This window comes from Rattus rattus, chromosome 4 (assembly GCF_011064425.1).
Source record: "Rattus rattus isolate New Zealand chromosome 4, Rrattus_CSIRO_v1, whole genome shotgun sequence".
Lineage (NCBI taxonomy): Eukaryota > Metazoa > Chordata > Mammalia > Rodentia > Muridae > Rattus > Rattus rattus.
In genome coordinates, this window is record NC_046157.1 from 157,059,469 (window position 1) to 157,583,993 (window position 524,525).

The 524,525-nt window shown below is 42.3% G+C and overlaps 3 protein-coding genes and 1 pseudogene across 25 annotated transcripts in view; 2 read left to right on the forward strand and 2 right to left on the reverse strand.

Annotated features, from left to right (window-relative positions):
* Positions 1-62,609: 62,609 nt before the first annotated feature.
* Dner (delta/notch like EGF repeat containing) lies at positions 62,610-342,381 on the reverse strand. The gene is made up of 13 exons (XM_032901487.1): positions 341,661-342,381; positions 236,048-236,383; positions 233,751-233,845; positions 230,741-230,907; positions 201,507-201,652; positions 171,208-171,361; positions 151,034-151,147; positions 129,533-129,757; positions 103,409-103,531; positions 90,691-90,804; positions 81,386-81,517; positions 70,273-70,519; positions 62,610-63,649 (listed from the first exon to the last, which is right to left on the reverse strand). Exons 1-13 carry the CDS (start codon positions 341,934-341,936, stop codon positions 63,538-63,540), a joined length of 2,241 nt encoding a protein of 746 aa, XP_032757378.1. The 5' UTR covers positions 341,937-342,381; the 3' UTR covers positions 62,610-63,537.
* Positions 342,382-356,228: 13,847 nt separating this feature from the next.
* On the reverse strand, positions 356,229-478,844 carry Trip12 (thyroid hormone receptor interactor 12). 23 transcript variants are annotated; one of them, XM_032901507.1, is made up of 43 exons: positions 477,559-477,687; positions 452,916-453,062; positions 431,541-431,666; positions 429,620-430,275; positions 429,473-429,532; positions 422,250-422,355; positions 416,274-416,410; positions 410,857-410,940; positions 409,927-410,022; positions 403,162-403,310; positions 401,093-401,128; positions 400,914-401,009; positions 399,919-400,011; positions 399,604-399,765; positions 398,447-398,515; positions 398,192-398,357; positions 395,983-396,100; positions 395,736-395,895; positions 393,879-394,032; positions 392,614-392,842; positions 392,245-392,363; positions 388,995-389,202; positions 386,486-386,586; positions 386,141-386,315; positions 384,801-384,942; positions 383,353-383,544; positions 382,069-382,220; positions 380,281-380,438; positions 379,915-379,988; positions 379,334-379,533; positions 378,683-378,810; positions 377,792-377,943; positions 375,410-375,552; positions 374,356-374,512; positions 372,566-372,664; positions 367,063-367,177; positions 366,638-366,792; positions 365,539-365,703; positions 363,234-363,398; positions 361,316-361,429; positions 360,740-360,834; positions 360,391-360,494; positions 356,229-359,825 (listed from the first exon to the last, which is right to left on the reverse strand). In XM_032901507.1, the coding sequence occupies exons 2-43, from the start codon at positions 453,011-453,013 to the stop codon at positions 359,629-359,631; spliced, it is 6,105 nt and encodes a 2,034-aa protein (XP_032757398.1). In that variant the 5' UTR covers positions 453,014-453,062; positions 477,559-477,687; the 3' UTR covers positions 356,229-359,628. The 23 variants fall into 23 exon arrangements, with proteins under 23 accessions (XP_032757398.1, XP_032757379.1, XP_032757401.1 ...); XM_032901501.1 differs by having other exon boundaries at positions 359,315-359,825; positions 380,272-380,453; positions 477,559-477,688; XM_032901500.1 differs by having other exon boundaries at positions 359,315-359,825; positions 380,272-380,453; positions 395,983-396,109; positions 477,559-477,688.
* LOC116897739 lies at positions 439,506-439,748 on the forward strand (annotated as a pseudogene).
* Positions 477,834-524,525, forward strand: part of Fbxo36 (F-box protein 36) — a 66,627-nt gene continuing 19,935 nt past the window's right edge. Inside the window, exons 1-2 of the mRNA XM_032901512.1 lie at positions 477,834-478,291; positions 518,269-518,377. Coding sequence (XP_032757403.1) covers positions 478,196-478,291; positions 518,269-518,377 — 205 coding nt within the window. The 5' untranslated portion in view covers positions 477,834-478,195. The remainder of the gene's footprint in view (positions 478,292-518,268; positions 518,378-524,525) is intronic.

A 524,525-nucleotide genomic window follows, 5' to 3' on the forward strand; every position in this document is an offset into this window, starting at 1 on the left:
AATCTATTCCTGCCAATCTCAAGTCTCTGAGATTCCTGGGTTCTGAGTTCAATCAACCTTACCAGTTCTTCTGTCTGGCAGGATCCACTTGCTCTACATGTATATGGTAAATAACTCTCTATGAATTTGGAACTCACTAACTTTGCTACAGTAGCTACATAACAAGGCCCAAGTATCCTCTGCCTCCCAAGTCCTTGTATTACAGGCACAATGCCACTGTACCTGGCTATTTATGTGCATGCTAAGCTTATAGTGGGGCAAGCATTTGTCCTTATAATCTTGTGAGTCCTTAAGTATTTCTATTTATTTATTATAGAAAATATTTGTTGGTTTAGCAGATAAAAGAGAATGTTTCAATATAACAAATTTTGAGGGTATTTGCTTGCTGGGTAAAAGTAAGAAATAATGAACCAAGGGCATCTTTTATTTTCACTTGTACAGGTTCAAGCCAGATGGGGTCCCAGTTACGTAGTGGACACAGGCTCCTACTCCTAACCAAGAAGCTATGGGCAGGTGTTACCTACTTGCAAAGGATAGTTTTCTCCAGTCCATGCACTTCAGGATAGACCCCCATACCCAGCAGTACATGGCCAATACAAAACAAACTCAATGCTATTCTTATAGACATTTGGTCTTACATCATTTGTTTGGTCATTTTGTCGTATTCATCTTTTGCTTGTATATGTAGTGCCTCTGATTTTATGGGTTTTAGAGAAGTTAGTTGGTGCCTGTCTCTCTAGGAAGTCACAACAAATGATGATCAGCAAAGAAGGAAGGCAAGCCAATGCCACAGCATCATCAGCGAAGACCAGCACCAGCAAAGCTCAAGGAAGATCAGCAAAGAGTGGCAAGGCAAACAAATGCCACACAGTGTCCTCTACTGTATATTAGGTTATATTTAGACCATTTTCAAACATCATTTGTTCTCTCAAGCATCCACTCTAATAAAACATCGCATGCCCTTTTTCCAGGCAGCTTCCAGAAAACACCATATGTCGGTTCTCAGCAAAACAGACTCCCATGTGTCTGCCTCAGCAAAAGCATCCCCTCCTTAAAGACAGTTTCCAGATCACATGACACAACTGAGTCTCCAAAGAAATTTCCACGACAAAAGCTTAAGCATAATTTTCTGCATATAGCCACTGAATCAATACATTTTTGGCATAATATTTACTTGGCAGTTTCCAGCAGTTCTTCCTTATATGAAAATAGATTTTTCTCGCTATAGCCACAGCTTTGCTACAGGCTACCCCCACTGTCTGAATCATTCCATGACTCTCTACTACTACACTCTGAAATATTTGACTCATTTCTGTTTCCTTTTTAACTGTCCTGCAACAATTTCTATCCTCACATGCATCTATGACCGCCTACTAAATGATGAAGTGTAAATTTCATGGGTACCACATTAGTCTCTGAACCTAATTATAGTCACTGGTATAGTATACAATAGTAGACTTGATAATAAAAAGAAGAAAAATATGATTAGACAGTTTGTGGTGGTTTGTATATGCCTGGCCCATAGAAAGTGCCACTATGGCCATGTGTGGTCTTGTTGCAATAAGTATGTCCTTGTTGGAGGAAGTATGTCACTATATAGACAGAGCTATGATATTTGCTAGTGCTCCAGCTCCACAGTACAGAAGAGAGTCTCGTCCCGGTTACCTATGGAAAAGAGTATCCTGGATGCCTTTAGATCAAGATGTAGAACTTTCAGCTCCTCCAGCCCCAAGTCTGTCTGCACACTGCCATGTGTCCTTCCATGATAATAGTGGGCTGAACTTCTGAAACTCTAAGCCAGCCCCGGTTTCATTTTATAAGATTTGCCATGTTTTTGGAGTCTCTTCAGAGCAATGGATACCCTAACTAAGACAAAATTTAGTACCAGAAACTAGAGTATTGCTGTATTAGGTCTGACCATGTTTTGTTTGGAGGAATGTAGATTGTGGAACTTTAGAAAGCAGTGGAATAATGTAATGCATTAAGTGGGATTTAATAAGCCATCCTACTTGCAGAAATGGAAGAGATTGGTACTGATGATTTGAACTGAGGGCTGGTTTCAAGAGCTTTCAGAGGAGAAGAGTTTAATATGTGCCTACAGATGATTCTTGTGATATTTTGGTGAAGAATGTGACAGCTTTTTGCCCTTGTCTAAAGAATATGCCTGAGGAAAAAGTGGAGTGATTTAGATTAATTGCATTGACAAAGGAAAGCCTGACTAGAAACTTTAGTCTAGTTTAGACTTGTCCTGGGGACATTTAATCAAGCATAGCAAGCTTAGAAAGATACAAAATGTACTGGATTGCCCAGAAGAGTAAAGGGACCAAAGGACATGGAATGGAGCTAAATGCTGCATTCAAGGATATTAAATGAAATTGAGAGGAGTTTGTGACAAGATCCCAGATTAAAGGTTATTGCTCATGCCGTTTTGTAGTTAAGAAGCAATGGATAGTTTATATCTTAGTTTAGAAGCATTAATATGACTTGGTTATTTTCAATTGGACATAAGGAGATATGATTGTGTATCAAATTTACGAGGGATGAATTTCAATAGCTATTTCTCAGTTGTCAACTTGATTGTATCTAGAATGAACTATAATCTAGAACTTATAAAGGTCTTGTGAAAAGGAATTAGAGAAAAGCTTAGGACCAAGCATATGGGTACACATCTTAATCTTGGAGAAAGAAGAATGCAAATCTGTGAGTTCAAGGTCAGTCTACAGAGCACGTTCCAGGACAGCCAAGACACAGGCAGTGAAGGAGGTACAAAGAAAAGAGTTGGTGATGGTGTGTGATAGAAGAAGTGGAGTATAATACAAGCCCACACATACAATAGAACTTGGCAATTTTAGCCATGTGGCTCTGGCTTTAAAAGATCCAAGAGTAGAAGGGGTTACTGGGACAATACATGCTAATTGGCTGGAGCTAAGAAAGAAAAGTCCAGCATCACTGAGGTGAAATATCCAGAGAAGTGATTTCTGAGAGCACAAAGAAATGCTGTGCCAGAAATAGATAACATGCTGATAAGCTGAACTTGTTCATGGGTAAGCATCATTGAGGTGGCACTGGTAGAAGGTACTGAAGGAGTCATGGAGAGGTTATGCTTGGCTAGCATAATGACCAAAGGTCATTGGTGAAGCTTCATTTGTAGTTGATGGCCCAGGACTAAAGGGGTCATGCAAAGAAGTTGATGTTTAGTACCATGAAGAGAGCCTCTGAGAGGCTATTGGTGAAGCCTAGATGCAGCAGAAGACCCCAACATATTGTAGATGCCAGTACCTTGGGATGACCACCAAGAACAGCAGCAGCAGTGGAGTCAGCCAGAGCCTAGAGTGCTATAGAAGTCAGAGCTGGAGAAATGACACGACAGCCCATTGGAGGAGCTAAGAAGATCATGTGTGGGTCCAGATTTTGGAAGAAGAAGCTGCAAAGTTCAAGTTGCCATGGATATTCCAATATGTTAAAGATGTCAGAGCGATGGGATATCAGCTGATGGAAGCTGCTAAGACTAGTCCAGAATGAATTTTGTTGCAATCAACAAAGTTGATTGAGTTGGAGATCCGAAAAGCACTTTCATATCAGACATGGATGAAGAGTTTGGAGTTTGCCCAGCTGGTTTTCTGTTTTGCTTTGGTGCAGGATTTCCTCACTATGATGTTTTGGAATGGTAATATATATTGTGTGGTGTTGGAAGTATGTGAGCTACTATATTTTATAGAGGATTGCAGTTTAGAAATTACATGAATCTCAGAAAAAGAATTTGAACTTTGGACCTTTAAATATTTTTGAGAATGTGGTAGACTACAGGGCCCTTTGAGGTTGGCCTCAAATGCATTTTGTATTATTCTATGAGTAAGTAGAGTCCCCATAGACTCAAGTGTTTGAACAAGCCTAAGGAGTGGAATGTGGTGGTTTGAATATGCTTGGTTCATGGAAGGTGGCATTATTAGAAGGTGTGGTCTTATCAGAATAGATGTGCCCTTGTTGGAGAAAAGTGTGTACTGTGTAGGCAGGATTTGAGATCTTCTAGTGCTCAAGCTTCACCCAGTGCAGAAAGGAGCTTCCTCCTGACTTCCTGAGGAAGACAGTCTCTTCCTGATTGTCTTCAGTTCAAGAAATCTCAGTTCCTCTAGCACCTTGTCTTCCTGCATGCAGCCATACTTCCTTCTGCCATGATGATAATAGAGTAAACCTGTGAAATTGTAAGGCAGACCTAATTAAAGTTTATAATAGTTGCCATATTGATGGTGCTTCTTCACAGCAATGTAAAGCCTAAGATATAGCTAAAGACAAAAGATAAGTAGAAGGAGAATATGGTTTATAAATAATTTGCACTATCTTAAAATCTAAATAAGTATTTGAATATTTATAGTATATAACACAATTACACAATAGTTTAAAGTATCTATTGTGTTAGTGCAGCTTTGCAAAGTCAAGTTTGAAACTCATTAATAAAACATTTTAGGACTGAAATCTCTTTTGCATGTCAAAACTCTAGGTATTTGTAATACTTATCCAGTAACAGTATACACATCTCCAAATATAAAGTCCTTTGCAAAAGAAACAGGAATACTGGAAATGATTATCAATATCCATTCTATCATAATTTTGGCAAATACATGCAGGCTTAAAATAATTTAAGAAGCACTTTATTGTTCAGGAAAATTGGTTAAACTTTAACAGGAACAATGATCTTTTCTGCATTTGAATTTTCCCTATTTCCATTTTACTTTTCCTCATTCCATACTAGCTTTAAAATCCAACAATATGTATTTATGATAGTTGTAAAAATATCCAGCCTTACAAACACTAAAGAGATTAAAAGGAACTTGACCAATCCTCAAAATGCTCACCTAGTGTCGTAGTTTGACCAGAGTACCAGCTCCTCACGAACACTATTACAGGGCTGTAATTTATTTGATTGACACAGATGTTGCACAGTGGGAAAAAGAGGCCTATTCTTGTGCATTTATTTTAAAAGTAAATAACAGCAATTTGTTAAAATTGTACCTCCTGAGGTAACAATGCCTAGTTGGGACAGAGGAAAGAGACTAACCAAAAATATAAGAGAGAAAATCTCCTGGTGGGATTTCCATTTGGGCTTTTTAAATAGTGTGATATAGTCCTGAAAATATACAATGCTATATGCGCAACCTATGATTGCATGCATGCTCAAACATGTGTACTTTCTCCTGAAACATGGAGATCCTAAGATCTTGTTTTGGGTGATTTTTGTCTTTAGAATGTAACATGAGGAGAAAAGCTTATGACAACTAAGGCACAGTTACCAACTGCATGGCTCCGTGTTGCAGAACAAAGAAACAACAACAATGTGGCCTCGTATGCTGAGACAAATACAGTCTACAGAAGTGTCTGAGAAAATCAAGACAATGGAAAAGGTTGACAAAGGCATAGCCAAACTAACCAAAATAAAGATACAAATTAACAAAACTAGAGACATAAGGGAAGAGGTCAGATTTCAGTGCAGTTAAGAGATTCACTGGGATATGTGTCTGAAAACTTATATATAAGATAGAGAAATTTCTCAAAACTTGAGGTCTTACTTTGCTTCTCTGTCGTTTTAATAAAACATTATCAACACAACTACGGGGGAAGGGGATCTATTTGCTCACATTTCCAGATAAGAATCCATCACTGAGGAAAGTAAATGTAGGAACTCAAGCTGGAACCTCCATGCAGAGACTACAGAGGAACAACCAAAGGCTACTACAGGATCCCAGATAGACAAATAGGCATTACACTGTATATTCAAATTCTAGAAGAAAGGAGATTGAAGACTGTAAATAGTTCTGATTGTATTTAAACATTTTTCAATGTACATACTATTAAAATACTTGATGCATGCCATAAATAAATTCATTTCATCATGGTTTTGCATCAATTAAAATAAATTTTAAAGTTATTACAATAATTGTAACAGTAAACTTGAATTTTGATTGAATTATGAATTTCCATATAAATGAATGTTCAAGAAGAGAGTAGAAAGAGTTAAAAGTAAGATGAGCTCTTTTCTGAAATGTTATCCAACTCTGGACTCTTTTGTCTAGAACTTGCTTAATGAAAGGATGAATCTTTGACCATACATTTAAATGCATTGATTGTTTTTCTATTATATGAACAAACTTCATGCAATAACTGTGACTCCCATAAAACATTTAAGTGTTTAAAACTCATTACTTCTCTACACAAAAGTAATTTCAAACTTAAACAATGATCCCACCTAATAGACAAAGCTTAAGTCACTTGAAAGTTTTGGGGGTGATTTCAGACTTTAATGAGGCCTATTTAGAATTGTTTTCTGTAAATGTGTCTTTTATACTCCTGTTTAGTAACTATGGTCTGAGAGGCTAACTGCCTTCATCTGCTTACCTAGGTGAAGTCCTTGAAGCTTTTAAGCTCCTTACAATCTTATTTAAGCCTAGAATGTTTTCAGCTTCTGGGACTTACTGCTGAGGAAGCTCACCATTTCTTATTTGTTCTCAGTTCTGGCAAGCTAGTTCAACTCTGCTGTTCTGTCTCAAAACTCCTCTCCAAGAGGCCTGGCTTCAAGCTGGCTTCTCTATTGGCCACTGAATTGTTCTGTTTGACTTCAAACTAACTCTAGCAATATTTTCTAATATTCTGGCCCCTTCTCATTTTCGAATTCATTCCACTTTACCTGTGTCTACCTTGCTTTGTCTTCATTCTCTCTTTGTAAAACACTCCCAGAAAAACTGCCTTCTTCTCCAACTCTGTGCTTCTGTACTCTCCCGCTCAACTTGACTGGATTGCTCTCCATGAACTCAACTGTGTTCCTATACTGAGGTCTCCCTTTACTGTCCATCTCTCCCTTAAGTAGCTTCTCTTTACTCTATTTCGTGAGAGTTGGACAAATCCTATTCTGTCAAATCTTTCTCTGATTCATCACTTTTTCTGACACTCAATTAGACATCACTTTCAAACATGGCTGCTTTCCTTCTATAAAGTAACTTTAGAATTTCATGGTTTTGGAATTAAAGTTGAGTGCTAAGGATATGTCTGTATTCCAGCCAGAGGGATTAAGGGTATATGCTAAGGGTGAGCCATTTACATGCCTTTCCAAATTTACACCAAATTACACAACTAGAAAAAGCTTCAAATATCTTGTAACATCTTTTCTCACTTCATCCACCCCCACTTCTAAGGGCAGTTCAAGTAATCCTAGATGCTGAAATAATACCATGGCATCTGAGAGAGTCACTGACTCATCAGTGACTGTGAATACTGGCATACTTAAGCATGGAAAGATATTTCTCCTATACTAATGCTTCCCCAATATTTCAGCAATGGCAAAGAAGTTGGCTTAAGTTACACCTGCCTTTCACCCTATCCACAAATTCAAAATGAGAATCACAAAAAAAATTCCATTATTGGTGGCATTGCAAGCTGGTACAAACATTCTGGAAATCAGTCTGGCAATTCCTCAGAAAATTGGACATTGCACTACATGAGGGCCCAGCTGTAGTACTCTTGGGCATACACCCAAAAGATGCTCCAAAATATAACAAGAACACATGCTCCACTATGTTCATAGGAGTCATATTTATAACAGCCAGAAGCTGGAAAGAACCCAGATGCCCTTCAACAGAGGAATGGATACAGAAAATGTGGCACATTTACACAATGGAATAATATTCAGCTATTAAAAACGATGACTTTATGAAATTTTTAGGCAAATGGATGGAACTAGAAAATATCATCCTGAGTTTGGTAACCCAGATCACAACACACACATGGTATGCACTCACTGATAAATGAATATTAGCTCAAAATCTCAGAATACTCAAGATACGATTCCCAGACCACATGAAGCTCAAGAAGAAGGAAGACAAAAGTGTGGATGCTTCAGTCCTTCTTAGAAGGAGGAAAAATACTCAATGGAAGAAATACAGAGACAATGTGTGGAGCAGAGACTGAAGGAAAAGCCATCCAGAGACTGCCCCACCTGGGAATTCATCCCATATACAGCCACCAAACCCATACAATATTGCTGGTGCCAAGAAGTGCTTGCTTACAGGAGCCTGATATAGCTATCCCCTGAGAGGCTCTGCCAGAGCATGACAAATACAGAGGCAGATTCTCGCAGACAACCAGTGGACTGTGAACAGGGTTCCCAATGGAGTTGTTAGAGACAGGACTGAGGTAACGGGAGGATTTGCAACCCTATAGGAAGGACAACAATATCAATCAACCAGAGAACCCCAGAGCTCCCAGGGACTAAACTTCCAACAAAAGAGTACAAGTGGAGGGACCGATGACTCCAGCCAGATATGTAGCAGAGGATGGCATTATAGGACAACAATGGGAGGAGAGGCCCTTGGTCCTGGGAAGGCTTAATGCCCCAGTGTAAGAGAATGCCAAGGTGGGGAGGCGGGAGTAGGTGAGCAGGTGAGGGAGCACTCTCATAGAAGCAGGGGGAGGAGGGATGGTATTGGTATTCTGTCTAAGCTCCACCCCTACAGCTACCTGGCAAGGGCCAGGTATGCTCCACAGATGACTGGCAACAGTCAGGTATGCCTGACTATAAAAGGGACTGCTTGCCCCTCCCTCTCTCTCTTGCTCTTTGCTCTTCCCTTCTCTACTCTTTTACCCTCTTCCCCTTTGTCCTTGTCCCTTCTCTCCCAACCCTCCCCCCTTCCCTCCACCTGCTCATGGCCGGCCTTTACTTCTCCCCTCTTCTATGCTTCTTCTCTCACTAAACCGTTCCATGTGGAACCATGTTGGTTTGTGTTCTGTCTGTACATTAGCCAAGATTTAAACCCTAACAGATGGGATGGGGGGGGTCACTGAAGGAGAAACTGGGAAAGGAGATACATTTGAAATGAAAATGGCTAAAATATCAAATTTGTAAGCTTTTAATCTCACTTCTCTGCTCTCCTTCTATCTTGTTCTCTCTAATCTGAGTATTATATTAATATCTAGTTTCAGAGCTACTTTTTCACATTTATACTGTAAATGTGAAAATGAGTTTAAGTTCCTTTTTTTTTGCAAATGCTCTCTTCTGTGGGCCCATTCTAAGTAAACAACCAAATCAAACCCTATTATTTTTCTGTATTTGATTTATCCTCCATAATCTGTGATTCTTATTTTTTCATTTTCTAAATGACTGAGTGTTAGAACAATGTGCTACCACTGGGCGGAATCCTTGCCTACATCAGTTCTATAAGCAAATCTAAAAAACATAATATGGTATTTATTGGTATAATTTTATATCTTGTGGGTTTTTTAAATCTTTTTTCAATTTTATTGAAAATAGATTCTTTTCTCAAACAATGTATCCTGATTACAGTTTTCTCTCTCTCTACTCCTCCAAGTTTCTCCCTACATTAACTCCCATCTTGATCCATTCCCTGTTCTGTCTCTCATTAGAAAAGAACAGGTTTCTAAGAGATGAAAACAAAACATAACAAAATATATATAAGATAAAATACTCAAGTTGAAAAGCAAAACAACAGAAGGAAAAAGAGGCCCAAGAAGACACAGAATCAAGAACCCACTCATCCACACACAAAGGTCCCATAGACATACTAAAACTGAAAGCTTAAATATATGCAGATGATCACCTGCAGATCCAGGTCTTCCTCAGCTACTGCTCATTCACACACAAAGGAGTCCCATAGACATACTAAACTGAAAAGCTATAAAACATTATATGCAGATGATCACCTGCAGATCCATGTCTTCCCCTGTGCTTACTGCTTCATTCTCTATGAGTTTCTATGAGCTTTGTCAATTGATTTAGAAGGCCTTGTTTGCCTGGTGTCCTCCATCTCCCAGCTCATACATTCTACCTTCTTTTTCTTCCATGGGGTTTTTGAGTTCTGAGGAGGGCTTTTGATTAATACATCCTATTTAAAACTGTATAATATCTTGTATTTTCTTCACTTTGGGGTTTCTTTTTGATAGCTAATTATATTGACTATTTGTTCATCAATCTATTAGTTCCTATAGGATTTTTTAAATATCTCAAAATTTTTCACTTTTAAATTGAATTTTTTATTTTTAATTGTTGAACAGTGAATATGTCCACTAAACAACCATCAGATAAATGATCTACAAGCACTTTATTATTTTGTGTCCCTCACTACTTTTGATTATTTTCTGGTGTACCAATTAACTTAAATAAAGTCAAATTTATGTATTTTATTGTTGTTTCACAGTTGGAATGTCATATCTGAAAGGTTTTGACTAATCCAAAATTTACCCTATTTTTTTTGACTAGCTATTTATATACTTATACTGACCACCATTTTGTTACTTTTACATAAAATATGAATATTGTATTTAAAACCTATAAAAAGAATTATTGAGTTCTTGCCTACCATGCACTAGTCCCTGGTTCACTCCCCAGCACTGGCTAAACTAATGAGTGTAACACACTACTGAAGTGAAGAAAGGAGAAACAACAGTTTAAAGCCATCTTTGGCTATACATTGAAGTTCAAAGCCAGTCTGAGCTACAAGAGATGCTTTATCAAAAATAAAACATATAAATATTAATTTATCAAATTTACTCGTTGGAAATTATCAGGCACTGTTATATTCAGTCTAAAGATTCTAACATTCTTTTTGTTCAGCGACAAGTAAAATTTCATGGAACCCCTTGCATAATGAAATATGTAATTCACAGTAATCTGACACTTTTTCTAGTACCCATAGTTACTCATTATTATTTCAGAATAACTGTTTCCTATATTATTTAAATAAATAGTTGACACTGTATATAGAAAAGACAATTTATATTTTCAATATTGAATATATATATATACATATCTTAGAATGTTGTTAAATATTTTGAAATGTTAGTTTTAACTCCATTTTGGTGAGTTTGAGATTTTTAAAATATAGATTCTCCCATATGAAAAATAGAGGTGGTTTTGCTTTTAAATTAATTTTTATTACATGCAAGTAATATGTTTTGTCATGAATTCACATATAAATATATAACAGGAAAACCCACTCAGAACCACCTGTCACAGACCAAATAGATCAGATAAGTACATCTGCATATATATATATATGTATATATGTATATATATATGTATATATGTACATATATATATATATATATATATGCGCCCACTGCACTTCCCTTTGTGCCCTTATGTCTAGTTTCCATCTCAATATGAATAAGTTTTCTTTCATGTCACATGTATTCCAATACCTTCTCCTTGCTCACATCTTAGGATCACTCTCATTCCTCATGATCCCTTTTCATTTTTTAAGTCACACACACACACACACACACACACACACACACACATACAACATACCACACATGCCATACATACCCACAGGTTTTTTTCTTTAGGCTTCCTCTTCCTCCGGGTAATCATTACTCTGTTGCATAGAATTGTCATTTCACATAATTCCTATTTTCCACTTCTTAATATTACATCTTGTTTCATTCTTCTAGTCATGCATACCTGTGTTTTCCAGCACCATTTGTTTAAAAGGTTGGTTTTGTTTTTTATGCAATGCAGGTTTGGGTTTTGGAGCTTTGATTGAAAATTAAGTGACATAATCATCTGCTGTTGCTGTTGCTGTTTATATTTCTGGAATCTCTGTTCTAGTCCATTGAACTATGCATCTGCTTTTGTGGTAGTACCATAGATTTTGATATTGTGGCCCTATTTTGAAATCACTGTAATGATTTCAGTATTGTTTTTTCTATTTACTGTCTTGACACTTCAAGGTCCTTGTGATTCCTTATGGTTGTAAGATATGTTTTTCTAGTTACTTAAAGAATGCCATTAGAGATTTGATGGGATTTTTATTGAATATGTAAAATGTATTTCTAGAGAATATAATATTTATAGTATTAATTCTGCCAAATCATACATGGGAGTCTTGTGTTTCTTGCATCTTTAAATTTCATTTTAGGAACTTTTTTACCTCCTGATATATTTATTTTCCACTTTTTAGAAGCCTCTGTAAATGAAATATTTTCTTGAATTCTGCCTTGTTAAGTTTGTTACCAATTACAGGTATAAGAGAAGGCAATCATTCGGTATGCTGAAAATTTTAAATTTTGTTACTTGGCTAAAAGTGTACATAAATTCTAGTATTTTCTGGTTGAGACTTTTAAGTATAGCATGGGATATCTGTTAATAAGCATACTCCTACTTCTGACTTTCCATTGTGTAACCATTTTTACTTATTGAATCACAGTTTTAAGAGTAGACATCCTGGGCTCCTTGATTTTAGAGGAATTTTTTTTCAGTTTTTCCCCAACTCAGCATAATGTTAGCTACAAATTTATCATACATAGCCTTATTGTGTTACTTGTATTCCCTCATTTTATCCAGAGCTTTAAAGCCATTAAATGATATTAAACATTTTCAAAATGATTTCTGTCATTAAGTTCATAGGTTGAATTTTTATTGATTTAGAAAGATTAGGACACAGCTTTATTATTTGTATGAAAAAAGCAACTTGTCTTAAAGTGTAAAATACTTTATAATCAGTTCTTTTTTTAATTCAGTCTGCAAGTATTTGTTGAAAAAGTTTTGTACCCGTATTCATAAGAGATGTTGGCTCATACAGTTTAGTTTGGTTGATATGCTATTATACAGCTTTGTTATCAAGCATCTACTACATTTATAAAATGAGTTTCTAGTGTGCAATGGTGTATTTAAATTCATAGACAAGATTACATCTCTCTATATATATGGAAGTAAATATATTAAGATATAATAAACTAAAGAGACACTAATGTATGGGAGAAAAGGTGATGATCAGGAAGCAATGCCACCCCCTAAAAGGATGAAGAAAATGGTAAATTAATAGAGCACTTTTGTTCTGGGTTTTTGAAACTTGGGGAAAAGAGTTAGTTGAGTTAATGGTTTGCACCAAGATATATGTGTGTGTTGTTTCTGTGTTGGGCAACTCTCAAACTGTCCATGACAGTTACATGAATTCATTGGTAAGCAAGGCTACATATTACATTCATTTTGTTACTTATTTTCTAGTTTTACTAAAATCCTTCCTATTCCTCTTTTATAGACCTTTCTTTCTAAACAATTTATTTTATTAGCACTTATTTTTTTCTTATAATTTTTGGTTTGTCTAGCATAACTTTTTCTTTGTGGATAATATTGCACTTACAAAAATCATCTTTTAATTATAATAAGCAAATCTGAATAAAACTAAACATGATAAATTAAAACTAAGCATTATTTCTGTTTGATGGCTTTTATTTTATTTTATTATTTTATATTGAGTCTTAGCATGTAATACAGACTGAATTTGAACTATGTAACACAAGAGAACATAAAATTCAAGATACCTGATTGAGCCTTCCATGTGCTAGAATGATAGATATCTACAATTTCATCATCTAAGTCACTTGCATCTCTTTGTTACATTTTTCTGTATTAGAAAGCAATAGTAGTTTCTTCTCTTGCTCAGCAAAATATGTGATGAAAGCATATTGCAGATAAAGAAGATTTATCTTGGCTTACCAATCAAGGATGTAGAACATCATTGCAAGTACAACATAATAGCCAAAGTCTGAAGCAGCTGGTCACATTATGTCCATCACAAGGAAACAGACAAGTGAATACTGCTCTTCAGGGAACTTTCTACTTTTAGTCTATCCCATAGAATGTTGCATCCCACAGTTAGGAAGCAGGAACACTACACAATTCATTCTGTGAAGCCACAATTACGCTTATACTTAAACCTCACAAAGACCCAACAAAGAAAGAGAACTTGAGAACAATTTACCTTATGAATATCAATGCAAACTTATTCAATAAATTCTTGCAAACTGAATCCAAGAACACATTAAAATGATCATCCATCATGATCAAGTAGACTTCATCCCACAGATGCAGGAATGGTTCACTATATGGAAATCCATCAATGAAATCCACTATATAAATGAACACACACACACACACACACACACACACACACACACACACACACACACACTAACTACATGATCATCTTATAAGATGCTAAAAAAAGCATTTGACAAAATTCACCACCTCTTCATGGTAAAAGTCTTGGAAAGATCAGGAATTCAAGGAATATATATATATCAAACCAGTAGAGAACATCAAACTAAATTCAGAGAAACTTGAAGCAATCCCACTAAAATTAGGGACTAGACAAGGCTGCCCACTCTCTCCCTACCTATTTAATATAGTACTCGGGGTCCTATCCAGAGCAATCAGACAACAAAAGGAGGTCAAAGAGATACAAAGGAAAGGAAGAAGTCAAAATAGTACTATTTGCAGATGATTTGATAGTATACTTAAAGTGTGACCCTAAAAATTCCAATAAACATCTTCACTAACATTGACTGGGTAAAATTTAAATCAAACAAATCAGTAGCCTTCCTCAACTCAAAGGATAAACAGGCTGAGAATGAAATTAGGGAAATGACACCGTTCATAATAATCCCAAATAATATAAAATACCAGTGTGATGTTAACAAAGCAAGTGAAAGATCTGTATGACAAGAACTTCAAGTCTCTGAAGAAAGAAATTGAAGAAGATCTTAGAAGATGGAAAGATCTCAGATGCTCATGGATTGGCAGGATTAATATGGTAAAAATGACCATCTTGCTGAAAGACATCTATAGATTCAATGCAGTCCCCACCAAAATTCCAACTCAATTCTTCATAAAGTTAGAAAGAGCAATTCTCAAATTCACTTGGAATAACAAAAAACCCAGGATAACTAAAATTATTCTCAACAATAAAAGAACTTCTGGGAGAACCACCACCCCTGACCACACACTGTATTACAGAGCAATAGTGATTTTAAAAAAAAAAAAACCCGGTTTGGCTTAAACTCGGTGTCATGGATCCCTGCCCTCAGCAGCTCTCTCTGCCCCAGGCCCCCTGGAGGGGAGAGTTCTCACGCCTGGTCATGGGCACTCCTGGGAGGCAGCAGAGCAGAAGAGACCACCGCGCTGCCCACCCCTGCCCCATCCCTGGCCCAGGAGGAAAACTGTTAACGGCCTCTGGTACCCGGGTAGAGGGGGGCCAGGGCAGCAGGTCCATCGCCTGAGACACCGCACCTGAAGGGACCGACCCGGATAAACAGTTCTCTGCACCCAAATCCCGTGGGAGGAGAGCTAAACCTTCAGAGAGGGGACATGCCTGGGAAACCAGAAGAGACTGCATCGCTGCACACATTACTGATCCCAGAGGAAAACACCAAAAGATATCTGGAACCCTGGTGCACTTGAACCTCCCGGGAGGGGCGGCGCAGATCTTCCTGGTTGCTGCCTCGGAGAGCCCGTGGGCAGCACCCCACGAGCGGTAACTTGAGCCTCGGGTCACAGGTAAGACCAACTTTTCTACAAACGACTTGCCTGGTGACTCAGGTCACACAGAGGCGGAGTTCTCTGGGACGGACACTTCCGATGTTTGGCCAGACTCGGGGCGGCGGATCCCTGCCCTCAGCAGTTTTCTGCTCCCAGGCCCCCTGGAGGAGTTCCGCCGCCTGGTCGGGCGTGGGAGGCACTCCCTGAGGCAGGCAGAGCGGAGGAGACCAACGCCGCTGCCACCCCTGCCCACATCCCTGGCCCAGGAGAAACCAGCACGGCCTCTGGGTACCCGTGAGGGGGGCCCAGGAGCAGCAGGTCCACTGCGTTGAGACACCGCACCTGAAGGGACCGACCGGATAAACAGTTCTCAGCACCAAATCCCGTGGGAGGAGAGCTAAACCTTCTGAGAGGCGAGACACGCCTGGGAAACCAGAAGAGACTGCACGCTGCACAAACTGATCCCAGAGGAAAATACCAAAAGATATCTGGAACCCTGGTGCATAGAACCTCGGGAAGGGTGGCAAGAGATCTTCCCTGGTTGCTGCATAGAGAGGCCCGTGGGCAGTACCCACGGCCGAACTTGAGCCTCAGGTCCACAGATAAGACTCAGCTTTTCTGCTGCAAGTGACCTGCCTAGTGAACTCAAGACACAGGTCCACAGAAACAGCTGAAGACCTGTAGAGAGGTGAAAAATTACACGCCTGAAAGCAGAACACTCTGTCCCATAACTGGCAGAAGAAAACAGGGAAAACAGGTCTACAGCACTCCTGACACACAGGCTTATAGGACAAGTTTAGCCACTGTATCAGAATTAGCAGAACAAAGTAACACTAGAGATAATCTGATGGCTAGGAGGCAAGTTTATAAAGGGCAAACAGAAACCAAGACTACTCTGGCACCATCGGAGCCCAATTCTCCCATCAAAACAAACATGGAATATCCAAACACACCAGAAAAGCAAGATCTAGTTTCAAAATCATATTTGATCATGATGCTGGAGGACTTCAAGAAAGATGTGAAGAACTCCCTTAGAGAACAAGTAGAAGCCTACAGAGGGGAATCGCAAAAATGCCTGAAAGAATTCCAGGAAAAAATAAATAAACAAGTAGAAGCCATAGAGAGAGGAGACACAAAAAATCCCTGAAAAATTCAGGAAAACATAAATAAACAAGTAGAAGCCCATGGGAGAACACATTAAACTAAATAGAAAGAAACTTGAAGCAATCCCACTAAAATCAGGAACTAGACAAGGCTGCGCACTCTCTCCCTACTTATTCAATATAGTTCTTGAAGTTCTAGCCAGAGCAATCAGACAACAAAAGGAGATCAAGGGGATACAGACTGGAAAAGAAGAAAGCAAAACATCACTATTTGCAGATGATATGATAGTATATTTAAGTGATCCCAAAAGCTTCACCAGAGAACTACTAAACCTGATAAACACCTTCAGCAAAGTGGCTGGGTATAAAAATTAACTCAAATAAATCAGTAGCTTTCCTCTACACAAAAGAGAAACAAGCTGAGAAAGAAATTAGGGAAACAACACCCTTCATAATAGTCCCAAATAATATAAAATACCTCGGTGTGACTTTAACCAAGCAAATAAAAGATCTGTATGATAAGAACTTCAAGCCTCTGAAGAAAGAATTTGAAGAAGACCTCAGAAGATGGAAAGATCTCCCATGCTCATGAATCAGCAGGATTAATATAGTAAAAATGGCCAGTTTACCAAAAGCAATCTGCAGATTCAATGCAATCCCCATCAAAATTCCAATCCAATTCTTCATAGAGTTAGACAGAACAATTTCCAAATTCATCTGGAATAACAAAAAAACGAGGATAGCTAAAACTATCCGCAACAATAAAAGGATTTCCGGGGTAATCATTATCCCTGAACTCAAGCACTATTACAGAGCAATAGTGATAAAAAAAACTGTATGGTATTGGTACAGAGACAGACAGACAGACCAGTGGGATAGAATTGAAGACCCAGAAATGAACCCATACACTTATGGTCACTTGATTTTTGACAAAGGAGCCAAAACCATCCAATGGAAAAAAGATAGCATTTTCAGCAAATGGTGCTGGTTCAACTAGAGGTCAGCATGTAGAAGAATGCAGATCAATCATTCTTATCACCCTGTACAAACCTTAAGTCCAAGTGGATCAAGGACCTCCACATCAAACTAGATACACTCAAACTAATAGAAGAAAGAGTGGGGAAGAATCTCAAACACATGGGCACTGGAGAAAATTTCTGAACAAAACACCAATGGCTTATGCTCTAAGATCAAGAATCAACAAATGGGATCTCATAAAACTACAAAGCTTCTGTAAGGCAAAAGGACACTGTGGTTAGGACAAACGGGCAACCAACAGATTGGGAAAAGATCTTTACCAATCCTACAACAGATAGAGGCTTATATCCAAAATATACAAAGAACTCAAGAAGTTAGACCGAGGGAGACAAATAACCCTATTAAAATGGGGTTCAGAGCTAAACAAAGAATTCACAGCTGAGGAATGCCGAATGGTTGAGAAACACCTAAAGAAATGTTCAACATCTGTAGTCATAAGGGAAATGCAAATCAAAACAACCCTGAGATTCCACCTCACACCAGTCGGAATGACTAAGATCAAAAACTCCAGGGACAGCAAATGCTGGCGAGGATGTGGAGAAAGAGGAACACTCCTCCACTGTTGGTGGGATTGCAGACTGGTACAACCATTCTGGAAATCAGTCTGGAGGTTCCTCAGAAAATTGGACATTCAATTACCTGAGGACCCAGTTATACCTCTCTTGGGCATACACCCAAAAGATGCTCCAACATATAACACAGACACGTGTTCCACTATGTTCATAGCAGCCTTATTTATAATAGCCAGAAGCTGGAAAGGACCTTCAACAGAGGAATGGATACAGAAAATGTGGTACATCTATACAATGGAATACTACTCAGCTATCAAAAATAATGACTTTATGAAATTCATAGGCAAATGGATGGAACTGGAAAATATCATCCTGAGTGAGGTAACCCAACCACAGAAAAACACACATGGTATGCATAACTCATTCATAAGTGGATATTAGCCCAAATGCTCAAATTACCCTAGATGCACAGAACACATGAAACTCAAGAAGGATGACCAAAATGGAATGCTTCACTCCTTCTTTAAAAGGGGAACAAGAACACCTTTGGGAGGGGTAGGGAGACAAAGTTTAGAACAGAGACTGAAGGAACACCCATTCAGAGCCTGCCCCACATGTGGCCCATACATATACAGCCACCAAACTAGATAAGATGGATGAAGTAAAGAAGTGCAGGCCGACAGGAACCAGTTATAGATCTCTCCTGAGAGACACAGCCAGAATACAGCAAATACATAGGCGAATGCCGGTAGCAAACCACTGAACTGAGAACGGGACTCCATTGTAGGAGAGAGAAAGAATTAAAAGAGCTGAAGGGGCTTGAGACCCCATAGGAACAACAATGCCAACCAACCAGAGCTTCCAGGGACTAAGCCACTACCCAAAGACTATACATGGGCTGACCCTGGGCTCCAATCTCATAGGTAGCAATGAATAGCCTAGTAAGAGCACCAGTGGAAGGGGAAGCCCTTGGTCCTGCCAAGGCTGTACCCCCAGTGATGGGATTGTTGGGGGAGGGCAGTAATGGGGGGGAGGATGGAGAGGAAAACCCATACAGAAGGGGAGAGGGAAGGGTTAGGGGGATGTTGGCCTGGAAACCGGGAAAGGGACTAACATTTGAAATGTAAATAAGAAATACCCAATTTAATAAAGATGGAAAAAATACAAAAAAATAATAAGCACAATGCTGGGGGGCTCCAGGTAGTCTACTTTTTGACTTCCCAGATAAGAAGATGTTCCATCTGAAAAACTTGAAGTAGATGGTGCTTAGAAACATATATTCTACACACATGCCTACACACACACACACACACACACACACACACACACACACACACACCCTTATTCCATCCAAATCCCTTCTATCACTAAGTAGGAGAAAAAGAAGATTAGAGAGGAAAGGGTATGTAAACCTCTTTAGACTACTTCCTGCTGATTAAAGGTGTTGGGTTCCTTGGGGTAAGTCTTCTCTTCTTCCTCAGGATATCCAATTTTTTATTCTCATCTCTTTGCTTATGGCCACTTGAAAAACCACAGCAACAGAAACCAGCAGCAGCAGGGGCAGCAGCAGTCACCAAGGCCCTCTCTGCCCGCCCCCAAATATATTTCCTCTCCACATTCCCCAGAATTAAACTATCTGCAGCTAGCAAAAATCATGCCCCTGCTAGTGCATGAGACAAATCACAATCACCTGCTGTAAAGCGGAATCTTATTCCACACTTGGTATTAAAATAAAAACATATTTATGTAACATAACTTAATAAATCAAGATTGGAAAATACATCCCACATATTTAACTTATAAATGATATTTAAGCAAAGATACGTGTATATTCATCTCATTTGTAAATATAATGTCCAAGTGCAAGAAACTGTTATTCTGGCTGGGGATAAACCTCGGCCAAGGCCTCTAAATTTCAGTGAAAGTGAAAGAAAGTATCCAGATTAAATGCCATACATGAAGGTCATAAATGTAACTATGGTGACTCACACGTTACACAGACTTCTAGATGGACATGGCAGCCAAAAAAAGAGGTCACATTAGTAATAGCATTAGTAATTGTCTATTTGGCATGATCTAGAACCAAGTAGATAAACTTCGGGAAATATCTGTGAGGGATTTTCTATATTAGGTTACATGAGGCAAGAGATTCGTTTTAAATGTAGGCAGCATTTCTCCATGGGCTGGGATCCTGAACTGCATACAAAGGGAGAGGTGGGCAGAGAAAGAACCAGCATTCATCTCTTTCTGCCTCCAATTTTCAGATGACATGTGACCAGCTGCCTCAAGCTCCTTTCACCATGACTGCCATGGTTGACTATAATCTCAAACAGCAAGCCAGAATAAACCCTTCCTTCTTTAAGTAGCATCAAATATTTTGTCCTAGTAACAAAAAGAATAACTCACACAGGAACTGAACTCTCCAGCCTTCCAGTGTTCACCAACCTAGTAACATCTAGATAAGTCTCACTAGTGTTTGCCTCTGTACACTGATGTACATACCCCATGTGACCTATAGGGTGATGGTAGAAAAGGCTGATTTAATCATACCCAGGACATCATTTAATGAATTTTTCCTACATTGCATGGAATATTATTAGAACTTTCTACTTTTGTTGAAATTTAATTTGACTACTACTGGGCCTGCCACATGTCTTTTCTTTCATCACAAAGTTTGTACATCACGTCTTGAGGGTGAAATGGCTACAGCACTCACGCATCTTCTTGGAGAGACATGAGATGATTTTTCTGGCTGATATAAACTTTGAAAGGACAAAACGAGCTCCTGCCACAGGAACTGTGTCTTCATTTTCAGTCTAGTTCCACAGCATACCTGAGGCTGCTCTTGGTTCTTTTCCTAAGTGTGCTTTGGCTAAAACCAATTTCAACAAAATGATGCTTTGAAAACTTCTAATTAATGATCGCTGCAGTGTGTCACAACAAAATAAGATCAAACAAAAAGATTCTCAATCAATTTTGTGATGGCAGCAGAAAGCAGAACAAAACTAACAGATCTGTGCACAGAGAGGACATTGAATACTAACCGAGCCACAGACAATTTACCTCATGTTAAAGACTTTTGTCATATGCTCGCTCATTCATGGAGCCTCGCCCATTAGAGAAGAGCTTTCTTCATTGAACAAAAAAACAACAGGAGCTACACTCTTCAAGTACAAAAATTGCAGAACTTAAAAAATATTTTTGCAACATTTACCCTCAATGATGAGGCTGGCAGAGCTATGAATGCCAATTGGGGAAGTGAATTAGAGAACTGGTTTCTTCCCGTACAGAAGAGAAGGGGGCAGGTTACTCACACTACAGACTGACTGTACTGTCCAAATGTTTTGGCAATTCCAGCACCCCACCAACACCCCCTCCCAAGGATTTGGCCAAGGGTTCACAGGCCAAAGTGCACCGGGTACCAGTAAAAGATTCAACAAAGTGCTAATAAACTAGGTCAAGAGCTCCAATAGGCTGAGGCGCTGTGCTGCACGTAGAGATCCTGTGGTTAATTGCACTATTGAATAAACATGGAGAGGTTGGCACAGAGTCCAAAGGCAACAACCATAAAAGTTCCCAGGTCTCTTACCCCTTTTGCCATCACCCATCAACAACAGCCAAATGTGACTCCCTTCAGGATAGATAGGATGGAGCAGATTAATGTAGACAAAGGAGCAGAGCCTGCTCTGCCTTCCCTGTGTCCATCATTTATAACACCTTATTTATAGAACAAAGACTCAGTTTGTGAGTGCAGAATAAATGAAGTGGGAATGTACCTGATCACTGGGTAACAGGCCAGTTAGATTTTTAATAAATAAAAAAGAGTCAAAATAATATCCAGATGGCCCATTAAAAAGGCCCAGATTTCATAAAGCCATACTAATAACAAAAACACCTCATTGCTTTCTCAAAAGAACTTTTGGACCAGCAAGGGGTGGGCAAGAGTAGGGTACTTAGCAAATGTGACTACCTTCTTCCCCACCCCTTAGTGACACCCCCACTACACTACATCACCTCATTCTACATGCAGTTTAGAATTCAAAGCAACAGAAGGAACAAAGAGAATCAGAACATTAAAAAGGAAGGAAGAGATATCAACTGAACACGGCATAACAAAATGCAATAAGACTAGGCACAAAGCCTCATATCAAGGCTGGATGAGACCCGTTCTTTTCTGAAGGGGAATGGAGGAGCAGTGATTCTGGGGGAGAGGGGAGGTGTGGAAGATGAGGAAGATTTGGAGAAGAAGATGGAGGGGAGGCACAGTCAGGATGTATTATATGAAGAAGAATAAATAAAAATCAACAAATTTAATTTAATTTTATTTTTTTAAAAGGAAAGGGAAGGAAGGAAGGAAGCAGAATGTGAGGAGAGAAATTCTATCAGCCAATGTTTAGGAGAGCAATGTTGAAAGTGCTTAAAATTCTCCAAGAATGTGTTTATGATGTTATAGGTCTCTAAAGACTTGTAGGAGTTATTCTATCTTTGAACCCATAGGAGATTTCTCCTTCAGAATTATGGTAGTATCTGAGAAATTCATAGCATAAACTAAGCTTGCAGGTTGCCATTCAGGGTCCATGTCTCTATCCCTCCTCTCCCAAAGCCACTCACTCACCTAACTCAAGCCCCCCTATACTGTGAGTAAGTCCAAAGATAGTGATAGAACGTGGGTCCCTCGGCTTTATTTCTACCCCCAGAATAGACAGTCAATGAGACCACCAGTAACAGTATCATCAAAAATTTGTTTGAGGAGTTTTAGGCAATATCTTAAAGCCACATTGAGACTCTGAGGGAATCAGCTGCTCTCCTTGATGCTATGTCACTTGACTCCTGTTTCTTTTAGGTGGCAATTCAGAGAATTTGTGTGGCTATTTCTCCTTAACATCAACCTCAATTCAGTTCCACGTGGGTTGTATGCCTGGGTCTGAGAGGGTGACCTCAAAGACCACAGAATAAGTAGACTGATTTCCTTCTTCAGTGTACTATTTTCTTTTAAACAAAAGATGCCCCAGTCTAATTAGCTGTAACTGTCAATTTGAAATAGTTATCTCAGGACAGTCTCAATGACGGATTGCCAATATTAGGTTGTCCTGTAGGGGATTGTCATGATATACTATTTGATGAGAAATGACCTACTTCACTTGTGGGCAGCACCATTTCATAGGCTGAGCTGTTCCCGAGCTGTTCATAAGCAAGCATGCAGGTGAACGTGTCTGCTTTCATTTCTATTTGCTTTGGACTGAGCATGTGATGTGACTAGCTTCTTGACGTCTCTGTCTCAACTATGGTGATGGACTATAACCTGGAATTGTAAGCTCAGATAAACCTCTTTCTTTCTTAAGTAGCTTTTGGCCAGGGCATTTTATCCCAGCAACAGAAATGAAGCTTAAACACCATCTGAAGTTTCCACAGGGAGTATGCGTTGCAAACCCCTCATCTATCTGTCTGGACAAGCGTCTCTGCTTCAAGGTACATGCTGGGCAGTACATGCCTCATGTGAACTATTTCTGTGAGCTCGGAGCAGAGCGATTATGTCACTGTGGTGCTGTCACTAATACTCCTTTAGAGCAGCTTCTATTCAACACTAGCTCATATGTCAATCTTGCTGTAATCATGGGCTCTGACCCCAGAGAAAAGAAGGGTGAGATGAAGGCAGGGCAAAAGTAAGAAAGGGGAAGAAAGAAAGGAGAAGCAATGTTGATGTGTTCAGGCTCATTTTCAAAAAAGTGTGCTTTCTACATGAACCTCTAATTCTCCATCTGATGGCATTTTCCTGACACACATATAAGCAGCACGTGCTTCCTTCCACCCTCCATCATCTTCTAGAGACCCCTCTAATCGCTCTCCTCCTCTTACTCGAAAGTGCAAGCAATCCCACCATCCTCTCTTCTGAAACGTCTGCCCTCTTGACCTCGTGTAATCAGATTTTTCCTCTTTTGTTTCCCCCGGCAGCTTTATTGACCAACATTATGTGTAATATGGCTTTTTGAAAAGTCCACTTGAAATGTCTTAGGCCTTTGATCCCCTGTGACCGCGTGGCAGTGCTAAGTATGGTGGATCGATTCCTTCTGCAAATTGCCCTCCACATTCTCTTCTGGGATGCTGACTGCCCTGGCTCATGTCCTGGCTACCAATCCCTGTTCTTGACCATCTTCTAAGCACGACACTCCCACGCTCCCCGTAGATTTTACTCACAAGCTCCCGTCTTCATTTATTCCACACATATTCCTGTGGAAATCATAGCCAAGCCTGAGGTTCCAACTTCAGCCTAGCTCAGCATTTCTGTGAGTTGGTCCTAAATCTACATCTATATCCAGCCTAAGAAAAGAAAAAGCCTCGGGTGCATTTTAATATCATACCTAACTTCACAACCACAAACTGCCAAGTCCCCAAGTTCCAGGTCAATCATGAACGCAGTGTTTTTATGCACCTATTAGGCTGTCGGGCAACATTCGAACACAAATACACAACATAGAGCATCCCACTCAGAGCCACAGCCATTCAGACGAGAGACCGGGGCTGCAGGATCCTGGATAAGGAGGAGTGCTGTTATTGTGGACTTCAGGCAGGGGCAAGAAGAGCAGTCATGACTCCAACACTCATCTGAAAGCATGGCTGAAAGTGCTGATTGAAGATTTTTTTGGATTCCCACCCAAGGCCAAGGAAATGTGAGAGCCATGCCTCTCCCGTAAAACAGCTGGAGTCTACAGCTGCAGTTATGAGGGTAAGAGCTCAGAAATGTGGGCAGGTCACTAACATTATGCTCCTCCGAGGCCCTAAGTATAGAATTTTACATTTACCCTCATTAAATTTTATCTTTCTGGTTGTCCGCCTAGTGTCCTGGATGTCAAAGTAATTCTGAGTCTCAATTCTCCTATCTGTCATATCCATTCTTCTTGCTGCTCAGCTAGTATCATCTGCGGATGATGTGGCCTCCTGATGTCCTCAGCCAAGCAACTGGCAAAACGTAGACGTGAGCCAAGGACCAAGCCACGTGACGCCTCTCTTCAGTATGTCCTCCAGTTAACATCAGTCAACACTTCCTTTAGAAGTATTCGGCCAACCACCATTTCACCTGGCTATCCCAAACACTCAGCTAATGTTGTATCACTCTGTCTGCCAGGCACCATTTGTATCTGAGAAATCTCTGTTGAAATCAAAACGGGATGTTCTACAGTTTCCTCGCAGTGGTCCCTGATCCACTGATGTAGAGACATTAAGAAAAGAAAAGGATGATTCTGGTTCTGGCTTGACTTCTCCTAATGACTCAGTGCTTCCTCCCATCAGTGTTCACAACCATCTGTTTAATATTCTATTTTAGAAGCTCTCCCCACACTGAAACCAGATTTCTTAATGTGAAATTTGCAGAATTCCTGTTTCAAAATGATGAAAGAGTTTGCTTGCCACCAGACTCCCAGACACGCTTTCGTCTCTCTGGGGTCAGATGGGCTAATGATTCTGGAAGAGGAGCCCTGAACTCCCCAAAGAGTTTATTCTCTTTACTTCTTGTAGAATAAAGCCATCATACATTTCTAAAGCCTTTATTATCTCATTCCTAGCATCTTTCCTCATCTGGCGGAGAAACTATAGAAAATCAACTTCATTATCGTTCCTGTTCATGCAACAGATACAAATGTTTTTTTCTCCATTGTCTCCAGTCACAATCTCATTATCTGCCCCAAGCAATTGGACTCACACCATTGGCTTCACTCCCCATATGAAATATACACCCTCCATCTTTATGCAGCCACACCGACCTTAGCAGATTCTGGGCTTCTGCATACTAATGGTGCTCTGAATCATCAGCTCACTCTCTCAACCTCGAATAGATGTGTTTGATTGCTTGTTTGTTTGTTTTTTGAGAAAGCATGTCTCTATCTATCCCTGGCTGTCCTGGAGCTCACTCTGTAAACCAGGACTGACCTGGAACTCTGAGATTAGCCTCTGCTTCGGAGTGTCCCTGAACACTGATGGCCAGCCTTCTTTGAAAAGCGACTGTATACAGAGCTCTCTGCAAGTCTGTATAACTCGGCACACACATCCTGCTTGGGCTTCCCACACACATGACAATTAGGAGCTGTATTATAACCAATCATTCCTTCCTACTCATTAGTCAATTAGCCCTTTCCACCCAGACCCTAAGAAAGCCCTTACATACCCTATCCCTAAAACAAAAAAAGTAGATTGCTGCAACTGTCTCCAGAAGTCATTTTGCCATACTCATGACCCTCTGAACCCTGATCTCCACCTCTGCTCCCTTTGTCCTCTCAAGTTTCTGGCCAACAGCCTCCAAGGAGAAAGGGGGACCATAGAAGCTGCTGAGAGGAAATATCGGTTCTCTTCAATGAAGTGACACTGGGTGTATTCACCTGCAATGGCAGGCCCAATGCTCAGGAGTCCTTGTTCAACACAAAACAGTCCTCTTTCTCTTAAAGATGTTAGGTGAGCTAAGGGGTAGGAAAGGATCTGAGAGGGGAAAGAATATGATCAAAATATCGTGTATAAAGTTCTCAAAGAATAAATAAAAGCATAAAATGTAGACAAAGCCAAGAAATTACTCAAAAGACTCAAGAGATGTCTCTGTCCTCCATACACATGCATATACCACATGATCTCTCTCTCTCTCACACACACACACACACACACACACACACACACACACACACACAGAGAGAGAGAGAGAGAGAGAGAGAGAGAGAGAGAGAGAATTAAAAACTAAGGTGAGATAAAGAAATAGTTCACTGGGAGGATAAGAGGAGACAACACAAAGATATAGTCAGAGATTCTCAGAAAGGGACCCAATCCCAAGAGACAAAAGGGAGGTTAGAGCTAGCATAACCATCAGGACCCAGGAGCAGAGGCTATTTATGAAATTCCAGGCACTGTCCCTAAACTCTATGCCACCAACTCACTCTTACAAAAAGAAAACTAATATCGCATAAGCCAAGCTCCCAATCACTCAGGATGCCAACCCCTCATCTCCCTTTAATGGGTTAGTATGTCAGAGGCCCAGTGCAGCAAGGCAGGTGCTAATGGATGTTCTGATCCTACCTGCTTAGTGTAACACTTCAATTTACGTAGAAACAGAACCCCTTTAAGAATGGCTGGCCTGAGAAATATCTTCAAATTCAAAGTAATAAAAAAAAGTAAAGGTTTGTGGTCAACTTTTGGCTTTGACAGAACTCACCCCCGTGTTTGTGCATGATTGTGCTGATCAAACTCTGTGCCCGAGCTGTTCTGTTTTTACTTTTTTAAATATATAAACATCCTTTAAGCTTTAATTCACTTTATCCTGTGGTTGCTTTTTAAATGAAAATAGCGTGTCAAATTGCAATGGGTCTCTCTGCAGTAACAGGTGGGATAACTTACATTTAAATATGTATTTATTTGGGCAGATGTTTAAGAACCGTCTACTTACTACCCATGATACCACATCAAGTATTGGGGATGCCAGATATGAAATGACAAATACCATTTTCTGACAGATTAAATATCCCCTATTTATCATCCCTCAATTAGGGAGATGATGATGATGATGATGATGATGATGATGATGATGATGATATAAGTCATTGTTATAAACAAAAGTATCTTTGATCCTTGGGAAAAGCGGCTATCAGCTGCCCTTGAATCAGACTATCCCTTCTGCTGTGAAAGCATTTTCTCAACACCTATCAAGTCTGTCCTTTGCCAAGTTCAAGCATGTATTATTACACTCTGGCTTCTCTCACCTTGATCCCCACCATTGTCTCCTTCTCACCCATTTCCCTACAGCTCTCTTTCCACATCTATCTTTGTGTTTTGCTTGTGACTTCAAACAGAGCCATTTATGTGACCATTGGCACAGAACCTTCCAGTGGAGCCTGATGGCTTCGCTATAGATGATGGCTGCTTTCTCCTAGAATGCATCAGTAACCAATAGTTTAGCATGGAGGGTTAAGACCCCAAGAGTGCTTCCCTAATCCTTGTTTGACTGCTGACAGTCATAGCAGAGGTCCAGCAGGCAAGCCCAGCGATGGTGAGATCGTGATTGCATTGTCTGTCTGTGTCTATCTCACGCCAAGATCATTCTTCCATCTTCTGGCTTAAAAATTCCAACAAAGGGGTGTATCCCTTGTCAGCATCAGCTGCGTGTTTTGAGAACTCCCTGCTCTCTGCTCTCCTCAGTCTTTGCAAACCTACAAACTCTCTCTTCTTACCTTTATCTTGTTAATTATTTCGAGTTTGGTGTTCTCTTTCTTTGGGTCTTCCTTACACCTTCATGTCTCTCAACTGTAGAACGCATTCCTCCCTGGGCTGCTCTGGGTGGACTGTGTTGCATACAACCCTCCAGTGCTCTTGGAGGCAGAGCCGCAGCTTGGTTTTTCTTAGCCTTTCTGTGTGACCACCCACATCACCGGACTCCTAACAACTGCCTCTGTCAAGTGACTGGGACCCTACTAGAGCTTTAAGCTCTCAGCTAGGCTGACTCCAATTTCCTCTCTTAAAACTCTAAGCTGAAAGGTAAGCACGCACGTTTACTCGCCCCTCTCACTGTGGTTCCTACCATCCGTGGGGATGGACTTCTTCATCCAAGTGGATGAAAGCTATAAGCCCAGCGCCTGGGTAGCCCTCTGCCCAATTCTCTGGAGCAGGTCTCCGAGCAGCTGAATCATTTATTGCTCCTCTGAGCTCTCACTCTCCCAGCTAGCTAGCCTTCTTGGTTTGAGAACAATAAGCGCTTGCAAAAGTTTTACATCTTAAGACCAACATGGTGAAAAGGCCTGTAGGGTTTGTGGTGGGGTTTTTTTTATTATTTAATTTAAATAACCTAGGCAATATTCGTTTTACCACAGACTTCGCTGTTATCCCCTCTCTCCAAATTTCATTAAAAGCCTCTAACAACAGCTGGTTTCCCCTCCAGGGAACCTTTATGTAGCTGGCAATGAGCCCATAGGATCTAGGAATAAGCCATTGCCAGTAGCTCCCAGCCCCCCCAGATGCTTCCTGGTACCAGTGAACGGTCAATTTATTTTCTTCTCAGAACATGTTAAGGGACCCCGCAACTTTCCTCGTGCCCTTCATATTTTCCATTTTATGCTTTGCATTCGTCATCTTTATTTGACAGCCATGTTTTTACTCTCCATTGTTTAATCATATCTTGTCCCCTGATGCGTATCTTATCTTCCTGATGCGTTCTTGATTACATGTGTGAGTGATTGGGCTGTCCATGTGCATTTGTGGGGGAGGGGGGCTTTTGCATGCGTGCACACACACATGCGCACATACTCGGGTAAATCTTGAGTGAACAATGATGAGTGCATCAGAGAATTCCCAGCGCATAAGATTAGAACCACAACCTAGTTTACAGTGCCATCATATTTATTTGGAACCTCTGCTACTCCTGTGATTTCCTGTTAGCCAAAGACATTTTATGTGGGGCATTTTCTCTGAAGCTTAACTTCCGTCTTGCCTTGCTAACTTCCTTGCTTCCACATTTCTTCATCATAATGTCCAGGTTTCTGTGGCACATGCTGGGTTTGAATCCCAGCTCTTACTTTTACCAGGTGACAATCTCAGGACAGCTGAGCATCAGTTCCCAGTCTACAGGTTGGGGTGGTGACAGTCTCTACCTTAGGAAGAACTCTGGGAAAGACAACATGAATTTATCAAAACACAATATAGACATTGGATGTGGTCACTTATATTAGTACTGTTTTGCATATTTAAAAACTATTTTTAGATTATGTGTATGAGCATTTTTGCATATATATTTCTTTCAGTATCCCCCATGTATAAGCCCAGTGCCTGTGGACATCAGTTCAAGAAGGCATTAGAGACCCTGGAACTGCAGTTTTACTTAATCATGTGCCGCCATGTAAGTGCTGGGATCTCAACCCAAGTCCTCTACAAAAGCAGCAAGCACTCTCTACTACTGTGCCGTTTCCCTAGCCACTTATTTTCCATATCTTATACATTGAAATCTAAGGATAGTTTATATGTAGCTGCTTCTTAAACTAAGTTGTAGTAAGATATGATCTCTATTTTTTTATACTCCCTAAAGCATCCCAAGGGGAAAAAAATCAGCCATTGCTATTATGAAAATGCTGAAATGGTATTGTGTTCATTTGCACCTCAGCAATAACTTCCATGTTAGAGGGTGTCTGCTTATTAGCAACACATATATATGTTTATGTATATAGTTTCATGTACCCATGTGTAGAAATCTATTAGCTGGTAGAGTCACTGTATCGGAACAATGAAAATCTGAATTAAAACCCCAAGTTTGTAGGTTAGCCTCAAGGAAGACCACTCAGAAGGCAAGAATCTATCCCTGAGATGCTGCAATTTAATCCAGCCATGTGATCTTTGGATCGTTATAGCCATTTTTATAGACCTCGATTATGTCTTAAAAGGAAAAAGGTTCCTTACTGTGTTCTATTCCATAACTCATCTTAGTATTTAAAAACCAGCCTTTGTCACTACCTCCTGTCACCCTCATTAATGCCTCCATCAAAGTACCTGTTTTTCAAAGCTTAAGGATAAAAACATATTTCCAATACAAGCCATTTCTCTCCATTTCCTTTTGTAGATCTGTTGACCTACCTCATGCTCAAAACCCTCCACTTGATGTTCTGAAACAGACAGCTTTCAGGTTAAATTACCAAAAGTCTATATACTGTCACATTTGTACTGCCATATTTAAAAAAATTCATAAGAAAGAAGTCTTCTGTATCCAATTTCTTCTTAACTTTAACTTAGGGGTTCTTTTTAATCATTCGGAGCAAGGTAACCCAGACCCAAATATATATATTCACTTACATGCGATGATGTAATACAGGGATCTCCCTGGGAAGGAGAACAGGTGGGGGTAGGTGGGGATGAAAGAGAAGGGATTAGGTTGAAGGGGCAGAGGGAAGGAGTGCAGTGCACAGAGAGATGCTAGAATTAGGGAGCAATTAGGTGGAGTGGAACCCTAGTGCAGAAACTTCTTGGAGTCTAAGAAGGTGATCCTAATGAGGACTCTTGGTAACGGTGAATAGAGAGTCTCAACTATCTATTTCTTACAGCCAGGCAAGGCTTGCAGTGGTGAGTCTGCATTCCATTTAGTTTAGTTGTTAGCCATGGGGGCCCTATGGAAATCCAAAAACAACCAAGGCTGATGCTAAGACAAAGGGTTGTTCTCACAAACTGACAGGGGGGCCCCTGCTGAGAGCAACCTCCACACAACTCATTGAACATGGAGTTGGTGCCAACATGGAACCTGGACCCTCCTTTCTCATCTCCTTCATGTAGGAAGGTACTCTGCAGGCTACTGCAAAAGAAACAAGGACACCAACCCAGCCACAAAATTTTGACCTAGGGTCCGTCCAGCCTGCAAAATACGTCAGGACAATGGTTGCAAAAAACTTGTGGGACTAGCCAACCAATGTTTTACTGAAGGCCCACACCATGAGAAAGAACCCATACCTGATAGTGTTTGTTTATGTAACCAAGAATCAGAGACTAGAAAGCCCAGGGACCTGGGCAAAACCAAACATGACTAGTCAAAAACAATAAAATAATCCCTAATGATATTCTGCTATACTTATAGATCGGTGCCTTATCCAGCCATGACCAGAGAGGGTTCCTCTGACAGCAGATGGCAACAGATGTGAGGGCCCATAGCCAGACATTATGCGGAGAGAAAATCTAAACTGGAGGTCTCCATCAAATCCCTCCCCTTAGAACTCAGGGAATCCCACAGAAGAAGAGCTGGAAAGATTTTTAAGGGCCAGAGGAGAACATGTCCCTCAGAATCAGCCAAGCAAGGCACATAAGCACTAACAGAGACTGACACAGGAGGGACAGGGCCTACATGGGTCTGTCCTACATCCTCTACATGCATGTTACAGCTACTAACTTAGCATTTTCATGGGGCTCTGCACTGTAAGAATAAGTGTGACTCTTTCCCCTGTTCTTGGGACTCTTTTCCTCTTGTTGGGCTACCATGTCCAACTTCAATATGAAAATTGTTGCTTCATCTTATTATATAATTTTTTAACTTAACAAATATAGAAATCAACAACAGACCTTTGTCAATACAGGTTCTTGGTCCTACAAGCAGCCCAGGAAGCTGTGGTATAAACGTTTGATGGTGCAAATAAATCTTCTATCACACTGCCCAGGGCCACACGCTTTCACAAACCTGCCTTAGGAAAACTGTCTCATCTCCTGGAAACTCTACATTATTACTTTGAATTATAATAATTCAAAATCCATATTGATCTGTCTCCACAGGCAGCTCACACATTCTGCAATTGGTACTGGACTCCATACCTCTCTCCTCACATGGATTCTTCTGGGCTCTCCAGCTACAGTGACCATCGGTCCTGTCATCCAAGCTGAAGCCCTGGAAATTCCCCTATTCAGCCGCCCTTCCTTCAGCAGCCTGCACTCACTAACTTTCACTCCTAAATTCACCTCTGATATTCTCTGCATCTCCATGAGATTAAATCGCCCCATGCCCATTTCGCTCCACCTAACTTCATGAAATCTCACCTAGTTTCCAATTGCTCTCCAGCTCTTCAAACACGTGTTTACCAACATCAGTGTGATCTCTCTTATAACATGGGCTCATGGATCATTTAACCTGCATAGCTCTGAGGACAAATCCTAACAATGACCTCTAGGGTCTGCCTACTCTGAATCTTATTATCCTAGTTTCATACCACCACTGTCCAAAGACCTATAGCTACAACTATGCCTTTTCATGCACATATCAACCTGCCATCTTAATTTTTCTTTCTTGGGCCAAAAATCCTTTCCAACTAGGCTAGAAAAATCTCAATCTCATTCAGAACCATATCTAAACCTCTCTGCAAAACCTTTGGTGAAAATTAAAAGACAAGTTAGAAAAGTAAATTTGGCTTCCTTAGAGGTGAAAGATCAGAGAGGACACAGTGAGAACTATGAGTAATGATCTTTAATAAAGTCATGCTATTTCTTTGTTGCTAAAAGCACAGGAAAATAATCAATGACCTTTTGTTTCCACCAAACCAGGAGAGCAAGGTACACAAAACTATGTACACAAGTTACTTTTCTATTCCTATGACAAAACTCCAAGGCAAGTTATAAGTGAAAGGCTTTATTTGGGCTTATGGTCCCAGAGGGGTAAGAGTCTGTCATGGTGGGGAAGCAGTCAGCAAGCAAACATGGCAGTTAGAGCTGAAGCTGAGAACTCATATTTTGACCCACAAGCAGAAAACAGAGAGACTTCACTAGAAATGTGTCCGCGCCTGCACCGACACCATACCGAGAATCGGGCGAAAGCCTGCGGGATTAAAGAACACACACACACACACACACACACACAGGTTATTCGTGTCAAGCCAGGAGAGGAAGAGAGAGAGAAACTCCTGTAGCTTTATTTACCACTTATATACCCAAGTTCCCCAGGTAGAAAATATCTGGGAAGCACAGTGGGAAACCCTGGCTCGTGACTTCGGTAACAAAAGACCAACTAGGAGACCTGAATTAATTAGGGAGAAATCCAAGAAGACCAGCCTACATCTCAAGGACAAAGGCCGAGAAAGCAAAAGGCAGGAGCGAATTGACCACCACCCAGGTGTGGCCCAGGTGTGTCAGTTCCACATGCATCAGCTGGGCTCAGCAGGGGTCATGCGGTGGAGAAACCCAGTGTTTGCTCAGGAGATACTTGGTATTTGTTCCGGCTGAAAGCATTCTGTGATTATTTTCTTCCTGGGCCCTAAATTCATGGGAGAGGCTTTTGTCCAACAATCTCAAGACTTAATGGCAGTCATCTTAGGGCTGAGTAACTGTGGCCATACTTAGTCACGAAGTGGCCAGGCCCAAATCCAATACGGCTCCCTACAGAAATGGCAGCAGTCTTTAAACTCTGCCAACAAGCCCACACCTCCTAAGTCTCCCCAAACAGTGCCACCAATTGGGAGCCAATTTAAATACCAGAGGCCTTGGGAGACATCCTATCTAAACCACTCCACTAAGGAGTATGGAAAGTGAATTTCTTTAAATGGATTCTCCTTGTACTTACTATACGGTGATTGGGATTAGACTCAGACTTCCTTTGTAAACAGCCAGAAAACTAGACAACATATAAGAAATAGCTAGGTTTCAGATATCAGACAACTGGCAGCAAAGGACTACAATTCCCATGAAACTGGATTGCTCTGGTTTTCTGACTAGAGAAATCTTGCCTTATATGAGAGGAATGGCAATTCCAATGAGTAAAGTAGACATACATTAGAGTGTGGACACAGCTGGGATTTGTGGAGGAGAAATAGAAAGGGAGAAGACGAGAGCGTGAGCAAGATGTCATCATTAAATAACCCTCGGGACCACTGATCAGACTAATGGGTTTACCTGTAGAGCACTTCCCAAGAATGAACAACCATTATCAGAACTACAATCCCAGTGGTTTGCAGAGCATGTGAAGAACATTTATGAGACATCTGCATTCTGACCAACCACATAAGATACACTGTTCTAAGTAAGCATCACTATCAGGATAAGAGATACAGATTAAGAGTATCATACGAGGGTTGGGGATTTAGCTAGGCAAGCACAAGGCCCTGGGTTTGATCCTCAGCTCCTAGGGGGAAAAAAAAGAGTATCATACGATAACTAGTCATATGATACGTAGTCTCCTAAATCTGTCTTGATAAAGTGTAAATTGTCTTAAAATATTTATTTTTAATTTTGTGAATATATGTATGTCCAAGTGTGAGAGTGTCTTTACAAGTGAGTTGAGGCCAGAGGGTGTCAGATCGCACTAGAATTGGAGACACAGGTCACAGCTGCTAAAAACCAAACTCTACTCTTTACAAAAGAAACCTCTCCAGACACAATTTATTTTGTTTGGCAGGGTGGGTCTCACTATATAGCCCTAGCGAGCCTAGAACTCACTCTGTAGACCAGGTTGCTCTTGAATACACATAAATCTGCTTATCTCTGCTTCCCAAATACTACAATTAAATGCATCTACCACCACTCCCAGCCAGTTTTTTAAATTTCATTTTAAGCTAGACTGGTATATGTCTACAATTCCAGCTAGGCAGAAGACTAAGGCCAGATCATGTGAGCTCAGAAGTTCAGGGCCAGCCTGGTTAACACAGTAGAACCCTATCTCCAATTAATGAATTAATTAAAATAAATATCATTGACAAATAATCTTATCTGAATCAAACCTATAAGTAATATGACCGCCAGCTATTCCAGGGAGTAATGCTATAAAGGATTTGACAAGCTCCAGACACACAATGATGTAAAAATACTAGTCTCACATTGAAAAAAGAACATTTAACTCAAAACTAGAAAAATTACAAATAAGTTGTAATAAATCTCAACAGCAGAAACGATAAATTAGCAGACAACTTTGTTTAACATGATGGTACTAAATGAATTTAACTATTTTTAAAAAACTAAATGCATGAACATATAACTAAGAAAAACATGATTTTTTTTCTTCTACTCCCACTCCACAGTAGTCAATACTGAAGATTTCTAGAACCCTCTATGTGAATTGTGGGGACTTCTCCCCATAATCAAGTAGGTAATAATAACAATAATCTTTTCATCTGCTTCCTTAAAGGACAGAGACAGAAGTAAAGACAGAGACCTACATGATGGAGACAAAGAGGAGACAGACAGACAGATGGAAAAAGAGAGGGAGGGTAGAATTGAAATCTATTGACTTTTTTTTTAAGAAACCCTAATACACATTTTGACACAGATGTGACTCTCTAGACCTTTGGTGAAAATAGGTTCCTCCTAGGATGTCTTAACAAAACGTTCAGGTTCTAGAGCAATAAAAAAACGCTTCAGCTGTGCTTGTCTCCTTAGCATTCTTTAGAAAACAACCAGAAGTGGAATTACTGTGTGTGACCAAATTTAATCTTAGAAGAAATGACCACACCGTTTTCCAGAGCGGTTGGGTAAGGAGATGTTTAAGAAACAGAATTTGAGTCTGAGCTTTTGTATATATTGTGCCAAAATGTAGTATTGTCCTGACTTTTAAATTATAGCCTTTCTCTTTGGAAGTCTAACTATGGCATGCTATTATCTCAATGTGAAGATTGTTTTTGAGAATCTTTTCCTGTGTTTCTTGGCCATTTACTAGTATTCTTTTGTGAAGTGTGTACGCTTTTGCCTTTGGTAAAATTGAGTTACCCTTTTATTGTTAATTTGTATGAGTTACCTGTCTTACCCATGCCTTTAACATGCTGCCTACGAATCAAGATTTGTATCACCCCTGCTTAGGCTTGGGGAAATATACCTTTCATTTAAGATAAGGGATGTTACAGAAGTAGAGGTGAACGGATTCTTGGGATGAGGTATGAGGGAAGGGCATACTCCTTCTATGTGTGAACCCCTTTTCTACAATCTTCACGCATTCAACTATACTATAGCTCCCGAAGCCCTGGCCTTATGGGGTTTAATGGAGATGCTATTACACAGCTACACTTGCTAGAAGACTGAGTGGAGTAACCTGCCAAGCTTGTCCAGATTTTTCTTGGCCTCTGTTCTAATTTTCTTTACGTTGTTGCAATAAAACATCCTGACCAAAATCAACATAATGGAGGAAATGGTTTGTTCAATCTACAAGAACAGACTACAGTCTTTCATTATAGGAATGTCACAAAGAGAGGAGCTTGAGACAACTGATCCCATCACATCTACAGTCAGAAGCAGAGAGAAACAAAGTATCTCATGTTGCTGCCTGCTTGTTCTCAGCCAGCTCCCTCCACTGGTATAGAGCCAAGACCTCTGCCCACGAAATGATTCCACCCACAGTGAACTAGGTCAATTAACCATTAAGACACTCCCTCACAGACCCACCTACTAGCCCGACTGGTCTAGGCAACATCAATTAAGACTCCCTTCTCGAGCGAGTCTTGTATCAGGTTCACAGATAAAGCTTGACATCACAGCCACTCTGTGCACTGCTCCTTCCTCTGGGGCAAGGGTCAGGAGCCCTTCTGAAACAAAGGCATCAGAGAATGTTTTCATAGCCAGGTCCAAGAGAGAAAAGTAGGGGCTGATTAGAGTATAATTTTAGTTTTTCTGATCCACTTTGGGGTTTTCATGGCCTTCTTTGGGAAGTAAAATGAACAGGAGGAGGAATAAGGGGAAAAACAGAAAGGAAGAGGTTGGGGGAAAAACAGAAACAGAGACAGAGAGAGAGAAGAGACAGAGACAGAGAGAGATCAATTTACTTTCTAAGACTTCCTTCTGAGGTAAAAAGCATCCGGACATCAAGTTAGTCACCAGGCTACGGGTGCAATGAGTCAGGAGTCATGGATGAGAACCAATGCAGATCAAGGAAAACATTTACCATATGACAACATGTGAACAAAACGAGTCAAAAAAATATTTCTTATACACATGTGTTATTCCCTTTCCGGTTTCAGACAAACATCCTTCCCCCCCCACACACACACCTCCCCACACCCACAGAGTTCACAAAGGATCAATTTACTTTCTTAAGATTCATTTTACCTGAGGTCTGAGGTAAAAAAGCTCATCCATTGTTGACATCAAGCTCTTAGTCACCAGGCTATTCTCAGTTCAGGAGGTTTGCTGTGGCAATGAGTCAGAGTCATGGATGAGAACCAATGTTCCTTCAGATCAAAGGAAAACATTTTTCATCCCATATGACAACATGTGAACAAAGCATAACAAATGTCTTTCTGTGATTGGGTTAACTCAATGATATTTTCAGTTCAACCATTTGCCTACAAATTTCATAAACTCGTTGTTTTTTTGATCAATTTCTGAGTAATATTCAGATAAAAAAACGGAGCATCTTTTTGGGTATATGCCCAGGAGAGGTAAGATCCTAAGAAACTGAGGAATGCTACATGGTAAACAAAACATTCTTAGCCATCAGAAATCTCAGGTTGTTTTTGAGCATCAATTTCTTCAGAACTGGAAGAAACATGCCCATGGTAAACAAACATCCAAAATGAAGCAAACCAAAATGAAGCCCCAAAAACGTGAATACATACAATGAGACTTAGTGACCCAGGAGAGCCATGGTGTAACTGAGGCCACACAAAGAAGACAGCAGGATGTGACCAGAAGCAGAGTTTGAGATGCTAATTCTTCAGAATGTCTTGATAACTATAAATCCCCACGTTCAAGACTCTGAAACAAGCCAACCAGAATAAGCACAAGGAAATAGTGCAGAAGATGCCTAGTCAAAGGAAGCCAGTGGAAGAACAGGAGAAAATCAATATCTGTGAAAGAAAAAAGATGAGCTGCATCTATTTAAAAAAGAAAAGAATGGCCAGAATTTGTCATATAAACGCTATAAAAGCCCAAAGTACCATAGACTGTCATTTCATATGCTTAAATAAAATCATACTGTCTAGCCAAAACTGTATAGACAGAGAAACTATATTTGTAAAATAAAGGTATTTCTCAGGAAAATAAAAATCAAAAAGGTCCTAAAGGAAGTTCCCGGGCAAAGAGAAAATGAAGACAACAGGTGGAGACTTAGAATCAAACTAAAGAAGGCAGGATGTCAGAAATGGGAAACTTCTAAATAACCATAAATAACTTCTTCCCATTCTAAAGTTAATCTTTAAAGGGTGACCTGCTAGTTAAAAGCAAAAGATAAAGTTATTAAAACTGTGAGTTCAAACACATGACAGAACAAAATGTATGTCAACCACAGTTGAAACTGAAACATAGCATAAGTCACCTCTGATATGAAATGACCCAAAACATTTGAAGACAGTATGAGCTAAAAAGAACACTTGGTGTGACTTAAAAATAAAAAATTCACATATAGAAATGTCAATGGAATACTAAAAATAACCAATCAAAAAGGAAGAAGAAAAAGGCATCAAGTCATAGCCTATAGAATAAGCTTTATGATGGTCCCATTAAATGTGAAGCATTTCAACTAAATGGGAAATTGCTATATTGACTATAAACAAAATACCCAATCAGTTACTGTCTAGGCATTCACTTAAAACATAGTTAATACATAAAATGGTGGAAACATACATAACAGAAGCACTAATCATGGGCTAGATATTTATCTCCTCCCAAATTCACTCATTAGTATCTTAACCACCAAGGTATGAGGCAAGTTTAAAGAGGTAACTAGGGTAGGAAAGTAGAGTCCTGATGAATGAGTGAAATGTCCTTATAAACATAGCCTGAGAGAGCTCCCTCTTCCTCCCACCATACTGAGGATACCTTGAAAAGCTCGTAGTGTTGAGATGAGACCCGCCACACAAGCCAGGAGACTCAATGTCTACCTTCTAAGAGATAAGAAATGAGTTTCTGTTGATTATACACCTCTTCATCCACAGCACTTTACCACAGCGTCCTGGACAGACTGAGACACTAAGAGAAGGAAAGTTGTGGTCTCTCTATTCATAATGGGTAAAGAAGGGTTTATATAGTAAAACCATCCTGGAGTGAGATGACTTGCATAGTGTTTAGCAGGACCAAGTCATCCAGTAGGCACATAAACCTTAAACTCAAACAGATCTAAACTGGGAGGCTCAATGAAGGAAAAAACTGGCCTGAAAGCAGAAATGAACAAGTCCACTATTATATGTGTACATTTTAAAACTGTCCTCTCAGTGCTTGCAAAAACAGAGACCAGACACCAGTGAGTGAAATCAGTGTCAAGCAGCCTAGCCTACTCACATGTGTAGACCATTTGACCAGACAATAGCAAAATACATGTTCTTTTAAAAAGTGCCTGTGGAAAATTCACTGATACTAGAGACTATGAGGAAACATCTAATATTTTTTAATTACATTTAGAAGAAATAAAATCCTAAGGATTATATTATCTTTTCACCAAGGAATGAAATTAATATTCAAACAGAAAAATAATTCTGAAAAACTAATTTCAAAATATATAAAAATTAAACAGGCATGGAGACAAAGAAAAACATGAACACGAATATTTTTAATTAAATAAAGCCGAAAGTGTTGAATATTATGGAATGCAAGTGAAATGGGGCATTCATTGCATTAAATGTTTACCTGGAATGGAACAAAAATCTTATACATTATTTAAGACAGATATCCTATACCTTAAAATAACAAGTATAAATAAGAGACAATAAAAATGTTAAAAATCAATGAAATAGAAAATAAACACATAAGAGTATCAGGGCTAATAAAAATATACAAAAATAACTTAAAGATAGGGAATATGCTTAGTGTACTGGAGTCACCAGGAATGCATACTCATATGCAAAGTGTTAGATATGATCCGCAGGGTTTCTGGATCACCAGATTCAAAGTGGGGTCCACGGATTCTCATTTCTAATAATCCAGATGGTTATAAAGCCTCTGGAAACAGTATTGTAAGCATCAGAGAGCTAGACTAATCATAAAAATGGCCAGTATGAGGAGTAAAAATGAGACTACCTCTCTAAGTTTTGTAAATATGGAAAAGAAGGGATGTTCACCATTTTGATTTGAATCTGTTATGTCCTTCAGTCTCATATGTTTGACTGTCTTGTCATCAGATGGTGGTGCTATTTGGAGACACTTCCCAACCTTTGGAACCTAGAGCCTGGATGTCTAATTAGACCAGAAAGGGAACCTTGAGGGTTACAGCCAAGTCTTGCTTTGCTTTCCCTCTGCTTCTTGACCTTCCAAGATATGGGTTCCTCTTCCATGAACTCTCTTAACTACCCCTGTAGCCCCTCACTGGTCATACCATCCTCCCATGATCATACTATCACCATGCATTCCTGGTGACTCCAGTACACTAAGTATATTCCCAATCTTTAAGTTATTTTTGTATATTTTTATTAACCCTGATACTCTTATTTGTTTATTTTCTATTTCACTGATTTTTAACATTTTTATTGTCTCTTATTTATAATTATGTATTTGTTTTGTCCTCAGTCCTTGTCTGTTTCTGGTATTTGATCACAGTGGTGAGAAAAGTAGCTAGCACAATAGTAAAGGATGGAAACTCATTAAAGGAGGCCAGCATCCCCTGGTACCAAAGCCAGAGGACACATTATAAGAAAATAGCAAGGCACAGACAGATGGCTCAGCAGTCAAGGGCATGTCCTGCTGTTCATGACAATCAGGGCTTGATTTCCAGCACCCACATCACACGGCTCATAAAGACAACCAAAGTAAATGTTTAAATGAAGAAACTAACAGCAAACTGCTCTCTCTCCTAAATATAAACTGCCAAATATTTACTAATATAAAGAAATAAATCTCCAATAAAGAATAATATCCTATGATCATGTATAGTTGATCTTCTGTAATGAAATTTTAATGTAAATGCAGAAAATTGGTCAATAAACACTTGACCTACTTTAAAAGGTAAACACGAAGAATTACTTCCCTATGTGAGAGAAAAAAAATTGGGCCAGATTGAACAATTATTTATGGTAAAAATATTAATAATTATTATAAATAAGAAATAGAACTTTTCAAAATCTGATACACCACCTGTGGAGTGTGCACAGTTAGGTCATGGTTGATGGTAAGATATTGAATGTTTTTCCTCTATAACCATGACTATGACAAGGATAAACACTTAGACTGTGTAAAACTAACACTGTCCTGGAAGTCACAAACAATTATTCATCCGGACACAAATGGAGGGAAGAATAGAAGAAGAAAATGTCCTTCATTGGTAGGTGTCATGAGGTTGCTTATAGAAAATTCTTACAATTGAGAAACTCAGACCAATAAACAATTCTATCAAGAATACAACATGCAAAAAAATTTCAAAATCAATTATCTTTCCATGTGATCACTGTCTAGCTTATCACTGAAATTTCAAACATTAGCTTTTTTATAAAAGTATGGAATGATTACCAGAAGGTTTAATAAAACATATGAAAATAATATAATGCTTATAAAATCACCAAGAAAAGTTAAAAGGGTGTGTTAAAAGTTTACTGAAAGTCTTAACTGGTAAGTTGACATTTCTGTCCAAATTGATCTGTAGATGGAAGGACAAGCCCAAGCACATTCCAGGAGGTTTGTCCTTTTACTCTCGTAGGCTGAAATGCCAAACTAATGTTGGAAGAAAGGGGAGAGGATGGCTACCTGATTTCAGAGCAAATACAGAGCTTCCTTAATACATACACAGTGTCATTAGCATAAGACACCGGACTGGAGAGATGGCTCAGCACTCACAACAATAACAACTTTTGCTGCTTTTGTAGAGGACCAAAGTTCAGTTCTTAGCACCCATGTCAGACCATTCCCAACTTCTTTAACTCCAGCTCCAAGGGACTCTAACATCCTCATCTGGCCTCCAGAAATGTGGCCGAGAGGATGGTTCAATGAGTAAAGAGTTTGCTGGAGAAGCCTGACGCTGTGAGTTCACCGTGTAAAACAGATACAGTAGTCTATGCGTGCATGATCTTACCATTCACTCTCCTATGAAGAGATGGGCGGCAGAGGCAGGAGAATCACTGGAAGCTCATGGGACAGTGAGCCTAGCCTATAAACCAGGGGTTGTCCACTAACCTCCCTATATGCACTGTGGCAGGTGCATCTCCACACACACACACACACACACACACACACACACACACACACACACACACACCTCTAAAGATATAAGTAAAACATCTTAGCTGAATTTTGGAAAAAACAAAAACTAAAACTACTTAAAATTATTTTTCAGCCAAAAAGTTCATGAGAGAGAGAGAGAGAGAGAGAGAGAGAGAGAGAGAGAGAGAGAGAGAGAGGAACTTTAGTTCTAGCTGTATTGCTTCTGCAACCATTATCCCAGCTACAGTTGTATAGACCTAACTGTAAAGGTCTGTCTGTGAAAACACATGAAGAAGATTTTAAAAATATCTTCATGATTTGCAAAAAGGCAGAGGTTTCTTAAAGATAAAACTTCTAAATCACAACATGAAAGTCAGTATTTAGAATATATTTTAAAATATAGATTTAATAGTTAATAGAAAAGAAAACAAGATGTGTGCTGCTGGAAATGTCTCTAAATCAGTTAAAGGATAATAGATTGATGTCTGGAATAAGCACTCCTACAAATTAATATAGAAAAGATAATTCAAGTATAAGACAGGGAAAAAGCTTTGATTGGACACTTCACAAAAGACTAACAACAAACAGCCAAGCTCAAATCATTCTTCAAGTTAAAATAGTATGTGGTCGTTTCACATCCAAACAGAATGGCTGTAATTTAGAAGCAGAACATACTACATTTTGGTGTAGATGCATGCCAAACGAAGTTCTCCTTAGTCTCTCATTCAATCTTTTATCCAACGTCTTTGGAAAATAGTTTAGTAATTTCTCAGAAGGTTAAATCCTACCATATCCGGCAATTCCACCATGGTGTGTTTGTTCAGTGCTTTATTATATAGTACTAAGTAGTTCAAGGGAACAAACAATAACATTGTTAAATCTCATGAAGAGATTCGTAGTCACACAAAAAGGTGTCACCCTGTGTTATCCCACGTGTGCATCATAAAATAAGCTACATCTAAGATAGTGGGGCAGACACACAAGTCATTGAAGGCCTGGCAAGGGAGGTGAGGATGATCCTGACCACAAGGGCCCTGAGGAAGCAGGACAATAGCTGTGTACTCTATTTAAGTTAAGTACACTCAAACTCTTGTGAGTCTCATGACGGTACACTCTTTAAATGAGTACATTTGCCTTGGCCGAATTGTGCTGCTAATGTTGAACCTCATGAACAATGGGTCTGATTTGAGAAAGATGTTCTTGAGGAAAAATGTTTGGCAAAGTGGAGGAATGTGGGGATCTCCTAAGAAGGGGACCAGGGAGGATTCCCAGGATGCAAAGGCTGACAGGCTTTAAGGGCCCAGTAGTAGTATATCTTGGGTCATTTAAATGAATCTTGTGTCCTTACCTCTTCATTAAGTTCCATTGTACCCACCTGAGTACATCACTGGTTTTCATCTAGTGAAGTAGTCACAATTAGATTTTTTTTTCCAGCCTGGGTCCAATTCTACTGGAAATGCTTCTCTCATACTTTTCAGACTCTCCCTTCAAACCATTATCTTTTAATATAATTCCAGCTTGTGTAGGAGGCTTTGGACATGAATGAGCTTGATTTCAGGGTCAGAGTCGAACAGAGAAAAGGAGGCAAGGCATGACTCACTTCAGGTCATATATCTGTTTGGTTTCCAGAGTCAAAAGTAACCATGAGCCCATGAGACACTGAAGATTGACAAAAACTTTGGACGTGGTAGAGCTCTTGTGTCTCATAAACTAAGCGGCTGGAGTCAATTTTATCTACATTTCAAGACTAGCTGGGAACGTGTTATGCATCTTCATTAACCCTAAAAGCTATGGAGTCACTTTTTTCTTAATGGTGCCTATACCTTGTACAGAGGCCTGTGGTGAATCTACAGTTTGTCATTGACAGCTCTGAACTGGGTAGTGAATTGAGGTCTGATTAATCTTTATACTCCAACGCCCACCCATTACTTGACCCAGAGGCCTCCTTCATCCGATGCTTGTAGAAATAGTCTTTTGGCTCTTAAGAAGGCTGAGGCTCGCATAATTCACCAAGTCTTGGTCCCATGTGTCATTCACCATGAGCCTGGTCAGAGGATTCATTTCTATGCTTCCTCCTCCTAGGTTCCCCATTTCTTTATTTGTTCACTGACAGATGGTTCTATGGGTTTCACTTCCTGTTTTGATTTGGCATACACACAACACCAGACTTGGAGACAGTGCCCTCTCACTTTAGCTTCTGTAATGTTACTGGTTCTCATGTGGCCAATGATAGACTGCACAATTGCTGCACGAACACGTGAAAACTCCACTGAGCTTCATTCACTGGGAGCAACTATATTTGGGATGAATCTGGTTCATGAGAAAATGGGAGGAGGTTAATGGGCCACATTGGAAGTGTTGACCTAGAACCTGTCTCCTGTTGGCTAAAAGGCTTTGGGCAGTCACCTGTTGCCCTAGTTCTCCATCTTCTGATGGACTTAGCTTGTCTTCTGAATAGTTTAGTGAACACCACACTCTTCCTTGGAAGACAAAGACCAAATGAAACTAGATTGGATTCAGAAAAATACAGATGCCATTTTTATAACCAAATATGGAGAAGGAAACCACACCTGTCATACTTGAGTCCTTGAGATTGGTGGCTACTCTCTTAAAGAGCTTGCATTTAGTGTTTACAATGAGCTTCCTCAGAAAGATGGTCCTTCTTCAGTTGGTACACCCTCTTAGAGCTATATTCTAGGTCCATGATCTATCTTCATAAGGGATCTCTCCAATTACGTAAATGTTTTGACATGGAAATACTAAACAGAAGTCAACTGTCATCACCCATCACCACCAATATTTACAGCTTTTCCCATATATCCATCCTTCAGTACTGCCTTCTTCCCACAAAAGATGTATAGGGTAAGAAGACAGAGTATCCATCAAGTACAGATAGCTTCTGTCCATATCTGTGGACCAAACAGGTCCATACTAAATGCTTTGTTTTCTTACTACTAAGGGCCCAAGGAAGTCTCCCTTTCATTCTAGCTCTAGTCTCCTTAAAAGAAAAATTAACTAAGAGATGTGGGATTCCCTACAGAGCCAGAAACCTATACATACACAAGAGGTACACTATATAAAACAAAATGCCTATCTAATCTGTGGATTTTCTTTCTGTTGATTGGTTTGCTAGTTCTAAACGAGTGAGATTCATTTCAAGATTGAAGTGGGAAATGATCCCCAAGTTGTTAGAGGCACTGAGCCAAATGTTTCAAATACTAATGAATATCATTTGGTAATTATATCTATTATAGTTAACAGTCATTAATCTCATGTGCAGGGAGAGAAGCCATTTGGAGAAACTCGCTGTAGCTTGAAGCATCCCCAGCCATCCTTAATATGAAGCATTCACACATGACCTGCCCATAGGACTGACTTTCCTTCCTGAACATCATATTCTGTATCCTCCTCATATTCCTAATATCCCTGCCTTGCCCTAAGCAATGAAAGGCCACATTCAATCCCATGTAGCTAACAGAATGAAGCTCTTTCTGTATACCAAAGCCTGCGGCTAACAAGAGAGACACTCTCCTTCATCAAAGGAATTCACAGTGTGGTATTGGACATGGGGAGACAACCAACCATGTTGACCTCAGTGGCATCTGGACTGGGAGAATGATAGGGAAGGGCCAGCAAGACAATCTGGTGGTTAAAGGCGCTGGCTGCTCTTCCAGAAGACAAAGCTTGATTCCCCATCCCAATGGAGGCTCACAATCATCTGTAGCTATAGGTCAAGAGGATCTTATACCCCTTCCTGGCTTCTGAGGGTATCAGGTGTGCACATGGTACACAGACGTATATGCAGACAACACACACACACACACACACACACACACACACACACAAAATAGAAATAAGTGAATTTTTTAGGAAGAAGTAAAGTAAGTGGGAGTGAGAGAGAGATAGAAGGAAAAGGAAAGAAGGAAGGGGGAAGGAAAGGGAAGGAAAGGGAAGGGAAGGGAAGGGATGGAGGAAGGAAGGAAGGGAGGAAGGAAGGAAGGAAGGAAGGAAGGAAGGAAGGAAGGAAGGAAGGAAGAAGGAAGATGAGCATGAACTGACAAGAAGCCAACAGCAGCTTCCCCCATGGCTTTGGCTTCACTTCACACCCTGACTCCCTCCAATGATGAACTGCTACCTAGAAGTTAAGCCAAATGATCCCCTTCCTCCCCAAGTTGCTCTTGGTCAAAGTGTCTATCTTAGCCACAGAAAAGTAACTAAAACTGTTTCTTCTTGCCTCCCTTTCTCTCCTTTCTCTTGATCCATAGTCTCCATGTGTCTTCCTGGAGTTTCCTTCTACCTCGGAGTAAGGCAATAAACCATGGCATGATATTTACTTTGGTGATGGGGAGGATACCAGTTTTTTGAGATTAAGAGAGTATTTTATTTTAATTAAACAGCATTCGGAGCAGATACTGTGAGCTAAAAATAAGCACTGCAGGATCAGAGAACAGGGATTCTTTCTCCATGTGGGGGTCCATTCAGCGGTTGATGTGTTAACAAGACAGGCCATTCCTAGGACCCATGTTTCTTCTGTGGTTGTGTTTGTATGTTGGTTTCTGGCAAGGGCACCATATTTACTTATGATCTTGAAAATTGAAAATTGCAGACATCACCTCACCAGGTCTCATCAAAAGCAAAACTGACCTTCTCATTCATCTTTGTCAGACCAGCAGCAGCCTTGCTAGGTCACTCAGGGTCACCATTGCTTGCCTCCACCAAGAGCAAGGGAGTGCTTCATCCTTCATTCTGCTAAAGAGGCTTAGTTGTGTTTTGAGCCCAGGAGCTGGTAATGATCCATGCAGCCACAGTGGCTCCCTCTAGACTGTGTCACCCTGCAATCAGGAAATTGAAAGAGGCCATTGGGTAAGTGTGGAGTTGGTTTCAATGGTGTTCAAGGATACAGTCCTTGGCTCCTGTTATATTATCCCTTATTATATCCAGGGACCCCACAGGTCTAAATTCTGTTGGATGTTAGGCTTCCAAACTCAGTGCTTCTGCTTGCCCTACCTTATATCCTCACCTTCTCCACAAAGCTGCTTTTAAGGATGTTGTGAAGTCCTGGAGAAAACCAGTGGGGTTTCTGCCAACCTGAAAGTTGGAAAATTATTTATCTTATTAGAAAAACCAACTGAGTTTGCTTTGCCCTCCACTAGAATTTCCTCATAGTACCAAGCAAACTATGTCAAATTATTTTAAAAGCTGTTAGAAGAGGTCTGTTTGATAATATTTACAATTCAGCAAGCCCTAGCAATGCCCTGGTTGAGCCAGTTTCCTAATCGACCAGACTAAATTCTGTAAAGTTTTATTTTAATTATTATTATTCCTTAGAATGTATGGTCAGCTCATGCAAGTATTTTAGTCCAAGCACAGAGTCACCATGGCCCCAAGCAGAATGCACACATCTGTCAGGCATCATCCTGAATCACTGGGAACAGACTGGGAAGGGTGTGCAGGCACAAGATGGCAGAAGGGTTGGGACTTATGTCTGTCAGAGAAACTTTTGAAGTATGAACCACAGACTTAATTCAGGCCCAATCTACCTGAAAGCAGAACAGTCTATGGGGGACAGTCCATGCCTGGGTTAGAATTATAGTTATAGCAGAAATAACATACTTGCTGTTTATAAACACTTGCTATTCTTAACCAAAGAAAGGTGACTCTCCATCCCCTGCCAGCCATCCAACTGTCCTTGGGGGCGGGGGTTGCTTTTTAATCTTCCAGATGATTCCAGTGTCAAACCTAAGACTTTCAGATCCAGAAAATAAAATGCAGGAGGCTCAGTTAAATTGGAATTTTAGCTAACAACTAATAAATTGTTTAGCATAAGTATACTCTAAATATTTTATAAGATATACTTTTAAAGGACCTATTTGTTCTTTGTTCTCATATTTGTTCTGAATTTTATCTCCATCACTTCCCTTCCCCACCAATAGCCAAGTTTAAGAATAGGGCTTCAGAGAAAGCTTTTGGATACAAGGGGGCCCAAGCAGAACTTCAAGATCAAGATGCTCCTTCAAGAGAAACAGAGGATGAGTTGGTCTGGGAAAGAGAAGTGGTTGAAGGACAGGGAGAAGTGGAGAGAGAGGAAAGTGAGAGTGGACTGGATATAATATACGAGAGAAAGTTGTTCCTTCAAGATCAAGATAAGTGAGATCTGATGTCTTTTTTAATGTTTTTGTCTATTTGAATGTAGTTGTTTTTTAAATCACTTGGGAGATTAGTGAGGCCAACCTCTCAGTGTATCTATGAGGAGTTTTCACTGATAATTAACAGAAGGGCAAAGAGACACCCTGGGCATGAGTGGCATCATCCCATGGACTTGAGTCTGAAAGGAATTAAAGGAGAAAGTGGGATGGCACACCAGGATTCTCCTTCTTCCTCTTTTTGTCCTCCTCCATGATATGAACTATTTATCCCTCACATTCTTCACCATGATGGACCAAACCCTTTGCAACCATAAACAAAGTAAGTACTTCATCCTTAAGTTGTTCTTCTCACATATTTGGTTACAGTTCTGATAGAAGGAACAAATGTGAAAGCTGGTAGTAATCAAGTAGGGTCTTTGCTAGGACTACGTGGTCATGAAGCTCTTAGGCCTTTGCAGCTGGCGTGAAGAAGGAATTTGGTGGAGTTTGTAGATATAAGCTAGAGAAGTCCTAAATGCTCCAAACAGACCTTAATAGGGGATTCTAAATGCAGAAGATCAAAACGCCAATACACATGCAAACAGCAAAGATTACACTTGGGAACAAAGACTACTGATCAATAGTCTAGCAGCTCTTTGTGAGATATTCTGGCAAATTATCCATGTACATTTTACTTTTATATTGAAACACTTTGGAAAGCTAAGTATAGAGGTGATGGAATGGCTTATCTGGTGGAAGAAATTTCAGGTAGTTTGCAGTTAAGCTGCAGCATGGTTATTACTGGATGCTCTTAGCCGGGTTTACCATGAGACTTAGGAACAAAAGGAATAAAAAGGGTTTGAAAAATGTGCAGGTGGACCAGAAAAGGAGAAAGTTGAAAGTTGAGGAGAATAAGTAAGGCTGTTAAAGATCCATCTCATTAAAAAGAAGCCAATCACTTTGCATTGGAACCATGGGAAATTTCCCAGACCCCACAGGCTGCAGAGTGTAAAGTAGTAGGTTCAGTCGAAGAACTTCTCCTTGAGGAAAACCTTTCAGATCATACTGTTTGGGCAGGATCACCAAGAGAAATTATGTTCCAGATTCAGCCATATTCAGAAATCTGCTGAGGCAAACTGAAATGACTAGCAGAGCCATCCGAAGAAAGAGGTTTTGTAAACCCCCAAGGGCAAGTCCATAGCCCTGTAGACTACAAATAATGAAGTGTTAGGGGTAGGTTTCCCAAGCCTGTTCAGCAGCAGACTAAATCACAATATGCCTCAGATACCACAAATGGAACTACAAGATTTTTTACAAGATTTCGTTGGGTTTCAGGTTTTCTTTGATCCCATCCTTTCTTTCTATAGCTCTACTCCTCTCTTTTGAGGCAAGAGTGTTCACTCTGTGCCATTTTATGGTTAAAATTTGAAGCCAGTTTTTGGTTTTACGGGAGTTGAAAGCTTGGGCATCTGAAGTGGAAATTTCTGGTTTCTTTGGAGACTCAATTGTGTTATGTGATGTTTTTCTAGAAACTGTCTTATGAGATGTTTTTGCTGAAGCAGGCATGTGGGAGAATGTTTTGCTGAGACCAGACACATGGTGTTTTTCTGGAAGCTGTCTGGAAAGGGGGCATGTGATGTCTTGCTAGAGCGGATGCTTCAGAAAATACATGATGTTTGAAAAGGGTATAAATATAACCCAATATACAGATTACACTGCTGAGTGGTATTGGTTTAACCTTGTCATTCTTTGCTGGTCATCGTTGAGCATTACTGATGCTGGTCTTCACTGATGATGCTTTATAGTGTTAGGCTGTCTTGTCACTCTTTGGTGGTCACCACTATGACTTCCTAAAAAAACAAACAAACAAACAAAAACACCACCAAAAACTTCTGGTAGTGTTCAGGTTGCTTCTTGACAATTCCTTGGACTCAGGATGATTGACAAAGCCCCTTGCTTTCTTCTGGATCAAACTGCCATTGCTGATTGATAAATGGCTAATCCATGTGAACTAAAACTGCTGATATCCTGACAACACAGATTGAATTTGTTCCAAAAACCTATCTTTAAACAGGTCCACATCCTCCTTTGCCCTGTTTACCTTCTCTTTCCACTACCTCTTGTGGGTCATCACACTACCTCTTGTGGCTAAAAGGGAGGTTAAAGGTTTAAATAAGCATCCTTATTAAAAGTAGATTTTTAAAAAATATAAATCTATTGGCATCAATAGAGACTTTGAACTTTGGTCTTTGTTGTAACTCTTAAAACTATTTGGATTCATGAATCTGGACTACATCTATTCTGAATATGAGGTAGACATGGGAGTTTTAGAAATCCAGAGATAAAAGTATTATGATTGAAAGTGATATACTTAGGTATAAAATCAATGATGAGGGCAATAGGCCTTGTGATAGTTAGTGTCCACTGTCAACTTGACTTAGGATCACAGAAGGGATTGTATTATACCTCTAGGAGTGTCTGAGAGAATGTTTCTAGAGATGATTCACTGAGAGAAAATGTAGGTAATGTCCTCCCATTGGCTTGGTATTTTGAAGGAATAAAAGGCTGAGGAGAGACGGGCACTGGTAGCCTCCTCCAATTTCCTCTCTGTCATGATGTGAGCTCTTCCACTATGTCAAACCTTCTGTGATGGACTCACCTCCAAACTGACAGCCAAGTAATCCTTCCTCCTTTATTTTTACCTTGTATTTTGTCCATGACAACTGAAGTAACTGACGTGGGAGCTCAGCAGCTAACACTGGCTCCTCTTGAGAGAACACAGGTTCAGTTCCCAGCACCTGCATGGCAGCTTTATTTACAACCATCTATCAAATGCCCACTTCTGTCCTCCTCCATGAGAACCAGGGCATGCATATGGGACACATACATACATGTAGGCAACAAAAATCCCATACGTATAAAATAATATTTTTAAATAATTAATATAAGTGAATAGCCCTTGGTCCCAAAGGTGTCTGGTAAAAGACAGGATGTGGAAATGAGGCGGATGCCATATTCTAGGACAATGAGATTTAATTCTTGAGACTTTTCTCCACAGAGGGAAACAATGTTATTAATTGACATGTGAATGAAGCAAGTAGATATCTATGGGTCCCAGCTTGCTGCATTACAGACTTCATGGCTTGTAGCATTTTTTTCATATGATTTAGTATATTTTAAACACAGTAAACCTTCAATAAGAGCCTGGCGATGGCTTAAATGCTCCCAGCAGAACTAAATTCTTTCATATAAACATCCGTTTCCACCACAATGAACTGGGCACCTTCTGAACACAGTCTATAGTATGTACTGCAATGAACACTATTCTTCCAACCAACTTTGTGTCTCAAAGACCTGGTGACGAGCACAATGAAAAGCCCTCAGTCTAAATTCTCTTGGGATTAAAAATATAACCAAACAAGCAAGAGAAAAAACCAATCCACATTAGTGGGAGCAACTTTAAAAGAGTAAAAAGAGAAAAGCCAGACCTGGGACCTAGTTTCTTTCCCAGACAGAAAGGCCAGGGCAGCAGAGAAAATACAGACAAGTGGCTACCACTGCAAAATTCCAGGAAAACAGCTACAAGCTGGTAGCTTGATTTCATCAGTGGCCCTGGCCACACTAAGAGAACCTTCCACAGATCTGCCTGTCTAAAGCTCCAAAACATCTAAAGTCATCTGGGATTTACAAATGATTAACTTAGTACCAGGTGAGATCTCTGTGTGCTGCTGGCCTGGTTAGTATTAATGTAACCCAACCAAATAGTTCCATAAACTGAAGGTCTTTTCCCAGCATGCATTTTCCTATTTGGCTACTATTGCCTTCAGATTTCTACCCAGAAAACTAGTAGCCGTGGAAAACCAAGGTAGGCTCTGCTTTTCCCTATTCAACCCAGACCCCCATTTAAACATATCCAACATATCCAAGACAGGCAACGAGTGGATGAGAATGCGCTAAAGTAGTGGCTAGGACATTGATAAGTCCACACATTCCGGTGTGAAGGAATTTGGAATAGCTGGGTACGTCAGGCTACCAACTCAGAAAGCTGCCCAACCCCTGCCATCCCTGTTCTTCACCAGTTGCAGTGCTCAACCTCCTCTTTATCCGCCCCCCCAACACACACACTACACAATGCTCAGTGACTTCTACTGTCTCCCTCCTAGCCACATGACTAATTTCAATCCAGAAAGACCTTGAAGACACGCATTGCCTCTGAGAATAAAACTATAAAATTCTGCTTCTTCACTGAGGCCCTCTCAGAACCTTGAAAGCCACAAGAGCCTTCCTGGGGCAAACAGCCCAGTTCATGAGCTTGCTGGCCGCAATGCGTGGCCACAGTGACTCATGTGGCATCCACCCACAAGGCCTCCCTGGATGAGGACACCATCTGGCCAGCAGGAACAGTGTCACAGCCCCAGGCCACCCTGGAGGGCTGATGAGACAGGGGCTGAACTCTCCAGAGTACAGATGCTCTTCTTTTCTCTTGGGCTACCCAAGGGGGTCATTCGAGAGGCATTCCTTGACACGTTCCACTGTGATCTGAGCTCTAGACTAGGCCAATGTGTGCAGCAGATGAGGGAGAAGATGCTGGCCTCAAAACTCTTAGCACCAATCTAAAGGACGGGAAAAGAAGGAAACCTTAGGAGGAAGGTTTGACATCTGAAGTGAGACACAAGAGTGTTTTGGCATCTGGCAAAAGAGATAGGAGGGCTGGTGGTAAGAAACATGGACAATAACTCCATGGGCAGACTTGTAACCGCCCCGCCCCCAACAAAGCCACATCTAGACAGCTGACCTAGGAAGCACTGAAACTGGGAGAGATATGGACCCAGAGGTGGGCACTAGGGTCTCACTAATGAGGGTGGGACACTGGAAAGTCACTTCACTGTCCATCTACCTCCTGGATAGTCAACTACCTCCTGTTCCATCACCGTCTGTCTACTCCAAGTCAGTTCAAAGTCTGACCCTGAGGACCCGAGTGCAAGCAGAGTAGGACCTAAAGGCCTGATTGCATGATGGGATAGATAATGTATGCCTTGCAACTTTCTCTAAGACGAGCAGAGGGGATGTTCACTAAAGATTCATGTCCTTTATCCAAAATAGATGGACAAACAGCCAAAAGACCATTAGGTGGCCACACAAGATAAATGTAGCGCCAAAGCAAATACCAAGCTTTTCATGGCCGGACTTAGAAGCACATGCTAAATATAGTGAATGCTGTTACAATATGTAATGTTTTAGAATAATATAAATTTGAAGGGAGGTGTTCAATTCCTTAAAGAATGTAGTGACCCACATAAATTAGACTAAGACAAAGTCCCTCCGTCAGTCAGGTTTGTACTGGACAACACTGAGCATCCCTCAGCCCCACTGAACCACTGAAGCTTGGGAATACATGTTGAACAAGCCCTGTATGCCAGAATTTCATCACTGCTCTCTTGCATGCATCAGGAGAGGAGGGTCTCTCTCCTGGTCTATGTCCTGCCAGGTATCAGGCGAGGGGCTAAGAAAAAGAAGCTACTGTACTCTGTGAGGCAAAGGTAGGAGAGTAGGTGGGGTGAAGATGGAACCCAGCACCTCCCACAGACCAGGGTCATGCTCACCCCTGAGCCACAGTCACAGCGGAACCTAGTTCCAGGGTAAGGTACAAACGAAGCCAGTGAGAGAACAGTCTGGAAGTTTCCGATTCCAGAAGCACCCCTGACCCTGTCCTCCCGACTTCAGAATGGTGAACTAGACGACAGTCATTAGAGAGTCTTTCCTGACAGAGGGTAACCAGAGAAATCAGTCCTGATCCTGTTGGCTCCTCTGCCTATTTCCTTGGCATAGAAAGAATCCCAGATTAGTTATTTCACCGTGAGAAGATTTTGAACAGAAAGTCTTTGCCTTGATAATTTTTTGTAATTTTTAAAATCTATAGGTATGGGTGTTTGACCTGTATGTTTATCTATGTATCATATACATACCTGGTGCTCACGAGGCCAGACCAGGGTGTCGGATCCCCCAGCCCTGGAATTACAGATATTTGCAAGCTGACACGTGGCTTCTGGAAGCTCCCCTTGAGTCCTCTGAAGGAACAGCCAGCGCTCTCAGCAGCTGAGCCCTCATCTCTCCAGCCCACAAGGTTTGTTTTTAATATAACTTAATTAAATATACAATCAGGAGATTAAAACTCTAGAGCCAGGAGTTAGAGGTTAATTTCATTTATAGCCAGATTTAACATGTGTAACTGGGTTGCAAATACTTTTTTAATTTACTGATCCTTGTTTCCGGCACTTGCAGGTTCCTCATGGAGGGTGGGGTGGGTGGGGCTTTAAAAACACAATGGGGGCCCCACCCAATCCCTGAGGGCAGAAAATCCAGCATAGTTCTATTGCCAATGGTTTGAGAGCACCCAAGTTCACTAATGGGCTTTTTATAGGCCACAGCCAGCACCACACCACAATTAACTGACAGCAACGTTTAACTGCTTTCTTCCTCCCTTTGACTTAAAGGGCCTGCTCACAACAGGAGCGCAGCCTTGGCCTATAGAAAAATCAGCGCCTGCCTCTTCCTCATCCTAACTTCTACCACCTCCTCCCTGCTGATACCCGGAAACTGCAGCACCCCCTCCCCACACAGTCTATTTAAGACAGCCGACTTGAATAAATTGCAGCTACTCTAAACTGTCAGAACAAAGTAGGGCCGAGAACAGGGCCGGAATAGATGTCTCAGAACTCACTGTCCACTGAGAAATGTCCTAGAACCCGCTCTGGCCCAGGCTAGTGAGTCCCAAGAGAAGACGGGGAAAATCTGCTAGGGTTAAAAACACTGGGTTGGTGCTCGCTTCGGCAGCACACGTACTAAAAACACTGGTTTGGTAGCAGAAATAAAGGGACTGAATAGAAGGGAAAGATCCAGGAGATCAAGTAGCTTAGAGAGGCTTTTCAAACACCCAGGTGTAACAGGTAGAAAGACTGGAAAGAGAATGTTAGAGAATGTTAGATAGCGTCACTCAGCAAGTAATGGAGAACTCTGGGGAATGGAATGAGGCTGAGAGGTGGGGTTTCTCCTCAAAGGGATCAGGCATGCCAGGTAAGTCTTCTGTCCAGACAGAAGAGGACAAGCAAGCCATGTCTTAACTAAGAGCATTTGCGGGATGGGTCTTCTCTGGAAGACAACTGAGAATTGGTTCTGCCTATGCTAAGGGGGAGACTTCCTGCATTGAGCTACCACAAAGTGGGATGTGGAACCCCAAATCTTGTGGCACAGATCCAACCATGAATCCAGGAAAAAAAGATGAACCCTCCTACCACCACCACCCCCAACTCAAAAAGCAAAGCCTTGCAAAGTAGCCAACCACCAACTTCCGAGTGCCACGCCCACCACCTCCAAACTAACCAATTCCACAGTCAAAGCTATTGTTAGTTATTCTACTGCAGAAGCCACATATGTTGTGATGGATGCTTATTCTATCACGTCAGCACGTCCTGTCAGTTGCAGCTTTGCGGATAATCGGTTTGAGAACTAATGCAAATCCATTCACAGCAAGCCTCAAAACTCAGGTCAAGAGTAAAGCCTGGAGTCGCATCCCCACACTTCTAGTTTGATGGGGCGGGGGAGCCTTTGCACATGAATATTGATTGCCCTGTACTAAAAGCTCTCTGCCCTAATCCCGGAGTTCTGAGCTGATGCTCCTGGGAGACTCTGTGAGTTGCAGCCTATTTTGTTCAAATAGTCAACAACAGAGCTAAATCATCTCTCCAGCCACCTCAGCCACTTCCCTCTGTCCTACCCCTGCCTTCTGTGCACCCAGATGACCTCTGTGTAGCCACCGAAGACCAGGGAAGGGAAATGAATGGCTTACAGGATGTGAACAGTGTGCCAGGCGACGTGGTTATCACTCCTTCCAGCTCATGAGTCTCATAGCATCGCGTCCCACAAGTCTTAGGAAAGTGACCACTCCCTCTTCCTAGACGATCTCCAAAAGGAGAACTGAACAACAGAATTCCAAACATCTCAATAGTTAAGCAAAGTCAGTATGGGAGTTTCTACTCGTTCATAGAAAGTACCCTCTGCACACACAACTGGCACAGGAAGTCCAGAGTTAACTCTCACTCTTCTTGTCATCTCTGTACCCAGTGCTATTCAAAGATGCAGAGCCAAACTTCTGGGCAAACTATGATATTCATCCATGACGGTGGGCAATTCCTAGCCCATCAGCTGTCTCCAATATTCCTCACACAACAAAATTCGATTGACTGGCTGGCTGGCACAGAGTAAGAATTCTGTGAGTATTTACTGCGTGATGCATTTAGGGAGGGTCAGGATTCCCAGCATAGCTATGAATGTACCTGTCCTACTTCCATTTTCCTTCCTGGGATAAAATGTCCTAACCAAATGGAACTTAGGAGGAAAGGGTTCGTTTGACTTACAACTCCAAGTCAACCCATCACAATAGGGGAAAGAACAGAGGCAGGTATCTGAGGCAGCTGGCCTTGGGCCCACGGTCAAGAGCAGAGAAAACCTGTGCACCCACACGGTCTGCTTGCTGCTGCTTAGCTAGTTTTCCTCCCTCTTCTTCAACTCAGGGCCCCGCCCACAAGAAGGCACTACTCACAACCAGGGTGAGTAGTCCCACCTCGACTTCCTTCTCAGGTACGTCTAGATTGGGTCAAGTTGACACTATAAACTCGTCAGCATAATTTCCAAGCTATTTAGAAATGGCAATGCCACGTCGTCAAGTCAAAAGGTCCAATGCTCCTGGGTGCATGGGTGGGAGGATGATGACTAGAAAGAGGGTTCTCCGTGTCTTTAAAACTGTGGGGCCCTGGGAAGCTATTTAAACTCTCTAGATCTTAGTTTCCTCGCTTAAAACAGGCAGTAATAAAGATTCCTATCTCAAAGGGTCACTGTGAGGATTAAAGGATTGTGCAGACCTCTTAGAACCTCATCCAGGCCGAAGTTGGCTTTAACAGATGCTGAGAATCTTCATTAAAACAGTAAGTATGTGGCAGGCTCTCACAAAGAAAACCTTGAATCACTCTAAATCAGGAAGAACCAAGATGTTTTCCAGAGCCCAGCACTTCAATGTAGTAGCCCACTGCCAGCCTCCATACCTACACCACAAGCTGGGGGGGTGGGGGTAGGAGCATTTGAGAGTCCACCCAGGAGGTGCACACAACAGGGTTCCAGGTAGATTTGTGGTCTGAATGGGTAGACTTGAATGAATGTAACAGAATGAGAGGACAAATGGACAACAGGAAAGGATGCTAAGGGAAGGACAGTGTGTCCACTCTGTGCTCTCAACCCAGATGTGATTTGCTTTCCAGAGGCTACTTGACACTCTCTGGAGTTGGTCTTGGTTTCCTTAACTGGGAGGTCCTGCTGGTAACCAGGGGTAAGAGCTGAGTGATATGCAGTATTCTGCAAGATATAAGACAGCCCATAGCCTCCAACAAAGAATGGTCCTGCCAAAGTGCTGTGTGTGTGTGTGTGTGTGTGTGTGTGTGTGAGAGAGAGAGAGAGAGAGAGAGAGAGAGAGAGAGAGAGAGAGAGAAGAGATAGGGAGCAGACAGACGAGAGAATGTCTGTCTTTGTAAGCAGTAGGACACACGAACATGTGTGCTGAGGGTAAGTCTGCCTCAAGCTGGACCAAGGACCCCCTTGTGGGCTTCACACGCTGTGCATCAGGACTCCACAGAAGCTTCTGTGTGAGAAAGAGCACTCCCTCCTGACTTAACTTGAATTTCCCAGTGGGAGCCACATTTCGGAAAGCTTGCGAGTGTTGCTTGGCTTCAATATAAGGAAACCACAATATTTGAATTTCAAATCATTCAGGGGCCTTTTGGGTTGAGAAAGCAGGAAATTGCCTTATTAAAAGATAATTTGCCCGTGGAGTGTTTTCCACACAGGGTAGTTTAATAAGAAAAGGATTTCAATTTTGTGAACATTCTCTTTAGCACTTTGGAGTTTTCAATGAAGCCAGAAGGAAAATGACAATTGACTGTCTGTCCCTACCCCTCCATAGCCAGGAAATGTGTTTGTGGGAGAAATGTTAATCTGCAGATTAGACAATTTAAATAACCAATGTGGAAATTCACTTGGGCAAAACTTACGTTCTAAAACCAGGCGGCTTCTCACTCCAGCAAATGAGATTCCTCGGGCATCGTGTGTGTGTGTGTGTGTGTGTGTGTGTGTGTGTGTGTGTGTGTGTGTAAGTGCAGGGGTGCACCTGCCACATTGCACACAGGGAGGTCAGTGGACAACACCAAGTTCATAAGCCAGGTTCATCATCCCATGAGCTTCCAATGATTCTCCTGCCTCTGTCTCTTCTCTCTCTTCATAGCAGAATACTAGAACCATACACGCATAGACTACTGCATCTGTTCTAATGGTAAACTCAGGATTCCACAGCAAGGCCACTCTTTACTCACTGAACCATTTCCTCAGCCACATTTCTGGCCAAAGCCTTACATGGCGGCCTTCCTTCCCCCAGCATGAGACAGATCCTTCTACCCTGATCACCCTCTACAGGTCCTCTGCCTCGACCCACTTCTGTCTTCACTCCTACCCACTCTCTCCATCGACTTTTCTTACTGGTCATATCTTTTTAAGCTTTCTTGGTGTTTCAGTATTTATTTAGATCTCACATCTATCTTTGGATGGCATTGGCAAGTGTATTTTTAATTCTTACTGTCACTAAAATTCCAGCGTGGACTATTTCCACCCACCAGGCACTTCCTACAGGAACCTTCCCCAGTCTCCCCAACTCCCATCGTCTATATTCAGAGGCAAATGCTATTTGGATTTTTATGAGAATGCGTTGATTTTTTTTTTCCCAGTCTGGAATTCCACAGGAATAGGAGCATCTCTCCCTCCTCTGGTGAGACCTTCGTAGTGTTCATACCTGCAGGATACAGATGCATTTCTGTGTGTCTCACAAGCTCTGTCTGTTTTACTTTTAAGTGCCTTTGCAGCATCTGGGGTATCACTGTAAACAAAATAACTGTAAATACTTCTGTGCAGGACTAAAACATGCTTTCTTGCTCTTGGGCAGACAGAGAAGTCATTGTTCTTGCAGCTGTGCCTGTCTGTGATCACCATTGGTGCTACAACCTGACTCTGTCCTTCAGCTCCTCAGAGACTGTGAGCTCACCTGAGGCTTCACACACTTTCCCTATCCCTCACCTGAGTAAGCTCCTCCCTGTCTTCAGGTTCCGACTTAGGTGTCATTTCATTGCCAGAAAGAAGAGCTTAGAAAAGCCCTCCCCAGTGTGCTGGAGACAGGCTGTGCCATTTATAGACTATAGGTATGCCTGTCCCCATAGCCTTGTGGAGACAGGACTACATCATTTGGACACTATTGCTATGCCTGTACGTAAAGTCTCTGGGAAGCCCACAAGTAGAATAAGGTTAATTCCAGTCCACAAAGTCAGAAGCCATTGCAGGCTCCTGTGGCTCTGAGTACAGTGAGCCTGGCTTACCAAATGCTGACTTCCTGGGTAGTACAGCCACAGCACCAGCGTGCCTGTGGAAGATCTGACACCTTGCAGAAGACGCTCCCCGCTGCAGCGCTGTGAGAGCATCAGGACACACTGTGGGCCATCAGCACTTACACAGAAAGGGCATGTCAACCTACTTTGTGAAAATAGCCACATCTAAAAATAAGATTAGCAACCATGGTAACAAAAGACAAGCTGAATGTTTCCCATGTACTGGGGATGGGGGACACATGCGTGCAATCCCCTCTCCTACCCTCATCGAAATCTCTTTTCCAACTTGTGACACTTAAGCACACACGGTCACTCTCCCAAAGCCATTAATGCCAACCAACCAGAGCTTCCAGGGACTAAACCACTACCGAAAGACTGTACATCGACTAACCCTGGGCTCCAACTGCATATGTAGCAGAGAATAGCCTTGTTGGGGCACCAGTGGAAGGGGAAACCCTTGGTCCTGCCAAGGTTGGACCCCCAGTGCAGGGGAATATAGGGGGGCAATAAGGGAGATGTACAGGGGGAATACCCCTATGGGGGAGGGGGAGGGGAGGGAATGGGGGCCTATGGACAGGAAACCTGGAAGGGGAATAATGTTTGAAATGTAAGTAAAGAAATATATCTAATAAAATAATTAAAAAAATAAAATAAAATAGAGCGAAGCACTAATCTACACAGCTCAGAGCTCATCTTCCCTTCAGTATGTTCTGAGATGGGTAATTACATACATGTTTTCTGACTAGATGAAGGCCTGGTGTGAACTATGCCAAACTTGGAAGCTAGGAGCCTTTTGTGTGGCACTTGTTGTTTATATCTGCCTAACCCAGAACGAATGCCCAGTGAGGTGATTATGCATCATGGGTGGGGAGATCTGTCAGTGGGTAAGAGCACTCACCACTCAAATGTGGAAACCCGAGTTTAGATGCCCAGCAACCAGGTAAAAGCTAGGTAGTCTCACTTTCCCATAAGGCCAGTGCTGCATGTTAGAAGGGCTAGCATGCGGATCCCCGAGGCTTACAGGCTGGCCAACCCGGCCAAAGAATTGATGAGCTGCAGAACTTGAACTTGTCTCAAGAGGATACGGTAGGGAGCGGGGAGGGGGTGGGGAGGGTAGGACGTCCGAGAGCTTTCCGGGGCGTCCACATGCACAGGCACACGCCTGCATACAATACATACATACACCCACCCCACACATACACACGGGAGGAAGAGAAGGAGGAAGGAGAGACAGAGCCAGAGACAGAATTTTAAAAATCACTGAGAGTGGAAATGACCTGAGAGGAGATGTAGCTCTGTGGACACTGTCCTGGAACGCCGAAGGGAAGCAAACGGAAATGGAGTTGTATTGAGTCACCATTGCCAGACCCTCTCCTGTCACCCACCAAGGTGTCTTTATGTGAAAACAACTCTGTTGCGTGTTTCCAGCAGTTATGTAACTAATAGAGTTAATATTTTATCCTTTATTTCCAAACACTTAAAATATTAGCATATTGTGCTGTGTTGTTTAATAAGCAGAGTGTAGGTGTACTGTTATGTCATTTGTTAGATTAGGGACAGATGTTCTGAAGGCAGAGAGGGAGGGACCAGCATCTGAAGTTACTTTTTCCTTTAATGCCCACCCTCGCACCTGATTTCCAGACATCTTTTGGCCTTACCAAATGATTCCATGTGAAGTTAAAGATGTAGGCCCCACAATGATAGTGGTACTTCAATGCAGGGTTCAGGGAAAAGGAAAACTGGGTACACAGAGACTATAAACTGCCTCTAGGTTTTGAAGATGAAGAGCTGTTCTCAAGGTAATTTCATTCCACCTACCCAGAAGAGCAGCAAGGCAGTTTTTGAGGCGAAGGTCCTGCCTGCCATGAGTGGACATATCCCTGGATTTCTTGTACCTCAATATTGATACAATCTGTATCTTAGGAGTAGATTCATGGCTTCAACAAGAATTTCTCTGATTTTTGCCCCACTCTTCATGTTGACAAACAATACAAACATCAGGAAATTATAGACTATCAGAGTGCAGGAAACGGCCCTAACAGCTACAGAGGCGTTGCATTAGTCCTGAAACAAAATATCCGATGTAAGCTAGTTTTATAAAGAAAGAGGGACCTATTTAACCCAGAATTCTAGAGGCTCAAATTCCAAGATCAGGTAGTGTTGTGTGAAGGAATCATTGGTGGTTGGTGCCTTAATGGTAGGGGTCATTGTCTCACAATAGAAGCCAGAAAAAACATTCAGGATCTGAGCCATCTCATACTGGATTCTCATGAGAAGAACTCTCTTAGTCCTTTACAAAGGCAGCTCCCAAATGACTTAAAGACCTCGTTCCAAGCCTCCCCCTCTTTAAGGTCCTATATCAATCCTTGGGAATCACACCTTTAACCCATGAATCTCTCAGACACACACTCAAACCGTAAACTGTCATTTAGGATTCTTAAATGTCATAGGCAGTTGGGTGGGTTGATAACCAATATCCCATCTGAAGTATTTTATGTTAGTTTTAAAAGAATGAGACAAGTAAATCCTCGACCTGCTAACGTTTATTCAATATTCTTTGAAATTAGCAAGAATCATAAGAAGCACATATCAATCAAATACAGCCACAAAAATGTCTTGGGTATAAATAAATGTGCACTATAAGAAACACTACAAAAGGGACCAGCACCTCTTACATATCACTACCTCTTAGCAAGAAACATCTGCAACGTAATTGAATCCACTTACAATTAAAAAGAAAAGTACTTGACTTTTAAAGGAAAAACTATAGGTTGAAACTGATCAGTGTTTTCCTCCCTAGACCCTTTCCGTGTTTATGTTTACAAGGTCAAGTTCAAGGACTCTACAAAATAAAATGACTAAAACAAACTGGAAAAACATTTCCTCAGAGTTCAACAGAACAGTGCAGAAAATAAGTTACTTACCCATGCACAGAATAAGGCAGAGGCTAATTTCATTCAGGTTAGGAATAATAAGTTTAACTAGTTTTCTTTTTTCACAAAACAAACATCTCGGACACCACATCATATTAAGTAACGATTATACTGAATTATGCATCGTACTCTACTTATTCCTAACACTACTCAGAAAGCCAGCATCACACGTCAAAAGAAACTCGTCCTACATAAGGTTTATTCTGTAACAACCACAGAAGTCCATCTGGGTTTCATGGTGGGTCTACTGTCAAAAAAGCCCATACTTGAAGGATACAGTGTTGAGAGCTGAAAGTACAGTAAAACAAGGTCTACAGATTTCACAAATTCCGGTTTTTTAAAATACTGGGTTTTTTGTTTTTTCAAACTAAAAGCTGCAGAAAATTAGTTCCTTGGTAGTCTACTGAAAACTCTTGAGCGGCTAACATTTTACATTTCTTAAGCTTTTTAATTTTCTTAAAAATATTTAAACGATCTTAGTATCTCATAGTTTTTGAAAAATAATCCCCCCCCCAAAAAATTACAAATCTTTTGTTTTAATCAGTGTGACCAAGGGTTTGTCATCAGGGCTGTAATCCTCGTAGGCAATGGGAGTCACGTCGTACATTGCAGGCCGAGATTTCTTCCCAAACCTGAAATCACAGACACAGAGGACTCTGGTTACTTGAGTATTGGACCCCAAGTTCTAGGTATGTGGTAAGAAAAACCTCCTTTAAGAAGTTGTCGCACATGCATGAGGTTCTAAGCTTGACCCTCCAGCACTTGTATAAAACTGGGCAGGGATGCTGGTGTGACCCAGTGCTGGAGGAAAGGAGAGGAACAGGTAGATCCTGGGTCTCACTGGCAACCCAGCCCGGCAAATTGGGGAGTAGAGCTGAGCTCTGGGCTCAATGAAGGACCCTGTCTCAACAATTAGTAGACGGAACAACCAAGAAAGTAGCTGAACATGGACCTCTGACCTACACGCGCGCGCGCGCGCGCGCACAAACACACACACACACACACACACACATGTATAACCTATATACAACACATACATACTCATATACTTCTGTATAACATGTGCATACACCCACATACCTAGATATAACACACATCATATATGCACACACGTATACATATGCATAACCTACATATAATACACACTCATAAATTCACACATACACATGCATGTACTCAAATGCCTATATATAATGTAGACACACATACAAGCATATATATACATATATATATATATATATATTCACATACCTATATACATACATACATTACACACATACAAGAACAACATTCGAGAGTCAAATGGAACTACAAAAATACTTTGAAGTATATACATTAGCATGTACAAAAAAAATGAGGCATTCTGATATTAGCACCGAAGGAGAGGAAACATTAGTCTTTAGCTCAAGGGGCAAACAGGATTAATGATAGAGCATCGTGGTTAAATCCTAGCGAAACAGGCAGCAGCACAGCTCCACAGCAGGCTTAAGAAAACATGTATTGATTTCTCCTTTTCCTCAAGACCCATAAATATCTGGAATGACAGTTTTGTTTTACATCCACTCTCATGACTAGCATACACAATGGCTGGCAATGGTCCCCAGGTAGCACTCAGACAGCCTCTCCCCTGGTGGAAAGGCTCTGCCCTCCTCTGAGATTCCCAACACAAAAAGCTCAGCAGAAAGAAATGACCTAAAACACTGAGGTGTTTGTCCACAATTGTTGCTGGGGATCACCATCAAATCCTACCCTTTAGTTCTCTCGGCTTCCAGGAACATTCTTTTTCTCGGAGTACCAAGCTATTGTCCCAACAGATTTGTTTGTATCAAAGTCTCCTCGGCAGCAGGACTGATGCCCAGAAGCCAGGGGAGTCAAAACTCCAAGTGCAAGACTTTCTGCCAAGCCAATATTAGGGGAGCAATTATTAAAACATAGTGAATTCAACTTCTGGGTGGTCTCTTCCCACTTGAACCTCAGTTTCCCCAAAGTCTCTAGAGTGGAACACGATTTAAAGTCTTCCATGGAAACCCACCATAGTTTCCTCTCACATATGACTTTAAAAAAAAAAAAAAAGAAAAAAGAAAAAAACAAATCTACTTTATATCCAATGGTGCTCGTTAAAAAGAGATTTAAAAAACAATCACCTTAAATTCTGAAAAGATTAAAATGCCCCCCCAAGGACTCAGAGGTTTATCTACCATAGTTGCCCTCCATCCATCCTCTTCCCTCTCTTTCTTTGCCACCCTGTGAGTGTCTGCTTTCTCACATACGAAGGTGAGAAGTAGGATCAGATGGTGAGTGAGAGGAGAGAGCACTTTTCAAGTGAGATTGGATTTGGGGTGGGAAGACAGTTGAAGACAGTCTTACTCTGTAGCCTAGCATGTTCCGGAATTTACTATACAGCCCAAGCTGGCCTCAAACTCTTGGTAATTCTCCTGTTTCAGCCTCTCAAGTCCAGGAATTCCAAGTGGGAGTTGCCACCATGCCTGAAATGATCTCCAAGTTTTAAACTTTCATCAGTTGCCTTCCAATTCACTTAAAATCGACTGGCCTTCAAGAGTACAAAGACATAACCATGCTGGATGGGGCACTGTGCAAAACAGGGACCAGAGTTAAAGCACTCTGCCACCATCAACCACTGTGACCACTGCGACCCTAAGTGGAATCATTTCTAAACTACAAGGCCTAACTGTACACCCAACAAACTGTGTTGGCATTGATGTGGGGCCAGACCTCAGCCTGTTTGTCCGGATAAGGCCCAGGAAATCCTAAGATAGGAAAAGTAGCCACACTATAAAACTTGTTATCCTACACTTCTTCCCAAGTGAAAACATGAGAGGCTGCTCTGAGGTAGAAAATGCTGACGAACTATTTCTCAAAAAGTAGCTGGATGCATTTGTAATAACCGTGGTGATTTGGAAGAAGAGCTAGTAACAGAGAGCTTCTTTGATCCTGGCCTGGAGGTCCCCGGATACTTTCCTGTGGGAACTTTGATATGGGAATGAATTCTGTGCAGGAGCTGACTAAAGTAATCAACTGTTTGCCCCTCCCCCCAAAAAGGTAACACAAACAACCGAGCAGGCTCAACCCGTCTTCATAAAGCCACATATTATTATATGGTTTCTGTTTGAAAATGAATCTGCCTTCTTAAAAGTCTGGAAAATCAGCTGTCTCTGTTCTCCGCCATGTCTTAAGAAGCAGCAAGTCCAAGGACTATGATCTTGAGCATCATCCTTGGGCCGAAGACTGGTAAGGAAAGTTCGAGAAGCAGTGTTGCAGATCCACTGAGCAGGACAGCCCCAGGCTAGGCCCACTCGCTTCCTTGCACACCTACGGGGCACCTTGCCTTATGTCCAGACTATGGTGCTTGTCTGTATGACACAATGCCAGTGAAATCATCTGTGCGGGTAGAAAATGTAATGCTAATGACGAAAGCTGGCTGAAGTCAGACGGACATGCCTAAGACCAAAGAATGGACCAGCAGACCAGGAGCTGCAGTCCCTCCACTTCAGCTCCCTAGTTACTGTGAACCCTTGTTTCATTGCCTGAGCTACAGAGCATTCGGTCCAAAGTGTAGTAGCTAAAACAGTTTGTGTGACACAGTCGCCGAGGTTTCTAAGTACCCGTAAGTTGACAAGGCTTTCTTTGACTCTTCTACACCTCTCAAGGTGGCGGGTGAATGCCCAGTAACAGCCATACTGAAATATTAACTGCCTTCCCTATCTCCTTGGGTTTTGCAAACCGGGCCAGGTATTGTTCCCTAAACATGGCCACTCCAGATGCACTCAGGAGAGGTGCCTTTTGCTTCTCTGTACCACGCTGTCATCTATAAAGTTCACACATAAGAACCACACAATGTCCCAAAACAAACCAGCAAAAGGACATGTATATGTAATGTCTTAACTAAGTTTACACTTTTGCACTGGACTACATGTATAGTGATCCTGAGCCATATGTGAACAGTAAGCTATGGTCGGGCCACCCTACTTGGGTCTCAGTAAAAATAAGATCAGCGTCACACCAGCCTCTTAAACACCATACTTGGTAACAAGTCCTGTGTACCTGACTTGTTCTCTGAAGTTACCAAAGATGCCGCAGCCAATAGCAAGGCAGCAAGAAGAACACATTCTTCCAGTCCGAGGCCCCCTGAAAGCTGGAAAACCAGGAGCGAAAACAACAGCAGGTGGATCCGATCATACACAAGGCCTGGATCTGAAGGTTTGAGTTGTCTGAAGACAAGAGAATGTGTTTTTCTAGTCTCCCTGTCCTGTCTTTCATTTGTCAGTGGTAGGTAGAACTAGGCAGGGTGAGCCACCAAGACGTGACCTCGCTGTCAGGATGTGGAGAACCATGGATCTGCTCCCGCGGACGCTGACAACGAGTGACAAGTCCACCTGAGTGTAAGCATAGCCGCTGTGAGGCAGGTGGCTCTTGGGACAAAGGAGAGGGGATGCCTTCTCAATCTGGCTGATGGCTGACGTCAGAGGCACCTGATGTTTCTTTGGTCCCTCGTGGTCCAAGGTGACCCAGTTGGAATGTATCCTGTGTGGCCACTGGCCTGCAGTCATTCCAACTCAGTATCATTTGCAGGCTGGCCTCCAGGAAACAGCCTGTGAAATGGGCATTTGCTACAGGGCCATGCTTGGAAACTAAAGGGAAGGGAATATCAAAAGGATGAAGTTTTGCCAGGCTCTCCCTAGAGTTTCCAGGAACCGAGAGCACAGAAGGCCGATTTGCCAGAGGTCTGGCTGCAGTGTCCTCACAGCAGACTGCAGATCAGGCTGAGGCTGCAGAACCCTTTGGGCAAGAAGTTACCCTGAATTCCAGATTCTTGGGAAGGAGCGACTTTCCTGTGGACTGTTTCCTCTGTACTTACTGGAGGACACTGGACTTAGCTGGCTTGGGTTATGCATTTTGATAAAGATGGGCAACAAATAAGAACCAAGTAAATTCTATCATGTCTCTTCTTTCCAGCCTGAGTATTCCGTGATCTTGCCAGAGGGGCTTCGCAGGCATCTCGAAACAAAGCATCCCTCTCAAATGATCTGGGCCTAAAGTACCATTTTCCTCTCCTTGGGAGAATCACAAAAGCTCTTAGCCACAGGTTCCTCTGAGATAGCATCTTATTTCTGGATCTCTGAGGACATGTCAACACCAGAGAAACCTGTTAGTTCTCTACCCTGTTTGCAACCTCTGCCTCCAACCTGGTCATTTAGGATTTTGGAACTAGTCCTGTTGGCTAGGACCATGTACCAAGCACTCAGGGACTCAGACAAGACAAAACACCCTATACCAACACAAACTGAGATCACTGCGATCACCCACTCATGTCAGACCTCAGATTTTGCTAACATTTGTTATGTGCCAGGATTTGCTGGAGGGACAGAAGTGAAAGGAGGGACTTGAATAAACACTCAGGGCAGGGTTTGTGTGGATTGGTCCTGGGCTTCCCGGAAGTTGGGTTACCCAAACTGACCTCTCCCCAACCCCCAAGAGAAAGCATCCAGGTGAGCAACCATGTAGTTTGGTCCTGAGTCCACTAGTTCCCCTCCCTCAAAGCTACAAGTACCCACAAAGGGCAGCTCTCAGTGAGGCACTGAGAAAGACGCTCCAAGCCACCCCATCCGAATTCACATCTCTGGCTTCTCTCCCTGGACCCAGACTCTACTCCTGCTTCTGCTACAACAAAGTCACTGTGAGATGGGAAACTTGGGTTTGGGAATTTTCCTTTGGGGAAGGAAGACTCTGAACCTCTTCTGCTGCTACTCTGTAGATTCGGGGCCTGCTTGGATCTCTTTACTGATAGATCACCCTAATAAGGATTATACTAGAACAGTTTCCACAGGCCCCACTTCAATACCAACCTCAGGGAGCTGAAGATGTCTCTGTGGTTAAGAACCCTTGCTGCTCTTACACAGAACTGGAGTTTGGCTCCAGGAAGCTCAAACCACCTGTAACACCAGCTTCAGGGGATACAACACCCTCTTCTAGACTCTGTGCGTCTTCACACAGGCACATATACACAGGAACACACACACATGAATAAAGCCTAAAATGTTTACTTTTAAAAGCTAAACTTCGTAAACTTTCTGAATTGTTTCAGATTATTCTATCAATTCAAAAGAAATAATTTTTGTTGCTAACTTTGTGATAATACTCCTTATAAAAGTCACTGAGCTATTAGCTGACTTACTCAATGTGATAGAAAGATCTGAGAGAAGTAAATGGTATCTGTAATTTAACAATTGCCATGTTCTTTCAGTAGGGGGCCTGGAGGGAACTTGGTTTATGGAAGCCTGAATGATCCAGATGGAATATATATAGTCAGGGAACAGTGTAATGAGACTTCCAATCAGACCGCTACGCTATCCCTCTGCCACACCATCTCCTGGCTTTCCCCTAGGAAAGGAAGCTGTATTCTAAAACACAAACTCTAAGCATCAGATGGCTGCTGTTCACTGTGATTTCTGTAGGCCCTGAAACCCAAGAGACTAGTTTATGTTCATACTGACTATTTTGAAAGCAAGAAAGAAAATGTCAGGCTGAGGGATGTCTCTGTTAGTAAACCACTTGCCTTGCCAACACAGGACTTAAGTTCAATCTCACAACCCACCTAAAAGTGTTACCATGGTCGCAAAGGCCTGCAATCCCAGAACTGGAGAAGCAGAGGCAGGAAGACGCCTAGAGCATGCTAGCTGGCCAATCTAGCCTAATTGTTGAGCTCTAGGTCTCTCACTTGTGAGACCCTGTCTGTCTCAAAGGAATTACCCAGGGGACACCTGAGGATGACACGGGTTGTTGTCTGACCTTACACATACATAGATACACACACACATACATATACACATATACATACACACACACATACATACATACCTACATACATACACATAAACATGCAGACATAGACACACACACAAACACAAACTCATACACATATGCACACAGTGCACACACATCCACACATGCAGATACACACACATTTAAAAAGATGTTCAATACACTGTGATGAAGAATCATATGTGCACAGTTGCAGATCAACGCAACTTAAGAAGTATATTCAGTGTAATGACGCCTAGCCATGGGTTTGAAGGGCTGCTGCTGAACAGGGCTAGCACTCTGTCTTCTGTGCCTTGTTCAGCCAGTGTTTTATTTTTAAGACCCGCCCCCCTTGTGGCTGTGAAGTCCTAATGACAGCGTAACCTTGGAGCCCAGGTGCAATGTCTCCCTTACCGCAGACACTCGGAGAGCTTACCTGGCATGCCGGATGGACGCGATGGCGTTGCTGAACTCACTGTCAATGCTGCGGCAGTTGTAGAATTCCTCGTAGGCTGGCCGGGACGAGCCCTGGTACTCGATGCGGCTGATGCGGCAGATGCCCACGATCAGGATGATGAGCATGAGGATGAAGGCTACACACAGGGCTCCAATGATGATGTAGAGGGAGTGCCGTGGCATGTTGGTGAGGCTCTCGGCCATGTGCCCAGGCTTCCACTGCAGGCCTGAAGGCGGAGGAGGAATTGGAGCAGTTAGCATGCTAGGGCACTAAACTCATTTAAGGGTCGTCTAAACTGGGAAGGATTATTTTTCTGTGACTAATCCAAAGCCAACGTTTAATATCTTTCATATTAAAGGTCACTGACAAATCCTGAAGAAAAAAATAAGGATGGATCTGCTTTAGTTTGGATGTGAAATGTCACCAAAGGACCATGAGTTTCGTCCCCAATTGATGGTGATGTTTGGGAAGGATGTAGAACCTTTAAGAGGTGGAGCCTTACTAGAAAAGTCTAGAATCACTGAGGGAATAGGGTGGGCTCGGGGTGTTATTCCCCAGCCCCACTTACTGTTCATATCCTGCTTCCTGACTTCGGGTGCTTTCCCTACCATGATCGATGGTCTCCCCTCAAACCGAAAGCCAAACTAATCCCCTCCTTCATGAAGTTGCTTCCCTGCAGACATCGTGTCACAACAAGAAAAAGTAACTCCATAGTCACTCTCAGCATACAGTTCTTCTCCCTATTGCAAGTATTACAGTAAAATGACAGAAATCGAGGCTGCAAATAGGCCCTTGGCCCTTCTTGTGGACTTATTGGTAGAACTTCACCCCAGATATGGCGACTTTAGACTCCCTACTGAGGAGCTAGCCCTGTAAATGTGTAAAGCTCTATGTACAAGATGATGGTGTCGCTCACTTACAAACAGTTCAGAAAATGAGCTCAGTCTCATGTACCTACTTCTCAGGGCCAGGAATTACTAATGGCTTATCATTCCGCTTCAGATTTCCTTTGCATGTTTAAAAAAGAAATAACATGTTGAAGATAAAGTTGCAGTTCCCCCATTCTCATGTCCTCTCCTCACCCCACCAACACCAAAATAATTTACAAGAGTCAGAAAGAGGAAGACAATCTAAATATTCAACTCCAGCGAGACAGAAAGACAGTTCTTCATTAAACAGTACAAACAAATGAAAGAATGCAGTCAAAGGGGACCTACTCGTGTGGTATAATAATCCAGCAATCACAGGGAGTTTAAAAACAGTTACTTGGACATTAAAAAAACTCAGAGTAGAGTCATAAAACTAGCAAGCTTACACCGCTCCCCTATTAGGCTAAGCTCTTTAGGAACAACTCATTTAGTCAAGATTACCAGAATATGTATAATTCACCCCCCTTACCCCTCAAGAGAGGCAGCCTAGGCAACTGACCTACTTTAAGAGGAAGCAAAACAGGAACTGAGGTCTGTGTCCACAGCACGCCTCTACAATGTTGCCTCTAGAAGACAGGGTTATAAGTGATTCCAGTGTTTCCTGTATGCTTTTCAACCACTTTAATAATGATGACCTATTCTTTTAACAATCAAGCAATAAGCAATACGTCATTGGTATGAACACCCAGATGGGAATCTCCACACAGCGGTCGGATCACACCAGTTTGCTTTATCTCCAACTCCAACATTTGATCCGTCTTCTGAGCCTCTGTTTTCCATGTGCAACAAGGAAGCACCAATGTCTACCCCACCCATCTGTTGTGAGCATAAGCTAGAAAACTGAAAAAGTGAAATGAGAAAAGGCACTTGGGAGGTGGTCCTTCAGAAAGAGCCGCTGAGATGCTGGAAGAAGGGGAGGGGAAGAGTACACTGTCTCATGAGGCAGATGCTCTGGGCAGAGGATGATAGAACATCAGCTGCCCCTGACCTTCCACTAGCCTCTATTAACAGGGACAAAAATGGAAGGGCTGGATGTCACCTCTGGAGTTGGCACCAGCTGGAAACGTCAGATGATGTTCTGTTGGTGGACCAGCATACAAATGGAGATGTCTCGCTAATACAAACAGGATGTGAAAGCAAACTGCAAATCAAAAGGAGCTGGGCTTTCTCTATTGTAGTCATACCATGTGGCTACCACCATTACCCTGCAGGGTCATCACTTTCCTGGTGTCTAGATCTGGGATTCGGAAACAAAAACCACGCCTCAAGACACCTTTCAGTATCCTGGTTATGTGAAAGGATCACCACACACTCAGCTACACCCTCTGTGATCATGGACTCGGAACTGACTGTTCTTGACCCTGGAAAGGACACCCTGAGGGAGAGGACAAGTGGTGAGGCAGACAAAGGGCCAGCCTGCAGAAACATTCCCTAGCATAGAGAAGTAGCCCCTGCTTCTGGTCTGGATGCTTCTGGAATGCCCAAAGAGAAAGAGTGAATAAAGAATCTTTGAATGTGAAGCCAGATCACCTGATCCCTAAATATCTCACAGACACCTGTGACAGCTGGTTCGATGTTTTCATCCAAGACTGCCTGCCTAGCTGCTAAGGCAGCAGAGGGAGCTGAGAAAGCTGCCTGATCCTTAGTGCGCTCTCTCCTCAGCCAAGCTGACCCAGAGACAAGGGGAGCAACATAACACACTACAAAGCAATAGCCTCCACAGATGGCTGAAGGTGTTTTGTGAAACCAGAACTGAGGTTCAATCCCCAAGTCAGGAGTCCTTTCTTGGCAGGATCTACTGCCTCCTTGGAGAGACTACTCTGTTTTCTGGCAGAAAAAGTAAGTGTGGTTCACTTGATTTCCAAGTATTATAGCATTCATTCCCTTCAAAACTCAGCAGTAGGCTGGAGTCCAAGGCTCAACAGAACGTATTTTATCATCCATTTAGCATCAACACGAGGGTGGCCAGGGTGGTTTTCATTCCAACTCATCACTGAGTGCTGAGATCTGATAGTCATGGGTGTGTGTGTGTGTGTGTGTGTGTGTGTGTGTGTTTCCACAAGTGCATGGATACACACATGTCACAGCACTTGATTAAAGGTCTCTTCTTTGGCTATGTGTATCCTGGAGATGACACTTGAGTCATCAGTCTCAGGAGCAGGTACCTTTATCCACAGAGGCATCTCTCCAGCCCTCACAGGAGTTCTTGATGGGCTTTTGAGTTTTACATATGCTCTGTGTATTAAAAAACATGCATATCATCTTGACTGTGTATACACACATGTTCACACATGAGAACTACTGTGAGAAGAGCATTATACCTCATTATGCCCTCACACAACGCTGGCCCACATGGGCTGAGTTGCCCATAGTTTGCATGCCCCTCTACTTGCACCAGAATTTGCCTTTCAAGGTGTTTAGACATTGAAAAGTCTATCACAATTTCTTACCAAACAACTACCAAAAGCAAGCAAACAAGAAACTGTTTTCCTTCATCCCACGCCCTCATGTTTAAAGCTGAACTCGTCTTTCTTGTCTTCTGAGATGTTCCTGACAGAAGCGAAGGTGGCCGCTTTGCGAGCTAATTGGTTTAGTAGCCTGGATCTGTGTAGTCTAACACTCTGTATGAAAGGCACCGAATGTACCTCTCTTGCCAGGTGGCTGCAAATGCCATCCTCCATCCAGGCTCTGTCAGTGTAAGACAACAATTTTCCACATCCCCAGAGTCCCGTTGCATGAACCATTTACTGTGTTGGCTACAGCCCAGCTTGGAGAAGAAAATCTTAAACCTGAGCGCACTGAATGGGATTACTTCATGGGCCCCAGCAGGTGTGTGAGTGACCAGGAACACCAGCTCAAGAGCTCTTTGGGGAACATTTCATAAATGTCCCACTTGTAAGTCTCAAGGATCGTTTGCATTTTTGTTTAAATGTGTCTGAAGCTCTGTGCGTTCTGAAGGGTTTCTACATTGAACATGTTGGGATTGCTGGGAGAGCATGGTAGAGAGGCTGTTCATGGTGAAGCAGGCACGCTGGTGACAAAACCAAATCTTCCCAAATTAGACTTCAACTGATTTTCATAATTTATTCTAAAATAAATTGTCCATATCTATTTTGTAATTTATCTTGGTGAGCACAGCAAGACTGGCTAATTTATTCATCTACAAGGAGCATGTTTTTGATGATATCATTTAATAAGTAAACAATTCTTAAGGCTATAGGCTGCCTACAACCACGAGCTGAAATATAAAATTGTGTCATGTTTTCCGTAGCCAAAGGTGAGTTGTCCAATGAAAACATCAGTTAACCTGAGAAAAAATAGCAGCCATTGTTGATTTTCCGACAATTTGAATGAAGATGACTCACAGGGACCGGCACTACTTGAAAGGATTTGGAGGCCTGCCCTTGTTGAAGGAAGGGGGGGGTGGGCTTGAAGGGTTCAGATGCTCAAGCCAGACCCAGAGTTGCTCTCTTTCTACTGCCTGCAGATCTGGATACAGAACTCTGTTACTTCCCCAGCATCATGTCTGTTTACGTGCTGCCACCCTCCCCTCCATGATGATAATGGACTGAACCTCTGAAATTGCAAGCCAGCCCCAATTAAATGATTTCCTTTATAAGAGTTGCTGTGATCGTGATGTCTGATCACAGCAATGGAACACTAAGAGTGGTCCATACTACTTAGTGGTGGGAAATACTACCTCATAAAGAACCATTTGCACTATACCTATGAATTGAGTACCTACTGTGTGCTTCGGTAAGGCATGAAGGAGAAAGCTGGGGAGAAGTGAGCTCTTGCAAGTTTAGGTTTTTTTTTTTTTTTTTTTTTTTTTTTTTTCGAACTGGGGACCCAACCCAGGGCCTTTGCGCTTCCTAGGCAAGCGCCTACCACTGAGCTAAATCCCCAATGCCATAAGTTTAGGTCTTTAGACAGACACTAGTGTCAGCAAAATGCCACCAAATGCGAAAGGACAGGTATGCCAAGGCAGCACAGGCAAGCTGCACTGAAACAGGGAGGAGGACAGGGTGATCATTCAGCTAAGAGTCAGGAGAACTTGCACTTGGGTCACTCGACATAAATAAAGCAGGGGTGAGGGAGAGCAGAGGGAAGATCACCCCGGGCAAAACAGCAGAATGAGCTCAAGCCTGTGGCAGAAGAGCAGGACAAAAGACCAACAAGAAGCCAGTGTGAGAAGACTGAGGCTGACAGGCCCAGTGAAGGGAGAGATAAGGGTGGGCCACGGAGACTCTTAAAGCAATTAGCAGAGCCTTGGGTCTTGGTGGGTTTATTATTTTAATAGTACTGGGCATGACTGGACTCACCTACACACTGAGAAGATGTGCCTGGCTCTGAGGCAGTGGTTCTCAACCTTTGGGTCTCATCCCCATTTGGGGGGAGGGGGGTCAAATGACTTTTTCGCAGGCTCACATATCGGATATCCTGCATATCAACTATGTACATTATGGTTCATAACAGTAGGAAAATTACAGTTATGAAGTAGCAATGAAACTAATTGTATGGTTGAGAGATCACCACAACATGAGGAACTGTATTAAAGGGCGGAAGCACTAGGAAGGTTGAGAACCACTACTGTAGGACTGAGTATAGAGGCCAGATCAGGGACTACGCTAGTATGGGGCAGAGCAGGTAGTGACTTAGTCTGAGGTGGTGGGGACAGTGTGAGTGACTGAACAGCAAGTGAGTATGACATGGGGAATGGAATTAGATGGGGCAGGGGTCAGAACTTGACAGAGAGAAAATGAAACCTCACTCTCACTCTCATGGCTGGTGTGGCTGGATGTGTGAGGTGCTGAAGCTGAGTAGGGGTCACCTTAGAGTGACCAAGAGAGAGCAAGCAGGAGATCCAGAGCTCTGTTTTAGAAGGAACAAATGGGAGATGCCATTAGAGCACACAGTGCCAGGGGTGGCAGAAAACTGTACTTGGTGGGAAAAATCACTATTTTGGTTATTAATTTTAGGCTGACATTTATTGAGCGTTCTATCTATGTGGGCACATGCAGACAAAACATGCATACATTTACAACGATAATTGAAGGGAACTGAGTGGGGTCCTGAGATCAGAGAACATCTACAGATCAGAGAGTCTTGCTCTGGCCTGCCATTGCCCCTGGTGAGGAAGGCCTAGAGATGTAGTTCTTAGGGAACAGAAGAGCAGTTTATGACAACTAAAGAAGAGGGGTAACTGGGGGCTTCGCTAAGGCTGAGAAGTGCATATGGAGAGACAGCCCTGCCCTTGGCTGTGTACAGGGTGCATCTACGGAGCAAAGAGCTGGGTTTGATAGTGCTAATCGGAGGCCAGTGAGTTGATCAAATTCTAAAGCCACACATCTGTCCTCCACAGCTCTCGAGTCTGAGAACTCTAATGTTCAGGGGTCAGCACAACTCCCACACCACATTCCTCCAGCATGGTGATTTATACTCAGGAGGTCCTTAAAGTACAAAGATGGGCTTCTGCCTCTACCAATCTTGGTGCTGTGGCTGCCTTCCACATTCCTAAGCCCTTGGGGAGCATCTCCAACTAAAACATTAGTCCCTTGTGATCTAAGGATTTTTTAGAAACATAGTGTCCAACCAATAGAATGGAAATCTGAATACGACCAACAGAAAAAGGTCCCTGCTACACAAAGAAGGAAAATTGCTTCGAAGAAGAGTACTCTTCAGACATCAGACAGCCTCACTAACTAAAGAGCCCACAGTTTAACTGATGCCTGCCTCCAAGCATGTGACTGTCACTTTAAAATTTTTAAGGACCAAGAAATAAGCTGGCCCAACACATTATCTTTTTGTCCTTTCTGGGTAACCTTTGTGATGCCCCCTTTTTGAGATTTTTTTTTTAATGTGTTATACTGGCTGGTCTTGTGTCAACCTGACACAAGCTACAGTCATCAGAGAAAAAACAGTCTCAGTTGAGGAAAAGCCTGCGTGAGATCTGACTGAAGGGCATTTTCTCAATTAGTGATCTGTGGGGAGGGCCCAGCCCATGGTGAGTGGTTGCCACCCCCTGGATTCTATAAGAAAGCAGGCTGAGCAAGCAAGGGAAAGCCAGGAAGCGTTGCTCGTCTATGGCCTCTGCATCAGTTCCTGCATCCAGGTACCTACCATGTTTGAGTCCCGGTCCTGACTTCCTTTAATATGAACAACATATGGAAGTGTAAGCCAAATAAACCTTTTTCTCCCCAACTTGCTTTTTGGTCAGAGTGTTTTGTCCCAGCAATAGAAACTCTAAGTAACATGTGGTTAGGTGTTTTGTGTGCATGAGTGTACGTATACTACATGCATGTAGTGCTCATGAAAGCCAAAATCCGGTCCAGATTCCCTATATCTGGAGTTATAGACCGTTCTGAACTAACATGTAGGTCCCGGGAACAAAACTACCTGGGTCTCTGAAAGAGCATCCAGTGCTCTTAGGGGCTAAGCCAACTCCCCACCCCTTACCCTTCCCCCAACTCCACCCCACCCCCACCCCTACTCCCACTTACAAAGTATTTAGACGAGTCTCATTTTGTTGTATTTTTAAGAGCTTTTATGCTTTTATTTGCTATTCCCCTCCATGTCTTTATCTTATTCTGTTTGTCCATGTGGAAGCAATTTTTCTTTTCTATTTTTCTCTATCTTCAGCCTCTCTGTCTCCTCCTTTTTCAATTCTTTCTATATTGAATAGTATTCTGACTTTCTTGCTTTTGATACTCTCATGTTTTAATTTTCTATTCCTCTTCTGACATCTTCATAATCTTTTTTGAACTTTGTCATAATGAGAAATCACTTTTTATTTTCCTTTTCTTTATTTTTCCCTTGATTTTCTCTACAGCTTAATTTACCCACCCCTTTTCTTTCTCCTTCTATTTATTTACTCTTGCTTCTCTCCCCCTTTTCATCCTTTCTCTGACTCCTTCCCTTAACTCACTCACTATTTCACACTTCTTTACTACAAACAAAATTTAATTCCATGCCATATTCTATAGTGCCTCTGTCACCTCCAATCTTATAGTCATCGGTGATGGATTGATGGGCTTTATTTGATTTTTGAGTCTATTTCTGTATTTTATATAGGGCGATGTAGTTGTTTCTAAAATAGTTTGTTCTCTTCCCACCTAGTTAGACAGGAGATTGAACCTTCCAGAGTAGGCTGTTCAATAAAAAGGACAACATATCACCCACTTCCAGAAGAAATATCCAAATTTATAGATGCACAAAGTACAACACAGAAGTATGAGGAACATGAGAAAACAGGATAACATGACTGCTACAAATGGTCCAATCTCCACAACCACTGGACCCACTTAAGTGGCTAAACTACCAGGTAACAATTTCAAAATATTTCTGGTAAGAATGATCGGTGATCTGTGGAAAGATAGGAACAAGCAGAGGAGTCCAGCTCAGGGCCAGGAGAAGAAAGTCAGCATTAAGGAAAAGGTGGAGTTGGGACAGGAAATAAATGAGAAAATCAGCACTGAGGGTGAATAAAGTCAGCAACATGGAAGAAAGTCCCAGCAAGAAAATTGAGATTCTGAAAAAAAACTAAACAAATGGAAATGTTGGAAACAAAAAATCCTCAAGGAATAAAATTTAAAAACATGAGGAATGCATGACCAATAGCCACAAGCAGGAAGAAATATTCTAAGAGTGGAGGACAAGGCTAATGAAACACTGCAATCAAACATCTCTAACAGAAAAGGAATTAAAAGAGTATGACCGCAGATCTAGGAACTGGAGGATCTGCTCAAGAGACCAAACCTAAGGCCATGGGCTGAAGGGGTTGAGATGAACACTGTGTACGTAGCAAAGGTGGCCAACAAAATTATAGCGGACAATGTCCCATGTCTAGAAAAAGGATCGCACATTCAAATATAAGAGGCATCTAGAACCAAACGAACATGAGCAGAGAAGAAAAGCAGAGTATAGTCAAGATGTCAAAACTACAGAGCAAAGAAACACTAGAAAAAGCAGCAAGGGGAAATAACTTACCTACAAGTGCAGAAATAACAGAATAGAATAGACTCAGATCTCTCATTAGTAACCCTCAAAGCCACAGAATCATGCATGGAACAATATTTCGAGTCCTAAAAGGAATAAATGCCAACCCAGATTGCTATACCAAATTTGGAGTGCATGAACTTCAGCCTAGGATCCCAATTCTACTTTAAAGCATATTAGCTTGATATAGTGTTCCCCTGAATTTGTGTCTTAGAAGACTTGTGTCTTAATAACGAGGGTCATAAATGTTTAACATGTAAAGGAGGCAGCAACAGTTAGCGTCCGCACATGAAAGACCTATGCAAGATGCTCCTTATATATTCATTCAGTTTCTACTCTGGAAATAAAATTTAGATTCTTTGGAGAATAAAGAATCTACATCACTGACAAAAAACACAACTTCAAACATCCTACAAGTTTAGGGAATGACCACAAACAGACTCATCTTCTGGCGTTCCAGGGTATGTCTTCATGAAAGGTTGTTCAGAGATAAGAGAGGAAGTTATCAGAATGGAAATAATGTCATGCTAAGCAAATACTACCCAAAAGGTTGAAGCATGAAGATCGTCAACATCTTAGTCTGAACTTCATAGTAAGACCATCTCTTATAGCGAACAAAAATGGAGTCACATGTGCCAACTCCTTCAAGAGTAACTAAAGCCAAGATGTTGTGGTGAGGTATTTATGCATGGCTACCAAACACTATTTTGGCTCTTCATTTTATTCTGTTTATAATAGTCGTCTCAGGCACTGGCATATTTCAGGAATTTTCATAGCAAATCCCACAAGCTAGATGTCTAAAAACAAACTGTAACCATTCCTGTATGAAAGAAAATACTCTGAAGAGAGATACTGTGTCTCTCCTTTTGGCTATTATGCTATTAAAAATAATGGACTCCAAGGAACTGTAATTCCCCCAGGAATCTCTTTCTGGGTGAAGGGAATGACCAAAGCCCTGGTGTGGCCAGAAAAAGAACTTGTCTATCAAGAAAAGATTGAGCATAGTTTGGGCACTTTGTCAGACCATCTTATAGAACCAACGGGAGTTTAGAAAGTTGGGTCAAAGACAGACGGGACTACAGCTTGACTCAAGCTATTCATCCTCAGATGGATGTTGTTCCTCAGGAAACAATCCAGTTTGACTTGGTTTTGTGGGGTTTTGTTTGTTTGTTTGGTCATTTGTGTGTTTGATTGTTTGTTTTTGAGACAGAGTTTCAGATTGGGACCTGTGGGTCAAGGATTTGGCTAAGTTAACCGGCCAGGGATCTTCATTGTATCTGCCTTCAAAGCATTAAGATTATGAACACATGCCACTGTACATGGGTTTTGATGTAGGCAATAGGGATCTAAACTCAGGTCTTCATACCCATCCAGAAAACACTTTGCTGACTGAGCCTTCTCTCCAGCTCCAGTTACTCTTATTCATCAAAGACTATAGTCAGCAGTGAGAACATCCAAAAAGAAGCACTCTTTGAACACCATTCCTGTGAAAAGAATCATCTGGAATTGGGAGGTAACATTCTCCCAGACACCTGGTTGGATCAGATGCAATTTTACTGCCCTGTTTAAGAAAATACCTTTCAATGGGGGATTATCCATCAGCCTTCAAAACAGATAAGAACACAAGCCCATGTCAAGGCTTGTCACCTCCATCAGGATGCTACACTGTTTTAGGACATCAGACCCTTATCCTGGCTTTTCCAAACTTTAGTCTGTCCACCCACAGCTCCAGTGCCTTTTGACTCTCCTACCACATCATCCAAGCAACTGAAGGAACTTGCTTTACTCAAAGACACCTGAAAACACAAAGCCAAGGGAAATTCAAATCCTGCTTTGCTTTTTAGAGTTTCCAGAGGGGCTGCATTTTTTCATAGTATTCTCATGCCTGTCTGTGAAGCACATTTTTTGGCTGACTGAGTAGTAGTGCACTTTGGATGACATTTGAAGACTCTCATCCCCAGTGGAAAGGCTTGATGCAATCTCGAGGACTGGGCATGGCAGAAAGCAAGAGACAAGAGTACTACTTGGACTCTGAATGCAGGGATGACTGAAATGATCCCTCTGAGCCTTGTATGGTCATTGATATGGGGACTTTTGGGTCATAGTTAACACCCTCTTCTTGCTGAAGGAAAAATCCACACTAAATAGCTCACAACTGTGATACTTACGGATTTCACAGTTTGCTCCCACCCAGCCATGAGGACAGTGGCAGGTGTAACCATTGGGCTGGTCCAAGCAGGTTCCAGCATGATGACAGGGGTTACTGTCACATTCATTGATGTCAATGTCACACTCTTCACCTAGGAGGATAAAGAACATTAACAGTGATTGGCTAGACAAATATGCCCCCATGAATTCCTTGAAAAACAAAACAAAACAAACAAACAAACAAACAAACAAGATCCCAGGCTGGTGATCACACCCTTCCTATTTGTACAAACTCTCAGAAAATTCCAGACCAGGAACTTTTCCCTTAAAGAAAAACTGAGTAAAGAAAAGCCATTGTTAATAAGATGCTCTCCTTGAGCCCATAAAGAAGTAAAGTCATTCCCACATCCTAATAAACCTTTTGAGGCTGACCTTAAAGGAGAGCTTAGGTTTTCAATATTGTTAAAATCTACTTTATTTTGGAGCCAGTAGCTGAATCTCATGCCTTTTCATGAAGTTCCAGGAAGCAGAACATTCACAGTTCATGATTATTTTGCAGTCAAGTGTTTTGGTTTGCTAGGCTAGATATTGGCTTTTTGGTGGACACAGTTGAATACCCAGCTTCACAGATCCTTTGTGAAAACTGATTCTTCTAAATCCTTCTGTATGCTTGGATTCAGCAGGGAAGAATCTGAAAATCTCAGTGGGGACACTAAGCCCAACCAGAGTGACAGTTACAAACATGAGATTACCCCAAATCTGACACACTCCTTCCTGAGATATGTTGGCCCAAAGGATGCTCATACCCACCTAATTTGGTCTTCCCTACAATGAAGACAGCCAGACCCTGCTGACACCTAACGTTCTGGGTTTCCTCAACTGTCCACAGAGCCTGTTGTAACACGACAAACTAGCATACAGGCCAACATCACTGTGATCCAAACATTCCAATATAGGAGTATCTTGCTGGCAAAAGTTTCATGAACAAAGACACCCTCAAATAATTTTACAGCCATCACAATAAACTGACACAAGATGAATACATGCCTTAAAACTAAGGGCCTCTCACTGAAGCTAAAAGGATACTTCACACTAAGGCAATCTCTTTTAAAGGGAAAAATTTTAAAAATCACACAGAAAAGAGAATTTTAAAAACCCTCATTTACTTCAGTAAACACAGAAAGAAATGAAACAAAACGCTATTCTTATTGGCCCAATCCACTAACACCAGAAGCAAGTATTCATTCCATCTTCAGAGAGCAGCATCTCAATGTATTTCCAGGCTTACTTAGCATTGAATTCCCTTTCTATCTGTTATTGGTTTACTTCACATTTATAAAACTACCATATGTTACTTGCAGATCGTTTTAAAGAATCTCACACAGAAAGATTCCGTGTCTGTTCCATTTGGCACTCTTTGCATAAGTGGCATTTGACTATGTCAAGTCAAATCTGTCGAACAAAATACCCACGGTCTCAGGGTCATCCTAAAATGATTATAATCATTTTATGTAAGTCATGACGGGGCAAATTTGTTTCTTGCAGTAAATATACTTCACATCAATAAGGAGGACACAAAATCAATTGCCTCGTGCTAACCTGTCTTAACCAGTTTAAAATGTGGTCCCTGTGCATCATCAGGGTGATCGCTTGTGAGAAGAAAAGAAGGGCACAGCAGACTGTACCATCCCAGATGGCTTTACGTGGTGGACTTGTTGAAAAGCACATCAACAGGGTGCACTGAGAAAGGCTGAAAAGCAAAAATCGAAGACTTTCACAGATAAACACATCAGTGCCGCTTCCAGCCACTTAGGAAGGCAGCCCTGATGGAGATATTTACTAAGCAACAGCCCGTGTCAGCTGGCAATCCAGACATGGCACGTTTGGAAAAGGGACCCCTGCGACCTAAGCAGAAACAGCAATAGAAACAGCCTGGCTCTTCCCATCCTTCATAGAGGGCAAAACCCAATACCCTACTCTGCTCCATCAAGGGCCAGGGCAATGCCACACCCTCTGTGAACATGACTGTAAGCTCACCACAGTCCTCAAGCTTCAGCTTCTCAAGCACTGAGATTACAGGCATGGCCCTAGCACACTTGGCCAAACATCGATCTTCCGTGAGTTTTAACACGCTGACCTTGTTTCCAGTCAATGTGCATTTGGTCTGATTTTTGGGTTTAGTACCAGCTGTGTGTCTTTACTACTGGCCAGTTTTTGTGGGCCTGAGACAGTTGTCGTTTTAGTTCACTCACTTATTATTTTCTTTCACCCGAGTTAGAACACACAGTGCTCTCCCATGACTGCTATTCTCAATTAGCATTTGTGAAAAGATGCAGTTGCAGAAGCAACTTCTCCTTGACTAATGATTAAGTGATTAGGACCTGAACTTGCAGTCTTTCACAATCTCTTCTTAATCCATGGTTTTCTCTCCCTTCTTCTCTCTCCCTGCCTCCCTCTCTCTTCTCCTCCCTCTCTGCATATGCATGTGCACACATGTGTATGTAGATGTACACATATGTAGAAGGCAGAGGTTTAAGTTCGATGTCTTCCTTTATCACGCTCCATTTTTTTTAAATGTGTATGAGTGCTTTGCCTTCGTCTATGTCTATGTACCACACGCATGCCTGGTGCCAGAAGACACAAGAAGAAGGTTCCCTGGAACTGAAATTAGAGATGGTTGTAACCCACCACGCTGGTACTGGGCACCAAACGCAGGTCCTCTGGGAAAACAGCCAGTGTTGATATTTGCTAAGTCATTTACCTTCCCAGCTCCTGCCTTATTTTTTGAGACAAGGTCTTTCACTGAACCCAGAGCTCACAAACTAGCTAGACTGGATAGCTGGTAAGCTATGTGGCCCCTCTTTCTCTGCCCTCCTCTCCCCAGTGCTAGTATTACAGACATACACCCCACTTTTCACATGGGTGCTACCGATCCAAACTCAGGCTGCATGGCAGGCACCAGCTGAGCCAGTTCCCTAACCCTCAGTCTACTACTTTGTAAGAGGCAATGTGGATAATATATAATATAATATAATATAATATAATATAATATAATATAATATATATACATATATATTGGGTAGTATTTATAGAAGGCTATAACAATGCTGATTCATCTGTGAGGTTTTTCTTGGGTAAGTGAAGAAATATAAAACAACTAAAAAGATATTCAAAATCATTTCTGTTATTTAAGCCTTGAGTCCAAAATGTAGATGACAAGCTCTACAACCACAGTAGCTATTCTGTTGAACATGTGCAGGCCCCAGGCAGGTACTTTAACTTGTTCATTCATATTTTAATAGAATTTTATTACAGGCGAGGCAAGGTTCAAAAACATTATTTATTTAGAACTTTTCCACTGGAATCTGTCTTAGCCACCCCTATAACCTAAAAGAATGAATAAAATATATGAAAAATAAAACTCTATGAAGAATTGGACACCAGACAGTTCAGGACTCCAAGAAGCAAAGTGTGGTGGCTGTGCACCACAGTCCCCCAGGTCCACCAGCAGCCAGATCTCAACCACAGTGGTTTTACTGAACTTAAGGAGACAAAAGCTGGAGTTTGTGGAGGCCAAGGTCCTATGTAGGGAATGCCACCCAAAAGACAGATAACTAAAGCAGGTGAAATACTAAAGTATGCTGTCTCCCATTCCAGTCCAATCCTGTCTCCCAAATTGATGTTGTCTCACTAGAGTTTGCTATTAAAAAAGCATGTGTGCATTGAATTCTAAAAGCCTAGCAACCAGGGCGAGAGACAAAAACTCCCAAACTTTTATCAGAGGAGGAAGAATTCAAGGTTCAATGCCCAGAGTGCATTGGTGAAGCCACTGAGGGGTCCATCTTAGCAGCAAGACACAACAGCCACTACAGTAGACGGTCGAACAAAATGATCGACATAAAAAGGTTGGCATTATAAAATCCAGCCATACCACTCACAGTGTTAACATACAATGACCAGGAGGAGGAGGGGGGGAGGAGGAGGAGGAGGAGGAGGAGGAGGAGGAGGGAGGGAGGAGGAGGAGGAGGAGGAGGAGAGGAGGAGGAGGAGGAGGAGGAGGAGGAGGAGAGAAGAGGAGGAGGAGGAGGAGGAGGAGGAGGAGATGATGTGGTAAGAGTCTACCCGTCCACTGTTAAAAGTCATGTGGCTACAGTAGATTTTAGGGATCAAGGCTGTATTGGCAATTGAACAGACACATTGATCAACAAAAAAGAAGGAAGAACTCAAAATAGACCCACACAAATATTGCCAACTGATTTTTGACCAAGGTTCAAAAGCAGTTCAGTGAAAGGAAACAGATGGCCTTTGTAACTAATGAAACAAAACTTAAAAGGGAAAAAAAGAAACAAAACAAATATTGTCTAATTGGAAAATTCCATAAAGGAATAGAGTTGGTAAGGCAAAGTAACCAGACCAGAGAGGCTTCACTGAAGGGCAGGGCTGAAGAAGCCGAGATGTTGACCTAATAACTTTGGAAATGAGCTGCATTAGGATGCTGCCCTTGTTGAGAGAGGGCCTTATGTAGCCAAGGATGACCTTGAACTTGTAATCCTCCTGCCTCCACCTCCAGAGTGCTGGGATTTATAGGCTTGAACCATCATGTCTGATTAGGCCTGACTAAACTAAACAAGCTGTAAGCAGACCCTATATTCTAGCTGGAAAAGTGATTGCCTAAAAGAACATAAGGTAGCAAGTTTGATACTGCTGTGGTGCATATTGGAATCGAATGATGTGTTTAATGGATGTTGGAGAGTGGAAACTACTTAGGGTGCTATTGGTGTGAGGAGTTATGGATAAATAAGAGGAGACCAGAATGGTCCCTATGGTGCTGGATTAGAGTTGGGACATCACCATTAATCCCCATTAAACTTAAGATAGGTCCCAATGGGTGCATGGTGAGATGTATGTGCACCATTTGCACACATTAGTATACATACTAATTAGTATACTTCCATGTCAGCCAAGAGGCTCTAGGATGTCTAAAAGCAATGGCATCCTAGAGGCAACAAATACTTTTAGTGCCTAGAATTTATTCTAATCTTCTCCAATAAGGATCCAGGGGACCTTGGAGAAATGGATGACTCCAGGATGGGCCAGGAAATAGACAAGATGAGACTGGGGAGTCTTAAAACATCAGAAAGTATACAGTCCTGAATCACAACAAACCAGCAACCCCCACACCCATACGGGGATAGGTAGAAGGGGCACAGGAGCCAAATGAAAGACCTCCCAGTACCCAAAGTAGGAGCATTGTGAGCAATAAAATAAACTAAAACGTGTTGTTCTGTAACACAAACCATATACTAAGTACCCACAAGTCCTCGTTAATATAAATAAATGATTGAACAAGCTAATAAATGTCAGAGGATAAACAAATCGCTCACAGGGAAGAATTGCAAATAGTCCTTTGTAACCCCACCCTAATACAGAGAAGCATAGTTCCCTCATTAAGGGTAGGCAATGCCAAGTGTCTTCCTTCCACACAGTGCAGCATGGGAAAGGAGAGAAAATGAGATGATGGTGGGAAGTCTATCAAACACTTCAGCTAGTGACAAAGGCCATCAATAGCCACAAGCTACAAGGATAGCAAGGGGCCTTGACATGAAGGGACTCTTCACCATGGAGGACATGCAGATATTAAAAAGTATAAAACATTTGACATCATTTTGCCATAGAGAAATGCAAGCTAAAGCCTTAGTGGAGCTCTCACTATACTGCTAACAGATTGACAAAGCCTTGGAGAAAGGGGTGGATGCCAAGCCAAGAACTGAGAGTCATGGAGGACCTATGCCAGGTCATGGTCCTGCAGAAAGAGCTGTGCAGAAGAATGCCAGGCTTGGAGAGCAGGGAAGCTCTCTCCCTTGCTTAAATGACTATTACTTGTTTAAGATACTCTACTCCATCAATGAAGAGGTCCTTGGCCACTCACTAGCTGGCCAGTCGTAAGTTTCACTAAACCTGAGATTCGCCAAGAAAAGCAGGTCGGATGCTGAAGAGAAGGCTCCAGAGAACCCGGGTTCAAATCCCAGCATCCCTATGGTCGTTTACAGCCCTGTAACTCCAGTCTCAGGGTGGGTCTAAGACCATCTTGTCTCTGTGGGCACTGCACACATATGTGTACATATATTCATGAAAAGAATCAAAGTCATTCCACAGTTTCCAGACAGAACAACTTATAGTGGTAATAATACCATTTGAAGTGCTTTAAACATTGAAAGGAGAAAAAAAAATAATCTATGGCTTTGGTGTGTGCTTAAGATCTCTAAGACAAGCTCAGTGGTAGAGCGCTTGCCTAGGAAGCGCAAGGCCCTGGGTTCGATCCCCAGCTCCGAAAAAAAAAAAAAGAACCAAAAAAAAAAAAAAATCTCTAAGACAGTTTACTAAATAACCCATTGGAAATAAGATAAAGATTTATTTAGTGAATATAAAAATAAACAAACAAACACTACAGTAAATATTCCACTTTCTCACCTAGAAAATTTTCAAAGTAAATCTTCAAGATTGAAGATGTAAGTGCTCAACTCACACATGACTATAATGACACAGGAGGATATTAATAAATCCTGGGCAGTAAAAACCATTTGATAAACGAGGACAAAAAGAGGGGAGAGGAGGTCAAGTTAATTCTGTAAAGCTGAAACATAATACATGTAAAACAGAACACCCTGTGCACATTTGAAAGGCAAGTGACAAAAGAGAAAATCCTTATGGTCTTGTCAGATAAGGTTAATGCAGTCAAACTAAACGGCCAAGAAAAAATTAGTGTGAATGTCCTCGCAGAAAAGCAGACGTATCTGCGAGCAGGGTGTTCCCAAAAGGAACACAACTGACAAGAAATATGTCTTTAAAATATTCAACTGTTAGAGCAGCAGAACTACAAACTGGACAATAAAACAACACAGCTGCATATAAGAATAACTCTGGAGTACGGGTGTCCATACTCCAGACAAGGACACAGACAGTCATGTCAGTAGGTAGGAAATTAGCATTTTGGTCTTGTCTTGTTTTGTTTTTCCTTGGAGAACATGACACATACGTAAGAATCTGCTCTCCTAGGCCCTCGAGTTTCTATTCTTAGACCTCCCTTCTAAAAGGGAGGATGGAGGAACATATAAAACAAAATACACATGTAAAAACACTTCTTTCGTTATTATTTATAACATGGAAACATTATTACTTAACTAACAAAAATCAAACTGAAGACGAACCCCAAAACAAATCATGGTGCCTCATAGAATTGACTGCAGGGCAATCAGTAAAAACACTTTAGAAATAAAAACACTGGAGCTAGAAATAGGTTTCAGCTGTTAAGAACACATACCACTCCTCCAAAGAACTCATGCTCTGTTCTCACCACCCACATTGAGCAGCTCACAATCACCTAGAACTCTACCTCAGGGATCTAATGTTCCCTTCTGACCTCGGTGATGGGAACCTGCACATATGTGCAATACCCCCCCCATACGCACAATTATAAAACAATAAAATATTTTAAAAGTGTAATTCTTGATATGGAAACACATTTATTATTTATTTACTCATTTATTCGTGGTTAAAAGTAGGCTGCAAAATAACATGGATATTATGATCCCATTTGTGTCCAATACACACATACACTGTATTCCACATTCCATACATAGAGCTTTTTAGGAAAACTCTTGGCTGTCACTATGTTAATAATGTTATTTCCCAGCAGCATGATGTTAACTGGTGAGTTATTTCAATAACTTTAAAACTTCTCATTTCTTTCATGCTTTTTATTTATTACTAGTAAGACAGAAATATCTGGAAAAGACCCAGGAATCTCCCCCACTACATTTTTGCCTCCGCCGACTGATATATAAATGTCTCTCTGTGTTTATAAACCATCAGATAAACAAAACCATCTGCAAATCATTTTCTGGAGCAAGCCCATTTCTCAGTTTCAGGACAACCCAGAAGGAAAGCACAGGATGTGAAACAGAGAAATAGAAAAAAATAAAAAAGATCAGAAGTTGGTCCTTCCCCAACCACTTGGCTGTTGGCACCCTTCCCCAAGGGTAAACAGCTAAGACTGCCCCAGAAAGGACTAGACAGTGGACTCTGCAAAATACTGTAGGGTTTGGAGATAGCCAAAGTGACCCAGATGGAGAGGTCAAGGCTAAGCAAGGGAGCCCCTATTCGAGGATGCCACATGTTTCTCTACAGCGCACCTGATTCCTTCTTCATAGACCTTGTGTCTTATGTGTGCATTGTATGTGTGCACGTGCATATAGATAAATGTGTGATGGCATGAATCCTCATCTGTGCAGACACCAGAGGACAACCTTGAGTGCTGTTCCTCAGTCACCAATCATTTGTGTTTGGAAACAGGGTCATCCACTGACGGGGAACTTGCCAGGTGGCTAGGTTAGCTGGTTGGTTAGCTCGCCCGACTCCCCTTCCCAGCTCTAGGAGGACAAGTGTGCCACCTCACTCAGCTTGAGTGTGTGTGTCCCAGTGATGTAACCAGCTCAGGTCCTTATGCCTGCACAGCAAGCACTTTACCTACTAAGCTACGTCCCCAGCCCTGACCTTATCTTATTCTTTAGGCTGAGTTCTACAGGGAAAACCAAGGCTGAAGTTTGGAATATTCTTGATTCCTGTGGTTTCCAACTTCCTCTGAGAATCTAATGAAAACTGAGACCCTCCCCTCAGCACATACACCCAACATAACATCTTGCGTCTGCTTTCACAGATCTTTAAGTTCCCTGCACACAGGTGGATAAGGCATGGAGAACAAATCCTGTCAGCTTGGGTCCCTAAATGTAGAAGTAATTCCCTAACAGTGTTCAGAGGCCACTGAGACTTGAGTGAACCCAGCTCCTGTGTCCCCAATTGTCATAGCCCACTCCAGTGGGCATTCCCATATGACCTTGCATCGTTCCTCCCCAATACTCATCAATTGTCTACAGTTCTCCAAAGTCTGTTACTTTTACCATGTTCAATAAAAATAAAACTATCTGAATGGAGTTTGCACAAAGAACACACTCCTGTCCCCTTCACACTACAATACTACCACTTTCAAGTGCTCTCTTAAAGGTCGTGGGCTTCAAAGCTTCTCTCTGGAAATGTACAGGGATGACTGTCGCAGCAAATCTAAGTGACAAATGCTAACTTCAGAAGAGCCTACTTTAATGCAACAGTCTATTGTTTTAAAATAGATCTCATTGAAGCAATGCCTCCTGACATTTTACAATGGCATCCCTGCTTGGCGATCGTTCGTGGCAGAGGGTTTGGGGTTGTTTAACACCAGCAACACACAGACTATGTGGTGAGTTTGAAAACACAGCCCTGGATCACTCACCTGTGAACCCGGGAGCACAGATGCACGTGCCATTCAGCCCCTCGCTGTCACAGGTACCTCCATTCAGACAGCTGATGTTAGCACAGGGGTCCTTGTACAGTTCACAGTGTGTTCCTGCAGAAAAGCAAACAAGAGAGGGTGACTCATGGAGTACACTCTGGTTCCTGTAGTCTTCAAAAGGGAAGTGTTTTACCAGCATGTGACCACTTTGGGTTAGGTTCATGATGTGTACTGTGAATGTGTGAGTGCATGTGTATGCACCTGTGTGTGTGAGAGAGATGTATGTATCTACATGTCTATGTGTATATGTGTGTGCTGTGTACATGTGTGATAATGTCTGTGAAAGCATATGTGTGCATTTTTGTATGTATGCTGGTATATGCACGTGTGCATGTATATGTGTGAATGAATGTATGCATATGTAAGCATATGTGTACATCTGTTCTTGTATGTACATGAATGTGTGTGTGCCCACTTCTTGCTTTAGAACATCATTAAAATGTACCTTATTAGAAAACAACAAATTTGGGCCAGAGAGATGGCTCAGCGGTTAAGAGCACTGACTGCTCTTCCTAGAGGTCCTGAGTTCAATCCCCAGCAACCACATAGTGGCTCACAACCATCTGTAATGAGATCGGATGTCCTCTTCTGGTGTGTCTGAAGACAGCTACAGTGTAATTACATAAAATAAATAAAATCTTTTTTTTAAAAAAAAAGAAAGAAAACAACAAATTTAATCCCTGCCCATGGGCTCTACTAAGATAACCTTTCTCCATGTCCTCTACATATCCCAAAGCCTGTGGCATTTCTAGAGAGCCAAAAATCTGAAAGTTAAAGGTTCCCTATGGCTGGTCCTAACACCCATGAACATGTAGGCAGCAGTAATTGACTTTATTGACTTGCAAAGAGAGAGAGGACCTGCAGTTATGAAAGAGGTATTATGCAGATATGGGGGAACTGAAAAGGAGATGGGTGTGTGTATATAATAATATTTCATTGTGTATATGTACACAATTCTCAAAGAATAAAGGAAAAAAATCTCAACAGCAAATGCTGAGTATCCAAGGGAAACGAAGTGCTTGACAACCAGAGAGACATTTCAACATTGCTGACTGACGACGAAGGTGAGACTGGGAGTCCTCCCCGATCCTTTGAAGTAGAAGAAACCTTGCATCCTGATCCAGGTGAGAACCGCGACAATGAAATGCCGGTCCTGACAGTCTCAAGTAAAATGAGCATGAAGCAAAGAAGACCGCTGAGACGCTGACCTCACTCGCCCTCCACTTCCTTCCTCAGCTCCTATTGCTCAAGTGACTGCCCCACCCAGTGATTCATCCTGCGGGCTCTGACACATTGCTGGCCTTTTCTCTCCTTTCTTTGTCACTGCCTCAAGAAATAAGGCTCTCGAAAGGGGGACAGAAGGAAATAAAATGGACTTCCTACCTACTCACATGGTGATTCCCCTACTTGAGCAGACCATTTTAGAACAGCAGCCCTTAATTTCTGGTTCTCAGTTGGACCTGGCCAATGCATATTCAAGCATTGATCAGCATCTTGCCTGGGATTTTTCTCAAGTGTTTTCTAGATGTCACTGCAGGAAGCAGTCTCTCCTAATTCCCTCTGTATATCTAGGGCCTTGAGGGGCCCTCCCTGTCTTGGTAATATAAAACTTTCTTCTGCATTTGAATGGACATGGTCTCTTTCTGAAGTTTCCGTTCCTAGAGTCTGGGGATATAGCTCACCCAGTTCCCCCAAACCACAAAACCCAGGTGCACACATGTGTATGTGGCGCATACATGTGTATGTGGCACACACATACAATCCCAGTACACCAAAGTTTGAAGAAAGAGAATCAGAAGTTTAGAGTCATCCTTGGCTCTGTAACAAATTCAAGACCCTATCTCAGAGATAGAGGGTGAGAGACAGAGAAATAGAGACAGAGACAGAGAGTGAGAGGTGGGGGAGAGAATGCCCCAAGGAAGAGCATAGCCATTGAACATCTAATGGTCAACTCTACAAAACATATACATACAAGAAATATATGAGTTGATCGGGTTGTGTTTCTATATTTCAAAAACTATATATGTATATATAAACAATTATATATTATAGATAAACTATATATAAACAATAACATTGTATTATATATATGGCCATGAATATATGTGTATGTATGTATGTATGTATATGGCCATGAATCTGAAAGAAAGCAAAGAGAATGTGTGAGAGAACTTGGAGGGAGAAGAAGAAAGGGGAAAATAACGTAACTATATTAAAACCCAAAGAATTAAAAAGTCGATTAAAAGAGTAGGGACAGAGCAGTCCTCCCTGCTTCAAAATATTATCTCAAAGGCCACAGTTTCCATTGGGCTGATCACTGGAAACCAGACAACAAAAAGCTCAAGCTATAATGTGAAATAAAGCCATTACCAAAGCTCAGAGAGAAGGCCATCAGACCTGAATACCTACAAGGAGGCCATGCTCACCGGGCACCCAGCAATCCCTAGCCTGTCCAGTCAAGACAAGAGAGCTAACCACATTCTCCAAACAAGGTTAGAAAGCAAATTCTAGCCTACAACTGTGTACATAGTAACTGTGTCTATGTATATTCTGTCTACCATCTATCATCTAATCTACCTATTTTTCTGAATAGCAAGTTATTTTTTCATAATTTGCTATCAATTCTTTGTGAATTTCACATGCACCCCAATCCCACTCATTTTCCAGTCCATATCTGTCCTCGACCCTTATAACCTTCCACCAAAAGAAAATAAAAAATATGAAACATCTTGCCAAGGAACCTGCTGTCACACAGTACACTCTTTTGTCCAAACAGCTTTCCTTGCAAACGTTCATTGCATTGAGTCCTTGACTGGTTCAAGGCCCCCGGCTTCTGCTGTATTACCAATACTCGGCCCTCACAGAGACTCCTCTGTTTCCCTGAGTCATAGAGATCCTATAGCTCTGGATCTGCAGGACCCACTGGCCCTGTTACACACTCCAGTAGCTCATAGGTGGGGTAGGTATTGAGGTAAAGTCAGCTCGAGGCCTTGGATACGGGCCTCACACTTTGTGGTTTTTCATTAAGGCCTCACGTAACCCAGGATGGTTTCGAGCTCACTGTGTAGACTATGATGACCTTGAACGTCTGATACACCTGCCTCCATGTCCTAAGTAGGATTCCAGGTGAACTCCAGCACATCCATCCCTGTATATGCCTCATCCACAGACCTAATAGTCTCCAATGAGACAGATTTACTAGAAACCCTCAAAATCACGAGCAACAATTGCAATCTTCCATGTATCAGGGTTTCTTTTCCTTTGTCAATAAATTTATTCACAGTTTTGTTTTTGTTTTGTTTTGTTTTGTTTTGATAAAGTACTCAGTTATCAGAACGTTCATTGAGAGCATTTTGGCAGCAAGGCTGGACAAAAGCTCATCTCAGCAGAAACACAATTCCTGTGAATTAGGAAGGACTCACAGTCCCTGGTGCATACTTAAGTCGCTTGCATTTCTATAGTCTGAGATTGGTGATCCTTCTATTAAAAATGCAGTCACATTGCCCTGTAGGTCATTAGAACAAATTTGTGCTGGAAACTAACTGTAGGGAGTTGATGACCATGATTGTTCCTGGTATGGCACGTGCTTCCTCTGCTCAGGCCTTCTTCTTGGGTTCTGGGGCCCACCTTCATGCCTTCCCCACCATTCCTCAGAGTGTTCACTCAATATTATCTTAGGCATCTTGACTCCCTCACTAAACATGCCTGCCTTCACCTCTTTCTCAGCTGGACTTTGCCTGACATAACTGAACTCCTTCTCTATTCCCAAAACAGATGCTCTTTCCTACAATGCTGACCCTTGACCTTCCCAAGGCAAACCAGGCTTAGCCATTGTGTGCTGAGAGCTTGCTGGGATGTTCATTGTCACAGAATCCCCTGTACCAAATCGCAATGTATCCATTCCCCTCCTTGACTCCCCCCTCAGATCTCTGAGCACCTTCAGAGCAGAGCACACATCTTCGTTCACGAAAGAACTGCAGCTACAACACCATCACCCTGTCCTCACACAAAGGATGACAGCCAGCCAGTGTACTTTGGCTGACACGCAGGTGGTATTGCCAGAGGAATGAGAAGTCTTTCCAAATTCCAAATGGTCCTCCAAAACATCCTATTTTGTTCGGGAAAACCAGGTCCACACTTGAAGCTGTCTGAGGGCTGACAGACGCATCACCCCTTGGCAGGAGACTGAGCATACATAATTATGAAACATGTTTAGTCTCAAACAAAAATAAACAGCAAAACTAATAAGTCATTCTTCTCCTGTTCTAGAAGTGACAAGTACGTTTCTGGGAATTTTTCGATTCCAGCGGGGCTCTTTCCTAAATTAAGTTTTAAAATGACCTAGACCACAAAAAGCGATGCACCCATTACATTTCCCCATTGTCCCAAATTAATTACAATTTGTGTTTGAAAGCTGAAAAGCATTCATTTTTATCTCCCAGAAAGGTAAGATAGGTAAAGACAATTAGCTAGAAATACTCCTGGGGGCTACTGTTTTGTATTATGGTTTCGGGACTGTTGTTTTCTGGTTTGCAATGCTAAGGGTTGAACCTAGGACCCGCGCTTCCTAAGCAAGCTCTACACCCCTGAGTTGCATCCCCCACCTTAGATGTGTTCTTTGCACTTTAATTTTGCTTTACAGTGTCATCCTGGATTTTTTTTATCCAATTCTACTTTCTTCTTGAAGACTGTCCCAGTTTCCCCATTGTTACTGAGCTCCCCATCTTCTGGACTGTTTCAGAAATTTTAATTACTGCCCAACCCTAGCCTGTCTGTTCCTTGAGTGCGCTAGCCTAGGACTGCTCCCCTAGTGAAGTGACGGACAGAGCTGGGGAAGAACGAAGACTCAGCTCACTTCTCCGTAAATCACAGAGCATAAAATCCCTACAACTCTCTGCTCAGTCTTTAAGCAGCACGTAACAAAACACAAGGTTTTGTCCAAAAAGTAATATCATTCCTTCAGCAAGACCAGCATACCAGTGACCAAACCCCTAACCTAGTAATATAATTTGGGGACATTATCCACTTCCAAAAAAAATCCGGAAGGTATAAAAGTTAAATGGACAAAAATGTTCATGGTAGAATTATTCATCACAGATCCATGGCAGGTGCAGTCAGTAAGTCACCAAATGAGCTGTGGAACAAAGGGATTGGTAAATATTCCTTCATGGGAACATTACATAGCCATTTAAAATAAAGCCAGAGAGGCTCCCTAGCAATGTAGAAATCAAGTATGCTATCATGCTGTGTGCCAGCATAAAATGAAATTATGAGCATGTCCAATTAGAGTGGAAAAGACTACAATTATTTATTGCTTTTGTGTGTTGTAACATCGTGAGCATTCTTAATCACTGGTATGTTGTTTTCATAATGAAAAACTGAAATGCTCTCATTCTAACCTTTGTCACTAAGAGTCCCAAACAAGTATTTGGTAATCATTTCATTTATTCCTCTCTAAAGAAATAAAAATTAATCCAATGTGAAGCTATGCCTTGACTTTTTGACACTCTGAGGCTATGCAATTCACCCCACAGTCATGGGAAGTCTTTGAAGAGCCAGACATTACCGTTGCAGACAGTGGTTTCCGGGTCATGATACAGTTTGGGTTGTCTGTTCATGCTTGCACCAGAAATGTATGAATGTAGTAGTACTTGTAACATTGTGATGGATTTTCAGACCTGCAGAAGTTTTACCAGTTCCCCTTTTCACACATCCTTAGGGCTATGTGTGCCCAACTTCCCATTACCCGTGTGCTCTATAAAAAGTTATATTCATGTATAATAGTTAAAAATCTGCCACCTAGAAAACGCATAGGGTATGAAGTTAAAGCCCATCCAGCAATTAAAGTCCTAACTCCAAACAACCACTAGCTAACATTGGTATCTGCCTATCTATGTGCTGACTACACTGACTTTTATGCATGAATACCAGTGACAGAAATGCTTCCACAGAGGGCAGCATTGCCCACTCTACAGGAAGAGTAAGGCAGAAGATGGTAGGGACTATGTCCTGACCCTTGCTTTCCCTTTGGAGCAAACAAAAGAACTTTCCCCTCTATCTCTTAACTTCATCTACCTTCCTCTCCTCCTTCCCATCAGTCCTAATTCAAATTTCTTGCTTCTAAAAGTCCTGTCCTTTTCTGGACTTTGGGTTAGCTCAGCCCTGTGTCTAGCAGTCTTCACTGTGACCTAGTCCTAAGTGTCTCCAAAAATAAAGCAGCATTAAACTTGCTTTCTGTGATGGCTCATGTCGACTGGACAAGTTCTCAAGCAGTAGTTCTCAACCTTCCTAACACTGGGACCCTTTAATACAGTTCTTCAATGTGGCGATGACCCCAACCATAAAATTGTTTTCATTGATACTTCATAACTATAATTTTGCTAATGTTATAAATCATAATGCAAATATATGATAGACAGGATATGAAAAATAATATGCTAGTGTCACTGAAAAGTCTTTGTGTGCATCTGGGAAGAAGTTTCTAGACAGGTAACTGAGGAGCAAAGACGCACCCCAAGTGTGAGCAGGTACCTCGCCCTGGGTGAGAGTCCTGGACTTCATAGAAAGAAGAAAGTGAGCAGAGCACTGGGTCTCATCTCTCTGCTTCTCTTTATAAATCTAATTTATTAATTGTGTGTGTGTGTGTGTGTGTGTACATGCATGCACATGTGCATGAACACACATGCATACATGGATAAACCAAAGCCATGGCATACATATACAGGTCAGAAGACAACTTTGTGGGATCAGTTGTCTCCTTCTTCCTTTATGGGGGTTTCAGAGATTGAGGCATGGGTGGCAAGCACCTCTTCCTGCTGAGCCAACTTGCCAGTCCATTTAATAATATTGTCTGTCAGGAGGCAGAGCCAAGAGGACCCCAAAGAGAAAGGGGAGGAAGGGTTGCAGGAGCCAGATGGCTCAGGACATGAGAACACCACCCACAGGATTAGCTAAGCAGGGCTCAGAGGATCACACAGACTGAAGTGACAATCAAAGACCGTGCCTGGGCCTGAGCTGGATCTTCTGCCTGTTTATTATGGCTGTGTAGTTTGGTGTTCTTATGGGACTCCTATCAGTAAGAGTCTGAGTGGCTCTGAATCGTTTTCCTGCATTGGTGACCCTTTTCTTCCTACTGGCTTGCCTCGTCCAGCTTTGATATGAGGGTTTGTGCCTAGTCTTATTGCAATGTGCTGTGCTGTGTTCAGTTGATATCACCAGTCTTCTGAAGAGAAGCAGAGGAGCGGTGGATCTGAGGGAGGGGGTGAGAGATGGGGGATGGGAAGAGTGGAAGGAGCAGAAATCACTGTCAGGATGTAATGTACGAGCAAAGAATAAAGAGAAACTAAACAAATTGGGTATTTGGGACTTTTAAATGTTATTCCACGTTTGTTTTCTCTCTGCTTGAGTCCATATCAATGTGACCAGCTAACTCACTCTTCTCACCATGCTTCCTTCGCCAGGATGGACGTCAGCCTCAGTCTGTGAACCAGAGCAAACCCTTTCTTCCAGAAGTTGCTTCTATCCAATATTCTGTCACTGTCAGATCTATGTCACTAACATAGAAAGCTGATACCCAAAAATGGAGCAGTCTCTATCATAAATCTGACCTATTTGATATGAGTTATATGATTAATCAGATAAGTTCTGGAGGCTGGCTTGCAAGATGAATGTGTCAGTTAAGTTCTGAGGCCTTTGAGGCTGGCTTGCAGGACGAACGTGGAAGGGTTTGGAATGTGGGGCTAGCAAACAGGTAGAAGGCTATGAACAGAGTTTGCCAGGACATTCTGCCAGGAGTTTAGAAGACCAGACTATGGGGAGAAGTGTAGATCATGGAGACTGGCTCCTGAGATTCTAGAGGGGTACAAAGATTCCACCAGGAAATCCTCTAAACAATTCATGTTATTTTCTGGTGAGCAATCTGGCCGTACCTTTTCTATGCCCTGGGGAATTAAGAGACATTAATTACTAACACAGTGGATTAATTTTTTGGTAGAGGAAATTTCAAGAAAGTATTGCATGTGGGTTATGGTTATAGCCCCAGCTTGCTCCTCTCATCCAACACGCATGGGAAGCCATGCCTTATGAAAAATGCAAATTTGGTTGAAAGACATGGGCTAAACTGTGACTAGCACTGAAAAGAAGGTTCCTGACTCAAAGCCTGTGAGGGATGCTGTATGCCACTGTGGTCCTACATTCTGAGATGACAACACTTCACAGTCTCAGCTGCATGGACAATACAAGATTGAGGGGTTCATGAAGTTTAGGACCAAAGTCCCTGAGAGCCACTGACACCATGACAGGGTTGGAGTTCCTGCAAGGAGGCTCTGGGAGACCGTGGCAAGAAGCTGTGAAGGGGAAGTCTGACTTGAGATTGTGATTTTGCTGCAGCAACAAGAAAGGTAATTAACGTTTGGTCTACTCTCAGAGAGGAGGTCTTTAACATAAGTGTGTGACTCTTCCACCTCACAGAGACTTAATTAAAATTATATAGAACTTTACTTCAGCAGTTTGAATCTCTTCCATGAGTCCCTGTGATCTGCGTCCCCCCGCCCCAATGTAATTCCCTCTCTTTAAATATGAACTTCTATTCCAGAGCATAGTGGAAAGTTGAGAGCTTTTAGAGACGCATTTCAAGTTCCTAATCAGCTTACTTGGAAAGATTATCATAAATGGATCTACCCTGACTGCAGAGACCATTAAGGGGATCTGGACCTTTGCTGACACTAAGAATCTGGATGCACAAGAAGAAGCAAGCTGTTATAAATGCTACAGCCAGAAGAAAGGATGAGAATTCTGTTCTGCCCTGAGGGCCCTCATGAACTTATCCTTCCAGATTCCAGCCCTAGCTTAGAGCTCAGACTGTTCCTTACACAATGGTCTAGGCATAGCACCCCTTAAGCCATGCCTGGACTGACAGAACTAATATATATTTAAAGCCGTGTCCTGAGTGACTGGTGTATTGCAAGCCTCTGTGTGGCAGCAGCTAGCTAATGTAGCTGTGGAGCCTATTTTAAGAGACTCTCTTCACCATTAAATTGTCACAGTCACATCGCTCTCATCCATCTGGGTCACTCCCTGCATTTAAAATCAGTGTTCCCACCTCCCTCCTGCTCTTCCCATTCCACTATCCAAATGTCTCCTGAGGACACTTCTTACAAACGCAGTCCCAAAGAGGGTGCCTGATATCAGGATTTTCAAATGCTTGAATGCACAGTGATTTCTTACTTTTATGCATGTGGGTATTGTGTGTGCATGTCTGGGTGTGTGCAGGTTCACGTGTGTACATATGCACGAGGAAGCCTGGGTACAACCTCAGGAGTCAGCCTCAGAAATGACATCCGTCTCATTGGCGATGAGGTCTCTCGTTAACCTGGAATTCATCAAATAGGCTAGACCAGCAGACCCGTGAGCCCCAGAAGCCCTTGCCTCTGCTTCCCCAGGACTAGGATCACAGTTGCTTTTACGTGCATTCTGGAGACTGACCGCATGTCCTTGCATTTGCAAACGAAGCACTTCACCAACAAACTATCTTTCCTTTGTCCTCAAATTTAGGTGGTTCTCTGACAACCAATCCTTTACCATTCTAAACATGGCTGCCATGTGGCCTGCTCTCCCAGCCCTCTTGCTGTATGCACACAACCTGCACAACCCATGTAAAATCTTACAGACTCTTCTGGTCAGTCCAGGAGTTAGAACTTCTACCAGGAAATGGTGACTTGCACCTTGTGTTTGTCTGGTAACTTGAATCTCTCCCACTTGCAAACCAGGTTTCTTTACTCCCTGAGGTCCTGCTGTAGTCAGGTGGTACTAACCTGTTCTCTCTCCTTCTGGAGCCTCTGTCCTCAGAGCCCTTGGATCTTTTCTCTATAGCTCCTACCTCTTCTCAGATGATTTTTGTCCCTCTGTACTTTTATGTCTATCAGAAAATAGTTCCACCCTTTGGTTTCCCAGACTCCAATTTAATCCTGCTTAAGACACCTCACATTTTACTTCCCTGTCTTGGGTCTTTAATGATTCAATTTTTCTTCTTTGAGTTCTTGGTATGGGCTCCCTGCCCTGCAGGGGCTGGAGGAGGACATCAAAAAGGTAATACTGGATGGGCAGCCAGCTGAGTCCTGTCTTCTGTGGCCTAAAGAGGCCTCTGAGTCTAGATTTCTCCTGGCCTGCTGATGTAAGCAGGATAAAACCATTCTCTCCCAGCCACAGAGGAGGACTGGGGCCTCTGGACTATGCAACTCAAAGAGCAGTCAGTTTCCATGAACTGAGGAGATGGTTCTGCCTCCTCGGATCACACACAGTATATTCAGAACACACCATTCAGCTCCATAAACTCGGGGGTTCGTTGTCCCCTCAGTCATCAGTTCCTCAAGTCCTCAGCTCTCTCTGGAATCCCACCTCCTCTTCTGACTATAACTTGAATCTCCCAGCTTCTATAACACCCTTTAAGAACCTTGTCTTCAAACAACTTTGTCCCCTCCGGGGATCAAAACCACTGAATATGGGATTTAGCTGCTGTCTTTCTAGAATATTCACTCTCTTACATTAGGAGATACATGTGTGCGTGTGGTAGAGGTAATGCTCAACACTGCAGATGTATTGAGAGCAAGGTAATTGGAGGGAACTTCTCAGATGGACGGAAGGTCCCAGCTCAGAGCACATAAGGAAGCACTGAACTCAAGCAGAATGATCAGCACATGGCCACTAACATGGGACAGAATAACGTTCTAGCAACTGTCATTTCAGATAAGCTTACAAGGGGGAGTTTTCAAAAGCACACTTGAGAATGCACCAGAAATACAAGTCTTGGGCCCCATTGTAAGCCTAGAATTAAATACTGTAAAGTTAAGGTGCAGAGAGTTATAACAGATTTATAACTGGTGGGTGCTCCTTCGAGGCCAATGAAGGAAGGGGAGGTGGGAGAGGGAGATAGGGTATACGTGAAGATTTTTACACGTCATAATTGTCTTTTGCCCTATAGAGGTGGAGTCCGGTATGTGTTTAGAGTAATAGTTTGACACAGGACTTCTGAAGAAGTGCTGTGGTTTTAGAGCAGCAATATAGACAACTATAACACTGAGAATGTATGGAAAACACATGGAAAGTTAGCATCACAGCCTTTGAATTTTCAGGGCTATTGGTAGGCTTTTACCTGCAACTATATTTTTCTCACTTAGTAAGGATAGTGTATGCTAAAGGTCAAAGATAGAAGAGCAGATAGGAAAACATACATATTCAGGATACGTCTGCTTAATGATTTTGCTACTTATAAGGATGAGAACTGCTCCACAAACAAGAATATTGGTAGGTTTAGTTGTGAGAAGCCCATGCTAACCCTATAACTGTAAGCTATGAAAATCTTGGTATGCATTTTTTTTTTGTATTTTATGCAGAGAAGCCCAAAATCCATTTGAGAGCTTTGTCTGGGCTCAGCAGACCTGTGGAATGACTAAGAGGAGTTAATTAGACCATTAGAGTCATCCTTCTTTTATTCTTCTTTTCTGAATCAAATGAATTTCCCTCTTTCTCCACATTCTGACAGACCCTCCCCAGCTGAAAGGCCATGAGGATAAGCCAACGAGAAGTGGATGCTTTTTTTTTTTTTTTTTTTTGGTTGTCACTGGGTCCCCCATTCCAAATGAAGCAGCAGATAATGCTGTGTGTAAAGACCTGGCCCCGCTTTAACGAATGCATCCAGAGTATCTCACTGAGTGCACCAGTCCTTGAAGCTTTCCACAAAGATCAGAACATGGAGGAAGGTCTGTGAAAGAGAAGCAGGAAGAGACAGATGGAGGCTCTCAAGAAAGGAGTTGAAAGGTTAAGGGAAGTGGCTATAAATGGGGACACAAAAGTATTTGAAAAATCCAAAGCCAGCCCTGGTGCTCTGGCGTAGGGAAGAGTGCAACAGCTAGCAAGCAGCTCTCACAGGGCAGCTGCTGGGAACCGTGGCTGGCAGACTCAAGCGTCTGGGCTTATGTGAAGCCACACCATCTATACACCACAGCCAGAAGCCAGGGAGAAGCACGGAGAAGGGCTCTAGGAGCTGACCCACATTGGCCAGCTCATGATGATGGCATTGCCATGCGCCTTTGTGAGGCTGCTGCTGGTGGGATTCAATGAGTTAATAATGCACATGCATGCTTAGCACGTGATCCACACAATTACGTTCTCCCATCAGCTGTCTTTCCAGAGTGACATTAACAGCCATCTAATCAGGTAAACATTCACTTCCCAACTGACTTGTTTAGTGAGAACTCACTTCTTAGCCGATACATGAGGCTCCGCCATCTCCCACACTAAGGCCACCCTGTTTTCACCCACAAGTCATGGAGAACAGACGTCTTCTTTTTTGTTCCCAGCCACGCACGGCCTTTGAGCTGTCTGTACCACACCTTAACCGCCCTTCCAGTCTCTTTTACCTTTATATTCTTTCAACAGAGATGCATGTAAGAAAAAGAAAGGCGGGAGAGGGGTTTCTCAGCTAATCAGGAGGAAGCCTGAGACTTACAAATGGGTCTCCCCGGACTCAACAACCATCCCAGCCTCAGTATCTGGTTCTGATTATAAACAAATCCATGCTCCAGTCAGGGCCTTACATACTAAGTTGAGAGCTCCATGTGCTGTGGTAATTTAGAGCCAAGAGAACATGAGAAATGGCTACCTTTGTACTCGGCCAGGCACACACACTCGTAGCCATTGACAAGGTCCCGGCAGGTGGCAGCATTCAGGCATGGGGCAGACAGGCACTCGTTGTATTCTTCCTCGCAGTAGAGGCCATGGTAACCTGGAGGACAGAAAAGAAAAGCCGAAGTCAGATACATCTGAGAAAATCCTACTTTCTGCTGATCTGCAAAGAAGATAACTGGGTACTCAGTAGAAGCGACCAGGTCAGGCAGCAGTGATTTTAGGGGCCAGACTCTTGCGAGTATATGGAAATATGAATTGTTGAGAAGCACAGTTCTTCCCATATTTTTTCATGGCCCCAAGGAAAGAAGTGATCCATGTAGCCACCTACTGGCCTCACACCTATGCTTCCCAGGGCTATGGCATTGGATAAGTCAGTCACCAAATGTATCAACTCGGCCATGAGAGGCATTGAGGATGGCAGGGATTAATAGCACATTAATAGCACAAACAGCTCCTTTCAAGGACAATTTCCACACTATTTCTCCTTGTTAGTAAGAAAAATGCATTTATGTGAGGAAATATTGGAGAAGGAAGCTTCTCCCTGTCCTCCCCAATCCAAAGAGAAAATGAATACACAAGGGCTTAGCTGAAATTCCTGTGGAGACATGGGCTTGTTTTGATACTGTTTACTTGTTTGTTTAAAAACACAAATCTATATGTCACACAATTTCAAATTGTACTTAATATTTTAATTGCTGGAGAATAATAGGAATGAAGGAATGAAACCCAACAATTTCTACAAAAACAGCTTTTATGCTTCTATTTTGCAAAACAGGTGTTTATTTTACAAGACAAGAAGACACTATTCTCTGGGATGAGGCATTATGCTGTTTCCAACTTTCAAAAAACACGTGTTATTGCCAATTCGCAGTGAAACCAGGCCACTTTTGTCTGGCCCTGTCCAAACAATGAGAACCATGTGAGTGCTTTCAAAACTCACTCTGCCTGTGTTTGTTCTGAATTCAGATAAGCAGGGGGGAAAAGAAACCTTTACATGAGTGGGAATTGGAAATGCTGGGTGTCCCCACCCTACATCACAGCCTCTCTGAAGCACGAAAGGCCCTCAACTCAGAGCCCCATTAGGATGAACTAGTGTGCCCCATGCTTTGTTTCGTGTGCCTACCTCAAAAGTAGGTTAAGCTCATATTTGCATTATTAACAGAGCACTTTGCAGCCGTGTTATCATCGAGGTTATTTTTGAACCACTTTCCAAATTTAGGTGGTGATAATGGTCCCTTTGAGGCAACCTTGACCTACCTAAGACAAACCCACCATATGTTTTGTCCTCTACCTTCCCCTATACTCCATAATCTTAGGAAAGCATCTCCCATGACTCTATCAGGTTATCTCAGCCATCAGCCATCTTGAGAAAAGAGTCACAGCTAACAGTAATTTTGTCCCCCAGAGGATATTTGGCATGTTGTGATCATGACGGACGTGGTGCTGTTTACTGGCATCCAATAAGGAGAGCTGGCTTGGCATCCAATAGTACACAGGAATGAAAATCTTAAATTAAAAGGCTTTAGCAAGCAATACCCTACGAGCAGAATCCATCCCAGGCTATTTCTGCAAATAAAGTTTTATTGAGATGCTGCCACAGCCATCCATATTGGCTGTATCTGTTTCCACACTGTGACAGCAGAAACCTAGCCACCAACAAATTGTATGTAGTTACTGTCTAACTCTTTACGGAGTAAGTCACACCATTGCCTATGCTTTTTAATGTCATGTTCCAGCAATCGTTGCCAAGAACTATAAAGGACTCTGTAGCTGTTTTCTTCCAACAGTTTTCTAGTTTAACATCTTATATCTAAGCCTTTAAGCCAAGTTCACTTGATTTTGGTGTGTCATATAAGATACTGGTAGTGGTGGATAGGCAGATGAAGGGATAGTCAGCATCACTAGTGATCAAGGAAGCAAAACTAAAACTACATTGAGAAACTACATCACACCTGTTAGGATGCCCATCAAAGAAAGAAAAACAACAGAAAAGTACAAGAGCTGTTGATGTTGAGAAGTTGAAACCTATCTTAGTTCTCTTTCTTGTTATTAGGATAAAATGCCAGACAAAAACAACTTAAAGGAGAAAGGATTTATTTGGCTCATGATTCAAGGACAGAGCTCATCACTTCAGGTCAGTCACAGTTGTAGGGGCTTAGAGAACCTAGTCACACCCATAGTCAAGAGCAAAGAGCAATGAATTAATGCATGCATGCTAGTGCTCAGCTTACTTTCTCCATTCTTACACAACCCAGAAGCCCCTTCCTAGGGAATGGTGCCACCCACAGTAGGCAGGTCTTCACACTTTAATTCATGTGATCAAGATACCCATTGGCTAACCTGACTTGGACAATCTGACTGAGACTTTCTTTCTAGATGATTCTAGATTGTGTCAACAATTAAACTCTTGTGCAGTGTTGGTGGAAACATAACATGGGCCAGCTGCATGGGAAAGAATGTGCGGGTTCTTAAAGGGTTAAAAATAAAAATGCTATATGATTCAGCCATTTCTGGGTACTTATCCATTAGAATTAAAAGCAGAATCTTAGGGAAATAGTAGCACTCCTCCATCCATCACAGCATAATTCATAATACCCAAAATATGGCAACAACCTAACCTCCCACCAACAGTTCCGTGGCTAAAGAAAATGTGCTGTGTCCACACAACAGAATGTTATTTGGAATAAAAGAAGAAGGAAATCCTATTGTTGACTACATCATAGACCATCTAGACATCCATGCTAGTTGTGACAGAACAAACTCTTGACAGTCCTATAGCTAGAGGTCAAACTCACAGAAGCGAAACATGGAATGACGATTTCCAGGGGTGTGCAAAAGGAAAATTGGCAGCTGCTGAACAATGTGCAGTGTGTTTCAGTGATGTGAGGCAAATCAATTCTCAGGATGTGGTACATAGCCACGTGCAGATGACAAGCATGTCCACCATGCACCTTTAAAATCATGTTAAGAAGGTAGACTTTGTGCTATATGTTTCTTACCACAATAAATACTTCATATATAAGGAACTAGGGGCTAGAAAGATATAGCTCAGCCATGTAAATTGCTTGCCTTGCAAGCTCAAGAACCTGAGTTTATTCCCCAGAATTCATCACATTAAGACAAAAACTAAAATTAAAAATGCCAGGCGAGGCAGCATACATTTGTAATCCCGGTGCTAGGGAGGTAGAGACAGATGGGTCCTTGCAGCTTGCTGGCCAGCTAGCCTAGCCTACTTGGCATCTTCTAGGCCACTGTGTGCTGGTTAAAATATGTCAACTTGACAAAAGCTATAGCCATCTGAGAAGAGGGAACCTCAATTGAGAAAATGCCTCCATAAGGTTGGGCTGTAGGGCAGCCTGTAGAGCATTTTCTTCATTAGTGATTGATGTGCGGAGGGCCCAGCCCATTGAGGGTATAGAACCCTGGGCTGGTGGTTCTGGGTTCTCTAAGAAAACAGGCTAAGCACACCATGGAGAGCAGGCCAGTAAGCAGCACCCTTCCATGGCCTTTGCATCAATTCCTGCCTCCAGGTTCCTATCCTATTTGAGTTCCTGTCCTAATTTCCTTCCATGACGAACAGTGATGTAGAAGCATGAGTCAAATAAACCCTTTCCTCTCCAACCTGCTTCTGGTCAGGTGCTTTAGCACAACAATAGTAACCCTGATTAAAACACCTTGTCTTTAAAAACGAAAAAAGTAGACAGTGCCTGAGGAACAACATAACTCCACACCCCATGCACATATGTGCACATGTACTTGCACACACACAAACATACAAAGAGTATTAAGTGTCTGTGAGCTCCTTTTCATAACTATAAGAACATTTTTGTGAGTCTGGGGATATAGCTCAGTTGAGAAATTGCTTGCCTTGCATATACAAAGCCCTGGGTTTGATCCCACACCTACAAAAAGGACCTTACTATGACAACGTGAGACTGTCCTGGGTAGTATTGTTCCAACTCTTTGCTCTCCCAGCAGATCTTTTATCAATCAAGGGGGATAATGCATGGCTCTACATGCCCCCTTGCTCTATAAAGTGAGGTGTCATTTACACAGACAAAAATCCAAAGCAAGTCTCATGAAATTATCTATAATTATTTTGTAATTTGCGAATAGTGCAATTATCTTCCAATAGCATCATAAAAAGCAAACATGAAAGTTATTTTACAGATGTAATTAAGCTGGCAGTGTTTTCCTTTCTTGCCTGGATGGGGGTTGAGGTTAAGATTTCATATTCTAAAATTGTTTCTTCGGAGACAGTAACATTTAAATGCCTTTACAGAAATGTCAAGGCACCCTTTACAGTAGTTGCCAAAGATTCCTAAATTGTACTGTTTGAATTAAAAGGCATTCCTTCCAAAAGAGAAGGTCTCAGGGAAATGAGGCGGCCACCTCCTGCTGATAATTAATTCAGGCAAACAAATTAGTCCAGGGCACTAAGCCCAGGGCCTGAAAACTTAGGATAGTCCAAGAAATTAAAAAAAAAAAAAAAAAAAAAGGATGAAGATGTGGTTCCTGGGAGCAAGGACATTTGCTGCACAACCATAGGGACCTGAGTTTGGATCCTAGCACCCACATTAAAAAAAGTCCAGTGTGACAGTGCATACTTGTAACCTCAGTACTGCGGGGCAGGGACAGACAGGGTTTACTGGAGTTTGTGGACCACCAGCCTAGCTCCAGGGTCAGTGAGAGTTCCTGTCTCAGGAAAATCAAGCAGAGAGTCATGAGGCAGAACACCTACCTGGAGGGCATGCGCACAGGCAGGTAGGCAAGCCCTTACAGCATCAGCTATACCGGTTGCTCAGTGAGCTCCAGAGATTTGCCTGTCTTGCCCTTGCCTACCCGCTCAATGCTTGGGCTACAGATACCTGCTGTTTGCTGTTCTTGGCTCTTTCCATGAGGGCTGGGGATCTGAACTCTGGTCCTCAAGCATGTGCAGCAAGCCCCTTTTCAACCAAGTCATCTCCTCAGCCTTGCAATGTGAAGTCACCACCCCCACACTCAACTGATCTCTGTCTCATGCTCTGGCACCGTCTGAAATCTTCAGCGGAGTTCTTCACACCTCTTCCCCAACCACAACAGAATCCTGGAGGTTGAAGCTGTAGCTGTAGTGTTCACAACCATGCCAACAGCTTCCTGGATGGGAAATCTACCAAATCATCACAGTTTGACTGGATCCAAAATCCTGTTTACAGCTCACGTGTGCCTAGGACATTCCAGGAGCCCCAGGGCCCCCACACACAAGGCTATATAACAAGATCTCTACCTGCAAGGTTCTCAAAGTCCAGTAGCATTGGTGTCAGGCCCTGTGGTCATTTGAATGAGAATAGCCCTTATAGGGTTATACATTTGAATGTTCTCTCCCTAGTAAGTAGACTGTTTAGGAAGGATTAATCTGTGTGGTCTTTTTGGAAGAGGTGTGTCACTGTGAGTGGGCTCTGAGGCTTCCAAAGCCCACACCAGGCCGTTTCTTTTCCTACTTCATGTCTGAGGATCAGGATGTAAGCTCTCAGCTACTGGTCCACTGCGATGTCTGCCTGCCACCATGCTCCCCTATCTTGAGAGTCATGGGCTGATCTTCCAAAATGGTAAACAAGCCTCGATTAAACGCTTTATGTCGTGAGCAAGCTTGGTATCTCTTCACAGCAATAGAATAATAACTAAGACAGGCCCTTGCTGTGTGTGCTGTTGAATCTTCATTAACCAAAAGGAAGTATGTAGCTCGGTTAGTAGGCTGCTTTGTCTAACATGCACAAAGCCCTGGATCCACCCCCAAAACCGCATGGATCAGCAGGCATGGTACACACTATCAACATTGGAGAGGCAGAGGCAGGAAGATCTAAGAAGCTTAAAGTCATCCTCAACTACCCAGTGAAGGCCAGCCTAGGCCTAGTGAGACCCTACACAGTGAGTTCAAGGCCAGCCTAGACCTAAAGAGACCTTTCCCAAAAACAAGTCACCACCACCAGCACAAAAGGGGGACACAACCCCTCTCAATTCATAGAGAAGAAATTAAGAGTCAAAGGGGTAAAGAAATTATCAATGTCATAAATCGTAAGTGCTCTTCCAATCTCCCCATGTTGTCCCAAAACACATGGCCTAGTATGACTATTTGCTCTGGCAGCCATAGCAAAACAGCATGGACTAGATCGATTAAGTAACAGAAGCTTAATTCTCATAGTTCCACAAAATGGAACTCCAAGACCAAGGGCATCGAGTTGATTCCTCTTAGCTTTTCTTGTGTTCCCACAAGACTTTTCCTCTGCCTGTGAACACTGCTGAGGTACTTCATTATAGCTACTGTATTGCAGCCTTACCCTTGGGACCTGGTTGAACTTTAATAATGTGTGTGTGTGTGTGCGTGTGTGTGCGCGCGCGCGCGCGCACACACACACGCACATATGCACATGCTCAAACATGTATTATGTGTTCATGCATGTGCATGCATATATGAGAATGCACATGTTTACATATACAAGGCCAGAAGTCAACCTAGGATGTCATTCCTCAATGCTGCTTACCTTGTTTTTTGAGACAGGGTTATCTGGTTAGTCAGTAAACCCCAGGAATCCATCCATCTCAATCCCTAGAACTGTGTGAGTCATCGATTGGGTTCTGAGCTTCCAGCTCAGGCCCTCATGTTTCCACAGCAAGCATTTTACATGGGAGCTGTCTCCCTAGCTCCTTTAATCACCTCTAGGGCAATCATAGACAATCACACTGGAGTCAGAACTTCAAAACCTGAACATGGGGGGGGCATATAATTCAGTTTATAACATCCCAATTTAGGGTTTCCTAATCATGCCTCTGCAGTACTCTCTCCCCTTATGTCAAGTTTTAGTGTTTGCAGTTTCCTTGGCCCACATTAGATTATGCCCTAAAATATTTACATGGAAAGTTACAGAACTAGACAGTAAGGTATAAATCGCATGCCCTTCTCAGTAGCATGATAAAGTCCCAGATCATCTCTCTTCATCCTGTGTGGGACATGAGTCACGCCTGTGTACCATGCCAAACCCCATGGAACTACCCAGTCTCTGACTCTGTAAGTTGCAAATCTAGGGACTCTGCCTACCATAGTTGAACACTATTTGGAAGAAATGTTGTATTCGACTGAAGATATACAGAATTTTCTTCTTGTTTTACTCCCTAAATAATACAACAAAACAACTACATAGTGTTTAGCTAACATTGGGAACTATAAAACATCCAGAGATGGTTTAAACATACAAAAGGAAGCACATAGATCGTACGCAAATACAATATCACTTCCTACAAGCACTTGGGTATCCCCAGATCTTGGATGTAATATGTGTATGCTGGAATCATACCCTGCAGACACTGAAAGATGATCATTTAGAAAGAGTTTAATACATGGTATCAGGCCATCTGCCGGGGACTCAAAATATATTCAAATATAAGTGGGGGAGGCAGAAAACAGGACACCGCATTGATCTTTTGGAGCCTAGCAAGCTTCATTGTCGGGTGCTTTCCCGTGAACTGTAAAGTGTCAGACACACCCTTGACTTCTGGTCACTGGATTTAATTAGCATTCTTACTCCAGATACAATGACCAAAGTGTTTCCAGTCATTGTCTGGCAGAAGAATTTGAGAACCACCATCCTCAGTAAATCATATAAGGTGAGGATGATTTGAAATGAGCTAAGTACATGTGGTTTTCAGACTGTTACAAAATGTAAACATGAAATTTATCAGAGAAGAGACTTATTAGCAGTCCCCAAATTTCATCCACCACTGAAATCTGGTTATATCACCCGAGTGACCCTCCCTGGCAAAGCTGTTTTACCAAGAGGACTAAATTTACACCAAACAATGGAAATAGGTTGAGAGTAAGCTAGTGCACCTATTGGTGGGTCTGAGGTACTGGGCCATCTATTGTAGTTTTGCCACCAGGCTGAATGTAATAGTAACTCTTATCGAGTTAACTGTATTGAGAGATGTCTCCAGGATAAGTAAAGCATGCATGCAGGAGAACATTGTCAGAGAAGGTGGACGAGGAAAAGAATAACTGAAGGAAAATAACTGACCCAAATGTGACTGAAAGCATTTCTAAGGTGGAGGACCTACAGGACTGAAAAAGGAAACAGTGTCTTAGTCGCTATTCTATTGCTGTGAAGAGATCATGGCAACTCGTATGAAAAAAAGCATTTAATTGGGGTTCGCTCAGAGTTTCATAGGGTTAGTCCATGACTATGTTGACATATGGCATTGAAGCAATAGCTGAGAGCTATATCCTGATCCATGGGTGGTGGGGGGTGAGGGAAGGAGGGAGGGAGAGGGAGAGAGGGGGAAGAGGAAGAAGAAGAAGAGGGAGCTTTTGAAACTTCAAAACCCACACCCAATGATACAGTTTCTTCAATAAAGCCACACCTCCTAATCCTTTCAAAGAGTTCCACTCCCTAGTGAGCAAGCATTCAACTATACGAGTCTATGGAGGCCATTTTCATTCAAACCGTCACACATAGGAAGCCAGCCACTACAAGCAAGCTCTACCTAAGAAGGTGAATTTACTGTTCCTGCCACTGCAGGACAAGATGAACATCAGACTGCAATTTCTTCAGTGTCTTAATGCAGTCCATACCAGTGAACCCTCCAAGAAATTTCTAGATCTTCAGCGTCTGTGTGGGGCTACATAAAGTGGCTCTTTGAACTGAATGAAGCCAGTGAGTTCTCTGCTTCTCCTGCATGCTAACAGCCATTTTGGACTATCCATCTTCCAGTTGTACAAGCCAATCTAACAAATCCCTCTAATGAACACACACACACACACACACACACACACACACACACACACACACACTGCTGGTGCTGTACCTAATAGAGAACACTGAGAACTAGGGGTGCTCTGGCCTCATCCACTCCAGCAAACAGTCTAGTGTTTTCCAGAAAGGGCTTTGCCTGCTTTTCAGACAAGAAGACCAGAGCCCACCATGAGTGACTAGCTCAGTAGCTCGACACAGATGTGGTGGGCTCTGACCAGAAGAAGAGAGGGCTCGAAGCACCTGCTGCTCCCCTGGGAAGCAGGACCTCCTGCTGCCAGTTCCTCTCCTCCCCGCACAGGCTCCGATCAGTTAAACACCAATTGAAGATGGCTGCAGCCTACACTGTTTACTCCTTAGTTCTTTTCCTCACCCGAGCCATCACGTTGTCACCCTCTGAAAGATCCAAAATCCTGAGGCTCTAGTTGTAGCCAGATGACTCTCACACGTTGTGTGACAAATTCCAGCAACTCATCCATTCCTGTTGCCTTGGGGGAAGAAGGGGGCGATCTGTGCTTCATGCTGCCTGAAAGAAAGAAACCTGGCAAGATTGTCCCATCCCAGCAACCATATGCTCGGGCCAAGCAGGCCAAGACATGCTGCTCAGACCCCAGCTCCCACCGAATTCAGGGCAAAGGCAGCTTGAAAGAACTACTTTTTACCTGTTTTTACTTTGTAGTCAAGCTGCAGTAAATGAGGCGTGAGTTAAAGAGAGGTTTCTTTAAGGTCTGACTATGTTTTCCCTCTTTTCTGGGTGAGTAGATAAATGTGAACATCCACGGCTTGGATTCAAGTCTAGGCCAGTTCCCAGGAGGTCAAATCCTCCACTCCACCCATGGTAGCTAAGAGGTGTAAGCATGGAGGACATAATCCTATTATGTTCAGAGAAGTGACTGTGAGCTTTCAAATTCCTGTGAAACTCACTGGTGGCGGGGAGCCCTGGGGGATGCTGGGCAATGCCTACACTTTACAGGCAGAGATCATCTCTTCAAAACCTTGGTGTGAGAGAGACCACTGACGAGGCTGCCAGGATGAACACAGGATTCTAACAAGGATGCTGGTGGCGCCCGAGCATCGCTAAGCTACTTAAAAGGTAAACCAAAAGTACCCATGATGGATATGGCCTGAGGGTGGGAAGGAAAGTGTGAGAGTCATACCAGGCTCCTGCCTTGTTCTATACTGAATTCCTGCACCATCATTCAGAGGGCTGTAAGAGAGGACATTTACTCAGGCCGATTTCTGTCCTACAACTGGCAAACACAGTCACCTCTCATTAGGAGGAAGAGGCTGAAGGAAGTGAAGGAGCAGGAATGAATACAGAGCAGGTTCTAGAAGCTAACCTTAAGGGAGCGAAAGGGACTAACAGTTTCTCTCAGAAGACAGAAATGACCTTAAGAAAACAATGAGTTTGTTTCCATGATTATTTTGCTGAATTTATTGCCAAAACCTCAACAGAGATGCTAAAGGGATGGATCCTGCTACAGCTTGTGGGAAAAGTAGAGCGGGCAAGATGGCTGCATAGGTAGGGTCGCTTTCCTCTGACCCCCACAGATGATGTGGCATGTGTACCCAAGTGTACTATGTGCCCATGTGTACACACACACTAATAAAAAAATTATGTAAAAGCAAGAAGCAGAGGTGGAAGAGCATCAGAGCATGGGAGAGAGGGGAGAGATCCCTAGGATGCATAGGGACGGGGCTGAGCAGGGGCACAAGGACACTGAAGATGTCAAGGTGAAGTCAGAAACAGGCCAAAAGAAAACAGACAGAAAAGCCCTGAGTGATAAGACAGAACAGAAATTAATCAAGAACATGACAAAATGACAGCAGGCAGGGAGCAGAGTGCCCCAGAGCAATGTCAGGGGCTCTAAAGATCTGTAACACCTCCTGGTATGATGGACCTTGGGCACTGTCTTTGGAGGGCCACCTGAAGAGGCAGGTAAAGGGGGGGGGGGGGTGGAGTTTCTGAGTTTGAGAGGTGTTCAGATACTGTAGGATTCCTGGTTCCCAAGTTACTGTTTGTGAATAAAATGGTACTTGATACCACTCCCATATTTTTCTATATGTCAGTGCCGAGTGTTGAGGACTTTTAGCCCACCAGGTGTGATTGCAGCTAAGTCCCAGTGAGTGATTGACATCTTCTATGAAGGTCACTCATGGGAATCTGCAACAAAGGACATGTGTAATAGGAAGAGGCTTCTGACCTGTCACCAAGATGTCATGCCCTTGACCCTACCCATAAGGTTTAGACCAAAGGGATGCACATAGCAGTCTGTGATGCAGAATAAGCACCTGATCCATTTGCCGTGTGACCATGTGGCCCAAGATGCAAATATTATCTAAACAGACAACCTAGGTGTCCTGCTCCTGGCTCTCACACACTGCACATCTGAATGCTAGAAGATTCTAATGCTATCAGATTTTGTATGTCCAGTTTTATGTTGAGGACTTTGATCCACTTGGACTTGAACTTTGTGCAAGGTGATAGACAGAGATCAATTTGCATTCTTCTACACACAGACATCCAGGTAGACAAGCACCATTTGTTGAAGATGCTTTCGTTTTTTCCATTGTATAGTTTTGACTTCTTTTGTCAAATCAAGTGTCCATAGGTATATGGGTTTACTTCTGGATCTTCGTTCGATTCCATTGATCAACCTGTCTGTTTTTATGCCAGTACCATTCAGTTTATATTACTATTGCTCGTAACACAGCTTGAGTTCAGGGATGGTGATATTTCCAAAAGTTCTTTTATTGCACAGGATTGTTTTAGATAACCTGGATTTTTGTTTTTCCATATGAAGTTGAGTATTGTTCTTTCAATATCTGTACAGAATTGTGGTGGAATTTTGACGGGAATTGGATATGTAGATTGCTTTTGGTAGGGTAGCCATTTTTTTTTACCTTGAACACATTGGCACAGAACTTCTTGAACAGAACACAAACAGCTCAGACACTAAGATCAAAAATTAATAAATGGGACCTCATGAAACTGAAAATCTTCTGTAAGGCAGAGGATACCATCAAAAGGACAAAATGGCAGCCTACGGAAAAGGAAACTATTTTTACCAACTCTATATCTGACAGAGAAATGATATCCAAAATATATAAAGAACTCAAGAAACTAGACATCAACAACCCAAATAACCCAATTAAAAAATGGGGTTCAGAGTCAAACAGAGAATTCTTGACAGAAGAATCTCTAACGGCCAAGAAGCACATAAAGAAATGTTCAGCATCCTTAGTCATGAGGGAAATGCAAATCAAATGTAAGATTCTTACACCATCAGAATGGCTAAGATCAAAATGGCCAAGACCAAAAATTCAAGTGACAGATTATGATATCAAGGATGTAGAGCAAGGGGGACACTCCTCCCTTGCTGGTGGGGGTGCAAACTTGTATAGTCACTTTGGAATTCAATTCGGCAGTTTCTCAGAAATTGGGGAATAGATCTACCTCAAGATTCAGCTATAATACTCCTGGGCATAGAACCAAGAGAAGATCTGCCATACCACAAGGGCACTTGCTCAACTATGTTCATGACAGTTTCATTTGTGATAGCCAGAAGCTGGCTCATCCAAAGAGTAGATAAAGAAAACGTGGAATATTTACACAATGGAGTATTATTTAGCTAGTAAAAACAATGACATCATGAAATTTGCAGACAAGTGGATGGAATAGAAAAGATCATCCTGAGTGAGGTAACCCAGCCCTAGAATGACAAACACGGTATGTACTCACTTACAAGTGGATAGTAGTCACAAAGTACAGGATAGCCATGCTACAAACCACAGACTCAAAGAAGCTAAATAACAAGGAGGGACCAAGGTGGACACCTGAATCTTACTTAGAAGGGAAAATAGATTAGACTAATAGTCTAGGAGTAGAGGGGGGAGAGAAGTGAGGAGAGGGGGAGGTGAACAGGAGGTATGAGGCAAGAGGGATGTCCTGAGAGAGACAACTGGATTGGAAGGGGGCATTTGTGGGATAATGGAAACTCTCAGGAGTCTATGAGGGTGGCCCTAGTAGCTTAGACTCCTAGCAATGGGGATATGGAGCCTGACTGGACCATCTCTTTAAACCATACAAGACTTCCAATGAAGAGATGGGAACACTAACCCAGCCACAAAACCTTCGACCCACAATTTGTCCTACCTACAAGATGTGCAGGGGGTAAAAGAGCAGAGTTTGTGGGAAGGGTCAATCAATGACTAGCCCAGCTTGAGACCCGTGCCGTGAGTGGGAGCCCACTCCTGACATCATTAATATTCTGCTATCCTTGCAGATAAGAGCCTAGCAGAACTGCCATCAGAGAAGCTTCGCCTAGCAACTAAAAGAAACTCATACAGAGCCCCATAGCCGAACATTCAGTGGAGCTTGGAAAATCCTGTACAAGAGGGGGAGGAAGGAGCCAGAGGATCCAGGACGCCACAAGAAAACCTACAGAATCAATTAATCTCGGCCCATATGGGCTCATAAGAGACTGAACTGACAACCAAGAAACATGAATCAAATGGACCTAGGCTCTGCACGTATGTGGCAGTTGTGCAGCTGGGACTTCATGAGGACTCCTAAAGTGGGAGCAGAGGCTGTCTCCGACTATACTGCCTGCCTCTGGATCCATTCCACTAACTGGGCTCTCTTGTCTAGCCTCAATAGAAGAAGATGCACCTGGTCTTGTGGCAACTTGACGTGCCAAGGCTGGTTGACATCCACGGGAGGCTTCTTCTCTGAGAAGGGAAGGAGTGGTGGATTGTGAGGAGATATGGAGAAACTTGGAGAAGAGGAAGAGGGGAAGCTGAGATTGGAATGTAAAGTAAATAATTTAATGATAAAAATATATTCAAAGAATTCTATTGCTCTAAAAGATCACATCACATAGGCAGCAAAGGCTGCCCCCCGACCCCTACTGAAAAAGAAAAGACAATACTAACTCAGCACTCCACTGTACCTGGCTGGGTGGCTCAGCTCTCAAACTAGCAGCAAAGGCCAGGAGTTTCCTACTAGGAGACGTGATTATCTTTGACTTTTTCAAAGCCCACCTTTCCACAGCGGCATCACCTGAGAGTAACTTCAGGGGTGGGTCTGGTTTCCTGCTTGGAAGTAGAATTTTGGACTCGCTGCTAAACACCAGAACCCAAGTTCTTTGTTTTCTCTTTACAATGGTTCATTTTCTGCTCCTTAGGATGCAGATTAGTAAACAGAGAAGACGTCTGGTGAAATTGGGTGAATTAAATTTGCTAAAAAAAATGAAGTCATAGGGCAGAGTAACCTTTGCATTCATAAAGGCAGAAGAGTCTTTTTTTCCTTTCCATACATGTGGTTTGATCAAATATGCATTAAAATGCCTGGGAAAACATTTTCCAAAACTGACAATGATTTGCTTTAATATACTTAAATAAACTTGTCCACATTTTCTAATTTTCTGTAACAGACATATGCTATTTGTATAATGAAGGATATTATCATCCACACTTTCTGGATATCATGCACGTAGTAGGACAAATTCAAATAGTGGTTTGCCTTGTAAGGGAAATGATGACTACATTCTATGGCTAATCCCTGACTGGACAGTAAGACGACAGGAAATTACGAGGCAAGGCCTGACTTCAGTAAGGACTAAAGACACAAGATGAAAGAATTACCCAAGTCTATAAAGAGAAGGAAAAGCCTTATTCGGATACAGGGAGCAACCATCACTCTAGGAGGCATTACTGGTAAAGAAAACACTTTTCAAAACAAAACTCATACTATCCAATCAGTAGGGAAGTTTTGTTTAAAATTCAGAAGTTTCTCCAGATTAAGCGTATAGATTGTAAATCATATTTGAGGGGGAAATGGTGACAGCACTGTGCTAGAGCAAGCCAGCATAGATCTGTCTGTGGTAGCAAACAGCGCTCTCCTCCCAGAACACAACACGTCAGGACAAAGAGCCCTGTCGGAGATGTCACCGCTGAGGACGTGTAGATGGCCCAGTGTGGATACGAAGAGCACTGGGAGTCACCGTGAGTTCTGCAGTGAAGCTGCCTCCCAGAAGCACATGTAGATGTAAAGATGATTCATCTTAAACATGATTGTCATCTTGAAAATTGTTCTGGTAAGATGTTGATGTAAACATTGATCGAAAAGCCTTCTCTCAGGATTTCCTGAAGGCAACGTAGGTTAACTAGGTTACAACCTAGTCACATACAAAAAAGAAATACACGCAATCCTTTTTTTTTCTTTCCCTCTTATGAATTTCATGTTGCTTTTGGCCACTAGAGGGTGGATTCTAGCTACGATGATCTACACTGGCTATGTGGGGGAGGGGTTTCTTAAAAATTTAATCACAGAGGTATCATAAAAAGATGCCTGTTATGAAAAGAATATGTGGTACCAGAAGAAAAGGATCCAACCAGCAAACTGCATTTAAAGAAGGAATACTATTCCCTTTAATAATGAAACTAGATACTCAGATATTCCTTTACCTCCATTCACAAACAAATTCACCAGTATATTCTTTGAGTATTGGAAGGAATACTGCAAGGAATGGCATTCATTGTAAAGCAAACCATTCACCTTATGGACTCTGTAAAGATCACTGTTCAAAGGAGATACCTCAAAGTGTAGCCAACACAGGAGGATTTGGGTAGAGATCATGATGAGACTGTCTTATACAAAATGACTTGAAAGATGATTCTGCTATGGCTTGGCTTAAAGTTTAGGCAACGACAATGGAGAAATCAGATATAGAAGATTTCTGCTAGAAGTTTCTGACTGAGTAGTATTCCAGCTAAGAAGCTGGATCAACGGGTTGGGGATTTAGCTCAGTGGTAGAGCACTTGCCTAGCAAGCGCAAGGCCCTGGGTTCGGTCCTCAGCTCCGGAAAAAAAAAAAAAAAAGAAGAAGAAGCTGGATCAACATAGAGAACTGATAATGGAGGTTGCAGTGTGAGGAACCAGGTGATGAGGTATCCACACAAATTCTGTGTGTCTGTCTGTCTGTCTGTGTCTCTGTGTCTTTGTGTGTGTCTCTGTGTGTGTCTATATGTGTATGTCTGTATTTGTGTGTGTGTGTGTGTGTGTGTGTGTGTGCCTGTATGTGTGTATATCTGTGTGTGTCTGTCTGTATCGGTGTGTCTATGTGTATGTGTCTGTGTGTGTATGTGTCTGCCTGTGTGTGTGTCCGATGTGTGTGTGTCTGTGTATATGTGTGTATACACATAGGATTAAGGCATTTTTCAAATGTTTGATTTATTTCACAATTAAAGCTCGTTTGAATTTACTGCCTTAACAGTAATTTGAGCAGTCCTAACAGTAAAATCTGAAATCTGAAATGCTCCCAAAACTTGGAATATTCTCAGAATCAGCATTAGAGCACAAGTCATAAATTTCTCATGTGACCTCACATGATGGGTTACAGGAGAAGTGCACAAAATTATTATTACAAGATATTATATAAGGTTATCTCTAGTCTGCTCTAAAAATATGAACATAAATGAATTTTGTGTTTAGACTGGGATCTTTCTCATTATGTATCTGCAAATATTCCGAAATCCAAAGACATCTTAAATCTGAAACGTATTTAGTCCCAAGAATTTGGGGTGTGAGCTACTCAGCCCTTACACTTCAATCTATCTACACTCAGCACACTGCCGTACTGGTTCTCATGATGCAATGCCCAAGTAACAGTTTTACCTGGGAATGGTGTTACAATACATGTTTTTGGGTTCTGCTGAGACCTCAAAAACTCTCAAGGTGGGGCCCAAGCCTCTTGATGTACAACTGGTGTGATGGATGGCTTGACTTGCCACCTTAGCACCACCCAGCATCACCTGTAAAGAGAGGATCTGTGAATGATGTCTACAGTGAGTTGGCCTGTGTACTTGTCTGCAGGTAACTGTCTTAAACTAAGGTAGCTGACAGATACAGGAAGACCCAACTCACTGTGGGGGGCACCAGTTCGTAGGAACTAGCTGAGCACAAGCTAGCTGAGGACCAAGCATTTACTCTTTCTGCTCTTGACCATGGCTGTGGTGTGAACTGCTGTCTTAGACTTCCCTTAGTGGTGGTTGAGGAAAAGATCCCAGATGGCCAGAAACTCAGACAGGCTATATCTGACTTTCAGAGGCACAGCCTTGGCTAAAGATTATCATAGAGATATTTCAGCCAACAAAACTGCCTTTAGGTAATTGGATTAGAAAGAAAATTTCAAATTTAAGTAAACGGGCACCAAGTCCTCTTGCACTCTGCTCCAATTGCCAATATTGAATTAAAGACACACAAGACATCACACACATGTCTAAGAAGTCACAAAGCAGGGACGCTCAAAGGGACGTCGTTGTTTGCTGACTACAGACTCTGGGAGAGCATGTGGTTGGTAAATATAAAGAATGGAACTTGTTGGAAAGGCAGCAGGAGATAAAGTACAACCAATGTAGAGTTAGGAGGGGTGAACAGGAATTGGTTCCTGGATGCCCATTAACCTTAGCCTTGAAACCTCTTCTCAAGGAACCAAAGAAAACAGTTTTGTTTTTCTTCCTTTCTTCCAAAAGTTTATTTTATAGAGGGGATATTTTATGAGGTGTGTGTTACTGTATGCATGTCTGTGCATGCCCACATGCACATGCATGTAATGTGTGCTGATCTGACCCTGAGACTATCCCAGGCAAATGGAACATTTGCAAACAGGAAGTGGCAACTTGTACAAAGTTCATGGAAGGCCAGCAAGGTGCCTCAACTTTAAGGCTTGATGGCAGGTTCCTGACTTCGAATGCTGGCCTCTGATCTCTACACATCTGCTATGGCACACAGGTTCGCATACACAGAAGAAACAAATGCAATTTTGCCCTTGATTTTAAAACTAAAAAGTGCATTATATTAGGACCAGTCCTCTGCTCCTACTCTGGATACCCAGCTGTCAAGTGAAGAAGCCAGCACTCAAGATACTGGTCCTGTGACCCCCCACTCCAGATTACAGTCAAACAGTAAGAGGGGGTCACTCAGGATCAGCTGACTTGCCAGCTAACCACAAAAGCCTATGTGGGCGCTGGCCCTGCTGTCCAGAGCAAAAAACGAAGAGACTCCAGCTAAACCCACCCCAAGTCATCCCATAGAATTATAAATAAATTATGGATGGCAACTTTCAGCCAACAAGTTTCACAGTGGTTTGCTTTGCAGCAATGACTGATACAAGGGTTTTGTTTTCCAGGAACAATGCCTAACTTAAAGGAGTGAGACCACCCAGACAGAAAAGCGTTCCAGTGCCGAGGAACTGGCAGGAAAGGAAGGCGATTTTAGGGAGTGGTTGGTAAAGAAGAGCTTTTCTAAAACTGCAGCCTGGGCCCCAATTCCTCCTTAGTCCAGACCTTTTCAGTTGCTGCTTCTCCATCCTTGTGATTTTTTTTTTAATCTGTGCCATTAAAACTATCTGGGGTTGAAGAAATGGTTTGGTAAAGATCACTTAGTGTTCTTCTAGAAGACTGGGGTTGATTCCCAGCACCTACATGGCAGTGCACAATTGTCCTGAACTCCAGTTCCAGGGATCCAATGCCCTTTCTGACCTCCACAAGAATTAGGCATACATGCAGTGCACATACATACATGTAGGCAAAACATTCACACATAAAATAAAAAATCAACTAATCCTTTTTTTTTTTACAAAAAAAAATGATCTGGAATGAGAAAAATGATATGAAATGTGTCATTAAGACTAAAGTCCAGGAGCTGAACTCAGAAGTTAGGAACCCTGGCTGTTTTTCCAGAGGAAGAGGTGAATTCGATTCCCAGCACCCAAAGGGCTGCACAAATCCATCCATCGCTTCAGTTCCACGGGACCCAGTGCCCTCTTTGACCTCCATGAGCACCAGGCATGCTGTACACAGACATACATTCAAGCAAAACACTCACACATTACAATATACAAATCTGTTTTAAGGATCTGTTAGTCAATTCCTATGAAGCCAAATGGAATTTTAAAAAGATAACTGTGGTGTCGAACAGGGAGTAATGGGTGAGGGGGGCAGGGCACAATGTCCTATAATCACCATGGAGCTCAGATTGGTCTATATGAATAAAAGAAGAAAAAAAGCAAGCAAGCAAGGAAGGAAGGAAGGAAGGAAGGAAGGAAGGAAGGAAGGAAGGAAGGAGGGAGGGATGGAGGGAGCGAGCGAGCTATGTGTCAATTTTTCCCAGGCTAACTTGACTGCTCTGAATCTTCATTAAAATGGAGGCAATTTTGTAAAAGCATCAGCTTCTACAATGAGCTTTAAAATCAAAAAGCAATGGGCCTGGTGAGGAACAAGAGGGGAAATGCAGGGCATAGTCCTCAGGTCTTTGTATGAATTCAAATCACCAAAGAATCTTCAAGTACATTAAAGGCCAGAGGACTGGAAAAACAGGGCATGCAGAAGAGTATTCATGTTTGTTTTCTAACTCTCATGTGGACTCTGGATCAGGTTATCATCAATCACAAGACGGATGTCACAAATGACACCCATAGTTGCAGGGTCTCCAACGATGAGGTTCCAAGGTCCAGAAGAGCCACTGTCACTGACAAGATGGGCACTCATTTCTACAGAAGACTTGCTGTGGGAAGCTTAGGACACCAAAGCTTGTTTCGAGGTAGAAAACTAAAAATAACAAAAGTAGGAAGAGAAAAGAACATTTCAAAACTGTAAAAAAGGATACACATCAAGGGAGTCTGTGGTTCCCAATAACCAATGCAGAAGACTTTCAGGGACTTAGAAGGCAAGAAAAATTAAGAATATCAAGGACCCTAGAAGTGAGAAATGCCAATCAAGAGAAACTCCCAGAGCTGATAGGGTAGTGCATCTGTCTGTCAGGTGGCTGTATCTGCAGGCTCTGAGTCACAGAAAGGAAGGCTCCTTTACTTAAGTGTACCTAGCACACATCAGACCATATGCAGTCATAAATTCCCAATCCAACATCCATTGGCATTGATTACCAAGCAGCATACGGATGGGTCTTCAAAGACAGGATAGAAGTCAGGGAAGGGGTCCTATCCATTCACAAGTGTTCTATTCCATGTCATGTTAGATTTGGACACCTCTGTGCCTGGATGTAAGAACTTCTACTAAGAGTCACTCATTGCCACTAGGTCAAGTCCACCCTTAAGCCAGGTGTCCACATTTTCAGGCTAAGTGCTAAGACAGAAGAGTCTGAGAATTTGTCCTTGTGATTGTTCAGCCACAGTAAGAGGCCAAGGTCACAGCTAATATAGGAGTATAAGTTCTTAACTTTCAGTAAGTCAAACCTTTGGTCATGAAGAGTGGGAATGTAATGTTGAGCAAATGCAGATTAAACTGAAGCTTCTGTCACTTCTACTTCTGGGCATCCGACTCTACAAACCTTGGTTTCTTGAAGAGAAAACAGGTCAGATGTTTGTCACAGCAACTGGAAGGAGTAAGTTTCAGAGATGGAAGCAAATGAAGGCACATTCAGCCTGGACAAGGTCACTGAGGTCACTGCCCCAATCCCCAGAGCAAGTCCATGTGGCTTGCAATTCCATGCGCTGAGTTGAAGGAGTTACAAAGACAACTAACATTTAAAAACTCCAGCTAAAATTTTCATTTTTCAGTCAGTATCACCCTCAAAGAATGAAGATGACCGTTTAACCCTGATTTTATTTACCCTGAGGTCTTTATTGACTACATTCAAATCTTTGTTTCATCCCGGTCTAGTAGAGCCAAGGGCAGAGAGATGGCAGCCCTGGGTCTCCCGATGTAAAGATTTGGTGAACCAAGAAATGCTTTTCTTACAAAGCCCTGTCTAGGCCCCTGGCCCTTAACTATTAATCACCTTAGTCACAGAGGGTCATGAGCAAGATGGAAGCGATCCTTTAATCCTTGGATAATTTGGTAGGTGCATGCAACTGGTGAGGAAGAAACTGGGAATGGGGCTGACAGTAGAAACTGAGCAACGATAATATTGAGCATCTTATTGTTGCATGGTTACCTTGGCCTTGTTTTATTGCTGGAGACTGAACCTACATCTTCATGCCTGGCCTGCCAAGCAAGTGCTCTACCACTGAGCTATAAATATCTTCAGCCCTGTTTTCACTTTTTTCTGTTTTGTTTCTTTTTGAAACTGAGGTTGTTTGCCCAAGTAAGCCTTGAATTTGTGATTTTCATGTCTTTGCCTCACCCCAAATAGCTGGGACGATAATATTTATCTCTTAATGTCTTAGACAAAATTCGGATGTGGTCCTGCTTCGTCTTACTCTGCCATGGCCTCTGAGTAACACTTAATATCCTCATGCTTGTCCCATTGTCCAACGGGAGACAGTAGGACTCCATGCCTCATGCACTAAGCCAGCTCCTAACAAGTCCAAGAATCTATCTGCAAGTGCCAGGCAAGCTTCAGATGTCGGTGGCTCTTCTCCCAAGCACTTAGTTCCGTCAGCATTTCCAAGTAGAGATTTAAACTGTTTTTGATTATTTGTGCGTGTTTGCTTTGATTTGGTTTTTTGGTGTTAACAGGTTATAAATAGTGAGGCAGATCTCCATGGATGAATCTGCATCTGAGTAAACAAGGCTTCCTTCATTCCTTCCTTCCTTCCTTTTTGAGACCAGATGGCTACACACACACAAAAAAACACACAAACACACACCTACACACGCACACACATGCATATACACAAACACACACATGCATATACACAAACACACACATACATATACACAAACACACACATACACTCATACACACCTACACACACAGACACACATGTATACACATATACATACACCTACACAGACAAATACACACATACATACATATAAACACATACATACATATATACATACATACACACACATATACACACATTCACATAAATACACACACACACACACACACACACACACACACACTACATTTTGGAGTATGAAGCAAGAGTGTCAAAGGACTGGTAGCCTGAGATGTATATCTACACAATCTGTAGCTCTCACATACAATCTATACCGCTCATGAACAAGGAGCAGGAGCAGATCACAGTGTGTCAATACAAAAACTGTCTTCATCCCAGTAAACCAGAGGAAGTTCCCTGCTTAACAAAGATAAAGTTGTCCACTGTACTCATTCCAGAATCTGTGCATCCAGACACTCATTAGTGAGCTAAATGCCTTCCTATCTCTCTATCCTTGTTGCTGTTCACACTATGAATACCCTAACCATTAAGTCTTATCTTTATTCTGTTTCCAGGCAGTGCTGTCAGAATACTGATGTGCTCAGGCCTGCTGCTATCAGAATACTGAATATCACAATAGGAAGCAATATCAGTTGTGTTTCAGAGGCCACCCAGAGATGCAGCCTACCTACAGGTAAGGCGAATGTGAAGATAGAAAAAAAATAGTATCTGAGTCCTATAATGGTATGGCTTTTTAAGCCAATAGCAGAAGAATTTTGTTTGGAACGAGTCTGATTCATTTGCTTTTCAATTTCCATCTGGATGACATCATGCAATTGCTGGCCCCTTAGTGGTGAAGAATTGGCTGGCAAATATAGCTAACACCCAATTCAGATCTAGGGGCCTAGTTGACTGGCATTGAGTTGACTGTCATGAGAGATTCATTATTCGTAAAAATTTAATTTGATATACATATTTGCATGCAAACTACTCCAATGCCTTGTACCTTCAGTTCTTTATGATCGCTCCCCCTGCAGTGGCAGTGTTCACAAGCAAGTGGCGAGTCCTCACTCAAATGCATTAGAGGCCCAAGTCAGGCAAAAGAGAGCTGAACCCGGTTCCTTCCTGTCAGCCACTGCATCTAGTACTGGTCCTCCACAGCACTGACTCTCTAAAATACCATCTAAAAGATGTCACTGTTCTACAAGAGTCCTAAGATGTCGTGGCACCACCAGCAAGTGCCACAGTGTGCCCTTGGCACGTTCAGACCTAATAGATGCAGCATCTCCAAGGCCTCGCTTCTCCAGCCTCTGGGAGATTTCAATTTGCAGTGTTTTACAGAATGAGTGGCCTGTCACTTAAAACTGTCACTGGAAGCTGACATTTCAGCCATTACTGAGTGGTGACATTTTATTATTTAGTATTGAAACACCATCAGGAACCAGGGGAACAGTAAGCTAAAATTGAAGCTTGAAAATCAGACACCTGACACATCTCATTTGCGGTAATGAGAATGGCGTGTTTATCTTTTTTTTCTTTCTCAGATGAGAACTAATTGCCAATCTGGTATGATTTCAATCTGCTGCCATTTATGAAACAGGATCTGTTTGCTCTCTATAAAGACGATCCAGCCCTCCACTCTGCAGCCAGACACCCAATTTCACCCAGTCTTACAAGATTCAACTATTATGCAAACGAGTGGTAAAGCAATTACATGCTCTAAAAAAAAAAAATAAAAATTAAGATGAGAAATTTCCCATTCACAGACCTGTCATGTTCACTTCTTAAAAATGTAAATTCCTGCCAGATGTTGAAAGGCCTTTTGCATTTCGGTCACGTGACCATCTGAGAGCGTATTCCCTGTGGAAGCAACTGGATGTTCCAAATTTGATGAGTGAGCTCTCGTGGAATCCCAGGACCCCACTGGAGGCTGCATAACAGATGAAGGTATTATGGAATGGAAGATGTTTTCTGTGGGATTCACGGCTACATGGGGATAGTGCTGGACCACAGGTGACTAGTGATCTAAGTGTTCACATGGAGACGAATGCAGCTTTAACAGAAAAGACAGAAGAGTGTAAAATATAAATGGGAGAGGTCTCGGTCCACTGTGCCTCAAAGGATGCTACTGGCAACCCCTGAATGGTAAGAAAGGTTTGAAAGAGTAGCTCAACACACCACCAACAGAGGGACTTCACTGAATCTGAATCCTCCCTACAGCTTTTTACCCAAAGAGGAAACTGAGGATCAGGAATGCTCTGTAAATGTTTTCATGTTCATAGTGAGAGACAGAGACAGAGAGACAAACACAGAGAAACAGAGACAGAATAACTACATTTCACTTATAAATTTAAAAATATGAGCTAATATGCATAGGAAAGAAAATAATTCTGGAGAGAAAATGAGGCTATTTTCTGGCCTATCTTGCTTCGTATTCTCTGAGAAGCTCATAGGGAGAAAAGCTCTCTGGGGCAGGTAATAGAATATGGAGAAGTTCCTGACAGCAAGATTTCACTTCCAGTTGTTCCTGACAACTGGTACTATGACATCTTCAGCAAGCTTGAGCACAGTGAGCCCTGGTCATGCCATGAGGGGGACCTGGTTCTGTTCAGCATAATGGCACCTTGTTTGGTCTGCACACACCACACTGTCCTGTGATATGCTTTCCATGTGGGGAATGGTACAGCCCTGCGCAACCTCCTTCCTCAGCTTTCAACTGCGGTGCCCATGGGCTTGGGCTCCCACCCATGAAGAACAGGCCCTCCAGGAGAGGCAGGTCAACAGACCCAGAGAAGAGAGAGACATCACACAGGGAAGTAAGGATACTTCACTTCAAGGTTTACAAGGAACCCCCAAATATTACTGTCATCATTACTCGCACCTGTCTAGTTGGCTAGTGGAGGGATTCATGTTACTCCACATAATGAAACTCGAAAGGCATTTTCTCTTAGATGGTATTGAACTTGCATCACTGGTCTCTGAGTAGAGCTGATGGAACTCACCCCACCTCTTGGAAGCCTGAAGCCCAAAGACTCAGGTTCTTGCAAAGGAAGGGTTTTAGCTTCAAAGCACAACTCAGACATTGTGCCTGGGTTTGCAGCCTGCCAGCTTCCCCAGCGAATTCTGGACTTGCTAGTCCCCACAATTGCATGAGCCAGTTACTTAAAATAAACCTCTGTGTGTGTCTCTCCCGCTTCTCTGGAGAATCCTAACACGGTTACCAAGCAGATTAAACAGCCCCTCCTCTGTACTGCAGAGCATAGAAGAAAGGAGAACTTGGCAAAATATCAGCCGCTTAGAAAATCAGAGAAGGAAGAGTCTATGTGCAAAAAGCTTTGCGTCACCTTTCGAAAGCTTAGCTGTGTTTCCCAGTAACACTTTTAATTGATTTGTGAGAATGAGATGAGGCCTTTGGAAGTCCTGAGCCAAGCACTGGGGCCTTAGAGCCAGCAGCAGTGGGGTTGGAATCTGGGCTCGGGTTCTCTAATGTGGGAGAGGCCACAAGTAGAGAGTGAATGTCAATAGGCGATCCAGGTAAACGTTGCCTGGAAAGGTCCAAGAATGCAACAATTCCAGCTAAGAACACAGGAAGACTGCCCTTAGTCAGCAATGGCCCAGGGGTAAAGTTGTTGATTCAAATCTATGGAAACGCATATACAAAATTCTCTCACCGCTTGGGGGAGAGTGTCGCCTGTCACTCGCATATCACACATCACTGAAGGTTGGAGAAACATCTGGAACAATGCACCACAGACGATCTCATCACTGTGCAAACATGACTGAGAGTGTTCTCACACATGCTAAAATGGGTAGGACATCCAGAGGCTACTTAACCCCTATGGACCAGCAATGTAGATGCAGTATGTCAACACAATACCTCTATGAGGAATGTCACTGCGCCACATTGCGAAGATGAGGAAAGTGATATTGTGGATGATTTTGGAACTCAGGAGAGACAAGCTCAATCCCTGAAGAGAAATGGAGTAACAGCGAACAGGCATCCCAGGACTTGAGCATAGCCAGGGGTCAGTTAAAGCAAGTACTGGCTAGACTCACTCAGGGTCACATGTGGGGACTTGTGCTGCTGGGAAGTAATATAGAGACTTAGCTCATGCAAGGGTAGAAACATGGGCATAAGGGCAATGAGAGAAGGAAAGAGCTCCCCACACGCTCTTTGCAGACACACTAGTAGACTGGAAAACACGAATAAGAATCAGGCATCACTCTGACTTCTGGGTTTCAAGACTTCTGCAATCTATGTATTGGTAACATGAATGCAAAGGATTTTGGGAAAGTAAGTGAGGACGCTATTGAATGTTTACAGAAGAAGACAGGTGTGGCATGCTTGCACAGGCAGCAAGGGTTTTAATAGAGAGGGAAATAATAAACAGACTGCATTGTGCTTTCTCTGGACACTAAAACTGTGTTAGAAGATTCAGTCCTATTTGAAAGTCTTCATTCCACCTTCTTGTGCTCTCTAATTTTCTCACGATGAGTGTGAATGGCCCGTGGGCCAAAGAAAAGGCATGCTTAAAGCTCTACCCAGAGTAAGTCAGTAGAGTAGGTAGGCACAGCCGAGAGGAATTCGTTTCTACGCGTATCACACTCTGCAGGCTGACCTTTGCTCAGACGCAAAGACCAACTACCAAGTCTTCTAGGACAAGCTTTGCTGTCTACATGGAGAACCAACCTGGATCACAGAGGCACTTGTAGCTGGTGCCCACGCTACGGCACATGCCATGAGCACACGGGCTGAGGGCACAGAAGTCCACAAGCTGGGCACATGTAGGCCCTGTGAAGCCCGGGCTGCAGCTGCAGGTGAAGTGCACACCATCCACGTAGCAGGTGCCATTGTTCTGGCATGGAGAAGACATGCAGGGGTCCACCTTCTCTTCACAAGCCGAGCCGAAATACCCTGTGGGGAAGCACAGAAGGGCTTTTACATTTCAGAACATTTAAAACATCTGAAATCTTTTAAAGGGCTAGAGATGCAGCTCAGTAAGTAGAGGAAGCTGCCTACCATGGACTAAGCCCTTAATTCAATCCCCAGCACTGAGTAAACCAACAATATAGGCCTTATATGCCCAGGACCAAGGAGGCAGAGGCAGGAGCTTCAGAAGTTCAAGGCTATCTACAGGTACAAGGTTTTGGGACACATGGGATATATGAGACTCTGTCTCAAAGAATAATTGTTTTTGAAAACTTAAATATGCTTGCCTCAATAATTAATTAAGATTTGTCACAGCCCACTAAGACCTGAAATACGGTTCCTCTTAGATTTGGTAACCATATGTTAAAATGGCAAATTCTATGATCTATGCTTGCTGAAACATAGAACATATGACTGCTTGGATGTACTTTGTATGTTGTATATGTGCACATGGCATGTGTCTATGTTATATGTATGCTATCTGAAAGATGCCAAAAATAAGTAAGCAATGACTTCCTAAGAGTATGATAAGATTTAATACTAACTGTATAAGAGAAAAGCAATAAATAAATTTAGTAAAATAATCAGACATCTTGCCCACCTGTATCATGTCTTAATTCAATTCCTTGAAAACACATATCACATTGATGTGTATAATGCATAGATCATAACTCATCCTTCCAAAATGTATGAGTCCGTGTTTTTAATAAATGTATTCAGATGTTCAACTCAATGGATGCTCTACAAATGTATAAAATATTTTAAAGATTGATTCTGGTGATGTGGCACCCTCTAGTCATACCGTTCAATGCCACTTGGCAACAGTCACTAGTATATGCCCTGGGATGAGTGAGTCACCATAGCATGACCCTGAGAACAAAGGCAGATGCAGAGGACCACACATATTATAGCATACCACTTAGTAAAAATGTCTCAAAAAAGAATGCATGGAAATATTGAAAGTGGATAGGTGTCTGCTGTGGCTGAGGAGTGAGGAGAGATTGAGAACAGGCACGGGTGGTCCACTGGGTTGAAGGAGATGTTCAACACTGGTCCATGTCTAGAGTTGCACACCTGCATGGATTTGCTGCAACTGCTGAGTTGAGCAGTTTAGAAGAATGAATTATAATCTAGAAATTATGCACGCCAGCACATTTTATGATATAATATTATGTAAAGCTGTAGCATATTTTAATTTCAAATGAGATTATCAGATAAGTGTTTTTTATTGTTTTCTGTATACATAAGTTGGCATTTCTCAGGCTAAAAAATTACATATACATATAAGTGTGGGTACTTCTCTTCAGTCACCCAGGAGTATGTGTTTAGCAATGATATAAACCTAAGCTTGTTTTAAGACTTCAAGACAAATTTGAAAATTTGATAAGCATTTCGATTTTAAAAATAAAAATTAAATAATGTTACTCATGCACACTTTTCCTTGGGCATTCTACTTTTCTTATCCATGTTGTAGTTTATATTTACTTACACTCACACATAATTCCTTAGTGATAGTGGCAACTTTATAGTTATTGTCAAGAATACAGTGAGTCTATAAAATCAACAAAAATATCCCCAGATTTAATTATCTGAAGTACTACTCATAAATGGGCATAATTAGCTTGGAATCATTCTGAGTAGAAATAGAAAAAAATTAAATGATGTTCAACATTTTTATAAACTACTCTTAGCTTTTAAATTTTAGAAATCAAACTAAAATATAATATCTAATCAATTTTGATGATGCTTGAATTCTCCAAAGAGTCTTCTAAAGTGGGATATTTTTCTATCCTTCATGAATTCCATTCTACTGTGATTGAAAAGAAGATACTTAAAAACTTAACAACACATGACAGCACTATAAAGTATCCTTACTTAACAATTTACTTGGAAAAAAATCAAACTATCTATAACAAAATTAGATTACTTCTCCCTATTTGAATCTAGAAAATGCACTATGGCCATTTGAGTTATTAAAGATCCAATTTGGCCCTTTGTGTGACACTGATAAAGTAATTCCTATTTCCTTAATCTGAAGAGATAGGTTTGGGAAAGTAACTGACCGAGTCAACCCACAAGTCTCACTGTCGGACAGAAGCTCAGGGTTTTATTTACAGAAATGAAAAGAGGAGGTTTTCCCTCCAAACAACTGAATAATAAGTTTGTTAGAGCTTCAGTGTCCTCCAGACACAGCAAGGCTGATGCACGAATGAACTCACAGAGATGGCGATAGCATGCACAGGGCCTGCAAAGGTTCAAGCCGGATAAAATCCCAGCACTGAGTAGAGGAAGTGGACACAAGTCCCACCCCTAACTAAGAAGCTACTGATGGTTGACAGCTACTGGGAGAGGCAAAATCTGTTTTCTTCAATGGAGTGTCACCAGGTATCAAGCAAATTCCAAGGCAGGCCTCACTGAGGTTCAGGAGAGGTTGGCCAACACAAAATGGACTCCATGTATTTTGCCCATTTGTTTGTTTGTGCTTTTGTTGTTTGGCTTTGGTATTTTGAAGAGAGAGAAAGACCATGCAGTTGAATGGAAAGAGGGAGTGGGATGATCGGGGAGGAGTTGGAATGGGAGGAAATGGGGTGCATGAAATTTTTTTAAACAAAAGAAAATTATAAAACATTCATGAAATTAAAAAACACCCAAAGTTAAAAAAAAAAAACCTCCAATTTTATGGATTGGAAAAACTAATATTGTTAAAAATATCTCTACTACCCAAAGTGACTTACAGATCAATGCAGTCCCCATCAAAATACCAATGACACAGAACGCCACCAACGTCAACAGAAACTAAAAATCATGTGGAATCACCAAAGACTCCAAGTAGCCCAAGTCATCTCAAACCTGGTGAACAATGCTAGACATGACACAGCACCTGACTCTGGGAAACAGGCCAGAGCCGTGGTACCCAAAACAGCATGGCACTTAGAAGCACAGTCCAATTAAATGAAAGAAGAATTCTAAAACCAAAGCCACAAACTGAGAGCCAACTGATTCTCAGTAAAGGCACCAGAACATCTCCCAGGCAGGATAAACTCTGCTGAGAAAACCAGACATCCATATGCAGAGGACAGAAACTGACTATTGTCTCCAAAGGTCAATGCAAAATGAAGAACTGAGTTCAATTACCACCTCTGCCTATTAATCTGTGAGACCCAGTACTGAGTCCAGCTGGCTTGTTTTGGCATTTTGTGGAATGCAGATGTTGCTGATATCTGCTATTTGGATTTATTATGGAACTTAAATACAAGTATAATAGCTTTCAAATACTAACTGTTCAATACCAAGCAGCCACATCTTCCTGCCAGAGACCCTGTGGGTGGTACTGGTATCGATTACAAGAGAAGGTTCTGCAGTCAGGGTTATCAGTTCAGTTAGATGGCTGGACAGCTGAAACATGTAGGAACAAAAGGGAGAAGAGAAAGCTGCGCCAAATTTTGAAAGTTCTCTGGCTTTAACTAGTAAACTCTGCATTTCCTTGTGTTGCTCAAGCCATTGTTATCTTCTTATTCATATGACACATCCTTTTGTAAATGACTCAGTTCTTCCTCAGCCGCCCTCTACATGACCTTCCTCACAGAACAGGAACAGGGTTTTCTAACACCAGGAACGAAAAGCCAAAAAGCCAAAAAAGAAAAATAAGTTTGAATCTCTCTGCCTGACCCTGGAACAAAGCGTTTCAGCATTTTGGGTTCCATTTCCTTTACCTACAAAATGTATAGACTTCTACTAGTATAAGGATAGATAGTGCTCAATAAATGTTGGATTCAAATTCCTTTAAGCTGTGAGTTCTCCGCTTTGCATACTCAGAGACTGTGTGTAGGAAAACTGAAGGGAAGCTGGACTGTTAGGCAATCTCTGGAACATAATAAACTTTGACTCCCGCAGGGCTATGTCCCTGAACACGGCTAAGGGTATTTTCTGGAATCAGGAGGTGGTCACACACAGCTTTTTAAATACATGCAGTTACTGGGCCACCTTGCAAGGCAAAGTGGGTGAGCTCTTGGGATGACAGCTGTGGGAAGAGGTTCAGGAACCTCCCAGAAGAACATCTCTCCACAAGCTCAACAGGAGTCTGTTAAACCCTTTCTAGCTCATACAAGCATTCAGAAGTACTGTCATTGTTCCAAGGAATTTACCATATTAATTCGGAACTATATGTTTATTTTATATGTATATGATTAGATATATATCTCTATATTAATAGAATATATAAAGAAATACTATTAAAACTCATATAAACCCCATGAGTACTTTTATTTCTTCATTTTAAATGAGGAACTAAACACAGGAAGATCAAGGACTTTGCCCGAAGGCACACAGTTAGAAAAGAAAGTCACATTTATACCCAGGATACTTGAACCAAGGTTTGGTTGTAACATTCAGTCATATCAGGTTATTGCAAAGAAGCAGTACTAAGAAATGGGTGCTGGTATGTCTGAAGACTTTCTCATTGGCTGCTGCTTAACCTGCTATCCATCTCTCTACCTCATATGTTATAAAACTTCAGCTACACAAAATAATAGCTCTTCTTAATAGACTCTACTACAGTTACATATTGATCTGTTACTCCATTCTGGATAGTGAGATTTATTTGTAAATTACCTGAGGTCCATTATCAGTTCATAGACAAAATATTCATTGATCCACAAGAATAATAAATTGAAACACATAGGAACATCATAGACAAACTACTCAAAATCAAAATTAAGAGAAAATATTAAAAGGATTCAAAGTCTATTGAATCATTTAAATGTAAATGGACTAATACTCTAAAGTAAAAAGGAAGAGATTCTTAGATTGCATCAGAAGGAGCAAATCCTATGTGTTCTCTAGAAGAACCCTGCTATCAAAATAAAAACACATAAATCTGAAGGCAAAAAGAAGGGTAAAAACATCAAAAATATATAAATAAACAAAAGTGATTGCCTATAATGGATTCCAGCTTGAGCTACATAAGATCATATTTCATCAAAAAAATGTATTAGACATAAAAATAACTCTTAATATGGAAATCAGGCAATTCATCAAGAATACCTACCTATAACAAATGTATAGGTATCTAATTAAGAGTTTCAAATGCATAGAGAAATAAACTGCCAAAAACCATACAAAAAAGAATCTTTTCGTAGTGCTTAATGAAGCAAATTGATGAGTACATGTAATATTTGAATAAGACATTCCTTTCCGGGGTTGGGGATTTAGCTCAGTGGTAGAGCGCTTGCCTAGCAAGCACAAGGCCCTGGGTTCGGTCCTCAGCTCCGGAAAAAAAAAAAAAAAAAAAAAAACATTCCTTTCACAACACTTTATATGAGTTGTCATTTCAGTGTATATGAAAAATTATTTCACAAAATCAACATTCATTCATTCATTACTTTAAAAACAGAAAAAAACCTTCAGAAAACTGAAATAGAAGTTCATTTAGTAATTGTAATTCTGTAATTGTAGGGCATGTACCAAAACTTACAGAGAGTAACGTTTTAACAGTATAGTAATGAATACCCCACTACTGTAAAGGACAAAGGGGGACTCTACCCTCTACACCTACATCCGATATTTCACTATATGCAAAAGGCAAGTAAAAGCTTAAAACATAAAAAGAAAAACAACACAATTCTATTATTTAGCAACCTATGCATCTATGTAAAGAAAATTAAGGAGTTTATAATAAAAACTATTGAGCCGTGAGTAAAAATAGCAAACTATCAGAATAAGTCAGTATGCAAAAACAACTGTATATTTGTTTGCTAGCAATAAGCAATTTAAATAAGTTTAATGACACTTACAATAATATTATCAATAAAACAAAAAATGGAAATAATCACTCAGTGATTAAGAATAATTGCTATTCTTAATAAGCTATTCTTAATTCCTCTTGCAGGGGACTATAGCTTTCTTCCCAGACCCAAATGGCAGTTCACGACCATCTGAAACTGTAATTCAAAGGGATCTGACACCCTCTTCAGGCTTCTATACAGGCCTGATCATACACACATACAGGCAAAACACTCATGGAAATAAAATGAAAATATTTTTAAAACATAAAACAAGTGGATTTGATAAGAGAGATTCAAGAAATCGTCACTAAAAACTATAAAATATTACTTAAATTTTAAAATACCCAAATAAAATGAATAGCTATACCATATTCATGGATTTGAAATATCCAATCTCATAAAGATGTAAATTATCCCAGACTCCTTTACTGGAAGTTATTTAAACTATCCACTGTTTGGAAGGCAATTCAATTCTCATTGATCATCAGGGAGGGATGAATGCCAGTGCTCAATAGGTTCTCTGGCTCCCTTTCTCTTTTTATTTAAATTATTTATTTAGATTCTCAGCCCATATTCAGGGTGGATCTTCCCTCCTCACACTTACTGTGCACCCACAAACACACACAAAATGGATAATTTTTAAAAGTAAGGAAAAACTATGCACAGGACAACCCATGGAATACAGCTTTGTGGAGTGGAGTGACATCAACAGTAAAAATAACTAGTAAACTGTGGTTATGCTGGGTACTGCACAGTGTCTCGTTCTCTGCACCATTTTTAGTTGTGGCTCCCAGGGTTAATCACCTGCTGCTGTAAAAAGAAGCTTCTCTGATGGGGTTTGAGAAGTGAATTGATCTATGGGTATAACAATAGGTCCCTAGGAGTTGACTTTATACTATTTCCCTATAGCAGAATAATAGTACTAGGTTCTCCCCTAGGGCCTAGAACCTGTCTACCCACAGGCTCTTGACCCAGATGATGATGCCAGGCATAGATTGCATCTTGTGGAGCAGACCTCCTTAATCCAATCATAAAATGGTTGGTTTACTCTCACGATATTCATCCCACTACTGTACCAGTGGGTCTTTATTTCCAGGCGGGTCCTTATTGTAGTTGTCAGGGTTCACAGCTGAATAAGATTAATAATAACCTTTCTCCCCCCAGCAATATGCAGAGCCCCATCTAGCACTGTGAAAGCTAGCCGGTAGGGATAAAGCGTAGGTTCAATGCCAACATGATCTCTCCATGTTCTGTGATTTACATAAGTGCTGTCTTCAGCAGTGGGGTCTTACCATTAAGTTCTGTGATCTCCCTATCACAACCCCTCCTTCTAAAGCTCAGGAATGATTAGGGAAGAGGAGACGAAGATGGTAAGAGCTAGAGGTGGTAGACATTACAACGGAGCAATGTTTTCCAGGTGCAACCGGGAAGCCTCATATATGAACTTGCAACGGTTGTGACAACATGCATAAGACCTGTGCAATCTCAAGCCAGACAAATTCTCTGCACTGAGGGAAGGGGTGATGATGAAATCTCAGTTCAACTGATGAACTATTGGCAATTGATAGCTGACAGGAGGAAATGGATTAGCTTTCTTTTAATGTGGTTAGTGTTCCCAGGTAGGTCCATGCACCCAAGATTGTAGGGAACATGAACTGGACTCGATGGGTGTAGAAGAAGAGAATTCAAATCTGGATGTGTATGGAATAGGGTGGATCTGGGAGGAGTTTGGGGAAGGTAATATGATCAAAGTATAATATATGGGATTCTCAAAGAATTAATAAAAACCTTTTAAATTAGAAATTCCGAAATAACCAAAGATATTAATAAACTGTATGAGACCAAAAATATAGTCCCAACTAGGAGGAGATGAGGAAACTGTGTTTGGATTTACAAGTCTCCTTAGAGAGGAAAGGAAAATTGTTTGATAGTGTCAACCAAGGGAGAATGAACACGGCAGTGCCTCTTTGGGCAATAGGTGGCTTCAAGTTATTCAGACTTCAGACAATGGGCCTCAGGAAATGCTGGAAAGAAAACAGAAGAGCTCCAGAGGAAAACTCAGTCCCAAATATGTGGAAGCACTGACACCAGGCAAATGATTTCAAAAGATTGTTGCAAAAGAATAAAATGCAAGGGAAAGAGATGGATTCCAGGGTTAAAATGGAAGGTAAACAAAACAGACCTGCAGAGGGAATGAAGGCTGATTAAAGAATAACGCAAAATGAAACAAAAAAGCTGTAATTTATCCAGTTGACTCCATCTTCAAATTCTGCATTTGAACCAATATTGATATGAATGTCTGCTGAATATGCATTATGCAGATAAAAAGAAAACACCCTTGAAATACACACATTATGAAAAGTAGGTATTGAAGAGCAAAAGAAATCATTTTTTGAGATATTTTAAACTGTAAGACAACTGAAATCACTCTGTGTATGGTCAGAAATACAAATAGCTTTGCAATATTAACAAGAATATATGACAGAAAGCAATCCTGGCAACTGGGCTGGTAGTGGAAAGGGAACTCATGTGAAGAGAACGATGTCTGTAAGCCTCTGAAGCTTAACCCTGATTGCAGCCTTAGTGAATGCTTTAAGCCACACATGTAGTCTTTCTAATTCTTTTCATTGTAGAATCCTCCTTCCAGCCCATCGTGGGTCAGTGGGTCTTGTAGCTCCCATTGCTTAAACATATCCCAATTCTAGTACTTTGGTCATCACCCCAAAGTCATGATTATTTTTCTCTGACACAAGTTTCCTCCAGTAAGAGCCCCTGGTCTAGCCTAACCTTATGATCAATTCCCCATGATTCATGGGACTAGTTTTAATAAAACGTAAATGTTATCAGGCTTCCAATCATCTCTAAAATAATATCAAATTCCCTCCTATGGGCAGCATGTTCTGTGTGCATTAACTATGCTATCTAGTCCAATACTTCATTCTCCATCATCTGGCCCCAATGGCACCCATTCAGGGTCCCAGAAATAGTTCAGCACACTATCTTTCTAGAATTTTTTGCTAGTTCCCTGTGTGTGTGTGTGTGTGTGTGTGTGTGTGTGTGTGTGTGTGTGTGTGTGTGTTCTCTCTCTGTCTCTCTCTCTCTCTCTCTCTCTCTCTCTCTCTCTCTCTCTCTCTCTTTCTGCAGTATGTCCGTGTTTGTGTGAATGTGACCACCCATGTGTGTATTTTATGTGCGTGTATATGAAGATCAGAGGTCAAGACTAAGTGTCTTCTGTAGCTCCATGCCGAATTTTTTTAGACAGAGTCTCTCACTGAACCTGGAACTCATCTATTCAGCCAGTCTGGCTAACCAACAAGCACTAAGGACATGCCTGCCTCCAACACAGCCTACCCCTGGCACTGAGTAACAGATGCTCACTACAGTGCCCAGCTTTTACATGTGAATAGCTGTGACTCCATAACTAGAATCCTCATGCTTGCCTGGCTCGCACTTTCCTGACTGAGTCATCTCCCCAGCTCTTTTGTGGTCCCATCCTTGGCTCACACATTAGACACGCCTCCCTGAGGACTCCAATCTTGTAGAATTTCTATTGTATTACCCCACTTGCTACCTTCAGAGCATTTTTCTCATTAGAAATGGCAGAGCTGTGTATCAGTCCATCGACCATCTGTTTTCCGCCCTCAGTGTGACCATGACCTTTCTGAAGGAGAACAAATGTTGGCTCTTCTTACTTCTGAGTCCCAGCAGCCACAGTACTTGGGTTATTGGGAGCTCTGAGTTAAAAATTTATGGAGTGAATGAGTGTGTGAATGAACAGATGGAGAAGAGAACATATTCTAATAGAATCGTTATACAATTGAGGAGTCAGAGAAAGGAAACTGGTAAATATGGATTGGTTGGGCTTTAGAAATGGCACTGAGAAAATAGGAAAAAGATGAATGTTAGTCATCAGATATTGTGATTATGGAGAGATAAATGAATGACCACGGAATCAAAACAAAGGTAGAGAGTTTAGTTCTGAGTGCACTCTGGATGGTGCAGCAGAGCTAAGGAAGAGGCTCACCTCAGAGCTCGTTCCTTAGGAAGGACATCCAGAATGCATGGAAATTTGGGCAACAATGCACTGCTTCTTCCCACAGATGCTGGAACAATTCCACCATACATGAAGGGTTGGAGGGTCAACCCAGGCTGTGGTTATCAGGTTGGTATGTGACACCGGCAGTGACTCAGAAAAGAGAACTGGGACTTGTGACTGGCTCTAAAGAAAGCCCAAGATTTGGCTCAGGAGACAAGGAGGAAGAACAATGCTGGACTCAGAGATGGGATTTTGAGTAATGCATATGGAAACATTAATTGCAAGCACATTTGCTCTCCCTCAAAGAAAGCAGTTGTGTAGGATAAAGAGAAGTGGGAGTATCTAGAAAAATCAGCTACAAAGGTATCAGATGTAAGAGATCCAATAAGGCTACAGTTAAAATGTGACTTTTAGTCCTGGGTATGAGGGAAGACACTGACATCCTGAAGCAGGACAGCCAGTTACTTGAATGTGAGACCAGTCTAACAACATGGCAAGACTTCCGACAGATAGGTAGCTAGGTAAATGAGAGATAGATAGATAGATAGATAGATAGATAGATAGATAGATAGATAGATAGATAGATAGATAGATAGATAGATTCAGACAGAAAGCAGACAGGCAGACAGCCACAACTCTAGGATTCTACTTTAGTTTCTTTTAAAATGATATTATAATGATTGTTTAAAGACATTCACCTAAAATCTAAAATGACTGTCTTTTGGGCTTGGAATTACAGGACATTTTTCTTTGAGCTTGCTTGAATATAGATGTTTTTTGGTAATTCTGGATAGATGCTTAAAGTTATTTAAAATTCTATGTAACATCTTCAGCTATCCTAGAAAAGCAGACTGGGGTCAGATGCAATGTAAATGACCAGTGGCTTGGCAGTCCTAGATGGATGCCTGAGGTCACCGTGACCAGAACAGACTTGACTTTTAAAATAATGCATTCCCCATACAAATTCGGTTACAACCATGTATTAATGGGGAAAGTCAAAAGGAGAGAAGCAAAGAAAACAGAATAGCCTGTCTCAGAAAAAGAAAAAAAAACCAGCTTAGGAGAAGCAGAAGTATCAACTAACCTGATGCTAAGTCACAAGAGATGAAATTAGGTCGGAAACCAAGGCTTGGTTAACCAAAATCAATGAATTAAACATTGTTTCGCTTGGCCATGCTGCTTACTTGGTGGTCATCTATATCTTAGGTCGGGTCTCTGTGTCATACCTGAAGAAGGTTGTAGCCCAACCCAAACCCTCCAGACTACATCCTTGCACCACTGAACAGAATATCTCGCTCAAGTTAATCACGTTAGGCAGCCCCGCCCACCTTCTCCATTGCCATACTCTAGAGGAGAATGGGTACTGAGGGATAAATCTTGCTTTCTGGGTTAGCTGTTTTGAGTGCAAAGGATCTTTGCATCTCGTTGAGAAAAAGAGTGCTGTCCACATTCTTCTAAGAGGACCATCACTAATGCAGGCTGTGAATCCCAGACCAAAAACCAAAGGGCAACAATCTCAAAGCTCGGGAAAGCAAGACAAAGCCAGCGGGATTTGGAGGGTAGTGAAATGTAGACCAGTAGCCAGCGTGAGGTGTGTTGAATTTGAAGATCTTAACCCTTGAGGCTAGCCACAGTTGTGACTGTTACAGCGAACTAAGACAAGCATCAAAGGCATTCTCTGTGTCTTATGGAGCCTGGGAAAGGACCTCAGGACAGTACAGCACGCAGAGGGAGCAAGTCTTGGTAAAGAAAAAAGCTTGAGACGGGTACTCCTAAAGTCTGTTTGAGTCTCTGGAGGACCCCGAAGCCTGGGCCAGGTACTGGAAGCAGCCAATGAGACCTCAACTCTCCTCTGCTGTCTCTGAGTTTGGAAGTCTAGCCAGGAAGAGCGGCCTGTTTGCTTCAGTGAATGGTGGTTAATCCATCTCTGTAACATGGAGCTTCCTCCACAGGATAAACTGATTGTTGGGACAGTTTGAAGATATTTGTTCACTCATGCATTTATTCATCCATCCATTCAGTCAGTCAGTCAGTCAGTCAGTCGGTCAGTCAGTCAGCCAACCAATCAACAGGTGTCTCACATGTCTGTAAGAGCTAGAAGATCTAAAGGAAACAAACCCAGTATCACTCCCCTCAAAGGGATTGGCTTCCCCTGATGGAGCATGGCCAGCATCACAAAAGAAAAATGTTTTTAGAGAGGACTTGGTGTTCATGATGTATAGAAGACTGACAACCCAGATTGCTAGAATCTCCTGGCAAGGGACTTGTGGTAAGAGATTGTGTAGATCAGGTTGGCCTGTGGGCATAACTGTGGGGGATTGTCTTCTGATAATCGATGGGAGGGACATTCAGCCTAGTGTGGGTGGCACTAGTCCCTGGGTTTGGGTCCTTAACGGTACACTAAGCATGTGTGCATCCATCGCTCTCTGCTCTCAACTGTGTATACAACACGGCTCACTGCTTCAAGTTCTCATGGCCCTGACTTTTCCCACTCTGAAGGACTAGAACCTGGAATAAGGAGCTAAAATGAACCCTTTCTCCTTCTCCCCTAAGTTGCTTTTGTAATGATATCATCACAGCAACAGAAGACATGAAACTAGGACAAAGCACAAGAAGAACATGGGTGTCAGAGTCAAACACAGATCCTGAGTCCACCAGGAGCAGAAAACCACAGGATTCATCTCAAAATGGTACAATAACATCTACCTTGGACACCCATTGTGGGAATTTAAGAGACACCTTTTAATCACTTACTCTCTGTTAGATACTCTTCCAAGCGGCATAGACTCATGACTTGTTTAATTATTGGAACAGCCCTGTTCCGTGGCTCCTAATAAAGGAGTGGTAACCTTTACTGCATAGAGGGGGAAATGGGGCCTGGGGATTTTAAGCAACTTGCCCAAGGTCACCCAGAAGCAAGTGATGAACACAGATTCAATCTCATGGAGCAGCAGCGATTTGAGCCTCAGCTTTTAACTGCCAGGTTGTTCTGAATCAATAACATTAAAGGACAACATGCTGTTCAAGACACAGTGCACACTCGACAACAGGCAGGCATCATGTGGTTGCTATGGTTACTGCAGATGCTGTGGTTTTTCTATGAACCACAAGAGAAAAATAAGAGACAGACACAACTCTGAATATATTTTTGAGACTGTAGTATGATTACAATATCTCTTCCTCCCTTTCCCCCCTCTAGACACTCCCACATTTCCCTCCTGGCTCTGTGTTTACAGTAACTATTACATGCATGTATGTATATATGCATATGTGTTCTTACATATAACCTGCTCGGTCTCTACAGTGTTACTTGTATATTTTCAGGGATGATCCATGGTAGTGGATAAGCTATTGTTGTGCCCTTCCCTCAGCAGCTCTATCTCTCCTGCTCTCAGGATTCCTTAGTTGCCTATGGTTCTTTGTGTGGAGTTAAGAGCAGAGAAAGCCTGAAGAAAGCCTCAGAAATTGAATTAATGTGTATATGCTAGGTGAATCCATCTCCCCACTCCCTTCTCCCTTTTTTCATGTATATGTATATGGTTTACATGTACATATGTGTGGGAGCACAACATGTATATGCAAGAGTGCCTAGGTGTATGTAGAGAGGTATGCTGACATTAGGAGCATTCTTCAATTGTTCTTCACCTAATGTATGACAGGATGTCTTGATCTAACCCACAGATTGCCTGTACAGTTAGTCTAGCTATGCAGCTTGCTCAGGGGACGTTCTGTTTCCACCTTCCAGGTGCTATAATTACAAGCGGGTGACCAATCCCACCCTACAACCACATGGGTTCTGGGCATCCCAACCCTGCTTGTATAACCAGCATTTTAACTACTGACTTATCTTCCCCAATCCCTATCATCTCATTTTGAAAAAAGAAAGAAACAGAAAAACATAAGAACATCATCATCATTATTCATTCATTCATTCATTCACCAGAGAGTAAGTCCAGGCTGCCACCTGTCAGTTTGAAGCCGCCCATCAGCATGAACTTCCCAGTGGGAAGGAGAGGAGTCAGGACCCAGCCACTGACTCGAAGATAATTGGGGGGGGGGGCAAGCAAAGCTGTCTGCAGTATTGCTATTCAAATAATTTCAGAGGCACTGAACTGTACACAGAGCAGAGGAAAGGAAAGGAATTTTTTAAAAAAATGAGAACTCTTTCATAAAATGAAAATCAAATAAGGACAAAACCTAGGAGTCAAACATCGCTCACACTTAGCAAGCTCACAGAATGCCCTGTTCTGTTACTAAAGGTGAAACTCTACACCAGTTAGAAGCCAGGGGTCTAGGCTGCTGTGGTTCCTAAGTGGAAGGTTGTCTCAAGGATCCTGCCAAATAGGTGGAAGAAGGACATGTATTCTAGCCTGTTAGGTTTATGGGAACGTGCTGTAAGTTCTTACATAAATACATGAACTTTATGTGGTCCTAAGAGAATGCTCTCACCAAGCCATCATCCACACCAGAACACTGCAGAAAGCAGCCCACTCCCAGAGTGGTGTGATACCTAAACACATATTAGATGATATGTCTAGTTTGTGAACAGGACAGATTACCTCAGACGTCGCTCCTGCACCATGTTTTCTGAGCATCTGTAAACCCTTTAAGGTGCGAAGCTTTCCCACTGAAATTGGAGTTGGGCAAAGGGGTTCACGTAGCTAGAGTACCTGGGGGTGTAAAATCTAGGAAAACGAAAGCATTTCCCATGAAGCTTGCTTGTTGCAAGACCTCTGGGGTAATAGAATAGACCCCAAGCCTCCTTCTAGTGATGCTTAAGACCTTTCTCTAAAACAACCATTTTAGAGACCATTACCTAAAGCAAAAAGTATTTTATGTATTTATCAAGAGACTCTTAAATTGATATACTGGAATCAAAGACATTTAGAAATAAGGTCTCTTAAAGGTAACATCTAAACTGTATTTGCATATGAGCTTAAATATATCCACATATTGAAAGACTGGTATGCAGTGGTAGGGTATTCATAATCAGAAATCATCAGAGTTAAAATTCACAAAGTTTGCTCTTATTCTCTTACTCTCATACCATCTTACTCTCCCATTCCCCTCCCACCCATCCCACCCACATGTTCCTGGCTGACCTCTCTTCTTTCCCTTTCTTTTATCTATCTATCTATCTATCTATCTATCTATCTATCTATCTATCTATCTTTACTCTATCCTCAACTCCCTTCCCCATGCCTTGAATAAACTCTCTTCTATAGAAAAAAAATTCATGAAGCTTTCAATTTAAAGATCTTAATGTTCTGAACAAAATATGAGACATCCTCACGGGGAGGCTGTATAAATAACCAGAAACCCTCAGAGTTAAAATGCATCTAGTTTCAAGTTAAAGGATCTCAAAGTTCTGAACCAAACATAAAATCACACCGAAGGAAAGTAACATAGCCGCAGGCTGAAATACCAGACTTTCTTCCTCATCTTTGCCATTGTTACCACTCAATAAAATAGATAAAATGAATGAATGCTTTTACAGTCCCCGTTATAATCAGAACAAGTACTGTTCTTAAAATATGGAACTAGAGAAAGGTAAATAGAAATCAAAATAAAACCAGAATTCAGAGGCTGGAGAGTTGGTTCATTGGTTTAGAGCTTGTACTTCTCCTACAAAGAACACAAGTTTGGTTCTCCACACACACATTGAGCAGCTCCCAACTACCTGTAAATGCCAGCTCCGAGGATCTGTTTGCTGCCCTCTTCTGGCCTACTTGGGCATCTGCACTCACGCTTGCTCATTCTTCAATGTATACACACATCATTTAAAATAAATACATATTTTTGAAAAGGGAATTCAGGGATGAGGAAGGCTGACGTCTTAGTGTCAGAGATCAGCCCACACACCAAAAAGACAGTTAGTGATGTTGACACAGCTTTCTCCCAAGTGCCTGGTTCTGAGCTGTGGGAAAGGCTTTTCAAGAAGGAGGATGTCAAAGAGACAGCTCCTGGGAAGGAGTTCACCTCCTGAGTGCCCTCTCCAGATCACATAGGGAAAGAACCTTTAAGGGGAAAGAATGAAGGAAGGCAGAATGGGAGACACTCTCAAGCCATGATAAAAGCCCTGTCCATAGGGGACCCCTGCTCTCCATTCCACCGCGTCCTGGCCTGAAAAGGGCTGTTGTGAGCAGATTCCATGATTTAAAAAACAGGTAATAAATGACAAAAAAAAAGAGAGGGAGACTCTCCTTTTTCCAGACTTAAGAATTGAAATAGTAGAGAAGTATGGAAGATTTAGAACCCAACAAACTACATTTACTTTACTCATTCATGCTTATGGTGACAAAGACAGTCATGAAAGATGGGCGTCAGGGGCAGGCTGCGCACACACTCTCATAGCGGTTATCACAGCAGACACAAGCACCATGCAAACCCAAGCCAGACCAAATCCCAGTATGGAAAATGGAGATCTACACAAAGGCCTACCCTCAGCCGCTAAGCTATCAGCAATCCTTAGCTGCTTGGAAACAGAGAGTCAGTTTTCTCTGACAGTGGAGTTCCTCAACTGACCATGCTTCGGTGAAAAGCCACACATCCAAGAGTATCTGGATGGTGCAAATTGGTCTTGAGGATTTTTGTTCTGTTTGTTTTTTAAAAGCATACAGTTGGGTGGACAGGGAAGGGGGACATAGATCAGGGAGGAGATGGGGGCGCATGGATATGATCAAAATACATTGTACTAAATTCTCAGGGAACCAGTAAAAAATAAAAAGAGTAAGTATCACAGATCCTGGAGATGTGGCTCAGCCAGTCTCTTGTCTTAGTGTGCATGAAGCCCTGTCTTCAATCCCCAGCACTACATGAAGCAGAGGATGATAGACATGTGTAACCCCCACTCAGGGGGTAGAATCAGGGGGTTCAGAGGTCCAAAGCTATCCTCAACTACATAAAAAGCTCAAGGTCATCCAGGTATACATATCCCACCTCAAAATGTATACATAAAATAAAATAAACACCATAGGTCTTTTTAAAGCGTTATGTCCAGGGGTGGTTAAAGTGATTTAAAGAGCAGTGAGAACCAGCCACTTGGGTTCATTTCTGGCTATGGACCAGAAGCAAGCTATTTGCCCTCTTTCCAGTCTGTTAAATAAAAATATTAATAGGCTGAGCTTCATGAAATCATTGCGAGGATCAAGTTGATGGGCAAAGAGATAAGCATCTGAGAGTTCTATTTTATGGGTGATTCATTTACCAACTATATCCTCTTGCTAGCAAGAAACAGAATCCACTGCTAGGGTTGTTTGAATCTTGAGGGCAATAAGAGAAATAAATAAATTTCCTACTCTCAGTTCCTAAAAGGGGGGAGGAAAAATTGACATCAATATAAAGAAAGACAAAGTAGAAAGGAAGCAAAAGGGTGTGGGGATAATCTTCTGTGTGCTGTGTGGAAAAATCACCTGTCAATAAAAAAGCTAGTGGCCAATAATCTGAGACAGGATTAGGAGGCAGAACTTCCGGTTAAGACAGAATTGGGCAGGAGGAAAGTTTTCCCACTGAGATTGCAGCTGACCTCAAATTAGAATAAATGGGATATTAAGAGTTGGTTGGGGGAGCAACCTAGCTTACAGCCTTGGCATTTATTAATAATTTTAAGCCTCTGAGTGTTATTTTGGAACTGGGGCATGGATGAAAAAGCCTGCGGTTATAAGAAAGTCAAGGACTGGCTCGGAATTCCAGAATATTTCATGCCTTAAGACATTTTTCAGAATTGTTTAGTGTGGGAGCTGGATGAGAAGAATCCTAGAGGCACAAGCTCTTCTCAATGGAGAAAACGTTCTACATATGTAGTTACTAGACAGCTACTGCAAGAAGACAGACAGAAAGAAGGACAAAACTGTGCTTTTTCAGGAAAATTAATACAACCACAGATCATCATATGAAACAAAATAAGCCAACCACAGATAACAAATATCATTTTTTCTCTTAGAAAGAATATCAATAGGTAGATGGGTAGGTAGACAGACAGTCAGATGATAGATGATTGATAGATTATATAAATGATACATGGATGGATGGATGGATGGATGGATGGATGGATGGATGGATGCCATCAAAGCAGAAGGGGAACTAATTATTTTGGAGTGAGGTGAGTGGTAGAAAGGAGAGATGTGGAAGGGTAGTGGATAACAAAATATGAGCAAAGTACAATGATTGTGTGTGTGTGTGTGTGTGAGACAGAGAGAGAGAGAGAGAGAGAGAGAGAGAGAGAGAGAGAGAGAGAGACTTAAAAACTCAATATAAGGACTGTTAAATAAAATCCTTTAAATTTAAATGCCTTTTTGAATGCTTATCACTGGCTACAAAGATTTCAGACCTTCCCAGTGCCATCTCAATCTTCAATGGAGAGAGATCTCTGAATAAAAAGATTCCTGGGATACTCAGCCTCCTCCTTTCAATACCTGAGTACCATAGTCTCCTCAGAATGGGGCAGGCATAGGACCTTGGATGGAGAAATGTCCTAGACCTGGTACCCAGGGCTTAGACTACTGTGGTCAGTGGGTCTCATTTAGACTTAGCCAGTTTCCTCAGTGGTGTCTCACTGGTGTGAACCAAGGGCCCCTGAAACACAAGCTCTATAAAAGCCACGTCTCCATTTCTGTTTCCTCTATTAAAAAGCACAACCAACTAGAACATGGTGGAAGCCACATAACCTCCACTTCACAGGCCCTGCCCTCCATGTCAGTCCTTCCCAAGAGCCCCTGTCTTTTTTCCCTGAAATTCTCTCACAGATATCAGCTTCTTGCTTCTTCCTAGTGTCTGGTCTTTAATTCCAGGAAGCCAATTACTTCCTGGGTTTCTACAACAGTCCCCAGACCTTTCTCCTTATTTTCACTCTCATCTCTCTCCAACTATGTTCAATATTATCCAAGAATGAAATGATCAAATTGTTTGGTTTAAACTTGCCAGCAGTTTAATGACAATTAGTGATGGAACAATGACAGAAAATACCTCTTCCTTGAGACCATATCCAGCTGCTGTACTGAGCACTTTTATCTGCATCCGATTTTAATAAAACCAGGAGATGCCTTGAATCCTTTTGCTTACCCTGTATAGCACACATCATCAGCTTGTAGTTGAGATCCTGAGGCTCCAAAGGGGAAAAAGTACTTGTTCATGAAAGAGAGGTGGGTGGAAGAGCTGGACTCGAACTCTAAGCCTTTGCTTCCCTCTCCTCCTGAATGAAGAAGCATTTGCAGCCCAGCAACCTTGTCCCATCCCCTTTTCAACTAACTGCCTCCAAGCCCTCGTCACTTCTGCCCTCAGGCCTTCAGTGAACTAGACCGTACCCAGGGGCCCTACCAGCTTCTCCAACCATCAAGGACTACTGCCTAGCACAGCACCTGATGTGTAGCAAGGACTTAGAAATGTCTGCCAAGAAGGAATGAAAGCTAGTGAAACTCTAGCTCAAGTTGTGCAATCTGTCCCCTTTGAGCCTCTGGAGTTTTGTTGTACCTTTCTGGTAACTATCAAAGAAATAATGAAGTGCTTGGGAGTTGACTAAACTCTTCTGCAAAAATTCCCAGATGGATCCATAATATCTCTGAACCCTGACTCTGACTGAAGGAAAAGTCTAGAAGAAGTAGGTGGCAACTGACTCATCCCAAGTGTGACAAAGCTTTGGGAAGCTGGGGAGTATTTTGTGGGCAAGCAACAATGGTTCTTCTTGCTTGGCCATCAGCCCTGGTGTGCCTCCAAGTTTCCTCTCTTTGTCTGCACTGCCAAAGAAAGATAGGAGAAGGGGTGTTCTAAAGAGCAGGCTCACAGAGCACATAGTACCCCCTACACTACGGAAACCATATGCATTACCAACACACGAAATTGGGGTTGTGGGTGAAACTCGTCCATCCTGCTCATGCTTCTTCCTAGGTGAGCAGGAATTAAACCCAAGTGCAGCTCACAGGGACCCTAGTATTAGAAGGAGGGCCAGGCATTTGCCTGTAGTGAGATTTTGGATTTCTTTGAAAACCCAGATGAGCTTGCTTCGTGGCAGGTGACTATGATTTGTTTTGTTACTAGGAAGGGCGTGATTTTTTTTTTTTTTTTTTGCCCAGCTGCAAATAGTTTACATTTGGAATTCTGGGAACTTTTAAGAGGGTATAACATGTGGGAGACTTGAAAGGGGCCAGAGGCACGCTTCGAGGAATCTGGTTCTTGTTGCTGCTGTTTGTCAAGTGGTCATGAGCAAAGAGATGAGAAGTTGGAGATATTCAGACAATGAAGATTGGACTTGGCCCTAAAAAGCAATAATTAATCTAAAAAGGTCAACCCACCTTCCCCTTCTAACCTTCTCTCCTACATAGAATTGGGGGGTTGGAAGGGATTAGGGTGGAATAAGAGTTAGAACAGTGGTAGATAAATTGAACCTAATAAGGTAGGTACCCCAAAAAGTGCCAACACTTGGCCAGGGACATCTGAGGGTGATTTGAAGTATTAAGATGTGGATGTCTATGCAGGATCTATGTTTAACCTCCAAAGAGTATGAAACTCTACATAGTTGCCTGTGTTATGTCTGTGAATCGGGAGCCCACTTGACAGTTTTAGGCAAAGAAAACTCTACCACTGCGCTGTTCTTACAACATTAAGGATTTAGAGTAATCCCCTCACAGCAGAAAGGAGAACAAACCATTCCATAATGCCAAGCTCTGCCTTCGATTACCTGCCTGCCTTCTTTTTCTTAACAGTAAATCATCTGTTCAAATAAAAACAAGCCTAAAGATCAGACTATTCCAGTGGCTTAATTTTTCTAAGATAGAAAGTTGCTGTAAAGCACAAAGAAGACAAACTTTATGCTGGATGTGAATTTGTATGGGAACTAAAATGTATAGAAATATTGAGTGGATTTTCACTCTATTAGAATACATTATCTATGCCAAAATGACCAAAGTGTCTGGGTTGCATATAGTATTCAAACATAGTGGTGAAGGGAACACACCACAATGCATGCCTATAATCTCAGCACTCAGGAGGTAGGGGTAGAAAGGTCCAGAATTTAAAGTTGTATTCAGCTACATAGCAAGTTCTGGGTCAGCCTGGGCTACATAAGACCATTTCTCAATAAATAAAAGAAAACAAAACAACAACAACAAGTGAGGGCATCATCTTTTGGTTTTGCTCTAGATAGACAGACAGACAGAAAGACAGACAGACATATGATAGATGATAGATATACATATGATATAGATAGATGATACGTACATATGAAATAGAGATATAGATGATAGATACATATATATGATTTAGATAGATGATAGATTAAATACATACATAGATTAAATAGATAGATGATATACATATATATAGATAGATAGGTGATAAGATTCTCTCGTATGAAGTATTTAGAAACTAAAAGTACTAAACTGATCAAAAGAGCTTATGACTTAAAGAGGAAAATGAGAAGTTCTCCAAGAGTACTGAATGACATCTCACCTTCCAGACACTGGCAGGTGAACCCGCTGAGGCTGGACACACATGTGGCTCCATTTCTGCACGGATCTAGGACACAGTAATCAATCTTGGACTGGCAAAGCTCTCCAGTATAACCTGCAGAAAAAGAAGATGCCCATTGTCTAAGACCTGGTATTCCAAAACTACCAGAGCCACCCTCAAATCAAGGACCTCAACCAGAACCCACCCTTGGAAGCAACCACCTTGCGAAAGAGTGTATTAGAGACTTCTTGATCTCATGTAGTTTTATAACCAGAAACTACCATAACGTTAGAAGTATGGTTCAAAATTTGCTCATTCTAAAAATTGTTTTAAATTTTTAAATTAAAAATTAATTAAATCTGAATTTTATACATTGGAAGTTTCAGAAGTGAGAATGAATTGCACTGTCCCTAGAATAGTGTCTAGGGACACATAGAGTGCCCTTGGACTAGAAGACAGTTACCTTCCCAGAGTCACCACCGTACCTCTATATAAGAGGTATTAAATATTTTAATGGATAATATTTAGAACTAAAGGCAGCCACCTGTGTTAATTCTGTACCCTGGGCTCTCATTTTAAAGACTAAGAGATATTATTCTTGATACCTATTTGAGTCATAAATCCATCTCACCCTTTTCTGTGAAGCCAGCCCCCAGGTAATCTTGTGGGATAGTAACATAATCGCAGGCAAATGGTGGGAAAATCAGGCTGTAAATCTCCTGGAACACCTTGGGCAGCCTGAAGGCTTTAAATAAATCCCAGGTTTTTAATTCACTTTTAAAACAAAGCCCTCCAGAGGGACAAGTTTAAAGAAAATAGCACACTAAAATGTTCCTCCTCTTAGAGTGGGTGATGGAAAATACACGATATAAAATAAATTTAAATTTTTTAAAATGTGCCCTCAGTTTTGAGTAACAGGACCACTGGACAATCTGGAGAGGAAAACCTGTTGTAAATTTTAGTCAGACATATTTTCTATACAATTATAACCATACAGTAGTATTTTGTAACTTGCCATGGTGGTTTTAACTACATGAAAACTTGCCTTTCTGGATTGTTGGTTTTGAAAGGCTTTTGTTAGCACACACAGCTGAGACTTGAAAACTCCATGAGCTGAGTGAAAGATGAACTGTCTGAGACCCAGTTACCTGCCAAGTTCATGGAAATTACAATGAACAGGAGCCACCATCTCAGAATCTCCAGCCATCCTCCTCCTCACTTCCAAACAAGCATTTCCAATTATTTAAAGGTAAGGGAGTGAGGTCAGCCTGTGGACTAAAATCCCAACACCAAGACAAGAAGTTAACTCAGAATTCCAAAAGGAATCTTTCAATATGACATCATAGCAAGAATGTATCTTCAAATGAAAGCTCTAGATTCAACAGTGAGTCAGTAGAAGGCCGAGAACATCTGGCCAAAAACAGTATGTTCACATATGTTCATTATGATGGCCTTTCTGTTTGGATAGGAAGGTGTCCTAGGTCTCAGAGGCCCAGGAACCACAAAGCTCTGAAGGGTGAAGGTATCCTAATGGAAGGGTACCCCGAGACATGAGGGCCCAGGAACCAAGCAGCTTTGAGGTGGGAGAGTGCCCCAATGGAAGGGCATCCTGAGACATTGGTGCCCAGGAACCACATAGCTGTAAAAGGAAGTCTCCTCAGCAGAGGTGTTGCAGCTCCCAGGGGTTCGGTATCCCCAGCTGAGCTCAGGAGCTCAGGAGCCTCAGCCTGGCTCCTCCTCTTCCTCCCTTCTTCTCGTCATTGCTTCTTTGTCTTCTTCCAATGAGAGAGTCACACGAGGCAGCAAATCTCATGAAAGACATTTATTTATTGGAGGGTCCAGGATGTAGAGGGGCGAATCCAGGAGTGGCGGTCTACACTCACCGGAGGAAGCAGACAGCAGCAGCAGGGATTCGGGCAAAGCACGGTGCTTATATAGGGGTTCTTGTGGGGGGAGGGGTCCTAAAGTGAAGATTTCCACAGGGAGGATTGTTGGGATTTCAAGTGCTGAGCTGAGGGAGCTCAGGGATTGGTGGACTTTCCTGTACAGGGAACGGTGGGTTTTTGAGCTCAGGGATTGGTGGACTTTCCTGTACAGGGAACGGTGGGTTTTTGAGCTCAGGGATTGGTGGATTTCTGTGGAAAATTCAGACGCCTATTCATGGCTTTTGTTCAGACTTTTCACCTAAAATTAACATAACCTAGGGGTGGGTCCTGTTGAGGGGCTAGAGGTGACCTTGGGACAGTTAGGGAACTCTCGGGGAGGGGGACCTGCCCACTTTCCTACCTTGAGGGTTTGCAAAGTTTATACGGTGAATCCCTGGCAAAGGAGACCTTCCCTGCCCCTTCAGTGGCCTGAATAACCAACAACCAGTCTACTCAGTGTAATCATACAGTCAGTCTTGTAGCCCATCCCTTCCCTTTTAGAAATAAGGAAATTGAGGATTAGAAAGATTAAATCATTTGCACAGTCAGCAGGGATTCAAACTCCTGGGGCCCAAGCCCTTAAAACTCATTTATGCCTAAATCAGTAAGCGACCTAGACAGAAAATAGAACATCTTAGCTTCTGCCTGTAATCTCAGACTTAGGAGGCTGAGGCAGAAGGATCACAAAGCCGAGGCTAGCCTGGACTACATAGTGGCAGCCTCATGTTTTTTCAAAAAAAAAAAAAAAAATAGGAAGACATTAGCCAGGTAGAGATGGTGCATGGCTTTAATTGTATCACTTGAGAGAGGCAAGCAGGTCCCTTAAGTTTGAGGCCAGCCTGGTCTACAGAGAGAGTTCTAGGGCAGCCAGGGCTACACAGAGAAATGCTGTGTTGTCTTGGAATTAATTAATTAATAATTAATTAATGGAAGGAAGAAAGATGTGATAGAAGAGATTTTTTAATAACTGTTGCTTTGAACAATTTGAAATTTCAAACGTAAATATGAAGAGATTAAGATCTAACCCATCACCCTTGACAGCTAGCTTTAACATTTCTACATAACTTCATCTGGTCTCCTCAGAGCTTCCCGACTAAGGACTTCTTAAAACAAATTACGCTTTTATAAATATTTCATTATGTGCCCTTTTCAAAAGGGGATTGTTTTTAAAGAGTGGTTTTAATGTCCTCTCTAATTAACATGTAGCTCATTTAGAAACTTAAACATTTCAATCTTTTTATTAGCATATAATAATTATACGCAATAGATTTCATTAAATCTTCATATCTGCTTCCATTTTGACCATATTCACCCATTACTCTTTTGTCTCCCTCCCACTCCCAATGATTCCATTTTCGTTATATGTATTAATATCAAAATTTATTTTTTTTAATTTTTACACTCCAGATTTTATTTCCCTCCCAGTCCACCATCTGCCAAATTTTTTTCTTTTAAGAACTGCAGTTGTGTGAAACTATACAAGTAACCTCGTGTACTTCTTTTTATAGACCTAAAGATTTGAAGCTGTAAGTGGAGTGAATCTGAGGTCCTGTTTGACATGCCAATTCTGTACACAGATTTTATAAGTAAACAATCAAAGAAATTAATTCACATTTTAATGTGCTGGGTGTTGAGGCTGCCATAATGACTTGGGGGGTCCAACAGGCATTGAGTGGGTGACTGTGGAAACTCTGCATTGCTTCAGAAGGGCTGATAGAACATTTCTCGTATGCCAAGATCAATAGCAGCTCCCTACTGAGGAAGGTCCTGCCTGGGGTAAACATTATCTCATTATTTTCTTCCCCTTGTGCTTTAAAGTCTGTACAAACTTTGAAAGCACAAGAAACAATGAAATCATACTTAAAAGACTCTAGGTAAATAGAGTGAATTGTCACCCATGAGTCTCCTGGCATGCCTATGGCTTGCATGTCTGCAAATGAAGACGGATAATGGAGGCATCCATTGGGGGAGCAGGGAAAAAGGAAGCACAGAGAGGCAGACTGGGGTTGTGAGGCTATGGAACACAGAACATCCTTGGCAATACTGGAAATACATAGTAATTACCAAAATCCCAGGACCGCCAGCATCATAGCAACTATAGCCAGTGTCCATCCATGCATGTGCAGAACGGTACTGATGCCCCACACCAGGCTGGTCATGGAAAGCCAAGAGTTGTTGTTGGCATCCTGTGAGTTACTAGGGAATGACTACTACATCATTCTCATTAGCTGACAATGCCCATCTCTAGAAGAAGAGAGGCAAAGCACAAAGAACCTCAAGCATGAATTCAGGAGCCGTCAACCATTAGCAAGACATTTCTTGGGCCTTCAAAGACTAGTAACCTGATAGAAATTGCCAACCATACACACACACACACACACACACACACACACACACGATTCTCAGGACTGGATACCTAAGACTGACCCTAATCACTCTTTCTGAGCCTTCTGGTGGTTTTTCATTTGTTAGTTTGTATGCATCTTTTTTGTTTGGTTGCTTGGTTTGGGGGTTGTTTGTTTGTTTGTTTTGTTTTTTTAAATCTCATAACAAGACTCAGTTGACAGGACTTTGAATGGAACAAAATATTAAAATCTCTTTGTCTGAGTTTTTTATCCTGCTGAAAGTAGGTTGGTCTCTCCTTAGGGGAAGCGTGCCAAACAGTCATGGCATTTTCCAGCCAGCAGTAGGAACAGACACCCAGAGAAGCATGCAGATGTTCAAGAAAGGAAAGGTGACCTAGTGGCTGTCAGTATGCTACAGATAAATGCTCTTGGATCTTCGGGAACCACATACCCATGTATGTAAGAGCTCCCAAGTGGACAATCAACAAAGAATGGCAGAAAATGTTTGAAAAGGCATAGAACTATGCAGAATAGGTGAATGACACGTGTCCGTTAAAATGCAGGGCAATGACAAGTTTCACACTAGTTTCCAAAGAAAGATCTACACAAACCAACATGGAGGGATCAGAACTGTAAAAGCACCTCTTCCTTAGCCAGTGACAGGCTCCTTCTGACTACCAGGCCACAGGCACTAACAGCCAGCCTTCCACATCACTGGCACAGCCTCAACACATCTTTTCTGTCATCCTTGCCTGTGCGTCGCTGTCTCTCAGGACTCCAGCAAGTTTCCCAGACCATCTCTTTACATCGGCTTTCTTTCAATGCATTCTCCACACAGAATTAGTCAGAGAAATATTTTAAGGTGTCATTTACCTCCTATGACACCTATATGTAAACCAGTGGTTTCCCAAAAATGATTGGAAGAAAACTAGTCAGTGACTGAAAGGTAAGACTTGGTTTGGTTCCTGCCTTCCTCCTCTTTGTCCACCGTCCCCACTGACGACCGTGCTGCAACCACTTGGCCTAGTGCTCTTCTTAAATGTACCAAACAACCCACAGTCTTTAGCATCAGATTCACACTAGCTTGGAACCAGATAAAGACATGAATGAGAAAAATGCAGGATTCAAAAAACAAAAGAAGAAGTAGGGGAGGAGGGGGAGGAAAGCCCTGCCCTACCCAAAGGGGATTAGCATGCATGAACTTAGAATCCTCATCTAATAAAGACATCGCTGAAGGAAATTAGAAACCAGCGCGTTGGGGAAGGCTGAGGAAGAGAAGTAGTCAAGATAAAAAGTCCATCTGTAGGATCAGAAGAGATTTAGAAATAAACCAATACAGAGTAGAAGATCAAATAGAGAGGCAATGAAGTTGCCTTTAGAATCATGAAAGAGACCAGACCAGAGAGATGGCTCAGTCAAGAAAGGTGTCTTTCTCAGAAGTGTGAGGACCTGAATTCAGATTTCAGTCTCTACATAGAGCCAGGTCTGATAGTGTGTGCCCAGAAATCCCAGTGCTGAGAGGCAGAAACACTAGGCTCCCTGAACGCTCCCTGCTAGAGATAAAATGGGTGGAGTCCAGATTCAACAAGACACTCGTCTCAAAAGTTAAGATGGGGGAACGATTGCAGAAGACACCGGATATTGACCTCTGGCTTCCACACACATGCACACATGTACACAGGAACACACCATACAAACTTGTATGCATACACACACACACACACACACACACACACAATTAGGAACAGAATGAAGCTAATTAACTTCAACCTTAGTCAGACTTGCAAACAATATCAGAGCATTGAAGTGGTGATGTTTCCTGTGAAATAAACACATTGGGCTTGAAGTGGTGATGTTTCCTGTGAAATAAACACATTGGGCAAGTATGAGCTTAGAATCACATGATGTTGGAAAGGACCAAAAGGAAGGCATGGCCTGTATGTGTTTATCTTCCCAGCAAGGAGAACTGTCCTGGGTACCCAGGTTTTGTGAATCTGCAAGACCCAAATCTATGTGGATCAAAAATTGAAAACAGATCAGAACAATAAAACTTTTCCTGTACTTCCATGAGTTTTTAACCCCAGAAAGAGGTAGAAGTATAGTGAGACTTGATCATAAAACGTCCCCATAGGCTCATCTGTCTGAAAACTTGGTCTCTAGACAATGGCTTGGTTGCTATAAGAAGTTAATCACCATATTGATCTTGGGGCCTTATATCCCAGGCATACTTCTTGTCTTTGTTCTGTGTCCTCCTCTACCAAATATAAGGAGGTCAAAGCCCCAGCTATAATCTCCCACCACCGTAGAGCCATCTGTCGCCATGCTTCCCCCTCCATAACAAACTGTATAGCTCAAATTGTAAGCCAAAGTAAACCCTTCCTCCCTTAAGCTGCTTCTGGTTAGGTACTTGTTCACGGCACTAAGAAAACCCAACACAAACCAAATACAGAAAGAATTGGTCCTGTTCAACCCACGGTACTGTAACTTTGGGTTTGGGTTAGGATGATTTGGCATGTGAGAATGCCAAGATTGAACACATCCCAACTGAAAAGATGTTGTGTCTGAGAGAATCCGTCAGATGTGATTCCAACCACAGGGTTAAAATGGGTAACTGGTTTCTTTCCTGACTAATGAATTTTAAATTGAAATATGAGGCTGCTAGATTACATTGAGATGTCAAACAGAGCTCAGAAATCACTATTTAAATATAGTTCTCCTAAGAGAACAAACACAAAGGCTAATTACTTTCCTTTCAATTTTTTTTCAGTTTGTGTGTGTGTGTGTGTGTGTGTGTGTGTGTGTGTATGTGTGTGCATGTATGGAAATGCCTGTCTGTGTGTCTATCTTGTGTGTGTGTGTGTGTGTGTGTGTGTATGGAAATGCCTGTCTGTGTGTCTATCTTGTGTGTGTGTGTGTGTGTGTGTGTGTGTGGAAATGCCTATCTGTGTGTCTATCTTGTGTGTGTGTGTGTGTGTGTGTGTGTGTGTGTGGAAATGCCTATCTGTGGGTCTATCTTGTGTGTGTGTGTGTGTGTGTGTGTGTGTGTGTGTGTGTGGCATGTATGCTGCATGCCTGTCTGTGTGTCTATCTTGTGTATGTGTGTGTGTGTGTGTGTGTGTGTGTGTGTATGGAAATGCCTGTCTGTGTGTTTATCTTGTGTGTGTGTGTGTGTGTGTGTGTGTGTATGGAAATGCCTATCTGTGTATCTTGTGTGTGTGTGTGTGTGTGTGTGGAAATGCCTATCTGTGTGGGTCTATCTTGTGTGTGTGTGTGTGGGTGTGTGTGTGTGTATGCAGATCTCTGTGTGTGTCTCTATCTTGTGTGTGTGTGTGTGTGTGTGTGTGTGTATGGAAATGCCTATCTGTGGGTCTATCTTGTGTGTGTGTGTGTGTATCTTGTGTGTGTGTGTGTGTGTGTGTGTATGGAAATGCCTATCTGTGGGTCTATCTTGTGTGTGTGTGTGTGTGTGTGTGTGTGTGTGTGTGTGTGTGTGTGTGTGTGTGTGTGTGTGTGTGTGTGCAGATGCACACATGCCACCATGAGCTGGAGAGGGGAGGGGTCAGAAGGTAATTTGTGGAAGTCAGTTCTCTCTTTTCCAGCATGTAGGTCCTGAGGATAGAAGCCAGATCATCAGGCTTGGCACCAATCACCTTTACCCACTGAGCCATTTTTGTTGCCCCAGAAAAGACAACTTCTTTTACTGTTCTCTGGCACACAGACCATTCTGGAACATCTGATACTTCAGCCCAGGTTACTCTACTCGGCTACTCACTTGGACTCTGCCTTCTTTTGAGACTGCCCTGCCCCTTAGGTCTAAGCTCAGAAAATATCAACTTGGACCTAGGGCTCTGTCCCTCCTTTACTCTTGAACTTGTCACCATGTCACCTACAAGATCCTAAGAGCAGGCTTTATCCCTAGAACCCATGCTCCATCTCTTTCTAATGACCATTACCTGGTACGACTCTCTCGTTCATGCAGCTATAAGTACCTTCACCTGATGAACACGAGTGCATTCGCCTTACTCCTTGAGAATCAGGACTTTCTAGACGCTCGTAACATAAAATATTTCTCAGCACAAATAATTATCAATGAATGGGTCCATTTATTTGAGGTTTTCCCCTTAAATCACTGCATCCTTTAACTAAGATGTTTGCCTTTTCCAAAGCAATGACACCCAGAAGCCAGATGGAAGAAGTGTGCTTTCCACTCCTTTCCTAAGGGGCATTAAAATGAGCAAACGGCTGAGTTTTTTGTTTGCTTATTTTTGTTTGTTTGGGGTTTTTTTTGTTTTGTTTTGTTTTTTTTAAAGGATGAGAAAGGTTATCTTACAAAATACACTGTAGTAGTTTGAATGAGAATAGGCACATATATTTGCATGATTACTCCCCCTTTGAACTGTTAGGGGAGGATTAGGAGGTGTGACCTTGTTAAAGGAGGGGCGTCGCTTAACTCACACCAGGCCCTTTGTCTGTCTGCTGCCAATCAGGATGTAAAGCTCTCAGCTACTGCTTCAGCACCAAGTCTGCCTGCTCCCCTGCATGACGATCATTTAATGTCCTGAACCTCCGGAACTGTAAGCAAGCCCAAGACTGAATGATTTCTTCTTATAAACAGTTGCCTTGGTCACTGTGTCTCTTCACAGCAATAGAGCAGAGACTGAGACATGTACTATCAAAAATCACCTTGCTGTTTGCTACAGTGCCCTGGACCCCAACTTGGGAAACCGTAATAAGCAATTATCCTGCTCACAAGCCCTTCCCCATTCGGCCGGTCTGAGATGGGTGGAGAATTCAAGCTGGTCCACTTCTAAACTGCAGTCGTGATTCTCTAATTAGGACCATTCATCAGGGCTGGAGAGATGGCTCAGTGGTTAAGAGCACTGACTGCTCTTCCAGAGGTCCTGAGTTCAAATCCCAGCAACCACATGGTGGCTCACAACCATCTGTAATGGGATCTGATGCCCTCTTCTGGTGTGTCTGAAGACAGCGACAGTGTACTTATAAATAAATAAATACATCTTTAAAAAAAAAATAAAAAGCACTGTTCATCCAACCACATGGCAAATCAACATTGCTGAAACAGACCTGGTCACCTTTTTCTGCCTCAATATCCCCTGGTCAGGTTAGCTTCTGATTAGAACCTAACTAACCTGGCTAGGTTCTCAGCTGGGCTGATTCTCCCTCAGGGTCAACTGAAATGTCTGGTGACACTCTCCAATGTCCAACCCCTAGGGATGCCCCTGGCATCTAGTGGGTACACAGTACTGACAAATATCCTTAAAGTATGACGGTTTCCACCACAAAGAATCACCTGGCCCAAAATGACCCTATGCTGGGCTAGAAGCCAAAGGTCAGAGGGATGTCATCCTTTCAGACTGAAAGTCATTACTTTTGTCCCAGTCCCTCCTCCTTACATCACACAGAACCACTCATTTATGAACCAGAGCAGAGGTCTTTAGGTAGTCAGAATCCTAGGGGTACCTTAGAATATCTCCAAATCACAGACCATTTAAAAACCCACCATTTGACCCTCAAAGTGATAAGTTACTGAGGAATTTACTGTTGAGATATCCAAAATAAAGCAATTGATTCAAAAGGGCAGCTTGGAAATACTTCCTGGGAGTCACAGAATTTTTTTTCTTTAGAGAACATTCTAGTATAACAAAGACATAAGGAAAGAGTGAGACTTGGGGGTACACAAGGATGTTTTCAGAGATGCATTGAACACCTGGAGAAGGTCTAGCCTGAGCCTTGGTGTTTTTATAGATGTCTGAGCATGAGCAAAGTTAGGTGAACCCAAGTGCATTTGACAGGACATGTACCGTGGCAGAGCCTGTTCATGACAAAAACACTAGGCCGAAGGTGACCACTCGGATTTAAAGGAAGCATCAAATAATAAATCCACTCACTAGGTGTTCACAGATTACATATCTTTGGAAAACTTTATTTTTATATTATATTTTGTTATTAAAATGCACCTTAAAATTGAGTGGTAATGACAAATCTGAAGCCATGCAGTATCTTTTGACATCAAGAGCATAATAAAATCTATCCCACCCATCTGTCTTTACAACTGCACTGCCCGATCCCTTCCAATGAAAGAAACCTTTCATAGGTCAAGGACAAACCACTTGCATGTAGGAAAATTCACCTAAATGAGTCTTCTAAAAAAGCAATTTATCAGTGATAGCTTTAAAACAAAAGAACAAACAAAAACATTAACCTCTCTTCCTAGCATAATTGTTTACACCTAAGAAGCTTATTCCGTAACTCTTTTACTGAAATGAAAAACATTCATTCCCCCTTTCTGCTTTGGCTCTGTGAGAGAGAATCTAATTGTTTCTTTGGAGCACTGTTCTGAAAGCTTCCAAGGTGGGAATTAAAGTGAGGTCTATTTTTAGTGTGCCTGGTCCTTTTATAATCTGGCCTGTTCAGTGGAGTGAAGCTGTTGGCCTAGAAGGAAAACCCTCATGCTACCAGGAGAGCCCACCAGCTCCAGATCTCACCCTCTGGGGTCCACGCAGCCAGTGCCAGAGCCTCAGGCACAGCAGCTAAGATGCAGTAGCTAAAATTAGCACATCGGACAACAAAGACATAGCAGGAGTCTGAGCACCGCCAAGATATTCCATCGTGGGGCATGAGATCTCAATGTGGGCAGGCAGAAATTATTCAAAGAGAAAGAAAGATGGCCTGGCAGGAGGAAACCAGAAATGCCGGTACAAATGTAAACCTAAGTTAAAAACCAAAAGAGAAGAAAAGGAAGATATCTATGGCTCACAAAAGGCAAATTGGTAACGTAATTAGGATGGGGATATGGGATATGAATAAAGGCATGAAAGCTTAGCATTCCCCAGAATTATAAAATTTAGTCTCAAGGTTTGAAAGAAAGCAACACCATCCAAGAGAAATACGCAAAAATAGAGCAAAAAAGATAGTGGTTTAGGGAAACAAACTGTCAGGATTATAAGGCTATGCTCTGCTGAGTGAACTCATCCAAGTCTTGACAACTTCCGTTTCCATTGTGTCCAAAATGAGGATAAATATGCCTACCTCTTAAGACACTGGGTTTGATCAACTCTGAGTGCAGGTGTAAGGCCTACAAGTGTACCTTTAAATCCACAGCAGTTTGCACAGTGCCTGGGCACTAGTGTGTCTTAAGTAGCCCTAGGCTTTGTGAATGAATAAAGTATTTGTGGATTTCAACACTGCAGAGCAATGTGCCTATCACCATTTGAGCTTGGCCACAGGCACTCAAGAACCGTGGTCCTCTAAGTGCGATCACCATTAGCATCACCTGGGAACATGGTTAACTGTCTTCTGAGCAGCAGCGGCCTTCATCCACTGAGGCAGAAACCCCACGTGGACCTAGAAACTTAACTCTAAGGAGACCCTCCAGGATGGTGGGGTGACTCAGTGGGTAAGCCACTTGCTGAACAACTATGAAGACCGGATTCTCCAGAGCCCATAAAGCCACAGGAGGTGGTGTATGGAGATCTGTAATCCTGTAGATAAGGTGCCAAGAGCCAACCGGCCATGTGCACACAGTGGCTAACAAGAGACTCTACTTCAAACAAGGTAGAAAATGAGTACTGTCACTTGAGGTGTCCCCTACACACACACACACACACACACACACACACACACACACACACACACACACACCACTCTCAAAGATTTTTTAAAAAAGTCTTCTAGGTTATTCTGACATGATACATCTACTAACCATGGAAGTGACCAGCAAGCATTATTTTAATATAAATCATTAATGTTATTTAAGAACTTTGTATATAATTCAGATTATGGAAGAGGAAAAAAACCTAAAGTGAATGAACAGATCCCACATCTTACATAGCACAACTGACACCATGATGGGGGCACCATTCAGGGCAGCACCACCTACCAAAATGAGAACAAAGACCTCATCCACCAAAGTCCAGAGTCTGGGAAAGACATGAAATGCACTAACCTTGCCTTTTGGCTTCTGTACTTCTGTACTTCTGGGTGTCTATCCTTACTAATGGAGGTGTCAACCCAGGATGTGGCTTTTATCCCTAAAATCTCACCCTGAGGAAGGCTTGGGACTGCACTCAGATCCTGAACACCCAGGGTAGTCACCAACTAATAAAGACTTTCGATTGGCTTGAACCTGTGTCTGACTGGTCTTCTCTGGTGGATACCTCTGGCCTGGATGACATTTGACAGCCATAAAGAAGCTCTTAGAACTAGGCTCAGGATAGAGGGACAGAGAAAAGAATTCTGTTCTTTACCTTTCTCTTGTATCAATGTCCAAGATGTCCTATATGAGCCACCCATCCTGGGCCTCTGTGTGTGTGTGTGTGTGTGTGTGTGTGTGTGTGTGTGTGTGTGTGTGTACACAAATGCATGTGCATATCTGTGTGTAGGTGTATGTTGTATGCATATATATGTACATGTGTCGTATGCCATTTTCACAGGTATAAATACGGAATATTAACATAAATATATATATACATATATTTGTGTATGTATATTGTAGTCTTGCTCACCCTTTTCAAAACTGTTGTTCAAAACTGTTGATTTTCACCAGTTTCAAAAACTCAGGTGACAGCAAATGCTGGCGAGGATGGGAGAAAGGAACACTCCTCCATTATCAGAGAAACAGGTGGAGGTTTCTTTGGACATTGAACTGCCTGAGGATCTATACCTCTCTTGGGCATATACCCAAAAGATGCCCCAAATGGCTCCCAACTTATTTATAAACCTCAGGAACCAGATGCCCTTCAACAGAGGAATGGGAAAATCATGTGTCCTTCTTTTTATGAAATTCGTAGGCAAATGGTTCCTGAAAATATCATTCTTTCAATCACAGAAATGACATACATGGTATGCACTCACTGATAAATTTAAAAGAATTACCATAGAACAAAGAAACTCCGGAACAAAAACCACTTCTTTAAAGGAAAGCAGGGAAGGAGAGGCAAAGTAAAACAGAGACTGAAGGAACACCCATTCAGAGCCTGCCCCCTGGCAATTAGACAAGATGGATAATGCCGGATGTATCACCTGAGAAACAGCCAGAATACACAAATAAACCTGAACTGAGGCAGGACGCCGTTGAAGGAATCAGAGAATGAACTGGAAGAGCTTGAAGGGCTTGAGACTCCATATGTACAACAATGCCAAGCAACCCTTCCAGGGACTAAGCCAACCTAAAGACTATGGGCTGACCCTGGACTTGACCTCAGGAGCAATGAATAGAGGCACCAGTGGAAAGAGCCCTGGGTCAAACTGAACCCCCAGTGAACTAGGTCATGGGGGGAGGGTGGGGAGGAAAAACATAAGGAAGGGGGGAGGGGGGGGAAGCATAAGAAATACTCAAGTTAATAAAAAAAAAAAAAAAAAAAAAAAACAGTTAAAAAAAAAATTCAAAAAAAAAAAAAAAAAAAAAAAAAAACTGTTGTTCCAAGTACACTTAATATCAGAGAAACAGGTAGAGTTTACTGATGACTGTGGAACTCAAAGAGAATGGCCAACTATAAACCTCAGGCTCTGGATCATGTGTCCTTCCTCCCATGAAATGAAAGAATTTAAAGAAGACCATGAGAACCAACAAAACCACCTTTCCAGGGGGTAGCAGCCTGGCTCTTAAAGGTCATCAAAACAGTCAGTGGATGACTACCTTCAAAGACAAGATGGAATGAAAAACAAGCAAACAGACAAAAAACAACACCAAGGCACTGAATTTGCACTTCTCAGCCCAGAGCTTCTCTTCAGTCATCCCAGACCTAAGCCTCCCAAAGTCTCACCAGCAGTGGATACAAAGCAAGATGGAATGCAGAGAGGCCGAGGCTTGTCACCATTACTCAGGCAGCAGATGACAGCAGTTTGAATCAGGGCTGTGGTGGTGGAATAGGAAGAAAGAATCAGATAGAGAATCATCATAAATAAAGTGAATTGGTGAGTGTCCAGGGATAAATGACAGAAAGGCAGAGCCATCGATGTCCAGCATCCAGGCTGAGAAATGAGGGAGAGCCCGGCCAGCAGGAGTGAGCAGATGCATCAATGCCAAGTCCAATAACACTGCTAGAGCTGAGGTGAGAGGCCAGACTGGAAAGACGGTCTGGAAGCCATCCTTGTGGTGACAGCTCAGAATGAGAAATTGCTACCAAAGACCCAGGAGAGTGTCTGAAAGGAAAAAGAAGGCGGGGGTGAGATCTTGTGAGAACTCAAGAAAATGGATACAATACGGGACTCTGCAAACCACACAGAGGATGCTTCTAAAGAGATGAGCTCTGTGGGCAGAGTGAGGAGTAGGGAGGAAATGGCGCTGACCGATGACTCTGGAGAAGCAGGCCCATGAAACAGATGTGAGCAAGCAGGTGACTTCATTTAGGAAATCACCTGTCAGATCAATATGTGCCAGAGGCAAGGAAAGAGGGGAGGAGGAAGAGAGGGAACTGGAGATCAAGAGAGAGGGAAAGGAGAAAGGAAGGAAAGAAGCTAAACATGGAGAAGCAGGGATGATTTGCTGCTTTCTTAATGGTGTAAGGGGTGCGAGTTTCAGACCCTAGCAGATAGAAAGCAGAGAGGTGTAGAAGGACATGGAATATGGTGAAGACGAGAAAAGACCCAAGAGAGAGTACGCTGGAAAACAGCAGCGTTTTCCACAGTAGCCTGCAGCCATAAGGACATGAGTAGATGACCAAGGAATGTTGCATCTACTCAGGAAAATTACTCAGGCACTAAGAAGAAAGTGGACTCCAGCTACATCATGTCGTGAATGAGTTTTAGAAGCACTGTACTCGATGGGAAAAGCTGCTGACAAACATGGCCTATCATATGACTGAATTTATATGAAGTATCTAAAGTAGGCAAATCTGTGAAGCAGAACATATTAGAATCACATGATGCTAGGAAGGACTACAATGCGTATTTTGAGGTAATGAAATGTCCTGAAATGTATTGCAATGATAATTACCCAACCCTGAAGGTACTGAGAAACACTGAATTTTATATTTCAACAGTAAATGGATGATATCTCAATGAGCTATTTTTTTAAACTGATGTCACACACAATTTCTCACTGCAAGCGTACTTCCCATCCAACCTGCCAGAAATCAGCTCTCCCCTCAAATGCATCCCTAGTCAAGAGCCTCTCACCACTTCTGCAAGCAGCAGCCAGCTGTGCTTATCTACTGCCTGGATGGCAGTGGTCTCCTAGCCTTCCTGTCAGCAAGCCTGCTGGCGCTCATTCTTCCCCCAGTTCCAGAGTGACCTTCCCAAGAGGAACATCACATGGTCCACTGTAGTTAGCCATCAAAGGCTCCCATCATCCTTGGGACAAGATCCTTGCTCATCCCTGTGACCTGGCACAGTGCATCTGCGCTCCACATCTCATCCCTGACTCTCTTATGCTCTGCACTCCTGCTCCACAGACGCTGCAGGCCTGCAGCATCTACCTCAGGACCTAGTGTGTTATCTTAGTCCATTAAGGCTGCTGGAGCAAAATATCTCACGCTGGGGAGCCAGTAAACGCCACCAGCATCATACTGATACAGCTCGAGGCTGTGTAGTTCAAAATCAAAGCGCCAGCAGATTCAGTATCTGGTAAGGTCCTCTTCCTCATAAACGATGCTTTCTAAATGTCATTGCGTGGCAGAAAGGAAAGCAGGGACATCTTTTGTAAGAACAGCAACTCCATTCATGCATGGGTCACACCTGTGACCTCTGAGGTTCACCTTTCAATACCATCTTCTCGGTAGCTCCATTTCAACATACAAGTTTCGGGGAACACAGGCATTTAGACCATGGCGTGTGGGTAGGCTTGGCATTTTCCTCCAACTGATTTTCACATTGTTGACAAGCTCATCTTCTCGAGGTCTCTTATTTCAGTGTCAGAAAGGCATTCCCTAATAACCCTACTCTCTGTCTCTCTGCTTTTTGCTTCTTCATTGAGCCCATCACACCTTGCTTCTTTCTGTTGACCACATACATGTCCACATATGCACAAACACACATGTAGGCACACATGCAGACACCATAGAATACCCAGGCATGCATGTGGTTTAGCTCTCTCCACCCTTAAACTATGACATCAGTGTACTCAAAGACTTAAACAATTATATCTACAGCAAGCATTTGTTAAATAACTATCAGATGAATGAATGATCTTTGCATCTTCCTTTTAAAGATGGAAAGACCTCCCAGGGCTTTATGGAAGGTTAGGAGTGTCACATAACCAGTAAATCAGAATGGCCACGGTGAAATTGTGAGCCACAAAACTTTGGTTTTGTCTCCACTTAGTTCCAGTTGGTGGTCCTGAGAAGAGACAATGCTACTGGGGGCAATGCATTTATTTGTACTGGTCAAAACCTTCTGCAATAAGCAGACTGAACAGAAAACTGAGGAGCCATTGGCCTGCAGAGAAAAGCTCTCTGACTCAGAAACAGGCCCAGAGTGATGGAGTTGTATCTCAGTTTCTCCCACAAGCCTTGTGACCTTGAATGTGTCCTTTAGCCCCCAGACTTCACACATAAAGAGGGAAGATCCGAATCTGCCCATCTTGAAATGCTGCACCGTGATGCTTAATGCTTAGACATACCCCGTGGGCTGCACGTGAGAACTCACAGTAGGTGCTGGGATTTGTCGCCGGGTGGAGGTCACAGGCACTGACCCTCCAGCCATCAGTGTTTCCTGGATAAATGCAGAGAGGGCTCATGTGCTACACTTACCTCAGCAATGCTGAGTTCTTAAAAATAGTCTAAAATCACCGATTAGTCAGAACAATGCGGTGCTTTGAAGCGTTCTGGAAATCCATCGCGAGATGCTAATAATATTTTGGCAGTTTGGCAGTGGCATGTGTGAATGTGTATCACAGCTATTCTTTCCAGAAAAAAAAAGAAAAAGAAAAAGAAATGGCTCCTTTGAGGAAAAATTATATTTTTGACATTAGAAGGCTTTAATAAAATAAATCCTGGTTTCAAAGTTAAATTTCATTTTAGTCATGCATTTCCTGTCTGCTACTAAAGCACAGGGTTTGGCACAACAGAGAAAGTTGTGTGTGTTCCTTTCCAAAGTCAGGCAGGCTCAACATCCAAAGAGAGACGGTTTATCAGTTCAAATCAGAAGTCCAACATGGAGATCAGACAATGGGAGATTATCAAGAATTGTAAAAAAAGAAAAAAAAAAAGAAAGAAAGAAAGAAAGAAAAACTGGGGTTGGGATTTAGCTCAGTGGTAGAGCGCTTGCCTAGGAAGCGCAAGGCCCTGGGTTGATCCCCAGCTCGAAAAAAAAAAAAAAAAAAAAAAAGAAAGAAAAACTGATTCGATTCACTCCAAATCCAGAAACCTCCTGTTAGATTCTCCTGCAGTATTTGATATTTTTAATGACCTTCTTTCTGAAAATATTGCTAGTTTCAAGAGACATATCAATCACACTTGACTATAACATTTTCCTCATAATTCAAAATCTGAACAATAATATAAAACTCATTTTATGTTGTTCAGACACATACATGGCTTTTCTCAAAACCATGGCTTTTCTCAACAACTAGACGAGTCCTGCTTATAAGCTGTTGTTTTATAAAACAAATGAAAATAGATTAGACAAGTGTTTGTGGTTGAATCAACTCAAATTCTAATCTATTATATTCATAATTTCTAGATTACCCAGGAATCAAAGAATTTCATAAGCCATAACTAATTGCCTGCACAAGACCTTCATCGAGCCAGCCCATATTCTAGCACAGATGGGTAAGGCCATGCCGCTCGCTCACTGAGGGAGCTGTTGGCGCTTGATGGCTGCTGGGGGAAGGATATTCATTTTTCATTGAGGATATGGCCACTGGTAGGTTTCCTAGGCTAATGTGGGTGGCCTCACCCACATGCCCACATGGGCAACACTAACTGGGCTTGTTGGACTATTTATTTTTATGGAAGCATAAAAAGATATGAAGTTGAGGGGTGGACATTGCAGGGAAAGAGAGCCCAGGAGATTTGGGGGGTAGTAAATGGGAAACGGATACAATCATATTTCATTGTGTGCATATATGATACTCTCAAAGAATTTTTTAAAACTTTTAAATAGCTTCTGCAAAGTGTTTTTAAAATCCCACCACGCAACAGCAAGCATCTGTGGGATGAAAGTTTCCTATAGGTAAACGACTTCAGGCAGGTAACACATCTGCGAAAGGAGCCTCGAAGCATTATCTACAAGCCGGCAAGATGAGTTGTTTCCTTTTGAAATCTGTTTAATCTGTGGACTGTGTGCAGTGACCCCCAAACGTAAACACAACATTCTTTGGAAATTTGGGGGAGGGGTCGAGACAAAATATTCAGAAAATAATACAACTGCCTTGTAGTTTTTTTTAAGTGCACTAAAACATCTCATAACTGTTGATAAGTATGGTACTATGAAATAGCTCTTATTTTAATAGAAGATATAAAAGATCAGAAACAGGAAAACAGCGTCTTATAAGATGTATTAACTATAAAAGCAAACTCTGCCTACCACAATCCGAGAAAAAATAGAGTCAAACAACCAGGGAATCATGATTCCAAGTAAGACCTTCCTCTTTGAACTTTTTCCTCAGGTATCTTTATTACAGCAAGATAAAACTGACTGCTACAGGAGGCAAATAGAGGATGCTTGGAAGGAAGAACAACGTAGAAATAGAAAGCAAGGGGCACCTAGGACAGCTTGTAGAGGTCTGGCTCGAAGACAGGAAGAACTGTATAGAGCTGGAGGCCCTGAGTTCACCTTGGGGATGCCTTAGTTCAAGGTAGCCTGGAACATCCAAATGGAGATGTCAAGGTGGCATCTGGATGAATGGGTTGGAAGGAAATATAACCAAGAGACACAAATGTGGGAAACATAATGGTTCAAACATGTAACATCGTTCCATGTACACTGACATGAGAAGACGCAGGTAATCAACCAATGACTAGCCTGAAAGTGTACATTATAGAACAAACCGCATTCTGATGCACACACTAGAAATGTATATTTAGAAAAATAGTATCATCTGACCTACTATTCACACACACACACACACACACACACACACACACACAATGATCTGATATGACGAATGTATCAAATTATTAACTGAGTCTTAAGATTTTATTAAGTTTGGGTTAGAATAAGTAACACTTCGTTTCCAGTTTATAGACTTCTGCCCTGTAGGTTGAGGCTTGGACAGTGAGTACGACTCCCATTTCTCCATACATACTCTCCAATGACATCACCTCCCTCCTCCCAAGTGCCACACAGTAACAGAAACTGTGCCAGAATGAGACACAAAGGAGCAGAGTGACTTGAGTCGTGCATGTGGTGAGAGAGTAACATCTTAGTCTCTCACTGTTTTTACCATAGTGTCGAGACGTTCAAATGCTTAGAGAGCTGCAAGTCTCTTGCTCCATTCAAGGATGCCCCATGCTAATCAAGACTTGCCCTGTGACAGAAAACAAGCTACCGGGAACTCAGGCTGGTGAGCACATATTTACAAAGATAATGATCATAAGTAGGAGGCCTGGGTGTTGTGCGCAATAGCTTGGATGGCTCGCCTAGCTTATTCCTAAGTGACTTAACGGAATCACCTAGAGCAACGGCACCCATCTCAAGACACACTTGCGAGGTTGCTTTCTGAAACATACATACACCCTACTTGACTCCGAATATCATTTTCCCAAATGAAAACTGGTGGAGTGCAAAAACAGGCATATGCTAACATCAGAAAGCAAGCCAAGAGGTATGAGTGGCTCGTGTGCACTTCCTTTCTCCGGCCCTTAAGCATGTGCAGACTGAATGGTTCAGATGAGAGCCCTTCGTCCAGCTGCTGGACAAAGTATTGTTTGCCCATCCCTTAACCATTGCCCATGCATCCTCCAGGGAGACATCCGCTGGCGACCGGCTAAGCAAATCTTACCCGGAAGACAAAGGCAGGTGAAGTTGCTCCCATCCTGCTTCTCGTTGGCATCGATACAGCTCGCCTCGTTCTGGCAGGGTTTCCTCTGGCAGGCATCAAATTCTTCACAGAAGGTGCCAATGTACTGGTCCTCGCAGGTGCAGGAGAAGGTTGCCTAAGACACAAAAATTACAGAGTAGGTTACACCTGAATACAGTACTCGAAAACACGTGCTTCGGGCGAACTGGAAGGCTCGACTGTCCCACGTCCTCTTAGAAAGATATCAATGCTGAATGATGTAATCATTCTGTTAAAATGTTTAAATCATGTTACATGAGAAATAGTACGTGGCTCTCTGCAGTTTAATTTTGGATGTTTATTTTTATAGCTTATTCATATTTAATCCCAACAACTTCCAACCTTCCCAAGAAAGAAATAGAAAGAACAACTAGTTTTAAACTACAAACGATGTTTCGCTGACCCATGGGAATGGCAGCTTTGCCAAAGTATACCATGGTTTAGCCATCCGAATTAGTTACCATGCCAACCAGCTCCAATCCTCAACATGGATGGTACTCACACCCCAAACACTACCAACTGTCCAATTTGCCCCATCTTTCCAAGGCATTAAGAGGACACCTTGTATCACTTTATAATTGATCTCAAAGTACAACCAGTCAGAGTCCCTGGGAGTGAGGGAAAATTTAAAAACCTGATTCAAGATTCAAGCATTTCACTCGTGACCTTAGTATAGTGCTACAACTCAAACAGCAGACTCAAAGAAATGACTTTGACTTGAAACTTTATATCTGAAGCAGCTGAAAAGCCCAAATAAAACTGCACCTTCCTAAGCCCCCACCCACTCTTCCTGTCACTTACCCCAGGTTGTTGTTTGATCGTGTTAAAGCTGGTCTTAGGTTGATAATCCTTCTGCCTTAGCTTACTAAGGGTATTACTGGTAGACCACTAATCTTAGAGAGACTTTCAGGAGCTCCGTCCAGTACCTCATCAGCACAACCAGGTGCCTTCCTTCCTCCTGGAAAAGGCGGAGCTGTTCATACTTCTCTTTAATATACTTTGTCTCTCAACCCAGTTTTCCCATTGTGGTACATTTCTTGATAATACTTCTATACGTTTAGATTTCTTAGTGTATGACAACAAAAGAACACCCTCATTCCATCCTCCTGATGCCCAGTGTCCTCACTGTCACTATTCCTGATTTTGCTACCAGTCATCACACTGACTTTCCACCATGGGTCAGTTTTTAGTTGAGTCTCAAGGTTTTCTGAACCACACAAAACAGAACGAAGATTGTATCGATTGTAAACAACAATGTCACCCTCCCTGGAGCTCAGTCATACCAGCAGCTGCTTTATTTTGATGACAAAGACATTTTAAGAATTTACCCCACAGTGGGATGCTGCAATGGCTGTTGAATTGTATCGATGCCATTTTAGGTTCTATATGAATTATTATTGCCTTCATCTGTGTCTTGTTATTACATAAATTGAATGTCTAGATTTCCTAGTATTGATTCGGCTTTATGTTCCTGGAACACCCACTGAAGTCATTCTGCAAAATGGCTTTCATTTGGCTTTGACTCTGTTCATCGTTGTACATATAGTGCCTTCCATTCCTGCCCCTGTCCCCATCAGACTCACTTTCTAAGAAAACCTATCCCTTGTACATGAGAACACCATAAAAAGGTGCCCTTCACAAATGGCCTACCAGTGACCGGCCCATTTTGAGACCCATCCCATGGGCATGCGCTATCCCTGACACTATCAATGTTGCTGTGTTGTACTTGCAGACAGGAGCCTAGCATAGCAGCCCTCTGAGAGGCTCCGATGAGTGAGACAGATACAGATACCCACTGACAAACTTGGACAGAGGCCAGGGACCCCTGTGGAAGAGTTAGGGGAAGGATTGAAGGCCCTCAAGGAGATGGCAACCCCATAGGAAGACCAACAATGTCAACTAACCTGGGCCTCTGGGAGCTCCCAGAGACTGAGACACCAACCAGAGAGCATGGTCTGCTCTGTGGCCCCAAACTCATATGTAGCAAAGGCCTGCCACATCTGGCCTCAGAGGGAGAGGATGCTCCTAATCCTGCAAAGACCTGAGGCACCAGAAGGGTAATATGTGGGGTGGGGGGAGTACCCTCTCAAAGGCGAAGGTGAGGAGTGATGGGGCAAGGAACTCTACAAGGTGAGACTGGGAAGGAGCAACATTTTGGATGTTAATTAATTAATCAATCAATTGATTAAAAATGGTGCCCTTTACAATAAGTGGTTGTACTACGGAACAGCAGTAGTCCTTAAATTCAGACAACCAAGCAATAGGTCACACAATAAAATACAACGTTGAAAGTGAACCGCCAGGGATTATACAGTTTCTTTCTGTTAAAGAACAGAATGAGTTCCTGTTTTGATCTGCACAGCTAACTCCTTTAGTTCAAAGACATGGTCTTCCTTAGAGAGCTGGGGTCAAAGTAGCCAGCTTTCTTCTTCAGTGAAAGCCGTGTTCTCTGCCCTGTGAATCACCCCTCAGAGCTCATCCTGGTGACCAGACATCCCCTCTGCACTGTACCAGGAGTTTCTGGACCCGTCTAGTTTTCTGTGATGCTAGGCTTTCCTACTAGTTCTTGCAGAGACACTGTGACTGGCTGAAGCTATATGAGGATTGACAGCAACAGAGTCTTTAAATAGGAAACTCCTTTTTCTAGAACTATATCATGAGAAAAATCTTTTTTCCCCTCAAATGAAAAAGACAGCACACGTTCTTTATTTGCAAGTTGTGTCTGGGGGTCTTTGTGCATAGAGAAATGGGTGATCGCCTTTGAAATACATAATAGACGCTGGGCACATACCCTACATGGACAGGCCTCCTGTAGGTAAATTGCCATATGCCACTGGCGTAGGCAACTGTTGTCTAGAATTTACTTGGTTTGTATCCAGACATCCTATGCTACAGATGAATTGCCTTGGATATTTGAGAGATGCATTTTGTACATAACTCACCTAGTGAGTGTCATGGAAAATATGTTGTTCATAAACATAAATTATTAAAACTCTGAAATCAAATATTATCGAATTGGCTTTTATTTGAATTTGAAGATAAAACAGAGGCACACACTTTAGTTGCCTCGCTTTAAGCAGGAGCATTGAAAGAAGTTGATAAGAAACTGCTAAAATGATTGCTTTTAACAAAGCAAAACACTGAATGGATTTTCTGTTTGATGAGGAAGGAAGGAAATTAACAGATATTTAGATATGCATGAACATGTAACGTTTTCTGTTAAATCTTTGCATCTTTGACAGCATACATCCACAAACTTAGATGTCTTGCAAGAACAGCAGACTTCCCTGTAATTCTAAATGGTTCAGTTTGGATGAAGGATGACCTCCGGGGCCTCCTCCATCGGTGCTGAACTTCTTGCTCCTGACAGATTCATGCAGAGGGATAGTTGATGCTTTCAACTGTGTAGTGACTCCGTCAGGTTCCAATCCAATGGCCACACACATGGCCCTGGTTAAGCTTAATGGGTTACAAAACAGAAACAAAAATCACAAACTGGAAAAGGGACTTCTGATAGGGATCGGAGGGACATAAGAGGGAAGGATAGTAAGAGCGCATTATACAGATGTATAAAACTATCAAAGAAACAACTCAACTGATAAAGAAGTTGGTTTTACAGTTTCAAGGCAGTTGTGAATATATGTAATAGGGGAAACTGTGCTGGTATATTTTTATGTAAAACTATTGTTTAATCACTGAAAGCTACAAAATATTCTTGAGAAAGCTACTGTGCTACTCATAACAACACTTATCCAGGTCCACTTAATGCTGCTGGCATAAGAGACAAAGCAGATGTCTTTGAAGTTAGTCGCTCACCTAAATTACAGAAAGATACTTCCTTGTCAAAATATTGCTCGTGTACAAGTAAATGTAATTCTGAAGTAAAACGAAAAGTGGCATTCAGGGATTAATTTTCAATCTCAGGATAGAATATCAATTTTCCTCAACAGCTTGAAGTCAAACATTCTATTTGTATATTAATGAGTCTTTCTCAGGGAAGCGATCCAAGTTAAAGAAATGTTCAGTGGTGCTGGAGAGATGGCTCAGCAGTTAAGAGCACTGGGTGCTCATCCAGAGCTCCTGAGTTCAAATCTCAGCACCCACAAGGTGGCTCACACCCATCTGTAATGGGATCTGATGCCCTCTTCGGGTGTGTCTGAAGACAGTGACAGTGTTCTTATATACATATACATAAAAATAAATAAATAAGTCTTTTTAAAAAAGACAAGAAAAGAAAAAAAACAAAAAGGTCAACCCTTCTTCAGTATAATCAGGGCTTTTCATTACTCATATCAAACTGACCATCAGAGCCAAAATCCTAGTGAGAGTCTCTTGTTCGTCTGGCAAAATTGCTTTCACTGAGCAATTCAACTTGCTACTTTAACTTACATCCTCAGTGGAGTATTGGAAGTGGCCGTAAGAAGCACGTCTACAATAGCATTCACCATGAGGGTGTGGTCAAGAACAGCATGCACCATATACCATGTGAAGTACTGTAAGCAGGCCTTACCCAGGAAAACCCACACATGAGTGACATGTCTCACTTACGAACAGAGCATACAACATGAACACTCAATGAACTTTCCCATCATTTGAGCTACATACGTTAAGTCATGCAAAGCTCATGTTTGAGTACTACCCAGGGCCCTGTGGCACACATGGCTACTTCCTCTTCCTAACTCAGCTCTTGACCTCTGACTTATGGAGGCTTCTATTCTGGCCTAGGCTAGGTTTTATTCAGTATTATATAACACTGAAAATACTATATAATATAGAGCTTAATATGTAAGTAAGCGAGTCTGCACTCCCCAGCATAACACTGAAGGCCCCAGCCTACCTTGAATGTCTTATTCTTTGTCTTTTTTACATCTTCACAAAATCTTGCTACTAGGAGACAGACAAGACAGCCCAGAAATAACCAGTCTGAGCAACTGTATCTCTCTTTAAGACTCAGAACTTGAGACTAGAGAGATGACTCAATGTTGAAGAGCACTTGATGCTCTTCCAGAGGACCTGGGTTCAATTCTAGTTCCAGATGATCCAGTGCCCTCTTCTGGCATCCCTGGGCATCAGGCACCCACATACCACACAGTCATAAATGAAGGCAAAACACCCAAACACAGAGAACAAAAATAATACTTGAAGAAACAAATTCTGTCACCTTCTCCATAAGAAAGGTACACGGAGATCACACTTGGTTTTGATGTCCTGTGACATCGATGTGAACATAAAAATACCAGCTGTCTAGATATTGAATTTTATTGTTGGTCAACTTTGCTTGTACAGAACTATCTCATTAACCTGTCCTGTATCTGTCAGGAAGGGTATTCACAGATCCATTTTACAAAATGCAAACAGACTCAACAGATAAATCAGATAAATTGACCTAAGGTGTCCCAGCTAGCAAGTAGAAGGTCAAAGTTTAAACTCGTGTGTCGTTGATTGAAAGTCTCTTTCCATGACCAGCTGTTCCCTGCAGCCAGTGCACTGCAGGTGTTGTACAGCACTGTGAGACACCCTCCAGCCAGACTCTGAAAGAAGCCCAAGCAAATGGCCAAATTCCAGTGCCTTCTCTGGGTTTCTGTGTCCTGTGCCCATTCCTTTCTTGTCAGGCTGCCTCCCTTAGCTCTCTGCATTACTGACTGTCCTTGTCTAAGTACAAGACAAGTGAATGGACTTGCAAAACAGTTATGGCTGAACAGGAAGTGTTCCCTTAAAAATCCTCGTGTGGGGAAAAGCTGGCCCTCAGGGAAAGTCATTGGAATGCAAGGGCTCTGCCTTTGACCGTGGATGGACGCATTCGTGGATCATGATTTGATATTGTTGAGAGGTGGTACCAACTAGAGATGGGTCCCATTCGATAGGAAACAGATCACTGGGAGCATGACCTTGAAGACTATCCCTTGTCACTAATCTCTCTTCTCTCTGCCTCCTGCCTCTCCTGTTTCTCCGGTTCCTATGAGGTGACCAGCTTTCTCCCCTCATGCCCTTCCACTGTGATGTTTCTGCTTTGCAACATGCCTAGCAGTGAGGGGACCAGGCAGCGTGGACTCTGAAACCATAACCGAAAATAAGTCATTCCTCTTTTAAAAGTTTGTTTCAGGTCTTTGTCATGGAAACAAAAAGTCGGACTTATGTAGATAGCCTTGTCAATATTCTGCCAAAGGGGTGGAACTTACATCTAAGATTTCAGTTATATTGAATGTTGATGTTTCATTAAATCAAGACAAGTAAGCAGATGTTGCAGGAGGGTCATGTACAAGATCTGGATCCTCTTTCTGTGTGTCTCTCTGTATCTGTCTCTCTGTCTCTGTCTCTCTGTCTCTGTCTCTCTCTGTCTCTATCTCTTTGTGTCTGTCTCTGTCTCTCTGTCTCTCTCTGTGTGTCTCTCTCTCTTTTTCTCTCTCTCTTTCCCCTCTATTTCTATCTCTATCTCTCCAAGTGGATTTTTTTAATACCACAACAGACACTTCCACTGGTTTGTACTGACCACTGGTCCACACAAAGGGCCTAACTAGAACAAAGATTTGAAAGAGCATCCTCAACCAAGGGGTGCGTGCCTCACAGGTCCCCATGCCTGTGGAGATGCAGCGAAGATGCTACAACCCACTCTGCTGTCTAAGACTCTCCCAGCCAACACTTATCTACATCAGAGACCAGATGGATGGCATAGGACATCTGGGTTATTCACAGTTAAGCATCTGGATGTTGGCAAGGTCAAAACTTGACTACTGAGTAGATGGTTGTGGATCCAAACAATGCAGACACACTGTTCTGTACTTTCATATATGCTAAATTTTTCCATAACAAAATGTGTTATTTTTATTTTGAGACCCTGGCTAGCAACCAAGAAAAAAAAATGTTGAAACATTAGAATCCACTTTGGCACCGTGTCCAGCTCACCCCTGAGGGACTAACTGCTGCTGTTGTTAAGGGACATTGGTGGGGAGCATCCTGAGCCAGTGCCACTCCAGAGATTTATTTCACAGCCTTGTGTGCAAGAAAAGCTGCACTTGCCCTAAGGGACTGACATATTTTCCCCTAGTTGACATGGATCAAAAAACGAAGCACATTTCCATTCGAACAGTCCAATGTGGCTGAAAGGAGGGGTCAGCCAAAGGAAAGTGGAGGTGTGGTCACTGCTCCAAGTCCCCAGCAGTCAAAGGTCGTGAATGAGGCACACCCAGCCTGGCCTCAGCTGGAAGAGAAGCCTTCCAGCCTGTAGTGACTATGAAGACTTCACTATGCTAACTGCAGCACCGAGAGATAATGTCTGGAATTTTCTTACTCCTAGCGTTTGGACGTGTTCCAGGAACCACTGTCTATAAAGATGCTTCCAGAAATGAGGGCTCTCAGCAGATCTATTTGCAGAGAGGTTGTATCACTGTAAATGAGCATTAAGTTAGGAGGTAGAGTCCCAGCTTCTGTCACTCATGTAACCACACAGCAGGAACCAGATTCCAGCCTAAACTATCCAGATGCCCTCAAAGGCACTGAATCTGTGGCAATCAAGACTTTCAGAAATTTTGTCATATTATCTTCATCTAAGAACCCATAGCCCACTCCTTCTACTCTGAAAACCACACTAGGCGGCCACTGGACCTGAAGTTACAGAGCTGATGAACACTAAGGATAGAAAATTCTAACCACTGGGCTGGAGAGATAGCTCAGTGATGAAGTGTTTGCTGCATGTGCAATTATGAGAATTCGACTTCAGATCCTAGTAACCATAAAATAATAACGCCAGTTCTGAGTGAAGCAGAAATAGGAGCCTAGCAGGTCTTGCTGGCTTCCACTCTAGCCAGAAAATTTCAAGACCCAGGTTTGGGGAGAGAACCAGACTCAAAGGAATAGGTGGAGGGTGATAAAGAGAAAAGGTAACACGCTCTTTCGGCCTCCACGTGATATATACACAAACTAGCCACAACACCATTTCTCTCTCTCTCTCTCTCTCTCTCTCTCTCTCTCTCTCTCTCTCTCTCTCTCTCTCTCCACACACACACACACACACACACACACACAGAAACAGACATACACATCCATACAAACCTATACAGGCATAGAGACACACACTCACATAGACACACACATATACACTCACAGACACAGAAAGACACACACACACAGAGACACAGACATACACATACATACAAACACACAGAGAGACATACACAGACACACACACAGAGACATACACAGAGAGAGAGAGAGAGATAGACATACAGACACACACACACAAATAAACACACAGATACATCCATTTACACAAGCACACATACAGAAACATACTCACACATACAGACTAGACACACAGTCACAGACAGACACACACATAGATACATACACACCACTAAATGAATAAAATAAATATAAATAAATCTTTAAAAACTTTAAGAGCTTTCTTTGACTAAGTGTAAATGAGTTATAGCCTCAGAGTGTTGGAAAGATAGTCTAGCACACCTAAAATAAATGGAATTTAGGCTTCTACAAAACCCTGGCTTAGTATTTCAAGAGGCAAAAGGAAATATTTGGATACAAAGTTTAAGAGACTTCTACTTACAATGTCAAAATGCCTCTAACTGTCTCTCCCTTAGCTGAGGCCACACAAGAGCATCTGGAACCTGGCCACGGAGACACATTGATGCCTCTTTGGGGGAACACAGTGCTCTTAAGTGTTGCATGTTTACAGTTCCTGTCTCTTGGCCAGGTTGTCCTGCTCTGTGATTAGTTACATTTATAATTTCAAAACCACACTCCCATTGTTCACAGTCCGAATGTTCATATCCACACCAGACTTAGACACCATCGCACTTCAATTGGAGCTGATTAACTGCAAATAGTTTAGTAGTAGTTTATTGTCTTAAAAACCAGCATTAAACAGAACTGTACATATTATCTAAACATTAATTTTCAGACACGACATTCATGAATTCATATAATTTGTTCCTTCGGCTTAAACATTAAATTGCAAATAGTAAACAATGGAGCTGGATAAAATGGCTTGGTGGCTAAGAGAATCGGCTGCTTTTGCGAAGGACCCAGGTTCAATTCCTGGCACCTACAGGTTGGTTCACAAGGGTCTAGAACTCTAGTTCTAAGGGATCTGATGCCCTCTTCTGGCCTTTGAGGATATCAGACTTGATGCACACACACCATACACATGCACACACACCATACACATGCAGGTCAAACATTCACATACATAAAATATTTTTAAATAATAGGAAATAGTAAATTTGAACAACAATAGGATTCCCATCTATTCCTTTGAAAGGATAATAGAGTTAATTTTTTTTTCCTGGTAGGGGGTGGGAAGGAGAAATTGTCCTACAGGAAAACTTTGTAAAAAGTTTTCCTAAACCTCGATGCATGCATGAGGAGAATGGGACTGGGCAGAATCATTTTCCAAGTACATCCTGACACCTAAGATGTCCTCATCAGTGCTGGGGTGAGGCGTGAGGTTTCCGTGCCTGTTGTTAATTCACCAACAGCTGTGTGCTTACCCACTGCCGCCTTCTAATTGAAACACAAATACAGTTTGACTTTACATCACTGAAAATTCATCTTTTATAGAAATTCCTTCCCCAACAAAAAAAGAGAGAAAAAAAGGGGAAAAAAAAAAAACAACCTTTTGATCCCACGAGCCAATGCACACCGTTCTCCACGCCATTCTACTCTCTCATTTCAAAATCCCATTTAGCCTCCTAGTCCTTCCTTTGGTGATATCAAAAGAAAAATGGAGGGGAATAAAGGCTTTAGGAAAAGAGAAATGCTATACATAAGTTATTAATGAGAAGGAGTTATTAGAGAATGCAGAGACTCTCAGCATCTTCCTGGGGTTACTGCCCACAGGAGCAAAGATGATGACCCTGTGGGAGTGCCCTCTAAAGATGGAAATCAGACAGGAACAGGACAGACAGCAAATTCTCACGCTGTGGAGAAGATCCACCATGGATCACAGATCATGTGAGTACCCCTTCCTTCTTGTCCTCCCCGTGGCCTCACAGAACTGGTATTATTATTTTGCCAAGAGGAAGTTGATCATGCCAGGAGGCTAGTCAGTAGCAGGTTGGGGCAGACCCAGTCTCCCTGTAAAACATTCTTACAATTGAGAGTGTACAGAGATAGTGGAACATGGGTGCACAGACGCTGAAGGGGATGACTCCCAAAGGCCCCAGTCCACTGATCCAGTGACTCTGGGGTTATGTCCCATTGAGAAGCACAAAGCTTTAGTGTCACTGTTATGTTGGTTTGAATATGCTTGGCCCAGGGAGTGACACTACTAGGAAGTGTGCCCTTGTTGGGGTAGGTGTAGCCTTGTTAAAGGAAGTGTGTCACTGTGGGGGTGGGCTTTGGGACCCTCCTCCTAGCCATGGGAGAGACAGTCTTCTGTATGCCTTCTGAAGAAACTGTAGAACTCTCAGCTCCGCTTGTGCCATGCCTGCCTGGATACTGCCATGTTTCACACTATGATGACAATGGACTGAACCTCAGATCCAGTAAGCCAGCCCCAATTAAATGTTGTCCTCTATGAGTTGTCTTGGTCATGGTGTCTGTTCATAGCAGTAACGCCCTGACTATCACAACTGTGCAGGGGACTTCATGTCACTGTGGCCACCTCATTGTTTCTTCTCTGATCTCTATACTTGTCTGGGAGGACCACCATGATACAGTCAGAGCCGGTTGACTATCTCTAACATTTCTCAAAAATCTATAAGACAAAAGTTACACATCAAGGTGTAAGCAGAATCCATGTAGCCTCCCTTTGGGGATAACACTATTTTTCATCCCATTGTTCTGGTAGAAATAAGAGCACATTCACCCAAACACAGAATATTGACATCAAAACCTAAAATCTAAGAGGTCTATGTGATTCTAGATAGATCTAGATAATGAATTTGGCTAAACACATTTCTTGAATGTTAAAAAAAATAAACAACAACAATAAAAACCCACAAACATCTTTTCATGGAGGTTGAGAACACTGAATATTCTTACAAAAGACCCGGGTTTGATTCTTGGCACCCTACACAGAGACACATAACGATTTGTAACTCTGTTTCTAAGGGTTCCAGTGCCCTCTCCTGGCCTCCTTGGACATCAAGCACACATATGGTATATATATACATATATGCAGATAAACATATATATATATATATATATATATATATATATATATATATATATATATATAAAAGAAAACCGAAAAATCTTCTTAAAAATATCTTTAATTTAGTGTATTTTCTACCTATAGAGTCTTTGATCTAGGGATAGCATCTCTTACTTTATGATACCTATACAAACTGAAATTACACCGGAAAAGGAAGGAAGATCCTGTCATTCATTACAGTTACTCTTATCTCATTAAACACATTGCTGTCGTCATTTTAATGGCGAACAAAGAGCAGGTCATGTCTAATAAATGCATTTCTGCAGAATAATTAAAAATTAATCATTTTAATAATCTTTGAAAGAAACTCATGAACATAAAATGTTTATGTATAAAACTAACCCTGCTTACTTCCCAACGATTTGTGATCTCTGAAGTGCATGTAAAGCGATGTCTTCACCGTGGTCATGAAATAATCCTCCAGTTTGAATCAGAGAAGGTAATCTGTATGCAAACTAGGAATGTAGAAATATTATCGCCGCTCATATCTTCCTTTCAAAGTTTCGTAAATGGGTATTTGTCTGATGCATGTACCTATGCCATGTGCGTGCCTGGGGCCTGTGAGGGGCAGAGGACGCTGATCCCTGGAACTAGAGTAACAGATGGTTGTGTGCCATCGCGTGGGTACTAGGTATAAACCTTGATCCCCGGTCCTCTACAAGAGCAGCAAGTGCTCCTAACTGCTAAGCTATCTCTCCAGCCCCTCATGTATCATCTTTTAACCACTAAAAGATGGTAATATTGTTGTTTTTCTTTCTCAGAATTATTTGTGACACCTAGACAAGAATATTGGAATTAGGTTCTCGGTTCGGAAGAGGAAGCCTGTGTTTCATTTCCAACAGCCTCTATGGTGATGATGTGGGGGTGGTGGGGTCTGTTTCATGGAGCTGTTGGATGTGGAAGTTTGTGAGCCCATACAGATTCACTTGGTAACAAGAGACACATTAAACTTACTTCATCTTAGGTAGGCAAGCCTCTAAGGCCAAGGCACCTGTGTGACCATCATACATTTCAGAACTCCATCTGCAGGCTAATCTCAAATTCTCTCTTCTAATTATGATTTTTAGAATCTTCTGTTGGAACGGTTTTAAAACAAAAGGAATTCTCCTGAACTGACTCAGATTCCTGTCTGCCCTGGAGGTCACATTCCTGTCTGCTCTGAATGTGTGTAACTGGACTTCTGCTGAGGAATGAAACTTGAGGCCATTGATGTCACCCACGAGGCGTCTCCAGAAATGCTCAGACCAGCCTTCCCAAGCACGAGGCTAGGGCCTGCTGACAAGTCTCTCAAACCCCACACCCCAAGCACAGGTCTCTGTTCTCCTAGGCAACCCTGACAGGCTGTACCTGTCTTCTAGAATGTCCTGCTCTCCTACTGAAGCCAATCCCTAATCCTGCAGTTACTCTGGTTTTAAGGATAGATGACACCCCACTGTGTTACTATTTCAGGGACATTTGCATTTAAATAGAAAACTGTGCCTTTATTACAAAGGAATTAAGCTTAAAACCCAGAATTCCAAGCATCCTACCAAGCTGATGTCTCCAAGAAACTTGGACAAAAGACTCTCCTGCCCCAGATAGTCCTGGACCATAGATTCCTGCTCAACAGCACAGGAACCAGGCAATCTCTCTCTCTCTCTCTCTCTCTCTCTCTCTCTCTCTCTCTCTGTGTGTGTGTGTGTGTGTGTGTGTGTGTGTGTGTGTGTGTGTGTGCACAATTGTTTGAGCTTGGTCACACATGTATCATAGTGCACATGTGGAAGTCAGGGGACAACCTCAGGCATCAGTCCTGACCATCATCTTTATTTGAGACAAGGTATCTTGTCTTTGAGACAAACTGGTTCACAAGCTCTGAGCATCCCCCTGCCTCACCTCCTTTCTCCCTGTAGGGGCAATGGGATTAAGACACTTGCTGTCATGCCCGTCTTTACATGGGTTTGGAGGATTTGAACTCACTTCCTCATGCTTGCATAGCAAGCACTTTACCCACTGAGCCATCTCCCCAGCTCTTAGCCACTTTTGTTTGCTTGAAACATGTCTTGGTTGCTAGTTTCAGGCCAGCCTGAGCTACATAGTAAGTTCCAAACCAGCCTAGGCTACACAATAAGAAATAACAGGATGTTTTAAAAAATAGTTCCTATGTATGGACCCTCATAATAATTTTTAATGTATACCATTTCCCACCATCACTGCCCACTGATAACTATGGATTTGCCATATTTTTAGAACTCATGCATCGGGTCTGTTCTGGGGAACAATCACAAACTTGTGGAGTTCATATTTCTAGATAAAATCGTCAGCACTTTTATTCCTTAACTGCAGAGCTGGCATGCAGTTATTTGACCAGAGCCTCAGAATAATGGGCAGAGCCTAAGCTGAGCAACTGCCTGGACATTTCTCTGGCCAGTGGCATACATTTGTAAAAACAAAGCCAGCAAATGCAGCACATGCTGGTGGTTTGGCTTCCAAATGCAAATAGCAACTTCCCTCCCACCATTAGCCTTTAAAAACTAGAATTCCAAGAAGGAAATTAAATGCAAGTATAGCCAATGAAAGGAAGTTGTGTCGGCCAGAAGCACCTTGGGTAGAATGGGCAGAATGAGTGGGAGCAGGAAGATGCCAAGTGTAACAGGGGCCATGGGTGCTGACTGTTAGTGGACTGTGTGTCATATGTGCCTTTTCAGTCATGAAGCATTTTCTTTTTATTATTATTGTGATTCTTCACTCTGAGAATTGTATACATGTACACAATGAAATGTGACTATATGCACATACCCCCACTTTCCCTCAAACTCCCCCATATCCTCCAACATGTTCCTACTTTCACATCTTCTCTTTCTTTTTTTTTTTTTTTAAAAAACAATCTACTGTCTAGTTAGTACTGTGTGGGTGTGGAGCCATGGGAAACCTATTAGTAATTGTACCCACAAGGAAGGACGATTATCTCTCCCCTGGCAGATATCACCTACCAATAGCTCCTCCATTCGGGGTGAGACCTGGGGAGCCCCTCCCCTGTAGGAGAAAATGCAGATATAACCTAATGGCTACTTGCACACTGCAATTTGAAATAAGAAGCATGACACACCATGCCCCAGAAGTCAGAACGAATGAATGAAAGGAAGTGAGTAGCTGGTACCTGGCCTTCTGATAAGTATGCACTCTGTCCCCTTCAATGTGCTCCTTCCACATAGAGACCCTGGTGGTATGAGTATTCACCACCCGGTCCAAAGTAGTGTGCTAACTATTCACAGTCAGATAGGCTTCCACTACATAAATGGTTGTTCACAGGCAATAAACAAATGCTGTTCCCTGAAACCCTGGAGTGGTTCATCTCCATGCCCTTTACCGACCCAGAGGCAGCGCTGTCTTGTCAGGGGATGCCCAGTAGCATAGATGGCACTCCTCCATTTATGCTAGAATTCTGGCACACTAGATCTTGGCAGGGTCTTATGCTGATAACAACAGCGGCTGGAGCATTCTACACCCATGTCATGTCCGGAAGACAGCATCTCACAGCTCTCCACACCATCCGCAGGCTCCTCCATTCTCCCTGCCTCATCTTCTGGTGATGTTCTCTAAGTCTTTGGGTGGGGTGGGAGGCATTGACAATGTGGGCTGGTTAGGGCTGAGCATCACCGTCTTTTGTTCTCTGCACCTTGGCCAGTTTTAAGTTCGGGCATTGGCTAAGTATAGCCAAGGTATTCCCACATACCAGATCTCCTTTACCTTCTATTAGGACTTGGGTGTTTTTAGCATCCGTACTGAGTTTTACCAGCCCAGCACTGTTTACATACCACAGCAATGTGCCCTGGCCACAGTCACCATCCTCATCACTGAAGGGGAAATTTAAGGCTACAGAGAATTAAGCAAGCTATTTCACTGAGTGCTGCAGCCTGACCTTGAACCTGGATCTCTACCCAGAGACCACTGACCTCTACTGATGTGAAAAGTCTCGAACTTTGTAACAATATGGAAGCCAGAAATCTCTTCCTAGGAGACAAATTCTTCCATGGGCTAGAACCTGAACTTTAGTCTTTCCCTTCCCCAGCATAAGATTCCTGGGGAAGGCTTGATTTGGGGCATCCACTATTCAAACTCCAATAGCTAGAAAGCGACGTGTGAGTTTCCCTCTCTAGAACACCTCTGATAGAGGCAGAGTGTTAACTTCCACCTAAACATTTGGGTGAACTCAGGGTGGGTGTCACAAACCCTTCCTGCAAGGACACAGCTGTGGAACTAGTGGTGTCTTGTGAGCATCCTGTGACTATAAATCATGCTAGATGTAACGGAGTGCATTTGATTAATTTGCAGATGGAATTATTCTGGTGGTAGAAAACGGAGGGATGGTGTCATAGTGATCTAAATATGGAAGCCCCAACTTCTCACATTGTCACTTCTTTTAGCAACTTGAAAAAGCCCTTCAGGCAACAGTAAGATTGGCTGCTGCTTCTCATTTTAGATAGCACCATTTCTCTGCCTTCCCCCTTTAACCATACATAGCACATAGGAGAGATCCTAACAGTGGAGCAAGCTCTGACTACAGTGGGAGAGAAATGGTACAAATTCAGAGGAAAGTGCCTAGACAAACCCCCAGAGTCCCTGGCTAAGCCCCACCCACTGCCTCCAGCAGCCTCCCCAGAAGTCTGCTTACTGTGACTTATTCCTTCATGATTGACATCTGATTCATCCCTTTAATGTTTTATTTTCTATGAATATTAATGTTCCTGCCATGCATGCTTAATCTACCTGTTTTTCATGACTGTGTCCAATCCCATGTTACTTCCCAGTGTTATGGATACAGGAAGTGAAGACAAAACCCAAGAAGTAAAAAAATGGAAGGATAAAAACAAAACCAAACTGTAGTGAGGGAACTCTGTAGGGAGAGACTGGTGGGAAGGCTAGGTGGCCAAAACACTTTCTGTGTAAGCATAAAGACCTGGCTTTGACCCCCTATACCCACATAAACAGCTTGGTGCATGCAATACTGGGGAGTTGGAAACAGGAGGATCATCGATGGAGCTTGCTGATCTTGCCAAATCAGCAAGCTCCAAGTTCAGTGTCCATAGATAGATAGATGATAGATAGATAGATAGATAGATAGATAGATAGATAGATAGATAGACAGATGCATACATACATAGAAAACAGATGATAGATAGATAGACAGACAGACAGATAGATGCATACATACATAGAAGACAAATGATAGATAGATAGATAGATAGATAGATAGATAGATACATAGATACATAGATACATAGATAGATACATAGATACATAGATACATAGATACATAGATTAAAATAAGGTGGAAAATAATCAAGGAAGACATCAACACTGACTTCTGGCCTGTGTACACACATACATATACATGCACACACATACACACACTTACAAGGAAATGATTAAGGGAAAGGAAACAATAAAAGCACTCCACAGATGTCAGGAACGTACTGCACTATGACATGATGCTCAGGCATGGAGAAAACAAAGCAAACTTCTCTGTTTTTGGAGATACACAGCTGAGTCCACATAGACACTTACTTAGAAGTGTACAAATGATGGTGTACAAACAGCTTCAGGGATTCATTTTGTCTGCTCCAGTTTTCCCATTTCCTGCCAAAATATCATGACTATTGCCACAAAATGCATAAATGGTCATTCTGATGTTCTATATTATTAATGACCTTTGAATTCCGCACAGATCTGGAATATTGCACATTTGCCAAGCCGTCTTCTGGTCCCCTGGAAGGCTGTCAGGCTAGAGTCCTTTGAGCTCTTCCCTGCAGTCAAGCCCTAAATGACATCCCAGTGCACATATCACATAACGGTCTCCGGCTGAGGTTGGAGACACAGCTCTGATTCCCTGCCCAGAGGCTGTGTGGAAACCAACAGCGGCCAGACACAGAGAGAGGATTGTGTTCATGGCAACAGCTCAAGAGGGCCTGGGGTAACCTTGCTGAGTTTATCCAACACCAAGCAGCTGGGAAATTCCAGGAGAACAGGCCCCTTTCCCTCTGGAGTCAGCTTCTCCATCCCTTATTGACTTGGAACCACCATTAAACTAGAAACTGTCCCCCGTTGTGACTTGGAAGGGAATCATGCCTGAAACACCAATCTTAGTAGCCTCCAGGTGCCCATTATGTAAAAGGACGTTAGCATGGAATGCTCCTGCTGCCAATAAGAAACAGACAAGCAGCAGGCTTAGGCCAGCCCCTCAGGATTGTTCTTGGAGTGCAAAGATAAAAGAAAACCGTATGATAGTCTTGACTGTCTGACAGAGGTTGGTGGTGTGTCCTGTCCCTTCCCCATGGAGGTGGTTATGGCAAATTCAACATCAAGGTGGTATTACTTTACCAACCTTTTCTATCTCTGTCTCATTGTCTATTCCATAAAAACAACCAACCTTAGACTTTTAGGCGAAGCATAACCTAGAGCTAGACCGAGCAGGATTCCCAGCTCTGACCTAGCCTAGACCATTATTCCACATGGCCCAGGGAGGCTGAACCATCTACCACAGTCAGAGACAAAGCATCTGGAGTCCCAAGTGTTGCTGAAGCCACGCAACTCAACAAAGGGCCTTCTTGCACTTCCTGTTGTCCCATAACCCAGCCCCGCTTAACACACAAAAAGAGTAAGCTCAGATTTCGTTTGGATGTAGAATTTCAAAATGTGTTTTCTAAAAGCAAAAATCACCTTATTGATCAACATCATTCACCCTTAGGGAGATATAAGAGAACTGAGCACGGCAGCACAGGCCTTCAATCCCTTCATTCAGGAGGCAGAGGCAGGTGGATCTCTGTGATTTAGAGACCAGACTGGCCTACAGAGGGAGTTCCAAACCAACCAGGATGACAGGGTGAAACCCTGTCTCAGAAGGAAAGAAGAAAGCAGGAAGTAAGGAAAGAAGAAAGGAAGGAGAAAGGGAGGGAGGGAGGAAGGCAGGGAGGGAGGGAAGGAGGGAAGAGGGAGGAAATGGTGATTTGAATGAGAATAGGCTTATTTATTTACTGCTTAGTCTTCAGTTGGTTGGTGAATTGTTTGGAAGGATCAGGAGGTAGGGTCTTGTTGGAATAGATATGACCTTATTGAAAAAGGTAGGTCACTGGAAGTGGGCTTTGAGGTTTCAAAAGTCTATGATAGGCCCAGTGTCTCCACTTCCTCTCTCTGTGTAAATAGATCAGGATGTAAAGTTCTCAGCTACTGATCCATCACCATGCATGCTGCCATGCTCCCCACCTTGATAATAATGGACTAAGCCTCTGAAACTGTAAGCCAGCCTCCAAAATGCTTTGTTTTATAAGAATTGCCTTGATCATGGTGTCTTTTCCCAGCAATAGAACATGAAGATGAAAGAAAGAAAGAAAGAAAGAAAGAAAGAAAGAAAGAAAGAAAGAAAGAAAGAAAGGAAGGAAGGAAGAAAGAAAGAAAGACAGACAGACCCACAGGGAAATGCCACCTCACACAGCACACAGTCAGATATCAAGAATCAAAATCTGAAGAGGATGTGGAAAGAAAGAACTCCCATACTGTACAGGTACGACTGTCAAGGGGTCTTGTCACTGTAGATAACAACATGGCTACTCTTTGAAAATGGAAACACAGAATTACCTATGATATACAATCATTCCTCTCTTCCGGACAGGGAAGCAGGCAGATATTCAACTTTTATAGCAACACCATTTACCAGAAGCAAAGGAGAAAATAAGACAATGCCCATCAGTGACAAACAAATGAAGTGAAGCACCCCTATCTGAAAACCCAGTTTCCAAAGAGTTCCAAAGTCCAAACCTTATCAGAGGACAGACACAGTCCTGGGGTTCATAAAGAGTTGGCAGTCAAAACATTTGGGGCTACTTAAAATATTGAATGAAATTGCCTTTAAGATATCTGAACTATGCTGGTTCACACCAGCATACCTTTAACTTGGGAGGCAGAGGCAGGTGATTCTCTATGTTCGAGGCCAGCCTGGTCCAGGGCTACACAAAGAAACCATGTCTTGAAAAAAACAAAACAAAACAGAAAATTTGGATAAGGTGTAAATGAAACATAAATGAATCTCTGATTTAGACTTAGGTCTCATTCCTTAAGATTCTAAAACTCCAGACCACTTTTAGCTGCAAGCGTTTTGGATAAGGGACACAGAACTTGTGACCCCCTATGACGGAATGTTAATATTATTCAGCCACATAAAGGAATAGAGTACTAAACCATTCTACAACAGGCATGGACTAGGAAGCACGCTGAGTGAAAAAAGCCACACCCCAGGGGTCCACTGGATAGGATTCCATTCAAACCCTCCAGAATGACAAAGCCATGGAGACAGGCAGAGGTTGCTGAAGTGGGGAAGGGAGGAATAGGGAGTGTCGATGGCCATAGGGCTTTACCTTGGCATGGTCAAAGTCATTGAAACTAGACAGAGGCAATGGAGGCTTGTCTTAATTAATGTGTTTTGTCCATGTGGTTCTTTTTTAACTTATGTTAAAGGATTTCATAATGCCTTTGCCAAGCCTTCTATTTAACATCACTTGCCTCAGACAAGGAGGCTCATGCCATTTTTCTTGCATCCTTCCTTGTCTCCGTTGAGCCAATCTCTCATCCTTTGCTTACACTTCACCCATCTCCACGTCCCTATGTCTGATTTCAATGTGCTGTGTTCTCTGTCCTTTAAAAGCCCTTCTTTCTTCCTAGGCTCCCATTCCTCATCGCCTCTCTCCTCAGCACCAAACTTATTAAAACAGTGAGCCACACAGGTTGCCAGCTCCCCACGCCCCTCTATGATCTGCTTCCTTCCTGTCCCTCTGCTAGTCTTCCCTGCAGCTTGACCCAGAGGCAGTTCTCCGTATGTCATCGGAGGAAAGCCCCAGTCTCCAGGTAGAACCCAAGAACTAAAGCTTGCCCCTTCTTCCTCATATCTAGAAAGACAGCACTAGTCAACAGGAAAGTGGTTTTAAATATTTTTGAAGCTCTTCATCATTTTAATCGGCTGCCTTTTGTCTTCTTTTTATCAGAGCTTTAGGGAGCATTCAATTGATTTCTTGACAGACAGCCCAGGAGTCCAAGGTGCTGCCCAAGGATGGCTGTAGAACAGGGGAGACCTAGGGGAGAACAGGGATGAAGCAAGCACCTAGGCAGCTTTCACAACTGACCTGAAGCCGTGCCCAAGGAGCCAAGCAAAGAAAATCATAGAACAGCCACAATGAAGACAACAAAGGCTCTCAAGGTCAAACAACGAAGAAGAAGAAAAAACACTTATTTTTCATTCAATATTTTAAATAGCACTGAATGTTTTGACTGCTACCTCTCCATGAATCCGGGTGTAGGGTTTCCCACTTGCATGTCGCATGTCCACCCTCGGCTAAGGTTTAGACTTTCGAGTCCTTTGGAGGTTGGATTTTGCCATATTGGCAAAACAAAAGTTGAGGTGTTTACTAATCAAAAACAAAATATTAAAGGTGCAGAAAATAAAGGAGGAGGAAGAATAGGAGCTGAAGGAGAAGGAAAGAGAGAAAAAAGAAGAGAAGGAAGAAAAGGAGTCGTTTTTCCATATTGACCTTGGTACTAAAGCTACGAAATACAACGAGAAAGATCACCCATCATTCACAACAATGGAAACGATGTCACAGTTTTCTCAGGGCCTTCACCATCATTTAGGAAGTCCAGAGGAAATGTCAGGTCTACTTAGAATGTTCTCCTTAAAGGGACAAAGGTTATGAGGTTAGAATCTCTCAGCCCTCGAGCATAAATCTAAACATTCTGCTAGAACCAAATGTAAACGAGGAACACTCCTTTACCTTGGTGACCAAAGGTCATCTCAAGCAAACCTCCTGACACCCCCCCACCCCCACCCCCCACCCCGTCCTTAGAAGAATGACAAAAGACCAGCTGTATTTACCCAAAGCCTGCCTATGTGCAGACATTTTTTGTTGTTGTTGTTCTCAAATGAGCAAAGTCAGTCTGTCACTTTTAGGACAATAACCAAGAGTTTTTGTTGTCAGAGAGAAAAATCCAGGCTTTCAAGGACAAATTAGAGAGTTGCAAAAAGTTGTTATCTTCTACTAATACCTTGGCAGATTCCCAAAACTTAAAGTCTTTTCTGATGAGACTGTGGTGCTATTAGCCACAGCTGTGATTTTCTTGATGCACTATCGTGGAGTGTATCAACATTTGGAAGCTCAGTTCTAACTCAGCAAGGCGATATTTTCCATATGATTGATGGGAGATACCTCAGGCCCCATTCATGAGCAAAATAGTTGTACACAGACCAGCAGATTGTCATGTAACAAAAGTTTATTGATAGAGTCTCAGATCCCATCCACATTCAATTAACCTTTAAGAATTCGCCACTTGTCAAGTTCTGTAGACTTTTCAAGAATATCCACTATTATTGAAATGGCTATTAAAACTTTTGTCCCTTCTCCAACTGAACGCCCACGTGAGGCTGATTTTCTTCCCAGACCGAAACCAAAACACCACATGGTGACAGATTGCATGGAAAAGCAATCTGTAAATCTGCAAAACTCCAGCTGCTTTCTTTAAAGCCAGACCTTGAAGAATTTTGTAAAAGAAAAAAAAGAAAAAGTAAAAAAAAAAAAAAAAGACACTCTACACTCTCTCACTACATATTTTATTGTTGTTTTGAGAAATACAGATTTTTTTTCATTTAGAAGGCATTGTTTATGTGAATGCATGAGGAGTTTATCAATTCAATGGATCGATAGTGTTTTTTCTTCCATCTATTTCTGCAGTAGGTACCAAGAGCTTTCAAAAGCTGCTTCATTAAGAATGTAATACATGCCCAAGACCAAGATAAGTAAATAAAAGCCAGGTGACACCAGACCTTTTTGTAAAGAAAACTACTCCACTGACTTGGCATCCAGAGGACATTTTTAGGAGAGTCCGTAAGTCTGCTGGCAAAAGTGGGTCAAGTGCCAAGAAGAGACCTGGAAGGCCTATGAGGCTACCAACTTTGCTGAGCAGGGCCAGTAGCTCTGCCCCCACTGCAGTCATACACGCAATCATTTTCTCTTGTTCTGTCTGGTTTTGTCTTGTTTAGTTCTATTTTGCTTTGAGATGGGATCTTGCTATTTAGCTCAAACTGGTCTCCAACGGACCATCATCCTGTCTCTTCCTCTCAAGTGTTAAAATTATGGGCACACCGACATCCCACCTGCTCCAATTTCACCACGGCATTTTGGCCACACAGGCTGCATATACCGCTGTGATCCATAAGATGGTGTCATCGACTGATATTAAAGTTGTCTTCCAGGTCAACCAGATGGCTCAGTAGATAAAGGCACTTGTCACTAAGACTGGTGACTTGAGTTTAATAGTTCCTGAGAGCCCCATGGTAAAAGGAAACCAACTTCTAGAAGTTGTCCTCTGACCTTCATAAGTATGTCATAGCATAGACTTACACACACACACACACACACACACACACACACACACACACACGCACATACTACACACCCGAGATCCAGTATTCAGAAAGCAGAGGCAGGATGATTGTTCTAAAGTTCAAGGCCAGCCTGGTCTATACAGTAAGTTCAGGACAGTCAGGGCTACACCATGCTTTCCTACCTTAGGAAAAAAATCAATCGATCAGTCAGTCAGTCAATCAATCAAGCTGTCTCTGTTTACATAAGCCACTATCCTCTAACAATACATTCCACAGATAACATCCCCACTCTTTAATAGTGTATGACGGTCAGTGCTAGCAAAACAGCCTTCAACAATGCTTTCCATATGGACACATTAGAAGCCTGCTGGTGGCCCTGTCCCATTTCAAATTAGCTCAGCTGTTGTATCTCCTGACAGCTGTGTCCGCAGACATAAGTAAATGGCCACTGGGGAGTCACTAACACTCCACAGCTTGGGAAGAGGTTTGAAGTGTAAGGTAAGGTCACAGAGAAAATGGGGTGATCTGCTAACAGACTAAATGCTCAGGTCATACTGGCTGAGGGTCTGGAAGTTGGGGGAGGGTAATCAAACCCTCTAAGGGATCGACTAATTAACCTCAGCTCTGGGATCAAGAGCCAAGGACGATTCTCAGGTCCCTAAGCAAGGGCCCCATGCCCTCCTGTGGATGCTGTCCAGGTGCACAGATGCTTGGCCACCTCTTTCCAGCAGGACTGGCAGTTCCTGGACTTATGAACTGAAAACTCAGCACTTCGGAGAGGCAGAAACAAGGGAATCACTCCAGCCAGCCTTCCTGGGATGGGTTTTCGTCTCTCAGGCAAAAGAATCTAGGCAGACCTTTAGTGTTGTGTTTATTTTATTGCTCTTGTTGTTGAATTATGGGCTGGGGAGAGGGTAAAGTACTCAGTATACAATCATGAGATCCAAGTTTCAATCTGAGTGCAGCATCCCATAATTTCAACATAGAGAAGGCAGACATGGGAAGTCCCTGTGGCCTGCCAGCAAGGCAGTGACCAGCCTAGCCATCAGGGAGCTCCAGGTTCTAAAGCACTCATCAAGAAGCCCTGGTCTAAAAACGTAAGACAAAGAATGACTGAGCAAAACACCTGATGTCAACCTCTGCCTCCACATGCTCGTCTGTGGACGAGCCCTCACATGTGCATCTATGTGCACATGCAAACACATGCATGCACACACACGCACACACACGCAAAGGTATAATTTATTGTGGTGTGGTTTAAAAAGGGGGCACGACCTGGTCCCGCAAGTTCCCATTCCAAATGGATCGGCGCCCTCTAGCTGTTTCCCTGTTACCACTTCCCCTTGGCGGGTTGTTACCACACCTGAGACTCACATCGAGTTCCTCTGGCCGTGCTAGCATGGCCGCATGCCACGCTTGGTTTATAACCAAAGATATAAACCGCCCACCTAGATAAGATATAGTTTGCTCATGTAGATTCACAAAATCTTGTACACATCCATCCCTTAAGAATAATCACAACAACCTGTAAATGCACAGAGAGAAATCTTAACATCAGCCCCATATTCTCTCAGCTGCTCCCTCCTCTTGTTCCGTTCTCTTCCTCTCTAAAACTTTTCTCCCACCCATCCTTCCTTCTTGTCCAACGGCAGGCCTCGTTCTATCCTGTGCTTGCATACTGACAGCAACTTACAGGAATTGAATCAGCAAACTCTAGTTATCCCCCTGACACAATTCTGAAAAGAACGTTTGTTCTTTTTGTAAAGCCTTCCTTGTGTCACAATACACAGAGCATTAACTATTATTTTCTCTGGACTTTGTCCAGAGAGCCAAGTCCCTGGTATAATATATGCTGGAGAAAATGGTGGAAGAAGTCAGCTGACACCCTTCTGCCTCTCTGAGAAGCTATGACAGCATGCCCTCAAGATCCCGTTTTTCCCCCTTTGCCTCACCTCAGACCCAACTCCAGATCCCCTGAGTCAGACCATGTAGTTGGATAAGGTCCTCCTTACAGAATTTGTGTGTACATGAATGCTTGAGAAATGTCATGCCTAACTATGTAAGGGAATACCAAGTGACCAAGTGACAGAAACATGTGTTTCCATCTGAGACCTGGATTTCCTTATAAACAGTAATCAACACTTGACAACACTGCACATGTAGAAGAGACTGCTGTCACCTGTGTGTCCTGAGAGATGTGTGAGGCTAGGCACATGGGAGTGAAGGCAGAAAGAACAGACAGTGTATCTCAAAACGGGGGACTAAAAGTCCAGGAATTTCTCTTCACCCTTCTCTGTCATGAATTAGCTCTTAGACCTTGGGCAAATGACTTCAATCTCTCTTGCTTGGCTTCCTTGGCATTTACAATAAAATAAGTGGAGAGGCCTCAAAAAAAAAAAATCCCACCTCCATTCTAAATTCTGTGACCCTCAAAATGTCAACCAATAAGATAATCTTCACCCTGATGTGTTTGGAATGTTTCCAGCACTTTACAGTGTCTCTGCAATTCTTAGCCCCTGGAGAGGGACACATTTCAATCTTACAGAAGTCACTGGTGCCACTTAGAAAGCACACTGAGACGTCTGTCCTTTGAGGTGTAATTTAGAATCATCTCTTGAAATAATTTACAATACATGATTCAAGTATGTCGCCATATTTTGACACAGGGAGAGACGCTGTCTTCTCTCTAGGACATGAAAGGCCGAGATGGCCTTTTAATTACACCAGCACCAAGAGTGGTAATTCTCGCTGGAGCTGAAGGAATTTTAGACAAGCTTAGCATTGTCCATTAAAAGGAAGCATGACAGCTGGGCCGCACTTATTTTGATGATCTCCGCAGTTAAAGCGTTTCTAATACTTACATTTTATTATTTACAAAAATGTTTCCCCTCGGAGGTCCACGAGGAAGTATCTGCAAGTGAAATCTGAGACCTCACTTCTTTCCGTTAGCTAATAATAAACTATCAACACCTTCGCTTTAGGTGCAAAGTATATACACTGTGACTCAAAAGGTGTTTATTGTATTATATTATATTTTCTTATTTTATGTGTGTGTCTGTGTATACATGCATACATGCGTGTACATGTATATGTAGGCCAGAGATTAATGACTGGGGTCTTCTTCAAACATTCACCATCTTGTTTTTTGAGATAGGGTCTCTTACTGAACTGGGAGCTCACCAATTCAATGAAACTGACTAGTCAGCAGGCCCAGAAATAATCAATCAATCTCTCTCTCTCTCTCTCTCTCTCTCTCTCTCTCTCTCTCTCTCTCTCTCTGCAGCACTACAGCAGCTCTGGGTTTAAAGATAAAAATTAACATACCCAGTTTCTTTTGTGGGTACTGGGATTTGAACTCAAGTCCTCAATACTTGCCCATCAATCACCTTACTCTCTGAGCCATTTCCTTGGTCTAGATTGGAAGCACTTAGTGACCCCTGTTACTAAATTACTCTATAGAAAAAAATTAGACCTGTCCTCCCCCTTTATGAGAACACTGTCTTACAATAAGAACAAGTCTTAACAGAAAAACACACATGGTATGCACTCATTGATAAGTGGCTATTAGCCCAAATGCTTGAATTACCCTAGATGCACAGAACACATGAAACTCAAGAAGGATGACCAAAATGCGGATGCTTCACTCCTTCTTTAAAGGGGAGCAAGAATACTCTTGGCAGGAAATAGGGAAGCAAAGTTTAGAACAGAGGCAGAAGGAACACCCATTCAGAGCCTGCCCCACATGTGGCCCATACATATCCAGCCACCAAACTAGATAAGATGGATGAAGCAAAGAAGTGCAGGCCGACAGGAACCGGATGTAGATCTCTCCTGAGAGACACAGCCAGAATACAGCAAATACATAGGTGAATGCCAGCAGCAAACCACTGAACTGAGAACGGGACCCCTGTTGAAGGAATCAGAGAAAGGACTGGAAGAGCTTGAAGGGGCTCTTGAACAACAATGCCAACCAACCAGAGCTTCCAGGGACTAAGCCACTACCCAAAGACTATACATGGACTGACCCTGAGCTCCTAGTAAGAGCACCAGTGGAAGGGGAAGCCCTTGGTCCTGCCAAGACTGAACACCTGGTGAACGTGATTGTTGGGGGGAGGGTGGTAATGGGGGTAGGATGGGGAGGGGAAGCCCATACAGAAGGGGAGGGGGAGGGGTTAGGGTGATGTTGGCCGGGAAACCGGGAAGGGGAATAACAATAGAAATTTAAATAAGAAATACTCAAGTTAATAAAGTTAAAAAAAAGACTAGAGGAAAAAAAGAACAAGTCTTTAATTTTTTTTCTTTAATATGCCACCTACTAACTGGTTCATCAGACACACATCACCATTATTTCACTTAGCATCCTCTCTGGCTGTGTCTTCCTCCCTCTTCAAGGAGAAATTTCTCCAGAGTTCTGGCCGAGCCTTGGGGACCTGACCCCATCACACACTAAACTGATAGAGTAAAGGTCCCTCTGCAGTCTGGTGATTGGCAGCCCGCTAGCCTTCAGCGCTAAAAGCAAACTACTCCCTTGACTCATTGTGAGTCTCCTCATCTTCCCTACCCCACCGCTCTCTTGAAACCCTGCCAGGTCAGAGTACCCTTTTCCTCAAGGTCTCGCCAGGGCCTCTGCCTTACACTAATAATCTACAAGAGTCAGCTCTTTAGGTCACTGATGGTAAGTGATTCTGACATCTATGACTGCCCTCCTGTGCACATGCCACTGCCACCTACCGAGAGCCTCACCCATGGTGATGGCTTCATACTAACTGGAGAACAGCAGCAAAGAGTTCACGGGTCCAGCTATTCTGGCCTGTTTCTTTCTGGGTAAAGAAAGGGCTCTGATGCTTACAATTGTCACTGGTGCCTAAAACTTTCTGGGCCTGGCTAACTGTGAATCTTCAACCAGGAAGTATTTTCTTCTGAGGCTTTCTTTTCAAAACTGACCACTTGCTTGCCAGGGACCTCTATGTGTTAAATTTAGAAGTGATTTTTACACGTCTACTTGAAGAACTGGTTCCTTATCGCATTTCTGCTCTTAGCTTTCTTTCCCCTGTTTGGTTCACACTCCTGTAGCAGCTCCAACATGTGAAGGGTTATGCTACTTATTATATTGGATGGAATATGATTCAGAATCAAGTGTTAATGTGAGGGAACCCATCATCACAGACTATGGGGATGCCCTCCCTCATTTCCTGGTGATCTCAGATCTATCACAGATGTTTCTCTGGGCTCTCATAGAACACTTGGAAAGTTCTCCAAGTATGCTGTACTTCATGGGTAACTCTTGCCCCCAAGGTCTTCTGGCTCCTTCTAGACATCTAGGCCATGTCTTTCCAGACCTGATCTGTGTCTCCCAGAACCAAAGAAGCCTAGGTAGACACTCAAGAACTCAGGCACAAGGTGAATGCAGATCATGACAGACATACAAAAGCATAAACAAATCAAAAGCCCAGATTTGAAGATAAGGGAAATACCATCAGAATGGAAAGAAACTCCTTAGGGATACTTCCAGAAACAAAGAAATTTGACCTGAACCTTAACTCCCAGACTCTTTGCCTTAGGAGTCAGTCAGCCCACTGTCTTTAGGCTTTGAGGCTGGGATACCAGAGCCACTACTGAGAGAGAACGCAACTGGAATTTTTCTGTGAGGCCATCTCTTAGTTTATCTAGGGAAATTGGGAGGACAGGATCCAGAGGGCAGGCAAGCAGGTTAATTTTCCAAGGGAAATCGCCATAAGCAAGAACAAAATCACAGAGATCTGAAGTCAGAGCGTGCGAAGGTTGGGGTGGGGCCTGGAAACTTAAAATATGCTGTTTGTGAGTTCCCATCATTACTATGCAAAAGAGTACAGACATGAACAAGCCCAGGACCTAGAATACCCTGAAAGCTCTAACAAGAAACACCAGCTTCTGTGGAAGGAAAAGAATGCTGACATAAGGCACTCAGGGCGCTAAGAGGGCAGTGCCTCCCACCTGTGCCCTGTGGGACAGAAAATAGGACATCAAATGGTAGGTAGAGCTGTTGGTTCAAGCCAATGATTCAAGAATATAATTCTGGTAAACTGAAGCCACGTAGAAGAAGTCAGTCCAACATTGTATCAGATAGGACTCGAGAGCACAAACCTACAACTAATTCCTGAGTGGGGAGGGAAGTACCACAAGCTCAGGCCTTCAATGTTGCAGCTGGAGACCAAACTAAGACACAGTTTCACCAGACACAAGAACAATTCCAGCTGAGCTCTCTCTCAGGATGTGACTCTGGTGTCCTGGCCTCAAAGTCAAAGGACATTGGATTGACTCCTAAGGCAAAGAGCTAGGGAAGCTTCTAGGTATTTGTCTGAAAGCAGAGTCCTGTTCACTCTTCCTAGTGATAGAGACAAAGCCTACATGTGGGAAACAAAAGGACAGCCACTCTTGCATCCAAACACTTCCCTGTCTTGAGTTCATTATTCCAAGGATATAATTCCATGTGGAAATTAACAGTACAATCCTTGAGAACGTGTTGCACATTCACCATGGGAAATCAGCAAGAGAAATACACTTGCCTCCTGTTACTCCAGTCCTCCTCCTCCTCTCACTAGAAGGGGTGACAGCTTTGGTTCTGGTTTACCCTCATATCTGTTTCCTAAGATTTGCCAGAAATTTCCATTCCCACCTTCACCTGAGTTCCTTACCACATTCCAACTCTTCCAGAAAACATCTTACAAGAGAGTGGTGTATTTTAGCAATTGCAATATCATGTCTGAAACAGTAAACTCATATATTTTTCATGTGACAAGCAATATTTGGAAGCCTGTTCCTTTTGTCAGTTCCCTACACTCATCAAAGCTCACACCTCTATTATGAAATAGGCTAACACCATCCAAGAAGATTTAGCTTCTCCTCTCTTAAAAATCAGTCCAAATCAAGTAAGAGTCTTGTGGTGTTTGGGGAGCCCATGTTTGCTTATTATACTGGTAGAAGTGTGGGTATAAATAAAGAGAAAAATAACCAAGACTATGCTAGAGCAGAAGTAGGGAGTGGTGGGAGAAATGGGTGCCCTGGAGGAAACAGGCACCCAGATTAATAACATTGGTACCCTTGCTGGGCTCTTCAGATGAAGCCTAGGGCCTATCTGCCAAGAAGGTTTGGAGGGAGCCCTAGATTCAGGAACAATGGTCCCAGTGACTGCCATGGATGGACTCCTGTCAATAACTGGACAGAATGTGGCAGAAGAGAAAACTACCTGCAGGCCCATGCCTCATACCCAAGAAACCTAATGTCATATGACCACAGATACCAAAGAAAATGGGCAACAGGACGCAAGTCCTCCATAGAGTCTATCATGCCAGCTCCTCAAAGGATGAAATCTACTGGGTGTGCCTTTTGTCCACACCTTCTCTTGTCGTTTTCTCATTCCTGTAACTAGCCTGAGGAGGGAATTGGCCCAGTTTCAAAACTTGAAAAGAAGTCACTGTGGGGACCTTTGCTTTCTTCCATTTCTCTTGACTCTTCTAGCAAAGAAATCTCTCCTTCATACTAATGTAAGAAGATTTTTCCATGCATAGAACTTCTTATTCCAGTGACTTTAAAAATCATATGGAAACCCACAACTACATATTATATATATACAAATACATATTTGTTTAGTTATAGTAATATATATTTAGAAGATACTTGATGTTCCCTTACCTCTGATGGCTTCGTGGCACATTTTCCTTTTCCGGAACACTCTATGTCATTTGAGTGGCCGTCCCCAGGCACACAGGTGCTAGCCTTCACCACAAGTGTTAAACGCAAAGCCACAATGGACTTAGCAACAGAATCATTCACAAAACCTAAAAGAAAACAGGACATCAGGAAATTTAAGAATGCTTGTCTAACATACTTTCTGCAAGACTAGAATTTTGTCCAGATAGAATTCAGCTGAAGGTCAGAATCACATAATAATATGAAGGGATAAATAAGGAACACAGCTTCTGTCCATTCAGACCTCAGGTCTGTAAGGTGCAACAGTTCCTTCCAAGCATCATGGGAAATTGCCAAGAAGAGAAGCATCAGGCACATCCATCATTACCTTGTTTCACCCCTGCTCTTGTCCTGTGAGAGACACTTTGTCTAACAGACAGTCCATCCCTGTGCTTCATCTTCACCCACAGAGAAAATGCATGTATTGCTCAATGCTTCCTCCTCCTGGTCTTCTAGAGAGTCAAAAGTTCTGGAAATTTCTGAAGGCCCCTCTGTGTATCAGCCCACCCTAGTGGGTGTCACATTGGGTAACTCACATCTGCCTCTTACTCTAGCTCCAAGAGCTCTGACACTTTCTTCTGTGCTTTCTCCTCTCTCCCTCTCTCTCTCTCTCTCTCTCTCTCTCTCTCTCTCTCTCTCTCTCTCTCTCTCTCTCTCTTTCTCTCCTCCCTCCCTCTCTCTCTCTCTGTCACACACACACACACACACACACGCACGCACGCACGCACGCACGCACTCACACACATGAAGAGAGCTTTTGGATGGATAGATAGATAGATAGATAGATAGATAGATAGATAGATAGATATAGATATAGATACAGATATCATTAAATATATGTAAAGAAACCAAGGAAAAGGTTAATTCTTTTCTGTATAAGCCCTCTATTCATTTCACAGCCATGTGTAATATAATTTTCATGTAATGGAATTTTAAAATTTAGGTTCGCTATTATGCTTCAGGTACTACAAGTTCATGCAGGCTTTGACAGGTGAGCCACCTGTACACATTGTTACAGAATGGTTTCATGGCTGTTGTCCACAAACTCTCTTAACAATCTGGTCCCCTCACTGTCCCAAGGCACAGGGATGCACACTGACTTGCATTTCTTTTTCTCCTAAGTACACTACAGTCAAATAAGAAACTGGGTGAGAAACAGAATGCACTGGGTCTGCCTCGCCTGTACAGAAGCCAGCATCCTCTCCTTAATGATGGTCACTTAAGAACATAGATGAGAAATTAGCAACCTTCCAATTTAGACTTCCGCACACCCCAGGGGTGCAGTGTATTATTCCGAAGGCTCATTACCACAGATTTGTTCAAAGTGTTTCTTGACATGCCGGGTTCACTTTCCATTCTTTTAAATGCTAAGTGGAGGGCAGTCACAGAGTAAAACATGAAGCAGGCCTTGAATTAGGGGAATGAAAGGAGTTATGAGGTGCCACAGTTCTCAGAGTCCCTGATGGCACAAGTGGGTTGTCAGGAATGTTGATGAGGCCCTCGGCTCTCAGGACTAAGCTATCCCTCACAGCTGTGAGGAATTAGTTTCTGGGCTGCACTCCTGTATTTCCTGAGCATTTGAGCAAGTCTCATTGACACTATACCAGCTCCCCAGATGCCCTACAGGATTAGGGTGATGACTGTCCCTTTCCAAAGACATTGTGTCAACTTGGTGTCTCAGTGGAAAACAGAAACCGGTTTCTAGTGTAGAGTGGTGTTTTAGTCCATTGGGAGTGGATGGCTTTCTTCTTAGCATTTCCTATTGAACCTCCATTGTACACAGGCTTGAGGAAGAAAGGAAGGATGACTTGTTCCCTGGAGCCTCTGTTCTACACAGAAACATCCTGCTCGACCTAACTCTGCAAACACTATTGCCACTCTCCCTTGCTGCCAATGCTCCTCCTTCTTCCACTTTGAAAACCACTGGGATCCAGCTCCAATCTCACCTCACTTGGAGGCTTTTCCTCAATACTCCAGCCCATTCTGAGTTGGCTGGGTCTACCCATGCTCAACTTTACAACACACTCCAGTCCCTGACTATTTAGTCATAGATGGCTCCTTCTTACCACCTTTACTGACCTCATGGTAGGAAAGAACAAGCCTTGTAGAAGGGATGGGTAACAGGTTACGACATGGGTACATAGAGACAAAGCAGCAAAGACAGGGCCCACAAAAGAGTTCCGAATGTCTTGTAAAATATGTACTATGCCCACTTGGGGGGTATATACAGGTGCATGCTGTGTGCAGTCATGTGTATGCATGTCCACGAGGAGGCTGATAACAACGTCAGGGTTGTTCCTCAGATGCTGTCAACCATTATTTTAAGGCAATGTCTCTCAATTGCCTGGAACACACCATGTAGGCAAAGCTGGTTGACCAGCAAGCCGCAGGAATCCAGCTGTTCCCTCCTCCTCACCTCTGGGATTGATAGCACATATCACCACACCCAACTTTTATTGTATGGATTCCATAGTCAAAGTCATGTGCTTACAGAGCAAGCACTTCACCAACTGAGCCATCACACCAGCCCATGATCTAGTCAAACTCTGAAGAACAGTGAATGCAAAAATACTAGGTTATTATCCACTTATGATTACCCTGGGTCACAAAGGGTGACTGAGAAACACTGAGATCTTATCCCAAGTGACATTTTTACACATAAAATAATTGAGACAAAATATGGTATCATTCATTATTTAAAACATTTTCATGTCTTTGCTTTGTTCTCACATTCAATACTTTTAACTTTTAAAAATCTGCATCATCTGTTCAGTAAGCATTCAGACCACATAATGTTCTACAATTGTACAGCACAGGCTTTCTTCCAAAGACTATATTTTAAAATTCCATTCAACTAGTAAATTCACTTTAGCCAGCAATAATTTAGACCAGTGCAGTTGAAAGTACATGAGGTGTAACTTTCTATATAATTTGCTTCCGGTTCCTCACTGAGCATGGACAGAATCCACTTCTACAAGTGAGGCAGCCAAGTGGACTAAAAGAACAAAGACAAGTCACCCTTGCTTTCTGTCACCCTAAACTTTTCAGTCAAAAGTAGTGGTTCTGTAACTAACGTTGACACTAGTAGCTTCAGCCAGATCTTGTAGTACAAGGCTGTAATCTTGGTTACTCAAAAGGCTGTAGGACGATCACAACATCAAGGCCAGACTGGGCAATTTAGTAAGACTTTATTTCAAATACAATGTAGAAAGAGAGTACAGCTCTGTGGTAAAAGACCTGTCTAGCATTCATAGGATAGGTCCAATTCTCAGAAATGAAGAAAGAAGCTTCAAAATCTTGCAGAACATTCTCCAAACTATGTTATTTACAGACCCCAATATGCATGACAAAGAATCTGTGATTTGCACTAGGATCCTGGCAGACATGTTTTTTTGAAAAAGATTCCTGGGAGCTAAAGAGATGGCTCAGTGGTTAAGAGCACTTGCTGCTCTTTGGAGAGGACCTGAGTTCAGTTCTCAGCACCCATATTTCACAGCTCCCCACTGCCTGAATTTCCAGTGTCAAGGAATCTAAGGCCCCCTCCAGACCCATGAGTACCTGCACTCATATATGCACATTCTCTCACTCAGACACTCACATAAATGTATAATTAAAAAAGAAAAAGATTAGCCAGGTGGTGGTGGCTTGCACCTTTAATCCTAGCACTTGGGAGTCAGAGGCATGTGGATCTCTAAATTTAAAGCCACCTCTACAGAGTTCCAGGACAGCCAGGGGTACTCAAAGGAACCCTGTTTCTGTATAACAAAAACAAAACAAAAAGCTAAGTACTCAAGAAGAAAGGAAAGAAGGAGGAGGGAGGAGGGAGGAGGGAGGGAGGGAGGGAGGGAGGGAGGGAGGGAAGGAAGGAAGGAAAGAAGGAAGGAAGGAAAGAAGGAAGGAAGGAAGGAAGATTCCTCAACTAAATTCAGGCATGTGCTTCCAGTTAAGAATCTGACAGTAAAACTAATCTAAGTCATAAGGTCATTGACATGACAATCATTTAGAATGAGAGGCGTTCATGTGAGCCTCCCAGAGTATATTTTATTTACATGTTTTTGGAATCCAAGCAACTGATGTTTGCTCTCATGCTCACTATAGATGTCTGAACTTCTTAGTGCAACTCAGTAAGAACTCTGTGCTCACTGTATATGCTTAATCAGACCATGAGTATTGGGGCTTACAGGCATTACTAAACTATTAATGAAGCTTTACCTGCCCCAATTAAATGGAAGAATGAGCTGCAAACCAGCAAGCTAACTCTCCCCAGGCTCGGCCCACCTGAGGACTGCACTGCCTATGGTATCATCTTTAATTATTGAAAACTCATCTTTTAAGCAAACAGCTTCCTCTGCTGCCCATACTTCTGAATTTGCCTGGTGTGTGTGGAAAGAAAACACTTCTGTTTTAAATTTGCACTAGAGGCATTGCTTTAAACAAACTTTGCAATTTGGCGGCTGAGAGAGGGGCCACGGGAGATAGCTCTGTTAGTAAAGTGCTAGATGTACAAGCATACAGACCTAAGTTCAGATCACATTTTAAAAACACAGGGGACAGGAGAGAAGCCAGGTATGGAGACTGCCAGTAAACCCCACAATGGAGAGGAGATATGAGATGATCACAGGGCTTGCTGGCCAGCCAGTCTAGCCAAAGCAGTGAATTCTAGAGTCAGTGAAAGATTGTCTCAAAAAAATAAGAGCAATTGGGATTGGAGAGATGGCATGGGGGTTGAGAGCAATGGCCGCTCTTGCAGAAGACCTAAGTTTGATTCCCAACACTCACAAGGAGGCTTACAACCATCTGCATCTAGTCTCAGAGCATCCGTGCCCTCTTCTGGCTCTATAGGCACCACATGCACATATTACATAGACATATATACACACAAAACAGTTATACACATAAAATAAAATGGAAAATCATGAGAGTAATTGAGGAGGACAACCTATGTCAACCTCCAGTCTCCACACATACATGCACATGCACACATTACATACATGTGTATGAACAAATAGATACACATGTATGAATGCACATACATGAACACATTGCCACATAAATGTGCTTACACACGGACTCAAACACACGCACATATACTCACACAAAGCACAAATAGTCTTCTCAAACTACTTTGCATGCACCTTGATACCTGGGGCTGCCTATTAAGTTCTGTAGCTTCTTAAACTGAGTCACTGGAATAAATCACTCATGTGCAAGGCCCTGTGCATGGGTGATGAGAACAGTGGCCAGTTGCTCCTTCCAGGTAGGAATGTAAATTCACTAAGCTTTGGCACCTCCCTTTGACCATGGAAATGCCTACAAAAACCCAGAGTGAGAGCAGTATTGTCCAATGTTTCCATCAAACAACAGCTAAGTCAGAGCTAAAGAGCCCTTGAGAAACTCCACATACCCAGGGCAGGAACTGGGCCCTTACAAAAGCAGCAGGAAGGACCTGAAATAAAACAAAATTCACTCCAAATAAGGAGGCTCTTTGGGGTTGGGATCATTTGAAAGCTGATAGAAGCCAGTATGTCCCTTTCACAGACAGACACTCTTAGCATACTTAGAACACATGGCACTAATTTTCCTTTTTTGGTGATATGAAATCAACATATTATGAAATAAAGTACCCAGGTGGGGTGGAGGGAGACATATCTACATTAAAAATCCTACATGGCTGAAAGACTTATTAGATCCTCAATGATGTAAAGAATTGGTATGTTGCAACCTGAGCTATTGTTAACTCCAAAATAGCTGTTTATTGTCCACTTGTGTGTTTTTACCTAATATCTTTGTAGCTTACATTAGGTAAATCCTTTGGGAATGTACAAACAGAGCCCTAGCTTCCAACAACTCAAAGGCTGTGAATGTCATTAGACAGGATCTATGATCTCTAGCAAAGATTCCCCTTGCTCTGTCATAACCTACCCACTGTGCTTTCCACTGATGTATTTGAAATGCACCTTGATTTATACTATCCTTTGTCCTGTTGCTATAAAAATTTCATGGAACTGTTACCATGTTGGAACATGATACCTGGGGTAACTTGAGTCTGTGTTCCTAATCCGTGGTCACTCCAGAATAAACTACCTGTCCTCTCCTTAGAGATGAGGGCTGTGTTCTTCCACTGATGATATATAATGCAATTCCTAATGTAGGCTGGCTCAGAGAGGCTTGTCTCCAAAGCCAGAACCCTAAAAGCCAGGAGTGAGACACAAGTTGCAAATAGGTAGGAGCTGTGGAGCTGGCCTCTGTCCACACAGGATTTTCTGGGGTCTGTTTGAACACTCTGGAACTTGAGCTACACTGGAATCTAAGAAGGTCCTCTACTGCAGCCTGAGAGAAACGAAAAGCAAGAGAGAAAGATAGGACATAATTGTTCATGAAAGAAAAAACAGGAGGAGGTAGGTTAAGAAAAGGGAAGCTAACCCAAGTCTCTCCTGTAGATCAGACAAAGGCATGAGGGGAAGAAGACCTCACACCTGCTATAAATACTTTAGTTATCTGGTAGACAGGAGGAGCAAGTAAGTGCATCAGGACTTCCCCTTTAAATATAGTAAATTTGAAATGCTTTTATTTTTAAATATATGAATATTCATACATTATTGTACATGAAGAAATCACAAAGAATAAACAGCCTGAAAATATATCTGACCAAATTTTTATATTTTCTCTTTTTAAAATTTTATTTTTTAAGTCAAGCATGATGACACATGCCTTTAATCCCAGCACTCGGGAGGCAGAGGCAGGCAGGTCTCTGTGATTTTGAGGCCAGCCTGATCTACAGAGTGAGTTCCAGGACAGCCAAGGGTATACAGAGAAACTTCGCCTCAAAAAAACCAATATATAGATAGATAGATAGGTAGGTAGGTAGATAGATAGATAGAGAGATAGAGAGATAGAGAGATAGAGAGATAGAGAGATAGAGAGATAGATAGATAGATAGACAGACAGACAGATAGATTTGATAAAAAAGTAATCTTTTACTATACTATTTGAGAACTTCATAAATGGTACAATGCATTTTCATCATATCCATTCCTCCCCCAACCCTCCAATTCCTCCAATGTCCTCCCTCACATGCACCTCTCATGTGCTCTTCTCTTATAATCAAACACACACACACACACACACACACACACACACACACTATTAGAGTCCGATTAGAGTTGCCCACATGTACATGGATGTCAGGCTGGCCACATGGTCCTAGGCAACCTCTCATCCCTGAAGTACTGATGAGATCCCCAATGGGGCAGTCAAAACTGATGGTCAGACACATGCATGGGTATAGTTGGGAATCTGAGGGCTTACATAAATGTGATGGTTTGTCTACGATTGGCCCAGGGAATATCAGTATCAGAAAATGTGGCCTTGACAAAGTAAGTGTGGCCTTGTTGGAGAAAATGTGCCACTGTAGCCGTGGGCATTAGGACCCTCATCCTAGCTCCATGGAAGTCAGTCTTCTCCAAAGTTTGCCTTTGGAACAAGATGTAGAACTCTGAGATCCTCCTGTACCATGCCTGCTTGAATGCTGCTGTGCTCCTGCTCCAATGATAATGGACTGAACCTCTGAACCTGTAATCCAGTCCCAATGAAATGTCCTTACAAGAGTTGCCTTGGTCATGGTGTCTGTTCACAGCAGTAAAATTCTAACTAAGACAAAAAACTTAGAGCCATCTGAACACAAACAGCAACAAATGTATAAGAACAAAGTACACTGTAAAAAAGAGAAAAGAAAAAGAATGGAACTCCACACCAAGAGCAGAAATGCAGTATCTGTTAAATAAACTATGTTGTTTATTTACTTGTTTTGTGTTTTGTTTCTTTGCTTATTAAGACAGGGTCTCTGTTGGGGATTGAGCTCAGTGGTAGAGCACTTGCCTAGCAAGCGGAAGGCCCTGGGTTCGGTCCTCAGCTCCAGAACAACAACAACAAAAAAAAGACAGGGTCTCTATGTAATCCTGGCTGTCTTGGAGTTTACCATACACAAGACTGACTTCAAACTCAGATCCTCCTGCCTCTACCTCCCATGTGCTGGGACTAAAGGCATGTGCCACTACACCAACCTGTAAACTGAGTTCACAACAATACCAGATCATAATCATGCTAAATAAGAAATCCCTGTGAGATGTTTTCAATTGCAGAATTGGTGAGAAAAGTCAAGATTTCTATTTCTTTTTTCTTATTTTATTTTTTTTAGTGGAATGATGATTTGAATTTTGGTCTGCTAGATAATTTGTTTTTGCACTTTGAGTTTTTGAGACAGAGCCTCATATGTACTACCCAGCCTCTCCTTGAATTCACAGCAGTCCTCCTGCCTCAGCTCTTGAGTACCGGAACTGCAGGTGTGAGTCACCATGCCCCATAGTGAGAGTTCTTAGGAAGCATAGAGAACTACAGGAGGTTTGGACTTTATATTGTAGAAAGAAGCAATGGTCTGGGGGGGGCAGGGTGGGTGTCTCACTGAGGGGTGGGTCTCATGTGCTCTGCTGAGCTCAACTTGCTCTTTAGTGCCTGGATACATGGGGGAAGGGGAGGATTTGAAGGAAAACAGATGTTGATTGGCTCCCTTCAATCCGGTATATGGCTGTATGATTTCCCTAGTGAGGTCAAAGGCTATCCAGGGATCTGTTAACACCCTCAAGTACTAGCTAGGATGGCAAATAAAATTTGGGCTTCCCCATCCCCCACCTCCATTTTTTCCTCTCCTTTTTCCCCATCCTCCCAACACAATGCGCACAGTCTGCTCTTGCTGCTGCCTAGGGGTGCTCATTAACACTGTAAGAAAGTGTTCTCCAATCATTAGAGGGCCTCTTGCCACAGCCCCCCCTTGGTGCAAATGAGAAGGGAAGGAGGGCCCAGCCATTAGCCTCAGAATGCAGTGGTCAAGCATCAATTAAAGTGCAGGGAATGGCTGGCTTCAGGCCATTAGCTGTTTATTTTACTGCCTTCTCTAAGGCTAATGCTAAAGAGTCTTAAATGGACTTTGTAGTTAACACCTCATTGGGATTAATAGCAAAGGGGATTTGCACATCTCACTCCAGTCATTTGGTCCAAGATCATTTTCCTTCCTCTTAAAGGGAGACCGTACTTGGAAAATAAAAATCCCAACCATAAACTCTTGAGCTGTGGGTGCTCGAAATAGATCGCGCCAAGTTTGCCTGTTAAGATTTGGAGTCATTTGGCACAAGCCTAAAACCTATAAATACTGTTCTGAACTTAGGAAGCCTCAAAAATGGAGGTTTTCAATAGCAGCTTCCAGCTGCAGACCTAGGGCTCTGGTATGAACTCGGATCCTGGGAAAGCCAGCTCATGATGACCATGTCTTGTTCCATAGACACAGGGTAGAATGGCATAACCATGTCAGTCTATTAAGAAGGCAGGCTGGGCTTAGCACAGAGCATAACAAGTAAGAAAGGATTCTGTCTGCATCCCTGACTCAAGACTTGGAGACTAGGCCACAAAACCAAAAAAATAAATAAATAAATACAATCTTTTGACAGTTTAGGGCCTGGAGCAAAGAGTTTACTTTTGGGTATAAGCTCCAGGCAAGATCAAGTTCAGGGATAACAAAACAAGACTACCTCTAATACCCCTGGACCACAGGAATTCAGCAGTTCTTCAGTCCCATTTTATGTAGAATGAAATCTAAACCAGGAGGTAAACTGGCAGGAGGTACTGGATAACCTCTTATCTAATATCCTCCTGTAAGAGTCTGAAAATCACTGAAGGAAGACCTCAGGCTCAGATAGTGTGCAAAGACAAAGAAAGTTTATTCTGCAGAAACAACCACCATGCAGGGGTCAACCACTCTTTAAAATGGCGACCCCAGACAAAGGCACACAGGTCTTTTTATAGGGAACTAGAGGACCTCTCTAGGAGGATTAGGTAATCTCTAATATGATTGGCAGGAACCAAAGTTATAACTTTATAACATTAGTATTACTTTGATTGGCTACAATGTTAGTTCTCCTATATTTAGAGAATGGGCTAGGTCATCTAAAATGTCATTGGTGGGTGCTGGGGATATCACAGGGATCGGCTTCTGATTGGCTTGTGGAAAGTGGTCAGTGGTCTGCTTCCTATGTCATGGATGTTTAACTACAGGACTGCCCAGCACAGATGACCCATCTTAGGATAAGGTATTTCCCATTCTTGTGGTTATTCCCAGGCTGTTCTTCGGGAGTGGGTTTTATGATCTTTTTTTCTGGATTTTATGGTCTATCTCTGGAGCTGGTGCCTTATGACCTTCTTTTTGAAATCAGACCTGGTCCTTAAGCTGAGACAAATGGGGTTTATGTTGTTCACCCCATGTGCTACACAACTGTATCACAGCCAGGAAAGAATCTGGCAGCCATCTTTTTATCTCCTCTGTACAAAATTTTTAGTCAGTTTGCCCGAACAGATCTGATTTTCTGAGTAAGATCTAGCCCAGTGGTTCTCAACCTTTCTAATGCTGTGATCCTTTAATACAATTCCCCATGTTGTGGTGATCTCAACTATAAAATTATTTTCATTGCTACTTCATAATGGTAATTTTGCTACTTGTATGCTACAGATATAATACTGTTATATCTGATCTGTGAACACCATAAAAGGGTCATTTGACCCCCAAAGGAGTCATAGCCACAGGTTGAGAACTGCTGATCTAGCCACATCTGCTTCCTGATTTAGGGGACGCAACAGTACATTTCAACTTTCTTGTTCTTCTTAAATCACCAAATGGGTCACACACACCTAACCAAATGACTATGGAAATTGGATATTATCATTTTGCTTTAAGGTAAAAATAGATAATGTAAAGACATTCTAGGAAAAAAAATACAGTCAATTTGCTAACAGCTGAATGCAGTTTTATTCTCAACACATACTGCTGCCATATACTGCAAAGTTACCAACACCACCATCCCACTCAATCACCATCCTCTAACCTACAGAGAACACTAAAAATGCAATGTCTAAGAATATGCTTTAAAAGTCAACAAAAACGTATAGATGGAGAGTTCTTCCTAAGTTAGAATGCAACTTTGTGCTAGCCGCAAATGCTGTATTTTTGCTCAATTTATTTTCAGGAAAGTACCCATACTATAATACTCCTTTTCCTAAGGCTGGTATTGGGCAGCAGTCTCTGAATTGAAATACTCTCTCTTGTACCATTCTACCACATTAGCCATCTGATTAGCTACACCCTCATATGAACAAAATGCTAATCCCATCCCACTCTCTCTTTCTATTCTTTGTTATATACAAAACTGGGTGGTTATCAGAGTGGCTCACCTTCTACTGGAAGAAGAGAGAGAACTTAAGATAGCATGTGTGCCTTAGACTCCTTTCTGAAATAGAAATAACAACAGTACCTACTCCTGGATAGTTGTTTGGACAGGAGGTCTTATTATGAGCAAATATTTTAATTCAGCACAAATAGATAAGGGCTTTATGACTCATCACTGCTATCATTACCATCATAACACCACCGTCATCATTACCTCCATCATCATCATCATGACCATCATCAACAGTAACATGAACAAACAATATCCATATAAAATGAGGTGGTCATACACGGACTCCTGGAGAAACTAATACTGGCTGTTAACTTTGAAATAAGAGAAACTGATCTCTCTGAAAAGTTCTAGGCACCAGGCAAGCTAGTGTGTGGTGAAAGCCATCTCTTGGCTCATCAATGGCCATCTTCTCACTATGTCCTCTCATGGAAGAAGAGGTAAGGCATTGCTGGGTGACAAATGTATATAAACATTAATTGCATTTATTAGGACTCCACCCTCACAACCTAATCACCACCCCCAAAGCCCTTGCTTTCTGATGATTCAGTTAGAAATTGGGTTTTGACATATGAATTTAAGAGTCCTGAGGAGAAGACTCCAATAAAGTATATTCACCTTAGAAAAAAGCAGTGGCAGGACACAAGCAAGAAAGCCACTGAGATATTCCCTTAACTAGGTCCTTCCAGTCAAAACTTTGAAATGAGATTTTTAAAATTATTTTTACCCTTTAAATTTCTATCTAGAATTTAAAGATAATGTACAAATCAAAGAATAATTTATATTCATGTTGTGTAACACTTTTCTGAAAGTTAAAGTGGTCTGTCCTAGAGAGAGGATAATCAAGACTCAGGAAAAAAAACTCACAAGTTCCAGGAAGTTCCTGAAACTTACAAGAATCACAAAGCTACTCCTTGGAGTTATATGAGTAGAAAGGAAATGCTCAGGAGAGGAACTGGCCAAGCTACCTATAAGACTGTAAGACATGAAGTCTTCCAGGGATGCAGACTTCAGAAGTCATTGGCCATTCTGAAGGTAAGTTTTTAATGATGCAGCTGCCTTTGAATCATTATCATCCATTTCCCTATAAGTAGCCCTAATAAACTCACTGGTCCATTAACCTAGAGTTAGGTAGAATAATTCCCTTCAAGTGTTTATATGAATAAACAAAGCATAACTACAACTTATAGGATAGCATAGTATTAAGAAGTTTGTATGAAGGATAGCAAGCAATCTATATAAGAAAGATAAACTAAAAGTCATAATGTTATAAAATCATAAAATGTTATAACTAAATTATAAAATCCTTGCTTGAAGCAAAATTTACAATGAAGCTTATCAAATCTATGTCCCTGTCTCTGGCACTAAATCATCTCCATTTAAGCATGTGAATAATCACCGTTTCTCATTGTACATGAAAAACACATCGGAATTGAACATCTTTTTAAAATGCCAGTCCTAAGAACTCATTAGGGGAACATGGAAATCAATTTGTATTTTCCTTTGAAATTTTCTTTGGCTCACACAAAATGTACAATTGAAATTCTTTGTGTATGTAATCTATTTTTCAATGTCTGTTTGATCACTCTCTTATAATCAGTCAGAATTATATATCGTTTAATCCTCCATTCAAGCGATCTGAACTCATCAAATCCTAGTAAGTCACTTGTTAAATCACTGTAGCACTCATATACAACAGCCACCATGTCCAGTTAATGAATGCTTCTCCATTAATAGTGTTACTGTGAATGCCAAAATAATTAATCACTTCTCGTGTGGATGGTAGGAAGATGATAAATGCACACTTAATTGGGTTGAAGGTGACTTCACAAGCGTGGTCAAGAAACTGGGCTTGCAGATGAGCTTCCTCAAAAGGCTGTTGATTGACATGTTTGCTTTCCTGGCCCTTAGAAGCATCCTGAGCATGATCTCCCAATTGCTTTACTTCTATTTATAGCTCTCTGCTCTGCTTCAGCTCCAAATCCAAAGTTTAAGCAATCAGCTACCAGGCTATCTGGTACCTTCAAAGTCAAATGAAAGAAGTCACCTGAATGCGTGAGTGTTTGGTAAGATTTCTAGCTGGAAAACCATGAGTTCTTGAATTCTGCTTAACAACTTGATTTTTTTTAATGTATGAATTTATCATGCTAAAAATAGAACTAACTGGTATATTGCAATGAAGCACTCATGGTACACCATGATTTGAGGGAGGAAAACAATGTAAAGATTGGGAGGGTGGGTCTGATTCATGGAGTTACTTTTCATTCATATCAGTGTTCTATTGCATCATGGGGGCTGACCCACTCTGCACCTCAGATCTCAAGAGGTTCTCAGACAGCCTTGCCTTTCTGCTGCACTTGCTGTGGCTCCAGAGAAACCTCAACCTGTCCTAGTTTCACTGCCATTGCTGTGATAATATACTCTGGCAAAAAGTGACTAGTGGAAGAAAGGGTTACGCCTCCAACTTACAGTCCACCACTGTAAGGAAGTCAAGGAAAGTCAAAGCACACCCATGACTGAAAGCAGAAAGAAATGGATGTTCCGCTTGCCTGCCTGCCTGCCTGCCTGCCCGCCTGTCTACCCGCCTGTCTGCCTGCCTGCCTGCCCGCCTGCCTGCCTGCCTGCCTACCTGCCTGCCTGCCTGCCTGCCTGCCTACCTGCCTGCCTGCCTGCCTGCCTGCCTGCCTGCCTGCCTGCCTGCCTGCCTGCCTGTCTGCCTGCCTGCTGCCTGCTGCCTGCTGCCTGCTGCCTGCTGCCTGCTGCCTGCCCGTCTGCACTCAACTCTATTTCTCCCCTCTTGCATAGTTCAGGACCCCTTGCTAGGGAATGAATGGTGCCCTCAACAGTGGGCTGGCTGGGTTTTCCCACATCAACTAATTTCATTAAGACAATCCCCCACAGACATACCCACAGGCAACCAACATCAACAATCTCCCACCGAGACAGCCTTCCCAGTTGATTCTAAGTCGTGTTCGATTGATAATTAAAGCCAACCATCACCACCACTCTGTCCCTCTTCCATCTGGCTACAAGTGTCCAAAGTTGCTTACAGAGTCCATTCAGTAAACTGTAATTTAGGTTCCAACCCCCTTGTTACCATCACGTGCCTGAGTATCAAGTCTGAAAACGCTCCATTTGTTTATGACTTCTTCTCTGCAGAGTTAAATGGACACACTTCAGTGGGGATTCTAGATCAACATGAATGTGTCTTCCAGCTCCTTACTTGTAGTACTTCCTTATTGCCATGAGAAACTTAGCAGCCTGTGTCGCAGAACATGTCTGATAGTTACCATAGCTCTACCACTTTCCTGTCCCTTCCTCGAGCTCCAACCTTTTATCCTTGTACTTCCTCTGATGTCGTATGTTCTCTCTTAACATCGGGGCATTTGCCCATGCGCCTCCTACCTTCTGCCTCAAAGAGTATCTTCATTGCCTTGTTAGCTGTGCTACCTTCCTTCAAGCAGGAGCCTCACATGATGATCATGTCTGCTTTTTTTATAGACTATATATCCACAGAACAGCATGGTGATCACAGATACAACTGTCTGTTTCCTGTTCCCCCACAAAAACAAGATTCCTGAGTGTAAAATCAAATGCTCACAATTCTGTTACCAGCACCAAGCAGGTGCCTACCTCGCAGCAGGCATTGAGAAAGTATTGGGGATAAAGATTGAGAGAATATAAAACAAATGCGTTGTTACATTTCAGTGTGGAGCATCTCCCCTCAGGCTCCTGTCTTTAAACACTTCCTCCCCAGTTTCGGGAGCTCTTTTGAGAAGTTTACAGTGGTTCAAGTGTAGAATGTCTCCCACAGTTTCAGGCATTGAACACTGGCTCCCCGTTTGGTGGCACTATTTGGGGACCGTTAGGTAGGGCTGCCCTGCTAGAGGAATGACATCACTGGGGATGAGCTTGGAGGTTAAAATGCCTCCACCACTTCAGGCTTTTGGTTTAAGATATGAGCTCTTACACTGGCTGTGCCTGCTGCCTGTTGCCATGTTATCTTTACCATTACAAACTCTAACCATCTAGAACCAGGAACCAGCATAAACTTTTCTTTTCTGTAAGTAGCCTTGATTGTGGTCTTTTACCTCAGCCACAAAAAAAATAAAATAAAATAAAATAAAATAAATAAATTGACTAATACAAAGGTGTGAACCCCAAGGAGGTGGACCTGAAATGTCCAAAAACTCGTCCCTGTCGCCCACCCACTCAAGGCCTGAACCTAGCTTTCAGCCTGTACAAATTAATTCTGACATAACCCATGCACCGGGAGGTTTGTGCTCCAGAACTCTGAGGCCATGAGATTAGGTAGCTATCCTCCAGGGGTGAGTTCCGAGAAAAGCCACAAAGAACATCTGTGGGACCCCAAATATCTCTTCTGCCCGTTCAAGACCTGCTTAAGTTTGAATAAGCGCGGGGACCAATCATATATTGCCTCGCCATCCTTTTCCCGCTCCTTCTCAAAAACCCTATATAAACTCTGTGGTTTTGTGGTTCGGGGCCAATCCCTCTGCCTCCTGCGTGAGGTACATATTGGTCCAGAGCTCTGCCCGAATACAGCCTGTTGCCTTTGCATCAGACACACATGGTCTCGGTCTCTTGTCGTACTTGGGTGCCGCCCCCTCCCGTTCCCTCCACCATGCTCTCCCAAACTGAGCGCTCCCACGCACCAATTGCGCAAGGCACCACACTCTCCCTAGTTGAGCGGGCGCCGCCCCCTCCCGAGTTGAGTGGGGCTGGGGAATTCGGACTTAACAGACCCTCAATGGAGGAGATGGGTCATCACTTTAGCCACACCCTGCTTCCTGGTCTACAAAGGTCTGAGCAAGCAGTCTATATATTTCTACCACCACAGCCATAGGCTGCTCCCACCACGCCTTTCCTGTTATGAACAAGTTCATACTTGTTATACACCCTCAAACTGTCGGCCAAAAGAAAGTGTCTGCCTGAAAAGTATTTGGCTCCGTAACCAGAAGAAAATAGTTAATGCAGTGAGCGAGTGAGTGTGGGGACCGCAAAGCTGACAGTCGCATTGAAATAAATGAACAGAGTTGCCAGAAAGACTCAGGGAACGCAGGGCAGCAAGCCAGGGGTGATGTGAGTAACCTATGTCCCAACTCCAGGGACGGTGGTAACCAGTAACTGCCCTGTCCACAAAAAAAGCAAGGTTCATTCTCTTCCAGGGGCTCCCTGAACCCAAAGCCCCAGAGCAGCCTGAGTAGAAAGCCTTGGTGCACTGTGCCTACCACAGACCACAAACACCACACCAGTCCTTGGTGGACAGTTGACAAAGGAAGAGTGAGTTGTCCCCACTTAGTTCTCCAAACCCAGTCCTTTATTTCAATGCGACTGTCAGCTGGAAAGGGGGTTTTCTCGTCTCTCCAAAGCAGGTTTTATGCACACACGCAGTCTTTTCAAAAGCCTTGGAGTGGCTAGCTCATTATCTCTCCTTTCTGCTATAGTCAGTGGAGCGCATTAGACATTCTATTCCTCTCTCTTACAACCTTTACAGTCCCAATTCCCCACTTAGCTTTGTTTGAACAGTCTGCCTTCTCTGTTGGAATATCTAATAGAAGCCATGCACGGTGTGTAAAGCAGAGGTCCGAAACAAAGCAAGGCAAAGCAGACCTTGGTTTCTATTCTAAACAAAGGAAGCACCCCAGGAATCATCAGGTGGCTCTCTGTCCTTTCTGGATTCTAGTTCCAATCCTAATTGTTGCCCCACCTTAGTAAGCCCCTGCTTGTCACCCAAGGCAGAGACCCACCTCCTGGTGTGGAAAGCAAGCTTCAGAGCCTGGCTTCTTTGTACAAGCCGGTCCAAATGAAATGCTTTCAAAGAACAACTACATTAGCAGAAAACGAATTTGCTAATTAGATGATTGTTTTGCATTCAGAATATTAGCTATTTATACCATAACACACACACACACACACACACACACACACCAAAGCACTAGTGTTATTTCCTATTGTAAAAGCTCTGCTTCTTTCAAACCAATTGCCCTCTCTTAGGCATCACTGTAGACCACACACTCACTCAGGCATGCTATGAGCAATTCTATCTTATAATTATCTGCCTATAAAGTATTTTAAACTAAATGCGTGCATAGGTTTACCTGTTCCTCTTGATGCATGTAGGTTTTCATGTGGATGGACATCTATGTGCACGTGTGTATGTAGATATATCTCTGTGTGCGTGTGTGTGTGTGTGTGTGTGTGTGTGTGTGTGTGTGTGTGCGCGCGCGCGTGCTTGAGAATGAGATGAGGGGAGAGAGAGCATGAATGAATGGATGGATGGATAGATGGATGACAGATGAATGGACAGATAATAGAGAGATGGCTAAATGGATGAATGGGTGATGGAGGGATGGACAGCTGATAGGTGGACCATGGGAAAAGAATGCATAGATGGATGGACAGGTGATGGATAAAAGATGGAGGGAGGGAGGGTGCATTGCACCTGTGTGTATCAACAGAGTATTGTGTAAAATAAGACCGGAACATCTAAAACTGAGCCCAGGACAAATGCTTCAGAGAACTGCCATTTTCTAATGAGACAGGGTCTTACTATGAACCTGACAGTTGACTGGCCTTAGATTTAGAGTGTTCCTCCTGATTCTACCTCTAAGTGCTGGTGTAGTAGGCATGTGTCATTTTCTTGCAGGAAATCATTTGATCAAAGCTGATTTGACACTGAGTAAAGTCAGATCAGCGCCTGAACTTTCAGCTGCATGAGACTCCCATGTATCACCTTCGATCCTAGGCTTGGAAAAAGTTGTGGGATGTGAGTGTAGTGGGGTGGGAGGTGGTCGTGTTTGTTTGCTTTGTTTCATTTATCGTTTCTCAAAGGCAACTTTGAACTGGGTTTCCATAATTATAAAATATGCCTCTGCTAATCTTGCCAGGAATCCCGCACTCACCAACGTGCTATGCTAAGGGTTTATGATATAACAGTAAACAAAGCATATACCACTCCCTGCCTTCAAGGCACATAACATTCTAACAAGAGTGACTAGCACAGTGGTTAGCCTAAGGAGGAGAGAGTGGCGTTCCGAGAGCACTGGGAAGCCAATGAGAAAAAAGGAAGCTGTTGTCAGGGAAGGGGATCACACCACGGTCATTGGACTCCAGCAGGGAGGAGCCTTAGAATATTCCTGAGAAGTTCTCAAAGGAGAGGAGCAGAGCAGACATTCACAGGGCAGACACACTGGGCCTTATGAGCTGCTAGGTCTTCGCTTCTCTCCGAGGGACAGGGAAGCCATTGAAGAACTGTGAGCAGAAGGGACTGTGCAAATGGCCTTCACCAATATGGCTCAGATGTTGGATCCAGAGGTGGACACAGGAAACCCATGCTGGAGATCTACAACTGCCCAGGTACCGGAGAATAGGCAGCAACAGCACACTGTGGAGAGGTAAAGGCAGGAGGGAATTCATTGGGTTTTGATGATGTTTGAGACCAAGACACTTCCTGATGAGTGGATTAGGAAGAATGAAATCAAAGCCTGGGTTAGAATGACCAGAAGAATAAAGCTGCCACATGAGAGAAGCCACACTGAGGAATCATGGCCACTGATAGAAATCTGACCTCAACCCCTGAGGCGACTGAATCTGCTTTTTTCTCCCAAATCCCATCCCACCCTCCTCTTCATCTCCCTGCTTGTCCTCAGTCCTCTCTGCCTGGCTTTCCAATCCCATGCTGGGCACAGCCACAAAGCAGTGCATCTCTGAGGATCTCCCTTCCTCCCCTTCCCCACCATGTTCCTTTCCCAATAGCCCCAGCCTCCAGGCACAAAGCTACCAAGACAGAGCCCATCTGCTCCTCCTCCACTGGGGTCCTGCCTTCTCAGTGCCTGCAGAACATTACTACCGCATCTAAACTAAACAAAGCAGAGCCTTTTCTCCGATTTGATTTTATCTATTCCAGTTGCTGAGAACACACACACACAGAGAGAGAGAGAGAGAGAGAGAGAGAGAGAAAACAGGCATACAAAACCCTAGTGTGAGAAAGTCCCTAACACTTGCTGCCCCCTCACCTGACCCTGTTTTTGTTTTCTACCATCAAAAGCTCCTCTGAGGTACTCACCATATACAGTGTCACTGTCACCACCTGCCTGTGAGCTAAACCTAAGCCCTAACACAGAAGTGACCCCTTTCCGGTTCCACCCAGGCTTCTCATAACCTTCCAACTTTATTGTCAAAATCCACGGGCACGGACAACACGCCCTGCTGTTAGCAAATGCTATGCCCATCCCCCACTCCCCCATGAAGTCATTCATGCCTTTTCCAGCTTTTTGTTCAAGACCCAGTTCAAGGTATGGCTCAGGTTTAAACCCATAGCTCCACCCTTGGTAACTGGTCACTGTCGTGATCAATCATCTCTGTCAACTTGATTGGATTTAGAATCACCAGGGGAACACACATCTCAATGTGCCTGTGAGGACGTTTCAAGAGGGCTTTAACAGAGGAAAGAAGGCTCACCCTAAGTGTAGGACAACTATCCAGGGGTAGGGGGTTTGAATTAAAGAAAGAAAAGGAGAAAGCCTGAGGAGGCCCGTCATTCTTCTATGTCTGTTTTCTGATGCACTGAGACAAGAGTAAGCATCCTTAGGCTCCCAGAAGCTGGTCCTGCTACCATGCTGTCCTAACCATGAGGGACCAAAATAAACCCTTCTTCCCCTAGGGTGCATCTTGTCAGATATTTGATCAATGAGGACAGTAACTTAATATGTAAATATTCTCCCCTCCTAAATTCACACAGCCCTTGAATTGATTGTATGACTCTCTAATATTTAATATCCGTGTCTTTGCTTTTCGTCTATCTCTCTGTGTGCAACATCATCTCAAACGCATTGACATCTTACCAGCAATCGCCTGCTGTGTGAATTTTTCCAGTTGCCCCCTTAGGCTGGCTTTAAGCAGGAAGAAGTCTCAACTATGGAACAAGGTCCTGGTTACACTCTATTCAGTGGGGAACATAGGCAATGGTCAAGACAAAGAGAACCATGTGCAGCCAAACACCATTTGTGTGCGCTGACACAAAAGGTACAAGAGAAAATGAGAGAGGATAAAAAGCCACCAAGACCGGACACTTGGCTGGGGTGAAGATGGATAGATTTGGAGATGAGAAAGAAGATTTCAGAAAGCGGGCGTGCCAAGCACGTAGAAACTGAGAAAGCAAGGCCAGTGTGATCTCTTGCCCAACAGAGCTGCATTCCACCCTTCTCCACAATTCCTCTTGAAGACAAGGTTCAAAGTGTTTTAATTCACAACTTGGCTGCTATAGTGCATTGATTTGAATGTAGTTTTATCAGCAAGAGTGGGCAGCAGGACCATAGGATTTATGTAGCTTATTTAATAAGAATATCTATCCCATGGGCCTGAAGCAGAAGTCTCTCAAGTCAGAGATAAGCATCTTACATTTCTTTGCATCCCAGATTTAACAATGCCCTATGTATGGAAATCCATTTACTGATGCCTGCTGAGAAGCAGGGATGTGGGGAGATGGGTAGATACTGAGGGCCCCGTGTCTCATTGGGCATGTTCTAGAGTCTCCCATTATTAGCCACTTCGCCTAACAGAATTTGTCAGTGTATTTATTTAAGGAGATTTTTTTTTCCATGTGTCTACCAGGCAAGCATAACTTTTGTAGGTCAGCTCACAATTACGGCGTTAAAACAAGACAGCTGTGAGAGCGTTGCTTGTTAACCGTGCCTGTGAAACCAAAAATACTCCAGCATTCAGAAACTCAAATGTCAGGGACAGTCTCAGACATGAGTGCACAAGAGAGGTTTTCGGAAGCGCAATCCCAGTCCTTTATATGCCTTACCCAGAGCTGGACAAAACTGTCCTGTTGACATGGCCTTCTTCAGTCTGTTTACTTACTACTCTGTGTTTTATATCCACAGCCTTTGAAAAAGTTACGAATGGAGATTTGGGGGTGGGGCAGGACTCAGTGTTCTTCTCTAAAACCTCCCTGATAGGTTTTCCAAATATTTGTCTTTTATGGAATGTGCTTTGCCCCAGTTTATGAAGCTTCCTCACTTTGTATGAGGTCTGTGACAGAAGGGACTTAAGTATCTACTGTCAGGAGACAGCAAAGTAAAATTAGTGCACAGGAGGTGAACTGGAGTCAAGGCCCGGATCCTTCTGTGTGTCACATGAGCACCCAGGGACCAGATCCTTCTGTGTGTCACGTGAGCAGCCATCCCCCATGTTGGACAGTGTGGTGGTGCCGAGAGAACAGGTGAGAGTTGGTTCTCTCCCCTCCCCTCCGCCTCTTCACATTCACCCTAATGCACAAATATAATGACGACTGTGACAATGACCACCCTTCTAAAGTGATACTGTGACTTAAAGTCTCCCTTGTCAGGAAACTGTTCCAGCCACTCTCCTCCAAGTCAGGCTGGTGAGGAGCTGCTGTGAGGTGTGTTGAGACAGCATCTCACTAAATGTGGACAGAGGAAAGGAGACGCTGGTTCTCAGCAGTACGTCGTCGGCCGCTTGAGTGGGAACCGGAGAAAGGGTAAGGGCAGTCCCATGATCTGTATCAAAAACTGCCCAGCTACAGTTATAGACATGCTTAAAAACTGATCAAAAGAGGAGGGAGGAAGGGAGCTGGAAGAAAGAGAAAGGAGGAATAAAAGCAGGAAGGAAAAGAGGGAGAAAAGGAAGGGAAAGGAACATGGGGCAGGACCGGAAAAGGGAGAAGAAGGAAGGAAAGCAGGGAGAGGGGGGAGAATGGGAGGAAGAGAGAGTGGCGAGGGGAAGGGGGTTGTACCGGCTGGTTTTGTGTCTCAACTTGACACAAGCTGGAATTATCACAGAGAAAGGAGCTTCCCTTGAGGAAATGCCTCCATGAGACCCAGCTGTGAAGCATTTTCTCAATTAGTGATCAAGAAGGGAGGGCCCATTGTGGATGGTGCCATCCCTGGGCTGGTGGTCCTGGGTTCTATAAGAGAGCAAGCTGAGCAAGCCAGTAAGCAGCATCCCTCCATGGCCTCTGCATCAGCTCCTGCCTCCAGGTTCCTGCCCTGTTATGAGTTCCTGTCCTGACTTCCTTTGGATGAACAGCAATGTGGAAGTATAAGCTGAATAAACCCTCTCCTCCCCAACTTGCTTCTTGGTCATGTTTTGTGCAAGAATAGAAACCCTGACTAAGACAGGGGTATTATTCACTAATTGTTCAACACTAGCATATTGGTTAAATAAAATATATTTTGATTCAAAATACAACCATTAAAGCAATTCTGTAAATTTGTACTCACTCACATAAAAGAATGCCAATAAGACATGAAGTGGGAAGAACAGATAGCCAACACGTGCGTGACCATGCTCTCCTGTGTGTGTGCACGATGTATGCAAGAAGGAATGTATGAGACCTCACAGAGTGCTAACATGGCTGTCAACGGAAGGGGCTGCAAGAAAGGAGATTCCCATTCCTCTGTCTTTCTTCCATCTACATTTCCCTAATAAGAAATAAACGATACAGCCTCTTACCTTGTAAAAAGGATTAAAACAGAAAAATAGCTTTGCTTCTCTGAAAGAGACCCTGTGTCCCGTGAGTTCATACCCTAAGCACTCCAGAGCATCTCTGTGCACCTCAGTTCTGTCCCTTGCCTCCCCTTTCTCCCTCTGGTCCCCTGTGCCCCTTCTCCATTCCCCTCTTGCCCTAGCTCCTAAGAAAGAAGAAATAAAAGAGATGCTGCCCTAGCCCAGAAACTTGGTTGCAAAGAGGTAATCAGAAATTTACTTTCCTGGTTGACATTTTCACTAACAGAGCTAAGGAAGGTTTTGGGAAGTTTTCTGGCCAGAGCCCCAAGGGTTGTCTCTTAGTTATAAGAACCAAAGCTGGGTAGTAGTGGTGAACACCCTTATTCCCAGCACTCAGGAGGCAAGGGCAGGTGGATCTTTGTGAGTTCAAGGCCAGCCTGGTCTTAGGCGGGGCTCACCCATACAGCAAGAACCTGTCTCAAAAAAAAAAAAAAAGAAAGAAAGAAACTTTAAAATATAATAATAATTCTTTAGGATTTAATTTTTCCAAATTAATCTATACATAAATCCCATTATCTTTACTTTTTTAAAATAAAAGGCTAAGGAAGAGGGAATGAAAATTAGGCATAATGGAGAGGCAGAGGAAGGAAAAACCAATAGCTTAATAGAAAAACCTTGTGTTTGCTTCATGGACCCAAGAAAATCTCCAACCTAATCCCTGGGTTCAGATTCAGAAGCATCTACTGTTTGTCCTTTGAAATTCTGAAACAGAGGCTCAAACACTGTGGAAACCCCTTAGTGCCTCACAGGGGTGACTTCACAAGTGAGGGACTTCAAGCAGGCTCACACAGACAGGAGTTACTCTACTGTAATCTACTTCTTGATTAGCATCAGTTTTAAGTGTGTTAAAGAATCCCTGGGACATTTTAAAAGATTCTCTTTTAGACCTATCAGGTCCACCTAGCTATGGAGGCTGCCTCCTCGGACTGTCTTGGAAGGTGAGAGACCGCCTGCTTCCTTTTATGCTTGCCCCTTGCCCAATCCCACCGCAGCAGGGCCCTGGAGCCCAGCCTGCCTGCTGCATCATGTTGCATGCCCAGGGTGGAACTGCACCATATACTGAGTTCATCACCACAGTCAGCAAGGGGGGCCAACAAATAATGATGCCGGTGGGTTGTGTCAGTACTTGGAAAAACATGAATTCTAGGCTAAGTCTTTGCTTACATAGTAATACCAGTCATGGAAAGAATACTTATAAGCCCCTACATGCTGATAACATTGAAATGTGGTTTTGGTTTAAAAAAACAACTTTAATACCTCACAACCATCTTCTAATGAGATAACAAGGGAAAGAAATGACCTGAATTATCATGGGGGAAGGGCAATTTTGCACTCCCTCTGCTTTTGGTCTTTAATAACTATTACTTTTAGATTGATTGATTGATTGATTGTGACAAGGTTTCTCTGTGTAGCCCTGGCTTTTGGTCTTTAATAACCACTACTTGATCGATTGATTGATTGATTGATTGATTGATTTGGGGGGGGTTTGTGTGACAAGGTTTCTCTGTGTAGCCCTGGCTGTCCTGGAGCTAGCTCTGTGAACCATGTTGACCTTGAACTCATAGAGCTCCTCCTGCCTCTACCTGTTGGGATCAAAGGCATGCATCACTACTGCCTCCCCCACCCCCACACCCCCACTCCCACACCCCCACCCCCATGCACAGTGCTATTCCTTTTCATTTTAACAAGTCCAAGTTTGAGGTTTTCCTCCCCACCTGTATCATTGGAGCTTAGTAGACTTTATCTAACCCCAGATGTAAGATGATCATGAAAAGAGAGTTTTTGTATTTTCAGTTTTAAATCTTGAGTTTTTCATCAAAAGAAGATGCTAATAAGTCTACCTTTCTAACCTTTCCCCAACTGTCCTACCCTGACTTCCAGAGCAAGGAGCCTTAAATGATAAAATGCAGTGTTCCCATAAGAACAATCAAAAGTTTCTTTCCTTTTTCTTTCTTTCTTTTTTTCTTTTTTTTTTTTTTTTGCATTTGATCCTCTAAAATTCTTGTTATGTAATAAAGAAAAAAGGAAGGCATTTAAATGTCACAGAGGTGGGTTATGAAAGTCTACAAGAAATCTTAAGATTGACATTTTGCAGCTGAATGTCTCCTTCGAGTGGCATTTGCTTAGGCAATCACTGATGTCCATCTGAATGTTGCCAGGCAGGGGACTACCGGGTGGCCATGCTGGATGGCAAGGGGCAATGATGTGGACTCTTCTCCAGACATCCACAGTCCGTGTACATGTAGGACCAACACAGCAAGCACAGTCGGGAGGGGAATGAAGATCCCCAGCTGTGGACTGCCAGCTGTCCGTGCAGCTGTAAGAGGGAGAGGGAGACAAATGGTGCGATACAGATGTTGTACAGAAGAGCCGGAGGATTGGGCGGGAGCCAGAGTTGAGAGGAAAACATGATACACCATAAGTAAACTGGAGCCATTGAGCATGTGGGAAGAGTGAGTAGAAATCCAAGCTCAGATTTGGATGCCCCTAGGCTAGAGATGTGGCTCAGTTGGAAAATCGATTCCCTAGTGTATGTGAGGCCTTCGGCTCCATCTGCATTGTTGCATATACTGATTGTGGTGGGGCACAACATGCCTCTTATCTCAGAATGTTAGTGATGGAGACTGGAGTGATCAGGAGTTCAAGGTCATCCTGGGTGTGGTCATGTACACTTCCCAGTGCTGGCCAGTCACCGTGGCCTAAAAACTTGGAGACCTGTCTCAGAATACAAGGTGCGTGAGTAATTAAATCGGAAGTTGACCTCTGTCTCCCAATGCACACATGTACAGGCACACACAAACTCACACATACACACACACACAAACACACATAAACATACCCATGTACCCACACATACACATAAGCACACACATATACACATAAACACACACAAACACACATATACACACACATGTACACACACATGTACACAAACACACAAACACACACATATACACAAACAAACACACACACATGCATAAACACACACACATACACACACATATACCCACACATATACATAAACACACACATACAAATAAACATAATGATAATAAATGTGATAATAAAAGTTAATGAAGAATTTTGGGAAGGGAATATTTGTTTTTGTTTTTGTTTTTTTAGAACTGATGGATATTTTTTGAGAGCCCACAGAGAGAAAAAAAAAACTTTGGGTAGTCCTTTTCCTCATGAAAGACTCCAAAGAGGGTGGGTTTTCTTGTCTTGGTGTTGTACTGTGGGAGGAGGTGTAAATGGGGTAGGTGACTTGCGCACCTAAGGCACAGAGGATTATCCAGCTGAGTTGAGCTGTGTCGGTGCAGAGCCACATTTTACCACAGGATAGGAGAGAATGCTGCAAGAGGAGGAAGCCTGGGGAAGGGACTCTGTGGGGTTTCACCCTAAGGAAGCAGTGAATCCATTCCTCTCACCACACCCAAAAGAGCTCTCACCCTGGAAGGCTACCCCATCACTCCCATCCATCACTCCCATGTCGCCAAGCAACTTCAAATTAAACATAAACACCTTACTGAAGGCCAGCAAGCCGCCGTGTGTCATGGGGCTAAACTGGGGCAAAGAACTTAAGTCTGGAAGTGCAAGCCACTGGGGCAACTGAGTCACTGGAGAGCTAATGAGCACTCTTGCTGCTCCCTGCAGAGCCAACAGCGCTAAGCAAAGGTTACCCACTTGTTTACCCCAAAACATTTCGTAAAGCCAATTACATATTTGGAAAAGACATGTTTGGGGGAAAGAGAGGGGATAATCAAACAGGGCAGCGGCAGCGGAATTTGAGGGCAACTCAGAGACCGTGATGGAAGAGGCACGAGAGAAGAGCCCACGCTTCAGACACCCACATCATCTCCTCTTCACACAGCATAGTATAAATATTAACAAGGCAGTGGTAATGAAGAAAAAGTGTAAACGATATTAAATGTGGGAATTGTGAAGTCGTCCCAAAGAACAACACGATGTACAATCCTCTGTAGAGGATGACCAGGTTCACAACAGCAGCACACAAGGAGGGCTTTGACCATTTCACTATGAAGAAATGATAGGTGCTTGAGGGCATAGAGATCGTCACCTTGACTATGTTCAGACACCACACAATGTATTCGGGCGTGGAAATACCACACAGAAAAAATAATGCGGGGGTAGCATGATGGCTCCATAAAAAGCACTTGCCATGTAAACCTGGTGACCTGAGTTCCACCTCAAAACCCCAGCAGAAAGATGGGTGGAGCCGGGTGTGTGGCTCACTCCTTTAATCCCAGCACTCAGGAGACAGAGGCAGGTGGATTTCTTCGAGTTCAAGGCCAACCTGGGCTACAGATCAAATTCCAGGCCAGCCAAAGCTATCTAGTGAGATTCTGTCTTAAATAAATAAACAAACAAACAACAACAAAACCAGAAGACAGACTGTCTCTGGACTCCATGTACATGTCTCGGTGCATGGGCACCTACTTGCCATATATATATATATATATATATATATATATATATATATATATATATATAGTGTATTGTCACAGAGTATCCTGTCAATATTTATAATTTGTATGTTTTAAGTATCAATTATAAATAATCTATATTTAATCCATAATACATCATCTTAAACTATACCTCTAATCAATGAACTCAGAATATGTAAATCTGAGTCTGCCCCTGAAAATATAGATAGGACACCCACACACAGGACATGTGTGGAAATAATACGTTTGGCCATCAATCCAGTATTGGGATCTTTTCATTTTAGAGGAAAGAGGAAGCAGTGGAATCCTGAGAGTCCCAGGCTTCTTTCTAGAAAGAAGCAGAGAGCTGGCACACAGCCGTACAGGCTAAAACTCTGCTCCTCAGTCCTTTCACCTGCTTAAGGACTAACTATTCTCATTCCCATTATTCTCCTCAAAGCAGTCTTTTGCTTCATCATGTTGTTAGCAACATGAGCTCAGATATGTTGCATATGAGTTCATAAAATCTCCCCCATCTTCAAAGACATAGTTCCATATAAACACTAGCCAATCCCTCCCTCATAGCCCCTACCCACACTCTCAGCATCCTCGCCTGTAGTAACGCCACAAAGTGACAAGAGATGTCAGCTAATACTTCAAACGCATACCTTCTAATAATACCAAGTGGTGACACTTGGTGGGTTTTCTTGAAATACTATACAGTTCTCTACCACAGAAGAGCAACTAAGGCACTAAAGGAGAAAACTTAAGATCACTACAAGAGAAAGTGATTCAGGGTCCGTGAGATGGCTTGGTCAGAAAAGTCACTTGCTGCCAAGTCTTGACAACCTGAGATGGACCCACAAGGTATAAAGAAAGAATCCACTTCTGGTTGTCCTCTGGCCTTTACATGTTCCATGCCTACATCCACACATCCACACAATCATACACACGACAGACAGACAGACAGACAGACAGGCAGGCAGGCAGGCAAGCAGGCAGACAGACAGATGAGTAGATAAATAAAATTATTTGTCACAATGCACCAACTGCTCTCTTCTTGATAAATTGTTACAAGGGATACAGAATTAACTAATAGTCCCCTGGAACGAGCTGGGGAATAAAATTCAGATTTGCATCTTGACGAGTATGTCAGCACCCTAATTCTATTTATCTAGAAAATGCCTTGATAAGCCAACCTTTGTTTGAAATTCAATGCCCCTCCCCTTTGACTAGGCATTTCCCTTCCTTCAGCGAATGCCCTGATCCTCATATCTGAATTGCCAACGCCTGGAAATGATGTTCTCATGAGGAGAAGGTGACTCAAAGGTAGACGGCAATGGATGTGACTAAAGGTACACATTTCCTCTTGGCCTTTGACCTTCATTATCAAATCCGCTTCAAGCTCATATCTTGGAGAATAAGCCTCTCATTTTGTAAAATAGTGTAGCTCAGAAAAAAAAGAGAGAAACTACCCTGGAATAATTCCTAGTACCTGTAACATTACGATTTCATTTACACTATATCATAGACCCTCCCAACCCCTGCTGAGACAACTGCAGCCTGACCCCATCCTCTGGGACAGGACTGAGGGCCAACAGCAGGAGCAGGAAGCTTGGGTGCTTCCTGAGTGAGCTCTGAACTTGAACTTGTGTCTCCACACTGAAACTCCAGAATGGAATACGCTGCTATGGCGTTCCCAGCATCTCCAGTCTAGCATCCATGTTTCATCCTCATAAGGTCACACTGGAAATGCTAGTGTTAGCAGGACATTCTGATTATCATTCCAACCATGTAGAAGTGGAGGACACGTAATCACTGTCTAGAATTCACACCCTATCCCCCAGACAGAATCTCTAAGCACCATATCTAAACGCCAAAGCAGGTTTCTCCAACTCACCAATGAAGTGGTTGGGTCCCAAGGCCAGCATCTCCTCTAGCAGGACAAGGCCCCCTGGAGCCTGGAGGGGTGTCACGCTGCGCCCGTCTATGAGGGAGCACTGTTGAAAGCCTGTGGCTGTGACCTTCCAGAGCAAGATCAGCAAAGCGGTAGCATCCTGACGAATCCTGAGAATAAGAACCACACGTCAGTGCAAAGCCACCCCTGCTAAGGTTCCCCTTAGAACCAATTCAGCAGATTCAAGATGAAAATACAGACAGCCTGTACATCAACACAAAAGCGTCAGGAAAGCAAAGAAATGGTTAGATAAGCAAGCGCCCAACTTGTACACACTAAAGTAACCACACTCATCGCAAGCGTCTGCCTCCCACTTGTTCAAAGTCTACCACAAAGTGACTGGTCTGGACCCCATCTTTTGGTAATGATAGTGAGTAATGAAGAGCAGAATGAGCTCTTTGGCAGATAAACGTAAAAAGAACCTTGACTACATCTACCACAGATGCATACTGCAATCCAACCCATCCTTCTACCTATGCCATCCAAGTAAGCAAAGTGTGTCATGTCCCCATGCTTCCGGTCTCTCTACCTTCTCACAGCCTGCAGGATAAGGTCCAGAGAATAGTGTGTCATCTAAGGCCAGTGAGCTCTTGCTAGCTATCTTTCTCTCAGCTGCAGTCCCAGACCTGCATCCCTGCCACCCAGCGCTGCAGCACCAAACAGCTATCTACATCTCTTCCTGGGTTTATGCTTGGCCACCAAGCATCATGTGTTCCTTCTCCCCATGGGAATTGTACCTCTGGCCTCTGCATCAGTTGCTCATTCTCCTTGTATCCTAGAGGATCAGTTCCCACCCCCCTCCCTCAGCAGACCCACACAGCTGGTCCCCTGGAACAAGCTCCCCAGTTGGGGCACAGGGCTCAAGGACATCTTAACAAACGACTGAACTCATGAACACGTGAAAGTACAAGGTAAGGGATCAAAAATACCCACATATCAGTTTGGGGTGATCATAGATCCTGTGTCATTCCCATCTTGCTCAGTCTGGGTCATCCTGGGGTTTCTGTCCACAGGATGCCACCTTTGAGAGGTCCAGAGAATGCCATGTTTGTTGAGAAGGAAGAAAGGGAACCTACTGAGTGGGGTCAGCAAGTAGGACTGCCGAGGAAGGTTACAAAGGCAGATAGCCTGAGCCACACAAGAAAGAGCGGGAGGATGCTGCTTCAGGAGCAGACACATAAGCTACTTATTAAAATAGTGATGAACTGGTTTACCTCAAGCTCCCAACCTTGCCACTGTGGAAGGGACTCGGAAACACTTAACATGGGGTTCCCCCTGCTGGTGAAGCTAGGAGTGGCCTCACACTCCACCTCTTCCTATGGGGACATTCTTCCCGGACCTTCAGTGCCTATCTAGGCTGTCCTCTGTCAGGATGACCTCACAGCCTAGGGAGGGGAGGGGCACAGGGGACAAATGAAGAGTCAGTTTAATAAAACCCCTCTGCTAGACATGGTTAGTAAGCTCACTGTTGGGAACGCCAGGCGGGCAGAGTTGATCAGTACCCATGGAATAGGTGGATGGTGTGCCAATGCATATAAATGAGAGCCGATGCACAGAACTAGCCGGGCAAAGCTCCATGTCTCTTGTCTTCTAAAGTTCCCTGGGGTACTGACGGTGAGGACTAGAGTAGGAAGGGTGACAGTTAATAGAGCCAGAGAAGGACAGATGCGTCAGTGTTTGACATCCTAGAGCTGGCCCCTTCCAACTCCTAGCTGTGCCATCTTCCCTAGGTCTATGTAAGTCACCCATACACAGCAGTGGCTGGGCACCCAAATCTGTTTTCTTTTGCCTCTTTTCTTTCTTTCTTTTTTAATTTTATTTGTTTTTGGATATTTTATGCATTTACATTTCAACTGTTATCCCCTCCCCTTCTATACCCTCTCTCCCTCCCCCTGCTTCTATAAGGATGCTCCCGTTCCTACCCACCCACTCCAACCTGAAGCCCTAGCATTCTCCTACACTGGGGAAAAGAGCCTTCACAGGACCAAGGGCTTTTCCTCCTCCCAATGCTGGACAATGCCATCCACTGCTACATATGTGGCTGGAGCCCTGGGTTCCTCCATGTGTACTCATTGGTTGTTGGTTTAGTCTCTGGGAGCTCTGGTGGGGTTTGGTTGGTTGATACTGTTGTTCTTCCTGTGGGTTGCAAACCCCTTCAGCTCCTTCAGTGTTTTCTCTAACTTCTCCTCCACTGGGGTCCCCTTGTTCAGTCCAATGATTCGCTGCAACCATCCTCATCTGTATCAGTAGGACTCTGGCAGAGCCTCTCAGGAGACGTCCATATCTGGCTCCTGTCAGCAAGCACTTCTGGGCATCAGCAATAGTGCCCAGGTTTGGTATCTGTATATGGGATGGATCCCCAGATGGGGCAGTCGCTGGACAATCTTTTCTTCAGTCCCTGCTCCATTCTTCGTCCCTGTATTTCCTCCCACGAGTATTTTGTTCTCCCTTTTGTTTTTGTATTTTGTTTTCCCTTGCCTCATTTCTATCTCCCAGGAGACAATGGCCAGTCTGTCACCCAACAGCTTAAATTTAGAACCAAACACTTTTCCTAAGTGGCTTGCTTTGAAAGGGAAAGTCGTGATGTGTAGATTTTTGTTTTAATTTAGAGTAAATTACACAAATGAATTTAATAGTCCACTAAAATTTTGAGAAGGAAAAGTCACCTGGGAGAGGAAGTGGCAGACTCCAAATCTTTTCTAATGCTTCAGGGTCTCTCCTGTCAGGCCTGACTTATCCAATCTGATTTCCCACAGCTGACCAGACCTCCCACCATGAGCCTCCTAACTCTTGTTTTTTGAATGGCTGAGACACTGTTTCTACATGGGATTCATTCAAGATTCCCACTGGATTGGCCAGTGACACACCAAATGCATGGTAAGAACACACACACACCCCCACCACAGCACATAGAGAGTTGATCATAACCGGCGTGAACCAAGAAAGCTCTTACTTTACAGAGGTGTTCTGTGGCACTTCAAAAGACACTAGGCGGCCACCTGCAGAGTTGTTGGAACTGGCATTCCCACAGGCGACATCAGGGACCACCTGGAAGAGACAAGACCCATTACCTGGATGGAACCACAGCACAAGATACTAACATAAAGTAAAATCCACAAGCTGTGTTCCTTCTGTTTTGCTCAGTGATAACACTGTCACCTGACCATGGCGGGGACTAGAACCTTAGAGACTGGAAAGAAAAGAAAAGCATCGCCATTTGAGTTTGTCACCCAGCTTTTCAGAGAGCTATCAGCAAGCAGGCAGGGTTGTTAACTGATGAATGGATGCTTCAGTGAAGACTCACTCGCTGCCTTCTCCGTTTGGCCATTAGCCATTGGCTCCTGCTTTTGCAGATCCTAGTGGCACTAACCAATGAAAGGACAGAGGCGTAAAGACTGCTAAGGACTAGCAGAAACCTTCTTGCCTAGAAGCAGCAGCCTCCATACCTCCAAAGACTCAGGGCCTTTGCTGAGAATGGGGTCTGTGCCGAGGGTGTCAGGAGCACACAAGCCCTGCCTAGGTGGCGTTTGGAGACGCATCCCTTCTCTTTCCTACGCTTTCTTCCAGTGCGGGAACTGATTCCAGGGTGGTACATAGGCAAGGTCTCTACTACTGAGCTACATTTCCCTAACCGAGAACTTGGGGTTTGGTTGTCGTAGGCTTTTATTTTTCAGTTAGTTTTTGTTTTAGGGTGTTTGGTTTGGTTTGGTTTGGTTTGGTTTGGTTTGGTTTGGTTTGGTTTGGTTTGGTTTTTAAGAGTCTCGCTATGTAGGCCAGACTGGCCACAAACTGACAAGTACTGTTGAATGCCCAACTAAATATAAAATAAATATAAAACAAGTATTTTTCCCTTCTAAAAGGCCAGGGGACATTGAAATAGAAGGGGTGGAGAGAATTTAAGATCCAGAGGACAGAGTGAAGGGAATGCTGACCTTCAGGCACGACACGGTGTTGGCACTCTTAAACTCACACTGGCTGTGATGACGTATAACGATCTGCACAGCATCCGGCCCATCAGTATCCTATCATGGGCTGGGGAGAGGCTCACAGGGTCCCATCCATCTAAAGATTTACACACAACTAATGCTTGAAGGGAGTAGGAGGGACATTTTCTTCAGTGGTGTAACCATTCGGCACCCATGCTCCTACAAACAAGCTCTTACACACCCTCTTATAGACAACCATGATGAAAATGACTGCCTCACACACAAGAGAAGACTTGAAAGCAGACAGGAGAGAGCTGGGATGGTGAGGGGGATTATTGCTTAGGCCAAGAGAGACTAATGGGTGAATATGAGCAAAATCCATATGCATATATATAAAAGTCATAATAAACTCATTATCAGGTATAATTAGTATATGCCAATAGCACATACTATATATACTATGTATATACCATATATACTGTACATATAACATATAGCTATCTGCTACATACTATATATAGCTAATAGCATATATTAATTATAGACAAAAATTGGAATTTTTTAGTTTTATTTTTTAATTAAAGTCAAAAAATTCTAAAGTGTATTGCAAGATGTGATGGTTGAAGCCTGAAATCCCAGCACCTGAGATACTGAAGAGGACCACACAAGTCTAAGGCTGGTCTAGGCCATACGGTGAGTTCCGGGCCAGACTGGACTACACTTAAGACCCCTACAGAAGCAGGGGCAAAAGGTTTGTAAGAGGACCAGAGTGAAACAGTATCATCTGAGACATAAAAGGAGCACCACACTCATACATTCATGGTAATTGGATCATCAATACATGGTCCTGAGATACACACACACATCCTGTGTGACCACACGCACCTTGAACTAGCTCCAAAATTCCAAATTAATGCCCAGAAATGTATGCGGAAATTATTCTGGGAAATAGCCCAATTCATTTTTTTAAAATTTTTGTTGAATCCTTTGTTTTCCTCAGAAAATCATCACAGAATCTGGACTTGGTGGGCAGGGGAGGGCATATGCGGACCTGTGCACTGTAACAAGTTAGAGGTCGGCCTCAGCGGCCTAGACCTTGTCAGTACTAGAGTACTTGCCTGGCATCTGTAAAGTTCTAGGTTCAATCCCCAGTGCTGGAAAAAGTCATGTATACAAGTAAAGGTGGATGCAGGGTTACATACGTGGTTTGCTCAGTGACTCACGTAAAGGCCTTCTATTTTTATTGCTTGTATTAAAACTGCTAGGATTGTTTTGACATTTCTGTTTTCTCCTGTGAAAAACACATGCCATGCAATTTTCTTACCTCTACTTGATCCCATTTCATTTCTACAACTTTCTGCCCTGTTTTTGGCTGCCAAGTTGGCAGTGTCACGGTTGCCTGAGAGCGCGGCAGGATTATGTCGGGCTCCTGGGTGGCGGGGACAGGCTGAAGCTGTCTGGGTGCCATGGACTCTGTCCAGCCAGAGGTTGGAATACTGGGAAGTGGTTGTTCACAGTTAAGACCTTCATATCCATCATTGCAAATGCAGAGGTAGCTGTCGCTGCTGCTGCTGCTGCTGCTGCTGCTGCTGCTGCTGCTGCTGCTGCTGCTGCAGTTGCCATGGTGACAAGGGTTGCTGGCACAAGGATCTGCAACAAACTAAAAAGAGACCATAAATGGGTCAATTATTCCCTCACAAGGAATATGGTGTTAATGATAGGAAATTAGCTGCCTGGCTTACAGCTCTGCTCTCTTAACACAGTTAAGAGAGAGCACACAGGCCTTTGCTCTCCACGCCGCTGCCCCCCCTCCAAAATCATCCCAGCAGGACACTCATCCCAGATAGCAAGAGAAACGTGATAACAAACAGCCTACCCCTACCCTTAGCCCCAGACCACACGGATTTCAGGAACACATCATTGAGTAGAACATTTAAGACAACAAGTTTAAAGTAAGACTCTTCGGAAAAGACTTTGTCATAAGAGGCTGGTCATGACAAATGCCATCGGGGATCTAAATTGGAATCTTTTTCACATCCTGAACCTTTTGCAAGATTTCTGAATAAGAAATGGCTGTCCAATTTCTGGCTTGTCTATCTCTCGCAACTTCCTACCTGATCCTGTGAACAGATCTCTAAGATAGTGTTATTGAATTAATGGTTTCCGGGGCCATCTGATCCCACGATAGTCTGGCTGGGAGAGAGCGCAGTGAGAACTTCAGCAGAGCTTTGTGAGGTTTTTGGTCCCATCACTCTGCAGGGTCATCACAGAGAAACAAGGTCTCAGTGGATAGGAAGGCGGTTCTATGTGTCCTCATTGTGTGCACGATGCTCTTGGTCTCTTTAGCTGCTGACCTTGGAAGGGCCCGTTTGTTGGTCCTTGGGAAAACATGACAGACCAGTGGCACAAGGACCACCTGCTCCTCTGGAGCTGGCACCAGAGTTGGGAATAGAGTCCTGAGCCATTCAGTTACAATTTGTTCCCGTGATAAAGGAAAATTCAATCACAACCACTACACCCCAGCTTCTCAGAGCTGAGTGCAGAATAGAATTCACTACGGAATCAACGGCACAGAAAGGGGACTCTCTGTTCCCTTGCTCAAATGTGTTTGCACAACAAGGCTATGTGGCCAGAATTCTGCACTGTAAAATGGCTCTCCTTATGCTAATTATACCCATCAAACAGTTTCCAGCAGACTCCTTCAAGGATGGAAGATTGGGAACTGAATCAAACGAAGCTCCACAAACCCCACATCACTTCTGTACCACATCACCCGGAACCTCTACCATCAGTGGGTTAGCCTCCAAAGAGAGCACCAACACAGCCAACAACTTTGAGTACTTATAATCGATAATCACAGCGTAAACCCCACTCACCATTCCGAGACGGTGAAGCCCGCCCCTCCTTGCACCTTCTTTGTAGACTACAGGTCTCTGGGCAGTGTGAAGCCTCCCACCTCAGGGCCATGCCACGTGCTGGTACACTTCCTGGAGTCTCCTCTCCAGACTCTGCAGTAGCTCCCTACGCCACCATAGGTGTTCTCCATAGGTGAAGACTTCCCTCACTATGAAATCTAAAAGAATCCTTTCTCCCTGTCCCCCCTGCCCCAAAATAGTGAGCAGCATGAATGAGAGACTTTCAAGTGCCCTACTTACTGCTCTATTTCCAACACATCAAGAGAGATGGGAAGACTTTTAAAAAAGCGTTGAAATAAATAAATATGGATGAATTGATTGATATTTGGACAACATGTGATGGGGGTGGGGGATAGAAGCTGCATCTTTCGTCAAAAATCTTGGCTCGCTTTCAGTTTATTTTTAGGGCAGCCCAGTGGAGTGAGTGTCACCTCAAGAATTAGTTGACAGGAGGAAGGAAGGATTTAATTAGCTGGAACAAAGGGGACAATTACAACCATGTTTCTGAAATCAACGTTTAAATCATCCAAGGTTGACCTTGTCGCAAAGAAAAAATTGGATCCACGAACCAAAAAAAGAGGCAGAACTCCATTTAAATCAGAAGGGATCGATGCAGAAATTAATTCCCAGAAGCTGAAGCTGCCATCAAGCAGCTGAAAGAATTGGTGGCATTGAGGTGAGACTGACATTCTAGGGACAAGGAGGCTCTGGGTCCTCAGTTCCATCACCACAGTCAACTGCTGAGCCATCTCGCTCTCAGAGGGGCCAAGTGTCCTTCCAGGGACATCAGATGCAGCTGTCAATACCCTCTAAAGAACCTTCTGGTGGATGTGCCACCTTCCTATGGCACGAGGCTACCAGATGTGTGGCTATTGGGTATGATGCCCACCGCGCCCCTCAAATGTCTACACAATGCTCCAGAGGAACATTGCAGCTGCCTCATCCTTACAACCTACGCCCCTGAATCTGTGTCACTGCTGGGATGTGGGAGGGTTAAGGTTGAGAAAGAGCCACTGTAGCCACTAACCAATACCAGCACACTACCACACCTGCTGCCCAGCCGGGAATGATCCCTCTAATTCATCTCCACCGATGTGACATCAAATTATCATGCCCTTTGAATCAAGCAAAGGGTAAGTTCCATTTCTTCAGACAAGAGAAATTAATAGGAATTGAGTGTCTATGGTGAATACCACCTCAAACGTGTTGTTTCTGTGCATCTGTGTCTGTCCATGTGTGCATGGTATGTTTGTACATGTTCATGTGAACCCACATGAGCATGTGTGTGAACATGTGTGTGAAGGCCAAAGGCAACACCAGGCACCCATCCCTCACTCCTCTCCACTTAATGCTTTGAGGTAAACTCTCCCAATGATCTTATGAGCTTACCAATGGTCTTACTAGCTGGCCAGAAATCTCCAGTAATCTATCCATTTGTACACCCTCAGTGTTGGAGTCACAGGCACAAGTCACCCCATACAGCTTGAGGAGCTGGAATTCAGACTCAGATTATTTCGCTGGTGTGACCAGTACATCTCCCGCTGAGCCAGCCCCTGAGCGCTCAAATGTGTGTTTGGAAAATAGGCAGAGTAAGAGGACCACTGTGTAGCTATTGACTGAGGGCTTACTGTGTGGCTGGAACTGCTCCATGCCTGGCAATCGATGCTAAAAGCTCAAACGACCATCAAATCTGCTCTGTGGAGTTCATACCTAGGAACCTAGTACAGAAGACAGGTCCAGCCTGCCACGCACTGTGTATGGCCACCGCGTCTCTAAGATGGGCACATTTGTTACGTTATCACTGCTGACTGTTGGCCCTAAAGAAATGACTGATTCAGAATAGAAGCCCAGGTCTCAATGGACTCTTACCAGCCTGTATGTTCTGCCTCCAGCTCTTCAACTATCCCTTCCCTCCCTCCATCATCTCGACACAGACCTTGGCTTCTATGACCTGCCAGGTATTCCCCTGCCTCACAGCCTTTATACTGGTTACCCCTTAGCCTGGAAAGCCTTAATTTTGGCAGCTGCTTTAAGCTTCCTGTGGGACTTTGCTCACTATTGTTTTCTGATGAGGATGTCCCCAGGCATCCTTGTTATTAGTGTAGTCTCCAATCCTTGTCCATGACTCCTCCTCTCCCACTTTATTTTCCCCGAAGATCTGACATCTTCTACCATGTTGAAAAAAAAAAAAGAGTATTACTTTCCGTCTTCCTTTATTATAACGTAAGCCTGTGAGGTCAGGTTCTTTTCCTATCTGTTAAGTTCACTTGAATGTCCCCCAACCCCAGTGCCTGGCACCCCGCAGCTGCTAAGAGGCCAAGTGGGGGGGGGGACTTTGAGTGAAAGAAGCTGCTTTGGGGTGCATCGTATGTCAAACGGGAAATACTGAGAGCCTTAAGTAATCTCATAGCTGCATTTGTAGAAGGGCTAAATAACTCTCAATCTACTATAAAACTATAAAAACAGGCAGTCTCTACGACCCTGGACCCATGCAGTAGAGTGAGTTAGTATAGTGTACAGCCACTGCCTGAGAAGGCAGGGAAGGGAGTGCTTCCTTGTGCCATCTTGATGCTGGGCTCACAAGCACAACCCACCCAGTACCGCCTGAGGGCTTGAGATCCAAACTCGGATTATTCTGTTGTCAGGGCAAAGCGCTCAACTTAGAGAATCAAGCACATCTCTGTCCTCAGAGACCAGCTGAGGAGGTGGGATGGGAAGGACCTCACAGTCCAGAAATGCTCAGAAAGTCTGCACCGGCCAACTAGGATGGGACCAGAGCCAACACAGCTCTGGCTCTGTGAGTCTGGTGCTGTGGGAGGCTGAGGAAGAATGTCAGAGGACACCTGGATTCTACTCTCCTGTGGGGGTGACCTTGGGCAAGAAAAGGAAGTGCCCTAGGCTCAACATCCCCAGAATGACAGGGAGAGGGAGACCCAGCATCTTTTGCTTCCTAGAGTGTCTGTGCTGCCCACAGGGATGGCTTTGAATGCAGCTGGCATCCCCATGCTGACAGACAGCCAAACAGTGAAGCCAGGGTCCAAACGTCACAGCACTTCTGTCTGGAAAAGGAATTCTTCCTCGTTCCCTTAGTAAAGGTCTCAACTATGTTCTAACACCGAGTCCACAAGTGTTTCTCACTAGGAATAAATGAGAAGAAATCCACACTTCTGTACCAGGCAAACTCAGTCAATCACTTGGCTAAACCTAGAGGCACAAATCTTACTAAAATACACAGCCCTGTACCTTGATTATCATCAGCATCATCATCATCATCATCATCATCATCATCATCATCTCCATATTAAGAACTCTCAACCCACTCAGTAATGATTCCAAGATCAACCTGGGCAGTTGAAACATCCCCTCAGTTCTTCATTGGTTTCTTGATTCTTGCCTGTGAGGTGAACCCCACTTGTGAGTAGGCTAAATAACACTGGAAGTAGAATTCAAACTCATCACCATGACAGAAAGTCATTAAACAGGAACTCTGATGTGCCTAATTGTTTTCCTGCTTCTTTCCCATGTTTCTAGAACACAAGGCCCTTGGAAGCCATCTTGAATTCTCTCAGGCTCTCCCTCTAGTCTGGTCAGCATGTAAAGAGTCTTTCTGGTGTATCATGAAGTCCTGTCCAGCTGCAGAGGAACTGAATGCAGCTTGAAGCTTTCTCCAAAACCTGACCCAACCTCTGGCCCTTGTTTCTATTCCTAGCCACATTCTCAGGAAAAACCCCCGACCACACAGTGCCAACAACATTGCAGCTTCAAACAGAATGCTGCCTTCTCTCAGTCACTCAAGATAACATTATTTCCCTCAGAATCTTGACACACTGCTCCAGTGCGTGTGTTTCTGTTCTTTCAGAGGCACCAACCATGGTAAAAAAAATCTCCTACAAAGACACAATCCTATAAACCCAGGAAGCCTGTCAACTCCTGCCTCCCGGACTGCTTAGGAAGAGAAGCCTGCAAGCAAACTGCCAATTAACTTGCCTGTGATCGTCTCGGGCTGCTGAGAAGTTTTCTTGTAAGGTCTACACACACTCTTGGGAAGACTCCTTAACCTGATAGAGTATCCACATTCAAAAAAAAAAAAAAAAGGCCCCAGCAAGCATCGTTTTTATTCGTAAAATGGTGAAAGGCTTCTCTCTGAAGCTGAGAACAAAGCAAAGATATTGACTGTGGCCGAGACACCGAGCACCATATCAAAGGCTCGAGCCAGTACAGAGAGGCAAAAAAAAAAGAGCCTGGTGTAGCCGAGGAGGGGTGGTAATTCACAGACTGTAGGATTATGCATGCAGATAAGTTATTAGATCGTGGAACTTCAGAAAGTTGGCTGGATGCAAGATGAAGATTTTAAAACCACTACACGGGGCTGCTGAGAGGGCTGGAGGGGAAAGGCACTTATACAAGCCTGACAACGGGAGTTCGATCCCCAGAACCAACAATGAAGGAATGAGAAAACTAATTCCTGAAAGTTGTCCTCCACTCATGTGCTGTGACAAACACACACCTGCATTCACACACACACACACACACACACACACACACACACACACACACACACATCATTCAAACACACACAGCAATAATTAATCATATATACTTACATACATTTGAGACATGTTTTCACTGTGTAGCTCTGGCTATCCTGGGACTCACTATGGTAGACCAGGCTGGCCTCACAGTCACAGAGATCCACCTGCCTCTGCCTCATCGAGTGCTGGGATTAAAGGTGTGTTACTATGCCCAGCTCAAAACACTTCTTTTGCTTAGAGTTCTAAAGCAGTTCAAGATGTAGCCATCATCGCTAATTAAAAACAATAAAAGAAACTTGTATTCGAAGAAAGAAAAGTCTAAGCCTTATAGCAAAATTCTGTGGTTAACATAGCACGAAGTTAAGAGTCTCACTGTACTGGGCACTGGTTTGGAGGCTGGGGGATAATAGCATTTCTGAGTGAATGAGAAGGAATTAGCAGTTGTGAGCCCCCACATGGTTGCTGGGATTTGAACTCAGGACCTCTGGAAGAGCATTCAGTGCTCTTAACTGCTTAATCATTTCTCTAGCCATTGGAAAAGGCTTTTAGGTCATGAAGTGACAAGTGTGTTGTATGCCTGACTGGTGTGACCATTTTGGGGTGCCTTCCTCTCTGCAGGCGTGCAAAATTTCCTCTGCTCTCTTTTTGGCATCTCTAACCAGAAGTGGAAATGACTGCTCTAATTTGTCAACCCATCTGCTCCAAGGGGCTGGATCAGAAGGGTGGCTCTATAGACAAAGTGAAAGTCCTCGTGTTGTCTAACCTCATTTACCTGGAGATAATCCTTCTATGTGCTGCAGACCTTGTACAGGCAGCTTCACTAGGCAATGAACTAAGAAGGAAACAAAGAAATATCAAGTCATAGGGGAGCAGGCCCTAGATCTCCAGCAATAACTGTTTTGAACTCAATGAGAGCTCGAAATGCCCAATTGCATATATGTTCAGATAAATGGCAGGAGAGAAATCTACTAGCCAACAACATCTGCTCGTGTGTGTGTGTGTGTGTGTGTGTGTGTGTGTGTGTGTGTGTGTGTGTACACTAAGGGGGGCATTTTAAATCTTTTAAAGTCAGAAGAAACAAAGAAAATCTAGTAAAGTTTTATTAAAATAGGATAGAAGAGTTCAACCAGAAAAGTCCTACCAACTTAAAAGAGCCATGTGCAATAGACGCAGGAAACATAAATGGCCACCAACAGAGAGGAGTCCGCAGGTTAAGAGTCAAGGCAGGGAGTAGAGGGACAAGGCAGAAAGACACCATCACCTTGACTTTGCAGACCTGTGAACACAGGGTGGCCCTACTCACAGGCTGAAGTGAAAACGTTCCACCTGCACATCAGGACTTCTGGGGCACAGAGAGGTGGCCCCTGCCACTACAAGCTAAGGCTCACATCAATAGAGGTAGCGCCTGTTAGAGAGTTCCTGCAGAACTTGACTTGAACTGTCAGAGTGGGGGATACCCACAGGCCCCCGTACCAGCTCAGAGGAGGAGAGGGGGAGGGGGAAGGATTGTGGGAGGGGATGACCAAGAGGGGGTAGTGTAAAATGAATAAGTAAAAAATAAATAAATAACAAAAGAGGAACATCTGCAGAAATATGCAGCAGATGCACGGGGTTTCTAAGACAATCTACAGTGCTGATCATCCAAATCACCTCTTTAAAAGGCAAATAGTTAGCACTACAATTAAGGCATAAAATTAGAAGGTTAGAAAAATCCCACTGGGAAAATCGTCAATAACACTCAGCCATATGGAATCAAAGGCCTCCTGGTGAACTCATTCCCCAGCCCAGAGCATCTTGTGAATTGCTTCAAACATGTTGATGTCACCCATCTCATTCCCTAAGGCTTGCAAGCTGAGCCTGGAAAAACCATTAGTGAACAAAGATTACAGGTCCTATGACTTGCCTTGGCTCTGAGAATAATATGGACCCCCATAAGATAAAACTTTGTTGATGGAAAATTTCAATATTTGACCCTTCTATGGTAAAAGATTGACTGATGGTCAAATCCACCTTGGTTTTAAAATGTGCTTTTAAACATCGAATCAGGTAAAAGGTGCTTTGATTCAAAGGTGAGTTTGAATGGGGATACGGGGGGGGGGGTGAAAGAGATCCTCAAGTTTCAAAACAAGAGAGTTCGCAGCCAGAAAGTCAGCTGAAGAGGCGATTTCACTAACCACAAGGCTAACAGACTTAGATGTGAAGGCTGGGATTTGAGAGGGAGACATCACACAGAGATGGGAAATACAGCTCTCAGCATAGCCAAGAAGGGTGGCAATGGTGTAAAACATCCCGAGGTCTCCCCAGCTGCTTAGAAAAGAGGACAGAATAGGAAATAAGTAAATCTACAAGCCAGCCTGGAGAAAAGACAGAAGGAAGTCTAACATCCCTCCAACATCTTCAGATGAATGAGGGTCTCACGGGTTACCAAATTCTCCCTCATCATTGTCCCATGTGTCCATTGACCTTTCTTTGATGCTGTAAGACAAGAAATTTAGATAAAAATGTGGTAGTAATGATGGCATGACAGCTCACACAGCTCAGGACACGGGACAATCACACACACGCATGCGTACACACCAGCACTTACAATGAGCTCAGGATATAAAACTACAAATCACACAAGGAAGGAGACCACAGTGTGACCCAATACAATGTGTGGAACCATGGACTACGGATCAACAGAACCCCTCCTCTATTACACAGAACCACACTCATGCACTTCAGAAGACTCCTTGCCTAGAGTCTATCTGAAAGTTTGTGATTGCCCCACTTAGTTCCTTTGATGAGCTGACTTGATTAATTGTCCTGGTTCCTTTAATGAGATGACTTAAAACAAGGAATATTAATAGCTAAGCTTTCCAAATGCCTATATTATGCCTGGCGCCATTTTCAATGCCTTCCCTGTGTGCGCCCATTTAATCTTCCCTGCAGCCCAATGAGGCAGGTACTATTGTCTGTGTATTCTATCTGAGGTGTTCAAACTGAGTGGAGTAAGTTACCATGACTGCTCAGCTGACAACGTGACAAGAATTCTAATCAAGGCCAAACAATACAAGTCCACCCAAAATCCCACTTGCTATCTAGTTTTCTAATTTGTCAAGTTGTTCCAAAATTCATACAAGACATGAAAGTATTGCCAAGGTAACTTGACAAATAGAGATGCCTTATCCCTACAGCATACGGATAAGGTTATGGGATAGCTATACTCTGTGACAATGGGGAAGTCCAACTGAACAAATACAGCAGAGGAGAAGGCATAGAATTTGCATATACTGAAATAGATATAATAAGATATTAAAATTAGCATGGGACAGGGCCTGGAGAATTGGCTCTGAGGTTAAGAACACTTGCTGCTTTTCTAGGGGACCCAGATTCAGCTCTTTGCACCTATATATACAGCTCACAACCATCTCTAACTCCAGTCCCAAGGGATCCAATACCCATTTGTGATCTCCAAGGGCCCCAGGCAAACACACGATGCACAGATGTACAGGCAGTGAAATACTTACATACATAAAATTAATTACATTAATTAAAAGATACCAGGGGACTTAGAAACGTTTTCGTAAGTGGTATATATAACTTCCCATCCCTGTGGGTGGCATAAAGCTCTTGTTCACCCCAAGATCATTAGAGAACCTAGGGACATCCCTGGTGGGGCAGTGACCAGGAATTATGTGAATGTTCAGGGGCTGCACAGAACTGGCCCTGCCCTTCACTGGCTGTTGTGTTCTGAAGAGCTGGTCCCATTTCTCACCAGCAGCAGTACTGCAGGCCCTGAGGGTCCTGTGCAGTACAGTAGAGCTGACCCTGGTGCTAGGGGCACAGGTGAGCCAAACCTGTGAGTGAAAACCTGGGAGAGCTGACTCTGCCATTTGTCTGCCATGAGGTGGCATGCGTGCATAGTGATGTCCTCCTCTCCACCACCATCTGTGGGAGTTGGGAGATCTGGCCCCGAGAGCATGAGAGAGGAAGAGCTAGCACTGCCCAGTGGATATAGCACTCAGGAGAGCAGGCCCAGTACCTTGCCTGGGACACACACTGGAGCTGGCCCTGATGGCAAAGGCATAGCTGAGTCAGCCCCAAGGGTGTGAGAGCAGGAGAGCTGGCCCAGCCCCTCATAAGCTGAGGGAGACTAAGCCCTGTGCCTTGACTGGGCTGCACAGTGGAGTGGCTCTGGAGGGATGGGTACAGGTGAACTGCCCTGAGGGCGTGAGAGCAAGTGATCTAATCCTGTCTCTTGCTGGTGGTGGCATTGGATGACCTAGCGGGAGCAGTGCTGGCGTGCTCCCTCTGGTGGTGCAAAGAAGGGAGAGACAGCACACTGACCAACTCAGCTCTGCCCAGGCCACCCCAAAATCTATATCATCTGCGAATGGTTGGGACACATGAAAGGGCCAGTCTGGCTGATCCAAAGCTGCAGGATCTTCATGACACAGGGCAACAACAGGATAACCAGGAGGTTCTTTAAAAGGGGAACAAGAATACCCTTGGCAGGGAATAGAGAGGCAAAGATTAGAACAGAGACAGAAGGAACACCCATTCAGAGCCTGCCCCACAGGTGGCCCATACATATACAGCCATCCAATTAGACAAGATGGATGAAACAAAGAAGTGCAGGCCGACAGGAGCCGGATGTAGATCTCTCCTGAGAGACACAGCCAGAATACAGCAAACACAGAGGTGTATGCCAGCAGCAAACCACTGAATTGAGAATAGGACCCCCGTTGAAGGAATCAGAGAAAGAACTGGAAGAACTTGAAGGGGCTCGAGACCCCATATGTACAACAATGCCAAGCAACCAGAGCTTCCAGGGACTAAGCCACTACCTAAAGACTATACATGGACTGACCCTGGACTCTGACCTCATAGGTAGCAATGAATATCCTAGTAAGAGCACCAGTGGAAGGGGAAGCCCTGGGTCCCTAAGACTGAACCCCCAGTGAACTAGATTGTTGGGGGGGGGCGGCAATGGGGGAGGATGGGGAGGGGAACACCCATAAAGAAGGGAGGGAGGATTAGGGGGATGTTTGCCCGGAAACCAGGAAAGGGAAAAACACTCGAAATGTATATAAGAAAAACTCAAGTTAATAATTAAAAAAAAAAAAAGGCAGATTCTCTACCCAGTCTATACAGAACAATAAAATCCAGGTTTAGTGAGAGACACTGTCTGAAAAAATAAGAGAGCAGCATTAGAAGAGGACAGCCAAAGTTGACCTCTGACTCTGCATGCACAGCAGAGTGAATCCACACTCTCAAGTGCATGCAGATACATGTCCTGCACACATAGACAAACATCACAGTAGACTGCTGGTCCCAGGGCCCCAGCACATCTGTAGCAGAGGGCTGCCTTGTCTGGTCTCTGTGGAAGAGGATGCCAGGGGTGGGAGAGTGGGGGAGCAGGCCCTCAGAGGCAAAGGGGATGGGGAGAACTCTGGGAAGGGGGAATAAAGAGGAGGGCAACATTTGTAAATAAATAAATATGTAATGCAACAAATGTAAACAAATAAATAAAGCAAAAAACAAATACATATGAAAAGATAAATAAAAAATAAGAAAAGGATAACCAGGAGGAGTCCTGGTGAGGATCCAATATTGATGGTGTCACAAAAGCCAGAGACCTCGAACCAAACCAATGACTCATTACAGTGAACATTTCCAAGAAAAGGATGTGTGTACAGAGGGATGTACTGTGGGACACCCTGTGACACACTGCAGCTTCTACAAGATGTTTTCTATGCTTCCTATGTTTGTGTGTGTTTTTTATTTTGGGGAGAAGGCTGTAAGAGTGAAGGGCAGATAAGAGGGGACAGGGAGATGAGCAGGACTGGGGTACATGACGTGAAATTCACAAAGAACCAATAAAAAGTTAATTTAAAAAGAAAAACAAATACACCATGAAGGTTGAAATCAGACGAACAACTGAGAAACTGCCCAGCATCCAACACACACAAACTTCCCCTAAATACATAATTTGGTCCACTTTATGAAATAACGGTACATTTTTTTTCTTTCAAACAGCTACAAAGTGGCTTGGATGTAAGTTGTTGGGATAGAGCTGTTTAATAATTAAAACTATCAGTAATAATAATAATAATAATAATAATAATAATAATAATAATAATTTAGCCTGAGGTGTTTAGGGGGAAATTACTTTAATGCTAAGACCACTGTGAAACAAAAAGTTTGTGGATCTTCAGTTTACATAAAAATTATTGTTGTGATACAATATACTCTTAAACCCTCATTAAAATGTGCCCACGAGAATGATTTCAAAGCAGATTAAGTAAGGAAGTAGCACCTCCTCTGAATGCAGGCCACTCATCCCATGAGCCACAGGCCCAAAAGAAGTAAGATAGAAAAAGAAGAAAACCCAGAGGGCAAGCACTCTCTCCCCCACCCCCTCCTCTCCCTCTTCTGCCCCTCCTCCTCCCCTTCTTAATACTGACATCTTTATATTGGACTCCTTGGCATCTAGAACCATCAGAAATAAATTATTATTCTATGACTTATCCAGTGCATGACAGCCTTCTCACCATAGCCTGTCACCTTCTGAACTCCTACCACTCTTGGGTTCTGGGAGTTCACCAAACACAGTGTGGATGTTTCAGGTATCCATTGAAATCTGAAGACAATGGCTGTGTAGTCCAGCACAATTTGGACCAAGTCCCAGCACAGTGGGTCATACAACCTCACCTTATAACAACTACTCAACTCCCCAGAGTCCCTGTGTGAAATGGGGATGGTACGGTCTATGAGGTTCTGCTAAGGAGACTTTGGGACTCACATTCAGAATTCTCACCAATACAGTGGAGGACCATGGTTGCTCATTCACGTTATCAAGTAGACTGGGTTAATAGAATACAAGCCACATGTATGGCTGGGGATCAGACTTTCCCAGCATTCCTGATGAACTGAGAAACCTGGATGGAACCCATCCCCAGCACTGATGGGAAGGCCTCTGACAGGGCTGGTTACAGTCAACAGGGACTCCTCTCTGATCAAGGAGAAGCATTCGAGCTACAGACCATCAGCTGACATCAGACTGGGACAAAGCCAGCTATCCACAGGAATGCCCACTGAGAGACCTGTCCCTCTGAAGGTTACTGTGGATCCAGAACTGAGTGAAACATTCTAGATTTGTTGTTCTTTGTACTTTGACGAAATGGCCAGGGTATGGACGACACCAAACCCTTTATTACAGTTTAACCTTGACCAACATCTGACATTGCAACTGTTAAGCCAGTTACCTCAGTCCTTACCTCTCGGCCTGGTAAATATCTATCTACGAAGGACTCTGGTCATCGATTTTCATTGTCCCATCTATGGTCACGCGGAGGGGGACATAGATACATTAATAAAAAATTTTAAAATGACCCAAACAGTCTTACCATATCTTACAAAACAAAAACTTAGTCCAATATATCAAAATTATTTTAGACTAAAATGCGGTGTTTTTCTATTCAAAGCCAATGAGACTTACTGAAAGGAAACAATGGCCTAGCTCTGTTTAAAATCCAATCACATTCCTGATCATTAAAACATTTGCATTGCAAAGCATCTGCCACGAGATACAGTTATCAGCATCTCTGATGCCGCCAATTCTTCAGGGAAGATTTTTCATCCAACAAAGCCATTTGAGGGAGAAAAAAAATCTAATTTTGCTGAATACAATGTAGATTAATTACTGGCTCATTCTATAAATATCACATCTAAAAACAGAATGTTTGCTGGTAAAGAAATAAAATCCAAACAGCGTGACCACTCACTACCCTAGCATTTTCAGTGGCTTGGCAATCAGTGCCTGCTATTACAGAAAGCAAAACAGAACCTTCCAGGACACAACTGCAGCATTCACCTGCATTACAGCCACATCGAATTCAATTTATGAGCTATAACACAATCTAGGCATTGTCTAGGAAATGAAACTGCCAATGGAAATTCTCATATCCTGGGTGAGTGTTCTATAGCGATGCTGCACTCGTGGAAAACATTATTTCTTAGCCTAAATAATAAACTTGGCAGAAAGGTTGGACCTAGTTTAGAGGTGAGAAAGCCAAGCAGTGGCATTAACACATATACAGAAGCAACAACCAAGATTGTTTACGAGAGCCTCCTCACCCGAGAGCGCCTCTGTCTTCCGGATGATAGGGGACTTGGTAGGGGAAGTTCTTCCTCCTAATTCTTTAAGGTCCTGGAAGGGTATTTCTGGTCAGTTGAGTCTGGGCACACATTCAGTGACAACGGTCATTGTCTATTATTCATTCTGAGACGCCTTAGTCTTGTTTCAGCTGAAGACCCCTAGTTGTGCATTCCCGCTAACGAACAGGCTCTACCCTAAAGATGAAGCCAGTTAGGGGCAAAGTAAGAATAATTTTGTATTGTGTGCTGCAAGGAATTCAACTTTTGTATCTGAAGATGAGAATCTGGAAACTCAAGACCCAGCAGAAAAACCCTAAGAAACCAACTTATCGGATCCTAAGAATCTCTGAAGCTACCGAGTTCCCAGAAATCCATGCTCAGGGAACATGAAGACATCTCTCTACCTTAACTATGCTGTCCTTTTGATTGGCAGTCATGACATCCTAAACCAGAGTGGGATCTGCAGACCCAGAGACTGGGTTGCAGTCTTTCTGAGCTACAGCAGGGTTATCTCTAGGCTAGAAGACAAGAAAGGGTCAAAGCTAAGAGTCCAAACTTGGGGTCTTGACTTCCTGTATTGTCTTGTTTGGTGGCTGAACAGTGAGTCTGGAACGAAAGGGAACCTAGGTTCTAGACACAGCACCATAGATGGGCAGGAGGTCGGGGGCAGGGAGGTTGGCTTAGCAGATAAAGTGCCAGGCCAGCAAGGCAGCTAGCCTACAACTCCAGCACAGCTGGATTCCTGGGGGCAGATCAGCTAAGCTAAACTGTTTCAATCTGGGGTCAAAGCCAGAGACTCTGTCTCAAGAAGTTAGACTGCAGGGAGACAAATAACCCTACTGAAACTATGGGGTTCAGAGCTAAACAAAGAATTCACAGCTGAGGAATGCCAAATGGCTAAGAAACACCTAAAGAAATGTTCAACATCTTTAGTCATCAGGGAAATGCAAATCAAAACAACCCTGAGATTTCACCTCACACCAGTGAGAATGGCTAAGATCAAAAACTCAGGTGACAGCAAATGCTGGCAAGGATGTGGAGAAAGAGGAACACTCCTCCATTGTTGGTGGGAATGCAGACTGGTACAACCATTCTGGAAATCAGTCTGGAGGTTCATCAGAAAATTGGACATTGAACTACCTGAGGATCCAGCTATACCTCTCTTGGGCATATACCCACAAGGTGCCCCAACATATAAAAAAGGCACGTGCTCCACTATGTTCATAGCAGCCTTATTTATAATAGCCAGAAGCTGGAAAGAACCCAGATGCCCTTCAACAGAGGAATGGATACAGAAAATGTGGTACATCTACACAATGGAATATTACTCAGCTATCAAAAACAATGGCTTTATGAAATTCATAGGCAAATGGATGGAACTGGAAAATATCATCCTGAGTGAGGTAACCTAATCACAGAAAAACACACATGGTATGCACTCATTGATAAATGGATATTAGTCCAAATGCTTGAATTACCCTAGATGCACAGAACACATGAAACTCAAGAAGGATGACCAAAATGCGAATGCTTCACTCCTTCTTTAAAAGCGGAACAAGAATACCCTTGGGAAGGAATAGGGAAGCAAAGTTTAGGACAGAGGCAGAAGGAACACCCATTCAGAGCCTGTCCCACATGTGGCCCATACATATCCAGCCACCAAACTAGATAAGATGGATGAAACAAAGAAGTGCAGGCCGACAGGAACCAGATGTAGATCTTTCCTGAGAGACACAGCCAGAATACAGCAAATACAGAGGCGAATGCCATCATTAAACCACTGAACTGAGAACGGGACCCCGTTGAAGGAATTTTAGAAAGGACTAAAAGAGCTTGAAGGGGCTCGAGACCCCATATGAACAACAATGCCAAGCAACCAGAGCTTCCAGGGACTAAGCCACTATCCAAAGACTATACATGGACTGACCCTAGGCTCCAACCTCATAGGTAGCAATGAATAGCCTAGTAAGAGCACCAGTGGAAGGGGAAGCCCTGGGTCCTGCCAAGACTGAACCCCCAGTGAAAGTGATTGTTGGGAGGAGGGCGGCAATGGGGGAGGATGGGGAGGGGAACACCCATAAAGAAGGGGAGGGGTAGGGATTAGGGGAATGTTGGCCCAGAAACCAGGAAAGGGAATAACAATCGAAATGTAAATAAGAAATATCCAAGTTAATAAAGATGAAAAAAAAATAAGGTAGAGAGGAATCAAGGAAGACTTCTGGTCTCTTTATGGATGCATACTCCATGTACTCCACATGGATGTGAATGTACACACACACACCACACACACACACACACACACACACACACACATGCACACGCATACGCAGGCACGCATGCATGAGCGCGGACACACACACATGAAATGAGGAAAGAGAAATAATGAGGAACAGAGGGAGAGAGTTAGTTCCTGGCTTCCTCACAGGCAGCTGGGGAAATCAAATATACAGAACACTATTATCCAAAGCAGTTAGCTGAAGTTGCAGTTACCTCGAATTTCCACGATACAATCACTTAGAGTCTAACACACTCGATGGCTGCTTAAGACTTTATTAAGATTGGAAACTAATCTACCAAGACACCATCTTCCCAGCTCAGCAGTAACAGGGATAGCCGAGGGCTTGTGAAGTAAAAGGAACACTTTTCTTTGGAGGTATGGCTGCTGATAGGGTTGCCTATGGTCCAGTGTGTGGCTCCACACCTATATGCAAAGGACCAACACTAACTGGACTCAGTACATTATCACAAAACAGAGGACATGACATTGGGAGGAGGATGTGTTGAGGTGCTCTAGGGAAAATGGGAAAGGGAGATGGGGTTGCATATCAAAATATACATGTATAAAATTCTCAAGGTAAGTAAGAGCACCAGTGGAAGGGGAAGCCCTTGGTCCTGCCAAGACTGAACCCCCAGTGAACATGATTGTTGGGGGGAGGGGGGAAATGGGGGGAGGTTGGGGAGGGGAACTCTATATAGAAGGGGAGGGGGAGGGGTTAGGGGGATGTTGGCCCGGAAACCAGGAAGGGGAATAACAATCAAAATGTAAATAAGAAATACTCAAGTAATATAAAGATAAAAAAATTCTCAAGGTATAAAAAATGTATTTTCAATACCACAAACAGTTACATTATGTCAGCAAACTCAGACCTCTGGTAAATATGCCTCATGAATAATTGTGTCCCATCTTTCTTCCTTTGTCCTCAGAAACACTGCCAATGAAGGAATACAAACTGATAGCTTTCATAATACCAGAAGGTGCAACGTAATCTTCCAGGGAAGAAATGTCATCAACAGGCTTTCTCAACTGGGAAACCTGTGAGTTGTACTAATGGCCAGTGTATCAAGAGATGCTCTTGGATACAATAGGATTACAAATGTTATGGACTAACCAACAACTTTCTGATTGGATTTAAGGCCTACTCCACTGGAGGAAACACATACCTGGTACTGTAAATGTAGTCAAGAATCCATGGTTGGGAGCTCATAGACTCTGGGTGAACTTACTGTTATTTCGAGATCTGGACATAGCATCAAATTGGCCACTCAACTGGTATCTTCTTGCAGCTCAGTACCTCATCAGAAAGTAATTAAGACAAACACTCAAAACTGATGAGAGTGCAGAAGATAAATGTGTGTCTCTGAAGGACTCTGCCACAAATGGGACATCTGTCTTGAATTCTCTCCCCCAAGACCCAGAGTCCACCACAGAAGATTGTAAGAGCCAGAGATCAGGGAGGACCAGAGAAAAATAGTGTCATGGACAGAGTAAGACTGCCCTGGGGACCTCCCAGCAGCTCTCCTTGCCTGCACAATACCTGCATCACAAGGTCAAGCCAACCAACATTCAAGAATGGAGAGAGAGGGATGCATGAGTCCCCATCCCTAGCTGTGGACAGAATGTAGCTTCTAGGAAAGAAAGGGTCAGTTTTCATTAGGGGTATGGCACCTCATAGGTGGACTTCACAGAGTCCCGTACCCATGAGTAGATGGGCAATGTAAATTGAACCTGGTGGATTATTAAGTGGAAAAAAAAATAGGATATGAAGTTGGAAGGTGGTATGGAATAGGAAAGGGTCCAAGAGAAGTTTAGGGGCAGATTTAGGGGTGAATGTGGTCAAATACATTGTAGGTATATAGGAGGCTCTCAGAGAGTTAATGAAATATTATAGTAAAAAGGAAGACGAAGCAAGGAGTCGAAAAACAATATTTTCCATCCACTCATGTATGTCATCTCCTTTCTCAGATCATCATGAACAGATTGAAGGAACTATCTAGAATAAGCAGAATTCAGGCCCAACAGAGGTCTGACTCTTACAATGTTTGCAGCCTCTAACACTCCAGACTGCTGCCAAACAAAAGGCCTAGCACGGGCAGACTGAGACCTGCAAACTCACTTTAAATTGTAGGCCTTACTTGGAGATGTGGTCAACGATTGTCGGTAGCCAAGGCCAACAGCACGCTTATGTGTATGGGGAGAGATGGTTACACGGTTCCAGCCAAGATCTAACAACTTGTGCTTTCTCCCTTACCAAAGGGTCCTGAACATAGCTGACACTACAACATATGAAAGCCGAGGCCTCAAAAGGCAAAAAAAAAAAAAAAGAAGCAGATATTCCAAACTTTCATTCATTACAAAGAATGAAATAAATCCAGTGAATAGAAAAGTATATATTCCACTCAATCTTAACAAAAATCAAGGTGGAGAGAATTGGAAGAAATGGAAGGAAAGAAGAAGGGGAGAGAAAGAAAGAGGAAGGTGGGGGGAGAGGAGGGGGGCACTCCTTGATTCCGCAGCAGTAAATTTGCATCCTAGCACACAGATTATGACAGGTTTAGTTTTCAGCATTTGGATCCAATTTATTCAAATAATTGCAACCTAATTACACCGAGCTATTTTAAATACTGATTTGCTTCCCATTTAATTTAAAGTCTTGTCACCTGTGACTATTATTCCAAATAAGTTCCTCAGAGTTTAGACAATGGCAAATTAATTATAATGTTTTTAATTAGCTTTGCTGAGAAGCAACTGTTCTTCACAACCCACAGCCTCCAGGAAGGAGTGTTAGAGACAGACCCTGTCACACCCGTCAGCTAGAACTCTTTATCTGTCAACCTCTTAGAAGGAAAAAAAAGAGTTCACAGTTTCGTGATATTTGTTTATGAGCTGTGTGTGTGTGTGTGTGTGTGTGTGTGTACATTCACACACACATTGGCCATGACAAACATATAGAGATCAGAGGACAACCTGCTAGAGTCAGCTCTCACCTTCTGTATGACTTCTCCTAGGCATAGAACTCAGGCCACCGGGCTTGGCAGTTGCCACTTTTACCTGCCAAGCCTTCTCACCAGCCCCATTTTCCTAATATTTTGGTCGTTGTTTTCTACACCCCATAATGAACCCAGAAAAATCCAATCCCCAGGCTTCGATTTTGGAGAAAATCAAGTAACCAAATAAATATACTCATGAAAATAACAGTAAGTATTCTGTGTTGCCGTTTTTAGTGTGTGATTGCAGACTGGATGTTCTGTATCACTATTGCTGGGGAGATGTGGATAAATGTCTATTTATTCCAGATAGGGAACCAAAACAGCAGACCAAAGTACAATATCACTGATGTCCAACTTGGTGAGCCATATCACCAAAAGCCTATCTCAGCATGAATGAGCGTTCATGAAACTTGTTGTGCAGGACACAATCTGCAGGCAGCTCAACGGGTTGGAGTTGTCCTCCATATCTCAGTTGGTCTGAACCACTTTCAGGCAACTTGGCTGGTCTCTACTTCTTCTAAGTTGTTACTCTGTGCAGTATCTCTCAGCAGTCCTTACAGCTTATACATGTTTAGGGTAGAAGGAGCTTAGTGAATCTGGTCAGTTTCAGGGACTTCCTGAAGCCATTAAGTTGTTAACTTCCTGAGAGAAGGATATACACCTCTTAGAATATCCCGTTGTCTCAGCCCCTTTTAATATCTTAACACACTTCCCCCCACATAGGATGTTTTTCTGGAAAAAACTGTTACACAACACTGAAGCTTTAGCAATTTTCAGCCCAAACTCTGACACTTTCTCGTAGGCCTTCTTTAATCTAGTTTGAATATAATAAACACAGAGAGGGGGGAGGGACGGAGGGACGGAGGGACGGAGGGAGGGAGAGAGAGAGAGAGAGATTGATTCTTACAGAAAGAGCAAGTAGGTAGATAGAGTTAGACATGATGGCATGACACTACTCACTGTTTCAAATGCTAGCCATTTTATCAAACTCTATCCTTTAACATCTTTGAGGAAAATGTCATATGAAATTGGGGGATTAGTAAAAATTTTACATTGGCTATTGACAGTTGGCAAAGTTGTTTCTTGCCTTCCAGTCATTAGTGGCCTCTCAGGATGGCTTAAAGTCATAGCAAAGGTGTTGGGTACAATGTTTACTTGTTCTGAGTGTGACAAATTAACCTGGTCCAGAAGAGAGAACCAGACCTTAAACTAAAAACACAGCTCACATTTGAGATCCAGAAGTCTTGTCCCTCTTCCCTCTTTGCTATGCAAAGCCAGGGGTTTTTTTTTTCCTATCTGTTTAAGCTTTTAAAATGTCCCATTTCCGTTAGGAATGGTGGCATGTGTCTGTGATCCCAGCACTCAGTGCACAGGCAAGAATATCAGGTGTTTAAGGCCATCCTTGGCTACATATCAATGTTTGAGGTCAGCCTCAGGTTACAGGAGACCTGTCTCAAAAGGGGAGCTATCTATTCCCACAGCATAGGGAGTATATAGACAAACATATTTAAGGCATTAGCAATGTGCCTGTTAGGGAGCAGGCACAATACTGTCCAATAGTGAGTGGTGTTACCCAGAATTCTAAGGTTGGTTATATTCCATGGACTGAGTTTCCAGTTAGGTCAGTGAACTCTCTTAAAGCTTGAGAGTAAGTAATTAAGGGTTCTTTTATTGTTATGAAGTATAGAAGAAGAGAGAAACAACCAGGGTGATAGTCCTTCACACTTGAGAAGACTGACTGCAGGAGCCATTATGAAGCCAAGAAGAATGGTGTTGGGAGTGGAGGCCACAGGGATATACCTCTTCTGGCCTGTCTGCTGCACTGGGCAGGCAGCACATCTTCCACAGGGAATGAGAGGAACATTGCTCCCACTGCAGTGAGTGGAAAGATAGGGGAAAATAAATGTAGAAAGTAACTAGGGGACGGTCAGAAGGAGGGGCTGAACAAAACTCAATGCTGGCTGTTCAACTTCAACTTTTTCCTGTCTTCTTCTGTCCAAACTTCTTTCATATCATAATTATAAGAACAGATATCACTACAATCCACATTGGCCTCATAGTTGGCATTTCCTTTATGCCAAGTAATTAAATGTCACTCACTGAACTTCAGTCACCAGTCTATCTCTTTAAAAAAAAAAAAAAGATGGCTGTTGTCAATCACTGTATGGTGGGGATAAAATGAACCACGGGATGGAGGCGTAGCATCTCTGTATGGGGGTGAGTACTTGGTACATCCCAAAGGCTCATGCTTTGGTGCTTTGTGCAGAAATATACAATTCTCTCTGCTTCCCTGACAGAGATCCTGCCGAACCATTCAAGAACCACCAACCTCACACTGTGATGGGAAGTCCTCTTGAAAAGTGGTATGGACTGAGCTGTGTGTTCATGAACTCATATGTTGAAGTCTTCGCCCAGTACCTCAGAATGTCACCATCTTTAAGGATTTAAACAGATGGTTAAATACAAAGGAAGCTATTAAGATGAAGACCTAATCAAGGCCTTATACAATGTGAGAGATCTCCTACACACCGAGGGAGGTCATGTTAGGACATAGCAATAAGGCAAGTCACCTGAAAGTCAAGGAAAGAGACCTCAGAGGAAACCAACTAAACCAGCCTTTGATCTTGGACTTGCATCCTGCGAATAATAGGAAAGCAAAGCTCTTATTTATAAACCACGTGGCCTATGGTGCTTTCTTATAGTGGTTGGAATAAACTAACATGGAGGCCAGAGAGATGGTTCATCAGAAAAAATCACTTGCTGCCAAGCCTGGTGACCTAAGTTCAATTCCCTGCTCCCATAGACTAGAAGGAGGGAATTCCATAAACTATCCTCTGACCTAAGTACATGTACAAAATAGATAAATGTAATTTATTTTTGCCTTTTTTGTTGTGTGTGTGTATGTGTGTGTGTGTGTGTGTGTGTGTGTGTATGTGTGTGTATGTGTGTGTGTGTGTGTGTGTGTGTGTGTGTGTGTGTGTGTGGTGTTTCCAAACATAAGAAAAGCTCTTAGTGACCAGATTAGTAAACGTTTTTACAAAGTATCTTAATAGTACAGATATTAAAGCAAAAGTGATACATGATAACTGCATAGATACACCTTGCACAAGAAATTCACACATTTTAATCTACCCCACCCTAGTGAGGTAACTAATCATTACCTCGTTTCACTCATGAATCCCCACACACCACTGTCAAGATAACATCTTCCCAACAGGAGGTCTTTAAGATTGCATTTCCTTGCCTCAAAATGTCCACACGCTTCTCATTGACAGTGGAATGCAATCTAGGCAAGTCTTGGTGAGTCTGGTCTTTCTACACTGCCTTCCAAACATTCCTCATCCTATATTTCGTACATTTACACTCCCAGCATGATGATTTACAGCCCTGAATAATCCCGAGTGGCTTTTGACTCTGCCTCTAGTTCCCACCTGGAGTCCACAGAGCTACAGAGAGAGAAATAAGAGAATCAGTTCAAGGTCATCCTCAGACTCCATGGGAATGTGTTCTGTTCCGGCTATATGAGACCGTATGTCAAAACAACCACAACATATGATCTTCCTTCCTGAAAGAGAACTCATAATTCCATTCAGATTTCCAAAGAGCTTGACCACAAACTCATCCTGAGCCCTCTACTCCTGCAACACTGAAGGCTGGAAAGAAAGCCTCCACCCTGCAGATTCTTGCTCTAAGAAACAATTCACTGCAAAGACTACCTTTCTCCTGGTGACTTGGATAAAAGTCACCAATGAGTCCCTGGGTTATCTCTAACAAGCTGAACATATGCACTTCAACTAACCACAAGTGACCAGTGGGATGGTTTGCTGCTGACCTAGCTGTACAAAATTTTTGTGTGGTGGTTAAACCGCCAGTTTGTCCTAATCTAGAGTCACTGGGAATGGAGTCTCAAGGAAGAATTGTCTAGGTTAGCCTGTGAGGGATTTTCTTATTTGTGTTATCTGGGGTGTGAAGACCCACCCCTAAATGTGGTTGGCACCATTTCACACCCAAGCCCTGAACTGGATGAAAAGGAGAGAGTGGGCAGAGCACCAACATGCTATGTAATCTATTGCTCTCTAGTCTTGACTATGGATGGGAAGTGACTAGCTACTTCAAGTTCCTGCCACCTTGATGCCCCTGCAATGATGAGCTGTAACCTGGAGCTGTGAGGCAAACCCTTTCTCCCTTAAGTTGCAGCGCATTTTACTGCAGCAACAGAAAGCAAAACTAAGATAACAAGCTACTGTAATGTAGACAAAGTTTTGGTCTTTCTTTTCTCCCCTGCAGGCCTGTGAACTCTGACTCACCTTCAGCCCAAACTCACATTAGAACATAAAGGCAAACTCTTAAAGAACCCCTAACCCCAAGAGTCATGAGTTGAAGAATTTTGCCAGAAGAACATGTTGAAATCATATAGTCAACAGTACCTCTTTTGTGACCTCCTCTGTAAATGGAATCTTTAGAGGGCATAATTAGATTAGAAAGTCATGCTAGGGTTGGGGATTTGGCTCAGTGGTAGAGCGCTTGCCTAGGAAGCGCAAGGCCCTGGGTTCAATCCCCAGCCCCGGAAAAAAAAAAAAAAAAAAAAAAAAAAAAAAGAAAGTCATGCTAATTAGCATGGGTTCTAAAGCACCACCCTTGGCATCCTCAGAAAAGAATGAGAGGTGGAAACCACAGCGAGAAGACAGCCATGTAAAGACAGAAGCAGGTTGGAATGAAACATACACAAGCCAAAGACAGCAAGAACTGCCAACAGGGATAGACCCAAGGGCTTGAAACAGACCACCAGTCTCAGAGCTTCCAGAAGGAAACAATGCTCACAATACCTTGCTTTAAGACTTCTGACCTCCAAATCTACAGGAGAATACATTGCTGTTTGAGATACTCATTTGATGACACTTTGTGCAATGGCCCCAGAAAAGTGTTACAGTATAACAAGAAAAAGCCTCTGCTTGGCTGTGAGTTCCTGCTGCCTATTCATCCTGTTACTTCATCTGTCCCTGTGTCATCCTCCCTATGCATTTCTGAGACACTTGCAGATCTTATGGAATATCCTTGCCACTATTCTATGGCTCTGAAGAGACACTGTGAGTGATGCAACTCTTACAAAATAAAATATTTGATTGGCAGCTCGTTTGCAGATTCAGGGGTTTAGTCCGTTATCATCATGGTAGGGAGCTTAGTGGCATGGAGGCAGGTGCTAGAGCGGTAGCTGAGAGCTCTACATCCTGATCTATCCATAGCAGAAAGAGAGATGGGCAGACAGACAGACAGACAGACAGACTGGACTTCTTGGCATGGGCTTTTGAAACCTCAAAGATCAACCCCAGTGACTCACTTCCTCCAACAAAACCAATCCTCTTAATCCTTCTAATCCTTTCATACAATACCACTCCCTACTGACTAAGCATTCAAGTCTATGAGCCTACGAGAGCCATTCTCATTCAAACTACCACATGGATGAATCCTTCTCCCTGTTAAGGTAGTCTTCTCCCTTTATTGCAATAAAGTCTCTCATTACCTAAGCCTAGGTCTATTTGTTATGCATGGTTCATTTTTATTTGGCAAGCTATGTGTCTGCTTGATTCTGAGCCAGCACTGCTCTTGTCTAAAAACCTTACAACTCCACAAAACTCTAGCTTCCCACAAGACCATTTTCCCCAAAGCCTTACCTTACCTACCAGCAGAGAGGGTCCTTCCACGGCCACTTTTGTAAAGAGATAATGCTCAGGAATTAACCAATGGGATCACACCCTAAGTGTTTGTATTGTAGGATTCCCACTGCAGTCCAGGCACTGGGCACTAACCACTTGCTACTAAGGGAAGACAGCTCTTGGGAGTCAGAGGAAGAAAACAAGGATGCAAACATTTGGTGTTGCATTTGCAGAACCACAAGTGGAAGGAAGCGCCCCGTGTATGCTGGATAAGCACTGTGCCTCTGAGTCCTAACTCAATAACTGCACTAAGCCCTAACTCAAAGCATGTGACTTTCTAAAGCCACAGGAAGAATTGGGATAAGTCCTCCATCACCCTCTCTGGGGCATAGTGCAGAAAGTCTTCAGCATTGGGACAGGGAGATGGTCACACAGAGTTACTTTCTCCTAATTGAGTCCTGCAGGTCACTAACACCAGGTAGAATCAAGATCTAGATATTTATCAAATTCTATCCCAGTGAGGACTAACAGGTCCAGGCTCTTTCTCAAAATCTCACAAGCCAAGAACCTTCTAGAAACAGCAGCCAGCTGTCTTTACCTGTACTCCTCTTCCAGCTTCCTGTTTCCTCTTCAGGAGTCAGAGGTTCAGTGCTCAAAGGAAAATCCTCAACAGATGTCCAAAGTTGGGCATTATTATCTATAAAGGATGATGGAGTTTCATGGGATGACTAATGGCTATGGTGGACCTAGTGAAATAAGGTTCTCTATGCTGGAATGGTGGTTTTTTACGTCTTTTTCTCCAAGACAGGGTCTCTTAAAAGTCTCTCTCTCTCTCTCTCTCTCTCTCTCTCTCTCTCTCTCTCTCTCTCTCTCTCAGACCAGGCTGACCTTGAACTCACAGAGATCTGCCTGCCTTTGCCTCCCAAGCTAGGATTGAAGCATTCGCCACCACCCCTGGTGGTTTTTAAATCCCTCAAAGCCAACACCCAGGCCCCTCTGGCAGCTTCTCTGGGAAAGTCTTCTGAAGGCCTCTCACAGGTAGACCAGTCTGTCTCAGGAAGCTAATCCTCTCCTGACCACTGCTGAAGAATGGATTGTGGAAAACAAAATAACAGAGAGAGAAGGGGAGACTATGGCAAAGGGAGCCCACGCACAGGGTAGCCGCGCTACAGAGAAGGAAGGACCGAGGGCATAGACTAGCTGTGGAGCATTTGCCTAGCATGAGGACGAAACAAAGAAAGAAGAAAGTGACACAGAGAGAAGCCTTACTAAGCCGAAGTGCTTAGTAGCACTCAGATATGCCATTCATAGACAAGGATAATGTATGGTATAGTACGGTATGATACAGTATGGTATAGTAATATAAGTATAATACACCAGGAAAAGGGTCACAGGAATCCAAGTCTTTCCTCTTGTCGGCAATAATTTTCCCATTCTTCTTTGTTTGAACTAAAAAATTAAAAACTAATCTGACACATTATATTACACTAAAAATGACCATTGAATACCATTAAAAGATGTTTTCCAAAGTTCAGAATCAAAAAGACATTGTGATGTTTTCTTAGGCATTGAGCACGAGACAATTTCTGTCTTAAACATGTCAGGTCTGCCTGCCCTGATTTCACCAAGACCAGGTACGTTCGCTTGCATGTGACCAGATGTTTCCACCCATTACTAAAATAACCTAAATTCACTTCTCTCTGCACTTTTCAAGGCTGTGACATTCGTTCAGCCTGGCTTCCAGGCTGTCTTGACAGAGCCAGGCCTGAGCTACACAATGCCTTCCTGTTTGTATACATTTCTGGACGCTACACAAAATGACTATGTCAAGTCACGCGCCTTAATTTTACTCTTGCTGAGATTAGCTCAACATACCCCGGGACTTGGATCTCTGCCACCTCTTCTCTTAGTCCATTCCATCGGATTTCCAATACAGAGGCAAATCTCCTCAAGTCCTTCCGTGGGAGCGGGAGAGATGCACTGCTATTTCACTTTATGGTATTGTAGATAAACAGGACTCGATGAGAAATTTCATAGATAATGCCATTTCTCTGCAACAGACCCGTAAGCCCAAGGCTAAGCAGAAATTGCAACCAAATCAAAGAAAAATCACATAAAGCATATTCAGAAAAACCTATTTCCTCCGTGTCATTCTCCTGTATTCTATTTTCATGGGAAATCAGTTCAGGCTGAGGGTGGGGAGGAGTGAGGGTGAAGTTAGAGAATATGAAGAACTGAATTCATGGGCTTAGCTTCCCGCTTTTCCCTCTACCCATTTAATCCTGAGCATCTCTTCCGGTCGCCTGCTTCTTTCCCTGGATTCATCTCCTATCAGCATTCCCTGCTCTCACTAACAACTCCCTTTATCCAGGCTGCATCCTCCACAGCTGTCAGAGCCAGCCTGGAGCAGGAGACTAATGCCTGGTTGTGTCAAAGGCTGGAAGGAAAAGAGAGGAACGAAGAGGCTCTGTTCTCTGCTGATGGGAGAGCCAGACAGGCTCCAGAATCAGCAAAAAGCCTCTTGCCCAAAACTCTGACAAGAAACAAGTGAACTGAGTTATCGGACAGAAACAATGTATCGGGGAAACAATATAAATGAAGCAGAAGAAAGGATAGGGTCAGGCAGGAACGTGGTCCAAGTACCTGAGGGAAAAAAAAATCACATGTTTTGGAATCAGGGCTACAGGAAGCAACTCTGAAGGGCGGTGAGAGGGTGGGTCCAGTTTGATTAGTCTGGAAGAAAGGTGGAAACGTTGGTGCAGATTAAGAGCTCCCAGTGCTATGAGAGGGAGGCTTCCATCACATAATTTTGATGACAAAGAAGAGACCAGAAGTTTCTCTTCAGTCCAAAACTCCGGGAGGCAAACGTTGAGGGATAGAGGACTACACCCTAATAATCAAGCTACCTCATTCAACATCAAAATAAAATAAGATCAGAAGCCATGTACTGCTTTTAAATTGTGCAAAATGCACATAGGTTATTTTAAGTCTTTTTAAATTTCATTTTATGTGAGTGAATGTTTTGTCTGTCTGTATCTATACACACCAGGTGAAGATCTAGTGCCCAAAGGGCATTAGTTCCTCAGAATTGGAGCAGATGTTGTGAGTGACCATGTGGGTGACCCAAACCCAGGTCCTCTGAAAGAACTAAAAGTGCTTTTTTTTTCTTTTTTTCTTTTTTTTCTTTTTTAACCACTGAGCCATCTCTCCAGCCGCTGGAATTTTTTCTTTTTAATTCTATGGAGAAGAAAGCTAGAGAAAGCACGAATTCAATAGCTCCCCATACTTGCTTATACAGCCATTACTTAAGGTCTCTTCTTTGGACCTTTTAAAACATTCAAACACATTACCAGAAGCCGTCACGGGGAATCAAGCAATCACGGAGAATCAATGCTCTTTCCATATCGGGGGCCCGAGGGAGGGCTCAGTTGCCGTGAAACCATAGAGGAAACGTGGCATTTCTTTACGCATGCCTTTTCTTTCTTTGTCTGGTTGGGAATAAAGCCTTCAGCATTTGAAGGTAAATCGATAAGTCGATGCGGTCAACCAAAAGGCATTGGCATAAGATATTTTAATTGATTCATGAGGTCCGGACTCATTCCAAGCCATCTTGTGCTTTAAGAAAATACCGAACAGTTCACCTCCGAAAGTTGTTTCTGAAGAGAGTGCATCACGTTTTCTCTGTGTTAATAAGGATGGGAAGAGCGTTCACTTGAAAATAAGAGCACACCCAACGTGAGTCGCTTCTTTAAAATAAAAATAAAAAATAAAAAAAATAAAAAAAAAACAACATGGTTTTAGAGTTCAGGTCGCACTGGGAAGCTGAACTCAGGAGAGGTTAAATAACTCACTCCAAATCCCATAGCAGGTGACACATTTTTCTTTTCTCTAAAGCACACTGTCCCAGTGAATTTACCAGAGCAGCTTAGTGTGCAGAGAGAATCAATTGCCCAGTTACCTCAACTTGTACTTCCTTGTCTCTTCAGTCAGCCTCAGACAGGCTCCCTGAGATGTGCACCGTGAATCCTTTACTCTTTCCATAGATGCCAAAAGAGTGCACATTACAAATATCCATGATTTAATATGCATCCATTACTCTGCAGTTTATAGATACGACTAGTTACAGAACAAGAAAACAAAACAGCATAATGCAAATAGGTCACCTAAAATAAATGGGTCTGTCCAGTTTACAGCTTCACATGTGACAGAATACAGTCAGCCAAGCCTCCTCATTATCACGACGTCACAGACACTTGGTACCCAACCATCCAGCCTTTAGTATAGAACCAGCTCAAGGAGGAGGATATTTTAAATTTGAAGCAATTAAACAGATATTTACCACCTATTACCAATGACCAAAGATCATCTTGACAACGAGCTCACCATGAGGAAGAAGTTCACATAGCAGGTGGCACTTTATCTATGGGGTCTGCTCACTGAGCAGATATCAGTGATAACAGGTTGCAACCAGGCAGAACCAGTAAGTAATGAGATGAAGAATCTTCTAGAAGCCACTAATGTGCCGATGTGAGCAGCAGGCTGCAACGTAAACAGGGAAACCGAGAGGCCCTTAGAGGCTCAGAATGAAAGAAGAGCTAAGAAACCTGATAAGCAGGAGGAAGGAACTAGAGGCATTACACACAGAAATGGCTTCTATAGCCCAGAGGTACCACCATGGCCGTGAGATGTATCGGATTAGATTTTCCAAAAGGGGCACAACAGTGGCTCTCAACCCATATCTCCTTCTGTGACGGGACTTTTCCATTTTCCTATCAGAAAGCATAAGCCCCACCCTACACTCCCTCAGGCTCCTGACTGTCTTGACCAACCCAGAGGGTGGATACGGAATCCCAGCATCCCCGCAGATCCTCAAGAAGCTTATCAGAGCTGGTGGCTACTGCTTCCTGCCTCCGGGAAGTCAGTCACTGAGCTGGAAATGACGTCATCCAGACTCTACCACACAGTGAAAGCTGAATCATGGGTAGAGATGCCCTGAAGCCTAAGATATTTGTTACCAGCTTTTAGGGTTAGGGCTCCGGCAGCCCTAACAAGCTAGACCTGTCTACAGGTCAACTAGAGAGATGAAGGATAGTGAAAATTGAAGATGGTTTTATTCAGCGAGACCACACTGGGAAGAGGAGCAAGGAGACCCAGTGACCCCGCCCCCCAACCACCACCACCAAGTGGATCACCTCAGGATCTTGACATAGGTTGAGGTTTAAATGGAGGGGGGGAGGCATGTCAAACTGAGCGCTCAGACACACAAGGTGTGGTCCTAACCATCACCAACCCATCACTCCCTCAAGCCAAGGGATCTGACAGCTGTCAGAACCATGAAATCTCTGTCAGGGAGATAACGTCCAGCTCCGGCTGGCACCGGACTTCAGCATTTGCCTTCTCCCAGCCTGAGATTCCTGGAGGAATTCTAGTTTCCTGAGATTTATTGTTGGAATAATCTGAGAGTCAAAGACAGGGAGGGGTACATGTGTCTCTCTTTAAAACATCTTTCCCCCTGCCAGAATGGCTACAACAAAGTTGGGGGCAGAGGAGAAGGAAAAGGAGGCAGAGAACAGGATTCACTGGCTGTGAAAACAAAAGAGCCATCTTACAAGGACCACGGCCTCAAGCTCACCAGCCGATCCCAAACAGACTGGAGCAAATTTAGTTTTGTTGTTGCTACTCCTGCTGCTGTTCTTCTAGTGTATGTGAGCACGGGCACCTGAAGAGAAAGACAGATGTGTGAGGAACGGAAGACAGCCATGAGCGTCGGTCCTTGCCTCCTCCACCTTGTTTGAGGAAGGGTCTATTTTTGCTGCTGTTTGTCATGGTGTACACCAGGCTAGCTGACCTATGAGCTTCCCGGAAGCACCTCGCACACCACATCCCATCTCCCCAGAATGGCACGGGTATTACAGATGCATGTGGCTTTGAGTGAGTCCTAGGGATGCAACTCAGGTTGATGGCGTTGCCTGGTGACCAGTTTATCTACTGAGCCATCACACCAGTCCCAGAGACAAATTCTTAGCGGCGTCCTTCCTGAACACTCAGCTCAAGAACTACTGATTAAAATAAAACAGCTACTTCAAGTAACAGGGTCTGATTCATCTGTCACCCAAAGATCAATGTCTGAAATACAGGAATACCATTTTACTGAGTCTTCCCTGGACCTTTTGTCCCAAAAGATATCATGATAGAATCCAAAACCAAAAGCAAACAAAAGGACAGAGGGCTGTGGTTTGTAAAAACAGGTTTGTGTGGTACTAGAGCTCACACCAGGACCCTGTGAGCCCTGCAGAGAGGACCAGAAGATGTTACCATGGCAACTCAGTCCCCAGCAAAGCATTAATCTCCTCTTTGGCTATGCTACTGGCCACTTAGGTCTGTAACCTTACCCACCTCAGTTTTTCTGTACTGTAAAGAAGCTAGGGAACAGAAACTAGCAAGGCAAACTGGATCTGGCTTCGATTTGATCAAACTTTAGGGAGGAAATTGTAAAATTCCCTCCCTGCCCCTGTCTGTGGACTTCTTACAATTTGTGAAAAGCCATGGGACAGAGGCCAGAACATCCGTAAGTGCAACTGTGCCGCAGGTTAGTGAAGGGAAAGGAGTCCGCTCAGGTTGCCTGTGTTTCTCTGTAACAGAGACCAAAGTGCGTCTGTGTGTGTGTGTGTGTGTGTGTGTGTGTGTCTGTGTCTGTGTGTCTGTGTGTCTGTGTGTCTGTGTGTGTACGTGCATGCTTACCTGCATGCATGCATGTGTGTGTGCACGTGTATGTTATAATGTATATGCATGTACATGTATATGTGGGTACTATGCATGTGTGTACACATGCATATGGAACAGTATCCAGAGGTCCATGCCCCCCTTTATCTTTTGAAACAGGATCTCTTCCTGAGCCGAGTGCTTACCAGTTGGCCGGAGTGGTTAGAGAAGCCTCCTAACCATGTTCCTCTCTCCAGTGCTTCCTTGGAGGAGGTCTTAAAGTTATTGACAAAAAAAACCCAGATCCCTCTTCAAGGAACGGGTTCTTTATTCTGGGGCCAGATTTGAGTGGCCATGGCCTAGGGACAGACAGCCACAAGGGGCGGTTCACACATAAACAATATGACCAGATACCAGTCAGCTTAAACATGGTAGTCACCAAACATCCCGGGAGCTGTGAGTCATTCCCCACAGAGCACAAAGCACCCCACAGAGACCCCCGAAGCAAGCCATGGTAAACAATGATATCACCCATTACATAGATAGTTTGGCAGGACGACACTCTTGTGTGATTTTTTTTCCCTAATGTCATGTGTGTGGGTGTTCTGCCTGCATGTATGCCTGGTGCCCATGGAAGCCAGAAGGCAGGGTCAGATCCCCTGGAACAAGACAGTTGTGAGCTACCATGTGGATGCTGGGAATCAAACCTGGGTTCTCTGGAAGAGCAGCCAGTGCTTTGAAGCACTGAGCCGTCTCTTCAGGCCCTGCTCTTGTGTGATTCTATGTAAATATGGCCTTGAGGTGAGAGGCCTGAGCCCCTCACTCCACCATTGCTTTCACTAGCCTGCCTATTATGTCTGTCTGCAGGCCTGTGCACCTCCCTCCCTGTAACCTGTGTGCCCTCCTGTGTATGCCAACATTGGCTTGGGTGCCTCATAGCTGTGCAGTAATGATCTGTGTGCCAGTGAATACATTATGCCTTATCTCCTCACAGCACTTTAAAATCTCTTCAACCTGCCAGTCTCCCACAGTCCTCTGCCTTTCCTGGCACCAGGAGAGGAATCTCACATCATCAAATGCCACGTTTTAATCTGGGAATGGTTTTGTGAACTTTTTATTGTTCCAGAACAAATGAAAAGTCATAAACCAAGGCACTTTTTCCCCCAAATATATTGACAGAACACCAGGTTACAGCAAAACCAGGAAAACTGTATTACAGGTTTCAGAAGTTATCTGAGGGCATTCCCAGCTTGGTGTTAGTGGTCTGGGAAGTTAAAGGTTCCAAAAGGTTTCATCTGACAGCCACAAATGTGTTAGGTCAAGACTAGGAGCGGGCAGTAAGTAGCTATCAAGGGAATTAAAGATAACCAAAGAGAATTTGGCTGTCCTTTGGCAACATTCTAACTCTTCACAATCACAAAGTTCTACTAGTCGATTGGTCCTGTTGACTGCAACACACACCCACACGCACAGCTTTTTCTTCTGGGCGCTTCCATTTATAAGAGGGCATTGTAAGGCACCCAAGAAACTTACCCTCATCTCGGATTCTGTCTCCCAGATCCCTCGGAAAAGTAACATTGCTATTTAGGTACAGAAAAGGCTGTCTGATAAGCTGACTTGTGGAACAACACAGACAGAAAGGGAGGAAAAGTAGAGTCCTCTGTGAGCTTCCGGTTGGGCGGTACTGTTTTTATTAAAGAATCCACTGCAAGAATAGCTGAAAGTTTCTCAGCTGACTTTCTTTTCTCACCTTACAAAGAGCAAGGCCAGGCAGGCCATGAGCTACGCAATAAGAAAGACGTCCCTCCCAGCTTCTAAATTCTGCACCAGAACCGCTTTCTGCACAGCGAATGACTCAGTCGAATCAAGGGCAAAGAGGGAGAAACAGAAGAAAACCACTTCCTCCTGTGCTAAGCGTGAAGCTCGGCCACTGGCTATGCGTGTCCTGTGACGGCAGCCCATGGGAGGGACAAGCAGAAGGGTTGCTGCAGGTTTGGGGCCAGCCTGGTCTACACTAGCTGGTTCCAAGCCAAGCAGAGCTATATATACTGAGACTCGGCCAATACACGAAAGACAAAAAAAAGCAAACAATCAAATGAGCTAACAGAAATGACTGACAAAACGTTAAAGTGTCAGCAAGGAGTATTTTCGTTATATTCACTCTTCCTTACTCTACGTCGGCCAATAAAATACGCGTCAGTATTTTTCCTTGGCCTACTTTTAAAGTGGACACCATATAGAACTTTTGGGGAAGCTTACACAATTTTGGATGATAAGAATATCTCTTTGGGGCCAAGAGGACCCAGTGAGTGTGTCCCCCAAACCCAGCAACCGGAGTTCCATCCCTAGAACCCTTGTAAAGATAAAAGAAAAGCTACTCTACAGAGTTGGCCTCCATATAAACCATGGGGAGCATGCATTCATGTGTGTAAGCAGAGAGAGAGAGAGAGAGAGAGAGAGAGAGAGAGAGAGAGAGAGGAAGAGAGAGAGACTGACTCACAGACATAATAAGTACAATGTTTTTAAGAATCTATCTTAGCTCTCCTAAGGAAGACGGCACAAATCCAGAGTTACTCGTGCTTTCAATTCACAATCTACAAAACAGCGTGTGGGAGACTCTGGCACATTCTATCTAAGGCTACATCAACACTCACTGCTAAGCAGCCCTTGCATTCTAAACAGCCCAGCAGCTCTCAGGACTATGACTGAAGAAACCGAGTCCCTTCGGGCCCGGGTTCCAGAAGCATTTGCTAGTGAGTCTCCTCAAAAGAAGCACCAGTAAACGGTTCCAAGGTTAGCATGCGGCTTTCACGCAAGTAGAAATCTCAAGCAGGAGCCTGGGGGAGCAGGGACAGGATCTGGAGCCAGGGCAGGTCTCCAAACCATTGTAAGTCTAGTCTCACATGAAAGGATAGAAGGCGAGCTCCTGACACTGTGTAAGAATCCGAGGCAGCAGTCCTCGGACGGCGCTCATACGGAAAGTCCAGATCACTGAGTAGATGTGTCGACACTGGGCACGTGCCAGCAAGCAGGCAAACGAGCATTCGAGGCTACGTGTTAACAGCTTTTCTTATTAAAAATAGAAGGGAAGGGGTTAGGTCTGAATATCAGACGAATCAAAACAATATTCCTCACCAGACAGACGTTAAGTCCTAAAATAGAAGCAAGCGGTGTTGGGGGATAGGGTTATGCTACGGGTATTAAACGGTAGATTAAATAAGCCGGGACTTTCACTCCTACCATCAAAAATGAATAGTTATTACCCAGGTGCCCACCTTTCGTCCCAGCACTCGGGGGCAGAGGCAGGGGGATCGCTGTAAGTCGGGGCCTGTCTGGTCGACACTGAGTTCCAGGACAGCCAGAGCTGCACAGTAAGACTTTCTCAACACCTCCACTGGAAGAAGTTTTTATTTGCATTTATATGTATATGTGAACGTGTAACACAAGGAGTGGGTACCCTCAAAGGCCTGTAGAGGACATCAGATCCCCTGGAGCTGGAGTTACAGGCAGTTAATGGCTGCCGGACACCATTACTAGGAACTGAACATTGGTCTCCCAGAAGAGCAGGAAATGTTCTTAATCTCTGAGGCCTCTCTCCAGTCGTAGGTTTGAATTTCTTAATTTGTTAAATTTAAAAATTATCTTAAAATGTGGTTTGTTTGTTTTAAAAAAAGAAGAAGAAGAAAAAAATTTAAAAAATCTGAGTTGTAGGGTTCTAGATCTTTCGTTTTATTGCTAAACTCCTCATAATGGCACTATGCCACTTTTATAATGCCAAAAAGAAAAGAGATGACATTTTAAGAACCAAACAAGTAAAGATATAAAAATTCTTTGGAAGAGCAAAAACTGGATTCAAAGTACTATAAACAATGATTTAAAGTGTGAGCACAATAAAGAAATATTCAAACTGAAACAAAGATGGGATGTGAAATCTGCAGCTGTCCTCTGGCTTCCTCACACATGCACATGCACCCACATGTACACAACACACACACACACACAGACACACCACACACACACACACACACACCACACACCCACACACACACACACACCAACACACCCACCACACACCCCACCCCCACACACCCCCACAACACACACACACCCCACCCCCATACACACACACACACACACACACACCACACTCACACACCACACACACAGACACACACCACAACACCCACACACACACACACACACCCACCACACACACACCACACACACCACACACACACCACACACCACACACACCACATACACACACACACACAGAACACACACACACACACCACACACCACACACAGACCACACACACACACACCACACCACACACACACACACCACACACATACACACCACACACACACCCCACACACCACACACACACACACACACACACATGCACACACACACATGCACACACCACACACACACACACACACACACACGAGACAGAAACGCACGAAAACAGGCAATCAGCCAAAACAGGCAATTGGAGTGTTTACCCAAGTGAAAACGCAATGAGGACCCCAAGTTTCGGGAATAAATTGCTAGCCCTGCACAGCATGCTATGACGTCATCCTTTACTACTGGACAAAGACACATTAGCACAGCCCGTGGAGAATGCAAAAGACGACTCTAATTTTACTTTTGAATCTGCAAAACTTGGCTTTGGTGAATTACTCTTCTCCCTAGAATTTATGGCACGGAGTTCAAAGAGAAAGCACATTTTCTAGGAGAAAACAGAGTGGCATTTACTGCCATTTCGCAGTCTGGGCAGAGTGGGAACTAGGGAGTTGCCATGTTTTCTGCTCTGATACCTTCACAATGCTGCTGGCCCAAAGGAGTCTGTGGTCACCATGGCAACCCCGGCACACCATCCTCCACTCTGTGGAAAGAGAGGCCTGCCTGCCTTGTCTGGTTCACACTGCTCCTGTTCCACCCTCACCTGACCCACTGTCAGTGGAGGCCCTTCAGGCCCACGGCACAGCCTTCTTCCTCCACAGTCGTCTCCGCGACTCCTCCTAAACCCTGTCATGAGGGATCTGACCAACAGCAGGGCTTCATGTCAAGCTCAAATACAGCTGGTGGCAGTGTAGATGGCGACTGTCCAACATCGGCCTGTCCGTGGGACGAGTATTCATTTATTTCAACACAAGGCAGTGTGCACAAAGGCAGTGGCCAATGATAACACAATCAACTTCTTGGTGGCTTGGGATAAACACATTCAAATCTCCTTCCCTCGGTCCCTCCATCCCTCATCCCTCCTTTCCTCTTATCCTAAGGAGCCTCAGTTCTCCCTCCCACAGACCCCTGCTGCCCCAGAAGCCTTAGCGCTCTCCCTGGGAACGCTTTGATCTCCCCAGAATCCCAGAAATAAGCAGCCAATGCCTGGCACAGCAGGGGCCCTCCAAGCAGGGTGAGCTCCCTCAGCCCACATCACACGCTTCGGCCACAGTCCTTTTCCATGAAGGCCCTGAGGTTCCACAGAAGTAATCTTTCATATTAGCTGTATGTATCGGATGAGAGAAGGAAGAAAGGAAAAGGGGCAGACGTGCTGACATTGTGCCAATCTGATGGAGTGCCCACGACCTTTTAGCTCAGCACCTCAGCATGCCGGAAGTCTAACGGCTTTACTTTTCTCACAGAGAAGAAGAGGCCGGAGAAGGGAAGAGTGAACAGGGGGAAAACAGTATGGAAAAGACAACGAAGGCTGATCAGAGTACGACGGCGACCATTTTGAGTATTCTATGCACAATCTATTGAACCAGCAGCTGCCAGCGCTAAAGTACCAGACTGTGCCTGCTATTTGCAATTCAGTGTCTATAAGAGTGTCATTCCTTAAATACTCTGAAAAAATATTAATCATGATGGCATTTTTATAGCACTTACCACATGCTGAGTACTGTCCTGTCCATGGGACGGGTATTCGTTTACTGAAACCTCAAATATTTTGAGGGTCATTTCTATCAAACTACTTTCATAGTCTCTATTTTATATTTTTTTTCTTTTAATTGACCTTTATAGAGAAGAAAACTGAGGCACAGGCAGGTTAACTAATTTGGTCACAGGGCAAACTCCAAAAGGGCAGAGCCAGGCTGCGAAGCCACACTGACTGGCCGAGGACCTTCTTGGTCACACACAACAATTTCTCCACGGCTTGGCTTACTAGAGCCAACTGCTGGCTCGGCACTTTAAACTTAGCATTTATTTCTGACTGAAGCAAAACGACATCTTCCTCCTCAGAGAGATCCCTGACCTGCCTGGAGGGCCATTGCTGTCCCCAGATCCAACAGCAGTGCTCAGTCCCACAGACCTCTGAGTCAGATGTGTTCCCCATCCCAACCAAAGAGCTGGAGGAACCAAGTCCCAGGGAGACCAGGGCTCCCCTAACAGAAAGGAGTTTGTGCAAGATGGATACAGAAAGGACAGGAGAGAAAGCCAAGCAGGGGAAGGCGGGGTGAATCAGAATCGTCACAGAAGTGGGAAGGGCCCAGCATGCTGCTGCACAGGGAACCCTCAGCCTGCCAACAGGGCGCAGGACGAGGGGCTGGGCTTGTCTGAGAGAGCAAAGCTGGTTACTAATGGAAGTTCGCTGGTCTCAATGCTCTTCAAAGCCCTCTGAGGACACAGGGAGAAAGGTCAGAAGAAATGGCCCTACTCCCCGAGAGCTATTGCCCCTTCTTTCAGTCACAAGGCCAGGCAGGCTCCCTCTGAGGAGAACAGAACCATGTGTCTCAAGTGGGGCTAATGAGCTAAAAGAAGAAACCCCCCACCCCTGGTCATACCAATGCCCCCTACTGCCGCACAGTGTTCCTGTATCCCCTTCCCTCTGGCCAGTATGAACCACCCCTCCATGCAACTTTTTAAAGCCCACACCATTCCCAGTGAAACATCTCTCCCTCCCTCCTCCTCCCTCCCCCTCCCTCCCCCTCCCCTCCCTCTCCCTCCCCTCCCCGTCTGCCTTTCTTCCTTCAATCTGCAGCTCAGGACTACTGTTCTGCTTGTCCACATGATGGCCATGTGAACTCCATGCAACTGTGAGCTCCAAATTAAATTCATTCTAAGTTATCTGTGTTGGCCATGGTGCTTTGCCCTAGCGATAGGAAAGTAAGACGGATATTACATTCTTAAAACCTTAGCTCCTCCTAGATAGTTTGGTCTGTTTTACCATACTCTTGACATCATTTCCTGCCACTGGCGCTCTCTGACAAACAGTGTAGACAGTGGTGTTCTGGTGTGTGTATCTTCTCGGTGTTGCAGGGTCACCACCCTAGGAGCCTGAAAACAGCTCTGGGGATATTTACATCACAGATATGAGCAGGCTACAAATGGGGGTGGGAGTTGCTATTTCTGGCGCATACGTGGCTGAATATTCATGCCTGTGCCTCAGGGAGAAGCGGACTTGAGCACCACCATCACAGTTATCTGGAACAAGCACGGAGGCTTTGGGTCCTCCTGTCCGTGAGGAAAAGCATCATTTCTTTATTTGTGTATTTTACATGTTTCCATTTCTTCCAAAAATTGCTATGTGGCTTTAGCAAAATTAATGTTCGTACTGCCATGGGACAAAAAAATTCTGGAATAAATACCATACAACTTATACTGGTAGAGAATTGAACTCGCTGTTTACTATCTTCTCAGAGTGTTCATTCCCTGTGTGGGATTTCTCTTCTATAAATTACAAACAATCATACAAAACCAAAGCAAACATGACAGGATAGAACCACAGTAGTTTGTGTCAATTTTTTTCTAAATGATATATAGACTCCATGCAATCCTAGCAGGCCTTCTCGCGGGCTTTAGAAGTACACTTCTGAAATGTCCAGGTGACGCAGGAAAAACTGGAATAATAAAGTTGACATTGTAATGGATTTATCGGTACATTTGCTTAGGAAATATTAAGCTACGTAAAGTAGTATTTAACCTCTCCAATATGGCTGAAAGGTAAGTATGCTAACCAGACTTGTCAGAAACTATACGGAAGAGAATTTCGTATCACAGATGAAGCTTAGGTTTGCTGAGAAAGTTTTTGCTAATATTTATTCACCAAGATTGGCATCCAATTAGCTTCCGTTCCCGGAACAAAAGGAGACAACTTTGACTTACAACCACCAGTAGGTCCCGCCCCATATCTTAAGACACGCAAGCCCTAACCTGCAGCTGAAGAGGACAGCACAGTGGCACAACCATCATTAAGATCTGCTCTGGCGCTAAGTCTCCTGAACTCTTATCCGGGAAGACCATAATTCTACCAGTTGGGCAAGATGACCCTGGGCAACCACTATTCAAAAAGAATAACAACACCGGGGCACTTAAGAAATAATTCTGACAATATCTTCACTGTGTAACTCCCATCTGCCCAAGTGACCAGACTTGTGCAGTCTCCCGTCTCTGTTTAATTTGTTCAACGTTTAACCTAAGGCCAGGACCTAGAGGAGATTTAAGGATGGCAGTGTGTGTGAAATATACAACCCTAAGGCCTTATACACGCTGGAAAAAAATCTATTCAAGGCCAGTTACCACTTGTTTATTAGCCAGAACTTGCCACAGGCTATTACTCAAGAGTTTTTTTTTTCTTTCTTTCTTAATCTCTAAATATGCGGAGTTATTTCTCACTACAAAGGCATGCTAATTCTGAAACATGGGATGTATTTTTTAAAAAAACTTAATGTGACCATTTTAAAAAGACAGAAAATCCCATCAAGCGTGGGATTTATCCCCCCCTTAAAACTGTGGTCCACACCAACCAAAGAGCACACATGAGCTGGACCTGAGCCTCCCCGCACATACCTAACAGATGTGCTGCTTGGTCTTCATGTGGGTTCTGAACAACTGGAATGGGGGCTGTCCCAAAAGCTGTTGCCTGTCTGTGGGATATGTTCTACTGGGCAGCCTTGTCTGGCCTCAATGGGAGAGGATGCGCCTGGCCCCACAGAGACTTGATGTGCCAGGGTTGGGGGGATACCCAAGGAGGCCCCCATGTATTCAGAGGAGAAGGAGAGGATTGTGGGAGGGGGCGACTGAGAGGGGGCAGTGAGCAGGATGTAAAGTGAATAATTAAAAAATAAAAATAAATAAAAATCGATAGAAACTGTGGTCCAACAGACTGTCTAGAGTAGCCAAGGCCTTACAATGTTGGTCTAAAAGCCGATGGATGGAGTCAGTAAAACAGAGTCCAGAAATAGGCACAATCGATGTTCTGCGAGTGGGCCAAGTCAGCTTAATGGGTAATACTCTCTTCAGCAAATGGCATAGAAACTAAAAAGGTATCCATGTGGAAATACCTCATGCCATTCCATCTTCTTTCTCAATCTGCACGTTTGATCACGCAAGGCACACACGTGTGGCAGGAAAAGATGAGATACCTAAAATGTGTGTTTCCCCTAGTGATGGGACTTCAGTGTCAATCAGAAGACACATAGATTCTTCCTGCTGATTATTTCAATAAATTGATGAGGTGTGGGACTCATTGATCTACCAGAACCCCCTCACCCTGTAGCCAAAAGACTAAAATCAGACCACTAGCAAGGACTGAAAGCTTCCGCTAGCTTGTCCCGCCCTCCTCAGGACAGCCCACAGAACCATGCTGCTGAGATAATGCAGTCCAGTCCTCTTCGCAGATGGAGAAAATAAATGCCAAGACAGGGAGGTTACTCATTTGAAGAACATGAAACCTCAGAGCTGGGTCTCACTGAGTAGGGTCCCATGGGTCTTCAAGAGGGTATGTGGTCACCTTGTGTTACCTGAAGCAGAGTCGGCCAGGAAACCCAAGACTGTGGACATCTTGTGGGAATTCCTTGGCAGGGGCTGGGGTGGCACAGGAGGGATGTAAACAATGTCATATGGCCCCAAAGACAAACCAAAATACTGTCCCTGGATGACCAATGAGCTTCTAGGCACGGTTTCAGAGCACAGCTGAGGAGTTACAGGCTGGAGGTGGGCGTCGCTAAAGCAGCTGCATAGATGACATCTCCCGTGGCCTCAGCCCTGATCACGTGCAATTAGGGCAGAATTACATGCAAATGGGTGAGGGGAGAGGCTAAAGGTTCAGGTGAGGATCTAGTGACCCTCTCCTTCCATGAGGGAAATGCCAACAGGGCACAGGCCTGATCTAATTGACACCTCATGCAGGCATGGCTGATTTGATGAAAATGGAGGCTATTCTTCTCAGAAGACAGTTCTACAACAGCAAGGTCTAGAGTAGGCCAGCCTTGCCCTCTGAGAACACATTTTGGGAGGTCCCAGCTCACATCTCTACAATGATACTTGTTGGAGGGCAAAGAAATATAAGCTCTGGGCTGGAGAGATGGCTTAGCCGTTAAGAGCACAGACTGCTCTTCAGAGATCCTGAGTTCAATTCCCAGCAACCACATGATGGCTCACAACCATCTGTAATGGAATCTGATGCACTCTTCTGGTGTGTCTGAAGACAGTTACAGTGTACTCATAGAAATAAAAATAAGTTTTTTTAAAAAGAAAAAGAAGAAATACAAGTCCCAAGGAGTAAGGAAAGGATTTGGGAGGCACTTTTGGAATAAGAAGACCAGGCTTATCAACCTTTTATCTTGAGGCTAAAATACATTTCCCTCTGGCAATTTTAAACATTTTGAAATGTGTCTTGTGTGAACACCACTCTAGGATATTAATGCTAGGATACTGAGTAAAATCACTAATTTCTAAATACATTATAATTCTAAAAGTAAGCTTTTGCAAGTGTCCCTTTGCGACAGGGATGTGCCTAAGCCCAATGCTCCAATAAAATCACAGAGTCTTAGCATCGGTTCTCCCACTGCCTGCACAGCTGCCCAAGAAAGGGTAGAGTCAGGAGGAAAGGGGGTGGTGCAAGTTCCCAGGGGCCCCAGACACAGCCTTCCAGGGCAGCACCCAGATGGCGGCCCCATGTGGCTCTCAGGAGGTCCTGGATCTTCCATATTCACACCAAGCAAACTAAACTCGACCTCTGGCTCCCTCCTTCAATGGTCAGTGCCCTATTTGAATCTAAGTTACTAGCATACATTTATTTAAAAAGAAAACTTAAAGAAAAAATTACATTGTGCAAGAAGCCACCTTCTTCCTGCCTACTTCATAGCTGATAACACCTCAAGAAGTCTATTTTAATTTTTGATTGATTAACTGATTGATTGATTGATTGATTGATTGATTGATTTGGAACACACTTGCATAACATTCAGGGGTCAGAGAACAACCTGAGGGCATCTGCTCTCTCCTTCCACCGTGTGGGACTCAGAGATTGAACTCAGGTCATCGACTTTGGTAGCAAGAGGCTTTCTCCATTAAGGTGGCTATTTTTAAGAGCCGGAAATGAACCAAAGCAAGGACCATAAAAGGTTGCCGGTGAGCTCAGGATTGCTTTTGTGAAGTTCTATTCAGCTGCCTCTTGTGGCAGCTCTTGGCCTCCTCACTGAGTGCTTTGGGTGACACTGTGACGCAACCCTTCCCACTCAGGATCCCAGAGCTTTGTTGAAATGGAGAATGTGGAAATGTGCCAAATTATTTATAGATATATGAATAGTGAGCAAAACATTGTGATCAGCTGATCCAGGATGAGGATCCTGTACAAATGTTGTCATAGGAACACCTTTCCTCTATTGACGCCCACATAGAGTTTGCCTATGTGGAGCAATTTCAAATACCTGCAGTCGCTTCTGGAATCGAGATGTATTTAAGGCCAGCCAGGTGCAGTGACACGCTTTTGTAATGTCTGCACTTGGATAGCTGAGGCAGGAAGATCACAAGTGCAGGGTAAGCCTTGGCTACATAGTGAGTTCCAACCTGAGCAATCTGTGCTACAGAGTGAGATCCTGCCCCTCACTCCAAAACAAAGTATTTCACACCAGTTTAACAGTGCATTACCAATCATAGGCAACACAGAGAGGAAGAGAAGGACGTATCTGAAACACATGCCCTATACGGCTGAGTTAGTTTCTTCTTTGGAAGAACGTGTGCATGGTGGCACTGAGTCAATACTGGCACCAATGGCCCACTGAGGCCATAGGAAGGGCTGGGCAGGGATCAGGACCCAGCTGATCTTGCAAACCATGCCTACATTGTGGCCTGGGTGTCTGGGTGGGCGGTTCCCCTCTGGGAGAACCCTGGAGCCTGACTTTGGGAAAGATATAGCCATCACCTAGACATTTCACAGCTGTGGTCCTGCCGAGCTAGCTGGTGCAGGTGTCTAAAGCGGGGAGAGAAGTGAGACACTGGCCGGGAGTTTGGTTTAAAAGACGGTCCCCGTGCTTTAAATCAGCAAGCAGGATGGGGAGATAGGAAAGTGCTGTTGTTGGTCCGGCGCGGGGCTCCATGCAAGAAGATGAAGCCTAGAGCACTGTGCCCTTCTGGAACTTGGAGGACCAGTGTGGTGATGGAGGGTGAAAGTGAAGACTCAGAAGCAAGGTAAAGGATGTAGAGGACATAGAAATCAGAGCTCTCACAGGCAGGTCCAGAGCTGACTCTGCCCAGGACATCATCGAGGACAAGAAAGGTCAAACGGAACAAGAAGAGTAACTGCACAGCTCAGAAGGCCGGAGCCAAGATGGCGCCGGAGGGTCGAGTTGGATGGGAGTTGTATAAGGACACTGAGTTGAAGCCAGTCAATGACTAAGACTTGGGAGAGAAGAAAACCAAATCAGATAGGAAGGATTTCAAGGACTATGGGATCCAATGGGGTGGGCTCCACCAGGGAAAGTTTCCAAAGGGGGACAATTTTGCACACAGATGTTAAAGGACAGCATTTTCAAGTTATGCCGAGACTTGAGAAGGATCTCCCCCTCCTTGCCCCTCCCCCGCAGTCACACACCCACATGCTTGCACAAGTTCCACAAATTAACATCTGGACAAGATCTACAATCCCCAGGGACTTCTGAAACAAACAACCCCACTAGACAGAGAAATAAGGAGCAGTGCTCCCAGTCTCCTGACCTATGCAGATCACAACCCTCAAATGGGAAAAAGAAACAGACAAATATATCCTACATGTCCGTCCCTCTAGGAAACAAAACAGCATCAGAAAGGAAGAGCGTGAAAACATCTGCTAAGACATTCACATTTTTCTTTTCCAAAGTGGAAAGTGATCTAAAGGGAGTAGGTCAGTCTCCCCTTTACTGCTCAGCGCCCTCTGCTGGGCTACTGATCATATGGCACATCCCCTTCCAACCAATAAACTCAAGGGGGCTGGAGGACCCATGCTAGCAGAGATGTAATGGAGGAAGAGGAGGGAAGTCATCCAAAAACCGAAAGAAAAAAAAAAGAGTACATTTGTGCAAGACACTTTTTTAAAAGGAAGCAAAGAAGTCATTGCAAGAAAACAAAAAGATCGGACTCCTGTGATTTTTTTTTTATATTTCTATATTACATAGAGTTCACTATAATACATTCAAATTCTAACTATTATACTGAAAACTCGCCTTTAAGTGAATTTTCCTTCCATAAAGGATGGCATTTGCTCCAAAGACAAAGGTGCCCAAGACATCTTGCTGTAGCTTTTAGAGAAATCACCAACATTTTCTTAAATTTTCAGGTTTGTTTGTGGAAGTGTGTCATTTGGGGGATTTGTTTGGGAGGATGTGGGGAGTCTTGGGCTGGAGAGGTGGCTCAGTGGTTAAGAGCATCGACTGCTCTTCCAGAGGTCCTGAGTTAATTCCTAGCCACCACATGGTGGCTCACAACCATCTGTAATGGGATCCATTGCCCTCTTTTGGTGTGTCTGAAGACATAAACTCACATACATAAAATAAATATATAAGTCTTTTTAAAAGAAAAAAGAGACAGGGTCTCATGTAGTTCAAGGTGGTCTTGAATTCCCTGCGTAGCTCTAGGGATAACCTTGAATTCCTGATCTATCTCCCGAGTGCTAAGATTACAGGTATATGCCACAGCAGTTCAATTTTTTTTTCTCCAGGCCAAAACTGATTTGCATTTGTAACTCAAAAACTATTTCACCAGAGGAAATATCAGTTTTCCTACAATAAGAAAGCCGCTTTGATAGTGATCATGGCTTTTACGAAGCATATCAATCCCTCCACAGTGGCAGAGATCCATTAAAATACTGAAGAGAAAGCCAAATGGGTGGGTTTAGACCCTGTTAAGCATGAAGGTCAAGGTTTGACAAGGTCAGTGGCTTCAGAAAACAGATCACAATATAGACTTGCAAAAAAAAAATACCACGAGTAGCTCAGTCCCGGCTTCCCTGTTCCTTTTAATCAGAGGAGGTGGTGTTGAACTTAGAATTAGCACAGGGAAGGCTATGGCTCAGTCAGTAAGGGCAAGCTTGAGAACCCAGGATGGATCTCCTTCCGGCCTCCACATTAAAAGCCACACACAGCATCCCCATCACCACCTCGGAGCTTAGCCCAAGTAGTAAGCAATTGCCTAGCTCATCCGCACAGCTAGAAAGCACACACAGAGATACTCAGGTAGATTAGTGACAACCCAGGACCAACCTGACAGACCACCACATTTCCCAAAAGTCAACGGTCACCCTGTTTTTCTAAAACACCTTCCATCCACCAAATAAGAGAGACGCCTCTATTTCTGAGGAGAGAGCTTAGTTTTCAGTTCTACGGAATGTGAAGAGGCTCTCAAAAACTCAGTGGTCACCCCCAGGCTATGGTGGTGGCATCATGGCCCTGTACACCTTGGTACTTTAGAGACAAAGGGATGCTAAGGAAACGTGTGTGCTTTCTATATGTATAGTGAATTTCTAATCCTCTCACAGGGTCCCCTTTTCCACTACAATGTGGAAACAGAGTGTCAGTGACCACCAGAGTCTGAAGAATGTGTTTGTGCCACTGCAGACTCTGGGTGTGACGCAAGCTCGCTGAGTCAGAGCTAAAGTCTTTGATCAAGAGAAAAACATGAAACTATGTGGTATTACAATGGACGGTAATGAATAACGGAGATGCCCTGGGTGCCGGCTGCCACTGTAGTAACCTGTAGTGAGTAGGGGACCAAATCGAAGTTATACCAAATGATATTGTAGTCCCACTCCATCTGTCCTTCTGGGAAATTGAATCTCTTATAGGCTCTAGAAATAGTCCACACACATCCTGTGCAAGTTGGCTTGTGGATTATATAGCTACTTAAGACTCCTCTACCAATCTGCAGGACCTACGATGCAGGCTGACAGTGTAATCTATTACTCAGGACAGGTTGCTTTAGAGTTAAAGGGATACCACTAGTAATTACCAGGAGATGAGTCTTGGCTTATGGTCCCCTTGTATGAACACAGGAGAATTAACATTGCCTACACCCATGGAACATCCTACTGTAGCTTCTTTCATTTGCGTGGCAAAATCTGTGTTTTCTAGGAGCAGGACAAGGGACCGGTGGCAATAGAGATGGACACGCTGCTATACATGCTCCACGGACCCATTTTAGGATGCGGAGGGAGCTACCAGAGCATTTCAAGTTGATATGCCAAGTGCAAAGGTGGTACGAATGACTACACGGAAGGGTTCCGAGGAACAGAGAGGGTGGCTTCCCTGACAGGAAACCAGCCTGGGTCAAGTCATCTGGGGAGAGGGAGGGAGATCTGCGTTGTGTGATATTTGCAGAGAGACCAAAGGATGAACCAACACTTGGCAATGTGGATTCTAATCTTCTGTCTGCTGTTACCTGGACCTGTAGCTTCGGGCAGCTCCCTTTCTCTCTTTTCTGTCGGCTACTCACCCAGTAACCCACCTGTGTGTGGATTCCTTCCACCTATTAAGAAGAAGTCTCAAAGAGCAAAGACTAGGATGTTGCTGGAGTTCCGTGAAGCCTATTCTTGTTATCAACATGGCTACATCTGGAATTAACTAAAACCCAAGCAGCTGGGTACAGTTGTGAGTGGGTTTTCTTAATTAAATCACTTGAAGTGGAAAGACCCACCCTAAATCCAGATCTTTTGAGGTGGGGGGACCCACCCCTAATCTGGGCCACACTTTCTTCTGGCAGTCTACAGAAAGGACATAAAGGAAGGAAGCTCTTGTTCCTGGCCTGCTTGCTCTCACTCTCAAGGCAATTCTTCCACGGGCACTAGAACCTACTTCTTCTGGATCATGGTGTATACTGAAGAGCAGCGGAGACATCCAAACTCAGAGACTGAACAGCTACTGTATTCTTGGACCTTCCATTGGTAGACAGCCATTGCTGGATTAGCTGGACCATAGCCCAGGAGCCACTCTAATAAATCCCCTCTGTATATATTCATTCTATCAGTTCTGTTTCTCTAGAGAGCTCTGACTAATACACATTCCAGGACAAACTTGTGATAAACATTAAGGTAGCTCAAAAAACATGATCTGGAAAAGCATCACCAAGCACCGGTCGCTTAAAACACCAAATAAAAAAAATGTTACTATGCTTGTTAGATTCCGAGTCCCAAGTACTAGATCTGGCACATTAAGTAAGCCTATGCTTTCATTTGTATTTTGCTGATGCTGTCTGTGTGGACTATGCTTATGGAGGCAATTGTGCAGGTGAACTGATTCAGGGAGGAAGGCGGGGCCAGTCCTCTCAGAGTTGCTAAGAGGCTGGATGCAACATCTGACAGATGCTCGTTACGCAACATTACACGCGGGTTCTTTGAAGGAATGAAAATAAAGACGATAGAGCAACCAAAACTCCGCAGGAATCTTGGCCATCCTTCCCTGGCATCTCCACCCAACATCTGCTTGCTCAAGTCTACTCTGTGCCAGAAACACACTGGGCCCTCAGGGTCCTCCGCTACCCAGACAAACTTCCTGCCCCCGCCCCAGTGTCATAAGCAGTAGCTAGAGACAATAGAAAGGGTTTGGGAAGTCCATGCTAAAATTCTATTAAATAATAATAAATAGATGAGTAATAAATTTTTAATATCAAATAATGCTAGCAATAAAAAAGAAAAATAAGACAGGTTAGGTATTTAGACCAGGTTTGGTGGTACACCCCAAGATCCTAGCTGGAGTGGGGGGGTGTAGAAGTCTGAGAACCTCAAGTTGAGGACAACCTGGGGTGCATAATCGATTTCAGGTCAGCAGGAGATCAGAAAAAGGAGGAAGAGGAGAGAGGGAGAGGAAAGGGAAGTAGCTGGTTAAGTTTCATAATTAAAGGCTGTCAAGGCACGAGTTCCAGATAAGAAATCATGGAGGAGTGCTGCTTCCTGGCTTGGCCTCCATGACTCACTCAGTACCCTTCTTACAAAGGCCAGGCCCAGAACTGGAAAGATAGTCCAGTAGTTAAGAGCGCTAAATATTCTTCTACTGTGTTTGGTTCCTAGAGCCCGTGTAGCAGTTCGAAACTGTCTGTCTGTGTGGCCACCAAGCACACACATGACACAGAGGCATATATGCAGTTGAAACACTCTTGCGCATGAAATAAATTAAATTAAAAATTTAAAACCCAGACCCACTTCCCAGGGATGAGATCACCCACAATGCCCTGGGCCCTCTTTTATCAATTAGTAACCAAAAAAAAAACAAACACCCTAGGCCAATCTGATGGGGGCAGTCCCTCAATTGAGAGTCCCTCTTCCCAGCTCAGAGGAGGAAAAGAAGAAGGGAAAGGAAGACAAAGTTGGGAAGATGGGGAGAAGGGAGATTGGAAGGGAGAGGATAGTAAGAAAACAGAAGTATCAGGGGATCCAGTGCCCTTTTCTGGCCTCCGTGAATGCTATATACGTTTGGCACATTAACATACAAGCAGACAAAAGAGTTAGACATACGATAATAATTTTTTATAAAAAGCAGAGTATAAACTGGAACATAGTGCAGGAATGTACCCTGAGAACGTGTCCAAAGCCACCACAGCCATCACGGTCATTCACTCTGGTAACTCTGTTCCTAAAATTACAGTAAAGACATTATTCAAAGATGTTTATGCATGGATATCTGTAGGCATCCACGGAAAATGCATCTCCAGCTAAAACATGGAAGCGAATGGATAGATCTTCCAACTTACTGTGACTGCATTCAGAAGTGCCAGGAAGTGAGTGAGAAGCATTTTCTATAAAATGGAATGGCATGCGTTTATGCTCATGGGAGTTGTAAAGGAGTGCAAACTTGTATATAGGGTAACAGACAACAGCTTGAAATCTGTCATATGTCTGCGTTACATATAAACCTCATCTCCATGTTTGTATACACATACAAACCAGGATCGTGTATCTACATACATGTATAAACCACATTCCTGTGCTTATAAATATAAACCCATATAAATCTCAGCAAAATCAAAACACAGGGTGCCATTTCGGGGTCCTGGAGAGGCACTAAGTTCCTCATTGTCACCCCTGTGTTTATATTCTTACATCTGTTGAGGCTACGTCCTCATCAACCCACATAAAAAAAACAAAACTGGACCAGGTTAACCTTGGCTTCCTGGTCTCTCACACTGTGTGCTCCACACATCAGATGCTCAGGAAAGGTCACAAGTTCAATGCAGTTAGCTCTACTCCTTGGAACCCTCCACCCACTGAGTCAGGGCGGATGACTGGCTTTTGTGGAAGTCAAAGCACTCTCTCCTCCCGGGTGACGCCCGGTTGATGGAGTATTTAGCGCTTTCTTTGTACAGAGCTTTTGTGGGCCGCTTGTATGAGCAGAGCTGAACCTGCCCAAAGTCACCGTAGTCATTCCATTTTCCCCTCAGAAATGTCAGAGATGATGGGTTAAAATGCCTAGTTTTCTAGGGCATTCTTTTAAAAAGGCTTTAGCCCTGCACTGGGAATTCTAATCATAAGCATAGACATAATAGGTCTCATAGTAAAAGCACCTTAGAACTGGCACTGCACGGTAAACACAATACACATGTGTCCAGGTACCTGTGACCTGACACAGTTCCCTCCCTGACAGCCATAAAAGCCAAGAAGCATTTCTCTGCATTAGACACTTTGCCCCAGAGTAACTGTATTCTGTTGCAAACCATTTTCTTTTCATTTGCAAGCTCTTCTGAAACAGTAGGCTTCCTCACACCCAGGGGCAAGACCTCTGAGGATCTGTGAGGCTGAAATTCTCAAACCGAGCACATGGTCCTGAATTCACTGGATTTCACAGGTCACTGAGGCCCGTAATCTTGTCAGTAACTGCACCCAGAAAAGAGAGAGAAGAAAAGCTGACCAACCACAACAGCTGAGAGGGCCTCAGGACTCTCTACCCCATCCACCTTCATTCACCTCAGCCTTTAGTCCATCACAGCCAATTAACAGTATTCTCCTGTCTTTTTTCCCCTTAAAGTCAACTGGTAAATATTGATGGCCGGGCATGGCATCACATGCCATCGATTCCAGCACTCAGGAGATGGGGGGGGGGGGAGCCTGGTGAGATGAGTCAAGTCCAGTCTTGGCTACATAGTAAGACTTCATTTAAAACTAACAAAACAAAAAAAAAAAAAAAAAAGAACCAGGCAGAGGTGGGGCATGCCCTTAATCCCAACACTCAGGACCCAAAGGCAGGCAGATCTCTCTGAGTTCGAGGCCAGCCTGGTCTACAGAGCAAGTTCCAGAACAGCCAGGGCTACACAGGGAAACCCAGCCCTGTCGCAACAAAAAAGAAGAAGAAAGAAAAGGAAAAAGAAAATAAAAAGCAAGTACTAAAGGCTAATCGCAAAGAGGCTTTGAGGAACCTAACTACACATTTTGTTTTTAGACAAGGTGTCACTATGTAGCCCTGGCTGCCTAGAACTTGCTATGTAGACCAAGATTCCACGGAACTCAGAGATCTGCCTGTCTCTGCCTCCCGGGTGCTTGGATAAAGGCATGCACCGCCACCCTTGGCTTTAATGTCTCAATTTTATGACCATCAGTGCTTCCTTAAAATAGTACATCAATACGGCATTAAATATGCTATCTTATGTCAGATGGAAGGAATCAGACACACAATCAGGCCCCTTTGAAGTGGCTAATGCACTATAATATACAGAGAGACAGCTCTCTCGAAAAATATTCCCTGTTTGCAGGATTTCCCATTTCCATGGTGCAATATTTATCCCTGTCATATTCGCTCCTTAGCTACCAGAATGAGGTCTCTGGATACCGTCCAGAGGAGACGGTGCGTCCATCACACCACTGACTGTAGCTAAAGACATCACGGAACAGTACCAGGCTTGATGCAGTTGAGATCGTGTCAAGGAGGGATCCGTTTATGACCCACACCATCCATTCAGAAGCTGCTTCTCACCCCTGAGCTTGCTACACATCATATACCCTGGATGAGACTCTTTTTAATAAGGTTTATTTATTTGTGTGCATATGGTGCGTGCTCATGTGGGTGTGTGCATGAATTGGGGGTGGGGGAAGCAGGAAGGGGACTCAAGCGGCTTCCTCTGTCACCCTCTGCCTTTTCCTTTGAGGCAGAGTCTCTCCCAGAACCTGCAGCGCACATCTCCTCCGCTAGGCTGGAGGCTGGCAATTCTCCTGTTTCCAACCTTCCCTCCCCCACGCGGAGCTGGGATTACAGATGTGCACAAGACACACGGCTCGTTCTACTGACGCTGGGATCCTCGTGATTGCACAGAAAGCACGTATAACCATCCAGCTGCCTCGCCAACCCAGAGAATTAATCTTAATTCTCCCCTTTCTGTCTTCTCTTCTCGAATCTTGTCTTAAAGAATGACCTAAAACTCACTGCTCAGTTCCCAGGTAAACTTCATATCGCACAAAGCACAGTCAGCTATCAGCTGCACATTCTGACCAAAGAGACTCTGTGAGCTGGAGGGTCGGCACTGCGCTCAGACTTGTATGCCCAGGGAACAATGCAAACACTGCTGATCTCGCTCACACGCTAGCTCTGCACAGGGGAAGTGCATTCCTCTTCATCAGCGTTTGCCCCAGGCAGCCTTTGCCCCACACTCCCTGTACAGACACTCCCTCCCAGGAGAAAAGTAGAATCTTCCTCAATAAAGCATGAGCATCTCAGCACTAAACCCAGCTCCCCTCAGCCCCTCTCGACTCTCCAGAAAGACCTCACCATACCGGCTCCCTACCTCTGCTTTCACCCTCTAGTCTCCCTCACTCACTAGCACATGCTTTTCCGACTACCGAGGGTGAGCCCATCACTGTCCATCATCACTTTCACACAGCATTTGTCTCCTGAGTGTCTCTAAACCCCTTCCACACTGAGGGCCACTCCCTAAGCTTGGAGTGAAGAGAACAGAAGTGCTTTAGGCTGAGCTCATGAGCACATTAGCGCATCGTGTAGGGACACAGGTTGGTCTTGACGGGCTCTCTTCCGATTGTCTTTCATCCAGAACGAGGACCGACTTAGTGGAACTGTCCATCACCGCTATCCATCTACTGTCCTCAATGGTGGCTCATGACAGTCAGACCATCTGGCTTTTCCTAATGCAAGTCATTAATTAAGTGATGGGAAGACAAAGGCTGTTTGGTCCAAGGACAGCCCAGAAGAGAGCTGGCCACTGGTTTCTGGTCTCTCATACTACCCTGGTTCCTCCTTCTCAAAGTGAGTCTTCTCTCTGTGTGTTGACATGAGGCTGACAAGTAATTCCTTCCTTGCTTAAATTAATGAGTCCATTTCTGCTGCTTACATCTCTAAAATATAAACACATCCCTGGGTGTTCAGAGGAGAGATCAGGTAAAGCAGTAAAGATCTCTGGACCCTTTATATTTTTCCTACTGCTCTCCCAGGGGTACCACCATGGAGTCTCTCTAAACCCTGGACACGGTAAGCTCTGTAATTATTGTTTTTCTCCTTCTTAGGGATCTAAGACATCTGAGGGCCCCACCAAAAACAGAATTCTCAAAGAATTCTTCAAAGAAAAGAAACCGGTCTCATCCAGATCTCAAGTCTATTCTAAACTGTGTCCACTGCTCACAGTTCTAAACTGCATCCAGTGTCAGCAGCTCACAGTTTGTCTTATGGACTCGGTGTAGGGCAGCTGAGGATGACCGCATGGGACTGGGATACTCGCTGAGGATCCTTTACTCTCCAACAATGAATCAGCACAATGTTAAGCAAGGAGACCTCAAGGGTTTTCAGAGGTGACATCTCAGGGCAAGTCCCCCAGCTCCAAAGAAATCATAAGGAAGCAATCAAGCAAAGGGTAGACAAAGGGTGTTGTGCAGTCAGCCCCCTAGGCAGCTGACCAAGCCCTGTGCTCAAGGTAGGAGCAAGCAAGCTTAAGATTCAGCATTCCACCATTCAGGGAGGATGGAGGTGATTAAGTCAGAAGCCCTGGTGAGAAAGAAAGCCAGTCGGGAGCAGAATGTGTTTGTCTCAATTAGAAAGAAGAAGTGAGGAGCATCTGACAGCCTACCTATTGGTCATTCCTGTTAGTGTTTCTCAAAAGAAAAACTAGGCTCCGGGATCTGCTTAATGATAGCATCAAAAAAAGCTGCAAGACTCACATAGAAAACGAAGTCCCACCCTGACAGTGGAGAGCAGTTTGAGGTGAGATCGGCTAGACAGAACCCAGCCCCAGGTCTCGAATCAAGGCTGATAGTCAAGTTCTGCCCTGAGTCCCCAAGCCCTCATTCTCAGCCCCTCTTCATCTGTAAAATGAATGCAGCCACCCCGTAGCAGGTTGTTCCGCAGAATAAATGAGCTTGTAAAGCCAACCCTTTATTACGCTCTCAATGTGATCTTTAGAGTACACCAGACAGATAGCTCAGAGGACAGTAGCAGGGAAGCCCACTGCACAGCTACATGCAATATGCAAATGGTCTGCCTCCGGTCTGAGGCCATTTTAACGAGACTCAGGGGAAGCTGGGGAAATGGCTGATCGGTAACTCGCTCACTACTCAAGCCTGAGGACCTGAGTTCAGCATCCACATAAATGCAGAGTGGGACAGCACACCTGTGTACCCCCTGCTCTGATGAGACAAGGGGGAAATAAGGGATTCCTGAGGGATGCCGGTCAGAGAGCCCAGTGAAATGGGGTGAGCTCCAGGTTCCGTGAGAAGACCCTAAAATAAAGTCGAAATTGATTGAGGAAGACAACCAGACATCAACCTCTGGCATGCACATGCACAGGCACACATGTGTGCACACAAAGGTGTGGAGGAAAAGAAGAAAGAGAATTATTATAAAATGCCACTGAGAAGCTAGAAGAGGTGCCGTGACGGGGACCTGGCTTGAGAAATGTCCTTCTGGGTCTGCATTAGTGACAGAAGCAAGCTTAGACAGGAATCAATGGTGGGAAGGACATCCCATCTTCATAAGCTCATGAGTGTGTGTGTGTGTGGGGGGGAGAATCAGCTTTTTTCAGCCCGGTGCCTTGGGAGTTCAAGGTGCAAAGGGAGAGTAATCATAGCTGAGCTTTTAGAGGGCCCCAAAATAGCATCTCACCTGCTGCCACATTTTTTATTGATCACAAAGGATAGTATTTATTCAGCAGATGGTGAGAAGCTGGGGAAAGGAATCAGGGGATGAAGGCATGGACAGTATAGTAATGGTCGGGACTCGGCTGATTAGCTCACAGCTAATGTAAAAGCTTTCTCTCCCCCAGAGTTTGTCAGAATTCTGATCTTCAGCCCCATGGCAGTGTGCTAATTTGAACCTCAGAGTCAGGAGGCACAGTGGTGAGCTGGCTTCCAGTAGGCAGAGTTTCCATTACAGGCTGTGGTCTTTCCCACACACTCTGAGAGCTCAAGCTTTCTCTGATTGTGTAGCTCAGTACCTGGGAAGCACTTAGCTCCCAGGTTAGAAGTGAGAGAAGAAAAACAACTGCCATTTCTGGCTTTGAGAAACAGTTATGTGTTCCTTCTACCAACAGCCGCCTCCCAATTCTGTAGCTGGTGTCCCACCAAGAGGCATCTTTCAGGAGGGTCCGTGGAAAGACGCTCATTCTCTGGACTTCTGGGTCAGCCAGGACAGTGCACTCAGTTGAGAGCCATCAGTCCCAAGCCAGCAAGTCTGTTGGCTCTTCCTCCTTGCCATGAGAATAGGGGGCTCATGCATTTCACTTTGTAGCTGTTCTCTCTATAGATGGGCTGATTCCAAAGCCAAGGCTAGATACACAGTTGTGACTGCAGCCTTCCCCAGCCACTGCCTGGCACCAATCCTTTCTTGCATAGCAGAAGGCCAAAACTTCTGGTTAAAAAGATCTAGGCTGATCCAAATTTTGACAGTCACTCACTATGTAACTTTGGACACATTTCTTAGCTTCTGTGCCATCTCTAGAAAACTCGTAGTGTTTCTGGGAATAAGTGACCATCCCTGAAAAAGAGCCTGTCCTGGGGCAGACACGTGGTGACAGACATTCCCACCACCATACATGGCTGTCTTAGTCGGGGTTTCTATTCCTGCACAAACGTCATGACCAAGAAGCAAACTGGGAGGAAAGGGTTTATGAAGCTTACACTTCCACACTGCAGTTCATCACCAAAGGAAGTCAGGGCTGGAACTCACACAGGCCAGTAAGCTGGAGCTAATGCAGAGGCCATGGAGGGATGTTTCTTAATGGCTTGCTTCCTCTGGCTTGCTCTCTTATAGAACCCAAGACTATCAGCCCAGGGACGGCACCACCCACAATGGGCTTGGTCCTCCTCCCTTGATCACTAGTTGAGAAAATGCCTTATAGCTGGATCTCATGGAGGCCTTTCCTCAAGGAAGGCTCCTTTCTCTGTAGTAACTTCAGTTTGTGTCAACTTGACACACAAAACCAGCCAGTACACTGACTGAACTTTTATTCAGAGTCAGCTATAGTGTGTATAGTGTGGCAGAGACTGAACTGCCAACCAGATAGCGTACATGAAACAGACCAAGGTCCCTACATATAAAAGAGTTGTGCAGCTGGTTCTTCACGTGGGACTTCTAACAGCAGGAGCAGAAGAAATCTCTGACTCTGTTGCCTGCCTTTGGATCCCTTTCCCCTAACTGGATGGCCTTCTCTAGCCTCAATAGAAGAAGATGCTCCCAGTCCTTCTACAACTTGATATGCCATGGTGGATTGATACCCATGAGAGGTCTCCCCTTCTCTGAGAAGAAAGGGAGGCTGGCATGGGGGTGAGGAAGTGTAAGAGAGAGAGACTGGGAGAAGAGGTGAGAGGACACTCTGATCAGGATGTTAAGTAAATTAATTGGTTGATTGATCGATTAAAAAATAAATTTAGATAATCCTAAAATAAGTCTCAGCTACATAGTAAGCTTGAGGTCAGTCAGTCTGGGATACATTAGACCCTGGAGAGAGAAGGAGGGGGAAGAAGAGGAGGAGGAAGAGGAGGAAGAAGAGGAAGAGGAGGAATAGAAGGGCCATTGTAAGACATCAAAATAAGAAAGCCGACTTCTAGCCTTCTAGCGCTCTAAGCCTGCTTTTCTCAGTACATTTCTTGACAATAATTAAAATAGCAGCAGTGCCTTGATACCCACAATTCTATTTATGATGCTTATTATCTGCTTCGTTCCAACTCTCATCGTTTAAGGACTTACTCATTAATTCTCGCAGAAGGAGTTTAATTTCAGCAAATGTGTTTTTGAGATATTTTGACGTCCTAGAGCTATAAAACTATAATGCGATTCATTTACTTTCTAAAAGACACACGGGCTATTATTTTTCTCCTTTTCCCCAGGTTTAGTGACGCATACTTGAAAGATAAAAGCTGTACACAAGACAGAATCGCTTTCCATACACATTGTAAACGTGACGGTCAAGTCCAACTGCTTCCCGTGCCTTCGCCTCACCTTCCCATCGTGTGTGCAAGTGCATCTGTGGATGCTTCCCAGCCAATTAGACAGAACCACTAGACCACACCAGACCTTACACCCCCAAATTCCTCCATCTTGTAAGAGAACATTTATACACTTTGGCCAACATCTCGATATTCCTAGACCCCCAGGCTCTCTTGAGCACTGCTCTAATCTGTCTGAAGATTTGATAAATTTTTATTCCACCAATATTTAAGAGTACCGCATTTGTCTTTTTGCATCCATCCTTTTTCCTCCAGAATAACATCCTCCTGGTTCTTCCTATTGTCTCACGAGGCTGAATCTCCTCTTCCGGGCTGAATAATACTCTTTTGTAACTAGATAACCATTTCTTCTTCAACCATCCATCCTCGAATGATCATTTAGACTGATTCTTCATCTTGACTGTTGTGAATAACACTCTTCAGAAAACATGGGGACTCAGACCGTCAGTGAGATGAACCTCACAAAAAAACATGAAGGTACTGGTATTTCAAGGTTTTCAGCTTTATTTAGCGGGGCAGGGGTTGTGGGGAAATGGTTGTAGTATATGCACAGGCGCACACGCACAGCAGGCTCTGTCATTCTCTGCCTCACTGGCTTCGAGACAGGGCCTTTTACTGCATTCGTTAGCTGAGCTGGTAGTCAGAAGCCCCAGCAATTCTCTCTCTGCCACCCATAGGGCTGGGATTACAGGTGTATGCTCGTGTGTGCGTGTGTGTGTGTGTGTGTGTGTGTGTGTGTGTGTGTGTGTGTGTGTCACTAGAGACCATGCCAGTTTTTTATGTACGTGCTGGGGATATAAACTGAGGTCCTTGTCTCACACACGCTGAGCCATCTCCCCAGCATCCACATTGCAATAAATATGTACAGAGTCATGATGACCCTTAAGGCAGCTACTTCCAGCATGATTTATCATCTGATAAGCAGCCCACACTCACCCCAGTGCTTGCTCGGTGCCTCCCATATGCCCAGAAGAGTCTGTGTGAGCCCTGACTGCTCACTCTACTGAAACATGACCTCCTCCACGCTCTCTCTCTGCATGGTCCAAACGCATCCTAGTAGCTTCTTCATGAGAGCCATAACCCCAGCTGGGCTCAGGAAACGTCAGTCGCAGCCTTCTTGTCTGGATTGTCAGCAAAGTTCCCAGCACTATGGTGACCCTGAGACACCCTGATCTAAGAGTTGCCTGCATTTCAACGGAATTTCAGAGAGGTCGATAAAAACGTGTTTCTCCAGACAGGCTTGGAAACACATTTGCCCTAGATCTGTGAATTGTACATTTGAAGACAAAAAGAGAAAGGGGGTAGAAAAAAAGGAAAGATGTTTTAAACTAGAGCTAACACAGATGTGGTGACTCAAACTATATAACCCCAGCACTCTGGATGCTGAGACAGGAGCATCACAACGAGTTAGGCTGCATAGTAGATTCCAGGCCAATATAGGCTGCAGAGTGAGATCCTGTCTCAGATAAAAGAAAAGTTAAAGATAGATAGATAGATAGATAGATAGATAGATAGATAGATAGATAGATAGATAGATAGACAGACAGACAGACAGGCTGGTGGACAGACGGACAGAAAGAAACTTTGAATTAAGGAGACTGAAGTCAAATACATGCATTTGGTTAGTGTAAATATTCTAAAAAGATCCGTAAGGCTGAGAGGAAGAGTTGAATTGCTTTAATTATCTGGTAAATCTAGTCCTCAAAAGCATGCCAACTGCAACTTGGCAGTGTCCCTCCTCTCTGCCCTCTTGCCCACCTATGAGACCTTGGCATTCACAAACATTCCTCAAGTGTCCCCTGAAGCCAGGACTCCAGGCTGGCCTGGAGGAGCCTGTTTGTTCATCCTGACACAAGTTGCCCAGGTATTAACAAACCGCCCTCCTTTCAGAAGGGCCCTGGAGTACAACATGGCATCCTTATCCTATGGGATATCCAAGCAGGACGAATCTGTGATGATGTCCAACTCAACCTCGGAATGGATCTCCTTAGAAGTCCACAGAAATGAAGTAAAGACAGCAGGTTGGACCTGGACCTGGTGGTACAGAACTTGCTAGAATGCATGAGGTTCACTATCTAGTGCTACCAAGAAAGAAAGGAAAGGAAAACAAGATAAGACAAGAACACTATCTGTTCCAATGAGTCCATTCACTCTGTAAGCCTGTATTAAGCATCAGCAATATCTAGAGTGCTGGGATGTTTGGGGAGGGATTTATTTTTATTTTCCAACTGACCATCCACAAGGCCCTGGATGACCAGATGCATCTTATTTATGTAATTAACAAGCAAACACAAAGAATCAGGTTTCAGAAACCAAAAACAAACCTAAGTCTACCTTGATCCTTTATTTTTCCAGAGTTAGGAACAAATAAAACTATTTCAATCCCTCCCTAAGGCTGGCCGAGGCTGAAAGTAAGGCTCGAGCATTTGTAGCGCAAACTCAACAACAGATCATTAGAAAAGACAATATAACAAATGGATCATAGACTGAGTATGTTACCCATACCTATAATGCCAGCCCTGGACTGCTGAGGCTGGAGGATGATCGGTTTGAGGCAAGCCAAAGTTACATAGTAAGACTCTGTTATGCTGAGGACAACTGTCTAAAAGATCTGCTACAAAATTAACTTTTTATTGAAAATATGTTTAAAAGTTATGGCTTCTCTACACCTGAAAATTTGTCCTGAAGTATGTCGTGTCCTGGGAACCATTGACATCAGTGGTCATAAATCCACAGCATCCAGAGCTGGTGGCCACCAACAAAGGACCCCTCCACTTGGTACAGAGGTGCCTCTGAAACCTATGTATGTCTTTTTGCCCAGAGACAGGTAAGGGAGTGTTTTTTTTTTTTAAAGCAATTTAAGGAAGAAAGGATTTTTTTTTAAGATTTATTTATTATGTAAGTACACTTGTAGCTGTCTTCAGACACACCAGAAGAGGGCATCAGATCTCATTACAGATGGTTGTGAGCCACCATGTGGTTGCTGAGATTTGAACTCAGGACCTCTGGAAGAGCAGTCAGTGCTCTTAACCGCTGAGCCATCTCTCCAGCCCAAGTCTTTGAAGGTAGACTTGTTAAAGATAGGGTTGAGGCGATGGCTCAGCAGGTTAGAGTCCTTGCTCCAGAAGCATGAGGAACTGAGTTTAAATCACCAGCCTGCACACGAAAGTCAAGTGTGCCCACCTAATCCTGTATCCAAAACACAGTGAGCTTCAGGTTCCTTGAGAGGCCCTGTGTCGTGGAAGTAAGGCGTGGAGCGACAGAGGTAACGTTCAACCTCCTCTCTACACATACACGCAGAGAAGCAACATAGAAGAAGTGAAGTCTTCAGCCATTAGTGTTTCTGAAATCAAGTAAGTTTACTCCTTGCAATACTTACTACAGGCTCCCCTACAAATTACTACCAATTCCAAAAACAATTTTCTGGAGCGCTCCACTTACAAGAGCGCATGTGCAAAAAGGGTGACCTGCTCCCACCCGCTCGGCAGCTAAGCCGGGACTCCACATGTTCGCATTCAGTAGCTATTATATAGAACAGAGTACATGACCTAGTTGAGCCCCACTGCGATCTAAATGTTTCTAATTTGCAGTCTAGTCATAAGACGTGAACTAGAGAACTGGATCTGGGCCAGCAATCTGGTGTGACCTTGAGTGAGCCAGAGCCTCCCCAGAGTTCTCTGCCCCAGAGAGCCCATCTCTGTGACCGTGTCTTTAAGGAATCACTAAGCAAGTCTGCTGTAAGTTACCCGAGGATCCCCAGAAGCACCAGCATTTATGACCGGTCTGGTGGTGTATGAAAGTAGCCTTGCCACCCAGGGAAGACAATGACCTAAAGGCTCTCCCTGTGTTCCCACCAGAGCTGAGCTTTTACAGCCTGCTCCAGACCTGGCTGTGATATGGTAGGTACACATATATAGAATATGGGACACCATGCTATGTGGTGTGCACTGCAATTTTATATCAGTAACAAACTCTAATGCTACTCTATGTCTGCCCCACACTCCTGTCAAACCTGAGTCTAGGCTCTGACTTATTGCCACAATGGCTGACAGTCTTCCCGTGTTTATTTCAAGTGATTATAAAAGTACTCTTCGGTGTTGCACACTTGATCTCTCTTTTTTATATCAGCTGCATCTCTTCCTTAGCCTGGCCTAGAGAGGTTCCGCCACTGAAGGCTATAACAGTAACTTTATTCACCTGTCATAATGGTCGTCTCTAAGGTTTACTGCCTCTGTCTGCTAAACCTGGGCCCAGTCCTGGAAGCTTCCAGCCTCCATACAATATAATCTAGGCCTACATTGTTTTCAGCCTCTGAGATTTACTGCTGAATAAGCTCACCCCTTCCTACTTCTTCCTGAACTCTGGCTGGTTCAACTCAGCTGTTCTGACTCAAATTCCTCTCCAAAGTGACGGATTCAATATGGCAATATGGCTTCTCTCTCTCTCTCTCTCTCTCTCTCTCTCTCTCTCTCTCTCTCTCTCTCTCTCTCTCTCTCTCTCTGCAACCTGTCTCTTTACAACTATCTCAATAAAACTGCCTCTTCCTTTTTTCTCTCTGCACCGATCCCTAAAGTAGCTTCCCTTTTCTCACCCTCTTCTCATGAGAGTTGGGCAGATCCTAGTCTGTCAGATCTTTCTCTCATTCGTCATTCTGTCTGCCACTCAACTAGACATCCCTTTCAAACGTGATGTTTCCTTCTCCCCACTAACTTTACCTTCATTGTTTGGGATTAAAGGTGTGTACTAAGGGCGAGTTTGTATTCCAGCCAGAGGGATTAAAGATGTGTGCTATGAGCTGAGTCACACAACTTAGAAACAGGTTTTCAGTAAATAATATAATCTCAGTGTGATCAAATACCCTGCAACAGGAAACTGTGTGCAGGTAGAAAGCTAATGAAATCAGTACCATCAAGTCACCCTAGTGCAGTGGTCCCCAACCTGTAGGTCCTGGGGGTGGTTTATCACATATCCTGCATGTCAGATATTTACAGTACCAAAATCACCGTTATGAGGTAGCAATGACATAATTTTATGATTGGGAGTCACTGCAACATGGGTCACAAAAGGATCACAAAATTAGGAAGGTTGAGAACCACTTCCCTAAGGAGAAATTCAAATCCCTTTCGCCCGGGGTTGCTGAAGAACCCACCAGGACTGTCTGACAGGATTCAAAGGAAACATTAGCACAGGATGAAGCCACAAGGCTGGTCCTATCCTTTAATTAGTCAGAATTGGGATGTGAAATCTATTGACTTTGACCTAGGACACTCGAGATCTATATTCAGTTTTCAGAACTCAATCTCCAGGGGGAAGACGAATTTTAAAACTATTTTTGCAGAGTTTGTTAGAGATTGGGGCCTGTCACAGATAAGCCTACTGTATGAAATTCAAACCATTGAAATTAAGGGGAAGTGCATAATGTGCTAGTGTGAGGTATGGATTAGGAAAAGCAAGGTTGCTACTTCTGATCCTAATTATCAGGTTCGTTGGGTTATACACCCCCCTCCTTTTTTATTTTTTTTTTTACTTACATTTCAAATGTTATCCCCTTTCCTGGTTTCCCCTACAGAAACTCTCTATCTCCCCCTGCTTCTATGAGGGTGCTGATGCTCTCCCGCCCACCCACTCCCTCCCACCTCCCCACCCTGACATTCCTCTACTCTGGGTCATTGAGCCTTGACAGGACCAAGGGCCTCTCCTCCCACTGATGAGATTTTATGTGTATGGGTGTGTTTCCGCATGGATGTAATGCATTGCATGCCTGCCTGGTGCTTGTGGAGCCAGAAAAGGGCTTCAGATCTCCTCGAACTGGAGTTACAGATGGTCTTGAGCTACCATGTGTACCATGTGGGTGTTGGGAATCAAACTCAGGTCCTCTGTAAGAGCAACAAGTGCTCTTAACCACTGCGCCATCTCTCCAGTCTCCAACCCATAATCTGTTCACCACCCATTTCAGCTCCTCTCCCTACATTTTGAGCAAATGTAAATTCCATAGGAAAAAGGTTCTCTCTGCCATGTTTCCTTCTGTGCCCTGAGCACACTGAACATTCCCTTGTGTCACAAATACTTGGTGAAAGAATGAAGCTAAGTTATTTGTCTATGCCAACAACATCGAACTGGTTCTGAGTGATAGTCTAATTCATTCATATTCTCTCTCTCCCCCTCCCTCCCTCCTTCTTTTCCTCCCTCTCTCTACCTCTCTCCTTCCCTCCATCCATCCTTCCCTTTATACCCCCCCATTGTGTATCTGTAGTTACTTAGATGTGATAATGAGGCAGAAAATGAGAACTCAAATCTCATACCAGCTTCGAAAACAGCTGCCCACTCTGTGCATGGCTCGTTGAGCTGAAAAGCTAGACTAAGCTCTGAGCTCATCGGCTACCAAAAGCAGGAGATGAGATCCAATTTTAACCGCCTGTAAAGAGGAGTTAACCTCCTTACAGATTTCCCAAAGAAAGATGACCCAGGTCATGGTTCTTCATCAAATAGAAAATGTCAGCGAAATCAAAGAGAAAGCTTCCTGGGAAAGATGAGCAATGTTGAGAGACTAAATGGGACTCGTGATACAGCATAAATACAGCCGCTCAAGAGGAAAGCCTTAAACTCCAGCAAGTAGCAGAAGTCTACAGGCGAAGACCTCAGGCATGAAACCTGTTTGATAATTAAATGTTTATGCGGGATATCCTGGTGCTGTCATTCATAGTTGCCTTATTGATAAAAGTGGAATAATGCCCCCACAGAATGACGAATCAAGATTCATGATTCATAGCTAAGAAAAATAAAAGCCGCAGCCACATCCTCATAGTACCACACCCAAGATCCGGCACCCAGAAAACTCCCGCAGGCAGCCAGCCATCAGGCTCGCTTTGCCCTTTATATCCAGTAGTTTATTTGACTAATTGTCAAGTCAATTACTATCTGATTTCACATCACATGATTGTGAGCAGAGGCTTATCAGAGTGTACAGTACTAAATTGAATCCTCTCTGCATTCATTCTGCAAGTGTATGCTACTTCCCAGAGTGCTGGGCCGACAGCAATAATCCCATTGGAGAAAGAGAACGCAGTGTCAACAGAGGATTTGGGACAGGACTTTCAAAGTCAGCCCAGCAAAGGCATCCAAGGCCACTCACCCAATGAGACATGGCTATACTTAAATCATTGGCCTTGCATCCGAGAGCTGCATCACCTATGAGAGCACACAGCTTGTTGTTGTGGTAGTGGTGGTGATTGTGATTGTAGTTGTGGTTGTTGTGGTGGTTGTTGTGGTGGTGGTGGTGGTTGTAGTTGTTGTCATTGTTTCAGTTTTGCTCTGTTTTCAGTGTGAGCCGACTAGTTTAATTATGGCTGCCCAACAGGGCAGGGGCAAAGGGCTCTTAACAGAAGTATCGCAGTTGATCTATCGCTTCACCACAGAAGAAAATGTCTCCCACTCCCCCAGTAACCACTAACTGTCAATAGCTCCTTGGGAAGGGCTGGGAGTCTTATGAATCCCTCCCCATCTTATGCAAATCCTACAGGGCACAGATTTTTGAGAAAGGATGGATTGAAGGAAGTGGTACCAACCCAGGGATGCTCGCCACCAGGTACTCTTCTCTTCATTAATGAGGCACTGAAAGACGAGGTAACTTGTTGAAGGTCACTCAGCAGGTAAATGTCAGAGCCAAGACACAGCACCAAGAGCCCTGGGTCCAAATGCCAGGCTCTCAGCCACTGTGTGCAAGCATGAGCTCTCGGAAAGGAAACAGACACCCATCTTATCACCTCAGCCACCTTCTGGGTCTCTGAAATAAGACATCTCATTACCTAGAAGTAGCCCAGGTGCCTGAACACATGAACCAGGCCTGCAAGGTCAACTGAGCCAAACCAAACCAGTGAATGAGCAACGAGTCTTCTAGAACCTGCAGAGTAGGGTGTGAAAGTGATCTAACCCATACCAGGAAGTCCTGTCAGAAACACCGAAGACCATGGGCTGACCAGGAGCTGAATGACAGTAACTAGTCACCTCTATAACCTTAAAACAAGACTCTTTGTGGTTTAAACATCATGAGCTGGGTGCAGTGTTAAATGGCCAAACTCCGAAAGGGAAGAGTCAAGAGAATTGCCACAAGTTCAAGACCACTGTAGTCTACATAGCAAGTTCCAGACCACCCAGGCCTACCTAGCATAAGTACATTAGGCCATTGCTAAGTTCTTCCTATTTAAGACATGGGCCTCTGGTTCTCATCTGAGGAAAACCACACCATACCTTTCCAGAACTTAGCCACTGTAGATGCTGGATTATCTGAACTGGAGTAAAATCAAGTCTTAAATGCTCTTTTCTCTCTCTCTCAGGATTTCATTTTTAATTGAGGACAATGCAAAGTGGAAGATCTAAGCAATGGCATGCCTAGTTTGGTCTTAGAGGATCTGAAAATGGAAGTGCGATGGGGATCAGCCTGAAATAGAAAATGCAAGCTCTCTCCCAATCAAAACACTATTTTTTATGTTGAAAGCAAATATATTCAAATTACTCCAATTTTTCCCTCATGACTTGATGCAATCCCAACGCTGATAGTGGGACTCACTTCCTGAGGACAGGAACACACCACAGCCAGCATTTAGCCAAACCACATAGGTTGTGTTTGTAAAGGAAATGTCACGTGGTATGCTTGCACCCTTACCACAGAGACAACCTAAATGTGTGCAAAAATCAAACATCTGTTTTTTAAGGAGAGATTTTAATTTTTATATCTCGGTTTTATTGAAAATTTTAAACAGGCTTTCCAGTAAGACAAAACTCGCCCTTGGACTTTGCAAATCAGAAATTCTGTGTATTTGCACTTTATATTGCCATCTCTAGTCTTCTCCTATGCATCCAGCAGATTAGCTGGGATGCACCATTCACGGTGGAGAAGGATTAGAACTCCAAGAGGGAGCAGGCGAACCAGCAGACGCAGTTTTCAGTATTTTTCCTGGAGTTACAGGAAACACACAGGTGATTGTGCAGTAGGCTTTAGCAATACATGACAGTCAGCTTCCATTTGCTTCTGGCTGAACTTCCAAATGGATCCGTCCTGCATTCCATATACGCCACAAGTGGGAAAAGCAGGGGTTACTGATTTGCAACAAAACTTGGTCTACGTAGTTGCTTCAAAGTAAAAATGAGCACTTGCAGGTCCACAAAAGTTCTGGGACTCAATAAAGACGTTGCCACCTCAAATCTTTATATTCAAGGTGACTCTGCCACTGATGTTAGCAGGCATGCTACCAGGACAGTAACTGCTTCCTTATCCCCACTCACATTTCAGTTCCTGACTTGCGCTGGTTTTGCAATGATTCATAAACTCCTGCGTATTTATCACTTTATTCGACTGCAAAATTCTGGTTTCTTCCAAACAGAACAGGGGTTTCCCAGTATATGCTAATTTGACTGAATCCATGTTCAGAGGAAAAGTGCTAAAATAAATATAGTTTTTACTTAGGGGCACTTTGTGTATACCAGCTGTGATTTTCAGCTTGATAGAATCTAGAAATCGCTGGCAACATGGGCCTTTAGGTCTATCAGTGGGGAGTTATCTTGACTGTGTTCATTGAAGTTGGAAAATCTGCCCACTGTGGGTGGCACCATTCTTTAGGCTGGGACCCTGGACTGTATGAGTGGATAATCTAATCTAATCACCATGTGTGTCAAATGGATGCCTCACACTTTCATCCTGTCTCATCCATAGTGATCAGCCTTGATTACTTGATTGGATCTACTAAGAGGCAAATTGTGGGCAACCCTGGAAGAGTTTTTGAGTCAAGTTATTTGAAGTAGGAAGACAAACCCAAATGCTACTTCCAAAGATAAAAGGAGGTCCAAGGGAAAAGCTTCAGATAAAGGGATAAAGGATAAAAAGAGTCCAAGACTATATCAATTCAATACATTCCCTTTTATTTTACTTTCAATTTTCCATGTGTGCATATGGGAAAGGGTATGTGTACATGTGTGTGGGTGCCTGCAGAGATCATAAGAGGGCATCAGATCCCTTGGAATTAGTTACAGAGGTTGTAAGATGCCCTGTGTGGGTGCTGGGAAGCTAACTCCAGTCCTCTGGAAGAACAGCAAGTGTTCTTCACTGTTGAGCCAACCATCTCTACAGCCCCAAATTCCTTTAATATATAGATGTTCTCTCTAGAGAACACCAATTCAAAAACCCAACTTTCCAGCATTTGCCTAACCTAGTCCTAAGTGAGCTTGGTATCCAAATCACGACTCCAGAACTCTCCATTGCCTGCTCTTAGGAGAGATTTCTACCCTCTTTCCCTGGGATCTCTACTTTGCTACCCTTTGTAGATGCCCAACCTTTCCACCTTCACTCATAATGTTCTATTTAAGATTCTTCCTTTCTAGTTATGTGCACTTGTGTGCATCTGTGTGCAGGTTTGTGTGTGTAAGTACAGGTGCCTTCAGAGACCAGAAGAGGATGGAGCATTCCCTAGAGCTGGCATTTCAGACTGTTATGAACTGCCTGGCATGGGTGATGGGATCCCCACAAGAACAGCAGACAGCCTTTACCACGAGCTATCTCTCCAGCTTCCAATCATGTCCGTTAATTACTTTGTATTCCCTCCCACTCCCCTAACTTCAAATTTCTTTTCCTTTGCTCCCATTCCATCTCTATGGGTTTCCATAGCATATGTTACCTAGGAAAAACTCTGACTGGGGTTGGGGGAACACTGATATCTCTCCCAGTCCCATTTCTAAATGCAAATCGGTATAACTCACTTCAAAATGCACAGCTATGGTGAAACAACCACCCCCTACACACACACACACACACACACACACACACACACACACACACACACACACACACACACGCGCGAAGATATTTTATCAGTTTCCCAAAGACAAGACACAAATAATAAAGGTAAAGAAGAAAGGTGGGCACCATGTTTGAAAAGCTAAATTTAGAAGAGTTTCTACAACTAGGTTTTAAAGATTCCCCTGAGCTTCAAGGTAATGGAGACAAAATATTAAAGATGATGTATGAAGTACTTTTTAATCTGAGTTTTGTCACATGAAGTCATCGGTAGAGGTTTGATTTCCTTGGCTCTAAACTCAAAATTCCGTACATAACATTGTATTAAAGGCATTCAGCAATGGGATGGGTAACATGCGTAACAGATGTTTTACAGAACATATTAGCCCATATAGCTATTTCTTACCTCCAGGCTGGGGGTGGGGGACTTAGGACCTAATATTAGCCTTATTCAATTAAGGCAATTCTGCTGGGAGCGAGAAAGAAATAGCCCAGGTGCACAGCATCATGGTCTGCGACTTGGTCCAGGAATATCTGCCACCACTGTGTATTACTCCTCCAGGACCTCTAAATAGAGCAATATATAACATGATGAAAACTGAAGGTCATCAGACAGGCATGGAGGGATCTTGCCAAGTGCTGTTCCCCTCATACTGGAAAATATGAATCACTCTGACAAAGGGCCGCCTAACATCCCTAAGGAGAATTCCCTCAGGAAATGCCTGAAGGTTCCAGAGGATGGCTCAGTGATTTACCCAAAGTGCTCGTTGTGTAAGCACAAGGCTCTGAGTTCAGATACCAGCACCCACAAAAAAGCAGGGTGCTGTGTCATCTCAGTGCTGGTGGCAATCTTGACTAGCCAGCCTAGACAAAAGGGCAAGCTCTAGGTTTAGTGAGGGATCCTGACTGAAAAAAACTAAGGTAGAGATCTATACATGAAGAGACCCAACATCAACCTCTGGCCTCCACACACACAGACAGACACATGCAGGCACACAGAGACGGACACAGGAAGACACCCACCACCAACCTCTGGCCTCCATACACACAGACAGACACATGACACAGACAGACACATGCAGGCACACAGAGACAGACATATGCAAACACACACAGAGACAGACAGAGGAACACACCCAACATCGACCTCTGACCTCTACACACAGATACACATAGGCAGATACACAAAAAGAGAAAGAGAGAGACACACACCAACATGTACACACACACACACAGAGAGAGAGAGAGAGAGAGAGAGAGAGAGAGAGAGAGAGAGATGCCCAAAGAGTACAAGCTAAGACCACTTCTGAAACAACACTGTATCCTGCACTCAAAACAGTGCTCAATAAAAATCACACTGCCCCTGACAACAACTCTGTGTCACAAACATGGAGACATATCCAGGGACAGGACCACCCAAGCATGCTCCTCTGTTACAAAGAGCCTAGGAAATGGCTCCTGTGGTGTTCCTTATCAGCAGCTGGAGTGGCCTCACCAGGACATACCCACAAGGTAACTAATGGTTTGAAAGCTCTCAGGGCAATTCCCCAAATGCAGAAATGCATTTGCCCAAAAGAGCATCTTTATGCAACCACTCTGCAAAGTGGCACATAGAAAAGTGAGAGTAAGGAAGGAAGGAAGGAAGGGAAGGAAGGAAGATGGGAGGAAGGGAGGGAAAGAGGGAGGGAGAAACGGAGGGAGGGAGGAAGGAAGAAAGGAAGAAGGGAAGAAAGGACCACAAGAGACCACAGAGGGTTTCTGACAAAGCCATGCCTTTGAGAAAGTCAGTGTGTCATAATATTTTCAAAAAGACTACGGTATTTATAACTTAAAAAATAAAATAAAAACTTACCTTAAAGATGATGGATGGAGGAAATGGCATGGATGATGGAGAAAGGAAGTCAGTGGGCAGTGGCCGTTTTCTCTCAAATGGTCATGACAATAGTAGGCTACAGTCGGCACTGGGGAATGTGAACAATCACAGTGGAGGCTCCATGGCAATGACCATGCCACTCTGGGCTGAGGTAAGGCACGTACTGCGGCACTGAGAATGTCGAAGTCCAGACATACACGAAAAGCAGCCTCATGTATCGACAAAATTTTACAAAGTTAGGGATGAGGAGAACTCTCAGGTCATGCTCTCCCATGGTCATGCTGGCCACCTGTCTCTTATGCCCGATGGAACCCTGCTGTGGGGCTGCAGCTACCCCCACCTGGAGAGCCTTCTGAGGGCTCGATGGGGGGTGACATGCTCCCATGACCTTCACTTTTATATATACCCAAGGGAAGATGACTATCAGGGACACTATGCATTTCATTTTGTATAGACAGTGTAGGGGCATCTTCTAATGTTTGGATCCAGAAGGAAGGTACATGCACCGTAGGAAACAAGACTATATCTTACAAGTAGATGAGACAGCACAAGAAGCAACAGGGAAAAGACTGTGAAGCTTCTCTGAATAAATAGCAAATGGGTAGAGCATTCTTACTGAATACAAAAGCACAGGGACTCGCTCTCCAGGGCAGTCCCAAGCAGCTCAGGCACATCGATCCTTGTTGGAGTTTCAGAATAGTGTCAGCATCTCCCTCTAGACCAAGGCTGCTGAGCCAGATCCTGGTGGTAGAAAGGCCCCCGTGGAACCAACATCCTTTACAAACCATAACGGATCCCAAACTGCTGAGACAGCTGCTGTCCTCAGCAGACAATCACATTCATTTACAGACCGCAACAACGAAAGCTGAGTCATTCAAACTGCCCAGCCCAGGCTCACGGCCTGACATATGAATGTCACTACTGAAAGAGCCAGTGTTCAGAGTGGAAGCCGGCTGCAGGTGAGCCCTGTCAGAAATAATACCCTCGCACGTATCATTCTACCCATCTAAGATCGACAGGGCCCATTGCCTTCTCATGATGATTCCCGTGGGCTATGCCTCCTGCTACTACAGTTGTGTGGGAGCGTGCAGTGAGGAGAAACGTTCCTAAGCCTATCTCTCGTGCAAGGCTGTGATGTCTAACCTCCCAGACCGAGGCTGCAGCCTGAGGGAAATGAGTCACTCAAAACAACAGTCCAGCATGGCTAGAGGAATGAAACTTTTTCCGTGAGATTCTCCAAGGACAAGGAAACCCAACAAGGGAAGATGGGGTTACCGCAGTAGCCCCTGGTATCTAAGGGCTGCAGGTGTTGCCAATGGCTGTGGCACAGTACGAATGCATAAGCACAAAAGTGCACACACAGAGCCATCCCTCAGGCCTTGCTGTAAGGGTAAAATGTGTTCTCCCCGCCCACAGGGTGGACACCAACGAGGCAGCCTCTGAGTACTCAAAATGTGGCTGCGGAGAGTAAGGGGCTAAACTTTGTACGTGATTTGTTAGCAAGTAATGTAAACACTGGCTTAAATAGCCTCGTGGGCCTGGTAATACCAAACCAACAGCCTGGGCCTAGTGATTAATTTCAGTTGTGAAATAAGGGGGACGTGTTGTGAAATGCCTTTTTTTATACTTCTTCCTCTATTTCCAGGTTTTCTAATAATGAACACATTGCTCTACAATTCAGAAAGATAAGTCAATTAAGTGCTGGCCATATTAAGAGTAAGAAAGGATAATTTCCACATTTCCTGTATCCAGTGACTGCCTCTCTGACTACAGGTAAGAAACGGATGCTGGCGCTGGTGAGTAACCAATAAGGACCCAGCTGCAATGGTACATCCCTGTGCAATCCCAACACACAGGAGGCTGAGGCAGGAGGACCATTAATTCAAGGCCATTCTGGGCTACACGACAAAACTCTATCTCAATTAATAACCAATGAAGATGGAACCATGGCTGGTGGTCTAAGCGGGGTCTCCAGCTCAAATCTTGTCTGTCTGTCTGTCGTCCCTGCCACAGCTGGCTGTCCTATATCACTTGAACTCGTTGGGCTTATCTAAGCCATTTCCCCTACCTAAGCCATCATTTTAAATTCTTCCAAATCTTTCCCCTCTGGCTCCTAAAAATTCACTTCTCAGATTAAGTGTAGTCCCCCTCTCCCCCCTCTCTCTCTCCCCCTCTCTCCCCTTCACCCCTCCCCCTCTTCCCCTCTCTCTCCTCACATCACCTCACTACACAGTACTGCTCATGACCTGCTGCCTTCTCTGTCATTATCCTTGCCCCTCTGGAATGAACTCTAAGCTCTGAGACAACAGAAATAGTGTGTCTTCTTACTGCCCTATGCCCACAACCAATTACAGTGTCTTCAACTCATTGATGTTTGATATTAGCTAGAGTCCCAGTGTTTGCAAAGGCTTCTCGGAGACTCATTAGATTGTATTTGGGGGAAGGAAAGGCTCTGAACAGCAGAAGCCAAGTCCCCTCTGGGCAGGTAATAACTCCCCTCACCTCTTTCTTGATATTCAAAGAGACCGTAATGAATACTTTATGGGACTGTGAAATTCCATGGTGCAATTGAGGGAAATCATTGAATGTCCATGTTCATGGCACATAGAAGTGCTCTAAAATATTAGCAATTACTATGACCTGAAGATTCCTAGTGTGGTGGCCCCCATAGGCTCATATATTGGGTTACTTGGTCCCCAGTTGGTAGAACCATTTGATAAGGATTGGTAGATATGGCCTTGCTGGAGGAAATGTGTCCCTACAGACAGACTTTGAGGTTTCAAAATCCCATGCCATTCCCAGTGTCTGCCTGTCTTCCTGTCTGTCTGTCTGTACCATCAATAGCTTGGAGACCAGGTCAGTAAGGATCTGACCACTCCCAGGCAGCCTTAGCTGTGTTTTGTGTGTCCCATCCACATGTGTGCAGATAGCCCTATTACTAAACTTTTCTCAAATTCTGCTTACTCAACAGTGTAAGTTCTTTTAGCTGTGACCCAGACTGGGCCTTATGAGTGCCCATTCTTACAAATTAACAAGTGGTAAGGAAGGGGTGGGGAGATATCTGTGTCAGTACAGTGCCCGCTGCATATGCACAAGGGCCAAACTAAGATTCCCCAGAACCCACAGAAGACAGGGACGGTGGCATGTTCCTGCAACCAAGGACAGAGAAGACTGAAGCAAGCAGATACCTGGAGCTCATTGACCTACCAGACCAGTGAGCTTCAGGGTCAATGAGAGACCCTGTCAGAACAAACAAACAAAACCAATGGTTGAGAGGCATATCTACATGAGGCCTCCCTACACATACTCACACATACATGGACACGCACAGTTACAATTACACATACCAAGTCTATATACGACATTACACACACACACACACACGCACACACACACACACACACACACACACACGCACGCACACTGTCTTGGTTAGCGTTTCTACTGCAACAGTGAAACACCATGACCCTATGGGGAGGGAAGTGTTTATTCGGCTTACACTTACATATCACTGTTCATCATTGAAGGAAGTCAAGACAGGAACTCAAACAGAGCAGGAACCAGGAGTCAGGAGCTGAGGCAGAGGCCATGGAGGGGTGCTGCTCACTGGCTTGCTCAACTTGCTTTCTTATGGAACCCAGTACTACCAGCCTAGAATGACACCAACCACAATGTGCTGAGCCCTCCCCCATTAACCAGAAATTAAGAAAATTCCTTACAGCCGGATTCTTAGGGAGATATTTTCTCAATTGGTATTTCCAATATTCAGATAGCTCTAGCTTGTGTCAAGTTAACATAAAAGTAGCTAGTATACATTAGCTAGGCCTCTCTCCTGCTTTTATACCTTGCTCTCAAGAACTACTCACAAGGGCTAAGCCTGAAGCCTGTCACCTCATTTATCTACGAGTAATGGAAAGACACTAGCTGGACTCAGGGGTGAGGACAATCCCTCCTTCAGGGAACTCTCAGGTTTCTAGCGTCCTGGATTATAAGATAATGCAAAGTACACTCGGTAGCTCCTGTCTTCATCCACCACCTTAGGCTCCGAAGGGAGCTGAGCAGAAGCTACCTAAGAAAGGAATCTCATAGTGCTTGATATAAATCTGCGATCTCAGAACTCGGGGAGCAGGAGGATTGCTGCAAGTGAAGCCAGCCTAGTCTGCATAGTAAGTTTCAGGATGCATAGTGAGAAACTGTTGAAAGGAAGAGAAGAAGGGATGGAAGGAAGGGATGGAGGGGGGAGGAGGGAAGGAGGGGAAGGAGGGAGGGAGGGAGGAGGGAGGGGGAAGAGGGAGGGAAAGAGAAGAGAAGACAGGAGGAAAAGGGAGTCTTTTTATAAAAAAAGGGGGTTGGGGATTTGGCTCAGGGGTAGAGCGCTTGCCTAGGAAGCGCAAGGCCCTGGGTTCGGTCCCCAGCCCCGAAAAAAAAAAAAAAAAAAAAAAAAGAAAATTTTAGGGGTTGAAGAGGTGGCTCAGTGGTTAAGAGCACTGACTGCTCTTCCAGAGGTCCTGAGTTCAAATCCCAGCAACCACATGGTGGCTCACAACCATCTGTAATGAGATCTTCTGGTGTGTCTGAAGACAGCTACAGTGTACTTAAATATAATATACAAATAAATCTTTTATAAACATTTTAAAGCATGCTCTAGAGGCCTTCAGTTCCACTAACTCTTCAAGGTACAGTCATCATTTCTGGTAATTATTGACACGCAGACTGACACATGTGTATATTTTTGTTTTGAAGACAGATGCTAATGCTAACTTTAAAATACACCAAGAAAGGAATATGTCAGGCCACAACACAAGCCACTGGGGACACTTCCGTATCATGGATGCAAAAGCCTATTGGGGGAGCTATGCTGGTGCCACAGGGCCCATGAGAGGTGACACTCCTGAATTGCTATAGATGACGTCAGGATGGTCTTTACCTTAGTCCTCTTATTTTGGAAGACGCCACCCTTTGCCGGGCTCCAGTTTCACTATTCACTAGCTATCAGATACTACTGTCACTGCTCCGCGGGGGTAGAGATACTTTGGGTAAGTCCAAAGAATTCATGGACAGGAATCTTACCTGAATTCTCACATTTACATTTATTACTGTCCATCAGGTAGCTGGACTTAAAGTTGGCCCAGAGCACAACAGGATAGGAGTAACGGAACATGAGCCGCCACAGGCCTCCCTGTTTGTCCACTGCTCAGTGCCCCACAGGCCAATCATCCGGGCAGCATCTTGTTCTCTTCCCAAAGACAAGCTTCAGAGGCCTGCTCTGTGCTCTCAGCTCAGTTTCAAGAAGGCCTGACAGAGCTCTGGTATCTGGCCACTATACTCATTATTGCCTTAAGGCATCAGTCGGTCTTTGAGGGCATCAGGAGCTGGGCTCATCTTCATCAGTCCTGGCTGAGATCTGAGGGCTCATGGCTAGCCTGCCGACAGCTCAGTAAGGTAAGCGTTACAGTGGGGCTTGTAGTTCTTCTGGAAGAGGCTGGCACATTGAGCCTCTGCAGCACTTGACATCCAGGGAGCACCTCAGGATGGTTACGAAGTGAATGAAGCCACAGTTGGAGTTATACAAGGCTGCCGCTGATCTAGGATACTTCTTTCTTATCCTCCTTGGGACCAGCACAGAGATAGCCTCGAAACCTGCTGCCCTTGACTTTGGGGAAGGAGCACCCTGCCTGAGCTGCAGACGGTAGAACAAGAGATCTGCCCTCAGAAGAGCTAGCCTCCTGCTACAGTCCCCCTACCATGAGAGCTCTGGTCAGCCATTTACCAGGGCAGATAGGCGCCTGCTTCAGAAGGTGGCTGCCTGATTGAATGCCTCTGAAAATACATCTGACATTGGCTAAATGATGGATTAATAAGGTTAAAAGCATGAAAAAAATCACTTTGCCGTATAATGCTGGATGTGGCTGGTAGTGCTTTTCTTCAATTCTGTTATGTGCTAGAGCAATGATGGGTTTCAGGTTTTAGATAAAAGGCTGCTCTTAAGGTCTCCCCATCACATCTCTATTTTTAGCCACTTCAACAACATTCTGCTAAGCAACACATGGGATAGATATGTTTTATGCAAGACCTACAGACATTTATCTCCCAAGGAAAAGTCCTACAATGTTCCCATAGGATTTCCAAGTGTCTACATTCATAATTAATGAGCATCAGTAATAAGTCTTAGCTGGACAAGACTTGCTATTATCTATTCATCTATTTATCTGTCATCTATGTCTATCCATATAATGCTAAATATAGATAGATCCATATTTATATCTATGTTTTTATATATTTACATAGAGATATATAAATATAAAGATAGATCTATATAACTGTAGGGATTGATATAGATCTGTATAAATATAGATAGATGATAGATATATATAGATATATAGATGATGGATATAGATAACTAGAGATGGATAAAGAAATTATATAAAGATTCAGAAATAAATAATGGTTTAAATAAGAATGCCCACCTATAGACTCATATATTTGAATGCTTAATCTCCAGATAGTGGAATTGTTTAGGAAGAATTAGAAGGTGTACTGGCTGGTTTTGTGTATCAACTTGACACAAGCTGGAGTTGTCACAGAGAAAGGAGCCTCCCTTGAGGAAATGCCTCCATGAGATCCAGCTGTAAGGCATTTTCTCAATTAGTGATCAAAGGTGTGAGGGCCCAGCCCATTGTGGGTGGTGTCATCACTGGACTGGTAGTCCTGGGTTCTATAAGAGAGCAAGCTGAGCAAGCCAGGGGAAACAAGCCAGTAAGCAGCATCCCTCCATGGCCTCTGCATCAGCTCCTGCCTCCAGGTTCCTACCCTGTGTGAGTTCCTGTCCTGACTTCCTTTGGTGATGAACAGCAATGTGGAAGTGTAAGCTGAATAAAGCCTTTCCTCCCACACTTGCTTCTCAGTCATGATGCTCTGTGGAGCCATACAAACCCTGACTAAGACAGGAAGTGTGGCCTTGTTAGAAAAGTTGTCACCGGGGGGTAGGCTCGGTTTTGCTTTATGTCTCTTGCTTGTGGACCAGATATAAACTCTCATGTAAGCTCTCAACTACTGCTCCACAACCATATCTGCCTGCCCACTGCTATAAGCAAGCTCCCAATTAAATTTTAAGCCCCTTTTATAAGTTGCCATGGTCACAGTATCTCTCATCCCTCACTCCCCCTCTCTCCCTCTCTCCCTCTCTCCCTGCCTCCATTCCTCCTCCTTCTCTGTCTGCAGAAGCCACTACAAGGATGCTTTGATATTCTCAGGCACTGGTCCTTTACCCTTGAGTTCACAAAGGGCTGCATCTGTCTCAGTTAAGGGTCCATTGCTGTGAAGAGACACCACGACCATGGCAGCTCGTATAAAGGAAACCATTTAATTGGGGCTGGCTTAAAGTTCAAAGGTTCAGTCCGTTATCATCATTGTGGGAAGCATGGTGGCATACAGGCAGGCATGGTTCTGGAGAGGTAGATGGGAGTTCTATATCTAGATCCGAAGGCTACAGGAAGAGAACTTGTTTGAGCTTCTCAGACCTCAAAGCCCATCCCCTAGTGACTCCTTTCCTCCAACAACCACACCTACTCCAAGAAGACCACACCTACTCCAAGAAGATCACACCTCCTAATAGCATCATTCTGTATTAACTCTAAAGGCCATTTTTGTTCTCCACAACATCTCTCTACACTTATCATCTGGTCCATCCTTGTCTTGAAAGTTCTGGCCTCTATTCCCGTCCCATCTTCCACCTTCTGGGATGACTTCTTTGCTTGTACAGTTTTTGTTCCTCTTGTTCATTTGACACAGTTCCCTCTGACTGGCCAGGATGCCCTTCTGCTCATGGTAGATCTTGCATCATTTTTTAAAGTAGTTTTAATATTTAATTTATACATGTGTGTGGTATGGATATGCATACCCACATATATGTTTGCACATGCGTAGAGGCCTAAAGTTGATGTCAGGTCTCTTCTTTCAGCTCTCTCTACTTTTTAACTGAGGCAGAGTCAGGATCTCTCGCTGAACCTAGAGCTTGCCAAGTGCACTTAGTCTGGCTAACCTGCTTGTTCCAAGGATCCTGCGCATGCCTCCTGACACTGGGATTATAATAGCAGCCACACCTGGCTGGTCTTTACATGGATTCCGAGTATCCAAACTCTAGTTCTCATCCTGCATGGCAAGTATCTTATGCATTAAGCTATCTCCCTGCACACCCCTTTTTTGAGACAGGGTCTCCAAAGGTAGCCCAGGCTGGCCTCCCACTTACCTCAGCCTCCCTGGGAGGACAGACCTGGTGTCTTGCATCTTCATTCAACAGAACTCCCCCCCCCATAACGTCCCATGTCGCAAATCGATCACTTGGTACAATCTGAGTGCAGGTGGCAACCAAGTTCTCCTTTCACCACAGCTGTCACATATTTTAAAGTTCCTGGTCTCCACCTTCACTTGTTTTGTACACAACACTAAAACCTCAGAACTGAAAGGGGGAGGCCCAGGAATCATCAGGGAAGAGGTGGTAGAGGGAATTATGAGCCAGAAGAGAAGGAGAAAGGCTGTGAAATGCAGTGCTCTGGGCATGGCACAGGCACTCAGTCATGGTTTCATAGCAACCCTGGCTATATGCAGTAGAACTGTTCCGTGCTGCTCCCCCTGCTGAACTCCTGACTCCCCATGGTTTCTGGAGGGCAGACCCTCTGTTGTATACCCACTGAGAAGCCACCAGGCTCCCATAGGTAGTTCTGAATCTATGATGACCCTCCTTAAACCCAGTAAGTCTCAAAGGTGAGTGAGGAGAGAAAAGTGTATGAAAGGAAATTATAAGGGGGGGATTCATAAGTGGGAGAAGGCTAGAGTGGGGAGTCACGGGCATCAGAATGCACTTTATGCATGCATGATTGTCAAAGGACAAAGTCAATGAAAGCTTGAGGCAGGAGGAGATGTGGGGTGGGAGTCAAGCTACTTGTTAGTTCCCATTTCTCACAGCTCTGGACAGCCATAACTTTGAAATACAGAATGACTTTGTTCTTTCCATAAACACACCACGTCTCCCTCCACCACAGAGTACATGTGAGATCACAGTGGGTTGGTTTTTTTTTCAAATCTATATCCGGTGTACTATTCAAAGGCAGAGTCCCTGGGCTGTGATGTGAATGTACATCTCTCCCATGCATGGGGCAAAGACAGCAGCACGTGACCCCATTCTCATGAGTCTTTTTAAATTTTTGCAAGGATTAAAGAAATAAGCAGGTATCTTGATCTCATGTTGGTTCCTGACCAATGAAAACAAACAGAGCCGTGGCTTTCACACCAGTGTAGGCAGGGGGACTTAGCCTGGCTTTCTATGGAAGCTCAGTTAACTGATAGCTGCTGTCCCTCTTGAGAGCTCCTGGAACCAGGAATGTGTTGACCTGAACACAGCACTTACAATCCTATCTATTCTGTGCTTGCCCTTATGCAGTACAAGTGGGATTGAAGTTCCTTTCAATGAGTTTTCTATACAACACAGCAAACATTAAAACTCATGCAAGCCAGAATGATTACACCTCAGCCACACCATCCAGGACTGTACAAGTGGCAGCCACTTGCTTCTCTTTAATCATTTACTAAGAGGCTCTGGGGCAGCGGTCTATGTGTCCTGCTGAGCAGATTGCCCAGTGACTTCTAGGTTCCTTCTATCACATGTGGAAGATACTGCTTTTGTGTGACCACAGTTGGGAAGGTGCTATTGGTGGAATGGTATCCGACACACAATGTTAGTGTCCTAAGTGGCAATTGCTCAGAATAGGAGCCTATTTGGAGATGCCGTTGAATGAGACTGCATCCAGTGTGAATGAGGAAAACTGAAAGCAAGTTAGATAAACACCCAAGAAGGACAACATAAAAACACTCAGTGAGATTGTGAAGGATGAGGTAGTACATCTAAGGTGAGCAGAAACTAGCAGGCAGGTGGTCTTCTTGTAGCTCTCAGAAGGAACCAACCATACCAGCATTTTTATTTCAGACAGAACTATAAAAATAACCAATTTCTGCGGTTTCCAGGCACCTGGTCAGTGTTGTAGGTGACAGCATCCCTGGGAAACTAACGTGGAAGTCTTCCTGATTGGGTTCTGATGTTGTTTACAATAGCTGCAGCAACAGTACCTTCCCCAGCCTAGTTGATCCTGGAGAGCTACAGTGGTGCCCTGCCTGATCTCAATGAGTCCAACTCAGTTGGACCGGGAGAATGGATTTGTCAAAGGATGCTGCCCTGGTTAAATGTACCCAGGCTACAGGGAAAGCCCACAGCCACAGTGGATTCTTCAGGAAAGCCACATCGCAGCCGGAAAGGTCCCAGGTTGTAATGTTTTCTAATTCTTCCCTATAAAAAATTTCAGTGCCCATATAACTGTAAGTAATGTTGGGGAATAAAAATGTATTATTTAAGTAGAGAGCTTGAAGAACTCAAGTAGGTACAGACAAAGACAGCCAGGTCACCAGGACACACTAATGGACTATTTATGTGTTGCAAACGTGAGACCAAAAGTCAGGCATGGTGATTCACCACTTTAATCCCAGTACTAAAGACGCAGAAGCAGATGGATCTCTATGGTCTCTGGCCAGCCTGGTTTATACAGTGAGTTCCAGTCCACCCAGTGGTGTCCTGTCACCAAAAAAAAAGTGAGATTGAGCCTTGGGAGATAGTGTAGGCAGTAAAGGATTTACTCTGTAAGCAGAAGGACTTAAGGTCAAGTCCACAAAACCTACATTTAAAAAGTCAGGCAGAGCAGCCAGTGCTGGAGTAGTAGAGACAGGCAAATTCCTGAGAATCTCTGCCCAGCCAGCCAGAGATATCAGTGAGGCACAGGCCAATTGGAGAAGAGAAAAATAAAGATGGCTGGCACCTGAGGAACACCACCCAAAGTTATACTCTGGTACTCTGACCGCTACATGCACACATACACATGCACAGAGAGAGAGAGAGAGAGAGAGAGAGAGAGAGAGAGAGAGATCTCAAATACACACAAAAAGTGAAACCAACATCCTTCAACCATGAGGTTTCAAATCTCTCTTGGGGCACTGGACCTCTGTACCACTAATCCAGACCCAGCTCTCTCTCTCTCTCTCTCTCTCTCTCTCTCTCTCTCTCTCTCTCTCTCTCTCTCTCTCTCTGGAAGTCTCTGGAGTGCATCAACATAATTTAGTACCCACAGTATTTGCATAGTACGGAGGGTTCTAGCAAAAGAAGGAGCGGCTGACAGAGAGAAACCAGGAGAGAGTGCTAGAAAGACATGAGACATACTTATGGCATGAACATGAAAATGTCCCCCAGCGGTTCATGTGTTTGAACACTTGGTCCCCAGCTGGTGATATAGTTTGGAGAGACTGTAGAACCTTTCTGATATGGAGCCTAATTGACAGGTATAGTTCCATAGGCTTAAAGGACAATCTATCCAGCCTAGGTTCTCTGCTTCCTGACTCCCAACAAGATGTAACCAGCTGCTTCATGCTCCCACTACCCCGCCAACGTCATTCTCCTCAGCATGTCTTCACAGCCATGAGAAAAGCAAATGACGCTGATATGTTGTATGACAAACAGCATGGAAAAGTGTGGCAACAGCTACTGTTAACCACACCCTGCATCCTCCGGCCATTGTGTAGACCCTTTCTCTTGAATATTGACTGGTACTTTGAAGGGACAATGTGACAGCTCTAGGCTCCAGCTTTAAGAATCCCTAAAGGTGTCTAATGAGATTTCTTTTTCCTCTGTGGGAAACTAATTGCTATGTGGAAAGTACACCTACTGTGTGTCCACCTTTCCATAAGAAGCCCTATCTGACAGAGTGGAGAAGTCACATGACAGAAGCAGAGGGCCTGGCCCACAGCCCTGACTGAACTTACAGGCAGAAGCTAGCACCAGCCTTTGATGCCAGTTACCAGTCTGGAAGCTAATGCTTCAGCCCAATCATGCCTTCCCACCCAACACCAGATGCCCCTCTCAGGCCTGCCAAATTATAGGCCATTTGCGAATAAACAAAATGATTGTTGGTTTGAATTACTGTGGTCAATGAGCCCAGAACTCACATGTGTCTCTGGAATGCTCCAAAACTAACCAGTGTCTTCAGAATGAAATACAATATGTGACCCTAATAAATTAAGCTCCCATCATCTGACCACAGCTAACCTTTTAGGTCACATCGACTACAGCAGCTTCTTCTAAAGCCACTGCAGCTCCATTCTACAGATGAGCAGAACAAGGCTTAGGGGCTCTGCAATCCTGCCTGTAGTCACCCAGATCCATTCTGCCTTAAGCTTCCTAGCAAATCTTGTCTTCATGAATGTGACCTAGTTATGGGCCATGGCTTACCACAAACCGCACAGCGGCATGGACTGTTTTCCAACTGAAACTAATTTAAAATAATTCACATTTTTTGAAGAATTATAATGAGAATCCACAGTTACAGATAATTGAGATGAAAGCTGCTCTCATGACCTAGTAAAAAATAAAGAGACAGCGTATGCTTAGGAACAAATGTGGTTCTTGAGGATGCAATCCAGATAATTACTGAATTATTATAATCATTCTGGGGCCTGTTTTTATCTTTGTTGATTTTTTTTTTCTTCTCTATCCACTGGGACTGCGGTTGTATAATAGTAACACAAGTTTAGAGGACTCTCATCTCCAGTTGCCTAGCAACCTACAGCTTTGAAGAGAATGAGAGATGAAGGGTCAGTGGCAAAATAATGCTGCTTGCAATCCAGTGATGATTTAAAAGTTTTAGAACTATTAAAGCTGTCCTGCCAACCAACCAGAGCTTCCAGGGACTAAGCCACTATCCAAAGACTATACATGGACTGACCCTGGACTCTGACCTCGTAGGTTGCAATGAATATCCTAGTAAGAGCACCAGTGGAAGGGGAAGCCCTGGGTCCTGCTAAGACTGAACCCCTAGTGAACTAGACTGTTGGGGAGAGGGCAGCAATGGGGGGAGGGTTGGGAGGGGAACACCCATAAGGAAGGAGAGGGGGGAGGGGGATGTTTGCCCGGAAACCGGGAAAGGGAATAACATTCGAAAAGTATAAAAGAAATACTAAGTTAATAATAATAATAAAAAAAAAAAAAGCTGTCCTAAGTACAAATGTGCTGGGGAATGCCTGACTGGATCAGCTGCCACTTGGGTTTCTTTCACAGCTTGACTGTGATGTTGGAGTCAATGGTGACATAATGACCTATAGTTACCAATCTAAACAAGGATGCACTATCGCAGTGTTACCTTCAAAGCAGAGTTCATAACATTGTTGGTGGGAAAAATAAGTGAAAAATCCATATAAATTATAGTAATGTTGAGGGATTGCTAGCACCAACTCGGAAAGTATTACCCATCAATGCCAGCATTATTATCGTCATCAACAAAGATGAACAGATTAATTGGCCTGTATGGAAATGTTAGCAAACAACACCTGTTCGACATTAGGCATTCCACCATTTATTCTGGTGGTGGGAAGAATAAAGTCAGTCTCTTTGTTCTTCATTCATTCATTCATTTAGTACTTATTGGCCAGTCATGGTGGTGCACACTTTTAATCCCAGAACTCAGGAGGCAGAGGCAGGCAGATCTTTAGGAATTTGAAGATGGCCTGGTTCTACATAGTGAGTTTCAGGGTAGCCAGAAAAAAATAAATTTTTCTCCATAGTCATTTAATAATATTTGATCAGCAAATGGACACAGAGCAACTACAAGCACACAGAGAACATCTGGAAACATCGTGGATTTGGAGACTGTCTTCATGGACTCTCTAAAGGGAGAGAAGGGGCAAACAGCCAATTACAAGTCATAGGAAAACAGGAAGCTACCAGGAAACCAAGCTCATCTGGTCCTTCATGGATAGGTACTAAAGGATGGCAGGCACCTAGCCATGAAAGGGGGAAACTGTCTGGAGGACACACAAAGGGCTGAGACACAAAAGAACACGTGTGTTGGTGTTGGGAGCTCCTCGAGGTGTGACAGACATGGTGGAGGAAGAGGGAGACTGTCAATGGACATGGATCTGGAACTTAGGAATTAGGAGCTACACCTGAAGCACTTGAACCTCCAATAACTCGTGTTTGCTGGTTTGTTTGTGATGGAAAATCAAGTCCAGGGCTTCATATATTCTAACCAAGCACTCCACCGCACCCTAAGCCTCTCAAAGTCACATCTTCTAGCACTGTGTGTGTATGTGCATGCGCATGTGCATGTGCATATGTGTAGGGAATCCAGAGATCAACCTTGAGTGTTATCCCTTGGGATCTACCCATTTGTTTTTGAGACAGAGCTAGGGATCACTCCATAGGCTATGCTGATTGGCTAACAAGCCCCAGGGATCCTCCTGACTCTACCTCTCCAGGACTAGAATCGAAAGAGTGCAGTACCACAGTTGGCTTTTTATGTAGGTTCTATGGGTCTTTATGCTTGTGTGACAAACACTTTACCAACTGGGCTATCTTCCCCATCCTCAATATTACATTTTTATTATAGGCTCATACATCCTGATCCTCGGCATTCTCTGGGCCACCAGTCCCACCCCTGACTGGGTTATCAGGAAACTTACTTGGCCAGTCCTCTCCAGCTGTTTCTCCAAACACTGTGCAGGTCCCACTCAACCTGTCTGCAGCACCCACACGGCAAAAACCAAACTGCTGTAATGGAGTGGCGACTGTTGGTGGCTGGATCCACATTCCTAACACCATAGTCCATGGGGTGACCCTCTGGATGTGCTCAGAACCTTAGCCTAACAGATGACTGACCGTGGAATTTCCAGGCGTACTAACACGTGAGGAAAGAAGAGTCCTATAGATTTTGTCACTACTTCCTTTGAATCCCAATACAATGTGTACAAACACAGGCAAACAAAGCCCAAACTTTTAAAGAACTTCAAAGCACATACACGTGCATTAACTATTTGGTCTAAGGAAATAATGTGTTCCTGTCCAGTTTTATCCCATGTGCTTTATTAAAACCATGATTATAAGTACTGGTCCAATTGTATTTTCTCATTTAATCTCATCAGAACAAAACTGTCTTGATGAACATCTTTTTCAAAGGCTATTTAAAATTCTGTCACTTAGGGGCTGGAGAGGATGACTCAGTGGTTAAGAGGGCATACTCCTCACAGAGGACCAAAGTTTGGGTTCCAACTCACCCCCCCCTTAAGCTCACCTATAACTTCAGGACAATCTGTCACCTCTCACCTCTATGCACCTAATTGACTGTGCATATATATGTACAAATATATACACACAAAAAGATGACCTAAAAATAAACTAATTAATTAAGGAAAGTCTAACACTGAGCTGCATTATTATTTAACTATTGTGTCAATCATTATTCTGTTATCACAGTGGCCCTTAGGAGCTGTCCCATTTGGGGACTATAATAAGTAATTCCTTGATACCTACCTCTATTTATAAAAACTTTGTTCAAATTTCTGTTTTTATAGGGCAAGCTCCTAAAAGAAGTCCTGTGGAATCAAAAGACTTCAGGATTCTTGATCCATAGTGTCTAATTGCTTTCCAGAAAAGAAAAGAAGAAAAGAACCAATTTTCATATCCAACTTTGATCTAAGTGCCCATTCTGCCTCAAAGGGTATATTTTCAATGCAATTTAAAATTACTTTAGCCCGTCATAATATTTTAATACCAGCTAGCTACCAAATGCAAGCACGGGGCTAATAGAGAGATTGTGCTCAATATTATGTATCTGGCAGTGCTCTGTGCCATAATGATTTCCAGATGGATCCTCAGTTGCCTTTACCTTATCTGTCACCACTTCACCCCTTTCTTTCTAGCCTCATAATCTGGTTTAATTATTAAAATCGGGCAAATGTTTGGCAAGCTGTAGGTGTGACACAGAACCAATGCCCATCCTCCATAAAAGCAAGCTCACATTGGCAGACACTCCTTCTGGAAAAGTGTTTAAAGACCATCTTAAACAATAGTTGTATCTAACGTCCTATACCATAATAGAACAATCCAAATGTTAAGAGGACCTCCCATGACAGAATACACCAAAGGGAACTTCATAGAAAGGATGTAGTCAGAGACAGGTCAAGCATCTCTCAGATGGACAGCTACCCATCCACTAGGGCTTCCCTGAAGCCAACAACAGTAACCCATGGCTTTCACGCGAGTTTGGATGTCAGTAACCTCAACCACATGGACCAAGCCACTCTCCTTTAAATATGGAAATTTGCAGAGAGAAAAGAATTTCTCTAGAATGCACCTGAAAACTGAGATGTAACAAAGCATGGGTTGTGGCCACCACACACCCTCTTGGAACCTTCTCCAGGATTCCTGGGATCCCTGTCTGTAGTGTGTGAGATTTTCCGTCTGTGGTACGTGAAATACACCACTAGACAGTACACTTATTCTATTCGGGACCTTGATCTTCTAGAAAGCAAGGTACAGCCCTCATGAAATACCATGCTTTTCTCAGCCTTTGACAGCACATAAGAGGTCTTAATCTGCAAAACTGAATCCTGGGAAATATTTTCTAAGTTTACACCACCTGAGCACATGGTGAGGATGGAGTCACAAATCTAAGTCTAACATCTGGATCTTAGCTCACAGTATAAGCAGTCTCCATCGTTGTGCCCAGGGATTTTGTTGAATTACACCTTGTTTCTACCAAAGCCATGAACTGAGTAGCTATGGGGGAACCACGCCTTCTTAATGATGCATGAGTTTAAACATACATCTCCTATTAAAACCTGCTCAAATATATTCGAAAATGTGAAGTCACTTTTACAATGTGTTTCTGCATACAATTTGTCTTAGCTCAAACATATACAGAAAGGAAGGAGGCAAGCTGAGTATGTCCATGTCAGCATACTAGAAAGCACTGGAGATGTAACTCGGGTATTCATCAAAATGTCAGAAAAAATTTGTTTGACCCATTGAACTCAGATTGGATGGAGAGGAAATACCACCACCTACCAGTGTGAAAATCTCTTAGCACTTCCCGCATTCTGAACATGCTTGTACATAGTCATGAAAATTCCTTTGGTTGGGACGGTATGAGAAGCAGTGAATGACAGAACCACCCATAGTCCTTTGCGACTCCCTGGAGAGACTCCAAAGCTCCTACCATTATAGGGACTTCAGCCTTCCAAACAAGCACAAAGAACATTCTAGACCTACAGCATACACAGGATATAACTAATCCCCAAAGATTAGGTCATTTGTCCAAGGTCTTCCTTCAGGCTATGAGTCTGGCTTCGAGATGTCCTACCTGGAACTCTCTCTACCATATCACTCTAACACTCAAGACTTACTAGACAGAAGGTTTATTCCTTCCATTCAGTGAGGGATTCCTAAACATGACAAATGTTGGCAAACATAATTTGAGTAATTATATCTAAGGCTGCAGTTGTTTCATTTCAGTGGGTCGTTGGAGTCTCAGACTGTTGGCAAATTTTCCAAATGATCAGCCCCAAGTGTAAAATTTCTTCTCCACTCTCAGACACTAACTGACTACTTAACTATTTAGCCAACTAATTTCTCCAAAGAAATGGATGCAAAATAAGAATATATCTTTTTTACTGGACATTTGTCAAATGCCGCAGAAAATAATAAAATTGCCACGCAAGACCCATTACAACCATTACCATTACCAGGTAATGTAAATGTGTGTGTGTGTGTGTGTGTGTGTGTGTGTGTGTATCTTTGATAAGTGCCTAAGGCCCCAGAACAACACAGCCAATTACTAACCACTGCTAGTTGCCTACCAGAACTAGATTATAGGGCCCTATGGCTGAAGACACCATATGCTCTGGTCCCACACATAGAGAAGTCAAACTGGAAGTGAACTGGAAACTCTCTGCCTGCTGTTAGCCTTCATAGTGCTGGAAGGTCATATGTAGGCTACAGCGGGCAGAGGATGTTGTCATCAAATGTGTTGCTCAGCTCAGCTGTAGAGCCTGTTCTGAACTCTGAACCAGCCAACGTGTGTCTACTGGTATAATCGTGGCAAGGCTGTTACAGGAGTAACCAACAGCTTTCTGCTCAGAATTGAAGCCTACTTCATAGGAGGAAATTCCTGTCTGGTACTGAAAACATGGTCAGCAGTCCCATCGCTAGGCAAGACATAGGCCCTGCTCAGGAAGCTACAGCTGTCGGTTTGCTGAAATGACAAGTTGTGCTTGTACTTTTTCAAAAGCCTGGATTGTGTCTGAGGTGTGGGGAGACCACAGTCATTTCCTGGACCTTACATTTCAGCAGGAAAGTTTGCAAGGTAAACAGACAGTGACAAGTGTTACAGGAGAACAGGACAGAGGAACGGAATACTTCCTTTCTTTGTGCTCATGTGTGTGTGTTCATGCACCAGGAGACTGCTGTTTTGCCTTTTCCTTCAGTTTTTGTTTATTACATTACAATATTAACGTTTATGATGTGTCCAAGTCTATTCTTATCAATGCCCATTGATTAAGAATGAATGCCAGCTGAGTGTGCTGGACATGCCTGGAATCTCAGCACTTGAGAGTCTCAGGCCAGAGCATTGCAAGGCAGGTTTAAGCAAGCCTTAACTGCGTAGTGAGATTAAAGTGGAGATGGACATATGACTATGTGGTGGAATGCTCGTTGAGCGTATGTGAGGCCCCAAGTCATTCCAGAGAACGACGCATTAGGGAAAGAATCCATGCACCATATGAGGTCTTATGTCTGTAAAGTTATAAGACCTTTTTATCATCAGATTTAGCCTTTCGGTCGTAGTTCCCTGTACAGTTGAACCTGGGTGTAGACCAGCATCCTGCTCAGAACAACTAACATCCTAAACAGATGTTGCCTAAAGAATACCAAAAAGGCTTCAGCATGGGGGAAGACTTCTTCTCCAAGAGTAAACAAATTTTCCAAAAGATATCGGATGCCCAAGCGATAATAATAGGATGATTACAGCTTTGCTGAACTAGAGAATATCGGGGTTCTAGACCACCCTAAATACAGTATCTGGTAAACTCCTCCGATTTGGGGTTGGAATCCCAAATGTTTAACACCACACAATTAAGAGTGATCCAGAACTGCAATGTCACAGAAATCAACTTAGTTATAAATATAAACAACCACATCATCCCCTTAAAGGACAAATGCCATCAAACTGCAGAAGACCTGAAACTCAACTATGTGATATTTATATGAGACATAAATCATAGATAAAAAGAGATGGCTCTGGACACCGCTCAGTGCTTGTTTGGCATGTGGAAGACCTGGGTTTGGTCCAGACGATCACAGAATAACAATGGTTAAGAGGTGATGATGATGATGGTGATGATGATGATTGTGATGATGGTGATATGATGGAAAGAGTGAGTAAAAGATAAAAAGAGGAAGAGGAGGGAGTTGGAGGAGAGGAAGAAGGAAAAGAAGAGGAAGAGGAAGGAAAGAAAGAGGAAAAAGAAAGATAAAGGGAAGAGAAGGGAAAAGGAAAAGAGGAAGAAGGCAAAATGGAGAAAGAGAAGCTACAAAAGGCAGAAAATAAATCAAGTGGGAAAAGACAACAGAAAAGAATAGACTGAAAGAAAACTGACCTCTATAGCAACATCACACAACACACACATTAGGATAACAAACGTTGGCCTAGTTTGCTTTCCATTGCTGTGATAAACACCACGGTCAAAAGCAACTTGGAGAGGAAAAGAGTTTATTCCAGCTTGACATACATCATCTGGGAAACTCGGGGCAGGAACTCAGAACAGGAACCTAAAGCCAGGAACTGAAGCAGAGGGAATTGAAAACTGCTTACTGGCTTGTTCCTTGTGGCTTGCTCAGCCTGCTTTCTTATATAACCCAGGACCACCAGTCCAAGGAAGTTACCACCCACAATGGACTGAGCTCGCCCACATCAATCAATTAAGGAAGTGCTCCCCATCCCTACTCCAGACTTGCCTAAGGCCAATTTGTTGAAAGCAATTCTTCAGTTGAGGTTCTCTGTTCCCAGGTGACTCTAGTCTGTGACAAGTTGACATAAGAACTAACCAGCATATATCTAATAAGAAGTAAGAGAAATGTTTTATGGCTATAAAGGTTTGACTGAGTAGGAAAGTGGGACACGTAAACACATACACATTAAAAACAAGAAGCTCACCAGGCACTTGTTACGCCCGCCCTTAATCCCAGCACTCAGGAAGCAGAGACGTGGATCTCTTGACGTTGAGGCCAGCCTGCTCTACAGAGTAAGCTCCAGGACAGCCGGGCTATACAGGGAAACCCTGTCTCAAAACAAACAAACGAACAAAAAACCAAGAAGCTCCTTTTCTCTTAATAAATGCTTTTTAGTAGTCGTAAGCTGTAGACATGTTCCATGGGCAGCATGGCATTCCTGCATGCTCACGTGTCATTTTCCTTGTTACATGCCTCACACGTGTGTGGCATCGATCCCATTAGTGAAGCCACAGTGGCACGGTGGTATCTAGAGGCCCTACTCTGTTCAGATTCCCTGACTTCTTCCCAGAGCTGCTTTCCTACTGCAGGGTCCCACACTGCACTTAGTCCCCGTGCCTCCTTCGTCTTCTCTTTGAAGGGACAGTTCCTACCATGACCTTTCCCTTTTTGAAGACCTTGGACATTGTAAGGAACAGGAATCCAGTATTTTGTAGACTGTCACGAAATTAGAACGTTTCTGGTGTCTTGTGGTTTGTTGGTTTGTTTTTATGTTCACACTGGGATCACAGGTTTAGAGATGACAAAAATGCCCCTCCCATCATAACAACAGAGTAGGGAAGGGAGGAAAGTTTTCATGGGTGACGTAGTTTCATGTGATGTTGAACTATTCCTTCATTGCTGCTTCATTTACTATTTTTCCTTAATAAGCGATAGCCATTCTCAGTCTCCGACTGTCCTCCTAACACACGCACTACGATATTCTGGAACTGCCTTAACTCTGTCCTTCAGCATAAGACATTATTGCTTAAAATTAGGGACACGGAAACCAACAGGAACAGCGACACTTGTTCATGGCCGCCATAAAAAGTATGCCCGTGAGAGGTCCCAGAAGACCTGGCTCCAGATAGACAGGTGCTCGCTCACTTTTGTGGAAGTGACACCCAAATATGAAGCAAGAGTTCAATGAAGAAGGCTGGAAGGCAGGTCAGCGATCTCCCGCTCCATTTCCTGATTTCCTTAGGAAAGACTTCCTGCCAACCTCTGTCCATGTATTGGTGACCTTTGCACAGCCCAAATCCTGACAGAACAACTAAGGAGAAGAAAGATTTGCTTTGGTTCAAGGTTTTAGAAAGGTCCAGTCTATGTTCAGTGTCTGAGTCAGGCGGGACATTAGAGCAGTGGAAGCCATGATGACACCAGGTAACAGTGGTTCACATCACAGTAGACCAGGAAACAAGGAGAGACAGGAAGTGGCCAAGTATAATACATCTCTAAAATTTACATCCCTCCCAGCTACATTCAAGATGCTGCCACTCGAGTCAGTACTCAGACATGGCCAGTGGAAGCGTCAGATCCCTACATGGTTTTATGTTGCATTGAAAAACCAGAGAACTCTGTCTCCTCCCTTCCCAGCATTCCATAAAGCTGAAGGCCATAGGTCAGACCGTGAGTTAGACACACCTGGGAGACCCGAGCCATAGGAGCAGAGGGCTGGGTGGGACGCAGGCATTCTGTTGGCTCTGATTGAAGATGCAAGTGCTTTGTGAGAGTCTCTGGCCCTCAGGGGCTGAGGGGATAGCTCAGTCTGTAAAGTGTTTGCCACCCAAGCATGAAGACCTGAGTTTGAATCTAAACAGCCACATGAAAAGGTGGGTGTGGTGGAAGCAGAGACAGGTGGGTTCCTGAAATTTTCTGGTCAGTCTAACCTTGGCAAGTTGGTGAGCAGCTTGGAAAGGAGGGGAGGGGGAGGGAGGGGAGGGAGGAGGGAGGGAGCAGGGGGGAGGGGAGGGAGGAGGGGAGAGGAGAGGAGAGGAGAGGAGAGGAGAGGAGAGGAGAGGAGAGGAGAGGAGAGGAGAGGAGAGGAGAGGAGAGGAGAGGAGAGGAAACTAGAGTGAACAGCACCTAAGGTTTAACCACTCAAGGTTGACCTCCACCCACCACACACACACACATACACACACACACACACACACACCTCTAAGCATGAGAAGACAAACTGAGCTTCTGAGGTCCAAATCCTAATTCCCAAGGAATTAACAAGAATCAGTAAAGCAGCCAGAGAGGTCCAGAAGTGGTTGCTAAGCAACAAGGGATCTCCAGTCCTTTTGACCTATTTTGGCTCATCAGCAAGTACAGGGGTCCTACCCTTCCCCCCAGCCTACCCTGACTTCTCATTTACAAGGAACTCATTCAACAGTGACAACATGGATACTTGCCACCAACCCACATGAAGGAGTCCCTTAACAAACGAGGCAGCTGAGATGGTATTACAGCTCGAGGTAATCATTGGGGAGTCTCTACTCCTCTTGAGGTATTGAAAACACTTAATGGGGACCGGACCCAACGGACAGGAACTGTACAGTTTCAGAAAACCCCCTGTTAGCTATCAAAGCGCTTTCCGGAGCCCTGTGCATCTGGGAACGTGTGGAAGTCAGAGGAAAACCTTGAGTAATCAGTCTTCCCCTTTCATTTTGAGGCATGGTCTCTTGTTTACTGGTGCTTACACCACACTAGTGGGTCTTCCCATCTCAATTTCTGGAACCAATATAATCCCCCACAATCATGCCAAAAGGCTCCTAGATGGTTATAGATTGTGTCACCGATACCAATTATCTCATCCTGGAACTAGACTGTGAATTAAATGTCCCTAAATTGCTCATTTTAAAATAAGTTTTATTTTTGGTGGTGGTCAGGAATCAGTACTAGTTTTTATATTATGTGACATTTACTTCAGTAAAAAAAAAAAAAAATCAAAAATCAGGATGAGATCTCCCAGAGTGCCTTGCTGTGGGGGGAATCAGGCAAAGAACAAGTGTTGCGGGACTCTGCACTGCCTACTGTCTGCCACCCAGAGGACAACCGCTGGAGGTCTTCGCCGTGTCCAAAACTCCTTTCCAATGTACCGTAGCCAGAACCCTAAGAATAGAACTTTAGAACTCTCCACACCTTTCCAAAGGCAAGCAATTTTAATCTGAAGCCCTCAGAGGAAGCATCTACCGATGAACCCTGGCAAGAAAAGAAAATTCCTCTTTCCGAGAGAGATCTACATTTCGTTATAGAAAGGATCTTTAGGTACACCCAGGGAAGGAAAACCCAACACAAGTTTCCCTGTGGATCGATCTCCTGGAAGGGTAATTCCACATCAGTGTGATCTGGGCTTCTATGTATCCAAAAGTAAAGTATGGGATGGAGGACAAGCACAGGGCTGGCTGCACAGATGCACGCACACACCACACACACACACACCACACATACACACACACACACCACACACACATACATATACACACCACACATACACATACACACACATACACACACACCACACATACACACACACACACACACACATACCACACACAAAAACAACAAACACACACCACACACACAAAAACAAATAAACACAACCACACAAAACATACACACACACATACACATACACACACACACATACATATACACCACACATACACACACACCACACATACACACACATCACACACCACACATACTCACACACCACACACACATACATATACACACCACACATGCACATACACACACACACACACACCACACACACACACACACACACACACACATTAATATTTAGCTTTGGGGATTTCTCAGAAGACTAATCTCTTCTGCTATTTTTCTGACTAAATACCAACTGCTATTAGGGGAATGCCCTTGGTTTTTTGCTAATAGCAATTAGGCGATGGCATTCTGGGAACAAATAGAGGACGTTAAATGACCTTGTAAAATAAATGCTAACCCACCTTGGCTTTCCCTACATTCCCATGAACTCTGCTCAAAACAACAACAATAATAATAGCTTTCTAAGCATCCAAAAGATATGTAGGGTCCATTGAAACCACGGGAAGCAAGCTGGACACGGTGACCCGCATCTGAAATCCCAGGACTTGGGAGGCTGAGACAAGAGGATCACCAAAGGTTTGAAGCCAGCCTGAGCTACACAGTGACATCCTTTCTCAAAAATAAAATGGAATTAAAAGATTAAGTCTAAAAACCTTGCATGATATCACCAATTTATGGTTTTATTTAAGCTGCTGGCATATACTACAGAACTTGGACACATCAGTATTTTCTGTGTGAGACAAAAAGTTAACTAACCTCCTTTGGATCTGAATAGCTCAGAATAGATAGTGCCTCACTCCTTCCTCCTTCTGTAAAAGGAAAAGAAAAATAATATTAAATCTACTTCTCTCCAGCTGAGAGTTTATTTTGGGCCTCATAAAAATGCTAATATTAGCTCTCATTTTTCTGTCTCTCTTATTATTTCTCTCATTATGAGGCTTTGTGCGCAGAGATAAAAGATTTCTCTTTTGCACGAGAAACCAGGAACAAACACTCAAAATGGCCAGTTTTAAAGTGTGAAAATAAACACAGAGAAACACAGAAACCTGGTGGTCAGGACTAATGAGGTTGTTCTTGAGGAGAAAAGAGCTAAGAATACCTTGCTAGAGTAAAGCAACACAATGCTGCATCTTCCTGAACAGTAGGCAGACCCTTTCCCTGTCCATGGGGGATGGAGAAGAACCTTCTGGAAACAGAACATTACACCTGTGATCAGGCTCGTCAAAGAAAAGCTCTCTTCACCAATGATGAAATCAAAATTAACTTGGAAACTTTAATAGACTACAAAGGCACCCGGCCATTTCAGGATTGGAGTTAATCCCCCAGATTTGTATTATGAGACAGACGAGCTGCACAGGTCCAAACCATATGGTGTTGCAGCACTGCGAGGGGAAAGTGGACATGAACCCCCACTACTAACGCAGAAACTATGACCAATCGACAACTTCTCACAAAGAAATCAATTAGAGATTTTCCCCCTCAGTGGAGTCTCATTGGATATACAGCTCACACTTAAGAGCAGGGGCCATGCCCAGCAGATGGCCAACACAAAACAAGCTCTGGTATTTTTGGAAATGCCTTTGGTCTCATCTTGTTTTGTCTGGGCACTTCTCACCCTACTGGTCTTTTGCTTATATGCAATGGCTTCCAATTTCGTGTTTTTGTGGTGTTTGCTTGTACGGATGTGTATGTCTTTGCACGTATATGTTTCTCATGGTTTTTCTCTGTTTTTAACATCTTGTTTGATTGGTTGGTTGGTGGTGGGTTGGTGGTTGGTTTTTAATTTGTCTGTTTTTTTAAAGAGAAAGAGAAAAAGTAAGTCATGGAGTTGGGTGAGTGGGGAGAATCTGGGAGGAGAAGATAGAGGGGAGGGGAAACGGTGATCAGAAAACATCATATATAGCTTTTATAAAATAAAAGTTTGTCTATGAATTCCACAGCTGTACCATGCCATGTACAAACAAACAAACAAAAACAAATGTCATTTTAACTTTTTTTAAAGAAGAAGTCAAAAGAAATCAGGGAGTTGATACATTCCCTCCCTCCCAGCTCAGAAAATTCAGCCCTGAGAGAAGTTTCAGTCTGCCTCTGAAACCCAGAAGTAATTACAAATCATTCTTTACATTTACTGCAAGAAGCAGATAGTGTCAGCATTGTGATTCTAAAGGATGTTCTTGACTGCAGGAGCCGTGAGCAAAAGATAGCAGTGTCTCTCTCTTTCAAAGCTCCCCCTCTTGCTCAATTCCTCGCCCTCTTTTAAAAGTTCATCCCTTTTCTTTAAGAAAAAAAAACTTTCACTTTTTCTTAAACCAACTTGAAGCATCCATCCATTCAGAAACTAAAACCTGCCCATCCCAACCACTAACCCATCCTTTCCTCCTCAAGTCTGATTGTACTGTGATGTGAAAGTTATATGGAGCAGGTCAGGACACCTGAGCTCAGCCTGTCTGTCACCAAGTTGGGGAATCATAGCCACTTTTATACAGATCAATAGGGTTATAGTTAGGGTTAGGATGGGTCCATATCTGCCAGGGCTTCTTTTTTTTTTTTCTTTTTTTTTTTTTTCCGGAGCTGGGGACTGAACCCAGGGCCTTGCGCTCCCTAGGCAAGCGCTCTACCGCTGAGCTAAATCCCCAACCCCCTGCCAGGGCTTCTTCAAAGGCCTCTCTTATCTTTCCAACTATCTTAGTAATCACACATACACACACAAACACACACACACACATACACACGTGCATGCACCCCCAAAACCTTGCAGGCTACCATTTCTTTCTCCTGAAACAGGCTGTTACTAAGTTGTCCAAGCACACCATTAGGGACAGAGATAAAAGAAAAAAGCTACAACCTGTCCTGGAGCACTCTGACCTCAGGAGCTGGGCAGGTGAGGCCATCAATAAGCTTCAGGACCTGAGCTTGGATCCCCAGTACACATGTAAACATCCAGGCATTGCCTCTGTGAACCCATTACTGTGGATGCTGAAATGGGTGATTTCTGGGATCTCACTGGCCAACCAGTCTAGACAACCAGTGAGCTCCAGCTTCAGTGAGAGATCCTGTCTGAAAAAAAATACAGTGTAAAATAATTGAGGAAGACACTTCTGGCCTCATAGCCTCATGTTCTAAGAATCCCTTCCCTGGGGAGATAGAAACAATGTCCACTCACTCCATATAAGGTCCTAAAGGCTAACTAAAATATGCTTCCTCCAAAGTTCAACCTGGAGAACTAGTGCATTTCTTGTCTTACTTACAGAGCATGGGCAATGGGTTACTTACAGGAGCATTGGTGACCCCAAAGTACCCACACTGGAAAGACTTTACCCAGCCTAATGGTTTCCCAGCTGCATAGATGGACACCCTCCCCACCCCACCCCCTTAATAAACATGTTTTAGTGTGGTGGTTTGAATAGGTTTGACCCCCACCCCTGTGACTCATGTGTTTGAATAGTGCCCATAGGATATAGCACTATTAGGAGGTGTGCCCTTGTTGGAGTAGGTGTGGCCTTACTGGAGGAAGAGGAAGTGTGTCACTGTGGGGGGTCGGTTTTGAGGTCTCTGTGCTCAAGCTCTGCCCAGTGTGACAAGTGAGCCTCCTCTTGGCTGTCTCCTCCTGGCTGCCTTCAGATCAAGATATAGAAATCTCAGCTCCTCCAGCACCAAGCCTGCCTGGAAGCTGCCATGCTTCCCTTCCCACCATGATGATAATGGACTGAACCTCTGACCCTGTGAGCCAGCCCCAGTTAAATGTTGTCCTTATAAGAGTTGCCTTGGTCACGGTGTCTCTTCACAGCAATGGAAACCCTAACTAAGACACCAAGCCTATGAACTCTAGCACCTGAACCCTGGTGGCTAAAGCTCTGAATGGTTAGGGCCAAATTCTATCCAAATGTGAAGCTTGGAGGAGTGGTTGGAATCTCGAATGAAGATCCAATAACCTTTACTACCTCTTTTTTCTCTGAATGAATGGCGACCATCAACAGGCACCCCCCTGTTGGTCTCTTATAAGCTCAGATGATCTGGCAAAGGCTGTTTTCCTCAATAGACTATATTCTGTAATAACCTCACATGGGCAAACACACACACACACACATACCACATACACACACACATATACACACATATACACACACATACACACACATACACACACATACACACAAAATACACACACATACACACAAATACACACACACACACATACACACACATACACACACACACAACATACACACACATACACACATACACACACATACACACAAATATACACACACACACATACACACATACACACACACATACACACAAATATACACACACACATACCCACACACATACACACACAATATACACACATACACACAAATATACACACACATACACACAAATATACACACACACATACATACACACACATACACACACACACACACATACACACACACACACACACACACACACACACACACAGATTTACAGCAGAACACTGCCCCTTTTTTTAGACAGGATCTTGCTATGTAAAGCAGGCTGCCTTCAAATTTACAATGATTCTCCTGCCTCAGCCTCTCCAAGTGGTAGAATTACAGGTATGAGCCATTCTGCTAGGAACTCTGTCTTTCTGTACATCAGGCTAGAGAGAACAGGACGTAAAAACAGGTCAGGTACATAGGGCACAGACCCGCAAAAGCACACCTGTGTCAGCTCCAGAGCAGAGGAGGGGACCGGGCATCCTGCTCTGTCGCCCTCTATATTATTCCTCAGAGACAGGATCTCTCACTGAGACTGGAGCTTGGCTGGTGGCCAGCAGGCTCCAATCATCTTCCTGTCTCCATCTCCCAGAAATCTAAGGTTATTAATGCATGCAGCCCCGTCAAAGTTCTGACATGGAGGCTGGGATCTGAATTCAGACCTCACAATTGAGCATCAAACTTACCTACTCTGCCGTCTCTCCAGACTTGAAAATTTTAAAAGGTTATTAGAAATATAAAAGCTAGGGCAACTGCATATATACATACACATATATATACAAACATACATCGTACATACATACATGCATACATACATGCATGCATTCATACATGCATACGTAGGGGATAGAGAGATGGCTCAGCAGTTAATAGCACTTGGCTGTTCTTGCAGTGGATCTGCTGAGTTTGGTTCCCAGCACCCACATCAGTTATCTCACAACCACCTTTATTTCTGGCTTCAAGGGATTTGACCCCCTCTTCTGGACTCCACAGGCATTCACACAAACATGCATATACATGCATATAAACAAACACATACACATACACATAAACAAAAAGTAAAATCAATCTTTTAAAAAATATTGGAATAAAAAAAAGTTTTTTTTCAAGAACAGACCTGTTGAGAATCCTCAGGCACTGACCTCCTAAACATGGCTCCTGCCCTCATATCCAATATCTGGGCCCCACAGCTGTGGCCTGCCCCTCTGAAGACTGAGGAAATAAACCTGAATAATTATCTAGATTTAACCCATTCTACCTGCTCAGACTCATATTCTTCCACTTTACTGTAAAAAAAAGGGGGGCACCAATTTCAAAGCTAGAGATAACGGCTCTGATGTGTGGGTCACTATGGTAACTCCTGGTGAAGTGTGGTGCCATGTGTGCCGATCACCAACTAGTCCTGACCTAACTTCTACCATGACTCACCCCATAAGATCCCAAAGCCCTAGCCTTGAGGAAAAAGATTCAAGAACAGCTTTCTCGTCTTCACATTCGACCACTTCAAACTTTTGCAAACACAGGCTCGGTTTGGTAACGCGGCTGGATATGGCTCCTGTGTGGGCACAGAAGTGCCCTTTTACTATCTGGGGTGGAATTGCTTTAGCTAGGAGGGCAGGGAGTCTCCTGTTCAAGACAAAGGCTCCAAGATGCACGCCACGACTGATGACTGACAATAGCTTAGTGAGTTCAGTCAAAACGATCAGTCGGGGCAGGAGAGATGGTTCAGTTGGCTAAGTGCTTGTCTTGAGGGCACAAGGAACCGAATTCTAGACCCAGAAATTGGGAGAAATGTTTATAATCCCAATGCAGAGACAGGCAGACCCCTGGGTCTCCTGGGCCAGCCAGACTGGCCTATTTGACTTGGCTAGCTCCAGGTCAGTAAGAGACTCTGTGTCAAAAACAAGGTAGATGTCAGCCAAGATCGTCCTCTGACTTCCAAGTGCACATGGACACACAGGACAATCGGTCCGTGCCCATTGCTTTGTCCTTGCTGTTGGCTGGGGAAGGTCAGAAGAGAAAACTACTGGAGGTGAATGTCTTTCATCAGTGTCTTCTGTGGGCACACCATGGGCTACATTTTTCTAAGCCATAACTACCTTTGAGGGTAGCATCTAGATAATAGCTACCCAGAACAGGAAACCAAACCTCAGAGGAAAGAGTTACCAGTAGGGCGAACACCCAGGTTCTGGCCCAGGGAACCCATAGTTGCACTCTCTCCACGTGAAGTCTACCAGAGAGCATATATCACTTGAGGAGCCTATCTAGGAACTCCTGGATTCAGAAACTGACCACCTTTGAGTGAAGATGACAAGGAGTGGATACGAATGTCTTCTTCTCTCTGCTTCATGTTCTATGCTCAGGAGTTAGGGGTGGGGTCATCTCAAACCTGACCATTCAGCAGAGCATGTAATGTTACCAGTGCCCAGGCCTAACACAGACCAATGGATCAGAGTCTGGGGGTCCGAGGACTCTAAAACCCAGACACTCATATTTGTTAAAACTCCATTGACATTTAATAAGAAGCCAAGACTGACCTCCAGTGTAGGTAAAAGAGTTGTAGGTGGAATGACTAGGAAGACATCTTGTCTATAAAACTGTCGTGCTGGAGGATGTTCTGCTGGGGGCCTGGATTCTGCATCGCTGTTCTGGGTTGAATAACTCTGACCACAGCTGCCTTCCGAGCTGGAGAGGATGTCTAAAATTACAGCCAGACATTCTGCTTTCTGACTCAAATGCCCTTCAACTGCAGGCTAGGTTTTCCTCCCCTGTGGATGCCCATGAAATGAGGACACAAAGAAAGGCACCCCGGATGCCGGGTACCATGTCCTGAGATGCTTAAGCAAAGATGCGAAAGACGGGAATGTGTTTTGTCAAGTGGCCAGGCTGTGGAAGGTGATGTTTCCTATGAATGGCTGAAAATACCATTCACAGGTATAAGAAAAGCATAGAAAAATCAACTGTTTCCTTCTTTTCTTAAAACTGTTACAAGAATTTTGACACTTAGAGAAAAATTTTTCATTTCCAAAGGAAATGTCAGCTCACTGAATTAGCAAACATTTGTTTCAGAATAGAAGAGCAAAAGTTGTAGTAGTTAATTTGTGGTCTTAAAATTCTTCGACATGGTAGCCCTAGTAGACAGAAAACCTGAACCTTGTTTAGTGAAGGAAAACAACCAGACACTGATTTAACTGGCAAAACTGATCTTACACAAGGAAAAAATAAGGTCTTTTTGTGATACTTTCTATTCGTGTCCCACTTTACATTGTCCCAAATATTTCAAAGAGCCATTCTTTTTTTTTTTAAGTATTTATTTATTTTAAGTATATGAGTACACTGTCTTCAGACACACCAGAAGAGGGCATCAGATCTCATTACAGATGGTTGTGAGCCACCATGTGGTTGCTGGGATTTGAACTCAGGACCTCTGGAAGAGCAGTCAGTGCTCTTAACCATCTCTCCAGCCCTCAAGCAGTCATTCTTATACCTATAATCCAATACTAAGGAAGCTGAGGCAGGAGGAACCCAAGTTCTTACACAGTCTGTGCTATATAGTGAGACTGTCTCGGGGTGGCAGAGACAACAAGATAATTCAGTGGAGAAAGACACTTGCCACCACACAACCTGAGTGTGGCCAACCCCTGGGACTCACATCCAGGAAAGGTAGAACTGACTTCTGAAAGTCCCCTTCTGACCATCCCACCACCACGTAAATGAATGAAGGCATAAAAATCGATCGTTATCTCTATTCTCATACTTGTCTTTATTCTTCTGAGAGTCTCATTTGTTCCTGGAAAGAAAATACGGCAGGTAGTAGTCATCCATTTCAGAGATAGGAACATTGAGGTTTAGGGACAGGGAGCGCAAAACGATTCCTAGAGAAAGCCAGAAAGAGAGAATGACACTGCAATTGACTGCTGTTAGTTTGCAAATACCACAAAAAAAGGGCGTGCTCTCTCAGACTCCCACATGTGCGAGTGTGTGTGTGCATGTGTGTTAAGAAGCCCAGTAAAAAGGCTGATGAAATGCAAAGAATCAGACCCTTAGCTAGAGCGAATCTCAGACAGAAGCTGGAGTGTCACTCTGTCCACAGATGGCGTAAAATCTGCAAGACTGTTTCCATCCACAGCAACACCACGAAACAATCAATCAGAAGTGGCTTTGTTCGCCTGAAACATTGTTTTGACTGAGCATACTTGATCGGAAGAGGAGGTTCTAGAATCAGCTTAGTACCATTCACTTAAATAAAAAAGCGCCATTATGGTGTCCCTCTTTTTCTCCATGTGCAGAAATTGATACAATTCTGTTTTCATTTCAGAGGACAAGTTCCTTAGGGAATGTGTGATTTAAAAAAAAAAAAAAAAACCAAGCAGGTGTCTAACTGCTTGCATATTTGGCAAAGGATTCTTTCATTAAAATAAACCTTACAAACAAATACAGTCCACATTACTCCCTAGCTTCCATGGCTACCCCAGTAAAAAGCAGGTGAGAATCCTACCCATGTGCTTAGACCAAAAAGGCAGATGCCCCTGTACCTCTCATCAGAAGAGGCCAACAGTCCAGACCCTGGAAACCAGCACCTTCCTCATCCCCCAGCCTCTTGGAGACTTGGGTGGGAGGGTTGGGTTGGTTGGTTGGTTGGTTGGTTTGAGACAGGGTCACTCTGTAGCCCAGGCTGGCCTGGGCTCTCTGCTTCCGTTTCCAGAGTAATGAATGACAGGTGTGCACCACCATGCCTAGCTTGTTTCTCTTACTCAGTGTCGCTTGCCATTCTAGGAAAGTATTCCAATAGGACCTGTAACCGCAATGCTTTGAGTGAGCAGGAAAAGAAGACCAGCCTGGGATAATGGAGTTAAGGGGTTGAGCTGCAGACACATCATTCAGGGACCGGCATGCAACCTCCCAACAGCAGGCATCAAAAGAGGGAGTACCCAGGTTGTTTATCAGCTTGCCTGGATGTAGAACAGAGAAGGAAAACCAGCAGGCAAGCCTCAAAAGCTGCCGGCAGTCAGACGCCATGGCCACCAGGCTCTTCATGACGAACACAGCAAGGCAGTTTGAAGAGGAGGAAACCAACCACCTCCACCGCTTCTCATCACAGGTGTGACAGAAGCAGAATGACTTCAAACCTACGCCACCCCATTGCCAGGTCCTGTAAGGCCCCAGGAACATGAATGACAGCCGATTCATGGTTTATGAGGTTTTACTATTGTTATTGTTGTTTTGAGACCCCAGAGGTAGTTTATAATGTTGTCATGGGCATGAATTATCTTTGTAGGTGGAGGAGGATGACACTTTTGAAGAGACTCTTCGCAGGCAGGTAGATTTCCAATCTCAGTGCTATGCGGTGAGCACTAGGTTTCCACCAAGCACTGGCTAACATCTGTCCCCTTCTCTGTCACTAACCGTGCATGTGTTTCTGGTTTGATTTGGGTTTGGTTTTCCATGCATAGTCTATTGTAGTCCAGCCTGGCCTTAAACTTGCTATGTTGTCACAGATGATCTTGGACTCCTGATCCCCCCACCTTCAACTCCCAGGTACTTCCACCACCACACCCAGCACATGTGTGTATGCAGGCTTCTGTTCTTTTGTTTTCTTTTCTTTTCCTGTCTTCTCTGCTAAGGTTGCCTTCAGTGTATTGTTTTCTGAGACCATAGAAAGCGAGAATAATGCGTCTTACTGTGAGCTCATGAAAGATTCAATTAAAATCGCCAGGAATCAATTTTTTATGGGCTATAAAGCTCCGAATCATCTAGTAAGTTCTTCTGAGTAGCTGAGTCTAATCGAGTTCCCACTCTGCTCATCTTTCTTGTTAGACTTGCAGATGCCTTACTCTCCCCAGTCGGCTCTCAGAGCATTTTGTGTTGCTTGCTTCTCCTTGGGTGGGCAGACTCACACAGCCAAACCTGCCCTGAGCAGGAGCTCTAGAAGAAAGCCAACTCTGTTGTGAACCAATTGCTTCTGGAATAGTGACAACCCTTCTGGATTAATTGCCTTAGATATTGAACCAAATATTTGTGCTTCTCTCTTACTGTCTTTGAATATTTTCTATATCAAAATATTTTTAGAATCACACACACACACACACAAAATGCCAGAGTTGTATTAAAGGTCCAGTACCTAATTAGCTTTCTCTCCTTACTTAAATTGGTATCTCTCTTCTCCTATCTGCTTCTATTTCACTATGTGTCTAAACCACCTATTTCTCTCAAAGAAGGAACCCAGGCATGCAAACATAGAGGCAGTAAGACATCTCAATTCTTCAAGAAAAGCTATTATCCTCCAGAAGAGAAAAAAAAATGAGTATGAATCCATCCTCTGGCTTCAACCTACCCGTCTCTCTTTTACAAAGGGCAGACTTTGTCCCCTATGGTTTGGACGGCTCTATGAGCTATTTCCTCACAAGAATGCTGGTGTCTAAAGTCTGCTGGATGTTCATACCACACAACATCTCATCATTGTCCTCTCCTTTCCTTTGAGGGAATTAACACTTGCTGAAACCAGTTAAAGCATAGAAAGAGTAGGTCTCCAATTTTTGCCCCTGTAGGGGGAAAAAATGTAATAGAAAAAAAAAAAAGCTGTCTGCCAAGGTCAAGCCTCTTTATCCCACCCACCTCTGTTTAAACGAATGAACGCCTATCCCACAGGAAGGGTGGCCTCCTCCTCATTTAAAAGTAGAGCTGCTCAGCGCAGTCTTAAAGTCCTCAATCCGCGCATTAATCTATACAAAACAAACTCCTCCACCCTCATTGTAATAAAGAAAGTCGACCCTATATACGTTCCATTTTCCCGTGGTTTAATCTAGCTGTTTCAGATCAATGCGGTGTGTGTTTGTGTGTGTGTGTGTGTGTGTGTGTGTGTGTGTGTGTGTGTGTGTGTGTGTTTCATCTTCCTAGAGGATCAGCTGTGCACACACAACGAACTACCAATTCAACACTGAAAACTGAGCTTTAACACACTGGGAAAAGCGGCGTTTATTTTCTGTCAGATCCCTCTCGGACATTTCCAGTTCAAGGACGGTTGGTTGCTGGCCACCTCCCATCCTTCACAGGGTCACAGCTTCCTCAGACTCCCCAGCGCCCTGCTTCTGTCCTGGCTGCCAGTGCGGCCAGCCAGAAGGGCGACTCCGCAAGCCCCAGCTTGATGCCCTCGAATGTCTCCACCTGTTCCAACATCACCACCACCCAAGCTCAGAAAGGGTTGGCCGCAGGCCAAAGGAGGCAGCTGTCCTCTCAGCCTCCGGCTGCCTTCCGGGTGGAAGAAAGGAAAGAAAGTGCCCCACCACCTGGCACAGAACCCACTATCCTGCCCCCCACGTAATGCATTCTTGACCCACGCCGGGTCCAATAGAACCAGGAACAGAGCCCAGCTGGACATTGAACCCACAGGGAACTCCCAGAACTGACTTCTCTGCTCTGTCTCACTAGGCACCAAGCCGATGCTCTGCCTTGGCCTCCAGGAAGGGGCGCGCCACTTGGTGGCCAATGACAGACCCATGAGTACCAAGGATAGGGTGGCTGCCGGGCCCTTGAGCACAGGACACGCCCCGAGCGTCCTAGCTAGCATTGCCTAGGAACTGAGATGGACAGCAGAGCCTCACTTGAAGGGTGGCCCTCAGGTCTGCATCTACAAACTCCCTTCCTAAAGTAACAGAAGCTATTATGTGGAGTACTGGAACCCTAGCTGCCGAAGTGTCTCTGGGCGGCCGTAGTGTCCACTTACCTGGCAGTCGGTGCCAGAAACCCCAGCGGGACAGGTACAGCTGTAGCCGGGCTCAGCATCGACCGCAGGATGCTCTTGGTCGGTCACCGAACGCGGAGTGCACACGCCCCCGTTCCGACAGGGTTGCGAGGCGCACGGTCCCGGAGCAGGCAGGGGCGCGGCGGGCACCGGGCTGGCCAAGCAGCTGCTTTGGGGCCCAGCACCCAGCAGCAGCGGCAGCAGGGCCAGCACGGGCAGCAGCGGGGCACCGGGCGCCTGGGCGCGGCGGGGAGGCATAGCGAGCCGAGAGGACGCAGAAGCTGGAGCGGAGCTGGGCGCGGTGGCGGCGGCGCTGCTAGCGGCGGAGATGGCGGTGGCAGCGGCGCCAGCGGCTGGTGCTGCTCAGCGGGACCGGACGCCTCCTGCAGCTGCGGGAGCCCGTGGTTCCCCGGGCAACCGCGGGCGGGGCCGGGGGCGGGGCCCACGGAGGCTAGGCGCCGGGCGGGTGGACCCGGGATGGGAACCCTTCTGCTCCGCGTCTCAGCAAGTTGCAGGAAGACTGTCCTCGGTCCCCAGCCTCAAGGGGTCAGAGTCGTGGGTGTGTCCAAAGGAAGGCAGAAAGGCACAGAGGTGGGGGCTCTCGGCTGGGAGAGGGGAGAGAGGCGATGCTGGGGTGGAAAGTGAATGGAGAGGCGCCGGCAGCCTGGAGAGACCGCTTCAGATGGCTCGCAACTGCCACTCACGACCTCTTGGCGCAGAATCTGTGAGACCGCAGCGGGACCGGCCTGACCTTATTCTCACGGGTGCTCCACCCGCTCCCACAATACTTGTCCCTGTCCCCAGCACTCACAGCTCTCTCGCGCCACCAGCGAACCCAGCGGACCTCTCAAGGACCTGACCTTGTACCGCCAAGATCGGGGCCCTTGTCCTTGGTGCTGAACCCTCAGTTTCCTCGCCCGGCCTTGCCCAGCTCGCAGCTCACAAGAGCTGAAAGAAGCTTGGGGTGGCGGAAAGTGGGAAATCAGAGTATACGACCCTATTTTAAAATACGGGATAAAACTGAGACCCATACAGTCTGGGTCCCCTCCCAGAACACTGTGGGAACCCTTGTGCACTTTCAGCAGACATTTGCTACGGAACTCTTCAGGGAAGGAGATTTCACAGTGACCTACTTCGAGAGCTTTTGTATCCTCCCAGTTAGGCTGCTCCCGGTGTGGCAGAGACAGAGGTCAAATCCGCTGGGCAAAACTCAGTAGGCTATGTCCCCACTCATAACCGCCTTTCACGACCTCCACTCTGCATAGAATCTCTAAATCTAGTTACCCCTGTCTATGCAAAACTTAAAAGGAGGAGGAGTAGCGGGCCAGGATGGCTCGCATAGTCGGTATCCCTAGTAGTCAGAAGACTGATAGAGTCAGAAGTCTCAAGGTATGTCTTGGCTACCTAGGGAATTCAAGGCCAACTTGGGCCATGTGAAACCCTGAAGAAGACAAGAGAAGAGGAAGAGATGGAAGGAAGGAGGGAGAGAGAAGGGAAAGAAGAAAGGAGAGGGAAACGGAGAAAGAAGAATAGGGAAGACGAGAGAAGGAAAAAATTACTCTTTTTGCATTAACAGACTAGGTAAATTTTCTAGAGAACACAAAAGGATTTTGTAAAACACTGGGCTAATAAGAAAGTAGAGACTTCATGAGAGGTTATAGATGCTACAGATCTAGTGACCAGGGGCTGTTGAAAGCCCTCTAGTGGAATCAGAAGGAGAACTGCCTGGTCTCAACCAAGCCTGTTTAGATCTCAAATCACAAACCCCTGTTTTAGAAGATACCTAAAATTCCTGTGTTATAGGGTGACCCCCAAAACCTAGACAGATCTGTCTCCAGCAGTGATGTGAACTCCAATGGTACCTGCATTTCCCTCCCACCTGCTGGCATTTTACTTGAAACCTCTTCTTAAAGTCCCAATGTTGTGCCACTCCGGCGCCCTCTGGTGGCCCTGGTGTCATCATTCAGATGGCTCTTGTGCTCTCTGGGCCATTACCAGAAGTTAGAGGAACTTCTGTTTCCTCCCTCCTAGACAAACAGATAGAGTTGCTCATTTCCTTCTACCACGATACAAACAAATGAAGCCAAAGAACATATTTTTTAATCAAAAAGGTTGTGAAAAATTAAAGGCACATTTCTGTTTGTTAAGTTTTTGCCTAAGCAAATCCTTTTTTTAATTTCTTAACACTTTGAAATAGGGGACCTAAAGAGCACATTGATGCCAATTTCTGAGTTTTCTAGGCAACGTCATTGGGGTTTGTCTGGTTTTTATTAAAGTATTATGTCTTTAATTTTTAAGGGTATATTTCAGGGATGAAGCACATTGTCATACCATTTTGTCTAGGCTACATGCTAAATCTTCCAGTTATCAGAGGACTCTTCCAGCTTTACTCATGAACTAAATTTGCCTGAAAGACATAATAAAACATGGATTCACCATGGATAAGAAGAACTGACAGGCCAAAGAAAGGATTCCATCCAAGTCCAGCTTCATCAAGCAATAAATTAATTGGGGTTATTTACAGGGATATCAGTGCCACGGCTATGCTACCAGCAAGTCACCAGAGTGGCAGCTATACCACAGAGGATTCCCACTCTCTTTGATCAATTGTCCGATTCTCATATAGTGGCAATTGAACTCTCAAGGAAGGGCGAGCCCATGAGCTCCCCATGCATCTTCCCTCCCTCCATGATAGACTATTAATAGATCACATCTTATGTGGGACACCACAGCTGATTTGTTTCAAGACACTGAGGAGACAGTTATGCCTGTGAACCACATGTGCAGAATCATGTGGTTGGTCCTGGGGAACAGAACATGAGCTTGTAACTCTTGACCCCAAAGCACCCATGTAGTAAACACCAGGCAAGTATTGCATTGCTATTACTGTTCTGCTCGTCGTAAACGTTCCAGGGTGTAGCACAAAATGGACTGAGACAATAGAGGAGGGTGAAAACCGTCATTTTGTAAATTTGGAAGGGCAAACACAAAGACATGCTGGTCTTGGTCATTGTTCTATTGCTGTGAAGAGACACAATGATCAAGGTAAGTTTTATAAAAGAAAGCATTTCATTGTGGACTTGCTTATAGCTTCAGGTGTTAGCTCATTATCATCATGGCAGGTGGTATGGTGGCACAGAGGCAGGTATGGTGGTGTAGAAGTAGCTAAGAGTTCTATGTCCTGATCTGTAAGCAAAGAGAGGAAGGAGGGAGGAGAAAGAGGAGAGAGAGAGAGAGAGAGAGAGAGAGAGAGAGAGAGAGAGAGAGAGAGAGAGAGAGAGAGACTGGGTCTTGTGTGGGCTTTTGGAATCTTGGAGCCCGGGTTGGGGATTTAGCTCAGCGGTAGAGCACTTGCCTAGCAAGCGCAAGGCCCTGGGTTCGGTCCCCAGCTCCGAAAAAAAAAAAAAAGAAAGAAAGAAAGAAAAGAAAAGAAAAAAGATTACCAGTATGGAATCTTGGAGCCCAACTCCAGTGACATACTTCCTCTGAAAGGCTACATCTCAGGGCTGGAGAGATGGCTCAGCAGTTGAGAACACCGGCTGCTCTTCCAGAGGTCCTGAGTTCAATTCCCAGCCACCACATGGTGGCTCACAACCATCTGTAATGGAGCCCAATGCCTGTTCTGATGTGTGTGAAGACAGTTACAGTGTATTCATATACATAAAATAAATAATTATCTTTTAAAAAGAAAGGCTACATCTCCTAATCCTTCTAATCCTTTCAAATAGCATCACTCCCTGATGACCAAGCATTCAAAACTACAAGTCAATGGAAGCCACTTTTATTCAAACCACAACATGTGGGTTACTGAATTTCTAGAGTTAGTGTAGCCAATGCTGTTTTAACCCATTCTGCTGGTTTGGTAAGGCACTAGAGTAGTTCTATTTTTAGTCAAGAATTTGGAGATAAGGCATATAGTTAGAAAGTGCCAGTCAAGTACCACACCAACCTTCCAGGCTGTATTGCTTTTGCATTGTGACCAAATTCCTGGCATAAACAAGGGAGGAGAAGTTTACTGTGACTCGATTTTAGAGATATTTCAGTCTGTCAAGATGTGGAGGCATGGTTATGGAAGTGGATCCATTCGCAATGTAGGGAGCACTTGGGAATCAAACATTAGGGTGTGTAGAACCAGGAAAGGTCTGCCCATAATAAAGCTTATCTCACTAGCCACGCCCACCTCCTAAAGGTTCTGTTCAAACCTTCAAAATAGCCCCACAAACAGAGGACCCAGTGTTCAGAACATGAGTCCAAGGAAGACACATAGGATTCAAAACATAACATGCGTCTATAAAAATATTTAACACTAATCTATAAAAGTATGTAATTTTAAAAAGGTGACTAATGTTACATTATTTTATTTTATTTTGGATGTGCATGTGCCATAGAATGCTGTGGAGGTTAAAGAGCAAAGTGCGGGAGTTGGTTCTCTCCTTCCACCTTCTGGGTCCTAGGAATTGAACTCAGGCCATCAGGCTTGGTGGCAAGCTCCTCTACTCCACATAACTCCAGAGGCCGGAAAGTTCAATAGCAAGGTGCCAGTATCCAGGGCCTTTGCTTTGCATCATCATCACATGATAGGAAGTGAAAACGCAAGAGAGTACAAGAAGAAGCCAAACGCATGCTTTCACGAGAACACTGATTCCACCCATGAGGACAGAGACTTCCTAGTGTAACGACTTCTAACTGTTCCACCCCTAACACAGTAGGAGCAGGAACTGAATTTCAATATAAGTTTTGGAGAAGACAGATATTTAAACCTAGTGCCTCTTTCACTTCATTTTGTTTTGTTTGTTTGTTTGTTTGTTTGTTTTATAAAGAAGATATATCTTTAATCCCAGCACTAGGGAGGCAGTGTTCGAGGCCAGCATGGTCTACAGAGCAAGGCAGGACTTCACAGAGAAACCCTGCCTCAAAAAAAAAAAAAAGAAAGAAAAAGGAGGAGAGAGAGAGAGAGAGAGAAAGAAAGAAAGAAAGAAAGAAAGAAAGAAAGAAAGAAAGAAAGAAAGAAAGAAAGAAAGAAAGGAAAAGAGAGAAGGAAGAAAAAAAGAAGAGGGGGAAGAGAAGAGAAAAAAAAAAAAAGAGAGAGAGAGAGAGAGAGAGGAGAAGAGGGAGAGGGAGAGAGAGAGAGAGAGAGAGGAGAGGAGGAGAGGAGAGGAGAGGAGAGGAGAGGAGAGAGAGAGGAGGAGGAGGAGAGGCAAGGCAAGGCAAGGCAAGAGGTTGAGCAAGCCATGAGGAGCAAGCCATTAAGCAGCACTCCTCCATGGCCTCTGCATCAGCTCCTGCCTCCAGGTTCCTGCCCTATGTGAGTTCCTGTCAACTTCCTTTGATGAGGAACTGTGATGTGGAAGTGTAAGCTGAATAAAAACTTTCCTCTCTAAGTTTTGTTTGGTTTGGTTTTTGTTTTTCCATTTTGTTTATTTGTTTGGGGGTTTGTGTGTGTTTGTTTGTTTGGCCATGGTGTTTAATCGCACCAATAGAAACCCTAACTAAGGCAAAGGGAAAGACAGTGCACTGAGGAAGTCAATCTTTATTCTAGGCTAGGCAGGAGCAGAAGCAGAATATCCTCCCCAAATCTCTGAATTTGCAGTTAGTATTTTCATCTCTTTCTCAGCACTTTTTCTGTGCTCCCAAGTCTTCACAAGCTAATCAGACCAAAACCCACCATAGAAATAAAAATATGATGCAAGGGGGTGGTTTTAAATGTAATTCAAGACTTTCACCAAGAAATGCCACAGTCAAAGGAACCATAACAATTATCATATGCCTGTACTAGCCACTATCCGATTAGTCATTTGAGCATCTTAGCACAGTCAGGTTAGCTCATTCTGAATTATCATTGAACAATTCCTCTGTGCTGTCCAAGACAAGTTCTTTCTTAATGTTCTTCCTCTTAGGCTTGTTCTGACTTGAATTAAACCACTGTTCTAGCAGCTGTTTAAAGTAATTTCTCATACATTATCATTCTCCCATTGATTGGATCTTGGGCGGGTTTACATGTGAAGTCTTGAATATAAAAAAGCTGAAGGAACCAGACCTTTCCTATATAAATATTTCATAAACCACTTGAAGCACCACCAAATGGAAATCAGACCTTCCAGACACTTGAAAACAGGGTAGTTACTTTAAACTCAGTAACTGCTTTTAGTCCCAACATCTTATTATGCCCTACTAGAACTCAGCGATTCTCCAGGAAGGAGTTGATCCCGGTGTCCTACAGAGAAGAAGGTACAGTTCAAACTCACCTCTGCTGTGCTAGGAATGACTCCAGTCTTTGAATTTCCCAAGGTTTTCGCTGCCATGGGAAATAGTTCATGCTTTTATTGTTCTATGGAGGATGCTTCCATTAATGGCCAAAACTAAGAATTTCTACGTGCACACAGACGTCTAGAAGTTGCTGCTTCAGGGTGGTTCTCCCGGGTTCCAAGAGAATGTCCTGAGAACATCTGAACTCTCCAAGCAACACTATCACCAATGCTGCCCACAGTGGGGCATCTGCTGTGCACACCCACTTCCCCTCCCCTCTGGATAGGTGACTCCAATCCTGTTACAGAGGAACCAGTCCTATTGTTTCTAAGCCCATTCACATGTCATCCATTCCGACACTCAGCAAATCTAATGCTGGCCTGGCAGGTCACATGGCTCGGCAGGCAAAGGCACCCAATGCCAAGCCGGACAACCTGAGCTCAGTCCCAAGGATGCACACAGTGGAGACAGAGAACTGCCTTGCACGAGTTGTCTTATAATCTACACACACAGCATGGCAAAATGGGAGGGCACATGAGTGCGTGCGTGAGTGCATGCACACACACACACACACACACACACACACACACACACACACACACACACACACACGGCTCAGTAAGCTTGACATAAAGCACTGAGAGAGTGCTTAGGACAGAGATGGAAAACTGATAACCTCAGTAGGAGACAGCTAAGCCACCCCTACAGATAGGATCCTGTGACGGGCTATAGGATGGGGGAACCAGGGAAAAAGCTTGACTCTTTAGACTTAGAGGTAAAACTGAAGATTATTTCTACCATTATGGAGGTTCCTTAAGAATGTAAGTTAGGGCTAGAGTGATGGCTCGGTGGTTAAGAGCACTGTCTGCTCTTCCAGAGGTCCTGAGTTCAAATCCCAGCAACCACATGGTGGCTCACAGCCATCTGTAATCAGATGCCCTGTTCTGGTGCGTCTGAAGACAGTGTATAATAAATAAATAAATCTTTAAAAAAAAAAAAAAGAAAGAAAGAAAGAAAGAATGTAGAAGTTAGAACCGCCATAGAAGTCAGCTGTCCCCCTCCTGGGTTTGTGCATGGGGATTCTTACAACATCCATGTATATTGTTGCACTGTTCACAAAAGCCAGGAATGGACCTGACTAGATGCCCATCAACAGATGAATGAAGAAAGAAAATACACAGAAAAGCTACACATACACAACAGAATCTTACACAGGCGTTTGGTTGGTTGGTTGGTTGGTTGGTTGGTTGGTTGTGGGGTTTTTTGTTTTTTTTTTTTTTGGTGGGGGGGGTGGTTAATGAAATCCTGACATTTGCAGGAAAACGGATGCAACTTGAAACAGCAACCCTGCAAGAAAGGAACAAGTCACAGAAAGACAAGCACTGCATGCGATGTCTCTCATCAGTAGGACCGGGATTTAAAACTTCACACGTGTACATGCATGTGTTTCTGTATGTGTATATGTGTCCCCAACGTAGAAGAACATGAGAGGAGGAATTGATCTTAGTGGAGATGGGAATAGAATATATGTACTGAAAAATCAGGAGGGGAAGAAAAGAAACCAGCCAGAGGGGAAGGGGGACAAAGGAAGGTAATGGGAAGGGGAAGGGGTGGAAACAACATATACCGATGTATATGTATAACGATGTCATAATGGAACCAATTACTTTAGATGATAATCTAAAATATTAAAAAGAAAAACAAGGGGTTGGGGATTTAGCTCAGCGGTAGAGCGCTTGCCTAGCAAGTGCAAGGCCCTGGGTTCGGTCCCCAGCCAAAAAAAAAGAAAAAAAAAAAGAAAAAAAAGAAAAAAGAAAAAAAAAAAAACAAAAGAAAAAGAAAAACAAAAACGGGGGAGGGGGCTGACTGAAGACATATCTCTGTGTTTAATCGCACTCGCTATTATTCCACAGAGCCTAAATTTGGTTCCCTGCATCTGTGGCGGGCAGCTCACAATTGCCTGGAGATCCAGGTCCAGGGGATCCACTGGACTCTTTTGACCTCCATGGGCACCTGCACTCAGACACATGCAGACTCACACACCCTCTCCTCTCCCTCTCCGCTCCTCTCCTTTCCTCTCCCTTCCCTTCTCCCTTTTCCTCTCCTCTCCTCTACCCTCCCCTCCTCTTTTCTCCACTTCTCCCTCTCCTTCCCTCCCTCCCTCCTGCTCAATAAAAATAAAATCTTTTTTTAAAAAGGAAAGATGACTTCTAGCTGAAGTAATCAGTGACTTCTAATTACTTTATCAATAAAAAGACTCTCATTTTAACCCAACAGAATCATTCTTTTTCATTTGATCCACACAGTGAATTCTCACTGTACAGAGAGCTGCTATGGACCAGCATTGGTGTCCTTGAAGCCCTGTACTCCCACAGAAAGGACACTGGTGCCACCGCTGGTGTGCATCTTTCAAAGGGCGCTAGGGAAGTAAGAGGGTGTGGAGTTTTAAAAGGAAACCTGGACACTGTCTGCCCATCTGCCGGCTCTCCAAGCGCAATCAAGCGCTCAGAAGACAGCCGGTGCGTTTCTGTTTGCTTTAACAATGCACGAGAGAATGCAGCAGTATTTTGTGGGATCTAATTCAATTACAAGGAAAAACTTAGGGGTTGGAAAAGGGCAGAAGTCTCTCCACGTCCCCTTCTCCCAATGTAGGCTCCAGCTTTCCCGGGTTGCCAGCTCACCCTGGCTGGTGGTGTTCTAAAGCACTGGTCCCACGTCACTATGAGATGTGATTGTGGCATCACGTGATCCTTCGTGCGTCAGGAGGCAAGGTGAGATTTGAGCATCCTCGAAAGAACGAGCTGTGAATATCAAAGGGTTTTGGCGCAGCGCCATCCCCAGCGCCTACAATCGTTTATCTCGGATGAAGCCAATTTATTTAGAAGCAGATGTCACCAACTGATTAAAAACTTCTCAGCAGCGTAAATTCCATTTGCTGTTGAGATGAAAATTAATAGACACAAGGCAGACGACATTTTTACACACGTGACAGCTCATCAGGGACACTCAGCACGTGCCCAGACATCCACATTGGCCAAGGTGAACCCACTGCTCGCTCCTGCAGCCTCCCTGAGTAAATGCATATGAGTCCCTCCACCTTCTTCTAATATGTCCCTTAATCCTAAAGCTGTCAGGATTCTTTGTCACTGTCCTGCCTGGACAGAGTCTTAAACTGCCTCCAGACACTGAAAAAAAAATGACCCACAGAAGGGTGCTTTTATATACACACACACACACACACACACACACACACACACACACACACACACACACGGGGAGGGGGGTGTTCCCTAGGGAAAGGCTGAAAGACCTAGCAATCTGTGCATTGAAAGAGACCTTTGTCTAACTCTTAGGTCTGTGAAGCTAACAGAGGAAAAATAGAGACTTTACAGAAATGATTTAGAAAAACCACTAAATCATAGAATAACCATAACAACAGCAAACTCCACGAAGGGAGAAAACTTGGATTTCCACAATCAATGAGTTGTACTATCAGAACTATCCAATTAAAAAAAATAAAAGATGTGTAAATAATTAGAGAAGATGCTTTGCAGGGACTTGAGAGATGGCTCAGAGGTTAACAGCACTGACTGCCCTTCCAGAGGTCCTGAGTTCAAATCCCAGCAACCACATGGTGGCTCACAACCATCTGTAATGAGATCTGATGCCCTCTTCTGGTGTGTCTGAAGATATATAATAAATCTTTTAAAAAAATGTTTTTACAAGGATCCACCTGTAAAAAAAGAAAGAAAAGATACTTTACACTAGGGTTGAGTGGGGAAGCAGTCAAAATTTGAATATTATACTTAGCAAAGACTTTTAAAGTTACAAAGGTTACATTCAAATACCCAAAAGAAAAGCTATGTCAAGAAATTAAAGAAAGTTCTGAGAAAAGTGTCTGATCAAGTAGGGAATATCAGTAAAGAAATGGAAATTATGAAGGAAAGAGAAACAATTTCTAGGGTCAAAAAGTTCAGAAAGTGAAGTGGAAAGCTCATTGGGGTTGGAGAGGAACTCGGAAGCTTAATAGAACAAGCAGAATAGGAATTACTGAACCTCAAGAGAGGTCAGTTAAGAGGGGTAGGAAGAAACGAATAAAGAAAAATTAATAGAGGCTCAGAAACCCTGAGACCTCATGAGAGTCTGATATATGTATAGTGTGAGTCACAGAGGAGAAAGGAAAGAGGAGAGAAGATGGGATATTTGAAGAAATGTCTCAAACATGCTAAAAGCTTTGCTTCCAAGCCAGCACTAGTGGGAGATACAGACATTCAAGAGTCGGCACTGAGAGAGAGAGAGATCTTTGGGTCACTGTGGGTCGCGTCCCCAAAGGGGATTTAGAGAGTCTAGTTCAGTCAACCTTTCTCTTTTTATCCTCTGGCTCATGCTATAAGCAGGTTTGCTCAGCCACAAATGTCTCAACATTGTCACTGGGCACACCCAATGCCTAGCACCATGGGTCCCCCCAGTCATACCGTAAAATGTAAAAAACAAAAATCCTATGAATCAAAGTGAACTTCCCTTTCAAATTCCCTTCAGTTGTGTTGTTATAGCTAATAAAAAGCTTGCTAACACGGCAGCTGACTTCACTTCAGAGTCAGTACAGAGCAGTGGATAGCATATTCGAGGTCATGAAAGGAAAGGAGGAAGTGGGGAGATGACTCGGTGGGGAAGAGTACTGGCTACCGTTGGAGAGGATCTGAGTTTAGGTCCCAGCACCCACACCAGGCAGTTCACAGCTACAGTGAGGACGACGATCCTGCTCGGGGACTGGAAGTGACTTGGGACATGAGCGGGGTTGGTGCCTCAGCCTCCTAGATACCTAGGTAAAATAGAGAGAACCTGAGGTCAAGCCAACACTCCGGCCATGGTGCGGCTGCTCCCACCAGACCTGCACAGGCCCTTAAACTTCCACTGACCTCTCTGCATCTGCAACACAAGCCTCCTGGATCAGATGACAGCAGAGACTCCAGTAGCCGAGAGACAGCACTCAGGGCGGGCTACCCAAAACACATCTTTTCCAAACTCTCCCACCTTCTTTCAACAAATTAGACCATTCCTGAGGCAGCTGCTATTCCACCAATCTACCACTGAAGAAAGCAGACAGCCCAGGGGAAAAGATCACACTCTATGTGAGAATACTTACACATACATACCTTCAGAACCGATGTGACCTAGTCAGCCCACTAGTGTCACTAACCTGAAACTCCCGATTGTAACCAAACCCTTGAACATAATAGCTTCTTTCTGGTTTGGTTTTAAGTGATTCACAGCCACAGAGACGTGTCTCTGAATATTTAAATATGCTTCTCAAATATTAAGCAGACCCCTCAGGCCATGGAAGTGGCATGTTCATATTCTCTCTCTCTCTCTCTCTCTCTCTCTCTCTCTCTGAACCACCTTCATCTGACCTCAATTCCCTGCCAATTTCAAGACTTTTTTTTTAAAAGAAGCATTTATTTATTTCATGTATGTGAATACACTGTAGCTGTTTTCAGACATAGAAGAGGGCATTGAATCCCATTACAGATGGTTGTGAGCCACCATGTGGTTGCTGGGAATTGAACTCAGGACCTCTGGAAGAGCAGTCAGTGCTCTTAACTGCTGAACCATCTCTCCAGCCCCCAAGTTCAGACTTTTAACAAGAGACTGAGAGATGCTCAGCCACTCATGCTGGCTGCTCTGGTAGAGAACCCAGGTTTAGCTCCCAGGACCCACCATGCGGATGTCTCACTCAAATAACTCCAGGGGCCAGCAATCCCTAGCAATCCTCCTGTCTCAAACATCCTCAGAGCTAGAGTTACAGGCGCATGAGCATGCTCAGTGTTTTACGTGGGTGTTGGGATCTAACTCTGGCCCTCGCGCATGCTCAGCAAGCACTCCTCACTGCTGTCGATGTTTGGGGAGCAGATTCAGAGTACTCTAATGCAAAGCTTATGTTGGAATCCAAGCTTTAAAACTGCAGTGCTGTCGTATGTGGATCACTGCTTATTTTGACACAGGTCCTTGGCTGGATAACCCAGATTGGCCTCAAACTTGAAATCCTCCTTCCAACACGAAAGTCTTCCTAGCACAGGGATTGCAAGAATACACCTCTGTACCCGGATATATGTAATTTAAAAAAAAAAAAACATTTGGGGGAAATGTGAACATTTCAATCATTTAGTAATTTTTGTGCTAACGTAGGTTGAGAATTTTAAAAAATACTGCCAACCACATAAACCAAGGGCTGTGGGGAAGCGGCAGTTTACTTCTTCCATTTCCCCAGCAACACTGGGCTGAGCACGAACCCCTCGATATTATATAGAAATCACAGCCTCTCAACACGGGAGTCACATACTCAGCCCGATGTGAAAGCTTTTCTACTGAATGCTTCAGGGGCCAAGCTGCTTAACCACCAGTGGTGTTCTTCCATATTTATCACCTAACCTTCAGACCCACATGGCCCAGATTAGGCAACTCTGAGAGATGTTATGACACTGAAAAATAGCCGCCTTAGAAGTCAGAGAGCTTCCGAGCCCCACTTCTGCGAGCCTTGTCTATGCCACAGTGAAGGAATGGTGTATCCACAACGCTGTCAGAACCTGGAGATGTTACCCTAGATGACAAATCTTAAGACCTCAAGAGTCGCGCTTGCCTAGGGAAGCGCAAATAAGGCCCTGTTGGTCCCCAGCTCGAAAAAAAAGAACCAAAAAAAAAAAAAAAAAAAAAAAAAAAAAAAAAGACCTCAAGAGTCTTCATACCAATTTTACTTAAATGGTCTTTAAATTCATTCACACCTGTCTCGGAGCGAAACAGAAGCTGATTAACCTTATCAAATTGAAGAGGTCCAAAATCACCTTGGAAGCCTAAGGTTGTGCCTACCTATGAGGGTGCTTCCAGAAAGGCCTCACTGAGGAGGGAAGACCCAGCCTTCCTGTGGACAGCTCGATTCCATGAGCTGGACAGAAGGAAAAGAATGTGAACTGAGCATGGCCAGATCAGCACCATCTCTCTCTTTCCCGACTGCAATGGTACACAATCCTGCTACCACACCACCCACCATGATGGCTATAGCTCTTCTTAAATCATGAACCAAAATAAATCCTTCCTAAACTGCTTTGGTCAGACATTTTGTCAAAACAATGAGAAAATTAACTAAATTCCTGGAGCCAGGAAGACCATAGGGATAAAACATCCCAGGTCAAAAATAGGCAATGGATTCCCCGCCTTTAGAGTATAGTAAAACCAACCTCCTTCCTTAATTTGACCTCCTCTATCTAGGTCACCTTCAATCTCATGCAAACTTTTGAGGAATGAGTTGCAGATTCCCACATGGGAAGGTAAGATCAGTCAGTCAGCACTGACCTCCCAGTTTTTCTTACATAAATTGGGAGAAATAGGACAGGGAACTGAATCACCTCGTGCCTATACACCTAGCCTAGTTCAGGGAACAGCCTGAGTAAAGAGGGGCATGAGACCTGCATGGCTGCTCATACCACACCCTAGACCTGGCACACAAGTACAGTGGCTTCTAAAGGGATACTGTGCTCTCTATTAAATGGCCCCCAACAACTGCCACTACTTTAAAGATCGGTGCTGGAGAGATTCAAGAACACAAACTCTTCTTGCAGCGGTAAGCACTCTCCTAGCGTTATAGGAAGTCTGCCCCCAATATTGTTAAGATCAGCCTCTGCTACTTAGTTTGGCTCCTAGCATTCACGTCATGTGGCTCACAACCACCTATTAACTCCAGGGAAATCTGACATTTCTGGCCTCTGTGGGTACAAACCCACACACAGTAACTAAAACATCATCTATAAAGTCCATTAATGTGCTGATACCAATTCCCAGAAGTACTTCAACCCCAAGGGGCTGCTCCCCAGTCCCCAGCAGAGCCAGGAATACAACTTCACATTGCAAACTCTTATTTAGCAGCACCTCTACTGTGTTAGCCTTTTTATAGGAAAAAGTGTCCACCCCTCCCTTACCCACCTAGATTAGTGTTTCAGAAATGGACCCATTGTCGTGAATAGAACAGACAGCCATGGCAGCCAAGGACAGTGATTTTGAAGCATTCCCTATCAGGAGACTCTATTGTCTCTGCACATTGTCTTTCAACAATTCCAAAGACACGAAGGCTTCACCAATGCACAGAAGCTCTTAACAGTGATTGCTCCAGTCAAAGGTAAGTGCTCTCCTAGTGTTCTAGACAACCTGTCCCCAATAGTTAAGATCATCCCTGCTACTTAGAAGTAGCTTTTCAAAGTAACATCCACTTCAGGAAACACCCTCTGGTTGTACATAATGTAACAAAACTAACCATGAAGGATAATGCTGTTTATTAAAAATATACTCAGGAAGTCAGGGTATTGATGCAATTTTACATACACACTTGGTAGTCTGAAGTTCCATTATTCCAGCAGTTTATATAAACGTTTCAGATCAAAAGAGAAAGAAAACACTTTACAGAGACCAGCAGTTGCTTATCAGTTTGGTCATGAGTCCGCTTGTAGTAAAAATAAAACTCCCTCTTGCATTGCTGAAGAATGTCCTTAATAGAGAACAAGTTCTGTAAGCACTAAGAAAGTTCTTCTTGCATTAATAACCATTCGTTTGAACTTCTTAGCATATGCTAACTTTTTGACCCTGTTAACTGCTGTGGGTTGTGCCAGGGCTATTACCTGTCTGGGCAACCGAGACTTTCCAGTGACGTGTCACTAGGTCTCGCTTTACTGTGGATGCCACTACTGCAGCATCAAACCTAACACCTATATAACACCTTTCAAAAGAATCATATAAAACAAAACAGTTCAAGACAATATGCTCATTACAATGGGGAAAACAAAACGGGTCAGAAAACTGAAAGCGTAAAAGAAATGGAAGCCACTTCTGTTAATAAAACACCCAGAATGCAAAGCAAAGACTAGGCATATTAATGCACTTTTTCTCCCCAACATCTCACTCTTGACAAATCGCTCTTGGAATAATGCTAGCCTTCCTATTTCCTGAACTTGTACTTATTGGTAAGAAATGAAAAAGGAATCTCAAAACAAAATGAACTTGAGAAAACACCACTGGTGATGGCTGGGAGATGGCTCAGTGGGGTCGATGCTTGAGCCACAAGGACCCATGGGGTCATCACTCACCAGCCACATTAAAAAAAAAAAATCAAATCTAGGCATGGCTGCATAGTGCTGGGGGGGTGGGGTGGGGTGGGGGGTGGGGGGGGGGATAAAGACAGGAGGATCCCTGGTAGTCAGGGAAAGGGATGGGGACAATCTGCCTGTGAGATGCAGAAGCTGCTGTCCTTGCCCTTCACATTTAAGAAGCCCAAGAAGTCACTCTTGAACCAGAAGGCACCTGTTGGCTACACCACACCTCTTGAGGTGTACCTAGTTTCACAGCAGTTAGACACAAAACTCCTCACTGCTTTCCTAGTGTTGGTGGCTATATCGAATGCTTTTGCTTCAACTGGGCCATGACATCTCCTGCCATCTAGATCTAGAGTGTAGTTTACTCTCCTGGGACCAGGAAGAGGTTTTGGTAACATCCTGACAATCCTGGAATGACTGTGAGTGTTAAAAGCGCACCAACCACACCTGTTGGTAAGTCCCTGAATCAAACCAGTGGAGTCACAGCAAACCAAGTGTACACACCCGTAGTGTGCAATGAGGCCTCTGCTCAGAGAGTGCTTTAAAGCGTCATCTTCCTGACTCTAAACTAACCACAGGACCCACGTATTGAGCAAACTTTTTCAGTAACTGTAGACTCTGAAATATTCCCGTCAGAACCATAAAAACCATTGAATAGATACAAGGAATCAATGAAGCCAATCTGCCAGCACCACAGGTGTAAAATGGAAATACATATTATTTTAATATGAAACATCACTTTGTTTTATACAGATGTCTACATTTTAACAGATCCTTAAAAAGTGAGGGGGGAAATGCTATTTTCACACAAAAATCTTTGTGCTGTTTGTAAAACATTGAGAACAGGAGACAAAGGGGCCCAGACCCCATAGCCATTAAGGGAAGCTGCAGAACCAAGTCCCTCCAGGTAACATTGGTCATTGACAAGCCTCTGTGAGCAGAGACCTCCTGGCCCAACTCCTCCCCACTGACTGGGCAAACTGTCAAGAGATTTCTGTCAGCAAGGGATGTTTCCACATAAGGCAAGGTCAGTGTAGAATGACAGTAACAGGAGTAAACCAACCCACCACCTTCCTTTTGGGTGACAGAATAAAGAAGGCAGCTCTATGCCAGTACAATTAGTTTCTTCAAAGTTCAGGTTTGTTTGTTTGTTTGTTTGTTTGTTTGTTTGTTTTTTAATGGTGCATTAATGAAGTCAGAGAGTTCAAGTTTATTAGTCTTCATCTGAGCCTCAGGAAGAAACAGATCTGCTTCCACTTCCTTTCCGAACTCTATGCTCTTCAAGTAGCTGTAAACAGCAGCAAGACCGCCATGGCTTGACTTGTGGCCACAGGACGACTCACTTGCACTGTAATGTAAGCGCTTAGACAGGGGGGCGTGTGTGACAGCACAGAACTATAAACAAAAATGGTGAAGCAAATCTGTTTTATTTTTAAGTAGAAACATTAACCTGATGATTATTGCAGATCTGAGAAATGAGAACACAAACAAATGGACAGCACTGCTTACAGGTGCTTTGATCTGTGTGGAGACAAAGGCTGAACGGTTTGTCCGCAATTAACCCTGGGAGAAGACGAGAGTGAAATAAAGACTGAGAACAGAAACAAACAGGAGTAAGGGAGGAGAAAATATCTTTTTTTAACGCCAAGACGGGGAGAAAAAAAAAAAAACTAATTCATTTAAAACGTTACACCAATTCAAAATAGTTTGGCCATAGAATAAATACCGACCAGCCCAAGCTGTGGACCTTTTAACCTATGCAGAAAAACATGAATGAGCCTTCCTTCCTCCTTCCAGAGGACAATGGAGACACCATGTAAACAGACTTAGTGTATCACTTGGCAGAAAGCCAAGTGAGCTCTGTAACTATTTTAAAACTAAGCTATAAGAAAGGCCTACCTACCTAGTTACAAAGATTGAATTATATTGAGAATATATTTCAATTCAATGAATTTTAGATTGTATCTTAATTTGAATGAACACAGGATAAGAAGGCCGAGGGCTAATGAAACTGTGCGTGCTGTATTTAAAAAGCAAAACAAACAAACAAAAACCAAACACCAAACCTGTATGAACTGCAGAGGCAGCAATGAACTGGGAAAAGAAAATTAGAGACAGGTGGAAGGCACACAGAACCCCTTTACTAAACTAGAGTTGTCAAATACACATGAGTTTAACGACTGTACTTATGTACAAGAGTTGTCTTTGGAAGAAACAAACTGCAGACTTAGCTAGATGGATACACACAGCCCAGAATTAAACTGCACAGCGACATTTATTGTTCCAGCCTGAAAAAACATCCCTTTGAAATTTCACACAGCAAAGCAAGTTAAAAACTTCACTCATCAAATAAATGATAATTTAAACAAGAACTTGCTAAAGAAACCTCATCACAACAATGCTTTAGGGCCTGATCACTTAAGTCCACAGGGCCATTATGAATTTAAATCTGCAAGCCGTTTTCCTACAACAAGAGGGAGGAACATGTTTCCTTGACTCAGGTGACACAGAAAAGAAATCATGATTTTTTTCTTTTGCTGTAACAGGCAGACATTGATTTCTTGTTGTGATCAGGAAAGATGGAATGACTGTTGGCCTTCTCTTGCTGCTATCAACAGTTTGTCACGCATTATCTCAATGCTCGAGTAGTCCGGTAACTTAAGATAGTTCACACAAGTCATTACAGATGGTAAGAAGTCATCTGGGTTTTCTGTTGATTCAAATGTCTTCCGCACAATCGTCAGAGGTGGATTTAAACTCCGAAATCCTAATTAAGAGAAAAAGTTCCAGAAAATTACTTAATTTTTTTTAGATGCTGTTACCACCACAATATGGCCACACAAACCACTCCTCCCTTTTGCCTAATGATAGCCCACTGGTTAAGAACACTGGTTACTCTTCCAGAAGACCCACGCTCAATCCCCAGCATCCATGTGATGGCTGACAGCTCTCTGTAACTCCAGGTCAAGGAGGACCCAACACCTTCTTCTAGCCTCAGACATGCATGGCAAGCACAGCACCCACACACAAAATAAAAATTTACAAAAACACCCAAAGTAGATTCATTTTACTTATTTTTAAATCTAGTCTAATTTAACCAGGAATTTAAAACATGACAACACTCTAGAATTTTATCTAAACAATATTCCTGGCCATTAGCAACTGTTAAGGCAGCCTCTGGATTTCCTTGCCATTATTACTTCTTTACATACTCAGGTTGGCAGCTCAGAAACAATGGTAGTGGAATAACTAATAGTGCACACCAAGTAATGGATGGTCTCCAAAGACAAGTGATGTTTCATTCACAAAGGCTAAACACAGACACTACCCACCTCCGACTGGCAATCGTGGGCTACCAGTCACAAACTGGAGAAACAACCTCTGCTGCTCATTATCAAAACTACTGAGAATCTCAAACAAGAACTTCACAGCCCGACTAAAACAAAAAAGGAGAACAAAATTACTTTGTGTTAAAATGTAACTGTTAATATACCAAACCTCACTTATAATCACTGGTAATGATATCAATTTTCAGATATACTTTCATTACAACACATTTTACAAGCTATTTTGTTATAGCTGAAATCCAAATGTAACAACTTTAACAGTACACAATTTTAGAAAAAAATTCCCACAAAATACCTAGCTATTAAGGGGAGAACAAGTAGAGTCTATACTTACCTGTCATGTGTATAGCCATGATCAGGCCGGCAGCATTCCATCAATGTCTTTGCATCCCAAGTGTCTGCTTTACTGCCACACAGGAGCTGGTCCAGCTATGAGATGAAATAAGGCAAACAAATTAGTATAGAAATAATCCCCAGGCTTGGGTGACAGTAGCTGTCTAAGAGCATGGCTTCCAGGTTGGGGATTTAGCTCAGTGTAGAGCGCTTGACTAGCAAGCGCAAGGCCCTGGGTTCGGTCCCCAGCTCCGAAGGGGAGGAAAAAAAAAAAAAAAAAAAAAAAAGAGCATGGCTTCCAGTGTGCAACCCCACCAAGCCCCCTTCACACTGAACAGCACGGCCCAGCCTGGTCTAGAGTGCTGCTGCTATACTTCACACAGACTCTACCTCCCCTCAACAGAACTCCCTTACTTAACCAACTTTCTTAATCAGATTTTTCCCTAGCCTTCCCCAAACTTCAAGCCCTCACTCCAAAATCCTATAGACTGGTGGTTTATAAGCAACAGGGTTATTGTTCTGCTGTGGTGACCTCACAGACAACAGTGGTCCTGTGTTGTTTAGCTGTGCTGCTCACCTCTTCTGGGTAGAAGTACTGAAGATGGCTGAGCGGGAAGACAGATTCAAATCCATCTCTGAATGAGTCAAACTGCCGACAAACACCTTCATTTAGTGCCCAGAATATCACCAACTGCAAAAAGAAGTCATTTTAAAACTTTAACACGATCCCAAATCTATTAACTACTTAATATGTGACAAAGTATAGTAAATGACTTTCTAGAATCACTTTGACTTAAAAGGTTCTTAAGCTAAGTGGTGGTACACTCCTTTTTCATAGCACTCAGGAAGACAGAGGCAGACAAATCTCTTATGAGTTTGAGGCCAGCCTGGTCTACAGAGCAAGTTCTAAGACAGCCAGGATACAGAAAAAAACTTGCCTAAAAACAAAATACATCAAAAAGAAAAAGAAAAAGCTATTAAATCTTCACACTATATCAGTAAAAAGTCAGTCAGGTGAATTTGGGGATTGGCCAAGTAAGACAATGTCAAAACTACCTACCACATGCATTTTTACACTGTGTTTTAAAATTTCACACATAGAAAACGTTTTCTCCAGAAAAGAATCACCTTGTCTTACCAGAAGCCAAAGGCAATGTCCCAAAAGATTAAAATGTCACTGAAATTAAAGAATAACATTTCAAGATCTTTAATGAACAACTGGCCACATTTTTAATGTGAAGTGCTGACTTCTCAATCCTGTCACAGTCTGAGACCCATCCTCTGCAGAGTACCTAATCCTAGAAACAGATACAGCTTGGAAATGCAGGAGAAAATGTGGTCAGAAAAAGCGGCTCTAAATTTACTGAGCCACCAATAGCACAGGTTAATTTGCTGGTACAGAGAATATTCAGATACATGAAAGAAACCACTACTGTTTTAAAACAATTACACAGTATTTTAGAAAAGCAAGAATGTGAACACATACTGTGTTGCTAAGCTGGAGAAGCAGCTTTCACAAAGACGGTACAAGGGACAGGTGACATGGGCAGATCGCCTGCTGAGTTACTCAAAGGGATCGCTTATGATGCACAGAACTACTGGGAAACTAAGAATCTTGAATATTATCTTGTTTTTAAGGAAAATAAAAGAGACTAGAGCTGACGTTTTTAAGAGTTCTAAATCCCACACAAGTTAAGTAACTAAAATCAAAATGGATTCAAAATGAATACTCTCGCTTGAGTCCAATGTTCATCATGTGAGGAAACCAAGGATTCAAAATGAATACTCGGGCTTGACTCCAACGATCATCATGTGAGGAATAATTCAAGCAGCCTTTTAAACACTGGTAAATAGACATAGTTTACAACTTGTATTTTTGTGTACAATAGGAAATAGTTTCTCCCATATTTAACAAGTATAGATATAGAGTTGTAAGTACATTAAGTGTTAAGCATGTGTGCATATATTGGTATTTTAAAAACCATCTGCCAGCCACCTTAAAACAAAGACAGAAATCACTTCAAACAAGTGATGACTCCTTCCCACTGGTGTTTTTTCTTAAGAGGAGAAAATTGTGGTGTAATGCACTGTATTCAATCAAGTTTAAAGATGGGTCAAGATCACACGTGGTGTGGAGAAAGAACTGGTAAGCTTTTAACACAAACACATTTTCTGCACTGTAAAGTGATGCAAAGCCTTCAGTCCTAGAGGTCGTCTCAATTGTGAGGGAAGACAAAGTGTGAAGAGAGGGTAAGTTCTTAGGGTGTTCTGTTGTTTTAGCATAAAATATTTGTATGTTCTCTACAAAGCACATGGACACTTACAAAGGCTAAATAAAAGGACCTCCCAATAGTAGTCCCAATGGTATGTGAGGTCTTTAGAAAAGATCCACACAGGCAGAAGCTAAGGAACGAAGTTTAAGTCCTCTCCTCCTAGGAGCACGGCAGACAAACTCCTATACCCCAAGACCACACAGAAAAAAAGACAATACATACTCTTAGGTATTCTTCCAAATTGTGGATAGTAACTGGAATATCCTTCCCTCCTTTCTTCAATTCAATGTTGGGAAACCCAGGCAGCGTAAAATCCAATCCCAGATCTTCCACTGAACAGCCATTCATTGTAAGAGTTTCCAATGCATACTGGAGACTCTCTTTGGTCTTAAATGGGAAGAGAGTAACAGGAAAATTCATGCAAAATTATGTTGTACTTATAAAAAATAATCCTTTAACAACTGACGGTTCCTTTAGTGCCTAGTTACAAATTTTTGGTCATATTCAACATATTAAGTAAGTCACAGGAGTCAAAAGGGAAATAATCTTAGCCTCAAGATGCAATTATATTTGTGAAAGGAAACAAGATTGCTGAGATATTTTCCATACTGAGAAGTTACTGTTCCCTGTAAGCACACTCAAATCACATACTAGAGAAAGTCCTTACATGTTTTTGTTAAGCTTTAACAAAATAAAAACAAATTTTTCTAAATTCTAGGTCAATATTGACGGACCAATCTAAGTACATACCCAAGAGTAAAACATGTAGAAAACAATATAGATAATGTACTACACCTAGTAATGTTTCCATTACTTTTCCCCGTTCCCTATAAGGCACACACTAGAGGTGTTCACTTCTGGGTCTCTTTTACAGGGAGGAAAAGAAAAGAAAAGAAAAGGAAGGGAAAAAAAAGCTTCAAAACAGTCAAGTCACATCAAACCCAAGGTATTTTTTACTAGGCCTACAACTTAAAAGGTCTACATAAAACGTTTTTTCTAAAAAACAAACAAACAAACAAACAAACAAAAAAACCAGTAAGGATCAATGGCATCTAATTAACACTGATCTATTAGGAGGCTCTGAAACTGTCCTACATGAAATCAGGCAGAGGACTATGGACAAACAAACCAGGAGGTTATTATGGGAGAAAAGTCAAGGGAGAGAAACACTGGGAATACTGGAGGTTTGCTCTCATGAAGAATCTAGGGGCTAAAGAGATGGCTCAGTGGTTAGGAGCACTGACTATTCTTCCAGAGGTCCTGAGTTCCATTCCCAGCAACCACATGACTCACAACCATCTGTAATGGGATCTGATGCCCTCTCTTTTGGTGTGTCTGGAGGCAGCAACAGTGTACTTATACAAAATAAATATATTGGGGTTGGGGATTTAGCTCAGTGGTAGAGCGCTTGCCTAGGAAGCGCAAGGCCCTGGGTTCAGTCCCCAACTCCGAAAATAAAAAAAAAAAAGAACCCCCCCCAAAAAAATAAATAAATAAATATATTTTTAAAAAAAGTCTAGGTAGTTATAATCTCCAATGGTGCATATAAAAAGTCCCAAAGAAACCTATGATTTTATACACACTTTTTTAAAGAAAACAAGCCTGTCTCTAAACAACCAGTCATAGACTAAAGCGATCCAAACTCTTCCCCCTGATCACACAGCCATGTATAACATGCGATACACCCAGAACATGTTTAAAGAGAATGCACTGTTACTTTCTCTGGCTTTTATATGAGATCAGACATAACTTGACTACATTCCCATTTATCTTTTAAGAATTTATTCTACCAGCTTAAGGGCCTAGGTATCTGTGTGGTGGAATGCTTGGAAAATGTGCCCCGTTTGTATGTTTTATAAAACAAGGAGATAGTGGGCAGGGGATATAGCTCAGCTGGTTGTTTACTTGGCACTGTGACAAACATCTTTCATTCCAGCATTTGGGATTTAGAGGCAGGGGAATCAGAAATGTAAGGTAACCCTTGGCCACATAGAGAATTTATGGAATACATAAGACCTTGTCTAGGAAAGGAGGGAAGAAGGAAGGGAGTGAGAGAGAGGAGAGGAAAGGATGGAATTGAGCCTAGCACTTTATTTGGAAACAAGACATCTATTTGCTTTTATTAAATATCACAGAGGGTATATTGTGAAATTATCTATTAGCACAAATTAACACATTTTAATAGAATTAAGCACCTCTCTATTAAAATGAAATATTGCTGGAATAGAGAGATGGCTCTGTGCTTAAAGAATACTTGTTCCTCTTGCAGAGGACCTGGGTTCATTTCCTAGCACCATGAGGCAGGCCAGCAACTGCCTAGAATAAAAAGTCCAGAGAATCTGATGTCCCCTTCTGGCTTCCCAGGGTACTGCATGCAAGTTGTATACAGACACATATTTTTAATTATAAAAAAAGAAATTAAATATTACTATAAGATTAACCCAATCAAACACAAATCACTTAACAAACCTGACAACTCTAGAACAAAGAACTAATCTAATCCCCTGGACCTCTCCAGCAGACCTACCTGGGATTTATCCTGCTCCAGTCTTTTCTTCTGTCTGACAATGTCTTCTAGGTGATACACTGATCTGGCTACCACCGGATCAATGTCAAACAGATCATGAGATGTCAGTGAAGTTTCCTGCCGCAGCATCCACTTATAAAAGGGCAGGCCAAGCGGAAGGTCCACCTGAAAGGGAACATGTAACATACTTGTCGAAACAAGCTTTTAACAGGTATTTTATAAAAGGTCATTTGGAAAGGTAAAATAATCTCCCTCCAAGGAAAAATAATTTAGGAACTGTTTCTCTCTTTACATGAAATGGAGAGCCATAAATTGGTGCCCAAATTTCTGCCAACATTTTAGAATGAAAACTAAAGAACCTTTTTAAGCACCAACACACAAAACAGAACACCAACGATGAATATACAATATCAATAAAGTATCTTCCATGAGGGCCTCTAACACTAAAGTGTTCCTCAGTAGAATTGTATTTTGAATCAACTCAACTCAATATAATTCTTACATATTTAATATTCTGAAATCAGAGAAAGGAAAATGAAGTACTTACTTAAAAAAATTAAAATGAATGAGACTTCTAAAATAGCCGATGAAGCGTGTGCACCTCTTTAAAGAGAACGCACATTTGTGGGTTTATCAGATGAAAATGTCTTACCCATACTGATGATAAAAGTATCTCAGAGAACGTGAGAAGAGGAAATAAAGAAAAGTCCAGAAATATTCAAACCTCCATAAATATGATCACTTAGTTTATTTTCACAAGAGTATTCTGATATTCAACAAGTTTACTACCTATATGCTCATGGTTTTCCTACTGAATTAAAAATGTCAAACTGAATCATATAAAAATAAAATTAATGTCATCCTTATGTTGCCTGACTCTGGGCCCTGGCTACTGAAAGAGTTCTACGTGGACTAGAGGACAACCTTAAAAGTATGCTACAGAAGCAGAATTGGCATTTTAAACAAAAAATTTCAAGTAGTTCATGCACACATTCAGAACAGAGCAGCAGTGCTCAAAAACAAGCATTGAGTGCATGGGACTAAAGTACTTTCATAGAACACTGTACAACTATAGATAAGCAAACAATCCTAAACTTACCAATCTGAAATCCATGATAGCCTTAGCCATTAATTTTCCTAAGAAGCGAAACTTCATCTTAACCTTTGCGATGTGAGCTGGCTTAGCTGTCCTACCAAAGGGAAGCGCAAACAGGCCCTGGAGGTTTTGAATATACTTGGTCCCTTCTTGGCTTCCTGTAAAACGAGCAAGTACCACACTTCAGATGAATTTTCCAAAACAAAACAAAACAAAGCCCGGTAACTAAGAACATTACGAAACTTGGCATTCAGAAAACTGAACCAATGGTCTCCAGGACCAGAAGACCCTTCCACTGGGTAAATGACAAACAGGGTGAGAACAAATGAAAGGCAAAGAACCCAGCCCCCAGCAGAGACTACCTGGTGGAAGGGCTCCCTTACCTCATCTGAGTAATACAGACTGACTGACTCACAGCAGCACCTTACCTTTTGGATTGCTAAGAGTTACTTCTTCACCTCTCCAGAGACCCAAGTCAGCTCTCTGTAGTTCCTGAGAAACAAGTGCATAAAACTCCAGTGTTGGCCCCAGACCTGTACCAACCTAGAAAAATAATAAAAGGAGAATGAATTATTTCAAGTTTTAGAAATTCTGGTGCCTTTTTTGCATGGCAACCTCTTGGGTGACATGGATGCTAAAAGCAAGTGTTTGCTAGAAAGCATTAGAAATTATTTTCCAAAATGCCCTGAACAGGTATTTTTGGGTACTAGAAACCCTTTGTCATTACTTCTGGCCCCAACATTCTGATTCTATGGTTCAAAATTCCTACTGTGGTTATGTATCTTTCCATTGCAATGTCTGTCTGTGTTTCTTTTTCTCTCTTTAAGGAAATTATCATCCCTAAACCATCTCAGGAGAAGCTCTGCAACCTCCTCCAGCTAGACTCTTTCCTATGACATTTCAGAGCTTTAACACTACTCCATTACATACTTGTAGGTTTTAGATGTAGAATTATTTTGACTGCCTTAGAGTCTGACATTCATTTAATAGAAATCTCAACACCACTGTTCCTAAACCCTACATATTAACAGTGACATTTCTTAAGAATAAACTTATTATTCACTCAAATCACAGCATATACAAGTTTTTATCATAGCCTGACATCTTTTATGATGATCCCTGCTCTCCAACATCACTGACCTTGACTCCTACTGCTCTTTCCTAACTTACTAGTAGCTCTAGTCACCTTGATCCCATGATAGCTGCACTTTAACATGTGTGGCTGTGCGTGTGTGCGTGCATGAGAGAGAGAGAGAGAGAGAGAGAGAGAGAGAGAGAGAGAGAGAGAGAGAGAGAGAGAGAGCGCGCATGAGCAAGCCCAAATGTGTCAAAAATCTGTCAACTTTCTAAAACTAGAGAAACCCTCCATAACGGTAGGTAAAGACCTTGTTACTTTGCTCTCCATTCATTTCCAGTCACTGGAGTAAAGGTAGAGAAGAAAAACTAGACACGCAGTTGCACATGTTGTCCACGAGGTGGTAATCAAGAGCCATTTCTCTTTCACAAAATTATCCCAAATTGAGTACAAATCCTAACAGTCGATTACTTTCTCTTAAATAGTTATTTCTAAAAGTAAAATGGATTTAACTTAAAAGAATTAAATAAATTCCACAGGTATTACTGAAAGACTATGCCCTATCCACCAAAGCCAAACCAACTCCCTTCTGGGGACTTGGTCAGAGTGTCCTAAATATATCTACTAAATGTACAGCTACTTAGATGGTCTGGCGTAATTTCCATCTTTTAAAGGGAAGAAAATATGATATTCGAGAAAAAAACAGGATAGTAGAATATCTCAAATAAACAAATATAAGAACTAGACAATAGCAATAACAAAGTAACAACTTGGCTTAAAATAGTCTTTTCATCTCAAGGTTCACACAAAACTAACATGTTTTTATAAGCCAGGCAATGTTCTAAGTATTTTACATATTTTAGTTTGCTCGTCATTCTAGCAACTTGATTGGGGGGGAAAGGGAGTGTGCCCACCCACATTTTCCAAATGAAGTTGAATCCCAGAACCATTTTCAGAGTTACCCATTGAACATGATAAACTATTAATTTCTATTGAACTACTGAACATTAGCAATTCAAACCTTAACCCTAAGCAGAGTCCATGAAAAGCTGTTCTGAACTCATATAATTACAATTTAATTACAGTTGTCTATTAATTAATGCCTATTATATGTGCGTGTGTGAATACTCACATATGCAATCCAAGTGTTCAGGTTTCAGGTTTGTGTTAAGACATTTTTCATCATGTGAGTTCTAGGGATCAAACTCAAGTGCCTTTATCCACTGAGCCAACTCACCAGCCCTGGGTTACAGTCTTACAAATAAGAAATCTGAGTATCACATCCTCTAAGCAAAAACTATGATTAGGGGAGATTTAAAAAAAATAAATTCAAACCAGTACTAAAGGGTTTCTAAACTCATTGCCATCCTCCAGTTTTCCATCTCTTGTCTCCAAAACTTTCACAATTGCATTGGTTTTTGTCACTTACCACTAAAGTCCCAATCTGCTGGAAAATTGTCCGTAAGTGTCCCTCTCTCTCCCACTAAGCTGGCAAAACTCAATTCCCTGTGTGAATACCTCATTCTTGTGGCAACTACACAGATCACTTGTCACACACCCTTTTGTGCCTTCGTCTTAGGAATCTCCAACTGACCTGTCAGAACCTGACAGTTCTACTGTAACCTGGATTACTGCCACGTAATACCTTCTCTGGACCTCTACATTTTTACTCTGGTGACTGAAAGCCCTGAGAGTTTTTCAAGAGAAGTTTAATGAAAAGTTAAAGCAATGACTCCAGTTATATTTAAGTGGCTACTGGTATTACTGTAAACAAAATTACTAAATTTATAGCATACTTACAATGTTTCAACTCTTTACACACATGAACTTAGCTACAACTCTTGAGGTTGCACTTCTATTATCCACATTTTTCACATAAGAAAATAGCAACAAAGCAGTGGAGACTGAGTGAAGTTAAAAATCTCTGAGCTTTGCCTTTACCTAGAAAAGCATTATTTGAATCTTTTAGCACACTGCCTTTTTTGCCTGATGAAAACCATCTCAAAAGAAGATTAAAAAAAATAAAGACCAGACAGGAAAAAGTTAAACCATTCTCAGTCACAGATGACAGAATCATCTATGAGATAGGAATGTGAGCTACACCGGGCCACACTCAGCTAGTCCCCTGCCTGCTTTTTAATGTATAAAAGCTAAGAACGATTGTTAAATGAGTGGGCAACATCTTGCATAATATTTCAAGATGTACAAAAATGATACGAACTTCAGACTTTGGTGACCATAAAAAAATCTTTCTGAATATGGGTCCAATCTGTAGCTTAAGATGGCCCTAGCACTTCAAAATACCATGAGTATGAGTTCAAATAGAGGTTATCTGTTGTGTCAAGATGCACGGATGGGGGTCAGAGGATTAAGCTCAGGCTATCGGGCTTACACAGCAAGTACTACTCCACAGGTACATTTTTACTTATGTATTTCCTTAAGTAGGCTACTTCATTTTCCTAGCACCATTTCTTCACAAGGTCATTCATTTTTCTTCCTTTATTGCCTCGGTACCTTTTAGAATCAAACTAACTTAAATTTTAGAGTCTCTTTCTAGATACTTTATTTGGCTTTGTTACCCCACTCCTATGCCATCTTGGTTTCTGTTTTGAGTCTTCTAACCTTGTTTTTCTTCCTCACAGCTTGTTAGTGTTCATTTTTTAATGTGTATAGCATTGTGATGTTTTTTATTTTGAGACAATGCATTGTTACAGAGTCTTGGCTGGCACTGAACTTCTGCCAGGTTCCAGAAATGTAGCACCATGCCTCTTTTAGTTTGTGTTAAACAGCACAGCCCACATAAAGTTTATAATCATGTCTACACATGAAGCACAGATTTTGCTCAGTTTGAAGAAAGTGGGAATGTGTACAGTATTGTGCCAGTAACATGGTGGGGTTCTCCTTTAATGCTTTAATTCACTTTAATTCCTATATAATATAAATGGACTAAAACTCACAATTATGTTTATTTTGTTAAAATTCCTCTTCCATTGTTTGACTTTTGTTATCATGGCTTTGAACATAATACTTTTCCTTTACTTCCATTTATTGCTGGAAATTATGAAAAGAATGCAGAGGATCTTGTTTTCTGTGATGCTCAAAACCTTGATTATAGATCATTTCAGATTATTGTGGCCTCCAACTTTACAAATATTTTTTTGAAAATATTTTAAACCCATATTGAACCTCGTGGACTCTACCATAACCACTTCATTCTGCCATAGTGACATGAACGTGGCAATGAGCATGCCACCGTCCCAGTACAATTTCATTTGTGAGCCAGAGTGATGGCTCTTATGTAAAGGGAACCTGCTGCTGCTGCTGTGCCGATTACCTAAACTCAATCCCCAGACCCCACAGACAGAAGAGGAGGACTCCACAAGGACGCCCTCTGACCCTCACCATGGTACATGGTGCCCAGACACATATATGCCCACACAGCCATATACAACAGTAATAAAGTTAAACAGAATAAAGTGTGGGTGGCAACGACCTGTAATACCAGAACTTAAGAGGCTGAAGCAGGAAAATACTAAGTTCAAGGCTGCTCTTTATTTCATGGTAATCCCTCATCTCAAAAACAAAAAGAAAATGGCGGGAGAGGACCCTTTCTTGAATGCATTACTCAATTCTACATATAAAAATTAGTATGAAATGATCACTTAATATGAGCTAAAATACACATTTAAATCTGAAGTCATTCATGGAAAAAATATTACAATATAAACACATAAGAATTACAGACTAGATAAATGATAAACTGGAAGGAAATGGCAAGACATTGATAAAAGATACAAATCCAGAACTTTTAATTTAGTGGCAAAGCAAACCAAACTGCAAAGGAGCAAGTGTCAGTATCTTCTCCAAAATGGTAAGTGACCAACAACAAGCCATCCAAAAGTGATCCACTTTCTCAATGCAAGGAGAGTGCTATTTATTAAGTCAGTACAACAATTTAACTGAAAAACCAGTAACTCCAAGAGCATAAAACATTAGACTCTGACATAAATAACTGGGAAAATGAGAAAATTGAAGCCACTACTAGTATAAAGTACGCCTTAATAAAATTAAAACATCTTACCAAATGACTTAGAATTGAGACATTTATTAAAAAAGAGAACAAGTATATTTATTACAGGAAGACTTGGGCATGAATTTTATAACAGTGTCTCTTAAGTCAAAAAAAAAAAAAGAACACAAATGTCCCAAAACTAGTGATTAAGCCATCTTTGAGATAAAATACACAAGAAAAAAAAATTGAAAAATTTAAAAAAAAAAAAAAAAAAAAAAAAAAAGCAAACTGGTGCGCCCTACATGATGAGGTTCACGTGCATGGCAGTAAATGAAAGAGCGACACAACAGTCACATTATTGCATGAATGCATTTATTTATGAGCTTATAAAAATAGCAAAACAACATAGGAAACTAGACCAGTGGTTGCCAGGGCAGTCTTTACAGAGGAAGGTGGTCCTCACTTGCCATGGTGGAGTAGCTTCAGACTGCGCCTATGTCAACTCTTAGAACAAGTTTATGGTGTACACCATATCCTCTATCAATAACTTGAGATTGAAAAAGCATTCCAAGTGTTTCTGAATTACTGATTCTTAGAATATCCTTTCACTTCATGAACATTATACAAAGATAATTATGCCATAATTATGCCAGGAAAATTCCCACTTCTTATTTTGCATTTAAACCTCTGAAAAAATGGAGAACTTAAAACATAGCACTAAAGAGAAAGTTCTTGTTTTAAGCTACATTCCCTAATGCCTTTCAGAATTTTTATAGTACAACAAACACAAAATGACACTATCAAAAGCAGAAGTTAAAACATCATCAAGGAGTCCAAAACTTACCTCATTTTCATACTGGATTTCTAACATGGCCCGAGAGCTACCAAGGTCCTGCATCACAGATTCGGCTTGTTTCAGTAGCTCCTCTCTGTTTACAGTACGCTAACAAAGGAAATAGATGTGAACAAATAATGCTCCACTGAACAAAACAGGTAACACTTATTGCAGTGCAAAACAATCCGACTGCTAGAAAAATTACTTCTTTAAGCACATCCTTAGAAAGGAAAAAGTAACAAGTCCCTGAAACTGACCAGATTCACCAAGCCCCTCAATGCTAGAGGAAGCAAAAAAGCTGAGAGTTCTTCTCGGGGAAAAAAGCTGAGTTGTACAGTGACTTTGAGATGAATTGAGCTTATAGATTCACCTGTTGAACTGTATAGACTCTCAGAGGAAAAGGCTACAGAGAGCACTTTTGACAGGAGAACAGAGACCAACTGAACTGCCTGGAGGAAGTTTAGATCAACTGCTTGACGTGCTTGGAATGGACCTCTGAAACCTGTTGAGCTGCCCGCAGGCTGTGCAGTGTGCTCCATGCTAAGCAGTTTTGGTGACAATGCTGTGTTAGAGTCATTTGTGTTCCTGTAAGTAACCCCAATAAAACTTATTAGTTCACCAAATTGCACCAAAGTTTGATTTGGTGGTATCTGTACTTTGTTCTGTTGTAGATTCTCTAACTGAGGTGAGTAGACAGGTATGTATTGTATCTCCCCAAGAAATTGTCACACAACATATATTCTCGATATATGAAAGAAAGCTAGATTTATATCCTTACCTATGGTTGAGTTTAGAAAATTCAAGTTAAAAAAGAAAAGATCTTTGTTAATTTTGCCAAACACTAATATAATTCATGGATCCAGCAACATGACATTTTCTTGGGCACATTTATACTTTGATGACAGAGAAATAGGTATAAAGGTGACAGGGGAGGTTAGAAGCTGAAAAATCTCTAGACTCTGAACTGCCCTTGCTACAATATGCCTAGTGAGATTGAGGATGATAAAGGTCCTGTCATTTTCAAACATGGCCACATTGCTGTTGATGGAATCCTCAAGAGGTAAACAAAACAAAAACAAACAGTGCTGGTTAGTCAGGGTAAATGCCTTTAATCCCAGCATTCACAGGTAGGTGGAGCTCTTGAGTCTACAAGAGAGAGAGTTCTAGGACAGCCAGGGCTACACAAAAGAAACCCTGTCTTGAAAAACTGCCAACCCCCACCCACCGATCCACACACAGAGTGGAGGTCAAGAGGCTAGAATTGGTCTCACATGAAAATGGCTGAGGCACAGCTGCCAAGCCACGATTAGAGAAGCATGGGAAATGAAGTCAGCAACACTACAGCTGACTGGGACTGGCTCAAAATAGATTAGCAGCTAAAGGATTAAAATGTACCAAATACTCAGAGTTGATTTTAAAAGAGAAACTATAATTTGACAAGTTTCCAATATGGAAAGGAAGAAATTAAGGTGTTAATAAACATCATGGTAACTAAATGAAATGTTTACTTAAAAAAAAAAACAAACTAGAGTTTCAAGAGGCTCATAGGAAAACACACTAACACGAGTGATTTTTTTAAAGAGATAGAATGATTGGATCAGCAATTAAGAGTGCTTGCTGCTTGGTTCCCAGCCCCCACACCACCTGAAGGAGACATCGAATACCTTTTCCTCTAGGCACATGGATAAACACACTCAGGTACAGACATTAGGGTCAAGTGAAGGCTGTGACTCCACAGGCACAATACGTCCTGCCTTTAATTTGGAAAGATAACATAAATACTCTTGGAAAATACTTACTTTTTTTCTATCCAATCTAGGTGCAACTCTGCTGTCTTGTGAATCAGACTGGTTGATTTCTGGGTTGGTATCAAGTAATCTTTGCATTGCCCGGTCCCGATCAAATGCAGTTACATAAAAAAGCATTTGTCGGGTATCAAAAGGAAAGAAAAATGGGCTATAAAAGATAAAATACAAATTTACCATCTAGGTGAGAATCAGAAGACATTTTTAAAAACAACAAAATCTATATTGAATACAACTTCTAACATAAACTCCTAGCAAGACCTCCTCTTAAAAGGTCTTATGCGTGTGGACAGGCCCGTGGGGGTGCACCACTGCAATGTCATATCTGGTTCTTCCTGAAATCCCACATACAAAAGTTACTTTACTACTTGATGATTTCACCACAGGCTTAGCACTACAACAAAGTCATTGCCAAGAATGAATCTTGCTCCTAAGACACTCCTACAGTGACTTTAAGGTCTTGATTTTTTTTTTTTTTTTTTTTTTTTTTTTTTTGAGAAAAGCTCCTGAAATGTCAACATGAATCTGTTTGGTACAATGTCACACCGTAGAGATATGGTGAGTCCACATATATCTTTCTTTCTTTTTTGTTTTTTTAAGATTTATTTATTTATGAGTACACTGTCACTTTCTTCAGACACACCAGAAGAGGGCCTCAGATCCCTTTACAGATAGTTGTGAACCACCATAAGGTTGCTGGGAATTGAACTCAGGACCTCTGGAAGAGCAGTCAGTGCTCTTAACCCCTGAGCCACCTCACCAGCCCGAGTCCACATATTTCTAACTTGATTTTACCATAATTGGTCTATAGCATCTAGTTCAGAAAAGGTTAAAAAGACAAACAACGAAAACAAGCACTTATACATCTGCAGTACCATTTTTACTAAGGCAAAGGACTTTACTGCCTCAATCAAATATCCTTCAATGGGTTCAACAAGTTGTCAAGTATTATAAGGCTGAACAAGTCAACTATGTCATTTCTATCACAAGTCATAATAAAGACCAACATCATGCTAATATTTACAAGTTTATTAAAGGACTGTCTTACCAGGTTTTTCCAAGCTCAGTGAGCCATGTTGGGATGTTTCCTGTCATGATTACTAGAGGATCTTGAAGCTGCCTATTCGCTTTTGCTGTTAATTTACTGTTAATAAATTCACTAGTTGGAATAATCTCCTTGCACATCGCATTCTGTGAAATAAAATAAGTTCAAGATCACTTCCTATATCCATAAATGGGTGGGTCCACAACTTTCATGTGTTTTTATTTTTTAAAAAAACATACAATACCCAGTCCCTCAAAGGTGATTTCTATTTCTGAAAATTCCTGCATCTAAACCTCATAAAGTTGTTCCCCTTCACTCTTCCCATACAATATAAGTAAGAAATGAGGTAGATATTCAACTGTTTACTCAATATTAATCTTTACATGAAAAAAATGTGTGCCGGCTGGACTTATGCCAAGCTCTGAGAAAACCTCAACTCGCTTTTGGTCATGGTGTTTCATCACAGCAACAGAAGCTTTAATTGAAATTGGTATAGGATTTTTAAGTATTGCTGTGATAGACCTTGGCCATGTCTTTGAGGGGACTGTGGAATGACCTTTACACTTTGGGTGAGAAAAGCCATTGAGCATTCAAATCCTGGTGAGCTCCTGGTGAGCTGTGCTGTGGCAGTGTACAGGATAAGAATGTTGAGAGATTCAGAGAATGTAGACCAGCTTGTGAAATTCCAGAGGGAAATTTTCAGAGACTCTTACAGACTGTGGGGTTGGCTGCATAATTTGAATTAAGAAAGCTGTGGCTTTTGTCAGCTAGGGCTCAAGACTCAGCTTCCATAAACAAGATACAGTGCCAATGAGGCTACTGGGACAATTGGTGCTGGCAAGGTAGAACTGAGAATTAGGAGATGAAGAGTTCACTGTGTGAACTCTTCTGGAGGAAGTCTGAGGGCGTTTTAGAGGCAAAGCAGCACACACAGTTGTGTTCCAGAGGGCGATCCACGTAAATTTGAGGCTGGTAGCTGAACCTAGTGGGGGCAGTCACCCAGTGTTAATTGTTTTGAAGGCACTAGGGTCATGAAGACAGCTGAGACTTGGCACTGTACGGCAGGGCACAAGTTGCTGAGGAGAGGCCATTAGTGAAAGTATAACCCAGTTTCAGAAGGCCCTAAAATTTTGAAGATGCCAAAATCATGGAATGACCACTAAGAACAGAAGCAACAGTGGAGTGGAGTGCAGTGCAGTGCAGTGGAACGTAGAAAACATTCAGTGTTTCCTGCAGATAAACCCAGCCCAGAGATATGACCCAAGTCTCTTAAAGGAACTCAATCTAAATGAATCCCAGATTTGGGAAACTGAGTTATTTACACTGTTAAGAGTTTGGTTTTACTTTGTTCAAACTGTGACTCACTCTTCCCTCTTGAAGAAAGAAAAGCATTTAACATAATTTTCATTTCAACAGGTGGCCACAATCGAGAGATATTAAACTTTAGATATAACTAAAGTTAAATTAACTTTTATATTTTTTAAAGATTTTAAATTCTTAAAAAGAATGGACTTTTTCTCTTTCCTGGTGTGTACATTTTTCCACGTAGCCCTGGCAGTTCTGGAACCCTCTCTAGGCCTTGAACTCAGAGATCCACTGAGTCTGAGTCCTAAGTGCTAGGATTAAAAGGCATGCACAACTTCCACGCAGCATTTTTAAAACACTGAACATTTAATGTTTTTGAATTTGTAAAGGTCGTGGGATTTTATAGTTACTTGATACTGTGATGTTAACATGCAATCTTGGGAATAAGAATTAAAAATGGTGTGGTACATAGGGATATACCATTGTGTCAAGTTGACATGGAGTCAGTTGTGCTGTCTAGTTTTATGTCAACTTGACATAAGCTATTCTCATCTGAGAGGAGCGAGCCTCAAGAAAATGCCTCTGTAAGATTGGGCTGCAGGAGGCCAGGCTTGGTAGTACATACCTTTACTCCTACCACTCACAAGCAGAGATACAAAGATCTCTCTGAGTTCAAGGCCAGTATGTTGTGTCTGAAGACAGCAACAATGTTCTCATAAAAAGAAGAAAAGGCTGGGCTACAGGCAAGTATTGTATTTAATCACTGCAATAGAAACCATAACTAGAACAAAATGTTATTTCTTAAAAAAAAAAAAAAAAGCTTAACCCAAGAATGTTCTACAGGTGAGTTCATTGTAAATCACTGTATATATGAATTTCAAGCATAATAGAAAACTCATGGGGTTGGAGATTTAGCTCAGTGGTAGAGCGCTTGCCAAGGAAGCCCAAGGCCCTGGGTTCAATCCCCCACCCCCGAAAAAAAAAACAAAAAAAAAAAAAAAAAAAAAGAAAACTCATTAACTCATTTACTAAACAGAAACTGTAAGATAGCACAGGATTTCATAAGGAGACATTACTCACATCATACAAGTAATACCAATATCGACTGATGGCATGTAAAACTCTTAAAAGTAGTATTACATCTAAGGATGGGTCTTCGAAGGTGATATTTTCTGGTGGTGTGGGAATGAGGTAAACTTCTAAAGGATTTGCTACTGATGGGCACACTCCATCTAGAAGATAAAGAAAGTTTCAGTTTCAATTTGATCAAAATTTCAGGTGATCAAAATAGCAATAGCTAAAAGCATGTGAAACTATTGTGCTAATTTTCTTAGTATTTCAATGATATTAAACAGACATTTCTTCCCTTTTGACCTTGAGTACATTAACACTCAGACATAGGAAATGTTCATGTTCCCCCAAACAGGCACAGCCAAACAGGAGAAAAATAACTCAAGCTTTTCTGCAAGCTGTCCTGTTAAGGGAGAATCTGTTGGTCATCAAATACAGCCTCCAGCAATGTCTATTTTAGTGAATACATATAACCCTTCATGAAGCCATGAATTCTTCAAGAAATGGAAATAAGAATTTGCAGAGCTGAGGAGATGGAAGCACACTGACTGCTCCTCCAGAGGCTCCCAGCAACCACACGGGGGCTCACAAACCTAGAATGAGCTCTAAAGCCCTCTTCTGGTGTGTCTGAAGACAGCAGCACTATACTCATATATATTAAATAAATAAATCTTTAAAAAAGAAAAAAGAAATTCCTAGCTAATTTCAGTTTTAATTTTATAGATAATTATTATTTTCAAGATATTTAAAAATTAAACATTTAACTAAAAGTAATCATTCTATAGTAATTTATTTCTTAATTATACCAAAATGTTTTGGAGCTCTCAATCAGTTAAGGGGCAGGAATGCAGAGAGGGCAGTGTCTGATGACAGTCAGCTTCCCTCGGTGTGTCACCTTACCATGCCATAACTCATCGTGTTTCTTTGCGTTTCTGGGGGAAGTTTTGGTTGGAGCTGTTTGTGCTCTCCCCCGTTTGCCACCAACACAATCTTTACTACTTTCTTCATCCTCTCTCACAGGTTTGTACCTAAGGAGATATAATAGCATGAAAACTGAATGTAGACTTTAAATGTGCAAATTATCTAACAAAGCTAATAATGTCTAAGTCACAGAAAACATACAGAGTTTTCTCCCTATTTGGATTCAGAGAATTACCAAGAGTTTATCTTCCTAAAAGAAAACAGTAAATAAGCAAGTAAGTCTTCTCAGGAAATGGCTCTCTTCCTTCTATAAGAGGCAGACACTAAAAGTAGCCTAGAAGGCTGCAACTGAATGTCACAGGACTCAGAGCTGCCAAACCAGTACATACTCTAAGAGGATACCATTTTGACTCCATGAACAGATGGGAAATGAATCAATGTTTTCTAGTGGACAAAATGAGGCAGTTATACTCATATAATCACCAAATATCTGAAGGGCTTTCATAGTTCAAATGTAGGACTTAGGTTCTTCCTTTCCTCTCAAAATTGGGCCATGAATTTAATGTGAATTCTAAAACAAAGCATTCTAAAAAAAAAAAAAAAAAAAAAAAAAAAACAGTTCAGACTTGCCATATTGTATGAGTCTTTGTCCAAATTCCAGCTCTTCCCAGAGGATTGCTCTCATCATCAGTAGATTCTCGTTCATCTTCAGCCTGTACGCTGAACTGCCGCACTGCCTGATACACCGTCATGTTATATGGTAGCAAATGTTCTCCGATATAAAACTGTAGCCTGTGTCTTACATTTCCCGAATTTAAAAACTGAGCAGCCTGAACAATGCAAAGAAAAGTAGCTATAAGCCCAAGAATGACATCTGTACAATAGCTGAGATTTATCTGCCAGGGCAACAGGCCAAGATGGGTGGTACATGTTTCTTTTAAATTACAGGTAACTCTTGAACTCTATATACTGGTTTATTTTTTCCTTTACATATACAACACTGAAAATCAATTTATAACCAAGCAGATACAATAAGAAATAACTAATACAATTATAGAACCAACCTAAATTAAGTAATTATTAAAATGTATTAATTATCCAATTCTGTGACTTTCTAAAAATGGCTGATAAGGGGTCATGAGTCCTAGAAAGCGAAACCACAGATAAGGCATGATAAGTGTACACTACAACAGGTGTGAAAAGGCCCTTACCAAAGACTCATCTATTTCTTCATCTGACCCATCATCATCACTGTCTTCATCATCTTCTCTTACTCTTCCATATCCTGAGTAACCCAAAAGAAGATTGTTATCTAGGAATTTTAGGTGTCAGATGAAAAATTAAACTGGTATTTTCTTTAATAAGTAGTTATTGTTACATTCTGATCATAAAAAAGAAAGCTGCAACATTATGAAACATGAAATGTTCTGCCTATTAAGCAAGTTTAACACATGCCTATTTCTAATGGGATCAGAGGCTGCTACAACCTAAGGTTTATAAAGAACAGCAATAAACAAAAAATAACCTTTATGTCTAATTTCATAAACATAGAATTAAAGTACACATACGGAAAATACCTCTAACCACAAGGTATCTCTCAATAGCTTGCACCAGAGCCAGGGGATCAATCTTGACAGGCCCGCCTTTCCACTGCTTCACATTTGCACAGTCTGGGTGTCTTTGTAACTGACATTTTAACTGATGTGTGTTGAAAAACTTTAAAGCTTGTGATCCTCTGTTGAGAGAAAAGCTCAAGATAATTTATGAAAAAAGGTTATTCTATTATTTTCACAGTCGACTTATTTAACTAATTTTAAAATGACATTTTCTTACAGAACAAAGTACTTAAAGATTCAACAACAAATCAAATTATTCAGTACAAATTATATAAATAACTAAATGAATGAGTTTTCATGCATATGAAAAGCATGAAATGAATATGATCTCTAGTCACTGTGAATTCATGTTATTAAGGGTGTCATAAATACATAAATGAAATGCTGTATTTACTGGATTATTCCTCGGGAAATAAGAACTAGTCAGTCGGCTAGCTGAGCACACTCTCCTCTGCAGTATTTTATCCTTCCCTACTAAATTCTATTCAAGACCAACAGGGGGAAGAATCCTCTAAATTTTGGCTTATAAAAATAAAAACTAATATTCAAATTTACTTTGCTATAAAAGTCATACTTCTAAAGGTTTCTTCCTGTTAAAAGGTTCTAACAAGTCAGATATTGTCAAACTTAAAATGTGGCTGCAAGTTCATGAAGCATGCAAATATTACGTAAGCATAAATCATACAAACTTTGACGTAGTGAAAAGCCTCAGGCCTTTGTTGGGTTTGGTTTATATTTTTGAGTCTCAAATGGCCCAGGCTAACTCTGAATTCGAAAATTCTATTTGCCTCTTCCTTATAACTATTCACTTAAAGGTATGTAGCAAATAAATTCAAGGTTAGCTTTTATTTTGTATTATTATTACGTTGTTGAGTTTTATTACATTCCTTAAGTTTTTATGTGGATTTCAGGAATCCCACTATGTCTTCTGGTGCCCCCTTTGTTTCATAAAACTACTCTAAGATAGTATAATAAGAGTACATGAAAAATTTCTAAGTAGAGAACAACTTCAGACATACTGTAATGGACAGGTGTATCTACATGAATATATGGTTTTGACTCAAAATTTTAAAAGTGAGAATGTGGATTTTAAAATCAAAGTAACTTACATCTTATTTTCAATAAAAATACTTCAGAAAGTTTAGAAAATCCCCTAACACATTAATTTTAACCTGTCTCCAATACAAGTCCTTAAAACCAGTAAGAATAAAAAATTATATTGGAAGTCAATCTTGAATATACATCAAAACAGTTGTAACTACTAACCAATAAAGAGTCACAGAATGTTTAATTGCCAAGATAAAAAAAACAAAATTGGAGAACTACATATTAGAAGTTATCAATTTACAAAAACTTAAAATGCATTTCAATGTTTGTCAACCCAGTCACTAATTTACCTATTTTAAAAATATTTAAAAATATTTGTTGTTAGCCTAGGCAGTTGTGGCACATGGGCTTTTATGCCAGCACTTGGGAGGCAGATGCAGGCAGATATGAGTTCTATGACAGCCAAAGTTCACGCATGCAAACACACACACACACACACACACACACACACACACACACACACACACACACAGTCTCAAAATAACAAAAATAAATAAAATACATGGCATGACCTTAAAGAAAAAATGCATTTAATTCATTCACACAAACTGCTTCAGTCAGAACAATGTTCCTAAAGACGACCAAGACTTTACCAGACCTCTCACCAAGTTTTCCCCTCACAATTCTGGAAATGGTCCTTACCTGCCTCCAGCTCCATTTCCACTAGGGAAATCATGCACCTTGACTGGAAATTGCTCCATTTGGCTGAGACAGTTGTTCATCTTATGAACCAGTGCCAACAAAGGCGCATGGCCCACTGGTTCTACTCTTCCAACAGGCTCTTCTCCGGGAAGCTAGAGTTATACAGTACACAAAACAAAACAAACAAAAATTACACACAGCCCTTGAAGTCAACACTCCACAGGAAAACACTTCAATAACCAGTTTCAGAAGTGGAGATTTATCAATTAATCTTCTTTTATGACAGACTTCATTAGGACAGTGTTTCCAAGTCACTTTTTCTTATTATTATTTTATCTATGTGCACTGACTGGAGTTTCATTTGCATGTCTGACTGTGTGAGGGTGTTGGAGCCACACTCCCTCTAAGATGCCATGTGGATACTGAGAAATGATCCTGTTTCCTCTGAAAGAGGAACTAATGCTCTAAACCACTGAGCTATCTTTCCAGCCCCTATACCACAAGAAACTTACTTCAAGAAAAAAAAATGTTTTTGTATATCCCACAATTCTGTTTCAAAGTACATGAAATGACTCAGAGAAATAGTAGTCACGAGTAGGGAAAAATCCAACCCATACAGGCACCAGGCCATTTATTCCCCCACCCCCACATCCTTCTTCTTCTTCTTTTTTTTGGAGGGCAGCAGTAAGTTCTTTGTGTATGATTTAGCGTACTGAATGGCCACCTTCCTGATGACATTAACATATAGAAGCATGCAAATACTAAACCTCATTTAGCATGGAAAGTATCAGCTAACAGAGTGCAGATAGAATCTTAAAAATCAGATAACAGATTATGGACATATAGAGTCTGAAGCAAGATATATCTCACACTTGCACCCATGTGCTTGTGAAAATAAAGATTTAAAAACAACAAAAAGCCCACATTACCCAACCTAGTCTCCATGTCTGCCTTTAGGTAGCCATACAAGTTAAACTCACCCTCCAAGCACTGGGATCTAATCATGGGCTTCGTGTCTAGCTTCAATTTACTACTTATTTTATTATAACACAAACATTTTGAAAGAGCCAGACATGGTAGACTCCTATCTTTAATCCGAGCACCCGAGACTCAGAGGTAAGCACATCTCTGTGAACTGCAACCCAGCCTTGTCTACATTTTAAGACTTGGTCAACGAATGTCAAGGAATGTAACTGAATAAGCAACACAGGGTGTGCTTTTATTGGGACACAAATGCACGCACTTGCTAGCTCTGACTCTTAGTACCCGTGACCATTAACTTACTGGAGAAGAAAAAAATACATGAAGGAAGCGCTTTAACCGGATCTCTCTGCTGACAGCATCCTTTTCACTTTTAGATGTCAAATACAGCAACAGTTGTTTCACAAATCCACTATGTTGGATTTCAAATGATGAAACATCTGACTCTGAGACTATGCTACGGATTTCTACAAGGCACTCAGCTCCACCATCCACCTATAAGAATAAAGAAAATTTTATAATGATTTAAACAGTAAAACTCATATTTCCTAAAAAAAAAAAAAAATTAACAAAATAAAAATTTATTCTTAAAAACAAAACAAACAAAAACCACTAGCCAGCTAAGAATCCCATGAGCTATAGTAACAACCTACCAGGTAAGATGTGCACTGGCACAGCAGTGGCTTGAGCATTAATGGGCTAATTCTCTGCTTAGATCTGAAGCCCACAAGAGAAAACTCATTCCTGATACTATAATCCTTGTTAAAAGCCAATGGAGGTCAAAGGCCCTAGGAAGGAACCTATTACCATTTTGTTAAATTGCCAGTGTCAAAATATCTCCTAAATAATTAATTCTTTATACCCATTAATTAGTTTTGTTCTCCAGTCTTGGTCAGAAAAGGGCCTGTTTCCAATAGGCAGTAAATATGAAGAGTCATAATGCGAGGTGCTGACAAAAGTTTAACCATTTAGTCCAAAGCAGAACATCTATTATCAATCACTCCCTACAGTATTGGGGAAGATCACAGAAGTAGTGAATGAAAATCATTGTTCATATCACAAGGATAAGTTTTCCAATGTAGTTTTCTACTTAGAGGTAAGAAAATATGATATAAACTCAAAGCAAAGGGCCTACCTAACAAAGAAGCTAACATTAACTGGAAGGATCACTATGTTAAGCAAAATATGACGCGCTACTTACTCTCCTATGCACAATATACTTAAAGACAAAACACAAAGGCAGAAGAGCGGCTGCTTGAGACCCAGAAGAGAGGGAGAACAAGAAAGGGCAGCAGGTGGGACATTTGAATAGAGTCAAAGCACAGAGTACCCATGTATGAATGTATCATATCAAAGCTGTGACTTGGTACAACTGATATTTTAATAACTTTTAACTTAGAAAATAAGAACAAAAGCTACACTAAGTGCATAAAAAGTAACAAAACCCTAAAAAATAATCAGATGAAATGGCAAGGGCCACAATAAAGCCTTGAGCCTTTCAAGTAAATACTATGAGTCCGCAGGCGGACGTGGCTATGAGTATTTAGGAAAAAGGGTATTTCTGAAATGTTGTCATTTGTCAAGAAATAGGGAACACAAAGAACAGAAAGAAATGGCAAGGTTTCCAATATGTCCTGTAGATGGTGAACCACGACAATGGACAGGGGTCAGAAGAAATTAGTTGTAGAAATAAAAGTTTCTACAGACACCACCCAACTGATCTCCCAGTGATGCCCTGGACACGACAGTACCTGGAGGTTGAGTTGTTCAGTTGCAGCACAAAGTCTCTGAAGGACATTCAAGGCAGGGTTGCTTCCATCCATATTCTCAGAACTAAAATAACGCTCAACAAATTTATGTGCCTGCTCCTTAATCCAGCCTTTAATTTTTTCTCTACAAGAAGGAAAAAGGAGATAGATATTGAGGTCTCTGGATAGGTAAAAAGTTTACACTGAATCAGATTAGAACTGTAAGATACTTTAGCAGGTGAAAATGCTGAGTTCAATCCCCTGGGAGAACCAACTTCTGCAAGTTGTTTTGTGACTTTCACAAGTACTTAATCATGCACATACAGATATATGAAAAAATGTTACAGTCTTGATTAAAACAGCTATGCTCAAAACACTTACTGGCTGACAATCATGATTCAAAAAAGAGAAATTCAGATTCATTCTAAAAATGAATTTAGATGTATCATCTGAAGAATGCTTAGGTATTTGAAGTGTTATCAAGTCATCAGGTGAATAGTAACAAGATGTTCTAACTTCCTAAATGGTCATACCAAATACAAATTTACATAATATTTACGAAAGGACAAATATACCTAATACTGTTCATCACTGTTCCATATAAAGAGATGAGGTCAAAGTGAGGCACACCAGAAGCATGTGACCTGGGTGTTTACAAACTATAAAAATACATTTGCTTAATGATTCTCCTTAATTCAGACACTCAGCAACTAACTCAATCAAATGAAAAGTTATTTTTAAAATAAAAGGCCACTGGAGAAAATGTCTGATTTATAAAGGAAGCAGTTTATACAGGTACTCTACATCCAGTGTATTTCCTATGACCCACTGATAAGCATTTCCATATAACCCACTGATAAGAAATAGTATCTGACAGAGATCCAAGTATTTTTTTTTTTTAAAAAGCAGCTACTCTCAGCTACATATCTTCAAATTCCATTAAGTAGGCATAAGAACTGTATTAAAAGAGTATAAACAGAAAATGCAAGCACAATTCAGGAAAATGTTCCACATAAACGAAACTAAGCAGAGCTGTGAACTAGTTGTATTATTGCTATGCTATGGTTTTTCTACGTAAGAGATAGGGTTGAACACATAGGCAAAACCAGGAAATGGATGGATGATTGGATGGTTGCCAGACAGACAGACAGACAGACAGACAGACAGACAGACAGACAGACAAACGAACACATCCTCTTAAGAATGTAACTTATCATTTGAGTTGAGAGCAACAACGTAAACCAAGCCCATGGATCCCTAGCATGGGATGAATGTGCCTGATATAATCATGTTGAGACCTTCAGATGAAGATCTCCCAACCCGAACCCCAGCATGCACTTTACCTATTATTGGATATGGTGTCTTTTGAGGCTGCCCTGGCAAGACCACTAACTCCTGCAGTTCGTGCTGGTTCAATGTTGTTGCTGTTGGACTGTGCGCTTAACCTTCCCCATGTTTTTGGATTCAAGCTTGCCAGGAAGGAAGATTTAGGTGACTGAGTAGTAGTGGGACTTTTAGCTATCAAGAAAAAAAGAATTAAATTCAAGTCATTTCAATGAAATGAAGAAAAAAATTAACAAATATTTCAATCTTAATATAGAAACTGAAATAATTAAGAACAGCAAGTCACTGAGGAACTTTATTCATTACCTTCTCCCATCTCCCAATCATCTCAGCAGAGGTCTTACCTTGATTGTCTACTTTGTCATCATCTCGTGGAGGGGAATACTTTGGCCTTCTTGGCCCTCTTTTTGGCAGTCGTTTTCTCTTGAGAACATCACTTAATCGACTGTTACATGGAAAAAAATGAAGTTAGTAATTACCACTCAAGAACCCAGCTATGATAGGACATTTAACTTAGGATTTAAAATGTCCCAACAATTTTCACTGACTATCATGTATGTTGACAGCCATATTCATATATTCTTACATTGGGCTAGACCTCCAATCTATGATTCTCCTGCCTCATCCTCCTTGGCTGAGTGGAAGGAAGGCATTACTTCATCTGTCCGTATGCTTTAGTCTAAACAATGCCACAATGCACTATATATCACACTTTGCAAGCTGCTGCCCTTAACATTAGAAATATTCCCAAAATTATTTAATAACAAAGATACAGACAGGCAAATGAAAGAACATTCTAGGAGACAGCAAGATGGTTCAATGGGTAAAGGAACTTGCCACCAAGCAGACAACCTGAATTTGATCTTAAGGACCCATATATTAAAAGGAGTGATCCAATTAGTGCAATCTGTCTGATTTCCACATTGGCAAAATTGTTCTAGTTCAGTTGATCTGTGGCTCAAAACGTAAATAATTCAAATAAAAAAATTTTTAATCAGGAAAAGATTCACCAGAGTCTGGTAAGTCTATGAAATAACTATATGTATTCAAATAAGTAACCAAGAAAAATAGACTTTCAGGGAAGAGATACTCTACAACATATAAATGAAAGGTTTAAAGAAAATTGGAAGGTTTAAAGAGATCATTAAGTTAAAGGCATCTGTTACTCTTCCAGAAACTGGAGTTTATTCTAAGCACCCACATGGAGGCACACAATTTTTTTTTATATTATAAAATACATTTTTTCCATCTTTATTAAAGTGGGTGTTTCTTATTTACATTTCAAATGTTATTCCCCTTCCCAGTTTCCAAGCCAACATCCCCCAGCCCCTCCCCTTCTCCTTCTATATGGGTATTCCCCTCCCCATCCTCCCGCCATTACTGCCCTTCCCCTAAGAATCCCGTTCCCTGGGGATCCAGCCTTGGCAGGACCAAGGGCTTCCCCTTCATGCACCCACATAGAGGCACACAATCTTAATTCTAGGACATCTGGTGCTTTCTTCTAGCCCTAGAAGACACCTGCACATTTACGGTGGACATACACATACCAAGGCACACACATATAACAAAACAATCTTTGAAACAAGAAGAATGTTTCATTTGTTAAGTCCAATACTTGGGGGAGAGGATTGGCCAGGAGGACTGAATTAATAACCAGCCAAGCCAGACTTTTTTCAAGATAGGGGGTTTTCTTTCACTTGGCTGTCCTGAATTTGAATTCCATGCTGGCCTTATAACTCAGAGGCCCGCCTACCTCTGCCTCTGCCTCTGCCTCCCATGTGCTGAGATTAGCATTATGAGCCACTACCACCCAACCTAAGCCAGTCTTTTGATTAAACTACAGCAAGTAACTGCCACAAAGTGGCAGCAAACTCGACTCTTCCCTCAAGCACCGAGCTCCAGCAATCTAGCTGTACAGGACAATGGCTCTTTGAGGTACTCGGATTTAATTTTAGAATTCCAGTAATAATGTTTTACCAAGATATATTTTGCAGGAGCTAGAAAGTGAACCCAGCAGTTAAGAACATTAGCTTTGGCTCCTAGCAGCCATTTGAGTTCAATTCCCAGCACCTATATGGCAGCTCACAACCACCTTATAGAACTCCAGTCAGAGGAGCCAAGCCTCTTTTGGCCTCCAAGGGAACTACATGAACATGAGGTAGAACCATACATGCAGGAAAAATTTATAAGTAATTATGATGTATTTTGCAGCTAAAGATTTTATTACCTAGGTACACTCTAAATTTCAGAAAGGAGTGTGGGTTATCACATACAACTTAGATGGCAATATTCCAGTTTCTAACATAAAAGAAATAAAGCACTTAAATGTGTGATCTTCTAATGCAATGACAACTTTAAAAAATCAACACAGTAAATAGTACAGCAAAGAAGGCACAAATGACTTTTTACCTTACCTTTAAGAAGCAGTCATGTGTTTGGTAATTAAGGTTAAATGGGAAGGCCTTGCTTATTGTTTCTAATTTTTTATTTTTCACCACACAAATACCTTGATATCACAAAAGCATATATAGAACAGTACAAAGTAAATGCAAATTTATGAAAAAGAAACAGGCTGATACTGTATCTGGGACAAGTGTGCTTGCTTGCACCTCACTTCCTTGGGTACCAATGTAAATGATGTGCATGCATTCCATGTACCTACAAAACAGAGGCCAGTAAAGCAGCTATAAAGTTATTTTCTTTCTATGTGAAACATCAGAAGGGCCAAGTAAATGCATCAGTGGTAGAGGTAATTGTCAGTATTTTCTGAGACTGTAGATTCTGTCATTGCCACCACCAAAAATCACTCTCAGATACAGGAAAACTACATTAAGATTCCTAACAAAAACTCACCCTTGAGGGCTCAGATCCAGAGAATCATCTCTGCTATGCTGCAAGCTAGGCGACCCCAGATCAGCAGAGGCATTGGTTGCTGCTGTGGCAGTTCCGCTGCTGGCTGGTGTTGTAGACCCCAAGGATCCAGACCCATTTGTACATGCCTTCGGGGGACTTGTCAACAAAGACTCTGATTCTGCTAAATGTTTTACTTGATGCATCACTCCTTCATGGCAACAGGGACAAACAGAAGTCAGTTTAATAGGAGACAAGAACACACACCACTATACAATTCTCAAACGCTAATCCTGGTAAACTAGAAATAAAGCCAGGAGAAAGCTAGAGAGGGAGGCAAGAGGTAGAGAAAAAGGCCAGGTTTCATCTTGACTCAGATCAGGATACTTTTATTGAATGTCTTCTAATTGTCCAACCAAACTCATATAAAGTTGCTATTCAAAATAGATAGGTCAATCAGCCTTAAAAAGAGAATACTATCCAGAAAGGGCTATTGAAAGGTGGTAGTGATCATCCATCATCAGAATAAGGACTAAAATATAATTTGCAAGAATGGGAAGGGTTCCTATAAGTGATAGGAGAGTCTCGGTGTCTATCTGTCTGTGACATATTCAAGAAAGTTTGTGTTAAGTACATGAAAATCTGTGGGTGAGATTTATGTATGAATTTTTGGGGAATAAAGTCCAAGTCTTGATTATTCTTATTTTAATTTTATTTTATTTATTTATTTTTTTCCTTTGGTTTTTTGTTTTGAATGTTATGAAGATCTATGCAGCTCCAGCTTCCTGGAATTTTCCATGTATTTTCAGGCTGGCCTCAAACTCAGAGATTTGCCTACCTCTGCCTCCCAAGTGCTGGGGTTAAAGGAGTAGACTGCCATACCTGGCTTCTATTAAGATTTTCTTTTGGGGGATGGGAGTGAGGGAGGGGAGGACACGACCCAATTTAAACCTCAGGCACTTGATTCAAAACTACATTTTATATAATTTATATATACATTTTATATACTGAGGACAGTAACAGGTAAGACAAATGTACTCAGCAGACAGACTCAAATGATTTTTCTAAGGATTCCTTTAAATAATGAGCTTGCAAAACAAAAATACAGGAAGCTAGAACACAGTATAGGAAAACCAAGCTCAAAATGAAAGGAAACTTTAGACATTTTATGAGCATGGCCTAGCTGTGTGAAGCCAAAGCCCACACCCATCCATGACATATATGCTACAGATATACGTGAGGGAAGAAAATAGAATCTGAAGGCATAGCAGATTTCCTAAGTAAAAAAAATCACTTGGCATGGGATGTAGATGAAAGGCAGATGAGAGGGAAAAGCAAAACTAAAAATGGATGATAAATCTAAAAAAACAAATAAGACAAAAGAGAATCTGAGACTAAAGACAAAAGTACGTAACTAAGTATTTCATGACTACAGTAAATAAGTGTATGTGCTCCTGTACACCTACCTGACTTGTAACTGTCACCTCTGCATAATGGAAAAAATATTGCTTTATTTATTTTCTTTTTTGGTAAATTGTTTATTTGATCAAAGGTAATTTTATTTAGTTACTTAGAGATAGTGTCTCACTAAGTAGTTGGGCTGAAAGTCAAGAGATCAGCACTCCTTTGAATTTAGGGTACCACCATGCCCAAATATAATTTTAAGTACTTAAAAAACAAAACAAAACCTTCTTTCTGCTTTGTTTCCATTATGTTAGTCTATCATAGTTTCAAAACAAGGAAAGATAAAAAAAAAAAAAAACCAAATATATGAAAAAGTGGCTGACTTTAGCAGAGCATATCATCGCTGGAAGCTTCTTCCTAGCCAGGTGTGGTGGCATGGGACTTTAAGCATTTAGGAGAAAGAGGCAGAAAGATCTCTGATTTCTAGGACAGCCAAGGATACAGAGAAGAAACCTGCCTCACTAATAAAACTAAAAGGCTTCAATAAAACTATAAGGACTGAAAGACCTTGGAATACTCAGCCTGAATGGGTTGACTCAATCAAATCTCTCCCACCTCAGGGCTCAGGAAACAGAATGGAAGAGAAGGTGGCAATAATTTAAGAGCCAGAGAGGATGGAGGACACCAAGGCATCAGGGCCCTGTAAAATCGGTGAGACCGACATACATAGAACTCAAGGCAGAGGGTACAGGCCTGCATGGGTCTGTACCAGATGGAGTCTTACAGCTAAAAAATGTAGGCACATGCCCCCATGCCTAACCCTAAAACTATTTCCAATTGATAATCACTTGCAAGTGAAAACTTAGTATACTCCAAAAGAATGTCCCTGAGGAAACCAACTACTTCTAACGGTAGATTGAATCCCAGAAGTACACAGACAACAGAAAGCGAGACACAACAGCATCTTTTGAGGTTATTTGTCTCGATGTCACATGTCAGGGCTCTTCCACTTTCCCTCCCAATTCTGATGTTTTATTATTATTTTATTTATATATTTTTCTCTTTTTATCCTACAGGTTCTTTGCAAATATATTATGGCTTTCACTTTAGTGTATGAATAAGTCTCTGCATGTTTCTTATGTTGGGTTCTTTCCTTCTGTTTGTTTTGTCCTCTTCTCTTGTTAGTTTTATCTTATAATTTATTTAATTAACTCTTTACAGGCCTATTTATTTCCAAGAAACAGAAAGAAAGTGGATTCCAATGAAAGGGGAATAAGGGAGGAACTGGGAGGGGAACCCATAATCAGGATATATTATGTAAGAGAAAAAGAAAACCCTATTTTCAATAAAAGGAAAAAAGAATAATAAAGGGCTGGAGAGATGGCTCATTGGTTAAGAAATTGCTCTTCAACAGGACTGAAGTTCAGTTGCCAGCATTCACATGAAACTCTACAACTATCTGTTAATCCAATACCAAAAGATCTGATGCTTTCTTTTGGTACCAGTCATCCCATTATTCTCAATCCATCCTCAAACATTAGAATCGCTACCTTACTGATATGATGTACTGCAACCTTATTCAAGGAATAATTATGAATTGAAGCCTATGACTGCGGCCAATCTTGAGTGTATGGAATGAAAATGATTAACAGCATCAGTCACAGTGAATCTCAATAATCCTGTACTTCCACAAAATGCACATACATCCTATGAAACAAACTTTGCAGATTTCTGAGCTCTTAAACATCTCATGTGAACAGAGAATACTTTCCTTAGAGACAGTGATGTGTCACATGAAGTTCTATCTAGACTAACCTATTCATCATTAATTTATCAAAAATGGCATTACCTTCCCTCCTGAAGTAAACGCTAAAAATATCGGGTAACTTTTGCATTAAGATTTCTGCCATCTGAAGAGCCCCAACTACTATCTTCAGGTCTTGGCTTGAGAGCATGGAAGCAATGTGACTAAAAAAGAAAAGCATTTGTGTATAAAATGAAGTTGGTTATTACTTTTGGTCATACTACTTAAAAACAAAATTCAATTCCAACTTAGCAACTATAATTATATTAATTATGTTTGAAATATTTAAAATTAATGAAAGCATTCTTTCATTACCATTACTTCATTTTTATCTGTACTAAGATTCAGAAATTTCTAAAATTACAGATTCAGATTTAAATTTCTAAAACATTTTTACTATTTCCATGAACACACCTTGAAACAGCATGATTTTTCAGAACATCCTTTAGAAGTTCAGCATCAGCAAAATAAATTATCCTAAGAATTGCTCTAAGGCACTTGTGTCTGACCGCGGGCCCTGCTGAGGAGCTGTACACTTCATAGAGAACACCAAATAAGGTCTTAATGAAAGACTTAGCCAGTTCCGGATCTTCTTTCATGAGCTGTGCTCGAGCATCATCCTTCTTTAAGTCTGAATATCCACCTGTTATTTAAAAAATGTACAGTCATGCAGTGACCAACTACTATAGAAGCACAGTTTAAAAAAAAAAGTATTCAGCCAAGCAACTATTTGAAATGCTATGCAATATTTTTTCATTATAGAACAGACAATAATTAGGGCAATTAGATCAACTAAGGCATACAAGGATAACATTAAGAGCCTACTGACCATTCTGACCAGATAAAAGCATCACTATACTTAGGTATAGTAATAACTATATACCTCTTCCTTGTCTTAAACAGTCTAAGAATACTAAGGAAAGTTCAAACTAACCCTAAAATACAAGTGAAACTAAAAATGAGCAGAGTGAAAAAAATGTATTTAATTTTGTTCACAAAAAGAGTATGTGTGGCTGAGGATGTGGCTCAGTGGTAATGTGCTTGCCTAGCTTATGTGAGGTCTAGGGACAATCCCCAGTACTGCAGATCACACAAGAAGAATATGTGTAAGGAGAATGTAGCTATGTAAGGAGATGATGAACAAGGGAGTAGCCAACTATGTTTACATATCTAGAATGTCCCTTTGTTTTGTAAGGTCCATCTATTTACATTTTATAACATAAAAGCTTTGAGAGTACAATAGTATTTTACATAGTATAAAGACCTAAGAAGGCTCAAACATTTCCTACCTAGTCCTTTTCTGGTAAGGAGCATTAGTTCTAACAGGCATCCCAAACAGCATTTAAAGAGAAAAACATTTGTGGGATGCGTAATACTACTACTTCATTCATAATATATTTCTAGTGAAACATATATTATTCAATGCTCAATTAAACTGTTACTATGTAAACAAAAACATTACAGGGCAAGCAAGAAGGTAAATAAGTGAAGTTACTTGACAAGAATCCTAAAGATTAGAACCTACAGGTTGGTACAACAGAAATGGCTCCAAGTTATCCTCTGACTTCCTTGTGTGTGTTGGGGAACATGTGTGTCCATGATCCACACTCATACTCAACATCAATGTAAAGTAAGCAAGTCACAACCATACAGTTCTATTTAAGTCCAAGGATACTTACTAGTGTTAGTATTGGCTAAGGGGTTAGGTTTTCTCTGAATGGCACGTGCTGTTCCCGTGTCCTCATTGATTTGCTGCATAGAATTAAAATCAATAGTATAAACTCGTCCCAGAGTGGACAAGCTTATCTCATCCTCACCGACCTGATGGGCTGCCTGAGAGCAAAGAGAGAGAAGTCTTGAATATAAACATGTAGAAATCCATTACCTTAAATACAGCAGGGACACATGCTACATTATATATATATGTTTTTATGAGGCTAGTAAGCTGACAGAATGTGTGAATTTTAGTACAGTTGATGACAAAACTCAGTTGCTTAACAAATCATTTTAAATTAAACCAAATCATGGGCTCTATAAGATGCTAGTGATACAAACGTCCAAGTAAAATACAGCTTAACTGACATAAAGATACTACTTGCATTCAGAAGAAAAAAATGCATTATAAAAGAAATATTGCAAAAAAATTTTAAAAAGTATTGCATACGTACTTAGAACTCCAATTGTTATAAAACACTTTTTACCTGATAAACTTCTAGTAACCCACTAAAATTAAGCCAAACACCTTGTAGAATTGTTCTTACGTAAACAAAGACAACCTCATATTTACACGTTGTCCTAAGCCTGTAAGACACACAACTAAAAACTAAGATCTAAGATTAATAATCATGATACAAGCGTTACACAGAAAAGACTATTATTATTCAAAGTCAGACATCCTAGAAGTTACAAAATGCTACATATGCTGATTGCACACCTGGAATCCCAGCACTGAAGAAGTTAAATCAGGAGTTTTCCAGGTTCAAAGACAGGCTATATAGCAATAATCTACCACTTTAAAAACAAACAATCAAGCGAACATTCTTTTATAAAGTCCAACCTAAGCTGAGACTCCTTGACAGAATGGTATAACTATCTGAAAATAGAGAGCAAACTAATAGCAAAGATGTAATTATTATCAGGAGAAGGCTAAAAAGAAAACACAAGGTTAGAGACTAAGAGCACTGGCAGGGCATAACAGACCCATTGACAATTAACTCTCATAAAGAAGCTGGTTCTGAGTTCCTTTACCAAAAACTTTTAGAAATTAGGCCACGTCTTTAAAATAAAGCTCTACAGGACAGATTAAGATGGTTGCAATTTTAAAGGTATTATATTAAATTTAGAAGAATTCTGTGTATGTACTGAAACTTTTAGCAGAAAATGAACAGTCTCTCAAGTACTACAACACTTTTCTAGTATCTTTTTGTCATCTGAGAAATTTTGATATTATGCCCGTTAATACAAATGAAACCAGAAATCACATATAAACTGTCGTTAACATTTTGGTATACTCTTCCATTTTATTATCCATTTTCTTCTCTCTTATACCAAGTTACCAAAATTTTCAACATTTGAAACATTGCTTCCATTTATGCTATTAAAATCTACTGCACTACTACATACTAATCTATCACAATTTTCATATTCCCACTAAGGCAGAAACTATGTTTTCACTTTTTTACTGATTAAGTATGAAAAGCACACACTGGGATATTTCTTCTGGGTTGAAATAGTAGACCTGCTTTGAAACACAGTCTAACTCTCCAATGTTTCCTTTTGGAAACAAAACTACGGGACAAAGAACTGAGATTACTTGCTCCAAGCCAAGCAGGTAGTTAGCAGCAGAAGCAGGACTAGAACATCATGTTTTCTGACCTCAACAGAATGAGGACCTTCTTTCTCAGGAGACAAAATGAGAGAATCTTGAGTTAATTCAAACTGAGCACACTTAAGCACACACAACCACCTCCCCATTTACCATCCCTACACCCACTCTCCACAAAAATAGACATATTTAAACGGTACAATGAAACTACTACCTCAATGATGCGGCTGTCAATCCTGTTATAGGGATGCCAGAGGCCTCGGTCATCTCGCCACTGCCATATTGCACCATCTGTATTCTGCGCATTTCCCTTTTTCAACATGGTATCCACTGCAAAAATGCCTTCTTTTGGTAAACATGGCATAAGTTCACTGAAAGTAAAAAGTGCACTTATTTTAGTTACTTTCTGCGCCATCTGCTACTGTTAACACTTTCAAGGAAAATCAACCCATTTTTACCAAATCAGAGATGTCAGCTCATACAGCTCTTGAGGACTTCGTGGAACAAGATCAATCTGCTCTTGACAACTTCCATTGGAGGCACCACATAGGAGGAAGTGAAGTGTTTCCGCAATGTCTGTAAAGCCAACAACAACAAAACATAAGCCTATTAAACTAAGTGTACTCATTTATTTACAAGGTACTCGTGCCCTAGAGTAGGGCAAAAATTAAACTTATACAGAACATGAAAATTAAAAACACAACTCAATTATACGTGTAAAGAGAATAGCAGAAGGAATTTATGTAGCCTTTAACCTATGGACTCCCATCCTGAGGGAACATTCTCTAACTAGAGGCTTACCCATAATTTCAGAATATTCAGAATCTTTTGTTACTTTGAGGAAGACAGTACATTTGTACTAATAGAATGCACCATTCAAATATATTCATATACTCAATACTTCCTATTTAAATTTACTGAAATCACATGGCATTACTGTAAACATCCCAAGCTCACATTCCCTGTCTTATGCCATACTTACAGATTAACTCAGCAAACATTAAAATATTCTCCATGTTAATTGTCCAGTTCCTCTGGGGAACTTTGGGGAATTTAGCATGATAACCACTCAGATGCAATAATTTAGTCACCGTAATGGCTAAGACCAAAAGACAAATCTGTGGTGTGTTTCTATATTACCTCCATGTAAAAATGCATGAATTCACAAAATTACTTTAAGTATCTTCAAAAGGGTACAGTTTTGCTAACTTTATTGAGCAATATGAATATATGGGTAGTACTTTACAAAAATGCTTTATTCAGCTTGAGGATGGAATTCAGAGGCAGATTCTAATCATATTTTAGCTTGGTTCTTCAGCACCACAAAAAGAAGTAGCCCTGAAGTTCTTTAGTTTATTTTATTATAAAGATACCATAAAGTGATCAGGGAAGTAGTTAAGATACAAAAAGAAAAAAAGACGGGGGAAAGCCCATGTTTAATTGATTTCTATCACTGCAGAATGAAAATATACTATCTGTGGAAATTTCTCTGGAGAATGCAAGAGGTAAAAGCATGACATTAAAGGGAAAGAATCTAGTGTGTTTAAAGAAAAGGAGTGACTTCTCAAGCTGGTATTTATAGACTACTGAGCCCCACACATTAATTAACTAGCAAGAACCTGTACTCTAAGTCCTGGAAAGTCTGGGCTAATTAGGTTTCAGAGATCCTAGAGACTTCAGAATAAAGAAAGTGACAAAACTACTAACTGTGGTCACCAATAATCTGCCTAACTATTCACTTGACTCACACTGTCATTCTACCAAGGTCTGTGTCAATGCCATTAGTTCAAATAAAATGCAATGGAAAAGGAAACTAGGTTTCTCCAAAACAAAACAGTGCACTGTCTGAAACAGTGGGGTTGGTCAGAAGTTGTGTTATCAGTTAACCACAAAACTGACCCTCAAAATCATACATTAAAGTTTCAGAACTGAGTAATAAATTATTAATCAATTGTGCTTCAACAACTATTAACTGTATAAGATGTCTTCTACAACCATACCACCTTCTAGCATTAATTTACGAGACAGGGCCTAATACAAAGTGGCCAGCTACAATTTGTCACTGGATAAAAAAAATTTTGTAAAGTCATTAAAAATTAGGGGTAATCATTAAGAAGACATAAGGCCAAGCTTTCTGATAAAAAAAAAATAGCATTCTGTATTCAGAAAATTTACTGGAAAACATAAATATGAGCTCAAAGAATTTGTTACTGAAACAAGTGGTTACAAGTAAAACAAAAACTAAGAAAACTAACAATAGGTCATTAATGACTAGTATGATATCTCAATGATCTTGAGTGGTGTCCAAGAACCAAAGGTGAGTTTTAGGAATACATAAGATTACCAAGCCAGGTATACCAACACACACCTTTTTAATCTATGTACAGGTAGGCAAGGCAGGTGGATCTCTGGAAGTTTAAGGTCTGGTGTACTTAAGTTCTAGGATAGCCAGGGATACACAGAAAGACTGTCTCAAACAAAACAAAACAAATAACAAAAAAGACCTTAGTACTGCTGGAGGTCAGATAGGCATATACCACTGAGCTAAATTCCTACCCCACCACTTTTCTTCTTCAATGATATTCATGCTTGCTTTTACTTTTGGGATTTAAGCTGACTTATTAATGAACAAGCTGTCTTAAAACACAATAATAAAACAGTACTTACTTTGTTTCATAAGTTGAACAGCTAATGTTGGACAGTTGGAACACATCAGAGAAAACATACGAACCACCATAATAAACATCCCAGAACTTAAAATTGGTGGAGTCACTACCAACAGTTGTTGGACATTTGTGAGTAGATCTTTGGAAGCAACCTGTTGCAGTAAGTTCTTCATGAACACAAAGAAGACAAATTATTATGCTGTGGTTTAGCAATTCAACAATATGAAAAATGTATTACCAAAGACAATAGACGCACCTCCTCGTGCTGAAAGTTGTCCACTAAACGTGCAAAACAAAGGCAAGTGCTTTCCACTGACTTTTTGTCCTAAATTTCACAAAGAAAAATAAAGAAGTTCACTAATTTAAAATGTTAGCACCTTCAATCACTTAGTTCCTACTTTAACCCTAAATTTCCATAACCTCATTAGTAGACATGAGCTTTGAAAAGGGAAACCCAGCTGAAGTACAGTTGGCAATATTAAAGAATACGTATATGTAAATGTTTGTCCAGGCATAGCTGATGTAGGCTTGTACTGAGAGTATTCACTTCAAAAGCAGTCTAGATTAGCTTTAAAAAGAAAAAACGTTTTACACCTCTATCATTATCACTACAGAAGTATAGAGGACAAATGTGAACCCATCACCTTATAAAAAATACCTTTAAAAAAAAATCTGCGCATCTAATTTTCACAAGGTTTAAAATACTTAAAAGGTTTAAAATTCCTTAAAACTATCTCTAGTCATAACAGCACTGGTAAAGTGTAAGACTACAAAAACCACCTGCTTCTCTCTGACCTACAGATATAGAGCTCAGTCTCCTCTATTCAAATCTGATTTGAATTCTGCTCTTCAAACTACATCATTAATGTTTTATCCTTTACATACTTATAGGCTCTCCTCCAATCACAACAGGTGAAGTCTGTTCTTTTCATTTCTATTTCTGGACAATCAATCTCTCTCTCTTCTAGTTTTTTTTTTTTTTTTTTTTTTTTCTTTTCTTTTTTTTTTTTTTTTTTTTTCCGGAGCTGGGGACCGAACCCAGGGCCTTGCGCTTGCTAGGCAAGCGCTCTACCACTGAGCTAAATCCCCAACCCCCCTCTCTTCTAGTCTTAACCTAAGCCCTCTGTTCCCAATGCCTTTTAGAGGAACATTCTAAACGTAATCTGATCTCACAAAGGAGCATCTTAGTTGGTGCAATAATGAAGTCATTAGTCAATATCAATAGAAAGATACTAAATGTATAAATAACAACCACTTGTGTTAATACGACAAAATTGTGTATGACTAGACAATATGTTTCAACAGAAACACAGGTCAGAATGCTTTCTGTTACAGACAAACAATTAGAAGAACTCAAAATTTGAAATTGTAGTGATAAAATTTTCATGACATAGAAAAAGATTCATATTTTACCTGATGAGTTAGCCTTTGGGTAAGCAATGGTAGGGAATCTGCCACAAAATGAAACTCATCTGGTGTGATGCTCTGGCAGCAATTGGCTGCAATTGCTAGTGCATTTCTTTGGGCATTGATGCTGAAGAATTCGAGATACAATAAGCAGTCTGCCAAACCACCCTGAAATGTAGAAAACTGTTAAAATGACGAAAAAATTGTCCTATTAAAATGTCGAGCACACTGCTTTGGGGCAGCACGGGCATCTTACAGAGCTACAGTTAAGGAACTAGCACAACATCATCAAAGGAAACACACTTTAGCAGTAACACTTACCGCCTGTAAGATGGCTTTACTGTGTCGCCGTGACAACATCTCCAAGGCAGTCAAGGCCTGCTCTGCCACATCAATACACTGAATAACTTGCAGCTAAGAACATTAAAGTAGGTATCAAGGGTTATTATTCAGACGAACACTGTACTTCCTCTACTTGTAGCCACTTAACAACCTCCAACACACAACCAGCCAAACTAGCAAATGGTCACCCTGGGTAAACACTACACAGCATAGCTGACAGTTTCCTCCTGACAACTTACGCAGTGCCACGATCCGAAAAAATATATTCCCAGAGAGGATTTATCTAACAATTTTTTTAAACCAGTTTTAAATTTTTAAGGTGTATGTCTTTAGAATAATTATATTTAATTAGATGAACTTTTATTGTGCATTAAAAAGGCTGTTAGAGAATATATACCAAAAGAACAACCTACTAGCCACTGATCATATGAAAATTTTCCTTTCTCCACTGGTCAATTCTGTGAACATGAGCAAGAAAGATCCTTTTTCTCAAACTTCTTAGTTATCAGTATAAACAGTTAGCAATTCTACTGTCCTGTTGCTATTCCTTTAACTATGTTTACAGATCGTAGTTGTGTGTTTATGCTCTTGAATACACACGTAGCACACATGTCAGAAGTTTTCACCTTCAACTTTGTTCAGGCAGGTCTCAAATGTCTCATTTTTTTCTCTCTCCTTTCTCCTGAGCCTACTGATACATGGCACTACACCTGTCTTTTTGAAGTGGTTTAATGAAATTCTTTTATGTTGCTCTCTGATGTTACTATGTTAAATGCTATCATTAAAAATAATAAAATTTGGTTTATTTTATAATTTATTAGTTTTAGCTTTTTTACAAATATATAATAATTTTATATATAAAAGTTTTTTTTGTTTTGTGAATACTGGTTAAACACACATACTATAATTACATCATAGACATTACAACTTGACTTGTGTGTACTTATGAACAAATTGGGCAAAAGCATGATTACCTTTTCTAAGAAAACAGGGATAGCATCTACTACAACAGCAGATGACCGAGGGAGCGCTTCCATCATATATGTTAAGGCTCGGCAAGCATGATTCATCTAGAAAACATGATGAGTTTGTATTCAATAAATACTCAAAATAAAATTTAGACAGCAGTTTAAAAAATACATGATGTACTTACAATGTCAAAATTATGTTCCATCTGCAGTAATGTTATCTGTTAAAAATATAACAAAGTATTAGGAAAGTTCCTGAAATACTCCTTCTTGCACTTCACTGAAATGGAAAGATTTGTTTCTTTCACCACAGAAAAGTAAAATCAAGAAGCACTAGACATCATTATACTCATGGTGACATTCATTACATGCATTATGTCAGTGGTTGACAATGTTGTTGTAAGGCACCACAATTCCATGACATGGCCCAAATTACAAAGCATCATTTCTGTTGCTTACAATCATTTTAGTAGTTCTAATACCCTTCAGAAAGCCCAATAACATCACTGATGTCTGACCAATTGACACATAATCAGAACCGGCAATGACTGGTATTTCTTGAATTAATATTAGCACAGACTGAAGACCACAAAAATTATGTGCATGCCTGCAAGAAGTAAGTACAACTGTAGCTGCTCAGTAATCATAAGGTAAAATGTGATTTGAAAATAGGACTGATCACATCAGAGACTATAAATGTGCAATTATTTCACAAGTGAAATAATTGAAGCCTAAATTTAAAGTATTTTATTGTTGGTAAAAGACTACTGTTTGTAAGAGATTAATTTAATCAAGGAAGAAATGTAAAACTGGAAATTTTTAAGTGAGCCGTATTTCAGGTATCAAATACCCTCTTCAATTAAATGTTGATAACAATGAAAGATAGCATATATTCTAATGTAACACCAAATTCATATGTGTCTTCTCAGTCCCAAATTATTCCTTAATAAATATGTGTAATATAAACTTTGATGATTTATATTTATATTTAAATCAGTCACTTAAAAAAGACAGGGCTTTGGTGCTAACAGAAAAGAGCACCAAGTTTCTTAACTGGAGGTGGAAGTACTGGGAAGTAGTGCCAACAACCCTGCCTCCTGGGGCCAGAGGCGGGCGATCTCTGTGAACATGAGCTCAGCCTGGACTACAAGGCAAGTTCCGAGATGACAAAGGCTACACAGAGACATCCTTTATAGAAAAGATGGAGTCAACCAGCTGTTAACACGTTCCTCTAAACCAAAGGGGAATGTGCATGATCATAAATGCAAATGTCAATTCTTAAATTTCGTTTCTGTTGCTATGATAAAATACCCCCAAAAAAGCAAAGTAGAGGAGAAGGGGTACATTTTTAATGTACAGGACAGAAGACATCATTTCTGGAAAATCTAGGCAGGGACTTCAAGCAGCTAAACAAATCAAAAATGAAAACAAAGTTAATGTGTATATATTTGCTTCTGTTTGGTACCATCTCTATATTTATAGCCTAGGATCCCCTCTGCCTAGGGGATGGTGGAGCCCACCATGGCTTGATTGTACCAAATAAGTTAATGTAATCAAGGCAACCCCAGACATGCACACAGGCCAAAGTGGTCAAAGATCCCTGCTCAAGACTCTTTTCTCAAATGTTCAGCTAGTAAAAATGCAAGGAGAAAGAAAAAACAAAAAAAAAAAAAAAAAAAAAAAACAACAACCCCCCCCCCGCCGCCAAAAAAAAGACCCTGCTTTATCACTAAACAGTTTCCAACACCAAACCATTCAAAAGAATAGAATGTGCCAAGTGATGGCTGTGTGATACTCTGACCAAACGAGACCACCTCATATACTTCCTAACATAATTTGTCATCTCCCTGGATATGTAAGAAGGTATAGTATTGATTTAATTTTCAGGAATAAAATATGCTATAAATCCAACATTTATATAAGCATAATGGTATAGTGCCAGGACTGACTTCCCAGAAACGTAAGTAACTAACAAGTAATCTTTCTCAAACAGAAAGAAAAACCAAAGCAAACTAGTTTATACTGCCCCAAAGGCTGGGAAATTGATTTTAAAGCCTAAAATGTTTTAAAGAGTATCAAGCTTCACTGATGGGCTGAATAACTTAAAACCATTTAAGTAATGAATAGCAAGTAAGTTATTTCATCAAAAAAATTGGCGCAAAAATATTTTGAAGTTGGGTGTGATGCTCACTGAGAAAGAGCATTTATCCAGCATGCTCACAGGCAAAGTAATCCAAAAGAAGAACACACTTACCAAAGCTGGAACAACACTCTTCACAGGAAACCCTCCTAGTGTCTCTTCATTCCCCATGACCAATAGCTGACACATTTCAATGACTGCCTGAAGCTGCTGACTTTCATCACTGGCTTGTAGTCCTTGAAGAAGCTGCTGGGCCTTAGAACCTTCAAGGGAAAAGGCATTACTTTTAAATGTTGAGAGCAGAAGACATATATGACTCAGCAGATAATATTATTCTTCTAGGACTTCAATTCTGTCTCTGGGAGCCACGCCAGGAAGCTCCCAACCACAGATAAATGCAATTCCAGGGAATCAAACAGCTTCTCTGGACACCTTAGGTATTCATATATGTGTTCATAAACAGATGCAAAAACACTCACGAAATTATGAAAAATGTTAATCTTTTTTAAAATTTAAGACAATGAGTTAGGAAGGTGGCTTGATAGTATTCTGAGACCAGATTTCAAAACAAAGGTTTGTCTAATCATGTAAAAATAAAAGACAAAGGACAGAAAACTTTAAATACCCTCTCTTGCTAACAAAGCAAAGGGTTTGGGAAAATGATGTGTCTATAGCAAGGATAGGCCTATGACACTAACACTCAAGGGAGAATTAGCTGCATCTTAACATGATTGAAGTGATTTGGTGTCCGCCTTCAATTGAAACAAACTAATTAATTTTTAGCAGCAAAACTAAAATCACCACAAACTAACAACAACTGGTAGTTTAGCTAAACTACACTTTCAAAAGAAATAAAGGCAGTGAGTACAATGTTAGTCAATAAAATTTCTTATCTATAGTGTCCAGATATCAAAGGAATGCTAAAGTTTTTTTTTTTAAAGGCATGCAGAATTACCAGTAATTCCTAATTTCATCTAAAAAGGATGAAATGCTGTGTACTGAGTCTGTCTCGGCAACACAATCACCTAAGGAGAGAAGTGCTGGCAAATTACACAATCCTAAGTGTAATTGTTATCAGTGAGATTGAAATTATCTAAAGTCTGAACTTCACTAAAACATGGCCACATCCTAATCCTAAGTACCTCAGATGAGTAAAAATCCAATTACAGATTTGGAATGTAAGATCACTTTGTACTCTTTAACAATGGGGGGGGGGCCCTCAATAGTAGACATTATGTGACCAGCATGGATGAGGCCAAGCACTCACTCTACAAAGCCAGAAAGCAAATAGAATAAAAGCAGCAGTCACCCCCTACAACACTGTTTCTTAAGAAGGTTAAGTGTAATTATTTTCAAAATGCAGTACAGATTAAAAGAGAAAGGTGCTTAACGTCTGCATTTAAAGCATTGTGGGTTATGATAATATTAAAAGTATACTCTTCTCCAAACAAAAACTTACTGAGAACTGTACTGCTGTGTATATCTGGCAAGTTATCAACATGTTTAGTAACAACAGAAGACATTATATCTATGCTGAAGTCAAGTATATGGAAGAACTGTGCTTCATTTTGTCACAAAGATTAAAAATATTAATTTAAAGGGAAGCAGGAATTAATGAATTCAGAAGCAGGCTGGCACTGGAAACATAATTGACAACTCTGAGGGAAATGGGATGGTCCTGCTTTGGTTGAAAGCCACCCGCAGCAGTCTGCATCACCACCACCTCAACGTCAGCAGAGACGGAAAGGGGAGGCTGCAGTACTGCAACACTAGTTTCACCTTATCTTTGTGTGTGAAATTTCAAGAACATTCTGCATAGCCACAGAGCAACACTGCTTATTAAACAGCGGAGAAAAAGAATTGGCAAGCCGGCATTTTTTATTCAGAGCCAAACAGTAATTACTTTAGGCTTTGCAGGCCATATCATCTCTACTGCAGCTATCCAACTCCGAGTCTGGTATTGTAGTTCAAAGGTGGAAAAAACAAAACTAATAAAAATGGCCCTGATCCAACAGAACATTAAAGTTCACTTAATTTGCAACTTAAAATATGATGCTCCATTTTTTTCCAGGCACCAAAAAAAATGTATGAAACATTCTTACTTCTCAGGCTACATAAAAACAAGCAAGAAGAGCCTGTGAGATGGCACAGCCCAGCCTGACAACTTACAAATTGAGCTCAATTTGTAGTGAGAAAAATAATAGTAAAACTAGTAAAAACTAGTAAATTACTAGACTTAAAACTGGGAATAGAGAACTGAGAATTAGGAAAAAACACTTCTAGAATAGTGACAAACTCTAAAATAAAATGTAAGCAATAGCCTGAGAATACGGCTCCTCAATATACAAGCTCAACTGCCCAAAACTTCCAGGAAAGGGGAATGGGGCAGCACTACAAAACTTCAACAAAGAAATCTGAAATAATCAATTGCCTAGAAAGAGCAAGAAGGTAACAAAAACTGCAGCAAACAACTTTAGAAAAATAAAACTGATGATATATTAGGTGCGGTGACTCACATTTTGATCCTGGGATCAGAAGAAGCAGGTGGCCTCTAAGTTCAAGGCCAACCTGGACTACACAGAGAACCTAAGCACATACACACAAAAAGTTCCTAAAACAAAAAGACAAAAGATAAATGAGAAGCTTAATGGAGATAAGACTATAGTAATCAGAAAGAAATAAAGTGTTGAGAACATTATGTCTAAGAAAATATCCTATAAATTTTGAGACACAAGAATTTCTCAAACAAAACCAAATGATTATTGGTCACTCAACTCCTATGAAATATGGTCCTTCAGCTGGAAATAAATCATTTAAGCAGAAATTAAGCACAATGAAAAAATAAACTTTTTACATTATATCCAAAACAATAATTGTGTGTTATCAAACTTCTAACAAATGTCTGATAAAACAGAGGAGGCTGGGAACTAAACTACAAAAATTCTCAAACTATTTTGAATATGATAAAATATTAAAACAAAGCAGCTATAATAAATGAAAGCTATATGTAATAATCTCTAGCGCAATCACTAAAACACACAACAAACAATAGAAGAGAAAAAAATATTACAAGGAATACAAGATGAATATCAAACTGTAAGTTAATAATTCTCACATTAAGTTTTGTAAAAAGACCCAAAATAAGACACTATACTAGTGTTATATAGAAGTAGAAATACATAGCAGTGGGGAATTTACAGTATCTAAAAAAAACCGCTGTGTACATCTATCATTTTACTCAGCACTGTCTGCATAGGAAAGCAGGAATATGTCAATATGCCCAATTTAAGACAAGAGGGAATACAAAGTGACTGAATTTGGCTCTCATTTTCTCATACTAGAAAGAAACTATCAAAAAGGCTCAGAAAACTAGATTCAAGGACAGTCTTTATTACAGAAGGTATAAATTGACGTAAGCCAGACAGTTAAAGCCGTTTTAAAAATAGTTATCTTAATTAAAGATTTGAAGGTAGTGAGGTTATGGCTATGACCAGCCTTTAATCTCAGCACCTGGGATCTCTGTGTGTTAAGGCCACCCTGGGCTAAATAGTCAGGACGCCCAGGCTATGCAATTGAGAGACCCTGTATTAAAAACACAGACCAACAAAAAGATTAAAAAGTAACCTCAACAAGACCCATAATCAAACTGAACAAGGTAAACATCAATGAAAATCACTAAAATAACTGGAACAAGTACAAGTCCACTGTGTCCCCAGCCACATTCACACATCTCTATAAAAGCCCTTGTAACTTAAGAGGATACTAAAACCACTATCTTCCAAGGATCAAACTCAAGGATCATGCATGAGCTGCCTCTGGACATGTCACCAATACTACAATCATTACAATAAAAATACGCTAGCTTTTTGAGTGATCATTTCTCATTGGGCTGGGAGTTGGGGGTACCAAATCCAGGCGTAGAGATGCAAGGTTAAGAACACTTACTCTTTAAGATTGTATTTGAGGGTTGGGGATTTAGCTCAGTGGTAGAGAGCTTGCCTAGCAAACTCAAGGCCCTGGGTTTGGTCCCCCACCCAAAAAAAAAAAAAAAAAAAAAGGATTGTATTTGATTCCCAACTCTCACATGGAAACTAACTATAGTTCCACCCTCTTGAGCCTTCTGAAGACACTGCATACACATGGTATACACACACACACACCTTCAGGCAGGCAAAACATTCATATATATATAGTCAAAATAAATTTTAAAACAAAATAAATTTTAAAACAAATACAAATATGAAACAGCCACTAGAAGTAGCAATTTATAAAAAAGATGCTTATAGAGTATCTTAACAAAAATTTGATGCTAGATACCATTAAGGAATAAACCTAACAGTAATCTAATTGGGTATTTGTGCTAACAATTTTTTTATATAATGAAGAGTTTTACTTTTGTAATGTCAGTAATTTAGTTCAAACTACCACAAGGAATAATAGGGGTTAAGAATAAGACCAGCAGAGAGATGGATCAGCAGTTAAGAGCTATCGTTGATTTTTAAAGGACCCAAATTCAGTTTTTAACATCCATACCAGGCAGCACAATAGCTTGCAACGCCAGCTCTATGGACCCATCTCCCTTTGCTGGACTCTGAGCTCCACCCCATCAACACAAACACATATGCATACACATGCACAAGGACAGGCAAATGGGCAGACAACATACCACAAAAAATATATACGGAATATGGGGCTAGATATGACTCCATGTTAACACCTTATATTCGAGATGAGCCAGGTTTAATTCCTAACACCCTCGTGGTGGCCCGCAACCTTCCAGAACATAGTTCCAGAAGATCTGAGGTCTTCTTCTGGCACTGATGGGCGCAAGATATACAAATGGTATACAGACATACATGCCAAGCACTCATAAATAATAAAAATTACTAAGGCGTGCAAGCATTACACCCAGCTAAATATGGGATTTCAATTATCGACAAACTTACAAGGCCCTGACACAATTTTTCATCCCGATCTTCAACTTAATGAAATGGCAAAATAAAGTTTATTTATTTAAAACAACAACAACAACCAAGAAGCATATTAACTGACAGCAATATATGAATCCATATTAAAATTTAAAATGTTTTAAGAATAGCAGTATGATAAACATAATCGCACTATTCAACATTTTAACTGGCCTAGCTTATAGTTAAAATATGCGCAGATGCCGATTTAGCTTTCAGTGTGACGGGAATGACTAAGGACAGAAACAAAGCAGTACTTGCTGAGGGCGCTCAACTATGGCCTGAGCTGTATTTAATTTTTATCCTTATCATGTCATTCCCTAGCTCAAAACTATAAAATGTTTTCTAACCACTCAACATTGTGGCAAGCCTGCCAGGGCACTCCATGACTTGGTAGAGGTGTGCGCCTTTTGGGTTTCAACATCTATCACTTCCGCACTTCCCTGTGGCTGCTCTACTGTCTAAACACATGCAAACTCAGCCCCCATCCCATGCAGCATGGATTCTTTCCTTTCTTCTAACTACATTTAGATTTCTATGAAATCTTCATGTCTTGGCAGTTTCTCTCTAACCAGACTTCCTCTATCCTTTCCCAGCTGGCCTACATTCTTACTTATTTCCTTCTCTGTACTGAAAATACTGCCTGCAGTGTATTAATACATATTGTATTACTTGTGTCCAAAGTAGCTCCAGGTAGAAAACAACAAGTCAGCTTATTGTATTATTAGTATAATACCAGCATCTAATAAATGGTAATAAATGATATTTAAGGGTTCTCAAGAAGGCAGGTGTTGTAGCATCCACCTATGAATCCAGTAAATGGGAGACCCAAGGACCCAGAATTGTAATCAAGTTTGACTCAAAAAGGAAACCTGATGGCAGGGTGTATTACCCTGAAATATAGGGAAAACATTTTAAGTTTTCTTGCTATTAAGCTAGAAATGGGTTGTTGTGTTTGGTTGGGGGTGGGAATACATAATGCAATGTAGGAGTTTTTTATGTGTTTTTGAGACATGGTTTCTCTGTGTAATAGTTCTGTCTTGAAATTCAATTTGTAGACAGTCTCTGCCTCCAGAGTCTGAGGTTATGAACCATCACACATGGCTTATAATGCAATGTTTAAACTACAAAATAAAATAGGAACAAAGAAGATGGCTTAGCAAATAGAGAGGCTTGCTAAAAACTTTGACAACCATATAAAGTTAAGAGAGGACTAACTACAAAGTGATCTCTCTGACCTCTACATACTTATCCTAGAATATACATTCACCCACAATATACACACCCCACACACACAGATCATGCATGTATTTACACACACATACAAACTAATACCATCAATGCAGTTTTATTTTAAAGTGTCAAATACTTGATGGAATGCATCAGGCAGCTTGGTAGCGAAGTTAAAAAAAATTACTTAATGCAAGTCAAGGAAAACTTTAACTGGAAAGCTATAACCATAGAACAGAGTATGTTCAGTTATAAATCAAAACACATATGAACCAAAACAAACAAAACCAGTTTAAGTTAACAGCAGCAGGTATTATGAATCTACTGTTAGGTCAACCATGTATGCTGTGATCTGGGTTATAATTAATCTGATAGTCTGGTGAGAAGTAATGCTGCTCAGACATCATTCCTATCAGGTTCATGTTAACACTATCTTATAGAGTATAATTTGTGACACCAGGAAAAGCTTTGAACAAAAAAATTAAAAATACGCTCAGATGATATATATAAAGTATAAATATGGATTTTTAAAAATTTCGGTTGGGTAGTCAAAAATGAAAGTATAGAAGGAAAGCTAAAAGATACTAAATTATGTACCAACAAACAAGTAACCAATAAGAATAACACATAACTAATCATTCAGAGACTTCAAGAGATGAAAAATTGTAAACTATTCACTTACTAGCTCCGCTTCCAATTGTTCTATGGAAAAGTTGTGACATCCGAGGACCAAGAGGACCAAAGAGGTGAGGAGGAAGACCCCTGGCCTCTAACAAAGCTAAAGAAAAAAGAAGGGCAGGGGGAATAGTTGAGTTGACTTAAAGCAACTGATCTTCCCTAAAAATGTTAAGAAACTGATTCATCTCACACAACTGAGTTAGCACAACATTACTTGCCACTATGAATTTTAAGAGAAACTGTATTAACACACACAAACTTAATCAGTTACTATATATTAAAATACCTCCACGTCATTTCTAAATATGAAGCTTTGGAGAGAACTTAAAACATAGACAGATCACCATCAAAGTACTTTTAAAAAAAAAAAAAAGGGGCATGCCTCATTTTCCTATTAACAGTACTTCCCAGAGAGGTGACTATGTCCAGAAGCCTTACACGGGGAATCTATCATCTGAGATATAAGTACAAACCCACCTAATTCATACATGGAGTATATGTAAAACAAGATTGTTTTTGTAAAAGATTCTGACATTAAAAAAAGAGAGAGAAAATCAACTAGAGTTTACAAAAATAACATGAGAAAATCCATCCTTTACCTTTTTAGATACTAGAGAACAACAACATATTGAGGTGCTTCATAATTTATTACTAAAGTCAATTATACATGTTATCATGTGAAGAAATTTTTGAAAAACTATGAGGCTTTGCTTGGTTAAACAGTAAAAAAATGAAGACACAGACAGGTCATCTCTGAACCCAAAGCATCAAGTTAAGGAATAATAAAAAAAAATTTTTTTTCCCAGAAAGTGCAAGTATAACTAGAATTCCTAGACAATATTCAGTGAGTATTAATGAACTTTGTTCATATCAAGAATAGAACTATCTGCAGCCTGTGTTAATCATTTCTTGCAAACTCAATGGCTGTCTTTACCTTGTAATCGTCCCATCTCAGAATCATCGGATTCACTCTCCCCAGAGGTGGTCATGCCAACAGCCCCTGCAACAGAACTAGAGGCTTGGGGAGAGGGGGAAGGCAAGGATTAGGAGGAGCATTTAATCTTATATGTCTGGCTTACCTTAAAGAAAAATCAAAACTTTACAAACTTAAAATAAGTTAAATTTCTCTTCCTACACACTCTACCATTCTACAACTACCTCCCATATAAAATTCAGGTGCAAAGGAAGAGCATAGCACAGTTATATAAACAAACAGAAATTTGCAACCTTCACGCCCTTGAAATAGCTTTCTCTTGGAGTCCTCTGCCATTAGTCAATCAAGTCAGGCTATTAAGAACATTCTGTTATTTCAGAAATGTAAATAATCATTTATCTGTTTTCTCTAGCTGCAAGAGTGTAAAAAGATCATATACACTTGCACTTGCCTTTTGGAATGAAATACTGAAGCAAGAGCAAAAAATTGCTATGAAGTATGAAGAGAGGCTAAGATGCCAACAGTTAAAGTAGAATGAAGAAGCAGAAAGATCCCACTGCACAAAACATATATAAACCAAAGAATTATTATGAATCTAACCAAAGAAGAAGAAACTAGCTGTCTGCTAAGTGTATGCTTAGACCTATACAACTTCACACAGATTTGTTCTACATATAACCATAACCACATCATTAACAATGCTCAGCCTCCATACTAGATAATGACAGAATGGAAGGCAAGAAGATAGGGTCTTTGACATAAATTTTAAGAGCTCTTTTTGACCTGGGCATGATGGCCAAGTTCATAACCATCATAGGAAAGATAGACAGACCCCCCCCCAAAAAAAAAAAAACCAAAAACAAAAACATGTGCACACAGCATAACAGCATAATAGGATCCTGTTGAAAAGTAAAAAATGGGGACTGGAGAGATGGCTCAGGTTAAGAGGAGGTGGTTCACAGCCATCATTAATGGGATCTAGTGCCCTCTTTTGCTGTGTCTACAGTGTATGCATATATGTAAAAATAAATAGATCTTAAAAGTAAAAGATGCCAATGTGCCAGCCACCAATTTTAGATTTTAGAAATAAACATTATTTTCTGTAATTTCAGATTCCTTTTTAATTCTTAGATAAGGGTTGAAACAAAAGTTAGCTAATGGTGGCCCAAAGAATGACATCCAGGACATCCGTTATTTGTTAAAACAACAAGAACAGAGTTGTATGCGTTTATTATGTATGCTGTCACATTACATACATTATAAGGATAAAGCCTTTAAGACTAACAAAGATGATGAAAAGACTTAAAGCTACTTAAGGCAGCATTAAGATGCTTATATGCTGAACTGTCAACCCGTTTGCTTATAGAAAAAAATTAAGCCTTCATGACTTAAGTGTTCATGCCAGCTAACAGTCAGATAGCAAGTTTCACTACTATTCTCTGAAGTAAACACACCCCTCAGCTGGAATTTTAAATTCAGTTATGGTCATTATAACAATCTCCTATCAACAAGTAATAGTACTTTAGGTTCTAATTAAGACCTAGTCTATTAAAGTGGCTTTAAGTATAGAGAAAGCAAACACAAAATTAAACATAAAATACCCCAAGAATCTATAATCTATAATCATTACGATACAAACAACAATACATCAAACTACATTTCCCCCCAAAACTACTCTATAAAACGGGACTCTGCTTTTGCAAATGGGTAAGTTTGCCAATTTGCTACCACTCAAAACAAAGAAAGTGAACTTTTTGGCAGTCCTTTTATAAGTGGAAGCCAATGGAGGACATCAGGTTTCCCCATCTATTAGTACCTGGCTTACTCTTTCAGTGAACGTGGAATTCACTGTATGCTGGCTTGGGCCAACACTGGGGTCACAGGTCTATAAACACAAAGGCCAGCCAAGCCCAGGTTTTGACAGAGGTACTGGGGATCTCAACTAGCTAGAGCTCTTAGGCACTGAGTCCCTACCCAGCCCTTGGCAACTCTTTCAAAGTCTGACACAGTTGTCTAATGAAGTTACCTTTACCTATATAAAGATCACTCTAGCCTTTACACTAACTTGCTTAATGGAGAGACAGCTGTTTTGTGAAATGTAATCAACTAACAGCTATCAACTCAAAAATTCATTAGTCAAGCCCAAAAACTTTACACAATTCTCTACTCTATAGTACACTCAATTTCTATACTCTATAGTCAAATATAAAAATATGACTATCAACAGAGATGATCAAAACTCAGATTTTACTTTAGAAATTCTAAAAAATGTTTAAAAAGAACTCTATTTTAGAATAGTTTATAAACACTTCAACTTCTTACAAAGATAAAACATTAGAAGGCTCACAGATGGATGTTTACTTGCCAGAAATTGCTAAATAGCACATGTGTAAGTAAAAAAGGCAATAGGAAGATCTATGTCATAAAACTTCATACTAAAGCAAAAAAAAAAAAAAAAAAAAAAAAAAAAACAGATATTTTTTTACTGTGTTGTGTGTTCGATCATCTTGTAATACAGTCATAACATAATTTGTAGTACTAAAAAAAAAAATGTAATCAAGAAAAGAAAAGCATTAAAAACTGGGTGCATTCTAGATGGTGGTAGCACATGCCTTTAATCCCAGCACTCCAAGAGGCAGAGACAGGTGGTGGATCTCTGTGAGTTTGAGGATAGCCTGATCTTTAGACCAAATTACAGGACAGACAGCAAAGACAACAAAGAGAAACCCTGTCCGGAAAAATTAAAGGAAAACTGGGTACTGGGTATTGTAGCTTCCACCTTTAGTCCCAACACTTAGACAGGGATTGAGTCAGCAATACGTAGTGAGAACCTGTCTTTTGTTGTCTATAATACTATAGTTTATATAAACTGTAACTATAAAACTATATAAAAATTCTTTTATATACTTTTAATTTCAAAACAAAGTAAAACCAAAAATGCCACAATAAACAACACCCAAACCCACTTTTTGGTGAAGAAGGGGTTTTCCTGCTTTAAGAATAAAGTTGACCAAGCCACACTAGGGTAGAGTCATTCTTGGTCCCTGTCCTTGATGCACAGTCTGGGATGAACAGACCTTCAGAAATGTCTTCAGGCTTTTAAAGCTGTGCTGTGTTTACATCAGTGAAACACGGAGACGGAGGGGAGGCTGTGGCTTAAAGTGCTGTGCTCTCTCTGGGTGGGTGCTTCAGCTGTCAATTTGATGCAGTCTGTGTCACCTGGGAAAGGAGTCTCAATACTGACCTCTCTAGGTTAGGTTCGCCTTGACATGGCTGAGAGGGATTTTCTTCCTAGGGTTAATTGAGGTGGGAACACCCACCCTGAATGCTGTCAACACTGTTTTATGGACTGAATAAAAAGAACTGAAGCAGCTGAACTCAGTTTCCTTGCTGTCTGTCTTGGGACTATGTCTACTGTGCCTCCATGACTGGCCCACAGTAGTGGACTGTGACCTGAAACCATGAGCTGAAATAAACACTTCCTTCCCTCGGAAAAAAAAAAAAAAAAAGAATAAAGTTGAAGAAAACAACCACTAGACATCAGCAGTCAGCCAAGAAGAGCCATATTAAAAACAGAACTAGATGCTTTTTAGAATATGACTCTGATCATTTCTTGGAAGTTATGAATTCTTAATATAAAAAGTGAGCACCAGAACATGCCTATTTTTCCTTGCCATTTCACTATTCTTCTACCAGTTACAGAAATCACTAGTCAAGAGACTAACATCAAAAGGTAGTTGAAATGACCACAGATATGTCCTCTATGCTAACTTAGGTTTGTATTTTACACAAAGAAAAAAGAAAGCACATTTTCTCAGAAGTATTTTACAGCCAGCCAAAAGTGGAATTTCTATTATCCATAAAGGACCCCACCCCAAAGCAGAGTAAACCCTAAATGCTCCTCTTAACAACAGTTAACACCATGTATATCTTCTTCTGCAACAGTCAACACCCCACAAATATCTATTTACTGATTTTAAATATGAATGAAAATAAAACACACTATAGTCCTTTGAAGCATTTATCCTTGATAATATATCAAAGAAAAAATTCCCCTCCCCAGTTCTCCTTTCTAACCTTGGGAAGTATCCATACAAATTAAATTCTTCTAAAAATCTAGGGAGAAAACAATGCTGTACTGTGCACTTAGTTTCTAAGACCTAGATTGAAGGGTCATATATGTTAGCTTGGAACTCTGGGAAAGCTTAACCAATGTGTGCCTCAGTTTTCCCTCATTTATAAAATGGCATTAACGGAACTCACACCTCAGCAGGTTGTTTTCAATATCCAATAGGAATGTGTGGGAAACGTTTAAAGCCACATCTGCAGAGTAAACAGGTGTTGCTGTAACTGTCAACTCTAATATATTCAGAAATTTCGTTCCTGACACTCATCTGAGAATTTGCCTCACACTTCCACATTCCGACTTGAACGGAATAATGAAAGGGTAGAAAGTGAGAATACTGGAAAGGAGAGGCTGTGCACTTTCAGCCTTAAAGATCCTGCAAATGAAACGGCTTGTATTCTTCCAAATATTTACCAACTATCCATAAAGAAAAACAATTTTTTTAAATATCATTCCCAATAGAAGAAATGCTACAAATTCACTGTCTAATTTTTTCATAAAAATTAGGATACAGAAATTGTTTCAAAAATAAACTAAGCTAAGCAGAATACAGTAACTGTGGGTAACCAAACCTTTCTAGCAATCCTGCATATGCTAATATTAAATCATACTACATGAAAGTGCTTTGTTCGTTATGCTTTGCAACTGAACTTGATGTGGCATGATTGTAGAAATACACAATCACAGTGGTGAATTACAGTATTTTTTCTGTTCAGAAAGAGCAATTTCACACTAGATTTTAAAATCCACTTACCACAATTTTAGTAATGATAACAGATACTTAAACAAAAAGAGAAATACACGCATTTTTTTTTGCCATCCAAGATTATCAAGAAAATCTAAAATAAGTCCATAAAAATCTAAATATTAAGCAGCTTCAGAATAAAATAAATTTTTAGGGCTTACAAAATACTATGATCTACATGCTTATTAGGAAGCAATTAAAGTACATCTTTACTTTTTTATTATGAATTAAAATTCAATAAAACAATCATTAGTCAACTCATATATATACTGATTAACATATGAAAATCTTATATGGCAAATTTATACCTTTCTATAAAGCCCTCTGAAAGTAGTACATGTATGGACTGGTTGAGAATCTTAACAAATGAGCCCACTAATCAATAGTACCCAATCTATGATGTAAAATAAAAATGTTTCGTGGTAGTATCTATGGTACCTCTCTCCTCTCTTTTTATCCTATTTACAATGTAGAACAAGAAAGTTCATCCAAAAATAAATTTCTGAGACAAAAAAATTGCTTTAGGGCTAAGAAGTGCCAGTCTACCTGCCGCTCCTTGGGGAGCTTCATCTGTCCGAGCAGCTGAGGAATTTACTGTCTCCTGGTTGCCTTCAGGGTCTGCCATTTTCTCTTGCCTCCGGGCCTCAGCTGCTCCTCTCTTGCCCAGGCCAGAGCCTCGCCGACTGCAACAGAAAAATGTCATCATAGTCAGCATTACCAAGGCACTAGGAGCAATGTATAGACAACACAAAGCTCAAATTCACAAGAGCACAAAGCCAGTTTCTTCTCCCTTTTAAATAAAAATTGTTATAGAAAAATCACTAAGACATTGTATATCTGAAATTCTTCCAAGTTATAGCTCACACAATACAGGCTTCTGTGTTATTGGGAGCTGTTGTCATCTTTACAGACAGACATGATTTTTAAACACTTTCAGCTAAATGAAAAAGTGGATCCTCCCATAGAGGGGAAAATATGAAACCACACATTTAAAATACAGACTCATTTACAAACATAGACAATAGACAAAGGCTTACAGAGTAACAGCAACAATAGGAGGATCAAAAGGACAGGGATATCATGCCCATACTTTATGTCAGACTACCTAAATCATCTAAATTCAAACATCCTAACGCTGCAAAAACAGTTAAGGGTTTACTATTTATGAACTACAGATGACTGGGAAGATCTGTTTAAGGACAGAAGTACAGAATACCCTACAGGAAATAAAGTATTCACACCATATCATCAAGTTAACAAATTAACAGTTAATTGATAATAGGTAAGTTGAGAAAAAGATGATCATTACAAAACCAAGACACAGTTTCCTGACTTACCTGAGAATATGATAAAACCTAAGGCTAAGACCACCAGTGAAATCAGAGGATGAATACTCAGTAAGCATGAAAATGAAGCTTTCAATTAACTGAGGACTTGAGTTTCTTTCTCAGTGAAAGCTAAACAGGAGTGGGAAAGATTAATCTTTCCTTCATAAGTAAATAGTTCATTAGAAACCTAACTTACCAAGCTGCAATTGAGAGATTCAAATTCACCTAACATTTAATTTCACAGTATTCTAGGCTAAACATTGTGTATTTACAAATTGCTACCCTCAAAGATTGTTACTCTGAAATAAGCACAGAAGCTCATTAGGTCACCAAGACAGAAAATATAAGAAAAAGCCCTAAAAGTCAGGCAAGGTTTTGGACCAAAACTGTTTTAAAGCAAGCATGCTAGACAGCTTGTACACAGCATGACCATGTATATTTTTTTTAAAAAAGTATTTCTATATATAAAGTATATATAAAAAATAATTTTATATGCACTGAACAATGGCCATGTATACCAAAAGGGTACAATGAAAGAAAAAGAAAATGACACTAAAATATCTGTCCTCACATACAGCAGATTCAAACTATACCCATTGTTAAAACTGAAAGGAACTGAAGAATTGGTGGCACATTTAAGAGTACTTTTTAGGGGGTTGGGGATTTAGCTCAGTGGTAGAGCGCTTGCCTAGGAAGCGAAGGCCTGGGTTCGGGTCCCAGCTCCGAATAAAAAGAACCAAAAAAAAAAAAAAAAAAAAAAGAGTACTTTTTAGATAACAAAGATCAATAACGAGCTTGCAGAATCTGTGTGGGGAAGCTCACAACTGTGTATGTGGGGTGGGGAGAATTGGTTAGTTTTGATCCCTACAGCCATCTCCATATATCAATAAATACACACAATTTTAGAAATGACTTTTTTTTTCAAATCTTCTAAAAACCTGATCCAAAATGGCACCAAAGCGGGGTTGGGGATTTAGCTCAGTGGTAGAGCGCTTGCCTAGGAAGTGCAAGGCCCTGGGTTCGGTCCCCAGCTCCGGAAAAAAAAGAACCAAAAAAAGAAAAAAGAAAAAAAAAACTATAGAAAAATGGCACCAAAGCTCTGTAGAACTCAGAATTATTTTCTCAGGAATCCTTAAAGTTATTCCTAGGAAATCTCAAATACACTTAGTTACACTAATACTAGATACTTTAGAAAATATGTGTAGAAGCCAGGAACGGGGGTGGGGGTGAGGGTGGGAGGGTGTTGTGTTGAGACAAGGATTCTCTCTGTGAACAGTCTGGACAATCTGGGATATGCTGGAATTCTCTTTGTAGACCAGGCTGGCCTCAAACTAAGAGATTCGCCTGCTGGGATTAAAGGTGTGCATCACTGTTCAAAATTGCAACTATAATAGAAATCTACCACCATTGTGCAAGGAGGCATCACTAGGTCCAGCTCAACCTAATATCTCATCTTAGCAAAAGAGGAAAAAAGTTTAAACATGTCAAAAAGTAACATGGTTTTGTGTTATGCTTTTGAGGCTTTCATTATGAAAGTTGGGCTTTCGGTTTGATCTTTTTAATTAGTCTGCTTTGGGATTAAAGTCTCTCTATGAAGCTCTGTCCTAGAACTAGCTATGAATACCAAGATGTAATTTGTCTCTTCTTCCAACTTTTAGGATTACTCAAGCCCAACCACACCTGGCTGAGTTTGCTCTTTAATTCCCCTGATAATTAATGCAATAGGAATTATACATAACTGGAACCATGGAATATATTTGAAAAGGTGATTCCTTGTTTTTTTGGGTTTTTTTTTTGGGGGGGAGGTGAGGGGTTGGGAGGGAAGAGACACAGAAATGGTGAGGAGTGCCTTTAATCCCAGCGCTGAAGATCTCTGTGAGTTCAAGACCAGCCTGCCCTACAGTGACTTTCAGGACTGTCAGGGCTACACAAAGAAATCTTATCTAGAGGGAGGAGTTTTGTTTTGTTTTGTTTTAAAGAAAATTTTACATAAAGTTATATCAAGTTTTTCTATTAATTTTATTTAGTATGTAAGTTGCATTGCTATACATTAACTGGGCTGGGTGTGGCGCATACCCCTGTAATGCCATCACTTGAGAGACTGAGGCAAGCAAAGATTATAAGTACCAGGTCACCTAGGACACAAACCAAGATCCTATCATAAACAATGGAAGGAAAGAGAGGGGGAAATGAAGGTAAGGAGAAGTTGAATAAAAAAAAGGGGGGTGCTGCTGTGTGAGAAATAATGGCAGATCAGAATGTTAAGAGATTAAAAGCTGCTTTTTAAAGAAAGTTGTTTATAAAGTCTTTCAGGATACTCATATTCTTTTTAACGTGGGCTCCACGGGAATTTTAGGTTGAAATCCTAGTTAGACAAGCTACTTCTTAACTACAGGTATTATTAAAAGGTGATTGGGTTTGTTTTTAGAAAGAAGAGAGTAAAGAGATTACCTGAATCAGGTGGGGATTTTCATCCACAGTTAAGAACTTAGATAGGGAAAAATTAGTCACTAACTCCAAGTAGAGAGCTGTGATGAAATGTCTGTTACACCAGGGAGAGTGAATGCAGGCATATATTATAGAAGTTATTAAGGTTAAAGAAAAATCTGTGGCTCCGGGTAGAGAGCTTAACAGATGGATATATTTTGGGCTAAAGTCCTGAGTTTTAAGTTGTTTGTTGGTTTTAGAATTGATAAAAGGTGTTTAAGTTTGTTTTAAGGAGAGTACAGAGATTACCCGAATCACATGGTGGAATCATCTGGGGATTTTCATCTATGGTTTGGAACTTAGGGAAAAATTGGTCACTAACTCCAAGTAGAGAGTTGTGATAAATGTCTGTAACACCAGGGAGAGTGTTATAGAAGTTATTAAGGTTAAATAAAAATCTGTGGCTCCAGGTAGAAAGTTTGACAGATTGAGATATTTTGGGCTAAAATCCTGGTTTGATGTGTTGCTTATTGATACTGGAATTGATGAAAGGTATTTGGTTTGTTTTATGAATTACCCCGCTAAAGGCCATATGGCTCGTTGATGCCAGCTAGCGAGGGTTTGTGGTTACTTTTGATATTTACCACAACAGGAAGCTCAAATTCTCTTAATGTGGGCTCCACGGGAATTTTGGGTTAATTTTCTGATATCACAGAGTACAAAAGCCTATCAGGCTCGTTGTTTAGCTTACTTCCTTTTTAAAAATTTGTTTAGTCTTCATGATGGGTGTTTTATGGTTATATTATTACTCTGGGAGAGAGTGCAAGATACAAGTTTTTCTGGTTACAGACTAAGGAACACAGTATTTTGGGAGAAAGATTTTGTCTTTGTGCTTTTGAAAAATGTGATTAGGCTCTGGAAACCTCACAGAGTCATACTGATCAGATTTGATAGAGGTAGACCACATGAAAAAATTTATTCAAGAGAATCAAACAAAAAGATATCTTGATTCTAAACTTTTGTCTTGAGAGTTGTATTTTACAGAGTGTGCCTATTTGGAATCCTGGTCTCAAGGACTTTGAGCTGGGTCCAGTCAGGACACATCGGCTACAGCATTTGCTTCATTCTTCCTACCTGCTTACCCCCAAGGATATCTCAACGCCCATGTACAGCTTGAAGAAGTTATAGAGGAGTTGTTGCCCCAATTCCCTGGACTTTGGGGGGCTGAAAGTGGTTATTCTAAAGTTGTTTTTATGAGGAATTTAGAAATGATTGTAATTTAACAGGGAGGAATTAGCTAGATTGAGTTATAATCTCATTTGGTAACTAAGCTTAAATCATATCTTTGTTTTGGTATAGAATTTATTTGTCAAAAGAGTTTAAAAGTACAAGGTTTAGAGCCAGTCCTTCTATTGTTGTCATTACAAACTTCTGAGTTGATTACACCTGTGAGTTAAGATTCAAATAGCAAAGTCATGGCTCTGAGTTTGTGAGAGTACTTTCAAGATAAAATTTAGGATATGGAGACAACAGTCCAGATTGTCTTATATAGATAGATATAACGTCAGAAATCCACAAAATTTGAGATTTAAAGTTATTTATCTTTTGTTGAGACATATCTGCTCCTAACAGTTCCCCTTTGGTGGATTTAACGAAGAATTTGAACATCTCTACCTCCAGGTGAAGCAATACTTTGTGGCTAGGCAGCCACTGGACAAAACTGCCTGTTTCATCTGCAGACTAATACTGTCCAGAGAAGGACAAATTATGCAGAATAGTTGACTGATAAACCCTGCCAAGACAGGGTGATAAGCCCTTCAAAATCTGCATTTCAAGAGTCTGTCAGTTGATTTTGGGCCAGAAGGCTGAAGATTTGCGCTCACATGTTGCTAACAGGGGACTGTGCTAGTGGAGATTTGTCTCTACAACCTCTCAGTTCTAGAAGCCGTGTTAGGCTTCCTATGTGTATAAATATTTGGTCATTCCCAGATTTCTGACGGGGTTGAAGACTGATTATAGTCTCATAGCCTATCAGGCTACATAACTCTGAATATACATATTTTATTGGATAGTTATCAGATAGTATACAAGCTAGCCAAGATATAATATAGATTTTAAACTTTTCTTAAGCTGGAATGAATGTTCTGTTTAACTGATATAGTGATGGACTGGGTGTTGAGAATATCATATGCTTTATAAATTGTAGAATGGTACTCAATTTATATGTAAGTGAAAAGGCTTTTTAACTGGACAAAAAGGGGGAAATATTGTGGTTTGCCCTGAAGTTATCTGTATTTTGATGCTAATTCCACTGCCCTAAGGACAGCTGCCTAGACACATACTCAGGAATCAGGTGACTTCACCAGAACCTTGCCATTGAATTTGTAAAGTACAGGTGAGGGGCAGGTACAGGATAGAAGGAGGCCTGTCATTGGAGGAGAAGGAAGGATGGGCGGGAGAGAAGTTTGAAGGAGGAAGAGGAGACGAGAAGAGAAGGGAAGACAGGAGAGAAAGAGAGGGGAGAAGCCATGGCAGGTGATGTTAAGATTCTGCTCTGTGTATTTACAGGTTGTTATCAATGTTCCTAAGGAATGGATGGTACCAAGCTTTGTATGTTTAAGTGGGCAATTATATCTTACCAATTGGGTCAAAAAAGGGGGGGGGGGATGGTGAAGAGGCAAAGGAAAATTTTGGTAATGTTAAGTACAGAAAGATTTTGATCAAAGCTGAAATAAAAACTATAGGCTCAAAATACTAAATACATTACCTGGTGCTAGCACAGGAGCCCGTGGTCTTTTGGCGTGTGCTCCTCCTCAAACTGGGGAGCTCAGCAGGTGGAGACTCACTGCGCTTCTTGGTAGACTTTCTTAAACCTACACATGAGAAACAGAAGTTAAATTTTCTACATTATTGTGAGTTAAATCTCCAGGAACCCTTGTTTTTTAAAAGTCTACCAGTTCAGTTTCAGGGCAGTCACTCAGCCCAAACCTTAACTTACAGCCCAGCCTTTCCCTCCAGCTTCTGCAATTTCCCTGGTATATATTCTGAACTTCAGAATTCAATCGTATTAACTTTACACTACCCTTCATCCATTTTTGGCTACTTTACATAAAGCTAAATCAAAAACAACAGAGAGACAGCAAAACTATGAGCATGAAACTAAAGAGTAGTGGAATGTACAATTTTCAGATCATAATTAGGAAGCAATCAGCATACTTTACTTTTACTCTAAAAGCTACCTAATGCCTTTACAGTCATAGTTGATACTAAAAAGTTCTAATAACTAATAACTTTTTCATTATTTTTAAATAAAAAAGCCATGATAACATCTACCTACCCCTCTTCTTTTCAATGGTACAGTACAATGTTTGATAGTATACTGGGTAATAGGCTGTATTTAACTGAAGAACTTCAATAGTGAATAGTGAATCCAAAGTCAACACTGATAGGTTCTGTGACTACTAGACTGATGATACATGTTAAATGAATGTGAGCTTTTCTGGGAAACAATTATGTACTGATTATCTCTCTTTTTTTCCAACTCAGAGATCAATCTACCTCTGTCTCCCAAGTGCTACGGACTAAATGGCTCTTCCACTTATTTTTAGGTTTATTTTCAAGTTTTAAGTTTTAGATAGGCCAATTTGTGTAAGATGAAAATTCTCTACTGGGTGGGAGATGGAGAGGCCACAATGACAGGATCTCATGATGGGGCCCCAGCTAGTCTGTTATTTGCCCTGTCTCTCAAATGCTGAGATTAAAAGAGTGCACTACCACTACCATGTCTTTGGCTACTCTTGAGTTCACCACCAATCAAGGGACTGGAGAAGAATTAAGATGAAAAATAATTCTAGATATCAAGGGAATGACTCAGCAATTAAGAAAGCTTACTGTCCCTGCCCAAAATCCAGATTCAGTTCCCAGCACTCACGTGGCAGATCACAACCACCCGTGCCCTCCAGTTCTAGGGAAGCCTTCTGACCTCCACAGGCTCATGCTCACCCGCTCCTTGGGGATTCTATACCCACACATACAAACTTAAAAATATGTGTGTAATTTTAAAATTACAGCTCTTTCAAGTAAAAATCATTAGGAAAATTGGCGAATGAGTCTTCAAACAAAAATCAAGACTCTATAAAAACCAAAGTCTATGGCCAGAGTGGCATTTAATCGAAACAAACTTTTGAGAAATTTTTTATTTCTAAATAATTTATCTTTAAATAAACTGTGGAATAACTAGGCATGTAAAATGAATACAAAAGAGTCAGAACATTATAAAGTGAGTAATAAAGGCTGACTTAAGAATTCTTGAGTTTCTTTTTGTTTTTCAAGACAGGGTTCCTCTCTATGTAGCCCTGGCTGTCCTCATAGAGATCTATCTGCTTCTGCCTCCCAAGTGCTGGGGAGTAAATGCATGGGCCACCATTGCCCAGCTCTTCCATTTATTTTCAACCCAATTTCTTGATGCAGTCACATACCTAGGCTTTCTCTCCTACTCTATTCAGCCTTTAACCTCAGTAACAGGAGACACAGCAGAAGTGCACACTGCAATGGAGCTGACAACACATTTTGGTCAACTGGTATCTCTACTTTAACATTTAAAAAAATCCAGCCATTTGTGGAATATGCTATAAACCTTGTACTTGGGGGTGGAAATGGGAGTATTATGTTCAAAATGAGCCTTTGGGCTACATGAGGCTGCCTCAGAGAAAGAGAGAAATTTAGCCAAGGTTACCTCTACTACACAGTGATTTCAAAAGCACCTGAGTTACAAGAGACCATGTCTCAAGAAATCAAAAACATCAAAAGCAAAGGGGAGGGAAATGATAAACATATAATATAGTGTATACATTAAAATAGCAAAACAACTTTTACTTGATAATCTCTTAAGAGCCAAAAGGAGGTGGCACAGGCCTTTAATTCAGCACTCAGGAGACAGAGGCAGGCAGATCTCTGAGTTGAGGCCATCCTGGTCTGCAGACTCAGTTCCAGAACAGCCAGGACTACACAGAGAAATCCTGTCTATAGACATTAAAGACTTGGGAACTAATAGTATCAAAAACCACAATTTTGAGGCTAAAACCAAAGATTCAATGATGAGAAGTTTATGAAGCTACCAGATTTCCAGATCCAGATTACAGATTTCCTCTATAACTGGAAACTATACAGCTAGACAACTTTCTGGACCCAGGATATTTTACATGTAAATTACAGAAATCCTTAATTAAAGAAGACAGTAACAATTAAATGACATATCCCGCCCTATACCACAGGATTCTTCTTAGTTCAAGCTCCTCTGAGGTTTGACACACCCTCAATAACAGTTAAGAGTTTCAAAGAATCCTCCCTGTGAATTTTTATCAATCTAAGAAAAATCTAAAAATATTAACAAATGATGTTTCATTATAGACTACAGAATAAGCAATCATTAGGCAGCAGGTTCTCAACATTAAGTTAAATTCTGCCTGGATGTGAAAAACCAAAACAAATTTTGATGCATTCAAAAGTCAAGAAGGAGCCTACAAGATGGCTCGGTGATAATGGTACTTCTATACAAGCCTGAGGAGAACTAGCTCTATACAGCTGTCCCCTAACCTTCACACTTATATGCCTAAGAAAGAAAGACAGATGGACAGATGGTCAGGTGGACAGACACAGACACAGACACAAAAATACTCAAGAAAAAATTAAAAGGAAAAAGGCTAGTCAAGGAGCTAAAGAGTGACAGAACACTTGCCTGGCATGTATAATGACCAGAGTTTAATCCTAAGCACCACAAAAAAAATACATAATCCCACTAAAAATCTAAATAAATGACCTGCCATATTGTGTATTTTTTATTCCTGTTTTATAAGAATTAATATTTTGAAAATAAGATTAAGGAAAGTTTGGCCCTAAGTACATGTAGTGGTTTTAGAGTATGCAGGCACATAGAGAGTGGCACTACTATGAAGTGTGGGTGGCCTTGAGAATAGAGACTAAGTGGTTAAAAGCATCATCAGCTACTCTAACAGAGGTTCCAAGTTAAATTCCCAGCCACATGCCAGCTCTCAATCATCTATAATGGGACATGATGCCCTCTCTTCTGGTGTGTCGGAGGACAGCAACAAAGCACTCTTATTTATGAGTTTTATTTATTATGGAGGGGGACCATGCTACTGCCTGGGTGCTACCAGGCTTCCCAATATGATGATAATGGACTAAATCAAACTGTTAGTTTGATTAACAATTAAGTATCTATAACCAATTAAATATTTTCCTTTCTAAGACTTGCCATAGTCATAGTGTCTCTTCACAGCAATAGAGCTGTGATACTATAATTGAACATTTAGTTATTCATAAAATTGGTATGAATAACAGAAACTAACATCTGAATGTTCCCAGTGAATAAACAGATTTGCACAATGGCCTAAGCACGGCCTTTGCTGAAGGTACTTACTTTCGGTTGTGCTTCCTACATTCTATGATAGACACATAACAGAGACTTGTGTTAAATAAGTCTCTGCAGATATGCACTTACTTTAAATAAGTATTATGCCTATTTCACAATAAATTTTATAAATTTTCCAGCAATCATCACCTGCTAAAATGACAGATGTAGAATTCAAATCCAAGACTGTTGATCTCTACTTTGGACCTTCTCCCAAAAAACATTTAATATTTTGAAACCAGTAACAGATCACTTTCTCTTAACCTCTTCATTGCTATGCACTTTAAGACCAATTTCAGAATGGCCTGGGTTTGAATCTCAGCACTATGACTTCTTTGTTTTGTGACTTTGGACAGAAACTAGGTCAGCAATTCACTCCATGTTCTACCTGTAATCTCAGAATACTACTTGCATAGAAATCTGATGGACAAGTGAGATGATCCATGACTACCAAGCAAAAGCACAATAAATATTGGCTAGTCTTTTGTTCTGAAACTGTTATTTTTTAAACAAAAACCAAGGCAGTAGAGCATTTAATCCCAGTACTTAATGAGGGAGAAGCAGTCAGATCTTTGAGTTTGAGGGCAGCCTGCTCTAAATAGGGCACTTAAAGCCGTGTACGGACCACTATTACATTGTTTTTAAATCATATACATCTAATTTAATAACCAGTACTTACTAGATGCTTTAAAAGGAAAAAGGTACCGGTTCCTTCTCTTATTTCAATAGCTTAGGCTATAATTAGAAAAAGTAGTAGCAGTGAGATTAGGAAAGCACTGACCACATACAACAGCCTGAGAAAATGACATTGCAAAAAAGAAATATGACATTATAAAATGAAGTCTGAAAATATAAATGATAAGTTAAAGCAAGTTCAAGTGAATAATTCATTTGTTCATGAGCCAATGAACTGTCAGAACTCTTGGTTTTTCCTCAATGAGAGTTTTATTAAAAAAAAAAAAAAATCAAGAAAACTCCATTTAAAAAGTCTATGCTGTCTCTCTACACAATGGTCATGAAGGCCCATCAAATTCCCTAAAATACAAACAATTGCTAAACTAGATAATACCCTATTACTGAAACTGCCATAATCCTACAGGATACAGAAAAGAACAAGCCAGCACTGGGCTAGTCCTCATGTGCTCTAAGACTGCTGAGAGTCATCACTCAGCAGTGGATCTTATGGCAAGATGAGCAGCTGACACAAAACAGCATGTCTATGAAACAGGTAACCAACTGCTTTCTGATCCATAAGAGAGGACACACATTTGTTACTGTAGAGGTTGTTACTGTCAGAGTTGATATAAACTCTACTCAAAAAGCTATTGCTGCTAATTTAATGTGGATTGCTAAATACACACGGTGTGCTCATCGTATCTTCTTCCAAGTACCTATGTTTATGCTCAAATTGGTGGAACCATTTGGTGAGATAAGCATCTCTGCAGTGCTCAGTGGTAACTATACAAACTAATAAGAATGAAAGTGTGCGGAATGCTTTAAAGTGATATCCATATTATGGCCCTATAAAATGCAAGGAACACTACAGAAAAGGGTGGAGGAACTTAACAGTTTGAGCTGTCAAGACAGATGACCAGATTTGTTCAATCCCTAGAATCTAAACTGGAAGGCAGAAAGCAAGAACTGACTAACTCTGCCTTACACTTAAATGTGATGTAACATGAATGCCATCACCCCCCTGTCCACTACTCATTCTTATTCATCCTCCCTTACCCCATTCTACCACCCTAACACACACACACACACACACACACAGGTAATGACACCAATGTCAAGCCTGGGACCAGAGTTTGATCCCTGGAAATGACAAGGTAGAAGGAAACTCCCACAAGTTGTTCTCTGACCTCAACACACACTAAATGATACCTGCAAACCACCATTCTCACATACACAAATAAATGTAATTTTATTTAGGAAAAAAGCTGAAGGAAGGGGGGAAAGGAGGTGAAATACTACCTCCCCACTATGACTGGGTTTTGTAATCCTGAACAGAGTCATAGCTGTAATCACAGCTTCACATGATCTGCTTAAAACTAGGCTCATCAACAATCTGTCCTATAAAGGGAAAAGGCTCAGACCTGAAGATTTATACATATTTAAAGAAACTGATGATAAAGGTAAAGACATTTCTCAAGTGGCATAGGTGGTTAAGTAAATGTCCTAGAAATAATCCCTCACGCTATGATCCTGTAAGTGGCCCTGGTGAAATTTATTCACTCACATATATACACAGAGGCACAAACATTTAAGTTGGGGAAATAAGGGGCTTTTCCAGAGGGAAACAAAGAAAGGGAAATAGATATGACTAAATTACATGCATTTATGAAGGAGTTGATGAAACCCACTTTGGGTAATTAATATTTAAAAATATTTTTAAAAAAAAAAACCCGTTCCTTTTCCTTTCTCTGCCTCCCTCTCCCCTTTCTTTTCCTTCCTTTCTTGAAAAAGGATCTTCTATGTAGTCCTAATTGGTCATTTCTCCAGCCCCCAAGACTTGAACTCCTGATCTTCTTGCTTGAGCCTCTAAGATGCAGAAATTATAGGCATGCAGCACTATGCCTATTGAGCTTTCTGACAGACAACACTTACAAACTTAATGTTTATCTGTGTTTTGACTGCATTTATGTCTGTTTACCATGTGCATGCCCAGTTCCCTTTTAGGTAGAAAGAGAGTTTCAGATCCCCTGGAACTGGAGTTATAGACTGTTGTGAGCTGCCATTGGTTACTGGAAATCAAACCAGGGAGGTGTAAAAGAATAACCACTAACTACTCTTATGGAATGCATAGTTCTAGGGCTGGGTATGATGGTGTACACGTTTAATCCCAGCTTTCTTGAGGCAGAGTTTGAGGGAGAGAGGGAGAGAGAGAGAGGGAAAAGGATGTGGTTCACTGTTCTCTTAGTCTCTTTATCCTTTCTCTATTCTTACATAGAACAGGGAAGAACAGCTTGGACCATACAGTATGATAGTTAGAAGTCAGTATCATCTGTTCCCATCAGTTTTAAGGAGAAAGTCTCCTGAAGAAAGGAAGTTAAGAGAGAGGGCAGGCATGTGTATGTGTGTAAATCTCCATCTCCAAGGCTAGTTCAAAAAGGAAAACACACAACACTATGCTTATTCCAGTTTCTTCGCTTGGATGTATTGTTTCTACTCTTCTTCAAGCTTCAAGAAGACAATATTCTTTCCATTAAATTAAATTAAATTAAATACCCAGAAGAATGTGGAATGTATGAGGCAATCACCTTTTAAAAGCACCTTAAAATCTAGTACAGAATAAATAACTTTCCCAGTGTTGACATTAAAAAATAATTGAATATCAAAGACAAACACACAGACATTGAACTCTGAAATATGATTACTTAGCAGTAATAAAGACATTCCTTATCTGTCTCTACAAATTTAACTTGTATTTCAACTAACATGAATCATTACATGAAGATAAAATAAATCCAAGACAGAAAAAATAAAATTGACTTGAAAGCAAAATCACTCCTGACCAACCAAGAGATGTTGAGTAAACAAAGATCTTCCCATAAACTTACTTGCTAATTTGGCCTGTAATCCAGAAGGTCCAGGTTTTGATGTCTCTGACTTAGAAGACCCTGGAAGAGACAGTTTTGTTTTAGGCAGGCTAACTTTGGGGCTGAAGCGAGCAGCCCAATCAAATTTTGAAGAGCCACCAGTTTTACTCTGTTCTTTCTCCCTGCTACTTCTTCTGGGACTAGGGCTGGATGCTGAGCGGGAGCGCCTGGCCTTGTTCTGGTCTTTTCCTTGTTTCACCCTGGCACCTGCTGGTACAGTAGAAGAGGCCGAGGCTACAGCTGAAGATGAGGAGGAAGTAGAGGCAGCAGAAGAAGAATCAGTGATGGTGCTACACCCAGCTTTGGCTGAGGTGGCCGATTTTGAAGCCAGCTTGGTGGGTTTTGCAGATCTCTCTTCGGCACCAGTTGATTCGGACCCAGAACCACTCTTAACACAAGAACTCTCTGTCCTTTTTCTTTTCTGACTCCGTGAACTACCAGCAGCCACACTCTTTCTGGTGTGAGCCTTGCTTGTTGACGGCAATTGTGCAGATTTCAGTTGTTGCTCCTGGTCTAAATGTCTCTTCTTTGACTTACTAGGTGGCTTATTGGTTTCTGAGAGAGACTCAATATGCTGAAATGCTCTGGGCTTTTTCGCAGAGCTAGGAGAATTGGTCCTGTTGTAGTCTGGACTAGCACTGCGTTTCACTCCTCGAGAATTGTCTTTTTTAGGCACCTGCCCCGTTTTCTGTCTTTCTGAAGTATTGGCTCTGTCTGGATCCTCTGGTTGCGGAACTATGACAGCAGATGATGAACTGCAGCTTCTAAAAGGTTAGATAAGAAAAGAGTTAGTGATAGCCTGTCATGAGTAAGCCTGTCTTCTAACACTTTGGTTCCCAACTCCCTTAAATCTCTGGACCTTTGGGGGAAAAGGTGGTGGGACAAAGCCTGAGAAGTCCACTATTAACATTTTCAAATGTTGAAAATGGGAGAAAAGTGCTGTGATTTTTAAATGTACTTTGTTCTTATGGGAGTGGGGAGGGAAGTGGTATTATTGCTCTCAAAACCCAGAACGGTCTATAAAAAGGTTTTCAGCTAAGACGCTCTTTGAACACTGGTCCTCCTGCCTCCACTTCCCATGTGCAAGGATTTCAGGCTTCTGCCACCCTGCCCAGATCAAAGTGAGAGTACTCTTTGATCCAAACATTACTGACACTAACACTCCTAATCAAAAGATGTTATTGTTTTAAGAAAAACAATGCTTAGTGGTTCAGAATTTGAATTTGGAAGCTCTCAAGACAAATGTTTTCTCACTGTACAGAAATAAGCATTTTCTGAAAGATTAGACATCATCTTCTAAAACAAAGAATCTTTATAGTAACACCATTTTGCAAAGCCGCCTACCAATCAGAATATGAAAAGATGGCTCAGTGCTTGGTGCTTTTGCTGAAGACCAGGGTTCAATTCTCAGCACTCACATGGTAGCTCACAACCACCAATAATGCAGCTCTAGGGGCCCAAAGCCCTCTTCTGGTCTCCTCTAGCACCCACGTATATATAAGCATATGCATGTATGTATGTATAACTTTTTTAAAGAATATTGACATAGACTAACAACAATACTGACTTAAACAGGTTCTGGCAATCAGCATTAAAGAAAATGTTAAATGACACCTTGAAAAGCTGACAACTGGGGGAAAAGCATTTACGAAAGAGCAGTTGTTGCTCTCTTCCATAGAACTTGAGCTCAGTTCCCAAAACCTATGCCAGGTGGCTTACAACTACCTCTAACTCCAACTCCAGGGAAACCAATGCCCTCTGCTGGCCTCTGTGGGCAGTGGCATTCATGTACACAGGGTTTTTTAAATGCCTATCATGGTTAAGCAAAGAACCTCATCATTCCTAATTAAATAAAAAACTTTCATCACATAAGGTAGGTATCAGCAATACCACTAAAAAGTGAATAAAATACAGAGAAAAAAAATGTAGTAACATTTGAGATAACCTCACATAAGCTTTAATATTATGAAATAATTCAAATCCAATTTTAAGTCTTCCTTGAAATTGTATAAGCAATGTGAAAATTTACCTTTTAGAAAGGTGTCCCCTTGACAGTTCAGAAGTAGTATTAGATTGCACTTTGGGTGCCTTAAAATTAGATTTTCTACTCTCAGGAGGGATATATCCCTTACGTTTTGCCTGCCCTAAATGTGACCTGTCAGCAGAAAATCAAAACAGAAATCTATCAGGACACTGAGATGCAAATGCAGTACCGAAAGTGAAATATTTTTACATTAAAAAGCCTCACAAATCAGTCGACCTACATGTCTTCCAAATATTAAATTATAATCTATCATAATCTGAGAAAAGTCTTAGAACTAACCACCTCTATACCTAAAGGTTAAGATTCCTAAATATCAGTTAACAAAATGCACATTGTGTTTAAGCAATTTTTCTAGATTTCATTATAGAAATTCTAATATTTTCACACCACATACACACACACACACACACACACACACACACACACACACACACACACAGAGCAAATACACTTCTTTTAATAACAGTGTAGGCTGACTAAATGACAGTGTACTATATATTCCAAAAACTGAGAACTTTGAATGTTTAAGAGAAAGAAATGATAAACAGGAATATTTAACTTAATAAACGCTTAGCATTATTACATAATGTATACAGGTATCAAAATTTACATAGTACCCCATAAATGTACTTTTTTTTTTTAACATTTAAAAAAGATAGCTGATGTGACTATGGTCTTTAAAAGTTTCTTATAGCTGGGAATGCAGACCCTTGAGGTAAAGTGTATGCCTAGCTATCCTGCACAAGATCTTGGTTTCAAACTCTAGCACAGAGGGGAGAACCTGTCTTTGTTTTGTTTTAACTTTGCAGACCAGTGTATGGTAAAGCGTACGCCTAGCTATTATGCACGAGATCTTGGTTTCAATCTCCAACACAGAGAATAGAGGGGAGAACCTGTAAAGCAAAAAAAAAGTGTGTGGAAAAAAGGCAATTGTGATTCACAAAATAATGATGGTTTCCAATTTGTACATTAAAAGTCGGGTAAAGCCATAAATACAGAACTGGATGAACCCATTTTCAACCTGGTTTTGCAGAGAAAAAAAATCAATGTGGTCATCAAATAGCAAATAAAACATGAAATCAAGATAGAATTAATCAACAGAAAGTGCATATACATCATCCTGGAAATAATTACCACAGAACCTAAGTGCATGTTCACAAACCTCCAGTGATATACCTACATTGTTTATACAACAAACTTTAATTATCAATAGCAGCATTATTCTAAACAATCAAGTTTGAAGAAATTATGTTAACTGTTAAATCTTTTGTGTAACTTTAGTCCTGGTTTTATTTTATTCAATTAAAAGGCACATAAATAATCTATCAAAAAAAAAAAAAAACAAAAAACAAAAACCTGGTAGTAGCAGGAGCAGGCAGATCTCTGAGTTTGAGACCATCCTATTCTACAGAGTGAATTCCAGGGAAACCAGAGAAACCAGCCTCAGCAGGGGAAAAAAACAAAAACTAGTATTATTAATAAAAACAATTGGTACCTATGTTCTTTATAAAACATTTATTCATATGATAAAGAATGAAAGCACAGTATTTAAAAGTTACTTTTCTAAAAGTAACTTAACTGGGTTACAGCTTGGTATAAAACGTAGGCTGATTACGCAGTAGGCCCTGGGCATTTTTCTAACTTTGCAAATTGTTCTATAAATACTTAAAAGAGAGGTATGACATATTTCCAGGAACCAGGATTTAATAGCAATAAAATAGCATTCACACGTTATATCATCCAGGTAATATATACTGTTTTCATAGTTTTGTTGTACTTTGTTATTCGTATTGAAGACTAAACTCAGAGCATGCTTAAACAACTGATCCCTTGTTGAGCTGCCCTCAGAAGTTTTATGATGTAAAAACTATAAACTATTCATTCAAAACTAAGCATCTTTTTAAAAATAATAATTAAGCTAGGTATGGTGGCACATGCCTTTAATCCCAGCACTCCATAGGCAGAAGCAGGTGGATCTCTCCCTGACATAGAGGCCAGCCTGGTCTACAAAGCAAATCCCAGAACAACCAAAGCTGTTATAACTAAGAAACCCTGTCTCAAAACATAAAATAAGGGGTGTGGGGAGGGCAGGTGAGGGTGGTGGTGAGGGCTGTGTAAATAATTAAAACAAGCATTCAAAGACTAATAATCATTAAAAATGTTGAATGTGAAGTGGTGAAGTACTTGCTACACAAGTACAAAAATCAGATTCCTGGCAAGCATAGTATTGTGGAATGGGCCTGTAAGCCAGTGCTGGGAAGCAGAGACTGAGAAATCCAGACTCTAGCCAATCCTGAGCTCCAGGCACAGTAAGACCCTGTCTCAAAAAGTAAGGCAGAGATGTTCTTTAAATGCTTTATAAAGAAAATTTTCTATCAGGTGTGGTGGTATACACCTTTAATCCCAGGCATAAAATGATGGATCTCTGAGTTTAGCTTGTCTACATAGAATTCCAGGCCAGCTAGAGGGAAAATGAGACCCAGTCTTAAAAACAAGCAAGCAAACAGCAAAACTAATAAAGTAGTTATGTACTAGTATGTACAGAGTGAACCAGCACCTGGAAAGTGACCACAGGTCTATCTCTTTGATTCAAGGCCAGCCTACCTTAGAGAACTGGTTCCAGACCTGTCTTTGGCCTCCACAAGTTCATGCATTGGCTCCAATATGCATATACTTAGACTCCACACAATTAAATACATTAAATATAGTAAGTAAAATGTTACATATCTCCAATAAATCACAAAAAAAATATAAAAATGCAGATTTTCTTCTTTCAAAGCAAAATTCTAAGAAGGAACCAAACTGAAGCCATTTTGAATAGGAGTCAAATAAAGTTCCCAACCCCCCCAACCCCAACACTGGCAGGTTGAGACAGGAATGCTCAGCAAGTTCTCCAGCCCCAGTTCAGTAACCCAACCAAGGGGAAGAGGATAAGTATGTTATAAAGACATGTTCGTAAGAAGTCCCCCTTGGCTCAGATATTTGTGGAGTTTGGGCTTAAAAACACACATTCTGGCCTGGGGTTTTAGCTCCCAAGTCTGTTATATGGCCCTGACTAAAATCAGTAGCAGCCTAAGTGCAATAATTTTTTTTGTCATCTGCTTAGATATTTACTCAGAAAAACATTCAAATTCCCAGTCAGCTCCTGAGTCTGTGCTATTAACCCTGACTGGACAATTTTTGCTGCCTATTCAAATTATATTTTATATGTTATCTTGCTTTTATCTGTTTTGGTTGTTTTTGGAATCTCAGACCCTAACAAAATTATTTGCTTTTTATTAAAAGTAATTAAAATTTTGTAATGCAGAAATTAAATGCATTCATCATGGCCTTACTAAGACCTTCAATGAACCAAAAACCAGCAGATAAATTCTCAGTATTAGATCACAAATAAAGTAAATTCTATACCATCAGATTAAAAAGCCAAAATTCATAAATCTTTAAAAAAAAAGGGGGGGGGGGGCTGAGAGATGGCACTGACTGCTCTTCCAGAGGTCATGAGTTTAATTCCCAGCAACCACATGGTGGCTCACAACCATCTGTAATGAGATCTGGTGCCCTCTTCTGGCCTGTAGTCACATATGCAGGCAGAATGCTGTACATAAAATAAATAAATCTTAAAAGAAAAATAAAAAATAAAAAGCCAAAATTCTCAAAACTGGCTTAAACCAGCAATACAATGGTCCTTCCTACTACTATTTAGCTAATGCTAATCTCACTGAAGGATGTCACCTTTTAAAAAAAAAAAAAAAAAAAACTGCTGTACAGGAATAGCAAGTAGGTACTGGCTCAGTAGGTACTGGCACTTCTGACTTACACTTAACTGACACCTACAAGGTATGACAACCTGAGTTCTCTATCCCTAGGATCCACATGGGGGAAGGAGAACTTCTCTATCCACACACTAATACAAAAACTGTTTTAAAACATTGTAAAATTGCATGAAAACTATTCTATTTGTTTTAGAAAGGTCCTACGTATGTAAAGGATAGTCCATATTTTCAGCTTTGTAGGACTTGGAGCATATCTTGGTGGTCAAATAATTACATGCTTTTCAGGCCATGGGTTTAATTCCTAGCACCACAAGAAAAAGGATTATAATCTTCAAATCAGGGAGGATCTCCCTTTATGATGTCTTTATAAAGACAGGGGCATATCCCTTTGAATTTACTATGCTTCTGACAATAGTAAAACATAAGTCCAATGGTCCCAGAATTAAGTTTTTGTAGTTTTTTGGATATTACCAATTCTTTTCTCTCAAAACATCTGTGGAAAACTGTCTATTAAATAATTTCCACATTATATTAACACCAATATTGAGCTATGTCTAGGGATGGGGGAAAAAAAAAAAAAAAAAAAAAAAAAACCTCTAAAGCCCAGAATGCTGTGCATGCCTAATCACTCCAGACAAAGCAAACCAGGTCTACATAGTAAGATTTTAATCGGTGGTAAAGCATATAGTTTAATATGCATGAGGTCCTGGGTTCAATCCCCAGCACCAAAACAGAACTCCCAACATACCCATACACACCAATCCATATCCCAAAGAAGATTTCAAAGAGATCTAAGCTTCATGTCAACAATAACACTGCACCTAGAGTCTTGCTGATACAGATGTGGATGCTTGCAGCTAACCATTGGACTGAGCATGGGGACTCCAATGGAGGAGAGTTAGAGAAAGGACTGAAGGAGTTGAAGGGGTCTGCAACCCCATAAGAACAATATCATCAACCATCCAGACCCCCCCCAGAGCTCCTGCGGACTAAACCACCAACCAAAGAGTACACATGGTAGAACCCATGGCTCTAGCCACATATGTAGCAGAGGATGGCCTTGGCAGTCATCAATAGGAGAAGACCTTGGTCCTATTAAGGAAGGCTCGTTTCCCAGTGTAGGGGAATGGCAGGGTAATGGCAAGTGGGTGGGTGGGAATGGGTGGGTGGGAGTGGGACCATCTTCATAGAAGCAAGAGAAGGGGGATGGGAGATGGGGAGGAAGGGGATAACGTTTGAAATGTAAATACATAAAATATCCAATAAAAAATATAAAAAAAATCACCTAGTTAAAATTATATAGTTCCATGTGTTACATTTTTAAATGTTTGGTTCATGCAGATATGATGACACCTACCTGTAATTCTAGCACTTAGGTCAAATTCTGAGGCTATCCTGGGCTAGACAGATAAAACACTCACTCACTCACACTCACGCACTCTGTGTCTCTGTCTCTGTCTCTCTCTCTCTCTCACACACACAGAGAGAGAGAGAGAGAGAGAGAGAGAGAGAGAGAGAGAGAGAGAGAGAGAAGAAAAGCATACAACACCACACAGGCAAACTTGTACACATCATGCACAATAACAAGCCAAAGCAGAGAAGAAATGTTTTCTAGATAGCGATAGCAGTGATACTGACCATGATGTCCTTGTCATCTTACGTGTGTAAGCTAGGAGTTAGCACACAATACACATATCACAGTCATGGGGCTGAGTGTGGTGGTTGCCAAGCATATGAAAGCCATGGTTTCAATCCACAGCACTGCAAAACCAAAAGAAGAAAAGAAACAAAGAACCACTCCCTGATCTGTTTACTGCAAATGGTTTCACTAGTAAATATACAAAGATGTAATAAAAATAAAGGAAAAAAAGCACCCTGACAATGTGACAGTAAGATACCTGAAAAATACTTATTTTCTAAGTCCATATTTGTTTTACAGCTTTTATGTTATAAATTTCCAGAAAAGCAAATGAAACAACAGAACTTATCTGTCTACTACAACCCTACTTGAGGCACTGAAATCTACGTTTGTACTGCCACACTCAAACTCCTCACAGACGCCAACATATGAGTAAACAAACATAACATTAATAGCCAAAACATTTATCTATTTAAATGTTACTTGGCAGTGAGTTACTTTCTGCTTATTTTTATTTCTGCATAATGCTAATACATATTAGTGTTTTTTAAGCAGTGGGTAAGCAAATATTTTATATAAATAATTCGTCTTAACATACTAAAGGAGTCAGGTATTATGGCACATGCTTTTAATCCCAGCACTCAGAAGCAGATGAGGGAGATCTCAGATTTAGAAACTACTAGGGCGGGTTGGGGATTTAGCTCAGTGGTAGAGCGCTTGCCTAGCAAGTGCAAGGCCCTGGGTTCGGTCCCCAGCTCCGAAAAAAAGAAACTACTAGGGCTACACAGTGAAAGCCTGTTGGGGATGAGGAGTGTGGGGAGGAACTAAAGCATAATGGATGTATACTAATGATTAATGATAGGAAAGCCTGTATCTGGTGGAGTTAAGAATGACTATACTAACCTATTTTACTAAGTATTATGAGAAGATACATATCAGTCTGATCTTTGTCCTCAAAGAGGTCAGTCTCATAAAATAAAGCATTCAGTCTACTGGGTATGCTACTGAAATTTTCCCCCGAAAACCACAAGTCATCTCTACCAAGAGAATATATAGGCTTTTCAAAACATCAGCTTTAAGCCTGACCTTAAAGAATGAACAGCCATCAAAAGACCAATTCAGTCACCAGCCAAAAGTAGAGAAAAAAAAGTCCACATGCTGCCCAGCAAATAACAGGAAAAGAACCTGGGACCTTCTAGCTCACCTACTTCACTCACATATTTTACACAGTACCAGGGAGAAGGAGAGAAACACAATGAAAAAATGACTACTGATATATTTAGTGCTATAGAGATCTCAGAGCCTTATGAATTACAATGACTGTTAATGAGGCTTCAGTAAATATCTCATTATAATGACTAAATACATTATCTAACTTAATCCTCAAATGATACCAAGGAGGTCATGTTCCCATTTTCTTAAGGGAAGCTTATCACACACAACCTCCAGATAAGAAAAGTGAAACTGCCCAATGATTCAATTTCCAAATTGTTAAAAGGGCACACTGATCTGTAAATAGTAAATTGTTCCTAACTATTCTAGTATTTGATCCTTAATTGTATATTAAAAAGGAAATGGTATGTAAGAAAAATAGAAAAAACAACAATTCGGTCACACTGAACCATCCCTAGGAAGGGATTCTGAATATGGACCATTGTTAAGAATGAAAAAGGGGACATAGGTAGGGCATGCCTGAAGAGATGACTCAGTGGTTAAGAGCACTGACTGCTCATCTAGAGATTCAATTCCCAGAATCCATGAAGCTCACAACTATATGCAATAAGAGGTCCAGAGAATCTGACACTGTCAAACACCAATGAACATAAAATAAAAATAAATAAATTATAAAAGAATTGAAAATGGCTGGGTATGATGGCACACACCTTTCATCCCAACACTTGAGAATCAGAGACAAGCAGATCTCTGTAAAGTCAAAGCCATCCTGTTCTACAGAGTTCCAAGACAATGAGGATTGTCACAGAAAGAAAACCTTGAAAAAGGTTTTGAAAGTCTTGAAAAACAGGTAGGAAAAAAGCAAGAAAAGGAATCCTGGCTGTAGCTCCCTATTCTCTGCGTTTGAAGCCAGTCTGTTCTACAGAGTCAAATATTTGTAATTTCCAACAATTGTGGCCTCTTTCTGGAACCAAGGCAACCACTGTAAATCTTGTTTCTCAGCTCAAGACAAGATAGATCACTAACTACTATCAAGGTTGAAGGTGGAAACTCATGAAACTCCAGGCTAAATTGAGTAATTTTAGCAGTAATATTTACTACTATTGACTAAAATCAACAACTACAACTTATTCAGCCAATACCGAAATAATTGCTTTTAAAAGTTATTCAAGGGCTACAGAGATGGCTCAGAAGCTAAGAGCTCTGTCTGCTCTTCCAGAGGTCCTGAGTTCAATTCCCAGCAACCACATGGTGGCTCGCAACCAGCTAAAACGAGATGTAGTGCCCTCTTCTGGTCTACAGGCATACATGCAGGCAGAATGCTGCATACATAAATAAATCTTCTTCTTCTTTTTTTTTTTTTAAATGGCTCAGGCTCTTCTCCTTGCCCCCACAGTGTGTACTACACCTGATTTGGCTTCTCACAAGACTTTCAGAATCAAGTGATACCTGGCCAAGAAAAAAAAAAAAAAAAAAAAAAAAAAAAACGGTCCTATTCCTCAGTGGTTTCGGATGAAAACTGGCAACAAAATCAGGTACAATTCTAAGAGAAGACACTGGAGAAGAACGAAGCTGGGTCTGTCAGGATTCATACAATGGCAAGACTGAGAGTTTATACTGAATTGTGGTCATCGATCAATCCATCCAAATGGATTTCAACATTTAACCTGGAGACTTGCTTGTGTCTAAATTAGGGTGTTTTGTCCAGTAATAAAATTTAGAACCTTTCAAAAAAAAAAAAAAAAAAAGTTGCTCAAGCCAGGAACAAGTCATCTTCAGCACATAGCAATTTTAGATCAATATGGGCCACAATAAAAACCCTGTTTAAAGAGAAAGCATGAAAATGTCCTCAGAAAATTTCCCTCCTATTAAACAAAATGAAGCTCTAGCTTCAATGTAACTGGAAAAACAAAAACAAAAAACAGACAGACACATGTGGTTGGAGAGATGACTCACCAAAAGGTTCCTTTCCTTCCTAGCTTTCACCCATGTCTCAACCTCAATGATTACGCTCAGACAGACAGACAGACAGACAGACACACACACACACACACAGGGAGGGAGGAAGGGAGGGAGACTAGGGGGAGAGAATTTAGAAGACACTATTAAGTAGGAGAATCAAGATACCATACTATACTGAGAATGAAGGAAAGCAAAAAGTCACCATTGCTCCAGAGCCCTGCAGAAGTGGAACGTGTGAAGATCCATATGGACTAACTCTGATTTTCTGTCTGCTCATTTTTATGCATGAAGCTATCAATATGCCAGATGGTAACTTTACAATCACATAGTCATGCTTTTGCCATCAAAAAAAAAAATCTTTTTGACAATTTAACTCATGTGCCTGCCCATGTGAACATAAAGTTGTAGGCTATTCACTCAAGTAGCAGGAAAGTGGGCTCCCTTTGTAAACTTTCTGAATTCTCAAGGCAGGAAACTGGCTAGCCCCTCTGCAGCCCAAGCTCAAGCAGCCAGATCTCTCCCACAGAGAGACCTATTATAATGTCCAGCCTCTGTAAAGGTCACAAAAGTAATCTCTAGCCCCTTAATAGGACCCTCACCAGATTATGCTAATTTTAGGTGAAAAGTCTGAACAAAAGCCACCAATCCCTGAACGTGAAAACACAAAGCTCAGGACTTGAAATGCCACCAATCCTCATCCTAGATATCTCCACTAAAAACTTCCACCCCACCGAGAAACCCAATATAGACCCTTCCATTATCTAATTCCCTACTGACTCCCTAGAGGAGAAGGCAGACATCTCTGATTTGTCCATCCTCTCCCCGGACCCTCCAATAAATCTTTCATGAGATTTGCTGCCTGCTGTGATTCTCATCAGAAGAAGCAAAGATGAGAAGAAGCAAAGGTAGAGCAAGGCTAAGGCTCCTAAATTCACGGCAATTCCTCTGCTGAAGAGGCTTTCTCTCAACAGGAGCTTCCTCTGAGTGGATGGATCCTGGGCTCCTGTGTCTCAGAATACCTGATACCTTCTTCCCCCAGAGTTGTGCGGCTCCTAGGCATCTGAGACCCTAGGACACCTTCCCATCTAAGCAGGAATGCCAACAAAAGTCTTGTATTTTCTTCTCTTGAAGCTAGGCAATGGTTAGAAGAAATCTAGTTAACAGAAATAACAACCATTCAAGATGAATGAGAAACATTGAACAGAAGGGCTGTTGTAATTAAGAAGTGTTTGATAAGGGGGTTGGAGATTTAGCTCAGTGGTAGAGCTAAATAGCAAGCGCAAGGCCCTGGGCTCGGTCCCCAGCTCCGAAAAGAAGTGTTTGATAAAACCACCCCAGTTATTCTGTTTATCTTAAGTAACGTGGGTATAAATTTTTTTTTTTTCAAAAACAGGGTTTCTTCTGGAACTCCAAAGTCCAGGCTGGCCTTGAACTCACAGAAATCCCACCTGCTGGGATTAAAGTTTTGACCAACAACACTGAGCTTGTTTTACTTATAGCCTCCTACAAAGTCCAGGCAGGCCTGTAACTCACAATCCTCCTATCTTCTCTTTCTTAAGTGTCTGAATTACAGGCATATGATACCATACCAGTGGCATGTTTTCAAAAACTCTAAAGCAAAGAGGACCTGGTCTACTTGGAAACAGTAACTGGCTTAGGACATCATGGTTGAGAGTATAAGGGACATAATAACAGATGAACAGGCAAAAAAGGCCAGACAGATAATGAGTTTGCCTGCAGATCCTGGGGATCCCCAACATGTTACTGTAATATATGTGTTAGGAGAAATTCATTATGCTATGAGATTTCTGCAGGATTGCTAACATTGGCAGAGAGAACAGACTACATTAAAATGGAAATCTGGGGGCTACAAGATGACTAAAGTCACCTGCCACCAAATGTGACAATCTGATTCTAAGATTCAGGGCACATATAGTGGAAGGGATAACCAACTTCAGAAAGTTTCCTCTAATATACACCCCCAGCATAAGACACACATATAAATAGATTTTTAAAGGAATAATTATTTATCTAATAGAAAAATATGGTGACAATTAAATGAAGCAATTCTATTGGGAGATATAGATATGCAAAGCATGCTCATGCTTCTCATATACCTAGTAAAAATTAACAAGTCCTACTATAGTGCAATATCCTTTTTTAAAAAAGGAACCACGTGTGACTCTAACCAAGCAAGTTAAAGATCTGTATGACAAGAACTTTAATTCCCTGAAGAAAACAATTGAAGATCTCAGAAGATGGAAAGATCTCCCACGTCATGGATTGGCAGCAATAATATTACAAAAATGGCCATCTTTCCAAAAGCAATCTACAGATTCAATGCAATCCCCATCAAAATTCCAACTCAATTCTTCATCGAGTTAGAAAGATTAGTTGCAATTTGCAAACTAATTTGGAATAACAAAAACCCAGGGTAGTGAAAACTATTCAACAATAAAAGATCTTCTGGGGAAATCACCATCCCTGACCTCAAGCAGTACTGATAAAAACTATATAGTAGTGGTACAGAGACAGGCAGGTAGGTCAATGGAATAGAAAGGAAGACCCAGAAATGAACCCACATACCTATGGTCACATGATCTTTGACAAAGGAGCTAAAACCATCCAGTGGAAAAAGGACAGCATTTTCAAAAACTGGTGCTGGTTCAAATGGAGGTCAGCATGTAGAAGAATTCAAATCAATCCATTCTGCACAAAGTTCAAGTCTAAGTGATCAAGGACCTCAACATAAAACAAGATATACTGAAACTAATAGAAGAGAAAGTGAGGAAGAGCCTCAAACACATGGGCACTGAGGAAAATTCCCTAAACAGAACACCAATGGCCTATGCTGTAAGATCAAAAATCAACAAATGGAACCTTGTAAAATTGCAAAGCTTCTGTGAGGCAAAGGACACTGTCATTAGAACAAAACAGCAACCAACAGATTGGGAAAATATCATTACCAATCCTACATCCAATATAGGGCTAATATCCAATATATACAAAGAACTCAAATGGGGGACAGAGCTAAACAAACAATTCTCAGGCTGAGGAATATCAAAAGGCTAAGAAGCACCTAAAGAAATGTTTACATCTTTAGTCATAAGGGAAATGCAAATCAAAACAACCCTGAGATTTCACCTCACACCAGTGAGAATGGCTAAGATCAAAAACTCAGGTGACAGCCAATGCTGGCGAGGATGTGGAGAAAGAGGAACACTCCTCCATTGTTGGTGGGATTGCAGACTGGTACAACCATTCTGGAAATCAGTCTGGAGGTTCCTCAGAAAATTGGACATTGCACTACCTGAAGACCCAGCTATATCTCTCTTGGGCATATACCCAAAAGATGCTCCAACATATAACAAAGATACATGCTCCACTATGTTCATAGCAGCCTTATTTATAATAGCCAGAAGCTGGAAAGAACCCAGATGCCCTTCAACACAGGAATGGATAGAAAAAATGTGGTGCATCTACACAATGGAATACTATTCAGCTATTAAAAACAGTGACTTCATGAAATTCATAGGCAAATGGATGGAACTAGAAAATATCATCCTGAGTAAGGTAACCAAATCACAACAAAAAAAATAAAATAAAATACATTGCATGCACTCACTGATAAGTGGGTATTAGTCCAAAAGCTCAGATTACCAAAGATACAATCCATAGACCACATGAAGCTCAAGAAGGAGGACAACCAAAGTGTGGATGCTTCAGTCCTTCTTAGAAGGCGGAACAAAAATATTTATAGGAGGAGATATGGAGACAAAGTTTAGAGCAGAGACTGAAGGAGTGGCCCCATTCAGAGACTGCCCCACCTGGGAATCCATCCCATATACAGCCACCAAACCCAGACACTATGGCTGATGCCAAGAAGTGCTTGCTGACAGGAGCCTGAGAGCTGTCTCCTGAGAGGCTCAGCCAGAGAATGACAAATACAGAGGTGAATGCTTGCAGCCAACCATTGAACTGAGAACAGGGTCCCCACTGGAAGAGTTAAAGAAAGGATTGAAGGAGCTAAATTTACAACCCCATAAAAACAACAATACCAATCAACCAGAGCTCCCAGGGACTAAACCACTATCCAAAGAGTATACCTGGACAGACCCATGGCTCCAGCTGCATATGTAGCAGAGGGTGGCCTTGTTGGGCACCAAAGAGAGGAGAAGCCCTTGATCCTGTCAAGGATAGACCCCACCCTCCCATTGTAGGGGAATGTCAGGGCAGGGAGGTGGGAAGGGGTGGGTGGCTGGGTGGGGAGAAAAAGGGTTAACATTTGAAATGCAAATTTAAAAAGTCCATTTTTTTTTAAAAAAAGGGCATCTGTAAACCTCAAATCAATAAATAACAAATATATAACTAAAAAAACAGGAACCATACACGAAGCTATGCTAATGTGTTCTTATCCAAAAATCATCTCTTTTATAAAGATTAGGACAGTACAATCTATAAACTCTTCTTAGTATTTATAAAGTTGGAAGACAGAGTGTGCAAGTCTAAATTTCCTACTAGGTATATCTCATTTATCTACTATATAAATCCTATCTTGCAAAATATTTGAGAAAGATTGCCTCATTCCTCTCCAAGCCAACCATTAAGGTCTAGAACTTTTTGTGTAATAAATTTTTTAAAGCCAAATAAGCAAATTAAAAGTCCATTTCACTGGCCAAAAATATACAAGGAAACAAAATATGCAAAAATGAAATATTTGTGTTCAAGTAACTGAAAGAAGCCTCTAAACAAGGAAGAATTTATTCTGGTTCAGTATTGCAGAGCACTTAGTCCATGGTCAATTGGCCAATTAGACATGAGCAGGCATATACATACCACAGAAGAGGAATCATGTGGTACTCAAGAAAAGAAAGTAGAGAAAAGACACTGTCAGCACTGGACTAGCTTCCTTCCATTTCCCCTTTATTGTCTAAGGTCCCTAGCATACAAGATGATGCCACCCTCTTTGGGGGTTGCAGGAGATCTTTCCTCAGTAAAGTGTGCCTTGCCACATCACCACCTAGATGACTCTAATAGGGCAAACTGGACATGAAAATTAACCATCACTTTGAGACAACATGAGCGCAACAATGAAAGTTATTTTCTTAATTATAGTAATATAAATTGGAAAACTAACATGAAGCAAGTTACAATAACAAAATTTTAATATAAACACATTCTTATTTTTCCCTGTCTGTTCATCTTGACAAATTCTTATCCTTTTGGGACCAGGAATGTCAATCAGTGGTACAGTGCTTACCTAATAAACTATACCAATATCCTAAGCTCAATTCCTAATACCACAAAATTTTAAAAATTAAATTTAAATTTATTAAATTCTATGAAGTACTAAAGAAGTTCTAGACACACACAATACAGAACAAATAAAATCTCATCAGTTGCAATAATCTCTCATCTGCAATAATCATAAAAGAAAAAGTAAATTCTGTCCAATCTGTGAGCATCAGTAAAAAAAGGGCAAATATCTAAATTAACAAAACATAAAAACATCTGGACAGGATACTGGATACAGAGGTGTAAACAGCTATATTCTAAACTATGTTTCAAAGACTCTCTCCAACCTCTTCCCCCTCTCTTAAGTCTATTCATTTCCATATAACTAATACTGATTTTTCAGAACCTCAGCTTAAAACCTGTACATGTATTTGTGAGTACATATGTGTATGCCATGATGCAAATGTGGAGATCAGAGAACATTTCGGTGTCAGTTTCATGCTTCCACCATGAGAAGTCCAGTAACAGAAAAAGCTCATCAGATGTGGCAGAGAGCATCTTTTCTTGCTAAGCCAATTTGCCAGCCTTAAAACTCTTTAAATTGTTAATAAAAAAAAGCTCTACAATTCTGGATAAATATATCAAATATAAAGCAATTATTAAAATTTTTGTAGGACCAATTTCTTAATAAGAGTAAGATAGATTAGATTCAAACATCATAAAAATCAAATATAAAGACTATTATAAAAACGAAAGAACTCAGAAAAAAAGGCTATTGTTCTTTTAAGAGAAGAGATTAAGAATGGACTTAATTTTGCAGACTTCCATACATTAAAACATATAAAAATAAAAATGCCAATGCCAGTGAGTTAATAACCCTCCATAAAGAGCTAAAGTGTTATGTGTGTGTGTGTGTGTGTGTATACACACAGCATCTTTGAAATTAAAACAAAGACCATCTAACAAAAAAATTATATAAATCTGGCCAATATATAGCAAGATTTTCAACTCGCAACAATCTAAAAAGCCTTAACTTTTGCGAACAAGCATCTTCCTCTGCACTGCTTGGGTTGAAGCTCTAGCTAAATTGACAATGCTTGCTCAGTATTATATTCATGAGGCCCAGGATTCAACTCCCAACACTGCATAAACAAATACTTTCCTCATCAATACCAAGAACATCTCAAGTAATGAAACCCTGCCTCAAATTAAATAAGTCTATGCTCTACTAATTAACATTGCTAAGTGGATGTACATTGTGCAATTTTTTGTAAAAACAATTCAGCAATTTAACAAATTGTTAAAGTCATCAAAATTATTCATCTTAGGGTTTATAAATTCATTTTCAGAAATAAAAAAGAACCTCACCCAAATGCAGTAATAGGCACATATTCTTTCATAGAAATAAATAACAAACAAGTCAGCCAGCCTTCAGGAGGTAGGAAAGGGCACTAGACTCTCCTTCAGTCATGCAATTTCAAATGAGAGAAAAAGCACATGGGCATTCTAATTCTCATGTGGAACAATATTACAGAAAAGTATATTCCCAGTGAGAGTAACTGGTCACTATAGTCTATTACTCCTACTATATATTTTATGTTGAAAATTCAGATACAAAAAAAGCAAACTAATAAAGGCATGGAACATAACTACATTCCATGGTTAAGTGGTGAAACTAAAAATGATCTTATTTTCCTGTAGCTCCCCATTTTGTAGTCTTCATACATACTTTTACAGTAGAAACAATAGAAAAAATTAGCACTGACACAATTTTAAGCAAAACTGTTATAAAAGTTCACTTAACCCCACCATTTGCCCCCTGAGAAAACAGGTGAAAGCACACTGTACAATTTAAATGATACTGCATGGCCAAGAGGGAAGGGATAGCCTACAAATACCTGTGCTAGAAGTGGAAAATGCTAGAAGTATCCCTGAGAGCAAGCCAACAGAGAAGCAGTGGAAGGAAGTTTTTTTTCCTAAGGAAGAAAAAGAGAACAGAAAAGAGAGGAACAGATCAGGTATCATCCAAAAACTCAGAGGAAAGAGAAAAAGAAAAAATAGGAGTAAGATGTCTAGTTCATTACAGACAGCAATGAAAGATGTAAAATAAAAGGAAATAGTCAGAAGACACTGTTTTCTTAGGAATGAATGCAAATTAATTATTCTTTCAAAAAGGAAAGTGGTCTGAAGTTATGGCCCAGTTAAGAGCACTTGCTAGTTCTCGATGAGGACCCAGGATTCATTTCCTAAGCACCTACATGGAAGACCGCAGCCAGCTGTAATTCTAGTTCCAGGGGTTCCTGTCATCTTCTTCTGGCCTCTGAGAGGAGGCATATATACAACATGCATACATACATGCATACTAGCAAAAATACACACACACACACACACACACACACACACACACACACACACACACACACACACAATGAAAGTGAACCAGTAAAAAGAAAAGGTTAAATTAATTTACTAACCAGAGCCTATAATCCCAAGATTCAGGAGGAAACTAATGTAAGAAGATTCAAAATGGGCCCAGCCTGAACTAAAGAGAGAAGCCTTGTTGAGGAAGTAAAAAGCAAATTAATGAAATAGAGAGCCAACTTAAGAGGGTATTCTTGATTTGGGAGGAGGCAACTACACAACAGTGGCAGCTTAATCCTATATGAAAGAAAACAGCAAATGGAAACTGAATAGAAAATTCTAGGAAATAGTGGTGTGCACTGTAGGGGGTGAGATGGTAGGGCATCCCTTTAATCCAAGCAATGGGGAGACAAGAGGCAGGAGGATCTCTGAGTGGGAGGCCTGCCTGGTCAGAGTTCCAGGCAAGCCAAGGCTACACAGAGAAACTCTGTCTTAGAAAAACAAAAAAGTAGGAGAAAAACCTACTTGTTAAATGCTAAGCTGAATGAGAATATCCTTTGACTCTAAGTACTCAATATATCCTCCTTTCATCGTTGAGATCAAGAGGACTCTGCAGTTAAAACAGGCTGACATGATTCAGCTGATTCTAAAAATCAAGCAGTCTAAAAATCGGGTCTACCGGGTTGGGGATTTAGCTCAGTGGCTGGGTCCCCAGCCCGGGGGGAAATCAGGTCTACTAGAAACTGGCTATATGGAATTGAGCTACCTTATACATTTATTAAACAAGGATTTCATACCTGCCCAAAATTTCCATGAGTCTCAACTGAGAAAAAAAAAAAACGTTTTAAGTATAAAACACCACTATAGTGTCATTGTGACAATTCCACAATGATCATTTTCCTCATTTGATCTCTAACAATACACTTTTACAAATCCACTGTTCCTAGGCTGAAGAAATGACCTAAAAGCTTAATAGCACTTCACAATTCCAGTACTGGGAAGCATAGACAGAATGATCTCTGTGTGCCAGCCTGTTCTACAGAGCAAGTTCCAAGACAGTCAAGGCTACAAAAAAAAATCCTGTCTAAAAAAACAAAAAAAAGATACACACAAGACAAAAAAAAAAAAAAAACAATAACACAAAACACAAAAACAATAAAACAAACAAAAAAATAAAAAACAAAAGGAGCACATCACAAGATATGAGCGGAGTTCCACTTTCAGTAGTTCACAACCACATGTAAAAACTACGACTGCAATTGTTCTGACCCAATTAAGTTCAATCTTCCCCCTCACAAAAACACTGGAGAAATATTCTCAAGATTAAGTAATTACATTAGGATAACATAGTCCAGGATTTGATGATCGCACTCAATTTCGTCCCGGCTGGGAGTCTACTACCCTCGAAAAACTCAGGATAGGGGAGGGTGGCCAGACATCAAAGCAGTATTTTCATTACATAAACAAACAAACAAGTTCTTTTTGACCCAAAGATGTTTGATTATGTATTTATATATACTAAAAACTAAAAAATAAATCTTATGTTCAGTATTAAGTCCTTACACTGCACTTCAACACAGGCGTTTCAAAGAAGCGCATGGGGACCCCAATAGAGGAGAGAAAGGACTGAAAAGAGCTGAAGGGGTTTGCAAACTCCATAGGAAGAACAATATCAACCAACCAGACATCCCAAAGCTCCCAGGGACTAAACCACCAACCAAAGAAAACACATGGAGGGACCCATGGCTCTAGCTGCATATACAGCAGAGGATGGCCTTGTCCAGCATCAGTATGAGGAGAGGCCCTCGGTCCTGTGGAGGCTTGATGACCCAGGGTAGGGGTATGCTAGGGTGGTGAGGCGGGAGTTGGTAGGTGGGTAGGGGAACACACTCACAGAAGCAGGGATTGGCCGGGGGGGAGACAGGAGGTTTGTGGACCAGAAACTAGGAAGGGGAATAACATTTGAAATGTAAAATAAAATAATAAAAATTTTAAAAAGAAATGGTAATAAAATGCTAAGCTTAGGATAAGCAAATAGGACCTCTTTTGTATATTACTTCTCTGAAGGAATTTTTCTCTGGGAATAAGATGTCATAAACTAGTTATGTGACAGAAGATGATGACCCTGAGTTTCTGACCCTTAAATACTAGGATTATAAGATATGTACCTTGTCCAATTCACAGTACTGGGATCCAACCCAAGGCTATGAGTATGTTCTAGAATAAAACTTACCAATAAAACTTTTAAAAAGACATACTAAAGGTTGAAAATCAGCTTGATAAATTGGTCATAAAAAACAACAGCAGTGCTTCCAGAAGACCCACTTTTGAGAACACCCAGCACCCACATAATAGCTCACAATCATCTGTAAGTTCCAGAGTACCTGATACCTTATTCATGCCTCCATGGGCATCAGGCATACATGTGGTGCACAGCCACACATCCATTAAAAAAACATAGAAATAAAATTTTAAAGCTTAAGTTTTAGAAGAAAATTGGGTCTGGAGAGATGGCTCAGCAGTTAAGGGCACTGACTGCTCTTCCAAAGGACCTGGGTTCAATTCCCAGCATCCACATAGTAGCTCACAACTGCCTATAAGTAACTCCATGCAGGCAAATAGCAATACACATAGTTTATATTATTTAAAAAAAGAAAAATAAAGAAAACTGAGAAAGGTAACTATTACAGAATTGAAGGAAGGCAAAACTACAAGAATCTTTACACATTTCTCACATTATTTTCAAACATTTAAGATTTTTATCATTTTCTTCAAAAGGGAGTAAAGGATACATTACCTGAGGGCTAGAGAGTTAAAAGCATTTGCTGTTCTTGAGTGGGATTCCCACAACAAAGACCAACCATTTCCACCCATGCACATCTCATGATTTACAACCACCTCTAAATCCAACACCCTCCTTCTGAACTCCATGGACACCTACAGAAATTCATATGTAGACACATAGATAATCACTGAATTTAAACAGAGTAAGAATTAACTAAATAAAAGGATTGTCTTAAAAACACAGAGGGCCAGGGAGATTGTGTTTCAAGGTAAAAAGTACTCGACATACAGGAGTCTGCCAACCCAAACTTACCTACCTAAGATGGAAGGCCAGAAGAGAATTTACAAAGCTGTACTCTCATCTAGACACGCACTCGCGCACATACAGACACACAGACACACAGACACACACACACACACACACACACATGCACACACAGCATGTGCACCCATACACATAGCTCATGCACATACACAATAATAAACTATTTTCTTAATATTTAAATTAGAAATTTGCCATTCAAAAATCAAATGGAATTCCAATTATTACAGCTCCATAAAGTTACTTACACCAACACAACTCTAATCACAAGAACTGGTGATTTCTGTTCGTTTCTAACTTTTAGGAGGATATGAGTGAGACAAGGTCTAGCTACATAGACCTAAATGCTGTGCAGTCCAAGAATAGATCAAATTTGGAGGTTTTCCAACTTCCTTCCCTCCAGAGTACTAGGAATACAGGAATGAGACCTTGTCTAAACCAACTCAATTATAAATGTTACTGTAAGAAACTGCTTAAATTTCATAAAATACTGATATAACCAAACACATGGACAAAATATTGCTATGGATATTAGAAGCAATGCTCTTGTATGGCTCAAAATGTTGGCAGTTCATGTACCAAAAATGCATACCTACACTTGTCCAAAAGATAGCATGAATATAAACACATGTACTTACAAATTTAAAGACTTGACAATATGCCAGCCAAGGTCAATAAAAATATTTTAAGTAGACTGTGAAATCAATATTTTTCTTTTACTTTTGTGTATCCTCTGTTCTGATCATAATTATACTTATCCATATCTCAAAACTGGGTATGGGGACCTATATATTTTGTTACTACCTAAATTGTAGTGTTGTTGAATGTTGAACACTTAAATATTTTCCATTTTTAACAATATATGAAATGAACCAGGCAGTAGTGGCACACACCTTTAATCCCAGCACATGAGGCAGAGGCAAAAGGATCTGAGTTTGAAGTCAACCTGGTCTACAAAGTAATTTCCAAGACAAGACTACACAGAAAAAAACTTGTCTCAAAACCACACCACCACCACTACCACCACACAAAAAGTGAAATGACACAACATAGGATCTAGGATTAAATGCTCAAAAAGTAATGTTATTCAAATTAACTAGTGTTATTTTTAAAACCATCAGCATAAAGGTATATCTGTTCCATAAACTGAATGCAGAAAAACAAGAACTCTACTAAATCTAACACTAAGTATGCACATTACAATACTTTAGATAATCAGCAACTCCAAGAAACAGAAAGACCCACCTAAGAACTAAGGCACCCTGCAACCTTAATCCAAAAAACTGCGAATTCTATGGCATAGGCATTAATTCACACACAAAACTAGACTGGTTCAAAGATCTCACTCATAACTATATGGCTAGTTATAGTCAACATGACAAATTATTTTTCATCATCCACATCTGACCTTCTAATTTCTTTTTAATAATTTACCAATATATATGACTGCCTCAAACTGTTAATTTAGGTAATCATTCTAAAATAACTAGAATTCACTGACCCACTTCACGCTAACACTGTATCACTAGACTAAAAGCTATGCTTGACTAGTTCTGAGTACTTTCTGAACAGTGACAGTCCATGACTAACTCAAACCCATAATTTTACTTTCAAAAGACTGTTAAAAGTTCCAATTAAAAAGATCAACAGCAAAACAAAAGTGAGAGAGCTAACAAAGCATCTCACACCCTCATAATTCAGAGTGTTCGACTAGCTAGTTTTCCCACCACCACCAAGCTGAGCACAAAACCTAAGTGATGAAATGGTCTGTCAATAAAATCACTAAGTCTAGGTGTAAAGACCACAAATGGTTGAAAACATGTGACAACATGTGCTAAGCAAATACAAAGGATAAACAAAACATGATATACAATATGCTAACAACCTGAAATTAGGGCTTCATGTCAGTGACTGGGAACTAATTTTAGAAGGGTCTAACTTATTTCAGAAAAAATCAGAATCGCTTTAAATTCAAATTGTGCTACATTGCTCAGAAATTAGGGAAATGACCATGTACAATGTTTTGGTCCTCATAATGAGGATTTTTTATTTGGTTTTGTTTTGTTTTGATTCCCAACTCCTTTTCAGATTACCATGGAATACCTACATACCTTCCTCCTATTGAGTCGTCTTGTGGTTGGGCCCCGGCAGTGTTCCTCTGTGAACGTCGCAGTGACCCCCCTGGATTGTTATTAGGCCGGTTGGACATTGGCACCTCTCTCTTGAAGGGACATACCCTTTCTAGACACTACCATTCACTGAAAGAAAAACAGAGGGAAAAAGTCTAATTAGACACACACGCGATAAAATTGAAAAGTGTACAGCAGCAAGGTATATTGCCTTATTACACTATGTAATTAGACTGTAGGTGTCAAAAATTTGGGGCTAGAGTGATGGCTTAGTGGCACATCTAGAGGATCTCGGTTTTATATCTGGTGCCCACATTAGGCAGCTCACAATCACCTGTAACTCCAGCTCAGTAGATCCAATGCCCTCTTTTAGCCTCCTTAGGTGCAAGCATACATAATGAATAAATCCTTCAGGGCCAGCAAAACGGCTCGCCAGGCCAAGGTACTTGCTGCCAAGCCTGACTCTGATCCCTGGGACCCACCATGATGAAAGAAGAGAACTAGTCAGTTGTCCTCTGACCTTCATTTATACGGGCAACATGGGCACACACAAATGATTCTGCTCTAACACTAACAAAGTAAAATGGCAGTATCTTAATAACAACATGAAAGCAGTTCATTATAGTAAATGAAGTGATGGTCCCAGATGTCCTTGAGTTATACCAGATCTTCTTGCTATGAAATCAAGCTTGCAAAGTTGTAATTATGGTATAAAAAGGCTAAACTAAAAAAAAAGGCTGAGTCTCAGAAAATGTTTCCTAAAACAAGCCATTATTGGGATGATAGCATGGGTTAAAATCAGTCACTGCTCTTCCCATGGACCAGAATTCAGCTCACAGAAAGTGTCAGTCAGTTCACAACTGTCCAGAGACTCCAACTCTGCTGACCTTCAAAACCACCCTCATTACTAGCATGCACATATCCACATCCAGACAGACACACTCCTACACATAATTTTTAAGTTTATACTTTAATCAAAAACAAAAAATTGGGGGGCTGGAACAGTTAAGAGCACTGACTGCTCTTCCAGAGGTCCTGAGTTCAATTCCCAGCAACCACATGGTGGCTCATAACCATCTATAATGGAGACCCAATGCCCTTTTCTGGTGTGTCTGAAGACAGCTACAGTGTACCCACATACATAGAATAAATAAATAAATCTTTTTTAAAAAAGCTGTTTAAATAAATCCAGTCTAGTCCTGGAGAGACAGAGACTTAAGAGAACAGGATCTCTGTTAGTTTGAGGACTACTGAGTTTCAGGTCAGACAAAACTACACAATGAGAACCTGTTTCAAAAAGTAAATCATAAACCCAATTTTCATCTTTGCTGTTGTTTTTGAATCGGAGAGGGAAAGAGGGAGAGAAAGAGGGAGAGAGAGAGGGAGGGAGGGAGGGAGGGAGGGAGGGAAAGAGGCCGACTGTGTATGCACATGCATGTGTGCTTGGCCTCTAACTTAAGATCCTATTTCCACTTGCATAGTGTTATGACTACAAGAATGGACCCACCACCTCTTGTTTCCAATTGTTTTAAAGCCTCTGAACAAAGTTGCAAATCAGTTCTTTCAAATCAGTTCTTTCAGTACATCTATTTATAAGGGGGACAAGTCATCTCCAACTCTATAGAGGTTGATGTCACTCAATCCAACAGATTAAAGTAGACGTTTAAGATTGCTTTTTTGAACTATGATAGGAAAAAAGTGGTTGAGTTGTAATTTGACCCAATTCCATACAAAAGAGCCACTTATCCTCATTCTAAGCAAACTACCAAAAAACTACCAGAATATGATAGCTTATCCCAGCACTCAAGAGGCTGAGATAGTAATGAGCATTATGTTCAAAGTCAGTCTCTGAGTTATATAGTGATTTTAGGCCAGCCTGGGGTACTTAGTCAAGACACTGTAAACAAGAGAAATTCAAAAAATTAAGACTGTAATTTTAGGGTGTGATAGTCCTTCCTAGTCAAATAATCCAAAGCATGAAAAGGAACAAAAGATTGCTAATATTTATATACAGAACTTCAAATCACAGAAATATTTGATAGACTAGATGACAAGCCTATAATTTAGTAGCCCACAACAGTGTTCAGCAGCCCCAAAGCCAGTTCAGATTACATTAATTCATGAAACTATTACCACCTATTTGAGACAACTTTTAAAACTAAAAGAAAGCTGAATTTTTACAGTCAACATGGGGGAAGAGAGAGAGAACAAGGTACAATGTGCCATGTAATTTCTGCAAGAGATTTTTATTATACAATTGACATTTTATGTGTCTCTTCCTTGTCCCACGTCTTCCTTTTCTATTTTCTTGTGTTTTCCTTTTTGAGACAGGGTCTCATTCCAATCATTGTTATGTGAAGCACACCCTCCTACCTTTAAGTGCCAAAAGACAGTCAAGTATTGGAATCACACTCCTAGGCACAGTTAATGTGGTACTAGGGGTTAAATAAGGCCTTTGTGCATACTTAGCAGGCATTTTACCAACTAAGCCATATCCTCATCTCAGTTTTGGTTGTTTGAGACACACTACATATATCAAACAGAAAATAAAGTCTTATAAGAAAGAGAGCTAAGGTAACAAATAAAGGATAGTACAAATGTGACAGCTCCATAATAAAATAAAAAAGCACCTCCCTTGTGATGTCTTTAAGAATGTCACAGACTTGAAATAAGCCTCACTTTAAAATAGCAATATATAACCTTTAAGCATCTTCTCAGAGTAAAAGACTTCTGAAAAGTGCCAAGAAATAAATGCCAAGGAATCCTTGCTCATAAGGGGCTTACTATGTTATCAGCGTATTGGACTCGAACTCCATTAAATATCTATGAATCAATAAACAGTACAAATACTGAAATTTAGTATTTAGTCTCCATCTGAATTTCTCCATTAAAATGACAGATTAGGGATAGTAAAGTATTTCAACTGGCAAGGGCATTTGACCCAGGTTCATCTCCCAACACCCACATGGTGCCTTATAGCCTTCTGTAATTCCAACTCCACAGGGTCTGGCACCCTCTTCTGACTTCCACTGGCACTAGGCATGTATGAAATGCACTCACATACATTCACGTAAAACAATCATACACAAAGAAGAATAAGTTAATATTTTAACGAAAATAAAAAATATAAAAAGTGAGTTTTGTAACTATAGATCCCAAGCCAATGTCAAAATAGCTGTAAGAAGGGTGTTAAGAGGACTGAACAGATGACCACGCAAGTATGACCAAGCACCCATGAAAAGTTGGGTGGTCAGAGATATCTGAAATCTATAAGCTGGGGAAATGGACACAGGAGTTCCCTGGAGCTTGCTGACCAATCAGACTAGCTGAATTGGTGAGCTCTAGATTCTATGAGGCTCTGGTACATAAATGGATGATTTAAGAAGATTCCTAATGTCAACCTCTGGTCTCCCCTCATATATTTTGCACATATGAACAAGATCAATAAGGGGGATTGGAATAAGGCTGTCTATTAATAAGATTTTTAGGAGGAAGCAGAACATGGTGACTCAGACCTATAATTCCAAGTACTCAGCACGAAAAGAAGTATGAAGTATGAAGTAAAAGTCAGATTGGCTACACAATGTAGTTAAGTTTCAGGCTAAAACACACACACACACACACACACACAAACACACACACACACACACACACACACACACACACTTATACCTTTAACACCAGCACTTAAGAGGCAGAATTGGGGGAATGGGGGTGGGGGGAGACATGACAACTGAAAGAAGATGGATGTCATACTTCACCTTTGTTTAACAAGGTACCTGTCTAACAGGGAACCAGAAGATAAATGGGGAAGTATGACTGTGCAAGCTTATAATCCTAGCACTCAGAAGCTGAAGAATCTCAAATTCCAGACCAGCCTGGGTTATATTACTTCCTGTCTCAAAAAAATTAAAATGTTAAGATGACCAATTTCTCATCAATACTGGCCAACTACTTCAACACAAAGCAGAAAAATTCCCTAATATAAAAGATCACATCCTGTGTATAATCTTCAGAATAGTAGCTATATTAACATTTTCTTAGGGTCTCAAAGATTAAAACAGTCAACTTTTAGCCCATATGACCAAAGGAGAGTAGATGAGCCCTTTTAGAGCCAATGCTAACAAGATTTTTAATCTTGTTGGCTACCACATTAGTCAGTCATTAGAGATGGGTCAGCTTGTTGCTATCACTGTTAGTACATACCTTAAAGAGGTACTATATGCTACAGTAAAATGGGAGATGGCATCAGAACTCAACTAAGCCTCATAGTTCATATGGCTCTAAAATTCATTTCAGCTATTTTTTATTACTTGTTTTATTACTTTTCGAGAAAGGACCTATTGTATCCCAGGCTGGACTTGAGTACACTGTAGCTGTTTCAGACACACCAGAAGAGGGCATCAGATGCCCATTACAGATTGTTGTGAGCCACCATGTGGGAATTGAACTCAGGACCTCTGGAATAGCAGTCAGTGCCTCTCAACCACTGAGCCATCTCTCCAGCCCCTCATTTCAGCTTTTAAGTTAAGTACTTTATAAAAATACCTGCTTTGGGGGTGTGGGGTCAGAGCTGGGAGGATGCCTTTGCCATTAAGAATATTGGCTGCTCTTCCATAGGACCCATGTTGAATTCCCATTCACATGGTGGTTCACAACCATCCTTAACTCCAGGACCTGATACCATCTTCTGGCCTCCTTAGGTATCCTGCATGCATGTGATGCAAAGACAGACACCCACGCACATACATAAACTCAATCTTTTAAAAAATAATGTAAGAGAATGAGAACCTGTGTATGAGACATAATAAATATAAAATGCAAGCGTAGACACGGAGAATAAAAATTAACCCTGTGCTTATATATTAAGAAAGCTTTACCCAGGGCTGGAGAGATGGCTCAGTGGTTAAGAGCACTGAATGCTCTTCCAGAGGTCCTGAGTTCAAATCCCAGCAACCACATGGTGGCTCACAACCATCTGTAATGAGATCTGATACCCTGTGAAGACAGCTACAGTGCACTTACATAATAAATAAATAAATCTTTTAAAAGAAAGAAAGAAAGAAAGAAAGGAAGGAAGAAAGAAAGGAAGGAAGAAAGAAAGCTAGCTAGCTTTACTCAAATAATGACTGATAGCTGCTTCTAAAAAACAAACAAACAAACAAAATACCTGGGAGTGAAGGAATGGCTTGGTGAGGCTTATAGACCTGTTTATGCATGTCCGAGCCTCATATAAATGAAAACTCAATATACAATCATGGTTTTTATCTAGAGGCCTCTAAAGTTTTCTTTTTAAGAAGAAACCATGCTGTTGTCAAAGTCATTATAAACTACTTGTTTTACTAGACTGTCTAAAGATTTCGATTTTATTAGAAATGAGAAAACTTAAGCTCCCAGATACAGAACAAGTCCTCTTGACATATAAATGTATCAACCTGTATGTTGTTCATTCATCTTTCATAGCTTTGTCTCTCAAAATTCAAACATGTAAGATCAAAAGCTTAGAATACCTTTAAGAAGTAGAGTAATTAAACCTATCTTCCCATAGTTCTCAATACTAAAGTCTGAGTTGTCAATACTAAAGACTCCTCCCCCAGAAACTATAAAAAATGGAATGCAATTCTTACTTGATTCAGAGTCAATTAGTATCTCCCCCAGATATGCAACCACTCCATCCTAGTCAAACTCAAAGTACCTCTGATCTCTACCTCAGTTTCTAAATCTTCAGTACTTTAAATACTTTAGCCTGTTGAAAAGACACATGATAAAACTCACACTAGCTAGGTGCAAGACATGGCAAAGTCCAGGCCAGCTAAGACTACAAAAAAACACCAAAGAAAGGCAGTAAGAAAGACAGAATGACAAACAGAAGACAATTACACTTATATTACTATCAGATTACTAATAACAGAAACAGAGAGGAGGTTGAATTGTGAGGTTTGTGTTTTCTGACAAAGTGTTATCTCAATAGCAACAATGAAGCAAGTTAAGTTACAAAGTTATATTTTCCTCAGCATGATAAAGTTACCTGTTAGTTAATATTATACATTGAGAGGCTAGAGCAATGCCTTAGCCCTCAAGAGCTCTTCCCTGCCTTTGTAGAGAAAACAAATATAAAACCATAGATGTTTTTACTCCCCATATTTTAGTTTATAGAAGTAGGCAAAAGACTTTGCCTCTATTAAAAATAATAAATTCCAAAAAGTCAATAAACCAGAAAGAAAAACATGCTGAGAGATGGCTCAGTGGTTAAGATCACTGACTGCTCTTCCAGAGGTCCTGAGTTCAGTTCAAATTCCAGCAACCACATGGTAGCTCAGAACTGTCTGTAATGGGATCCAATGCCTCCTTCTGGTGTGCCTGAAGACAGCAACAGTTTACCCATATACATGAAATAAATAAATCTTTAAAAAATAGTAATATTAATAAGATGAGGCATTAGTTGCCATGGACACACCCGAAACTCCTGCATTTAAAGTCAAGGCAGGAGAACTGTTACTTATACCAACCTGGAGTTATACTAAGTAAGGCCTTATCCCAAAAGGGTGGGGACTATCTGAGATATGCTTCCATAGTATACTTTTCACAATAGTAAAGGAATTATTTCAAGAATTTATAAACAAAGCCAGAAGTACTCCCAGCACTCAGATGGCAGAGAAAGTGGACCTCTGCATTGCATTCTAGACCAGTACGAAGTGAGTTCCAGGACAGATAGGACTGCATGGTGAGACTCTCAAAAAAAATTATTAATAACTTAGATACATAACCATAAAAGGGAATGTTTCAAACCCCAGGAATTGAAGCCAGGGTTACAAGAAAGTGCAAAGTAAGGATTCTAACATTAAATCCATTCGTTCTCCAGCTTTAAGTTAGGGGTTATCTGAACTATCAAAGCCAGTCGTGTTGGGCTGTCAAGGGAGATAACACACAAGCACGACAACCCAGGACAAAATATGCATATGCATATTTGCACACATACACATACTCTCCCCCACTCCGTGACTGACTGACTGATTCTCTCCCCTCCCCATTCCCACTCCCCTTTCTCCCTCTCTCTCAAAAATGGAAGAGCATCTTAGAGCAGGTACAAGAACAGGGTGGATTCCTAACACCACAACTTTTAAGAAATAAATAACAAGGCCCAGGGGTGGTGAAGCATGCTTTAATCCCAGCAATCAGGAGGCAGAGGCAGGTAGAACTCTAAGGAAGCCAGTATGGTCTACAGAGGATTCTAGAAGAACCAGAGCCACAGAGAGAAACCCTACCAGGAAAAAACAAAAAGGAAAAAAAGAACAAAATAAATCCAGAGTAGGTTTTAATACACTCTTGCCTACAAGGCAAGCACAAACAAAAGGGAAACAAATAACTGTCAATACAAGTTTTATTTACCAAAAATATCACCTGTTTTACATTAAATTCCTCAATACTTTGCATATATATTACAATTCTGAAGTGTACTGTGGCATTTTGCAAACTTCAGACACTTCAAAACATGTTCTTTCTTACAAGTAAACGCTTATATTAGTTTGATCTCTTTCTACACACTGAGTTCTCATACAGTGCCAAGTTTTCACATGCTATATGACAATACTTCATGTCTACAACTCTCAAAAATCAGGGTTCAGAATTCAGCAAATGATGTGCAATGAATTAACCAAAGTCTTTCCCCAAGACTATAGGGATTTCTAAACCATAAAGCAACAAGCTTTATGTTACAGTGGCTATACTTGGCATATTCACATAAAGAAAAAAACCTTTAGGGAAAAGTAAAAAAAATAGAGAGAAAAGGTAAGAGTTTCTGAAATATTTTCACTAACACAAATACTACCATACTCAGAAAATAACTCTAGCAAACTCATTCCTTCCCCCACCCACCCTCCATTTTTAAGCCTTTTTGTGCCTCCACAGCAAGACAGATACTCTCATAAACCTTACTCATCCTTAAGCTTAGCAATTCTTCCAAGAGCAAAGACTATCAACTATACTTTAATATCCTGTACACTTTGACTGTATCAAGTCACAGTGCACAAGTTATACAACAAGCTTCTTACTTCTTATTATCTAACCCTAACGATCCCAGATGATTAAGTATTACTCACATAACAGATGGAAGCTCATCATCATAATTATCTGCACATAAAAAAACTAGAAGGCTGTTCTCTTCACTCCAGGACACCATCTCACACTGTACCCTAGGATAGCCCTGAACTCTTCACTATCTTGTTTCTGCCTAGTCAGTGTTGGAATTATAGGTATGATTTACCATCCCCCTTCAACCACCAGAGCTTCATTCCTAGGCTCCACCCACCCCACCCCCATCCACCTTAACTGGCTACCTCTAAACTCAGGCTTCTTGCTTCCACCTCCAGAGGCTTTTGCTCTAAGATGTGAACTATCACAACAGAACTGTCATTTTTTATAATTCTGAGTACAGATTTGTTTGAATAGGTAAAAAACATCTTAAATTAGATAGTGGCCTTTAGTCTCAGTGCTAGAGAAGCAGAGGCAGGCAAATCCCTGAATGAGGTCCAAAGAATGAAAGGTCCAAAGAATGAAACACTACATCCAAAAAATTTAATAAAATAAAATTAGAAAGTGATGATATAGCAGTACAATTTAAACTGTAAGAAAACACTACTCCGGAGCTGGAGAGATGGCTCAGTGGTTAAGAGCACTGACTGTTCCTCCAGAGGTCCTGAGTTCAATTCCCAGCAACCACATGGTGGCTCACAACCATCTGTAATGGGATCTGATGCACCCTTCTGGTGTGTCTGAAGACAGCAATAGTGTACACAGATACATAAAATAAATCTTTAAAAAAAAATATAATACTCTTACATGGATACTACTCTTTTATTTTAGAGTCTGCAAAGATGGCTCGGTAGATTAAAAAAAAAATAATAATAATTTCTGCCAAGGCTGACCATACCTAGGAATCATATGGTAAAAGTGAGAATCCACTCTTGCCTGTCCCCACCCCACACACACACACACACAGAGGACTAGCTGGGGACTAACCCAGGCACACCTAGAACTTGAAAGCTGATACATCTCTAGCCTCTAACAAATACTATTTAACCTTTACAAAAGGGATAAACAGACTTTCCCCTAGAAAAACCTACATTCTTCTACTGGGGCAGAAGACAAACACCAAATTATCAGGTAGTACTGTCAAGAAACTATAGTCAAAGGCAAGAATGAAGGAAGAAGAGATCATAAACAAAAGAAGGCATAACAATGTTCCCTATCCAATTCCACCTCTCCTCACCCTCTAGACTCCTGCCACCTCCCTATCCCTGTTGAAAAAGTATGACACAAACTTGTAAGTCTATATAGTCCTAGTTACTCAAAAGACAGTTCTGGCCAGCCTAGGCAATAAATTCAGAGATTCGTTCCCTTAGAAACAATAGTGGGAAGGAGGAAAAAGGTGGAACATGAGGAAGTTCTGCCTTATAGCAGAAACAAAATCCCTTCCCCTCTGAGGAAGCTATTTCAGCAACTTCACATGTAAATATCTGATATTCAGGGTATCTGTAAAAGGATCATTTGACAACTTCAAGAGTGTTACAAACAGCAGGTAGAGAACTTCTGCTCTAATTCAAATATAGCATTTCTTAGAGAATGTATAAACAGCAAGCCAGAGCACCATTGGCTATACCTTGCACCAAGAGAGTCAGATGTTATAGTACATCACAACTGCTACAGATCCCCCCAAAGTCATATCTACGCTCATTGCTTAACAGCTGCTTAAACCAGTGGCTCTCAACTCTTTCACAGGGGTCACCCAGGACCATCAAAAATAGCAGATATTGGGCTGGAGAGATGGTTCAGTGGTTAAGAGCACTGACTGCTCTTCCAGAGGTCCTGAGTTCCAATCCCAGCAACCACATGGTGGCTCACAACCATCTGTAATGAGATCTGATGCCCTCTTCTGGTGTATCCAAAGACAGCTACAGTGTACTTATACAGAATAAATAAATAAATAAATCTTTTTTTTAAAATAGCAGATATTTACATAACAATCCATAACAGTAGCAAAATTACAGTTATGTAGCAGTAAAAATAATTTTGTGGGAAACTGAACAGATGGCTCAGGGGTTAAGAGCACTGGCTGGTCTTCCAGAGATCCTGAGTTCAATTCCCAGCAACTACATGGTGGCTTATAGCTATCTGTAATGGGATTTGAATCCGGTGTACATGAAGAGAGAGCTCTCATATATGAAATAAATAAATCTGTAAAACAATTTTATGGTGAGGGTCACCACAACATGAGGAACTGTATTAAAGGGTCTCAGCATTAAAAAGATTGAGAATCACTGTACTACACTATGCTATTTAAAATGCTAGGAAACGCATTACTACAGAGCTAGCTGCTAATGCACTGATATATTTGATTTCTCAAGATTTATGCATGTTTTTTATGTTAAAACTGAACTCCAGTTTTAGGGGATATAACACCCTCTTCTGGCTTCCACAGGCAACCACACACATGTGGCATAGTCACACAGATGTGGATAAAAATGAAACAAATTTTTTATTTATTATTAAAGAATCGCTAGCCATGGGGGCTAGAGTGATAGCACAGCAGTTAAGGGCACTGGGCTGCTTTTGCAAAAGGCAAGGATTCAGTTCCCAGAACTCATATGGTGGCTTGCAACAATCTGTAACTCCAGTTCCAAGAATCTGACATTTTCTTCTGACCTCCAAGGACACCATGCATGGACATGGTACACACACACACACACACACACACACACACACACACACACTCTTATACACAAATTTTAAAAGAAAAAAATTTAAAAACTAGCAATGGGCCAGGAGCCATGGTACACACTGTTCATCCCAGTACTCAGAAAGCAGAGACAGGCAGATCTCTCGGTTCTAGGCCAGCTGGGCCACATAGTGAGAGCTTGTCTCAAAAACAAAAATCCAAAAAGGGACTGGGGGCAAGATGGTTCCACAGGCACAAAGATGCCTGCTGGGGGCAAGATGGTTCCACAGGCACAAAGATGCCTGCTGCCAAGATGATCTGAGCTGGAAGCCCAAAATGGACTCAACTCCCACAAGCCACACACACACACACACACACACACACACACTAGAACAAGGTCAACTGAGAAACTATTACCCAAATTCATCTTGCTAAGGATTTCATCAATACACTTCAATGATATACATACCCTTACCTCCTAAGTGAGTATAAGAGAAATCTACCTTCTCTTTCAGATGTTAAGTCTTTCCTATCAGTAAGAATGGTTACTAGCTAGCAATAATAGCTAATTACTCAAGCACTTATCTTGTTACAGGTATTATTATAACTCCTTTGATTAATCCTCTAACAGTCATAGGTTATAGGTGTTATTCTTCCATTTTAAAAAAGGAAAAACTGAAGCCAAAAGTGATTCACCCCGAGTTGTGTGGCTAGCAGTTTAGAAGGTATGATTTAAACTGATTCCTAGTCTTGGCTCTTAACCACTACTCAAATTCCTTTATCACTGGAACACTAACACATTAGCGTCCTAAGACTGCAGTCCATGTACTCTACTACCATGGACTAAGCAAGAAACCAAAGGGAAAGACTGAAAAGATGTTAGTTGCTATCGCTATTATTACTTAAAGCCTCTTCTATTCCTGTTGTAAATATATATACAATATAGCTGTGAAAGGCTCTGTGTGATTCCCAGCACTGTCCAAAAAAAAAAAAAAAAGCAAGCAAAGCTAAGCTTCAATTTCTCAGCTGATTCAAAATATTCCACTGGTAGACTAGCACGTTTCCATTAACTCCTTTTGCTTCTAATTTCTGTGGAGTGTTTAGGGATGAAGAAGGAAGTGGCACGACCTAAGTGCAGGCAGCTGACGGGTAACATTAGCTGTCAGAAGAGGCAAGAGCAGATTATCTTACAGTGCACAGCCAAAGCTGAAATTCCCCAAGCCTTACCTCATAGTAGCAACTGGAAGGCAGAATTAAAAAGGCAAGACAAGAACAGCCAAAAAGCAGAGTTGCATTCTCCACATATAACCACCTAATTTTCTAGGAAGTATTTTGAGACCAACAACAACTGACAAATAATTAACAAGCTGGTCTATTCCAAGTTAAAGCTACTTTATTCTTCTCAAAATTCAACTGAATTGTTGCCATTCACTAAAGAAAAGTCACAAATGCATATGAATGTAGTACAGAGGAGGATGGATCAAAGAAATTCTGTTCTATCCCACTGTAGGTGAAAGAATGGGAATACTTCATAAAGGAAAAGCCTGAAACTACATATTCATTTTACAGAGACTATCCTGACTCTTATATTAGTAAAATATGCACTTTACAAATTTTATTCCAAATTTCACACAACCTATAAATATTGGACTATGCAGCCTTCCTAACTCCACAAAAAGATACAGTGTTAAGGTATGATATTATTGAGGCCAGGCAGTGGTGGTTCACATCTTTAGTTCCAGTATTCTAGGACAGCATTTAATTCCATCACTCTAGAGACAGAGGCAGGAAGATCTCCCAGTTCCATGATTGCCAGAGCTACAGAGAAACCTTCTCAGGGGAAAAAACAAGCAAAAGGTATGATGTTGAATTATGATGTTACACTGATAGCATCTTTGCTATTTCAAGCCACATCAGGTTCATTATGTTAACCCACACCTTAAGGCAGGCAAACAGATTTCTAGGACATTACAGCCAGATTGATCTACATACACAGTGAGTTGCAGCCTAGTCAAAGTTATATAGACAGTCTCAAAAACAAAACAAAACAGGAAAACAAACAAAGCAAAGTATAAATTAAACCAGTCTGCAATCAACAGAACCTACAAGAATAGAGTAGACAGCATGAGACGTAGTCATAGCACTCAAGCTTAAAGAGAAGTATGGAGAGTCAAGGCCAGTCTACTATACATTTAAAACCTTGTCATCAAAATCAAAAAATATGCTAGAACTCAGGAAGCTAAAACAAGAAGATCAACTTTTGAGGGCAGTAGTCTGAGCTACTTGAAGGCTTTCTCTCAAGCAAACACTCCGGGAACCAACTCATATGCAGATGAAGATGGCCTCAAATTCAGAGGGATCCTTCAATCTCTGCTTCCCTAGTACTCGACATACACCCACTGGTAACTACCACAAGGTTTTTCCTTCAGTTTTGTTAGGCACAATTTAAGCCATTTCTCAGTTTTAAAATACTGTTGTGGGATTTTTACATTGTTCCAAGACAGCCTAGATAATATAGCCAAGAAGAGCTAGGGCCTGAGTTTTGTGTTTGATAGAATTGTTGGAAGCACTTTATTATACAAATACCTTAGGAGCAACTAATAAGTACATCTGCAAGCTAGGGGTGTGGCACAGTTTAGTATGCTTACCAATCACCATACCTGAAGCCACATAAGAAAACAAGGAAATCAAAGAGAAGAACTCTTATTCAAAGTGTACCTTATTTAGAAGAGTTCAAACTTATGAAAATAGAGCAGAATATTTAATACAGTATGAAACCATAGTGGGATAGGAGTCAGACCTGTATTGAACGTACTTAAGACTTCCCTGTAACTTCAACATCAAGGAATCTTACACTCTATACACACACATACACACAAAGATGCATATAAACAAATCTTTTTAAAAAGATATCCTTAACACATAAACTATATTATCATTGACCTCTAAATAAGAAACATGTAAATATTAATTTGTAAATGAACTGGAAGGGAGGGAGAAACTAGAGAAACTGGCTCACTGGCCATTTCCAGACAAAACAGTTCCATTCCAAGCAAGCACAGTGGCTCATCTGTAACTTCCAGTGCCAGGGGATCTGACACCTGCTTCTAACTTCTGTGGGCACCAGGAATGCACATGGTAAGCATAATACATACATAGAGGCAAACACTCATATGCATAAATCAATCTTAAACAATCTTAAATGAACTGGAAAGGAAAATAAAACTGCTGTTAAGACTTATTTTTATTTTATTTTATGCTTCATTACTTAAAGAGACTGAATTTTATGGCTAAATTTTATCAAAGAAATACACAATGAAGGTGTATCTGGGACAGGTGGTGCCTATCTTTAGCCCCAGCTATTCTGGAGCCAGAGGTAGGAGGATTCCTTCACATTACAAATGAGACCAGACAGGGCAACATAGTAAGAACCATCTCAAAGGGGGGAAAATAGACCTGAAAACTGAACATTTCTTCTTCACTTTCTGGGCACCAGCTCTAAATGTTTCATAAATAAGAAAGAGATGGTTAACTATTTAACTCCTATCAGTCCTTTCTTCAGTCACAGATGTCCCTCCTTTAGTATAAGCTGTCTTAGCACATTCAATTGTCATTTATTGGGGTTTTTGTTTTGTTTTAGTTCTGAGGACTACTTAAGACCTATAGTGCTTAATCTCTGTTGCTCACTAAATAGTTTTTAAATACTATAGAAAGAATTTTTTAAAAAATATTCAAGGGACTAGTGAAGGTGGTTCAGAGCACTCACTGCTTTTCAGTTATACCCTTATCCCTGTATTAGGTGGCTCACAACTGCTTATGCTGTGTCTCCAGCTCTAGGGAATCCAATACCTTCTTCTGGCCTCCATGGTAACCCACAAACATGTGGCACACAGATAAACCCAATACATGTAAAATAAAAATAAATTTTTAAAAAATTATGCCTTAGAATCCAAGTTAATTCTACCCAGTTTAATATTAAGGTTTTAAAGTATCTGCCCAGCATTCTAGTTGATGTCACAGTTCTTTAAATGATTAGTATTGCTTTAATTATATATATGTATCTGTCTGAGCAAGTCACTTGAGTGCAGGTGACCCAGAGAGGCTGTTAAGATGACCTCAGCCAGTCTGTTCTACAGTCAGGACAATAAAGGCCTTGAAAGGTCTGGGAGCTGGAGTTACAGGCGTGGGCACTTGACCTAGGTGCTAGATCCTAAATCAGGCCCTCTGAAAGAACAAGAACTCTTAATCTTAACCATCTCTCTAGCCACTCACAGATTACTATTTTTCTTTTAAACTTTTCAAGTTTCTCAGGCTGGGCATAGAACTAGAACCAAGGACCTACACCTTCAGCCCTCCCCTTCATCTTTTTCTTTTTTAATGTGCATTGGTATTCTGCCCACATGTCTGTGTGAGGGTGCAATCCTCTGGAACTGGAGTTACAGACAGTTGTGAGCTACAATATGGGTACTGGGAATTGAACTTGGGTCCTCTAGGCGAGCAGACAGTGCTCTTAATTGCTGAACAGCCTCTTCAGCCCCCACCCCTTCATCTTAAAAGTGAATATATGAATATATTTACAACAGGATTTTATCTTATTTATTTTGGATTGTTTAAGGCGCTGAGTTTTGGGCTAAGTATACTTTAGCGATTAAAAGCACTGCTCCCTTCCCAGAGTACCAGGTTTGATTCATAGCAGTCTCACAGTTTCAGGGACACCAGACATAACCCTATAAACACTAAGTTTTTAAAAAAGATAGGGTCTGTCTCTGTATCGCAAGCTGCCTTCAAAATATAGTCCAGACTAACCCTGAACTTAAACAATTCTCCTGCAAATGCTGGGATTCTGACGTAAACCACTTGTTAAAATCAGTATGTCAGGATTTCAAAATGTAGAAAACATGCCTTTAGAATACCTATAGAATGATGCTCCATGATAAATGCTGTATTCCTATATAATTCTGTTGTTTTTGTTTTTGTTTTTGTTTTCGTTTGGGGAAGGGTTTAGGATACTGGCAATTAAACCTAGACCTTCACATGTACAAATTCTGCCAGATATGACCAAGCAACCCCTGTGTCAATTATATAAAACATAACGAAACTCCAAGAACACACTGTTTTTAGGTGCCTTTTATATTCCTCTTAGCAGTGTTGACAAACAGAAAACAACAGATAACTATGTACTAATAAACTGTCATCTGGTTTAAAAAATTATATATATAATATATATATTAATATATAAAATTACTAACATTAAATTTGAATCTATTTAGCCAAAGCTATCTTATGTCTTAACGATTCCTTAAAGTGGGCTGAAGATCTAATTCAGTTGGTAAAGCATGCCGATGCTCTGAGAATTCAATCCTCAGCATGGTGATTATACTTATTACAACTTATTATACTCCTAACACTGGGGAAGACAGAGGCAGGAGGATCAGAAGCAGGGATCAATGTCTTCTCTATCATTCATAAATAAATAATAAACAAATAAATAATAAATAAATAAATAAATCCATCTGGATGTGGGGCTAGAGATGGCTCAGTGGTCAAGAACATTTGCTCTTGCAAAGAATCGTGGTTCAGTTCCTCCCATGCCCACATGATGGCTTTACAACCATCCAAAACTTCAGTTCCAAGGGTTCTAAAACCTTCTTCTAACTTCATGAATACTAGGCATACACATAGTACACATACATACACAAAACATTCATACACAAAAAAATTTTAAATTTAATTTTGTTGAATATGGTGATACATGTCTGTAATTCAATCCCCAGGACCTGTAGAAGTTCAAAGTCATCTCTGCTCCATAATGAAGTTTCAGGCAGGCCTGAGCTACATATCCTTTTTCAGGCCCACCAAAAAGAGGAGGAGGAGGAAATCTAAGTAGCGGATTTTAATAAACATAACTGAAAAATTCATATCCTACACTATTTTAAAATAACCAGGAGTTGTGATACAGACCTTTAACCCCAGCACTGGGAAACAGAAGTGTATTTTTGTGAGTTTGGGGTCAGCCTAGCTTAGAGATAGAGAGACCCTGTCTCAAAATAAAACATTATGGAGGATTTAAAGAAATATGAAAAATTATGCAGACTGAATTCTCAGGCTTTTGTTTCATTAAGAACCGCCATACCAAAGAAAATTATAGCTGATGTTAAACTATACTGGCATAAAACTTGTGCCAGACACTGTAAAATAAAACAAAATGTCTACTCAAGTCAAAGATCTAAAAAATAAAAATAAAGAAGTCAAGATTATATTGAGAGATAGCTCAACAGTTAAAAGAGTACTTGACTACTCCCACAGGATGGAGATTAGAATCCCAGCCCCTACATGTCTACTCACAACTGTATGTAACTCCAATTCTAGGAGACTCCAGAACCTCCACAGGCAACTGATTCCCATATGGTCCACAGTCATGCAAGCAACCTAACCATATATATACATTAAGTAAAATTTAAATAAGAAGTCAAAGGTTGGACTAGGTAATTCAGTGGTAAAGCCCTTGCCTAGCAATGTTAGGCCCTAAATTCAAGAGAGGTCATATATTTAGTAGTAAATGCTGCAACATTCCTGTAATCCAAATATTCAGGAAGACCAAGCAGGGGGATCAGTTTGTGTGCTATCTTCGGTTACATTATATAACAAGACAGGGTCATTGAAGAGAAAAAAATTCACAACAAACAATAGTAAGGTAAGTTGGAAGAAGATTCAAGGGAAGAAAGAAACCCACCCACTGGTACCAATGCACCAAAGATCTAATTAGCCAGGTGGTGATGGAATATACCTTTAATCCCAGTGCTGGGGGGTAGGGACTGGGGGTGGGGGCGGGCATAGGCAGGTGACCTCTGAGTTCAGGGCCAGCCTGGTCTACAGAGTTCCAGGACAGCTAAACAGAGAAACCATGTCTCAAAAAAGAAGGAAAAAAAAAAAAGGTTAAGAATGCAGGATTTTACTGAGTGGTAGAGCAGATCAATCACTTGCCCAGCAAAAGCAAACCCTAGGTTCTGTCCCTAGTACTGTGGAGGGCGGGATTATTAAGAACTAATTACATAAATGAAAAGTACACTACAGCAAAGCAATAAGAGGACAAAGACTTTCTTCCAGAAGCTATTAAAAGAAACTGTACATACACATCTAAAAAGATTCATGTTGGGGAGACAAAGAAGCAAAAGCAAGGATGCTTACAAGTTCCAAGAACAAAAAAAATACAACAACAATAAAAAAATAATAATTGGATACTCAAGTCAGTACTCGGGAGTCAGCACACTTGTGCACTTCTATTTACAAGACAACTACAAGCACTTAGTTCAGGAAGAAAAAACTACTGGGGGGAGGGGTTTCCACATGATCTTCCTGAACCTTCTCTTTGAGGACACAAAACAGCTCAAGTTACAACTCAACAGTAAATTACAGATAGGCTGTGAAAACTTACTGTGCAGTTTCAGGCCATCAGATGTTTACCTTCAAACTGGGTTCATCTTAAGACAGCACAAGGCACATCTATTTACTATTCAGAGTATTACCACAGTGCAATGGGCAGGAGTGTAAGTCAGAGCAAAACTCACTAGTTATGACAGAAAAAGAGGTGATTGAGTACACATTGAAATTCTCCAACTCCAATGCTCTAACTAGAAGGCTCATTTATAGATACTTTAGTTTATAAATAGCTTTCAAAAAAAATCAATAAAAGGGCAACACCACCACATTTACAGAAATAAATGCATCCCCTCTAAAAAGAAAAAGATAAACTAAAAGGATGAGAACATTAACATAAATTGGTAGGAGAAACTAAGTTTTTGCACCATACCAAAACATTATTCTGGCTTTCAATGATCAACTATTAAGCCTACCCAACTGTAGTATGTGCTTGTGCTGCACAAGATAAGAAATCACCTTAACTACAAGGAAAGACCATAATTTCAAGAATAAAAAAGCCAACTACTGGATGCAAATAATCAGCAGGCTACAAGGTTAACATACTGGTACTTTGGGAGGCAAGAAGTTAGGCAATTTGAGATTGGTTTAGCTATATAATAAGACCTTGTCTCCAAAGAAAAGTATTTCATTAACAATGCACAGTTACAGTATTTTGTTCCTACAAGCTTATTTCCTTCAACATCAACGAACTTTTTTCTGAGTCAAGGCCTTTGATGCTCTGGAACTTACTTATGGCCTGGGGACTTAGCAGACAGCCTTGAACTTAGGGTCTGCCTCACCAGTGCTAGGTTCAAAGTAGGTCACACAAAGCCTAGAAACATTTTCAAGAAGAATTTTTTTTAAATATCTGTTATTAGGGCTGGAGAGATGGCTCAGCACTGGTTCTTTTTCCAGAAGTCCTGAGTTCAATTCAGTAACCATGTAGCAGCACAGACTGTCTCAAAAGAAAGTTTTTTTAAATAAAAAAAAAAAATCTATTATTGTCAGGTAGTGGTGGTGCACACCTTTAATCTCAACAGAAGCATAGTGAGTTTCAGGACAATCAAAGATACACAGAGGGCTGGAGAGATGGCTCAGCAGTTAAGAGCTCCGACTGCTCTTCCAGAGGTCCTGAGTTCAATTCCCAGCAACCACATGGTGGTTCACAACCATCTGTAATGAGATTTGATGCCCTCTTCTGGTGTGTCTGAAGACAGCTACACTGTGCTTGTATACATAAAATAAATAAATAAATCTTTAAAAAAAAAAAAAGATACACAGAGAAACCCTATGTTGAAAAGGAAAAACTAGGACTAGAACCCAAGCTTTTTGTCTTGTAATCAGAGGCAGGTGGGTTCCAAGAATTCTAAGACTATACAGAGAAACCCTCACCCCCCCGCCCCCCAAAAAAAAATCAGAATGGCATTTCAGTCCTGAAAACTAAGAGCAGCAGCAGACAACTACAATGATTTTTTCCCAAGGCAAAATTTGATCATGTATCCCAGGGTGACCTTGATCGCCTTAATCTGGGACTTACGTAGCATTGGCTGTCCTGGAACTCTCACTATGTAGACCAGGCTGGAATTCAGAGATCCACCTGCCTCTTCCTGGGACTAAAAGGCATGTACTACCATGCCTAACTTTAGAACACCTGCTTAAATAAAGCAAAACCGGGAAACTATCACCAACAATTGGATTCCCCACACTCAAAGCAAAATAGATAAGCCTAAATTATTAAATTCTCCTGACCAATGAAACTAAAGGAACTACCAAGAAAATAAAAATCTAATGGTCTCAGGGGAAAACAAAGACTTATTTCAATCTAAGAAGTTAATAACCTTCCATCTAATCTGAAACTATCAATGACAAAGAGTTCTTTGTCATTGATACTTTTTATATAATACATTAGTCAAATTAAATTTTACTTAAAATGGTCCAGCATAAATATACTTATCTATTCACCACCAATAACCGTAGGTATGCACTATGTAGCACAGGCAGATAATGTAAAGAACTACTAGTTCACAAAGTTTACATAGCCTCTTAAGAACTATAAACATGGGCTGGAGAGATGGCTCAGTGGTTAAGAGTACTGACTGCTCTTCCAGAGGTCCTGAGCTCACTTCCCAGCAACCACATGGTGGCTCACAAACATCTGTAATGGGATCCAATGCCCTCTTCTGGTGTGTCTGAGGAGAGCCACAGTGTGGGGTGAGGCAAAAGCAATACATCAACGAGTACTCCATTATAATCCCAAAGTGGACCATATACAGATAACCAAAAACTAAAATGAGCACAGGGTAGTTTCGAAAGTGACTTGAAGAGGTGAAGTTGAGTTTATTATATCCTCTGACTACTATGTACATATTGGTTCGAGCAAGGGGAAAGCCCGGTTAGTATTTAAAAAAAACTTGAATCATCAAATTACCTCTGCTAGGTCAGTGTGGCAGAACATGCCTATAGTCCTAGCACATGAGATGGACGTCAGAGATCAGCAGTTCAAAGAAAGAAAGAAAAACAAGACAAACACGGCAAAGAAGTACATATATTACGTGGGAGCCACAAACCAGAATAGGTACACATTCTGCAGTAATAAAAATGTAAACACAGGATGCCCTGAAGAGATAGCTCAGTGCTTAAGAGTAACTTGTTCTTGCAGAGGACTCAGGTTCAACTCCTAGCATCCACATGGTAGCTCATAACCTTAAGTAACTCCAGTCCCAAGGGATCCAAAGCCCTTTTCTGACCTCTGCAGATGTCAGGCATCCATGGTATGTTGCACACATACACACATCAAGCAAAACATTTACACACAAAATTTAAAAATAAATTTAAAAAAAGACTAAGGTTTCCCTAAAGAGGATTAACAAACGTATCTATAAGGACATACATACATTAAGAAATAAGTGGAAGGGGCTCTAGAGATGACTCAGAAGACCTGGCTGGTCTTCCAGAGGTCCTGAGTTCAATTCCCAGCAACCACATGGTGGCTTGAAACTATCTGCAATGGGACTCCCAGATTCCCCCTTCTGGTGTGTCTGAAGACAGCTACAGAGCACTCATACAACTAAATATTAAAAAAAAGAAAAAAAACAAAAACAAAAAACTGGAATGTTGATGAAAACCTAGGTAAAAGAATAAAATTTAACTGAATTTAAGCAGAAATTCTATGACTAGTTAAGTAATAATTTCTAGTTATAAAGAATTATGCTGTTGGGGATTTAGCTCAGTGGTAGAGCGCTTGCCTAGGAAGCGCAAGGCCCTGAGTCCGGTCCCCAGCTCGGGGGAATTATGCTTCATATCAACTGTCCCTTACAGGCAAGGACCACTAACATCTATTATTAATTTTCTAATACAAATGTTCTTTAGTGGAGACAGGGATTCCCAGCACTCACACAGTGACTCACAACTGTCTGTAATTCTAATTCCAATGGATTGGATGCCCTCTTCTGGCTTGATTGGACACCAAGCACACAGAATATAACATGAAGGCAAAACACCCATACACATAAAATAATATACATTTAAGATTTTTCAAAAACAATAATAGAACCATAAAACCTTAACCAGCTAACATATATACCATTGGAATAAAAGTAAATAGCACTCCAAAATTAACTCCTTTTACCAGGGTACACACCTTTAATGCCAAAGGCAAGTAGATCTTTGTTCCAGGCCAGCCAGGCCTATGCAGAGTAAACCTGCCTTAAAAATTAAATAAATGGTTTCAGTTGGCCCTACATGTACTGTGCGCAAAAGGGAAAGCTTAGAAATTAAGAAAGTAGAAAGAGATTCATGCTGAAAAGAAAAAGGAATGCCTGAAAGGAACACAGCATGTTTAAAAGTATTCTCAAAAGTAGACAGTGATGTTTAAGAAAGATGTTAAGGGGATAACTGGTGGTACCCAAACAGTACCAGGGAAAACAAAGTCAAGGTAGATAATGAAAAGGATGACATGGAGAGTTCTAGAAGAAAACCAAAGGACTCTTCTAAAACAGTGGGGACTGTACCCAGTGTGGATGACCAGAGGCAAAGAAAAAGACTAAAGGCAAAGTGACAGAAAGGACTGATGAAAAAAGGAAGCAAACCAAAAGGCAGAGAAAGAACTTGGCCTAGCAGACCCTTAAAAACTGTTAAGTACTGCACTAGACAGAAGTTTGGTAGGAACGTCTGCACTGATTTAAGCTCTCACTAAACAGAAAATCATTTATTTTCATATTTTAATTTGGTCTTATTTCAGGAATTCAAAACCAAAATAACTTATTTGTTTTAGGATATGTTTAAATATCTTCTTTGAAATATCTTTTACTAAATAAAAAAGGAATTTACTTTCCTCAGTTAAAGCACCTTGATCTACTCTATTAGACTCTCATACATTTTTAATATTTGCTAATTTTACAATAGCACTCTCTGGGATTGCAAACAGTTTTCAGACTTCTAGAAAGTATATGAAAAGCTAAACAGCCTAATCAGAAAAAAGCTAAATGCCAGCTGGGCCGACTTAAACACTACTCACACTGAAACACAGTGGAGCAGATGGAAACAATCTTTAGAGTTCTACAATTCTTAGTCCATTCGTTGAAAAGCAGGCATATACAAAGCCTACTAGTAATCATGCTACAATGTATAAAAACATACCAGTTCTGGGTCTAAACATGGAACTAGGAGTAAATCAAAGAGTCTTAAAATGTAATACTGAAGTAACCGCATAAGCGTAAGAAAATAAGACTCTAGTAATGGCCTCCACAATTTACCATCCATAAACTAACTTCAAACGTGACATACAAGGCCTCATATACAGGCCCCTTGCCTTTTTTCTAACACAACTAAGACCTTTGTTCCTAGCATCAGTTTTTTACCCTACTCAGTAACAGCTCTTTCAACTTTCTACCGCGTATTTTTGTTTTGTTTTTTTTTAGAGATGAGATTCGAAGCCTCAACTTGCCGAGTCTTTAAAAAAAAAAAAAAAAAAGATACCAAAAATAAGATTGAGAGCAAGAAAAAGTTAAAGATACCACTGGGGCCTACAAACCGAAGAAAGCCTGGAGATCGGGTGATTTGGCAACCCAGGCCAGATCGCGAGCTCAGACTAGGAAGGGAGACAGGAGAGCGGTTAGACCACTCGGAACAGAGTCACTGCGCTATCAACCGCCCCCCACCCCCCACCCCCACCCCCCCCCCCACTCCCCGTTTACCTAGTAACATCCCTGCCCCAATTAACGGAGCCAGCAAGCTAAAACTCAGCCCAGAAGCCAAAACTAAAACCTTTCGCAAACAAACTAAAACGCGTTAACAGAAACAAATCTGCAGGAGGTGGGAAGCCGCCCCTTCCCGTTTCCCTATCACCGCGGATGAATTCCCTCACGTCCACCTAGAATAGTTACAAGGTGTAATTTCGCCACCACCCCCCACCTGCATTTTTTTTTTAATTCTAGTAATGTTTCTGCGTTCTAACTAATGAAGGCTGTTATTCCAAGGAAGTCCTAGACAGAAGACTGGGTCTTAAAACCTTCGTTTTCTGAACATCCCTGTAAACTTGTTTCTCTACAAGAAACCCACTCGATAGGCATGAGTTGAACTGACGGACAAACAGTGTAGTAAGTTTTATGTAATCCACATATATTAATCTCCTGACTCGCTTTGAATGTTAATAGGATTGGGGTGACAATTGGCCCACCTCCCTCACCCAAGCCCAGTTAACCTTTCCGTCCTATTCCCCTGCTAGTCCTCTTAGAGGATCCTGCTTTCCCTCAGCCAAGTTTCTCGGCCTCTACCGCGGCCCCTGCCAGCTCGGCGCATCGTCGTCCTCCCTCAGCCTCGACTTCCCCGCCTGGAAAAGCCGCCCCGCGCCAGCTCGGCCCGGTTCGCCCGCTCCCAACCGTCCCCCCAGCAGGAAGACCCTTACCGCGGTCCAAAGTCACTCCCGCCTCTCCTCCCTCAGACCCTCGCCTCACAACAGTTGTCACTCGAGCTGCTCCCTAGTTTCCATTTCCGGGCCGTCCACAGCTCAGAGCCTCCCTTTCCCTGTTTCCGGGCCCCCCGTCCCATTTCCGGGGAACCCTTGCTGTCTTCACGCCCCCCACCTGCACTTCCGGCCCCCCACTTTCTCTCTTCCTAGACGCCCTCCAGGCTCCAAAGACCATTCCGGTCCCCTCCCGGCCCCCGCTGGGCTCCCCTAGACCCGCACGCCCTACCCAGGTTCCGCCTAGGGCCTTCCTCATCGCTGGAGGCCGGAGCAGGGACTCAGAGCCCCCTCCCCCCCCCAAGCCGGTCGGCCCCGGCTCCTCCGCCGCGGGCTCGCTCGAGCGCCTCACCCGTCAGCCTCGGGCTGCTCCTTCCACGGCCCCGCCGCCGCCAGCAAGTAGAGCCGGGAGCTATGTCGCTACGATGACACGGGCACGCTGCCTCAGACTTTTGGCTCCGGTTTCCCAGTCCTCGTCAGCCCCCTCCCCCAAAGCCCGACCCCGCCGCTAGGAACAGCGTCCCAATTACCTAGTTAGGCCCCAAAGTCTCTGGTCCGGACTCGGTGGCGCGACGGCAACTTCCACAGGCTCCCCCCACCCCCCCCAGCGGCGGCGACGGCGGCGGCTTGTCGTCCCTTCAATTATCAGCTGAGCCGCAGCACCGCGCCGCCGTGCGCCTCCGCCCGCACCGCCTCCCTCCCCGCCCGCTCCACTCCAGCCGGGGACTACTTTGTCCTGAGGCTTCGGCCTGCGGGATCCTCCGCAGGACCAGCCCCGCCACCTATTTACAACCCATCCTATCGCCCCTCCCTCCGCAACGCTCAACTCCAGTCGACGAGCCGCCTCCAGTCTCCTTCCGATCCCTTCAAGGGACCAGGAAGGGGACTGTGGCGCTCCACTTCGTATCCCTCCGCTGGGGTCACCCCCCGCCCCTCCGCGCTAGCAGGAACTAAATTCCACTTCGGGTCACCCAGGACCTGACTGTAGAAATTTCACAAAGCAAGGTTCCTTGTGAGCCCTGGTAAAGGAAACCATCACCCCAAGTTAAAACCCCCACACTGCCAACTCAAAAGCGGACTTCGCTTTAAAGTGAGGCTGCGGCCCCCTGACCCCGGTCAAGCCCCGCCCCTTCCTGGTTGTCTTAGCGACGGCGGTGGCGTCCCAAGATGGCGTCGTGGCTACCGGAGACTCTGTTTGAAATTGTAGGACAAGGCCCGGCGCCGAGCAAAGACTATTACCAGTTGTTGATCACCCGAACTCAGGCAAGTGCGAGCCACGGTTTCCTGTCTCTCCTGACCCCTTCCCCGCCCAACAGGGCCACCCGATGGGGGCCGCTCCAGGCTAACAGCCACCGTGGCCTGCCGGAAGCGCCGCTTCTCAGCTCACAGCCAGAGATCTTCCCTCGTCACCTCTGCTCGGCGGCCCGAGAGTCCGTTCTCTCCCCAAGGCGGGCTCGTCCCTGGCGAACCTTCCTTGCCTCCCCACAAATGCCGTCCGCTCCCCTTCCTGCCTCCCGGCTTCCTACCCGCTGCGTTCCCTCCGCGCGCGCCGAAGAAAAACAGGCGTCCCTGCTTGCGTGCTGCCTCACCTCAGCGTGGGAAGGAGGGAAAGAAAGACTCAGCTAAGTGTCCCAAGGAGAAGCCGGCAGGGGGAGAAAGGGACGGTCTCTCTTCCAGGGTAGGACTTAATCCTGTGGCGTTTTGTTTTCCCCCCAAGAACCTCGCTACAGCCTTTACAATAACCACACCAAAACTCCTCTTTTTAGAAGGAATGGCTGACTGAAATGTCACCTTACCTTGTTGGAGCCTCTTCTAGCCCATTGAAAGTGTGTGGGGGGCGGGGGGTATACAAAAAATGTTTCAGCTGCTCAGCTCATCAGCCCCACCCATACTGACATCTGCTCCACAACAATAAGAAGCAGGATTATGTTATCGCTGGAGTAAAGTAACCCTGGAGGCCTCTTTTTTTTTTTTTTCCAAGTGTTTTTGGTTGTCAGGGGTGGGCTTTAGATAATGTATTGTGCCCATGAAATGCACTGGTGGAGCTGGGCGTCCGCTGAACACGTAGCAGCTTCCTGGCCGAGCTTATCCTGGTCATTAAGCTGTTCATACACCCCTAGTTTAAGTAGGCCATATTCTTATAAAAATTAAGTTTAAAACCTTGTGTTTGTTTGGGTGTAGGCATTGATTATCCCATCTCTTTTTCCTAGAGCCCTTAAACAAAAGAGTAATAATGAACTAGTTTCTTTTACCTGAAAACAGTGATAATGGGTGCATTTTCTCTTTATGTAAGACCCAGAAATACTGTAAATGTACTAAATACCCTGTCAGTTTTTCTTTTTAAACTTCTTTTAAAATTCTTGACAATTATGATTGTGAAGGTTTTGTATGTGAGATGGGTTTTGTTTTTGTTTTGTTTCTTTGATCAGATTGTTTTTTTGTTTTGAGCCAAGAGTCTTACTATATAGCCCTGGGTGGCCTAGAACCAAGGTGTAGGCCAAGCTGGCCCTAAACTTAAATCCCACCCTCCTCTGTCTCCTGAGTTAGGCATTGCACCCAGCTAGAGAGGTGAGGGTTTTGTTGGATCCTTTGTTTTGTTTGGTTTGGGTTGGATTGATTTTTCGTTTTCTCTTTGGCTCTGTGAGGGGTGGTACCCAGAGCCTTCCTTCTACCTGGTAGACAATTTTACCACCAGACTCCCCCGCCCCCCAACCCCCAACACACGCACAAGCACGCACACGCACACCTACCTATTAGCTTTAAGATCTGTGATCCTGATAATTCTTCATTCCTTGTATGACTGACCAAAGACGTAGTAATCTTCTGGATTCTGTTTTTCCACTTTCATCTATTGCAAGTAAGTTCTCGGATGTTGACTTTTACTTTACCGTCTTTACTGTATCTTTAAAATTGCTCTTGAAGTTTTTTTCCTTGAAGGTCTGGCATCACAAGGATGCTTCTCTCTCCCTCCCCACCACGTCTATCTGGTGTTTTAAGCAAAAATGAACTGACAATATCTGTCTCTATACCATCCTCGAACTAATTTGCTATATGAAAACTTCCAACAACATTCTTAACTTTTGTTTTCATTATTTTAAAGATAGGGCATCCTATAGCCCAGCATGTCTTGAACTCCTCACCATCCTGCCTCTACCTCCCAGGGGCTGACTGAGAAAAGCATGAAGCACTACACCTGACAGGCCTTTTAAAAAGGAATTTTTTTAAATCTTTTTTTTTCTAGCAGATCAATAACTGCTCTTTAAAAGAAGCTAGGAAAGTTGGCACAGACCTTTAATTGTGGCACTGGAGAGACAGGCAGTAGGATCTTGAGTTCAAGGACAGTCTAGTGTACACAGGGAGTTCCAGGCCAGCTAGGGATACATAAGGAAGCCTGTCTCAAAAAAGGAAGATATTGTAAAAGAACTGTTATTTGGGATCTTATTCTTTATCGCTGATTCACATGTAAAATCCTTCTCAAGATCAAATCCATTTTCTTTTTTTTAATGTTTTTATTTTTTTAAAGATTATTTATTTATGTATTTATTTTTATATAAGTACACTGTCACTGTCGAATCCATTTTCTTTATCAAGTACACATAGCTTTACAAGTAAAAGTTCAGTTCAAATCTGATTACGTTGACCTCTTTTCAAAATAAATCTGTCATAAAAAAATAAGTTTTAGTCCTGAATTATACTATGTGTAATATACTTGAAATATACTATACTACACTAATATACAGGATAATTTTTTCTAGGTCTAAGTACAGGAAAAGGAATACCTAGTAAGAGGTAGGTAGCTTAGCATAAGTATCTAAAAAACTAAAATCTATGTTCTATAGTCCACTCTCTGGAAAGAGCCAAACCCACTCTATGTAAATGGACTGCACTTTCTTTTGATGTGTCTCTCTGTTGACAGCCAGTTTAACCCATATCAACACTTTTGAGCGGTGCAGGAGGCAGAGGCAGGTGAATCTCTGTGAGTTTGAGGCCAGCCTAGTCTACAGAGAAACCGGGTAGGGGCGGGGGTGGGGGTGTTCTTGCAGGTGTCCTGAGTGGCACCTACAGTATAAGCCCAGTATATGGTAGACAGAAGGAAGGGAGACCATAAAAAGTTCAGGGCCAGCCTGATTTTTACAGCAAGATCCAGGACAGACAGGCCTATGTAGAGAGACCCTCTCTCTAAAAACAACCCCCCCCCCAAAATGAAAAAAACTTCTTATGCTGGCAAGATGTCTCAGGAGGGAAGAGCACTTGCCACCGAACCTGGGTTTGATCCATGACCCACATGATGGAAAAAATGGACTACCATAAGATAAGCTGTCATCTGACCTTCACGCACATGCCTGTGTGCTACACACACACACACACACACACACACACACACACCCAAATAGCCCCTGTACCACAACCTACACCTAGCCATATACTGTCCTCAAAGTCCTCGAACCCAAGCTGTCTTAGTGCTGGAACTGGAGGCATTCGCTAACCATACCTGGCTTATACTTTTATTCTTTTTTTTTTTTTCTTTTTCTTTTTTCTTTTTTTCGGAGCTGGGGACCGAACCCACGGCCTTCGCTTGCTAGGCAAGCACTCTACCACTGAGCTAAATCCCCAACCCCTATACTTTTATTCTTATAGAGGCATTGTCAACAAACAACTTGATGCTATAAAGCTCATCCCTGTCACCGGCTGTGGTGGCACCTTTAATTCCAGGATTTGGAAGGCAGAGGCAGGTAGATCTGAGTCTAGCCTGGTCTACAGACTCAGTTCCAGAACAGCCAAGGTTACACAAAGAAACCCTGTCTTGAAAAACCAACCCAAAAAATAACATATCCCTGTAATACCAGCGCTCAGGAGGCTGAGGTAGAAGGATGCAAGTATAAGGTCTTTTTGAGGACTACATAGTAAGTTTGAGGCCCACTTGACCTACATAGCAAGACCATCTCTAAACAGAAACAGGGCCAGCAAGATGGATCAGTAGTTAAGTGTACTTGCTGCTAAACCCGATGACCTGAGTTCATCCCCCTGGACACAAAAGATTGACCCAACTCTCCAAAATTACTATTTTCTGATTTTTACATATGTACCATCTATGGTACACATAAATACACACAAATAAATGCAATAAATAGAAAACAACTTTCCTTACATAACTCCAGGCCATTGTAGTTCTATTCTCAAATCTTGCCTTTATTATGACAATCCTAAGACTTAGAAAAATGAACACATTTTTCTTTTGGAGCGGTGGGATAGGGAGGTAAACAGGGTCTCTGTCTGTAGTCCACTCAGATTTAGAACTGACTACAATAGACTTGAGTCATGAATTCACAGAAATCCCCCTGCCTCTACCTCTGAGAGCTAGGATTACTGCTACCACAGGTAGCCAATGTATTTTTTTTTTAAATCAAAGATTCATCCATTTATTTTCACTCTAGTTTTAATATTGTATATATTGAGTCTTTCTTTAATGATTTATTTTTATTTTATGTGCTTTGGTGCTTTTGCCTGCCCATATAGCTGTCTAGAAACACATCTTAAATATTACTTAAGCCAGAGGTATTTTTCTATGTAGCATCTAAGAAAATCTCAATTGTTTTTCTGAATACATAGATTTTTTTTTAAAAAAAAAGACTTATTTATTTATTTTGAGTGCACTGTGGCCCTCTTCAGACATACTAGAAGAGGGCATCAGATCTCATTTCAGATGGTTGTGAGCCACCATGTGGTTGCTGGGAATTGAACTCAGGTCCTTTGGAAGAGCAGTCAGTGCTTTTTCTTTTCTTTTTTTTTTTTTTTTTTTTTTTTTTTTGGAGCTGGGGACCGAACCAGGGCCTTGCGCTTGCTAGGCAAGCGCCCTACCACTGAGCTAAATCCCCAACCCGCAGTCAGTGCTCTTAACCACTGAGCCATCTCTCCAGCCCAAATACATAGATTTTAATTAACAATTTAGCACTTACCTATAGGGACAAAGAAATGTAGAATTCCTGCCTCCAAAGAATGTCCCATTCATCCGACACCTTATATATGCCAGGTACTCTTTCATGCAGGGTAGGACTTAATCCTGTGGCATTTTTTTCCCCAAGAACCTTGCTACAGACTTTACAATAACCACACCAGAACTCCTCTTTTTAGAAGGAATGGCTGACTGAAATGTCACCTTACCTTGTTGGAGCCTCTTCTAGAAACTGGGGAACTATCGTTGATTACCACTTCATTTCATGAAACATTTGGTCTACTAAGAATAATAAAGTTAGTGTCATAAACTTACTTTTTTTTTTTCTTTTTTTCAGAGCTGGGGACCAAACCCAGGGCCTTGCACTTGCTAGGCAAGCGCTCTACCACTGAGCTAAATCCCCAACCCCACTTACTTTTTTTTTTTTTTTAATTAACTATTTTATGCACAAACACTGTTGATCTCTTCAGACACACCAGAAGAGGACATCAGATCTCACTACAGATGGTTGTGAGCCACCATGTGGTTGCTGGGAATTGAACTCAGGACACCTCTGAAAGAGCAGTCAATGCTCTTAACCACTGAGCCATCTCTCCAGCCCACTTACTTTTTTTTTAACGTCTTACTACTAACCCCGGGCTGGCCTGGGCACCAAACTCAGATTCTCTAGAAGAGCAGCAAGCATTCTTATAATCACTGAGCCCATTAAAAACAAAAAGAAATACATGCAAGCCTGGTGGCAGTATACACACACCTTTAGTCATAGCTCTAGGGAGGTAGCAGCAGAAGGATCTCTGTGAGTTCAAGGCCAGCCTGCTCTACAGAGCTTATCTTTATTCTCAAATGGAAGTGTTACTTAAGGTGGGCAAAGTCAGTGACTCGGGTTTAATGTAGAGTTTTAGAAACAATAACCTTGTACTAAGAAAATGAGAGGGGGCAGACTGAACAATAATATAAGTGATCCACTCTGAAGTACCAATATGTAGTGGTCACTCTAACACATGAAAAAAGAAAGACTCGGGAGGAATGTAGTCTTGTTCATCTATTTTTCTAAACCCTACCCAGAAACTACAAAACGGAATCTTCCGTTTTAGTGTGCTTACCTAGCCTGCACAAAGCCCTGGGTTTGATGCCTAATACAGCAAAGGAGATAGTGGCTGGAGAATCTGAAGGTCAGGGCTGTCTTGGCAACATAGTTTTAGGCTAGCCTAGGCTATGTGAAACACTGTTTCAATGTTCATGCCTAAAAAGAAGAAAAAGAAAAAAACTACAAAGTTTGTGAGACAAGTAGAAAGTAAGGTAGGAGCTGGGGGTGTAGCTTGGTAGCTGTGTGCTTCACTAATGGGGTGGGGTGGAATTCACTGACTAGCTCAATCTGGCTCCAAATAAAGGGATTTCTCCAGTAAATTAAGGTCATATTAAATAAGCAACAGATTGCACATTTGGAGAGGTAGATAAATAAACCCAGTCAACTTGATATCTGGCATTTTGCTGAGAGGACACAAGAATCCGAGAATCTTGCTGTTCTGGCCACACACACACACACACACACACACACACACACACACACACACACCTCTCTCTCTCTCACACACACACACACCTCTCTTTCTCTCTCTCTCTCTCTCACACACACACACACCTCTCTCTCTCTCTCTCACACACACACACACACCTCTCTCTCTCTCTCTCACACACACACACACCCCTCTCTCTGTCTGTCTTGAACGCACACACACACAAACACACACACACACCCCTCTCACACACCCACACACCTCTCTCTCACACACACACACACACATCTCTCTCTCACAGACACACACACACACTCTCTCTCTCTCTCTCTCTCACACACACACACACACACACACACACACACACACGTACGTACATACACAGTCCACAGGAGCCACGTGTACAAGTGAAAAAGAGCCTGTCCGCTGTTGTTTCTGCAAGCCTTTTCTCCCTTATCCCCAGGGGAAGCTTGCTTATGCCCTAGCTCCAATATCCATTTTACCCACTGGCTTACCAGCCACAGCCCCGATGTCCCCCACCTGCAAACTACTGTCCAAATTCAAGCTGTGCACTCTTGTCCTCTGCCCTGATGTCTGTGACTTGCCCAGCCTCTTCTCTGCTTTGTGTCTGGCCCTCTTAGCCCTTTCCCCTTCTCTAGGACTGAGAACAGAGAGCCTGGCTCTGCTCCAGCCCTCGTGGAGTATGTGTTAATTTTACCTCCTGAAGCCCTTCACATCTAAACCTGCTCTCTCTCCCTGACAGCCACAGCTGTAATAAACGCACCCTTTCCTACCCCACAGGTTGGGTCAGGTGTTTATAATAATAAACAGCATTATTCTTCTATCCCTCAAGTCTGACACACTTTAGAAAAATGGTTCCCAACCCTGTGACACTCCAGGATGTGCCTCATTAGAGTTGTGAAATGGCCTTTAATCACAAATTTTAAATTCCTTTTAAGTGGCATAGGGCACTTTGGGGAGAAAGAGAAATGACATGGTCCAACAAAGCGATTAAACTCTCGAAAGTAAGTGTTCAGTGCTTTGCCGTGTAATAGCTCAGTCTCCGAGAGACTCCTCCGTCCTCACTTCAGAATTCCATAACTCCTGCTCAGACCTCCCAGCATCTCCTGCAGCATCACTCAGCACCTGTGAACACCTACTCAATCTGGTCTCACCCCGAGTTGCCACAGATCGGCTGCATAATTATGTGGGCCAGTAGAACAGTTAATTGCGAGTCATTGAGTCATGGCTCCTTTGAGTCCTCCTGCTACCGTGCAAGCTCTTGACCTGGGGCAAGGCTCTTAATTTATCTAGGCCCCAGTTGCCTCATCAGCACACTAAGGTCAGTAGACTTAGACGATCACTAAGTTGAGTACATAACTGAAATATTCTTTCCTGTGACGGAGGCGTTCGATCCTGGAGAAAGCAGTGGCTTTTCTTTTTCTTAGAATAATTGAATTGGCAGAGACTATGGTTGGCAGCCATGAGACCTCCTTCACCTGCCTAATGTTTCATCCTTTTCTTCTGTGAGATGAGCGGTTCTGCCCCAGGGCTTTACGAGACAAAAACCAAATAACATGGAGAAGACAATGAACCAATGTTTCTCTGCGGCAGGTATAGTGGTCAAGATTGGGGAATCTTGCACAAAGCAAAATTCTGTTTGCATCTTCTTTCTGGGATTTTTCAGACTTTCAAATCCTTCTGTGAAAAAGGAGTAATTTGGCATATAAAAAAGGCTAATGTAGAAGAGAGGCCTGTGGTGCAAGTTGTAACATGTGTGCATGAGGCTGTCACAAGGAAACCTATTGCTTTGCATAATGATACATGCTAATAAAACAGAACAAAACCCTGTTGTGCGTCATGAATTTCCAAGACACTGAAACTGAAGCCTTTCTTCCCTAGTCATGTGACCCTGGAATCTCCTTCCCTCGGGCTCTTCAGGAGTAGAGACTCTGGAGTACAGAGCAGGAAATACCAAAGGAACCAGCATCACCTTTTCCATGAACAGAACTGGAGGAACTTGACTCAGTCATCTGTCAGTGGCTCTTTTCCTCCGTTATTGTCAAAATCAGCTTAGGCCTACACAAAAATACCACGTGACATTTTCATTGGTATTGTAATGTGTGGATGAATTTTCTTGCTAATATTGTATCTAACTTTCCTTTGTGACATTTCTAGATATATAATTTTACTAGGTAGTAGTGTCAAAACCATACATTTATTTCCTTAGGCTTCTAAGTGTTTCTTTTTTTTTTTTTTCAGTTACTTTTATAACTGGTAATGGCTTCTCCAAATTCTGTGTCCACTCTAATAATTAGCAGGTGGCACTGATTCCAGGAGTTATGCAGACACACTACCACCGAACCAAACCCCAGCTCTCCAAAGCCAACTTGTGTTTCAAGTAAATCTCCATCTTTATCTGGAGGTGATTTTAGATTTCCTATGACTACTCGCATCTGTGAATGATGGCATTCCCTTTCTTAATCATATTTAGTCTCCAGGATTTGGGAAGGGAGGTACTTTGTGAGAAGTTACTTGGATTTGGGCTGTCTTTTAAGGTTTCTTGTTTTGTTTTGTTTGCCTGTGGTAGTAGTGGTGGTGTACCACCTTTAATCCCAGCACTTGGGAGGCAGAGGAGTTCCAGGACAGCCAGGGCTACAGAGAGAAGAAACATTCCAAGTGAGGGAGGAAGGGAGGCTTTTATTTTATGGAGTGTTGGTCTGCATGTATGTCTGTGCACCAGGTGCCCTTTGAGACCAGAGGGCAGCTTCTGATTTCTTAGTACTGGGGTTACAGGCAGCTGTGAGCCACCATGGGATGCTGAGTCCTTCACAAGCACATCAAGTTAACTTAGCCGTTCCTCCAGTTCTGTTTCCTTATGGAAGTCTGACCATGTATGCACTTGCTGCTAAATCTTGGGCTTTGGTGCTCCTGCCTCCACCTCCATGTTGGGATTACCACTATTTGTGAACTTTTGGGAAAGCTTTCAATATTCCACCATAAAATATTTGGTTTTGGTTTTATTTTGTTTTTTTCCCCTTGAGACAAGAGCTGACTAGATAGCCCACAAAGGTCTTTGTGTGATTTGTGTGTGAATGTGGATGTGCATATGATGTGTATGTTCATGGATGGGGGTGGGAGTGTGGGTGTGTGTGGGTGAGTGTGTCTGTCTGGGTGTGGGTGTGTAGGGAGCACATAAGCCATGACACCTATTTGGAAGCCAGAGAACATTTTTTTTTTTTTTGTCTATTTTGTTTACTTGGTTGGTTTGATTGAGACAAGGTTTTTTTCTGTGTAGCCCTGGGCTATCCTGGAACTCACTCAGTAGACCAGGCTAGCTTCAAACTTAAAAATCTGCCTGCCTCTGCCTCCGAAGTGCTGGGATTAAAGGTATGTACCACCATGCCCTGCTAAGAGAACACCAACAACAAAAGAGTCCTTTCTCTCCCCTTTTTCCTTAAGTTCAAAGGATTCAATTCAGGTTGTTGCCTTCCTTGGTAAGCACTTTCTCTGCTGAGCCATCTCAGCAGCCCTGGCCATTTCAGCTAAAGTTGCTGCTGGGCTGGTGACACAAGTCTCACTGCTTGCACTGAGAGGTGAAAGAAGAAACAGCACGACCTCTTGCCCAAGCACAAGCCAACAAGGAATGATGCCACACCCCTGTGACCCCATCAGTTAGGAACTGAGGGAGGATTGAGCTAAGGACGTTCCAGGACCTAAGAAGTATAAATGTGCCTTAAAGAAGAAAACCTGAAACCGCATGATAAGGTTTCCCCCCACTGGAATAAACAAACAAACAAACAGATGATAAAACCAAAAGCAGAGGCCCCGAGCCAGGCATACAGTATATAGGAAGACACTGTTCTACTGGAGACTGAAGCAGGAATTTCCCTTGTGCCCAGGAGTTTTGAGACAGGCCTGGGCAACACAGCAGCATTCCATCTCAGAGAGAAGGAAAGGAAGATCAGGGAGAAGGAAGGAGTTAGGGGCCAGGGGATGAAACTAAGTTGGTAGAATGTTTCCCTGATATATGTAGAGTACAATCCCCAGCGCCTTCTAAAGGTGGGCATGATGACACATGCTTAATCCCAGCATTCTGGATGCAGAGACAAGAGGATCCAAATTTCAAAGTCATCTTCAGCTACCCAGCAAATTCAACACCAACCTAGGTATAGAAGATTCTGTCTCAAAAACTAAACCAACAGGAAAGGAAATGGGGTTGAATAAAGGGATGGGAGGGTGGAAGAAAGGAAAACAGACTGAAACACTCCCAGTTTGAGGCAAGACAGAAAGCTTCCCTGCAATGCTTACTGCATCCAAAGTCTAGCCACTCGGTCCAAAGTTCCTTCCCCCGGGAAGCTTGCGGTCCTATGGAGAGACAGAAGCAGCCAGGTGCTCTATGCAGCAAAGACATGAGGCAGATGCGAGCACTGCTGTGAGAGCACAGCTATGGGGGCAGCATCGTGATGGGGAGGACTTTGCCAAGATGGGAGCTGGGAGAGCAAGAAGGCAGACATGGAACCCTGGGTGAAGAAGATCTCTGAGTTTGAGGCCAGCCTGGTCTACAGATGGAGTTGCAGGACTACAGGGAGAAAACCTTTGAGGGTTTGCAGGGGAGCAAGGAGAACAAAGTAAATGGCACCCTCATCTGATCAGCCACGGCAGGAGCAGCAAACTATCCCTTACAGAACCAGGGGAAGCCAACTTATCTGCAAAACTGGGGGTGCCTATGTGAACTCAGGCTGGAGAGATAGCTGAGAGTGCAAAGTCCGCCCAAACTGAATACAGGCTGAGGAAGCCATGTAAAAGCCAGTTACGATGCCACACATCTGTAATCCAAACACTCCTACAGGGAAATGAAGGCAGGCAGGCAGGCAAATGACTCCAAAGCTCACACTGGCCGAAATCAAAGAGAGATCATGCCTCAAACAGAACCAGGTCATCTGACTGCCACACAACTGGTGTGGCACGCACATGCCCGAAAGCATTTACATACACACAAAAATACAACTTTAGTAATTTTTTTCTAAATCGGATTTTTTTTTTTTAATTCAAAGATCGGTGCCTAGAAACAGGCCGTTTGAAGTTCGTTTTTTGGATATAAGTAAGGGCATGAAAGACAAGGTTGAAAAAGTCCAGTAAGTCACAGTGGGTGTGGTCCCGAGACCCACTAGATTCCTACTCCCTCAAAACAAAACAAATAAAAACCTTGAAAAACTTACTTTTCTGTTACTGTGATAAACCATGACCAAGACAACTTATTTTAAAAAAAAAAAAAGTCTGTTCATTGGACTTACAGTTCCAGAGGGTTGACAGCATGGCGGCAGGAACAGCTGCGATCACAACTGGAACCACAACACTTCGCAGGCAAAGAGAGCAAGAAGCAGAGAGCAAACGCTAGTGGGGATGGTACTGGTCTTTTGAACCCTCAAAGCCCGCCCCCTGACTCACCTCCTCCAATAAGGCCTTATGGTCTAATCTCTTCCTAGCACAGTGGCCTTCCTAATGCTAGGACCCTTTAATACAGTTCTTCATGAAATGACTTTTATTGCTACTTTATAGCTGTAACTTTGCTACTGTTCTGAATCAATGTAAATATCCGATACGCAGCATGTGTGATATTCAAAAGAGTAATTTGACAACCCCTCCCCCACCTGGGGTAAAGACCCACAGTTTGAGAACCACTGTCCTAGAGTTCCAGTAACTGGAGAGTAAGTATTCATACCTGAGAGCCTGTGGAGTCCATTCTCATTCAAACTACCACATTTTCAAAGACCGTATTCAGGGACCTCAACACTTTTCATGCCTTTCTGCCTGTATTTGTACCTTTGTATACTGTACTGCAGAAAAAGGCGGCACCCAAGATCCATTCATAAAACCCTTGAGAGCAGCAACATATGTTGCATCAGCAGCCTGCACAGGGCAGGAGAAATTCCTGAATGAAATCACCTCCACCACCTCCCTACCCACCCCAAGCGCTTATCACATTCTTTGGAGAATGTATACCTAGGATTCTCCAATTTTAAAACCAGCAATATTTGAAAATGGAAGTGAAATGAATTCTAAAAGCAAGAAAGCAGAAGGAGTATTTGTATAAACAGTTCCCAAATTTAACTTCTACATTGAAATACTTGCATACACACCTTTAATCCTAGCACTTGGGAGGCAGAGGCAAATGGATCTCTGTGAGTTAAAGGCCAGTCCGAGCTAATTTTAGGACAGCCAAGGCTACACAGAGAAGCCACGTCTGGGAAAAACAAAGACCAGGAGCTAAGATGATGGTAAAGGGCTTGCTTTACAAGTGAGAGCCATAGTTTGTATCCCCAGCACCCACTTAAAAGCAGGCTCAGAGATGCACATCTGTAACCCCAGAACTGAGGTGAAGATGGACAGACCAATCTTCAGTTTGACAGCTAGCCAGCCTGGCTGAAAGAGTCAGGTACAGAATGAGTGAGAGACGAATGTGCCAGAACATGTAACATAAAAGCTACTTTGGGCAGTGAATTGTAGTTGCTTGGCTTGGAGTTGGATTTTGTTCATTTGAATTTTCCTGTTTGTTTGAAAGTGATTTGTTTGTTTGTGAGACAGAGTTCTCCTGTGGCTCCATGCTGGCCTAGAACTTTCCTATCGACACGTCCCAAGTGCTGGGATTACCCTGGGCCACTAGGACCTGCAAAAACAGACACTGAGTCAACAGTGTGTATTCTGTGTGGTTTGTAAATAGAAGCAGACGTAAAGCAAGCTGGTAGATGGATGAAACTGTGACCAGAGGCTTATTGGAACCTTGTCTGCAATTCCCTAGAACAGGGGTTGGAAATTTGCTACTTTAGTACCTGCAGTCCCTTAGTAGAGAGCGACTTGCCATGAGCAATGAGAGCATGCACACCAAGCCCATGCTTCTCAGGGGGAGCTCATGCTCTGCTTTATTTCTGAGGTCATTGACCCCATCTGGTCCACCTCTTACTGAGAACTGGTCTATAGGTGGGCAATGTCTCTGTTCCAACCAAACATTATTTTCTTGTTCTGTCCAAAATTCATTCCACTCACTGCCCTTTCCGGCCCCCTGTCTACCTACAGGCTACTGAGAAAACAATGGGAAAGAAGGGCATGTGACCCAGAAACTGCATTGTTAGTTCAGCCTGAACCAAGATAGTCAACCTTTCAACCTCCGTTGCTGTCTGTGTGTGGTGACAGGGATTAAACACCACCTTCAACCCCATGCCCCATCCCCCATCCTGAAAGACCTCACCCTTGCTGGCAAGAACTTTGCTTCTTTCCCAGCCCCCTCAGCTCTATTGTGGGACTCCCCCAAGGCTTTTAGGCTCCCCGGTGCTTAAGGAATTGGCTTCTGCAATCAGAGATAAAGAGGCCTGAGAGGAGGACAGCAAACTCTGAAGGGCTGATTTTCCGATGTTATCAGCTGTACCTCTGGGTCCTGGAGTGCCTGGCGGCAAGCCACAGTGCTGCTTTCTTAACGTTAAAACTGGCGAGAGGCAAGAACGCTCTCCTAAACCCAACAGGAGTGAGCTGGACCAGGGGCCCTAAATTGATGCACCAGGCATTTGCAGTGTCTCAAATGCACTAACTATAGTGTCAACCCTTGTCGTCCCTGATTTTGTTCAAAATCTAGTGAGTTTGGATTTGCAACGGATTATGATATTTCATATATTCAGTACCACTCTCCTGGGACTAAATGACTCTTTTTTGGCTTAGATCAAATATGTGGTCATTTCTGTTTTGGACAAAGAAATGGAGAATGGGAAGATGAACAGGAAGTAACAGTGGAGCAAAACCTTGCAGCGTAGCTCTAGGCGGGGGAAAGGAAGTCAAGGCAGATAAGTGAAGCCCTGGAACATACAGGATCCAGGTGGACACGCCAGTCTTCCCACGTGCCTTCAGGATTGCCAGGGAATTAGGTCTTAGGCCAGCAAGATGGCTTAGCAAGTAAAGAGCACCTATAAACTCCAGCTCCCAGGCTCTAATATCTCTGACTTCTGTTCATGCACAAGGGCACCTGCACACACAGCTGCACATACACTCACACACAAATAAATTAACAAAAATTAATGCTGGTCTTTCCCAGTGTGAATGCTGTCTCTCGTCACCATGCCTCTCAACCTGAACTAGATTCCCCAGGACCCACGTGGTGGAAGGAGTGAATCAGCTCCTGAAAGTGTCCTCTGACCTCCACATCTGCATGACGTCCCATGTACACACACATTAATTAAGTCATTAATTTATTAATGTGAAAAATGTTTGGCAAACACACAAAAGGCCTTAGCAGCATTCAGGAGGCTAAGCCGGGAGCGTTATAGGTCTGAGGACAGGTTAAGACCACACAGTAAGTTGGAGGCCAGTTTGTGCTATATAGCAAGACCTTACCTCAAAAGAACACTTTTTAAAGCCAAGCATCAGGCTGGAAAATTGGCTCAGAGATTAAGAGTGCTGGCTGATGTGTTTATAAAGATAAAGAGAGGAGGGTATGTTCTATGGAGGTGTGGGGGAATGGGGTGCCTTGGTGGGCCCATGCTGAGGCATCCCTTCCCCCTGAGGGACCAGCCACACGATAGTACAGTATAAGATAGTTTATTCAGGGTATGGGGAGGGGAGTCAAGAGGGTAGACACACACACACACACACAAAAAAGAGAGAGAGAGAGAGAGAGAGAGAGAGAGAGAGAGAGAGAGAGAGTGTCTAGAGGAGTAGAGGCTGGCCATGAGTACCTAGAGAGGGGGGAAGGGCATGGGAAGAGAATGGGGGCAGGAAGGGAAGAGCAAGAGAGCAAGAGGGTGAGGAGGGGGCAAGCAGCCCCTTTTATAGTGTCAGGCATACTTGGCTGTTGCCAGGTAACTGTGGGGCGGAGCTTAGACAGAAGGCTAACACTGGCTGCTCTTCCAGAGGACCTGGGTTCAACTCCCAGCACCCACAAGGCAGCTCACAGCCATATGTAACTCCAGTTCCAAGAGATTCAGTGCCCTCCTTTGGCCTCAGTGGACACCAGGCATGCACATGGTATATACAACATATATGCAGGGCAAGCAAAAAACCCATACACATTAAAAGAGGAGGAGGGACTGAAGAGAGAATTCAAGAGCCTGTACAGCTCTTTCAGAGGACCTGAATTCAGTTTCCAGCCACTCATGTCAGATAGCTTACAATAACTTTGGCCTCCACAGACACCTGGACCTAGGTACACACATAACAACAACAACAACAACAATAATAAAAATATAGGTGTGATGGCACATACCTTTTTTAAAAAAGATTTATTTCATGTATATGAGTACACTGTCACTGTCTTCAGACTCACCAGAAGAGAGCATTACAGATGGTTGTGAGCCACCATGTGGTTGCTGGGAATTGAACTCAGGACCTTCTGAAAGAGCAATCAGTGGTCTTAACCGCTGAGCCTTCTCTCCAGCCCCCAGCACATACCTGTAATCCCAGCACTCAAGAGGCAGAGGAAAGTGGATCTCTGTGAGTTTAAGGCCAGCCTTGGCTATACAGAGAGTTCCAAGCCAACCTGGGTAACATAATTGAGGCCCTGTTTCAAGATAAAATAAAAATTGATGACTCTCAGAGAAACGTGCACCTGTGTCGTTGAGTGTATCTTTCCTTCTTAAGGCTGGAGAGATGGCTCAGGGAGTAAGAAAACTTGCTGTTCTTGCAGAGCACCTGAGTTCAGTTCCTACTCCCCACATTAAAGGGTTAACAACTGCTTTTAACTCCAGCTCCAGGGGTATTGGAAGCCTCTGGCCTCTTCTGGTACCTGCAGTCACATGTAGATACACAGACACAAACACAAACATCACTTTTTTCAGTTAAAATCTTTCTATGTAGTCTTGGATGGCCTAGCTTCTCTGTATAGGCCAAGCTGCCCTCACACTTACAGAGATCTGCCCCCACCTCCAGAGTGCTGGGATTAAGTGTGCGTACCACTATGCTCAGTCATGACGTCTTTTTCATTTTTAATGACTTATTTTTATTGATGGCCATTCATGTTTTGCCAGCACGAGTACCTATCTGAGGGTGTTGGATCCCCTAGAACAGGTTACAGATAGTCGTGAGCTGCCGAATGGGTGCTGGGAGTTGAACCTGTACCCTCTGGAAAAGCAGCCAGTGCTCATAACCACTGAGCCATCCCCAACCCCCACCTCCCACTCAGCCAACTTTTTAGTGCCTCTCTGCTTTCTTGCCCCTCTTTTTTAAACTCTAAACATCTTTTTTGACTGGATTGGTGGCTCAGGGATTAAGAGCCCATACTATGCTTTCAAAGACTGCCCAAAGCAGTTCCTCACACACAATGTTAAATCCAGTCCTAGGGTTTTTGATCCCTCTGGCCTTCAAGGGCACCTGTACACATGTGTGCATACGCAGATGCCCATGTACACATAAGAAGTAATAAAGTCGGGGTTGGGGATTTAGCTCAGTGGTAGAGCGCTTGCCTAGCAAGTGCAAGGCCCTGGGTTCGGTCCCCAGCTTCGGAAAAAAAAGAAAAAAGAAGAAAAAAAAGAAGTAATAAAGTCTTTGAATAATCCATTTTCAAGGGTTGGAGGATGACTCAGCAGTTAAAAGCACTTGCTGTCACAGTTATGAGGACCAGTGTTCTGGTCCCACTGATCACTTAACAAGCCTGTCACCCTACAACTAACTGTAAGTTCCGACTCCCAGAGGTCCAACTCCCTCTTCTGACTTCTGTGCATGCACATGTGCACCAGCACACACAGCCACACATACATTCACACACAAATAACTAACTTAATAAAGAAAAAAAAAAAAAAAAAGGTGGTTTGTTCCCAATGCGACCATTGTCTCTTGAATTGATAGAACCCCTTTCTTTACTTGGCCACTCTTCTGAGAACATCCTTTGCCTAATCTTTACTTAGTTATCCATCCAGTTCTCAAGAGTCAGATCTGTGCCTCTCTGCCAGTGAGCCCCGTAACATGTTCCTTTTCAGAGGAAAGTGTGAGGAGAAAGCTTAGGAAATAAACATTAGCTCTAATATTTCCATCCCAACCATCCAAGTGGCTCTGAATGACAGCAGCCAACATGGGGTCATGAAAGCAGAAGCAAATGGACGTTGGATACATGGCAAGACACTGAAGAAAATCCATCTCGACGGGATCAGCAGCAGGCAGCATCCATTTCTTGGCCTTATCAGTGAGTCAAGTGCAGATCTCCTTCCTAACAAGTGAGATGATTGATGAGTACTGTGCTTTTAAAAAGCTGTGTGGAATAAAAACTATAATGGTCCCTGGTCATCTGGTAGCTCAGAGAACGGAGTATAGTTTGAATTCAGTGAACAATTGTTGAGTTGATAAATGTGTTTTTTGTTTGTTTGTTTTTGTTTTCTCCAAGATGAATTCCCTATGCAAACCTGGCTGTCCTGGAACTCATGTAGTAGACTAGGCTGGCCTCTAACTCAGAGATCCACTGCCTCTGCCTCCCAAGTGCTGGTACTAAAGGCCTGTGCCGCCACCAACCAGCAGAAATGTCTTATTTGTTAAAATTTTGTATTGTTTCGCTTTGCTTCTTGTCTCTACCTTATTTCCCCTCAGTACTTGGGATGGAGCCCAGAGTCTCAGCACCGAGCTGTTTCTCAGCTCCTGCTGTATCATTTTTATTAATTTAGCTATTCATTTTATGTGTGAGAGGGTTATGTATGGAGATCAGAAGACAATTCTTTTTTTTTTCTCTCTCTCTCTCTCATGTATTACATCCTGACTTCAGTTTTCTTCCCTTCCCTCCCCCAATCTCTCACCAGTTCTTAAGAATTGGTTCTTGGGGGGTTGGGGATTTGGCTCAGTGGTAGAGCACTTGCCTAGGAAGCGCAAGGCCCTGGGTTCGGTCCCCAGCTCTGAAAAAAAAAGAACCAAAAAAAAAAAAAAAAAAGAATTGGTTCTTGGGGTTGGGGATTTAGCTCAGTGGTAGAGCGCTTGCCTAGCAAGCACAAGGCCCTGGGTTCAGTCCTCAGCTCCAAATAAAAAGAATTGGTTCTTTCCTTCTACCATGAGGGCCTGGAAATCAAACTTAGGTCATCAGACTTGGCAGCAAGCACCCTGTACCTCCTTATCCATCTTGTCTGTCCTGTTGTAACAGTGTTAGAGAAACAACACAAAGCAGTATTCTATGCAGGATGTAACAGTAGGCTCTGAATCACTCAATGTGGAGCTGCTCCATGTTTTCCAGAGCAGGAAGTAGGAAACAGGGATCTCTTTCAGCTGTTACCGCATCACGACAATAAGAGTGGCACCTTCTGGTGATGCTGTTGGTTGGGCAGACAGGGAAGGAGCAGGAAGTAGTATGAGGGGAGGCTGAGAAAAGGTGAGCAGGGGTCTCTGTGGGGCCTTGCATACCATCTCGGGGTAATGGCCTTGGGAGGAACAAATAAAGATCTTATTCTCTGGAAGAGGCTTTGGGCTACCACGTAAGGATGGACTGGCTCGGCACCATTAAGGGTTTCCTGAGGTTTGGACCCTTTTCTCCAGGGTACCATGAGGATGAAAGAAATGGTAAGCAACATGAAAAATGTGAAAGGGATAGAATTTGGTCATGAACTTGATGTTATGGGATGACAGAGAGTGAGAACATGTAGAATAACCCAGCCAGTGCCACCTACCTAAGGAATTCAGGGAGAGGGAGACACTCATTCTGTTTCTTAGGCTTGAACCAAAACTTCCTGTAGATTAAGGCAGGTGTACACCTTAAGCAGCTAGGTAGTTTACAAGGACTCCCAAGAGTAAGGATGAAAAACTAACCAGGGCAGCGATCACAAACGCCTTTACTCCCAACACTCGGGATACAGAGGCAGAAGGATCTCTTGAGTTCAAGGACAGCCTGGTGTACAGAGTGAGTTTCAGCATAGCCAAGGATAGATAGAGAAAATGTCTCCAAAAAAAAAAAAAAGGGGGGGGAATGGGGGGCTGGAGAGATGATTCAGCAGTTAAGAGCACTGACTGTTCTTTCAGAGGACCTGGGTTCAATTCACAATACCCATATTGCAGCTCACAACTGTCACTCCAGTGCCAGGTGATCCAACACTCTCACATAGACCTACATTCAGATGAAACACCAACGCATGTAAATAAATTATTCTTTAAAAAGAAAACAAACAGGGCTGGAGAGATGGCTCAGTGGTTAAAAGCACTGACTGCTCTTTCAGAGGTTCTGAGTTCAAATCCCAGCAACCACATGGTGGCTCACAACCATCCGTAATGGGGTCTGATGCCCTCTTCTGGTGTGTCTGAAGACAGCTACAGTGTATATAATAAATAAATACATCTTTAAAAAAAAAAAAAGAAAACAAACAAACAAACAAAAGGATGACTTGGCAGCGAGAAAGACCTGACTGACAGACATTACCAGAGCATGGAAAGCAACTAAGAATGGAACTCTGCCACTGAAGAGAAAGGCGGCACCAGGAGGTGGCTCAGTAGTAAAGTGCTTGCCTAGTGGGTATGAGGCCAGTACAAAAAAAAAAAAGTCAAGACAGAGAGAGACTGTGTATCTCCATTTGGATGTCCTTGTTGGACTAGGGAGTCACAGTATTGATATTAATGTCAGACCCTATAGGGGTTGTTTATGGATGGGTTAGAGTTAAATATTCCTCCCAATAAATGATAAAATGTATCCGTAGCAGGAACTGTGTGATAAAACAGCCTTAGTTAAAAGCTGGGAAATAAAGGTTTCTTTCTGTAAGAAGTCCACAGGAATGTGACTGGATACATGCTGGTACATTCTTCCTGTGGCAGAAATCATTAATTCTCCCCAGTAACCATTTTTCCTGTTTGTAATGAAAGGCTACCTTATTTGAAGCTGAACAAAGGGACTTCAGAAGGAAAAAGAAAAGGCAACATTTGTAAACCACATCACCACCACCACCACCACCCTGTAGCTACATGTAGCCACACAGTTAAGTTTGGGCCTTGGAATAAAAGGAGCCTGAGGCATGCCCAGTTTTTACCCTAAGGCTCTTGGGTTATAGGCATGAATGGTCATTCTTTGCCTGGTTTATGGATGCTGGGATCCAACCTCCCGTCTTCATACTTTCATATCTAACTATTTTGAAAAGTATATATTTTATTATATTGTTCATTTGTTTGCTCATGTGGGGGATGGATTGAGCCACAGCATGTATGTAGAGGTCAGAGGTCAGTTTATGAGAGTCAGTTAATTCCTGCCTCATGGGTCCTGAGCACTGAATGTAGAACATGAAGCTTGGTAGCCGACACCTTTAGCTGCTGCACTGTGTCAGGGGCCTCGGCAAGCACTCTTAGCCCTGAACCAGCTCTCAGTCCTTGCAACCATAGCCTCTTTTGTGGTGAGTGTCTATTTTTGGTTTGTTTGGAGTTTTTCGAGACAGGGTTTCTCTGTGTAGCCCTGGTTGTCCTGGAACGCCTTTAATCCCAGCACCCAGGCAATAGAGGCAGGCAGAGCTCTAGGACTCAGAGGCAGGTTAGCTAAGGAGACATAGTGAGACTGTATTTTTTGTTTTTTAAAAAGAAGCAAATTGTAAGATTTTAAATAAGTAAAACTATTTATAAACCTGTTTATCTCAGTACTTATCAAGTTTAAAATTGTATAACAATATGGATTTGAGCCCCAGCAGTGTTAAATATTCTAAGTGGTATTGTACAATAAGTGATCCTCACTTTTTTTATTTACAGACTCCTTGTGAGTTTGATTAGAAGTCCAGCTTACAGCATTTTACCCTTTTTTGTGGTATTTCTCCCTTTCATTCCCACTTAAGCGACCCACTGTGAGAATCCCTTCTTCGCTCTGATCACACTGGTTTTCCTAGCATCCTTCCACACTTAGCATTTCCCAAAACCAGAAGAGTAGCAGGCAAGAATGCTCTGGCCCTGTCAGGTAGCCTGCTGGAGAGCAGGAGATGTGGCTGGGTTACAGACAGGATCGTTAAATGTCTTTCCTGTGATTAAAATTCTACATGCACTTAAAACGCTCTTAGTCATCCACACACAGCGTCATCAATAACTCTTGCTCTTTGCTTTTTAAGACAAGAGCTCGCTCCACAGCCTTTGAGCTCACAGTCTCCTGCCTCAGCTTCCCTTCCAGGCCTGGGTCACCACATCTGGCTTTTGTCTTCTCTTATGACCGCTCAGACTCCTCAATGTAGTCTTCTTTCATTTTAAGATAATTAACGACATGAAGGTATAGTGGACATAAATGCTTACTTGGTTGTTGTTCCCCTCCCGACCCCCAGGGCTGCAGATCAAACCCAGGACCTCCTAGGCACTTGTCCTATCATTGAGCTACACATTCAGTCCAAATAAACATGTGGATCCTGATAGTTAAAGGAGCTAGGCATGGTGGTACACAGCCATAATCCAGAATTTAGAGGAGAGGGATAAGATATGAGTTTGAGGCCAGCCCGATTCTGGAACAGCCAAGGCTGCACAGATAAATGCTGTCTTGGGTGGGGGTGGGGGAGTTTGGAGCCAGCCTGTGTTCCTGTAAGAGAAACTCTGTCTCAAAAACACAAACAACCACACGAACAAGACACAACTCCCTGAAGCAGAAATACATTAATATTAAATAATTCTAAATGTATACGAACATAAACCTAACTCTATAAATTTAAAATACCAATCTTATACATAAGTAAAATGTTAAATTACTCGAACTATAATGTCTGTCCTCATATTGATGAGGCCTAGTGCTTAGAAACCTTACTGTCATTTTGAGCACTATCGTCTAATGGAAAAGTCTCTGACCTTTCTTGATTTGATTTCATCCATTTATGGCTGTATGCCATGAGACAAGTCAGTTTATTCTAGACCTCGGGGCAGAATCACTTGTTGACTCTGTGCCCTTCGCCACCCTAGCCTCTGCAGATAATGAAAGAAAGCTCTAAGAATGGGATGCTTTAGAGACCTGCAGTGGGGCCCAAAAGATAAACAGTTCTCTGGGCTCCATGCCCACTGCAGAACTCTCCAGTAGATACCAAGGAGATTAATGCAGCTTAGGCTGTTAAAATACTGTACTGTGATTTGGAAAAGGCATTCGGCCATCTTACACACTTGTGAGGAGACATTAGGAGGCGAAGAATCCTTGGAAAACGATCCTTGAAAACCTGGGAAAACTCAGAAAGGAAGAACACGGGTAGGGTGTCAGATGATGAACAGAAGTGAGAAAAGGGCCAAGGACATTCATTGTTCTGTGGTTAGGATGCTTGCCTAGTATTCGGAGCCCTAGGGGTCATTCTCAAAACCAAAGAAAACCAGGTGTGCTGGCCCAAGCCTGTATTCATAGCACTCAGGAATTGAGAGCAGATGGTTCAGAAATCCAAGGTCATGCTCCAAAATTGAGTGGAAAGGAAGATGAGAAGAGCCTGGTTTGCAAACTAGGTCTGAATGGAAAATGGGGCGCGGGGGGTGAGGGTGTTAAGGAAATCACTAGTTCTAGGAAACTAGATTGTTGGGCTGCTCACTGGTTAAGAACTCCAGTTCACTACCATCTGTAACTCCAGTTCCAAGAGATGCAATGCTCTCTTTTTGGCTTCCAAGGGCACTAGGCTCGAATGTAGGATGTGTGTAGGAAGCAGAAGAAGCTCTCACACTAAGTTGTGAGTAAATGTGTATTTTGACATAGTCTGGACCTAGAGAGGACCTGGGAAATTAGTAAAAACTGTTACCCATATGGGCCAGGCTCCAAATGACCAACTTTTCTCAGGAATTGGAGTATGAGTGTTTATGGATCCGTATGTGCAAAAACTAGCAACTGTGGCTTCCTCCTGTTTGTTTACAACCGCTTGCTTACAGAGACCTCCTACGGAGGCTAGCTAACCCCCCCACACACACACACCCAATCCCCATGTTGTATCTAATAAACGCTCAGAGGTTCTTTGTTGAGGCAGTAGCAGTAACAAAAGCCCACTTGAGCCCAGGTTCCCTGGATCTGGCCTTTCTTCATTCCCCCACCTCCCCTAGCAGGGTTTCAGGGTCAAAGTCTAGCAGGATGTGGCATACATACATGCAGACAGAAACTTAGACAGACACATGAAAATGAAATAAATCTTTTTTAAAACAACGTAAAAACAACCTTGATTCTAAAAGAACAAACACAAGTCTCAACTTGTAGGGAAAATATGATCAAAGACCTTCAAAGACTCTTTGGTATAAAGCCAGCAGTAGTGGCTCACGCCTGCGGTCATCAGTCCAGCCACTCAGGAAGGGGGGTGGGAGTAGCACCGAAAATTTGAGGCCAGCCTGAGCTACAGAATGAGCCCTGGCCTTGAGAAAGCAAATGGTCTGGTCATGTGCACACTGTGCTATAAACACAGGCAAAGAACATGTTTGTCTTTCCACGGTGTCAGAATGTTATTGAATAACTATAAATTGACAAGGTTTAAAGGATCCAAAGATGGGAACTCATCAAAAACTCGGCCTACGTGAGTAGCCTGGTCAAAGGCACATGCGAGCTCTTTATTCCAATCTTAATTACTGATATTAACTCTTCCTATCACACTTCACGTAACGCACAGTCGATATATCTTTGTATATACACACGTATGTCTGGGATATAGCATGAGTACAAACTAAAGAGGCTGCCGCAGCTCTTCAGAGGATTAGAAATGGGCTGACACAGAGGCAGACAGGCAGACAGACAGGCCATGGAATGACTGCACCCACAGTAGGGCACAGAGCTGAGTCACTGCATCTGAGGCACATGCGGCGTCAAATCCTAGAACTTGAGTTGCACATGGTTGTGAGCCTGAGCTGCCGTGTGGATGCTGGGATTTGAACCTGGGTCCTCTGGAAGAGCAGTCAGTGCTCTAAACTTCTGAACCATCTCTCCGCTGATGTAGTTTCAGTTAGAAAAGTGTGAGGGTGTTTCTTTATTTTCACTTATGTGTACGGATGGATGTTTTGCCTGTGTGAATGTGAACTCCTGTGTGCCTGGTGCCCATGGAAGTCAGAAGAGGATATAGAATCAGATTGGAACTAGAGTTATAAATGATTGTGAGTTACCATGTGGAAATCAACCTAGGCCTCTGACAAAAGAACAGTACTCTCAACTGCCAAGCTATTTCGTGAGGCTGTTTAAAGCCTAAAAGGAGTTAATGGGAACAAGACCAGACAGAGAGCGGGAAGGATGGGGTACAACTGAAGTGATATATATATATATATATATATACATATATTTGTGTCAGACCTGTCACTGGCAACAGGGACACAGCTTCTCACCGCATCTACAGCTGCCTGAATTCTTCGAAGCCTCCAGTCAAGCAAACCTGGGATTTGTGGCATCCATAAAGAGATTAATTTCAGGGCGAGCCAAAAGTGAAGTAAGATTGAATTTATGGGGAAAGGAGGGGACTGGGACGGACAGAACAAGTGTGAGCCTCTCTAAGGGAGGCTTGTAAGTGGGTTTACAATGGGGATATGTATTCTTGTGGCTTTCTGAATTATACCTCTAAAGGTTGCTGAGGGCTCTCCCTTCTCTCTAGCATTGTCTAAAGAATGTAATTTATAACAAAGTTAAAAGCTAAGGAAATTTTCTCAGTAAACAGGTTGTAAAGAGGATTTATGAAGGGTGCTATTTAGGTTTAGGGAAGAGAGGAGAGTGCTTGAAACCTAAGGTTATGTGTCATTTTAGCCTGAAGTAAATGCAGCCTAATTATCATCTTTGACATCCTTGATTGAGGTGTCTCTAGAAACAGCACCATCTGACCCTTCGCAGGAGCAATATACTTATTGCCTTTGGCGATGCCTTTGGGGAGACATAGTTGGTCTCTTGGCTTTGGGTCCTTCTCCCTGGAGTCTGAAGACTGCAGTCTTTCAGCCCCACCCTTTCCCAGCCTTTCCTCCCTATGTCGACGTAATTCCCCCATTTTTTTTTTAATTCTGTCTCAGATATAATTAGAATCATTTGCTGAGTATGGTATTAATCTCAGCACCCAGGTATCTGAGACAAGGAAATCTGAACTCAAGGGTTGGAGAGGTGACTCAGCGGTTAAGAGCACTGACTGCTCTCTCTAAAGGTCCTGAGTTCAATTCCCAGTAACCACATGGTGGCTCACAACCATCTCTGATCAGATCTGATGCTTTCTTCTGGTGTGTCTGAAGACAGCTACAGTGTGCGTACATATAATTTATATCTTTTTTAAAAAAATTTTAAATTTAAAAAAGAAAATCTGAGTTCAGGACCAACTCATTCCTCTTTCATATCTGTGTCAAGGCACACTAGATAGTGAAAGTCTGTCTAAAACTAGGTATTATGGGGTATTATTAAAGTCGTGTGCCACCATGCCTGGCTTAGGACTTCTTAAGTGTTTGTGAGTTTGTTTGCTTGTCTGTTTATCACAGGTATGGAGTCCCTGCAGAAGCCAGAAGAGGGTCTTGGCTCCCTCAGAACTAGAGTTACAGGGCATTGTGAGCAGGTGGGAGGAACCAAACCCTAGTCCTCTGTGACTTTAAACTTGGAGCAGTCTCTCCAGCCTGATTAAAAAAGAAATATTTCGATACTTGGTTACTGTTTCCATTTAAATTAACAGAGAAAACTGTGCAGTAAATGCTGGGTGGCTGCCTGGCCTGATTCAGTGGCACAGGACCGGAATTCCTTCAATTCTGTGTGTGTGTGATGGGTGGGGGTTGGATTTTCTCTCTCAGAAGTTAGTGAGAACACGGGTACCACAGCGGTTGCCAACCTGTGACTATGCAGTAACCGGCCTTTACTTGAAGCCCACACTGCCTGAGCCAGGAAAAGCAGAACAATAGAAAGGCCTCACTTCCTGAGGACAGCTTTCAGCTGTACAGATATTTCTGCAGGAGTCTTCCCTGGTGAGGTCCCATGTCAGCCTGTGGGAGTTCTTGGTGGGGGCTACAAAAACATCCTCCCGGTTCCATGTTCATACGAAAGTGAAATAGAAAATATATTGTGCCTATGGAGGTCAGAGGACAACTTTCAAAAGTCAGTTCTCTCCTTCCACCGTGGGTTCTGGAATCAGATAGTGCTAGGACCTTCCCTGGCTTTTACCCTCTGAGCCACTACGCCACAGTCCCTAAACGGGGCTTTGTGTTCCTCTTCTGCGTCGAAACTGGATTTCCTGTATCCCAGGTTGGCCTTGAAATCACTGTGTAGCTGAGTGTGACCTTTAACCTGTGAACTTCCTGCTTCCACCTTCTGGGCTCTGCTATTCTGCTTCCCAGGTGCTGTCTAGAGGCTTTCAGAATCTTTTGTTGTTGTTGTTGCTGCTGCTGCTGCTGCTGCTGCTGCTGCTGCTGCTGCTGCTGCTGCTGCTGCTGCTGCTTGACACAGGTCTCTATGCAGGCCTGACCATCCTGGAACTTCCAGACTTGTTATAAGAAGCCAGATAGGAAATATCTTGAGTTTGTAGATCATCTACAGTTTATGTTATGTATTCCTTTTTCTTGAAACAAAACAACGCCGCCGCCCCCCCCCCTTTAAATCTTTAGGAGCCTGGGTTTGGGGAAATGATTCATTGGGGAAAGTGTTTGCTAAACAAGCGTGAAGATGTGAGTAAATCCTCAGAAACTGTGTAAAGGGACATGGGAGTATATATCTGTAATGCCAGTGTTCCTAAAGTGAGATGTAAGGCTGAGGCAAGGGGGTCCTTGGAAGTTTGCAAGCCACCACCTAAAAACATAAAATCAGGACTGGAGAGATGGCTCAGCAGTTACGAGCACTGACTGTTCTTCCAGAGGTCCTGAGTTCAAACCCCAGCAACCACATGGTGGCTCACAACCATCTGTAATGGGATCCAATGCCTTCTTCTGGTGTGTCTGAAGACAGCTACAGTGTACTTATATATAATAAATAAAATCAACAACAAAAATTGTTCTTTGGTGATGGGGTGTTTGAATATATATATATATATATATATATATATATATATATATATATATGAGTTGACAGGTCAACAAACTTTGTAAGAAGGACTTGAAGGAAAAATTGTTGATTTCTGGTTTAAATATTTGGGTAGCATATCCAGGTAGACATGTTCATAAGCCAAGAGATCTGGGCCGAGATATAAATTCTGAGTCATAGGCATTCAGGAGCCAGGGACAGAGGCTGAGCGATGTCTTACAAGGGGCAGGAAGAAAGACGGCTAACAACGGGCAGGAAGAGAGATGAGGGAAGAGGCACAGCTACAACTAAGAGAGCCTTGCCCTTCACCAGGACAGAGGAAAGGTCAAAGTCCTGAGCAAGTTGGCTGGGACTATGACGAGAAAGCCAGTTTGGATGCACTGGCTTAAGAGCTGTGAGAGATTTATATGCAGAACCTTCTGAAAAACATGCAAACCAGTCTGAGCTTGAAAGAGCTCCTGACGCCCTGCCTAAGAGTCTAGGACTGGGAGATAGCCAAATGTTCCCGGCAGGAGCAGTGGCAAGCAAACACTGAGCGCTGGGCTGCAGACAAAATAATGCAGGAGGTGAGATACCAGCAGGGTGGACCAGAGCATTCCTTTTTTAATTTAATTTTTTCTGTTTTTTTGTTTGTTTCTTTGTTTGTTTTGACCCAGGGTTTCTCTATGTATTTAACAAAGGCTGCCCTGGACTCAAATTGTAGACCTGGCTGGCCTCCAGCTCACAGAGACTGGTCTGCTTCTGCCTCCCAAGTACTGGAATTAAAGGTGTGCACCACCACGCCAGACATTGTCAGGGAACTAGAAGGGATGGAGAAATCTGAACTTTAGATAGAGCGTTGATTTTTCCTCAGTACTGGGACCCAGGGCCACTCACATGCTAGCCAAGCACTTCTCACTGGGCTACACTGTACTCTAACCCCCTTGTGGCTCTTTTAGGAATTCTCTTAGCAGCAGCTATGACCATAAAATGAGATGAGCCAGCAAACCTTTGTGGCTGGATGTGGTGTACCTGTAATCCCAGCACTTGGGAAGGCTGAGGCAGGAGGATCACCAGCCTGGACTACAGAGTGGGTTAGAGAGGAATTTTAGACCATAGGCATTGGTTCTTTCCAACTGTCTGAATGAAGGACTGAGATGAACGAAGAGTCTTGCAGATTTCTGCCTCTGGAGACTGGGATCATGCTATCACTGACATAAAGAAATATAATGGCTAGAACTGTAGCTTAGTTGGTGATGTGCTCCAAGCCCCGGGTTCAATGCCTGCCGTTGTAAGGGTGGCATACACTACACGCTTGCAATCCTAGTAAGGGGGAGGCAGATGCAGGAGGTTCAGGAGCTCAAGGCCAGCCTTTGTTGCATAGTAAATTCAAGACCAACCTGATGTACAAGAGACCACGCCTGACCATTTGTTCCCTACCCTCCAAAAAGAAGGAAAGCTGCATATTCTTTCTTCCTCTATTGATGGGACCCAAGCTTCATTGAGACAGGGGGTTTTATTTATCATTTGTTTGTTTTCTTGTTTGTTTGAGACAGGGTTTCTCTTTGTAACCTGGCTATCCTATGATTGGCTCTGTAGACAAGTCTGGCCTCTAACTCAGAGCTTTCCCTTCTGTCTGCTTTCAGAGTGCTGGTATTAAAGACGTGTCCATCACTCCTCCTCAGCTTATTTATTTTCTTCTTTTTTAGTTATTTTATAGTTCTTAATTATGCGTAAGTATGTCTGTTTGCATGTGGGTAAGTGCACATGAGTGCAAATGCCCACAGAGGCCAGAGATGTTGGATCCTCTGGAGCTGGAGTTACAGACAATTGTGAGTCGCTTGATGTGGGTGCTGGGAACTGAACTCAGGTCCTCTGGAAGAACAGCAAGTGGTCTTAAAGATTTATTTTATTATTTTATGTATATGAGTACACTGTCACTTTCTTCAGACACACCAGAAGAGGGCATCAGATCCCTTTACAGATGGTTGTGAGGCACCATGTGGTTGCTGGGATTTGAACTCAGGACCTCTGGAAGAGCAGTCAGTCCTCTTAACCACTGGGTTAAGAGCATATCCATATCTTAACCACCTTATTTATTTTCTTATTTGAGACAAGACACTTGTTATAAAGCCTCGTTGACTTGTTCTCAATACATAGAGATCTGCCTGTGGTGCATCTCCAGCACTGGAGTTAAAGCTGTGTGACTTGCAGGACAGGGAGTTTTAATCTTTTGTGCTCTGTTTGTATCCCCGAAACCCAACATTGTATGGCTTGCACTGGTTAAAACTCAGTCATTTGTTTTGCATTTTTCTTTCTTCGAGGCAGGGATTTGCCCAGGCAGTTCTGGAACTTGTGATGATCCTAGCAGCCTCTGGAGTGGCCGGAACTCGAGCTTGCTCTAATTCCCACTCCAGATGATGGGTTAATATAGTCAATTTTCCTTCCTTTCTTCCTTTCTATGATAGTGGAGATCCAGCCCAGGGCTGCTTTACACATGCTAAGTACTCTTCCACTGAGCTAATCTATAGTCCTGATTGAATGTTTCATTTATTTAAGTTACTCAGCCTGGCCTTGAATTTAGGATCTGATTGACTCGGCCTCCCTAGTAGCTGTAATCATCTATCTACCAGCACCATCAGATCCGGTTAGTGAAATCCTGGCTTTCCATTAAATCACTGACGAGATCATTGTTCACCTGACCAGTAAGTAATGTCCATGAAGGACACGTGCCAGGTGCTGAAGGTCAAACACTGTGGGAATATGAGGAATTCAAGACGACTTTCAGGTTACACTGAAAATCCTGATTGAAAAAAACCATACTGGGCAGAGTAGGCAACTGGAGGAAATTTTACATCTACTGGCCTCAGGAGAGAGGAATTTGTACATGTAGTTTCAAGGCTGCCAAGAGCCACCTTGGGAAGCAACAAAAGCGGGGTAGGGGTTGACAAGAGGGACAGAACTCAGAACTTGCACCCACATAGAGTCTGAAAACCCGAGGGAGGACTGAATGAGTTATAGAACAGTACTCGAGGCATAGATGTCATCATTAGATCATCAGAACTCAGTGCAGGCTTGTAGGAGACCTCAGAAAAAGAGGGGGTGGGGAAGGGTTTTGGGTGCTCACCTGGGATCCCAGCTGTCCCTCTAGCTGTTTGTACTCAATCCTGCACTAATTGCACAAGGCCTGGGGGAGGGGCTCTCTGGGGAGGTGGTTCCATATATAGGCCAAGTAAGGAGACTTCCTTATAGAGAAGAGGAAAGCATTCATTCTTCAAGACCGAGACTTTCTATCTTTGTAGTCACCCATACTCCTGTAGCAACTCCTCACCCAGGTTCTGTGTGTAAGCCCAATAAACTCGTGAGATTCCTCAGGCCAAATTTTGTTAGACTCATACTTAATGCTGATGAAAAGTTTGAAAGTCAAACAAAGCCAAAGCTTACTCGGAGAGGCCAATTTTAGCAGAATGTAAAAGAAAATCCCCAAGATGGCCAACCTGTGCATCTCAACTGCTGCCTAGAGGAGGCGACTGGAGAAGAGAAGGGGAGAAAGCCATATTTGTGTCAAGCCTTCGCCTCACGGCAGACAAAGCACAAGAAGAGGAGAAAGTGTAGAAGCCTGGCCAGCCTCAAAACGAAGACAGAGAATTAACTCCTTTTTGAGCCTGAACTCAGGAGCTGAACTCAGGCAGCCTCAGCTTGTGTAAGGTCTGCACTCAGCAGAGCTAGAGTTCTGTTACGGAAAAGTGGGTTTTCTCACTAAAGAGAGTCCGCCTATGGCTTTAGTGAGCTCCTTTCTTAGGTAGGGGTGGCCCCTCCGCTCTCCTTACTCTAACCTCTAAGGCGTGTCTCCTTCTGGAGGTAAATTCCATTCTTTATTATCATTCCTGTCTGGGGGTCATTTAGGATGAGGTTGAATAGATAGGATCTATTTTCACCTGTGCAAATCCAGAGGTCCCATTCCCAAGCCATTCACAGAAGGAATCTAAGCCTCCAGGCCAAGGGCGCTCATTTAGAAAAACCCAGAACTCCCTCCAGGCATTCCAGCATAGAGAACCAAGAATGTTTCTGGACCCATTGCCTTTGGGGTCTCTGCCCTAAACAGCCTTTCTACCTTCTGTTTTAATCAACTGGGACCTTAAAAGGAGGGGGCAAATGATTGTTTACTCCATCACCAAGGAAATCTCAAAGCCATCCACAGAAGGAGGGGGAATATGACCAGGTGAGGCGACTACCAGGAATAGAACCAAGGAATGTTCTGGAATACATGACTTAACCAATGTTTGCACAATTCCAATTTAGCCTAAACAGGGAGACCAGGGAAGTTTTGGTCAGCTGAACTTGAGACTAGACCCTCATAGATACTGACCAAAAGTTCTCACCAAACCTGACAATAGAGCACTGATATAACCTGGGGATGAAGCATTTGCAGTTTGTTTTATAGTAGTTGTTGTTATTATTTTAGACAGGGTCACTTTGTAGCCTTGGCTGGCCTGGGACTCACAGAGATCCACCTGTCACTAGCTGGGATTAAAGGCATATGTCACCACCTCCAGCTATAAATTATTTTAATTCTGTACCTAATATAAAGGCATATAGGTATTCTTTCATTTTAAATTGTATATTCCACTGGTTTTTGGTTTTGGTTTTAGAGTAAAGGGTGGGGTCTTCAGAATATTTCTCTGTGTAGCCTTGGTCTTCTGGAACTTACTCTTTAGACTAGGCTGACCAAGTGACACTTAGCTGTTCTGGTTATGCTGTAGTGGGTGAGGACTGAACCCAGGACCTTGTAGAACATGCTAGCCAAGGGACCTTCTTCAAGCTATATTTCCAACTGCTGTTTTGTTGATGTTGTTGTTGTTGTGGGGTTATTTTATTTTGTTTTGTTTTGTTTTGTTTGAGATGGCCTCACACCTTGAAAAGAAAAGAAATGAGGTCATAATGGTTCCTAGAAATGGTGGAGGAGAAGGTTTATTGTAGACATGAGAGAGAAAGCAGCCAGAGGCAGCTGGTGGGAGTGGGGATGAGGGAGAGAAAGGGAGGAAGCAGGAGCCAAGAGAATACCAGGGGAGCAAGAGGTCAAAAGAAAATCCTCAGACCGAGAGAGATCCAGGATTGGAGCCAACCAGGAGCCAAGAGGGCAAGAGGCCAAGAAGCCGAGTAGCCAAAATGACTGAGGGATCAGAGAAGCTGGGGGAAGGGAATCGAAGCTCAGGAGCTGGAAGGATTCAGGGTGGGGACGAGGTGAGAGGTGCTCAGGGGCAAGGACTTGGAACAGGTGTTTGTTAAATAGGCATCTCACTCCTAGGTTAATGGAAGAGCCCTAAGTCTCCTTTGCAAGAGATAAGGAGAAGACTTTTAGTAAGTCCGGAGGGGATGCTTGGTTTCATCTAAATGCCAGAGTTTAGGAAGAGGAATTTCTTGGGATGGAACACCTGCATAGCAGCTGGTATTAAAACGTGCTGTGTCAGGCTCAGGTAACACTTAGGTTTGCTTCAGCCCTTGTCTTTCAGTTTCTTGTCTTCTTTTCCTACCAATACGTGTTTTGGTCTCTCCAGCCTGCTTTATTATGATCTTAGGGGAATTTCTTCACCCAACCTTTGACCTGCAGAGGCCTAGGAGCTTTAAATATTTAAAATCCACACTATGAGTAAAGGGTGGGGTCTTCAGAATATCTACCACAGACCACAGATTGGCTGGAAGATGCTGGGAGCCTCTCTAGTCTCTGAACCATCAAACTTCGAGATTACTGGGGAGAACCAAGAGAAAGGGAGCTGACTTTTCTCAAAGTCTGGCATTTAGACAAAATCAAGCATTCCTTTGGGGACTTAAGACAGTCCCAACTTGCTCAAAGTCTTTCTCCTTATCTCTGGCAAAAGAGACTTAGGGCTCTTCCTAGGATTGGGAGGCATATTTAATAAATCAGAGCTGACCGTCTCTCTCAGAGAATTCCTGAGGGAATTTCTCCATGATTGGCTTCTCCGCTAGTTAGAGAGTGGAGTTAAGTCACTCAGCAATAGTCCAGGAGCTGAGTGTACTTTGCCCTTGTGACTGGAGTCAGGGTCGGAGCCAGAGCTGGACATTAACTAGGTTAACAAGTCACAGTGAAAGCAAACACTGGGAAAAGAACAGAAAGATCCCAGCACCCGCACTCCCCCACCCGCATTTGACTTTGGGGTCTTAACGTGAGATTTAGGTGTAAGTAGGAGACGAGAAACACACAACTAAGCAGGAGCCACCAGCATTTACGTCAGCTCCAGTGTCTCCTTGGAGGGCCTCTGACAAAGTTAGGTCTTTTCCCCCTGCTTGACAGGTTTTGGCTGTGGCCAGGGCTTTAGCTATTTCCTCCCCCCAAGAGATTGCTGGGAATTTCCAGTTTCTTAAGGGCCATTGTTTCAGTTGTCTGGTAGCCATAAGAAGGAAAAAGTCTTTCCCTGTTCACCTACCCGCCTTGCCCCCTTCCCCGGGGTGAGAGTAGGGTGGGTGTGGTTGGAGAGGTGGCTCATCAGATCAGAGCACTTGCTGTCCTTTCAGAGGACTGGAGTTCAGTTCAGACACTCACTTCAGTCACTTCTCAACAATCGTAATTCCAGCAAGGGCGATCCAGCACCCAGGCCTCCACAGGGACCCACAAGTGAGGATGCATTCCCGTAGACAGGTATACTTACATACACATACATTAAGAATCTTAAAAAAGAGAACAGCAAACGAACTTCCTGCCAAGAAGGGAGGGACATGTACCCGCAGGGTGTAAGTGGAGGTCAAAGGACAGCGAAAGCCTTTGCTTTCTGAGCGATCTCCAGCCCAACCATCTCACCCCCACCTCCACCCCAGAAAGAATAGTGAACATTATTAATTCACCAGAACACTGGCTTGATGGCCAAGAGCTTTTACAGACTTTCATAAAGTGGTTGAAGTGGTGGAGTCTTTTATTATTCATTTTAATTAAATTTTTATTTTTAGTTTTTTGGTTTTCAAGACAGGGTTTCTCTGTGTAGACTTGGCCGAGTCTTCAATTTCTTTCTTTCTTTTTTTTAATGATTTTTGTTTCACCTTGTTTTTAAAAGGGTCTCCTATAGTGCACACTGGTTTTGAATTTGCTGTTATAGCCAAGGATGGCTATGAACCGCTGGGATTAGAGGTGTGTTTCCTGTTTTCAGGCCACTCTCTAGAATGAGAAGTGGGATGTACATGGCCTGCTGGGGTCTTGGAGACCACCAGGTAGCACACACACCCCTCCCACTGTCTCTCAGATCACTTGAAGCACTTTCCTCTCTAGGTGTAGGGGTTGGGTGGTCAGCAGTCTCTGTCCAACTGAGATGGGGCCACTCATCTCAAAATCTGCTTCTGCTAGTACTGGAGAGTTAGAGATGGGGAATTAGGTCTTGTCAGCAGGTAATTACCACTGGAGAGGAGGAGGAGGAGGCTTGGATACGACAGTTTAAGCCCGTGGGGCTTCTAATTCCTAGTATCTGAGGTAAGCCAGGAAGGAAAAAGTGACCCCAGAGAGAGGGAGAGATCTAGTCAGAGGACAACAAGGACCAGAGAGAGTTCATCATGGGCAGCTAACCTGCTAACTACCTGTCTAACTGCCTAACAGAGTCAATCAGGAGGAGGCCGGGGCCTCTAATTCTTTAATATACTTTGAACAGACTTTAAATAGTATGTTAAGCTGCATAATGGGAAAGCTCAAGACAAGAAAGTGGGAAGAGCCAGCTGAGGAGAGCACAGCTTTAAAAACTAGTGCGTTGGGCTGGAGAGATGGCTCTGTTCTTCCAGAGGTCCTGAGTTCAAATCCCAGCAACCACATGGTGGCTCACAACCATCTGTAATGAGATCTGGTGCCCTCTTCTTGTGTGTCTGAAGACAGCTACAGCATATATATATATATATATATATATATATATATAGTATTAAAAAAAAAAAAACTAGTGTGTTAAACTGAGCTGAGGTGGTGCACGCTTTTAATACTAGCACCCAGGAGGGGGAGGCAGGCCGATCTAAGTTCGAGGCCGGCATGGTTTACAGAGTGAGTTCCAAGACATCCAGGGTGACATAGAGAAACCGCATGTCTCTCAACAACAACAACATAACCTAAAAGCAAATCAAAACAGAAACCAAAAGACACCATGTGTAAAGGGATGTCAGACACACGCACTTCCTTTGTTTTCTGAGACTATAACATAGGCTCATGGCAAACTCACAGTTATCTAAAGGGGAAACTCAAGGGTTCTTTGGAAAGTCATTTGGATGGTGTTTTGCTGGGGCAAACGTGTGAAGGAAGCTTTAACTGAAGCAGACCCCGGGAGAGAGGATATTCTGCTAAAGCAAGCACATGAAAGGGCACGTGAGGAAAGAGTCTTTGCTAATGATGCTCGTTTATTGGTCCACCTTACACTGCATAGCTGAGCTGCATTTGGGACTCCATAGAGAGAGATGCACCGAAACACTTCTGGTGGTGTGCTGCAGTTTCTGGCCTCTTCCAAGGACTTGGCTGGTTGGCAGAGTGATGTCAGCTGAGGTAGACACATATGAGACCCCTGGAGGACACGTGATGTTTGGAGGGTATAAATAGGACCCAATGGACAGTGACTTGCTGATAGAGCGAGCTGAGCTGTGCTTGTGGGTCTCGCATCTTCTCTAATCTCCTGCTTCACTGAGAGAGGCACAGCTGAGAACTTCTCCTGGCTTCCCTCCGGGTCCCTCCTGCTGACTCAAGCTGAGGCTGAGGCCTGGCCGTCTTAGCTAGGTCACGTCGTCACTGCTATTGCTAACCGGATTCTACCAAGCTGGACTGCTGGTGGATCTGTGAGGTGTTTACATGTGGACCGAGCTGCCGCTGCCTTCTAACCTATGAACTGAACTAACAGACAACACAGAAGGAGTTGCTTCAGAGACCCTTTCTAAACAGGTCCACTTCCACCCCACCCCTGTCCTTTCTTTTTCCTCTACCTCTGTTGGGTGTGGGCTAAAGGGAAGTTAAAACGTTTAAGAATCATTAAAAATAAGATCTGAAAAAAGAATTAGTTACAGTTATCCTCCTGCCTCAGCTTCTTGAGTGCTAGAATTACCATGATTTTAACCACATTTATTACCACAAGTTTACTTTTTAGTTTTTGTCATTTTTAAGGCACAAGCACAGCTAACTGTAATCGCTCTCATCCGTTTGTGGCCTATTTAGGGCTCCTTTCTTATTTAGGAACTTGCTGTATTTAGACCAGGCTAGCCTCTAACTCACAGAGATCTACCTGTCTCTGCCAAGTATGGAGATTAAAAGCATAGGACACTACAACCAGTGTGTTTTGAAACCATCTTATGGGGTTGGAAAAATTGCTCCTCTTCTAGAGGTCCTGAGTTCAATTCCCAGCAACCACATGGTGGCTCACAACCATCTGTAAAGGGATCTGATGTCCTTCCTCTTCTGGTGTCTGAGGACAGCTACAGCGTACTCAAATATATAAAGTAAATAAATCTTAAAAAAAAGGGGGGGGGCTGGGGATTTAGCTCAGTGGTAGAGCGCTTGCCTAGCAAGCTCAAGGCCCTGGGTTCGGTCCCCAGCTCTGTGCAGCTTTGTTTGACCTCAAACTCCCTGCATAGTTGAGAATAACTTGGAACTCCAGGTCTTCCTGTCAATATTCCCACAAATGTTGGCATCACAGGTTTATGCCACCAAGTCCGGCTCTTCTGGTTCATTCTTGATTTTTAGTTAAAGATCTATTTTTCAAATAAATAAATATGCAGGGAGGTCATAGTGGGTTACACTTATATCTCAACACTCAGGAAGCAAAAGCAGGTGGATCTCTGTGAATTCTAGGCTAACTTGGTCTACAAAACAAGAGTGTCAGCCAGGGCTACACACTAGGCTCCTGTTTCAAAAAAAAAAAATTAAAATCACTTATAATGTTTTAAGATTTAATTGTGTGTGTGTGTGTGTGTGTGTTGTGTTGAGTTGTTAATATATGCCTGAGGAGATCAGAGGAGGGTATCGGATCTCCTGGGATGTCTTGGATCTCCTGGAGTTACAGTGAGCCTCCCCTGTGGGTTCTGGGAACTGAACTCAGGTCCTCTGGGAGAGGAGCAAGCAGCCTTGAGCTCTCTCCAGCCCCTTCTGGTTAACATTTAACTAAGGCAGGTTTGAGCAACTTGAGAACTCCTTAGTGCAATGTTAGGCTCTGAGGGGTTTGAGGGTGTATGCACATGCGTATGTGTTATTTTGTTGGGTGTAGATTACATGGAGTATTTTCCTTTGTTAGTCCAGGCTGGAATTCCTCCTTCCTTAGCCTCCCATGTAGGAGAATAAACCACCATCCCGACAGCATTGAAAACTTGGGGCTTCTTCCTAGAGAAGTTTTCTTGTCTACCAATTTCCTAATTCTTGGGCTATCCCAATACTCCCATACATTTATTTTGCCTTATGAATTACCTATAATTTGGCCCATTTGAAAAAAACAAATAGTTATTGGCATTGTATTTTTATTAAATGAATATGGATTCAAATCCTGTGAAACATTTCTCAGTTTGTTCAGGTACAGACTTTAGGTCCATTAATAAGATTAGATCAAGTTGAACATAGTGGTGCATTCTTGTAATCCCAGCATTCAGGAGTCTGAGACAGGAGGATTTCTCTCAGTTTGAGGCCAGCTTGCATTACATTCAGGGTTCTGAGCTGGCCTGGGCTACCTATGGACTTGTTGTCTCAAAAGAATAAATTTACCCAGACATACTGATATACACATTTAATTCCAGCCCTCTCGGGGACCAAGGCAGTCGGATCTGTGAATTTGAGGCCATCTGATCTACACAGTGAGCTTTCAGGTGTGTCACAGATAAAGTCTCAGAAACGAACAAACAAAACCCACCTGAGGTTCACTGTGCACACCTGTCAGACCAGCATTAGGGGTTGGGGGCAAGAAAATGAGCTGGACAGCAAGGAATCACGAGTCCCTACAGCTGCATAGCCAGCTAGAGGCCAGCTGGAGGCCAGCTGGGGCGGGGCTGTATGAGACCTTGTGTCAAAAACAAAAAACAAAACAAACAACCCCACCAAACCTTTAAAAAGCCAGAGGAAAATGGGTGCAGTGGGTCCCAACACCCAGCTCTCAGGAGGAGGGGGAGTCAGGGGATCTCTGTGAATTCAAGGCTAACCTGGTCTATAAAGGGAGTTTGAGGAAGAAGCCAGGTAAAATGGCACACACTTTTAGTGCCAGCGTGGGGAAGGCAGAGACAGGTGGATCTCTGTGAGTTTGAGTCCAGCCTGGTCTACAAAGTGAGTTCCAGGACAGCCAGAGCTGTTACACAGAGAAGCTTTGTTTCAAAAAACCCCAAAACAAATTTAAAAAATCACACCAGAAAAAAGAAAAACAACCCCCCCCAAAAAAAAACCCAAAACAAAACAAAAACTTTAAAAACAATTTTAAGGCCAGTCGGAACTACATGAGACCCTGATTCAAATAAATGAAATTCACATCCTTAGCAGTATTTCATTTTTGGTATTTTATAGTCTCAGAGCACCACAGAGTTAAGATTTATTTCTTCCCATGAGGCATGTCTGGCTTCACGCTCTACAAAGCTGAAGATGACTTCGAATTTCTGATCCTCCTGCCTTTACTCCTTGGGGGCTGCGATTACGGATTCAATTCCCAGCACCCACTTGGCAATTCCCAGCCTTCTGTAACTCCAGTTCCCAAGGACTCGAACTCCTTCTGGCTCCTGTAGGCAGCAGTGTACCTGTGACGCGCAGGCTCACAGGCAGGCAAAGCATTCACGTACATACAATTAAAAGTGATAAAAACAAGACAAGGTGAAAAAAAAAAACCCTGAAAGATAGAGTAGCAGATAGTCTGTAAGATTTTAAACATCTTTGTACTATATAGAGTGCATCATCCACTTACAGAACCTTCCCGTTAACACCACTGAAATGACTAAGGCATAAATCTATGGAGGTGAAGGGAATTAAAAGTAACCAACAAGACATGTTCTTCAAGCCAGAAAGGAGTTCATAGTGGAATCTAGAGCTGGGGAGGTCAAAGGGCAAGGGCGGAACGGGACAGTGAAAGCAGACAGGTGCCCAGGAGGTGGGGGGATGCAGGAATCGCCTGTGATGGCGGCACCGTGAAGTCCTATGTTCTCCCCATGCCTGTCTGTGCTCCACGTGCATTCAGTGTCCAAGGAGACCAGAAGAGGGTGCTGGATCCCCTAGAACTGAAGTTACAGATGGTTGTTAGCAGCTAAGTGGCTGGTAGGGAATCAAATCAAATTTTTTTAAGATTTATTTATTTTATAAATGTGAGTACACTGTAGCTGTCTTCAGACACACCAGAAGAGGGCATCCGATCTCTTTACAGATGGTTGTGAGCCACCATGTGATTGCTGGGAATTGAACTCAGGACCTCTGGAAGAGCAGTCAGTGCTCTTAACCACTGAGACATCTCTCCAGCCCAGTGACCTGGAAGATATTAGAGCTCCTTCCAGCACTATCTCTAACACTAATATCTAAGGAAAACGTTCACTGGTGCCCAGATATTTACCTCACAGTGTAAAGTTATTGTTAATATTGGGAACATTTCCAATGGACATACCACAGGCACCTTTCAAAACACTAAGTTGAAGGTAGGCATGGTGGACCATGCCTGCTAACACTTGATAGAGAAGGACAGTCAGGCACTCAGGGCTACGTGGTGAATTCATTTTTTTTTTCTTTTTTTTTTCTTTTTTTTTTTTTTTTTTTTTTTTTTTTTCGGAGCTGGGGGACCGAACCCAGGGCCTTGCGCCTAGGCAAGCGCTCTACCACTGAGCTAAATCCCCAACCCCCGTAGTGAATTCAAAAAGCTAGCCTGAGCTATGTGAGATCCTGACTCAACAAAACAAAACACCCAAAACTTAACATGGCTGCCAGAATTCCAGTCATTTTAAACTTCTACCAACACCTGTTTAATTACAGATCATCTTTAGATGGTGGAAGATTTCCCTGAGAAGTGAGTATCGGTCAGCAAAACCTGGAGAGACAAAGGAAACTCACGAAGACTTCCTAGATAACTCTCATCTCCAAGGTATCACGCCCCAGCGCGTGTGGCAGGGATGTATCACGCACGGCATACTTGTGCGACTATGTTCCTAGAAATAATGGATTTGAGTTTTACTTTTGAGGACTGGAGAGGTGGCTTAATGGTTAAGAATGTGTGCCCTCTTGCATAATTCTTTTCCCAGCACCCGTGGGAGGAGGGGCTTACAACTGCTTGGAACTCCAGCTCCACGGAACCCAGTGCCCTCTCCTGGCCTCTGTGGGCAATTGCACACACTCACATACATGTAATTAAAACAAACAAAAAAGATGTGTCTTTTAAAAGTGAAACTTTTCTGAGGTAAGACTCTCTTAAATTCTAGTGTGGTATCATCTTTCTGGGGAGGGGGCGTAAACAAATGTCTGTTTACCTCAGATAGGATAGCAATCACAGACCAAAGATGTGATTCCACCCAAGTACTGTGAGTGTCTTGGGGTTAGTCATGGGATGACTCAAAGGCGGCTGTGTCACTGAAAAGCCCAGCCTTGAGTGTCTGATGACTCACAAAGCCTGTGTCCCCATACAACTTACAGGCAGTTCCAATAGTCTCTGTTCATTTCTACCTTCCCTCAGAACCCTACAGAAAGGCTTCTCCCTCAGAGGGATGGGGTGGGGGGAAGAGAGAGAGAGAAGACACAGAGAGAGTGAGAGAGAGATTGAGAGACAGACAGAGAGAGAGAGACGAAGACACACACACAGAGAGAGAGAAAGAGAGAGAGAGAGAGAGGACACACACACACACACAGAGAGAGAGAGAGAGAGAGAGAGAGAGAGAGAGAGAGAGAGAGAGAGAGAGGAAGCTCATGGCTACACACACCTTGTCTTGTGTGTCATTCAGCCTGTTGGAGCCTCTGTGGCTGGTGTGATGGCTCAGTCCCTTTGTGAGTCAGTTTCCTTGTGCTGGGCTGGGGATAATCATGGTTACGTTATTCGGTCATCTTGAGCCTTGCATGGCTTCCTCAGCAGTATACATAATCAGCTCTTAATTAGTATTTGCTGTATTGTTGAGCAGACTGTGTTTGACTTGACTTCTTTTTTCGTCTCCCCTTGTTCTTCTCACTAAGGTCCCCTACAAGATTTCTCAAGCACAGATCTTGGCAGAAGAGCTCAGCAAATCACTCTTGCTGCTGGGATCTCTCAGCAGTACTTAGCGAGGTGGTTCTGTCCTTAGACCTTTCTCCGCTCCCTTACTGGCTCCTTAGTCTTCAAATCAAGATGATGGGACTGGGAGGTCAAACTTGGCTGCCTTTCTCCAGGCTGTAGTTATGCCCTGGGTGTTCTGGTTCAATCTCTAGCTTTCTTTTGTTTTGTTTCTTTGTTGTTGTTGTTGTTTGTTGAGACAGGCTTTCTCTGTGTAGCTCTGGCTATCTTAGAACTTGACCAGACTAGCCTTGAGCACAGAGATCCCCCTCTTCTGCCTCCCACCCCTACCTCTCAGTGCTGGGACTAAAGGTGTGCTCCACCAGCAGCTGACTCAATCCCTAACCTTCAGTGCCATTCATTCTTAGGGCTGGAGAGATGGCTCAGTGGTGAGGAGCATGTACCACCCTTCCAGAGGACCCAAGTTCAGTTCCCAACACTCAGGTCAAATGGCTCTTAATTCCTGTAAACTCCAATTACCAGAGATCCAATTTCTCCTTCTGGTGCGCGCGCAGGCGCGCACACATACACACACACACACACACACACACACACACACAAATAAAAATAAGAAATAAACATTTTAAAAACGGATCTTCACGAAAGGGTAAGTCTTAAGTAAGTATGTCTCATTTCAACTTCTCTAAATACCACTCGGGCAATTACATAACTGTGCCCAGATCAGTCCACAAGAGGACCTGCTCGACAGTGTATCCAAATAGAGCTTCCAGTAGAGGATTCACTGGGTAAACTTGCCTGCGGCCCATCTTGATGACTTGAATTCCATCCTTGGTCCCCACATGGTAGAAAGAGGGAAGGGACTCTTATAGGTTGTCCTGTGACCTACGCATACCTTCCCTGGGGTGGGTTGGTGGGTGGGAAGGGGGTGACCTCAAGCCACAAATCCTGAAATTACCTTTTATCTTTCTGTCATTTACTGAGTCTAGCCCATTCCTAAGTCTGCAATCTGCACAGTGGTAGGCAGGCTCCAAGATAACCTGTAAGGAGGATCCTTGAGTGATTCCCACCACCCTTGCTGATCACGTGACCAGTCAGATTCAGGGTACCCGATAGTGTGTCACTTTCTTTTTTTTTTTTTTTAAGATTTATTCATTTATTATATATAAGTATACTGTAGCTGTCTTCAGACACACCAGAAGAGGGCATCGGATCTCTTTACAGATGGTTGTGAGCCACCATGTGGTTGCTGGGAATTGAACTCAGGACCTCTGGAAGAACAGTCAGTGCTCTTAACCGCTGAGCCGTCTCTCCAGCCCCCAGTATATCACTTTCAAGATTTAATTAGACATGACACTATCACTTCTCTCCTGGTGTTCCCTTCTTCCTCTGTCCCTTTCCTCTGGCCCACTTCTAGAGCAGTCAGGTGCTATGGCTTCAGGACACTGGGAGGCAGGCCCGTCTGTGAGAATGTAAAGGCTCCCCAAAACAGCTACCTCCAGGCCTGCTTGCTTGTTTTTTGAGACAGGGTTTCTCTGTGTAGCCCTGGCTGTTCTGGAAGACAGGACTGTAGACCAGGCTGGCCTTGAACTCAGAGAAACACTTGCCTCTGCCTCCCAAGCGCTGAGACTAGAGGTGTGTGCCCACACTACCCAGCCAGGAGCTTTCTTGAAGGCAGATCTTCCAGCTCTTTCCAGTCCTTAGATGACATAGTGACACAGTCCCAGCTCAACCTCAGGAGACCCTGGTTCAAAAATAAACAAACACAAAAGGGACATTTTTCTGGAATGTCTCCACTGGCTTGCGTATTATTCAGTCTGTGCTGACACGGCCTTATTAGCTCCCTCCAACCCTAGACAGAAAATCACAGCCTTTCTCTGGAATACTGCCTCCCACGCGCTCCGTGTCGAAGACGGCACTGTACATCCAGTTGTTTGTCTCTTGTCTATTTTATTGTGGTAGGAACTTTGTTGATGGGTCTTTGATACTACTTAGAACAATGGCTGGTCCACAGCAGCTCAGTAAATAAATTCTTATGAATTATTTAAGAGAATTCTTCTCTTTATTATTTTTTCTTTTTCTCTTTTTTTTTCTTTTCTGTTTTCTTTTTTTCTTTGGCAGGGTTTCTGTATGTAGCCTTCGCTGCCCTGAATCTAGCTGTGTAGACTAGGTTGACTGTGAACTTGTAGAGAGCTTCCTGCCTCTGGCTCCTAAATGCATGGATTAAAGGTGTTTAAGAATGTGCCTGGCCTTATTATTTTTAGACATCGTTGTTTTGTTTTTTTAGTTATTTTATTTTTAATTATATATTTGTGTGTATGTCTGTGGATTTGTGCATGTGTGAGTACCAGTTTCACAAAGTCCAAAGTAGGCCTTCAGATCCCCTGTGGTTACAGTTATGGATGGTTGGTCGTGAGCTGCTGTGAAACCTGTTGGAATATATTAACTTAGAGACCCCTAGTCTTCCACAGCTAACTAGGAATGTCCTCAGATGTTTTCTGAGGTGTAGCAGAGTTTCCTTGCCCTTCTACCACCCCACCTGCCTGCCACCCACCTGCCTGACACTCCTCTCAGTGTCTTTGAAAAAGACCTCAATCCATAGCTTCCTTTGTCCTGTTACTTTAAAACCTTAATGAAAGTGTTAGGTTAAAACACAGGAATGTGAGGGGTTGCAGAGAAGGCTCCGGTTAAAAGCACTGGCTACTCTTCCAGAGGACCCAGGTTCAATTCTCAGCACACACAAGGCAGCCCACAACCATATTAACTCCAGTTTTAGGGGATCCATTGCCCTCTTCTGTCTTCCATAGGTACTGCATATACTTGGTCCAGACATACATGTAGGCAAAATATCCATGCACATAAAATATAATAAAATTTAAAAATTAAAAAAAAAAGAATGTGGAGTGACCTGACCTTGACCTCCCTTAGTATGTTCACTAATATTTGGCTCCAGAATAAACTCTGATCTCCTTTGAGGATGGCATCATGGTTTTACATTAACAGGTGTTTCAAAGGGGATCTTAATGACTCTGTCCCTGAATCCTGAGAAAAATTGAGAAAGGCGTGTGTTCCTGGAAAAATCTCGGTTTTCATTGCAGTTTAGTCTAATTGGTAAAGAATTTCAAAAACGGACTCTGAAGGAAACTCAAGGAAAATTAGAGGTTAAGAGAAAAAACCCAGGGCAGGTGAGCCAGATGAAGGCAGAGGAGAAAGTGGGGTTTAAGTTAGGATCCAAGAACGCATATAACTGGGACTAAGGAGATGGCTTCCCTTTTGGAGAACCTGGGTTTGATTTCCGGCACCTACAAGGCCATGCCTAACCACTTAACTCCAGTTACAGGGGACCTGACGCCCTCTTCTGGCTTCTTTGGGCACTGCATGCACATACATACATGAGTAAAAATTTAAAGGAGGGAGGGAGGGAGGGGGAAAGAGCGAGAGAGCACTAGCTTGGTAGCACATGTCTTTAGTTTCATCATTCAGGAGGCAGAGGCAGGTGGATCTTCACAGCATGGGCTGCAAGGCCAGTTCCAGGTCAGCCAGGGCATCACAGAGAAACCCTCATCTTGAAAAAGAAAGAAGTCGGGGAGAAAAGGGAGGAGGAGGAGGAGGAGGAGGGGCGGAGCAGGCGGCAGCTTCAGCAGCAGAGGACTTGCAAGCAGCTGTGAAGCTGAAGGTGGGAGTGAGAGGAAACAGAGTGTCAACATGCACACTATCCCAAGAAGAGACAAAAAGGAGGAAAGGAAAAAAGTACGCCTCTGAGTTAGAACTCAGAAACATGGGGACGCTTAGCAATGGTTTGTAAGTAAGCAGCCACTTTGAAGGAGAGGCCCCTGGGTGTATATTGTCTCACTAGGCAGCATTCCTCCCATCTCCTTAGCATGGTTTTAGCTTTGAGGGCTGGCATCTTCTGGACTGGTGATTGACAGGATCAGTTGGATTAAATCTTAAGGGAGGGGACAATGGTATGTGGTGACCTAATCATTGAGGGGATCAGAACTCAGAGTCTCGTTTTTGGCTAAGAGGAAACAGCCTTCCCTTAATGGAACTCAACACACGCCTGAGATATCTTATGGTAAATGTTCAAGATGATCAAGAGGGAGGGGTCCAACTGGCCTCTGGACCCCAACCCTGCTGGTGCTCATTCAGATACCTAACTTTGGGCACATGGATGGCTCTAGTTGCTTGTGGCTACCAGAGTCCAGGTTTTGACTCTAAAACCTCCTGTTACACAAAAGGAAAAATTTCACCCTATTGCCTGTGTCCACGTCTGAACAGGTGTCTCTAGGTTTTCAACCTTTAAAAAGATTATTTGTGTTTGTATGTGTGCTCGGAAGGTGTGTGCGTTCACTTAAATGATGTACATTTTATAATTGTAACTTTGCATAGGCATCAAGTGGCAAATTCTCCCTGAAAGTTTACCCAAGGACACAGTTTTGCCTTATGGGTCAGGTTTCCAAAACCAGCGTGGGCTGGATTGACTCTCTGATCTTGAGATCTGCATGTATAGGGCATACTGTGGACCACAGGCGGTTCAAGTTTAATAGTTGTCAAAGGAGGCGACTACCCCGCTGTTCAGAGGGGAGCACATGCAGCCAGATGTAGGCGGGTCCTGCACGCAAGGCACGTTGTTTGGAGAGGGCTGGGTGTGTAATGCAAAGGAGTGAGTTATTAGAGTAGAGTAGGTTAATTATGGTGGTGCTTGCTGTTAATCCCAGCACTTGGAAGGCCAAGGCAACAGATGTGTGTGAGGTTGAGGCCAGCCTGATCTACATAGTGAGTTCAAGGGCAGCCAGGGCTACACCGAGACCCTGTCACAAAAAAACCCCAATCCAACCCAACCCAAAGCAAAATGCATTTCCATTCCTTGATTATTGAGGGATCTAAGGAGTGAAGAGGGATCTTGTTTTTTTCTTAATTTTTTTTAATCATACTTTGTGTGGGGTATGCTTGTATGCATGTGTGTTATGTGTGTGTGTGTTGCATATGTGTGCTTGCATACCTCTGTGTGTGAGTGTGTGTGTGTGGGGTGTGTGTA

What these genes read in the sequence shown, in the direction of transcription:
- Trip12 (XM_032901488.1), bottom strand. Translation starts at nt 453,013, where the DNA reads ATGTCCAACCGGCCTAATAACAATCCAGGGGGGTCACTGCGACGTTCA. An exon ending in GACGACTCAATAGGAGGAAG is followed by an intron (nt 431,667 to 452,915) that starts GTATGTAGGTAT and finishes TTCTGCTGACAG; the next exon opens with GTCACATTTAGGGCAGGCAA. An exon ending in GGCTCCTGTGCTAGCACCAG is followed by an intron (nt 416,411 to 422,249) that starts GTAATGTATTTA and finishes TTTCTGTTGCAG; the next exon opens with TCGGCGAGGCTCTGGCCTGG.
- Dner (XM_032901487.1), bottom strand. Translation starts at nt 341,936, where the DNA reads ATGCCTCCCCGCCGCGCCCAGGCGCCCGGTGCCCCGCTGCTGCCCGTG. An exon ending in CACCTGCCTTTGTCTTCCGG is followed by an intron (nt 151,148 to 171,207) that starts GTAAGATTTGCT and finishes CTTTTTCTGCAG; the next exon opens with GTTATACTGGAGAGCTTTGC. An exon ending in GCGTCCATCCGGCATGCCAG is followed by an intron (nt 63,650 to 70,272) that starts GTAAGCTCTCCG and finishes CTGTGATTTCAG; the next exon opens with GTTTGGGAAGAAATCTCGGC.